Source organism: Mixophyes fleayi, chromosome 7 (genome assembly GCF_038048845.1).
Source record: "Mixophyes fleayi isolate aMixFle1 chromosome 7, aMixFle1.hap1, whole genome shotgun sequence".
NCBI lineage: Eukaryota > Metazoa > Chordata > Amphibia > Anura > Limnodynastidae > Mixophyes > Mixophyes fleayi.
Window position 1 is genome coordinate 115097911 of NC_134408.1, and position 576716 is coordinate 115674626.

The window sequence follows — 576716 nt, forward strand, 5'->3', positions numbered from 1 at the left end:
ATCTTATTGATACTTCTCAAATGCACACTTCGCCTTTACGTTCATTCTATAAAATCAGTGGCAGATTTACATTGTATGTATTGTATGTTTTTCACTGCATTACTGCTGCTAGCGTTATTGTTTTTGCAATTATTGACCTCTGTCAGACCCACTGGGCTTTATGTAGAGTTGGATGCAAGTGCATTTTTGTCGGACAAAATTTGCATTTCCCTTTATGCATATTTTGTATTCAGGGAAATACGTGCCAGCGTTCTTGCACGTGGATATTGTGCTGCGCATATTGCCGGCAATTACAGTAGGAATCTCTTCCGAGACGTGTCTTGTGGACGTTCCTGAGACATCTCACATCTAATTGAATCTCCCCTTATGTCTCACAATACCATAATATATATATATATATATATATATATATATATATATATATATATATATATATATATATATACATACATACATACATACATATACACGTTATACATATTGGGATGGGGATGAAACCAATGCAAGGTGATCCTAGCCAGGTTTTAGTGGGGTTAGGGTCCTGGACCTCCCGTTGGTGTACGCTGGGCAGAACTTTGACCCAGGGAGCCTGTTCTGAACCTACATTCAGACACCCCTGTATTGACTGGGATGAAACTAACGCAAGGTGGTCCAGTTTAATTCTGGCCAGGTTTTAGGGGGGTTAGGATCCCGATCAGACCTCCTGTTGGTGTGTGCTGGGCAGAACTTTGACCCGGGGGGAGACTGTCCTGGCCTTCCACTGGATGGATTTGGATGACATTTAATATAATAACAGAAACCACACTGGGCAACCACCTCAGATATGTTGGAAAAGCTACTTATTTTAAAAAGGTTGACAGTTACATCCAACTCAGCACACTGCTATAACCAGCAAAGGAGTTGCTATTTCTATGTGTACATAAAAATGCAGAAATCTCAGTTGCACACATTTGCAAATATATGGAAAGCCACCCGCCATTTCACGGCACTTCTGCTAATAGGGAGGTCCTTACTCTAAACGATGAGAGTCCCTATTTTTGGGTCATACATATATGTATAGCAGTGTGCTGTGGGATTTTCTCTATATGTGTTCCTTACTGGATAACCCCACCCTTTCAAGCACCTGCTGTGAACCTATAAATTGATTGAGCAAATTCCACTTCTATATTGTTTGTTTGAGAGGCATCCTATGGTATCAGTAGCTGATGGGCAGTGCTGGCGCCATATAGCATTTTGGAGGAGTTTGGGGTACCTCTCGGTAAGTTAGCTGTCAATTTACAAAAAACATATACGTATGGCCCAAAAATAGGGACTCTCATTGTTTAGAGTTAGGACCACCTTATAAGCATCGTGCCAGGAAGTGGCAGGTGGCTGTCCATACATTTGCAAATGTGAGCAACTGAGATTTCTGCATTTTATGTACAAATAGCAATAAAAACGATCCTGGTTATAGCAGTGTGCTGGGGGATTTTCCTCTGTATTTGTTCCTTGCTTGATAACCCCATCCTTTGATTCATCTGCTATGAACCTATAAATTGATTGAGCAACTTCCACTTCTGTATTGCAGATTTAGGATGTCTGGATTGCCAGATAAAGCTGAGAAGCTGGAGACTCTGGTTTTCCAGGTTGATTGGTGACCGCAGATTTAGGATGTCTGGATTACCAGGTAAAGCTGAAATGCTGGGGACTCTGGTTTTCCAGGTTGACAAGTAACTACAGGGAGCCAATTAATCTCAACTGAGCAGGCTGAAGAAGATCTGGCAATTTGGGAGGGCACGGGTGCCTTAAATACCTGAGAGAGGTGAGTGGGACAAACAGCTAATCAGTCTATGGCTGAATGCCAGAGAAGATAAGATGGCATCCGTCCCTGGATGAACGTGGTGCCTTAGTGCCGGGAAAAGAGGTGGTGAGCCCCAGGTAAAAGCCTCAGACCTCGGCAGGCTGGTCTGTGGATCCGGTACGTGATACACATAGCAATGTTGATCAAAGGGTTGTAGTCTTGTGTGAACTGTGTAAAGAGTGGTAATAGGGTCACCTAGTGAGGTCAAGATGGAGTTTGAGGGATATTATAAGCTTGCATGAAGAGGTGGGTTTTCAGAGAATGCTTGAAGGTTTGAAGACCAGAGGAAAGTCTTATTGTGTGAGGGAGGAAATCCCACAAAGTGTTTGCAGCCCGAAAAAGTCCTGTAACTGGGAATAGGAGCATGTGGTGAGAGTGGATGAGAGATGCAGATCTTGTGCAGAACGGAGGTGTCGAGTTGGGAGAAATTTTGAGACAAGTGTGGAGATGTATGTAGGTGCAGTTTTGTTGAAGTCATTGTATGTTAGTATAAGTATCCCATATTTTTGAAGAAAAAAGGTTCTTACACGCTAAAAGGAGATGCCTGTTTAATTTACCTGTGGTTTTTTAAGTCAAACAAACTTAGAATGATGATTTTTAGGACAAAATGGTTCAAGAAAATATGTATATTTCTCTTTGTGGTCCATTAAACCAAAATTACAAGTTAACTACCAATAACATTTACAAATATATAAGTTCCCATACTTTGAACAAACTTGAACACTAATAATGCATATAATAATGATATTTGTTATGGTCTAAAAGAAAGTGTAATTTTGCAGACTATACACAGACTTGTAATCGTGTTGATATCCCAGAATGGGTAAATCAAATTTGTAGTGATTTAGAGAAAATAGATGAATAGATAATGTGTGGAATGTTACATTTATTGTTTACATTTAACACATTATAATGTAAAATAATGCATGTGGGACACAAAAAAAATCTAAAAGCAGAATACAAAATGAAGGGTGATGTCAGCAAGAACAGAGCAAAGAGACCTTGGAACTAGGTCCTTTATCCACTGGCATCATAAATCATGCTTTTACTGGCATTGTTTAATGTGAAGTTTAATCATCTCAGTGATTGGCCATTTCTTAGCACTCTGATTCACTCTTTCATTTAGTTTATTGGACAGAGTCATAACCAAAGAAAAAAACAAGTTAGATTAACTCACATTTTCTGACTGGGCAAACGGACAAGGACTTCATGCTCATGTGCAGTTTCATTTCTCCCCTGGGTAGTCATGAGGTCAGACCTCTCCTCTTGCTAACAGGAGAGCTTTCAACAAAGCGATATTACATATTGGGCCTGCTTCATTAAGGAACACAAAAGGAACGAAATGTATGTTTTTAAAAAAAATGCACATACATTGGGCATACTCATGCCCGTATTCAAGCGTATGCAGCAAATACATTCTTTGATGAATACAGAAGTAACTCGTGATGATAAACCCAGCTCACTTGGAATTGCATTTTTATTTGCTCCTCTATCTGATTCCCCGGCTGATGTACCTTTGTGTGCGACATGCATTTGTATAACCTATGAGCTTTTAGCGTCCCAACAGATTGCTAGGCAGCCAGAACACTTCTGTCGGATGTTCATGTGAATTTCTCTGCTAATAGATGCTGAGGGACTCGTCTCTGGTGTGCCCTGTGATTGATTATCAGTACTATTAATGTCAGCGAGTGCTTAGCCTCCCTGCCAATGATAGCCTTTTTCTTGTATTCGTGAAGCCTTGCTAGTTTGATGTTCTATTACTATTGCCTGTTGCCTGACCTTAGCTTTGCCCCTGGACTCCCTGTCTGCTGCTCGCCCTGACCTCTTGGCTTATCTCTGGTTATCCATACTCGCTGCCTGCCTCAACCAATTGCATCCTCTCTGGTTATTCTCTTGTGCACCATCAGCTGCTACTTCAGTCCACCTACTTCCAGTCATTAAACTTTTACGCTACCTGGCAGTTTAGATAAATCCCTACTTCTCTGAGCTCATATCCTGGGGATATCCGAGTACCTGTGAGAATATCACTCTCTACGGGAAAGGTGGCTTGCTATAGGTAAAGACCTCATGCACACTAGTTTGTTCATGGAATTAATCTGGAGTCCAGCAGGATCCCTTATATTCTCACAAGCAGTTTGGGAAAAGGAGTTCTCACAGAGACTGGACCACCAAGTCCTGTTCAAGTTCTGGTGAATCAACTCCAGACATTGTCGCAAGTGGTTCAAGAAGTTTCAGATTGTCTGGCTAGGAAGAGGCCTCTAGAGTATCCCAGGCAACCAGAGGTTCTGTGGTGGAACCCAAATTGAATCACCCAGACCTCTTCTCTGGAGAGAGGAAGTTATTTCCAAATTTTAAAGAGAGATGCAATTATATTTCAGGCTGATAATCCACTCGTCATCATTTTCTTCAAGGTAGTCCTCAAATGTCGGCTTTTGGTCTCAGTCCTACTAAACTTGCTCTATTAAGCATTCATGCATTCTTTGGTGTCCTCAGTCTGCTGTATGAAGACCCTGACAGGGTAGTCTCGAAACTCATCTGCGGTCACTCAAGCAAGATGGCAGGATGGCAGAAGAATATTGCGCTGAATTCAGACACTGTTCCACTGACAGCGAGTGGAACAATGCAGCACTACGCAGCCAATTCCGTTTAGGTGTTGCCGAGCAGATCAAGGATTCTTTGGTTCACTATCCTGTCCCTGACACTCTGGAAAACCCATGCAATTAGCTATCAAGAGTGACAGATGCATTAAGGAAAGGAAAATGGAGAAGGATCTAGCTATCTTTCTAATCTGTCTCAAACATCCGATACAGCAGAACCCATGCAGCTTGGGGCCTATAGACTTCATCCAGAGAAAAGATCTGAGACGCTCTGTTTATATTGCGGAGGCAAAAGTCATATGGCTTGCGCTTGTTCCAATAAATTGGGAAAAGGCTAAGCCTAGAGGATACTGGAGAGGTCCATCTGGGCTTACAATTAGTCTCTTAATGAAAATTCTTTCCTAGTTCAGGCTCAAGTATCCTTTGGTACTAATGCTTTTGACATCTCTACATTCATGAATAGTGGTGTGGCTGGAAAATTTCTAGATATTCGGCTAGCAAAAGCCTTAAGAATTATTTTCATTTATATAGATCATCACTGTATGCCATCTGGATGGTACTCTTCTTGTTGGGGGTAGGATTTTAAGCAAGACTACAATTGTTCATTGAGAGCCAGCACTCAGAACAGTTACCTCTGTTTTTAATACATTGCCTAATTGAAGTATTTATGCCTTTGCTATTCCTGAAAATAAAGCAATGGAAGACTATATCCATTAAAATCTTCTTAATGGGTTGATAAGGCCATCCAAGTTACCTGCTGGAGCAGGATTCTTTTTTTGCTTCCAAAAAAGATGGGCGTTTGCGACTCTATAGATTTGAGATGTTTGAATAAAATTACCATAAAAAGCACATATCCATTACCACTTATCTCTGTTTTGTTTGACCAGCTTAAGGGAGATACAGTCTTCTCCAAGATAGATCTTCATGAGGATAGCCTAATTCACATATAAGAATTGCAGGTTTGAAAAAATTGTAAATGTTGCCTATAGCAACCAATTAAATTCTATTTATCATTTATTTAGTACATTCTACAAAATCACAGCTAGAACCTGATTGGTTGCTTTAGGATACCTCTCCACTTTTTCAAACCTGCAGTTTAGCAGATATACAACTGTGTCTTTATTGTTACCGTCTTCATCCTAAAGAGATCAAAGTAGTTATCCCAGAGTATATAAACTACACCTCAGTCAACTAACAATTTTTTATAAATGCATATAACATTTACCTAGAGTGTCCAGCCAGTATTTTTAATGCCTCAGCTGACATGGAGGACAAGCAGCCTGCAGCATTTTACTTGTGAAGAAAGAATCTGCCGGTTGGATCTAAAAGTTAGAGTTAAAATTATATGTATTTTAAGATACATGTACTTCCAAATACAGCTGAAGAAAAACATAAGTGCATGGACGCAGTTTTGCACGCATACAAAACTTAAAATTTTACATTTAACTCTAAATCAGTCCCTAACTATAGAAATGAAATACAGTGCATCATATAGCACTCTGATAACTCACCAGCTGCTCCACACCCACTCCTTTCACTGGTATACAGCTCTGATCTAAAACAGTGGATTTGTAGTGTCACCAACCTTCTGGAGGCCCTCCCAGTAGAACGGGGGTGAGGATGATTATTTTTTTTTCTTTAGGATTTGAATACTTTGCAGTTAGCACTAGAGGACAATATAATACCAAGTATTATATTGATCACTGCCTAAGAGATTTATAAGATGCCAGCTATACATGTGGATGCAGTGGGTGGTGGCATACAACATCAAAACACAGCTAAACCCAACAAATGAACATTTCATATTTGAAGTACAGGCTAAAAATGCAATATTTAAACATAGCCTGACTTTGCCCTGCAGTTTAGTTTAAAAGTAATTAGAGTGGGGGGGGAATAAAATCACAGAAAGATGTCATAGACAAGATGATATATACCTTGTATATTATGTCTTATATACAGTATTATACTTCTTGAATATCCAATACTTTTCCCATTAACCCTCTACATCTTTGTAATCTGAGCCAGCACTACCATTATGTGAACCTAGGCGGTTGGTTAGGAATCCAATGTTGAGGGGGGCGCCTAAAACACTGAGTGATATAATGTCACTCATCCATTGCTTTTAATGATCCAACAGTGCCTCCATATGGAGTATCGGCAAAAGCAGCCAGCAGCTTCTGACTTGTTAAGCTGCCATCTGCTCCTCCGCCATGTCTGTGATAGGCTGCGAGGGAGGTGCTTGGCTATGATGTCACAGCCAAGCATTACACACTGAATAGCGGAGGATGCTGTCCCCAACTACCAGCTGCTAAGGTAAAAGGCAGCTAGGGTGGTGAACCGCCTGAGGGGGGTGGGGTGCCATTTCCGAGGGGGAAGGGTGTCCCCAGAGCTAGCGCCGGCACTGTTAGTAATATCATACTTGCCTACTTTAAGTAGGTGACGTCCGGGAGAGGGGCGGGACTAGAGGGCGGGAGGGGGCGAGGCGCCTTGAATCGCGTCATTTTGGCCCCACCCCTATGAGTAAAATGCCATTTTGTTGTGGGGGGCGGGGCCAAAATGACGCGATTCACTGAGAATCGTGTCATTTTGCAAAGGGAATTGCGGGATGTGGGAGAAATGCCAGCTCCCCCGGGAGACCGACCCGAATTTCGGGAGTCTCCCGGACTTTCCAGGAGAGTTGGCAAGTAATATGCTATAGCTCCACACTGTATGGCACTGCCTGCATATATTTGTGGTACCTTATAAATGATAACAATAAACTAAACTGTTGCTGAAAAAGTCATAAAGTTCATATGGCAGATCAGCATTATTTAATTTAAATAATTCATTTTCAGATATGTGCTGACTTTAATGGTCACCTCCATATTTGAATATACCTGTCTGACTTTTAGTTAGCTAGAAGACTGATCTCACTTATAGCTGCACATTTTTAGGTTTCAATGTGGTGCAGCTCTTCTACTACAGAATGCAGTAAGATATAGTCAACTCTTGGTCAGGGCCATCTTAACAACATTATGGGCCCCCGGGCAAAGCAGTGCACCGGGGCCCCTAGATATAGATATATAGATGTATACAGATATAGATATAAATATATAGAGATAGAGATAGATAGATGTACTTGCTCAGTGACCCTTGTAGGTTTTTTTTGCAGGTTTTTTCTTTTGCAGGATTATTTATTCTCATTAAGAGCCGTGCCCATGGGGCCCCCTTGCCCGTGGGGCCCCCGGGCAGCTGCCCATCGTGCCCAATGGAAAAGATGGCCCTGCTCTTGGTGAGACGATGGGACAGACAGTATGCTGACAGATTTAGCTAAGCACAATTACTTGACTTATTTTAGGTCAAATATTAAGATTTCATAAATATTTATGTACAATAGTGGGTTATTTTCATGACTCTGCATTGTATAAAAAATTCAAATGGGCATTTTCCCACAAATTGTATGTGTCACAGCAGTGTACAATAATCATTGCACTTCTGCAGACTAAACAAGTGAAAGATGTATAGTTAACTAAATACCTCCAGACAAAATTTTCAAATTAGGACAGATTAGACTATGCCTGATCCTCCCAAATTCTACCAATTTCAGACAAGGGGCCTGATTCATTAAGGATCTTAACTTAAGAAACTTCTAATTTCTCCTGGACAAGACCATGTTACAGTGCAAGGGATGCAAATTAGTATTCTGTTTTGCACATAAGTTAAATACTGACTGTTTTTTCATGTAGCACACAAATACTTGATAGCTTATTTGTACACTGAAATTTAAAGTTGATATTTGTGTGCTACATGAAAAAACAGTCAGTATTTAACTTATGTGCAAAACAGAACACTGATTTGCACCCCTTGCGTTGTAACATGGTTTTGTCCAGGAGACTGAAATAAGAAGTTTCTTAAATTAAGATCCTTAATGAATCAGGCCCAACATTACACTACTTTGGGAGTACCAGAATTCAGGCCTGCATGCTAAAATCTATACTGCTGGCAGATATTATTATGTTATTACTTTATCTGTGGATGAACAATGAATTTATAGCAACACTGCATTTCCATGGATGACATGACTAAGATTTCTGGGATTCTGTTGATTATTCTGTGATGATGCCTTTTCATTTTTCCGAAAGTGCTGAAATAAAAGAACATAGCACCACCTACATCATGTCAGGTAGCACTGCACTGGAAAAAGTTCAACAACTCTATAAAAGATGTCAGGCTGCAGTGGTTCATTCATCGAAATGATGTGAGTGAGTTCTCTGAACAGCGCTGCAGAATTAGTGGCACTATATAGATAGCTGCTGCTGATGATCTATGGATTGATTTAAAATGCTTTGGAATTGTGCTAAACTGAGAATGTATTGCTATGACATTTTGGCGGTTATTTGGAAAGTATATCACATAAGGTTACTTGCCAAATCTATGGTGTGTATTTTGGACTACAGGCAGAGATTGTAAAACACTACATTTTAAACTTTACTCATGAGTTTCTCTTCATAGTCAAAAAATATATTGTACTTAACTTAATTTCTCAGAACCCCGTAACAATTATGCAATAGGGCGAATTGGTTAGCCAAATGCTTCAAATAAAAAGGAAATACATGAACATTGGGGCTGCCCAGATACATTCGGGAATAATTAGTAAGTGGAACAATACTACTCTTCCCTCTAGCCCCTCTTGAAAAGAGATGTATGTCTACTGTGAACTCTTCTTAAAGGAAAGATGCGTGGAGTTAGGGCCGGCAGAACGTGTTATGCAAGGTAAGCAAGGTGGGAGGGCGCCATGCCTGTGAGGCGCTACCCCCGCCTGCCATATCCGCTTGTCTGCCGGCACATAGAAAAAAGCCTGGTGGCGCCCGGTACCCTCCTACCCCACCCCTCAGCTCCCTTCCCACTGACCGTGTTGGGCGTGACATCATCACGCCCTAACACTGTCAGTGAGGAGCAGCACACCAAGACAGCAAGAAAAGAAGAAGAAAGGACTGAAGAGTGTTACGAGCCGCGGCGGTTTCCCTGGCCACCGCGACTCACTGCCCCCAGCCTGTCTACGTCCTGGCTGTCTCCATGACGACCGGGATGTTACTTCCACCTCCTCGTCTCGGTTGCCTGGGTAACAGCTGGGACGCTTTCCTCTCTCTGCCACTGCGCCTGGAAAGCTGTATTTCAGCCAGGCGTGGGCGCTCGCAGTTAACCTTAAGTTATTTTCAGCCTCCTGTGGCTGATTGTGCAGACGAGATTCTGCATTTGCATTGGGCAGCCTGGCGCATACACAAATATGTTTTAGCCTGTGGGCTAATTAATGAATGAATTATTTATGCAGCTTATGGGGGTCAGTAGTTCCACCTCTCATCTCTTTCTATTGGTCACCTTGTGTATTTAAGGCAAGGAGGGCTTAGCCTCCCTGCCGGTTATAGTGTCCAGTTTTCTGTTAGCTTTCCTGCTCTTGTTTTGCTGAGTTCTTTGATTGATTTCCTGTGTATGACCCTTTGCTTGACTTCCTGGATTTTGGATTGCCTGCCTGTTGCCCTGACCTCTTCTCTGTTACCTGGACTCCCTTTGATTGCCCTGACCTTTTGCCTGTACCTGACCACATTTTCTGCTTCGGACCCTAAACCTTGGCCTCTTCTTGACATCATCATCCACTATTCTGGGATGCGCTACATTCATAAGTTTGTACTACGCAAAGTGTAAGACCTGGGGGCATCTGAGTACTTGTGAGCACAACAAGCTATACGGGAAAGGCGGTTGCCATAGGTGAAGACTTCTACATCCTGTTCTACAAGCTCATGGTAGTAGTTGGTAGCCATAACAAAGAGAAGAAGACAGAAGAAGAGAAAGAGAGTAAATAAAGGTCATCAATAGGTAAGTAAAGAACAGAGGGGGTTCTGGATAAAAAAAAAAAATACACCCTATATTAACCTCTAGTAATTATAACAAACATGCTAGAAGATGCCAAATAAATAATAATAATGAAATGTCTTAGGGCATTAGAGCTTTATTACTTAAGGTGTAACATTTTTTGTACAGAAAACAAATTATATTAAGTCACAAAAATAAACCACAGCATCTCATAAACCAGAAATTATGCAAATATCCCAAATGTCCATTTTTCCCCCTGATTTTTGGAACACGTAATAGGTGTGAGACCAACCCCTTGGTAAAGAGCTCATATTTTTCCTGGAGTTAATAGCATACAGTAGCATTCAAACATGCCAGCAAATAAATGTAGCTAGTTTTATTTTACAGGATGCAGTGTTACAGAACCAACTTACAAAAAATAAATGTTAAATTGTGAAGCTTTCTTTTTGTCTTAACAATTACAGTCAGCATCACTTGTTGTTCTCCAGGGATGAGAGCATATATTTGTAACTGTATTTTTTAAATAAGGAGGCCACACCTGTTTACCTAGGCTGTTAGCTGATTAATAGCTCAAAACTCTGACTACCTAATATAAAGTTGGACCCAGAGGGCACAGTGAAGCAGAGGGCACAGTGGGATGAGGAGGAGGTATGATGAAGGAGGGGACAGTGATAATTAAGCTGCACAGTGTGATGATGAAGGGGCAGTGTGATAAAGATGGCAACATGGCACAGTGTGACGTTGAAGGGGACACAGTGTGAAGTTGAAGGGGACACAGTGTGACATTGAAGTGGCACAGTGTGATAGGGGTGCAGGGCGTGATGTTGAAAGGGCACAGTGGGATCAAAGGGGGAAACAGTGTGATGTTGAAGGGGGTCCAGTGTGATGATTGAGAGGGCACAGTGTGATAGAAGGGATAAAAAGTGTGATGAAGGAGGGAGCACACAAAACAAATTTTCCAAAAATGTAAAATCTTATTACAAAGAATATATATTCTTTATATTATTCCTATAGCAATTCATGTTTGCTGTTTAATGTATTTATTTGTATTACTCTCTTTATTAAAGATTATAATATGATTTGTTTTAAAAGAAAAAGCAGTATTAAATAAACAAATAATTTATAAATGTGGAGGGTACAAAATGTTAGCACCAGCTCTACGTGGAGAGATGCTCTGTTGTGTTCTGCTTGTTTTTCATCCTTTTATGTGGTATTGTGTTGAAAAACCAAGAACTTTAATTGCACCAACTTGTATTTCCTGTTCATTATGTTACCACTAATGTGACTCATAGGAGCCAGCTCTATGGGTGCAGTGGCTGCTGGAGCATCCCCAATATTTTGACATTTTCAGTCATATGGTGGCAGGAAGAAAGATGGGTACCTCCAATCATTTTAAACTTTTGGCTACTATGTTGCTGTGTACTAGTTGTTAGAACCTTGGATACCCAATACAATATGTAACACAGAAACCCAAACAACAACCCAATAAGGGACTCTCTCTGTTTTGTTATTTATAAAATAAGCCTCACATATATGTTACAAAAATACTGCATATATTTTTACAGGTTAACCCGTGCATGATACTCATGCATTCTAGTCAAATCAAGCTACTTAAGGTGTTAAAAAGGTTCTTGTCATGCATTTGGGCTTAGCCCAGGCCTCCTCAGGGGAAGAGCGTTACTTCCCGACGCAAGCGCCCTTTTTTAACGTGGTTTTGTCCACATGTCACCACCTCATAATTTTTCTCCATCACCTCATCCTTCATCTTCATCGCCACATCCTTCATCAAGCTACTTAAGGTGTTAAAAACTCCCCACTGTCACCCCCGGCAACCACCAACCACTCCCAACTGTCACTTCTCCTTCAAGAAATATATAGGTCAGTGTATAACTCTGCCCAGCAGGTGGCGCTGCAGCTTGGTTTTTTGTTTTTTTCACACACGCCACTAGGTATTTATGTAGTAGTTTGATAATAATGTAATAGATGTTATGTTATATCTACACACTCCCAGAAAATATTTAATTTATTATTTTCTGGTGGTCTGGGCAAAAACCCTATTAATTTCAAAGAGACATGCAGAGAGAAAAAATATTTAGTTAATCCTGAGATTCCAGTTATCAGAACTGACATTGTGGATGTACAAATACTGCTATGATACTTCATAAATAGGCTCCTCCATGCAAAAGCATGGGGGAGCCTTCATGAGTTATCCAATCATTTTAAAAATTGTCTCCTATGCTGTGAGCCATCTTTTTGGTACTAAGCACATGGTACGAATGATGTAGGATGCATGTGATTGTATGCCTGCTTGTTGGCAATACATTGTATACTTGGTTGTTATATTGTTTCAAGCCTGTGTGTATTGTAGTAACACCACAACCAGCACAATGTTTAATAAAAGAGTGAGTAAAAAAATGTTGATTTACAAGGGAGGCTCTTTAAGAGTTTTATATATAATAAAGAAGCCCTGATTTTGCAACTCAAAAATAATTATGTTGGAATGAAATGATTTTCAGATTTTGGCCAAGATAACTGACTAATCAGTGGCGTAACCACAGTATCAGTGTAGGCACATTGTATTCATGGCTTCACTTGGACTGGAAGAAGCAGTATATAGTGAACAGTATGGCAGAAGTTGGGTCGCACTATCTGATAAGCAGATGTGCAATACATTTAATTGGGAACTGCCTCTTTTGGGGATCCAAAGCTAACAATTGGGGGCCTAGTTAAAAACAAATGAACACCACTGTCTTTTGGCATGCCTGCATTCCTTTTCACTCCACACAAGGAACCAGCATTTAATATCCCAAATTCGGATTACACTGTACTAATAGCTCTAATGATACAGATTGCAAAAAGGAGGCATGTAGGAGGTGCAGTTAGCTAGAGTAGGACATTTTGCTGATGTATTAAATGTACATGTTTGGATTCCTTGCATGAGTAATTTGTTGTTGTAATTTGCCTCTGATTATAATAGACTTTTTCTTATCTATCATTTATATTTTTTGATGACACACCTACTTTATGTAGGGCTGGATTAAGGGAATGGAGGCCCCTGGGCTAAGGGCGCCTCCATTCCCCCATGAGGCCCCCATTGTGAGCCGCCCACCGCTCCCGTCCCCCGTGAGGGCCCCCCCTTCCCCCAAAGCGCTTACCTGTCAGTCCAGTCCTCAGTCCCCGGCGCGCTGTAAGCTCCTTACTGAGGAGATCTCGCGAGAGTTCACTCGCGAGATCTCCTCAGTAAGCAAAGTACTGAGCGCCGGGGACGGAGGACTGGACTGACAGTGCTCAGCAGCATTGATCGGGCTGGGGGCGCCCCCACCCCCGGACCGATCAATAATGCTGCTGCGGACTTTGAAGGGCCCTCTGGATGCTTGAGGCCCCTGGGCTATAGCCCAGTTAGACCTCGGGTTAATCCGGCCCTGACTTTATGTTTGAATGTTTTAGCTAAAAATATGCTATTTTTTAAAATTCATTTTATTTTTAAATAATGTCAGGTGTATTTATTACTCTTTTGAATTATTTTGGCAAACAAGGACGCTGACGCCACCACCAGGAACATTTGTGGCCCAGGGAGTTTATCTACAGGTGACACGTACGCTTCTATGGGATGCCAGATGCAGAGGTGATACGCTGTTTTCAGCTACCACCTCGTGTCACTATGGACACGCTGCACATTTTACCTTTAGGCACTTACCTTTTCCAACTGTGACTCTTCATGACTACATTAAATCCAGCCACAGACCAAGGGGGTTGCATACAATTCCGTACACGCCTCCACCAGGTCAGACATTGAACGACTTTTGGGCTTCTCATAGACGGTTTCCGCTGTCTTGACCAATCTGGAAGAGCCCTTGTATATGCACCAGGTGTTGTGTGTGACAATAGTGCTCTGGGTGCCATTTTTAATAACATTGGTAATAGGAATGACATGACTTCTGAGGTGGAGGTTGCAGACCAGGAGGTAGATGACGTCGACATTGCTCTTAGGAGCATTTCAGCTTCACAGATTATGTGACTCATCATTACATCAGCTGTAAGTGCAATTTAAAAATACATATTATAATTATAAATAATGTATATTGTCCCACTCTATCATTGGTACAAAAATAATTAATAATTGATGACCTAAAGCATTTTACTTTGAATTGATTCATGAAAATGTGGCTGCTAATCATTAAAATAAAAACAACTCAACACACTTTTCACCAAATGTACTGGCCAGACCATCTTTACTATGAATAACCTCTACTGTTTTCAGATATTCCCTATATAGGATTACTATAAAAAAAAGGGCAGCAGAATTTTAGGAAGATATTTTTTATTTTATTTCCCCCCCCCAAAAAATTATTTATGCATTTTGACCCTTTCCCCCAAAGGCTAATGTCATATGTTGGCCTCCGCACCGGCGTCCATGTGGCTCGAGCACTGGATGAGCAGAGACAGCCCTCTACTCCCTTAGGTTCAACAGAATCATATGCCGGGGCAGGTCCTGGGGCCATGGGGCCCAACCAATTAATATGCCCCTCATTAGCTTGCTGAATGCTGTACAAATACCATAATCTCAGTCTCCCTGCCATAATGTTAATAATCTCCCTTTTAAAAGTGAAAAAGAATTAAAAGAAATTAAAATTAAATTTGAGCCAACTTATTTTGGAACTATCAAATTAATTATTGAAAAGATAAACGTAATTACAATACTACTTTGCCTCGGAAATTTAAGAATTACACATGTAAAAGAAAGATACTATACACGCTTTATACTACTGTATCCTAGAAATTGTTATTTCATATTTTATTGATTTCATAACAAAAAAATGTGAAAAAAAATAAATTTTAGTTGTGTGTTTCACAGTCCAACAATACAGAGTGCAAGCTGCACAGCCAACCCTGACCCCATTGGAGGAGAAGGTGCCAACGGAGGAGGGGATAGCAGATGTTGGAGGAGGGCAAAGAGGAGGGGCCACAAAAGGAGGAGGAGTCAATGTCTGCTGTGTTCGAAGGTAAATAAATGTAGCATCATTCTTTGCCAAACATTTCTGTTTACGTAACCAAAACATATAACGTCATATGATGTATACAGTGTGTGTTACATGCAGCGTCGGACTGGGCCGCCGGTGGACCGGGAAATCCACCGGTAGGCCCTGATGGCAGATAGCTCCGCCCTCCTCCGTGGTGGGGCGGGGCTAAAAAAAATGATTCTTGTGTCGGTGGGGGCCGGGAGCCAGGTGCCGCGCGGCGGGGTCAGCGTGGCAGTGGGTGGCTGGCCCCTCCTCAGGGACCAGTCACTTTCGCTAAACAGGAAACAGGAAGTAGCGTGCGTTCCACCGTGGAATGCACGTTACTTCCTGTTTTGCTTTTGATCGCACAGCAAGCATGTGAGATGCAGCAATAAGGTAAGTGTGAATGAAAGATGGCCCTGCTATTTGTGTGAGAGACAGGGGACGGGGGTGCCCTGCTATTTGTGTGAGAGACAGGGGAGGGGGGCCTGCTATTTGTGTGGGAGACAGGGGAGGGGGGCCTGCTATACTGTGTGAGAGACAGGGGAGGGGGGGCCTGCTATACTGTGTGAGAGACAGGGGAGGGGGGGCCTGCTATTTGTGTGAATGACAGGGGAGGGGGGCCCTGCTATACTGTGTGAGAGACAGGGGACGGGGGTGCCCTGCTATTTGTGTGAGAGACAGGGGAGGGGGGCCTGCTATACTGTGTGAGAGACAGGGGAGGGGGGCCTGCTATACTGTGTGAGAGACAGGGGACGGGGGTGCCCTGCTATTTGTGTGAGAGACAGGGGAGGGGGGCCTGCTATACTGTGTGAGAGACAGGGGAGGGGGGCCCTGCTATACTGTGTGAGAGACAGGGGACGGGATGCCCTGCTATTTGTGTGAGAGACAGGGGAGGGGGGGGCTGCTATACTGTGTGAGAGACAGGGGAGGGGGGGCCTGCTATTTGTGTGAGAGACAGGGGAGGGGGGTGCCCTGCTATTTGTGTGAGAGACAGGGGAGGGGGGCCTGCTATACTGTGTGAGAGACAGGGGAGGGGGGGCCTGCTATTTGTGTGAGTGACAGGGGAGGGGGGCCCTGCTATACTGTGTGAATGAAATGGGAGGGGGGGGGCACAATATGGTGTGAATGAAAGGAGTGTGGGCTGCTATAATGAGGGAATGTTTTTTTTAATATAATGTGTGATATGAGGGAAAGGAGTGGGGTTGCCTTAATAGTACATGGGTAGGAGATAGGCTATTAATTTAATGGTGGAGTTTAGGTGGGGGCTAATTATTTAATGGGAGCTATTTTATTTGTGGGGTGATGGTGGGGCAATTTAATTTATTGGTGGGCTATTTAATTTAAGAGTGGGGCCTATTAAATTAAGATGGGGTGACAGACCTTTAATTTAATCCTGGGGTGGTTTAGGTGCTATTGATTGAATGTGGGGCTGAGTTTGAGGAGCACGAGGTCTATTTATTAAATGTGAATATGAATTATTTAATGGCAGTGCCTGTTGTGGGAAATAGGTATATGTATTATATGTAAATGATATTCATTTATTGCTGGGGCTGTTTGGAGGGAGGGAAATAGGTTTATTTATTAAGTGAGAATACTCTATCTTTAATGTTGGGGCTGGAGGAAGGCCTAAGTATTAATTGTGGGTGCTATAGATTTTACGCCGGGGCTGGTTGGAATTTTCTAAATGTACCCATTTTTTTTTTCAAAATAGGGCACCCAACATTCCGGGATCCAGACAAGTCGCAACTTAAGAAACCAGCAGCCACAGGTGGTGACAAGAACAGGTAGGACAGTCTGTCAAATGTTCTGATTCTAGTGGGACAATCCAGATTTTTGGTGACTGTTCTACCCAATCTAAGGGGGAGGTCAAGACTGTGTACTCTTTATGTACACACTGCATTCTTTATATACTACACTATGATGCTAGCTGTCCTTCATGGGCTGACCACTCCCCCCTCTAGTGTCAGGCCACGCCACTATGATGCTGGCCACACCCCCTCTGGTGGGCCCCTAGCTTTGCAGTCCCCCGGTGGGCCCTTCATGCCCCAGTCCGACACTGGTTACATGTCTGACAAATGTGCGTAAGTAATGAAATTCCTAGAGGATTCCTCATATTCTGGGTGAGAGAAGAGACTTGCTCTATAAAGAACTGTGTGTAATAGTGGTTTTGTTGCATAAACCTATAATTGCTGATATCCGTATAGCGACTTGCTGAAATCCAGCATATGAGGTGGTGTTGTAACATTGTGCACATGTGATGTGTTGCAGACCGTAAAGCATTTACATATGAGATTACTGTTGGTGTAAAACATTAAGAAGTGTGTGTGTTTTTAGTAAATAAGCACATATAATAAAGTGGTTGTAATGCATAATAAGATAGTTATGGGAATGTGGCATTACACTATAAATATGCAGTGTTCATATAAAGTGATTAATATGAGTTAATTGTTACTTGCAAGTAGTGTATATTCCCCATGAGCCTAATTGAGGCTATATGTTCTGGTCTGGTTTAAGTGCAAATACTCCCTTCGTCAGGCGCGGGCTGGTAAATTTCAGGACGGGGGGCGCACAGGCGGCCACATCACATGACACGAGATGCTGCCTGTGCGCCGCTGGTAATAATCAGCTATTATTGCATCCACGGGGCGGGGCGGCCGGCCCAAACAGTGGTTAGACTGAGCAGCCCGGGGGGCCAATGCCCCCTGCCCCCCGGCTCAGCCCACCCTTCGTAATCCTGGTGTATATGCATCCAATGCAGTGTTAGAGAGCTCTGCATATGGGTAAAATACATGATTTGTGCACGTGGTGTAAATGTGATGCATATGCTAATATGGGTTTGGCTCTGCATATCGGCACAAATATATTTTTGCATGAACTTTTTTGTAGTGTAAATTATGCTCAATTTGTGTTCAACATTGCAGAAGGCCCAAAGAATATAGAGAGCGGCTTCATTTGCATTGCATATAGAAGAAGGATGCACCAACATCTAGACTTTATGAAACCGAGAGACTATTTTGTACTAAAAGAACATCCATTAACTAAAATGGACCAATTTCTAATTGTCAAAGATCAGAAAAAGACACCAATGAAAAAGAGCATTTATAATTAATATTCCACCTATCGTGTCGGCGGAAAACACCAGGGAGTAAAATGTATGAAGCTGCATGTTTCTGGCGGGTTTTAAAAGTGGAGATGTTGCCTATAGCAACCAATCAGATTCTAGTTAACATTTATTTTGTACATTCTACAAAATGAAAGATATAACCATTCATTCATTCAATTCCATAAGAAACACCGTCACCTGCTATGTGACAAACTGGAATTAAAATAACAACAAGAAAGACATTTTCAGCACCATAAATCATCCCACTGAATTGTGCTTTAAGTGGACTTATAGGCCTTTTCTAGTCTCAGACTGGTCTAAGCATTGCAGCGATATCTTCTGAAAAAGTAGCGAGTGCAATTAAAGGATAACAATTGGAAAAAGTCTCAGGCCAAGATACCTATTATTTAACTTTTAAACACATTCTACATTTTCATTTATGTAGTCTATTCAACGACATAATGAAAGGTAAGCCGCTGTCACCTCAAAAATTAGAAGCTTGAATTACTTTAATCCATGGATGGAAAGGAGACAAACTTGTTTACAAGTTATAGACCTATCTTCTTATTAAATAATGGCAATAACACCCAGAGCCGTAACTTAAAATTCTAGAGCCTGGGGCGAGAATGTCAAACGCCGGCCCCCTAGCCCTCAATTTTAACCAAATGAAGCTAAAATACTCCTAAACTGCGCCCCCCTTCAGCGTTGCACCCTGGGTGGTCACCCCTATCGCACAGCCCTAGTTACGACTGTCTAACACTCAGGGGATATTGTCCCTGCAAAGGGGCGGTTAACTGTGCTCACTAGGGTAAAAGTGAGCTGGTCTTTGTTGGAAGTGAAAGAATACAACACGTGTCAGAAATGCACTGAAGGGAGATGTTTTACAAGTGCAGTAGTGAAACGGACCCTGGATGGGGACAATATTTTAACCGCCAGCATGAGAGTTGGTTATTAAAGTAAGCATGAGCCTGCATATATAAACAGAAGCTTAAAGGTGTGCCTGCAGATGGGATAGCGGGTATAGGCTGACATGTAACCTGTAAGTGGATGTGTGATACCACTATGCCGTTATGTAACCTGAAGAGTACACCATTCCACTTCTACGGTGTACTGAAGCACGTAACTAAAGACTTATGCTGAAAGAAATGAGTATCCATATTGATCCCTTGATGCAATGAAATTGATATGCTTCATCTAGAACTGTAACTTTGCTATAATTGAATCATATTGTCCATTGAAGCTATGCAACTTAATAGTTAATTTGGTACTGTAACTACATCAGCCATTTAAGCTTTGCGCAGCAGGAATATGTGGAAATACAGTTTGAAACCATATTCGTATTGCACATTCAAGACCTATGCTGAACAGAGTAAGGTGCTGCATATATTTTATTTCTTTGCAACCAGGAATTGTGCTGGAGTGAGGGGTTTGAATAAAAAGTTTATTTTGTTATAGAGATAGTCTGGTGGCCAAATCATTTGCATTGCATCACTGTTACGACACTTGTGTCCAAACACCTAAATTGATGTAAAACATGCATGCACAAACCTAAGAGCTTGCCTGGGAAGATAAGGATGTGCACTACCAGACGCATGCACCCATCTACCACACACAGTGGCAGGGGAGATAGATAGATAGATAGATATAGATATAGATATTTATAGGTAACTATAATTTTCTGCAATGTACTTTAGATAAATTAAATTTTTCTTAATTCATATAAAGCGATCTTGCTCCAGCTTGATTTTATTTCATCAATATAGTCATACATTTTAGAATGTTAACTGTGTGTGTGTGTTACTGCTTTAACCTCTCATATACATAGTTTAAACAACAATGAAAGAAATAATTGTTATTCTCTCTGCAGTATCCTCTTGGACAGTTATAATGGAATAGCCACTCAGAGAATATATTACTAATTACTATTATATTCTCTCACCACTGTGAGATAATATAATTGTCATAGGGTGCAATGAAGAGAATAACCATCCTTTTTTTTTTTTTATATTGTTTGCACGGAGCAATTATAATTTAAACAAACAGAATTTCCGTTTATTTGCCAGTAGAGAAGCACACGCGTTCATGACTGACAATACATTTGGGCAAATAGTAGCAATTAAAATCAATGTGCTCTCAAGCATTTTATATCACATTCAAACAATCCTTGTTTTTGTGGCTGGATATATTATATATAAAAACACCTAGTGGTATATTTACTAACCTGCAGGTTTGAAAAAGTGGAGATGTTGCCTATAGCAACCAATCAGACTCAGATCAGATAACTGTCATTTTGTAGTGTACTAAATAACTAGAATCTGATTAGTTGCTATAGGCAACATCTCCACTTTTTCAAACCCGCAGGTTAGTAAATGTACCCCCTAGACTAAAATTTGATGTCTTAACTAGAAATACTACTGTCCAGAAAAGCTTAACTTAGTATTGGGCAACAGATGGCCTTAGGAGGCACTGCAAGCCTTCGGCTGTGGCCCTCAGCTCCTTTATCAATGTTTGCCGTGGCTTGTAACCCTCGTTTACAATTCCTGTTAATATGATATTACTGATAGGTGTCTCTTTCTTTGATTAAATGCATTGTGTTAACTTACTAATGATATGAAGGGTAATGTGTGGCCCTTTTGAAGGTTAGAGGGCCACTCATGTGCCCTTGAAGTGAATCAAGTTGCCTATCACTCACTTAACAGATGCCCTTGGTTGATAATGTTTATCACTCGGAAAGGAGACATGCCTCTGTCTCTAATCCCCAACGCCTCCTATCGTCTGGATACCGTATTTGATAGTCAGGTCATATTAATCGTACAAAGTTACACGGTTGCTGGACAAGCCCGAAGCGACAGACACTGTTTTGAGAAGATGCAATTTCAGTGTCAGATAGGTCAGAGAAGGAATAGAAGTTGGTCTGTTGGGCTCCAAGAGCCGGGTAGCAAGTAAAAACAGCCAGATGGAGCACCCGGGAAATAGGTGCTGGGGAGAACTTTGCAGACACTTGAATAAAAAATAAATAAAAAAAAGAAAGAGGAGAAATGGAGAAACAGCGAGAAAAGGTCTTGCCCTGTGCCTTCTAGAGTTTTGTTCGAATTATCCTTATCGCAGCAAAACAGGTAAAACCCTACATAAAATGAAGGTGCCCCTATTACTTTAGCCGTCTATGCTGAGATAAGTATCACCCACATATGTTAGACTGTACCATACCCCAAAGAAAATAAATAGCATCCACCTTTCCCTTTCCCTTTCCTCACTCACTTCAATCAGCCTCTAAAATCAGGATTTGTGTCTGGAAAAAACAAACATTCTCATCTGTACTTAACTCTTCTATTTCTTGCTTCTTCCATTTGTACATCAGAGTTGATAACAGCTTTGTAGTGTTTGAAAGCTTGCACAACAGAATATTTCCTATATTTATATGTTGGTCCATTAAGTGTTATCAATCTACAAACTAATCTGTTCTTGCTGAGACTAGAAGTTTAATGTGTGCACATTACTGTGTTAAATAATGCAGGGTACTTAGTGGAAAATCTGTTTACATCTTCACCAAATGCAAAATTAGTACAGAAACCCAAGAGCAAAGTGAATAAATAAAAGCTAATTTGATACTTACTAAAATGTGCATTGTCTGGAGTAAATATGTCCGTCCCTGGCTTAACAGGTGTGACATTTACCTCTAAGGCAGGAGATCTTAACCAATGGGTGGACCCCAAAACATACCATAAAATTTAAGAGGGGCTCAAATTATAAAAACTCTTTACAAATTTACTGCATACTGTCAATTAATAAAAACATTTTATTATTTCTACCTTTTAATTAAAAAGGAAATACAGTTTATTGCAATACAATTTTACCTCCCTGAAGTGCAATGTTCTGTTGAGAGTTTAAAACAAATAACTAGCCTATGCTGTAAATACAGGTACTAGAGGGTGCTCTAATACCTTAATACTACTGCATTTTTTTTCCCAGTGAAATGCATGGCCCTTCTTAAAAGAAATACAGCTCATACTGAAGATTACCTTAACCAAGTCAACCCTTTGTGTCTTACGGGCTTGACTTGCCCGTCACACATATATTAATCATTAAATTTGTAAACAACAAAAATTGTATAGCTACATGTTACCTTCACAAGTTTACGTTGAAAATGATAAATTGCACATGCCTCAGTCTGGTCATTTGTGGACAACAATATTCAAGTCAGGACAATTGAATTTGTGATCAATTTTCTTCTACATTTGACGGTCACACATTTTTTGGAACAATTTAAAAACAAATTGTATTGTACTATCAGATGTGTTTGGTTAGCTTTAGAAACTGATCATTTTTTATATCTCATGAGCACCATCTAGTGGAGACCAGAGAGAATACAGCCACTGTGAAAAGGTAAAACCTGGCCATGTGGAGACGCCAACAATTTTGGTGAAACTTTACATATAATTTCTTTATTCATTTTAGAGACTGACAAAATGTGACAGATAAATAAAGTATAATCCATGAGAAAACCAGCAGTACAAGAGGTAGCAGCATTACTATTCCCTCATACACAATGGACTGATTTAAAGAGCTTTGCTAGCAGTTGACATTGAGCTAGTTACGGGAGAAGATTCTGCGTACAAGAAGGCTTCAACAATCCTGATCATTCACTTCAGCCAAATGTACTTGTCCCCAATATCTTCATTGTATCCCTTTGCATATTTCCTTCCCGGCAGCTGCAGAAAGAAACCAGACACAGAGGTGCTTCAGAAAGGTTATACGTCATTTCAAAAGAATACCCTCAAACAAAAACTGGGCAACCTTGGGGTGTGGCTATGCCCCCATCATTACATGACAACGCCCCCTGTCCTGATGCCATCTACCCAAATGTTGATAGTTCTAGTATATTGTCACTGGATTATCACACTCTATAGGATTGGACAAGACAGCAATCAAAGGAGATAACCTGTAAATAGACTTACTAACACCTCCAGAGAGAGTAGGTAAGTTCTAATAAGAAAAATGTATCTAATCAGCCATTAAAATTCTACAAAAACAATTGGAAAATAAAAAAAGAATGTCAATTTTAAATCAAATCATATACACCATAGAAGAGGCTACTTACAGATCGGAATTGATAGTATAGCTTGTCGTACTCAAGTCCTCCAACTGTGATCTCTGGGATAAAGCTAGGCAGGAGATAGAGATTGGCAACCCTGTATTTGTCCTGTACCCTGCAAGTAAGACAGTACAAGAGAAGTGATGAGTATCCATAGTAAAGAAATGGTGAAGGCTTGTGCGCTCACCCTTCATAGGTGGGAAAAGATGGGATGGGACTACTTGGGAAGAGCCTGACCACAAGTTGCCGACACTTTACACTCACCTGTAGTAATGTGATAAAGCAGTTATTAATTCCAGTTAGAAAATGTGTTGCATTTATTCTCCTCAATCACCAGCCTTCTATTAGCAGTTGCCAATGATGTGTAATTCCTATGCCTCCCAACCCGAAAGATTAATCGTACCTCGCATTAAATCCCTCGCTTATTCTTCTCAACTTGTCTGCTATTGTAGCTTATCACCTATACATTATCCATGTAGAATCGCGAGACACATATAACCTTTTAGAAATCCTCTAAGAATGTCTACGGGCCCCAAAATAGTACTGGCTCACTTTATAATTTTTATACATGTTTACTAAATAACTGAAGGCATTTCCTTCTCTTTATCCTATTTTTTTCATGTTTGCACCATTCATCTTTACCTACAAAAGGCACAACGCGGTGATCCACTTTGGTTTTCTTGTATTATATTAAAAAACTCGTTGCATGGGGACGGCAGCTTACAGCCCAATAGGAGACTATGCATTTCATTATACAATTGTGAACAATTAATTAGACAACAAAAAAATAAAGGAGGCACTCACAGCATGCGCAAATGATGAAAGGTAACGTCAGTCTGTTCTGTCCACGGAGCTTTGGTAATCTTTACGTATTCAATGTCTTCAATAACCTGCAGAGCGGAGACAGCTTACTAGGGTACATATCAGGTATAGCAAACATAGGCAAACACACATTTAATGTAGTCGATTCCATATTTTGTGTAGTGTATTCATAATACACAACACAAAGCTCCAGAAAACCAGGTTGTGTGCATCAAGGGGATATGTCAAGCGCAGTTTACCAGGAAACCTTATAGATGTATAAAAGTGATCTTCCTCGCTCACCGTTTCTCATCTGCTGCACCACTTTGCAAATCCCTACACTGACTCCCTTTGTCCTCCAGAATCCAATTCAAATTACTCACCCTTACTTACAAAGCCCTCAAACAATACTACCTCTCTTAATACATCTCAAATCTCATATCAAAATACTCTCCCTCCCGCACTCTTAGATCTACCGCTGACCTTCGTCTTATCTGCACTCTGGTAACCACCTCTCACTCCCTCAAACAAGACTTCTCCTGTGCTGCTCCCCACTTAAGGAATTCCCTACCAGTCTCAATAAATCTTTTCCACAGTGTTCAAATCTTTGAACGTTCTCTAAAACCCCATCTCTTTTTTAAAGCTTACCTTATCCCTGATGATACTAGTCACACTAATACACCATCACAGCTATCCCAATCTCCACTCTGAGCCACACTCGCTCCTCTTGTTTCAGCTGTGCCCTCTTCCACTTAGAATGTAAGCTTTCTAATGAGCAAGGTTCTTCATACCTTTTGTTTTCATGACTGCATTTATTTTGTCTGCCTTGTATGTCCTTGTTTTATGTATGCCCTGGTTTCCCTACTGTACAGCACTGTGACGCCTTAAAAATCTAAGATAATAATAATAATAATAAAAGTAAATTAAAGTGATTAGCAGTACACCAATAATTGAAATTTATTTTTTTATATATGCAAGCAAAGCACAGTCAATGTAAAATTGGTGTATGTAGCAACATTAGTAATCAAGTAAATAATTATTACTGACCATCTCTCCAAGTCCTTCTTACCTGCTCCACATTCTGCACTTCGCTACCAGTGTACTGCAAAACCTCTGAGGTCTCACTGCAATGACAAAAAGACCAAGTTGCAACAGTGAAACATAAATATACATCACAAATAACTGCAACCCAGACAGTGACCACCAAAAGATACAGAGAGTGGGCAGCCTCTGAAGTCATACTAAACAGCTCACCTAATCTTTGGTAGGAAAGATGTTTTGTAAATGTCCTCAATGCTCTGTAGGTAAGGTAAGGCAACTTTCTTCTCAGGAGCCTGAAAAATGGGGGCACAAGAAAGAGTCTTGTAAAGAATCGGATAGTAGGAAGACTAAAAATAACAGCAGTAGTGTGGGAAGAAGGATTGGTAGCTGTACAGCTAAAGGTGCCAAGTAAATGAAACCCGGGGATTAAGCAATAAATAGGATAAAGGATGCCAAGTTTATTACATTTTCTTTCTCTTGTATTTTCTTGTACACATCTGCAGCTGGGACATCCACATATATAACCAAGTGTGGAGGCAGAAACTCGTCAATGCTCACATTCTTCAGCTCATTATAATGATCCACACCTAAGAGAGACAAGCAGGAGAAACTAAGAATAACATAAAATCCAGAAACAAAAATGGTAAGATGTACAGTAGCTCCAAGTTGCTACATGGAAAATGTGCAAAGGAGATACAATTGGCGCTACAACTGTCAGTCCACATATATGATTCTGGAATCCTACCAAAGTGATGCAGTTTATAGGATTGATGGTACTTGATTTCCAACACAGCTCAGTCGAAAAACAAATTCTTCACTCTCTCTATAGCAGGCCGGCAAACATCTAAAAATCTTTTTGACCTGCATTCATAAGTACAAAATATGCCTCACTACAATTCGCTTACATTTAAATTGCAAATAGTGAGTTGAAGTGGAATGTTAGCAAATATGTTTGAGCAGTAAGTTGGGATGCAGTACCAGACATGGCGTCAGTGACGGATAAGAACCATGGCATCTATGTCACTGACTGGGATCACAGTAGCAAGCAACAAACTGCTGTACTTTAAATTTGTGCCACTTGAAGGTGAGCAGAAGAAAAACATCTAGATGGAGAGGTCATTCACCAACAAAGAAGTTTGCCACAGTTCTCCACTCCTGGAACATGAACACCAATGGTGAGTGGGGCACAGACTCCTGCTCAAGCCAGTATTCAAGTGGCCTCTACTTTCTGCCATTTGTGACTGTTGTTTAAAATATACCTCCGTGGTGGTATTGTCTGATTGGACCCGATATGGGTGACCCTTTAGGTCCAATGGTTTAGGGCATAGAATATTGCTCTCAATTCCAGTATGTTTGTTAGGAGGCACAAGGGACTAATGACCCTGAACAGTCAGTAAGTCTACAACTACTCTACAGCTTTGCATCACTAAATACCAGATGCCAAATGGGGAAAGAAACTAGTGGCCCAGCGACAGGTTATGGTTCACCATTAACCAGGAAAGGAACGCCCACAGGCTATATGACAAAGGAATGGGCAGGTCGATTGAGTCCAATTCCAATGGCAGAGAAGGGAAAGCAGAAGGTCCCTGGTGTGAAATTGGCCAAACTGAGCCACCTTTAAAGTCACCCCCATCAGCCTCAATATTTACAGACACACACCATTGGCAGAGCAGCCAGACCCATATAGGAGTGAGATCTTTTCCAGTGGAAGATAGATCATGGCCTAACCTGTGTTGGATATTAATAACTTAAGCCATTCTCTGCACCTGAACCAGAGAGGACCTCTAGTTGTTGATCTACCAGTTTAAGGTTGGCAATGTGGCAGGCTGGTTGAGTTATCCTTCCTTGATGTGGCTTTGATCCCAAGATCATCAAGGTAAAGTTATTCACTGTGATCCCACTGCCATTTGCAAACTTGCTTAATATGTTCCAATGAAGATATGGGAATCACTATCCCATGAAACGCCAACATCTACAGTACTCAAGAAAACTAACATTCCACAATGGAGCCCTGGTTGATCACCTTGCGACCAAGGTATTGCTGGGGATTTTAAGTCAAACCATGAAACTGTCTGGGTCTGCCTCCCAGGATGGTGAGTGAGGAAAAAAAGGGAAGCATCTGGTTTTGTCACTTCTCAGAATGGATGCTCATACCTTGGCTTGCCAGGCTGTCTTGGGGTTATCTCTAGAACTCTCTTGATAAAGGTTTATCTATAACCTCCATTGATACTTTAGAGGCATCATGGAAACTCTGATCGAAAACGATCAAGGACTCAGAGTCCAGACCAACTCAGGAATAAGCTCCTTGGAGTCTAAGTCTGTCGGGAGGGGTCCATACTGTCTCTTATGGGATAGCCAAGTAGGTGGAGCAGTGGACAAGCTTGACATAAGTCCACCTCCTAATGATCCTAAGACAAAATAGATTTCCTGGGATCATGATTGAGGGTATGGCACGTCTGCTGAGCAAGCCAGTCAATTTACAGCTGTCAGGTGCAGGGCTAGAACAATTTTATTTAATTACTGGTGCCATGATATGTACAGTGTTCAAATCTGAACACCATTTGTAGAATACAAAAAATGTTACCGTTTTCACTCTGGACAAGAGAGCGAAACGAGTGTCGGGAGTACATGCCATGAGCTGCTTTCCAGCAAGAAAGTCCATACACTTGAAATATGCCGATATAAGTCATCAATAATTAATCAATGATAGAATAGGCTGGAGAATCAAGCAGCATTAGAAAATATACTAGGGTAGATGAGAAGAGATTAATGTGTATCCTGCTTAGACCAAATCTATTAATCGGATGCTAGCAGAATTCATCTTTGAGAATAAAAATGACTTGGCACTAGAAGCGAATACTGTTGAGTGAGACTAGCACTGGAAAATGTAATTCTCACAAAACATCCAGTATCCTCACGTGCTTTTATAACTCCTTTGTGGTGGGATGTGGGAAATGAGGCTGTTAATGTGAATAATTGTATTGGACAATATGGTATCAATTAAAGAGAAGACAGATACAAAGTGATACAATTTAGAAGTGCAAAAATTAACAGTGTCAATTTATAGGATAATGGCAATACAGTATTTTGAAAACCACTTTATTATAATGATCTGAATAGGACTAAAACAAAGACAATATGAAGTGTGGATAATGTACATCAAAGTCTAATGGGATTCCCAGGATTGCAAATGTTAGTCTATACTTCTTTGGGCAGTTTCATTTATATTAAAAAAGTAAGAATAAACTACCTAACAAGAATTGTATGAAAATGAAGAGGCTACTACTATACAGATATATAGTATAATGATTATATTTGTTGCACAAGTCATAAATTCATGTTTATAATCACATATTTAAGTTTCATGGTACAATGATTTTTTTTTAAACATACACAATACCATTTGAGTTTTAAGACATTAATCTAAACTCTAAAGTGCCCCAAAAAGACGACCGTTTTTCCTTTTTCTTTTTTGTACTTGCGTCATAAGAAAACAATGCACAATTGAGCAACTCATTTCTTTACAGCACTCCTTTTCATTCTATGGTCTTACACTAAAGAGGTACATTATTCCAGTGCAGTGTTCTCCCCAGAAAATTTGTCAGGTGGGTGGCATTCAGAAGCATCCGGGTGGGGGCAGTTGTGATACTTTGCAGTAATATAGAAAAATGTTGAAGGTTATTGTCCACACCTGCCAGGACTGGTCAGACTAGTGGTCAGTGGTCCAACACACACTTCTGGCTGTAGTGCTCACATAGTGCCTGTTATACTAGGAGGAACAATGATTTATTCTATTATTATAGGACTCTGTTGGATTCCAAGAGCCGGGTGACAAGTAAAAATAGCCGGGTGGAGCACCCGGGACATAGATGCTGGGGAGAACACTGCAGTGATCTTCATCAGACCTTAATTTTTCAGCATACTCTGCCAGTTAGCAACTCAATGTAATCCGGCAGTGATAATCAGAGGGTGCCTGTGTTTGACAAGTACTTTAAAAAGGATTTCTGTGTAGTGTGGCAGCGAGTTGCATTTTATTCACAGGTAATCTACTCACATTGCTTGCGGATGTATCCATTCTTGTACATGGCTTCAAGGAAAACGTAATCACTGTAGGGAGAGCGCTCCAATATCACTCCCTGACCTGTAGAAAAGAGCAATAGGTTCAATTTATTTGCAGTCTACTTTAAGCCTGTGTGCATGATTGTGCTGGCATAGCTTTCCATAAACAAAGCCCATTCTTCCAAATCTGAAAGTCAGATGTTTGGACATGAACCAGCATGATTTTTAAGTTTACTATGAATTTCCAGTTCAAATAACAGGTTACATTATAATGGCTTTGTAAGCCACCACCTGCCCCTTAAGAATTATTGGAAGAACAATTGTGCCCCAATACAAAGAATATAAGCTCTTTGCCACAAGGATCCCTTTCAGCGGAGTTAAATCCTTACTAAAAATACCATATATTGACATCACTATGGAAATCAGAAACTATTAACACTTTAACAAAAAAAAAATACAATTATGGAAAATACACAGTCCTAGAGTATCAGCAACAAACCAATTAAAGGGGGAGGAATGGAAAAATGCCCTGTAGTGACAAGAGATAGTAATTCACATAAAGATACAGGGACAGAGTAAGTGTTTAAGCCAAGGAATCACACAGCAATTGCTGCAATTGTTACAGAAGACTCATTATAGAGAGCCAGTTGAAAACAAGATGTACACTAAACGGACAAAAGTATTCGGACACTTAACCATTACACCAACAGGGGCTGTAATTACATTGTATTCAAATACATATACTTTAATATGGAGTTGGTCCCCATTTTACAGCGATATGAGGTTACACTCTTCTTGGAAGGCTTTCCACAAGATATTGGGAGTATTTCTGTAGGAATTTGTGCCCATTCATTCTGTAGAGCAGTTATGAGGTCAGGCACTGACTGATGTTGGAGGAGAAGGCCTGGCTCGCAATCTCTGTTCCAGTTCATCCTAAAGATGTTCGATGGGGTTCAGGTCAGGGCTCTGTGCAGGCCAGTGAAGTTCTTGTATACCAAACTCATCAAACCATGTCTTTGTAGTCCTTGCTTTGTGAACTGGGGTAGTCATGTTGGAACAGAATCCTTCCCCAAACTGTTTCCACAAAGTTGGAAGCATAGCATAGTCCAAAATGACTTGTTATGCTGAAGCATTAAGTTTGCCCTTTACGGAAGATAAGCAGCCTAGCCCAAACCCTGAAAAACAGCCTCATACCATTATCCCTCCTCCACCAAACTTCACAGTTGGCATAATGCAGTCAGGCAGGTAACGTTCTCCCGGCATCCTCCAAACCCAGACTCGCCCATCTGACTGCCAAATAATGAAGGGTGATTCGTCACTCCACAGAACACGTTTCCACTGCTCCACAGTCCAGTGTCTGTGTGCTTTACACCACACCATCCGATGCTTGGCATTGGCGATGTGAGGCTTGCATGCAGTTTCTCGGCCATGGAAACCCATTCAATTAAGCTCCCGCTGCACAGTTTTTGTGCTTACATTAATGCCAGTGGAAGTTCGGAACTTTTCAGCTATGGAATCAACAGACCGTTGGTGACTTTTACAAACCATGCACCTTAGCAGTAGCTGACACCACTGTGATTTTACGTGGTCTTCTGCTTCGTGGCCGAGTTGCAGTTGTTCCTAAACGTTCCCACTTTCTAATATCATCACTTACAGTTGATCGTAGAATATCCAGTGGGATGAAATTTCATGAACTGTCTTATTGCAAAGGTGGCATCCTATCACAGTACCACGTTTGAAGTCACTGAGCTCTACAGAACGACCTATTTTGTATCACATATGTTTGCAAACATATGTGAAATTCCCAGGAGATCAGTAGTTTCTGGAAAAAAAAATTGTGCCCGTCTGACACCAACAATTATTGAACGGTCAAAGTCACATTTTTTCCCAGTTCTGGCATTTGGTCTGAACAACAATTGAACCTGTGCACTTTGGCTGCTTTTAAGCATTGAGTTGCTATCACAACAAAGCTGATTAGATATTTGCATTAACAAGCATGTATACGGGTGTATCCAGTAACGTGGCAACTGAGTGTATATATGCAATATAGTAAGTAATTGCACTGCAGCACATGGGGTTATACAGTGAACAGTCTTTCTGAAACTGGTTGATTAGGTTCGATTACTATAGTTAGTGGAGCTTGGCTCTCAGGAAAAACAAGATCCTGCTTGATAGAAACAATCACAACTGGAATATCAGTAAGGGTAGCTTACTACATAAGCTACTACGTGGGCAGCACAGTGGCTAAGTGGTTAGCACTTCTGCCTTACAGAACTGGGGTCATGAGTTCAATTCCTGTCCATGGCCTTATCGGTGAGGAGTTTGTATGTTCTCCCCGTGTTTGCGTGGGTTTCCTCCGAGTGCTCCGGTTTCCTCCCACACTCCCAAAACATACTGGTAGGTTAATTGGCTGCTAACAAATTGACCCTAGTCTGCCTGTGTGTCTGTGTGTGTGTGTGTATGTATGTTAGGGAATTTAGACAGTAAGCCCCAATGAGGCAGGGACTGATGCGAGTTCTCTGTACAGCACTGCGGAATTAGTGGCGCTATATAAATAAATGATGATGATAAAAAGCACTGTGCAACAGGAAGGCTTTGATATATCCCCTTGTCAGGGAGTTTTTTTTTTTATAGTAAAGCATTTAGCTATGATTAATTAAGTGCAAGGAAAATGCATATTTGCATTTATAAGGTTCTTGAAGAAGTGAAAACAATATATGGTCTGCAAGACCATCAATAATACTTTCATGTCAGCATAAAGAGTGTACTGCATCTCCAGACAGGAAAATCACTTCACTCCTGACAAGTTAAAGCAGCAATCCATGAAATAGTGTTTTTTTTTTTTTATATTACCTAAGGGATTGAAAACCGGACAAGACAGGAGCTCTATAATGGCAAGGAGAACAACTTTATTAGTGCCATTATACTCCTTGGTGATGTCACCTTGCACAAGGGACCAAGTGTGCCCTAGAGAATATTTCCAGCAAGGTTCATTTATTTTCATCCCTGCATTCTTGTCATAACAACCCCTACTCCTTCAATGCTAAAGGATGTTCTTATAGCTAAAGAGTAGGGGGAAAAAACTTGCTCATCAATGCAGTAGTTATAACACCATTGAAAAAAGATCAGACAAAACTCTTACAATCAAATTCTTTTTAGCATGGGTACCTGTTCTCAGCAAGTGCTCCAAGGCGTCAGAATACTGTAACATACGCATGCTGAACAACCATGACTGCAAGCGGTACGAGTTCCCATCGGAGCAGTTGGGGTTTTCATAAAATTTTTCCAGGCTGCAAAGGCCACTGAACTTCGTTGGCAGAATTGTCCCATCACCGTACGTTTGGTCTACAAAATGTTGATCTGCTTCAGGGAAATATTTCATACCTGGGGGACAAAGAAACACTGTGAGGTGCTCACCCAGCAGCCAGACAGAAAAAACATCACAGTAGCCAACTACAGCCGATCAAATATCTACATTTATTGACCATCATTATGACTTCTAAACATAGATCAACTTAAGGAACCCTAAACTTTTTTTTTAATGGTAATTAATGATCATCTCACCCAGTCTTTCAGCCAGTTCCTGTGCAAGTTTCCCTTTGCCAGAAGCCAAGTTTCCATCAACTGTGATAATCTTGCTGTTTGGTCCAAACCGTTTGGTGGTTCTCTCGCCCAGCATGTATGCCCAGAAGCCATATTTCAGCCCGTGTCTTGAGCTGACATGCAGCTGCGCCTGTACAAGGCATAACCAATTAAGGAACACAATAAAAGCTGATTCAATTTTAAAATGCATACAAGCTAATAAGAATGTGTTTTCTAATCAAAACAATAGTTTTCTTGTGTTCCATGTGACAATTGTGCAACAGAGAACTGGAAATCATTTTTCAGTTAGATTCACCATCACCAGGATAGCCAGATTTTACCAGCGGATAAACATGCTATAGTGTGCGCAATAAGTTATAAAATATGAAGGAAAAGATACAGGTGTGCCCAACTACTACCTTCAATGGGCAGATTTGTCAAATGATACTCCTGTAGAGCTACTTATTCATATAATGTTGGTGAATGTTGGTATGGTGTGTATTATACTTTAAAGCACTGCATTTAGGAGACATACAATATTGTTGCTTGTGACAGTGACAAATAAATGTTTTTATATTGACAGACATCAGTTTTTTAATGTCATCCTCATCTTACTTGGGTCCTGTAATGGGGAGCTCTCTTAAAGTGTTAGGTGCTGTTTCTTATAGCATACCAAGAGCAAGCAAATTATAAAAGAACTGCAATACTTTTCTCTGGCTGTCTGGTTTTGTAAAACTCACAAAGCTGCCTCAAAATAAAAGAGGTAAAGTAAGATGTGTATCAATTGTGTAACCACGATATTGAGATTTATATATATATATATATATATATATATATATATATATATATATATATATATACACACACATACTTCTTACGTGACAAATGACCAATGGAAGATATTTTCCCGTTATGCATGCAGCATGAAGACGTGTGAAAAAAATATAACACATTTAGCAGCGACAACTTAAAGTAACTATTTTCTGTACTAGTTAATCAATCTGAACCACTCGTCCTTCCAACACCACTTCAGTGTATTCATTTATGCACAGCTGTCTAGAGGTCCCGTCATATCAAAAAGGTCTGGAAGTTGCCATTTAAAACCCTTGATTCAATTATTCTACAGCCATCCTATAGTAGATTTGTTCATGTGGTTAGGAACATCATTCTGTTGCATAACCAAATTTTGGACAAGCTTCAGTTTTAAGACAAATGGTACACTTTCCTCTAGAATACTCTTGTACAAAGAGGATTTCATTGGGGGTCTTGTGGCTTCGGGATAACCCCAAAATAATTATCCCTCCAGAACAGAGCTTGGCAACTGTGGTGTTCAGCAAATATGACGTTGTGCATTAAGATTAAGTAACTCCACTTTCATCTGGTCTGCCTAGAAGGCATTGTTGCAGGAGTCCTGTGTTTTATTCAAATGCAAAACTAACCTGTACTGCAATGTTTTTATTGGAGACAAAAATGACTTTCTCCTGCCTACCTTTCTATGGCAGCCAAACATTGTCACTCTTCCTCTACTGGTAGAGACATGAACTTTAACATTTACCATTTTGACAGGGGCCTTTTTGGTTCTTTGTGATTTCTCCAATTCTCACGTGGTGATCATTGGGTGAATTCGCTGGGACACACACTTAGAAAAATTAAAGATTCCTAAATGGAACAGTCTTCAATGTTCTCCATTTGTAAATAATATTTCTCACTGTGGAATGATGGACTTCAAACTGTTTGTAAACGGCCCTATAATCTTTTCCAGACTGATGAGCTGCAACAAGTTCTTCTCTGAGATGTCTGAAGATGTCTTTTCTCCTTGGCAAGTTGCCACCACAAATCCGAGTGCTCCAGATAAAATTGCCCAAAAAATTTGCTTTCTATGGAGGCGATACCGCTCTTCCAGTACACTTGATAACTGACCACTGGATCATATTACCTGCTTTTATTGATAAGGAAGCAGTAACTTACTTTTTCACACATGGCTTATTCAAATTTGCTTATTTATTTTGATGCCTGCCATCACTTCTGCTCTACACATTTGCATAATGTGAGATCCGGACTTGTGCCTAATGTCACTGTGGGCATGTGGCCCTCCAGTTCTATATCCTCAAATCCCCACTTTGTATTTTTTCTTATCACAATGGTGACCAGAATTTGCCCAGCTCTGAATGTTGCATTGAGAACTAAGAAAACAGCAGTGACTAGTCATAAATTACTCCTTGTTCTAACTGATTGGAAATAAAACAAACTATCATTACTGCTATTTCTTATGCGCCCGAGCAAGTTAATTTAGGGAGTTCCAACTGAATTATGGTATGTTTGGAGACATTAGTAAAAAGTCACAGCAATGTATTTACAAATTGCTCACTAGGTGGCCATAAAACCCAATTAAATTAAGAACAATTTTCCCTACTGCTTTGACCTTTGTTGGAGATAGAACATGTCCATGAACACAACCATACATGGTGATTTTGCCAACAGGCATACTACAACATGTGCAAGAACTATTTAATGTTAATGACACCCAAGGGCCCATAAATTACTTTATAACACAGATCCCCTCTTGTGCCATCCAAATATTAAGAAAATGCACTAATACCCCAGTCTTGGGATTCATAGGCGAGACCTCCACTTGTAGAATGGTGAATAAAGTGTATATGACAATGCAAATGGAAGGAGAAACATTTACACCAAATTCATAGGCATATGGCTCCCCTTGATTTAAATGTAAATCCTCAGAGGCTTGAAGATGTCTAGTGTATACATCCTACTGAAAAAGATCTACAAGCACACTCTAATTCGTCTTCCCCCAGCTTCACTTCAACTTTACATTTTTTTTACTTTCTTATTTTTCTTCCTACTTTTCCAGAGTATACCGGGAAACATGCAATACATTTGGTACAACTTTATTTTGTCTATGCTATATATCATACGCTATATGCTATTTTAAATGTATCCGAACACCTTTTAATTTAGGTTATAATTTGTATTGGGTTTTTTTAAACGTACCTTACACAAAAACAATGATAGCATTTTGCACCCTTGCCAACAATGCCGTTTTTACATGCAAGAATCAAATGTTTGCTCAAAAATAGAAAACGGGCCTGAATGGCTTTGAAGGATCTGCACTTTTGGGTCTCTAGAAATTCCATTCAAATGCTGCCAACTTTTCATAACAAATGCAAAAAACACAATCAGTTTATTTCTGCTAATTATAATATAATGTATCCTTCTATAAACTTCCCCATATCAGCATGCTCAACCTATATCATCATCACCATTTATTTATATAGCGCCACTGATTCCACAGCACTGTACAGAGAACTCACTCACATCAGTCCATGCCCCATTGGAGCTTACAGTCTAAATTCCCTAATATACACACAGACAGAGAGAGACAGAGACTTGGGTCAATTTTGATAGCAGCCAATTACCCTACTAATATGTTTTTGGAGTGTGGGAGAAAACCGGAGCACTCGAAGGAAACCCACGCAAACACAGGAAGAACATACAAACTCCACACAAATAAGGCCATGGTTGGGAATTGAACTCATGACCCCAGCGTTGTGAGGCAGAAGTGCTAACCACTACGCCACCGTGCTGCCCTATATAACTGTGCAGGACAATAAATCGTAGGAAATGCGACAAACAATACAGATCTGTGTACTCAATGCAGTGCTGGACACACTACCAGTCATCTATAACAAGATTACTCAATTCTGGTCTCTAACTGGTCATGTTTTAAGGAATGACATAATAATAATAACTAGATTAATCTTTTCCACTGGATCAGTAATTATTTCAGTATTGCTGCCTCACAGCGCTAGGGTCATAAATTAAATTCCAACCAGGGCCCTATCTGTGTGAAGTTTGTATGTTCTCCCATGTTTCTCTGGGTTTTGTCCAGGGTGCTCTGGTTTCCTCCCAAAGTCCAAAAACATACTGGTAGGTTAATTGGACGCTGACAAAATGGACCCTTGAGTGTGTGTAGTGGTTATTTCAAATGTAAGCTCCAATGGGGTAGGGACTGATGTGAATGATTTAATATTCTCTGTACAGCACTGCATAATATGATTGGTACTATATAAATAAATAATAATGCCACTTGTTTCCACAGAGAAATATACTCACAACATGTTGGGGGTACTTGAGGATTGGAGCTGAGAAACTCTGATAAATAGCTACAAGGGTATACAATACAGTGTTGAGCACACATTAGCTATAGCACCGATTAAAGAAAAATAAAGGGCAGCCATAGGGGTATATACACTGCAGTCTTGGGCACACTATCAATCACCCATAGGAGTATACAGTGCAGAATTGGCAACATTTTAAAATGATTTCCAGGGACACGCTGCTGTAGAGTACAGGTACCTAATCAATAAACAAAGACACTGTCAAGATAGATTTTGATAAATTATAATCCAGATCAAGATATGTTCACTGAACTTGGTTATAATACAATTTATATACATTTCAAATGATCAAATGGAATGCTTATCAACTTATAAGGCTTAAGCTAGGTACACACTACAGAATTTTCGACCAACTTTTTATGCCGAGCCATTTTACATGCAATCGATGTTCTGATCGCTCGGTCCATGGACTGCATACACACTAGCCTTGTTTAGGACGATAAAGGTAAGAGCGGACGTCCCTTTAACGACTTTTTACAGCCATGTTGTCATGAGCAATGATTGTAATTTCGTACTCACTGTTGTGGATCGGTCGAAAGTTTATACACACTACACAGCGGAAACGAGATTGGAACAAAAATATTAAACGGTACTTCCAACCAAACGAGGCAACAATCGTCCATTTGGGCAGACTTTCGACCATCGTGTCACTGCACACACTGACCCAACTTTTGAACGAGCGGTCGTATGTCGGCTGATTTAGCCGATTATTGGATGAAAACTGTGTAGTGTGTACCCAGCTTTAGAAAATAAGACCATTAAGAAGGTTATGCAGTATACTGAATAAAAAGTATGGCACTGTGCAGCTTGTAAATCCTGAAAAACAAGAACATCTCCATGGACAAATCTGACACTGTCCTGGGGGCAGGGCAGATGACATTAACGTACAATGTAGTAGTTGGCATGTTAGTAGGTAACGAAAACTCAGTGAGTATTCAATAAAGCCATCATGTCTCAGGCTGCTGCACGGAGCAAGTGCCGGTTACACTGCGCTGTAATGCTGACACTGACATGTGTCAGGCACCGTTCGTGTACACCCGCCTATTATACAAATCATTATAGTGCCCATGATCCAGCCCACTACGCCCTCTTTCCAGTCCTCACCACGCTAATGACCCCGGATTTCCCGGTCAACCTCAATCCACGGAGAACAATTCCCCCAAACATGTCTCTGTCCTTCCAGGGACACTCTGCGCCGAGGTCCTTCGTACAGCCGGCGCACAATATGACGTCACGGGGCGGCCTTTGTGCTGCCTGTTCTTACAGTGGATTGTCCTAAGTAGAGCATTCACTTTTTAGTTGTTCATTAGAGATTGGGTGTTATTTTTTAGTGTAATATGGGGTCACTTTGGGAATTATACTTGTCCTCATATAACTCATTCGGGATTTGAGTGTAGTAGGTGCACAGATTTATATTCCTTGCATCCCAAAAATGCGATACTGCACAATGCTAGGTAACTGATATAACAAGGAAATGTAGGTTAGGTCTTTTTAACCATACAAAGATAAGAGTATATTATTTGGATAACCAGTTTAAAACTAGCTGCCAAATTTAATTTAAAAGATACATTCAGGTAACTCCTATGGGATTAATAAATGGTTTATTCCATGTTTACCAAACAAACCACTAAACCCCATTCCCTTCCCAATAATACCACTCGAGATCCACTATAACCTTACTATCCATAGTATTCAGAAAGGTCCAGGACTCACATAGTTGCTAACTCTCTAATTTCAAGAGCTAGTACTGGGTTTTAAAGTGAGGTTTACAATATTGAACAGCACAGTACGAATTACCTTGTACTATTTTTATTCTCTGTGCTTTATACATAAATATTTATTGAAGAGTATTTAAAATCCTAACAATATGATTTTATTATATGCACAGTATATGATGCCCTTAGATCAGGGGTCAGGGAACTTTTTTACCTTTTACCCCCAAATATATTTAGATACGCCGACGTTAAGCCCTTGATTTGAAAGGAAGGAAATCATATATTATTAATTATTGGAATTCAAAATGTTATTGAATCTATTCAAAATTTCTTTGAAAGCTTCAACTTCAAAACTTCAGGTTTTGGAGAAATGATGTCGCTTCATTTTTGATACGAGAGCATCAATATTGGGGCATTTTGATGTCAGCAATTTGGATACAGTCTTCAGCGTCGAATCGATTTCTCTGCTTTGTTTTTATGTTCGTTAGAGTGGAAAATCCTTGTTCGCAAAGGTAGGTTGTTGCAAAAGGCGGCAACTTTTTGACTGCCTCCTCATGTGCAATTTTGAATGCCTTTGCAGCTGTTGACATCCAAAAATACGACAGATCTGCTTTGTTTTCAAATACAATACGTGCTTCGTTATTGCATCGAAGCTCAAGAAGTGCCTCTGCCAACCCTTGAGGCTCTTCTGGTACAGCAGTAATTTCACATTTAAAGGGGTCTACAATCCAACTGACAGCATGTAAATCGGCAGCATTACCCCCAGGAATTTCATTTTTACCCCATGTGGGGTAATTTACCCCTGATCACTGCCTTAGATGTACAGACTCCGCAGCAAAGTGTCCTGGAAATTCTACGAAAATGTTGAGTTTGCATAGCATAAATTATTTCTTCTTGGGCATGCTCACAAAGTCACCACATGCATATGCGCGGATGCAGACTTGCACACATCTGACACTTGCAACTGATTTTGACTACAGGGACAGAATGGGGGAGGGAAGGGGCAATTAGGCCACTGGATGAGGAATTCCTTTTGCCCATAAAACAGCAATTTTATAACATTGCTGGTTGTCAGTTAGCTGCGGAGTACCTCCGGTATGGTTGCTAAGGCACTCCGTGGCAATGTAACATTGTGGATTTCTCTACGTCCCCCCACCCTATAGAGGTGCGAGGATCAATTTACATTGTTGAGGCACCATAGTGCCTGCAAATGTGCGGAGCTGCGATGTTTCTCCAAAGATCTTGGCTAATTGAATATGTCACATATAGCGTTGGCACCATAGGGAAAAATCCATTTTAAAATTTACGACTATGACCACAAGAACACTCAGGAAATTAAGGACAATCCAAAAAAATCCAATAAACTGTGGCACATACTTTGTCATAAGCTAGGGATTAATGCACATAAGTCTACATCTGCCATTCATGCTAAATCCAGAAATCCAAAATGGTGCAGCAACTTACCCCTGCTCTATTTGGAAACTGGGGGGTATTTTCAGATTTGGTGGCCAAAATCTTAAATTTACCTGTAATCAGATGTAATCCCTACATTATAATTACCTGTAAACCTCTATTGCCCATTTTAACTCCAGGGATGGGTCACTGGCTCTCCATTTTCCCTTCTTTAACAGTTATAATTCTATTGCAGACTCTAGTAACGTCTTGTAATTTCCCTCCAGCATGTTTACTTAAATGTTTTTAAATATTCTTCATAGGGCGTACTGATCCCCTCAGTCCTCATCGTCGATTCACAGTTGGACTATCTACATCTTCACGATGCTAGAAATGTGATATGTTAGACAGAGTTCATACATTGCTTTTGGACATGCCCAATATTAAGAGGATTTTGGTTGCAGTTCAAACAGTACGCGTTAGATGATCTAATTAACTATGTCCCTTTCACCCCAGAGTGTGCAGTTCTAGGAATACTTCCACAAAATCAAAGGACCACAAGTGTTAGTATCCTTCATGCATGAATACATACCAGCCTGCCCTCTCTGGCCCTTTTTCTGGATAAAGTATTACACTTATTTAAGATGGACTGGGTGGAGGTATCCATTGATAAGGAATCCAAGACGGAACAATTCTCTGATATGTGGGAGAGCTATATTGACACTACCAGTCTCCAGCAGTACATAAATATCTGCAATATACCAAATGGTACGTATTTAGGATGTTAGCGAATAACCCCCCCCCAATACATTTGTAGACTCAACCATTCTTATATATGTTATGCTTGCCTCCTAACTTTAGCTATGAAGTTGCCTGAGAAATAATTTTGGAGAGAGACAGCTGAATGCAGTTTATATGGTATTCTTATTAGATTTCATTAGATTGTTTTGTTTTATGATGTTTTTTTTTTTTTACCATGAAATACATTTATTAGGATGTTGTGAATGTCTACTGTACATAAAATACAGTTTTACAATTGCTCCTGATTGCAAACACATGTCCTAGCATACATACTCAACCGTCATCCTAGTAATCAGCACTTAGACTAGACCTGTAGCTGGAGCAAGAGATACGACTGAAAGACAAGTACCTGTGAGATACCCAGAGCTTGAATCAGATGCTGCTGCATGCGCACGAGCTTGACACGTCCTTTCTCTACATTGACAATGCCACTTATACCCACAAATCATCATTTACATCCCTTAATGAATCAGGGTCTATATGTTCCATTATATTCATGTATATATTTGTATGTTTGTTGTACATTCTGTCCCATTTTATATTGGGCACTAAAACATAATAATTGATGACCTAAACCAATTTAATTTGTGATGATATTTTATGTATTATGTATGCACGCTACCAAAAAATGTGGCTGTTATGTGTTTATTGAAGGTTATATACAAAATAAAAAAATTTAAAAACTGTTATACTCAACAATTATTTTCATTAGTCACATTTGCAGTGGCCAAATGATGCTGATATATAGTCTTCAGGATCCATACTGCAGAAGCAACCACCATTGTTGTAATCAAAATAACAAGGTGGTGACACATACAATGGGGCTTTTTATTATAGCCAACTTGCTAAAGAGTAGTGTGGCAACTGTCAATTTGGGCTGGTCAGGCCTGTCAGTACCTTTTGTTCTTTTATTATCTTTTTGCAATGTGATGTGTGGATTAAAGAGTCTCTGCCTTCTACCTTTACGGCTGTAGGCGTCATCAGTAGTACCTGGTATGAGCCTTCCAACCTCTGGTTGGAACTTTTTAACAAGGACAAAATCTCCAGGCTGCAAGGTATAAGACCTCACATCTGGTTCATTGGGGAGGAAGTTAACAACCTCTTTTACTGAAGACAAGAGTGGTTTTGTAACTCCTTTACATACTTTGCAACAAATAATGTCCAATTTTAAGAGACACTTGATCTGTAACTACGGTAATCATTCCAATATTACCTGGTCTTCCAAACAGGATGTCATAGGTGGATAACATACTTACACCTCTGGCTGTTGTTCTCCCAGTCATATAGCCTGCACATATGTGACGGGCCGCCTGTCGTATGAAGCACGTCCCATGGGAGATAGGAGGAGGAGGACACACACATAGGGAAAAGGAGGGAGAAATGGATCACACGATCCACAGCCGTATAAAGTAAGGTTGCTTGTCCCAGAGGAGGGGTCAGCGACCAGGAATCATACAGTACCTGGTGGGAAGGTTGGGGCATCTACCTGCTACACAGATCAGGTTCTTCCATCTCATCAGTGCCTGTCGGCACCAATGATCATGGACACAGAGAGACTTTGATTCACAGACAGGTCCTTATAACAGTACTTAACATACTCCCATGATAACAATGCTAATAGCGATATAATAATGTATTGTGACACAGGCACCCTTAGGTGATGCATACATGTACAATTTCTTGCAGTATAAGCAGTACTTTTATTGTTTCATCACAATAAAACAGTATACACTTCTGTCAGGATGACACCAGACAACCTAACACTGACTAGACATAATTTTCCTGCCTGGTCACCGGCCACTGTCTAGCATCGGTCGTACTGCACAGTAGCACTATACAGGTTTAAATACTTGACACTCCTCTCACAGTTCTTGCTTAATGGACAGGTGACACTCCCATCTTGCATGTAAAAGGAAGTTCTCTGCAGGTATTCTGTAATTACTCTTCACTGCACACAAACCCTGTTGGCTTTTAGCTGTGAAAAAAGACACTTCCAACCATTTTCAATGCATGTGAGTTAAATCACACTCTATACTATAAGTAAATGTGCAAAAGTGTTTATTGGTTACAAATGGGACCGTCACATAACTGGAAATAGGCAATACATAGAGCAACTGGTGTAACAATGAGATGGAATCTCACCATCAGCAAATAAACATATTTAATATCTTTCTATCATACTATAACAGGAGGGTACTTTATTAACATTAAACATCGTACTCATTCTACAAATTCTAGTAATGTAGCCTTCATTCACAATAAGTATTACACAGCACTGGTCTATCAGGGTTAAACTGATAGAACCTGGTCTTATAACATAGTGCACATGTGATGTGTTGCAGATAATAAAGCATTTACATATCAGACTAGTGATTCTGCTTTAAAACAATAAGAAGTATCTGTTTTATATAACTAAGCACATCTGAACTGTTTTTAATATATAATAATGTAGTAATGGGAATGTGGCATTACACCATTAATATGCAATGATAATGTAACAAGGGTTAATATGAGTTAATTAGAAATTGTAAGTAGTGGTTGTCTGCTAATGAGTGTAATTGACGCTATACGTGCATTTACGTTCTGGGTTGGTTTAAGCCTAAATACATCTGTAGTAAACATGGCACAAACACTAGTAATGCAGAGCCAGACATATCGATTCAGCTCTGCTTACAGATGTAAATGCACTATTTTTGCAATTGACATAAATATGATGCATATATTCAGTGTTGGACTGGCCCAGCGGGGACCTGAGAAGATCCTAGGTGGGCCCCACTGCCTGATGGCCACGCCCCTTTTGCTAGGGGGCTGGGCCAGAATGCGATCCCCAGGGCCCCACAGATAGAACAGTGGAGGAGCAGCCTGTGCTGCTCGGTAATGCAGAAGAGTTTCCTGCTCATGCAGGAACTCCTCACTGTCTCTGCAGCACTTTGATTGGCTTACTTTCTGTGTCATCCAATCAGAGTAACTGTGCTCTGATTGGCTGAGTGACTGTGTCAGCCAATCAAAGTATAGACACACCCCCTATCTATACTACCATTAAGGAAGCTGGAGGCAGCACTGCAGGAAAAGTAAGTGTATGTGTCAGTGTCTATGAGTGAGAGAATGTGTGTCAGTGTGTATTAGTGTGTGTCAGTGTGTATGAGTGAGAGAATGTGTGTCAGTGTGTATTAGTGTGTGTCAGTGTCTATGAGTAAGAGAATGTGTGTCAGTGTGTATTAGTTTGTGTCAGTGTCTATGAGTGAGAGAATGTGTGTCAGTGTGTATTAGTGTGTGTCAGTGTGTATGAGTGAGAGAATGTGTGTCAGTGTGTATTAGTGTGCCAGAGAACCAGCACACCTATCCAATTCAGATACTGGTCCAACAACATCTTTGACTGAGGATAGGCTGATTGAAGAGCCTGTTAAGTTGGAGAACACAGTCTCTCAGATACCTGGTGACTCTGGAGAAGAAGGTGAATTGATCTGTGTGACCGACCTCATGAATAGGAGTCCACACAGGAAAAGGCCAAGGCTCTTGCCTGCACATATTAAAATGTATGTATATGTTGAAAAGAGACCCAAGATTACCATGGACAATACTCGTTGTTTTTATGACCAACAATCAAGCCAAAAAACAGAGAAAGATGAACTGTGGGGGAGAGAACAACCCTCTAAAATCAACAGTTATGAAAAGGCAGCAAAACTTAAGCCAAAGACTCTCTCAAAGCTGCATCCAAAAAAGAGATTTCTCCAATGCTTTCTCCGTGATCAGGAATTTTGTTGATTTAATAATTACATGTATAATCCAAAAATGTAAAATGACAAAATAAGTTTCTAAATATTATAAAAAGTATTTTTTTGTTGATTAAAAAAATAAAACAATGTATTAGTTAGAAATAAAGATGTACTGTGTTTTTTTTAAACACTGCATATAGAGGCGAATATTTACAACAGATAGTAGCAACCAATCAGACATGTGCTTTCCTTGTAGATTATTTACTAAAAAGTGCAACAACAACAAAAATACACAAGATCCCACAGCAGCCAATCACTGGTAGCATGTAACTACTTTACTGCATGTTTCTCAATGAAAGCTAAAGTCTGAGTGATTACTAAGTATTGTTGAATTTTTCTACTTTATTAAAATCTGCCCAATCGCTCAGCTAGAATATAGTCCCTAAATTACATTCCTACTCTTTAATTAATATAACAGCAATTCAGTAAATGGCTTCTTCTCCTGGAGAACAAAGTCTTCTATACAGAAATAGAAAGATGAAAATATGATGATGATAAATAAAGTTTTCTCACATTACCTGCTGGAAATCATATTGGACGTTGTTTTTCCCATTGCACAAAAAACTATAGCCACAAATCTATGTAAATAACAATAATGATACTGGGGGGGTGGGCTGGGGAGGGAAGAATACAGATCGCGATGACAATGAGGGCAACAGGGGGAAGAGCATAGCTGCTCAGGATCCAAGCACTCTGCTGACATAGTCTTGGTAGATAGTAGTATAATATGGGCACATTCTGCTGGAAAAGTCATGTACACAGTAGGTATAATATGGATGTCATAGGCTGGTATAGTATGGGCACCATGTGCTGGCATAGTCATGGCATTATTGATATAATATTGGCGCTCACTGTCACTGATATACATGGATATTTCCGTTATTATATTGGCACCAACCTGAGCATTTCCAGGATCAAGACAAGCAACTACTGAGTCTAAGACCATAGGAAGTGAAAGCTGAAAGAACAGGTAAGAGAGAGCAGGATAGCTGCCAACTGTTCTAATTCTGGTGGGACAGTCCTGATTTTGGGTGACTGTTCCCTTTGGTACAGATCTAGGGGCCGGGGCCCAGACTGTGCACTTTTTGCATATACTGCCTTTTTATGTGCAACAACTAGCCATGTCCTCGGTGGGCTGACCATGCCCCCTCTAGTCACACACTCAGGTGGCTGGCCACAGCCCCTCTGTTGTGCCCCTACCATGACATCCCCCCGTGGGCCCTTCATGTTCCAGTCCTCTGACACTGTATTTATTGCCGATTTAGAACTATAAACATACCAGGGTTTCTATGGTTCTGCATATCGGCAGAAATACGCTACTTTTTTATGCACTTTATTCAGTAAAATATGGCCATTTTGCGACCAACGCAGCATTAGGTCCAAAGTCTTCAGCTGAGGTTGCAGAAATAGATCAATTTTCCATCAATTGTGGTGAAAGTGCAGTCAATGTTGTTGAAACTTTTGTTACTTCAATAACTTTGAATAACGATAGGACAATCTCATAGGACTTTTTTTTATTAAACCTATTGACAGTAAATTACTTACTCCTCTTAATATAAAGGGTTCTTCTCTTGGTCCGCAATAGTCAATAAGGGAGATGATGTGAAAGTAAATTAGAGTTTTGGAAGCATATTGGGTAAGAAAAGGCTGCATTCTGGCAATAGGTCTAAGGTGGAGGCAACAGGGCCGGGAGAGAGCCTGGATGTGAGGAATAAAGAGTGACAGCATAGCAGCGGGCTTGGGAGAAATTTAAAATTACAAGGAAAATATAATCTAAGAAGATGTAGTTATTTTTGTGACTAAACTGACCAATATTAATCATTTTTGCACCTACTTTTTGAACCATTCTTCCCAACTCTCCCGATCTTGACAGGACAGTTCTGAATCGTGAACTCACAAAGGAGAAGAGAATATGCTAAATGGGTGGAATTTTACCCAAAACTGGGTGCTTTAGGGAAGGTGGGGTTAGAGGGATAGAGAAGGGTTTGTTTTGTCCCGATTTTCCATGTCTCAATGTTGGGAGGTGCCTTGAACTGCCATTGCTGCATTCATGAAAAGGTGTTTTTGGCAAAGTCCTATTACTTAGTTGTTTGAGGTGAAGTCCTTGGAAAAGTTGCTATCATCTGCATAAACAGTGCAAAACAGAAAATAGTTGATTCCTCTTTAAGCATAATGGAATTTTCATCAGTGATTGGAACTGGTGATGTCATAAACAACAGTGACTATGGGTTTTCAGTCTGATACCAGCCCAGAGATGGTAAGTTATGTTCTGGTTTTTCATCATTTTCTACTTTTCACAGACACAATTTACGCCTACATTTTTGGAGTAAATTGTGTCCAACTTTACCTGAGGCCACAGGGTCAAATTGTTGCTGTCTGTTCTACTTTATCTGTAAGTTTTAAGGTAACCTTTCTTATTGGATGGAGTCATGTTTTATGTTTATTGGACCTTAAAGTAGTTTATTATAGATCCCTTTCACTTTCATGTTCAAAGTCTGTTCTTCTTCAGAAAAATTTAATTGTAAACACTTTCTACTTTCGTCAGATATTAGCCAGAGAACCAGCACACCAGTCCAATTCAGATACTGGTCCAACAACATCTTTGACTGAGGATAGGCTGATTGAAGAGCCTGTTAAGTTGGAGAACACAGTCACTCATATACCTGGTGACTCTGGAGAAGAAGGTGAATTGATCTGTGTGACCGACCTCATGAATAGGAGTCCACACAGGAAAAGGCCAAGGCTCTTGCCTGCACATATTAAAATGTATGTATATGTTGAAAAGAGACCCAAGATTACCATGGACAATACTCGTTGTTTTTATGACCAACAATCAAGCCAAAAAACAGAGGCAGATGAGCTGTGGGGGAGAGAACAACCCTCTAAAATCAACAGTTATGAAAAGGCAGCAAAACTTAAGCCAAAGACTCTCTCAAAGCTGCATCCAAAAAAGAGATTTCTCCAATGCTTTCTCCGTGATCAGGAATTTTGTTGATTTAATAATTACATGTATAATCCAAAAATGTAAAATGACAAAATAAGTTTCTAAATATTATAAAAAGTATTTTTTTGTTGATTAAAAAAATAAAACAATGTATTAGTTAGAAATAAAGATGTACTGTGGTTTTTTTAAACACTGCATATAGAGGCGAATATTTACAACAGATAGTAGCAACCAATCAGACATGTGCTTTCCTTGTAGATTATGTACTAAAATGTGCAACAACAACAAAAATACACAAGATCCCACAGCAGCCAATCACTGGTAGCATGTAACTACTTTACTATATTGGCACCAACCTGAGCACTTCCAGGATCAAGACAAGCAACTACTGAGTCTAAGACCATAGGAAGTGAAAGCTGAAAGAACAGGTAAGAGAGAGCAGGATAGCTGCCAACTGTAATAATTCTGGTGGGACAGTCCTGATTTTGGGTGACTGTTCCCTTTGGTACAGATCTAGGGGCCGGGGCCCAGACTGTGCACTTTTTGCATATACTGCCTTTTTATGTGCAACAACTAGCCATGTCCTCGGTGGGCTGACCATGCCCCCTCTAGTCACACACTCAGGTGGCTGGCCACAGCCCCTCTGTTGGGCCCCTACCATGACATCCCCCCGTGGGCCCTTCATGTTCCAGTCCTCGGACACTGTATTTATTGCCGATTTAGAACTATAAACATACCAGGGTTTCTATGGTTCTGCATATCGGCAGAAATACGCTACTTTTTTATGCACTTTATTCAGTAAAATATGGCCATTTTGCGACCAACGCAGCATTAGGTCCAAAGTCTTCAGCTGAGGTTGCAGAAATAGATCAATTTTCCATCAATTGTGGTGAAAGTGCAGTCAATGTTGTTGAAACTTTTGTTACTTCAATAACTTTGAATAACGATAGGACAATCTCATTGGACTTTTTTTTATTAAACCTATTGACAGTAAATTACTTACTCCTCTTAATATAAAGGGTTCTTCTCTTGGTCCGCAATAGTCAATAAGGGAGATGATGTGAAAGTAAATTAGAGTTTTGGAAGCATATTGGGTAAGAAAAGGCTGCATTCTGGCAATAGGTCTAAGGTGGAGGCAACAGGGCCGGGAGAGAGCCTGGATGTGAGGAATAAAGAGTGACACCATAGCAGCGGGCTTGGGAGAAATTTAAAATTCCAAGGAAAATATAATCTAAGAAGATGTAGTTATTTTTGTGACTAAACTGACCAATATTAATCATTTTTGCACCTACTTTTTGAACCATTCTTCCCAACTCTCCCGATCTTGACAGGACAGTTCTGAATCGTGGACTCACAAAGGAGAAGAGAATATGCTAAATGGGTGGAATTTTACCCAAAACTGGGTGCTTTAGGGAAGGTGGGGTTAGAGGGATAGAGAAGGGTTTGTTTTGTCCCGATTTTCAATGTCTCAATGTTGGGAGGTGCCTTGAACTGCCATTGCTGCATTCATGAAAAGGTGTTTTTGGCAAAGTCCTATTACTTAGTTGTTTGAGGTGAAGTCCTTGGAAAAGTTGCTATCATCTGCATAAACAGTGCAAAACAGAAAATAGTTGATTCCTCTTTAAGCATAATGGAATTTTCATCAGTGATTGGAACTGGTGATGTCATAAACAACAGTGACTATGGGTTTTTTAGTCTGATACCAGCCCAGAGATGGTAAGTTATGTTCTGGTTTTTCATCATTTTCTACTTTTCACAGACACAATTTACGCCTACATTTTTGGAGTAAATTGTGTCCAACTTTACCTGAGGCCACAGGGTCAAATTGTTGCTGTCTGTTCTACTTTATCTGTAAGTTTTAAGGTAACCTTTCTTATTGGATGGAGTCATGTTTTATGTTTATTGGACCTTAAAGTAGTTTATTATAGATCCCTTTCACTTTCATGTTCAAAGTCTGTTCTTCTTCAGAAAAATTTAATTGTAAACACTTTCTACTTTCGTCAGATATTAGCCAGAGAACCAGCACACCAGTCCAATTCAGATACTGGTCCAACAACATCTTTGACTGAGGATAGGCTGATTGAAGAGCCTGTTAAGTTGGAGAACACAGTCTCTCAGATACCTGGTGACTCTGGAGAAGAAGGTGAATTGATCTGTGTGACCGACCTCATGAATAGGAGTCCACACAGAAAAAGGCCAAGGCTCTTGCCTGCACATATTAAAATGTATGTATATGTTGAAAAGAGACCCAAGATTACCATGGACAATACTCGTTGTTTTTATGACCAACAATCAAGCCAAAAAACAGAGAGAGATGAACTGTGGGGGAGAGAACGACCCTCTAAAATCAACAGTTATGAAAAGGCAGCAAAACTTAAGCCAAAGACTCTCTCAAAGCTGCATCCAAAAAAGAGATTTCTCCAATGCTTTCTCCGTGATCAGGAATTTTGTTGATTTAATAATTACATGTATAATCCAAAAATGTAAAATGACAAAATAAGTTTCTAAATATTATAAAAAGTATTTTTTTGTTGATTAAAAAAATAAAACAATGTATTAGTTAGAAATAAAGATGTACTGTGGTTTTTTTAAACACTGCATATAGAGGCGAATATTTACAACAGATAGTAGCAACCAATCAGACATGTGCTTTCCTTGTAGATTATTTACTAAAAAGTGCAACAACAACAAAAATACACAAGATCCCACAGCAGCCAATCACTGGTAGCATGTAACTACTTTACTGCATGTTTCTCAATGAAAGCTAAAGTCTGAGTGATTACTGAGTATTGTTGAATTTTTCTACTTTATTAAAATCTGCCCAATCGCTCAGCTAGAATATAGTCCCTAAATTACATTCCTACTCTTTAATTAATATAACAGCAATTCAGTAAATGGCTTCTTCTCCTGGAGAACAAAGTCTTCTATACAGAAATAGAAAGATGAAAATATGATGATGATAAATAAAGTTTTCTCACATTACCTGCTGGAAATCATATTGGACGTTGTTTTTCCCATTGCACAAAAAACTATAGCCACAAATCTATGTAAATAACAATAATGATACTGGGGGGGTGGGCTGGGGAGGGAAGAATACAGACCGCGATGACAATGAGGGCAACAGGGGGAAGAGCATAGCTGCTCAGGATCCAAGCACTCTGCTGACATAGTCTTGGGAGATAGTAGTATAATATGGGCACATTCTGCTGGAAAAGTCATGTACACAGTAGGTATAATATGGATGTCATAGGCTGGTATAGTATGGGCACCATGTGCTGGCATAGTTATGGCATTATTGATATAATATTGGCGCTCACTGTCACTGATATTCATGGATATTTCCGTTATTATGTTGGCACCAACCTGAGCACTTCCAGGATCAAGACAAGCAACTACTGAGTCTAAGACCATAGGAAGTGAAAGCTGAAAGAACAGGTAAGAGAGAGCAGGATAGCTGCCAACTGTTCTAATTCTGGTGGGACAGTCCTGATTTTGGGTGACTGTTCCCCTTTGTACAGATCTAGGGGCCGGGGCCCAGACTGTGCACTTTTTGCATATACTGCCTTTTTATGTGCAACAACTAGCCATGTCCTCGGTGGGCTGACCATGCCCCCTCTAGTCACACACTCAGGTGGCTGGCCACAGCCCCTCTGTTGGGCCCCTACCATGACATCCCCCCGTGGGCCCTTCATGTTCCAGTCCTCTGACACTGTATTTATTGCCGATTTAGAACTATAAACATACCAGGGTTTCTATGGTTCTGCATATCGGCAGAAATACGCTACTTTTTTATGCACTTTATTCAGTAAAATATGGCCATTTTGCGACCAACGCAGCATTAGGTCCAAAGTCTTCAGCTGAGGTTGCAGAAATAGATCAATTTTCCATCAATTGTGGTGAAAGTGCAGTCAATGTTGTTGAAACTTTTGTTACTTCAATAACTTTGAATAACGATAGGACAATCTCATTGGACTTTTTTTTATTAAACCTATTGACAGTAAATTACTTACTCCTCTTAATATAAAGGGTTCTTCTCTTGGTCCGCAATAGTCAATAAGGGAGATGATGTGAAAGTAAATTAGAGTTTTGGAAGCATATTGGGTAAGAAAAGGCTGCATTCTGGCAATAGGTCTAAGGTGGAGGCAACAGGGCCGGGAGAGAGCCTGGATGTGAGGAATAAAGAGTGACACCATAGCAGCGGGCTTGGGAGAAATTTAAAATTCCAAGGAAAATATAATCTAAGAAGATGTAGTTATTTTTGTGACTAAACTGACCAATATTAATCATTTTTGCACCTACTTTTTGAACCATTCTTCCCAACTCTCCCGATCTTGACAGGACAGTTCTGAATCGTGGACTCACAAAGGAGAAGAGAATATGCTAAATGGGTGGAATTTTACCCAAAACTGGGTGCTTTAGGGAAGGTGGGGTTAGAGGGATAGAGAAGGGTTTGTTTTGTCCCGATTTTCCATGTCTCAATGTTGGGAGGTGCCTTGAACTGCCATTGCTGCATTCATGAAAAGGTGTTTTTGGCAAAGTCCTATTATTTAGTTGTTTGAGTTGAAGTCCTTGGAAAAGTTGCTATCATCTGCATAAACAGTGCAAAACAGAAAATAGTTGATTCCTCTTTAAGCATAATGGAATTTTCATCAGTGATTGGAACTGGTGATGTCATAAACAACAGTGACTATGGGTTTTTTAGTCTGATACCAGCCCAGAGATGGTAAGTTATGTTCTGGTTTTTCATCATTTTCTACTTTTCACAGACACAATTTACGCCTACATTTTTGGAGTAAATTGTGTCCAACTTTACCTGAGGCCACAGGGTCAAATTGTTGCTGTCTGTTCTACTTTATCTGTAAGTTTTAAGGTAACCTTTCTTATTGGATGGAGTCATGTTTTATGTTTATTGGACCTTAAAGTAGTTTATTATAGATCCCTTTCACTTTCATGTTCAAAGTCTGTTCTTCTTCAGAAAAATTTAATTGTAAACACTTTCTACTTTCGTCAGATATTAGCCAGAGAACCAGCACACCAATCCAATTCAGATACTGGTCCAACAACATCTTTGACTGAGGATAGGCTGATTGAAGAGCCTGTTAAGTTGGAGAACACAGTCTCTCAGATACCTGGTGACTCTGGAGAAGAAGGTGAATTGATCTGTGTGACCGACCTCATGAATAGGAGTCCACACAGAAAAAGGCCAAGGCTCTTGCCTGCACATATTAAAATGTATGTATATGTTGAAAAGAGACCCAAGATTACCATGGACAATACTCGTTGTTTTTATGACCAACAATCAAGCCAAAAAACAGAGAGAGATGAACTGTGGGGGAGAGAACGACCCTCTAAAATCAACAGTTATGAAAAGGCAGCAAAACTTAAGCCAAAGACTCTCTCAAAGCTGCATCCAAAAAAGAGATTTCTCCAATGCTTTCTCCGTGATCAGGAATTTTGTTGATTTAATAATTACATGTATAATCCAAAAATGTAAAATGACAAAATAAGTTTCTAAATATTATAAAAAGTATTTTTTTGTTGATTAAAAAAATAAAACAATGTATTAGTTAGAAATAAAGATGTACTGTGGTTTTTTTTAACACTGCATATAGAGGCGAATATTTACAACAGATAGTAGCAACCAATCAGACATGTGCTTTCCTTGTAGATTATTTACTAAAAAGTGCAACAACAACAAAAATACACAAGATCCCACAGCAGCCAATCACTGGTAGCATGTAACTACTTTACTGCATGTTTCTCAATGAAAGCTAAAGTCTGAGTGATTACTGAGTATTGTTGAATTTTTCTACTTTATTAAAATCTGCCCAATCGCTCAGCTAGAATATAGTCCCTAAATTACATTCCTACTCTTTAATTAATATAACAGCAATTCAGTAAATGGCTTCTTCTCCTGGAGAACAAAGTCTTCTATACAGAAATAGAAAGATGAAAATATGATGATGATAAATAAAGTTTTCTCACATTACCTGCTGGAAATCATATTGGACGTTGTTTTTCCCATTGCACAAAAAACTATAGCCACAAATCTATGTAAATAACAATAATGATACTGGGGGGGTGGGCTGGGGAGGGAAGAATACAGACCGCGATGACAATGAGGGCAACAGGGGGAAGAGCATAGCTGCTCAGGATCCAAGCACTCTGCTGACATAGTCTTGGGAGATAGTAGTATAATATGGGCACATTGTGCTGGAAAAGTCATGTACACAGTAGGTATAATATGGATGTCATAGGCTGGTATAGTATGGGCACCATGTGCTGGCATAGTTATGGCATTATTGATATAATATTGGCGCTCACTGTCACTGATATTCATGGATATTTCCGTTATTATGTTGGCACCAACCTGAGCACTTCCAGGATCAAGACAAGCAACTACTGAGTCTAAGACCATAGGAAGTGAAAGCTGAAAGAACAGGTAAGAGAGAGCAGGATAGCTGCCAACTGTTCTAATTCTGGTGGGACAGTCCTGATTTTGGGTGACTGTTCCCCTTTGTACAGATCTAGGGGCCGGGGCCCAGACTGTGCACTTTTTACATATACTGCCTTTTTATGTGCAACAACTAGCCATGTCCTCGGTGGGCTGACCATGCCCCCTCTAGTCACACACTCAGGTGGCTGGCCACAGCCCCTCTGTTGGGCCCCTACCATGACATCCCCCCGTGGGCCCTTCATGTTCCAGTCCTCTGACACTGTATTTATTGCCGATTTAGAACTATAAACATACCAGGGTTTCTATGGTTCTGCATATCGGCAGAAATACGCTACTTTTTTATGCACTTTATTCAGTAAAATATGGCCATTTTGCGACCAACGCAGCATTAGGTCCAAAGTCTTCAGCTGAGGTTGCAGAAATAGATCAATTTTCCATCAATTGTGGTGAAAGTGCAGTCAATGTTGTTGAAACTTTTGTTACTTCAATAACTTTGAATAACGATAGGACAATCTCATTGGACTTTTTTTTATTAAACCTATTGACAGTAAATTACTTACTCCTCTTAATATAAAGGGTTCTTCTCTTGGTCCGCAATAGTCAATAAGGGAGATGATGGGAAAGTAAATTAGAGTTTTGGAAGCATATTGGGTAAGAAAAGGCTGCATTCTGGCAATAGGTCTAAGGTGGAGGCAACAGGGCCGGGAGAGAGCCTGGATGTGAGGAATAAAGAGTGACACCATAGCAGCGGGCTTGGGAGAAATTTAAAATTCCAAGGAAAATATAATCTAAGAAGATGTAGTTATTTTTGTGACTAAACTGACCAATATTAATCATTTTTGCACCTACTTTTTGAACCATTCTTCCCAACTCTCCCGATCTTGACAGGACAGTTCTGAATCGTGGACTCACAAAGGAGAAGAGAATATGCTAAATGGGTGGAATTTTACCCAAAACTGGGTGCTTTAGGGAAGGTGGGGTTAGAGGGATAGAGAAGGGTTTGTTTTGTCCCGATTTTCCATGTCTCAATGTTGGGAGGTGCCTTGAACTGCCATTGCTGCATTCATGAAAAGGTGTTTTTGGCAAAGTCCTATTATTTAGTTGTTTGAGTTGAAGTCCTTGGAAAAGTTGCTATCATCTGCATAAACAGTGCAAAACAGAAAATAGTTGATTCCTCTTTAAGCATAATGGAATTTTCATCAGTGATTGGAACTGGTGATGTCATAAACAACAGTGACTATGGGTTTTCAGTCTGATACCAGCCCAGAGATGGTAAGTTATGTTCTGGTTTTTCATCATTTTCTACTTTTCACAGACACAATTTACGCCTACATTTTTGGAGTAAATTGTGTCCAACTTTACCTGAGGCCACAGGGTCAAATTGTTGCTGTCTGTTCTACTTTATCTGTAAGTTTTAAGGTAACCTTTCTTATTGGATGGAGTCATGTTTTATGTTTATTGGACCTTAAAGTAGTTTATTATAGATCCCTTTCACTTTCATGTTCAAAGTCTGTTCTTCTTCAGAAAAATTTAATTGTAAACACTTTCTACTTTCGTCAGATATTAGCCAGAGAACCAGCACACCAATCCAATTCAGATACTGGTCCAACAACATCTTTGACTGAGGATAGGCTGATTGAAGAGCCTGTTAAGTTGGAGAACACAGTCTCTCAGATACCTGATGACTCTGGAGAAGAAGGTGAATTGATCTGTGTGACCGACCTCATGAATAGGAGTCCACCAAGGCTCTTGCCTGCACATATTAAAATGTATGTATATGTTGAAAAGAGACCCAAGATTACCATGGACAATACTCGTTGTTTTTATGACCAACAATCAAGCCAAAAAACAGAGAAAGATGAACTGTGGGGGAGAGAACAACCATCTAAAATCAACAGTTATGAAAAGGCAGCAAAACTTAAGCCAAAGACTCTCTCAAAGCTGCATCCAAAAAAGAGATTTCTCCAATGCTTTCTCCGTGATCAGGAATTTTGTTGATTTAATAATTACATGTATAATCCAAAAAGGTAAAATGACAAAATAAGTTTCTAAATATTATAAAAAGTATTTTTTTGTTGATTAAAAAAATAAAACAATGTATTAGTTAGAAATAAAGATGTACTGTGGTTTTTTTAAACACTGCATATAGAGGCGAATATTTACAACAGATAGTAGCAACCAATCAGACATGTGCTTTCCTTGTAGATTATTTACTAAAAAGTGCAACAACAACAAAAATACACAAGATCCCACAGCAGCCAATCACTGGTAGCATGTAACTACTTTACTGCATGTTTCTCAATGAAAGCTAAAGTCTGAGTGATTACTAAGTATTGTTGAATTTTTCTACTTTATTAAAATCTGCCCAATCGCTCAGCTAGAATATAGTCCCTAAATTACATTCCTACTCTTTAATTAATATAACAGCAATTCAGTAAATGGCTTCTTCTCCTGGAGAACAAAGTCTTCTATACAGAAATAGAAAGATGAAAATATGATAATGATAAATAAAGTTTTCTCACATTACCTGCTGGAAATCATATTGGACGTTGTTTTTCCCATTGCACAAAAAACTATAGCCACAAATCTATGTAAATAACAATAATGATACTGTGGGCGGTGGGCTGGGGAGGGAAGAATACAGACCGCGATGACAATGAGGGCAACAGGGGGAAGAGCATAGCTGCTCAGGATCCAAGCACTCTGCTGACATAGTCTTGGGAGATAGTAGTATAATATGGGCACATTCTGCTGGAAAAGTCATGTACACAGTAGGTATAATATGGATGTCATAGGCTGGTATAGTATGGGCACCATGTGCTGGCATAGTCATGGCATTATTGATATAATATTGGCGCTCACTGTCACTGATATACATGGATATTTCCGTTATTATATTGGCACCAACCTGAGCATTTCCAGGATCAAGACAAGCAACTACTAAGTCTAAGACCATAGGAAGTGAAAGCTGAAAGAACAGGTAAGAGAGAGCAGGATAGCTGCCAACTGTACTAATTCTGGTGGGACAGTCCTGATTTTGGGTGACTGTTCCCTTTGGTACAGATCTAGGGGCCGGGGCCCAGACTGTGCACTTTTTGCATATACTGCCTTTTTATGTGCAACAACTAGCCATGTCCTCGGTGGGCTGACCATGCCCCCTCTAGTCACACACTCAGGTGGCTGGCCACAGCCCCTCTGTTGGGCCCCTACCATGACATCCCCCCGTGGGCCCTTCATGTTCCAGTCCTCTGACACGGTATTTATTGCCGATTTAGAACTATAAACATACCAGGGTTTCTATGGTTCTGCATATCGGCAGAAATACGCTACTTTTTTATGCACTTTATTCAGTAAAATATGGCCATTTTGCGACCAACGCAGCATTAGGTCCAAAGTCTTCAGCTGAGGTTGCAGAAATAGATCAATTTTCCATCAATTGTGGTGAAAGTGCAGTCAATGTTGTTGAAACTTTTGTTACTTCAATAACTTTGAATAACGATAGGACAATCTCATTGGACTTTTTTTTATTAAACCTATTGACAGTAAATTACTTACTCCTCTTAATATAAAGGGTTCTTCTCTTGGTCCGCAATAGTCAATAAGGGAGATGATGTGAAAGTAAATTAGAGTTTTGGAAGCATATTGGGTAAGAAAAGGCTGCATTCTGGCAATAGGTCTAAGGTGGAGGCAACAGGGCCGGGAGAGAGCCTGGATGTGAGGAATAAAGAGTGACACCATAGCAGCGGGCTTGGGAGAAATTTAAAATTCCAAGGAAAATATAATTTAAGAAGATGTAGTTATTTTTGTGACTAAACTGACCAATATTAATCATTTTTGCACCTACTTTTTGAACCATTCTTCCCAACTCTCCCGATCTTGACAGGACAGTTCTGAATCGTGGACTCACAAAGGAGAAGAGAATATGCTAAATGGGTGGAATTTTTTCCCAAAACTGGATGCTTTAGGGAAGGTGGGGTTAGAGGGATAGAGAAGGGTTTGTTTTGTCCCGATTTTCCATGTCTCAATGTTGGGAGGTGCCTTGAACTGCCATTGCTGCATTCATGAAAAGGTGTTTTTGGCAAAGTCCTATTACTTAGTTGTTTGAGGTGCAGTCCTTGGAAAAGTTGCTATCATCTGCATAAACAGTGCAAAACAGAAAATAGTTGATTCCTCTTTAAGCATAATGGAATTTTCATCAGTGATTGGAACTGGTGATGTCATAAACAACAGTGACTATGGGTTTTCAGTCTGATACCAGCCCAGAGATGGTAAGTTATGTTCTGGTTTTTCATCATTTTCTACTTTTCACAGACACAATTTACGCCTACATTTTTGGAGTAAATTGTGTCCAACTTTACTTGAGGCCACAGGGTCAAATTGTTGCTGTCTGTTCTACTTTATCTGTAAGTTTTAAGGTAACCTTTCTTATTGGATGGAGTCATGTTTTATGTTTATTGGACCTTAAAGTAGTTTATTATAGATCCCTTTCACTTTCATGTTCAAAGTCTGTTCTTCTTCAGAAAAATTTAATTGTAAACACTTTCTACTTTCGTCAGATATTAGCCAGAGAACCAGCACACCAGTCCAATTCAGATACTGGTCCAACAACATCTTTGACTGAGGATAGGCTGATTGAAGAGCCTGTTAAGTTGGAGAACACAGTCTCTCAGATACCTGGTGACTCTGGAGAAGAAGGTGAATTGATCTGTGTGACCGACCTCATGAATAGGAGTCCACACAGAAAAAGGCCAAGGCTCTTGCCTGCACATATTAAAATGTATGTATATGTTGAAAAGAGACCCAAGATTACCATGGACAATACTCGTTGTTTTTATGACCAACAATCAAGCCAAAAAACAGAGAGAGATGAACTGTGGGGAAGAGAACAACCCTCTAAAATCATCATTTATGAAAAGGCAGCAAAACTTAAGCCAAAGACTCTCTCAAAGCTGCATCCAAAAAAGAGATTTCTCCAATGCTTTCTCCGTGATCAGGAATTTTGTTGTTTTAATAATTACATGTATCATCCAAAAATGTAAAATGAAAAAATAAGTTTCTAAATATTATAAAAAGTATTTTTTTGTTGATTAAAAAAATAAAACAATGTATTAGTTAGAAATAAAGATGTACTGTGGTTTTTTTAAACACTGCATAGAGAGGCGAATATTTACAACAGATAGTAGCAACCAATCAGACATGTGCTTTCCTTGTAGATTATTTACTAAAAAGTGCAACAACAACAAAAATACACAAGATCCCACAGCAGCCAATCACTGGTAGCATGTAACTACTTTACTGCATGTTTCTCAATGAAAGCTAAAGTCTGAGTGATTACTAAGTATTGTTGAATTTTTCTACTTTATTAAAATCTGCCCAATCGCTCAGCTAGAATATAGTCCCTAAATTACATTCCTTCTCTTTAATTAATATAACAGCAATTCAGTAAATGGCTTCTTCTCCTGGAGAACAAAGTCTTCTATACAGAAATAGAAAGATGAAAATATGATGATGATAAATAAAGTTTTCTCACATTACCTGCTGGAAATCATATTGGACGTTGTTTTTCCCATTGCACAAAAAACTATAGCCGCAAATCTATGTAAATAACAATAATGATACTGGGGGGGTGGGCTGGGGAGGGAAGAATACAGACCGCGATGACAATGAGGGCAACAGGGGGAAGAGCATAGCTGCTCAGGATCCAAGCACTCTGCTGACATAGTCTTGGGAGATAGTAGTATAATATGGGCACATTCTGCTGGAAAAGTCATGTACACAGTAGGTATAATATGGATGTCATAGGCTGGTATAGTATGGGCACCATGTGCTGGCATAGTCATGGCATTATTGATATAATATTGGCGCTCACTGTCACTGATATTCATGGATATTTCCGTTATTATATTGGCACCAACCTGAGCACTTCCAGGATCAAGACAAGCAACTACTGAGTCTAAGACCATGGGAAGTGAAAGCTGAAAGAACAGGTAAGAGAGAGCAGGATAGCTGCCAACTGTTCTAATTCTGGTGGGACAGTCCTGATTTTGGGTGACTGTTCCCCTTGGTATAGATCTAGGGGCCGGGGCCCAGACTGTGCACTTTTTGCATATACTGCCTTTTTATGTGCAACAACTAGCCATGTCCTCGGTGGGCTGACCATGCCCCCTCTAGTCACACACTCAGGTGGCTGGCCACAGCCCCTCTGTTGGGCCCCTACCATGACATCCCCCCGTGGGCCCTTCATGTTCCAGTCCTCTGACACTGTATTTATTGCCGATTTAGAACTATAAACATACCAGGGTTTCTATGGTTCTGCATATCGGCAGAAATACGCTACTTTTTTATGCACTTTATTCAGTAAAATATGGCCATTTTGCGACCAACGCAGCATTAGGTCCAAAGTCTTCAGCTGAGGTTGCAGAAATAGATCAATTTTCCATCAATTGTGGTGAAAGTGCAGTCAATGTTGTTGAAACTTTTGTTACTTCAATAACTTTGAATAACGATAGGACAATCTCATTGGACTTTTTTTTATTAAACCTATTGACAGTAAATTACTTACTCCTCTTAATATAAAGGGTTCTTCTCTTGGTCCGCAATAGTCAATAAGGGAGATGATGTGAAAGTAAATTAGAGTTTTGGAAGCATATTGGGTAAGAAAAGGCTGCATTCTGGCAATAGGTCTAAGGTGGAGGCAACAGGGCCGGGAGAGAGCCTGGATGTGAGGAATAAAGAGTGACACCATAGCAGCGGGCTTGGGAGAAATTTAAAATTACAAGGAAAATATAATCTAAGAAGATGTAGTTATTTTTGTGACTAAACTGACCAATATTAATCATTTTTGCACCTACTTTTTGAACCATTCTTCCCAACTCTCCCGATCTTGACAGGACAGTTCTGAATCGTGGACTCACAAAGGAGAAGAGAATATGCTAAATGGGTGGAATTTTTTCCCAAAACTGGGTGCTTTAGGGAAGGTGGGGTTAGAGGGATAGAGAAGGGTTTGTTTTGTCCCGATTTTCCATGTCTCAATGTTGGGAGGTGCCTTGAACTGCCATTGCTGCATTCATGAAAAGGTGTTTTTGGCAAAGTCCTATTACTTAGTTGTTTGAGGTGAAGTCCTTGGAAAAGTTGCTATCATCTGCATAAACAGTGCAAAACAGAAAATAGTTGATTCCTCTTTAAGCATAATGGAATTTTCATCAGTGATTGGAACTGGTGATGTCATAAACAACAGTGACTATGGGTTTTCAGTCTGATACCAGCCCAGAGATGGTAAGTTATGTTCTGGTTTTTCATCATTTTCTACTTTTCACAGATACAATTTACGCCTACATTTTTGGAGTAAATTGTGTCCAACTTTACCTGAGGCCACAGGGTCAAATTGTTGCTGTCTGTTCTACTTTATCTGTAAGTTTTAAGGTAACCTTTCTTATTGGATGGAGTCATGTTTTATGTTTATTGGACCTTAAAGTAGTTTATTATAGATCCCTTTCACTTTCATGTTCAAAGTCTGTTCTTCTTCAGAAAAATTTAATTGTAAACACTTTCTACTTTCGTCAGATATTAGCCAGAGAACCAGCACACCAGTCCAATTCAGATACTGGTCCAACAACATCTTTGACTGAGGATAGGCTGATTGAAGAGCCTGTTAAGTTGGAGAACACAGTCTCTCATATACCTTTTGACTCTGGAGAAGAAGGTGAATTGATCTGTGTGACCGACCTCATGAATAGGAGTCCACACAGGAAAAGGCCAAGGCTCTTGCCTGCACATATTAAAATGTATGTATATGTTGAAAAGAGACCCAAGATTACCATGGACAATACTCCTTGTTTTTATGACCAACAATCAAGCCAAAAAACAGAGAGAGATGAACTGTGGGGGAGAGAACAACCCTCTAAAATCAACAGTTATGAAAAGGCAGCAAAACTTAAGCCAAAGACTCTCTCAAAGCTGCATCCAAAAAAGAGATTTCTCCAATGCTTTCTCCGTGATCAGGAATTTTGTTGATTTAATAATTACATGTATCATCCAAAAATGTAAAATGACAAAATAAGTTTCTAAATATTATAAAAAGTATTTTTTTGTTGATTAAAAAAATAAAACAATGTATTAGTTAGAAATAAAGATGTACTGTGGTTTTTTTAAACACTGCATATAGAGGCGAATATTTACAACAGATAGTAGCAACCAATCAGACATGTGCTTTCCTTGTAGATTATTTACTAAAAAGTGCAACAACAACAAAAATACACAAGATCCCACAGCAGCCAATCACTGGTAGCATGTAACTACTTTACTGCATGTTTCTCAATGAAAGCAAAAGTCTGAGTGATTGCTAAGCATTGTTGAACTTTTCTACTTTATTAAAATCTGCCCAATCGCTCAGCTAGAATATAGTCCCTAAATTACATTCCTACTCTTTAATTAATATAACAGCAATTCAGTAAATGGCTTCTTCTCCTGGAGAACAAAGTCTTCTATACAGAAATAGAAAGATGAAAATATGATGATGATAAATAAAGTTTTCTCACATTACCTGCTGGAAATCATATTGGACGTTGTTTTTCCCATTGCACAAAAAACTATAGCCACAAATCTATGTAAATAACAATAATGATACTGGGGGGGTGGGCTGGGGAGGGAAGAATACAGACCGCGATGACAATGAGGGCAACAGGGGGAAGAGCATAGCTGCTCAGGATCCAAGCACTCTGCTGACATAGTCTTGGGAGATAGTAGTATAATATGGGCACATTCTGCTGGAAAAGTCATGTACACAGTAGGTATAATATGGATGTCATAGGCTGGTATAGTATGGGCACCATGTGCTGGCATAGTTATGGCATTATTGATATAATATTGGCGCTCACTGTCACTGATATTCATGGATATTTCCGTTATTATATTGGCACCAACCTGAGCACTTCCAGGATCAAGACAAGCAACTACTGAGTCTAAGACCATAGGAAGTGAAAGCTGAAAGAACAGGTAAGAGAGAGCAGGATAGCTGCCAACTGTTCTAATTCTGGTGGGACAGTCCTGATTTTGGGTGACTGTTCCCCTTTGTACAGATCTAGGGGCCGGGGCCCAGACTGTGCACTTTTTACATATACTGCCTTTTTATGTGCAACAACTAGCCATGTCCTCGGTGGGCTGACCATGCCCCCTCTAGTCACACACTCAGGTGGCTGGCCACAGCCCCTCTGTTGGGCCCCTACCATGACATCCCCCCGTGGGCCCTTCATGTTCCAGTCCTCTGACACTGTATTTATTGCCGATTTAGAACTATAAACATACCAGGGTTTCTATGGTTCTGCATATCGGCAGAAATACGCTACTTTTTTATGCATTTTATTCAGTAAAATATGGCCATTTTGCGACCAACGCAGCATTAGGTCCAAAGTCTTCAGCTGAGGTTGCAGAAATAGATCAATTTTCCATCAATTGTGGTGAAAGTGCAGTCAATGTTGTTGAAACTTTTGTTACTTCAATAACTTTGAATAACGATAGGACAATCTCATTGGACTTTTTTTTATTAAACCTATTGACAGTAAATTACTTACTCCTCTTAATATAAAGGGTTCTTCTCTTGGTCCGCAATAGTCAATAAGGGAGATGATGTGAAAGTAAATTAGAGTTTTGGAAGCATATTGGGTAAGAAAAGGCTGCATTCTGGCAATAGGTCTAAGGTGGAGGCAACAGGGCCGGGAGAGAGCCTGGATGTGAGGAATAAAGAGTGACACCATAGCAGCGGGCTTGGGAGAAATTTAAAATTACAAGGAAAATATAATCTAAGAAGATGTAGTTATTTTTGTGACTAAACTGACCAATATTAATCATTTTTGCTCCTACTTTTTGAACCATTCTTCCCAACTCTCCCGATCTTGACAGGACAGTTCTGAATCGTGGACTCACAAAGGAGAAGAGAATATGCTAAATGGGTGGAATTTTTTCCCAAAACTGGGTGCTTTAGGGAAGGTGGGGTTAGAGGGATAGAGAAGGGTTTGTTTTGTCCCGATTTTCCATGTCTCAATGTTGGGAGGTGCCTTGAACTGGCATTGCTGCATTCATGAAAAGGTGTTTTTGGCAAAGTCCTATTATTTAGTTGTTTGAGGTGAAGTCCTTGGAAAAGTTGCTATCATCTGCATAAACAGTGCAAAACAGAAAATAGTTGATTCCTCTTTAAGCATAATGGAATTTTCATCAGTGATTGGAACTGGTGATGTCATAAACAACAGTGACTATGGGTTTTCAGTCTGATACCAGCCCAGAGATGGTAAGTTATGTTCTGGTTTTTCATCATTTTCTACTTTTCACAGACACAATTTACGCCTACATTTTTGGAGTAAATTGTGTCCAACTTTACCTGAGGCCACAGGGTCAAATTGTTGCTGTCTGTTCTACTTTATCTGTAAGTTTTAAGGTAACCTTTCTTATTGGATGGAGTCATGTTTTATGTTTATTGGACCTTAAAGTAGTTTATTATAGATCCCTTTCACTTTCATGTTCAAAGTCTGTTCTTCTTCAGAAAAATTTAATTGTAAACACTTTCTACTTTCGTCAGATATTAGACAGAGAACCAGCACACCAATCCAATTCAGATACTGGTCCAACAACATCTTTGACTGAGGATAGGCTGATTGAAGAGCCTGTTAAGTTGGAGAACACAGTCTCTCAGATACCTGGTGACTCTGGAGAAGAAGGTGAATTGATCTGTGTGACCGACCTCATGAATAGGAGTCCACACAGGAAAAGGCCAAGGCTCTTGCCTGCACATATTAAAATGTATGTATATGTTGAAAAGAGACCCAAGATTACCATGGACAATACTCGTTGTTTTTATGACCAACAATCAAGCCAAAAAACAGAGAGAGATGAACTGTGGGGGAGAGAACAACCCTCTAAAATCATCATTTATGAAAAGGCAGCAAAACTTAAGCCAAAGACTCTCTCAAAGCTGCATCCAAAAAAGAGATTTCTCCAATGCTTTCTCCGTGATCAAAAGTTTTGTTGATTTAATAATTCCATGTATAATCCAAAAATGTAAAATAACAAAAAAAATTCAAAATTTTATAAAAAGGAGGTTTTTTTGTTGCTTAAAAAAATAAAAAAATTTACTAGTTAGAAATAAAGATGTACTGTGGTTTGGAAACACTGCATATAGAGGCGATTATTTACAACAAATAATAGCAACCAATCAGACATTTGCTTTCCTTGTAGATTATTTACTAGAAAGTGTAATAACAACAAAAATACACAAGATCCCACAGCAGCCAATCACTGGTAGCATGTAACTACTTTACTGCATGTTTCTCAATGAAAGCAAAAGTCTGAGTGATTGCTAAGAATTGTTGAACTTTTCTACTTTATTTTAGAACCTCTAACCCCAGATATGATCTTTTTTCCATTTCTGAAATCTACAATTTATACACTTTTTTTATTATTGGAAACATTTTAATTTTAACATGGGTCAATGTCTAAAATACTTTAAAACCTAAGTTTTGTCATTAACATCCTTAATAACTCTGCTTCCATACATAAAATGGTTATTTGGATACTTTTACAACAATAACATTTTCGCTACCACTGATGCACTACTCACTGAGGATGGTTATGGAACCAGGACCTTCATAATTGTCTCAGGCTCCTCCTGTGGATCTGCACGGCAGATGATGTTTCCGACAACTTCCCACTGGATCGGATGGCTCATAGGGGCGTTACACAGGGAACAGGATAGAGGGCTGCTCCCTGGGCCTCGGATACGATATTCCTCAATGTTCCTCCGGCGTATGGCCCAGCCATGGTGATCTTTCCTGTTCCTCATCCAAGCCCAGTGAGTTGGGTATTCTGCCATGATATACAATGAAATAAATATCAGTGAAACTTTTCAATGTGAAATTTTAACCAAGCAATGTTTTCTATTTTAATTGTGAATTTATTTTAGATTATTGTTATGAAATACATATGTCCAGGTGCTGTAATGTGTTATATGGGCACCTTACTATATAAGTGAGAGACTATTTGTTAAGAATCTGCTATATGCAATAATCTACCCTAAATAACATTTCTTGCTTAAACCTTAAGTAACACTTAAACATTACTTATGATGTACACATCATTAATACACATGTGCAAAACTGTTAAGAAGCATTCTGATGGTAAAAAAAATTTGCTGCACAGGTAGAACTCTTTATATATTGGCACTGCTTTACCAGTGTACCATGTGTACTCAAAGAGAAGGACCCTAATGTCCCGGTGGAAAAAATAAACTAAATAGCTCACTACCGTGACCGTCTATATCACTTCTCACTTGTGTGCACCAGAATGCTTTGCAGCCAGAATTCTGGAGCATCAAATATAAAAGTGCACAGAGTGGAAATCAAGTTCAGGGGGATCAATGCTAAAGGGAGCTGACTAATTATGGCAAAGGATGAAGGGACTAAAATGGAGGGTGACAAGTGGGGATGGAAATAACTTGATGAGGAAGAGAATAATGATAGGGGAAGTTGATAAAGATGGAGAAAGATGCATAATATTACAGAAGTGGAAGTTACTCAATCAATTAATAGGCTTATAGCAGGTGCTTGAAAGGATGGGCTTATCCTGAAAGGAACTCACAGTGAAAAATCCCACAGCACACTGCTATAGCCAGCAAAGGAGCTGCCATTTCTACTTGTACATAAAAATGGGACTCTCACTGTTTAGAATTAGAACCACCCTATTAGCAATAGCGCTGTAGAGTGGCGGGTGGCTTAACATCCATTTGCAAATGTGTGCAACTGAGACATTTGCATTTTTATTTACAAGTAGAAATGGCAGCACCTTTGCTGGCCATAGCAGTGTGCTGGAGGATTTTTCTCTGTGTTTGTTCCTTTCAGGATAACCCCATCCTTTCAAGCACCTGCTATAAGCCTATAAATTGATTTGAGCAACTTCCACTTCTGTATTGTTTGTTTAAGGGGCATGTTGGTATCAGTAGCTGATGGGGAGTGCTGATGCTGTATTGCCATTTGGAGGGTTCTGCAGTTCCTCTTGGTAAGTTAGCTCTCAAATTAAAAACACACATATGTATGGACCAAATATATTGTACTCTCACTGTTTAGAGTTAGGACCATCCTATTAGCAAAAGCGCCGTGGAGAGGCGGGTGGCTTAACATACATTTGCAAATGTGTGCAACTGAGACTTTTGCATCATTATGTACAAGTAAAGACGCATAATATGACTGAAAGAAAATATCATTGCTTTCAGTGCCATCTTTAAATAAGAAAATAGCAAAGGAAGTCCGGACAGACGGAGAGGTCTGTCCGGGCCACCTAGTCTTTCCGGGCACCTCACAGCAGAACTGGCCATACCCCCCTGATGGCGGCCCTGGGTAGTTACTCTTCTTAAGATTAAGGGTTCTTTTCAGTGCAGGAGATGATAAGAGAGTGGTTACGAGTTTTGTTAGCATCTTGGGTAAAATGCTGTATTCTGGCAATACTGCCAAGGAGCCAACAGTACTGGGAGAGAGCCTGGATAGGAGGAATAAAGCAGATGGCGGTGTCAAGAGTGACATCTCAGCAGCTGGCTTGGGATACTACGAAAGTTGTGGTTTATTAAAGTATATAATCCTGCAAAATTACAAGTAATTTACCATTCAAGGAGATGCAGTTATCAGAGAACTGACCAATATAAAACATTCTAGTCCCATCTGTATCTTATGAAGCATATCATGAAAAATGATTTATTTTCATTCAGAAGTAGTAGCTGATTGTCAATAAAATGCTGTACTAAGGATCCTGTGTTTCTCATGTTAACATTAGTAAAGTTACAAGTAATAAAATATATAATACTGTAAGAATATATAATACTGTAAGAAGCTAAACTGTGGGGAAACTTAGTGACAACATTTATTTTCTAAGTTGCAGACCCCAAAGCAGTTGCATGGGTTATTTTAAGTATTATGATGATGATGTTATTTTTATTTTTTTACAAAGCACCAACATATTACACAGGAATGTACATTGAGGGGATCGTGATACAAACAAATGACATTGTCAGGTTTGCACACGAAGGATGAGTGAGATCCTGCTGTCTCTGCTGGTATTTGCTAGACTCACCCAGAGGCGCGGAGTCTAACAGAGCGGAAGGTATTCACCAGGGATCCCCGCAAGGTGATTTGGGCTTAGCGGCTTTCACCCTGCAGGTCGCAGTCCTCTAGGGAGGTTCCCACTGAGACAGAACAGAGAGGTGACTTTGAGAGGCGACTTGATACAGAACAGTAAGACCCAATGAAGGGCAGGTACATGAGTCTCTAATAGAACACTGCTGAGGAGGAGATGATGACCCCGGATAGGGCAATCCACGAAGGGTAGCTAGGCAGAGGTCAGCAGTATACAGGATATGCAGCAGATGATGAACCACAGCTATTACCACTTGGAAGTGGAGTGGATCAGCGGAGGTCAGTGGTGCATGCAGGAGAAGTAGCGGCGTTGATCACAGTGGAGAGAAGGGAGCTGCTTCAGGGCAGGTGATGACTCGAAGAACCAGTACTGAAAGGCAAAGGGGAGGAGCCTTATAAAGGAGTACTGAGCAATGGCCAGATAGGCCAGGTAACACAGGTGAAGCATAGCACAGGTACAGACTGCGCTGACATGGTCACAGAAGTGTACCTTGATTGTACTTACATGCAAAAATGAAATTTTGGAAAAATGGAAGAAACATTTCTAGGTCTGCAGATTTTGTGGTATATGTTTTGTCTAAAAAGAGACAAAAACTTGCATTAAATGTAGGATAAAAAATAGTTTAGATTCTTTTTCAGTTCAGAGACTGGCCAGAGTGAGTTTGGCAGTCAACCTGTCTATTACTAAAAAGAGATGCATTTGACAGCAACTGACACCCTGTATGAATTATTCACGGAGTTATAGATGATGCCTCTGTCCCAGGACTCTGTCTTCAGGTTACAAACTGTGTGAAGTGTAACTGCTCCTAACTTACATTTTCTGTCTGTAATAACACAAGAATATTAAACATGGGTAATTCCATATATATTAGGTGAAAGAACCACAAATATAATTCATAAACAGTGAGTGAATACTACATGAAAAGCCTGCAATCACCAACTAGCCAGGAACTTGTGCTGTACCTGGAATTACCAACGACCAGGAGTAAAAAACTAGCACCGGTGTCTGTAATTACTCAAGCCCAGAGCCAGGAACCAGCACTGTACCAGTGATCATCCACTGCCTGTAGCCAGGAAGTAAAGTTGTGCCTGTAGTCACCACCTGCCAGGAACTAGAGCTCTGTCTGTGGTTACCAACTGCCCGGAGCCATAACTAGCCCTATGCCTGTAGCCGAGATTTAACACAGTGGCTGTATCCATAAACATATATCCTCAGCAATAGCTACAATTGTTATATCGCTACCTTACATGTAAAAGGCCTAAGCTGAGATGGACACATATGCATTCAAATAATAAGGTCTTAAAAGATGCACGTAAAAATAGCATATTTATTATTATTATTATTATTATTATTAATTTTTATTTATAGGGCGCCACTAGGCGTCCGTAGCGCCGTACAGGGACAAACAAAGTTACAATACAAGGTGAGACAGCACAGTATTTACTTACATATCTCAAGATGCATCCAGCATATGGGCCACGTTCACACCAGGCATACTTACACTCAGATATACTTACACCCAGCTAGACCATAAGTACAAGAAGAGTTTGTCTCTGTTTACAATTTAGGAAACACACCCTTACAGTACTCGGTTTGCATTTGCACGTCCCTTCCCTAATGAGGCCCTTGTACTAACTCTGTATACGGACGTAGGCGTAAGGTGGTTTCGTGGGCATGCGCAGTACATATTTGCATTTTTTTTTATTCAACACCTCATATTATAAGTCTGTTTGGGCAGAGTCATCTTTACCTTCTGTTTCATGTCTGTCACACATTGCTCTCCGGGTATCTCTACTCGAGGATCAGCACACCTGCCCTCATCTTAATTCTCCCCATTGTGCATGCTGTCAGCGCAGTCTACTTCTCTAGCAACTGGCTCTAAGGACCATGACCTGCACGTCCCACACAGCTAAGACCAAACCTCCTTGCGTGGGTCCCTGGTGAAGATCGCGGGTGTGTTCAACTCCATGCCTGTTTGCTCAGTAGCATCAACAACTAGCAGGTATACATTCATTCTACCCACTGTGATTGTGATATATGTCCTTTATATCATGCTATTATGTTCAATGTGAAATACCTCCATGTTACAGGTGGTTATCATGATGCCAAGAAGATGTGTATTGTGGGATATTCATTTATTTATTGGGTAAGCAGGAGCCCTTCAGCTAAAAACAATCTTTTTCCCAAACGCTAAGAATGTTAGATTGTTGGGTTTTAGGGGCATATAAAGGTCTTCCCTTATTAATACTCTGCTCATTGCTAAATTTGGGGTTCCAGATGTACTAATTATACATCTAGGAGGGAATGATCTGAGAAAACTGAAGTTTTCATCATCAAGTTTCTTTAGAAGATTAGGGCCGATTTCAGCATAATAATGGCACTCTGGCATCGTACTAGATTAATCTTGTCTGAACTTATTCTAAGGAGGGTGTGAACGGGTTCCTATAATGGCCCTTGTATTATATGGCCTGTTCTAAAGTAAAATTGGCTATTAGAAAATTCTGAGTAGACAGAAGAGGTGCAGTGGTAGGTCACCACATGATTAAGTTTGGGTATTATGATTTGTTCAGGTCAGATGGAGTGCACCTCATGGTAGAAGGTCTGGTAAAGTTTATAGAAGTCTTATTGGGTTGTAAAGGGTCACTGTGGTTGGCGAGCTGTGGTTCCTGGAGTGAGGAACCTGGCTGTGACAGGAAAGCATACCAATCAGCGGCCATAGGTTTAACATTCATGTGGCATTGGAGGACTCACCCTCAAAAGGGAGCCTCATTGTCAGTATCACTTCCTCTCTTGGGGTGGTTATGGGGCACCATCTGTACGGGCAGACTCCAGCTACTGAGCCAAATGAGGGAGAGTTGGGCTTCACAGTCTAGAAGCATCAGTGGCTTAATCTTTGCACGCCCTCAGATGAACAGGAATATTCACGTAACATTAGGCACATGACATCACAAAGCAGAACTTGAGCTGTCCACTACATATACAATAGATGACTTACTCTGATGACAGGCTTTGGAAATCTAACGGATACTTTCTGGCGTGTACTAGCTAAAAAAGCTTCATCTGTGCTTCCTGCCATCCAATACTTTCAGTTCTCCCCCTACTGCTTTAGCTTGTAACCTTGCCCTTTATGACGGTTTCATTTTTGTCATAACAAAGCTCAAAAAGATGCAGTCCAAACATACCAATGACCTGCCAATACCTTTAAAAATCAAAAAGATCAAACTCTTTAATCAAAGAACATGATTTTGTTTTTGATTCTTCAGGAGGATATTTAGGTGATGTATGTTGAGAATAAATAATTTTTTCCTACCAAATATGTGAGATTCTTCAGGCAGAATGTTTCAGGACACAGCCAGTATTAGCTTATCCATCAATTTATTTCTGCCTTTTCTTTCAGCACAACAATGTATAGTAATTATAGGGGCTTTTACTATTCACAAATGTGGATAGTAAAACGATCCAGTTATCCTTAAATATTATTATAAATGGATTTCCAATAACAATGAGATCCCCATGTGGTAGTTTTTCTGACAGAAACTCAGGCAAAATCATTGTATGTAAGTCCCAGATTTGTGACCTATGTGTTTTGAATGCCGGGAAAATTGTTGGTACTGGAAACACAGCTTTCCAAAAGCTTTGGGTTCAAGTAAACGCTAGATTAAGGATCCCTGGAGGGAATGGAGAGAGAGGGAGGGTCTCCATTTATTATGCCCATTTTGAGTCTTCTGACCTGTCAGTCAGATAGCAGGCTAATTAATAGTTGCACCTGCAAGGTGTAGTTTAAAAGGGTGTCAGTTTGCTCAGTCAGTCTCTCTCATTACTAGAGAAAAATAAGCCCGCGCTCGGTATATCCCATATTGTATGTGGTACCAGCTGCGTGGCAATATAAATGCCCATATATGTATACAAAACAGAAAGAAAGTTGTCAGCGCTTATCCTTTAAACTGCATATCTGTGTGTGTCTAGCAAAATGAAAACATGAGGTATTAGTTCATATTTTGATCAAAAGACTTAAGCCTGCATCCCACGTCAAGGGCAGTGTCGGACTGGGGCATGAAGGGCCCACCGGGGGACTGCAACGCTAGGGGCCCACCAGAGGGGGTGTGGCCAGCCATCATAGAGGCGAGACCAGACACTAAAGGGAGAGTGGTCAGCCCACGAAGGACAGCTAGCACCATAGTGTAGTATATAAAGAATGTAGTGTGCTCATCCTTCTCTTTTAAAATGACAGGCTGACTGCGCACTTAGTTACTAACCTGCTCATGCTCCTCTGGGCGGTTGGATATCCGGAACTCCTACTCTCATCTGCCCTGCTCAAAGTAAAAAACACACTACCACGCAGGTTCAGAGAGCCCAGACGCGACTCTCTACACCTGTGTGGTAGTGTGTTTAACGGGAGTGTTTGGCAAAAACGGGGAGGGGAGGGGGAGGAGCTGCGCTCTACCCCTACTGTTGCAAAAGCAGCATTAACACAGGTTATCCCTCTCTACGAACTAATAATATACTGAAAGTTAAGCACTCATTGACTTATGTATTATTCCAAGTGTAACGCTAATAATAAAATTTGTATTCTTTTATCTTGAATACAATTCGTATTTTTCTATATCTTGTATAAGGCTGTGAGCAAGAGGCTTGGTTCAATTAGTGGGATAACATTTAATGTTAGTTTTATCACAATTTATTGAATCCTGGTTAAAATACATAAAAATACATTAATATAGACAAATAAAATACTCCAATTAATCCACAGTATTTATATTATGAGGCATTGATTTCTATATACATACATATGGTATGGCATCAATTGAACATACATAAAAAATCAGACAAACCTAGGTATATAGACCTGGACTAGTCTAGCTACTGGGAGGCAAATGGCAGTGGGTATAAATGCTGCATTGATCCAGATATAACACAGTCACTGATATCTCAATAAAATAATGTTCATAGCATACAAGTCCAGTAGATGGGAATTGGTATTTCTTTAGGTCTCTGCTAGTGCAATATAAATATTCAGATCACTGTCCACATATATCACATGGTTATTGCTGCGATGCTTTCAAATTTAACTTTGTTTACTTGCAGTTTCGATGTATATAGAGATGGTGGCCGGGTACCCAGTGTGCTCAAATCAGAGGATGTTTCTCGTGGTCTGTGCTTGTTACTGTTGGAGAGGAAGGTGCCTTCCTGTTCTCGCGTATGTCCAAAAGATGAATTGTATGCAAGTCGGGAGTCAGCTGTTTTCTTAGCTCCTCCCTAACCATGGAGGGGGCGTGGCTATAATGTGGCGGGGCCTACCGGTGGATAGTCCTGCTGCCCTGCAGGCCAGTCCGAGCCTGGTCAAGGGTACCTCATTATATGCAGGTCCTACACTGACATATATGCTTTAAACACTATTAAAATGCAGTTAAAATGCAGATGCACTCACCTCCCAGGTATAGGGGTTTACATCTAGCAAAGGCTGGCTTGTGAGCCACACCCATTACTATTTGGCACTTCAGAAGCCCTGGGGATTACACAGCTGTGCAGACCTAATTTTAAAAGATCATATTTTCTAATTTTTTCAAAATATAAATATCTAAATTACAACCCTGATGCAAATAAGAAAAAGTTCCCCATTTAATACAAATTTATTAAATGTGAATGACTTTCTGCAATTGTGCACAATGGGCTCAGTCCGGAAACAATTAAACCAAATCACTGAATATCAAAATATTTGTTAGTAACAATTTTAAAAACTTTAGTTAACTTTTAATCCGCATTATAGAGCGGACAACACGTTGATCATTACCCTTGGATTTGAATGCTCTAAACTAATTTCAGTTTGAGTTATTTTCAGATGTCACTATCTTGGGAAACTGTACTACTACTTCCTATAGTCTTTATGTTCTGGTGATTGCACAGTCATCATGGTTATGGATTAATCAGATATTTGCATATTAGTGTGGTTCATGTGTCTCTGGAGGAGATTAACGTTCTAAAGCACAAACCTTTACTTTCTTAATTTTAGAAAAGTGTCTGGAAATCTGTGATATGTTTTCAGCTTGTTTCTAATTTTTTCTGTTGTGTGTGTTAATATATTCCGTAGTAATGTACAATGCACTCACTACATATAAGAAGTCTCTTAATGACAGGAATAACCACAGTAGCATCAATTGGCTGTAGAAACACTACAAAGAGGTATATTTTTACTGTATCCATCATCTACTTACAGTGGAGTGAGCCGTTTTGAGGGCTTAACCAATCATTTAGTATCAATTCACTCAGAACTAGACAGTAAGTGAATGAATATTGGTTCAGCCCACAAAATAACTGTCTACCTTAAGTGTAGGCTACACGTACACTTTAACATTACTGTAAATTTAATTTAAAAAAATATGTATTTTGTCTACCAAAATAACTTACCCAATTACTCTAAATTGTTCATATATACTAAATTATGAATGAAAATAATTATTTAACTATATTGAATTACTCCTTTTATTAAAATCACTTTGGACACCCAGGAAAGTGTACGTGAACAGAGTAATGCATACTATTGATAGCACCGAGACTGACAGAATTGCAGTGCAGGGTGCACACACTAGTATTGAGTGACACCACAATTGACAGCGTTTCTGAAGCGTATAACTCCTCTGGGTGAATTTCACAAGCTCGCAGTGTCTCCTTCTTGTCTTACATACACATCAGCACCTCTCTGGGGGAACAATAGCCCTGACCTCCTGACCTGCCTCATCCAGATTAGTCCCAAACTAGACACAGAGACTGGCAGTACCCCTCCAGATGAAGGTAAGTTCTATGATTCTGCAACACTCTGTACAATATACATCAACCTACATAGCACAAACATTATCCTTTATCACAGCAAAATAACAATATACAGCGTGTCTTCTTTTTATGGCAAGGATAAAACAGTTTTTCTGGAGCTAGTGGTGTAAAGAGTGTGGTATTATAATGAGCATTGCATAGCAATGATATCTAATAATGAAAATTGATTTACAGATTATACTTGGAAGTTACAGAGGATATCAGTATAAAAAGGTTGATTGAAAAGGGGATAAAAGTGATTGACAATATAACCACATAGTTAGCACAGCTGTGCTCTGAGACTTATTCAGGACAATATAAAGAATACCAGTGTATTGAGACAAAGGGCTATTGCTTGGTAGCTTTATGAGTCAGTTGATAGTAAATGTCTTAACAAGATTTGTCTTCCAGGATCTTAGAAAGCTCTATTTTCCAAACTAATACACAATACATGTAGTGGGATTTGCATATATATCATCTCCATTATTGATAATCCAACATTGAACATAATATATACACTGTACATGGATGTTTCACTATGTGTTCCTGTCGTTGCAGGATCAGAATGCATCCCTCTTCCCTGATGTTGCTGTTACCTGCACACTTCATCTCCCCAAGTCTGTGGTCCCATGTGCTATTAGTCTTACCCATTCTTTCTGCTGCTCTCTCCTCCCTCTCACTCTGCCCATCTCTCTGCATTTGTGACTCCAGATCTCTTTTTGTAAATTGTTCAGGAGCAAATCTCTCATCCTTCCTAATTTTTCTTCCTCCTGTAACTGAATTCCTGGACCTCTCCAGCTGCTCCTTGTACACTCTACCTCCCCTTCACAACCTCTGGAGGCTCCGTACAATTCTCCTGGAACAGAATGCAATCTTGGAAGTGGGAGATGGATCTTGGAGGGGTTTGCAGAGTCTGCAAATCCTGGACCTGAATTGGAATAAAATAGGAAATCTAAGTGGCAGTTTTTCTTTAGGTCTTGATTCCCTCACTCATCTTTTTCTTGCTTATAATCTGTTGAATATTATTACAAAATACAACTTCCAACACTTGCATAGTCTGGAACAATTGGACCTGCAAGGAAACCTCATTTCCAAGTTACAATCTGGAGCTTTTAGGAGTCTCACCCAGCTCCGTCGTCTACAGCTTCAGAACAACTTGGTACAAAGTCTGAGGAGTGATGACTTCTCTGTGCTGCAAAGACTTGAATTTCTTGACTTGTCGGGAAACCAGATCCAAGATCTGCCTTCTGGAGTCCTTGCACCTCTCCATTCTCTCACCTTCCTTAATCTACAGCACAACAAAATTCGCCACCTGCGCTTCCAAACTCTGAGCAGCTTACCAGCACCAGGGACTCTCCTCTTGCTATCATTCAATCCTTGGGAATGTGACTGTGATTTGCAGCGTGTGTTTGGGAAGTTGGGAAGTTTGCAGAAAATCAGTCTACAAGATGGTGAGGACTTACGTTGTGCAGATCCTCCTGCACTGAAGGGTAAGCCTCTGACCTCGCTGGACACCCGGCTCTGTGTGGCAGAAGCAGTGACTGTGCTTGTCATCACCCTAACTGTAGCGGTCACCGTAGTTGGGGCCATAGTAACAGCTGAAAGAAGTCGCAAAAAGAGCCCCAGGATTCAAGGAAGTGAAATGTGCTCCCAAAATTAATGGTATAATTCATACTTGCCAACTCTCCCGGAATGTCCGGGAGACTCCCGAAATTCAGGTCAGTCTCACGGACTCCCAGGAGAGCTGGCGATTCTCCCGCATCTGGCTCCCTGCCCACTTCAATAAAATTAGAGCCAGAATGTACGGACAGAGAGGGCGGGGCTTCACGATTCGCATCATTTTGGTCCAGCTCCCGGTGATGTAATGCTTGTTTGGGGTCTTTTTACAGTGTAAAACATGCATTACATCACCGGGGGCGGGGCCAAAATGACGCGAAACACGAAGCCACGCCCCCTCAGCCCATACACCCCTCCTGTCCTCCAGGATCTCCCGGACCCGGCCAACATAAGGTTGGCAAGTATGGTATAATTAGTGGTAGCTGGGAACTCTGTCACTCCTTTCCATTTATTAAAAGAAACGATATCCAAGTAATTAAGGAAAATAAAAGATATCCTTTCTCCTTAATTTGCACTGGACGACCACATCCCTAAGTTAAGAAACATAATTAGTGTGGGAGTCTATCATTGCCAATCTCCCAGACTAAATAAAAATAGAAATGTTTTCAACATACTTATATTTAACAGGGGTAACCCTTGATATTTGTCCTATTGCATATGTCAATACATATTAATTTTCCTAACCTAGCAAAGGCTATGTACACCCGGGTGTTTGCAATGCATTTTTATTGCATGTTAAAAAGCAAATAAAAACACATATAAGTCTTTGTGTTATCTATGCATCTGATATGCATTTGGATGTACATACTGATCCGTTCAATCTGTGTTCTTTAAACAGATGTGACAAAACAGAAAGTTGGTATGTACTTCAAGCTAAATGCATGTGTAATAACTTGTTGGCCGGCTCTCATTCTGTTTTTGCAATGTGCTCCCATTGAGATGAATATAGGTTTTCAACTGTGTTGATCCACTGAACTGGAATACAAACATGGGCAGGCTGGGCTGGGGGGCATTTTTTTTCCTTTAAAATGTTCCTAATAGACTACTAAGCCGAGTCTTGCCCCCCGGGCTAAAATTTGACAGCCCTCCCTTGAATAGAAATCATGAAGAAAACAATGACAAATTTGTACCTGTTTGACAACCTGCAACAGAAGTTGAGTAGATCCTTCACTATCTGCTTATTACGCCTGTGTGTGTTACCGTTCCTTCTCTGCGTCAGTATTTCATGATTGCAAAGCTGATCCTGGTTTAAATGAAGCTGAAACATTCATTTCATACATCTACCTTGTAGGTCCCTGTTTTATGTATGTCCTGTTTTCTCCTGTGTTCTGCACTCAGAAGCACTGTGGTGCCTTACAACAACAATAATAATAATAAGATATTGGCTAGAATGTCAGAATAATAGCTCCACTTACTAAAAAAATCATTTAGAAGTGTATCACTGTATTCTTGCCTTATATCTGTGAAAGTCCACTTTTAATTTAAGTCTTGGAAGAACAAGTAAACTGGATTTATGTGTTCTCTAGTAGACTTATTTTACATTTATATATCACCATTTAAAAATAACATAAAAAATGAGCAATGCATTTCCACAATCATTTATTTTTTGCTCCTATTAAATAAAATGCTATACCTACTGTAACAGAAATCATCATGGCAGCCCCCAATAGGAAAATCGAAAAGTCTTGAAAATAAATCTATTCACTATTTGGGTTGCGCTTCATGTTAAGTGTATGACCTCTGCGTTTTAATGTAGGTTTTTCTCTGGATCTCCAGATGAAGGGGAACTTAAATAGTGATGCTCATTTGACCCAATTGACGAAGGGGGATTGATGGCCTGCTCTGTAGTTACTGAGTGGACAGCATTGCCTTTTATTACTGATACCCACCACCGATTCCTTTAATACTTGTTCTACACAGGGAAGTTTTAAACACATGATGATCTGTATGATAATTCACAATATTATTCACCTGCCCATATACCCAAATCAGTGTGCTGCACCACTCTGTACAACCAAAATCAGTGCACTCCACAAGTCTGTGTCCCACACATCATTGGTTTGCACTAGCAGGAGCTGGATTGGCTGGGGGGCAGGAGGGCATATGACCCCTGTGCCGATCACATAATGTGCTACCTTGGGCTGGGTCACTGGGCTATCTGCATTATTTTTTCTGTAAATTGTTGCTAGTAGGCTGAACCAAGTCTTGTCCTCCGGGATAACATTTGCCAGCCAGCCCCTGTGCACTAGCCTGTGTCCCACAAATAACTGTATTGCACAACCAGTGCCCCCCTAAATCAGTGCACTGCACCTGTCTCTGTCCCTCAAATCAGTAAAGCTAGGTCTATACGTCTGAATTAAGGACCCTAATTCAGAGATTTAAATGCAAAATAATGGTTAGTGAACAGGTCATTTTGAATGACAAAATCTCCAATGATACAGGTACCAATGACTCAAAAGGCTCAATAAGCAAAATAGTACAGCATGTTATAATTATGTACTATCATATGTACTATTACCTCTCGGTCTGTCTGTATTCCCAGTATTGTTTTATTACTGTGTGTGTGTTCCCAATTGTAAAGCGCTGCGGGATATGCTAGCGCTATATCAATAAATGATAATGATGATGATAAAGTTGTCATTGGGAGCCAGATCTAATAGAGGGTAGAAAGAGGGCCAGCATGGGCTGGCTGGCAGACTTCAGCCCGGGGGACAAGCATACAGCACTGACCCATAAGTAGCAGCCTATCCTTAAAGGGTTGTTTGCGGTACAATATATTATATATACATATACAAGAGGCTCTTTTAGTGTTGCTTAATCCAGTGGTACTTTTATCATTATAAATGTCGTGCCTTTATATTGCATTTTATTTTATATGTTCCTTCCCTTTTTTACATACCTGTCTGATTATAATCTGACACCCTGGCCCATCGATACTGTGCTACAGGGCTCCCGTAGTCTAAGGGAGGCGCCCTGCAGCACTGTCATTAGAGAAACGTGGTGCAGGCAGTCTATGCAGTCCGCGCAAAAGCAGCCATCACATACTGCTGGTTTCGGCAGCGTCCTCCATTGATAGAATATTGTACAAGCTGCAGTACCAATTTTTTATCAATGGATGACACGGCCATATCGAGTAGTATGAGTTGCATTCAACTATGCGTGGACTGCATATGCTGCCAGCACCGCATTCGCCACTGGACCACTGGGTTCCCTCCCTCCACAACATACTTTTGTGGGAGTAGATGCTGCCTTTCAGTGGTTACGCATCGCCGGTGTCTTCTGCCTGCTGGTCTTATGCTCCGTTGCTGTTTGGCTGGATCCTGGAATGTTGGGGTCCTGTTTGGAAAAGAGATAGTTATTATTCACCTTCTGAAAAGTTGAGCAGTGAGTGAAGAATCTAGGCCTCCCTCCCCACAACCAGACGGACATTAAATCAGTTGCTTTTTCTGTTTAATAAACAGGTCTACTTCCACCCAATCAACTCCAAAATTTAATCAATAACATTTAAGTGTAATGTCTATTTTCCTCCATATAGCCCCAACATCAAATTAATAGCACCCACATTTAATAATAAGGCCTCCTTCCCCCTAACCAGCCCGACATTAAATGAAAAGCCTCCTTTTTCCCAACCACACCTACAATCACCTACAATAAATTAATAACATTTAATAACATTCCGATTTAATAAACAAACATACCCCCCATCAGCCGAGACATTGAATTAATAACCTCCACATTTAACAAACAGACCAGTTTCACCCCTCACCAGCCGCAACATTAAATTATTAACAATCCCATGTTATACAAATGTCTATTTCCACACCATCCCTACAATCAAATTATGGGTTAAAACTTTCCTCACATTGTTATGTTACTTATAGTCAGGGCCGGATCAACCCGAGGTCTAACTGGGCTATAGCCCAGGGGCCTCGGGCATCCAGGGGGCCCTTCAAAGTCCTCAGCAGCATTATTGATCGGTCCGGGGGCGGGGGCACCCCCAGCCCGATCAGTGCTGCTGAGCACTGTCACTGTAGTCCTCCGTCCCCGGCGCTCAGTAATCTGCTTACTGAGGAGATCTCCTCAGTAAGGAGCTTACAGCGCGCCGGGGACGGAGGACTACAGCGACAGGTAAGCGCTTGGGGGGGGCCCTCACGGGGTACGGGGGGGGGGGGGGGCGGATGGCTCACATTGGGGGCCTCACGGGTGAATGGAGGCGCCCTTAGCCCAGGGGCCTCCATTCACTTAATCCGGCCCTGCTTATAGTTACATACTATAAAAAAATCCCCCCTTCTCTCTAGCCCCTTCTTGTCTCCAGCCCCCATTTTCATCAGCTTCCTCATCTCCAGCCCCCCTTCTCATCAGCCCCCTCGTCTCCAGCCCCCCTTCTCATCAGCCCCCTCTTGTCTCCAGCCCCCCTTCTCATCAGCCCCCTCTTGTCTCCAGCCCCCCTTCTCATCAGCCCCCTCTTGTCTCCAGCCCCCCTTCTCATCAGCCCCCTCTTGTTTCAATTAGGTTTAACAAGTCCTGGTTTCACTAATTTAGGGCCTGATTCTTCATAATCAAGGCCTGCTGCGTGACTTATTTGGCGTGAAATTGCTCTGCACAATATCACAAGCGGAACTTACACCACTGAACGCAATTGCATGGAATTCATGTTTGAACGCAAATGACCCTTACTACCGCCAATGACTTGAAGGGCGTAACGGGGGAGGGAAGGAGTGGATGAACATAACCCAGGTACAGTAAAAGCAGATACTGGTGATTCACTTCAAGTACAGCTGAATGCAGACATACGCTTCTTTTCAGACACAAGGATTGTACCTGCTCCAGGGCAGGTGTATCTGACGGATGATAGTGATGACAAAACACAGCATTCACACTCACCATGTAATGGGATGATTGACATCTCATCTGAACACCTGACACCACTCATCTCATTAAACAACATTATAAGATCATGGCAGGCGGACGCCATTGTGCCATTTCATTTCAAAATAAAAGGAAAATAACAAAAAAATGCTGACTGCTCACTTAAAAGAGGTGGAAGAAATTTTCACATTGGCGCCTTTGTAGCAACAAAAGTATTTCATTGCACTCTGAAAGCATGCAGACGATAAGAATGTTTTAAATTGTCTTACTGACCATTTTTCAAACTTTTGTTCAATGTGAGACTTAGAAAATACATCTAATGAATTAACAATCTGCATTGCAGTATATTGTCTCAAATGTTGCATGCATTAGGCAGTTACATACATTAGGCAATGTGGCAACTGTTTTGCCTATTTGATGTAATTTATACATAGTTGCATACATTTTTTTCATGTTTCAGTTTTTTATACTCCTTTTTAAAATAGATTTTTTTTGTTTTGTTTTGAGGCACAACATTAAAAAATGTACATAAGTGTGTTTTATATATGTGTATTTGCAAAGGGGACCCCAAAATTTGCAATGCATAATGGAATTGTTCACAATATTTCCATCCGGAGTGGGGTTTCGTGGATGGAAGAGGCTGAGGTTGCTGGCCAGGAGGAAGATGATGTTGATCCGAGTCCTGCAGATTCACAAGATTATTGCGCCTATAAGTCATATGTAATATCTTCTTACTTTACATGTAAGTACCTTTTGAGCTTACCTGAAATGTAATGCGTACAATAAATGGCCAAATAACAAAAATTGTGTATTTAGTGAAACAAACAGCAAAAACAGTGACACACACACACACATGAAAATATACAAATTTGTTTTGATTTGTGACCACGCATTCCCCCTGGCCCAACATCACCTGTACTGCTCAATATTAGCTGCCTCTGGATCACCTGAGCAGCAGAAGCCACAGAGGCAAGAGGGGCAAAAGATGCCACAAGGGCAGGAGGGGCAGAAGATGCCACTGGGACAGGAAACAGGTACCACAGGGCATGGAGAGCAAACATGTGCCATAACAGCAGGAGGGTATACAAGTGGGCATCTGAAATATTGAATATCTCACCGGTAAATCTCTTGAAGGTGAAATGGATCATAGTAAGTGTGATTCCAATATGATCCATTTTTTAATCTAATGATGCGCTGCTTTCATATATTTTATTTAAAAAAATCTTGATAGATTGACTGATGGCCACTATCCCCAGATGGTTATTCATGTGGCTGCTGTTCCTCCGGCCCGTCACGGGGGTCCTCACAGGTGGGGTCCTGTTCTACCTCACTTGCTCCTCTGCATCTACATCTAAAATAATGAGAGAAAAAAATAACATTATAGCGTAATTGTTAAGATTAGTTTAGTCACAAGATTACAGTCATTTGAATTGTTAATGCATGTAGTCTGACATTAATTTTACCTGAAGGGGTTTGCTGTGCCGTTGGGGGGAGGGCTCTCTCCAGTATCGATGCACCCCACGCATATTTACAGACTGCTACACAGTCATAAACATTTTATTTGTTTTGTGTTTGCTATTTCCATGCCTTGCACACAATTTGTGTGTTTGACAATAATAAAAGAAGGTGGACATTTTGCTAATCTATTCTGAGCACAATATAATTGAAAAAATGTGCCTTTGCTTACCATTTCTTGACCTCAGTCAAAGAACTCCAAATAGGAGCCTCAGCATTGACCTGCTCTGTAATGTCCAATCAAATTCAGTGCTTCACTGGGACAGATAGCTGCTGGTTGGTATGGTGCAGCTTCTCCACCACAAGCTCCACCGCAGCATAAAAGTGTAGGTCTGATAAATCATTTCTTTACTAAATATGTCTTTGCCTAGGCCTAGGCAATGCTAAACAATGTTTGTTGCAAAACAATTCTCCCTAATATATCTCCATGTGCCTCCAAAACACAGTCATCTGGCTAGTACTGTGTTCACACTAAGATGAATGTTTCAGAGAATATCTATTAATATAGCGCCTCTGGAGTCTGCAGAGCTAGAAAAAACGTGGGCCCAACTTACACCCATAGAGCAAAGATGTGTTTCCAAAATTTCATGTTGTAAAAAATGCTGTATTGTTTTGTGTTTTTCCAGAGAAAGATGATATACTGCCCACCCACAGCTTACTTGAAAAGATCTACAAAAAAAAAGAAAAAAAAAATACAAAATATTTAGTTGCTAAAACACATTATTATTAAGCTTTTTAATGTTATTTGTAAACATTATATGTAAATATGAATTAAATGGAAGGTTGATTTTTTTGTTTATTGTTGATAAAAAGTATGTTATGTAAAAACCTTTGTGTGTGTTTTATTTTTTCTAAGCAAATGTCTAGTAATGAGACATATTTGTTAGTAAAGTGTGTTCTAAAGGGTTTTTTGTCATCATGGAATTGTGCAGGTTGATATGATAATGCATTGAAAGGCTTAACATGCAGTAATTGTCATGAAACAAGTGTTTAGGAGTAATAAGGTGATAATGATAAGGTGAATTAGAGTAGCTAAGGAATTGCACGCATGTGCATTCAGAAGTGAATCAGCAGCAAAGAAGCATGTAGTGAAATTAGGTGCAATTGCTCCTAAATCACACAGAAGAGCAAAAAGAATGCAACAACACTTGCATTAGAGTTTACTTTTCGTAAGTGAGTTAATACTGTATTAATCTACGGACATATTCATAAGTGTGTTCCAGGGCCGGACTGGGACTAAAAATGAGCCCTGGCGCGGAGCGGCGGCGCTGAAAAGGGCGTGACCACATTGTGTTGTGGGTGTGGCCAACATACATACATTATAATAAAACATAACATTTATCACGCCCTCCCAGCCACATCACGCCATCTCCCCAGGCACATTATGACACCCCCAGCCCACTGTACTGATCTATGCTTCTGGTGCTACAGACATCCATAAGGGTGGGAACTTCCTGTAGAGTGAGCAGGGAAGCTCTTTGTCTCACGAGATTACCAAATCTTGTGAGACCTAGAGCTCCTCGGCTTGCTCTGCAGGCTGTGTCCTATCCAGGGACTGGGAGCAGCTATCAGATTCCTCCTGCTAACCAGAGCTGGATTAACGCTCGGGGGCCCGGGTTATTTAAGACAGGGGGCCTCTATTCTGTAACATGGTTATCATATTAGACACAATGTTCGACAAGTACAAAGGCAATACTGTGTGCAATACTGTTAGGTACACGCAGCTTTGCCTTCACAAGCAGTACAGTGTGAAGTGGGACTTACCTCCCAACTGTCCTTGTAGTCGGATCAAATCTCACTAAACGAGACAGTCACCAAAATTCGGGACTTCCCCACCAGTGTTCTTGTCACTTTCACCACCTGTGGCTGCTTGTCTGGATCCTCGAATGCTGGAGGCCCTATTTGAAAAAAAATGGGTACATGTAATTTAGAAACCTCCAACCAGCCCTGGTGTTTAATCAATGCAACCCTTGTTTTATAATTAGGCCTCCCTCCAGTCTAAACATTAAAATACTAGTATTCATGTTTAATAAATAAACCTATATACCTCCCTCCAAACAGCCCCAACAATAAATTAAATCGCATTTACGTTTAAGAAATATACCTATTTCCCCCAACCATCAATGCCATTAAATAATTCCTATTCACATTTAATAAATAGCTCAATAGTGCCCCCAAATCATATTATGCCATACAGTAGTGCCCCAAATCATATTATGCCATACAGTAGTGCCCCAAATCATATTATGCCACAGAGTAAACATATTAACAACACTAAATTACATTTGCATAAAATGTGAGGTTATATAAATATCCAGTAGGAATATACAGCACCCCCCCCCCCTCCCCTCGTGTGGCATCCTCACTCCCCCCCCCTGTTTTCTGTGTGCCATCCTTCCCCCCGGTTTCACCTTTTTCTGTGTACCATTCTGTCCCCCCTTTTCCTGCTTTCTGTGTGCCATTCTGTCCCCCCTTTTCCTGCTTTCTGTGTGCCATTCTCTTCCCCCTTTTCCTGTTTTCTGTGTGCCATTCTCTTCCCCCTTTTCCTGTTTTCTGTGTGCCATTCTCTTCCCCCTTTTCCAGCTTTCAGTGTGCCATTCTCTTCCCCCTTTTCCAGCTTTCTGTGTGCCCTTCTCTTCCCACTTTTCCAGCTTTCTGTGTGCCATTCTCTTCCCCCTTTTCCTGCTTTCTGTGTGGCATCCGTCACCCTCTATCTCCTCCCTCCCCCCCCCCCCCCCGTTTTTCTGTACTTACCTTTTCATCTTCTTTTCTCCTCCTGTTTCTGTCTTCTTTCTTCTTCTGTTCCACGCTCCTCAGACCCGGCCGACTCTACAGTGCAGCGCGCAGCGCTACCCATGTGATCTGGTGGGTGGTTCCTGGGGAGGAGCCAGCCACCAGGTTGTCACTGCACGCTGTGTCAGTGCACGGTGTACGCTGTCAGTACACTGTGCGCCGACTGCCAGGGGCCGGACCGGGCCCATCTGCCCATCGGCCCTTCTGGCATTTGCCAGAAGAGCCAGATGGGCAGTCCGGCCCTGGTGTGTTCTTATCTTTGAATATGGACCTGTGCATTCACAGGTTACGTGCACTTTAAAACCTCTCTATTTGCACCACCTCAACCCTCTCCAGATCAAGCCTCTGCTAGATTTGGTCGGTCAACGAATTTTCTATTTTTTTAGGATATGGTTTGGTTGCTGTGATTTTATTGTTGTGGTTACCCCCCACTTTGTACCCCTTTCCCTTTGTGTTTTCTTTTTGTTTTTCCTCCATCCCCTATCTTGTTTTCTGTATTCCCATTGTATCATAAATGTTTCAATAAAAATATTGAACTTAACAAAAAAAACAAATTGCGTTCGTATTGAGTTCCTTGATGAAACAGGCCTTCATTATCCAATTAAAAGACAGGATTCAAGATGAGTGACATGTTTACTAATCAATCCTTATGAAAGAATTAACAGCTACTTTGTTCTATCACATTGTTGAAATCATGAATGACATGTTGCTTATCCAATCCAATTTTACGCTATCAATGATTATAAATGATTATTATTATAATCAAAAACTATCATATCAAATCTATATTCAGATCACGACCATGAGCACTTCTCCATGAGCCGATCATTATTACCTAGTTAGGATTTTGCCATGAATAAACCTGTATATTTCCTGATCTTTCATTTTGAAACAGCAACATCAATTTAATAGCTAATTACTGCCTACTGAAGATTATTAGTATATTTTTCTACTTACTATGATATTCACTATCTTTTAATCATTAACATATGATGTGTACCAATCTATTAATATCATATAAAGAATATTTGCATCCATAATGTAATATAATCGCCCTCTTCTATTATTGAATAAATCCTGAAATAAAGGTTACACATTCCATTTGATTCCTGACCATGGCCTTATCTGTGTGGAGTTTGTATGTTCTCCCCGTGTTTGCGTGTGGTTCCGCCGGGTGCTCCGGTTTCCATCCAGAATCCAAAAACATATTAGTAGGTTAATTGGCTGCTATCAAAATTGAACCTAGTATGCCTGTGTGTGTGTTAGGCAATTTAGACTGTTAGCTCTATTGGGGCAGGGACTGATGTGAGTGAGTTCTCTGTACAGCGCTGCGGTATTAGTGGCGCTATATAAATAAATGATGATGATGAACTTTATACATATAAAAAATTATAATAATTTCCAGCTATTATGGCCACCAGTGCGTCATAAACTTGTAGAACTAGCGGAAGAGGTCTTCACCTATAGTAGCCGTCTTTCCCATAGAGACTGGATATGCTAACAGGTACTCGGATGCCCTCAGGTCTTACACTCAGTGTAGTACAAGTTTATGGTCACACAGCGGCACACAGGAACGGGAGGTAATACACAGAATAGGGACAGGCCAGAGGTCTGCGGACTGGACAGAGATGCCCATCACTCACCTATACTAACACTAATATATACTGTATACCTCCAACTATCAAACCTTTGCCATGTTGTGGATTTGAGGACAGATTCAGAGACCTAGCTGTGCAGAAGTAGATTGCTACACTGGAGAGGAGGCAAGCAGCAGTAAGTAGTTGTAATATATATTAGTATTATGGTATAAATATATGTATGCATATATAGTGTACTTGTATTTAAAAGCTGTGTGCACATATGAATTAACCCAGTTAAAAGCATAGCAAGGATCATGTTAAAATTCAGATTGCTTTCATGTTTATATTTAGTGTAGGAATGGCCAGAATAGGAACTTTTACATGAGTTGGTCAGTTTAACATGTATTGCATTATGAGTAAATAACATTCCCTGTTTTTAATACAGAGAACAGCTTGAAGTTGCCAGAATAACATTTATATGTACAGTATATATTGTCTAGAAATGGACGGATCAGAGTGGAGGGGCCCTCAACCAATATCTTGCCTAGGGCCAAATGGGGTCTTAATTTGTTTATGGGCATCACTAGTTATCACTGGGTACTCTGTCTGCCAGTTGGTGTGAGTAGAAATCCTGTAGGCGCGCCGTTATCATGACAGACCCCCAGGCCCCCCTCTAGAGTGAAACTCTTACTTAAGAGTCATCTTGTGCAGTTGATACTTTTTTATTATTTTGATAAAGCATAATAATGGGTCAGTAAAAATATTGTTAGTAAATATTCATACAATTGTCAGCATAACGTGTTTTCTGTGGTTGATCAACCTATTACTATTAATAAGCAATGTATAAGGGAAACCATGTCTAAAATATCGTCAGCTATCCTTCATGTGGCCACTAGAGAGCAATGTTGGTATTATTAAATTTATGTGTACTTAATATTTTTATAGCTACTATCATCTGGCGCTCTCTGTAAGAGCTGCTCATGACCATTATATTAAAAAAAAGTTCCTGTTATAATTCAGCACAGGAGGCAGCTTGTGTTTTACAACTAATAGAACTACAAGTGCCAACAAGTCCTGCCAACATCCTGGTATACGTAGCACCCCACAATACACACGTTGTCTATCAATAATGTAATAACCCAATTAAATAATATATTGTCATACAAGTACAAGTTAAGACACCTTTTAGCAACTGCAACAAAATGTAGAAATCTAATGGTAGGCATTGGCAAGCAACTCTATCATAGTGCATTTTACTATAATGACTACACTGCAACCCCCCCCCCCCCCCCCCCTTCATGGGGATGCGGTTAAATCTACGCATGCGCTTTTCTATGAGCTCTACAAACTACAACTCCCACAATACTTTGATACTTTCAAAACTACCTCCGGGCATTTGCAAGTGCTGTTGGATATGTACCCGGAACCCCGGCCTCGGGTGTAAATCTCAGAGGCCAAATGTAATACTGGAGTGTACCCGCCTGCGCCTCCTTCCCTTATAGTGATCCACTGACAGCCGAGCTCACAGTAACACGCATGGGGCTGTACCGGGGACATTAGTATGGGGTTGTCGTGGAAACGGGAACATTAGCTTGTGACTGTCCTAGAACAGGGGACATTGGCATGGAGCTAGTGTATTAACTGGGACATTAACATGGAGTTGTCCTAGAACAGGGGACATTGGCGTGGAGCTAGTGTATTAACTGGGACATTAACATGAAGTTACTCTAGAACAAGGGACATTGGCATGGAGCTATAGAACAGGGGGACATTGGCATGGAGCTAGTGTATTAACTGGGACATTAACATGGAGTTGCTCTAGAACAAGGGACATTGGTATGGAGCTATAGAACAGGAGGGCATTGGCATGGAGCTAGTGTATTAACTGGGACATTAACATGAAGTTGTCCTAGAACAGGGGACATTGGCATGGAGCTATAGAACAGGGGGACATTGGCATGGAGCTAGTGTATTAACTGGGACATTAACATGAAGTTGCTCTAGAACAGGGGACATTGGCATGGAGCTATAGAACAGGGGGACATTGGCATGGAGCTAGTGTATTAACTGGGACATTAACATGAAGTTGTCCTAGAACAGGGGACATTGGCATGGAGCTAGTGTATTAACTGGGACATTAACATGGAGTTGCTCTAGAACAAGGGACATTGGCATGGAGCTATAGAACAGGGGGGCATTGGCATGGAGCTAGTGTATTAACTGGGGCATTAACATGGAGTTGTCCTAGAACAGGGGACATTGGCATGGAGCTAGTGTATTAACTGGGACATTAACATGGAGTTGTCCTAGAACAGGGGACATTGGCATGGAGCTATAGAACAGGGGGACATTGGCATGGAGCTAGTGTATTAACTGGGACATTAACATGAAGTTGTCCTAGAACAGGGGACATTGGCATGGAGCTAGTGTATTAACTGGGACATTAACATGAAGTTGCTCTAGAACAGGGGACATTGGCATGGAGCTATAGAACAGGGGGACATTGGCATGGAGCAAGTGTATTAACTGGGACATTAACATGAAGTTGCTCTAGAACAGGGGACATTGGCATGGAGCTATAGAACAGGGGGGCATTGGCATGGAGCTAGTGTATTAACTGGGACATTAACATGAAGTTGTCCTAGAACAGGGGACATTGGCATGGGGCTAGTGTATTAACTGGGACATTAACATGAAGTTGCTCTAGAACAAGGGACATTGGCATGGAGCTATAGAACAGGAGGACATTGGCATGGAGCTAGTGTATTAACTGGGGCATTAACATGAAGTTGTCCTAGAACAGGGGGACATTGGCATGGAGCTAGTGTATTAACTGGGACATTAACATGAAGTTGCTCTAGAACAAGGGACATTGGCATGGAGCTATTGAACAGGGGGACAATGGCATGGAGCTAGTGTATTAACTGGGACATTAACATGAAGTTGTCCTAGAACAGGGGTCATTGGCATAGACCTAGTGTATTAACTGGGACAATAACATGAAGTTGCTCTAGAACAGGCCTGTCCAACCTGCGGCCCTCCAGGTGTTGTGAAACTACAAGCCCCAGCATGCTTTGCTGGTAGACAACCAGTTGATAGCTGGAAGGGCATGCTGGGACTTGTAGTTTCACAACATCTGGAGGGCCGCAGGTTGGACAGGCCTGCTCTAGAACAAGGGACATTGGCATGGAGCTATAGAACAGGGGACATTGGCATGGAGCTAGTGTATTAACTGGGACATTAACATGAAGTTGCTCTAGAACAGGACATTGGCATGAGGCTGTTCTAGAATAGAGGGAATTGACATGGTCTTTTTCTAAAACGGGGCACTGGCATAGAACTTCTACCACGGTGGGCATTGGCTTGAACTAGAGTAGTAACTAAAATTACTACATGAAATTGCACTAGAACAGGAGACATTGGCATGGAGCTGTTCTAAAACGGGGCACTGGTATGGAACTGTTCTAAAACAGGGGGCATTGGCATGGAATTGTTCTAAAACGGGGCATTGGCATGGAACTGTTCTAGAATCAGTCAGATTTTCTTTCTTTTTTTATTACTACAAGGGACGTATGTCCTAGAACCGGGGATAATAATAGAGATCAGTAGAGCAGGGGAATTAATAGATAATTGTCCCTGCCAGGGACAGGAGCATTGATGGAAGTATATAAGTCTGTTGATTGGGGGGCGCATGAGGATTGTAGAGATTGTATGGAGAACAGGGCTTGTTCTGGAAACAGAGTAGAGGGTGTAGACATAAGTAGTAGGGTTCAAGGTGGATGTGGTGAGAGGGAGATTAGAAAGGAGTCTGGTGTCTGTAGGACAATTGAGATGGACATGGAGCCACTGGATTGTGTAGTGAGGGAGATAGATAGAAAACTGTCTGATTACAGAGTCAAAAATATAGAGGTGTGTGAAGGTGACTGTAGGTGCAAAAGCACAAATCCAACTCATTGTAAAATGAAGGAAATGGAAATGCATTCAGCTGGTTCTGTTGGTTGTAAAGTAGTAAATGACTGGGCTGTTGGTGGTGGAAATGAGGGGGATCCTGCTGGGTGTAGAACAAATAAGATGGAAAAGGATCCAATTGGCTATAAAGTAGGGGAAGAAGGCAGTGATTATGTTGGATGCAGACTGATGAATTGGAGCACACATCTTGGTTGTGGACCAAGCCTACTGGACAATGAGTCGCCTAAATGCAAAGCAAGAAAGTTTGGATGCAGTGACATAGAAAGCAACATGGGCCCATCTAAATGTACAGAAGGAGCTAGTGACCCTAATGAGTGCAGAGCTGGGGAGTCTTCTGAACAATTTCCTGACACAAATTGCTTGGGAGTCTCCTGCGAAAAGGGCAATAGTATAGATTGTCCTTATGAGATCTGCAGCACAAACGAGTTTGTGATGATGTGTGATTACGTGGCAGCTGATGACACACAGGTATGGTGTGTATGTGAGGCATGTTTTTTTCTCTTACTATTTAAAGGGTCTTTGTAAGCTCCACCAACTTCAAAATGACTCAAATAATCAAGTGCAAATCCTACACAGTTTTTGTCAGGACACCTAAGACTTTCTTTAAACAGCATATGGTCAGGTCCCTTTGTCACACTTTTCCTAAAAAGGGGCTGTCTACTTTTGGACAACCTTTCGAGAACCAATTTGGTGATGGTGCCTCTTAGGACCATGTCCATTATGGGATTGCAGCCAGGCCAGGTGAGATCTGTCAGTAACAAATGAGAGGGGGTTTCAGTTTGTGCATTCTGTATGTGACTATTGATTTAACAGACACTGGCTGTCTTCTGGTAATCGTGAGGGTCCAGAGGATCATTGAGAATGTGTAGAAATTGATGCACAAAATGGAATACATTTATCCCACATCTTTTTTTTTAATTGCTAATGGCAAATGCATAAGAACTATTATTTAAGTATACCTGTTGTTTCAGACAGTACTGTTAGCATTTAAATATGCGCAATTAAATATTACATAAGCCTCGCACTCCCACACTATCGTACATGCCTATGCCCCTTCACATGGCAGGGATAAAGATCCCGTGAACCTCATATCCATTCCAATATATTATTTTACCAGCCTGAGTTCCAAAAACACTGTTACAGATTGGATTGTCTTTGCATTTGCCAGAAACTAAACTGTGGGTTTGAAAAAGTGGAGATGTTGCCTATAGCAACCAATCAGATTCTAGCTGTCATTTAATTAGTACATTCTACAAAATGACAGCTAAAATCTGATTGGTTGCTATAGGCAATATCTCCACTTTTTCAAACCCCCAGTTTAGTAAATATACCCCCTAGTGTGCAGAGCTTGCATATTCAGCGTTTTTATAACTGCCACAAAAAACACAGTTATGGTGCCAGAGTTTTTGTGTGAGCATAGAAGAGTGCTTATGGTTGCTGTAATTATAGAATCACACCATTATACAATCATGCAATACTAGGCAACAACATTTTATTTAACACATGGACCAAGCTCTACTTGGTCCTAGCAGGTTAGATCAGGTAAAGGGAGATAAGCTTCATTTGCCAGGGTGAATCTTTTTTTTTTTTTTCGCTGTAGCGACCAGGATTTGACCAGCCTTGCCCCAAAATGTTATTATTTAATAAATTTTAATTCCCCTGTGTGCAGGGATACAGCATATGTGTGTGAAGAGCCACCAGAGACTACAGTCAATTTACAATAGTTTCAGTACCAATAGGTCAAATTAAATTGGATCCTACATTAACTAATATAGCAGCTACTATTGGTTCAGATCAGCTTGGATATACACAACATTGCCAAAAGCATGTGTAAACCTGAACCTCCTATCCTTATATACATCTCTTTCCGGAACCATAGGCATTATTATTATAGTTTCCCCCTTTGCTGCTATAACATCCTCCACTCTTCTGGAAAGGCTTTCTATTAGATTTTAGTACATAACTCTTGGGATTCACCTATTTACAGCTTTGGGATAAATAACACACATCACATTTTGAAGGTATCACTTTGTGAAAATTCTTTTATTTTTATGACATGCAAAAAAAAAAAGTCATTGTGTTGGGAGCCAATCGTTGTCTCCTAGCAGTTACCTCCATGAAGTGAGGATCTTGTGCGATAGAGAGGAGGGTTTGCCCTTTGTTTTGCCTGCTCCTCCTTGTCCATCCAACATTCAAGCATTGATTGCAAGAGATAGTACAATTTGATCTCCACTAGCAGCGTGAGGTTCCTCCTGAAATCACCAGGCACAGTGAGCAACAGGTAAGCGGAATGACATACTCTTGGAGGAACGGGTGAGGTACATGCAGATGCCACCTTAGAGGGTAAAAGTGAAAGAGTTCCTTAAATCGACCTACATTTTTACCCTGCCTATTACTCCTTTTACTGTTTATAGAAAGACCACATAAAGGAATACACTGATAGAGTACACTTTTGAGTATAAACTGCAATAAAAGGCTGTTATTTAAAGGCAGAATTTCGAAGTCTGTTTGATACATTTTATTTTTTTCTGTTGTTTATAGTTTAAATTGGGTTAAATTGCCTTTATTGTTACATATGGGCATTGTATGCAACCTACTGGCTCTCTGTTCCTTCTGACCAAACTTTTATTATGCACCATAGATACAAGGCATAATAAGGGCTTGCTTTATTTATTTCTTAAATTAACAAAAAAGTGGATGAAGCTAAAGAATAAGTTGCCAGTATATGGAGGGTTTTAATATGCCCATACACAGGCAGATCCTGCAGCTTGACACAAGTGGCTGAACATGTATTGGGGCACAGCAGTCAGAATTACACATGTTCAGATTGATATCTAATATCTAATGTATTTTGTACTTTAGTTATATTCTTTACAAATACTTTTCTTTAAGGTTTATATTAAGTTATTTATATAGTGCATATTCTCATTTGTGTGCATTTTGTCCTTCCAGCGGAGTCTCTCTCAGGGTGACAAGGTCCTGCTACATACAGCAGTGACAGCAGATTGGTGGTGGGTGGAACAGAATGGTGTCTGTGGGTATGTGCCATCCAGTCACTTGCGTGGAATAGATGATGAAGATCCATGGCAGGATGACGAGTATTATGGAAGCTACAAGACATTGGTGAGCCATTTCCTCTTTCTTACTTCATACGTGTGAATACTGAGCAAGACCGTTGACGTGTTATTTCCTCTCCATAGAAGTTGCACTTGGAGAGGCTGTCCGACTACCCTCGTACGCAGACTTACAAAGACGTCATTACACAAAATAGTCCGGCACTGACAGGCAAGCGTATCCTTGACCTAGGTTGTGGGACTGGGATCATAAGCTTTTTCTGTGTGAAGCTGGCACAGCCTGAGATTGTAAGTATTTATCACAGTGCAGGAGCCTTTTTTTTTTATATCCATGTTGTTTTTTTGGTTTTTTTAAGTGACAGTTGCTCCGAACACAATAATAATTTACTCACAACTCTTGGCATGTTCACTGGTTTTGTCTCACAATTTAGTCAGACAAGGATTTTACATTAGATGTGGATTTAACTCATTACTGCTGTCAGTTGCCAGTCATGTGACATTACTTTACCTATTGAAATACTGTTTAAGAAGGACTTAAATATAATCCTAATAATGCTCAGATCAGTGATTTGCATATATATAACAGTTGCATAATATAACCTGAAAAAAAAAGCTAAATACCTGTATGGGAGTGCAAGTGAATATTTTCATTGTGCAGTGGGTCATCTGAAACATTGTGGCTGTGGCATGAGGCTTGTGCGAGGGTGACAATTGCAATTTGTTGGTCACAGGTGTACGCAGTGGAGGCGAGTGAGATTGCTGAGCAGACACGTAAATTAGTTGAAGAAAATGGATTTTCAGGGAAAGTGCAGGTTTTATGTCAACGGGCAGAAGAACTGGAATTACCTGCCAAGGTTGATGTCCTTGTATCTGAGTGGATGGGAACTTGTTTGCTGGTAAGATTGTTCCTCTCCTCTTTATTTGTCTTTCTGTAGGCTTTTATTTATTTATTTATTTATTTTACTTACGTTTCCTTGTTTATCTTTCACTATCTATTCAGCCTCTCCCCAGGAAGTGATTGCTGTAACATTCAGTGGATCCTAATTTGCCTCTAAATGACCTGTTCAGTCTCCAGTTTATTGATCATATGAATGTTTCAGGATTCAGTAACTTAGCCAATGGGTCTTCTTCTTTCTCTGCGTTCTCTTCCATCCGCAGTTTGAATTCATGTTGGAATCCGTACTCATAGCTCGTGATCTCTGGCTGAATGAGGATGGGGTGATGTGGCCCAGCACTGCCTGTATCCACATGGTGCCGTGCAGTGCAGACAAAGAGTATTCCTCCAAAGTCCTCTTCTGGGACTCGCCCTACGAGCTGGACTTTAGTGTCTTTAAGTAAGTATTGTCGTACCAACCTCCTTGATGCAGAATTAAAGCCTTTGGACAAAGATAACTGAATTGAACATCTCCTGATGATGGTCTTCTGATCTCTTCCCCACCACAGGCCTGTGGCCATACAAGAGTTTCTATCCAAACCACAATATGATTATGTACTAAAAGCAGAGGACTGCCTGTCCCAGCCCTGTGTCTTGCTGAATGTGGATACGAGGACACTAAAGACAGCAGAACTAGAGGTAACATCCACTTGTTCATTTATTTTTTTACAGGATCTTATCAGGTTCTGATTAACAACACTTTTTTTTATATCTTCCCTCTAGAGAATGAGCGGGGATTTCAAATTTCACGTTGATCGCGACGACTCCTTTCATGGATTCACGGCTTGGTTCAGTGTTCAGTTCCAGAATATTGAAGATCAGGGCCAGGTGGAATTGAATACTGGCCCTTTCAGCCCGTAAGATATGAATTGGAAACAAAACAAACAAAAAACAAACAATAAAACAACACACCACCCCCTCTCATGTATAAATGAAGTTCCCTTCATATTCTGAATAGCTGCATCTTTGCAAAAAGTTAAATTGGGATGTTCCACTATAAAGCTACCCTCTTCCTTACTAACACTTCCTTTGTAGCAATGCGGTGTGGAACCTCCACCAAATTTACTTGCTTGTATTAAGGAGCAGGCAATATACTGGAGGATTGAAATTACTAGGGACGGTACATGTGGGTATGGGCAGCAGTAATAAATTAAGGACCTTCTTTAGCATTGGGATTCCTGGAGATTAGTATTGTCAGAGTGGTGCGGCATAAGACATTGGGGGCTAGAGGTGGTAGATAAATGCAGGATACAAATGGGACAGGTCAAGTATTTAATAATAGAATGAACCTACTCAGGAAGTTAAAATACCAAAATATTTTGTACCACCTCATTATTAATGTTCTTTTTTTAATATCATCATTTTTAGAATTCCCATTCATAAATAGTCTTGTTAGACCACCCCAAAACAAAACATTTTCTAACAGGTGCATCTTTCTTTATCCCTTTTTCCTATTCACTCACATAACAAATATATTCAACTTCTATAGGTTGAGTTGCCACATAAAAAGTTTCTACCTATTCCACCACTCTGATACCATTATTCTCCAATCCATTCCTAATTTTACCTATCTGTTCTATAATAACATACTTCATCTTAATTTCCTTATTATAGTGCAACATGTTGGCTCAGTGCTTAGCACCGCTGCCTCACAGCACTGGGGTCATGAGTTCAATCCCTGTACAGCGCTGCAGAATTTGTGACGCTATATAAATAAATGGTGGAGGTAATTATTATTATTTTGTATTTTGCATTCTATTAACAAACAATACTTAACCTGTTTAATGCTGCACCTGCATTCATCCACCATCGGCAACTAGGTTCCATAACACTTTGAACATCCCGATCTAAGGCATAAAGAGTCAAGCGAAGTCCACTTAAACCAAGTATTACTTCCTTATAGCAGAAATAGGTAAAAGATACAACACATTTTCCCTATCTTCCCATTTGGAGGACTGTGCTTCACCTTGGGGTTATAGTGAGCATGTGAGGTTGGTTCATCCTGCATAGCCAGTTCTGCTTACAAAAAGTGGGCCGCTAAGCACATAGGTACAACTGTTACAGTAACAAGTGTTTGCCTTTAAGCCACTTGTAAAATAAATGTTATTGCCATTATTCAACATAATTAAGCTTCCCAATGTCAAAGATTTTCAAGGATACAATATTTCCCCGTTTTAAACTGAGATTTTTTTTTCACTGCTTGGTGTACACTAGTAAAATGAAATGAAACATCCTTTAGAGAAAACTACTCTATCCTTACTCTATGGATACCACCATTGAACTCAGAGATTATATCTTTAAACAGAAGGTCCACAAAAGAATCGTGGAGACTGAAAGATGTTTTCTTTGGTGGGGTTTTTTAGTTGGTGGGAGGAGCAGTTTCCTATACCTACTATACTAACATTAAGTGATTTAGCTCTTCATTAGCAGGAAAGACTATTTTTTATTTATTGCTCTTCTGCTGCTTCGAAATGGCCCTGTGGCGTAGGAGGACTACTTGTCTATCATATTCAGTCTCTAAAATCACCTTGATTAGGCTCAGTGACCTCCAAAGAGACTTTTGGGGAGTCTGTGTTCTGATCTAGCTGGGACAGAAGGCTCTCCTACTTAGTGTCCGAATCCAATTGCAGGAAGGGTGATCTCTTGCTGGAAGACTGGAAATATCTGCCATGTAATTGAACAAGCTGGTGAGGGAATCATATGGCTTGGAAAGGCCATCAAGGTTAAATTTACTTGGGCTTGTTACGTTTTTTCCCTTTCCCTACCTTCTCCATCATCTCTTTTCCCTCATCCTTGATATCCAATAGTACTACCTTCTTCCTAATGTCACTATTTTCCCACCTCAGATACTCTATCCCTTATCCCTCCTGTACCACTCCACCTAATCCCCTTGTCATATTTCCTCTTTGTTCCTCCCTGAGACCTTCACTATTTACCCTACAGTTTTCCACAACCTCCACGCCTGTGAATGCTGTAGCCTCACAATTTCTTCCTCCTCTCAGCCACATACTCTCTTTACTGTATACAGCCTCTGCGAGAACTGCCTCCTCTATACCTGGGCCCAGCCCTATTCCCTCCATCCACTTCCCACCATTATTCTCCACACTCCTCCTACCTTATTCCCATCCCTCCTAAGTTCCTCCTTTGTCTGTGCACTCTGAAATGCCAGATGTCTGTAACAAACTTGCGCCCATCCATGACCTTTTCCTCTCTCGCTCTTTCAACCGACTTGTCCTCACTGAAAACTGGATCCCAACGTCTGACACGGTCTCTACTGCTATCTCCTTTGACGGTCCTTTATATATACATTCCACGCTCTGCTGGCTGTCAAATTGGTGGCTTAGGAATGTATCCTCTGTCCATTTTCTCTCCTTTTCCTTTGAGACTCACACATGTTTACTCACCTTTCCACCTCCATGTTGCAGTTATCTACCACCACACCTCACTTCCTCAACAATTTTTCTGCCTGGCTCTCCCACTTCCTTTCTTCCAACCTACCCATCCTCATCCTTGGTGGCTTCAACATCCCTGTTAATATCCCCAATGATAATTATACCTCCTCCAAACTTCTGTCTTTCACCTCTGCCCATGGTATTGCCCTGTGGACCTGTTCTCCCACACACCATGATGGGCATTCCTTTTACCTTGTATTCTTTCACCTCTGACTTCTCTAATTCATCATTCCTGCTTTCTGACCACAACCTTCTCTCTCTGCATCCATCCCTCCTGCACGATCTGGACCCTTCCAGCTTCTCTGCCACTCTTGAACCACTCCTCTCTCCCTTCTCTTTGTCTTACCCTAGCGCAGCAGTGTTCTTTTACAACTCCATCTTCGCCGTGCTAGATGAAGCCTCCCATGCCACCACACTTCACATCCGTCATTATAAGGCCCTACCTTGGCACTCCAAGCTCATTTGCTACCTTCAGAGATCCTTCCATTCCTCTGAGCGTCTCTGGAGAAAGTCCCAGACATTATCCATTTCAAATTCATCCTGTCATCTTATTACGCTACCCTCTCTCTTGCCAAACAATCCTACTTCAAAGCCTTTATCTCCTCCCAGTCCAGAAACACCCATTGCCTATTTTCCATCATCAAATTGAATATTTCATTCTTACTTCAATGGGAAAATTTACTTCATCATTCCCCTCTAACCTGTTCTCTCAACCTTGCTGCATCCCGCCTTCTCCACTCTCCCTTCTAATACTTGCAGTCACCTAGCTAAGTTTTGTAACCCCTCTCTCTAGGCATCTTTCCTTCTGCCTTCATACACTTTCTCATCACACACATTGTCAAAAAACATTTCTCATCGCTACACATTCCTACTCCCATTCCTTTCCAACCTTTCGGAAACTGCTAGTCTACAACCGTTTAATACACTTTCTCATTGTTCACTCCCTCCTTGATCACTTAGCCAGGCCTCAGCTCTCTACTTCAGAGAGACTGACTTCACCAAGGTGACTTATGATTTACACTTGGCTAAGTTGAAAGTCCACTTCTCCCTGCTTTTGCTCCTTGACCTCTTCGCAGCTTTTGACATTGTTGACCATCCTCTGCTCCTTGACACCCTTTCCTCTGTCCTTTCCTGGCTTACCTTCCTCTCTGATCTTTCAGGGTGTCTTCCTCTGGTACCTGCTCCCCCTCCTGTCCCACTATCTGTTGTGGCTTCACAAGGCTCTATTCTTGGCCCATTACTTTTCTCTGTTTACACGTCCTCTCTAGCTCAACTCATCCGCTCCTTTGACCTCCAGTATCACCTCTATGCCGATAACACTCTAATCTACCTTTCCTCCCTTGATCTCTCCCTCCTGATCTGTCTGTCAGACTGCCTCAGACTGTTATCCAAAACAGAGCTCATCATCTTTCCACCATCCAGCATCACATTACCTGCTCTGATCTCCCTTAAAAGTTGGTAGTGTAGCCTTATTTATAAAGCCTCCCCTTCCTACATCTTAAACCTTGTTAAGAAATACTCCCCTACTACATTCTGTCAATGACATTCGTCTCTCATTACCTATCACAACTTCACACTTCACTCCACATCTGTAACTCCCTGCCCCGCCCAATCGGACTCACCTCCCAACCTCAAATCTCACACTTGCCTACCTGCCCTGATCCTAAGACAATTTCCTCCTCACATGCCACCTGCCTATTTCTATCCACCTCTATCGTCTCCATTTACTACCCTAAAACTCTAAATGTTAACTCACAAGTTTGGCCATCTCTACCTCCTCATCCTCTTGGTAAGGTGTCCTTTGCTTGAGTTGTGTCGTCTTATGTGATTGCTTTTTCTATAGTCTCGTGTATTGATTTTTACTGAATCTCATGTCTCTTAAGCTGGGTACACACTACAGGTTTTTCGTCCAATAATTGGACAAATCAGCCGACATCCGACTGTTTGATTAGATATCGCGTAGTATGTATACTTACACAATAATCTAAAGTCGCCCCAAAGTACCGATCGTCGTGTCGTTTGGTTGGTCGTACTGTTAATTTTTGCTGACCAATCACCTTCCAATCCTGCGGTGTGTATGAATTCACCCGACTATCGGCCAATAATGTATCTCAGAGTGACAGGTCTCAGTCTGCCTGCTGCTGATCTTGTCATGATCCACGGTCTCTGTCAACTGTCTGCGGCTGTTTTTCCTTAGAGAAGAGACTGATATGGATGGTACGAGCTGCTCCCCCCTCTCTCACCCCTTGCACATGTAGTCTTAACCCTCTGTGTGCTGGCTGGAACGGATAACATTAGTGCAGCATGAGAAGATTAGAGCAGCGTCCGTCCGTTCCTGGGGTTAAACTTCAGCTGCTGGAGATAAAGCTGTCACACAGAATTTACGGGCAGACTTAACACAGTGCTGTGTCAAGACAGGCTGCCCAATACAATTGCTGGGCACCGCTGAACATCTCTCAATGAATTAAGAACTGAGCTGTCACTTGACTTTTATGGACTACCTTGCAGCCGATAATTTTGACAGATGAAGAGGAGAGATCTGATGATAATCGTGTATAGTGTGTACACGTCAATCGGTATGCTGATCGGGATTTTTTTAATTTATTCTGTCGTTGGTATATCGTTAATCGTTTACTTCTCTGTAGTGTGTACCCAGCTTTACTTAGCTGTATTTTATTCTGTTTATTTCTTGTTGATTGTGCGGTGCTGAGGATTCTGTGGCACCATATAACATCATGATAAGCAAGCAATGCATATAAATAAACAAAGTTCTGATAAAAATAACCATTTACTATCTTACACTGATATCTATTAAAAAAAAAAAAAAGAAATGCAGATCTATTTGTATCCCAAATTTCATACCCAGGTGCCTCATGCTGCAGTAGAGTGGTGTGTGCTATTGAGGGTGCTGGGTACTCTGACAAGGCAGGATATATTGACAGCAGGCAGTCAGCATAGGGTTTGCCTGAGCTGTGCATGCCCGAGCAGGACAGAGGTGTGGACAGCACTATAATAGACTCATCGTGCCGTCAAGTTACATTACTCCTATCTTATTCTTTGAATAACTTCTCCTATCAGTCACTCTTTCCCACTGTCCATCCCATTTTCCTCCTGTACTGCAAGTTCACCCTTACTCTTTCACTGATTTTATTACACTTGTCTCTAAAGGCTTACTCACTGGAAGCACACACTCTTCATGCTGGACCAGCCTCTGCAAGTTCACCGTGGAGACTATATCACCGGCTCTGCACTATTTCACAGAAATCCTATTTGGAGGCGTCATTTATTAGTCGCACTAAGCTGGTCCATTACCAGTACAGCATGGACAACAGAGCACAGTGTGAGTATGCGGTACATTACTGCCAGCTGCATAGGACAATATGTAGACAAGGTTTGGTCAGATGTTAATTAGTGGAGTCACATATGTTTCTTTTGTTGGCAGGTTGGCTGCAAGGAATTTTCAATTTGGAGATGAATCAAATTCCAAAAGGAGCGATGCCAACTGCATTTCTGCCAGACTCTGAAAGACGCACACGTGCAGCTACTATGCAGAAACATTACCTGGGGCTACCGTAAGGCGAGCTTGGTCTCTTCAGCTTTTATCAAACTAAAGCATCCCTATAATCTGGAAGTTGTATTTCCAGAGCAAGCTGGAGATCTAAAGGCTGCCTGGGTGCTTAAATAATATAGCATACAACAGTGTTGGCTAACCTGTGACACTCCAGGTGTTGTGAACCTACAAATCCCAGCATACCCTTTCAGCAATAAGCTGTTATATATTGGCAAAGCATGCTGGGACTTGTAGTTTCGCAACATCTGGAGTGTCACAGGTTAGCCAACACTGGCATACAACCTGAGGCTAAAGATTGACAGTGCGCACAAATGTACCACAGACATTTTTAAAATGTTTAATGTGCTTTTTATCCTTTTGTAATATCACCGGTAACTGTCAGGCTCTGTAGTGCTTAATCGAGTTTTTTTTTTGGTTTTACATTTTTTGCTATAAAAACTACAGTGTTAAAATTGAAGTGGTTCTGTCCCTTTTGCCTCAGAACCAATGAGGATGTCCTTTATGCTGATGCACTTAATAAATTATACAGTTTCTGTACATAATTACATTCAGTTCAGTAATGAGAAGTGAAGTAGCAGCTCGCTAAGGAGGGCTGGTGAACATTCACACTTTGGACAAGTCCATCTTGGCTCAGAGGGTATAATTACCTCCTTTCCCTAAATAGGAGAAAAAATAAATCTGCGTGCTCAGATGATTCAGTAGATCCAGAGGTTCACATTATTGCATGAATTTGGGCTCTGCGAGCAGACAACACAGAAGGCAGGGTGTACTCTGCCCAGAAACAAAAAATAACTTGAAGTGGGTGTTAAGGAGGCTACATCCAGTGTCACAGTAAGAGGTTAAAGTTCACTAGTCACATTCTGCTCTACAACATTCTTGGCAAGAAGAGGGTCTTACTCCATCTGTGACTACAAGCACAACTGGGTGGTGGGAAGACTAATCACCTGAGAAGGAAGACAGCAGCAATCCAGCACCTTGATGAATGGAAGTAATATGTAGTCTCCTTCAGCTCCAATTTCTTTCCCAGGGCCCAGTGCATGATAGTGTAAGGCAATAAGCAGTTTATCCTAATTTCACATGTTATAAGCAACATAGATTGGATCAAGCTGATCGGCAAGAAATCCATCTCGTAGGTGCATACGTTGCTTTTCTCCTCGAGAGTTGATGGGAATGACGCCTGGGTCCACAATAACCACAACTCCCACAATTAGATAATGCTCCTCCAGGACTACATTTGTTACTAGGGCTACAAGGTCAAGGGCTTCCTGCTCTGGTCCATCTAGTTCTAGGACAACCACCAGAAGGTTTGTCCAGGTGAAGACGGCACTGAGGAGAGAGAAAAAAAAAAAAACATGTTAGAAGAATAGAACCAATTTCTTTTCTCTTTAATAACACAAATAATCCCAAGTCCTAAACTTACCATTCAGCAATGTTCTTGTGAGATCGAATCACTGAAGTTTCTATGTCGATTGGATGATATCTCATACCCCGTAATTCCAAGGTCTCATCAAGAGATCCAACCACATACAGAGCATCGTGTCTCTCTGTGTAAGGATTCATTGTTAAACGCAATGGCATTTGGCTTTAGGACTTATTCTGAACGTTCTGGCTCTTAACAGAAAACTTACCTCCACTGGCATCCGTCAGCTCCGTTCTACGGAGAAATCCAAGGTATCCTGTACGTGACCAAACAGTCTGTGTGTCCCCAAAGCTGAGCCGTGCATTGAAATGATCGGCGTGCAGCGCCTCTTCCCCATAAACAGTGTAGTAACCATTAGCATTGTGTGGACTGCTTACCCAAACCTAGTGAAGACACATTAAAAGACATTAAAAGAATCATATTACTCATTTTAGGTTGCACAAATCACAGTTAAAGACAACATACCTCCCCCAAATGAGAGTCACCAAGCGGTCCTTTGGTCTCTGTGTGGGCAATAATGACCTTCACACCAGGAAGGATCTATGAAGATAAAAGCAGACTTCAGATACAAAAACCGACGGCTTCAAACATTTATCAAGGATGTAGACCAAGATAATGTATACTGCTGTTGCGCTTAACTAGCTCACCTTTCCAGACTCCATCAGTGGTAGACTGTGTGGGGAACCCCTCTCCACCAGGCGCACTCTTAAGGAGAACAAATACTGTTAGAGAAGGAACATTAAGAAGCATCACATAAAACAGGTGGGTGGCAACAGTGTATACCTGTCGTGGCGCAGAGCTCGCATGTCTACAAAGACAGTGGTTGGGTCAGGTCCTGCAGTGCCCTGTAACATAGGAGATACAATTGATTATTTTTAGTGGATCAAAAACCAAACACATAAACATAACTAGGAGCAGGAGCTGCCATGCAGGTGAGAAGCCGTACAAACACATTCTAAAAAGCGCATGGTGTGTAGTCCTGCTGTACATCAAGCCTTTCTGTGCCAACATGACCATCCCATTTGCCCTGCATACAATTCTTAGGTACTTTTTGCAATCAAATATACTAAAACTCCCATTTTACCCCCCCCCCCCCCCCCCCAGCTGCTCCAGTGCGGACACACACCTCTGTTGCACTGCCCAGCGGAGCTCAGAGCAAAGCAGGCTTCAGTTAGCAGGTGAGCACACATACATGCAGACACCATACCTGATCAGCAAGCTTGCCCAGTCTGTTGGGCTGAAAGAGGAACCACAAAGAAAAGTGAGAGACGAAATGGAAGAAGAGCGATAGCGGGAGTTATCAGAGGTTGAGAAACTCATCTGAACAAACAAATGTCAACATGACCAGCTCCACAGTCCCTTGAATACATGTACGAAGATGATATACATGTACTAAGATGATAAGCTCCACACAGGTCTCACCAAGTTCAGCTGAATGGCACATATAAATCCCAGCAGGACACCCTCACCTGTAAACAGATGGCCACATTAACACGACAGCCGAACGTGGTGCTAACCGCTCTGGTAGACAGTCCCAGGTCTTTGAACAACTTTGAGAAGGACTGAGTCAGCGAGATGCGCGGTCTTTCTTCTGCTACCACCATGCATGTGCGTACACAGGAGAGATTCACACCTCGGGACTGGGCAAGGAAACGAACGGATCAGGATTTATAAAAAGAAATAAAAAAAAATAAAAAAAAGACAAAATTTAGTAATTGGGGAATAAAAACTCAAAGTGGATAATTAAACAATAGGCAAGAAGCAAGGCATAACAACAATAATAGATACCTTAAGGGTGCCCGTCTGTGTGCCCAGGCCTCTTGTACACATCTCCATGACAGAATAGGAGCAGAAAGTGACACGTACTTTGTATTGACTAACTGCACTCAGCCACAGAGATGCATTAGTCTCCAGCTCTAGAGGGGGCACGAGGATAGATTGATGCCCAGAGTAAATACTGTACAAAAACAAAATAATACAGATTGTTAAAAAAGGACAAGAAAAAGAAACAAAGTAAATGGGTTTCGCATAATAAATTTAATACAATTCATAAAATGGTCTCAACAAAAAACACATAAAAATAAAATGTAATGATTTGTTTGCATATCTAGACACATGGAGAACATTGGCATCGCACAGTTGCCTGACAATGATACATCTACTTCAGCATGACATCTCTACGGTTTACTATATCCACTTGAGAGGTTCCTGGAGTGTAGTGGAGGAGTCATATGACCAAATTTCAATGGCCATTCAAGAGGAACTCTGTGTGCTCATAAATATATTCACAGAGAGGACCGTGTTCAAAGTGGTGGAATTTCCAATTAAGCAACCATTGCTATGATGAGAGGAAAAGCTGTCAGAAAACAGCTACCAATTAAACTCTGGTTGTTACAGTTGTTCCTTAAGTGTATCTGGCACCTAAACACAGTGGAAGAAACCATTTTGTGGGATGAACCATTCAGCTTATCAATTCATTAAGAACTAATTATATCACAGTGGAAAAGGATGAAAGTTGACAAAAGAGATGCCTCCACTCTATCTAGATAGGAGTGCATTAGGATTGCTTTGTAAGCCAAAAGAAAGGGGAGTCCTTTACCTGCACAAGCACCAAAGGGCGAAGCCTAAGCCACAGTACGGGTCTAGACATATCGCAATCTGACGAGATGGGTACAACTCGCATTGCAGCTTGATGGACCGACATAAGGCACTGCAGGCTGAATGAGACATCTGAAGAGAAAAGGAGAGAATTAAACATTATATATAATAATATATAGATTATATAGTATATAATGTGTGTCCAAAAACATGCATGGTGGAGATGAAAGCTGTATACAGGGTTTCTGCAAGAATGTATGCCCAAGTATGAACGTACGCTTATCTGAGACACACACCACCCTACAAATACAGAGGTTACGACTCTGAGTTACCAACTCACCTTTACTCCAGCCAAGATCCCTGTTGTAGACACACTGAAATCCAAATAAGCCAGAGTGTCTGGTGATGTTGGCCTATACACACACACTATTTTCTTCTTGGGCATGTCTTCTGCAGAAACACATGAAAGAAAAGCAACAATAAGCATTAGCTATGGGGATACAACAGTGTTTAGTGTACTAGTATCAGGCTCCATGGGCACAAACTAAAATAAAAAGTCACAAATATCGGCACTCTAATTACAGAAAGATTTGCTAGTTGTTGATTTTCACAAGAAGTTTAGGATTCTTACCAGTGTCAAGAATGGTCGGCCAGGTTTTGATGTCTACAGCAGCAGCAGCTTCTTTTGACTTGAGCAGACGCATTATTGCTTGCGTAGTAAGGATACAAGCGGATTTGCTAACCTGTAGAGAGCAGTAACAGGTAACAGTGTCTGAGCACAAAACATTTCAGTGCAATTATGTCCATGTACATATAATGGTAACCAAATGCAGGTTATAGTAACTTGCATAGTAACCGTGCCCATTTGACCTAATATTTGTAGTGAAGTCTACAGACAGTCTATGTGATAATTCACTGCGCTCATACACAAAGGCGTTGTATGTAACCAGTAGACACTTGAACAGCTTCAATTTATGTTGGAAACAATTCTTCGTGTGGCAACCAGAAGCACAACTTCCCATAATATAAATGGGTTCTCCACATGAAGTCTTTAAATTTTCCAACCTCACTCCCCTCTTATCTCCCCCTCTCTGGTATCCCTTATTATAAATAGCACACACTAGTCATACTTCCCTTATAACTACTATCTATTGATAACTTACAGCACTGCTGGCTTAGTCCTGGCTAGAAGCTGATATAGTGTTTGACTGCAGCCTTTGTTTCGGATTTCCCTGCATTCACCTGACATTAAGGGGCATATTCAATTAGCTTTTGGATTTGCGGTAACGCGCCGGAACAGCCGCGAAACGTAATACACAGTACCGCAATAACGTGGATTTTCGTTCGCAGCCCATAGGGTTGCGAACGAAAATCCGCATTAATGCGGTACCGTAATACCCGCAAGAACGCGCACTTTTCGCGGCAACGCGCGTTACTGCGAATCCAAAAGCTAATTGAATATGCCCCTTATAGTTTAAGATGTTATGGAAGCATAACAGCTTACAGCCAGAACCAGGCACAAGTGTAGAGCCTGCAGCCATTACAGCCATCATAAGATTGTGGATATAATGCAAGTTTGGCTAGTATGTGTTATTAAAATAAGATGCTTTAGAAATTCTAGACAGTGGGGATCCAGGTGTGTGGGCACTTAAAGATCTTAACATTTGGCCCTTGCTCCTCCCCCAGTTTATATTTAACCAAGTCCCACATAAAAGGAGACAAATTGAGAGAGAAACAAACACTAAAGAGGAAAATAATATCCGATTGAACAACAAACACGTCACACAAAAGAAGAAACCAGAGCGTCAAGGGTGGGCGTCCGGTGTCCCCCAATAGACCAAGAGAAATGGATTTTACATAAAAGTATAAAAATACTATTTTCTCCTGCATCCATTGGGGGACACCGGGAACATTGGGGACATCCCAAAGTTGCCATCATGAGTGAGAACGCTCAGATGAAACCTCTCCCAAAACTGGCATCCCTGGATGCAAACACATGGAACCTGTAGAACTGGGTAAAACTGTGAACAGAGGACCAGGTAGCTGCCCAACACAGCCCCTCAGTCGTCGAGTTATGCCGAGCTGTCCAGGAAGTACTCACCAACCTTGTGTAGTAAGCCCGAAGATTTTTCGAAACAGGCTGCCCTGCCCCACCAAAAGCCTGACGAATTACAGATGTAATCCACCGAGCAATAGTTACCTTAGAGGCTGGCCAGCCCCTCATCATAGAGGACCAAAGGATCCACAGCCTTGCCACATCGTGGGTCCTATGCACATAAGTACACAAAGCTCTAACCGCATCCAGAGAACGAAGACAAGCCTTGTCCTCCAAAGACAGATATCTGGTCAGGGCAGGGATGACAATAGTCTGATTAATGTGGAACCAGGATGCCCTATCCTCACAAAAAACGAGAAGAGGAGACTTGCAGGACAAGGCTGCAAGCTCTGAAACTCTGTATAAGTGGCAAAAAAGAAGACCGTCTTCCACAAAAGGAATTTCAAGTTCACCAGGTCCAAGAGTTGAATTGGAGAATACTGCAAAGCATTCAACACAACGTTTAAATCCCAAGGTGCGAGTGGCGGAATATACGGAGGCTGCACCCCCTGCAAGAACGTCTGCACATCATGCATCAAAGAGAGTCTTCTTTGAAATAAGATAGAAAGAGTCTTAAGCAAACTAGCGCCCAGCCTATCCTGTGTAAACAGTAGCAACCTGGATAATCGAACAGAAGAGGTAGGGTATCCCCCTTACTTTCATATCAGGCAATATACGTCCTCCACACTTGATGATAATATTTGGCTGCACTTGGCTTCCGGGCCCGATGCATGGATTGCACCACACGTTCAGACAAGCCCATAGCTTGAAGGACCATGGCGTCAACAGCCATGTTGTTAAAGCTAGACGTTCTAAACAGAGAGAAAAAAACAAAAAAGAACAGTCGATTTAGCAGGTTTGGCCCAAGAGGCAAATGCCATGACCGACCCACGGCCATGTAGAGAACGTTGGTGTACCAGGCCCTCCGAGGCCAATCCGGCAACACCACAATGACCGTAACACCTTTTCTCTTCACCTTCTTCAAGAGCCTCGGAAGCATAGCTATCAAAGAGAACAGCTAAACCAGGTGGAACCACCAGGGAACGGACATGACATCTATCAAGACTGCCCGAGAATCTCTTGCCCTGGAGCAGAAAAACTCGACCTGGTTGTTCAACCCAGGAGCCATCAATGCGAAAAGGAAGTCTGCCTCCAAATTTTTCATCCGTGGGATGAAAACCGCCTTGATGTCCTGAATGTGATTTTCAGCCTATTGAACGCTCCTGAGTGTCTCACGCATGGCTGAAGGACACCTGGTGCTGCCCTCGTGATTGAGGTAAGTCACCACTGTGGCATCCTCCGACTGTATCTTCACCGCCCTGCAGCAAACATTTCGCACTCACTAGAGGGTGTAACACTGCTCCCTTTTCCAACACACTGATAGGAAGCTTGGATTACTCCAGAGTCCAAAGGCTCTCAAAACAGGCGTGAATTCAGACAGGACACCAACCCCGAAGGCTGGCACACCCTTCGGTGATTGAGGATCAAACCATGGGACTCCAGAGTCTGCGCCATTACCTGGACATGGGACAGACATACAGATGCCTTGATAAGAAGATCAACCAGGTAAAGGATGATCATAACCCCCTTGGACAGCAGCAGCACAGCCATGACTGCCATGATATTGGTGAAGACATGTGGAGCCATGGCTAAACAAAAATGTAGAGCCCGGAACTGGTAATGATCCAAATGAACAGCAAACTGGAGAAGGGTCTGATGGGAACGTGCAAACATGCGTCCCTGATGTCCAGAGACACCATGAATTCGCCCTATTCGTGCCATGAATTACCAACCTCAAAAAGGACTCTATCTTGAATCTGGGGACCCACAGCTCGGTGTTCAAAGATGTGAGGTTCAGGATCAGCTTAACGACTAGTTGGGTTTTGGAACCAGAAAAAGGTTTGAATAAAACCCCAAACCTCTTTGATTTTCCGGAACCAGAATAACCACCCCTCACGCAGAGCCAGGCGCTTTGTCCGGCCTGTGGGGAGCCCTGTGAAAAAGAACCATCTGGAGGGATACCTTAGGAGATCTATCAAGTTGTACCCCCAGTCCACGATTCCATGGTAGACTGAAACCAATGATCCTGGAAGAGGAGAAGACAGGCTCCCACCAATGTAGACCCTTGGTGGGCAGAACGCCCGTCGTGCCGACTGCTTGTCTGCAAACTTAGCATCTGAATGCCTAACAGACCAGGCCTAGCATCCATGCTGCAATCCACCCCAGTGGGCGGATGATTGACCTCCAGAGGTCAATCATCTCCCGCTCCAAGCAGCGCACATCTGTCCACGCTGTGCGCTGCAGATCAGACAGCCACGCTGATGCGGCTCCGTTAAATACACAAGGTAAGAGCCCCCCATGTATATAAAGCAAAAAAAAAAAAAAAAAGAGAAGAAACAAATTACTAAATAAAAGAAACAAAAACAAGACAGGACCACTAAACTAAACTGAGGCCTAACAGGAGAGGAGCTAGGGTGAAATGTTAAGTTCTTGAAGTGCCCGCAAGCCTGGATCCCCAATGTTTCTGGTGTCCCCCCCCCAATGGATGCAGGAAAAAAACCTAATTTACTTGTGGACTTTATGACTGCATTTTCTTTATCTTGGTAGTTACCTGCAACTTACATTTATAAACAGGTCCCCTCTAAGCACAAGAACTGTGGACGGCTATAATAGTTATATCGACCCTTGTTTTGCCTGTACAACCATCAGACAAAATTATTAGACAAAAACCCATTCTGCACTCACCTCTACAATCATCTTGACAGTGGGAAGGGTAGTTGTGAGGTTTTGTGGATGAGGAGGACGCACGGTGATGGGAATACAACCAGCATAGAGGCAGCCAAAAAATGTGGCAATAAGGTCAATCCCTAAACAAAGAAAATAAATAAATGTATAGAAAATGACAGATACTTCAAATCCATAGTAAATATCAGCTAGTGCCAATATCCTGTACATAAGGAGCTACACCGAGTTCCTGAACAATAATTGTCGGCTGTTTTCATGATTCTCACCTGGAGGATAAACAAGGGCTACATGATCCCCAACATTGAGACGAGCTTTCTCCACCAATCCAGCAGCCACACGTTCTGCTCGCTTGTGCAACTGCAAACAGGATGTGGAGCTGGCCACTGTGCCCTGGACAGAGTATTTGAAAGATCAGATAAAAACTTACAATTCTGCAGCACAGTGGAAAGTGACAAACTACGGAGGCCAAGAGCTTCACCATGTAGGAACATTCATTCCAAACACACAATAAATGTAAATATTTGGGAAGCATTTTATGTATGTAGATAATGTTACTTAAATCAAATACATAATTAAAACAAATATAAATAATACACTTTTTCATAATTCTGTCACTATAAAATAGAGCAAAGGCATAAAATGCTTTAAAACTTGTTCATGAACATCAAGTGGAACAAGAAAGCAAACAAACATACTTATAGACTTAACTGCACTCTCAACTCATTAAATGCCTGAAAAGCACTATTTACAAACTTCAGAAATTGCTCATCACCCACTGTCATATTTTTATGCAAGTCAAAGCCTCAAAATATAAAAGATATCAGAAATCTAAAAAAAAATTCAGTGCAGTTAAAGGAGAAAAAGTTAAAAACATGATTCTCACCTTGGAATTAAGCAAGAGAAGCAGCAGATGATCTGGGGTAGTTTGTGCCCTCCATTGTAGAACATCAGCCAAGTACAGGAACTGGAAGTAGAAGTACCGGTGGGGTAATGTGAGAGTTTGTTTATAGAGGCTTTGGGAAGTCACTATGATTTCATACTAATGGCTTTACCTTCCTTGCCTGGTCATTGTCTTCAAGCTGAGTGACATCTCTCCCACACGCCTGTGCAATCCTTTTCCCAGCCACCAGGTTTCCCACAATCATGGAAGCTGGGCCCACGTCTATTAAAAAAAAACCAAAAAAAAAACACCAGCCAAATAAAGTAAACACCTTACACTGTGCCTGGCAATGGCTTGTAACAGTCTACAGAGTTTATGAACAATTATGTAAAACTACAACTTTCCATTCTGAAATTCCAAACAGAGAATCATTTCAGGCCAGAAATTTGGCATTCACCTGGCTGTTTCTGTCGTGGTTTAGGCAGATTGGTGACACAGGTGTGTGGGCACATGAGGACGTTACAAGGATGTAGAGAACCCTCCAAGAAGTGTTGCTTTGTTTCCGAGATGTGAATCCCACCGAGAGGTGCTTTAGGGAGAGTGTTGGCAGGTACTAGTGCCAGGCAGTATACTCCCACCTGGTGAATGCTGTCTATTGCCTGTGAGGATAGGAGGGGAATTTATATTAGGCTACTGTATTAGGAAGTGAATAATGAGAAAATTCCATTGTTTCTGTAAAGGAGTCTGGGGGCATCAGCCAAAGGTTCTGGGATAAGGTATTTGAATTACCTGGAGGACTCTGCTCATCCACTGAAAGCTGTCTTCTTCCGATGAGTCCGGACGTTGTTCCGCTACCAGAACAATCCTCTCATCATGCAACACGTTTACTGAAAACACGGCTATCCTAACAGAGAGGAGAGCAAAACAGATAAATGTCTCCTTCCTGCAGGCTAAGTCTTGTTCTCAGATCACCCCAGTTCAGTAGTGACCGTCATTCCCAAGTTCTCCGCACAACCCCTCCACAATGTGTACACATTCTGTTGTATAGTTCTGCTCACAGCCACTAACTTGCTATCTTACAATAGTAAGTGGTGCTTAAGCATTTACTCCTCTACAAAGAGCGTGCTCTAGATTTGTATTCTTCTCCTATCACAAGGCCATTGTATTACACTTTCTTACCTCCCTCTGTAAACAAACTTCATTGGTTCCACAGCCAGGGCTGTTGCCACCACATCGTCGCAGCTGTGCCTGCGCCCGCTTACAATCATCTGGCCATCCACCTTCCCCACAACAAACACCAACCGTTCCTGCAAAAGGTGTAACCAGGATACAAATCAAACACAAATAGAGCTAGCGGAGCAAAAACCCAAAGCAACCTATACTGCCAAACGTTTCAGAATTGACAGTTTTGATTAGAGCCATTTATATTAGGTCACAATATAGAAATGGAATGGTTCGCAAGTATACAATGAGTAATCATGGGAACAGATATTGTTAGGTACAAACTTAGTAATATAGGGACGTCAAAGGATTGTTTTTTTTTTTTGCACACACTCACTTGTCCAATGAAGCCCAATAGCCCAGTTCTAGTGAATGGCTGGCTAGAAACAGGGTCTCCGTTGGCAAAAAGAGGAATCGTCTATAAAAAAAAAAAAAAAAGGTATAAGAAAGAAATACAAAGCAAATTGCTTCTCTGTAAACTTCTACATTCACACATATAATCTCCCCATAACTCACCTCAAAGATATTCTTGGTAATTCCATGTAGACCGTAATATGCAGTCCCTGTAGAGTTGGAGGACACACACAGCTCTCCAATTTCATCTGTTTTACATAAATATGGTGTCCCCTCCACTTTCACCACACATATGTTGGCTAGGAAGAACCAAATGAGAGCATGTATTACCAAACTCACCCCTATGCACCATACTATGTACTGTGACAGAGTTTCTCTGCACATGGAGACTGACCTCCGACATCAGTCATTCCTCTCTTACCTCCAGGCATTACTTGTCCTACATCCTGCACAGTGAGTACAGATAGTTTCTCCTCAGTGTCTGCTCGAATGACACCATAACTCAGCCCATTCATCGATAACACCACCTTTCCAGAAGGAACACCACCCAGATCTGGAGGCCTAAAAAGAAACCAATCGAAGAATGATTATAGGGAGAAGCTGAAAGGGCAAAGGAAAGGTCATGAAAGATGGTGTAGAAAGTGAAAGGGGTTCAGACGACAAGTGACGCCAGATAATTACGTAGTAATTCACCTGCGCATGGATACTGTGAGAGCCTCGGAGGAGGTGGCACAAGGAGCGATGACTTCAGGTCTCAGACCCCTAGATTGGAAGACATTAAGGAAGGCATCGCACGAAGATATAGACCCTGTAAATAAAGATAGTCTTATGTGCCCGGTTTGCTCAGTCAAGTACAACAGCTGCCATAAACACAGTAGTTACAAAGGATTAGTAGTCTCCTATCTTTCTCACTTACATGGATTAGCTCCATCTGCCACAATCAGCATCCGCAGAGAACTGAGGCTCACGTCCCGCTGGTCTCTCTGTGCCAGAAGAGACCAGTGCATGTCCCTGGATTTTACCAGCGCTACACGAGCTGGAGAAAAAGACAACATGGAAGACACAAGAAAAAATCCAGATTTAAAAAGTTATCCAGGATAAATTAATATCTATCAAGTGGAAATCATTTTTAGTGAAAAGGTTTAAAATGTTCAATCCTAAATGCCTAGGGTTATTTGACCAAAATCAGAGAACCCCTAATTGCTTACACAACGAGGTCATACATTTGATTACAATGGTATAGACTGTAATCACTTTATGTCCTCCACTTTACAATACAGTTACAATTGTAATTTAACATATTCAGATTTTACATGTTTCACCTTATAAACCCTCCCAAACCATTAATAATCATTCCATACTTTATTACCTCTTTAAATTGTCCAATCAGTATGTTGGACAAAAGGTTGAAAACAGAAAAGATCAAAATGAAATATGGGTAAAGTTGGTACAGAGCCGTAGGGGATTTACCTTTGTAGACATTGACCTTCTGGATCCAAGAGAGTGGATTCACTTTCATCAGAGCGTAGGGAATGCTGACCACATGCATGCGGTTCATAACATTCTGTGAAACAAGGAATGTGCAATAGTGGGTGACATTCATTAATACAGCTATCTCATGGGATCTGCAGGTTTGCTCTGCCACTCACCGACAGCACTCCATGCCACAGGCCGGCATCCCTCTTGAAGTCCAGTACATTAATTAATGTTTCCGCTACAGAACAATAATAGAAGGTTTACTTATTATTTTTTAGCCTATGTAACATTTACATTATATATCACATACATATTACACAGTGTTTTACAGAGAATATTTCACATCCCCAATCTGTCAAGCTACTTCGCTGATCTGTGCAAACTGCCATTACTATACAAATAGACACATGTCGTCAGAAACAGCAACTCTGTAAATGACTAACAGTAATTACAATTAGGGCTGAGAAAGTGAGCAGTGAGAGCAAAAGACAGAGTTGATGAGTACATCAGCCTTATGGAAAGACCAAACAGATCTGCTAATTTCCACCCTTCTAAAGAAGAAAATCTATTTTTTCTTAAAAAAAAGGGCATTCAGATTATGTGGTGGATAAATTCGAAAGCCATTATATATTATTTATTATAATAAACAAATTGAACTCTTAATATAAGTAAATCATTTCCATATGAAGGACTAGATCAACTTCAGTTTTTTGTATGAATGTGTAAAATCTCCTCTGCTCATTCCTGGGTGTGTACTGGTGATGTCACTATATGATGTCACAGAACTGGCCTTTAATAACGAAGAAAAACTGGCACTTCTAACAAGCAGCATTTTAACACTGTGTGCAGCAATCACAAGGCTAAACAGTGGGACTCTTGATGCCAACATAATTTTTTGTTACACACCGATAGGAGATTCAGTGTTAAATAATCAGTTACTGTATTAGAATTTTTCCATAAATAAACCCAGAGGTATTGTAGTCCCTATACTCAAAAAGTATCCTAAGGCAGTCCTTAACCCTTGTAACACAGGGAATGAGTTCTTATACTAGATGCTGTTAAAGAACCTGAAATCCTCATCTAAGCTGATCCATGCACACTGACCTTCTGAATAGCCGCATGCTTGTGTCAGTGCGTGACAATGAGCCAACATATCGGACTGAGACACTGTGACCCCCATGGTGCTGCCCTCTTTGCTGGTTTTGTACTGCAGAAAAAAGTGATAAACAAAGTATTAAGAGAAGAGAAAATTATTCTTATGTTTGAAACATTTTCATAGCATAAATTAATAATGTCTACTAGAAAATCCATTCTTGGTCGTAGTGTAGTGTGGTGACCGGATTGGAACAAGCTGATTTTATAGAAGATACCCCTCCTTATGGCTGAAGACATAGATAACCTGTCACCAGGTCCTCTGTGTTAGTATAGAGTATTGTACCTATGTACTAAGGCAAAAAAACAAAAAACAAAACACACAACACACACGAAAACACAAAGGCCCACAAAAGAATTGTATTCAGTCTTTTATGCTCTCTCTTGGCCATCCTTCCTCGCTGTAGAGTTGTGACATTTAGAGAATGCTGGTCTGGGTGCAGGGCAGCATTCTCTAGATAGTACAGTCTGACAGCTTTACATGGGCACAGACTCTGGATGCTGGACTCCTGTGCTTGTTCCCAGGCCAGCTTTCTCTACAGCTGTACAAACTAGAAGAAGCCTGCTGGGGAGAGAGCATAGAGCACTGGATAAAGCACTATCTCCCATGTGAGCTTAATCCATCCACTAGAGAACCCGGTGACAGCTCCACTTTAAACCTACCAGGTTTTCTGCAGCAGTATCTATTTTGCACCAAGTTCCACCATTGTGGCAATAGAGTTAAAAAACCAACAGTAATTTTGACCGCCTGCAAATTTCTTTTGTGGAAAATAAGGGATGTGAAAGAAATCTCTCTAAATGTAACGGATACATCTCAGCTGACGTCCCCAAATCACAAGCAAACACCTTGACAATGTACAATAAAATATAGGTGCCAAATAGTTTTGCAAGAACACTATTGAATTCCAGGAGCTCTCGTACGTATCTCTCTCCCAGCACAACCACAGTCAATAAGGAGGAAAGGGATCTGATATAAAGTGCTTGGAATTAATCCATAACAGACTTATACATCTTGTGAGTCTGATGCCAATATATAAGCCAACAAATAGAGGAATAGAATGTGAATTCCCAGTGTAGCACCCAATGCAAAACAAGCAACTCAAAAAGAAAAGATCCCTTTCTCAGAAACCAAGTTATATAATGGTGTTCACATAGCTGCGCCCTCCGAGCACTGCACACAACAAAGCTTCCACACAGTCTGCAGGTTACCCCAGGGCAGTGACCGGGCTCCTGTATACAGGGGAATGGAGTGTGCATCTCTCATGATAACTTTGTATCTACTGGTAACACATCATAGGAGGGTGCATGCCAATGAATGGGTCGTCTAATCCAGGCACAAAGTAGATCAAGTGTCTCTGGAGATGTATACGTTCTACCCTGATCCTTCGCAAACAAGCACACAGATTTAATCATCTTCATTGTAGAAAGAAGTGTCTTCCATGACTATTTCCGAGCACTTTTTATTGGACTCCTCGCTTTTGAATACATATATGTATTATTTTATCAACCAGAAGGCAGCAAGAAAGTGAATAATAGGTTGTAAAAAAATAGATCTGTCAAATTCTGAAGGGGTCGCAAGAATAAAAATCTCCTCATACAGCAGTACTTGTTTATAAGAGGACATTATAACGGCTTATAATATCTTTATGCTGAATGATCATGATTCAACATTTTTTTTTTTCCTAAGCCTCTTGGGAAAAATACTGCTAGATTGCTGGTAAAGGCCAGTGAACCCCAGTAAACAGCTTGGTTATATTGTAATGCAACTGCTAGAGGACTAACTGGTGCACGGTAAGAGTCATGTTCATATTTCCTGTGCCGGACAGCAATAAATGAATGGGAGTTTCAGGGATACAATTTAAACAGGAGCTATAGAACATTTTAGTGCTGTACCTCAATATAAGCTGGATCATTGCTAGCATCTCGGATATGTGGATGCCAATCTTTGGGAGGCTTCATTAAGTGCTTTCCATCAATAACGAACCATGCCAGACGAGGCCAACCTGAGAAAGAAGAGGAGTTCAGCACACACCCAACTCCACCTAATGGATATATGCTACAAATAAATAGATCCACCTCTTAAAAGAGACATAAAACTTACAAGACTAGTGTCACATCTGGGATCTATGGCTTGTGGAGAAGAGAATTTTGCAATTTGCAGTTCACATTAATATATGTATAAACTCCTGCAGACAATCTCTGTATAAAGAGCGAGGTCTGGGCAAGCACTTCAGTGTTCAGGAAAACTTGTTTATTAAAATGAATAACATCCCTCTTACTATAAATGACTGCAGATATAGAGTCACCTTGGGTTTCAGTGATCTACAGCATTGTTCTTTTAGGACACAGACCTCGTCTGTGACTTCCAAGAACCATATAATTTACATTAGGGAGTGTATCACCATATATTTTTATTAGAGCATTGTGTAATTACTGTCCCACAGAACACGGGATGGAACAGGTTTCCTGTCGGATGAGGAGTTGATGTTCACCTTTGAATGTCACCACGTCTCCTGTCTGAGCTTTGGGCAGTCCTTTTTGGCAGGCATCTGTGGTAAGTGCCAGGGACACCCCGCAACTACCCAGGAGGAAGCCGATTTGCTGGCTGCCTGCATCCTGCAGAAGAGTAAAGTGTGAACAACTGGGCAGCACATCGTATTGCTCTGATGGCAGCATAACTTACCTTTCTAGTTAGTGGCACTTCAATGGGCACAGGAATAAGGTCTGAAAGGAGACACCCATAAAAAGCTACCATAAACATAACCGGGTCACTGTTGGGAAATACGAGAGCCACCTGCGAATATGATTGACAATAAAAAAGAAAAAAAAAAAATGAACACTCATGGAATAATATCTACAGATAAAAAATTTCAAACATAGTATATAAGAAACCTCTCTCTTCGTGGATAACATTTTGTTTCTTATGCACAAAACACAATATATAGACTCATTTAAGGGTCCATAGTGAAATCTGGTGCAAAATTACAGCTGATGACTGTATTACTGTTCAGCTTATTAGTTTACTATAACAAATTAGCTCACTATTATTTATTAAGTTAGAATATAATACACCCATGCAATTTTAATTTTGTAGCAGATTGCAAATGTAGTAAATAAGACCGTGGAATTTTTTTAGCTAGGTAATCTCATTTGCTTTACACAAGAGATTTGCTCTCCTTAAATGGCTACTTAAGCTAAAATACTAGCTGCCTTGTATAAAAGCTACTTAGAACATTTACGGATAGCTATGTAAAGGTTCCCATACCTTCACAGATCAAGAGATGCGGACAAATCAACTACATTTACAGTGCAGTTGAGTGCAAGCTATTGTTTTATCATCAGTGATCTTCTGGCTAAAAGCAATTGATTGCAGAGTCCTTCAATAGGATTAGATAGGAAGCATGCTGCACATATGAAAAAACGTTTTCCAGAATGAATTTATATACTAGATCAGCGGTTCCCAAACTCTGCACCTAGGCTCCCTGGGAGATCTCACAGGGGTGCCTTGGCCAGGGCCAGTGGTAAGCAAGGCGGGGGACTACTTGGTAATTATTTTGGATTAGGGGTGCCTTGAAAAATTTTTGGAGACCCTAGGGGTGCCTTGAACTGAAAAAGTTTGGAATCCACTGTCCTAGATCTTCAGTTTTGCCAGACTATTGTAACATTTATCTGAATGCTATTAGTAGCTCTTTTATATAAAGCAAATTGTATTTAAGATTTACCCTTCCTTTGAAAGGGTCGGATGGGCCCCTGGAAAAAAGTAAAATACAATTGCTGTATGTTCTAAAGCCATTGTACTCCAGGCAGCAGTATGTGAACTGATCACGACATGGTCACTGGCTCGCATGCAATGTACCACTCTTACACCAAGGGAACCCGCTGTATTACGTTTCAAGTATCACTTGGTCAAACTGTAGTAAAATATAGCAATTTGCCAAGGTGATGATCTAATCTCTTAACAATGCTCTTCCTGTACAGGCTAGATATCTTCACAGTGTCTGTACCCACCCTGTCTCCTGGTTTAAGAAGAGACTCACTCTTGCTGGTCAGCTTGTTTAAGAGAGTGTATGCTAGTTTAACACTCCGACTCCACAATTTGCCTAATTTAAAAAAAAAAAAAAAAAAATTAGAAGAAAAATCAAATATGTAAGATTGTAGAGACATATATGTGAACAAGGCAGTCCTAGATAACACCCAGGTTCCAGTACATCATTACAGCTAGTGAATGATGGTCTCTTTAAATTTGTAATGGTCACTTTAAAAAATTAAAATAAAGCTGGTGAGGTCAAGGTGGCTGGAGATAAAAACGGAATTTTTATAGCATTTAAAGCAGACGTAACTTTTGTCATTTTTCCCAATCACTTAACAGTGGCCACCTTCTGTTTCAAACACTGGAAAAGGAGATGATCGTGACACATAAAACGGAAATAAGTAGAAAAAGAAAGTCTTTGTGAAACAAGTGCCTAGCACAGTATATAACCAATATGAACCTTCTGGTGACAGATTCATTTTCAGATACAACGTGGTGGCCATGGAATTTCCATAAAGTGTTGAGAATGTTTTCTAGTATATGAAAGAAATGTATTCACAGTTGTCCACTGTCTATATATCCCAGTAATACAATCTATGAAATGACATATATTGCATAAACAAAATAATCGACTGCATTCTACCCAAGGATGAATAAATTCCACATTTCATATTTTGGCTGAATACCAAATCATTTAACAAAAATGATTAAGCCACACACAAGAACCAGACTTGATCCCTAATTTGCATATTCAAATTAAGCCTGAGGGCATAATATTCAAATATCTCAAAATTTAGTTTCTGTGAGAACTGCATTTTAAAATCACCAAAACAGCGGGAAACTTGGGATTTGATTCGCTGAATCCTAAGGTTTCAGTGGTGCCTGAATCCAGCTAACAAAACGCAATATTCTGATAGTCCTCTGTGGACAACCAAAAACACAGACAAAATGTGAGCTTTTTACCATAGGTGAGTGTGTACAATGCTTTCCCAGTGGTGTCCAATGAGGTAAGACATGGTGCTTTGGGTTGCGTAGTTCCCCAACGATGCAGAGCAGTCAGCAACGAAGGAGGCCAGTTAGATACAACTCCTAGGGGTTCTCCTTTGAGCAATGCCATTTCTGTTCCTTCAGGTTTTGGCTGGTTGGGGTCTGGCTGCTGAACTACACAATGTGACAGGATAGTAGTTCAGTATGAGGAGTAATTACTCAATCACAGAAACAAAACAAAACAAACAAAAAAACACGACCATATAACCAATTTCCTCTTTTACCTTCCAGAAGCTCTTCAAAATCGTCCACAAAGAACTCTCTGAGTGGTGGACGCTTTGGCCTTTTTAGGGTATTTAGAAGCTGCTGGATTTTGGAAGAGACTCTGCTGTTCACTGGTACACCTAGCAGGGAGGAATGCAAGTGTGAAGACCACGCTGTACATTTCATTGTTAGCATGTCTACTCAAAGCATTTAATACAAACGCACCATCTGCTGTTTCTAATATGCTGCTGTTGAACCCCCGTGGCACTCCGCGAACAGATGCCACCTGTGGACGCTCATGATGAGTGTTTCCTAGAAGTCCGGTAGTCACGTCAGGTGGCGCAGAAAGACTCTCTGGTTATCAGGATGAAGAAATGACACATGGTTCTGATCATAGTGTGAAACCTTATGTCGTCACCCAATTATCAAATACCTCTGTCTGTTCACTGCCATGACATAATATTAGTAAATACAACTTCCTCCGATAGTTAACGCTATCACTTATTTCACATTGGAAGGTTTGCAGCTTTCATAGAAGTGTCTTAGAAAACAATGTCTAATCATAACAACATTTATGCATGCCAGGATCCGTAACATTGTGCCATGACATGTACCAACTGCTATTTTGGCAGTCTGCCATCAGTCTTTCCTGCCAATATTACAGTGCTACTCTATTCCATAAGAATTGGCAGCACATGCCCTGATACTGACCTATCTGGGCATGTGCCATGAGGTCTGCCAGCATGGTGGCAGCTGCGATGACAGGGCAACTGTTGGAGGCAGCAGTCTTGGCTCCTGGGTGGGATGAGGTGGAGGATGCTGATGATGAGGTGGAGGAGCCCTGGGTTACTCTGCTAATCCAGGGCTCTACGCTGGAATGACCTTGGAGCGGCGTGGATGTGATGCGTCCCTGACGGAGCAATGAGCCCTCATCCTCCGAAGCTGACGAGGTGTCTGTGAGCAAAATAACCACGACAGCTAAATAACAATGATTATTGTATAATGGATAATACATTAAAGGACCAAATGAACTCAAACAATCCATTCAGGAATGGGAAACTAAATGCATTATTGTATGGTTGAGACCAACTTCACCAGTAACGGGACACATCAGGACAAAACAAATCAGTAAGCAGACATGGTGCTTTGTATTCTTCCTCCGGTCAGTGTTGGGCTAGAGAGCATATAACTATAGTTACCTGGTGGGGTGTAGGTCTCTACAGAAGACTGGACGAGAGCAGAGCGTCTTTTAGAAGGCATGGGCATTTTTCTCTCTTTGTATTTGGCCAAAGCTGCTTGTACAGCTTCTGTGTGAACATCTGCACGAGACAAGAAGTTGGTTTAGAGATGGAGACATTTGAGAAAGACAAGTAAATAGTAACAATAGCTGTTTACTGAAAGCATAGGCGAGGCATAATGAACATGCTTAAGGAACCACAAAATGTAAATACAATTTTGCATAGTTTAAGAGCGTAGCTCAGAAGCCAGTGGTTGTATGATTGGCTCACTGATCTCCTAAGTAACAGAGCTTATCTCTACAGACACAAGGTAAGAGACTGATGTATGTCACATCAAGCACAATTAACATGCTATATGTTATGCATTGTCATTTCAGCTTTTTGTCCTTTTTGAGTACCAAGTCAGGCAGATTACAAGAGGTTTGTCAAAATAAATTATTTATATTTTAAATCACTTGCATCACAAACACCTACAACCACCTCCAAAGAGCCAGTGGAAAGACTGAATGATATACTTTACCTTTGCGATTCATATATTAACATTTCAATTTTGGGGTTTAGATGTCCTTTAAGCTTCCAAAACAATAAGCATGCACAAGGTCCCACATCTTTTGTGTATGAACACTAACCAGATCGAAATCTCTCATCCCGTGAGCTGGTGGAACGAGACCTTTGCTGCTTATTTGTGGATGTTGTAACTTGTGACAAGCCCGTGAGTTTGCCCTCTGTTTGCAGTGAAGGATCTACCCCTGGTAGGAAATAATAGGATTTCAAATATAAAATGTATGTATTCCTCACAAATTTACTATGATGTGCTGAACACAGGATACGCTTACTAAGAAAACCTACTGTTTCCACTGTGGGGACCTTGGACTACAGTGGATCACATAAAATATATCCATTAACTATAAACAAATACAGTAAGCAACACATTTTGCATATGCACCTAATGACCATTAACAATTTTGACACCGTTCTTCCAAACATTGGGGAGAACCAGCTCTGCTCATCTGGCTTGGTTTAAGTAGAGGAGAGGAGTCCTGCTTAGTTTGGCTCGGATACACTGGGCCGGGGAACACAGCTCAGCAGAAATCCCTTATTCAGCAACTAAACGCCCAGAACTGTCTGGGAAACAAAATTGACCAGAGAACAGTAGACACAAGCTAGTTTCACTGTAACCTATCTGGCGAGTATCAGAAATAAAATACACTGCTCCCTAATGCTAGCTTAAAATACAGGCCAAAACTGGTGTTCTAGAGAGGGCAGTATTATAATGGAACACATTTCAATGCACTTTTGTACTGAGAATATACCCGAGGTTAGCATTACGAACGAGTGATATAAAGAGGGAGTACTGTACTATCACTGTTCCATAATCTATTAAAATAATCTGCTTCACTTATTTACTACACAGTCGCCATGCAATTTATTTTATTTATTTTTATTTATTTTGGTTATGCTAACCAAGGTCACACTATTGCTATTATTACAGTTATCAGTGGACCCATATGTGGGCACAAGATTTGACACAATGAAAACAATTAGCCAACTATGTCTATGCTGCAGGTTTGAGTTTAGACTTTCAAATGTGTTCTATTGTATGCTCCATATGTTCAACTCTACAGTGGACTTTTACAACCGGATTCACTGATTGGGCCCTTTATTACACAGTAGGCCCCTACAGCTGAATTCACCATTGGTCTCTTCATTATACTATGGGCCCCTACAATTTGATTCACCATTGGGCACTCAATTATACAGCGGGCCCCTACAACACTGATAGGCCTCTGAAACTAGATTCACTAGTAGGCCCTACATGATACAGAGGGCCCCTAAATTTGGAGTCATTGGTAGGCCAGCATTATATAGTAGGCCCCTCCGCCTGGAATCACCGACGAGCCCTAATTATACAGTGGGCTCTTAGAACTTGATTTAGTGATGTGCTCTGCATTCTAACCATTACAGACTTAGCTCATGATGGGTCTAGTCCAACAATGAACGTCCCATCTGCATGTGAAAATGTTATGCCATTAATTAGCATTTCTCTTCAATTTCATGTTTTACTCTTTTGTTTTACAATTCTGCTCTTCCAAGCTTGATAATATATGCATAGAACGTGAAGTACAGCAAATCACTACACAGTCATTTGTGAATTTGGTAGCAGAGTCCCTGGTGATTTCCTAAACTATTATCAAAGTCAAGAAACCGTGTTTTAAAAATTTCTCCCCCCCCCCCCCCCTAAAAAAAAGAAGCTCCGAACAGTATTACTCAAATAAACAGCTTGAATGGGCTCTGACACCGGTCATAAGTATTGCACGTTGTAGAGTAGATTACACTAGGGCAGTAGTGAGTGTGTGTGTGTATACTTACCCACTGATGCATACATATACTTATTGTTTGTATGCTGTGCATAAAATTTGAGATTGATAATTTCTCAAAAAAAAGGGGAAACGGGCACTTGTGTTTACCCCTAGTTATAATTTCCATACTACCATTTTATTTTAGATAAGTTTCTCCCCTTCTAAAATCCTGTGTTTGCCTCTGTAGTAAAAGTAAAACATGTGCTGAGCAAGCATAAAGTGGCACATGAGAGCCCGCTACACACAGTTTTCTCTTTGGACGGAAGCCTCTTCGCACACAAATTACATTTTCACTTTTGAGCACTATTTCACAATATGCAAAGTATTATTCTGTGACTAGAAAAAACAGGCGGCAGGACCAGACTTTCCCCTCCCTTCTCATAGATGCGCATTAGTAAGGTACCTTGGATGAGTGGAATGTAGCGAGCCAGGAGCTTAGCTCTCTTCTTCTCATATCCCTTCTGAGTTATGTCTCCTAGAAAACACAAGGACGGACATAAAGAATAGCTCACACAACACAGTAGGGTAAAGAAAGGGGCAGGATACCATTGACAGAATTTACAAGTGGAAGGATATGACTAGGAGAGTATATATATGATCAGACATATTGGGTGTGGGCTGAAAGTGAACCTCTCGTCTACACACACACACAATGGATGCAGTCAATCAAATGAATATTCAGGTTATCAAATTACTAAACACTAGTGACATTAGTGCCACTTTGTGCCTCGTTCTTATTGAACAGATAGACTGCATTTTCATTAAAGTTCACAAAATAGCTGCATCCATTGTGGACAGGTGCACATAAGGATCAGAGTCACTGAGTGAAGATTTTCTATAGGAGACTACTTCATCATTATCATCATCATCATTTACTTATGAGACACCACAGATTCCCCAGGTCTGTGCAGTCAGCAATACACAAGACATAAAATACAAATATTGGAGCAAAGGAACAAACAATAGCAGAAGACACAACTCACCTCATAAAGAAACATTTACAAGAGGACAAGGGTGCGAGAACAGGAAACTGGGCGTAGAGAGCGAACATTCTAGAGGCCATGGGGGTCGTGGGAAACAAGTAGATTGGACAAGTGGAGCATAAGAAGGGAGTGGTCTTTGGATGGTGGGGGGGGGGGGGGGACAGGGGTAAAGAAGTAAGTTTTGAAGGAATGCTTGAAAGATTGGAGGTTGGGTACGAGTTTGGTCAGGTGGGGCAGGTAGTTCCAAACGTTGGAGGCAGCGTGGGTGAAGTCATGCAAGTGGGAGTGTGGGGGGGTGATAGGAGAGACAGAATGGAATAGGTGTGTATTTGTACATTTAAATAACATTCAGCTATGTCTATGTGCTTTCAAAAAACAGAATATATAGTTTCCTTAACATAATCGTTATTCTGCTACCTTATGTATAAAGTGTTCCTCATACTTATTACTTTGTACGTTTTCATGTCTTTCTATGTAATATGTGTCATGATCCCCTCAAAGAGCAGCTCTACCTAATATTTCTCAGCCCTTTATAAATAGAATGATCATCATCATGATCATTTATATAGCACCAGCAAATTACTAAAGCTACTAATACCAATATTAATAATATTTAAATATATAGGCCTAATAATGAATTTAAAAAAAACAGAAAAAAGAACAAAACAAAAAAAACAAGAATTCCAATGAAACAGGTTAAAGAATACAATGAATATATAAATATATGACTAAGGAGGGGTAGGAGGATGCTGCTTTGACAGATCACAGCATTGCTTAACCTAGACTAGTTATAATGATTGGAAGGCAATCCCATCAATATGCTCTGCTACGAGTTCATACCACGCAGCGAGACACCAACTATAAACACAACACAAGTCTGACAGCAACAGACAGACCTCATGGGAGGTAAATTTAATGCACTGAAAATCTCTTTATTACAAGGCAGCTTATCTCCCGAGACCCTGCATAGGGGTGAGCAGGAGGCATAAAACCCAAAGTAAGCCCTGTAATAGGATTCCAAGACTGGGCTTCAAGTAGAAGATAAGCAGCTGTCCCTGGACAAGTCCTGTAGATATAAAGAACATGTGCAGAAGTTTCCTGCAAGAACGCTGCCAGCGCAGCTTTTTCAACACTGTGCCAGTATAAACATAAGCCTGACAGCAAAACAGGCAGACAACCAATCTGCCAAAACTCATGTTAAGCACTAAATAAATTAAATAAATAGATTAAGACTGGCACTATTTTCTGGATTCTTAAAACTAAAACAGCATAATATTGAATACAATTTGTAGTATCAATGTAAAAAGAATACTCTGGATAAACACACTGCTCAACCTCTATAGTCTAACTTTATTGCATATTGTATGTCTCTAAGGTATTATCACACTGAATGGGATTGGTGGGATTGTATCCTCACAAATATTCTATGCTTTTAGTGCCTAGCACATGGGAATAATAGTATTATTATTATTATTATTATTATTATTATTATTAATAACAATAATATATAATTTTATTTATTATAAATATTATATAAATTACATATATTTCTTTTGTACATGCTGTGTGCTGTGCACTTTGTTCATAGCCCCCCCCCCCCCCCCCCCTCTGCAGGCGTACAGACAAATTTTTGGTCCTTTTTGGACATGGCCACACCCACCAAATAATACAATACACCACTCCAAATAACATCACACGTAATTTTCCCACTAGGCTACACCCCCACGCTATTGTATTGCGAGTTCTCACACCTGTAGAAGACAGGCAGGAGAGCTCTGGGAAAAGGTAAAGGGATTATGGACAAATGACAGCAAACAATGGCAGATCTCAAAGGTGATCTCTGCAAGCAGACTTACTAACCCCTTAATACATACTAGGTAAATAAGATTATAATATTAACTACTTATTATTTATATTCAAAAACACACATCCATCCATCATGCAAAAGCTGCCCTTTCAATTGCAGTATTCTATAGAGCGGAAATGGACAGAATCAAGTCCACTTGTCCACCGATGCTTTTCAAACTACTACCATAATCTTTCAGTGGTGTACCTTCTGGCAGATGGCCCCTGTCACTATTTCTGGGCATTGATTGTGATTATTACAGTAAAGCAAAGAGATACCCAGCGGATAGGATGCATTGTTGTCACTGGTTCTGACAGGAAGCCAGGAGATTCCCAGTGTATAGAATGCATTCAGTCCAGTTCGGTCTAATATGTTAATATGTTAACATGTTAATAGGAGGGGCTGCACATCAGCTGATGCAAGTAAGGAATGAGGGGGGGGGGAATGTTAAAGGGAGTGGGTGTTTCATCACTAAGATTGAATGGAGGGTGGGAAAAATGTGACATTACGGTAAAACAGAAGAATATGATAAAGTAAACATATTATCAACATACATTTGATGCAAACAAAAGTGTACACACCAGGACCAATGGTACTATGGCAGTTTCATTGTATCTGCAGAAGGCTTAGATTTTGTGAATTAATCGGGAACCTGCATCGGTGTTTCATATAAAGGTTCTAATAAATGTAATAAACTATTACCTGTTTACATACTGAATAACACTAGACATGTTATTTATGCAGAGATTTAAGAAGCATAACAAAAACAATATTTCCAAAGTACACAACTTAAACTAAAATATACAGAAAAAAGCAAAATATTGTTAACACTGAAATCCATAAGCCATAACATCAAAATAAAACACTAATTTTAATGAATACAAAACAAAAATATCAAGTTTGAGTTCAAAACCATGCTAAACTAGTCCCTCAATTTATATCTATCTCTCCAGCCATTATGAAGTGTATCTGTGGAAGTCACTTTATGTTGTGTAAGAAGAATATTGTAATACTGAGAATTAGCTGTCAGTGTTGTCTTTTGTCTATGTATTGGAGTCTGCAAACAACCAATGACTTAACAGAGAATGTGAGAACATGAGGCCAACACCTAAAGTATGGCTTTTCTTTTGTTTGTTTTTTTATTGGGAAAGAGAGTCGGGAGCTAGATTCCTACAGTAACAAAAGAATCTATAATAGAGGATCCAAGACAATCAAACGTATCACTTATACATATATTATTCTCATTGTAGGGACACGCTATAGAACATTATGAACAATTACATAAACCTCCATCTTCATCAGTCTAATTGACAAACATACCCAGCACTGGAATAAAGACTACTAACTGCAAATATCCACATTAGCTATAATCAATTTCAGTATAGTTAGTTACAGAAATGGTAGCACAAAGATTGACAGGGGATTTTACGTAATGTGTCGGAGGCTTACAGGGGTATTATTTACAGCATGTGAGCCAGTTACTTATATGCTTCCATGTCAAACCACTCAAGTGATAATTGCATCCTGCAGTCTGGAGATAAATGCCCTGGAATTAAGACGACCTGCTAAGGCTTGTGCACCCAACAGCCATCCAAGGCAAAATATAGGTCCCACTATATGTGCCATACTTACCTCCAGGGTGCTTTAAGAGGATCACCCAACTGCACCTTCTGTGCCTACAAACTCCAACTGTGTGACCAGGAACCAGTACTCCAGAACTGAAAATGATGCACAAAGCTAGACGGTTCAATTTCAGCCTCAACCATCAGCAAGGGTCCAAATTCAGAATGATCAGCAAAGCTGAAGCTCTGTCCTCTTTGCAGCGATCACATCCCTTTGTTCCTTTTTGAATAGAATAGCAAAGGAAAAGCTCTCCCACCCCATGGAGGGAGATTAACCCATCATTTGCATTACCCAGGTTCCTCCACTCCCTGACTGTCCCACAAGCATGTAGAGACTGCCGGGAAACAGCTGCTCCCCCTGAACACAGACAGCAGAGCCTCTCCTGGGAAGTTACGAGATCATGGAAAGTGGTACGGTACGATAGCAGCAGATAACAACACAAATTAACATAATTACTGTCACGTAACTACATGTATCCAGGGCAGAGACAGAGTGAAGAATACAAAGATATACTTCTATTGAGAACAGCGGCAATGACCAAGATGATTGTATATAGAGTGTCATTATACACACAGCCTGGGGACGATTTTATAGACTGCAAACCGACATCAATGACTTCTCCTGGGGACATGGACTAACCCTAAAGCACAATGACTACAGCTAGCGCTATCTATTCATCCACAACCACCCCCATTCATGGAAATAAGCAGGCGTTCTCACCCTACAAGATATCACTGCCATTCATGGGAAAGGGCAGAATCCATCCATCTTCCCAGGCATTCAACTGGCCTGAAATACAAAGCACTAGCACTGTGGTCAGGCCTTGCAACCTCCCCCATTTGGTGCCCAGAGGTGCAGAGTTAAACAAAAGTCTGCTGTAATAAGTCAAAGGTCCAAACAACTGGCAGAGAGGCCTGCTGCATATCTCCAGCTACTACTTAACCACTCACCCCGATACACAAAGATTGGCTGACTCTTAGGTTTGACATCCATTTCTTACCTAAATGATCAATAGAAAACTTTAATAAACACCCCAGCATGTTTCCTACACTTTTAATTAGACAGAAGTAAATCTGGATAATACCAGTTGCGTAATCAACTAATAGTCAGTCTAAAGAATGACGAGCGTGGCTGGGCAGTGCCATTGTGTACTTGGTAGCTGCAAATTATACAATCTAAACTGAAGGTCAAGACTTGAATGCCAAAACTCAAAAGAGCCTGGTTCCCATAGCAATTGTTAAACGATTACTGGTGGCAACACTATTAGATTCATTATATGGACTTGTGTAGATTTGAAATTCATAATGCAAGTCGTAATGTCGAAATTCACAATGCTGTGGAGCTGCACTGTTTGGTTGTTTGATGAACAGGCACAATACAGAACACACAATGCTGTTGGCCACAGGAGATATGAGCTCTGCTCGGTAAAGTCTGATAAATAAGGAATTCCAAAAGTAGGGCAATAATGAAAAAGTGCAGCAATGTTTCTTAAAAAAAAAAAAAAAAAAAGCATGCAGTAATATTTAAAATAAGTTTTAGTTACAACGTTTTAGATATAGTGTGCAGAAAGCACTGTTTGTCTAAGCTTGACTTTGCCTTTTGATTGGTAACCAATAGAGCAGTAAGACATTAAGAGGGGCATATTCAATTGTTGGCGTTGAAAAGTAATGCATCCCCATGCACTATTACCGTCATTACGGTAATAGTGCGCGTTAACACTGTTATTACGGTACATTTCTCGCTGGATTTCAGCTCGCGGCTCAGAGAAATCCGGCTTACTATTACCGTAATAACGGTAATAGTTTTTCCGCGGCGGAAACCGCCAACAATTGAATATGCTCCTAAGAGCTTAAACAGCAATTGGGTTGGGGGAAGGGGGTATTTTATTTGTCACTGAATTTAAATAAATCAAATTCATGATTTGCAAAGCAAAAAACAATGGTATTGTGCACAGTGATTGCCACCATTTTGTGGGCTGAACCAATATTTAGGAGAATACAACCTTTCAATTCACTGGCAACAATTTGAGGTGGGCTCAGCTTGAAGAACTATTTTATGGATATGTGCTATGATACATTTTTACATGTGTTTTATATGAGCACTGTAGGTTTTAATGATACTTCTATAAGGAATCAACTTGTAATTTCACTAAAAGTGGATTCTTACCTCAGCAAATGCCCCAATGTATACAAGTAGCAGAACACACAGGTATACAAGCAATGGATGCTTTTACTACATAAGTGTTTGCAGCACTACCATTAAAGTGAACTACACCCCTAATAAAGCTGTATTACCAAGCTCCTGGACAATCCCCACCCTACAGAGAGTAGACTCCAGACAAAGTGGGAAAAAGCGATTCGTCTTTTAAGGCAAAGCTCCCATACTGCACCCTCCCCTTTCAAACATTTGTTGTGTACTAATCCCATAAATCACCTCATTTTTTTCTGAACTCTATATAAAAACCTGATCAGGCCAAATTTTACAGGAATATGACGATTGCTCCTGGGATTTCATTTATCTCTCAAACAAAATATTGAAACATAAGGTTTCTGTCCGGTATTATTTTCACAGTCAGTTCAAACTACTAATACCCCTTTTCTCACCAAAATCCCAGGTCAGACACAGGATAATAAACACAGTTTCAACCCAAGTTGCATCTCTATACACCGTACTCTGGTCCCGGGTATATCCCAGGTCGCCACCCGTCACAGCAGACCAGTGTCTGTCCTGCATTATCATGTTGAGTCATCAAAAGGGGACAGCAGAGGCTCATAGAGATGACATGGCAGCGGCAATGAGCTGCTTTTAACAGAACCCATGTAGCATAATCCGGGGAACACCTTTCATACCGCAAAATATCCAGCTACAACAAGAGAATAACCCTGGTCACAGACCCGGGTTGTCCCATTCACACAAACGCACAATCTTGGATATTCCCGGGTCCATGCCTCTCTGTAAAAGGGGTATTAATGTAGATAAAACCTTGTACCTCACTTTAACAGAGCATTGATGAACCTTCGTAAAAAATTCCTTCCAGCATAGTGTATCATGCACTTCTTAAGCACCCAATAGGACACTTTGTATTTTGCAGAGCGTTAACACTTATATACGCCACAGCTATGTTTAAACAAATATGGAGCAAAGCCTTGTCAAAAAGTGTGAGTGGGTGTATACAGGCCCATTCACTTATACTTCTTTTTGGACTGTCAGTGTCAAAGCACATATAATGGGCTTTAAGAAGGTGCATTAATTGCTTAAAATAAATGTTTGTGTGTACAATGCCTAATAAAGTGTACATGTAAATGCTTTAAGAGCCAAATTACCATGCGATAACAAGATGAGATGTAAGCCCATGTTAAAGTATGATTAAGTGATGAACACACGTACTACCACTTGGGTCAACAGAGCTTATCTATCTCTATCTCAAAAACCATTCTGTTTCAATTCAGCAGAGGAGAATCTGCACCTATACTCAATGATCCCTGGGTTCTGACAGTATATGTCACTATCCCTGCAAAGTGTACAAAAAGTGTCAAAGCCACAAACATCTGATTTGCAAAGTTGTTAGTGATCTGTGGGGGCAGGGGGGGATAAGGGCTGGTCAGAGGAGCAACTTATCAGAATGTCCACAGATAGATATCAGTGATAAATTACTAAGAGTGATGCAAGTAGAAGAAACTGTGCAAGGACGACAGCACAGGAGGGGGAGAAATTGCTTAAAAAAATAAAAAGAGAAAACCCCAGTACTAGTAAAACACAAGTTGCCACAATGTTTAAGTCCTTTTATGTAATGTTCTGCAGAAACAGTAGTAATTATAAGTGGAATGTATTGCTACAGGAGCCACACAGGTGCCCTATTCTATTTAGAAACTATGTTTATGTGGAACTAAAGGTTTTACATTACTTCACTTAATAGAAAGTGTACATGTACTTTAAATACACAGAGTTTTTCCCTGAGGCAGTAAACCTTCACAGGTCATGCCTATAAATATAACATTTTTAACGAGTGTTTCCACTTCCAATTTAACTCCCTTTAAAGTTATTTAAAATTGATACTCAGATCGCAAAGCAATTTCTGCAGACATTTAAATGTGCTATGAGTGATCCTGCCCCTGTGTATGAATCAACAAATACATTTTTTGACACAGCGTTTACAAAGAGGTCACTCAAACTCTGCCTGGTTAGAGAAGCATATCCCCTACCATAGCTACCTCCTGCAGAGGAGGAGTAAAAGAAAGCATGGCAAACATATTTAGTTAAGTACAAGCAACCCAGCACTCATACAACTTTTAATAAGATATAGATATATAGACACACACACTTGTGACTTTACTTAATGTTTAAGGTATGTGTGTGGTTGGGAGGGGGCATTTGTGACAGTAATGCAGTTATGATTGTTGACTACTGAAGTTTGTTAGGCGATAAATACACAGCTGGCCACAAGTTAACCATAGTTGCCTATCCGGGAGACTCACAAATTTTTGGGAGTTCTCCCAGACTCCAGAGAGAGCAGGCAAAAATCCCGGATCCAGCTGTCGCCGTTGGTGAAGATGGTGGGGGCGGGGCTAAATGTGGCATCGTGGCCCCGCCCCTACTGCGATTGTCTAAAAATGCCTAAGATTGACAGGGACGGAGCCTAACAGCGCTCCACACGTGGCCACGCCCCCTTGACGGACCCCCTCCCAGACAACTGCCTTCAAAAGTAGGTTAAGTATAAAGCTAACACAGAGCTGGACATATCCCAGGAGCTATTTAGCCAATGTACCTAAAAACAAAATAATGATGGCTGGTATTTAAGTCATTTTCGAAGGATGCCAAAGACATCTGACCGACTAGCTTCTCAATTCTATATTATTTTGCCTGCCCGAGCGTAAAAGAACAACAAATGCAAAGTAAAAGAAATTTCTTTTTGGGTCTTTTTTCTTCATGTTTTAATCGTTATTCACCCATTATATTTATACATTCAGATTTTCAAATATGCATTGCTGCTCATTGTGCATCAAGGTAAGTGAATCAGGATATGTGAAAATGACTAGACAGATGTAAAACCAGTCATACATTTTATTTTGCTAAATTTTCCAGAATGGCTGGTTCATATGTAGGGAAAGTCTGATGCTACATCACTAACCAAGCCAGTCACTGCTTTTTATACAGGAAGAAGTTCTGCAATCACATTCTCCTTTTTACAATGCATAACAGGTAAGGTTCAACAGGAAATAACACTTATGAAAAATACTTTATTGGACTCTTCCTGTTTGATAACAGTATTCAGTGTTCAAAAGTTACATTTTTTCTTTTAAATGTCAAGTGCATGTTTTTCGTTTCTTTTCATCCGTTACATCATGGCTGCCAAATAATGGCTTAAGGGACGTGTGCGGAGCTCCATAGCCCCTGCTTTAGATTTTAACCATAAGTGTATGGCCCAAGACCATGAAACTGAAAGTACTTCATTTAAATGATCAGTTAAGAGCTTACACATCCAATAGGGAAATGTAAGTTATTTTATACGGACTTATATCAGTTCATTGGGGGCTGCCATGAGTTTCAATGTCAAAGTGGGTCAAACTGGGCTAAACACAGAGAACATGTACACAGGAAGAGAAGTTACAAAAATATTATTACTACTATGCTGTTATTTACATAGTGTATATATATATATATATATATATATATATATATATATATATATATATATATATATATATATATATATATATATATATATTATGCAGCACTGTACAAAGAATATTTTATCATTCACATAAGATCCTTCCCCAATAGAGCTTACAATCTATATTCCCTACCACTGCGACACACACACAGGGAAATTTTGTCACAAGCCAATTACCCTATTAGTATGTGTTTGGAGTGTGGTAGCAAAACGGAACACCCAGAAGAAACCTACACAAACATGGGGACAACATACAAACTCCACATAGATAGGGCCCTGGTCAGAATCAATTTATTTGTCAGGACAGTCTAGATTCACAAAAACTGTAGAGGGGTTAAATCATGGATGCGAGTGGCCTGATAAATATATTACAAACACCTAGCTGCGAATTCTATGCATTTTCTTAGGTTAAGTGGAGTCCATATCTGTTCTGATCAGGTACTGCATCAAACTTCACATGGTCAATAGGTGCTCCAGGGGTTAATAACACCAAAAAAATAAAAATAAAAAATATACAAACCAATAGGAATCAATCTGCAATTAGCTTCCATCTAGTGCAACTGCCTGATTAGATCGCTGTTGGTATTTGCACATATGTACTCTGTTAGTAAATAACCCCCTCTGTGTTTCATACTGTATCTGTACTGCTTAGTGAGCATACAGTTGTCACATCACCTTTCCGTAAGGCTGCTGAGGATAAACTCAAGTTGAAGCAGGTAGATTTTCAGGCTGATGACTGTTGCATGGAGCAGTAGGCGCCAGTCTCTGGATTCTACACACAAAGCTCTCATCGTTCTTTACAGATGCGTAACAATGGAGAGCAACAAAAGGTAAATGTTACAACTTGCACACAGGAGGATTCCAACACAGACCCTCACACAACCCAATGTCTGACAGATTCAAAGTGCTCTAGGACAAGGGTTGTTAAAGGACCATTAAACCTTGTGTTATATAAAACGTTTAGCCTGCTCTATGAAGTGGCTAATAACAAATCGCTTAATATATGTTAAAAATATCCCCAAAGATAATGGAGGTAAAGTAAAGTGGGAGAGATTTCCTACAAAGAACACACTCATTATTCCCACTTAAAGGACACTGCAGTCAGCCTATCTTCCGCCTGAAATGTTTTTTTAACAGAGAACAATAGCTGGCACTTTCTAAAATACAATGCGAGATATCTGAAGTTCCATCCAGGTATGGAATATTATATATACAGTATATTATCGACACCTCTCTAATATATGTTCATATACACATACATACACACAGTACGGTGTGTCAATGGTTAGCACTTCTGCCTCACAGCGCTGGGATCAGGAGTTCAATTTCCAACCATGGCCTTATCTGTGTGGAGTTTGTATGTTCTCCCCGTGTTTGCGTGTTTCCTCCGGGTGCTCCGGTTTCCTCCCACACTCCAAAAACATACTGGTAGGTTAATTGGCTGCTATCAAAAAATTGACCCTAGTCTGTCTCTCTCTCTGTCTGTCTATGTGTGTATGTTAGGGAATTTAGACTGTAAGCTCCAATGGGGCAGGGACTGATGTGAATGAGTTCTCTGTACAGCGCTGCGGAATCAGTGACGCTATATAAATAAATGATGATGATGATGCTGCTGCTCCTGGATTAATAATGAAACCATGCTGTATTTTAATGCTTTATGGTTTTCAGCAGGGCTTGATAAAGGATTCAGGTCACTGTAGGCTGATATATACTTGTAGTGCCCCCTTACCTTTCACGTGCAGGCTAATACCCTGTAGATAAAAACAAACTCCTTGATTTAAATTCTAGCCTCCTTCACCCAAACCCCAACAATGTTTATGTTTTCAAAACCTGGCTCCACTTTTTAAGAGTGCCACAGCAATGTTTGTCACTCATTTAGTTCATTAAAATCAGAAAGTGAGCAAGAACAAGCGTTACTAAGGGTGAAGATGTGCAGGGGCATAGGGTTGCCATTTCTGCGCTCGTAATCATCCTTGTCTCTCCTACACTTGTATCCTCAAGCGCCTGTACAAGGAGAATATTGCCGCAGATTCAATTAGCCGCGTTATTCTGCCGCAGGATTTGACAGAAAATCTCCACTCATTTTTTTTCTCCACGCGGTACAGAGCTGCAAACAAAAATCAGCGGAGAAATTACTGTAGTAAGGGTAGTAATGCGCAGCCGTGTTGTTCGCAAATTGCATCTGCCCCATTGTCCTAACCTTACTACATTTTTGTTTCATATTTTCTTTCTACATTAGAGCAAAACTATTCTCCTATATTCTAAAAAATAATATCAATTTGTACCTCACCCTGTCACAATTTTGCAAGCCCAAAAATGTTGCTCCCTCCATAAAGCCTTGCACCCTAGGCTGCAGCCTAGTCAGCCTATTGGATAATCAGGCCATTGCTTTCAGATGCGGCCTTTAAAGCCAATTTTTGTTTTTATATGAAATTTAAAAGATCCCTCTTTAGACATTTGAAAAGTTGGCAGCATGTACTAGCAATGTAAGTACACATTATTAATGTTTAATTATTAGCATTTACTAGTTTGAAAACTTCTATTCTTTGTCATTTATTTTATTCAATGCTACACTTAATTGATAAACAATACTTATAAGCAGTTATTCAAACATAATTTGGGGTCCAGTAAAAAAAAAAAAAAAAGGTACTACTATTGGATGAGGTCTTGGCGCAGAGCTTGAAAATCATGTTCCTAAGGCTAGAGAGGGGATCTAGTTCAAGAATTCAGACAAAGAGTAGTAAAAATAAAGACATTCTGTGTTAGGTGGGCAGCATGGTGGCTCAGTGGTTAACACTGGAGTCATGAGTTTGATTCCCGACCATTGCCTTATCTGTGTGGAGTTTGTATGTTCTCTCCGTGTTTGCATGGGTTTCCTCCAGGTGCTCCAGTTTCCTCCCACACTAAAAAAAAACATACTGGTAGATTAATTGCCTGCTATTAAATTGCCCTTAGTCTCTCTTGGTCTGTGTTTGTGTGTGCGTATGTTAGGTGATTTAGATTGTAAACTCCAATGTGGCAGGGACTGATGTGAACGAGTTCTCTGTGCAGCGCTGCGGAATTAGTGGCGCTATATAAATAGATAATGATTAAATAGAAAAACTGAAAGTATGTTTCAAAGTATTGTCCAGAACAAGGCCGTGCTGAAGGTGAATCTGCAGTCCAATGATCCATCTAGTCACTGTACTCTGCATATACCACTTACATCTGCGGTCTACATATACCGGTACAAATGTACAACCGCACACCATTCTCCCTATACATCCTCTTATGGCACACCCTCTTCTTAATGGTAAGTCACATTACAAACGTGTACCATGTACTGCATGCCCTACAGAACAGTACAGTGCACAGTAGAAATATTTACATATTACAACTAAAATTTTCTAGAAACTATTTTATGTTTGTTGTTTTATAACGTTTTGTTTTGCATTTACTACAAGAGGACACAGAACCTGTCCCAGCAGCTGCCTTTTAAAATGAATGTGATTCTACATCTATATCTCAGACACCCCCCAGTGATATTATGGTTGACCTGGATCTGCAGATGTTGCATTCCCATTTCAAAGTGACTATACAGAGCAGAAACTGGGCAACTCCGATGAGTAGTATAATGTATTGACAATTGACGGTAACCCTCTCCATTGATAAACACCAAAGCTCAGGTAGAAGGAGCTGACGATCGTTCTGCCCTAAATAACAGAATTACATCAAAGACAGGCAGTAGAAGGAATTCAGCAAAAAAGTGACAAATACACCTGCACCCTAAAAACACTTAGGGGTAAATTTATCAAGGTGCGGGTTTGAAAAAGTAGAGATATTGCGCATAACAACCAATCATATTCTTGTTATCATTAATTTATTACACGGTACGGTGGCTTAGTGGTTAGTACTTCTGCCTTACAGCGCTTGGGGTCATGAGTTCGATTCCCAACCATGGCCTTATCTGAGTAGAGTTTGTTTGTTCTCCCCGTGTTTGCGTGGGTTTCCTCCCACACTCCAAAAACATACTGATAGGCAACGTGTGTGTGTGTGTTTAGACTGTAAGCTCCAATGGGGCAGGGGCGGATGTGAATGAGTTCTCTGTACAGCGCTGCGGAATTAGTGGCGCTATATAAATAGATGATGATGATTCTACAAAATCATAACTAGAATCTGATCGGTTGCTATAAGCAGCATCGCCACTTTTTCAAACCCGTAGCTTGATAAATTTACCCCTTAGTCTTTATCACACACAGCACCTGTAGGTAAGCGAAGCAGGAAAGTCTGATCCTTCATTTAGACGGTAACAGCATGTCCAGAACATTGTTTTGTTATATATGCTACTGGATTGTGGGCAAACGAGGATGGAAGGATCTTTCATTTCTGGAACCTTACAAAGTACGTGAAAATCTGGTAATGTTTGATAATGCTAACAAGCAATATTAGATACACTCAACTATTACCATCTTCGTAAATTATATATTTGCACTGCACTTGTATTAGAAGACAAAAAAAAATATATATATAGAAATTATTTGCTGCCATTGAACCCTGGAAAGTCGTCTCCTACTCCATCCTAGGCACCAGCATTTAGACACTAACTGGACAGCAGAAGTGTGACTCAGCCACAACTATGCGGAAAACTGTAAATGAAGTATAAACAGTAATTATAAAACATTCATGTAATAATACAGGAACATTCTAATGTCCTTGTTTACTATTCTGCCCCGATTCTTATTTTTAGAATCTGTCATTACAAACACAGCTATGGAAAATCTCACAAAATACATCAATTCTAAGAATATTTTTACATAAATAGCGTGCTCACTCTCCCAATACTTAGCTTATTAGACTCCAAGAAATGTTAGAAAAATCCCAAGTGTAATATCCGCAAATATTTCTATTGATACTGAGACTAGGTCAGCAAGAACGCCTCTTCTTTCATTCCGATTACATAGTGCACATTTCTCTCCAGTAAGCACCACACCCATCTCTGCCTGATATGGAGTCTGTTACACAGTTTAACACACACTGGACTCTCCATTATAGGACTGATCTGCTAGTGGGAATACAACTTTCATTCAGGTTAACAGTAGATGTACCTCCAACATCGGTGCACCCAGGGGCCTATATCATTTTTGGCCAATATGATCATTTTAACAGGTTCAGTCCTTAGAGAAGCTGGCAGATAGGCAAAGCTCCCACTGTATCTTAGTGTTCTATGCCCACACATTACCTAAAAATCCACAGCAACCATCCAAAAATATCTAAGGGGGGTAACAGTTGCTACTACTACTAATACTATGGAGTTAAAAACTACTTTATTTCCATTGATTATAATGGTGTCAAACTAGTAGCAATTTGTAGCAGCAATTAAAATCGCTGCTACAAACCACCTGTGTGCCATTAGCTTTATTGTGTGTAAATTTATATAAAGTAACATCATTTCTGTGAATTTAACACATATAAACAGATATACATTATTTACTAAAACAGTAAACTGTTATTTTGAGTCGAATGTAACAGACTGAATTACCCCTTTGAACATATACATATAGCAGGTTGGAAATCACAACCTTGATCGAGATCAGGTAATCTGTACTTTTCCAGCTGTTGTGGAACTACAATTCCCAGCATGCCTCCACTGTCATAGCAACTGCTTCTCAGCACCAAAGAAGAGGGGGCGGAGCTGAGTCCTTATCTCTGGAGGTCTTCTATTGGGCTCAGCACTCAAGCTGCTGGCATGGGAGGTATGTATTGAATAGCCATTAAAAAACAGTTGGGATGCCAGGGAGAGACCCCAATGACAACCCTTTTAATTACATGCGGGAAAAAAAAGTGATAGTGGTCGAAACAAACTAAACGTGGGTATTCTTAGAGTAGCTACCATAAATATTCTGTAAAATTAGTTCAGCATTTTGGTTGGTTTACCAAATTTGAATTTAAAACCATCCATGTGCTAATAATCTATGGAGGAGAGGATATGAGGGCAGGCTGTTTGATCAGGCATGTATAAGCTTTCAGTACTATACCCTCAGGCTGGAAGTGAGACATAAGAGGGGTCTGACACATACAGAAAGGAATCAATAGTGCAGAGCGAGGTCACTGTGACTGTGCTCACAATGAGCACTTTAACATCTGGGTCCTTTTCCTCCTTTTTCTTCCTGTAATAACAATAAGCCGGACAGAGAGCAATATCCAGTCCATTCTCTCATGTGGACATATTTTTAACCGTTTCAATGACTGCCATAAACAAAAACATTTTTTATGTCATCATCCATCAATTATTTTTTTTTTACTAGTAAACAGTTACTTTGCAATTACAAAACATTGACAGCTTTAAATCATCAATACGGGACAGATGTTCTATACCTTTAAGGCCTAAGTACACACTAGCATTTAAATTATGCATTCAAAATGCATCTCTAACGTAAGTAAAGTGCAAAGGAACCTTAGTATGTGTGTGTGCAATAGGGAATTTAGACTGTAAGCTCCAATGTGGCAGGGACTGATGTCAATGCCTATATATTATCTGTACAACGCTGCATAATATGACTGGTGCAATATTAACGATAATATAAACTGCTGTGAAATTAAAAATTGTGTACCAAATGAGCATATTTTTTGCATGCATTTAATTTGTGTAGCTCTGCAGTTTGTTCTTTCGAGCGCTTTTCCATTTAAATGCGAGTGACGCACGTCAAAGCTGTTGAAATACTTAATTTCATATTGATGCAATGACATGTTTGCAAGAAGTATTTCTATATGCGCTTGATTTGAACAAGTTAACAACGTCTTGTTTTATCACAAACGTATGTTTCAAAAATGCAGATTGAATGCATATCAAACACAAAAAAGCATACACTGATCAATGCTGCTTATGTGTGTTTTAGAGGAGTTAAAACTCGCCTATCTTTTATAGTTGCCATCCAACTTCAACCTCCATGGACAGTACCAGGATTTGGAGATTTGTTCCTAATCATGTTTATTTGCATACAGCCTTAAAGAAGTATTATATAAACAGTAAAAAATACCATAACCCTATTAACACCACCCACCTGCAGATCTAATGAGTGTTTTGTGTCAGTAGTATCTGATTGGGCGGCTTGGATGGCCAATCAGCTGATAATGATGTTCTGCCAGTAGCACAGACCATTAGTGAGGGACCGGGGAATCCCAGTGAAGTATAGCAAATAAGTGAACTCAGAAAGACAGATCAATAGAGTGTAGTAAGTGGATTAAACTTGAGAAAACTATGTGTACATTAGAAAACAAGGGTTCTCACCAAGGCAGATCACAGAAAAAATGTTGTGGGCTATATCCAGCAATCAAAAATGGATTTAAGCTAAAATAAATAAAATTATGTACACAAGTACCTAAAATGCTACAAATTATCATAAGGCGCTTTTTAAATACACACAGCTACAAACATCCCAAATTACATAGTGATGTAGACTAGACTTTACATCCACCTATAATGTAGGAGGAAATGGAAATGTTTAAGAGTTCAGCTCAATTGATACATAAAACAGAAAGAATAAATTGATCTTGGATCCAACATAGAGATGCAGTTGGGGGGGAGTATTTTTAAAAAACTAAAAATAGAAATTAACACACCTCAAAAATCTAAGATACAGATACACACTAAGTAAAGTAAAACATCCACATAATTTTTCATCATTTTACTTGTCACAATCTACAGCGAAAAAATGCAAAATCATGCACTTGGGTTTCAAAAGCTTAAGGGCTAAATAAAATTTAATGGCCCAACAATGAAACCAATTGAGGAGGAAAGGGATCTAGGAGTCACTATTTCAGGTGATATAAAGGCAGGTAAGCAATGTACCAAAGCAATGAGGAAGGCAGGTCAGATGCTTGGTTACATAGGGAGAGGAATCAATAACAGAAGGAAAGAAGGAAATAATGATACTGTATAGGTCATTGGTACGGCCTCATCTAGAATATAGTTTTCAGTTCTGAAGGCCATATCTCCAGAAGGATATAAGTAAATTAGAGACAGTACAAAGAAGGGCAAATAAAATGGTGTATTACCTACAGCACAAAACTGACCCGAAAAGACTAAAATAACTTAATATGTATAGTTTGGAGCAGAGAAGGGAAAGGGGGGGATATGATAGGAACTTTCAAATATATCAAGGGTTTTAACAAGGTCCAGGAGGGAAACATTCTTCAATGGAAGAGAAATATTAAAACTCGAGGCCATGCACTGACACTGGAGGGAAGTAGGTTCAGAGGAAATTTGAGGAAAAATTACTTCACAGAAAGGGTAGTGGATAAGTAGTACAGGTTCCCATCAGAGGTGGTAGAGGCTAATACAATAGAGCAATTTAAACATAGTTGGGATAGACATAAGGATATCCTTACAAAGCACTAAGTATCAAATAGGGTCTGAGCTTACCATAACTTAAAAAATTGGCAGACTCGATGGGCCAAGTGGTTCTTATCTGCTGTCAAATTCTATGTTTCTATAAGATTGATTTGCATAGAAGAATATGTTTGGAGTTTTCAGTTTACATCTTAAACAGAAGTGTGGATAATGTATGAGATGATTAAAATATATATTCATGTATAAAAAGAACATTTGCGAGTAATAGGGAAACCAACTTCTTTACTGAAACACATGAAATTCACTTAATTCAACACAAATTGCTATATGAGAATAAAAGCTGTTTTCCGAGTGAAGGATAGAAAGATTATAATGTTCACACACAAATTAGCCATGATCTACACAAGTTGGTGCAGGAGTCAGCAGAGTAGTGTGGGTGTTTAAATACAGACTGTGAAATAAAAACCTAAATTACTTTTAATGAAGTAGGTCATTCATCTCACAGCAGAAATAAATACACGTTAAGAGTCTGCAGTATATACTTAGATTTCATGTTTGGAGGTCTCCCTACCGTGAGTCTAACTAACATTGTTTACTGCAGTGTGGAATGAAAGTATTTTGAAAACTACTTGACACATTTGTGAATATCGTATTAGACAAAGAGTTTGGATCAATCAAAAACAAATGAAAATAAATCTATATTTCTCAGACATTTTTCTAGGAGGAGTTGTATACTATGCACTTAGTTGGGATAAAAAAAAAAAATCTTGATCCGAACATGACACACAATTTTGTGGTTTGGCTACACCCCTTTCTAATATCTCTCTGCAAATACTGCAGCGGACACAGAAGATAAAAAAAAAGGATTGGAATTCAATTTGATATATATGTTACACAAGTTAATCCGTGCATGATACTCATGCATTCTAGTCAAATCAAGCTACTTAAGGTGTTAAAAAGGTTCTTGTCATGCATTTGGGCCTAGCCCAGGCCTCCTCAGGGGAAGAGCGTTACTTCCCGACGCAAGCGCCCTTTTTTAACGTGGTTTTGTCCACATGTCACCACCTCATCCTTTTTTTTTTCCATCACCTCATCCTTCATCTTCATCGCCACATCCTTCATCAAGCTACTTAAGGTGTTAAAAACTCCCCACTGTCACCCCCGGCAACCACCAACCACTCCCAATTGTCACTTCTCCTTTAAGAAATATATAGGTCAGTGTATAACTCTGCCCAGGAGGTGGCGCTGCAGCTTGTTTTTGTTTTTTTTCACACACGCCACTAGGCATTTATATAGTAGATAGTAGATTCTATCAGACATTCTGCTCCTGCAAATTCACTTACAACGAATTTGATAAATGTCATTCAGGATGTCAAAGTTCTAAGAGGGACAATTTTGAATTACATTAACCTGGACCTATGAAGTTCAGCGTCGGCCCTGACACACAAGTATGTTAACAGGTGCACAAGAAAAATGTGGTGTTGCCCTACTAGAAGTTTGCTTTTATTTTCTAATCTGAACTAGATCAATAACACTTACATTCTGATGGGTACTGGTAATAACATTTTTTAATTTTAACCAGTATTCATATACGCCCCACCTTATCTTTTATCAGGAACAAACAAAGTAACAATTTGGACTGTTGCCTCCATTTATTTGTCATTGGAATGACGTCTGCAGAAGACCTTCAATTTTGTGCACGCCAGTTTACTACTAAATGGCTGAAATCAATGGCATGTACAGTAAACAAGCCAACTAAACATTTTGGTCTTGTTTACATATATGCACTGGGAAATAGGAAAGAAGAACATTTAAAACACATTTTCCATGTGCTCTTCTTGCGTTACTTTTTACAAATATAATCTTTTTTACTGGAAGCGCGTGTTCATGCATGAGAAATAGGTTGTGTCATGTGCTGAATGTAGCATTGAAATTTGAAAAGGCTGTGGTGTAAATAACTCTTAATTGAATCTGCCTCAATGTTGTCAAGTTCTGTAGGAATTTCGTGCGGGGTTGTAATGCACGCTAGATTTAGACTGTAAGCTCCAATGGGGCAGGGACTGATGTGAATGAGTTCTCTGTACAGCACTGCGGAATTAGTGGCGCTATATAAATAGATGATGATATATCAGCAATTACGGTATAGAAATCTTTGTTCCTTTTAGCTCGCACCTCTCTGAGGTATGAGCAAAACTGAACAAAGCTTTTAACAAGGATTATCCCGTAGTGGAACTTCACTCTAAATTGAATCTGCCTATATGGCCAGCACGGTGGCTCAGTGGTTAGAACTTCTGCCTCACAGCACTGGGGTCAGGAGTTCACTTCCTGACCATGGCCTTATCTGCGAGTTTGTATTTGCGTGTGTTTCCTCTGGGTGCTCCGGTTTCCTCCCACACTTCAAAAAATACCATACTGGTAGGTTAATTGGCTGCTAACAAATTGACCACAGTGTGTGTATGTGTGTTAGGGAATTTAGACTGTAAGCCGCAATGGGACAAAGCTCTATACAGTGAGATAAAACCCAAAGTATTACATTGACCTGAGGTTCTCCCAACATGCAAAGGTTCCTGGAGCCTTTCACGGTCCAACAATGTACACTAATCTACCTGTGTCATTCATGCAGCAGTGTTGTCAATGCTCCTCCCCTATGTTTATAAATATACATAAATGGGAAGTCACAGCAGAAGTTAATGGACAACACTGTTGTGGGTTTGAAAGAGTTAAGCAGTGTTAGCATATAGCAGAATGGCACTGAACCATTGAAGGCTTCAGGGAGCAGAGTAACCCTGGTAAAAAGTTTAATCTTAACATACTGAACACCTAATTCTACATCTTTAACTTCTTTAGTAAGTTGTGTGAAAAATCTGAACTCTATTATTGAATTGTGTTATTAAAAATGCATAGTTGTGTGGCAATATTTTGCTATGGTATGCTGGTTATTTAGTACTCTGATTAGTAGGTCTTGTAACTTGCAGGTGTCATTGCTGCTGTCCCTGCACTTAACTGGTGACTAAAATACACAGGGTCACACTTTTAAAGTTAATGAACAATTTGGTAGTCTCTCTATTCCTGCACTGTCAGATATGGAACTTTTGTAACCAGTCTTCTCTAAACAATAAGTCAGAGGCTCACATACCATGAAAGATACACAGATATAGAATATGTGGCATGACTTGTTATGATCGCTGTCACCCTAAACCAGGAGAATGTGATACTTTACGATACCCGCAGGATTTTACATAAGAATGCTGACTTACTTCCTTTTATAAAGAAGATCTATAGCAAACAGCAGTATAAACTACTGAATTGTTGGGTTCACGTGGGGTACAGATCACTATAAGATTCATCTTGTAATTCGACAGATGGGCAGATATATTATTCTATGTAGTCCAGATGGAAAATATAAGATGATTTTATAATAGCGTTTGAAAAGAGGAGTGTTACTCTTTCCTGCTAATTTCACATAAACATATGTAAACAATGCAGTTTGTATTTTGGGTTTCCATTTCCTTATACAGACACCTGCAACATCTTAGACCACATCATGAATTATTTTTGTTTTATTTACGGGTTTTTTAATGCCTTGAAATTGTTCAAGAGTATAACACATTACTTCCTTTGTAATCGTTAACCTCAAAGTATTCCAAAGTGTAGATGCTTTAGCAGCTTTAAGAAAGAAAACTTTATAAATACCTCTGGAACTATAGTCAGTATTTAACAGCCCCTCCAATAAACTGTCCGCATTACGTATGTGTTGTTTGTGCACCTGTTGTAGGGAAATCAGACTGTGAGCGTCACTAGGACATGGACTGATGTTGCTAAATAAAATTATCTGCTTGTACACTGTTGCAGAATAAACTGGTTCTATACAAATACTTTAGAACCTATGAGCCAGTCAAATTTAAAACATTTTATACTGTATTCACTAATAAATAACCACAGCCTTATTTACACCCAGTTCACCCCTCTTACAGACAACAAACCCCCTTCAATCCATATCATAACACTTCTCTATACCCACCTCAATCATATTCATCATCTCACTCCTGTAGCCCCCTGTCAATTATCTATGCCCACTCCTTAATCCCCCTCCTAGACATAAACACTGCCCACTCAACCACAATTGCTATCCCATTATCCTTGTCTCTGCTGTATCCCCCATCAACGTGTGTGTGTGTGTGTGTGTGTGTGTGTGTGTGTTAGGAAATTTAGATTGTAAGCTCCAATGGGGCAGGGACTGATGTGAGTGAGTTCTCTGTACAATGCTACGGAATTAGTAGCGCTATATAAATACCTGATGATGATGATGTCCATCTCATCATGCCCCATTCATCATTATAATCATCATCATATTTACCCCCCCCCCCCCCCAAACATTACAAACTCCTCCTTCCTTAAGTTACAGTACAAGTTGCACATATAGGACATATGTATTCTAACAATTATAGAATTTTAACATGTACACAAACATGGAGGCACAGTAAGTATTCAAGCCCTGCTCAGAAGAACTTACAATATAAAGGGAACAATGATCCCAATGCTGCAGAGTTTGAACAGAACTATATTTGTGTATGCCTAGCTGTATGTTCCACATCCTAATCAATTTTATCTGTCAGGAATTTTCCTCCGTAGTAGAAGTAAACCAGCTATATACGGACATCTCTCACATGTGTCATTCCCTGGAACATGAAACAGGTAATCACTCTAAAACCGCTCATTTTAATGAGATTTAAAATTAACAACATGTGTTATGCGGCAACTGTGCTGTTCATAAATCAAGAGAAAAAGTAAAAGTAAATATACGTGAAGGTGAGATCTCCATAAATGGAAATAAATTATATATCAGACATTTTTGTCTTTTTAAATAAAGCAATATAGATAGCTTTGTGCACAGAAATATGTGTGGTTATTAGCTCTTATGTACAAATTCTGATGTCAGTAGTAGCGATAGAGATCTCATTCATCAAATAGTCATCCCCATTGACCCAACAACAGCAGTCCGCAGTCTGTAGAACAGCTGACTGGGGAAGAGTCATCTTATCAGATACCAATAAACCACCTTATGTAAACGGCTTGATCAGCCACTAGGCCTCACCTTTGACAAAATCAAAGCTGCAATCCTAATTAGGAAGTTGTGCTGCCACAAAACATGCTTCTAAATTTTACTAATTTGGCATGCCAGAATATTATTATTATACATAAATTTTGACAGGCCAAGCACAATTGATATCAAACTCAGATATAAGTTGCACTGCCTGGAACCCAAGCTTCTCTCTGCAATAAAGAGAGAAAAGCGGATGGAACCCAATAGAAGGTAGGTCAGAATAAATATAAATATATATATATATATATATATATATATATATATATATATATATATATATATACACACACACAAATCTTTTTAAAAAATGAGAGCAATAACCCCTTTAAATGTCCATTGTAAACCCACATATACAAATATATTCAAAAACAAAAAACAAAAGATGCAAATGTTTGGTTCCACAACCAGCTCAGGATTGTTTGTAGCATGTTTCAAGGTTAAAATGCCAATATGATGGTGTATATCTGCTTACCATACATGTAGTAACATGAATACAATAAAGCAAAGTTTGACATATGTAGATTTATAGTGTCTGTAAGGTGAGACTGTGGTGTATGGCTTGAAATATGACAGCTGTCAAAGAGGTGTGTGACTGGTCCAGGCCTCAGACTACTACAGCTAGAGATGATGTTGATGATGATGAAGAAGATCCTGAAGAATTAGGATATGATGGGGATTTCTGGTAACTGATGTAACTTGCTGCATCATGTCTGACATATGGTTACATTAGATCAGATGGAGGCAATCTATGTATATCAAGTTGTGTGGAGCTACAAGTCTCAGCATGCACTGTGAAGCAGAGGATGTCAGGGCATGCTGGGGCTTGTAGTTCCACGGGTTAGATACCGCTGCATTAGATGCAGCATTTTCCTCTCACCTTCAGACAACTCCAGCTCCAGCTCCGCCAAACTCTCCCGGATCTCCACAGGCAGGGACTCCAGGATCGCACATCCCCCTCTCTCCGCCATCCCAGTGCCTGTGTCATACGCCCTAACAGCAGCGACCAGCTCTCCTCCGCCGCTGTCTGCACACACCCCGCATACCCACTGCACAGACCCCCTTCTGTGCCCGGCAGCCGGGGACTCTCTGCGCCCGGTCTGCGCTCCAGCAAACCTAGTGTATTACAGTCTATTTGCTCGGGTTATCTTCCGCTCTCCCTTCTCCGGCAGCGCAGAGCTCTGCCTACTGCCCGCTCTCCAGCTTGCGCTGTACCTCAGGCCTCTCCTCTCTCTTCCTCCGCTCCCATCCCCACAGGACCGGCCGGGCACGGGAACGCGCTTGGGAGCGGTCCGGGAGCGCGCATCCAGAGGGGTGTATAATTGTTATGGGAGCCGGGAATCTGCCTAGTAACAGCGCAGAGCGTAGCGTTTCACACGTCATGAGGACTCATTCAGAACTGCTGACAGACACGCCCACTAAGCGCGTACTCGCCTACAAACCGGCGGCCCAATAGTCACACCCCTATCGCCTCATTGGTTACAACATAAGTCGCTGAGTTCTTATTGAACAGCTGAAGTCGCGCCTTCACACGTGCTGGGCATAGATACTGGCAGCGCGTCCCCGGAATCTGGGCATGTGGTGTAACATACGGATAGAAGCACCATAGGCTTCTATAGTCTGGTCGTAGACAACCTGTGGGTTTACAGCTGTTGTAGGAAGGCTACAGCGATTGCACGGGTATGCTGTTACTTGTAGTTCCACAACAACTTTAGAGCCACAGGTTGCCTATATCTGCTGTAAGTATATTCGATATTATAATTGCAACACGATCTACAGTCTATTGTTAGCTTATAATAACGGTCTGTAATGCTGTTACTTTTTTGATATTGAATAACAGTTTTGCAGTGTTACTCTCTCAAAGCGACAATCATGGAGAGTTTCGAGCAAACATGCCAACATTTATTGTGGTCTGATACAGCATGGAGTTACCTTGATGACCTATGGGAGGTTTACAGATTGGTGTATTGCTGGATTGGACAACTCCTACTGTTGGTGCTTGACAAATACCAGACACTCGCAGATTGAGTGGTAACTGTGCATCTACACAGTGTCACCAGTTACTGAAAATGATCACTGGTTCCTTCACTGGAAGACTTGTGTGGTGTGTAACAGCTGCAGCACCTCATAACTAGTTACTGTGGTTGCTTCATCATAGCCTCTTGCTTTTGATCAGGGCTGCTGTGCTAACATTTATGTTGTAGGTCAAAGGAATACAGCAGGTATAGGTGTCTCACAAGAACAGAGCAAGATATGTAGTAGAAACATAGAATTTGACAGCAGATAAGAACCACTTGGCCCATCTAGTCTGCCTATTTTTAATTTATGGTAACCTCAAGCTCTATTTGATTCTTTATGATATCCTTATGTCTATCCCAAGCATGTTTAAATTGCTCTACTGTCTTAGCCTCTGCCGCCTCTAATGGGAAGTTATTCCACCTATCCACTATCCTTTTTGTGAAGTAATTTTTGCTCAAATTTCCTCAGAACCTACTTCCCTCCAGTTTCAGTGCATGTCTTCATGTTCTAATACTTCTCTTCCTTTGAAGAATGTTTCCCTCCTGTACTTTTTTTGCTCCAAAAAATACATCTTAAGATCTTTTAGTCTTTCCTGGTAAGTTTTGTGATGTAGACCATGCACCATTTTAGTTGCCCTTCTTTGTACAGCCTGTAATGTATATATATCTTTTGGGAGATATGGCCTCCAGAACTGAACACAATAATCTAGATGAGGCCGTACCAATGACCTATACCGTGACATTATTATTTCTTTCTGCTACTGATTCCTCTCCCTATACAACCAAACATATGACTTGTCTTTCTCATTGCTTTGTTACATTGCTTACCTGCCTTTATGTCACCTGAACTAGTGACTATTCAATCCGTTTCCTCCTCGGTAGTTTTCATTATAGTGTTAATGTTATATGTAGCCTTTGGGTTTTGCAGACCCAAGTGCATGATTTTGCATTTTTTTGGGCATTAAACTGTAGTTGCCACTCTCTTGACCATTCTTCTAGTCTACCTAGATCATTAATCATTTGTTTTACCCCTCCTGGTGTGTCTACCCTGTTGCATATCTTTGTGTCATCTGCAAAAAGGCATACTTTCCCTTCAATACCATTAGTGATATTTATTTGCTGAGCTTTAACTCTTAAAAGAGCTGTAAAGCAAACAACCACTTGAAGGTACCAATGGGGAAACAGAGCACAGTAGCCCAAAACCATATAATGGAACCCTTGCCTGAACCTAGCTATAATGGGTCTTGGAGCTGCTTGCTCTCATTCTCATTCAAATGTCTTCTTGGTTAAGAATGCCAACCTTGTCGACCCTCCTTACGACCAGCCACATGTTTAAGTATTTGGAGGCAACAGTTTATTGTGAAATTATCAAGTTAGCCTCTAGTCTCAAAGGCTTCAAGCGTGCCCTCAAGACTCATTTCTTTATTCAAGCCTATTAGCCTTCCTCCTAACTCCCTTGTCTCAGTTTTCACCCCCAATCGATACCACGCTTTTTGTGTCTCCCCCTTTCCTTTAGGATATAATCTCTGACAAGCAGGGCCCTCTTTCCTTGAGTTCTTCTACTACTCCATCAGCCTCTGTACCTCTTGGTCTGCTTCCCTAGACCTGTTCTCTTAAGCTCAGGCCCACTTCATGCTGGTCATTCTCATCACTCTCACTCACTGTCCCGTAAATAATTTAATCTGCATTAACGTTTTATCTGTATATTTGTTTATTCAGTATGTCTGGTCTTTGTATTTTGTTCTTCATATACTGTGTAATGGATCACTGCTTATTGTTTGTTATGTACGGGCAAGGATATTGCTGCTAGAAAGATTGCACCTAAATCAACCATTTATCGGATCATCAATAACTTCATGGAGAGAGGTTCAATAGTTGTGCAGAAGGCTTCAGGGTGCCCAAGAATGACCAGCAAGCGGCAGGACCATATCCTAAAGTTGATGCAGCTGTGGAATCTGGGCACCAACAGTGCAGAACTTGCCCAGGAATGGCAGCAGGCAGGTGTGAGTGCACACACAGTGAGGTGAAGACTTTGGAGGATGGCCTGGTGTCAAGAAGGACAAAAGAAGCCACTTCTCCCCAGGAAAAACATCAATGACAGACTGATATTCTGCAAAAGGTACAGGGATTGGACTGCTGAGGACTGGGGTACAATCATTTTCTCTGATGAATCCCCTTTCAGATTGTTTGGGGCATCTGGAAAACGCTTGTCCAGAGAAGGAAAGGTGAGTGCTACCATCAGTTCTGTGTCATGCCAACAGTAAAGCATCCTGTGACCATTCATGTGTGGGATTGCTTCTCAGTCAAGGGAGTGGGCTCATTCACAATTCTGCCTAAGAACATAGCCATGAATAAAGAATGGTACCAAAACATCCTCCAAGAGAAACTTCTCCCAACCATCCATGAACAATTTGGTGACGAACAATGCCTTTTCCAGCTTGATGGAGCACCTTGCCATAAGACAAAAGTGATAACCAAGTGCCTCAGGGATCAAAACATCAAAATTTTGGGTTCATGGCCAGGAAACTCCACAGACCTTAATCCCATTGAGAACTTGCGGTCAACCCTCAAGAGGTGGGTGCACAAACAAAAACCCACAAATTCTGACAAACTCCAAGCATTGATTAGGCAAAATAGGCAGCCATCAGTCAGTATGTGGCCCAGAAGTTGATTGACAGCATGCCAGGGCAAATTGCAGAGGTCTTCAAAAAGAAGAGTCAACACTGCAAATATTGACTCTTTGCATAAACTTAATGTAATAAAAAGCCTTTGAAACTTACGCCACGAGCTGCGGTGGTTCCCCTCACCGCCGAGACTCTCTGCCCCAGCTTGTCGGCGTCCCGGCCATCTCCATGACGATCAGGACGTCACTTCCGCTTTCTTCGTCCAAGTTGCCTGGGCAACAGCTGGGCAGCTTTCTCCCCATTGCCGCTGCACCCGGCCAGCTGTCAAACAGCCGGGTGCGCGCGCACAGTCTGTCAAAGGATATTCACAGCCTCCTGGGCTGATTAGTGCAGGTGGGATGCTGCATCTTCATTGGGCAGCATGTGTATATAAGGCAGGGAGGGCTTAGCCTCCCTGCCGGTTATAGCGATCAGTACCCTGTCTGCTTGCCTGCTCCTGTTGCTGTTTGTGAGAACTTTGGATTTATTACCGTGTATGACCTCCTGCCTGGAACCTGAACATTAATTGTTTGCTCCTTGCCCTGACCTTTGCCTTGTTTCCCGTACTTCCTTTGATCGCTGCCAGCCCTGACCATTTGCCTGTGCCTGACCACGTTTCCTGCTTCAGACCCTAGACCTTTGGCCTGTCCCTTACTCTGCTTGTACTATCTTGGGCGACAGTACGTTCATAAGCTTGTACTACATTGCGTTTAAGTCCTGGGGGAATCTGAGTGCCTGTGAACATAACTAGCTCTACGGGAAAGGCTATAGGTGAAGACCTCTACAACTAGTTCTAGAAACTCATGATAATACTGTTAGCCGTAACAATACCATAGCAACATCTGACAAAAAGGTCTAAAAACACTGAAGCAGCAAACTTTGTGAAAATCAATACTTGTGTCATTCTCAAAACTTTTGGCCATGACTGTACATGAACATAAAACCTCCTGACTTCTTTGTTTACTTGTCTGTTACCCACATACATAATGAGAATTGCACAAGTTGTACAGATTCATTCATGTGTTGGATTAACAATATATCAATGTGTGACTGGATCACTTATAAATAACTTATGGTATAAATTTATTTAAAGGAAATAGCACAAGGCGCTTATTTATATAATTGCAAATGTACTTATTTTTGATATTTTGGGTATGTTGGTAAAAAAAAATATCTTTATTTCTGAGACCAGGGGAAGAAATTCATGTGTTTTAACCTTGCTAGAGGAAATGCATGAGGTATATATCTGATACACAAAAGACTTTCTCCACAAAGGCTTATTATATTGTGATGTGGGGGAAATGACTTGTTTGGGGTTTTGTGACTTTCTTTGGGAATGGGTATTCTGCAGCTGTCTGAAGAAAGGACCCATTTTAATCTCATGTTAATTAGACCTTTTGATGTGTGAGGTTCCAGCACATGAAGGTTTAATTAAACTTGTTATTACATTTCCTGTGTCCAAAATAAGATGCAGGAAATCACAGCAAGTTTTAGAATATCACAGATAAGTGTAAATATTGTTAGCTTTGCATTACATGTAAATTCATGTTTGGGTAAACAAATTGCATCCTAGTTCTAAAAATAGCTCAGACCTCAAGGGGACTGGCTTACCCAGTGAGGCTGTGTTCAAATCTGTATAAAAAGCAATGGCTTGTATTGAAATTTGTTCTTCTGGTTCCATCTGACCTGATCACTGGTACCTTTTAATCAGTGTGATTGCAAATAAACATAACTTGCTTCAAAGAACTGCTTGAAAACGTCTTCCATGCTGAAAATCCTATGATCTACAGATTAGACCCAAAATATAATCCGTTCCCAGCTGTTTCTGAGGTTTGGATCCTGCATCCAGTACCACCGCTCTGCCCGCTACCCAGCAGCTCTGGCCAGTGTGATAGGCCAGGGGGGGATTCATCCACAGCAACCCTGATCCATAGGAAGAGGTCAGGAGTACCAGCCCAGGTACACTCGCAGCGTCAGTTATCCAGAAGAAACCCGGTTCTGGATGCCGATAAATGAGTCCAGTGGTGAGAGCATTTGTAATCCCCTCCTACTGAGGTGAGAGGGCGCATTTGGGATAACAAAAGGGAACAATGGCAAAGTAAGCCCAGCCGGTTCCCAGCAACAACAGAGAGGGTGGCATAGGTGGTCCATCCTGTCACACAATGCATTTATTTAAAAGCTCTATATATGAGGCATGTATTGAAACATAAAAGGTGGTTTTCTTTTATGCTTAGTACTAAAGCCTGTTCTACAATCTCAGCTTTATTGGATTGTCATGATGATGTTTTTTGAAGTTGGTGGTGTGCAGTAATCACTTAGGGGTATTTATAACAACAGATGTTGAAAACCAATCTACAAAATAGGTCAAATACAATACAAACACCAGGCAGAACATATAATTGAAAATTTCCTTTATTTTTCTTTTTTTTCACCCATTATTTCACCCATTATGACTAATATGTCAGGTTTCACAATCCAGCAATCATAATCAATGCATTTACCGCCAAGAATAGTATCAACATTTTTTGAAGATTTTTTTTTAAAGTTTTATTGAGAACTTCAAGCATAATCAAAAAGGTAAACAGTGTTAAACAAAAATTCAATCACTAATATTTTTGTTTAATATTAGAACACAGTAGAAGAAGGACAACGCATAAGAGAGATACATTAGGGACTTGAGTAGATAAGGGCTGGTTGCATGTACAACTGGAGGATTAATGCCTCCTGGGTTGACAGATGAAGAGTGATGCAATGAGCAGAATTGTGTGCAACTTCCTTGTCTCGCGCGTGTGTGTGTGTGTGTGTGTATTAGAAGAATTGATAATAATCAACGACTAATGCAGCAGTATATTTAGAACTGTACTATGTTTTCATTTTAATATCAAATGTATTGTGTGTATAAATCCATATAGCTTTTCAGTGAGAAAAGAAAGTTTGCAATAAAGGGAAACCATTATTTTGTCCAGTGACTACGTTGGAGGTGATAAATAAGGCTCAGTGTTCCAAGGCAATAGTGTTAGAATTTTGTTTTCCTCCATTAAACAATTTAGAAACATTGTCAAATCTTGGGCATGTCCCCACCAGAGTATTTTTTATCTATGTTCAAAAAGGTATAGAACTCGAGAAAATGATTGAGGAAATATAGACCACTGGAATGCATTTCTAGAAATTCCCGATGTGGATGAACTTGAAATCTTTTCAAAGGTGCATAATCACAATTATTATCTTGGAGGACCATTGATGTCATTATTGAAAAATGTATATGCATGTGCAGTAATTGTGTCACAGTACCACCTTGTGACTTATTTGAGTAGCTATTATTTTGATGAATTGTTTAAACCACATAAGTAGATTTTTTTTTTCATCTACTATTAAATTGTTCATTCACAATGGCATATATACTCTTCAGCAGTGTCATGCTGACACCAAAGTCTGATCTGACAAAGCTCAACCAGTATAGATTAGCAGCAAAGAACAGTTTTCGTTTTTTTTTTAAAAAAAATATTTTATTCTTTTGATTTGTTTTTCCCACCTGCCCAACTATTAAAGTGATGGGTGTTATAAAGCACTGGATTTGATTTTGTTCTTCGACTGCTTCACCGCGTCCTTGTCCATGCAAGCACACACCCTGTAATATTCTAAAATGGCTCATGTGTTTGTGTGGGTTTCCTTCCCACACTCCAAAAACATACTGGTAGGTCAAATGGCTGTTAACAAAACTGACCCTAGTCTGTGTGTATTAGGGAATTTAGACTGTAAGCCCCAATGGGGCAAAGACTGATGTGAGTTCTCTGTACAGCGCTGTGGAATTAGTGGGTCTATATAAATAAATGGTGGTGGTGATGATGATGATGATGTGTTGATGTCATCATGTTTGTGTATTTACACACTCCTCTACATTCCGAAACATACATATAAAATCTCATACCAGTATTCATTTTTGATTTTCTATCCTCGGGTCGTAAGTGTAGTGGCTTAACAAGTGGAGCATGTTCATAATATACTTTGTCCATGAAAACGTGTCTCCTGGTCACTGCACTTTAATAGTAATGCAATAGTTTTTAGAGTTAACAGGGCTCATTTAATAAAATCACCTGTCTCTTCCTCTTCTAGCTTTTCCTCCTTCTGTTCAGTGGGAACATCTCTGCTAACCCTGGACTTATTTGTAAGTAATTTATATTGTTTATTTCAGGTTTCCTCTTATTTAACTCAAACAACATATGCCTTGGTGAATCAAATACAATAGTATTTTATTGTAATGTCTTCATAACTGTTTCATACATCATAGGGTGCTACTATTGATAACTAATGTAGAACATATTATGGACAAGAAAAAAAAAATAAGTAGTGGAGCACATAGGAACCCACAAAAAACAATTAAAACATCTATAGTCATATGCTTTATATTAAAACAATGAGGTGAGTACACTCGTATTAAGGGGGTGAAATATTTTAAAATATCAAAAATAACTATTTTATCTATTTTCATTTTCTATCACAAAATTACATTTTGCACCTTTATTACTTTGATCCCTAGAGAAAACCCATCTATTCTGAATTTTATAAGAGTTTTGTATTCTGTAATTATAGAGTGATTATGTATGCCCGTCCACCAAAACAAATGCTAATTAGTTACCCTAATATTTGTTTATAACCCAGTGTGTTAACATACAATAATTTATTCGTTCTGGCAAGAACATAATTAGCTATGCATAATTGTCAACTCACCCACAAAATAAGGGGAGCTGAACAATATTAGTCTGAATAATAAATAGCTCTGGCAGTTAATTACAAAATACTACATAGCAAAACCTCAATAGATATTTAACAGACCCTGTGGAGCAACATTGTTGCAGTACTAGAGATTTGGAAAACAAGGGGCCTGATTCATTAAAGTAAGGCAAAAAAGGAGTACATCTTCTCCTGGACAAACCATGTGACAATGCAAGGGGTGCAAATTAGGTTATTATTTTGAACATAAGTTAAATACTGGCTGCTTTATTCATGTAGCACAAATACTTCATCGATTTTTTTGCACTGAAATTAAAGTTGATTTAGGGCAGTGTTTCCCAACCCTAGTCCTCAAGTACCCCTAACAGTGCATGTTTTCCAGATGCCCAGTGATATAATTATACCACCTGTGGATCTGTTACAATGTGTCAGTCAGTAATGATTACACCTGTGCTCCAGCAAGGAGATATGGAAAACATGCACTTGAGGACTAGTGTTGGGAAACACTGATCTAGGGCCTGCCTTAACCCATCTATAGATCTGTCCCCACATTTAAAGTTCACGTCCCCTCCAATGTTTTTACTAAGGTGTAAAGTTACTCCTTTTTTTGCTTAACTTTTCTTAAACAAATCAGGTCCAAGAGATTTTAATTAGTCTATAAAGGAAAAAACAACCATATCTGCCTGATAGGGAGATCAATCAGTACTATTAACAGCATTCTTTGTAATCTCTCTTTTCTAGCTGGACAAATATTCAATATGATGTAGCACTTACCCTTGTGTATCAAACCATTGCCCCATAGATTGTAAGAAGGGCCATCTTACCTCTCTGTATGTTTGCATTACCCAGTATTTTATTACTGTTTGTTCCCAATTGTAAAGCGCTACGGAATCTGCTGGCGCTATATAAATGATGATGATGATTCTATACACACTTCTACATAATAGAATAAGTGTGAATAGCACAGATTGAATGTGGTACTGTGAATAAACAGCAAAGAGATGTATAAGTGTATAGGCTGTGTACAGTAGATATGAAAATACAGATAGTGAAAAAATTACCAGACACCAGAACCAAAAGAAGTGGTAATAATTGTAAGAATTTATTGAGCTCTGAAGAGCACAACAATATAGTGTTTAATAAAACCCTTATTTATCCTGAATGAGATTCTTTTTTTTTTTTTTTTTAGTATACAACAATTGTCTATGATGTCAGATACATATGAACATAAAAAATCAGTGTTGAGAACCCTAGTGACTATTAGATCAACCATTCAATCAGTTTATTACTTTTAATTGAACACTTTATCATGTTAACCAAATATTTTGCTAAATTATCATCTGCTTGAAGCATTTAATGGATATTAATAAAGTTGAAAAGGGTTTAAACATTTTTGTTTGGATCATAAGAGTGCCTCCATATCACAACTTGTTTTGGTTGAAAAGATATACTTTTTTCTGGGAAAGCATCCTCAATAGATAAATGTGAATGTTTAATGATTTATAGGGAGGTTCAATACATATTCCTGGTAACATTTTTTTTAATTTGAAATATTTTCAACTCACTCAATTTGAAAAGGGACAAAACACAGAACCTGGCCCCAAGTTGAGGCTGATATTTGCGGAATTATTGTCTACCCCTCATAATCAATAAGAAATGTGCCATATGCCTTGTGCAGGTTTAGACAGAACAGGAACCTTTGTAGCCAGCATGTTAAACAGGCACCGGCTGGCAAATCTCAGCCCGGGGGGTGCTCAGGCGGCCGCATCACATAACATGCAATACGGCCGCGTCATTGATGACATGGCTGCATGCATCGCGTGTCATGTGACGCGGCCGCAGGTAATATTAAGGAAAACGTGCATCCACGGGGGCGGGCGGGACGGCCCAAACAGGGGTCAGACTGAGCGGCCCGGGGGACCGATGCCTACCTCTTCCCCCGGACCAGCCCGCCCCTGATGTTAAATGCCATATCTAAAAGCCTATCCACTACCTAAACTCACACTCTCAGGTGATGATCTCATTTAACTCAAATATAAGAATTGCCTTTTACTAATTACCTCCATTTATACATTTTTATTAACACCTGGGTTTTTTATTTTAGCAACGCCGCTGTCCTAAATTATCCTAATGACTCAGTGGAAGGAAATATATCCTGTGGCAGAGATCTCCATCAGACCTCCTTTTGGCCTTACAGAGCAGCAATTTTATATTTACTCCAATGTAGCCCATCCGGGCGTCTAAAGGATAATTAAAAAGCAGAATGTAGTCATGTGAGGGGCCTCTGTCATAGTGTGCTTCTACAGGAAACGAAGAAGTTCATACATCTAGCTTGATCTTCTCCCACAAGACGAGCAGACATTGATCTGGTAACAAAGAACCCTTGCAGAAGGTTTACAAGATAATCATCAGCTCACTAAGGTCTCTGGGGGCACAGGGCAATTTAAGGGGCAATATCAAGATGGATTGCCTCTACAATTATTGTAATTTTCACAGAAAAATGAATAGGTGCATTTGTTTCATGAGCAACAGTACCAATGTTTTAGGCAAATTGGATGTGCTCTAGTAGAATCGTGCTTTGGACAATAAGCAGTAAAACAAAATACAATGAACAGTGTTAAAAGTCAGCATCTTTATCACCAATCTACCACTTATTGGTTGAATCTTAACTCATGGTACTAGTATGACCGAACAAGACTGAGAAAATAATTACAATAAATATGGAATAATATTCCAACATCGGTACATTAACATTATAAAAAGCAAAGTTGTTTGTAGTATCAAGTTAGAAGACTGCAAATATTCATGTGAATCAACAGATTTATTTTTTTAAACAAAGTAAAAAAACAAACCAACTTTACATAAAAAACACAAACAAAATCCATTGACCAACCAGTGATCTCCCAGACCATTGTGTCCATGAAATGAGAAACGTGCCTGTACCTTCTGACCCAAATTTTATCAAACATATTAAAATACATATTTTATACAAGTGCTAAAAAATATTGTGTGTGTGTGTATATATATATATATATAAATAGGTTTATTGCATAATAGAAAAATACAAAAGAAACATTTTTTTGCATATTTAAAAAAAAAAAAAAAAAAAAAGCATGGATTTGTTGCGGTCACTTCCGGACGTACTTAACACGAGAATGTTCTGGTGAATGGCCTGTTGACAGAAAAAGGAGGTTACTTTCAGACTGTAGATATTGTTTAATGGGGAAACAGAGTATGCAATCACCTGCCCATGGAAAGTATATGTAAGTTACTAAATACAGTCAAGTAACAGTTTCAGAAGTTTATGGGGCGGGGGGGAATTCAATTGGTTTGTGAGAACAACGTGGCACACGCACTATTAATCTTAATATGGTAATTTAAACGCAGATTTTTGCCAGCCAAAATCAGCGATGAAATTCCCGTACTAACAGTAATAATGCACACTAATACCATAGTAACGGTAATAGTGCGCAGGCTGCGTTGTGAGAATTGAATTCCCCGCTATGAAAACTATGCACAAGTCAGTAACCAGAGAATTAGATTGAAGCCTGGATCTAATTACTACAGAACCTTTAAACAGGAGGAGTGTGGGACAAAAAAAAAAAGCTAACAAACCATTCAGGGCTCAAAAGTTATGGCATCTAAACATTATGTTGAGTTACTATTTATTTATTTTTAAAACTTAAGTTCCCTAACAACCTCCCCATCATACCTAGACTATGTAACATCATGTGCAACACTTTGCTTGAGTGTCATTCATTTCTGTGGAAATGTGTGTATCCCACAGAAAAGTTGCACCAAATGGTTTCAATTTAGCCCAGTCCCCAATATCTGTCAGCTAATTCTTGTATGGGTACCTTATATTCCTTTTTCCTGTATAATGAGCATAAAAAAATATTTATTCTAATGTGCTACAAAAAATCCTGTACATTTAAAATTCACTTGTGTGAAGAAATAAAACAGTTGTGTCCATTGAAATGGACAAATGCAAAAAGGTGAAACTTTATGAGATTGCCCTGTGGTCCTCAAGTACTTACGGGTAAATTCCCTTATAACAGCCAATCTTGCTAGTATGCATTTTTTTTCTTTTAGAAATATAAAAATAACTAACAAAGAAAAAGAACTGACCCATCTTCCCTATAACCCCAAGTAACATTTTAAAATTCCCCTATTCGCTAACGGAAGTATAGGACACAGACAATGGATGCCCCAGAACTGCCCTCAATGGGAAGGGAAGAATGTCTAAGAATGAAGAACCATCTAAAGGACCTTCCAACTAAAAGGGGCAATGTTTACTTTGTAAAAAAGTATGAGACCAGATGGCCACTCTGCAAATCTGGTCTCCCAAACATCCATACGCAAGAAGGACCTCCTGTTCATCCAGTTCACTGTCAAGTCCAAAGGGAACTAGTACCCCAACCATAGAACAGGTCTGCCGGATTGCTGTCCTTAACCAGTTGTGAGATCTACTGAGAGTAGGAATTAGCAGACAAAGCAGCACATTTGGAGAGTGAAGGGACTGCTTTCTGAAAAGTACCAAGTGTGAGGACACAAAACACCAAGAATGTCTGGTTGATGTGAAAATGAAAACCACCTTAATGTGGTAGAATGATGGAACTGCATGAATGACCTCGGTTTCCGAGGGCATAGGCTGACACTAGTCACTAGTAACCACAGTATTCCTGCTATTTGCAGGTCTCCGGAATACTGTGTGTTTTAGGAACTCACTGCAGTGTGTTTTGGTGATGAAAACTCCTCTCTGGGAAGTCTGAAAAGGACACCAGAATGTACAATACCAATCACCACTGAGATATTTTGCCTATGACACGGCATTGAACAGGGACAGGCGATCGGGTGATGCTGCAAGGACCTGTAGCAATAAATGACTGTCTCACCCTAGACGGCCAGGGGTCTACTTATGGTCAAAAACCTACCGAGACTGTCCTTCTATTGACAATAAAACATAAAATACAATATAAAGCAAAGACAGAAAAGCCCTGTGCCAAACTACTAAGGAGGACACTGGGAAATGAATAGGAGCAGGGTAGTAGGCATTTATAAGGGAAGGAGGGGGGAAGGGGTCAATTGTTTATCAGTGCCGTGCATCCTAGGGGCGACTGAGAAAGTAACTTCGTTATTAAAACGAATAACATTTACATATTATAAAAGGTAAAACATGTACAAACTCTTTATATTTTAACATTAGCTGATAAAAGAATCCTATTGTGGTGAAAGAATTTCTCTGTACACCACAGTCATTTGAACAGCACTGCAGTGAGCTCTGTGCCCATAATAGCAAGTTTCTGTCACTTGCTATGTACACAAGTTCTGCAAGGGAAATGGAACACTTACATGCACGTTTTGAGAACATTTCAACACATATTTTATGTTTAATGGATCTAAAAGTCTTTCAAGTTGCACATTTAATGTTTTGGCAAATCTCTGGTAACATGGAAAACTCTTGGCGCATTGGAACAGTGTGACATTTACAGATATTTTAAGTATTTAAAGCAGTAATTAAAACCTATTTAGCTAATAATCTGGGAATATTCTTGAAAGGGAAGAAAATACTAATATTACTCTCTGTAGCATTGTTCATTCAACTATCATATTCTTACCATTCTGTAGTCCACCCAGTCTCCGTTGGACCATCTCTAAGTGGTGGATATACTCTGTAATGGATTGTTCAGGATCTTGAGAGGCACACCGAGGTATTTCTGGAGATAGGACTGGAGAGTGATTCAGCCTGTGTAAAAGATAGAAAGAGCTCAACTAACTTCATTGAATTCTAATGAAAATATAGCGATGGGAGATAATTCAGTTTACTAACCATTTTGAAGAAAAAGGGGACGGTTTCAGAGAGGAGCTGCCAATGGTAGTGTTAGGGCTATGGTGGACACCAAAAGGCAAGTCTCGGGTGGGAGGAGAGTTTAACATTGTACTGCCCTGCTGTAAAACTTCTGTCCTTTTGACTGTCACTAATACCAAATCAATCAATCAGAATATAAAAAGGAAAACAGGGGAAACAGAGTAAGTAGAAACAATAACAATAAATGATACAAACTGGTCACATGAGACAACAAACCAGGCACACTAAAATACACTTTAAAGCCCATTTGTATGTATGTTTTTCTTTTTATCGATTGTTGCCATTATTTTGTGGGGTGGTAACCTTTGGCCAGGGAGAAGGGGAGATTGGCTGGGAGGGAAAAATGACGACAGTTAGGCGAGGTCTAAGGGTGCCCACACACAAGCATACACACACACTAATTGTTCATAGTTTTACCTTGCTGTGTCAGTGGCTCTTCAACACCATCCTTCCGATTAATTTTATGCCATTTTCTTACCAAGAATTTTAACCTATATATAAAAAAAAAAAAGTCATAATATATAGCGATTCGTAAGAACCAGATAACGGTTTTGATCAGCCATGGGCAAGTTAAACAAACAATTACATTTGGGATTGGTTACAACACATTTTATATATACCATATTATTGAAAAAACAAACAAACCCCTCCTTGAGGTGTGTTGTTAAACATAACATCAAGTTACATGAAAGTAGGAATAAAAATAAAAAAAATAAATCTGAAAATTAATAAATATATTAATATTATATTTTTTAATATGGTGAGACGGAGATGTGTTTTGGTGCTGGTAGTGTCCTCCACCTCGCTTGGTCTGTTTTGGGAAGGTGCTTGTGCTCCTACTTGCAGAGATAATGTTGCTGTTAACCTACAGATCCTTCAGCGGTTGAATCCTTAGTGAAACTAGATTGTATTATTTTCAACTACTTTTCAAGTATTGGCAATAAGCAGATTCTGGTTCATAAAAATCACAATAGGTACACACTGAAGTCTCCAATGGACACTGATAACAAACAAAGGAGCACTGGACTATGAACAAGAGCACAACACCTCCCCCAAGTTGGATTAGGGAATGAAGGAGGACATCCCCAGCACAACCACCAAATCCAAAACACCTCTGGGTCTCAGAATTTTATTTAGTATATTTATAAACTTCCATATTCTATTTTACTCTATTACATTTTTTCATACTTTCATCTGATTTGGTTTTAATTATTTTTAATAGTGAGCATCAAGGAGAAAGAAATTCAACAGTAAGAGCTAGTAGAGCTAGAGAAGAATATGTAGTGCTTAACAGAACCTAAAACATTCCAAGTGCACAACGGAATCCCATCTAGTGGAAAAAATAATAAGAGTTGTATGAACTTTGTTTCATATAGATATACGTTTGAGACAACAAACTTTTTAATAGGTGCAGCATATCACTTGTTTGCCTTTGGAAGACACTGTTCTTTCCACTAATACTTCATCTATGTCTTCATTCTTGCATTTATTGCCCTAATAATACCATGAAGCTGCCCATTACATGCAGTATTGCTCTCACTTACACAATTACAAGAGCAAATAGGTCACTGTCTCTTACAAAATCAGCATTCTCATCTCCCAAAATACTAAGTGCTGCCATAAGAAAGTGGATGATCTAATTGGCTACAAGTTGTTCCATTCTGAGGCCACCTCACATATTGTAACACACTGACGTGCAGTAGATGAAAACTTTACCCTAATCAACTACACCTTTAAAATGACAAAACAAGGACTTTTGTAAGGAGACAAGGTTCGAAATGGACTGACAGTCCCCTTGTGTATTCGAAGCAATGACATTATCTGTACCTGGAGATGGCGATTACAGCTCTCACAGCTGACCGAAATCTGGTGAGGCTGGATTGGCATTTTCTAGGAATCTGTAAATCTGCAGGAGATGGGTACACACCCATGCGTGCAATCAGAGACAATGTTGCTTTTTCACAAGCCTGGAAGCCTCCCAGGAGTAGCAGGAGATATTTCTTTTGGTACACTAAGGCTTTACGGAAGCTCTCTGCTCTGAGGTATCTCCTGTATAGACGCTGCATCTGAGAAAAGTAGTATGAAAAGTATTTCAATGTGAGGACGCAATAAATACAAGTTCCCTATGAGAAAGCATTTGCTGTAGTTGTATGGGTGGGGGAGGAGTTTGCATACCTTGGAGTTTGGTACATCTGACAGAGGCCTGTTTTCCAGTGTTGCCTTGCCCAACTCTGATTCTGCATGTTTTAGTGCAACCTGTAACAGGCGCTTTTCACGGTGCCACACCGCGCGCTCTGCCTCCAGTACAGAGTTTACATCTGAATGAGGCTACAAAAAACCAACACATTTTATAGTGCATATGAATTTTTAAATTTGATATTGTCTTAAAACTGTCTAAAGTGACTGTGCATCCAACATGGTATGAATATAAATAGGACATGGCATAGAGAGCAAATTAAATAGAGGGGATATTGTACATACTGAAACCAGTAAACTACCTTTGAAAGTTGAGCTACAGTATTAACTCCATGCTGTCCACTGTACTTGTGACAAGGCCCGCTCACCACTGTACCAGTGTCCTTCCAAGTGACAAACCTCTCTCTATTTACTTGGATCTAGAACTAATACTTATGAGAAATAGGGGCAACTACGCCGGTGGCAAACAAATGTGCTCAAAACAAATTAGTTACATATGCAACCATTTTATTTGGTAATTAAGCAACTAGATAAAACTGCCCCATTGCCATCCATAAATGATATCAAATTTTATCTTGAAAAAGCATGCATTATGGCAGTACTAAATCTTATTAATAAATTCATACAGGCAGGAATATTTTTTACCAAAGTACACTGTACTCTTGCATCAATTCGCAAAGAAGTGTGGGCTGGGGTGGGATGGGGGGGATTATTATAGGTGCAAAAGTAGAGGACTATGTTGAAAAACCTTTATTAAATATATTTATTCAAAACAAGTAAAGACTAGTTTAAAATAATGAATAAGTAGAAGATGAACAAAGTTCTTAATAATCAATGACACGGCTAAAAGATCACTTATTGTATATAATGACCAGTGTACCTGCTCCTTAACCTCCTTCTGAGGAGTCCCCTGTAGGCTCCTGGTGAGTTTGGTTAGTTGACTTCGCAGCTCTAGCTTCTCTTTGGTTAACTGTGACACAGTGTTTGTGAGTTCCTCATTCTCACGCTTCAGCACATTGATCACACTGGACAGTGACTGCGCTGGCAGCTAAAAAAAAAAAAAAAAGGAAGGTGACTTAATCTGGCAAATAATTATGAAAAAAGGGGATTTTTACTCACCGTAAAATCTGACTCCATTGGGGGACACTGCGAGACATTGGGTATAGTAGGTGGTCAGGAGTTCTTGTCACTTTAACTGTTAAATCTTTGGACTCCTCCCCTGCTATGCCCCTCCTCTCCAGAGAGATCCTCAGTGAACTAAGGAGGTAACATAACCTAGACAGGTCTTAAAAATAAAGAATCATAATCCAAATTTTCACACACAGAACTATATACAGAGCAAGGGAGGGTGCGCAGTGTCCCCCAATGGAGTCAGAGAAACGGATTTTACGGTGAGCAAAAATACCCTTTTCTCTTTCCTACCATTGGGGGACACTGCGAGACATTGGGGATATACCAAAGCTTCCTCAAGGGTGGGAATGCTCTGGACCAGCTGCACGCATTATCCTGCGCCCAAAGCTTGCATCAGCCGATGCAAAGCCCTGAAGTCTATAGAATTTAGTGAATGTGTGGATGGAAGACCAAGTCGCCGCTCTACACAACTGTTCTGCCGACGCGCCGTGCCTAGCCGCCCAGGAGGCACCCACTGCCTTAGTAGAATGTGCCCTTAAGGACTGCGGAACGGCTAGAGAAGCTGAAACATAAGCCTCACGAATCGTGGACGTAATCCACCGAGCAATTGACTGCTTTGAAGCAGGCCAGCCTCTTTTATTTGCATCATATAAAATAAAAAGATCTCTGGTCTTTCTAACCTGCGCTGTACGATCTACATAAATTTGTAGAGCTCGCACCACATCCAAGTACTGCATAGACCCTTCTGAAGAGTCCCTCTTTGCCTTAAAAGCAGGGACAACAATTTCCTGATTTAGGTGGAATCTAGAAACCACTTTAGGGACAAAAGACGGCTTGGTCCGAAGGACTGCCCTGTCTGCGTGAAAAATAAGAAAAGGAGGGTCACAGCGAAGTGCCCCAAGCTCAGACACTCTTCGTGCTGAAGCTATGGCCAACAAAAACACTTTTTTCCACGTAAGATACCTTAAAGTCAACAGACTGACGGCTCAAACGGATGCTTGGAAAGAGCCCGAAGAACCACATTGAGGTCCCAAGGCTCCACAGGATGACAAAAATGAGGTTGCAAGTGCAACACCCCCTGCAGGAAAGTCTTGATATCTGCATATTCAGCAATCTTTTTCTGAAAATAGAAAGAAAGGGCGGATACCTGCCCCTTGAGGGAACTAAGCCGCAAACCCTTCTGAATACCTTCCTGAAGAAATTCCAGGACCCGGGAAATCTTAAATCTTGAGGAAGGAAGACCCCTAGACTCACACCAAACAATGTATGTCTTCCATACTCTATAATAAATGGAAGATGACGCAGGCTTCCTGGCCCTAATCATGGTGTTTATGACCTCTTGCGAGAAACCCTTAGCTTTAAGTATTAGGGTTTCAATAGCCAGGCCGTCAAAGCCAGCTGATCCAAACCTTGGTAAAGGAATGGACCCTGAACCAGAAGATCTGCTTGCATGGGAAGCCGAAATGCAGGAGCTCCTGCTAACAACAGCAGATCTGAGAACCACGCTCTGCGTGGCCAGAATGGAGCTATGAAGATTGCGGGAACTTTCTCCCTCTTCACCTTCTTTAGCACCCGCGCAATCATTGGGATGGGCGGGAAAATGTACACCATCTGATACTGCAAAGGAGCTGACATGGCATCTACTATTTCTGCCGCTGGGTGTCGTGCTCTTGCGCCGTAGCGCGGCACCTGATGGTTCAGACTGGACGCCATCAGGTCTATCTCCGGCCAACCCCACCGCTCCACCAGCAGGGAGAATACCCGACTGTTTAGAGCCCATTCCCCGGGATGAAGGGTGTGTCTGCTGAGGAAGTCCGCTTCCCAGTTCTTTACCCCCGGAATGTGGATGGCTGAAATCCCGGGGACCTGATGTTCCGCCCACGCTAGTATGCGTCTGGCCTCTCGCATAGCGGCCACGCTGTGAGTGCCCCCCTGATGATTTATGTACGCTACCGTGGTGGAGTTGTCGGACTGAATTTGAAGAGGGTTTTCCCCTTAGAAAATCCTAAGCCCTTATCAGAGTGTTGTACACTGCTCTGAGTTCCAGAATGTTTATTGGAAGACGTGATTCCTGAGGGGACCAGAGACCCTGAAGCCTCAGGGTTCCTGTTACTCCCCCCCATCCCGACAGACTGGCGTCTGTTGTGACTAGAGTCCAAGACCATATCTGTAGGGATTGGCCTCTCTCCAAGTTGGATCGGGACGTCCACCAGAGCAGAGATAGAGGGTTTGGCTGTCCACAGCCACAAGGCTGTTTGTCCAAATTCATCTGCGACCCTGACCACTTCCACAGGATCTCTCCCTGAAGTGGACGGGAGTGGAATTGAGCAAACGGCACTGCCTCGAATACCGAGACCATCGTCCCCAGAAGCCTCATGCAACTGAGAATCGAGACACTCCTCTTCCTCAGCAAGGCTTTTGTCTTTGACTGCAAAGCTAAGACCTTCTCTACTGGGAGATAAATTCTCAGAGACTGAGTATCGAAAAGCAGGCCCAAGAAACGCATCTGCTGAGATGGCACCAGTGATGATTTGGGTAAATTCAACACCCAACCGTGACTCTGAAGAAACTGCATAACAGTCTGAATCTGCTGGGATAAAAGGAGCGCAGACGGTGCCTTCAACAGAAGGTCGACTAGGTAAGGGACAATTGTTATGCCCCTCTGGCGTAATAGACCTGCCATGATCTTGGTAAAGACCCTGGGGGCGGTAGCCAGTCCGAAGGGGAGTGCCCTGAACTGAAAGTGCGCCTTTCCTACCCCAAACAGAAGTAGACCCTGGTGTCCTTCCCAAATTGGTATATGCAGGTAGGCATCCTTGATGTCTAACGATGCCAGAAACTCCCCTTTTTCTATCCCTGCTATAACCGAGCGAAGGGATTCCATGCAAAATTTTTGAATCTTCAGCTGCTTGTTTAGAGACCGAAGATTCAGGATGGGCCGGAATGATGCGTCTGGTTTTGGCACCAGGAAGAGGTTTGAGTAAAAACCTCAGCCCCTTTCTCAAGGAGGAACCTGAACTATTACTTGAGCAGCCAGGAGCTTTTGTATGGCTTCCTGAAGTGCTACACCTCTGCGGGGTCAAGAGGGGAGAGGAGTGACGAAGAACCTGTGAGGGGGGGAGTGGGCTAGATCTATGACATAGCCCCGGGACACAACTCCTCGAACCCAGAGATCCGTTGTGGATTTCCTCCACTGATTCCTGAATTGAAGAAGTCGTGCCCCCACCAGATGTGCCCCCTGGAGAACTAAGTCACGCAGAGGGCTTGTTCGCTGGACGAGCAGAACCTCTCCTAGTCGTACCTCTACCTCCTCTGCCTCTAATGGCCAAAGATCTAGATGCTGAGGAATGCCCTCTACTAAGGGCACCTTCCCCTCGGGAAAAACTCAGAAAGGAACGAAATCTACCCTGACGGGGTCTGATTGAAACCGTAGGTAGAGCCGTACTCTTGCTTCCCGTGGTCTCCTGAATAACCCTTTCGAGCTCCGCCCCGAATAGAGTTAGCCCATCAAAAGGGTAAATTTTCTAAAGCCCTCTTAGAGTCTGCGTCTACCGACCACGTTTGTAACCATAGGTTAAGACGAGCTGCTATAATCAGAGCCGAGGCCTTAGCATTTACCGAAACTGTATCTATGGCAGCATTCGTACATATTCTGCTAGATCAACTAGCTGTGTACGCGGAGTATTATCTCTAAGGCCCCTAATCAAGGTCTCCATCCATAACTGTAAGGCCTTGTTGGCCCATGCTACCGCCATATTAGGCCTAAACATACTTCCCACAGCGGTGTAAGCTGGGCGAAGAGCCAGATCACACTTCTTATCAGTGTAATCCTTAAGGGATATCCTCTCTTGGACAAGAATAGCTGAAGATGAAGCTAACCGGGCTACCGGGGCGTCCACCTTAGGCAAAGTCTCCCATTTCACTGTATCCTCAGGAGGCAGCGGATAGAGGGACTTAAATTTTCCCGGCATCATGAACTGTTTATTTGGCCTGCGCCAAACTTCAGAAATAATCTCCAACATTTCTGGGGAATGCGGGAAAAGAGCTAACTGTGCCTTAGGTCTTTTAAACAAGGATATACCCTTAGGTGCTACGGGTTCCGGGTCAGCTAACCCTAAGGCATGTTTGATACCCAAAATAAGACTGTCCACACTTGTGGAGCCAGAGTCCGCATCATAAAAAGCCTCCCCTTCAGGGTCAATCTCTACCTCACCTTCCTCGGCTGAGGAGTGATCAGAAAGCTGATCTATTTCTAGATCTGCCTCAGTAATGGCCCTCTTACCCCTCTGGGGAATAGATAGTGGCCTATCTTCTCCGTGAGTGGACCCTCCCTGTGATGTGGAAGCTTTCTCGACAGACTGGCTGCCTGCAAGTGTAAGTGTGGTAGTGTTGTCACGTACCTCTATTGCTCGCAGCATCACGGCCGTCATTTTCTCCATAGCCGAAGAAAAGGACCGCATCCAGGGCGGTTCCACCATTGTAGAGGATCCCTCCTGGGCTGAATCGTCCTGCCTCTGAGCGCCAGCAGTACAAGCTGCGCAAAGGGCGTCTCGGTCTGAGTGGGCAACAGAAAGTTTATGGTTACATTTTGAACAGGTAAAATACAATGCAGCAGGCACAGAAGCACCCTTGCCTTTTGCTGTACCCTTCTCCGCCATTGTTCTGCTTCTTAAAATAATTCTTAAAAGTAATGCAGACAACTTAAGGCGACCAAACAGAAGAGATCTGTGCTAGGCAGTCTCTGAAAGAGCACCACTCCAAATAAAAGTAAGTTCAAAATAGTACTGTCTGTGAAAATCTCTTCCTCCAATGGCCGCCAGGAGAGAAAAAACCGGAGAAATAAACTGGCTTACCCTCTGGTGTCAGCGCTTTCCTCCTGCAGTGTGCCCAGAGCTATTTGTTTGGCAGAGCAGCCGCTCACCTCAGCGAGTGTGAGCGCTGCTTCTGCCATGTCCTGTACTCCCCTCTGCTCGTTGTCTAGGGGAGCAGAGCTGCCGGTCAGAAGGTCTCTATGGGGGAGGAGAGGCTGCTGCCGCCTTACTCCCCGCTGGTGCTGCTTAGGACTCACCGCTAATGTCCTCCAGTCTGCACCAACACTCACCACCGATTCCTCTGTCCCTTCTCTCATCTCCTATTAAAATAATGGCCCTAAAGAATGACTGCCGGCAGAGGTGCTGGTAACATGAGCGCTAGGCTTCACTTACCTGCGCTGGGATCCAGAGTGTGTAGAGCCAAGTCCTGCTCACTCTGCTGGGCTGCTAGGATCCCGCGCTGCACCTATAAAGGATAAAAATAAAATTATGATATCTATAACTAAACTGAGTATAGGCAGGAGCCTATACTCCAGTGACCGAACTCTAGGTCACTTACAAAAAACTGAGGATCTCTCTGGAGAGGAGGGGCATAGCAGGGGAGGAGTCCAAGGATTTAACAGATGTCTCGCAGTGTCCCCCAATGGTAGGAAAGAGAAAGGTACAAGTGGTTACAGTGACATCATGTAGAGAGGTAAGTGGATGTCTATCACTTCAAGCTGGGAAGCCCCTAAATAACCAAACAAATGCTCACAAACTGAAACACTAACCTGTACAAATCCTTGTTGAATTTCAGACTTCAGCTCTGCCAAAGAGTTCAATAATGCCGTCACTTCAGCTTCATTTGGGAAGTCTTTCTGTACCCTGAAAAGCAGCACAGAATTAAAGGACATTTTCAGATATGAATCAAGGTAAGTTTACATATCTCAGTGTATCCCTATATTCAACTGCAGCTCTGTGGAAAGTTTAGTACAGCATTACCTCTACACTCTATTACAGACAGCTGAAGGCCCACACATTTTAGAGGACATGTCTCAGTGGGACCTGATATAGGTAAACAGCTGCTTCAAGATGATGTGGCATCACTGGCCCTGCTCTGGTGTATGATTCCACACTGTGCATACACACAAATAATGAATCTGTCACATTCTGCAAGCTCTGGCACCCTAGCATGATCAACAAGATCGAAAACTTTAAGCATAAGCACTGCAGATATTTCAGGTATGTTACTATGCTTAAAAACACAATACATATGATAAACATTAGTGTTCAATAGATACTTTACTTGGGCATTATTGTACCAATTATTTTCTCCCTCGTACAATCAACGGTCACTTACCCATCACTTCTGTTTTGCACCCATTTCTTTACTTTCAGCACAGTGTGAAGTAACTGCTGCCATATTCTTTGCAAGTGAATGGTCACAGAGTCCACATTTTTAGCGGGACTACTTGCATCACTCCGGAAGAGATTCTTTCGGGAGGCCAAAGCACGTTCCTGTTCTTCTAGGTCTGCCAGCATGTGCTGAAGTTCCTGGATACGACGCACATCTCGCTCATGTTGTAACTGCAAGTCCTGGATGAAGAAAAATAGTCAACAGATCTGGCAGTGAGACTTATGAAATAATATATCCTGTCCCTCTGTACAGGATAAACTAAATATAAGAATGTTATTCTACTAAATAAAGCAAGCTTGCTTTAAAATGTGATCTAAGAAGCCTCACCATTATCCGCTGGTCTTTTTCCAATTCTCGCACTCTATTTACTTCTGTATGTTTTGGTCTTTTTGTTTCATTTTCACATTCTTTTGCCCAAACTCTTTCCTCCTCCTGAAGGATCAAAAGCTGAGCTTGATACTGATCACGCTCTTTCTGCAGTCGAATTTCACGCTCGCTTTGCTGCTCCAAAACGCTTTCCAGTTGCTGCTTCTGGCCCTGTAAGGACTCAAATAGAGAACGCAACTTTATTGCATTCTCCCGTTCGCTTTGCGTTTCCTCTCGACAGGCTTGTACCTCAGATTCCAGCTGTCGCTTAGCATGAACAACTTGGTGTTGGGTCTTCTCCACCATGGTAGCAAGGTCCCTAGAGCGTCTCCTCTCCTCTTCCAACTGACTCTGTAAGGTCAGCACCATTTTCTGCTCTTGTTGCTGCTCATCTTCTTTCTTGGACAATACATGATCGTGCTGCTGTCTAAGCTGCTCCAACATATTGCGTTCGAGTGTCAAGGCATTTGAAAGACTTATGGAGTGTGTCCTTTCCTTCTGTAATTCCTTCTCTGCCTCAGCCATCTTGCCATGTTCCTGAGCAAGAAGGGCCTTACAGCGAGACTGCTCTATTTCAAGCTCTTTCCGGAGATTGCTACTGTAGGTCTGCTCTTGAGACAGACCTGCAGAGATCTTGGTGTTCAGTATTCGTTGCTCTTCCAGGGTCACTGACGCTTCCTAGTAAAATAGGAAAGCAAAAATATTTAATAGTAGGAAAAGCTTTGGATCACAGAAACAAGGATACAAGAGGCATTGACAATTGACAGACAATGGTTATGTTCCAAGCCTACAAGGTACAGAACTGGCAAAAACAGACCCCTCTCCAATACAACCCATTGCTCTTCCTCAGTTTACCATTACACCAGTAAAGAAGCAAGTAGACAAAAATCAAAACAGAGGTGCAGTTGCAAGTACTTGAATATGTAGAATAAAAGGAATAGTAAATACAATTTGCTTCTATCCTCTTCAATTCTCAGCTGTTACAATGGGATGACCCAAGCAATAATAGTAGGGAGGGCAGCCATCTATGCTGCAGAAATGAAAGACAATTTTAATAAGTAGCTGTGTGGAGAACATGTCTCCCAAACCGTGTGTCAGCAGGTGGACATTATGTCCATCAGATAAAGTCTGAAGAAGGTATGAATCGTTGACCATCCAGCCACTTTGCAGAGATCCACTGTTGAGGCCTGAGCATACCAAAGAAGTTGCCCCTGCTCTTGTTGAGTGAGCTTTCAGGATTTCTGAGCAATGCCTCTCATATGCCTGTGTAATTACTTCTGTGACCCATAACGACATGGTCTGTTTGGAACAGATATAACCTATCCAAGGTCCTGTTTGAATCACAGTTGTTCTATATTCCTAAATCCCTCTGTTCTGGATAAGTATTCAGATACTGCTATGACAAAATCCAGTGTGTGTAGCCTTCTTTCTTTATCATCAGCGGGATGTGAAAAATATGATTTCTTTAAACAATATATAAAGTGGACATCACTTTAGGTAGGAAAGGTGTGTTAGTCTTTAGTACTACCTTATCTGTGTAGGAGTTATGAAAGTGTTCTTTGTACCACAAAGCCTGTAGATCTCCAATCCTGTGGGAAGTTAATCCCAATAGGAATACCCACCTTCAGTGTAAACCAGCTCAGGGAAACCTCTAAAGGCTCAAATGGATCAAGCAGAGTGTTGCAAACTAAATTGTGACACATGATCTCAAAGGACTTAATGAAAGGAAAAAATTCTCTTCACTGCTTAATAAAAACAGATCAGGTCTTCTGAAGCAAACTTGGTATTTAGCATGACACAGATCAGATATCTATATCTTTAGAGTTGAGACTAAGGCCATCCTGAAGAAAATCAAAAATATGTACAAGAGCAGCCAAAGCTGGCTCCAGTTTAGACTCGAACTACATGATGAAATTCTTCTAAATTTTATAATAGGCCACCAAAGAGTTATTTTCTCTTCTCTGAAGTAGCGTGTCAAATCCATTCTCTGAAATTCCTTTATATTTAAGCAATGACCACACAATCTCAATGCCATCAAAGATAGTCCTAGATTACAGAGCCCGACTAAAACAAAACATCAAACCTGTAAAACAACTTTTGTATGTACCAAGGACAAGTAGCTGCCTGACAGCTGCAGCTCTGTGCCACGATGCTCCCTCATCTGGTAGAAAGAGCCTTCAGTTTATAAGGGACAGGCTTCCCTGCTCCAATGCAAGCATGATGGATCACAGAAATGATCCACCTGGCTATATTCTGTTTACAATGCTTTTAAGAGATTGGCAGCCATCTAGAGGACCAGAAGATCATCAGTCTTCCTACAGTCTAGTGTTTTTCTGACAACATCCAGCAATTGAAGGTAATCCTCCTTCTCTGAGGAAGGAGTCTGACTCAAATCTGGAATCATGATGTCCTGATTTAAGTGGAGTTTAGAATCCACCATAATCTATAAGGCCGATTTTGTACAGAAAATGACTCTATATACAGGGATAACTAAAAAGGGAGCCCCCAGTTCAGACTACCTTCGCACTGTGGAAATGGCCAAAAAAAAAAAGAAGTCTTCCATACGAGAAAATTGAAATATATCGATTCAAAAGGAGCTTGTTCTAATGCTTCACTAAATTCAAGACCCAAAGAGAACCAATGGAAGACTGAATGGTGTGGTCTCAGATGCGACATACCCAGTAAGAAAGTTTGCACCTCCAGTAATAGCTCTAGCCTCTTCTCGAAGAAAACAGAGTGCAGATATCTAAACCTTAAGTAAACTTTATTTCAAACCATCATTCAAGCCTTCATGTAAGAACAAAAGGAGACAGGCTAACTGGAAAGAAGTTGTTGGAAACATCACATTCTCACACCAAGAAACATAGGTCTTCCAGTGCTGCTAATAAACAGATTTCCTGGCCATGAGAATCACCCTGTCACTCTTCTTAAGAATTATGGCTTCAAATGCAACACCAATAACATCAGTCACACTAAATGCTGATGGTAAAATGCCTCTGCCAGATACCACAGATCTTGAAAAGGTGACATTGACCGTAACCTAGCCCTAAAAAAATGGTACCTGTCATCACAGTTGTCCAGATCCATATGGCAAAGGGACGTCGACCTTCAATGAACAGAGGAGCAAGCAATATGTCCTCAGAGAAATAGGCTGTGTGTTCAGGCGAAATTTAGTTCAATTTTAAAAAGGATTTCTATCTGGAATGCCCTAGGACAGTGTTGGCTAACCTGTGACACTCCAGGTGTTGTGAAACTACAAGTCTCATCATACCCTTACAGCAATAAGCTGCTATATATTGGCAAAGCATGCTGGGACTTGTAGTTTCACAACACCTGGAGTGTTACAGGTTACCCAACACTGCCCTAGAATGAAACTGTGCAAACTGCACAACTTTGAAGCACAAGACCATCCTCCCCAGGACCTTTATACAGGAGAAGACCCCCTCCGGCTGAACTGTGCTCAACGTGGGCTCTGCAGTCCTAGTAGGCCGACCACAGCATCTGATTATGTCCCCTCTCACTGGGACTGGGGTCTATTACCTGGCTGCTTCCTCAGGCTCAAGGTCAACTTCTTCTATAGGGGCTGTAACTAGTACAACATGCTGGTTCAAGAGGTAAGTTTGTCAACGTTTCCACACAATAAAGGTGTGCGGGGTCACAGTAACACCCTTTTTTCTCCTACGTAACGGAGGCCCTAGTAGCCTAGAGACATGAAAAGGAGCTCTGGTTTTATCTTTTACACCTGTTCTGTACTTGCAGGAAACGCCATACGGCAGATAATTCTTATACTGGAATAGAATCCCTCACCACTCCGGCTCCACTAAATCTGGGCTTAGATATATAGTTTTTGAATCTCCTGATCAAACTAACTTCCATGACTTGGTCCCCTAGGATCTAATGCCACAACTAAGACTCAGGGCTGCAGTCCTGCAGCTAAAACAGCGAGACCTTTTTGAGATCACCTGAGGTGATTTGCTCCCAAGGAACTTAAGGGGACAGCACACAGACAGGATTAGACTCATTCCGAAATTACTAGATGGGTTCTATTACTGCTGCCCTCTGATCCTTGTGTCAGAGCGTAGCAACCCAAATACTGCAGGACCCTTTTCTCTTGCTCCTGCAGTTTATGCAAACTCTGCCCCAAACTACTGTGGGGCTCCCAGCAGTCTTTTCCCATTTTCAGGGCTCGATAGGAAGCAGCAAACAGGACAGTAAAACACTGATGGGATATGCCTATCCACTTGACCACGAGAATGTGGGATCTTTTAAAAATATATGGAAAAATATTTCTATTTTTAAACCAGTTGAAATACCTGTCATACGTTAATACTCAGACTCACGGTGCCTATACCATTGATGAAGCATTAGCTGCAGCACGTGCGGGTGGAGGGAAAGGTGACAGTCACACAGAGAACGCTCTTGCTGGGTTACAAGAAATCCTATTCTAAACTGAAACCTTTTCTAGGGCTGAGGTGATCTCATTACCTATTTTTTCCATTTTAAATTACTGACAAGACATGTAAAACATTCATAGCTAGCTATATGCAATATGGGTGTAATTCTATGTCAAAAAAGCCTTTTAGTTAACACATACGATCCCTTTTCCAAAAAATACTCATCATTCCTTAGAATAGGAATGGGGAAAGTCTCATTGCTAGCAGCACAAATAGTCATCTCACATAAAATGATGAGGCATTTGTCTGTAATCAGATAGGATTACATAGCTAAGAGTAATATTTAATGTAAACAGGTCTGGAGATGCCAAATATAAGAAGAGGGGGTGGACTAGGATTACAAGTATTTTTTTGCTAGTGCATCCTAGGGGTGAAACATAATGCAATATCTGCATCTCCCTACATCAGAGAAAGGGATTTAAAGAAAAGAAACCCCTAAAAATTTGCCACATCCATAACAAAGGAAAAGGAATAGGACAGTAGACATACTTCCTAAAAGCCTTACCTGTAAAGCTTTCTCCTTAAGTGCAAGTAACTGAGTGCGAGCCTTCTCTTCTTCAAACCTCTGGTTTTCCGCCTTCTTTTGAGTTTGCATTGTCTGTGTACAGACAGCTATAGCCTGCTCTTTACTCTCCAGTTCATTTCTAAAAGTGAAAAATACTCGTCATTCCAGGAACAAACTATGGAACACAGAAGGGACTTTAAAAATGAATTTAAAGCGAAAGGAACATTTGTCACACCTCAGCTTGGATTTTCCTATCTGAAGCTCCTTCTGAGATTTTCGGAGCTTTTCTAGCTCCAGCTCCTTTTCCTGCTGCTCAGAGCGGAGTTGTGAAACCGTTGCCTGTTCCTGAAGTAGAAGTCTGTACTGCTCAGACGCTCGTTCCTTTTCATGGAGCAGAGAACCTTTTAAATCTTCACCAATGGAAGCTTCCTGCTGTAGTTTGTACTCCAACAATTCAACTATAATGGGAAAAAAAGTAGTTTCAGACATATTTACCATACCAGAGAATAATTAACACAAAGAGATAGCGGGTAGTATGAAGACCTTAGGGAAGACTGAAAATATTTTACTAAAGTATTCGTGAATTTAAGGGTGTGGATCCAACAATACATTGAGGCTCCAAATACTATCTCTTTTTCCAAAGTCAATTAAGCATACACAATCCCAAGGTGGCTTTACGCTCCATACTACAGAATATTGTTTGCTCTTACCCCATTAGACATTAAATTCAATTGCATGTTTAAAGTTATTTTATTTTCAATTTAATCAAGTCATCAAATAATAAAATGAAGATGTTACATTTTTGGGGATGTGCATTTCGAAGAACTCATCAAGAGAGGCCAATCTAAAAATCTTCACCCACCCTGTCTGCGCAGCTGGTGTTCCTTTGTGTGCCCTCGCTCTTCAGTGCTGGTGAGGGTATCTTGCAGTTGCTGCAGTTTCTCCTGATTCTGCAGATGTGCCATTCGCAATTGTGAACGCAGGTCCTGAATTTCAGATAGCAGACTGCTCCGGTCAGCAGCTAAAACGTGGTCTAGGACAAGACGTTTCTGGACTTCCTGCGAGAAAAGATTTGTTTCTAGATTACAATATTGTGGGACTGAACCTTCTCTAAGAAAATGTTCTACACTAACAACCTATGAATTCCAGATCAGCAGGTGGTTTGTCCCACTTCTACCAGCACCTTTCCTCACCTGCTCCTTAATTAGATGCTCCATTTTCTCAGACAGGGTATTTTTGTCCCCAGAGCCACGGTGGAGATGTGCCTGAAGTTCCAAGCGCAAATATTCTCGCTCACTTTCCAACAGAGCCTGCATACTCTGCAGCAACTCCCGTCTCCAGTCAGAGGCAGTACTTTCCTAAAAGACATATTACACTTGAAAACTCCTTTTATTGAGCTGAAAAAGAAATGTCCACCTTTGTGTAATTTTTCCATAAGACTTGGCCTAACCAACAAAATTAGACAGGAACAACTTCTGTTAGGAAAATTTACTCTTTGGGTTTATTAAATTGAATTTAGGAGGAGAGAACCACCCGGCAAACAATTCATAATGGTGGACATTTCCTTTAAATGTTAACATGCCAGGATGACCTGTACCTTCTCGCTTTTTCCAGCAGCTTGAGCTAAAGCAGAGCTCAGTGACTGGATGGTTTCTTGCAGGTTCTGTTTTTCTTTCTGCCAAGTATCTCTCTGGATCACAAGCTCAGAACACTCCGGATCAGGGGTATTTTCCACAGGACGTTCTGACAGCTCTAGAATCTTGCAGCTTTCCTCGTGAACCATATTTAGCATTCTCTGCACAGAAAGATTATGCACTAAACTAGTAATACAGTCACACCAGAGCCTTAAACAACTACAAAACATTGGAGTACAACATAGAATTTCATTAGACGCAATATGGTGCATTTGCACTTATGTCCAAACTCCTTTCAGGAGGATTTTTACCCCACAGTGTCTATGTCCTACAAAGCTAACAAAAGAAAGCTTCATTTTCAGTTCATTGTAGTAAGACCAGTGCTGCTCAGTAAAATAATAAATAATATAATGGTCCTCAAAAACAAATGTATAACCAACATTGCTAAATGAGAAGAAAAATAAAACTGATGCAATACAGGCTGAAGCTGTAAGAAAATTACAAAATGTTATGGGTAGATCTATAATAAAGTAATAAGGTCTAGTGTAAAACTGCATGAATATCTCAAAAGTTTTACTAAAAACCCACACAAAATATATATATCTGTCAATTGTCTTGTGTACTGTACTCCAAGATTGTAGAAAGACACAGACAGTGGTTATGTTTCCCCCCAAGGAGCCAGAGAACTGGAAAAATCTTCATATCACCGCCTGATTCATTTTCTTGTCCTGTCCTTGTTGTGGGGAACAAAGTAACAGATACCAAGCATTCATGAGGTGGCCTGTGTTCTTCTATAACTTAAGACAACTCTTCCCCCTATTCCACTGATGTCTCAAAGCCACTCAAACAGGAGGGAGAAATGACCAAAAAAAGAACAGCAACCTGACTGTCCCAACAAAAGCAGCCACTGCAGAGACAGCAAGGTGGCCGCTGCTGAAGCCTGGTTCGCTAACTCCACATGGTATCGTACCCAAGAAGGACTGGCCACCCTATTCTAGTGTGCTATCAGCCCAGAAGAAACCAATGACCCCACCCCAGTAAACACCATCCTGATTGCCACCCTGATCCAGTGAAAAATCAACAGAGCAAGCACCGTATCCTGTGCAGGGCACAGGAAAAAGCAGTGAGCAGCAGTGGTGGAACTGAGTTAGTCGAGTGGCCTGCCCCCAAGGAGTGAAACATAAGACACAAGGTGATGTCACCCTAATGCAGACAAAGAAAACATCAGTATAAGATTACAAACATCAGACCTCAAAGTTTACCTGAAGCTGTGTAGACAATCCGCGGTCACTAATGGAATTCATCTTCTGTTTAATGTTAAATAAGTTCCCCATATCGTCCGACTCAGACCTGGCTTCACCTTCTAGCTTGTAATCTATAAGGACAAAGTATTTTCAGCAAATGCCAATCAACCAATGATTTATGTATACATTACATGGAGCTTCCAAATGTCAAAAAAAGGGGAGGAGAGGAATTTCACATTTATAATCAAATGTATACTTCAGAAACATCTTACGCTCAAAAGCAGTTAATTTACCCAGTTCATCTGATGGCTCAGTATCCCTCTGATCATCCCTGGAGCTCCTCTGGTCATCAGAGGAATCATAATCTGTCACAGGGTGTTCGGTCTCTCCCAACTTAAAAAGAAAAACCTTTTAGATTCAGATTTAGCACCAGTACCATGTTGAAGTATTATTGTTTACATAATTGGGGAAAATAATCTTTTCCGACAGGGCACAAGGCACATAAAGAGGAAACGTTTTTCACTACTATCCCTTAGGTTATGTTTGTAACTTAAAAACATATTTTTTCCCCCAAACAATTTACTGCAAAAAGAGCCCAACCTATTCTTAAATAATGTAAACCCCATTTTGTTTAAAAAAAATAAATAAAAATTATTCCTGATTAATTTAAGAACTCCAATATTTACTTTGAAGGGGCAAAACCCCAAGGGTCATCAAGCAATTGTGTTACGGCTGAGAACTGGAGCAAAAGAGAATATGTTATACTTATGGATGAGTATCTAAAACAAGTTTCTAATGGAAACAATACATTCAGGTAAAACAAAACAAAAAAATAAACAAACCAGATGAAGGAGAGAAACTTACTAAACTTGCCCTCTGGGTATTGTTGGAGTGCTGCATAGAGAAATTGCTTCCAGATAAAGAGGGAGTGCTGGATGCTAGGAGATCACCCTGTTCAGGCTGTTTAACGTGACCAGATGACTTTGATCTAATAAAGTCAAGCTCAGCACTATGGTCAACGCTCAGTTCAGAGAAGGATGTAAATACTCTCAGGCTGTGTATCTGTTCCTCTTGTTTTCTGACCATTTCTGGAGAGTCCCATGTACTCAAGTCTGTCAGGCTTTCCGAGAAGCTCTTGGGCTTCATAGAAGGTACGGACATATCAGGCTTATTTTTCTGGTCCTCTAAATGCTTTCTGTGGAATTCTCCTGACACAAGATTGATCATGGTTTCTTGACTCACTAGAGCCTCCTGTAACTTCTTAACCTGAGTACCAAGATTCTGGGAATGAGACTGTAATTCTGCCACACAAGCATCACGCTTCTGGTAAAAAACAAAACAAAACAAAGAAAGACACATGGAGTTACTGGGGATTTTTTTAAAAAAAATGAAATAAATCCAGTTCTAATTCCAAATTATGACATCTAAAGTCTGACAGTAGCATATAAATCTAAAGCTAACATTTGTACTCCTATTTCCAGATATAAACCACAAATAAGATGCACATTTTAATTAATACAAGTAAAAAAAATAAAAATATTAATTATACCAAATGTGTAAGATTAAAGATTCTTAACACAATTTATTAGGAATTCTGAAATAATCTCAACACTTGCTTCCTAAACTATCTGGTCAATAGATTCAAAATGTATATATCTAATAACAAAATGTAGCCTTTTGTTTTTTTCTCACACATGGTCTCACCTTAAGCTGCTGCAGAACTTGTTGGGCTTCAGCTTCTCGACAGTCACATTCTGCATGCAATTCCTCTAGTTCACGCTTTGTGTTAGCAAACTGAATCTCTGTGCTACGAAGTTCCATTTCTCTCACTTTTACTTGATTCTCTGCGGCACTCAATTGTTCTTTCAAAGCAACCTATGAAATGACAAACGTGTGAAAGTTCAAATCAATACAACATTAACATATTACACATGTGTACAAAGTGCGGCAGAATATGTTGTTGCTGATTACAGGAGAGTTGTTCATGGGCATTTTAAAATTTTGCAACATTAGGGGCAGTTCTGGAGCAAATTAAAACGTTATACTCTATATAGAACCATTGTAGTCAACAAATGTAGCATGATCATTACACTACATATAGGAGCAGTCATAATATACAAATAAACCAAGCAAGAAATTAAAAAAGTGGTTGTGTGAAGCGTATTTAAGTGGAATTGGCACCTGCAATAAGTTAGCTCACCATATGGGATGTTATCTCCAATTCTAGCATTTCAGGATGATCAGTTTGTGTCTGCGACTCTTCTGTGCGTTTCTGAGCTTTCTCCTCCCATTCTCTGAGGAGCTGCTTCAATTCTTGTATCTCCTCTTTGAACTTTTCATCTCTCTCACTTTGTTCCCTGGAACTTTTTGACATTATATTCTGAAGAGAAACATTTTGCTCTTGTACTTTCTGTAGGTCTATTTTGGCAGCTTCTAGAGACTGTTCATATTCAGTCAGCTGATTCTCCAACTCTGACCGATCACCTGCATTTTGCTCCTGCAGGGTCTGAACTAATAGTTCCGTTTCCACCAGTGAGGCATTCCTCTCCCTTAGAACATCTTGCAGTTCTTGCAGGTGGGAGGAGAGAGTTGCAACCTCTTCTTCTCGCTCTGACACACGAGTCCTGAGAAGTTCACTCTCCTCCTGAAGGCTCATGTGTTGCACATGAAGAGAATGAAGTGCTCTTTCATGCTGTCTGTTAGATTGTTGTAGGTTTTGTAAATTTTTTTCCAGGACCTCAATCTCAGTAATGTGCAGCGATTCCTTCTCTTCCAGTTGTTGTTGAAAGGCTTCTAGATCAGCCTTGTACAAAGACGCTGTCTCATCCAGCTTCCCTTGAGCGGAACTCACTTCAAGTTGCTGGACTCCTTTCCTCAACTCAATCTGTAGATTCTCCACTTTTCCTAGACCCAGCTGATCCAGACTCTCCTGACTGTCGCTAATCTCATGCCTAATGGGACCCAGCTGCTCCAGCTCCTGCTGCAATTTCTGAATTACTTCATGTAGCTGTTCCACCTCCTCCTCTTTGTCTTTATGTAATCTTTCTTGATCACTGCGAAGATGTTCAACTAAGGACCTCAATTCCTCCACTTCTGCAAACTGAGAGTTTGCTGCCTACACAAACACATTCCAAAAGTAATGGTCATGTAGGATTACACAAACACAGATAGGTAATATGGTTTGCTGCAAGTAACTTCAAAGGAGCTAATGATTTAATAAACCTAAATTATTACATGAACGCTTAGGGGCGTATTCAATTGTTAGCGTTAACGCTAACAAACGAGCGCTCGAAAAATCTTAGCGTTAATACGGTAATTACTCGCGGAATTTCAGCTCGCTGCTCCCTGAGCTGCGAGCTGAAATTCCGAGAGTAAACTACCGTATTAACGCTTTTCGCACGCAATATTACCGTATAAACGGTAATATTTTCCGAGCGCTCGTTTTTCAGCGTTAACGCTCACAATTGAATACGCCCCTTAATGTCCATGTTACTGCATACATAAAATACTAAAAAAAAGTCAATTAGCAAATAGGAGCACTTCCCTTCCTTGTACTCTTCTTTAAATATCATATTAATAATCAATGCCTGGCCAGTCTGAACTAATTTCTAATGGTTGTCTGAGAAAACCGTCCTGGCCAATTCTAGACCTGGAACACCTCCCACACACCTCTAACTGTATCATCTCCTCGTGCTGACTTACAGCTCTATAACCTAGAATAGCAGAGGGACTAACAAAACCATTTGCAATATCAAGCACTGGTGGTAGTTACTGTCCATTGTTCCCTGATTTGGGAGTAGACATTTTTCTAAATGAACTCCAGCCAGGCAGCGATTTTTATATTTACCCCTTAAATCCCTGAGACTGTAGTGGGACAACAGATGTTGGGTTACGTTTCACCTGTAGGAGGCAGGGCATAGAAAAACAAAACAATCATCCTTCTTTCTAATCCCCACCAGGTCCTTAATTTAACTTTAGACTAGGAAGGTGAAAAAAGAAAAGCTGGAGATGATCAATATCATTGATCAGGCCTTCACCTGAATGTCGTTCAGATAAGATCCTCTCTAGATCTGAAAAAATGCAGAATATACATAATAAAAACCATGATCTTGGCAAAGACCGTGGAGCCAAAGACAGGCTGAAAGGGAGCAACTAAAACTGAAAGTGAGCTCATTGTAAAGCAAAGCGAAGGAAGTGTTTATGGTGCTCCTCTATGGAAATATGGACATTTTGATTTCCAGAGACACCAGAAAAAAAGATTTTTACTCACCGTAAAATCCATTTCTCTGACTCCATTGGGGGACACTACGAGACATTGGGGTATAGTAGTGGGCTCAGGAGTTCTTGTCACTAACTGTTAAGTCTTTGGACTCCTCCCCTGCTAAGCCCCTCCTCTCCAGAGAGATCCTCAGTTTTGACTAACAAAGAGTGAACTTAAGGAGGTAACATAACCTAGACAGGTCTTAATAATAAAGAACCATAATCAAAATTTCCACACACAGAACTATATACAGAACAAGGGAGGGTGCGCAGTGTCCCTCAATGGAGTCAGAGAAATGGATTTTACGGTGAGTAAAAATCTTATTTTCTCTTCCCTGCCATTGGGGGACACTACGAGACATTGGGGATATACCAAAGCTTCCTCAAGGGTGGGAATGCTCTGGACCAGCTGCACGCATTATCCTGCGACCAAAGCTTGCATCAGCCGATGCAAAGCCCTGAAGTCTATAAAATTTAGTGAATGTGTGCATGGAAGACCAAGTCGCCGCTCTACACAACTGTTCTGCCGACGCGCCATGCCTAGCCGCCCAGGAGGCACCTACTGCCCTAGTAGAATGTGCCCGTAAAGTCTGCGGAACGGTTAGAGAAGCTGAAACATAAGCCTCACGAATCGTGGACGTAATCCACCGAGCAATTGACTGCTTTGAAGCAGGCCAGCCTCTTTTATTGGCATCATATAAAACGAAAAGATCTCTGGTCTTTCTAACCTGCGCTGTACGATCTACATAAATCTGTAGAGCTCGCACCACATACAAGTACTGCATAGACCCTTCTGAAGAGTCCCTCTTTGCTTTAAAAGCAAGGACAACAATTTCCTGATTTAGGTGGAATCTAGAAACCACTTTAGGAACAAAAGGCGGCTTGGTCCGAAGGACTGTCCTGTCTGCGTGAAAAATAAGAAAAGGAGGGTCACAGCGAAGTGCCCCAAGCTCAGACACTCTTCGTGCTGAAGCTATAGCCAACAAAAATACTGTCTTCCACGTAAGATACCTCAAGTCAACAGACTGTAAAGGCTCAAACGGAGGTTTAGAAAGAGCACGAAGAACCAAATTGAGGTCCCAGGGCTCGACAGGATGGCAAAAATCTTTTTCCGAAAATAGACAGAAAGGGCGGATATCTGCCCCTTGAGGGAACTAAGCCGCAAACCCTTCTGAATACCTTCCTGAAGAAAATCCAGGACACGGGAAATCTTAAATCTAGAAGAATGAAATCCCCTAGACTCACACCACACAATATACGTCTTCCACACTCTGTAATAAATGGAAGATGACGCAGGCTTTCTGGCCCGAATCATGGGGTTTATGACCTCTTGAGAGAAACCCTTAGCTTTAAGTATTAGGGTTTCAATAGCCAGGCCGTCAAAGCCAGCTGATCCAAACCTTGGTAAAGGAATGGACCCTGAACCAGAAGATCTGCCTGCACGGGAAGCCGAAATGGAGGAGCTTCTGCTAATAACAGCAGATCTGAGAACCACACTCTGCGTGGCCAAAATGGAGCTATTAGGATAGCGGGAACCCTCTCCCTCTTCACCTTCTTTAGCACCCATTCAATCATTGGAATGGGCGGGAAAATGTACACCATCCAGTACTGCCAAGGGGCCGACATGGCGTGTACTATTTCTGCCACTGGGTTTCGAGCTCTTGCGCCGTAGCGCGGCACCTGATGGTTCAGACTGGAAGCCATCAGGTCTATCTCCGGACGGCCCCAACGCTCCCCTAGTAGGGAGAATACCTGACTGTTTAGAGCCCATTCCCCGGGATGAAGGGTGTGTCTGCTGAGGAAGTCTGCTTCCCAATTCTTCACCCCCGGAATGTGAATGGCTGAAATCCTGGGGACCTGATGTTCTGCCCAAGCTAGTATACGTCTGGCCTCTCGCATGGCAGCCGCGCTGCGAGTGCCCCCCTGATGATATATGTACGCTACCGTGGTGGCGTTGTCGGACTGAATCTGAAGAGGTTTTCCTCTTAGAAATTCCTGTGCTCCTATCAGAGTATTGTACACTGCTCTGAGCTCCAGAATGTTTATTGGAAGACGTGATTCCTGAGGGGACCAGAGACCCTGAAGCCTCAGGGTTCCTGTTACTCCCCCCCCATCCCAACAGACTGGCGTCTGTTGTGACTAGAGTCCAAGACCATATCTGTAGGGATTGGCCTCTCTCAAAGTTGGATCGGGACATCCACCAGACAAGAGATAGCCTTGTGGCCGTGGACAGACAAACAATCTGTTTGTCTAAATTCTTCTGAGACCCTGACCACTTCCGCAGGATCTCTACCTGAAGTGGATGGGAGTAAAATTGAGCAAAAGGAACTGCCTCGAGTACCAAGACCATCGTCCCCAGGAGCTTCATGCAACGGCGAAACGAAACACTCCTTTTCCTTAGCATGGCTCTGGTCCTTGTCTGCAAAGCTAAGACTTTTTCTGCTGGAAGATAAACTCTCAGAGACGGAGTATCGAAAAGCAGACCCAAGAAACGCATCTGCTGAGTTGGCCCCAGCGATGATTTGGGTAAATTCAACACCAAACCGAGACTCTGAAGAAACTGCATAACAGTCTGAATCTGTTGGGATAGAAGGACCGCAGACGGTGCCTTCAACAGAAAGTCGTCTAGGTAAGGGACAATTGTTATGCCCTTCTGGCGCAATAGACCGGCCATGACTGCCATGATCTTGGTAAAGACTCTGGGAGCCGTAGCCAGGCCGAAGGGGAGTGCCCTGAACTGAAAGTGCGCCTTTCCTACTGCGAACCGAAGGAGACTCTGGTGTCCTTCCCAGATCGGGACATGTAGGTAGGCATCCTTGATGTCTAATGATGCCAAAAACTCCCCTTTTTCTATCCCTGCTATCACATAGCGAAGGGATTCCATGCGAAATATCTGAATCTTCAGCTGCTTGTATAGAGACCGAAGATTCAGGATGGGCCGGAAGGATGCGTCTGGTTTTGGCACCAGGAAGAGGTTTGAGTAAAAGCCTTGCCCCCTTTCTAGAAAAGGGACCTGAACTATTACTTGAGCAGAAAGGAGCTTTTGCATGGCTTCCTGAAGTGCTACACGTCTGAGGGGGCAAGAGGGGAGAGGAGTGACGAAGAACCTGTAAGGAGGGGAGTGGGCTAGATCTCTGACGTAGCCCCGGGACACAATTCCTCGAACCCAGAGATCTGTCGTGGATTTCCACCACTGATCCCTGAATTGAAGACGTGCCCTCACCTGATGCTCCCCCTGGAGAACTATGTCACGTGGAGGGCTTGTCTGCTGGACGAGCAGAACCTCTCCTTGTTGTACCTCTACCTCCTCTGCCTCTAATAGCCGATGATCTAGACGCTGTGGAATCCCCTTTATTAAAGGCACCTCCCCCTTGGGAAAAACTCAGAAAGGAACGAAATCTACCCTGACGGGGCCTGTTTGAAACCGTGGGTAGAGCAGTACGCTTACCTTCCGTGGTCTCCTGAATAACCCTTTCGAGCTCCGCCCCAAATAAAGTTAGTCCATCAAAAGGGTAAATTCTCTAAAGCTCTCTTAGAGTCTGCGTCCACAGACCACGTCCGTAACCATAGGTTACGACGAGCTGCTACAATAAGAGCCGAGGCCTTGGCATTTACCAAAACTGCATCCATGGCAGCGTTCGCTACGTACTCCGAAGTTTCTAGTACATGTTCTGCTAGATCTACTAGCTCAGAACGCGGAGTGTTATCTCTAAGGCCCTTAATCAAAGCCTCCATCCATAACTGCACAGCCTTGTTGGCCCATGCTACAGCCATATTAGGCCTAAACAAACTTCCCACAGCGGTATAAGCTGAGCGAAGAGCCAGATCACACTTCTTATCAGTGTAATCCTTAAGGGATATCCTCTCTTGGACAAGAATAGCTGAAGATGAAGCTAACCGGGCTACCGGTGTGTCCACCCTAGGCAAAGTCTCCCATTTTACTGTGTCCTCAGGGGGCAGAGGATAAAGGGACTTAAAACTTTCCTGGCATCATAAACTGCTTATTTGGCTTGTGCCAAGCTTCAGAAATAATCTCCAACATTTCTGGAGAATGTGGGAAAATTGCTAACTGTGCCTTAGGTCTTTTAAATAAGGATATACCCTTAGGTGCTGCGGGCTCCGGATCAGCTAACCCTAAGGCATGTCTGATTCCCAAAATAAGACTGTCCACGAGCTCGTGGACCCAGAGTCAGAATCATAGATAGCCTCCCCTTCTGGGTCGATATCTACCTCGCCTTCTTCGGCTGAGGAGCGATCAGAAAGCTGATCTATTTCCAGACCTGCATCAGTAATGGCCCTCTTACCCCTCTGGGAAATAGATAGTGGCCTATCTTCCCCGTGGGTAGACCCTGCCTGTGGTGTGGAAGCATTCTCGTCAGACTGGCTGCCTGCAAGTGTAAGTGGGGTAGTGTTGTCACGTACCTCTATTGCCCGCAGCATCACGGCCGTCATTTTCTCCATAGCCGAAGAAAAAGACCTCATCTAGGGCGGTTCCACCATTGCAGAGGTTCCCTCCTGGGCAGAGTTGTCTCGCCTCTGAGCGTCCGCAGTACAAGCTGCGCAAAGGGCGTTTCAGTCTGTGTGGCCAACAGAAAGTTTTGCGTTTCATTTTGAACAGGTATAATATATTGCAGCAGGCACAGAATTACCCTTGCCTTTAGCTGTCCCCTTCTCCGCCATTGTTCTGTTTCTTAAAATAATTATTAAAAGAAATGCAGACAAATTAAGGCGACAAAATAGAAGAGTCCTGTGCTAGGAAGTCTCTGAAAGAGCACCACTCCAAAAACAAAAATACCACAAGTCCAATATAGTACTGTCTGTGAAAATTCCCTTAACATGAAATAACTCACAAGACCATACAAACAAATATATACACTCCCCCAAATGCTCACTAACGATACAAGCCTGTAGCGATTAGGGCATCTAAGAATCTTCCAGGGAGGAGAGGCAGAGCAAAGGCTTAGTTTCACTAATTTCCAGGCAGAGGTGCACGTTTCCAGCACTGGCTATTTTCCGTTGCCCGCACGGGAAGAACTAAGACAGGAAGTCGCTGTCACTCCTCCCCTTCCTGCGCTGCCTCTCTCTGCCTCCTGAACACTCACTGGCGCCATCCTCGAATGGCCGCCAGGAGTGATTGTCAGCGCGCTTATTTGAACCTGCCCAGCGCCGCGCTTGTCATATAGAGCAGCCGCTCACCTCACCGAGTGTGAGCGCTGCTTCTGTCCCTCCAAACTGCTCGTTGCCTAGGGAGAGTGGGGACCTGCCGGCAAAGGGATCGCTGCAAGGGGAGGAGAGGCTGATGCAGCTTCACTCCCCCGTCGATGCTGCACAGTCACGCTGTCACCTAAAGTACTGCACCAAACACCATTGTAGCTCTCCTAATAAACTAACGGCCCCTTAATAAATGCAGGCAGAGGTGCTAGTAAAATGAGCGCTAGGCTTCACTTACCTGCGCTGGGATCCAGAGTGAGCAGAGCCAAGTCCTACTCACTCTGCTGGGTCTTGCCTAGGATCTGCGCTGCACCTATAAAGGATAGGAAAAATAAAAACATGAAATCTATATGCTAAGCTGAGTATAGGCAGGAGCCTATACTCCAGTGACCGAACTCTAAGTCACTTACTAAAAACTGAGGATCTCTCTGGAGAGGAGGGGCATAGCAGGGGAGGAGTCCAAAGGTTTAACAGTTAAAGTGACAAGAACTCTTGAGCCCACTACTATACCCCAATGTCTCGCAGTGTCCCCCAATGGCAGGGAAGAGAAACTCCCATTATGTCTTAAATCGACAACCGGAGAAACTCCAGAAACTCCATCCTCTGAATTGCTTCAGGGGAGGGACTTTGCAGACGATGTTCAATCCAACATGAATGGAAAGAGCAATCCCAGCTTGGCATCAAGAAAAGGTTGGTAAAAAGCTTGTGATTTCACTGCTTTTTTGATTTCAAGTGCTGTTTTTGTTTAAAGTGTGGAGTTGGTTCCATTAAGGATTGCTGTGCTGTGCTGAGAGAGTGATATAGTTTGGGGAATTATTCTGTGTGTTTATTGAACGGGATTCGTTTTTCTGTGTGTTTATTAAGTGTTTTGTTTTTTTTTCCCTTCTCTCTGTTAGAGCTAGTGGGTGTGGTTTAATTGCATAGTTGATACAGCTGGTTAGTGCAAGCTCTATTTAACAGGAGGTAGCAAGCGATTTCATTGAGCTTGTGATTTCACTGCTTTTTTGATTTCAAGTGCTGTTTTTGTTTAAAGTGTGGAGTTGGTTCCATTAAGGATTGCTGTGCTGTGCTGAGAGAGTGATATAGTTTGGGGAATTATTCTGTGTGTTTATTGAACGGGATTCGTTTTTCTGTGTGTTTATTAAGTGTTTTGTTTTTTTTTCCCTTCTCTCTGTTAGAGCTAGTGGGTGTGGTTTAATTGCATAGTTGATACAGCTGGTTAGTGCAAGCTCTATTTAACAGGAGGTAGCAAGCGATTTCATTGAGCTTGTGATTTCACTGCTTTTTTGATTTCAAGTGCTGTTTTTGTTTAAAGTGTGGAGTTGGTTCCATTAAGGATTGCTGTGCTGTGCTGAGAGAGTGATATAGTTTGGGGAATTATTCTGTGTGTTTATTGAACGGGATTCGTTTTTCTGTGTGTTTATTAAGTGTTTTGTTTTTTTTTCCCTTCTCTCTGTTAGAGCTAGTGGGTGTGGTTTAATTGCATAGTTGATACAGCTGGTTAGTGCAAGCTCTATTTAACAGGAGGTAGCAAGCGATTTCATTGAGCTTGTGATTTCACTGCTTTTTTGATTTCAAGTGCTGTTTTTGTTTAAAGTGTGGAGTTGGTTCCATTAAGGAGTTGAATCCAGGAAGGGGTTTAATCTGGTAAGTGGCTAGGAAAGGCTAGTACTAAAGTTCACTGTAGGCTATAAGAAGTTAGGTTAGCCATAATAAGATGAGTAGTAGCAGGCTTGATGATCTCACTCAATGCATATCTTGTCATATGTATGCACACTTGGAGCAAGTGTTCCAAGGTTTATACCTCTGTGAGAAATGTGAGCAATTGGTCTCTTTGGAAGCCCAGGTAACTGATCTAAAGCAGACCATTGCAACATTGAGAGACATTGCCAACCTGGAGCAGAGTTTACAGCTCACCGTTGATGCGTTATCTGAGCAGGGTGGAGCAGAGACAGAGGAGGATGCACAGGTAGGCAGCTGGGTAACAGTTACTAGGGGTAGCAGAGGGAGGAAGAGGCAGGCCAGTTCTGAGCTAGGCAATCCCAGCAGATTTGCCAGATTGGATGAAGATACTGTGGAAGGCAGTTCAGAATTGGTAGAGTTGGATGACACTGCTTCCTCTAGCAACCAGGGGAATGGTCTCTCCAGCATAGAGGGGACCAAAGTTACTCAGGGACCCAGGCAGATTGTGGTGGTAGGGGATTCAATTATTAGGAAGGTAGATAGGGCAATCTGTTACCGGGACCGTGCATGCCGAACAGTGTGTTGTCTCCCGGGTGCTCGGGCTCGGCATATTGCGGATCGGGTGGACAGATTGTTGGGAGGGGCTGGGAATGACCCAGCGGTTTTGGTGCATGTTGGCACCAATGACCGAGTTAGAGGAAGAAGGGGTGTCCTAAAGAATGATTTCAGGGACATAGGTCGCAAACTTAAGGCAAGGACATCCAAGGTAGTATTTTCGGAAATACTACCTGTGCCACGCGCTAGTCCAGGGAGGCAGCGGGAGATTAGGGAGGTTAATGCGTGGCTAAAAGATTGGTGTAGGAAGGAGGGTTTTGGATTCTTAGAGCACTGGGCTGATTTCTCGGTCAGTTGCCATCTTTATTGTCGTGATGGATTGCACCTGAATGAGGAGGGGGCTGCAGTGCTAGGGGAGAGGATGGTTAGAAGGTTGGAGGAGATTTTAAACTAGGCTCCGGGGGGGAGGGGCAAGCAAGTATTTATGGGATAGACATTGAGAGTAGTAAGGAGGAATTTAACAAGAGTCAAGGGGGTGGAGAGGGGGGAAAGGGAAGCATAGTCGATAAGGAGCGGCCCTTTTTAAAGCTAAAAGAAATACCTAAGGGAGGCAATAGACTTAAGTGTATGCTTGCAAATGCAAGAAGCCTGACAGGTAAAATGGGGGAGTTAGAACTAGTAGCAATGAATGAGCAGTATGATATTATAGGTATTACTGAGACCTGGTGGGATGATACACATGACTGGGCAGTCAACTTGGAAGGCTATTCTCTCTTCAGGAGGGATAGGGTAAATAAAAGGGGAGGAGGAGTATGTCTTTATATTAAGCCAGAATTAAAACCAAGTATTCAGGAAGTTATATACGAGAATATTGGTGATAATATAGAGGCATTGTGGGTGGAGATATCCAGCGGAGGAAAAAGTTCAGAGAAGTTTCTGATAGGGATATGCTATAAACCGCCAGATATTAGTACGATTGAGGAAGCCCAACTTCTACAGCAAATTGAAAAGGCTACACAACTAGGTCAAATTTTAATTATGGGGGATTTTAATTATCCGGACATTGATTGGAGTACTGAGACCTGCGGTACAGCTAGGGGAAATAGGTTTCTGAGCACGCTAAAAGACCATTACATGTCCCAATTAGTTGAGGAACCAACTAGGAACCGGACTATACTGGACCTAGTAATAACAAACAATGTAGACGTAATATCAAATATTCAAGTAAAGGAGCACTTGGGAAACAGTGATCATAATATGGTCTCATTTGAAATTAGTTTCCAGAAACAACAGTATAAGGGATCAACTAGGACTTTAAACTTTAAAAAGGCAAATTTTAATATGCTAAAGGAGTCTATAAAGAGCATAGACTGGGACAAAGCCTTTGAAGGAAAAAATACGGAAGAAATGTGGGCTGTCTTTAAAATGTTGTTGGAAACATACACGTATAAGTTCATTCCTATAGGAAATAAATGTAAAAGAATTAAGTCTAAACCAATGTGGCTAAATAAAAAGGTAAGGGAAGAAATGCAAAGGAAGAAGCGTGCATTTAAATTGTTTAAGTCTGAAGGGTCAGAGGAGTCCTTCCATAGGTACAAGGAATGTAATAAAACATGCAAAAAGGAAATTAGATTGGCTAAATTAGAAAATGAAAGGCACGTTGCAAAAGAAAGTAAGATTAACCCCAAAAAGTTTTTTAAGTATATAAATGGCAAAAGGATTAAAAAAGATAATATAGGACCACTAAGAAGTGAGATGGGTGAATTGATAAATGATACTAAGGAAAAAGCAGAGATATTAAACACGTTCTTTTCTTCAGTATTTACCAGAGAGGAACAAATGGCAGGAGTAATACATAAAAATGGAAATGAAACCATGCCATTAATTAATACTTGGTTGTCAGAGGAAGAAGTCCAAAGGCGACTGAAGAATATTAAGATAAATAAAGCTCCAGGTCCAGATGGCATACACCCAAGGGTCCTTATGGAATTAAACTCGGAAATAGCTAGACCGCTATTCTTAATTTTCAGAGATTCAATCTCATCAGGCTCAGTACCAAGGGATTGGCGAATAGCAGATGTGGTGCCGTTGTTTAAAAAGGGGACGAGATCACAACCAGAGAATTATAGACCTGTAAGCCTGACATCAATAGTGGGGAAACTACTGGAAGGTATTTTAAGGGACAGTATTCAGGATTACTTGGTACGCAATAAAATTATTAGTGGGAATCAACATGGATTTGTGAGGGATAGGTCATGTCAAACTAATCTAATTAGTTTCTACGAGGAAGTTAGTGGGAACTTAGACCAGGGCAGGACAGTAGATGTGGTCTACTTAGATTTTGCAAAGGCCTTTGATACAGTGCCACACAAGAGGTTGGTTTACAAAATAAGGGAACTGGGTCTAGAAATCAAAATTTGTACTTGGATCGAAAACTGGTTAGAGAATAGGGAACAGAGAGTTGTGATAAATGGAACATTTTCTAATTGGTCAAAGGTCTTAAGTGGAGTTCCTCAAGGTTCCGTGCTGGGACCACTCCTTTTTAATATATTTATTAATGACCTTGGTGATGGTTTAGAGAGTAAAGTTTCTATTTTTGCAGATGACACTAAACTCTGTAAGGTAATAAAATCAGAGCAAGATGTAGCTTCTCTACAGAGAGACTTAAATAAACTGGAGGATTGGGCGGCTAAATGGAATATGAGGTTTAACACAGATAAATGTAAGGTTATGCATTCAGGGATCAAAAACAAGAACGCAATCTATAAATTAAATGGAATTAATTTGGGAGAATCTATAATGGAAAAGGATTTGGGAGTGCTCGTAGACAGTAGACTTAGCAATAGTGCTCAATGTCAAGCAGCAGCTGCAAGGGCAAACAAAGTATTGGCATGCATAAAAAGGGGCATAGATGCAAGGGAAGACAGTGTAATTTTGCCACTGTATAAATCATTGGTAAGACCTCATCTTGAATATGCAGTACAGTTCTGGGCACCACTCTATAAAAAAGATAATTTGGAACTAGAAAGGGTTCAGAGAAGGGCGACAAAATTGATAAAGGGTATGGAGTCATTAAGTTATAAAGAAAGGTTAGCCAGTTTAGGCATGTTTACTTTAGAAAAGAGGCGTCTAAGGGGAGATATGATTACTATGTACAAATACATTAGGGGTCAATACAGAGAGCTTTCATGGGAACTTTTTACCCCAAGGACCATACACAGGACACGTGGTCATCCCCTAAGGTTAGAGGAGAGGAAATTTCACAACCAGCAAAGGAAGGGGTTCTTTACAGTAAGGGCAGTCAAGATATGGAATTCATTGCCAGGGAAGGTTGTGATGGCAGATTCAATAGATATGTTTAAGAAAGGGTTAGACAAATTTTTAGCGGAAAGGTGTATCCAGGGATACGACCGTTAATTTAAAATAAAGGATAGTAGTGGATATAGGGTAAAAATTGGATTGCAATATTGAGTCTGGGGGGGATTTTCAAAATTGAAACAGATGGGCGGTTGCCTACTCTGGATTAATTACAAATATAAGTGCAGGATCGCAGGAGATCCAAAATAGGTTGAACTTGATGGACTGGTGTCTTTTTTCAACCTCATCAACTATGTAAAAATTCTCTGATAATTCTGTAAAGGGCATATGATCACAGCATGTAGCAGCTAGTAAAGGTTCAAATGTAAAAATCATTACTGCACATCAGCTAGGAGTAACTTTGAGCAGATGAAACTGTTCAATGGAAGCTCCAAAAAGGATATTGAAGTTCCCTAATTGATGACGCCAAGAACCCAAGGGATGGACATGGAGTAAGACTAGGATTCGCTGAAGAGGAGGCAGTGAGCCTCAGTGTCTTCACATTTGTAGTCACCAGCCCAGAAAAGTGGAATTTTAGGCTGAGCTTTCCCCAAAGAGACAGTCAAGGGACTCAGAGATCAGTCCCAATGACTATTTAGTACACACCCAAGAAGTGGGTATTGGAAGCTAATCCAAGCAAACCTAAAAGTGTAGTGTTGGGTATACTTTCTTCTATCTTAGTTTAGCTTTAGCCAAAATGAGAGGCTAACCCCAAAGGCCCTAATGGTCTACAGCTACAATACTTTCTTATGCAAATGTTAGCAAAATTCAAGCAGGAAGCTGTGCTGTTAATGCATCTGTTACATGTTTTTCCCATTCCTACACATTCACAGGGTCAAGGAATTGAGAACACGGTTTAAAAAAACAAAACAAAAAAACAGCCACCTTGGACTATTTGAGCCCTTTGAGGGAACCAATGGGTGAGTGCAACACCAAACCAAAAGATAAGTAAAACTGTTTTCTCTCATTAAAAGCTCAACTTAAAAGTACATATTTGTTGGCGGTGGAGTTTTCCTGTAAGCTTGTAGATTGTCTAGTATTATAAAAAAAATGGTAATTTGAAGCTACAGTACACACTGTTTTTTACTGTTTGCTAAGACATTTCATTATGGTTTTATTTTACAAAACTCTATTACAATATTTTCCATTTCTATTGCTCTACGTATTACTCGTAACCCATTATAGAGTTCTACACTCATGTCTAATATAAACTAAAGAAACAAAAACAAAACAAAAAAATGCACATTTATTTACCATGTTTGGTAGACAAAATACAGATACGCTGGAGCTTCTTACCTCTTGCTGGACCATCAAAAGTTGTTCATTCAAATGGTCAATCTCTTGGTTCTTCTCTTGTAACAATGCCTGGGGAAGATGCATTGAGGTGCTAGAGCTATTTTCAACGCTTTCATAATGCAGATTAGACATTTCATCCTGTTTTACAAAATGAAAATGATTATACACTAATGAAAACAGATTAATCTCTAGTACTGTCTCAACTGTTTACTTGCCTTCACCTGTAGGTACTTCTCCTGAGCCTGCTGTACAGCCTGGTCACTCTGCTTGCGCTGGATCTCAAGTTGCATGTTCAGCTGGAGGACCTCTTCTGTCTTGTTCATTAAGTCTTCTCTAAAAAGTTCTAGTTGTTCAGCCAGACTTTCAGCCTGTAAACAAATGTCATTAATATTTGCCTAGCTTCCTCTAGAACCTCTATTTTACACGCCTCTTAAGTGTACCTCTTTCTCTTTTCTTTGGAGGGCCTCACGCTCAGCCTTTAACTCCTCTTTTAGCAGGCTGTTGGTGTCTAGCTCCACAGGTACTCTGTGGCGGGCTTCATCTAACTTCGACTGTAGAGCAGAAATCTGAAGCACATTGGTATACTGCTGTTGTTCCAGAGCATCTTTATCCTAATCATACAGGAAAGAAACATAACACATTCCAACCATCAGTATACCAACAACCAACTTCAACATATCCATCTACATAATAGATTTAGCAGTTTTTGGAACTCAAAATTGTGGGGAAATTTGAAAGATGCACCCAGTAGGCTGAAATACCAGATCAAATTACAAATAGCACTATTCTTTGATGACCGTCACAGTGTTAAGGGTAAGACTACCTTTCAGGAGAGATGAGACAGGGGGGAAATCCGTATGTGGCTAGAAGGATATAGACTGTAAAGACTAAATTGTAGACAGAAAGGCAGATTTGAATGACAAAAGGAGGACAAACCTGAACTGAAGAAGAATCTGGACTTCATGTAGAAGGCCAAACATTACACAAAAAGGACATACTCCTAGACCTAAAGCAGTTAAGAACTGAACCCATTTCACGTGAAAGGGTAAAAATGTTATGGAGCTACAATGGTGTCAATGAGACAAGTCTGATCCCATGACCAAGTGGTATAAAAGGGAAACTCAAAATGAAGTTGAAGTTAACAAGTCCTCAATGACATACTAGTCGGGCAAACACATTAGGATGGAGGAACCATAAACTGTTGGACCCAAGGTTTGGCAAGTGGAGGGATGTAAAAAGGCAAGTTTTTCAGTTTTTCACACATGGAATGCACATTGCAGATAAGATTAACTGCTCTGTCTACCCAACTAATGATTTCCTGCATTAGAGGGTACTTGACCTGTTTGCCCTGTTATGCGTTAAAACAAATACTTGGTAAATGACCTTCTGCAGAATGTCTGGTTGTACATTTATATAAATCAAGGGCTGTACCAGTCAAGCAGGACGCGGTGTCTCTGATCAGGCTTGTAAGATGGAAGAGGTTGTTTTAAGATACCTCCTCCTCGAGACCTGCATAAAGCTATTATGCTCAACATTTCTTGACCTTAGGCACCCAAGCCATGGCAAAGGTGGAACAAATGGCTGTACTTGCCATAAAAAAATTATATTTAGGAGGCTCTCATTAAAACAGCAAGGTACCTGAGAGATGCTGAATCAGTTAGGAGGGTCATAGATCTTATGATGTTTCAGAGGTCCTCATTCTTTGGGGAAAAATGTAGTTGCTGTGGTATTGAGAGCTGCAGGATCATGAATGCTTAACATACAGTAAAGTCCTTACTAGGGGTCAGACTACTTGGACAGAATGGTTTATTCATGGTCAAGTCTTCCTTCTCTGAATCACTAACAGTTTTTCTTCTAATGAAGGACCTTTAGATATTAGGTCCAACTGCTCGACATAAAGAGGAGCAGAGGGCCTATAATAAAGGTTTCACCCATTAATGTTCAGGTTGGGGTCAATAGGGTAGTCTGCTGAAATTGGGAAAACAGATGAGGTTGCTCCACAATGTAGACTAGCGATAAGGGGGAGGCATAGAGCCTAGAAATTGTCAGAGGTGGAAAGCAGGCAGTGCAAGTAGGCCACGAGTGACTGAGGGAGCTTAGATTAGCAATGTTTGCAGGCATGAATCTTGACCAACATTGTTCTGGTGGCCGGGATCCTTAAAGTTGCAGGCGCATCCTCCTGCTTACACATAGTACTGACTCTAAAGTCAAACATAAGGGAACTGCAGTTTGTGAAAAGTGACAGAAGAAAAAATAAAATAAAAAAAATACAAATAAAAGTACTAGGTCCATAAATAAGCAGCTATTACACACCCAATTTAATTAAGCTGCACAGAAAAGCCAAAAAAAGATAAATCCAAATCCAAGGAAGCCAGTGATTAGCCCAAGAGAAAGGTAAAAAATGAATCTGTGAAACAGAGTTTGAAGGCTCTTCGCAAAACTCTTTGCTGCACTAGCACATGTGAGAAGTGTTTCACTTTTCTTACATGCCAAGAAGGAATGCCCACCCCCCCTCCCCCCATTCAGCCTGCTGTGAGATCACAGTGCCTCCAATGTTACTATCCAGATGTCAGACTGCAAAACCTGACCAAACAATTTCTAACACAATAGATAGCTCAAACAACAAATTATAAATCAGATAAGAATACACAGAGCCTGGGCACTAAACGTTCTGTGCTAGGGGCATTTAAAAAGAACTGGGAACTGGGGCTTCACTATCATTTGGTTTAAACTGAGGAGGAGCCTGAACTTTTTAAATTAAGTGTGTTTGCCAGTTGTCTGAAAGAGAAAATAGGATTCTTGTATTTCTGTTAAATTCTTTTCTCTAAATATATTGCGAGACACTGGACCACCAGTGACTGGTGCATAGGGCACTTTCAAAATTACTGCTCTATATCCCATTGGCCGCTTCCAAATACTCAGTACTTTTCTAACAAAGTCCAAAGGACCCTTTAGCCTAAGAAATATTACAGGGAGAAAGGAACTCTTTCCCCCATGGCCTGAGCAATCATTTTAGCGAGTCTGGAGCCAATGCGGACCGTCCCGGAGTATAGAAGAGTCAAATGTGCTCTTGGACTCTGCGTCCTGTCCCAGGTCCGAACACAGAGGGCACGAAGTGCCATATCTACAGGGTGAAATTCTAGACCCAATGAGCTACATATAAAATGGTCAATGTACTTTGAGGCCTCCCAGATCGGTTCCTCAATTTTCCTATCCACGCTATTCCGCAAGGTAGCAATGTTCAGAATCAGAATAGCTATGGTTTTGGGCGAGCTGTGGGAACATCCTTCTTGGGCTGGGACTCCCTATTCCGTATATTCTCGCTAGAGAGGACAGAAAGACTCTGCGTAAGACCTGAAACCTACGGTCAAGTCTAGCCAACTAGTTACAGGTCTTCCAACGAAGCGGATGAGGGAAAGGAGCCAGTGTTTCTTTTCTCTCTTCAACAGTGAACTGACCGGAATCTCTGATTCATCACTGTCCTTTATCCCTCTGATAAACAGCACTAAATCATCCACTTGTAGGAATACTCATCAAGATACAAAAGTAAACCTAAGGGTCAGAACCCTCCGGCAATTTCCCCTCCTCCTGAGAAAAGGTCAGAATCAGACTCTTGCAGAATTTGTGGGACCAATGGAAGCAGACTCTTCCATGTTCCAAATGTGATGGCGGATGTCAGCCTCCTCTCCAAGATAGAGGATACATGAAGAAAACCCTGCACTGGACAGGTACTGAGCCCATGTCAGCTTGTCAAGTACTGTAAAAGGGCAGAATCCAAAGGATCCGGGGAGCAAGGCTCAGGCCAGAGACCAGGCCTGGACTGTCTCCGCCACATCAGTGGGTGCCCACGGGTGAGCACGGACGCTCTTCTTCCATCTCATATGCAGTGCACAGGAACACCGGTTTGGACAAGCTAATTTGGAGTGACATCTGCAGCAGTCAAAAAGCTTTGACACTGTTCCACCTCCAGGCTTAGCCCTGTATAAGCTCCTCTTCCTAGACATAGAAACAATGAGGAAAGAAAACAGTTGCACAATCAAGGAGCATGTGGAACTGTACAGACACTGGCCAGCAGAGAAACCACCCCCCCCACCAGGTTTCTGGGCTAAGAAAGAATTGGGAGTAATAACCTAATCCTCTTTCCTTTTCTGGTAGTTGAGAGCTAACCTTGGAAGACAGGCGAGTCTGAATGGCCTCTATAAGGCCTAGGGCTAGATTTACTAACCTGCGGGTTTGAAAAAGTGGGGATGTTGCCTATAGCAACCAATCAGATTCCAGCTGTCATTTTGTAGAATGTACTAAATAAATGAAAGCTAGAATCTGATTGCTTGCTATAGGCAACATCCCCCACTTTTTCAAACCCGCAGCTTAGTAAATCTAGCCCCTAGTCTTTGTGCGTGTTCTGCTGGTAGACCCATAGAGAAAAATCGCGGTGGAGGAGACCCCCTGAGATCTATGACATATCCCCTTGAGACAATGCTCCTCACCCATGCATCCAATATTGAACCAAACCACCTGTCATGGGACAGAGGCTCCTGGGTGGGCGTCCAGCCCCTTACGCCATCTGCTTCAGTGCATGGATGCTGGGTGCCTGGCTGCCCAGGAATGCTTGACTCTCCAGTGATTTATATGTTGTCCCAAAGGTTTAGCCCTAGAGAAGGCCAGGCGGATGAAATTTCTAGCAGGTACTTAATCTACGCTGAAGTATGTTAAGTCAGTAGAAGTATAGCAGGGGGAGGAGCTTGTTCATTGAATAATTATTTAAAGGGCCAGAGCTACCCACATCTATACCCCATTTTACTCCAGTGTACCCCATAGGATGTTAGAGAAATTTAGATTTGATCACTGGTGACATAATGGTATATCCATTCATAACAAGTTAAGACTTCAACAGATATAAATGAACCTTGACCACAAAAAGTAAAATAAGCAATTCAGCACTTATTTCCTTACCTGTAGAAGTTCCTTCTCTATCTTATGAATTTTCTGTAGCTCAGCTTCTAATTGAATACACTTTTTGGCTGCCTCCTCATTGGACAGAGCAGCCTGTTCCAGCTCTTGTATTCTCATTAACATCTTGTCTATTTCCTCATTCCTTTCTGCAATCTGCTGCTCTAAGTGATCTCTCCCCTGAAGCAGCAGGTTGCAGTTGTCAGCTTTTTCTTTCACATGAGCCTGCAAAGTCTCAATCTGTAGGAGAAATTGGACGTGAATGTACCAAAATGTGAGCACAGGAAGGAGCAATAAGCTACATGTCTGTAGGATATCATTAGAAACAGAAACAATTAAGATAGCTACAAACATTATTCTAGTTATAGCAACTCTCAAGCTAGAAGGATACACATGCAGTATAAAAAGCTACTAAATGATTAAATCATCCTAAAACGACTTTCTAAAGCTAAAATAGACAACATGTGGTTGTCCAGTTTTTATGGCAGGCCATGCTGGAACACACAATGGCTGCACAGTTACATGTTACCTAAACCAAATTTACAGCGACTAGGCAGGTTTGGCATGCAGTACTATTAAGCAACAAACACACAGCCATCGTCTACAACAGAAGCGAACCATACAAGTTAGTTATTGTATAGAAGACCATCAGACACATTATGGGGCAATTAAAGTGTATTACAGGAAAAAGTGGTTAGATGCAGATATGACTGATCATACCTGAGCACTCCAGTCATGGAGCTGTGTCCCCATTCCATAGAAGAAAGAAAAAAGGATATTGCCATTAAGTCTTTAAATATGTGAGAGAGCCATTGATACTGAAGACACAAGTTACATGGCATAATGCATCATGGTAGACCGGTATTATTTCACAACCAAAAGTATAGAAAAAAAAGTAAGTACTAATAGACAAATTAGCCAAGCTAACCAATAAGAAACCATTAACCTGAAGGAGTACTAACATTTCATTTATGTCTAATGTTCACTATAGAAGCAAAAACAACAGTATAAGTGGTCGAACTCAAGTTATTCTTTAAGAAGTCAGAAGAGGAGCACAATTCCCATCCTCTGTAAGGGGTTGACGTGATAGAGAAGACTGACCCCTCTACTGGCCGCAATCTTCCACAAGTTTAGGGTTTAAGCAGGTAGACAAAGCATACTGCTTCCTCCTCCCCATTGGTCCATGAGGCACACATAAACTTGGTCTGCAATACCTCTGACCATCTACATTTGGAATAAGATCGTTGGGGTCAGTGAATCACTGGACAGTAACCAGCCTATACCAGTACAGCAATAAATAAATGAAAATAAAAAAACTCCCAATATTTTCCCTAGGACCAATGTCACAAGAGAAAATAAAGACCAAGAATGTTTTGTTCACAATTAAAAAACAAACACACACACACACACACACACTAGAGCAGGGTCACCTGGCGTTACGCGGTTCAGATTTATAATGTATTTTTATATATTAGCAAATTATTTGGTACATAGACCAAAAAATGCTAGCTAGAAAACAAGGTTTGTTGCTTTGTCATGTGGTCGTTACGTCATGTTGTGATGAGGTTTCTATCCAGCAGTCAAACAATTATTTACAACCAAAGCAAGACGTTTTCAATATCTGTCGCTATTTGGTCTAGTAGGATACTTTATTATATAGTTATTTAGTATTGATAATGTCAGATTTGTCAGGCTTCACCTTGAAGGATGTCGAAGATATTTGCATATAATTCACACACACACACACACACAATAAAAAGCTATTTAAACGTTGATATCAGTTATCCTAAAAAAGACTTTCTAAAGCTAAAATAGGCAACATGTGATCGTCCAGTATTTTTGAAAAAGCCTGGCAGGGCTGGTCTTGCCCTAAAATACTCACTTTAGAATGCATTGAAATCACTCATCTAAAACACCAAACTATCCCTAAACTTAACGCCTGCCTAGCTGCTTTTTATTTGCGCCAATAGACTGCATGGACAAGCAGACAGAAAAACTAATAAAACACCCATGCTGTGCCTCAAAATATTAAACTGCAGATAATAAACCCTTCCCTCCCAGAAAGAAGCAGTCAATTACATCTGGTTTATATCCCATAGGGAAAAATAGCACCAGCTTGCAAAACAGATTCCAAAATTTCACAAAATCTGGTAAGCATAGCACACCACCTAGTAAAACACATCTACAAGCAAACCCCCAAGCTTCAAGCCCCCCCCCCTCCTATTTTTCTTTAACCACCCCCCCCCCCCCCCCCCCCCCCACTGCCCTATCTCTCCACTCATGCAATCGTATAGTATAACAAACCCACAAACAAATGCACTTTTAACTTAATGTATTTTGATAGGTTTTTAATGGCCTCCATCAAGCTTCTAAGTAACAATCACTGGGCTTTCTATTTATCTACTGTCTGGCTCTGACCCTGTACATGTTCAATTGTCGGTGCAATATCTACCAGTTTGTACTCAATGTTGTTAAGCTAATAAAATAAACAGAGTGGGTGGAGGGGGGGCTGGCAGGCCAAGCTGGAACATGTAGTTCACACGGACATGCAGGAGATTTATTATTCTAGCTAAATATTATATCTGTGCTTACTCACCCCATAGGCCCTGGAGTCTCCATGGTTTTTAGTTGCCTGTTTCAGCTGTTCCTCCAGATTTCGAATCTCTTGCTGAAAGTCATCCCTCTCATGCTCACGCTCTACAGCTTGCTCCTAAATGGTTTAACAGTACAAAGATAAAGTTTGCAAATATCACAATATGCTACCAGTGATGAATTGGAATTTTGAATTATATAATTTCGTCCACAAGAGTGTGGAGGAAAAAAACCAAACATAAAAATAACAGAAAAGAAAACTAGATGTTTGGGCGGTTGGTGAAGATACTGGTGCGCTTTCTTACCCACTACACAGCTTTGATAGAATTTTTTTCTGACACAAAACCAAATAAGGCATTCAAATGGTAAGAAACAGTGACCAACTAACACCCTGTAATAAGCAAAGCAAACAAATTTTTGTTTTACCTGCAACGTGTGCGGTCACGCTCCTACCTGCCCCCATGCTCTTCATCACCTTATTCTGTCTGCCGATGACATCTCCCAAAAGTCTGGGCCCTGCCCTTTTCTCTCACCAACCCTTTTACCCCAACTCCCCCCACAAACACTCTGACAATCTCCCCAACCTTTCTCCTCTCTAGATTGCAAGGTCCGTATGCAAAAAAGTGGCTTCCATTCATGATCTCTTTTAATCACCAACATCCTTATTACTGAAACTTGGTTCCCCCTCTCATACCACTTCTTTTTCTGCCCTCTCCTTCCCCCACTCCACAAGGAAAAGAGACAGAAGAATGCGCACGCACCACCATTTGGTCTCTCTCAGCAGCACCAGGTCTCTCCCACTGAACCCTCCCTCTCTTTTGCCTCCTTTGAGGTCCACTCCATTTGTTCCTCTTTCCCCATCACCCTTCAAGTTGCATCCTACCACCCTCCAGTCCCTACATCTCACTTCCTCAACAACTTTGAGACCTGGCTTCCTCACTTCCTGCCCTAACCTAAAATGTCAGCATTCCTCACATGTTTCTGAAAACACAAGAATGACACTTTGAAAACAGGTATTTGCAAAAGGAAAGGAGCCAAGCCAATTCTTAATGATCTCTTCTAACTGTGGGTGAAAACAAAGCTACTAGGCTACATTCAGTCACTAAGACCTTCAATAGGTTGCACATATCGCAATCATGAGGATAACGATGATTAAATATCTCCAAATGTTATAAAGAATCAGTGATTTGCTGTCTGTAAGAACTAGGTTACATTAGGTTAAAAATCTAAAAAGATTCACAAATGCTTACATCCATGAAATGCCTCTGATTCTTCAGCTGCTTCTCTAGAGACTGGATCTGCTGCTGAAGGTCATTCATTTCATTCGTTTTCCTTAAAAGTTCCTGGTTACGAGCCATTTGTTCTTCCAGTTCCATTTCTAAAACCCTCATCTGGGAAAGTAAATTTGAACGGTCCTTCTTCGCTTGGCAATGTAACTCTAGTTTCTCCTTCACCAAACGTTCGGTTTCTTTCAGTAGCTCTGTGGGAAAGAAAAATTATTAAAACTACATATGGAATAAACAAAACATACCAGCAACAAAACTAGTTCTCTGTAACAGATATTCATATCCACATCTACGGTAGTAGCCAAAAACATTGGCACCTTTGCAGTTTTTTTTTTGTAACAATGAACCACTTCTTTCAGAAAACCTTGAAGTTAAAAAATATTCTAGTATCCACATATGTATTTATTTTACAGTGGAGTGAAGTACAAAAAGCAGAAAAATGTAAAAAGTTGTAGCTTATTCCACACAGAAACACTTAGAATAGGCAAAATAAATTGCCACCTTTTAGAAGTAGTTAAAAATAATTAGATTTCAACCAGGTGATTCTCCTTCACATTTAAAATGAACTCACCTGTGGTGAGCAACTGGTGTCTGCAATATAAAAATCACTCATTGAAACTAGCTTGAGTTGTCTGTGGAGGCCAGACAGAAGATTGTAGCCAAGCATAGACAATCTCAATTCTACTAATCAATCCCCAGAGGCCTTGATTCCACTGTACATAATGTTATTAGGAAGTTTGAGGCCAATGACACTGTAACCAACATCGCTGCATGTGGTAGCAAGAGGAAACTAGATTGAAGATTGCTCGAATGCTGGATAAAGCGTTAAACAGATTCAAGCTGACCTTCAGACAAGGTACAAATGTTTCAACTCATACCATCCATAGCCATATCAATGAAAGGAGGTTATATGGTAGGAAGCCCAGGAGGGCTCCATTGCAGAGACAGATATATAAGAAAGCCAAACTGGAGATTGTCAAAACACACCTAAACAAGTCAAACTCCACCTGAGAGAATGTCCTTTGGACAGAGAATGCCAAATTAGAGCTCTCTGGTAAAGCACATCATCCCTATGTTTACACAAGGCAAACTTTGAGGTGGTTCAGTGATGTTTTAGGGTTGCCGAGCTGCATCTGGCACTGGGGCGCCTTGATCGTGCGCATGGCATCATGTAATCTGAAGATTACCATGCCATTTTGGAGGGCAAGGTTGAACACAGTGTCAGAAAGCTGGAACTCCAAAGGTTAGGAGTCTTTCAGCAGGACAATGACCTCAAACACACATTTAAAAAGAACCCAGGAATGGTTCAAGAGAAAATGCCGGACTATTCTGAAGTGACCAGCAAGGAGTCCAGATCTAAATTCCCATAGAACACTTGTGGGTAGAACTGAAAACAGAGTTAGGAGAAGGTAACCTTCAAAATCTAGGGGAACTGGAGCAGTTTGCACAACAAAAGTGGAGCAAACTGCCAGTAGAGATGCAGGAAGATCATGCATGGCTATAGGGTGCCCATATTTATGTCAACTGTAAAAAACAAGGTGTAATCATACATTAAATATAGAAAAGGAACCTATTTTAAGATAGCAAGTTTGGCTGGCTTCAATTTGATTCTAACAAAAAGTGATATCCACAATGTAGGAGACAGGTTCAGGTAACCTGTGTAAAACAAATAAAATGAAAATACCAGGGCAACATTTTTTTATGCATTATACAATTTAAAGTATATTTCCACTCTTTACTGAGGAACCCAGTCCTAAAAGTTTTATTTTACTAGGGTGGTGGTAGGGTGTTGTCTGTGAACAACATGTTGCCTGTCAGAAAAGACCATAGGAATGATTCAGGTACAGACGTGTATATACGTTTGAGTAGAGTATCTTGCGCGATATAGCTCTGCGCATGCCTAGAAATGGACAGTACACCAGTGAGCGCAATTCTATATGAAACTGACACTTACGACTTGAGGTGGAATGGGGTGGACTAACGTAGTCCATGTACAGTAAGCACATTCCAACACAGTAGTGAACAATTCAAGTCCTGTGTTTGTTGTAAGTATGCTTGATTTTAGCTGTATTCTTTACACCCAATATAGGTCAAAGGTAAATGCAGATTGATAGTGATGACTGACAGCATAGTCTTTAATTTAGAAAGTACACATATTTGCGCCAGTAGCCATCACAGAACACCTGTATACAACGAAGTTGTACTATACTCATCGTATGTACAGTAAGCATTGGAAGCATATTGATGTAATGTTAAATAATTCTATATTTGAAAATAATTTATATAAAGGATTATACTGTTAAAGGGTTATTTTAGGATTAAATAAAAGTTTAGAGATACGCTTGGATTTAAATACACCCAGAACTATGCTCAAGTTGCATGATCTTTTTAACAGGAAAGCAACTTGCACTTGGACATGATACAGGCCCGATGTCAGCAGAAGCTAGGACAGTGCTGCAAACATCTGTGGACTAATCACACCTTCTATGACTTTCAGTTATCTATGACAAGCAACATGCTCTTCAGTGGGCCAACTGAATAACCTAAATGCTGGAGAATAGGTAAGTAGGACTTTTTGGACTTGCGCTATATGCACTGTAATATCATTTAGATAAATATATTGACATTTCTATAGCAAGAGTAGAATTTAGCAATGCTATCAAAAGCACAGAATATTTACAATAATTTTCAAGCCTTTTTTTATTATTTGCTGTAGGGCTCTATAAGAAAACGGATAGAGCAGCCTAAGATGTAATCAAATAAAATACAAACAAATACAAAAAAAAAAAGTGTGCTAAAGAGAGCAGAAAAACCTCAGACTCTGAAAGCAAATACCATGAAAGATTAAACCGGTTCCACCAGTTTATGCTAAAGAGTCTCACCAACTTCAACGTCTCGGACGCTGCCAGACAAAACCTCTTGCAGCCTCAGCAACACTTCCTTTTCTTCTCCAAACACAGAGGGTTCTTGTGTCAGGACTTTCAGCTGTTCACGTGACTTTTCCAGTTCTACAACTAGTTGGTGCTCAGAGCCCTCCTTTGCCGACAATGCCTCTTCTAGAGCAGCTTTTTCAGCTGCATAACCTTCAATAAGACCTGCATCACACAACAGATAGGAACAATAAATAGAAAAATCTCATCTATGCTACACACAATACTTCACGGCAACAGAATATATTCAAAGAACATACATCAAAGAACTCAAATAGGTTTGACAAAATTATGTTGTGTCTACGTTCCTGGTAAAAATAGTTTTGAATACTTTGGTCATATAAGTTTACATTTTTGCTTTTGAATATTTGTGGATTCATTTTTCCAACCAGGACTTAAAAACGTTAGTCCTCCACTTTGTTACCAAAGTTTCATTTGATTGGATTGAATAACATGGATATTATTGGGTGACAATCTAATTGGTGTGCGTGTGTAGTTACACGTGGGTGGACAAGTTGGCCAGTTACAACCAATCATGGCTGAGCCCAAGTAAGTCGATCCAATGAGGCTCCATTAGAGACGTCAAGTTCACCACACACAAAGATAGTCATCTGTGGCTGACTGCAAGTTCAGCCAAAAAGATTGAGATTTAAATTTGGACTGATTTTCTTTTAACCATATTGGTGGTTGCTGGAAACCTATAAATGCAGAGTTTTCAGGCCAGTATGGTTTAAGTCACCTTAGGGCAGAGGTAAATAAAATGTAGAATTCAGGAGCGAGCCTGTAAAATATAGGAGCCAGCAGGATAGGATCTTTCATGAACCCGAGGTGTACTTACTCTACTTATCTCAACAACAAAGGACGCCCAATAGTTAGGTTCAAGCCATAATTCTTATTAGGTGCATTGCCTACCTTGCTTACAGATTTGTCCAGCCTAATCTTAATGGCTATATTTCAAACATAACAAAATATTAACACATCTCACTAAATGTTATGTTTGTCCCGTTGCAGAAATGCCATAAAACATAAGATTAGAATCATTATAAATATAAATAAGGATTTGCTCTGTCAAACTGATTGCCATTTTACTCATCGCTCTGCTCAGCTTCGGCAGTTTGTGTCCTTACCCTGGGATTTGTGCAGTTCCATTTGCAGCCGATTTTTTTCCTCTGTCTCCTGTGCAAGTTGTTTCAACAGTTCTTGATTCTGAACCACCACTTGAGCCATTTCCTGGTTCCTGCCTTTAAACTCATTCTCGAAACATTTCTGCATTTCACGAGTCTGCTCTAACTGCATGAAGACATGATATCATTGTTACGATTATGTGAGCTATGAAAACAGGCTATGCTCATGGGATGAACTGACTATGTGCAACGTTGTGCATAATACTGAACTGTTCATGGCCTTGCTAAGTGCACACAGTCGTATAAGCTGTACCAGACACTGTCCCTTGAGGGGGAGATTAAATACTCGCAGCTACTTTATTTGCAGTGTGCTACATTAAAATTGTTTCCGTACCATATGCTAGTATTTAATCATTAACATTTCTCCTCACCTGAAGTGCAGAGTCAGAAACCATGTCTAGAAGTCTCTCGACAGCAGTACGTAAACGCTGGCTCATCCGAACTATCTTGTCCTCATTTTCCAGGCCGACTTCTAGGCTTCCCAACACACTGTCACAAAGATATTCTGACAATTCAAAGCCCTCATCTGTAGACATTAGACTGTTCTCAGTCATAGTCTCACAGTCTGGACTCATGCGACTTTTTTCACCTATTATAGAAAAAAAATCAGAATGCTCGTTACAGAACACCAGATAAGGAGCACAGTTTAGATTTGAAGTTTTTTTTTTGTTAGTGTGACTGGGTGCCCCACAAATCCTTTGTAATGCAGGAAATGCATTCCCTCCAACTGATATTAATATGGTCACTATGTAATAAAGTGTTTTATGTGTCAAATATTTTACATGTGTCCAGTCAAATTATGCGGGAAATATTTTATGTATAATAGCATTGGAACAGCTATGTATAAAGCAAATGCAAATGTATGGAATGTTTTTAAGCAGTTAAACAGATATAAAACATATAACTGGTGGCCCAGTGTGCAGCTCTCTGTGGTGTTGAGCTATCTTTCTAAAGCATGGGATGCTGGGAACAATAGAAGCTATTGCTGGAAAACCACCACAGTAGCTCTGAGCAGGGATTGTCTGAACCATGCAAGAGCAGGTGTGAAAGACTGAAGACCAACGGAATTCTGGCTGCTGCAACCCAGTCACCCACATGAGGACTGGAGAGCAGCAGTTTTGGACACCTTTCCTACTACACCAGAGAGATTCGAATGAATCTTGCCAGTCCACTGTCTCCTGGAGGTCCCAGGGAACAAAGCAATACAGTAGACTTAAAGAGCCATTCTTTCCGCTGACCTATGGTCTAATTACCGCTCCTCTGGAACAGAGGACCGGTCAGATCCCTAAGCAGGGTTCCTGGAAGGCACATCAGATTTAAAGTTAATTATAGACTTAAATGAGCCAGGGTGAAGAGGGACTACACCTGCTGTAGTCCTGTGACATCCCGGTTGTCTTGTGATGAACCCAGCACCCTGTGTCAACACTCGCTACCCTGAAATCCTGATCCAAAGTAAGCAAATCATAAGGATCTAGCAACAGTCATGAGTAATGAGGTGCTGCAGTAGCACATACACAACCCAGAAGAAAGCTGTTCTAGGTACCGGGAGGTGACATTTACTCTTCTACTACAACTTGGGGGCAAACAGTGGTGCACAGTTGACACTTAGTCCGAGTGCTTGATAACAAAATGGCACCAAAATCCCCCCTAACATACTTGTGAAACAAGGTCATCCTTGCACTTTATACAGTATTAAAATAATATTCTCAGGAAGTACCTTAAACTGTACAAAAATAAACAGTTACTTAAGAGTCATATTCCAGGTCATTATGAGTAGGACAAGACCTAGGATGTGTATAGTACAAGTCTCATTTGCCCTTTGAACAGAAGGCTCCTGTGTTCGGTAATGAATAACCTCAAAATCGCTTAACCATGAACGCTGTGTTGAAACAAGAACCTTGCATACATACCGCTATGTTACCATAACATTCCTGGGATGAGTCTTCCCTGTTGATGTCATATTACCTCAATAACTTGATATCTCATCTTCACACTATATGCAGTCGCTTTATAGTTATATTCTATCTGCCTCTTGGACAGCTTCCTTTTTTTTTTTATGTAAAATATTTTGAAAAATGTTATAATATAGATGTTTAAAAATTTTTTTAAAAAAATAAGAACCTCATCAAAAGTCTCGTCTATCATGAAAGCTTTTTTTATGCTGTCATATTAAAATAGGATTTTAATACTTGCGTAAAAACCGGGGAAATTGGGTTATAGAGTAGTGGGGACAGACGATGGGCACTTTATGAACTTTGTTCACTAGAATACCTCTTCCCTCTATGTAAACATACTTCCTGTATTGACGGCAGTTTATGTTTAACCAAACCCAAACAGAAAAAAGACACGAGAGGGAAAACAAAAAACAAACAAAAAAAACAACATTCTCTTGAACAAAACAGACAATAAAGGGAGAAACCAGAGCAACAAGGGTGGGTGCCTGGTGTCCCCCAATAGACCAAGAAACTCATTCTATGCAAGAATAAAAAAAATCCGCCTAGTGGGGGACACCGAGCACATCCCAAAGCCACAATTACAGAAGGGAATGCTCAGAAAAAACACAAAGCAACTTCCTCCCAAACCTTGCATCCCCTGATGCAAATACATTAAACAGAGTAAACGTGTGAACGGAGGACCAAGTGGCCGCTCAACACAGCTGCTCAATCGAGGCACCAGGCCGTGCTACCCAGGAAGCATTCATGGTCATCAGAGACAGGCTGTCCAGCCCCATTATAAGTCTGACTGATTACAGCTGTAATTCGCCTACCAAGACACCAGCCCCTCTTGTGTGCATCATAGAGGACTTAAAAATCCTCCGTCTTGCGCACATCTCGAGTCCTGCGCACATACGTACGCAAAGCACGGTCTACATCTAGAGAACAAAGAGAAACTAGATCCTCAGAAGACAGACAGTTGAACAGTGCGGTGATGGCAATGTCTTGATCTATGTGGAATCATGACACCGCCTTAGTTCGGAGAACTGTCATATACTCATGAAAAATAATAAGAGAAGACATGCATGGATAATGCTGCAAGCTCTGGAACTCTTCTAGCGGACAAGAGGGCCAGGAGGAAAACAGCTTGCCAGCTCAAATTAAATCCACTGTGTCCAAGGGTTCAAACGGAGAATGCTGGAAAGCATATGACACCAAGATTAAATCCCAAGGCACAAAGAGGCTGTGCATGAAGTACCCCCCGAAAGAACGTTTGCACATCAGGCATCGTAACAAGTCTTCTTTAAAAGAAAACAAAAGGCCCGACACCTTACCCTTAAATGAACTAAGGCATACAACAGGAACATAAGCAACTTGGACAACGGAAAACAGGTGGGGTACCCCATACTTTCACACCAGGAAATATATGTTCTCCAGACATCATGATATACTTTGGCTGAACCTGGTTTGCGAGCCCGAAGCATGGTTTGCACCACGCACTCAGACAAATCTTAGCTCGAACAATCATGACTGCAACAGCCACACCATTAAAGCCAGACATTATAAACCTAGTTGATAAAAACGGTCCTCGACTTAACAGGTCTGGACCCCTCACCATGGAGAGAACGTCGGTGTATCAAGCCCTAGAAGGACCAGTACACCCTCTCTCTTTACCTTTTTTAAGACCCTTCGAAGCATGGCTATTTTTTACCCCTGGGATAAATATTGCAATGACCGCCTGAATGTGAGACTTGACCCACCGAAAGTTCCTGTGCGTCTCTCGCATGGCTAGAGGACTCTTGGTGCAGCCCTGGTGATTGAAGTATGCCATGTCATTTTCCAAATGTATCTTCACCGCCCTTCCCCGCAGCAAATGTGTGCTGATCAGAGTACAGAACACTGCTCGCAGTTCCAATACACTGACTGGAAATGTGAATTCTTTCATTGTCCAAAGACCCTGAAACAGAGAGCGAAGACAGATGGCACCCCAACCCCCAAGGCTGGCATCCATTGTAATCAAAGTCCAATCCTAGATAGAGAATGGACAACCCTGCAGAGATTATTTTTCTGCAGCCACCAAAGTAGCGAAAGACGCACTCGACAATGAGAAAGACTGAGCACTTGAACGGTCACATTCAGGCAAGATCTTCTCCACTTCGGCATGAGTTCCAACTGGAACTTCCACGTATAAAACTGAGCAAACTGAACCGTCTCGAAAGTCAATACCATCTTGCTCACAACCATCATGCGGAAATGTACAGAGGTCTACTCGACAGCTAACAGAGATCCTACCATGTTCTGTAAAGCCTGAATTTTAAGCAAGAACAGCCGCTTTTAGGTGTCAAAAAGTAGTTACAAAAAGATCAGTCAGGTCAGAGTGGACCTCTAAACGTTAAGGATCCAACCGTGGGACTCCATAGTCTGAATAGTTACTTGGATGTGGAACAGGAGTACCACCGGGGACTCCACCTTTAGAAGATGATCCTCCAGGTAAGGGATGATTGTAATTCCACTTGAACCGCAACAGAGCAGCCATGACCTTGGTGAAGACCCGTGAAAATACCAAAAGAAAGTGCCTGGAACTAGTAGTGATCCAACTGAACTGCAAAACTGAGGAGACTTATGACCCTCCCAGATGGGAACATGCAGATAAGCATCCTTGGTGCCTAGAGCCACCATGAACTCCCCTTGTTCCATACAGTGAATCAACAACAGCAAAGACTCCATCTTGAATCTAGGCACCCTGACCTGGGTGTTTAAAGATTTTAAATTCAGAATCGGCTTTAACGGACAGGTGGGTTTTGGAATAAGAAACAAGATGTAATAAAACCTCAAACCTTTCTGTGATTTCTGAACTGGAATAACCACTAGGGAAGAAATCAGGGAGTGGATGGAGTCTCGCAGAGCTAGTCGTTTCTTCGAACATGCGGGAAGAAAAGAATCGCCCAGACATCCGTGGTAGACTGAAACCACTGAATAGAAGAACCATGGCAGAACGTAGAGCGTCAGAATGCCTGTCATGCCAACTGCTTGACAGCTGTACACCGAACAGACCAGGCCTAACGTCCACGTTGCAGACCACCCCATGGAGGCGGACGACTGATCTCTCTAAGACTGGTCCATGGAGGACTGACCCCGAGACCTGCCTGAAGATCGAAAGAACCAGAACCTGGACACCTTCAGACTGGGAGCATTGACAGGTAGAAATGTACTTTTACCTCCTGTTGATAATGGTATCAAGCTGAGGCCAAATAAAACACACCAGAAAACGGAATTGTTTCAAGAGCCTTTTTATACTCATCATCAGCCTCCCAGTGCTTAAGCCAGAGATCGACGAGCCAAAACCACAGAGGCAGAGATCCGTGCCCCAATCAGTCCCAAATCCAGGGCCGCCACCCCAAGAAAACAGTAGCTCTCAGAATCTGTTCCGCCAAAGGAAGCAGTTCAAGAGATGGTCTCCCGGCCAACAAACCCTCAGACAGCTGTTCTGACCAGCATTCTACATCTTTGTTAACCCACGCTGATACCAAAGAGGGCCGCAAGGAGACCTCCGCCACCAAGAAAATGGACTTAAGGACGCCCCTCAACGTCCGCACCATCCTTAACAGTAGCTTCGTTGGGAAGAGGAATGTTAGTGACCTTAAATCAGCCTCGCAAATGGAACGTCCACACATGGAATGCGTCCATGACCAACTATTCCGACGGCAACTTGGAGTTACAGACGGCACAGGTAAACTTCAACATAGAAGTCACCCCAGCCTTAACCCTCAAAGATCTCCCACTATCTGATGTGTTACACACAGATAGGACAACACACTGATTGTGTGCCGCTTTTCTTTTTCACTGTCTTTTTTCAAAGCACAGAAAGTGAGCCGGCTATACAGCCTGAGAGCACCAACAAACTAAGGGACAAATAAACTAAAAAAACACAAACACCCATTACAATACAGGACAAGGAACATAGAAGGGAGAAGTTGTAGCTCTAAAATGGCTGGCTATTCTGGTTGCAAATGAGGAGTGAGTCCACCAGCGAGGTAGTGCAGTGATAGGGAAGAAGCATTTTCCCCAGGGTCCGGCGCTGGATTGGAAGCCATCCAGAAGAACAGGACCCTCAACCATTCAAATGTCTAGCTAGGGCTTACCCTGAAAGAGTTCCCCCTTCCCCGCCCTCTCTAGCTGTGCATTGAGCGTACTGAGTTGCTGTGTTTACTGTACTGTGCTGTCTCCCATTGTATTGTGATTTTGTTTGTCTCTGTACGGCGCTGCGGATGCCTTGTGGCGCCTTATAAATAAATATTAATAATAATAATAATAATAATAATAATAATAATAATACCTGACCCAGCCCCCTAAGGAACGCAATGTCTGCCTCCACTATAAAAGACAGCCGTCCCCTGAGCCCACTGCCGATTCCAAGCACAGTGCTTGGAAAGGGATATACTCTCCATTGCGCAGTGAGTCGATGGCTGTCTCCCTGCAGCTGTCCCGTGGAAAGCTGGGAACAGCCTGCGGAAACCAGTGAGGGATCCAGGGGCTTGCTGCTTGGGGATGCACACTATGTGCAGGTCCGTTCTGCAGAGACAGGTAGGGAGAATGTGCTGCCCGGCTGCTCCGATTGTGTTTAAAACACAATCAGAGCAAGCAGCCTTAGCTGTCAAGAAGGGGGCAGGGACTAAATCCCCCCCACCCTAAATCGCCCCCCCGTAAAATAAAATTCTAGACCCGCCCCTGGCGGCAACTGTGGCAGTGTCCTCCAGAGGTGTCTAGCGATGGATGGCAACGGAGGCAATGCCACACCACCTCCAGTCAGTACACATTGGCCCGTGCAGCACACAGAAGAAGATCGGGCAGCCACAATTGCGGCTCCGTTAAGTACAAGAGACTCCCATGTAAATGAAGCATAAAGGAAAAGAAAAGGAACAAATAAGTAATAAATAAAACAAAACCATGAGCACTAAACCAACCTGAGGCCTAAAAGGAGAGGAGCTAAGGTCAAATGTTAAGTTCTTGAAGTGCCCACACGCCTGGATACCCTATATCCTAATGTTCCTCAATAGGAGGACAGAGAAGGTTAATATATGAGTGATAAGTATTAGGCTATAATGGATTATCAAACTGGGCGATTGTACAGAAGTTTACTCTATTTAAGACTAGTCTTAATGTTGTGTGTGTGCAGCCATCACATTTATGGAGATATAATACAGAAGAAATAAGCGCTTCCGATTATGCTAGTACTGTGCTGCTCCACTTCTCAAAAGAGGATATGTTAAAAGGTTTAGGGAGCACAACTAAATGTAAGTATGTGCAGTTATGTCAATAATATACACAACAGTACAAAACAGTGAGTACAGTATATAAAAACAAACACGATAAATGCAAAATGAATATGAAATAAAATGAATGCATGAAATTAAAGGTTTCGTTTTTCTGAGAATATACCTATCTATACATATACACACACACATATACCTGATGACTTTGCCAATGTATCCATGCTTTTTTCATCATCTGTTGGAGACAAGCTATTGTCCAAGCAGAGACCAATTTTTTTGCAGATTAAATCCTCTGTGATCAGAGTGCTCTTAAGCACATCCGTAAAAATCTTGAGAAAGCGCTGACAAGATTCCTGCAACTTCGTCCTGTAAGGTAAACAAGACTGTCATGTCCCTTCTTCAATTAGGGTCTCCCATCCCAAATGCCATTACACACCTTATTAATGAATGGCTAAGTCACTTATTTTAAAATATTCAAATTATCAATATATTTAAAATTACCATTGTGTGCAAATATATACACATGTTAAAACTAAATTACATAAATTAGATTTTTTTATTAATAGCTTAAAAAATAAACACAGGTTCAAGTGCAACAGAATTTCAGCGAGCTCTGGGTAGATGTAAAGTTGCATTTCACTTACAGCTCCTGAACCCTCTGCACTAAAAGGTATTCTGAATATTCAAACAAACTCACTGTTCCTGCTGAGCAGTTTGTGCATCGGACTGTAGCATTGCTACCAAGTGCTCTCCTTCCTGGTTTTCTCTCTCTCTTCTCTGCACAAGCACATCCATCTGCGACTGTGAAGCATCCATCTCCTTCGCTAGGACAGAGATTTTCTCCTGCAGCTGAGGGTTTCGAAACATGGATAAAACAGTCAGCAAACTAATCATGATCTAGGCATTATATCCTGAAAGATGTTCTAGTCCAATCACCTAGACACAAAGCTGACTGTATACGGTGAAATAGTTCTTTCCATCCATGCATGGGCTATTACAGCATCTTTAAATTCACCTTTTCTGCCATTCTGTTGTATGAAGTATTTGTAAACTTAAAGCTGTCCAAAAGCAGTTAGCCAGCACTTCTCACTTATGAATGCACAGGGCATTATTCATAGCTTCACTTCTGGCCTAGTCACCACGACAACAGCTTGGAAGTGTGACAAGCCCAAACACAAGAAAGCTCCTGCCCACCTCCCTGCCTGGAGATTCCGTTTACATGCAGTCTGAATAATTAAACAGTCTAACACCTTTAAACAAGACAGAGTGATGTTTTAGATTATGTTGCCATTTGTGCAATTATAATCTTCCCTGAGCAACAGTTCTTTTGATATCTATACAGATGTAATTCAGAGCTTAAGCTCACATAAATCTTGTAATAAGAGATCTCACAAGAGTCAGTGACACCACAGAAAGATTCAGTGGTAAACTAAATCTCACAGACAAAACACATTTTAGTTGTCTTTGACCAATGTTTGGCAGAGCCAAGTTTTATGCAACTGTAGTCGGTCCAAACTTTTCTTGATCCATCATCTATGCATTGCACACACCTGCTGTACTACCGTGCTCTTCTCTTGTAGCTCTTCCATTAAATGATCCTTCTCCAGTTGATGCTCAGCTCGTACCTGCTCTGTGTCTCTAGTCAACTGCTCTTCAACCACTTGTAGTGCAGCCTTTTTCTCTGCATTAAACTCATCCTGAGAGGAGACACAAATAATACAACCACTAATATTACTTCAGGTAACCAGTCTAACTTGTGCAAACGGTGAAATTACACAACCGTCTAAAATACAGATTTCAAGGCAAAAGTTAATGTTTACACTGTACCTTTAGCAGAGTGATTTGCTGCTCAAGCAGCATCTCTGATTGACACTTCAACAACTCGATTTCCTCTTGGAACTGCAGCTGCTGATCAGACTTGCTCTGTAGTTCTGTAGACAGAGCCTGCCGATGACTACTGAGCTCTGTAATATGGAGCTGAAGAGGGAGAACGCTCAGAATAGTAGAGATCAAGATATGGTTACATAATTCAAGTAGAGAGAACTTTAAAGTTCTAAAGGGGTTACATTCGTCATTAATAGCAAAAGGTGATCACAGACCTCCTGTTTCTGGAAGTCCTCTGTCATCTTTCTCAGCTCGTCCTGGAGCTTCTGAGTCTGCTGCTGAACTTCTATCCTCTGCAGGTCACGCAGCTCTTCTAGCGCAAGCTGGTGCTGAGCTTCCATTCTTAATACTTCCTCTCGCAGAGCATCTAAGGCTTGGCTGTTTTCCTCATCTAGCTGGTAACGCTGCTGTTCGAGCTGCTCTCTAAGGTCATCCTAAAAATAAAAAATAAATCCACTTAACCATAATGAAAATGGAATTAAACAGATTCCAATTAACATATATCCCAACATGACAAGCATCAAAAAAAGCATAAAATTAAAACTGCTAATAAGTAGCAAAAGTGACCCTGTAACTATTCACTTTAAAAAAAAATACATAAACAAAAATAATGCATCTTCTGTAAAAAGTACATAAAAGAGGCCAATATAGGCATGGTCTTAGCAAATGTAAATACAATGTCCAACATCTCAAGTTCTACCACTGAACCTTTATACCTTTATATCTCTACATTTCTGAATGTAAGTAGTCACTCTTCTAAATTAGACAACTTGTATTTTAGGTGTAATCTATATTTAAAAAAAAAAAAATAAAAAAATAAAAAAAAATAAAAATCACAATTTAAAATAAATGTTGCTTTAAAAGAAAAGAAATAGACATACATTTACATATATATTTTGAATGTTTTTAATTCTCTTTATATACAGGTTAAGATGTATTCATCTTTCATACTATTATAGCCAAAATTAAAGTTGCTTCATATGCAACAGTTACTAACAATATTCTCATGTAAAAGATGTAAACACAGATGTTTGGCATTGTACAGTATTTATATTTGTGCAGTTGAGTGCAAGCTGTATAGTCCCTTTTTCTAACAAGTGGTTGACAGTAAATTTCTATTCAGGGATTTTATTGAAGGGACACTGCAGTTTATAGATAGAGAAAAAAAAAATCTCACAAAACTAAAAATCTTTCAGTTTCCTTATGAATCCCAAACTTCCTGCCAATTATCCTGGTTGTCAGATAGTCCGGGTTATTACCACTAAAAACTTTAATTTATATTTTTTACATTTAGAATTGTGACTATTATAGAACTTAAACTTTCAGAGCATATGCATCATCAGGATTACTAAAATGTTATAGTATATCTCTATTCCTGTGTGGTACTGAAGCATGGTGTGATTTATAGGCTAAGCAATCTTTGTCTGAAGATTATGGAAGCCTTAGATATAATATAATCTAGATTGATTGCGTATGTTAGTTTTGTCTCCAGTACAGAAGTTAAGGTGCTCCTTTTATTTCAACTCCTAGTTGAAATACATGCAGCAGTCTTCCAACAATTAATCCCCACACATGTGATTGCTATAGAGGATCAAACAATTACATTCTATCTACTCTCAATTTACAGCTCAAATGAAAAGTACTAAATGTCTGGACAATCACACTAACAATTATATTTGTAGGTGATGTCCCACAACAGAGAATATCATTCTAAATACAGTCTCTCTCTGTTGGATTATAAAGCTTTAACTGCTGCAGTTTAGAGACTATCAGGTACTTGGAGGATTGGATGAATCAAGAGAAATTTATAATGGGTCAAGTAGGTCTAAGTGAACGAAACACCTGACTGTACAGGCGACACACACACACACACACACACACACTGATAGTTTACTTATTATCTTCTTAGGTGAATATAAACTGCAGAGGTTACAAAACAAATAAAAGTGTCATTAGAACACTATAGCAACACACACCACGGAATCAGTCTAATGTCACAACAATCTGGAGAGGTTAAGAATAACAAACTAGATTTTACAATTGTGTACAATAGGTAAAGTTAGAGGAAAACAAATATCAATCCTAAAAAATAAACCAAAACAATCTTATATTTTTTGTTAACAAGTAACTTCATATTTAGCAAGGCTGGAAATGTAATTTATTTACAATAAAAGAATAACAATGCAAGGCAGAGGAGCTGTGATAGAGCAGGTTAGCCTGTAGGAAACAACTGCACTCTCCCACAACCTCTGTATCTGATGTGTGCACTAGGAAATTATAGATGAAGAGAAAAGCCATAGCCCTGTGATATTTCCACTTTGAACAAATGTGGATCCAATACAAAACATTGTAACATTTACAACTAAACATAGTTATAAAACACTCATACTATGAACAAGTAGAGATGTTTGACAATGGTATTTATACATGATACGCAAACAAGTGCAAGCTCTTGCTCCATGTTATCAGACATTTCAGAAATGTGCCATGCAACAGAGTTATTGTTCCAAAAGCAGTAAACACAAATTAAAAGTGGGAACTTCAATTATGAATTCGGTATCAAAAAGGTAGTGGAGAAGGAACACACATGAAAATTTTGAAAATCGTTATGGGACATTGCAGTGTCCCCCTCCACATTGCCACTGATGTAGAGGATTCAGAAATTAATTTGAGACAATATACAATACTTATACTTAGGGATGTCCACCCAAAAAGCACCTTTCAGTTTGAGCAGTTTGATGATAATTTGTTCACAAGGTTTTAAAACACTTAATAAATTTCCTAGCACGCCCAATTAGACTTTCACACAGCCCTCAAATCTTTAGAAGTTCTCTGAAAACCCATCTCTATTTTAGAGGTGACCTTATCCCTGATGACACTATTCACACTAATGCTCCCTCACAGCTGTCCCAAGCTCCACATTGAGCCACACTCGCTCCTCTTGTTTTCAGCTGTGTGCTCTTCCCTTTAGAATGTAAGCTCTAATGAGCAGTGTCCGTCATACCCTTTGTTTTAATGTCTGCATTTATTATGTCTGTCTTCTATGCCCCGTTTTACGCATGTCCTGTTTTCCCTATTGTACAGCGCTGTAGCGCCTTACACAACAACAACAAGAATACTACAATGAAATTGAATCTGCCAACTCCACTTTGTCTTCCATATACTGTAATAAAGGAGGGAGGAAGTGGACTGACTTTTAGGTCTAGTGATCATTTAAAATTGTTTACTTTGTTACACTTCATTATCTAAAATCAATTTACAGCTATGGTCCTCATTTACCATTCACTTTAGGCACATTCTGACAGAATATACTTTACATGATCTTACTAGCAAGAAGCCCAGGAGGTTTAGGAAAAAGGACGTTTTGTTTTATTCTCCATGATAAAACAAAATTTAAAAAGTGCAAATGATTTTAGTGACAAGGCTACCAAAGCATATGATTATTTGAGTGTTTCAACTCTAGTAAACTTTGCAAGAGCCCTGGGAAATGCAGTTTACTTACCCACTTTCTCTACAAACCTCCCACCATCAGACTTACCATGTAGTAGTTTATAGATCAACATTTCTACAATAATTATGGTTGTCAAAACAAAATACCCACCCTTAGCAGAACACACCGGTTCTAGTCAATAGATGCTACATAGTAGCTTTCATAACTATAAAGTGAAGACAGACAACTTACAGCTCCTGGGAGGACAGACAGAGAGAAAATGCAAGTCTAGACCAATACCGCTTATCCAAAAGGTTAGCATATACTACTACTTCTTAGGTTGAAAGACCCAGTATTAGCCCTTTTATGCAAAGCAACTTGCAATTCGCATGGAGTACTCCGTTAATTCATGCATAAACAATATTCTAAATCACGCCACAAAAAAAAAAAAAAAAAAAAAAGTCATTAGTAACCATCCACTCCAGTTTTATGGGCATTTAATAAAAAATAATAATAAAAAAAAAAAAAAAAAAAAAAAGCAAGAAAGCAAAACACCACATACTCTTCTGACAATTCTACCAGCTCCAAACATCTAAAAAAAAAAAAAAAAATCACAGGTAGGCAGTCATATAAATCAACCTCCACCACTCCATAGGGGTCAAAAACAGAGGAAAAGGGGAATATAGAGGAGAGGAAAATATCCACCATTTTGTCGTCGTCATCCGCCCCCCACCCCACCCCCCCACCAAAACAGGAAGGGAGGTAAAGTTACACCCATACCCTGTAAAAATGTACACACAGAACTTGAGTTTACCACCATAAACAGTGATTGTAAGCTAAATTAAAAGTGGTATTTTGAGTATGGGGAACATATACCTCCGATTTATCGCCACTTTTGAAGAACGTTCACCTATGCCAACTCCTAGCTGAAAGAATACTGAGCTATAGGTCCATCAACATGGTCACAGGGTCCTCCACCATATAACAAATATCAGTGTACAGAATACAAACGCCTCACTAGTATTCAGTACATTGGCTATAAATTGGCTCATATAATTGAAAATACACTAGATGTGTTAGGTAATAACAGGTGGTAATGAGCCACCTGCTGTGAAACTCTATCCTAGCAACAGGTTGCTTAGGGAGTGTGTAGAGACACCTAGCTAATAATGGGCTGAGTCTGCCACAAATGCTAAGCGTTGGAGCTGGCTTAAAATTGCCATGAAACAAAAATCACACCACAAACAGACCTATAACAAAACACTGCAAATTTATATAACAAAATAGGTGAAATCACTCACCGCACCCTCTTAAGATTCCATGGATGCAATGTACGATGTAGGAAGGAAAAGTAGAAATGTAGTTTACTTCCTGTCCCACACATATTAACCCCACTTGTAATATTTAGAAGTTCCAATTTCAGAATTACATATGTAAACAATATTTATATCAATGCTTAGTGTAGATCTAGATTTCCAATCTAAATACCATGTGAGATTTAAAAATAAATATTTCTTCTCACCCTATGAGCATCTTGTAGCTCCCCTGCCATAGCCTGGAACTTCTCCAAATGGACAGAAGCAAGATCCTGACGAAGGCTCTGCAATTCCTGCTCTTGTTGCTGTACCCACTGCACCCTAGCTATTTCCAACCGGTCCTGAATTTCTTTTTCCTTCTCTTGTAAGCGGTCATCCAAGCACAACTCCAGCTCTTCCACTGCGAGTGTATGCTCATCTCGAATCTTCTGTATCTCAGTAAGGTACGAAGACTCCAAAGTGTCCAGCTTCAGCAGATGTAAGGCCTCCTGACTTTGAACAAGTGCTTCGTGCTCCAGGTCACGGGCTTTAAGTTCCTCTTGGTATTTTTGCAGCAACTCTGATAAAAGAGTGCACAATTCCTTCTCGCGATGGTTTTGCAATTCTGACAAATGGAAGTTAAGATCTCTGTCAGAATGGAGTTGTAGTTCTAACAAGTGTCCTCTCAACTCCCCTTTGTCTTGATGCTGTAACTGTGAGACATAGGTGCCAGATTCCAGACTGTGCTTCTTTTCTGATATGCAGGAGCAAAGATTCACCTCCTGAAACTGCAGATTGGAAACAGCATTACTGGCCTCCGACTTGTACTGCACAGAGACTGTTCTCATTAGTGGCTCTCCCAAGAGATTCTTTTGTAGGTTTGCATTTTCCACAAGTAATTGTGCAGTCCTGGAGATAAGGAGAGATGAACATTATCCCATCTTATAATGAAACATTAATGCTTATTGCAAAAAATAAAATAAAAAAACAAAATACAAAACTTGAAAATCTTGGAAAACCTAATGGATGCTGGACATTTTAAAAATGTATAATAAGGTATGAGCCAGTGACTAGTTCAGGGGTAGAATTGTAATTTCACCATACTTTAGATGGCAAAACTCTGACCCCTATTTTGTGTCTGTATGCTATGTGCATGATGCATAATGCGGTGCACAAAAGACACAGAACTCTGCTCAATCTCCAATTTAAGATTTTTTTAAAAAAAAGTCACAGGCAAATACAGGTTTCCGGAATGTCATAACATTATTGACAAAGGATTAATAAAACATCTCAAATGATTTCTGATACAAGGACACACATTTAAATCCAACATATGCAACACCATCCAATTTACTATTATTTCAACAGACAAATATTTTTAAGGATTAGAAATGAAAAAAGAAAGAAGAAAAAAAAAATGTGTTAAGTTCTTCCACTTCAGTAAAAACAAAAAAGTTACCACTGTGTTGTAAGCTTTGTTCAAAACAAGTGTATCAATTTAAAACCAATAATTCATGCACACCTCTATATATTGCAGTGAACAATTACTGTGCCCTAGCGATCAGTCAAGGGGGACACTGGAACACTGAGTACAGAGAGCGGTGACTGATTTTGGACAATCTAAATTTACAAGCAAAAACTCAATCTTCACACTCTCCATACCCCAATGGCTGCCTCTAGATCTTCTGTACGTTTTGGGATTTGTTAGAAGAAAACTGAACAAGAGGTCACAGAGAGAACACCGTTCTCTAATGAAACCCAAATCCTAACAAAAGATAACAGTAAACAAAACAAAGAACAAGAACAGAAAACATAAAAGAAGGGTGTTCAATGCCCCCACGGGATTCACAGGAAATTATTTAGTGCAAGTACAAAAACTTAATTATTTTCAATCATCCTAAAGAGGAACACTGGAATACTTTGATTGTCCCAAAGCTGTCCCTACAGGAGAGTAGGTCCAGAAGCCACAGGGCGCAGCACCTTATGTCCAAAACTGGCATCTTTGGATGCAAAAGTATTACATCTGTAGAACTTTGTGTAGATGTGTGCCAAAGACCATGTGGCCGTCCCACAGAGCTGGCTCCGCTGAGCAACCTCTCATGTAGGGGAGTATGCCACACATTTTCTTGGACAGGCTGACCCACCCCAATGTAAGCCTGGTGAATTGCCAAAGAAATCCACCTGGCATTGGTCTAGCAACCTTGTGGACATAGGACGGGTGACCTTTTTGGTCCTAGACTGAGTAATTCCCTAGTCCTATGTAAAAAAGACTCTGAAAATCTTAAAACACATCGAGAGAATAAAAGAGACCCCTCTTCCTCTAGAGATGTATCGTGGTCTAAGGCCAAAATCACAATATCATGATTCAAACTGAACTTGGAGACCACCTTGGTCTGAAAGGCAGGCTTAGTCCTAAGCACAGCCCTGACTTTATGGACGAGGAGAAAGGGGGAACCACAAGACAGACCCCCAGTTCCAAAACTTTCCTAGCTGTGGAGATTATTTTGAAGGTAAACTATCTTCCAGGTAAGAAAAACAGAATCAACAGGTTCGAAAGGAGGTTGCTGCAAAGATGACAGCACCAGACTGGGATCTCACGGAGCCACTGGGATGGGAGGGACACTCACGTTTGGAGACTGCACATTAGTCCCTCCATCCAAGAAGGCTGCACTTTCGGTGTTTTTTCTTGTTTTTTTTTTTTTTTAACAGAAAACTCTCTTTCAACTAAAGGGCTGAGACTTTTAATGAGCTGAGTTTTAAGCGTCCTTCCATGCCGACCAGGCAGGAACAGCAGTAACCGGCCCAACCGGAAATTCACTTCACACCAAGCAATGTAAATTTTCCAAAACCTGTGGTAATTCCTGGTTGAAACAAGCTTCTACCCTTGATCATTGTCTGGATCACACAGTCAGAGAACCATTGGCTTCAAGACTCATGGCCTCCACAGTCACACTGTTAAACCCAGCCTAAGTAAACTCTGGTGTAGTAAAGGGCCCTTCCTTAACAGGTCTGTTATAACCTTCCTTAACAGGCAGGCACCACACCAGGACTTCTGACAAGTTTAAGGAGTCAGTGCACCAAGACCAGCCTGGTGCTATGAGAATCCCCCAAATGACCGCTGTCTACCTTTTCCAGCACCCACAGAAGCATTGCTACTGGTGTGAACAGGTAGATCAGACAGGAATACCAAAGAACGAAACAAAATATGGGAACACTAATGAGTTAAGCACAGAAACCAATATCTATAACATAATAATTATCATCATCATATAGTGATAAAACACTGTAATGGAATGTCACCACAAATCTACGTTCAAAGACTGAGAAATCAAAAGAGCAACTGGAGAGTTTAAAAAAAAAAGCTGATAATTCAAATGGTTTGGTATATCCAAATTAAGTCAGACTGTAGTAGTGTTATTTTCTAATAAAGTTGTTCCAGAAAATCATGTGCATCAATATATAAGCACTGAAAAACTATTAGGAGAAAGCCACCATAAGCGAGAGGAAGCCTGGTAAGAATGAAATTCCAAGTAACAAACATGGAGTCTAATAGACTTGTCTGCGGGTCCCTTGTCCTGGAGCAGAAAAACACCAACTTGTGGTTCAACCAAAATGCCATCATGCGACGTCTAGTTGACCTCCCCTCAACCACTAGCTGCTGGAATACTTTCAGGTGAAGAGATCATTCCCTGAGATGAAGTGCCAGTTTCCCAGTTTTTTACCACTGAGGTGAAGACTGCAACAATTTGTTCCAACCAACGCAAACTTCTGGCAGTCTATCATTGACAGGGCCCTCTTGGTACCGCTCTAGTGATTTAGGTAAGCCACCACAATGAGATTGTCTAATTGAACCTTTATTGCCCATCTTTGCAAGAACTGTTTCCCTGTGAATAGAGTTGAAAACTGCTCTGAGTTACAGCTCATTGATTGCAAGAGTCCAGGTTCTCAGTTTTCAAAGACCCTAGAATCTGTGCAGAAGCAACACAGACCCTGTCCCTGAAAATGGTCATCCATAGTCAACAATAGCAACAATGTTCAGTCCCAGATGGTTACTCCTCAGCCACCAATGCCTCTCTGGAGACCATCTGAAAACCATTTTTCCCCAGGACCTTCATGCACAGGTCAGTTAACACCAGTCTGCAAGCTAATATAAACTTTCCCAATCCCTGCATAGAGAGGATCTAGTCCCCTGAAAAGAACACCCGTTGCTGACGAGTGTCAAAAAGAAAGCCCAGGAAGATCATTTGCTGGTAAGGGATCATATTGGATTTCCTGATGATCTAACCATGAGCCTCTAAAACCTGGGCTGTCTCACAAACATGGGCCTGAAGCAAGTTGGGCTTGATCAGCAGATCATCCAAGTAAGATGACCATCACCTGTCTGAATCTGTTTATCGAAAGCATTGCCTACTCTGGAGTCCAAAGCACCTGAAAACGGTACTGAAAGGTGAATACCCCCCACCCCACAGCCTCTGAGGCAGGCAGTCCTATATGGAGAAGGGGCGACCCCTGTTGAAGTGGTCACTCCTCAACCACCAAAGAAGAAACTGGCGAAGCCATGGAGAGTCTGATGCACCGAGTGGTCACTTGCAAGCGAGACTTGTTCCACATCGAGGTTAGTTTGTTTCGGAACTTCCTTGAGAGGAGCCTTGAGAACTGTACAGCTTCAAAAAGGTGGAGACCATCTTGCCTAACTTCTTCACACAGAAATAAACAGAAACCAGTCTACGAGCCAGGAGGCACTTTACCAGTTCCTGTGGTGAGAGGATGTCGTCCATTGGCAGAACTCTCCGAAGGCATGTGTCGAACAACATAAACCTCATGAATACCAACTGCTGGGAAGGAATCAGGTTGGATTTTTTTAAAATGATTATCCAACCAATGCGATTCCAAGATCCATGTATTCTCCCAGACATGGGTCTGCAGCAAGATCGAAGAAGCAGCCTTGAACATAAGGCCGTTCTTATAGGAGACGATAATCACATCCCTTTAGATCCCAGTAGAGCTGCAATGATCGACATTGGCTTGGTAAAGACCCTTGGAGCTGTATATAGGCAAAAGGGTAAGGCCTGTAACTGGAAATACTGGTACTGCACAGCAAACCCGAGGAGGCACTGATGCTCCTCCCAGATCAGGACATGTAGGTAGGCATCCTTGATGTCCATGGACATCATATACTCCCGACGGTCCAAACTGTTGATTACAGAACAGAATATTTCCAGCTTGATTTAAACCACCCACAGGTGGAAATTCAGAGATTTTAAGTTGAGGATCAGCCTTAATGACACATCTGGCTTCTGTACCAAGAAAAGATTGGAGAAGAACCCCAAACCTTTCTGGACTTCCGTAACCAGGATCACTACACCGGAAGAAGATAAGAGTCTGAATGGCTTCCACAGAGCCTGGCGTTTTAATGGGTCTCTGGTAAAGTTTACAGCTTTCACAGAAACGCAGCAAATGGGCTTCCTCCAAAGGGGCAACTGGGTGGGAAGCCTGCCCATTATGCTAGCTACTTGTCTGTCGGCTAGGGGACTGAACATCTAGGCGCCCAAGCCTGCCTACCTTTCTGCTGGAGAGAGACGAAGCCTGACCTCTGCAGATTGGCTCCTTGCCTTACCAGGGGGTAAAGCTGTAGCTGCCGAGATGATTTTGTCCAACTCAGGACCTAACAAACCCTCACCAGAGAAAGGTAGGGACTCAAATATTTTTCGACTCTGCATCCGCCTGCCAGGGCAGAGGGCTTGGTGTGTGGCTCCCACTGAGGCAGATATTTTGGACTTCACAATGTCAGCAGTAGGCGGCTTCCCCTAGGTATATGGAAGCCTCATGGATATGTTCCATTAAGGTGAGCATATCTGCCCTGGGTGTTACCGGATACAGTCCTACCCCAACAGCTCAGACTACCTCTTCACCACCGTATTTACCCAAGCCATGTCTAGGTGTGGCCTGGGGGCTGCCCCTGTGGCCAAGTAGATGGATTTCAGAGAAACCTTAAGCTTCCTATCTGTACTATTCTGAACATTGAAAGCATTAGGGAAAGGGAGGGTTGTGTTTTTTGCAGATGGACAACAGGAGCATCTACCCAAGGAGGAGATTCCCAATTTATCATGTCAGTGGATAAAGGGTCTTTAAACGGCATGAAACTTGGAACCTGCGGTCTGGTTTAACCCATGCCTCACACAAAAGGTCCTCCAACTAGGGTGACAAGGGAAGGAAACAATCTGTTTTTTTTTGTCTCTTGAACGTTGAAGTATCTGGGTTTACAGACGCGCTGTAGCCTCTACTCACTGCGTACTAGCAGGACTCTCTCCGGTGATCAACCCTGCAGCCCCTCAGCTTCCTCTTCATTCTGGGAAGAAAGTTCCGCACTAGGGTCATCCCAGGACTATAAAACCAGCGGAAGGGGATGGAGCGAGGCCAATAAGCTTGAGCTTTTGTCGGTTAGTTAAAAGTGCCCAAGCTACATTTCACCGCTATCACTGTGTCTCCAGTGACCCCATAGGATGGCTGAGAAAAATAACTTAGACCACCTTATCACTGAACCATGTGACACCAGGAGCTAGACAGTCAGCTGCTAGATCCTTTGATCAGAATGTCATCAAAAAGGCAGATAGGCCAAAATTGAGCACCTGAACCTGGAAAGCAAAGCAAAGGACTGGTGGTCCTCCTATAACTGGAAATCAATATAAGCATCCTTGATAACCCGAATTCCCCTTCTCTCATAACCTAAAATAACTGACCAAAGTGACTCCATCTTGAATTTTTCCCTCTGAGGAATTTGTTGGGGTCTTCAGATCCAAGACAGGTTGGCAGGAAATGCTTGGCTTGGACATTAGGAAGAGACTGGTGTAAACCCCCCCCCCCCCCCCCATAAAACTGAAGATTCCATAAAAGGGCAGATGACCAGAAGCCCTTAAATTGTCAAGTAATATACATAGCTACACTTCAGGTTTTTGGGAACCCAAGAGATAAATAAATGATTGGGGAAGAAGCTCAGAAAAGGATACACAATGACTCTGATTGAGGACGCAGAGCACCCACGAAAATTTGTGCAACCAGGAGACGAGCCCTAACCACTTTCACATTCCTGGATTCCAGCCGGCAGTCAGAAATAATCACCGGACTTTGGGTGTTCCTGCTTAGAATTTGAGAAGGGCTACCGTTTAGGCTATGTTGCCACTGAAATGCGTGTGGGAGTTGGTAAGAATTATCTTCTTCAGTTCCAGTCCATAGAAGGAAATATTGTCTGTTGACCAAATTTAATGCCACCTTTTAATTGGCTGAAGATATGACCACAGAATTAAGGGCTGCATTTTTCATGTAAGAGATTAGAGGCAACGCTGCATCAGCTGTACCCTGGGAGTGCCACTGACAAAAATATAATTGCAAACTCCTCCAGAAGATATTCTGCCCAAGTGCATATAACTTCACCCAAGCTCCTGCAAATGCTAAATGATAAACCAGTAGGCTTATAAAAATTTCTAATTAAAAAAGAGTCCTTGAAAGACACACCATCCCGAAAAACAAAAAAAACTTACTCCTCCTAGATCTCTATGGAATGGAAGGGACCATGGCCAGAAAGTATTCTCACATTAAGAGGGTAAAGGGCTCCAAATCACCCTGCAGCATTAAATAGTTTGTATGGGTCTGCCCTTTACCCAATCATCAACTCATTATAGGTCTGGTCTGGGGGTACAACAGAGCAATAGCTTTCTGTAAAGGGAATGCACGGTTGATTTTAGCCTTGTATGTCAGGCCTCACAAATTATGGTCCTGATAGTTTCTGTTGAAACGTGTCACAAGGAAGGTTGGATTGGATTTCAAAAAGGCTACCGGTCAATGATCCCATTCCTCATCTTTCCTACTTCTCTAGAATAAGCTTTTAATGACTCAAGAGAAATCTATGATTGGCAAGTAAAAAAATGGTCCAAAGTCTGTGGACGAGGCCAATTTTGGGAATGCCTGAAGGAAGGCTTTGAGACCTTGCTGCGACCTGGGACTGCAGAAGATTGCAGGTAGTACAAAGAAGAGACAGAATATGTCCCACATTTAGTCGATTGTAAGCTTGCGATTGGCTATAATAACCAGTAATGTTTTATTACTGTGTTTGCCCTCAATTGTAAAGCGCGTAGGAATTTTCTAGCATTATATAAATAAATGTTGACGATTTAGTCTTGCATTTGACAAATACATAACTGTGGACCACCAAGGTTGGGGGTCTATTGTCCATTTTCTTGAACATGGATTTCTGGAAGAAAAGAGGGTCCCAGAACTACTTAAACAACCTCAAAAGTGACTATGAATCTAATTTTCCACCCTGATACCACTGTACCACCTGGGAAGGAGACCAATGAGTGGTGGATTATAAAGACTGCTATGGCAGGCTGAAGGTAATCTGGTAGCTGGAGCACAGTAAGTCAGACTATAGCAAGAACCTGTAAACAGCAGTCGAGCTTATGCATAGGAGCTGCTATCTAACAACCCTCCCGCTATTGGCTGGAAGCGCCACATTTCCAGGAACCACCTCTGATGCAAGGCCCTGGAAAACATCTCCTTTCTCAGCAAGCTCTACTGTCTCTGCACCCCTTATATCAATCACTCACACTAATTTGAGCAAAAACAAAACAATAGGGAATAGAATATCAATCAAAACACTGAGTGAATTAATTATAATTAACTAGTTTACCTATCCTCTGCTTTCCTCAGTCCATGGCCTTTTTCTTGCAGCCTTTTGGTAATTTCCTCCAGTTCACAGACCATTATTTCTCTGAGAATTGCCAGGCCCTTAGTATGCTGATTCTGCAGTATTTCAAACTGGGAACTTTCATCACTCAGCATTTCCTTTGCATCCTCAGAATGTGTTCCAGACCCTTTTTCACACACATGCACACATAGAGAGTTGTGATGTGGCTCTCTCGGACTTATTTTATCACTCTGCAAAAAAGAAAAAAAAAAAAAGTTATATGCATGCACACAAATAAAAACTATATTTTCCTTTTACGATAGGTCATGCCACAGTGCCAGCGTCAATTAAACTAGGTCACTTACAATAATAGGAACTTTATTTCAAATAAATTGGAACACTGAAGTTTTGGGAGGCAATCTAAAGTGACATATCTACAGACACATATCTAGTGCAACAGTATTCTTATCTGTCAAAAAAAATAGGATTTTTGTTACTCACAGTAAAAATCCGTTTCTCTTCGTTCATGGATGGACACTGCAACACATTGGGGTATAGTGGGTTTGCCCTGGAGTCAAGGGCACTTTAAACTAAAATATTGTGAGGATATCTCCATCCCGACTTTGCCCCTTTTATAGGAACCATCATCTCAGTTTTGTTTTTTTATTAAAGCCCAAAAGCGAGGACCTAACAAGATCAAGCTGAAAAATTTATATAGGCAACCAGCAAACAATCAGAGCAAATGGTGGGAGCGCAGTGACCCCCAATGGACTAAGAGAAACATATTTTATGACGAGTAAAAAAAGAGGATTTTTATACTCGCGATAAACCTATTTCTCCGATTCTATCTGGGGGACACTGCTACCCATGGGGTTATGAGAGCGGGGGTGGACTTTGCACCTAACAGGTTAACTTTATTAATGTATCAAAGCTGACAAAACGCTCCCCTCTGCAACCACCTGTAGCATCTTCAGTCCAAGTATAAAGCCCCAAGGAAGGGGAGTAAACCAACCAGAGACCAAACAACAGAAGAGAGAGAGAACACAATGTACCCATATGGAATCAGAGAAACAGAATAATCGTGAGTGTAAATACAAAAAATACATTGAATTGATAACATTTGGCAAAAGTATGGACCGAGGATCAAGTGGCTGCCCTGCACAACTGGTCAGCTGAGGCCTCATTTTGTGCAGCCCAGGAGGCTCCCACTGAACGGGTAGAATGGGCTACAATACGATCTGGCACAGGTCTGTTAGCATTGACATAAGCCTGCTTAATAGTAGAAGCAAGCCACCTAGCAATCGATTGCTTAGAGGCCTAGCGTTCCTCGTTTTGAGGAGTCAAACAAAATAATGAATGAATCTGTGCGGAAAATCTTTGAGGTCCTCCTGACATAAGTTCTTAGAGCCCTGAGCACATCCATAAACTCCATGGAACCTGTCCCTGAAAACTGTAGGTCATCCATGAATACCGGAACAACCATTTCTTGTTTCACATGAAAGCTGGAAACCACCTTTTGTAGGAAAGCGGGAACTGTTCTGAGACCCGTCCTATCATCGTGAAAGATAAGATATGGCTCACAACGTGAGAGGGCACCCAATTCGGAAACTCTACAAGACGATGCAATAGCTAGTAGAAATACAACTTTCTTAGTCAAGAAACTTAATTCTGCAGTGTGTAACTGTTCAAAAGGAGGTCCTTGAAGCATATGAAGCACCAAGTTAAGATCCCAGGGTGCCGTTTGTCGAACAAATGGAGGTTGGATATGCAGGACTTCTTGAAAGAAGGTCCTGACATCCGGAATGTCTGCCAAGCACAGGTGAAAATACACCAAAAGGGCCAATATCTGTACTTTCAGTGAACTTAGACTAAGGCCCGCATACAGGCAATTCTGGAGAAAAGCCAGAAACCGTGAAAGACGAAAAGCAGCCATGTGGCATCGTTGGCTCTCACATCTAATGTAGGTTCACCAGATGCGGTGGTAAATACGAGCCAAAACTGATTTTCTAGCCCGAAGGAGGGTGTTCACTACTCTTAGAAAGAAACCTCTAGACCTCCACAGAGACAAGTACCGATTTGTAAATGGTCCTTGCTGAAGGAGGTCTTCTTGAAGACGTAACTTCAGACCCAGACCTACCGCTAGCCCCAGAATTCCTGTGTACTAAACTCGCGATGGCCAAGCAGGAGCCACTAGTATGACTGAGAGCTCCCCTTGCTTTACACGTCTGAGGACGTGGGGAATCATTGGCAATGGGAGGAAAAAGGTAGCCCAACCTGAAGTCTCATGGCATCGTCATTACGTTGATGACCACCGTCAAGGGGTCTCTAGCTCGAGAGAAAGCGGTTGTTCCGTCCTGTTGTGATGAGACGCCATTAAGTCCAGTTCCGGGATCCCCCATCGTAGGACCAGAGACTGAAAGACCTCCGGATGGAGCGACCACTTGCCCGGCAATATCGCATGCCGGCTGAGAGTCTGCTTCAGAGTTTTGGATTCCTGGGAAAAAATGATGAGGTAGAGGGAACCTGGATTTCTGCCCAGGTCAAGATCTGAGCCGCCACGCTCATTGCTTCTGGAGCCCCGTTTGTTGACATAATACACTGCTGTCGCATTGTCGGACTGCAGACGGGCTGGGTACCCGTGAAGTATCGTCTGGGACCTCTAAGGCCATTACATGACTTAGTTACAGAATGTTGATGGGGAGAGAAGTATCCCGAGCAGTCCAGAGTCCCTGGAGCCGTAAATGAAGCCTGAGGGAAGCCTTAGTCGCCTCTGGTGACAACTGTATCAGTTGTCCCTTTATTCTCAGATGGAATCCTGATCACTTCCTTAAGAGGTCCCATTGGAAACAGCGCAAGTGAAGTCGACCATAAGGAATGCTCCCGAAAGTCGATACCATCTTTCCTAATAGACGCAAGCTTAAGTGGACCGATGTTCTGTGGCAGGTCATAACCCTAGCCATCAGGTTCTACAGGGATTTAGATTTGTCCTCCCGAAGGAAAACCTTTTGTCTATTGGTATCCATGATTAGCCCCAGAAAGGTCATTTTCTGACACGGAATCAAATGGGATTTTTCTTGATTTATGACCCATCCGCGCAATCCTGACAGTGAGGACCAGGTGCTGATTTAGCAGGTTAGCCGAGGATGCTTTTATGAGCAGATCGTCCAGATAGGGCACTATTTGCACTACTACGGAATGAAGACAGGCTGGCATTACTGTCATTTTTGTTAACACTCTTGGTGCTGTCGAGAGGCCAAATGGGAGAGCTCTGAATTGGTAGCGAATCGGTCCAACTGTGAATCAGAGAAGTGCCTGATAGGTATGTGAAGGTGGGCGTCTGATTTCTATAGACTGCATGAATTGATCTGGTTCCAGTCCATTGATGACGGACCCGAGGGATTCCATTCGAAACCTGACAACCCCGCAGGTGCAGGTTTAACTGTTTTAGATTTAGAATAGGTCGAAACGAGCCATGCAGCTTTGCGACCAAAAAGAGATTGGAGTAGAACCCGTAATTTTTGGGTGTTCCGGAACCTGGCGGATGACTCCGGCGGAAAGGAGAGGGGCAACACTTTATCTCTTTCTTTCGAGAGTCGCAGGGGGTAAGTTGGTTGCGAACAACCAATGAGAGGCCAGACCTGAGAGGTCTATCATGTATTCTCTCATCATGATCCCCCGAATCAAACAGTCTTCTAAGGAGGCTGCCCACTGATCTCTGACAGTAGCATACGTCCAGGAGGCGAAGGAGACCGTCAAAATGACTGTTTGCTTGTCAGCACTGAGTTATGCAAGTGAAATTAAAAAAAAACACAAAAAAAAAACAAAAAACTTTCCGATGTCTGAATAAGCGTGCTCTGTATTAGTAGAACAGAGCACACTGCTGCAAAAAAGAAAACTTAAAAGTAAAATAAGGAAAAGAATTCTTCCCATCATAAAAGTAAGCCCAACTCCCTTGGGCACTTAACCAAGACTGGAGAAGCAACAGGGAGTTGCAGTGGGGAGGGGTTTGTCAGTTTTAATATATTAACGAAGTTAACAGGTTAACAATCTACAGGCTGACAAACCATGATTCTCCACATCATAGTGCACAAACTGCTCAGTCTTTCGAACCGCAGTGGTACAGACCGTTTAGACAGAGCAAAAACGCCACCTTCCAGGTGAGATAACAGAGAGCCACAGACTCCAATGGTTCAAAGAGCTATCTAGTAAGGGCCCAGAGTACCAGTTTAAGGGTCCCACGGCTCAACTGGGTGCACAAAAAGGGGTTGAGCATGAAGAACCCTCTGCAGGAAGGTCTGGATATCCTTCATACTTGCCAACTTGCGCTGGATAAGATGGACATTGCTTAAACCTGCATCTTTAAAGATGATAAGCGGAGACCTTTGTCAAGACCCGCCTGAAGCAAAGAGTAAACGTGAAAGGTTGAAGCAAAAGGTGTGAAATCCACTAGCCATGCCGTAAAAGCCAGATCACTTAAAAAGCGACAACAAAGAGGGTCTTGCATGAGATGGTCGGCACGAAGAGGCAACCTGATGGATGGACCTAAAGCCATTCCAAGGATGCCCGAGTAGCATGCCTGGCGGGGGCAAGTCTGGGGCCACCAAGATGGCTGTTACCAATTCCGAAGAAGCTCCCTAAGGAACGTTACAGAATGAATTTGGTTAAAGGGAACCACTTCGAACACAGATACCATGGTGCCCTCCAACTTCATGCAGCGGAGAAGGGATACCTGGTGCCTCGCCAGGAGGGACCTGGTCCAGGACAGAACCAGGAGAACCTTGAACTCCGGAACAAACACCCGCAGATACCTGGGGAAAATGCATCTGTGCGGGAATTAAGGAAGACTTGGGCCGGTTGATGATCAAACCGTGTGCTTCAAAGAAGGATATTGTTAGGTATATTTGGGAATGAGGGAAGCCCACAGGCTAATCACTCTGGCTCAGGGACCTGGAGTGGAGGAAGGCCGCAGGAATATCCACTACTAAGGAGGCATCCCCGAGTCCAATACCTGAACCTTTAGGGAACCAAAACGAAGCCCTGCTTCCAGCCCATCCTGAAGAAAAGCCAATAAGCGAGGGAGACGAAAGGAGGGTGTGTGACATGTCCGATTTTCGCACCATCTGATATAAGCTCTCCAGATTCGATGATAGATGCGAGCCGAAACTGGCTTTCGAGCTCGCATCATAGTTTTCACTACACTGGGGGAAAAACCCCTAGCTCTCCAGAGGCTGGCTTTAACAGCCATGCCATTAAACTGAGCCGAGGTAAATTCTGGTGACGGAAAAGACCCTGAAGAAGGTCGTCTCGTGACGGAAGACGAAATCCTTGTTCTACCGCCATAGAGATTATGTCCGCGTACCACACTCAGCGTGGCCATGAGGGAGCCATTAGAATTAGCGGCAGACCTCCTTGCCTTACTCGTCTGAGCACGTGAGGAAGCATGGGAATCGGGGGAAACAGGTATCCCAACCTGAACTCCCATGACATCGTCATGACGTCCACTGCCACCGCCTCTTGCCCTTGCGCAAAACCTGTGAACTTTTTTGTTGTGTCTGGAGGCCATGAGATCTATATCCGGAAGACCCCACCTCTGAACTAGAGACTGAAATACTTCCGGGTGGAGTGACCACTCCCTCGGCATCATTTGATTTCGACTTAGGTAGTCGGCCTCTCAATTCTTTATTCCTGGAATGAATACTGCCGAAATTGCTGGGACATATTATTCTGCCCAAACAAAAATCTGAGCTGCAATTTCCATTGCAGCTGCACTCCTGGTTCCTCCCTGCCTGTTGACATATGCCACAGCCGTGGCATTGTCGGACTGAATTCTGACAGGGTGGCCCTGGAGGAGGGACTGGACCCCCGAAGGGCTAAATGAATTGCCTTCAAATCCAACACGTTTATTGATAAGGCTGATTCCTGAACCTCCCTGGAGCCGGAGGTGCAGGATTACCGCCCCCCCAGCCTCTCAGGCTGGCATCTGTCGTAGCTATGATCCATGATGATCCATGACCATGGAGCTAAAGACCTGCCCACCGACATGTGATCCCATGTGATCCCGATTCAGCCACCACTGGAGCAATTCTTTCGCCCCCGGAGACAGCGAGATCCTCTGGAGATCCAAATGTATGTGGGATCCTGACCATTTCCGTAACAGATCCCACTGGAAGCATCAAGAATGAGCCCGACCATAGGGGATCGTCTCATAGGAGGCCACCATCTTCCCAAGCAGCCTCATGCACAAATGAATTGAGGGATTGGAAGAGGACAAGACCAGAGTTGTTATAGCCCGGATTGAACTGATCTTCTCCGTAGGCAGGAACACCTTCTGCCGACTGGTATCCATGATAAGCCCCAGGAAGACCATGCGTTGACACGGAACCATCTGGGATTTCTTTAAGTTGATCCGCCACCCATGGCTTTTGAGGACTGCCAAGGTGAGGGATAAGTGCTGACGTAAGCAAATCTCTGAGGATTTGATGAGCAGATCGTCCAAATAAGGCACGAGCTGAACTCCCTTGAAGTGAAGACACGCTGCCATGACCGACATGATCGTCGTGAAGACCCTCAGAGCTGTGGAGAGGCCGAATGGAAGGCCCCGAAACTGATAGTGGGAGGACCCCCCACTGTGAATCTTAGGAGAGACTGATGGTCGCTCCAAATGGGAACGTGGAGTTATGCGTCCTTTATGTCTATGGAAGCCATAAACTGATCCTTCACTAAGCTGTTTATTACTGACCTCAGGGATTCCATCCGAAATCTGTCCACCCGTAAGTGCACATTGAGGTTCTTTAGGTTTAAAATGAGTCAAAAGGAACCCATCCGGCTTCTTGACCAGAAACAGATTTGAATAAAAGCCCTGTCCCTTCTGGTTGTCTGGAACCCTGCAGATGATCTTTGCGAAAGAAGAGAGGCAACACAAGCCTGTATTGCCTGTCTTCTTGTTGGATCTCGGGGTAGCGAGGTTACAAAGAAACAATGTGGTACCGGACCCAGCAGATCTATCATGTACCCCCTTGATATAATGCCCCGAATCCAAGGGTCTTGGGATGACGCTGCCCATTGTTCCCGAAACAGAGACAGACGTCCCCCCACTGGCGCCACTTCCGTAAGAGTAGAGTGGTCGTCAGGACGCAGGCTTCTCCTGTGTCTTGGAGGCCTGGCGCCTAGCTGCAAACGAGGATCTACCCCTGACAGAGGAGCCTCGAGCATTTGGTTGTCTACCTCTAAATGACTGTCCTCTAGGCAAGGAGATCCCCTTAAAGGGCTGACGAAAGGAGCTGACCCGAGGAGTTCGGCCCCTACTTGAGAATACCGGCAAAGAAGTGCTTTTGTCCCCTGTTGCCTGGGAAATCATAGTATCCAGTTCCGGGCCGAACAAACCTGCTGCTGAAAAAGGAATGGTTTTAACTGACTTTTTTGCTTTTGCATCTCCATCCCAGGATTTCAGCCATAACGTTCTTCTTGCTGAAATAGATGCACCCTGAATAGAGGAGGACACAGACGCTGTGTTCTGGGCCGCCTCATAAAGGTACCCTGATGCCTCTTTCAAATGCAAAGCCAGGGGAAGTAAATCAGAGTCCTGTAAGGCCTCTGCCAGTTGGTCTGCCCATGCTTCCATGGCTCTAGCAACCCAAGCTGAAGCAAATGTGGGTCTAAAGGAAGAACCCGCATCCACAAATATAGATTTCAGCTGGGATTCCACTCTGCGATCATTGGCATCCTGCAGAGTTGCTGAACCTGGGACTGGTAGTAAAGTGTGTCTGGCCAAACGGGCTACTGGAATATCCACTTTGGGAATACTCTCCCAGCGAGCCACATCTTCCTCCTGCAACGGATACAGGGAAGAGAACCTTCTATCAGGCTGTTTCCAGGCTCCCTCTGCAATATCTCAGTTCTACAGAAGGGGGAAAACGGATAGCCTTCCTTTTGGCCTTCTTAAAGAGACTTCTGTCTCTAGGAATAGGATCCTCCGGTTCTGGGAGGTCCAACGCTTGTCTTACCGCTAAAACCAAATCATCAATAAATTGGCTTTTAGTGTTTTTTTCCTGTTCCAAAAGGTTGAACCTGGTCAGGATCAGAATTTATTTCCCCCTCCTCTTCTGAAAACCCCTCAGAGTCTAAAAGGACCATAAGGGTATAAGCGGATCTAGGCCGCTTCCTTTTAGCAGGCGGGATGTTTGGGGATTCAAGTAACTGGTTTAGTTTATCCAAACCCTTAATAAATGCTGCGGGACCATGCTGGTTCTGTGGGAACAGGGGCCTGGGCCGTAATCAATGAGGAAGGTCCTGGTATAGACGTTCCAATAGAACCTGAGGTAGCCGGGAGTCCCACAGGAGTACTAGCATTATTAATCACGGAGGCTGCCACACTAGATAGCAACTGATTGGATTGTAAAACCATCTGTGCTAAAGAGGAAACCGACTGTGTCAGGGAGGCCACCCAGGTCGGTTCCTCCGTCAGTGGGGCTGAAATATGCTGGGTTTGCGCGGGGGGGACCCCTGCTTCGCAGACAGAGCAGAGCGCCAACAGGTCTTTCTGCCCACAAGGTAATTTAACATTACATCTTGAACATGTGAAATATTTTGCTACAGGGCCCTTTCCTTTATCTGTCATTTTTATAAAGGAAGGCACACCAATCACGCAGACTTAAATTGTTAGATTTAGCTGTAGAGAGAAAGAGTGTAGAGAGAATAGTGGGGAAAAAACAAGTAATCAACTAATCTTGTCATAAAAGTTGTACTTGTAATGTTTTTTTTTTTTTTTTTAAACACAATATAATATTTAGGCAAGTAGGAGAACTACAATATAACCCCTACTAGCCCACTTTGTAGTACAGCAATATGTGTTTAAGTAAATCAGATCCTTAGCCCATAGGCCAAACAGGGGAGAAGTCCATCAGTAGTGTCCTGGTGCCTGCTCCCTCTGATCTGTGTCCTCTTCCCGGGCTTCTCCTTGGTGCCAGAAGACCGGGCTAAACCACCTCTCTCTGGAAGGCGGGGAGCTCTATGTCTTAGCTCCCCCCCTCCCTCTGATAATGCTGTCTCTGCAGCTGCTCCGTTTGTTTGATAAAAAATAAAATTGGTATGTGGCAGAGTAGTGGAGACCTCAAGAGTTGAGGTCTCCGCAGCGGTTAGCACCCCAGTGCCCCCTCCTATGTATGAGGGGGGATCTTGGTATGGCCCCCTTCTCCTCCGCGGACCCAAGATGGCCGCCGGCATTTGTAATCTCCGATAACCGGCGCTCTATGCCTGCAGTGGCAGCGCCGGTTATCGGGGAGGCTCCAGGAGTGACAGCGGTTCGGAGAGATTGCTTGTCACTCACTATTCAGGCACCCTATTCTTCTCTCCCTGTCAGTGAGAGCCTCTGGCTCTCATATGACAGGGTACTGCCTGCGCTGCTCTGCTGTGAGTGTGTTCTCTATAATAGAACACACTCCCAGGTCTGCCACCTATATAAAAGTTAAAAATAAATGAAATAAAAGTAAAAAATACATGCAGAAGCTACACACTGCCCAACTCCATGGGCACCTAAAAAAAACTGAGGGGGAACAGGCGGGGGGATTGTAGAGGGGAGGGGTCTGTCAGCAGTGCTAAAGATTAACTAGCTAGGTGCCAACTCCTGTGCTCCTCTCCACAACCCATGGTAAGCAGTGTCCCCCAGACTGGATGATAGAGAAAACACATGCCCAACTCCAAGGGCACTTAAAATAGACTGAAGTGATAGTTCCTATAGGGGGGGAATGCATATTAGAGTTGGAGCTATCCTCCCAACACTTTTAGTTTGACGTGCCCTTGACTACAGGACCACCTACTACGCCCCAATGTTTCGCAGTGTTCCCCAATAGGACAACAGAGAAATAGCAAAGTTTGTATAAGACAAGCACCTATTTAAATGGTCTGTGTTAAACAAAAACTGACTTTTATAAGTCAACAAAAAATAGTTTTGACATCTTTTCTGTAGTGAACATGATATAATTTCTTCCTTTAAATCACATACAAATAATTGGTGTTCTCACATTTGCCTTATCTGCTTGTGTGAAGAACACATGATCATCACTGCTTGACATGGCTAAACTCTCCACTTCTGCAACATGTGGTGCACCAAAGTCCTGGTTATGATAATCAATTCCCAAAGGCGGAGTATTTTCAATCTCTTCGTTTTCTTGCCAGTCTGTTTTCTGGGTGTTCTGAAGGTGTATCCATGTTATCTCTGCAAAACATAAACATTACAATATTCGCTGTGAATCAGCTTTTAAGACACAAATCAACAAGCTGTTTCTGTAACAATAACGTAATCCATCATACAACAAGTTCTGAACAGGAAGATTTAACACACATGCGGTCTTCTGAAAATATCTGAAATGAATACAGCTGGCCGATCTCACTTCAGTTAAGGGAGAATAACATGTATAGCTGGGGTAGACAGTCACATTTTTAAAGTCAGACTTACTGTATGTAAGTGAGGAATCAAAATAATGTATTCAACCCAAAGGCTTTAAGCGAGTTAAAAAAAAATAAGATCACCCCTTGTGTGTTGTAAAATCTACCCACAATCAGACCAAGCAAAATACCAAAGACAGGAAACAATCAACTTACAATCAAAAAAAAAAAAAAAAAAAAAAGAAAAAGAACGCTGCTGCAATTACGGCTGATTTTCAGATTTTTTTTGCTGTTTTTTTAAGGAGTCTTCAGTATATCATTGACACAGAAAACATTTCTTGCGTCAATGCCAACTATAGGTCAAGCTGTCCATCTGCAACAGTAATGAATACCAAAAAATATAACGGATATGTCATTACCCTTTGTAATAAAGGATTTATGTAATCAAAATAATCTATATTCATAGGGAATCTAAAATAATGAGATTTATTTGTTCTGAATAAAATCTGGTTTTGATTCTGTAAGATATAATTCTTAAAAACAAGCAAAATATTTAAAATCAAAGGGGCATATTCAATTACAATTCTGGTCCGCGGGATCGCGCCGGAACGGGCCGCGAATTCAATCCACGTTATCGCAATAACGTGGATTTTCGTTCGCAGCTCATAGGGTTGCGTACGAAAATCTGCGTTATTGCGGTACCGTAATACCGGCAATGACGCGCATTTTCCGCGGTAACCACCGGAACCCTAATTGAATATGCCCCTAAGTGTGATAAAAGATAGGTAAAACCCGCATTGACAAACTGCTGTCCGAGAGTACACATTATCAGGGCATTCCTCCACCTCATATGGAAATTATAGACCAACATTAGGAGGTCTGCTTCTCCATCACTTTTCTAAATAAGTAGCAATAGGCTTAAATGGCATGAGCTGTGGAACGAACACTTGTTTTATTAGCCAAATGGTTATAATATCCTATGTCAGAGAATAACATATTAGTTACGCTGTATTAAATACAAGCTAACAAAGTATATAAAAAAGAAAAGCCATAGTACTGAGGGACAATACAACGTAACTAGTGGTTTCTGGCAAGATCTGGAATAACTTAATGTCTTGGTTACAAGTCATTATTAACAAGACTGCATCAGCAGCACATGGTAAATTGAAGGAGAGAAATAGATCGGCCAATAATCATCATCTTCACCAGTATATATTATATCTCTATCTGCCGATGATGATGGACCCACCAGGGCGAACAAATAACATTCTCATTGGAATATACCTGCCAATCATCATTCTTTCAATACTCTTTTAGATAATCCTCTCTATATAGGCCAGAGATCCCACCTTTGATGTGCTCCTCGGATAGTTTGGCTCGCAGCTGCTCTAGCTCCAGACAGTGCTTCTTCTTTAAGTTCTCAATCTCAGCTGTGAACTTATCAGACAGATCCATCTTCATATTCAATACATCCTCCTTGTACTGCACAGTAAGAGCAGCATGTAGGTTGTGTAAATCTTGCTTCTCCTTCTCCTCAGACTGAAGTCGTAAATATGAGAGCTCTTCCTATACATAAAGACAAAGGTCATGAATTAATTTTTTCTTTATTTTTTTTTTTTTTAGACAGCAGCAAAGTAAACAAGTCAAGTCTGGGTAAAATCAATCCCTTCAGTAACTTGTAGCTACACACTGGACTCACTTTGTGGTGCTCCAGCTGGTCGGTCAGGTGCTGAAGAAGATCAATCTTTTCACTTTCAAAGGAATCATCTAAAGCCAATGATGAGCTGCAAAGTGGGAATAAGAAACAGAGCAGTTGCTGCTTAGAAGTGACCACACACTCAATTAATTCCCCTTTGGACTTAAGTCATTAATATTCAGGGACAAAATCAAAGCCCTAATAAAATGGTCAATGGAATCAGTCTATGGCCGAGACTTGTTCGATTTGAGTGCTGCAGAATCATCTTGTGCTCCCTCTTCATCTTTGGTTTTGCTGCTCTCTACACTTGGGTAAGTGTCCATCACGGATTTGTCTATAAACTTTCACAAGGGGAAATAGGGAAAGAAGAAGTTTGTAATCTGCATCCTTAAAAGATCAGATTTAATTTGGTATCTAGACCTGCTAGCAGCTCTGTGAGCTTGTGAAAGAGTGCACAGTAGAGGGAAGTTGGGGGTTACGCTTAGTCTCTGAGGAAGAGTGGAGGTGTTCCAGCAGGTTCATTGTCTGCATGGTGGAAGGGAAAGCACACCCATCTGTTAGGATAAATAGTTGTGCTTCACTCATAGTAAAGCCTCACTACAATGATGACATATTTAACCTCTCCCTACTTTGCTTGTGGCTGGAGAGGTTAACGAACAAGATAGTTAGGAAACAGAGTGCCTGTGAGGTAAAAGAAAACCATAGGCCCCTTATGCTAGGCTTTCGTTCCTGTTCCTAAGGACACCTGACTTTGTGGGATCATACCGGGCTACATCCTGCAGGTTGTGGAGTTTATTTACTTTTTCTCCCTACTAGTGTCCAGCCTCCAGGAAGAATAGCCTATACCTATCATCCTGTGTCCCCAATATAACATATTAGGAACTGTATTTTAATGACTTTGTAATGGTTTCTCCACAAAATACAAGACCAACCTGTTCACAATAGTTATTTCCTCATCATTCATTTCTCTCAGCCGTTGATGCAATATTTTTAGCTCCTCTCTGTAGGTCTCTTCTGCAGCTCTAGACTTTTGCTCAAAGTAAATCCTAAGCTCCACCATTTCCATTTCGTGTACAGCTTTAAGTAGCGAGCGCTCTTGCTCAAAGTCATGCTTCATCTTCTCAATCTCTTCCAACTGCGTAGAGCGAGCAATAAGCTTCTCTTTGAGCTCTAAAGCAGAATATGTTACAGCAGATAATTGCATTATGCTTTAAGAGACCAACTGAAAGACATAAAAGTATTGAATTTGACACCCCACTATAATATATTTAAGGTAAAGTATACCATTCAGTTCTTGGCGACTTGCTCGAGAGCTGTCAATCTGAGACCAGAAAAGTTGGATTTCTTCAGTTGGCCGAATTTTCAGCTCATTGTAGCCAAACTGTAAATTCTTCACCTGTTAGGAGACATTTATAACTAGTACCATGAAACACTGAGCAGTCAAAGAAAGTGTGATTTAATATTTTATCTATGAAACTGCAATATTCAGTGCAGGAGTCCAATACCTGGTCCTGTTTCTGCTGTACGAGATAGTCATTCAAGTTTTCATTCACTTCAAGCAGAGAAGTCTGTGTCTGGTCAACAAAGTTTGGGTCATCTCCCACAGCTGTCAAAACAGAATATCACATAGGAGATGTATCTCACCACAGCAGATTACAAGTTATTACTGCCAAAACAGGTTTAAAAACAATACTGAACAGTTATTGCAGCTCATCTGCTAATGTAAATTTACACCTGCAAATGGTATTTAGATTTGACATTTCCTTTAAAAAGGAACTTTGTTATCAAATCAGAAACGCCCTCTGAAAGCACATAACACACATGTTGTGCGACACTAGATATGTAAGCAGTTGCAGCATGAGGTAACATCTGGGAAGTTTCAAACTGACTAAATATAAAGTTTGCTATCTGATTACAACTATTATAAATGCTGACTGCTAGTCAATGGATTAGACAGGTGGAGATTAACAAAATAGTTTCATTATTGGGAATGCTGCTTGCCCCCACTACATTTTTCCCTTTGCATGGCACTCCTTATCATGCTGTTCCTGAAGGATCCTTAAGTTCTATAAGTGTACCACATAACTGCTCAAAACTTTACAGCAGTGTGAGACAGCTCCCCAGAGGTTTATTACCTTGCGTCTGTTGGAAATGCTGGCAAATCTGTTTCTCCCACCGCTCTCTTTCATGTGCATGAAGGTCCCTCATTTTCTGCATCTCCATACTATGTTGTTCTTGCAGACACAATATCTCCTTTGAGTTGTCTTCTTTGAGAAGCTCTATGAGCTTAGAATGTTCCTCTTGTTTTTGCAAGTAGTCCTGTAAAAGCTCCTCTCCAATACCTTTCAGCTCTTGCGAATGCTGATTAACCAGAATATCCAACTCTTGAGAATGCTGGTCTCTTTTTTTCTCCCACTCCTCAATTTCCAAGACATGCTGCTCTTGGACTTCTTTCATCTCCTTACTATGCTGCTCTTGAAGCTGCTTAATCACCTTTGAATGCTCCTCTTGCAGCTGTAACGTTCTACTTGTAATCTGCTCTTGTAGCTGCTTTATCAACTCCGATTGTCCTTCATTCTGTTTCTCCCACTCCTTTTTCTCTTGACCATAAAGGTCCCTAAATGGTTCAATTTTCTTATACTGCTCTTGAAGCTGCTCAAGCTCATTCAAATGCAATTCAGTCCGCCTTAAAGTCTCCTGTGAAACCTCCTCTTTTAGCTGCCTCAACTCTTGGACATATTGGTCCCTCTGACTTTCCCACTCTTGCTTCTCTGCAATATGATTCTCCTCCATTACTTCTACCTCTTGCTTATACTGCTCTTGCAATTGCAACACCTTTATTGCATATTCCTCTTGTTGCAACTCCATATGCTTTAAATGTTTTTGATGCTGCTGTAAAGTCTCCTCTGAAAGCTCCTCTCGTATGAGTTTCATCTCTTGAGAATGTTTGTCTTGCAGCCTTTCCCACTCTTGCTTTTCCTGAACATGTATGTCTTCCATGGTATCTTTTTCTTTATTATGCTGCTCTTGTAAATGCAATATCTCCTGTGAATGTGTCTCTTGAAGTTGCTCTCTCATCCGCAAAGTCTCCTGTAAAAGCTTCTCTTTTAGCTGTTCCATCTCTTGGGAACGCTGCATTTCCCACAATTCTTTGTCTTGCAAATGAAGTTCTTGCAACTCCTCTTTTTCCTTCATATGCAGTTCTTGCAATTCTGACACCTTCACAGCACATTCCTCTTGTAGGAACTCAAGTTCCCTTGCGTGTTTCTCAAGTTGCTGCAACGATTCCTGCGCAAGTTCATCATGAAGCTGCCTCACCTCTTGGCAATGGAGATCATGTTGCCTTTTACACTCTTCTTTCTCCTGTTCATAAAGCTCTTGCAGAGTCTCTCTCTCTTTCCTATACTTTTCTTGTAGTTCCAAAGTTTCTGTTGCACATTTTTGATTGTTCAGCTCAAGCTCTTTTGAGTGTTCTTGCAGCCGTAAGACCTCCTGTGAAAGCTCATCTCGTAAATTCTTCAATGCTTGATTATGTTGATCGCGCAGATGCTCCAGTTCAAACTGATGCTTGCCCTGAAGAATAGCCACCTCTTGTGCCCGTTTGTCATTCAATGTCTCCCGCAGCTGCACTAGGGCATTCTCCTTTTCTTTCTGTAGGTTTGACTGACTCAGTTCTAGGTGTGCTGTGTGCATGTTGTTCAAGCTAAGACGCAAAGCTTCCAGTTCCATGTTATGTGTAGACTGCAAAGGTGACAGGAGTATACAACAGAATCAAAATTAGACAAACTGCCATAAAAGATTAAAACATAAATTGCCATGGATTAAATATATCACTCTAAATTTTCTATAGGGTTAGAAAAAAAATTGGAAATGTAGCAATAAACCATTCAACTTAATCAGCACTCGAAAACAGTTATCATTCTACAAGCTGTAAGTAGCTTGTCATACCTGCACCTGCTGAAGAGTCTGCTCAGTTTTAGCTTGATGTGTTCTCTCCAGTTGTGACTGAAGATCATCCAGAAGTTTCTGTTTTTCTATGTTCAGATCTGAATAAATCTTTTTCAGCTCCTTATCATGACTGTCTTTTAGAAGTTTTATTTCAGTTTTATGCTCCTGCAGGGAACAAACCCTTATATTTTATAGGAATCATTTCATCAAAAAGCAGGAGAACTAAAAGCATCAATAAGTCTTCCAACGTATCAATAAGTCTAATCACATCAAATACCTGATTTAATAAAGTAACCTGCTCCCTTGCATTTTCTCCAGAAGTCTCTAGGCGTATGCGATAGTCTGCATTCAGACGCTGAGCCTGCAGACAGACAAGCCAATCATATTTTTTGGTCTAGGAGTACAGGAAATAATTTAAACACAAATACTGCCTCCAAAACAAAAACAGGGGAAAACTACATTTGTTTATCTTATGGTACTTACGGTGAAACCCCTTCCTCAAATTCTGCCAGAGGGTCAAAGACAACTGGTTATTTTTCAGCCACTACAAAGCAGGGCATCAAGAAAAAACACAGACTTCTATTCCCTTTAACCTAATAAAAGTTTGTTTTTTTAAAAAAAAATCCCCCTGGTGATGCAGTGTCCAAGGGAGTACCCGTTTGGGCATATCTGCCGAGCTGTATTTCATGAATACAGCAAGAGGATAGTGGCGTTATTTGGGCGGTGGCGGTGACAGAATCTGTTTGGTGCGATACTCCCTGCGGGTCAAGGGAACAAAGCACCATACTTGAGTTCAAAGAGCTTTGGCAGCAGTAGGTCTGCATTTTAAATAGGGTTTTTATACTTGTGTTAAATGCTTCTTCTTTTTTAGTCCATTGGGGTATAGTGTAGGATCCAGACATGCGGGCAATTTAAATCTCTAACAGTTGTCTGTAGCTCTTCCTCCTCTATACCCCCTCTCCTGTTAGGCCTTCAGTTTATGTTTAACTAAGCCTTACAGAATTTAAAAGAACCACCAAACAGAAAAAAAGAAGAAAGAATAGCAAGCTCCTTAACAAAAACAAACATGTCACACAAAGGAGAAGCCAGAGTGTAAAGGATGGGCACCCGGTGTCCCAACAGAAAAGGATTTAACTTTAGTATTAAAATACCATTTTCTCAGGCATCCATTGGGGGCGCCCCAAATCTGCAATCACGGGAGAAGAATGCTCAAAAGAAAAGAAAAAACACACACACTAAGCACCTTTCTCCCAAAACGGGCATCCCTGGCTGAATGTGTACATTCTGATAAAAGTATGAACAGAGGACCAGGTAGGCGCCCGACACAGCTGCTGAGCCGAGGCGCCATACTGCCCAAGAAGCACTCACCAGCCTGGTGGAGAAAGCCCTAAGATTTTCAGGAACAGGCTGCCATGCCCCTCTAAAAACCTGACAGATTACAGACGCAATCCATCTAGCAAATGAATTTTAGAAGTGGGCCAACCCTGCTTGTGTGCATCATAAAGGACCAAAAGATCCTCAGCCCTGCACGCATCCTAAATTCTATGCACATAATTCTGCAAAGCACAACCTTGGGTTGGATGGAAGGTCTGGCCACCCTATCCTCATGAAAAACTAGAAGAGGAGATTTGCACCTGGCAAAGGAATCTGTTTTGTTCAAACTCTAGGCAGCAGGGGACTTGAGGAAGCCCTAATCCACCATCTATTTATCCTTCTGCAGAGCAAACACACACAGTATGGCAACAGCCAAATAGAATACACATTACATTATGAATTAATCCAATTAAAAGTGTAGGTGTGATTAAATCGCTCTTAATTATGTGTTCGTTACCATATGAATTGCTCCCCTTACACACATACTAAATGATAGAACGTATTGCATTATAAAGACATTTGTAACAGAGTTGTCATGAAAACCAGCCTACAGCTTTAGCCATCATTAAACGTTCATAAAATGTTTATCTTGTATTGTGGTTAACCTAATATGAAACATCTTCAACTCACCTCTTCTTGAAGTCTGCTTTCTAGATCCTCCTTCATCTGCTTTAGTAAAGACATTTCCTCTAGCAAGATCCCCTCTTTATGGGTGAATTCCGCTTCCTTTTTCTTAATTGCCTCTTGTAGCAGCTGCTGCTCTAGGCCTCTTGAGTTCAGTTTATTATCAAATTCTTGACATTCACGCTCTCTTACCTTTTCAGAGTCCTGCAAACTCTGGCTAAGATGAAGGTTGCTAGTCTGTAGATTTTTATTTAACTCAAGGGCCTTTTCCAACTCATTCTCTACAAGGCACAATCTACTTTCTAAATTTGTTTTCTCTTTTACAAAAAGTGATAAATGTTCCTCTGTACAAAACTTTTGTTCCTGCACCTCTTTCAGAAGTTGCCCCTGCTCGGAGATCTGTTTTCTTAATTCATCTCTCTCATATTTTAGATCTTCTAATAGTGTTTGCTGATCATCCCAGTATCCTTTCTTGATTGACTTTTCTTTCTCCAGTTCCAATTGTGTAACTGTGAGTTCAGCTGTGATCTCTCTCCATTTCCATATAGCTTCATCAAGGGCATCTGAGCACTTCTGTAACTGCTGTTCTTTGTCCTGAAGCTGCATCATGAGAAAAGTGCATTTCTGAACTATATCTTCACTAAACACAAGATTTGGCTCGACCTTTTCAGCAGGAGATTCCACATTGTTAGACAGATAGACAGCAAAAGACTCTGGATCCAAAAGTGTCCCTAGAGAAGCACCGTCTGCTAAAACACCAGTAATGGGCATTGGGGAAGACAGAAGATTAACATTTCCTTCTACGGTGGAGTTTAAAGTTTGTTCCAATATAAAGTCACTATCTAATTCAAGTCGACTGTACTCACTAGAATCTTCATGGCAATCGGACAGTTCAAACACCTTATCTGGACAACGGGGAATCAAGTACTTATCCATTGACGTCATGGACAGAGCAGCAGCATTTAGTTCATCTTCCTCTTTGTGAAGCTGGGCACCTTGCGAGTTCTCAAGCTCCTTCTGGGCTTTGACTCTGCTTAGGGTCTTCTTAAGATCTTCCAACTCGTGTCTAAAATTGTCAGCTTTCAAATCATTCTGAACCAGTTGTATCTGTTCATGGTCCTCTTTCCAGGTATTGGACATCTTCTGACTCAACTTTGCTTTATCTTCCTCCAGACTCTGCAGTTTCAGAACATATGTTTGTAAGTCTGCCTCATGCTGCAGTTTCAGTGCTGCACTGCTTTCAATTTCTGACCTCAAATTGTCTTTAAGATCACGGAGCTCTTGGTTCAGACGATTCTTTTCATGCTTGTCCTGAGCTGCAATCTCCTCTGCGTGCTGTAACCTAAGAGTAAGACTTGCAACCATTTCCTTGTGTCTCTGTTCCCAAGAGGATTTTTCAGTTTCAAATTCCTGCATTTGGTCTTCAATTTTAACATGTAAACTCTTTCGAAAAGTCTCAGATTCTGCAAGTTTGTCTTTCAAGTCTATAACTAACGCAGTAAGAGATTCAACGCTGTCCTTTTCATGGACACCAGGTCTGAGTTGTGCACCGCCTTTTTCATCTCCATCAATGGAAGACACAGATTCTGCATGAATGGACACTGACATTTTAGGTTTTAGATCTTCCTGATTTCTATCAGAAAGTTCTTGCTGCAGATGGGACACAGAATCTTCAGACATCTCGAGCTTCTTTTGCAAGATTTCAAGTCTCTTTTGTTGCTCCTGCATCAAGTTTTCAAGCTTTGCAATTTGATTATCTTTTTCTTTAGTAGTCTGAAAAACATTGAGCTATTAATTGTGCGGTGTTGTGGAACATGCTTTTAGTTTTACTTTTTTAAATTTAATATATTTTTATTGAAAGAAATATAAAACGTACATTTACAACAAGCAACATAGAATAGAAGTAGACATATAAATGTAGAACAAGGCTGAAGAACACGGTTAACAAATCATGTACTATTAAACATAATTGTGTAAAACACATGGGGTCGTAGAGTACTCAATCAAAACTACAGATAAACCTTGTGAAACGGGCAATAATAAGCAACACTCATAAAATAAATATAGAAACATTAGCATAAGCCCATAATATCACCTTCTTGACAAAGAAAGTCGGGAGAAAGGCACAAAAATAAGAAATAGGAAGGCAGAGGGGAATGAAAAGAGTGTGTAAGGAGTAATGTAGGTGACGAGTTAGGGTTCAGGGTCTCTCAAAGTCCACCACTAGGCATAGTGTAAGTGGTATGGGGTAGGGACCCATGCCAATCAACCTCAAGGTGCGAGGGATAGTATGGAAATATATTCAGCAGAACCTGTGAATTCTAACCAGCTGCCCCATGTGGCGCAGTAAAGTTTCACATTTGTCGACGGAGGACAGGATGATGTCTTGCATACTCCTGAAAAGTTCCAACCTTGCAAGCCACCCTTTTAATGGTGGAGTAGAAGGAGATCGCCAATGTACGGGGATTACCGCCTTTGCTGCACAGTTGAGGCGTTTTAATAATAATTTTTTATACTGGGAAAGTGGCAAAGTGGTCCTATTGAGGAGCTAAAAGGAGGGGTCGTCCAGGATTTCACCTACTAAGAAGCATGTTTTCTAAACAAACATAGGCATTAGACTAGTAAAATAATTCTACTCAACAAAAACTATTAGTCCCCAAAACTATTCTCACCTTCTTTGAGGTTTCCAACTCTCTTTCCAATTCTTGTGCTTGTTTGTCTAATTGACTCATGCATATTGTCTGGTCCATGAGGTTGCTCTGGATTGCAGCTAACTGTTGTTGGTCTTGATCAGGCACCGGTGTCTCCAGACTTCTGTTTTTAAGAACCATCGAAGCCTATAATATTAAAAACAGATAATACACAACTAAATAAAAAGAACTCAAAAGAACTTAACCCAGTACTAGAACAATGGAGTTTCTACAAATGTTTCTACTTACTGTTAAATCACTTGCTGAAACAGCAGAAGTGTGTGTGGGGGGGGAAGGAGGGGGGGAAAGGGGGCGACATTAGGTCACGTTTCACACCAATGTTTCAGGGAACAGTCTGGATTCCTCCATGTCCCTATTAACCTATTCCCCCTCAGTTTATTACCAGCCCAGCAAGAAGGCAAGAAGAGAAGCAGAGAACAGCAGACAGCATGCATTCTTGGGCAAGTTAGTTTGTGTCCCAATAGACTCAGAGAAAGGGATTTAACAGAGTACAAAACTTCCTGTTTCTTCTACAGCAGTAGGGAGAAAACAGACAGTGTACCAAAGCCATCCTCAACGGAAGTGGAGGAATGCATAAAATAAAAAAACGCTTGAAGGCCCTTCATACTACAGGCAGCCTTCGCTTTGATAAAAATGTGGGAAAACATATGCAAGGAATGAACAGGAAGACTCTCTGTAAACCAGGTCCACCATCTTCATGACGTACCGCCAAAAAAGATCAGCTTCCTAGGTCAAGTGTTCTAGAATCCCAGAGATAACCAGTACCCCACCACAATCCACAAATCCATTTAGTTTAAGAATCATGGCTTCCAAGGGGGGGGAGGGGGGGGGGGGGGGGAGGGGAGTCTCTGATCTATGATCCCAGGAACATTAACCAAACATTTTGTGACTTCTACGATAAGCTGTACAATTTGCCCTCCTCTAGGGACACTCATTCGCATATTGCCGACTCTACAGTCTATCTAGCCTCGTATAAGCTTCCTCAACTCAGTCAGGCCAAGGCCTCTGCCCCATGTGATGATATTTCAGAGGAGGAGATCAAACTTTCTCTTCGCTCCCAAAAGCCCTCCACGGCACTGGGTCAGACGGACAAACAATGAGTTATTATAAAACCTTTGCTTCTGTGCGTCTCCACAGGTTGGTACAGTTCTTCAACCGTATCTTTGATGGCGAAGCTTTCCACTTGGACACCACTTGCTCAAAGATCACGGTTATCCCCAAGTCAGACAATAAACACACGCTGTACTCTAATTATAGGCCAATCTCTTTAATAAACACCAATCAACATCTATGCAAAGATCCTGAAAAAAGGATCTTTCCCTCACCAAACCAGAATTGGTGAATAGATTATGGCGCATCTCGTTAATGGAGGCTATCACTGCCCTCCTCACTGACACTGCCCAAATTTAACGAGACATGGACCCTATGGTTCAGGCTTCATGGTTCACCTGTTCCGGGACTCATGTAACTACAGATTTTTGGCCCCTATTTCCTACTCCCTAGGTGGAATAGAATATGACGTGCAAACAAACAAACCCCATCACAACACAACAACCACCTACCATTTTTTTTCAGATACTCATTCCTGGCACTTGATTAAGAGGCTATTGAGAAAACAACAAAAAAAATAGAATACATACAACTACACAAGAGGCCAAGGAGATGCTTAAACTAGTGCACACTGTGTTCCTTTTCATAAGGACACGTTCCATAATATTTAGATTGACATTGGTAATACTCACATCCTGCAGCTGACGCTGAATTGCATGTATCTGAGTGGACAGGCACAAGGTCTCCTCTTCTATCTCCTTTCGGCTTAGTAGAGCTTGCTGCAAGTTATTGGATAACTGTGTTATGATGTTATCTCGCTTGTGAACAGCAGTTTGCAATTCCTACAAAGACAATTATTTGTATCACTGCCACAGCAAAATGGCAATAACAAAATCAAACTGCTTTCTTAAGATAAAGCATTACTTAAAGTACTACAGAAAACAAAAAATGGGAGGTGAAAGACTCAGCAGCATCTAAGTGTTCAAAAAGAAAGACTACATCTGCTACTGTATCCCTAAAATTAAACTAGAAACTCAAAAAGTGTGTGTCTGTTTTCACCACAACCAAACAAATCCTTGTGCAATGTTTTAAAAGACAGCATAATACATGACCGCCCCATTCATTTTCCAACACATGGCTTGCCTGGACCACACACTATGATGATAGTCCAATCTCACTCCCAGTAAAAGGATCAAGCTCCATATTAAATGCTCACCTTACCCTTACTAACATCCCCCTGGTCCTCCCCTCCTCCCGTCTAGTCTCTGTCCCTGTTTGAATTCTCCTCCACATAATTATAATGGTTCTTAGTTTGATCATTTGTTCACTGTAAAGTTCACCCTTTATCTTTTTGTTATGTCTCTTTAAGCGGCATGTATTCTTTATTCACTTGAGACTGTGTCCCCTTTCCTTCTCTCTTCTGTACCCCCCCCCCCCCCCCCATCTTATTAATTTTATTCAAAAACCAATAGAAGTATATTTAAAAAAAAAAACAAACGCCAATGTTGTTTTAAAGGTAAAAGATTAAGAATTGAATTCAGGATTCGATTAACCATAACTTAAGTTCCCTGTAGTTTTAGTGAATAGGACAGGTATGGTTTCCAGATATTACAAATATAAGGTTTCATCACTTAGACTCCTTCAGCTTAGTTTTAAAATTCAAGTTAGGTTGATGTCAGTATTGGTCAGAAAACTTAGTAACAGGATTCTGTATACGGGCAAATCATATAATGTGACTTTAGAGCACCATACAAGACAAGTCGACTTTCAGTTTTAAGTTTAACTTTTTTCACTTGGGTATTAGCAGGAGGTGTAAAACACACTAAATTAAGAACCTGTTGGAGCTCAGATGACGATGTATCTTCCGGTGGTGTGTGAAGTTCTAAGAGATCCTCTGCACAACTATCAATGTCATCCTGGTTTAGTTCAAGTCTGGCTTCCAAATCTGACATATCCCAACACTCAGATACAACCAATGAGCTGCACTCCAGGTTTATCTACCAAAGGAGAATAAAAGTTATTTAGTACAAAGATTTTGAATCCTGTATCTGCTTCTGTCAACCAGAAAAAAGAAATTGCACAGTGGTTAGCACTGCTACCTCACACCACTGAAGCCATGGGTTCGATCCCAACCAGGGCCCTATTTGCGTGGAGCTTGTAGGCTTTCCCAGTGTTTGCTCCGATATGTTTCTCACACCCCAAAGAAACATCAGTAAACCAGCTTCTGACAAAATTAACTCTAGTGTGTGTATGTATGCTGTAGGGGATATAGACTGTAAGTTCCACTAGGGCAGGGACTGATGCAAATTATGACACTCCGTAAAGTAATCTTCAGGTACCATATAAATAAAAGGTTAATACATAATATATAGCAGTTATAAAAAATGGTAAAATTACACCATGTGCCAAACTGCAATTTATCTTAAAGACAGAATAACATCTAATGCATAGTATTAAAATAACAAATCCAATACATAACAAATAAAATCATATGTATGAATGTATGATAGAAACCACTGGAGATTATGTTTAATCAATGTAGGAATGAATTTGAATGTTTGAATTTGTGACTTACACATACCAATACTATTACAGACTTTTAGTCAATCAATTCCAAATTGCATAGGTGGAGCACTTTATCATATTCATACTCCGTCACTAGCTACAGGAGTTATTCCAGAGGACTGGAAAAGAGTGAATGTAGTGCCAGTGCCCTATAGTGGAAGCAAGGAAGAGGCAAGCAACTACAGCCCAGCGAGCATCACATCAGTAGTAGGGAAATTGGTGGAAACACTCCTAAAAGAGTTGTAGAATATCTCAAATCCAGTAACTTATAGGATCCCAAACAGTATGGATTTACTATGGGAGATCACATCAAACAAGTCTTCTTGACTTTTTGACTTGGTGACTAAAGTAATAGATCAAGGGGGGGTGGGGGTGTAGATGTAGCTTATCTGGATTTTAGTAAGGCTTTTGACACTGCCCCACATCACAGACTGTTAAATAAACTTGAAAGCTTGGTAATGGATTTTAAGATGGTTGAATGGATAAGATGTTGATTGCAGGATAGAAAACAGAGTTATAACAAATGAAGTGCATTCACAGGAGGGAAAGATTACCAGTGGAGTATCCCAAGGATCTGTTTTTGGATCAGTGGTTTTTTAAATCTTTATTGGTGACATTGCAAAACGTGGTATTGATTGGGGGAGTGGGGGGTGAAAGCTTAGACAAGGCAGTTAGGAGGAAGGCTAATAGGCTTGAATAAAGAAATGAGTCTTGAGGGCACACTTGAAGTCTGAGACTAGAGCAGTGGTTCCCAAACTATCTCAGTTCTAGACACCCTTAGGGTCACCATAATTTTCCAAGGCACCCCTAAAGCAAAATAATTACCGGGTAGACCCGTTTTGTAAGTAGTTGGGTCAAAATAACGCAAGATGTATTTCGACCCCTTCACCATATGACTCTGTATCCCCTTCGCCATATCACACTCTGTCCCCCCCCCCCGCGGCTCACTCTGCCCCCCCCCCCCCCCCCCACCCCCCGCCTTCACCGGCTCACTCTGTTGTTGTCCCCCCGCCTTCACCGGCCCACTCTGTCCTGTACCCCCCCCCGCGCCTTCACCGGCCCACTCTGTCCTGTCATCCCCCCCGCCTTCACCGGCCCACTCTGTCCTGTCCTCCCCCCCCGCCTTCACCGGCTCACTCTGTCCTGTCCCCCCCCCCCGCCTTCACCGGCTCACTCTGTCCTGTCCCCCCCCCCGCCTTCACCGGGTCACTCTGTCCTGTCCCCCCCCCCGCCTTCAGCGGCTCACTCTGTCCTTAACCAAGAAGACATTTGAATGAGAATGAGAGCAAGCAGCTCCAAGACCCATTATAGCTAGGATCAGGCTGGGGTTCCATTATATGGTGTTTGGGCTACTGTGCTCCGTTTCCCCATGTGTAAAGGTGTATTACATTTACGTCTACTACCGTCAAGTGGTTGTTTCCTTCACAGCTCTTTTAAGAGTTATAGCTCAGCAAATAAACATCACTAATGTTATTGAAGGGAAAGTATGCCTTTTTGAAGATGACACAAAGATATGCAACAGGGTAGACACAGCAAGAGAGGTAAAACAAATGATTGATGATCTAGGTAGACTACAGGAATGGTCAAGAGTGGCAACTGCAGTTTGATGGGTCTCAAAAACCCAAAAGGCTAAATATAGCATTAATAGCGCTATAATGGAAACTACCGAGGAGGAAAGGGATCTAGGACTCACTATTTCAGGTGACTTAAAGGCAGGTAAGCAATGTAACAATGAAATGAGAAAGGCAAGTCAGATGCTTGGTTACATAGGGAGAGGAATCAGTAGCAGAAAACAGTAATAATACCACTGTTTAGGTCATTAGTACTGCCTCATCTAGAATACTGTGTTCAGTTCGGTACACAGTATTCTCCATAATTATATAAATACACTAAAGACTGTACAAAGAAGGGCAACTAAAATGGTCCAAGGCCTACAGCACAAAACTTACCTGAAAAGACTAAAAGATCTTAATATGTATAGTTTGGAGCAGAGAAAGGAAAAGGATACAATAAAACCCTTGATATATTTGAAAGTTTCTAACAAGGTCCAGGAGGGAAACATTTTTCAAAGGAAGAAAAATATTAGAACACGAAAACATGCACTGAAACTGGGAAGTAGGTTCAAAGGAAATTTGAGAAAAAACTACTGCAAAGAAAGGGTAGTGGATAAAGGGGATATCCTCCCATCAGAGGTGGTAGAGGCTAAGACAGAAGAGCAATTTAAAGATGCTTGGGATAGACATAAGGATATCCTTACAAAGATTAAAGGACCAAATAGGGTTTGAGGTTACCATAGGTTAATAAAAAATGGGCAGACTGATGTGCCAAGCGGTTCTTATCCAACGTAAATTTCTATACAATGAAAGTTACATTTCCTTAACCTAATTTAAAAATTGAGTCTAATTACTGCAGGGCTTGATAAACCCAGACAACCATGGCACCTAAAAATTGGGCCACTTGGCTAACTCCTGGGAAGCTGTGCCCCGCATTAGTCAGGGCACTAGTCCGTTTCTTCCAAGAGCTGCTGTGTCACACTGAGCACGGAGGTGCAGGCAGGTTATACATGGCTCTCTTCGCTAACCCTGCGCTACCTAAATGAGGCCCTAGAATGCCAGGCACAAGGCCAGCATTCGGGAGCTCCAAATAGAAACTTGCTCAGGCTGCGTGGTGACAGGTTAGTACTCAGAGAGTAACTGATGTACAATAATAAAGGGTAACCAAGTTAATGATCAGATGACAGATTAACGCATGAGGGTTAATAGTGATGCACAATGTAGGTGTTCATGATTCATGCAATGGTTAATGATGTTGGATTGGGATAAATGATGCAGGAAGGAGGGGTTGATAATTACTGTGGATTGAACGGGTTAACAATAACCTTCTGGATGGAGGGAGTTAATTATTCTGATTTAAACAATGAATGGGAGATGATGGGGCAGGGTGATGATGAAGGAGCAATATTATTATTATTTTAAGGTTTTACCATTTCTTACAACGTATCTATTTTAAATTAGATTAAGGGGGGTATTCAATTGTTCCTCCGGGCGCCGCCGGAACGAGCGCGTTAAAACTATTACCGTTTATACGGTAAACTTGCGCGTAAAAACCGTTAATACGGTAGTTTACTCGCTGAATTTCAGCGAGTAATTACCGTATAAACGGTAATAGTTTTAACGCGCTCGTTCCGGCGGCGCCCGGAGGAACAATTGAATACCCCCCTTTTAATGTGTTTGGTTATTGTTAAAGAAAATTATTTTACATGATTTTGGTCTAATATAGAAAAATTCATAAAATTAAAAAATGAAAATAAAAAGTGCAAACAACTATATATACTTATGGACAATTCCTTCTTAACAAAACATGAGACCCCTCCTGAATAGAAAAATGTGAGCTAGCTTTTGGCTCTGGGGAACAGGGGGATTCCCTCTGGACTATTTGCTATAGAGGGGTGGTGTGCCTCATATACCGAAGGAGGGGCTCCCCAAAGTGGAAAAACCTTTTAGTAAGTACTGCATAGGTGTCAATGGTATTTTGACACATTCCTATTAATTGGAAACAGAGACATGAAACCATACCTCTGAGGGGTTGTGTCCAGCACCAGGTGTCAGATCAGTTTCTACATATTTTGTTTTGACTAGCGTGTCCTTCTCCGGCGGAACGTCATTCGGGCGTACAATCTCACCCTTCCTCTTCTTCGTCTTTTTCTGCGTCTTTGAGCTTTCCCCTTTTGATTTGCTCTGTCTGAAACGAGCAAGCTGCACAGGAAAGTGAATGAAAGATACAAGGACAGGTAGGTGAGGAACAGGTAACAGGGCCACAAAACCGGGACAGTCATTGCTAGTAAACAAACAGGGGTACATGGAAGCAAAAGAAGAACAATAGTATCAAATCGTTCAGTGTGAACAAAATGCCCCTAAAAGGGACCAGATTCGACAGGCTGGGGTGGATAGAAATGAATGGTTTCCATAAACGTGCATTCTTCAAAGAGGCCGAGTTGCCAAACAAAATAATCCAAAACTAAAACAGATTTGTTGGTAAACCAAGAAGTAAAAATAGATAAATTCAGGTGTCGCAAATGAAACCAGAGCAGTAACCCAAACATCTTACTACAGCTAAGACATAAGCTGCTTAGGAAGGATTAGAGATTTATATGTACACCTGTTTAAATATTGCACAGCTAAACACCACTTGTGCAGCAGAGACAAAAGACCTCAAATCAAACAAATGCATAATACACATCAACATTTTGGAATAAACAACTAAACATAACAAAGTTACACAAGTTTAAAGTTAAATCTTTGAAAGGCAGGGCCACTCATACATTCTATTTAAAAAATAATTATATATAAACTGCCAATGTGGTTGACCATAGTGGGTAAGTGGCATAGCCTTATATCATAACTGCATTATATATGTGATTTAAACTTCATTTCTCAAAGCGAAATTTTATAAACACTTTTGATATGGCTAATTTAAGCCATTGCAAAACGTGTTCATTGTAATAAAGGGGAAGCTGCATATCAAAAGAAGGCATTTGGAGAATCTCATCTGCTAAGAACTTCTAGCAACTGTATGCTTAACTATTAAACCAGGGTGATAACTCACTATCCGCACATATAGGTAGGATGACAAATGAAGTGCACTAACGTGTGTGTGTGTGTGTAATTATATAGAACACATACATATATACACGCGACCCAAGTAGAAGAGAAAGTGGGCGCTTCATAGTGCAATATTATTGCTTTATTACAAAACGCTTCTTTGTGGTTTAAAAATACTAACACCAGATAAAGACAATGACAAGGCATGTATCAGTAATGAATATCACATAAGAGTTACCACCAGGTGGGAGGAACATATATACCATCTGATTTACTCTATTACTCAAGTTGTGGCTCAAACAGCATGTACTTCAACTGCCAAACTATACTTCTACGCGTTTCATCACCAAGAACAGAATTTTAATTCACACCTGCAAACCATTTGCCATACTCTAAAGATAAAAAGATCAATGTTTTTAGAATTTGTGCCCCTTAACTTGGCTAGTACAACAGTGGAGACCACATGTTTTGATTTCTATGTGCAATTTTGACACAAATCTTCAAAAGGTTCTGGAAAGACACCAGTCCAACGAGATGAATTAATTTGATGAGACAGCTAAAAACTAAATAAAATTGTGATTTCTCTGAAAAATGGCTGTGTACATAGCAGCCAACTGTTCCCAATTTCCAGATATAGTTCAAAATTTTAAAGATTTGTCACCGGAAAGTCATGCCCCTGGAAATGACCATGTTTTCTGTGTTGGCCAACTCTACAGTGCAATTCCCTTTATTCTAAATGCAATTAACATTCCATGTTCTCTAAAAAGTAATATTTATGGAATGCAAGTAACCAAGTTCAGAGATCACACTGCAGAGGTCCACCTAGAAAATACTACATGTAACATGCAATAAAACCACTGTAAAGTGTCCCTGGATATTATTTTAAGATGAAGGCAACTATGCAAGTAAGAGATCAGGCTAGTAAGCAGGTAAAATGGAAATAAATCCCCACCAACAATACCAAAAATTAAAAATATAATAAAAAATACCACACATCAGGAGGACAACCCTACTCCCCAGCAATTTAAAAACACAACACAAATTTATTTAATTTTTGTAACTTTTTATAAATACAGTTGCTGCAAGACTAGAAAACACAAGACAATAGGGTGCACCCTTCCGTGCAACACTTTTTTCCAGATTTTAGCTTCAATTTCAACAGGAGGGCCATTCAACGCACTTTATTTTATGGCCTAGACCTTGAAGGAAATTGCCATAATCTTTGCAGCCATGTCAATGAATATACAGTAATCCAGAAGCAAAAAGATTAAGGGCTAGATGTACTAAGCTGCGGGTTTGAAAAAGTGGGGATGTTGCCTATAGCAACCAATCAGATTCTAGCTATCATTTTATAGATGCTACTAAATAAATGACAGCTAGAATCTGATTGGTTGCTATAGGCAACTTCCCCACTTTTTCAAACCCGCAGCTTAGTAAATCTAGCCCTAAGTATTTTAGGGCTAGAAACAAAACAGAAAACATGTGCGCCTTATTTTCAGCACAGAAAAGAACAAGTTTGTGTCAGACTTGTTTCAACTAAATTGTGTACAATATAATACCAACTCTGGCATAATATGAAACTTGAAATCTAATTAAAGACATGGGTTATAAGTGATGTATCAGTTATTGCTGTTGGAGGCTGTACTGGTTATGGACAGGCTCTTATCATTGGGAGGGGGGGCATACTGGTTATGGACAGCCTCTTGTTGTTGGGGGGTACTGGTTATGGACATGTTCTTGCTGTTGTGTACGGGGTGTACTGGTTATAGGCAGGCTTTTGTTGAGGGGGCGCAGCGGAATGTACTAGTTATGGACAGGCTCTTGTCGTTAGGGGGCGGGGTGTACTGGTTATTGACAGGCTCTTGTCGTTGGGGGGGCAGGCTCTTGTCATTGAGGGGGCAGGGTATACTAGTTATGGACAGGTTCTTGTCGTTGAGGGGGGGGGTGTACAGGTTTTGGACAGGTTTTTGTCATTGGGGACGTGGTGTACAGGTTTTGGACAGGCTCTTGTCATTGGGGACATGGTGTACAGGTTTTGGACAGGCTCTTGTCGTTGAGGGGGGGGGGGGGGGGGGGGGGAGTGTACAGGTTTTGGACAGGCTCTTGTCGTTGAGGGGGGGGGGGGGGGTGCACAGGTTTTGGACAGGCTCTTGTCATTGAGGGGGGGGAGGGGGGAGTGTACAGGTTTTGGACAGGCTCTTGTTGTTGAGGGGGGGGTGTACAGGTTTTGGACAGGCTCTTGTCGTTGAGGGGGGGGGCGTACAGGTTTTGGACAGGCTCTTGTCGTTGAGGGGGGGGGGGGTGTACAGGTTTTGGACAAGCTCTTGTCGTTGAGGGGGAGGGGGTGTACAGGTTTTGGACAGACTCTTGTCGTTGAGGGGGCGGGTGTACAGGTTATGGACAGGCTCTTGTTGTTTTTGGCAGGTGAACAGGTTATGGACAGGCTCTTGCAGTGGGGGGGTGCTGGTTATGGTCAGGCTCTTGTGGCTGGTGGGGTTGTAATTATATACAGATTCTTGGGGGCTGATTATAGACAGGCTCTTGAGGGGGGTTACTTGGATAGGCTTTGATGGAGGTGTTTGCTGTTCATGTATTGATAATAGTTGGTAAGTTTTTTTTTTATCCTTTTATAGCTAATAGTTTTAATATCTGCTGATATTGGAGAAGGACCAAGAATCAGTAAGCATCGTTGTCAGCTCAGAGTCATAGAAGAAGAGGTAAGAGGGAGATAAAGTTTTCAGTGAAGAGACAATAGTGGACGTCTACTAAGAAACCACAGGGTCTGTAACTACACGTGTAACGTCAACGTTCTACAGCACTGGGGGGTCTCACCTTCGCCCTCCCGGCCTGTACCTTCTCTCTGCGTTGTTCCTCCGCCGTCCCGTCCATACTTTCACTAACTGTCACTGATAACAGTCAACATGGCGCTGCCGAGCCCGCCTCATCCGCCAAACAGAATAACCAATCGCTACAAAGCTTCGCCCAATCACCGGCGAGCTCTTACGACACTGACACGCCCATAAAACGAACTTGTACTTCTGTACGCGGATTGGATAGACTCAAACTTCCCGAACGACCCTGTGAATCTGACTTGTCCCCGTTACTATGGTAACTGGATTCCTGACTGACGCTCAGTGGAGATGGTTCATGTTCCCGTCTAAGTTATGAGGCCCATAGTAAACCACCGAGTATAAACTTTCGAAATCTGTGGGTTTAGACACACCCCTTAGTGCTGTCAGCCAATCAGAAGATAGCAGATTACAACCCGGGAAATATAATTTTCACGCGCAATGGGAAGGGATGACTAATGTAAACATTGCATAGGCTGTGAAAACAAATATCTACTGTTATACCCCATGCCTATGGAATCACAAGGGAAATTGCAAATAGACTATTATCTGCAAATGTTCATTCTGAATGCTCCTCACAACCCAATTCCTCACTATGGACCCCATTTAGAGTCGGACGCAAAGTCCGTGTAAGGAGCGTAGGAGTGTGCCACAGCTTGGTAGGGTATTAGGAGTTGCAAGCAAACCCCAGTTGTGTCCCACTCGTAATACCCTATCGAGCTGCGAGCAGTTCCTGCAGCCAGCTAACGCTTGCGCCACCTAATTCCTGCCGCACAGCTTTAGCCCTGTTTTGACGTGTGTTGTGTCTGCGCCTCACTGCGACTAGGATGCATTTACATGGTCACGCCTTCACAATTCCGTGTTCCTCCCATTCTCTCGTAGTGAATTGCAAGCTGTCGCAAGTGGTAATTGCGTCCAAGATGCAGGCAGATTTGGAGCTTTCTGCACATGCGTGGTAGTGTTTTTTGGTTAGATGCGCCTAAATTGGACTTTGCGTCCGACTCTAAATGAGGTCCTATATGTACCGTTTTCTATGTATAGAATTATTATGTAAGCAGTGGAAATCCAGAGTTATGAAGGTATACAGCATAGTTGCCAATGTTTTAAAATAGTTGAGCTGGTGCATCTAAGTATGTCGCCTGCATTTCTGACTTTAGCGCAATGCAATATGTATCATGTAAATTGTTTTAATTTGATTATACCAAGCTGTTGTGCATTACTGCAGTTAATATACTCTTCAGAATAAATATTAATTTGTATTGCACAAGGGGTAAGAATGGATGATATGAATTGCATGTAACATTCAGAAAAACGAATTTTGTTCTGGAGTTTGTCAATATTGAAATACAGGGACATTTCCAAGGGCAAAACTAACTGTGACTGTCTATGGACATTAAATGCACTTGTCAACTGTGCCTGCTGCAAGATGGTATCACTGCAGATATATATGCCCACCTAGCAAACAACAGACGATCATGCAGTGTGTATAAAGTATTTATAATGAAGCCATGCAGCATGCATGATTTATATGAGGCCATGGTTGTTCTAGCAACATTATCAGAGATGCTAACTGATCAATTTTACCTGCAAGATATATGTCAGCTCTCAAGCATAGCACTGACTTTCTGATTGCATGATTAATTCAGTCAAAAATGTAGTACTATGGGAGCAAATATATCTCAGGGATGAAATGGGTTAGGTTGCCATCTTTGTTCTGTGTACTTGTCATTTAAAGGTGATTTAAACCTTCTGGTCCCACCATTTACTTTGTGACATCAATATAGCAGTGATGCATCTATCACCTTTATTTTACTTGATGCCACACAATGTAACCACCACATTTGTTTAAGACACACTGTAGGACTAGAACAACACTTTGGGCTAGATTTACTAAGCTGCGGGTTTGAAAAAGTGGGGATGTTGCCTATAGCAACCAATCAGAGATTCTAGCTTTCATTTATTTAGTACTTTCTAAAAAATGACAACTAGAATCTGATTGGTTGCTATAGGCAACATCCTCACTTTTTCAAACCTGCAGCTTAGTAAATCTAGCCCTTTGCCTATCTCTTCCAGGACAAACTCCAGAAGCAGCATTTTCACCAAGTGTGGACACTAAAGTGACAAAAAAATATAATTTAAAAGAGATTTACATTTATGTACCTTACTGCTATTTAGTAAAATACTGTTTTTGTTTATTTAATAAAGAGCAATTGACTACATTGGGAGCACCTTTTTGTTATCAATCTTCATCTCCAGCTGTCTTTGTGTCTGCAGTTATGAATTGGGAGAAGATAGAAATCCTGTAGCTAATACGGTAATCAGAATGCTCAAGGCACCAAACACTATTTTAGGAGATGAGAGATGATCTTGTGGGAGTCAGTGGCCTATCCACTTTTGTGATTATGTTAGTGAGAATAGGGGAAGTGTCATGATGTGAGTAGTAGAATGGAGGAAGGCAGGAAATTAATTACAGACACTAAGGTACATTTATAGAAGAGTTCTCCTGTAAACAAAACAAGAAAAGACACAATTAAGCATTGTTTTAAATTGTCTCAAAATGAAACATAGTAACAGAATTTTGCAAGTCTTAAATAAGATGCAGGCACACAAAAGTACAAATCCACTTACATAAGCGGGAATTGCCATTATGGACTAGCACTGCTATTACAGCACCACTTTTGATCACTGCCGTGATCAGACGAACACTTTTCTAAGGGGCCGATTTAGTCAGCCGCGAAGTTCCACAGTAGCCTTGCACGCTGTCTTTATGTACACATTACTGGCAATTAAGGTAATGCAAACTACACTAATTTTTGTTCACACCTCTATGAGCGAAGATCATTACAAAAGCATCATATGGAAACACACCACCTGATGTTACTGCAGGACCTTGCTGTTAATTAAATCGGCCCCTAAGACTGCAACATTTCTGTGCATGTAGTGTAAATGTTACAATTATGTTTTAAACTATCCTATGATGTCAGGGTTTCAACATTTCATCCTAGGACAGATCAGGGAATATAAAAAAAAAAAATATTATTTTTTTTTTAACTCTTTATTTAGAGTGGAAACAGTATGAAAGGTACAAACATAATGTTAATCAAAAGAGTATAAGTATACAAGACATCTCTTATTTTTATGTTTTATACTCGAGAGTGGGAAAGGGGAGAAGGATCAGGGATCACCGGAGGAGGAAGGGGGGGGGAGAAGAGGGGGAGAAGGAGAGGCACTAATATTGTGGAGAAGTACCCCGCAGACCAGCTCCCCGTTAAGAGGGCGAAGTAAGAAGAGGAAAGCCACTCGCCGTTCCAGCGGTGAGTATTTCTTCTCTCTTCTTGCAGGTCCCGGTGGCAGCGGGCAAATGAGCCAATCAGGGCTCGCTTCCAGCTGCTGGCCAATCAGTGGCCGGACCAGCGAGCCAATCCTGGCTGGTCTCTGGCCATTTGAACGTTTGGCGCCACCGCAAGGCAGTCGGGGCTCGCAGTGATGGCTGATGATGTCGTTGGGCCCGCGGCTTTACAAGCCGCCAAGCGCGCCATTGCTTCGGTCCGGCAGCGGAGAAGAACAAAGAGGACGTCCAGCACTGGAGACGCCGGCGGAAGCGGCAGGGAGCCCTTGTAAGGGCTGTGAGCTACTCTGCTGCCCGAAGACCCAGAAGAAGACGTCAGCGAGGTGAAGATCGTCGCAGAGCCCTTGTAAGGGCTAAGAGCGCACCCGCCAAGAAGACTCCAGGAGCTCCGAACGGGAGAAGAGGCGCCGGCGGCTGGAGTGTCTGGAAGACCCGAAGAAGGCGCGGCAAGCTGAGTTTCCTGCATGGAGCAGGTGAGTATAAAATACTAAATTAGGTCAAGCATAAGGCCCAGGGGCACATTTCAGGCACTAGGTCTGTGGCACAGCTAGGGGTGGCCACGGTAGGTGTTTGCTGGGCACAAGGCCCCCAAGGTAGTTAGAGAGGGTGCAAGGCCCTAAGTAGTTAGAGAGGGCGCAAGGCACTAGGCAGTTAGGGAGGGTGCAAGGCCCTAGGCAGTTAGGGAGGGCGCAAGGCCCTAGGTAGTTAGGGAGGACGCAAGGCCCTAGGTAGTTAGGGAGGGTACAAGGCCCTAGCGTTAGGCTAGAGGGGTACCAGACCCCATAGCTAGAGAGTCAGCAGGGCAAGAGGCCCTTTGAGCGTAGCAGGGCATGCGGCCCTTTGAGCGTAGCAGGGCACTAGGCCCTTCAGTGTAGAGAGGCACAGGCCTCTGGGTGAGGGGAGCGATAGGCTCCCGCGAGTGTAGCAGGGTGGCTGCCCTGTAGTGTAGCAGGACATTGGGTCCTTGTGGTTAGAGGGATAGAAGGTCCCTGCTGGTTAGCGGGGCAGTAGGCCCTTAGGCCCGAAGTAGTGTAGGGGGACACTCGGTCCCTTGGTAGTTAAGAAGTAGAGTTCTGGAGCGGTTTTCAGAACCCCTCCATTCGTTCTGAAGGGCACCTAAGTCCTAAGCCCGAGGACAAGGCGGGCTTAACAGCTGGGGCTGGGGCCGCAGGCAAAGGCCTGTGGAGTGACACCGTCTCAGAGCGTGGGAGTGTTCCGTGTGAGGAGAAGCAAGGTACGGGGTGTTCCATAGTGGTCCCTCAGGATTAAGTGAGTATCTGGGTTGTTGGGGAAGGGATTGTTGTTTGTGGCTGTGTCTCCTTTGTTTTACAGGTATGGTTCGTAAGGCAAGGTTTGCGGAGGATCTCTGGAGCAGAAGGGAGAGAGGGAGTTACCGTCGCAGACTCGCGTCCGTGAGTATAACCGCGGTGAGGGCTCTTCCCTTGGTGCACTCACCTTGTGGAGCTGTCCCTCCCGTACTTTCCCCTTTTCCCCTTACAGCAAAACGAGTGCCCTGCACATGAAGACAGGCGCCTTCCTCCTCTGCGGCGTTTTGGGTGCTCGGACATCCCCACCCCTCCCCCAGTGGACCTCTTACATTATCACCAAAAATATTACTAATAAAAAAATATATGCAACCTATCCAGGGACAATCGACCCATGCTATTAAAAATAAAACATCAACATAGACAAGGTTCTTATCCACAGTGCACCACACCCAGAAAAAAAATATTTTTAAAATTTAAAAAAAACAATAGGAAATAGGGTCTGCAGTAGCACAAAGCATTGATGTGAGGCTCTTGTCAAACTGACACTGGAAGATTGTGGTGAGAAACGCACCTCTATAGGAAGTATATACTTTCAACTTATTTAAATAGTCAGCAACAATTAGGAAAATGTGACTCATAACAGGCACAAACAACAATGTCCACAATTCAAGATAAATAAATTGACCAGTGATGAGGTCTTGGATGATATCACATAAAACTGTCACTATGTAACAGTACACAGTGTATAATCAATACTGAGCCTGGGCGTGGAGAGAGGTTTGGCAGGATCAGTCACGTGCCTTAGATACAAGAGTGTTTACAGTTGGTGGCAGGTAACAATCACTGCACCTGAAAACAAAGTGATTTAGTCTATAAGACCAGATACAGGAGAACACGTCGCTGGACAGAAAGACGAAATAATCCAGGTAAATGATTTCTCTCTCCTTCGGAGAGGGGCAGGTTTTTAGATAAATGGCAGAGCAGGCAAAGTTAAGGCGCTCAGTGGTTGGAGAACCTATTATCATAAATACATCAAGTTAGGGACAAATAATTATTGAATATATAGATTTAAAGGGCAATAAATTATCACTACAATGCTAGATAAACAGCAAAAACGTAGACAAGCAATCTAGAAACAACTATCCAAGTTACTAATATTGGGCATAATGACATCACCCACAACTCTCTTCTAGATTTGGCCTCAATATAGTTTTTCACTCCTTTATAGTTTATTTTTATGGCAGGTTTGAGTAGTGACTGACCACTGGTTGTATTCAATCTTAATCTCCTGGTTGTCTGTGTGTACCCTGTTTATTAGCCAACAAGATTGTCAAAATATTCACAGTAGCATAATATGTGCTGATCTGGGGGAGGCTGGTGACCTGCTCATCTGTGTGTTTTTGTTAATGGGGACAGGACTGTATGTGACATGGACAGTATCATGATGTGAGGATGGGAATGGTGGTAAAGCTACAGACTGAGAATTAGGGGCCTGATTCATTAAGGATCTTAACTTGAGAAACTTCTTATTTCAGTCTCCTGGACAAAACCATGTTACAATGCAAGGGGTGCAAATTAGTATTCTGTTTTGCACATAAGTTAAATACTGACTGTTTTTTCATGTAACACACAAATATCAACTTTAAATTTCAGTGTACAAATAAGCTATCAAGTATTTGTGTGTTGCATGAAAAAAACAGTCAGTATTTAATTCATGTGCAAAACCTAATACTAATTTGCACCCCTTGCATTGTACCATGGTTTTGTCCAGGAGACTGAAATAAGAAGTTTCTCAAGTTAAGATCCTTAATGAATCAGGCCCACACAATGAAAAGAACATAAAAACATCATTATACCACAGGAGCCTCACACCACAGTAGTGGTGTGAAGCTCCTTTCACACTGATGCAGAAAGTATGTGGTGCCTTTGTAGGAAAGAAACGTTTATACATTCAGCTATTTTGAATATCCTACAGAAATGTTATTGACTATACTCATAACATTTCTGACTGAATATAATCTGTGTATTGTGTAATTTTTACAGGATACTGTGCCATGTTTAGTCAGATCCGGAGGTCTACTGTTGTTTTTGTGTGAACAAAAGGCTTTTGTACATAACAAAATTACAATGTTTAATAACATTTGACTCCTTTAAAGATTTAAAATCAACATGATATCCATTAACTGAATATCTTAAAACATGTTGCCAGACTAAAAATAACTGCATTAACTAGCTAGAAAAACGTATTGAGCCTGATTAAGGAAAGCAATTAGTTTATTATTTTGCTGGCTGTTTTTTCATGTAGCACACAAACACTTTATTAATAGCTTTATTTTTACACTGAAAGTTAAAGTTGATCTAGGACATGTCCTACCCCAAATATAAATCTGGCCCCACATTTTAAATTTACCTCCCCCTACAGTGCAAAATTGGTTTTGCCCAGGTGCAAAGTTACTCCTTTCTTTGCTTTACATACCTTAATGAATCAGGCCCTATATGGCTAGCAGTAAAATGTCTAGTACTTGTTAGAATTATGTTCATTTATATTACATATTAAAAGCAACATGTATGATATTTCTTATACGGAACCCTGTTATCCGGACAGTTCAGAAACTAGGATGAAGGAAAATGGAAAATTTTCTGCTATTTGGTGATGACTCATACAAACAGATACGATCACCAAGTGCTTCCTCATTCACTCACAATCTGTGCAATGACATAAATGCCAGTAGCTTTGTGGAGAAAGACTGGTCAGTTTTAAAATGTAATTTAGTATATTTTAGGCACAGGACTTCAAATTATAGACAAACCCCCTACCTGGATCCCACACCTGTATGTAAACAAGTGTGTAAAAAAAAAAGGAGTGTTTAAAAATTATAATACAAGAAATATGTTTTGTTTACATCATAAGCTATAAGTATTGTTACTAAACACCGGAAAGTATTACAGACAAAAATGAAAGGATTCTCGATTGATACCTGGACGAACAAAAGAAATGTATATTATAAAACGGTTTTAGTATGCTGTAAATAAACAGTGTATTTATGGCAATTTATTTGCTAATAATGCAAATTTGTTATTTTATGTCTCTACACAGCCACACAAAGAATGACGGACCCCTCCCTGGTGGATCATATGACAAGGCTAAAACTGAAACTATTAGAGAAGGTGAGGTAGAAGTATGGATTACTGTCTGGTACTGCTGTCCTTCGGTGTCATCTCCCTCCCATCACCATAGAAATGCTCATCTTTTCTTTTGTTTTTCTTACTTTTTGTTTGACAGTAGTTAGATACAATCAATGACAAACAGGTATATAAAGAAAATTGTGGTTATACAGAATCAAAGGTTTTACAACAAAAATACAAACATCATTTGTATATCTATACAATGAAACTGGGACAGAAAACAAAAGTATGTACGACCAAAAACAAAATAAAATCTAGGTCAATATATTTAGAGGTAAGAACCAATAGTCACAAAGGACACTAAAATAAGTGGGACTGATATTTTAGAATAAGAGTACGTGGGTATTGGAGAAGGGTCTAAAGGGGAAATGGGAGAGCTAATGGGAAATACGTATTTGTGCAGGTTGATAAAATAGCCAAGGGGCCCAGACTTGAGTAAAGGTATTGTCCTTGTCTTGGAGATGGAAGGTGATTTTCTCCATGTGTGGGATGAACCAAACATAAGAAATAAGGGTAAAAATGAGGTGTGGGTCTCTATGCTTCCAGTATTTGGCTATAAGGCATCTTGCTGCAGTAAGGATATGAGAGATTAGTTTGGCTGAGTGCTTGTCAGCTTCTTCAAGAGGGTAACATAGAACACTATCATAGTGCCAGCTAAAATCTAGTCAAGCCCAGGTGTGCCAGTTGCGTGCATATTATATATGTCTTATTTTATGATGCTAATATCATAATATTAATAGTAATGGGACCAAGAAATAAACGATGTGCCACACAGTAGTGCCTCAATTCAAATTATGATACAGTTGTGCCCCCAATTCATACCATGGCTCATAATTGTGCCCCCAATTCACTGAATGTCAAATAATAGTGCCCCCAATTCACTGAATACCACTTACACGTGCCCCCAATAGATAGTAAGCCTCATACTTACCCTTGGAGTCTTCCGTTCCACAGCTTAGAGCTGCTGCACTAAAGCAGTCGATGATGGTCGAAACTGAGCTGCTGCGTATACCCAGCAGCTTGGTTTCGTCCATCCTTGGCTGCTTTAGTGTAGCTGCTGCGGAGCGGCGGGGTGCCAGGCAAAAAGTGGTCTGCGTGCCATGTCTGGTACCCGTGCCGAGGGTTGCTGACCCCTGACATAGAAGGAAGGACTATAATCCGAGAAGGATGAAAACGTGGCACATGTCCACCAGGTATGGAGGAAAGGTCCAGTCTCACCACATTCCCTCCAACAGGTAGAGGTTTTGGAGATATACATTAGGGCTAACTTGTCGGGGGTATAGCACCATTGAAAGGTAATCTTATAGACATTTTCTTTAATAAGGGTTAATAATATAGAGCTAGAAGCAATCTTTTCCATTATTGTTTCCCAATAATCCTCCTCCCTGAGTTGGCCAAGATCCCTCTTCCATTCAAGTTCCTGTCTGGATTGGGATCCTAGCTGGGTATCGCGTAGAATGCCATAAAGGGAAGATGTCTTGTCTCTTTGTAGAGAGAGGACAGACAGAGCCTTTCAAACTGAGTCGCAGTGATAGGAGATTTAGGAGAAATACTCATATTTTTGACATGACCATTTTTATTTGTCCACTCATTGAAAGTAATACATACATTTTATTATCATATATAATAACTGATTATTGAGAGGTCTAAAATTGAAAGCCAGAAAATAAAAGTTTGTTGAACCTCTACAGATCCTCCCTGTGATCAAAACATCTTGCACTAAATGGAATTGTAAACATGTAAATCAGTCAATATATTATAGTTTTCCTGGTAGATCCAATGGGTTTGAAGAGAATATATTATTTTATATGCACAAAGTCCTAAAAATAAACACTGATATCAAATGATCATGATGTAAACTACACAGTTTGACATCTATATTGCTTTACAAATAAGTGAAACCAGCAATATTTATTTTACTGTTTTTTATAAATAAACCAAATTATTTCTTTTGCTCTTATTGTTCACAGAGATTGGAAAATGAGCGGGAAATTGCAGATGATGCGTCTGATACAGAGCCTGTTACTGCAAGTAAGAATGGGGAAATTCAGGGCAAATTAGCATGACTACACCGATTACAGTACAGCTACATAATAATGAGGCAGTTCTTGGTCTTCCTCATCGTAGAGAAAAGAGCATGCTCTAGATGTTCCGGGGATGACATGAAAGTCTTAAATGTTATATAGTGATGTCCTATTAATACATTTCCTAAATAAATATATATATCCTTTCTGTGTATCTCCTATATCAAATTATAGGATCTAATTATTAAGACCCTGGCTTATGGAAGACTTGGCAGCGATAGAAAATCTTTTATCTGGCAATTTGACAATTAAAGATCACCTGAGGAGCTGATATTCAGCTTTGCGATGATACTGGCTGTCAGTAGTAAGAGGAGTCTTTCTCATACTTGCCAACTCTCCCGGAATGTCGGGGAGACTCCCGAATTTCGGGTCGGTCTCACGGACTTCCGGGAGAGCTGGCAAATCTCCTGCATCCCACAATTGCGGGGCTAAAATGCCGCGATTCGCGGTGAATCGCGTCATTCTGGCCCCGCCCCTGCTACAAAACGGCATATTTGATGCAAGGGCGGTGCCAAAATGATGCGTTTCACCGTGACCCGCCCCCTCCTGCCCTGTAGGCACGCCCCTCTCCCTCCCGGATACAACTCGCCAAAGGTAGGCATGTATGGTCTTACTGCGCACAAGAGCTTCCGTCGGCAAGAGAGTGGCATATAATGTAATGAATACATTTTAATGCACTTTTACGTGGAGAATATTTTTGGTAATACGCAAGGATGGTATAAAAAACAGAATTGTATATCATTTATTATTAGTGCAAGATGCAAATGTAACCAAGCACAAGGGAACTTTATTCTTTTCTTAGCAATAAGATATAATATTATAATATCAAATATTCTGCTGTATACATTTTTAAATCCACTCAGTTGTTAGAGAACAGAAAAGCAAGCCAGTGACAGATCGGTAGCAAGTTGAGGATAATGTAACTTTCATTGTGCTGTGAATTCGCTATTTGTTCTCAGGGAGTTATGATGGACAGGAAGAGGCTTTACAGTCGGCTTTACGCAGGAGAAAGGATCTGCTACACAAACTGCGAGTAAGTAAACCAATGCAGCAGTAGAGAAAAGGTGCATCTCTCAAATATATAAATACATAAAGCAATAGTAACATATTTGCTTTTTTTCATCCACTTACCAATGAACCATAATAGAATTACTGTGTGCTGAAGGCTCTGTAACTCTAAAGCTTTCTTTATATTGCCTCTTAATAGTAGACACACCTTTTGTATGTACTGCATTTGTTCTTCTCAGACTATCACTGACAATTGGACATATTAGACGTCCAATCATAGTGTATCAGAAGAAAAAAAATATTTTTTAATTCAACATGTCCACTTTTGTTGATGGACCGTAGGACTATGCTATACAGTGGCGGAACTACCGTGGGCCCGCCGCATGGTAGATGCAGAGGGTCGGGGGCCCCGGTTACCTCCTCTCCACTACCTTGCCCCGGGGCCCACAGCTCACTAGTTCTGAGTTTGATGCTATATTTGGTTTATACTTGGGAGAACTTTTACATTTTGATATAAATATTTAGGTTGTGCACTAAATGTGGTGAAAGTAACTACGAGAAAAATCATAGAAAAGTGTATGTTTTATATATGCTACCAAAAGTAAACCCTATTTATTTTGGAAAACAAATTACTTTTACCATTGTAGATCAATGACTGAAACTGTCAGAACACTAAACATAAAACTCAGTCTGCCGCTAGATGTTTGAAAACCAACAACATGTGAAGGGTTAACAAATATATCCACCTCCTGTTTTTGTTCCCACTGTTTTAACTCCTGACCTTTCACACATAGGAGCAACACCTCCTGGAAGAGATAGCTCGGCCTCACACCTGGGAAGGAACACGCAGGAGAAAAATAAATGTAGAACCTATACATGAAGTGCATCCAATGCACATCTACCATACATCACCTCCTCCGGAGCCCCCCATGCGCTATTATCCTCCACCACCTCCACCAGAGCCACCAAGAATCATTCAGCAACAGGTATTTACACAAGTGTTTGTATATAAAGGGTCTGCTGGGAAATTGTATGGCTCATTTCATGTGCACAAATGTCACTATGTATGTGCATTTCAGTATGTCTTGGACTCATTACTTAAAGATTGACATACATTTTTGTAGGAAAAAACAATCAATATATCTATATATATATATATCTATATATATATATATATATATATATATATATATATATATATATATATATGTGTGTGTATATATTATATATAATTATATAATTGTTATCCCTTTTCCATATATATAGTTTTATTCAAAGTCTATTTTTCTTTTTTTTTTTTTTTTTTAATTTAAACAATTTTTATTGAGGTATACAATATCACGTATACAATTGAATGCATTATGAAATAAATACATATTTTCACATTTTTCCAACAATTCAATAAGTCATTAACATCCCCTATCTCCTCTTCTCAATTAACCCATCTTTATTTTTCTTTTTTATTGTTGGGATATAATATCTGTCTCTTTATGGCAGAGCTGCAGCTGTACTCAGGTGTAACATGTTCATCTTTGCTCTTAGTAGTTTAGCTTTATTCAGTAACAACAAGTTTAAAAGTTAGAGACATTTACTAAATATCGTAAGTACTTATATATTGTTTGTAAATAACATCTACTTTAACTAGTTATTTTTAATATCAAGCATTCAGTGCTTCTCTTTGAATCCCCATAATGTTAATGGCAGCATATTTGGAGGAAAATGCTAATTGTTATATTTGCAAAATCTATTTCTAGCACCTTTAGGGGTATATTTACTAAACTGTGGATTTGAAAAAGTGGAGATGTTGCCTATAGTAACCAATCAGATCCTAGCTATCATTTGTTTAGTACATTCTACAAAATGACAGCTAGTATATCATTGGTTGCTATAGGCAACATCTCCACTTTTTCTAACCTGCAGTTTAGTAAATATACCCCTTAGTCTTTATAGTCCGCCCAGCACACAACAAGGTGCATGCCTACTCAGGAGATCCCCCCACAATCTAGAAGTGTGCCTAGCTGAAAACATCTGAAGATCCGTACTGTGCAAAAGTGTACATTTATAACAAAAGACAATCATTCTACTACTTTAGAAACGCCCCTTTAATTAAATAACACGTTTCCATTTTTCTCCTAAAATTTTATTCAGTCTTCTCTATTTTAGACTATGAGAACAACAGGGTGTATATTTACTAAACTGCAGGTTTGAAAAACTGGAGATGTTGCCTATAGCAACCAATCAGATTCCAGTTGTAATTTTGTAGAATGTACTAAATAAGTGATTGGTTGCTATAAGCAACATCTCCACTTTTTCAAACCCGCAGTTTAGTAAACATAACCCCAGGACAGCATTTATTACATTGTGGCACTTTTGTGTCTTTGAAACTTTACTTTACATTTGACAAAGAGCACTTAAAAATGCACTTCTCCACTGAAGTACAAGTGGAAGGACAAAATCATACTTACCAACTTTGTACACCTTTCCTCCTGGAGATCCCAGAGGTGAGGTGAAGTGTGAGGATGGAATGGGTCAGGGAACAGCGAATCATGTAATTTTGGCACGTGACACAATGACGTGAAAAGCATCATTTTGACATTGGGGGCGGGACCAACATGAAGTAATTCAACATGAATCGCTTCATGGAGGCAGGGCCGGTGCTAGGGTCCACGGCGCCCTAGGCATTTTTAAAAAATCTCCTTACCTTGTCTCACCACCGCCACCTCTCTGCTCCGTCTCCTCCCCTCCACTCACTGACACTAGTAAGTGGAGGGAAGGAGACGGAGCAGAGAGGCGGCGGTGGTGACAAAATAGCCTCTTCCCCTCCTCCCCGTCCATTTGATTGATGTGCGGCGGCCGTGACAGGTATGGTCAGTGGTCGCCGCACAGTTTTAAAGTATTTTAGAATACTGTGGCGCCCTCCAGAGCCCGGCGCACTAGGCAAGTGCCTAACCTTGCCTAATGGGAGCGCCAGGCCTGCATGGAGGCTCCCATCCTGCCTACTAGGAAGTGGGCAGCATGAGCAGGATGCGGGAAAATGGCCTGTACTCCCAGGAGTCTGGGAGACCTACCTGAAATTTGGGAATCTCCTGGATATCCCGGGAGAGTGGCCAACTATGGACAAAATACGTGCCATTAGTATAGGACAAGAAAGATCTACACTAGCTCTGAGCTGCTGTAAAAAGCTTGTGGAGTACCCCGTCATACAGCAAGGAATACCCCTAACATTCTGTACTCTCCAGCCCTTTATCTCATTTAGATAATCTCTCTCCACATCATGAAATCTTGTTTTGCATCGCTCTATAAAACTATGTGCATGGACGTGCCTATTTCATACCTTGAATGGAAATACTTAATTTCACCCAACTCCTCTCAACGTCTGCAACTCTATAAACAACACCATGGGCTAGATTTACTAAACTGCGGGTTTGAAAAAGTGGAGATGTTGCCTATAGCAACCAATCACATTCTAGCTGTCATTTTGTAGAATGTACTAAATAAATGACAACTGGAATCTGATTGATTGCTATAGGCAACACCTCCACTATTTCAGACTCGCAGTTTAGTAAATATACCCTCAAGTGTTACTTACATTTTTACCTTTTTGAGCTTGCATTAGGCATAACAGTTCAGAAAATATGTACTAGTGTGTTAGCACTTATATTTGCATATCATTTTTATGCTCTTATCCTTAACGTCTCTTAAAATTTAACTAACACTGAAGTGCTACCAAAACTGGATTATTAGAGAATAATCTCGTGTTGCTAAGGAAACAGTAAACACATGAATAACCTGTTAAGATCTCCTTAAATTCAATCAGAGTTCAGTGCTTCTGGGTCATTGTATGTACACTAGCTATGTATTTACATTTCCAGAAAAAAACATGATGTTTTGAAGAGCCTTTAGTGTCATATAGCATTGAGTGTCACACAACAGTTATTAATAAATAGGCAATTCCGTTTGCTTGTGTACATAGCTCAGATTCTATTTTCATAGTAGCAATAATTTTCAGGTGTGACAACACAGCATCATCATCATCACCATTTATTTGTATAGCGCCACTAATTCCGCAGCGCTGTACAGAGAACTCATTCACATCAGTCCCTGCCCCATTGGAGCTTACAGTCTAAATTCCCTAATATAGACACACACTCACACAAAGACACAGACAAGGAGACAGACAGACAGACTAGGGTCAGTTTTGATAGCAGCCAATTAACCTACAAGTATGTTTTTGGAGTGTGGGAGGAAACTGTAGCATCCGGAGGAAACCCACGCAAACACAGGGAGAACATACAAACTCCACACAGATTAGGCCATGGTCGGGAATCGAACTCATGACCCCAGTGCTGTGAGGCAGAAGTGCTAACCACTAGGCCACTGTGCTGCATGTATGCATACATTGCACAAACACATTTTAAATCCAAAGGTGCTATATGTTTTTCTTTACAGTTACCCCAGCAGCCAGCAACAATAATTCAGCAGTTACCCCAGCAGCCACTCATCACTCAGATTCCTTCTCCACAAGCCTATCAGCCGCCACGCTCAGGCAGCATTAAAGAAGGTAAGAGGGACATGGTTGGAGACATAGGGGCCTATTTATGAAAGGTTTCCCCCCTGTAAAATCGATTAAACACTAATTTGCTATTTATAATAGCAGCATCGCAGCAGATATCATAGATATCTGCTGCTTTACATCTCCTATCGTTTTACTGAGCACTCCCCATAACAATGTATGGGGAGTGCTCAGTAACGCTATTTAACAATGAATGTAACTAGCTTTTCAACATGATAATGTACGTCAGCTGAAGCTGGCGTACATTATCATTAATGAAAAGTTTCAGTGCTGTCAGCTCTGCTTCGAAGAGCAGAGCTGGACAGCGCATGTGTGGAGGGATCACATGATCCCTCCCTGTCACTCACAGCTCTCTCTCTGCAACTATAGTTGCAGAGAGAGAGCAGAGATGTCTGTGCGCATGCCCGAGGGGTTCACTGGGCGCATGCGCACTGGAGTCAGAAGAGGAGCCCCGTTCATCGCATGCTGCTTCAGAACCGAAGTGGCAGTGGTAAGTATGATTTACTACACTTCACAGGAACAGCAGTTTTTCGGAACTGCTGTTCCTGTGTTGCTTTTTTAATAAATATGAGAAATAGTTCAATCCTTATCAATGCGATAAGGATTGAAAACTATTTTTCATATTCTGCGAGTTTTGATAAATGTACCCCATAGAGGCTTATACTCAATAGAATTAGCCAACACATTCCATAGTTAAATACACCAGATATATTCTGTGCCAGAAGAAGCAAAATGCCTTTGAAAATAACCCACTTACTGGATGCAGTAACACAGCTATTTATTTTCTTCTTTGTTTTCATTAAGCAAATTCCTGTAGTATGCTGAGTTCTAGCACCTTTGTGCCATTACCCTTAAAGGATAACCCCAGCGAAGTAGTTTTGGGTAGAGTTACATGAGAAAATAAAACACACACATTTCCTTACCTCCTCCATTCGCCAATCCCACCGGGGTCCCAGCTTGCTCTAACAGTCTCATGCCACACTCCTCTTCCCACTCAAGCTTATACAACAAGCAGACGTTGATGTAACATTCAAGTAAAAAGGACATCAATGTCTGATTGCTGGTTGCAAACAGACCAGGCAGGAAGAGGGGGGTAGAGTAACATTTTGGACTGTTTCAGTGACCAGGGATTAAGATGGATGAGAAAAACGTATTGTGAGAGGTAATGGAAAAAAAGCAACTTTTTTTTTAATCTCATCAAACTTGGTCTTTTGAGTGCATGAAATTCGTGTGTCACATTGCCCACTTGGTGCAAAGTAAAAAGGTTAGTTATAATTTTTTTGGTTCACTTTAGAAAAATGATTTTATTGGTTGCTATGGGTTACAAAATATTTTAATGTGCAGCAATTTAAATAGATGCCTTTCATACTATTTAATAAAGCCTATCATAAAAATTAGACACCGTATTTATTTAGTGGAATACAGAGCTAGATTGATAGTGATGTAATGAATAGTTTAAAGGATGTCATCCGAAACGTAGCACTTATTTTTGGATGGAGTGTAGTAAGGTATAATAGGATGTAAAGTTGGTCTCGTCTGTGGTGGCACGATCCTGTGATTCAGCATGCCTGCCCCCACCACAAAGACTCTTTTGGGCCTGACTCATTATGAAAAATAAGGCAAAAAAAAAAGGAGTAAGCTTTTTTTTCTGGACCAAACCATGTTACAATACAAGGGATGCATATTAGTTTATTATTTTGCACATAAGTTAAATACTGGCTGCTTTTTCATGTAGCACACAAATACTTGATAGCTTTATTTTTACACTGAAATATAAAGGTGATCTAGGACATGCCCTACCCCAACTATAAATCTGTTCCCACATTTTAAATTTATCTCCCCCTCCAATGCAACATGGTTTTGCCAAGATGCAGAGATACTCATTTTTTTTTTTTTGCTTTACCTCCCTTAAATAATCAGGCCCTTTGGGTCCAGCAGTCCTCTTCTCTTAGTTTCAATGGTTGGCCTTTTTAAACATTGTTGTTGATGCACTTTTCCAGGTATTTTTCCATTCATGCTCAGGCAACCTGTGATTTTCCTGATGTTGTAGAAGTCCCAGCATGTTTTTATGTTTTTCTCTTGCAGATATGGTGGAAATGATGCTAATGCAGAATGCCCAGATGCACCAGATCATTATGCAGAATATGATGCTGAAAGCACTGCCCCCTATGGGTTTATCACAGCCTGCCGGGACTTCATCTCCTGCACTGCCTCAGTCCCAACAAGTAATGCTGCCAAATATTTTTACTACGCATTATCCAATATATTTGCATATTATTATATTTTTTTTGTTATTTAGTGCTTACATATTACACATCACTTTACAGAGAATATTTAATCATTGACATCAGTCCCTGTTTACAATCTATAGTCCCTACCACATGTACACACACACCAGTGTTAACTTTGTCAGAAGCCAATTAATCTATCAGTATGTTTTTGGAATGTGGGAGGAAACCAGAGCACCCAGAGGAAACCCACACAAACACAGAGATCATACAAACTCCACACAGATAGGGGCCCGAAACAGAACCCCTGACCCCTGAGACAGCAGTGATAACCACCATATAACGCTAGATAACATATTCAAATTGGATATTTGAGTATGATTTATTCAATTACAGATTAAATATCAGTCATTTGATGTCTCACATCTTTTTAAAGGTCTGTTTTACTTTTTTATTCACCTTTTTTTTACATCTTTTTAACTCATAATTACCTTTATTATTTTTAATATTACACTTACATGAGATTTCTGGATTAAAGGCTTATTTTGCCAAATAACATGAATTTTAATGTAGATTAAGATTTAAGAATTATACATATAATTTTTCATTGGAAATCAGTGGACTGGAGTGCCTTCTGTCTATATACTTAGACCGTACTTCAGTCTTTTTGTCCATAACCACCATATAACCTGCTTACATTACTGTGATGTGATGTTCACATGCTTGCACCCCACAGAGTTTTTCAGTTATATTTAAGAAGCCTACATTTACTTAGCAACCCTTGAGCTTCAGTAATTTGATTTAAATAACTCGCATTCCTTTTGTGCAATTTGACAAATTTAAAGAAACCTTGTCATCTACACACAGTGGATGTAGCCATTTCATGGAGCGTAGCAATATTCAAGAGAACACAGCTTGTTGAATGAATGCCTCGTGAAAATTGTTAAATAAGAGGATTTTTTGTACTTACGATAAATCCGTTTCCCTGATTCCATCTGCGGGACACTGCTATCATCGGTTGTGGAGGGGAGCTTGGCGAGTTGGCACTTAGCATATATACATTTAACAAAGTTAACTAGCTGACAGACCACTCCGCTCTATAATCCCCTGTAACCTCAGTTTAATTATAAAGCCCCAAGGCAGATAGGCCAATCAACCGAAGAAGATACAGCAAAACAGTATAAGGGAGGGATCGCAGTGTCCCCCAGATGGAATCAGATAAACGGATTTATTGTAAGTATAAAAAATCCTCTTTTCTCTATCATCCTATCTGGGGGAACACTGCTACCATGGGGACATTCTAAAGCAGCCCCGCTTAAGGGTGGGACCGCTCTGAAAGCCCGGCATGTAGAGCACTACAGCCAAAATTGGCATCCGAGGATGCAAAGACATTGAATTGGTAAAATTTTGTAAAAGTATGGACGGAGGACCAGGTTGCTGCTCTGCAAAGTTGGTACACTAAGGCCCCATTTCTCGGTGCCAAAGACGCCCCCACCGACCGGGTGGAATGGGCAGTAAGTCTACCTGGCACAAGCCGGTTAGCCCTGATGTAAGCCTGCCTAATGGTTGCAGTAATCCACCTTGAAATGGATTGCTTCGAGGCTGATCAACCTCTTTTATGTGAATCAAAAAGGATAAATAAAGAATCTGTGCAACAATTGTGTGAGGTCTTCCTAACATAAATTCGAAGAGCCCTGACAACATCTAAACTCTCCATTGAATTCTGGTCGGAAGATGATGCCCCACCTGAAAACACTGGAACCACAATCTCTTGGTTCATGTGAAAAGCCGAAACCACCATCGGTAAGAACGAAGGAACAGTCCGTAGAACCGCTCTGTCCTCATTAAAGACCAAATATGGTTCACAACAAGAAAGGGCTCCTAACTCTGACACTCTGCAAGCCAAAGCAATTGCCAGGAGAAACACTACTTTCCACGTTAAGAACCTTAGATCTGCTGAAAGGAATGGTTCAAAAAGAGGGCTCTTAAGCATATCGAGCACCAGGTTGAGATCCCATGGTGCCAATGGCGGGGCATAAGGAGGCTAGATATGCAAGACTCCCTGTAGAAAAGTCTTAATATCCGGCATGTCCTCCAATCTAAGATGAAAGAAAACCGAAAAGGCTGATATTTGCACTTTTAAGGAGCCCAATCGGAGACCTGCACCCAGACCATCCTGGAGGAATGCCAGAAACCGGGAAAGACGAAAGGACGATGTATGACAAAGTCGATTTTCACACCATTTGATATAAGTGCACCAGATGCGGTGGTAGATAAGAGCCAAAACTGGCTTACTAGCTCGCAACAGTGTGTTCACAACTAGGAGAGAAACCTCTAGACCTCCAAAGGCTGGCTTCAACAGGCATGCCATTAAAGTTAGCCGAGGCAAGTCCTGATGCCGGAAAGGGCCTTGAAGAAGAAGAAGGTCGTCTCGCAGTGGTAGACGCACTCCTTGACCTACCGTAATCGAGATTATGTCTGCATACCACACTCGAGGCAGCCAGGCAGGGGCCACCAGTATTACTGGTAGTCCCACATGTCTCACTCGTCTGAGAACGCGGTGAATCATAGGTATCGGGGGAAACAGATATCCCAACCGGAAGTCCCATGGCATCGTCATGACGTCGACTGCTGCTGCCAGGGAGTCTCTTGCCCTTGCACAGAATTTTGGGACCTTCCTGTTGTGCCTGGATGCCATGAGGTCCAGGTCCGGGAGACCCCATCTCCGGAACAAAGACTGGAAGACCTCCAGATGGAGTGACGACTTCCCCGGCATAATCGCATGATGGCTTAGATAATCCGCTTCCCAGTTCAGGATACTTGGGATGAACAACACTGAGACTGTGGGGTCATTTTGTTCTGTCCAGGCGAAGATCTGTGCTGCCATTGCCATCGCTTCTGCACTTCTGGTTCCTCCCTGTCTGCTGACATAAGCCACTGTCGGATTGAATCCTGACCGGAAAGCCCCGAAGTAAGGTCTGGGCACCTAACAGCATGGCCTTCAATTCCAGTATGTTGATGGACAGGGACGACTCCTGAGTCGACCAAAGACCCTGAAGCCGAAGATGAAGAACCACGGCCCCCCATCCCTTCAAGCTGGTGTCTGTGGTCACTATGATGCAGGACCACGGAGCAAAATATCTGCCTACCGCCAGGTGACCCTGAACCAGCCACCACTGAAGAGACATCTTTGCTTTGGAAGTAAAACGGATCTTCTGGCGTTCCAACTGCAGATGGGAGCCTGACCACTTTGCTAAGAGGTCCCACTGGAAGCAGTGGGAGAATACATGACCGTAGAGAATAGTCTCGAAGGTTGACACCATATTCCCTAAGAGATGCATGCATAAATGATTAGTTGGACTGGGAGTGGCTAAGACCTGTGAAGCTACTTCTTGTAACGACCTGGCCTTCTGCTCTGACAGGAACACTTTTTGTTCCCTGGTATCCATGATAAACCCTGCTGGCCGGGGATCAATTGAGATTTCTTTAGGTTTATTAATCATCCGTGGCTCTCGAGAAACTTGATAGTTTGAGTCAGGTGCTGATGTAACAAAACCTCTGATGCGGCCTTGATGAGGAGTTCGTCTAAATATGGTACTATTTTGACCCCTCTGGAACGAAGACATGCCCCCATCATGGACATGATCTTTGTGAAAACTCTGGGAGCTGTGGAGAGGTCGAAGGGGAGAGCCCAAAATTGATAGTGAGCAAATCCCACCGCAAATCTGAGAGGAGACTGATGTCCCTTCCAAATGGGGACATGAAGGTAAGCGTCTTTTATATCTATTGACGCTAAAAACTCATTTTTCTCCAGTCCGTTGATTGCTAATCTGAGGGACTCCATGCGAAATTTGTCCACCCTTAGGTGTAGATTTAGCATATTTAAATTTAAAATGGGTCAGAAAGATCCATCCGGCTTCGTGGTTCAAAAACAGGTTTGAATAAAACCCTTGTCTTTTCTGGCTGTCTGGTACCTTGCAAATGACTCTTGCAGAAAGAAGAGAAGCGACACAGAGTCACATCGCCTGTCTCCTTTCTGGATCGCGAGGCAACGGAGTTGCAAAAAAGCGACGTGGGGCGGGACCTAACAGGTTTATCATGTACCCTCTTGTCATAAACCCGCGAATCCAAAGGTCTTGGGAGGACTCTATCCATTGCTCCTGTAACAGAGTCAATCCCCCCCCCACTCCTGCAGCCGCAAAAAGGGCGGACATTAAGCTGGTTTTTCCGTAACTTTAGCGGATGGGTGTCTCAAAGAGAAGGAGGACCTACCTCTGTACAAGTGTCCCCTGGTGCTGGTCGTTCTGCCTCTAGTCGTCCGACCTCTGGCAAAAAGAGCCCCCCCCCCCGAAAGGGCTGCCGAAAAGGAGCAAAATCTGGGAGGCCTAGACTTAGTAACGCTCACTGGCAGAAAAGTACTTTTCCCACCCGTGGCCTGGCAAATCATATTGTCTAATTCCGGGCCAAACAAACTTGTGGCCGAATAAGGCAAAGTCTCCAGGGATTTCTTAAATTCTGTATCCGCGTCCCAGGACCTCAACCATAGGGTCCTTCTCGCCGTCACCGCGGAAGACTGCATAGAAGAGGAAATAGAGGCTGTATTTTGGGCCGCCTCATATAAGTACCCAGAAGCTTCCTTTATATGGAGGTAAGGGGAAGCAATTCTGAATCTTGTAGTCCTGCCGCCAATTGTTCTGCCCATGCTTCCATTGCTCTGGCAACCCATGGTGATGAAAACATGGTCTGAAAGAGGAACTTGCTGTAAAAAAAAAAATAGACTTTACTTGAGCCTCGACCTTACGGTCCGTGGCGTCTTGCAGGGCTGCAGTACCTGGAACCGGAAGCACAGTGTGGCGAGCTAAACGAGCCACTGGAGTGTCAACCCTAGGGATTTGTTCCCAGCGGGCCATGTCCTCTTCCTGCAGCGGATACAGGAAAAGAAACCTCTTAGGAATCATAAACTTCCGGTCTGGTTGTTTCCAGGCTCCCTCTGCTATGTCTCTTAATTCCACTGATGGTGGAAAATGGAGAGCATGTCTTCTAATTTTTTTGAAAAGACCCTGATCCAAAGATTTAGGTTCACCCAATCCGTAAGGTCCAAAGCTTGTCTCAGCGCTAAGACCAGATTGTCAATACCCTGATATTTAGAGGTTTCTTCCGGGTCCGTGACCTGCACAGAATCTGAGTCAAAAGTGAGTTTGCCCTGCTCTTCTGAAGACCCCTCAGAATCATAGGGGGATAGAAGAGGATTTGTAGACCGAAGCCTCTTATTTCTGGACAGTCCAGATCTTGGAGACTCTAGCAACCGGTTTAACCTATCCAGGCCTCTGACCAATGATAAGGACCTAGCTGGTTCTCCAGAGGTAAGGCCTGGCTTTGTGACCAAGGATGATGGACCTGCCACCACCACTTCCGATATTCCGGTGGTAACAGGCAACCCTAAATTCACGGGAAGGGCCGTTTGCGCTGAAACAGCGGGGATAACAACAGAAACCGCTGTTAACCCTGTAGGCTTAGTAAGAAGTTGGACCAGAGAAGTAACCGACTGTGCCAAGGAAGTTATCCATGCCGGTTCCTCTGGTAGCGGAAGACTGGGCCTTCGTAGTGAGTGACCTTGCATCACAGTCAGTGCAAAGTGCCCCCGGGTCCTTTTGCCCACTAGGAAATTTAACCTTGCATTTAGAGCAAGTGAAATATTTTGTAAGAGATGCTTTTCCCTTATCCGACATATTTGACAAGAGAAAAACCACAGTAAGCAATAGAATCCTGTCACACAAGATATAGTTTGACTAAATACAAGTATAGCAACTAGTCTATAACAGAAAAAGTTGTAACTTGTAACCAGCAACAAAAGGGAGTGTAAGTTGGTTAAGTAGAATACAAAATATTTTTTTTTATTACTACTTGCACCATATAACAATAGCCCTCTATCTAATATGAATAGAAAGGTAAAAAAGAATAATGGCACTTAGCCTTCCAGCTAAGCACGATAATCAGGAGAGGAGTCAGTCAGCAGTGTCCCCTTCAGGCTGAGGAGCTTTGTGTTCCCGGGCTTCTTTTGGCGCGCCGATCAGGCTCACCCATGTATACAGAAGAGGTGGGTGAGCTCTATATTCTTCAGCTCCTCCCCCCCGACTCTGTCCTGCTGCTGCTCTTGAATCAATGCTGTATTTTGTGCAGACACTGCATCTTATCCTCCGATGCAATGCCTTCCTCACTAAAACAGATCGTGCAGCTAGACCAAGATTCCCCCCTCCTATCTCTGAGGAGTGAACTTGGTATGCTCCGGCAAGATGGCGCCCGCCATCGTTCCGAGAACCGGCACTGACTCTATGCCTGTGAAGGCAGCTCCGGTTGTCAGGAGGCTGTCAGAGTGACAGCGGTTTGAATAAGCCGCCTGTCACTCTGCTAAAAGACACTGTCAGCGAAAGCCGTTCGGCTCTCTCCCCAGAAAGAGCAGTGCCGCTGCTGCCACATAGAAGTGCGTTCTTTATATATAGAACACACTCCACCGATCCAAAAATAAAAAGAAAACCTCTCTCTAAAAAAATAAGCAAAGGAAATAAAAGTAAAAAACTACTAGCATCTAAAAGAGAAGCCCAACTCCTTGGGCACTTAGTCTAAACTGAAGCTATTATTATTATTATTAATATTTATTTATAAGGCGCCACAAGGCATCCGCAGCGCCGTACAGAGACAAACAAAATTACAATACAATGGGAGACAGCACAGTACAGTAAACACTGCAACTCAGTAAGCTCAATGCACAGCTAGAGAGGGCGGGGAAGGGGGAGGGAGGATCCGCAAACGACGGGGCCCAAGAAGGAGGGCACGGAAGACAGGGAGACCCCCAGGGGGGAGGAGGGAGCGAGAGTGGACGTGGGGTGGAGGACCCTCGAGGAGGAGGGCTAAGTAGCTGGAGAGCAGAGTTAGAAGTGGTGGAAACAGGAGGAGAGATGGCCCTGCTCAGAGGAGCGTACAATCTAAGGGGAGGAGTGGACAGACAGAGAGACGCAGGGGAGAGAGGGAGAGTAGGGGGACAGAGGCAGAAGATAAGGTAGGAAGTTAAGTGGGAGACAGAAAGGCTTTAAGAAAAAGGTGGGTTTTTAGGGCCCGTTTGAAACTGTTTGAAAAGCTACAGTGGATTGTCAGCATAGATACATTTAACAAAAAGTTAACTAGCTAAGTGTCAACTGCCCAAGCTCCCATCCACAACCCATGGTAGCAATGTACCCCAGATAGGGAGAAAAGTTCTTTATAAAGTATTATGGTAGTAGTAGCAGTTTCTCAAAATAGTAAATATTGATCATGAACTGCTTTAGTGTTGTCACAAATTCTTAGGGATTCTGTAGGCTGCAATCTTATTGCTTTAGGAGTGCAGCTAACAAAATGGCTGCCTCCTTTGTGGGACAGGAGCTCTGTAATGATAAAACCTTTGTGGCATTTCAAATCACTATAACAATGAGTCACTTAAATCACTTTTTGAGTGCCCGCTCTGTATCTTTTAAGGACCCTCACTTTGCCAGCCCTGTGGTGCTGAGAGCCGAGAAGATCCGTCCATCTTCAGTGCATCACCACCACCACTATACTCCTCCAGGCCTTGCACCTGGTCCCCACACACTACAGCCTGGTGCAGGATATCCAATGTGGCCTCAAATGCCTTTAAACAGCATGGGACAAATGGGTGGATTCCCTCAAGCAGTGCACCATGTGACTGGCCCAACTACCACATTACCAGCAATGCACACGTAAGTCATCTGCTCAACAGAAACCTGCCTGTTGCACGCCCCAGAGAATAACTGCTTAATACAATAAATTGTTATTGTGATTCAATACTTCTTAAGCTGGGCACACACTACAGAAAATGACTGCAGATGCGGTTTCTGTAATGATTTTACCCACGAGTGAAAGTCCTGATGAGCAGGCAACTTTACGTGCAAACTACATGATTTACCTTCAGATCTGTGCTCTTCATCTCTCATAACCATCCACTGAAAAGATTGTGACTCTGCACATTCTACAGATATCTGCCTACACTGCTGGTGATGAGTGTGCAAACACTTCCACATTTTCCCGACATCATTCCATCGTTGATCGTGATTTTTAGGAATGTTATAAAATCAATTGATACGATGTGCTTTGATACGATAAAACATGCTTATGGGAGCGTACACAGTAATGTGATATCTTACCGGTTGTTTATTGTATGATCAGCACGATAATTGGACGAAAAATCTGTAGTGTGTACCCAGCTTGACGTTTAAGCAACTTATCACTTCTAAATTAGTAATTAATTTCCTCATTTGCTTTATCCATTCTCTCACAACATCTCCTCTCTCAAGTGTAGTAATGGATGGAATTTTCCCCAAACTCCCGAGCGTACTATAAGACCGTAAGCTGAACAAGGTGAGTGTCAAAGATAAGTACTCTTAGATTGATCTACAATTAAAACATATGGGCACTTTATCTTCTTTCCATGCAAACACCACACTCGCATTTGCCCATCCTCAGCTTTCACCTTCCTCTTTTCCATTTTCTAAATACCCCTCAATTAAACTCTTTCAGCTTTTTTTTCGTTTAAATTATTCTTCCTTGTTATACATTAATTTCTTCTTACAGATGCTTACTGGATCAGTCTGGCAACAACTACTGAGTTGAACAGGGAAGTTTGTGCTAAACTGAGCACACACAGATATCCTTCAAAAATGACGTAATGCCTTAAAGATGCGACACATTATAAACTCAGTACGGGAGCTCTCTGTGTATAGACAGACTATGAGATTGCTTCTCCAATAGAAGCTGAACATATGTACAATGACAGTTTGTTTTACTTGTATTACTTATTTTAATAAAATGTGTAAAGTATAGATCATGGTTCCTCATAAACTTCTACTAGAAAATATTTATTAAAAAAATAAATAAAAAAAAAACAAAGGATCTTCTGTAGCATTCTTGAAGTCTATGCAATGACGGTGGCTTCTGTGCATGTGCAAGATCTCAACACATTTCTAACTGTAGCATAGCTTTTATGAATGGGAGTCTATTATCCAGACATTGCTTTCGATATGATTGTCAACTTTATTAAGAAGCAACCAAACTGTTCCTTAGTAATGATGGCTTCTTTGAAGGACCTCTTGCAGCTTATGAATACCGTGGATCAATCATCACACTGCAGAACTTTGTAATTTTGAGAGTCATTGTAGGCTCCATCAGTGATCAAAGTGGTTTGTAGACAGTGGCTTTAATGTAGACCCAGTGGTTCTGTTTATCTCCATTAGAACCTCATTTTCCTTCTCAAACATCTGTTGACAAGAACAATATATATAACAATTACAGTAATCATTAGTAATTTTTGTATTTCCACTTTTTACAAATACTACTTTGATCTGTTTGCAATTGTCTCAGATATTAAACTAGGACTTTTAAATCAAGGTGACCTTGACTGATAATGGATCAGAGGTGGGGGGAGAGATAACCATGGGTAGTCTTTCTTTACCAGGCAGCATTTATAATTAGAAAAGACCCTACATCTTGGAAGCCACACAAGGCATTCTCTTTGATATATGGCTTACTACAAAAAAGGTTATTTCATTTAAATCAGAGTAGTTTTTTTGTTTGTTTTAAGTGGACATATCCTTTAAGTAGACAAAGCTCCTAGTAAGAGGTCTGTTTATAAAAAATACTCTAGAATACTTAATAATAAAATAATGAAAGTCCACTTTGTCTGTTTGCCAAGAGAAAGATGAAGCCTACCCCTAGATAGCACTCAAATATGCCACTTATACCTCAGAAACTGTTTCAGGAGCTGCAATCCTCCTTTGCATAGTAATCGAAAAACAAAAACATAGGCTATATTCTAGACATTGTAATTGTAGTGCTATATACAATTTTATAATCATTGTAAGGCTCTATGGGATTTTTTGGGTTTATATATTTGTGGAATATATATTTTACAATGTGAATATTAAAATTGTTGCTAATGATTCAAACACAGTTTTTTATTTGTATATGTTAATTTATTTTTGCATAGCTTTTTTCCAAATTGTAATGTTTAGACCAATTAGTGGTGTTTCCTCTGGTTTTGGTTTTTTGTATTCCTTTGCCTGGTTACACTTTAGCTGGTTAGCATGTTGCACTAGAAGAACTTCAGCAAAAAACATTTGTTTAGAAAACAAAATAAACATCCACAACTAACAAAACATGGAGTTCCCATGGGTAGGAACCCTAAGTTACAAACATATCTCACACCTGCCTCAGCCTGTAGCACCTAATTCTCCAGGGCCTGACAACAGTTGAAAGCATACAGCAGTCAGTGCAAACATATCCAGACCCAGGTAGCGTTATTCAGCTGACTAGGGTGCCGGGCTCTGGGGAAGCCACTGACTGGTGTCTAGCCCTATTTTGTAATGCTGTGCGGTCGGCGCTGAGCTTAACTTTAAAAGCCCCGGCCGCCGCACAGCTTCAGATACATGGGGGGTGGGGTGGGTGATCGCATCCCACCTCCCCCGCACACTGTCAAATGCCCTTTCCCTCCTCAGCTCCATTCTCCCCATTCCCCCTCACTGCCTGTCATCATCACATCCCGACAGTGTCAGTGAGGAGCCCGGCAGAGAGGATCAGCTGACTCTCTGAAGAAAAGACCATGTAAGTAAAGAATGGTGCAGGGGGTGGTCAGTGTGATGCAGGGGGGGGCTGTGTGAAGCAGGAAGGGGGGCGGGGGGAGGGGGGGGAGGCTGTGTGAAGCAGGAGGACACTGATGGAAGGGAGAGAGTGTGAAGCCGGAGATGGGGAGTTGTGTGAAGCAGGGGGACACTGATGAGGGGACACACACACACACACACACACACACACACACACTGTGATGAAATGCAAAAAGCGTGATACGGGGGGGGGGGGGGAGGGTCAATTGTATGGTGAAAGGGGGACAGTGTGGTGAAGGGACATTTTAGGGCTGTCTATTTGGATGACTTGTTTCCATTTTGACCAATAAAGAAAAGAGGATGCACATTGCTTTTTACAAGTGCACTATTTATAAACAAGGACTCAAATCATCACAAAAAGTCTGCTGCCAACTGATTGTGTCAAGTTTTTGTTCCGAAATATAACACCAGGCTACCTCCCCTCTAGAAATCCTGCGTTTGTTCCTGGGCAGCAGTGGAATCTGGACAGCATTCTGCATCAAACATCACAGCATCTGTACTGCTGAAGGAGGTAAGGCTCACTTTTATTTTATTTCTTTTTTTACAAAAAAATCAAGTGTGTGAGGGACTGAGATCTGGGTATTTAATGTGTGGTGGTGGGGGCGGTAGTTTGAACGCCACCATAATATCCACAATGTTGCAGTGTGTGTGACTGAAGATGACCACAATGCCTGATAATAATGGAAAACCTTCAAATCATTATCAGACATAATGATAAATGTGGTTGGAAGATGACCTCTATAGAGCTGTGTGTACAGTCCTCTTTTGACCAAATTAACAGGTCCCAGAGATGCCAGAAGTGATCAGGCCACTTGACCCTTAGGGGCTTCAACAACTTGACACTGCAACTCATTCACATGAGCCAAGCAATTAGCCCGCATGTGGCAAGCTTTAGACTGGACTGCTGTGCATTATAGATACTTGAGCACTAATCACTGAATTAATTCAAAGACCTCCATGCTATGTCATATAATGTATGAGTTCATTAAATACATTTTGCAGCAAGTACAATGATAGTCCTATCTATTCATGAGCAAACTGAGTCTGGAGCTTGAATCCAAAATTCAATGGGGAAGCTGTAGCTCCGTTACACCAGTTATGTTAAAGAATTGCTCACTACTACAACTAGCCTGGGAGCAGATAAAAGGTCTTCGAACACTTACAGAACAGACATATCAGATTTTTGAAAGAAGGGAATATGATAACAAAAAGAAGAGAAAATAGAAGTGCAAGCAAAAGTGAGTGATGTTTCCATAAGTGCAGAAGATGTGCCCAGAAACACATTGCACTAGGTTCATACAGCCAATTGAATTTTCCCCTATATGTCAAAGCAGCTACTGCAGCTCACAATGCAGGAGGAACCCATAGCAACCAACAACTGCTGCTTTCATTTTCTTAAAGTATTTTTTTTTTTTTTTATATAATAATAGGTATCATTTGTTAGGTTACTATGGGTATATTGCAACAAATACTAAACTTAGGCTCCAAACAGCAAAATGTTCATTTAGGTGACAACACCAACCTTTCTCCAGTTTTCTGGGATGTCATGTGTATAGCCGAGGAGGTGACATAGACCATGCACTGCAGTCACCTGGCAGAGAGAACATACAAATAAATGTTTGTTTGTTAATTATATGTTACTTTATTGACAAATTACCTGTTTCAAATTGAATCCCGTAATATGACCAACTATTTCCCCTGCATATCTATATCAACTTCTGGAAGAACAGAGCATTTCCATCCATGCTTTAAGTTTACCCATTTTACAAAACCTCTAGAGCACCCAAGTTCTGACTTTTCCACCATGACAAGATATGAGAATTTAATAGCTTACAAATAAATCCTTTTCTCCAAAGATAACGGGGGTCACAAACATCATTTTGGAATTAAGGTTCATCAGGAACCTGCACTATTAGAGTGGAACCTCCTCCTAAGCTAGCTCAAATCCTCAGACATTTGGGAACACAGACATCACTCTGGGGACATCCCAAAGACTTCATATGGGGATGGTGGTATGTGAGACACCCCCCCTATTAAGCAGTGGAAGGGGTGCTGGAGGATGACAAGGATCAAGTATTTTTTCGGTTAACATTTTGCAAAACTAGTACATTAAGATTCCACTGGATGAGGTCTAAGTGTGTAGCCTGGATTCTCTCTCTGGACTGAAATCCAGAAATAATGTTGGCAGTGTACAGAACACTACTGCTCACTACAGCAAAATACAGAACGGTAGGACAGAGCAGCCAACTCTGGACCAAGAAGATGATGCCCTTCCAGGACATCCGGTTAATAAGCCAAGCGAGATCCAATGGCCCACAGGAGACAACTGAGAAACCCCTGACATCAATTTTAGGTGCCCTGTTTTAACTCTGGAAAGATGTCAGAGATGTCTACAAAAATGAAAACTTTTAAGAATCTGAGAAGCAGCAACATCCTCATTTCCTCTTCTTGAACTAAGAAAATAGGATAAACTTGTCCCAATGGCCAGGTAAGCGTCCCAGAAATCACTCTGCAAATGAGTGACAATTATAAGAAAGCATAACTATAGCCTAAGAAAAAATATCGACATTGTATTGATTATAAAGTAATTTTGCAGGAAAGAAAAATCAGAAAGAAATCACCATCTAAATTACACACGGCTGATATTTGTATAAAAACATTCAGTTTCATGGTGGTGTTAATGTGAATCATGCTCCTGGTAACAACTATTAGGACAGGTTGGTAGAAATGAATGTGCATGAAGAACATTATTTCTTCTTGCTTTGCTTCCATGAAGCCACATTGATGAAATTGGCATACCCAGCACTCCACTAAAACAAAAATATTTCTTGACGAAAGGCCTCAAGCATCAGCAAAATATCAAAGTTGTATTTGTTAGATAATGGACAAATGGGTAAAAGCAAATAGAGAGATTATAGATGGACAGGGAGGACAGAGTAACATAATAACATATTTGACAAATTAGAACTAAATAGAATATCCAATTGTATGTTAATTGATAAATGTCACAATAGCAACCACTGGCTGGTATTAGCGCAACTAAGCAGGGAGGTGCGGAGTCTAACGCTCCTCTGGTGTTCATCAGGGACCCCCACAAGGAACTATGGACTTCGCTGCGTGAGGTGCCCAGGTCGCTGTTCTCCAAGTTAGTCACCAGCGCAGTGGTGTGTGTCCCCCGCCTCCTGCCATGATACAAGCAGCGTTGTATTGAAGATGCCAGCTACTCCACAAGCAGGTGGAATCTAGCGAAGGACTGCTTCAACATTTGAGCTTCCGTGAGGATATAACTACTGGGGCCAGTGTGTCAATACTGCTTCAGCAAGAAGACAGGAGATATATTGCACAAGCCCACTGCTTGTACCCAAGGATAGACAGGAAGTGTCCCAGATAAGCCAAACCTACAAGAGAAATGTGAGCCCACTAGAAAAACTCCTTTCTTCGCTGATAGACAGGAACAAGACACCAGAGTGAGGGAGGATTCACCTTATATACCCTTCAGGTGTGCTTCTTTTCCGTCTCTACTCATCATCATCATTTACTTATATAGCGCCACTGATTCCGCAGCGCTGTACAGAGAACTCACTCACATCAGTCCCTGCCCCCATTGGAGCTTACAGTCTAAATTCCCCTAACATACACACACACAGACAGAGAAACTACGGTCAATTTTGATAGCAGCCAATTAACCTACCAGTATGTCTTTGGTCATCAGCTGATTAGAGATGTAAACCCATTGTAAGGGCTGCCATGGAGTAAGCAATATTCCACCTTGGCAAAACCATGTTGCTCTGCATGGAAAACAATTTAAAATTAAAATGAAAACCAGCCACAGCCTGAGCGGTGGAAGAGGTTAAGCTAGCATAAAAGAAGGAGTTTGATTTTTAAGGTGCCCTATCTACTGTTGGTGGAATTTAACCCCAGAGTGATTTCTGTGTCTTCTAGATAGCTAAAGGAGAACTGTTAACAGAAGTACACGCCAATGAGTAATCAAAGTGCTTTATCTTCAAATGGTAAATTCTTCCATTGGGTGAGGCAGCCTATGCCAGATATATTTAATTGATAATACCATAGGTATGATAAGTATATAACTATTTTCTTAAATCTCAAATACTTTGGATATTGAAGATGTTGCCACTTTGAAAATAATTAATAAAAAGGTAACTGCTATTGTATATTCTTAATTGGTTACATATTAAAAGTAATCTTTATAGTCCACTCAAAGGTAATGCATTTTATTTGATTAAATTGTACTGATATTGTGTGTCTGTGTGTGTCTGTTAGAGAATTTAGACTGTAAGCCCCAATGGGGCAGGGACTGATGTGAGTGAGTTCTATGTACAGCGCTGCAGAATATGTGGCGCTATATAAATGGTGATGATGATGATGATATTATTCTTACTATTAATTACAATACTTTTTAATTGAGGAGACGGCAAACATGGTATTTAGATATTTAACTGGTAAATAGTCAAAGGGCATGTTTGGTATTAATCACGGGACCATTAAGCTTAAAATAAAATGTAGCTTATATAAAATAGCTACTAATAACATTCACAAATATATGAAATTTTCCCCCCATAGAACTATAGATGTTTGACACTGTTACATTAGCTGTACAAAGTAATACACGCTAATGATCTCCGTTATGAAACATTTTATGCAAAAGAGGCTAAAGGCTCTTAACCACTGGCATTGTGTTTGAGATACGGCTCAAATGCAATATACCTGCGGTCGATGTGCTCTGCCCAAGTTTGCGTATGTTTGTGAATGCATCAAGCACTCAAGCGGCATGGAGCGGCATTCATTTCAGCAAGATTTAGTGTGTGTGTGCGCTACATGTAGAAATACCATCAGAATAATTTTTTTTTTATTAGAATCAATGGGAAAAGCAGATTAAGTATAAAAAAAAAAAAAAAAAAAAAGGCCAATGCAACTCCACCCCTCCTAAATCTCACTACCAGCCCCAGCTCTAGGAAACCTGGGCTAGTTCCAACTAAAACAGGGGGACAACAAGTGCTAGAGTGGAAAACAGCTCCAACCTAGGACGGTTGTAACTACCAACTAGGTAACCTGCATCCCAGTCATTGTGGAAACTAGCACGGAGTGTCAGCAGAAAAACCCCAGAAACCCTACTTCGCTCCGTGGGTAAATAAGTGGCCATTAAGACCCTGCTACATTATATTAAAATAATGTAAATAAAACACAGACATGCTTGTTAAAGAAACATTTATTGAAATAAATGTATTAATAAAATATGCATTACTAAACAAAAAACACTTAAATGAAATGTACAGGTCACTGAAATGAATGGGCCATTGAAATCAATAGGAAAAAGAAAGCACAGTGCTGGTGTAGCAGCTTAAGTAATCCTAGTGCATAAGTACACAGTGCACTCCCACTCAGGAAAATGGACTTTTTCAGTGTGGAGATTTGCTTTGAATGCACAGATATAGATCAAGAAGTGTCCAAAAGAAAAACCCACAATACAAATGCACACAGGTGCAAGTGAACACATATGGCTATAGACATAGGGTGGCCTGGTAGCATTGTTGCCTAACATCGCTGGAACCAGGAGTTTGATTCTGGCCAGGGCACTATTTGTGTGGAGTTTGTATGTTTTTCGTGTATTGACATGGCTTTCCTCTGGGTACTCCAGTTTTTTACCCCCAAAGTCCAAGTACATATAAACAATAACAAAAAAGGACACAAGGGGAGATTCAATTATCCACAAGGTCCCTTGAGTACCTTGTGCGATGTGTTTCTGTGCACATTTACCTCTATGAGGTGCAAGCAAAAATGAGCAAAGATTATTAACAGAAACATCAGGCTGATACACATCATACAAGGTTCCTACTTAATATTGTGGCTAATTAAATCACCCCCTTTGAGGTGTGAGCAAAAATGAGCAAAGATTATTACATACAACATCCTGCTGAGACACTGCTGTTGCAAGGTTCCTACAGGACCTTGCAGCCAATTGAATTTCCCCAAATGAGTTTTGTTTTTATATGCATTAAAAATGAAAGTCAGGCACACCAGTGAGTAAGGGCCCTAACAGAGGCTTGCTGTAGTCTTCTGCAATATAAATACTGACAAGTAATCTGTTCTGCATTACAAAAGATCTCCCCTTACAATCACAACCTTGTATTAAATAGTTCTGTACTGATAAGCTCCTGGAATGTTTACATATATTTTAGAATGTTATTACTTGCTATTTTATGGAAGCCAATTGGCTCAGAGCTACTTTCATGTATTTAGCTCAAAACTTAGGAATTACTTTACAATATGGTGCAACTGTCCTTGAACATGCCCCAGGGTTCACCATTGTCCCTATACCATTTGTTGTTATAAACACCATAACATAGATATAACTTACAGTCAAAACATTGTTAAAATCCTCTTGCGTTTCCTGGCACTGTCGATATATATACTCAACTCCAAGGTAAATGTCACCTAAATTGTATTCATCCTGAAATGATGGATCAGGTAAGAATCCGGGACACAGACCCTGCAAGTGCAAATCGTACACATCTCTTATAAAAACAAACAGAAAGAATAGTGTATATTTATAATGAAGGATAACATTGCCATTTATCTGAACAGTCTTGTTTGTTCTTCAAGTACCTCATGAAATGGGAATGACAGTACATTCGTAGCCAAGTCCTTTTTTCTATAATCTTTGTTAATTTGTCGGATTCTTGCATTATTTATGCATATTACCCCAAGATCGAACATCCCCACTCTGAGACAGCTCCTGGCAATCTCTAGATTCTTGCGCAGGGGAACTCTGCGAAGATAGACCACTCGCTGCATGTTCCGTATAAGGAGAGACATCACTCTGTGGGAAGAAAATAGTATATTGAAATAGTCTAATGGTAACTGCACAAACTGTCATTTTATGAATTTTAAATAACAGATCTATTCATTAAACAATTTGTGCACCCAAACACAAGGAACAATCACAATCCGATAAACCTGTTACAGTGATCACGTGCAGAAAATAAATCACTTAATGGTGATTGGTTAATCTGAAAACACATATAGCAATACAATTGTTTTCAAATAGTGTTCTAAATTTCAGGCTTGGGCTTCCATATTAACAATGATACATTCCAGCGTCCAGTGATGTAACTTATTATGACTTACAAGGGTTGGTTGTTACATTCTTCGTGTTGGAATAAAGATCTATATCACCATCTCTCCTGTATTGACTTCTAGGAGAACTGTTCATTTTCTATTTGTTTAATTACAACAAAGTGTAAGTACTGATTTCAAGAACAAAATGATAATCCTAATGATAATGCAGATAAAGGTGGCAGATGGTATCGCAAAGCATCGCCTAATTAACTTTAGATAAATGTAAAATTATAAACATCACAGTTACCTTCTGGTAAATAGGACTCCATTGCATTTCGTAATAACACACTTACTTACTGAATTATATCATACTCTCCAGGGGAGGGCTGGCAGACCGCAGCCCGGGGGGCAAGCACACAGCACTGACCCATAAGTAGCGGCCCATCCTTAAAGGGTGGTTTTCAGTACAATATATATTTATCAATATAAATAGAGCCTATTTTAGTGTTGCTTAATCCAGCGATACTTTATTAGTATAAATGAAAAATCTTAAAAAAAACAAAAAACAAACCTCACTTTATATTGCATTTTATATGATCCTGCTCCCTACAGCCCTTTTATCAAAATGCTAAAAGCCTGTTTTCTTTAAAAACCTGGTGTTTTTGCCAGCAAAACCACTGTTTTTTTTGCTTCGCCCTACATACTAACAGGGTTATTAATTGTTTTAGGGTTAACCTAAGCCAAATAATATTAGGGGTGGTCCTGGGAGGAGGAGCAGAGCACTAGGTGTCAATCTGACACCCTACCCCAGAACTGGATTAAGGCTATGGGGACCCGGGGCACTTTAAACATGGGGGGTGGGCCCTATGATGTAACATGGTTATCATTTTAGACAAATACACAGGCAATACTGTGTGCACTACTGTTAGGTGCATGCAGTTCTGCCTTCACGAACAGTACACTGTGAACTGGGACATACCTCCCAACTGTCCTTGCAGTCGGACCAAATCCTGACTAAGCGAGATAAGTCACCCAAATTTGGGACTGCCCCACACGTTGGCAGACTGTCCTTCTCACTGTCACCCCTTGTGGCTGCTGGTTTAGCTCATTTGCTGCTTGTCTGGATCCTGGAACGCTGGAGGCCCTACTTGGAAAAAAAATAGGTACATACAATTTAGAAAACGCCAACCAGCCTCAACATTAAAATAATAATATTCACATTTGATAAATAGATCCACTTCCTTCAAAACAACATTGACATTAAATAACAAACACAATGAATAGACCTATTTCCCTCTAGTCAGCCCCAACATTAAATTAATAATATGCCCATTTAATATATAAACCCCTTTCCCTCCATCCAAACTAAATAGCATTTATGTTTAATAGAACCATTTCCTACAACCTTCCCGGCATTAAATAATTCATATTCACATTTAATAAATAGCCTTCCTCACCAAACTCAGCCCCATATTCAAATAATAGCCCAAACCACCCCAGCATTAAATTAAAGGTCGCATCACCTCACCTTAAATGAATAGGCCCCACTAACCGCACCATCACTCCACAAATAAAATATAACCCATTAAATAACAAATCCTCACCATTAAATAGCCAACCTCCGACACTATATTATAACCCCCCTTGCTTCACACATTATTTTAACATACTCCACAAACATTATGCTGATATGCTCCCCCCTCACACACAATGGTGCCATGCCTCCCCCGCCCCCTCACACTACTGCTATGCCACACACACACACACACACCTGCTATGCCACACACACACACACACCTGCTATGCCACACACACACACACCTGCTATGCCACACACACACACCTGCTATGCCACACACACACACACACACACACCTGCTATGCCACACACACACACACCTGCTATGCCACACACACACACACACACCTGCTATGCCACACACACCCACACCTGCTATGCCACACACACCCACACCTGCTATGCCACACACACACACCTGCTATGCCACACACACCCACACCTGCTATGCCACACACACCCACACCTGCTATGCCACACACACACACACCTGCTATGCCACACACACACACACCTGCTATGCCACACACACCTGCTATGCCACACACACCTGCTATGCCACACACACCTGCTATGCCACACACACCTGCTATGCCACACACACCTGCTATGCCACACACACCTGCTATGCCACACACACCTGCTATGCCACACACACACACACACCTGCCATGCCACACACACACCTGCCATGCCACACACACACCTGCCATGCCACACACACACACACACCTGCTATGCCACACACACACACACACACACCTGCTATGCCACACACACACCTGCTATGCCACACACACACCTGCTATGCCACACACACACCTGCTATGCCACACACACACCTGCTATGCCACACACACCTGCTATGCCACACACACACACACCTGCTATGCCACACACACACACACACCTGCTATGCCACACACACACACACCTGCTATGCCACACACACACACACACACACCTGCTATGCCACACACACACACACACACACACACCTGCTATGCCACACACACACCTGCTATGCCACACACACACCTGCTATGCCACACACACACACACACACACACCTGCTATGCCACACACACACACACACACACACCTGCTATGCCACACACACACACACACACACACAACTGCTATGCCACACACACCTGCTGTGCCACACACACACACACACACACACACACACACACCTGCTGTGCCACACACACACACACACACCTGCTGTGCCACACACACACACACACACCTGCTGTGCCACACACACCTGCTGTGCCACACACACACCTGCTGTGCCACACACACCTGCTGTGCCACACACACCTGCTGTGCCACACACACACACACACACACCTGCTGTGCCACACACACACACCTGCTGTGCCACACACACACACCTGCTGTGCCACACACACACACCTGCTGTGCCACACACACACACCTGCTGTGCCACACACACACACACACACACACACCTGCTGTGCCACACACACACACACCTGCTGTGCCACACACACACACACCTGCTGTGCCACACACACACACCTGCTGTGCCACACACACACACACACACACACCTGCTGTGCCACACACACACACACACCTGCTGTGCCACACACACACACACACACCTGCTGTGCCACACACACACACACACACCTGCTGTGCCACACACACACACACACACACACACACACCTGCTGTGCCACACACACACACACACACACACACACACCTGCTGTGCCACACACACACACACACACCTGCTGTGCCACACACACACACACACACACCTGCTGTGCCACACACACACACACCTGCTGTGCCACACACACACACACACCTGCTGTGCCACACACACACACACACACACACACCTGCTGTGCCACACACACACACACACCTGCTGTGCCACACACACACACACACACCTGCTGTGCCACACACACACACACACACCTGCTGTGCCACACACACACACACACACACACACACCTGCTGTGCCACACACACACACACACCTGCTGTGCCACACACACACACACCTGCTGTGCCACACACACACACACACACACACACACACACCTGCTGTGCCACACACACCTGCTGTGCCACACACACACCTGCTGTGCCACACACACACACACACACACCTGCTGTGCCACACACACACACACCTGCTGTGCCACACACACACACACCTGCTGTGCCACACACACACATCTGCTGTGCCACACACACACACACACCTGCTGTGCCACACACACACACCTGCTGTGCCACACACACACACCTGCTGTGCCACACACACACACACACCTGCTGTGCCACACACACACACCTGCTGTGCCACACACACACACACACCTGCTGTGCCACACACACACACACACACCTGCTGTGCCACACACACACACACACACACCTGCTGTGCCATACACACACACACACACACACACACACCTGCTGTGCCACACAGACGCTATGCCACACACACACCTGCTATGCCACACACACACACCTGCTATGCCACACACACAGACCTGCTATGCCCCACACACACACACCTGCTATGCTATGCTATACACACACTTTACTAACACCCCACCACTTACCTACTTCCATCCGCGCGATGTGCTCCTATGTGATTCCAGTCTCTCGAGCCACACAGCAGGACGGATCTCCAGATCCGCAGCGGACAGTAATGTAAGGTAAGGTAGCTGGTCCCGGAGGAGGGGCCATCCACCAAGCAATAGCGACTTGGGTCGGTCTTTACATCGGCCCAAAATAGGCTTTGTCTGTCTGTCATATGACCCCCGGCCCAGCTGGCCCCTGATACTATCGTGTCTGCAGCTCTTTAGACCCCGAAAATGCGCTGACGAAGTTCAGCGGAACCTTCGTTGTGTGTGCCGCGGGGAACATTTTCCTAACGGACCAAAAACACATTATTACAGACACCGGAAATAGTTGTGGTGACACCGGAAATGTACAGAGAGTTTATGATTTCGTACGATTAGTTTTCCCCTTATGTGGATGTGAGTATATATATTTGTAATATGTTAATTACTCTGTTTCATTTATTTTATTCCAATCAGATTTCACTTAATTGGGTAGAGCAGAAGGTGTTTACTTAACCAACCTGTGGCTCTCCAGCAGTGATGGTACTACAAGTCTCAGCATGCCCTGCTTGTAGTTGCATAACATCTGGAGAGCCACAGACTGATTGAGCCTGGTGCATATATTTTGTTTGCGCTTTTCATGTAATATTTTATTACGTCTGATCCTTCTGTCCTCTTACTGCATCCAGGCAGCTGTACCCTATCCATATCTCCACAGATATTGACAAGACTGCAACACGATGTGTTGAATATGTGAAATAGTAACGCTCTTAGTTGTGTTACCTCAACTGTTTGTACTAGTTTCCAGTAACGCAATATATATTTTAGTTGCTGCCAATAATATAGGGAATAATGTACACACTACAGTATAATATACTAAAGTCACCAAGTAGTGATTTATGGTGGACATAGAACTAAATGCTGACTTGTAATGTCCTTCTGATTATTCACAACAATGTAATTTTTTTTTATATTAGACCAGTCATTTTTGAACTACAAACTTGTTGCATTAGGTGACTTTCTTTTCTTGGTTGGTTTTGCCTTCACTGGCAATTGTGCATTGCACTATGAACAAGTTGTGGAACAAGTGAGTCACTACTCATCAAATATATATCTATTTCACAGAATATATATGTATATGTGTGTGTGTGTTCAAGTTACTGCAATATAGGGATGGTCTCTTTTCTTTTACATACTGAGAGTAATATAACAGCACTCATTTCTCCACCTATGCAGCTATCACTATCAAGGCAGGTGGTATCTAGTGATTATCAACAGGCTCCCAGATAGGAGGTTTATCTCTATGTTCCAACATATCTATATACTTATAGTTATGGGACATTAATTCTGCTATTCTTTACGCGATGGAACACATTTAGACTGAGCAATGATGTGCAAGTATGTAGTGCCTTTTCCTTGAATGCAGACAGAACAGTGAGATATGTACAGAAATGTTTCTTGTTTCTGATAATATACCTGAAATACATTTCTAAACAGATCAACTTTATTGTAAGTTTGCTTAGCTCAGTGTTTCAATGTTGAGTGATATAGAGTAAATTGTCTTTAACCTATAATGTAAAAATGCAGTATTTTCTAGACCAAATATTTTTTTTTTATGGATATGAGTCTAATCTGTGTCTTATTTTTAGGTCTTTGATACCTGTGCTGGGACATAATACACTCCTGTGCTATTAGTTCCCTCTGACAAGATGAACCCTAACAACTTGTTTGTGGAGCCGCAAACTTCAAGCACCAATAACCAAAACAACTTTATGTTTGGACAGACATCTTTATTTGGCCAGAGTGCAGCTGATCAGTCTGCTCCTACATTTGGACAGACTCCTCCTATTGGCCAGTCTCCTCAATTGTTTGGACAGCTCAGTAGTAGCCAACCTGCTACTGTGTTTGGACAGAATACGACTAGCCAATCTTCTATCTTTGGACAAACTACCGTAACACAATCCTCTCATGCATTTGGACAAGCCTCTGCAGCACTGCCTGCTCCGACATTTGGACAGGCCACTGCTGGAACGTCTAGTTCTATTTTTGGACAGACTGCTGCTGGTCATTTTTCTGCTACGTTTGGACAGGCGTCTGCTGGGCAGTCTGCTCCTACGTTTGGACAGACCTCTACTGGGCAGTCCGCCCCTACGTTTGGACAGACCTCTACAGGGCAGTCCGCCCCTACGTTTGGACATGCCGCTGCTGGGCAGTCCGCCCCTACGTTTGGACAGGCCTCTGCTGGGCAGTCCGCCCCAGCGTTTGGACAGGCCTCTACTGGGCAGTCCGTCCCTGCGTTTGGACAGGCCGCTACTGGGCAGTCCGCCCCTGCGTTTGGACAGGCCGCTGCTGGGCAGTCCGCCCCTGCGTTTGGACAGGCCGCTGCTGGGCAGTCCGCCCCTGCGTTTGGGCAGGCCGCTGCTGGGCAGTCCGCCCCTGCGTTTGGACAGGCCGCTGCTGGGCAGTCCGCCCCTGCGTTTGGACAGGCCGCTGCTGGGCAGACCGCCCCTGCGTTTGGGCAGGCCGCTGCTGGGCAGTCCGCCCCTGCGTTTGGACAGACCTCTGCTGGACAGTCCGCCCCACCTTTTGGACATGCCTATACTGGGCAGTCCGCCCCAACCTTTGGGCAGGCCACGTCTGGGCAGTCCGCCCCTGCCTTTGGGCAGGCCACGCCTGGGCAGTCCGCCCCAACCTTTGGGCAGGCCACGTCTGGGCAGTCCGCCCCAACCTTTGGGCAGGTCACCTCTGGGCAGTCCGCCCCAACCTTTGGGCAGGCCACCTCTGGGCAGTCTGCCCCAACCTTTGGGCAGTCTGCTATTAACCAGTCTATTTCTCCTTTTGGACAGGCAACCGCTCCAGTATTTGGGCTTGGAAATGGTGGTCAGTCTACTTTATTTGGACAGTCATCAACTGGGCAGACTGGCCCCACTTTTGGACAAGGCAATACCAGTCAAGCATCTGTCTTTGGACTAACTACTACTAGCCAATCTGCATCTCCCTTTGCGCAAGCACCATCTAGTCAAACTGCTTCTAGCTTTGGCCAGACAACTTCTAACCAACCTGCTTCTTTATTTGCACAGCCTGCTACTATCCAATCTACAACCCCCTTTGGAAACAGTGCCACAGTATTTGGACAGGCAGCTACTGGCTCATCTGTATTTGAACAGTCAGCATCTAAGCAGTCTGAAAGAGAGTTAAATCAGAGTTCACTGTTTGGACAGCCAGCTTCTGGATCTAGCTTTGCATTTAATCAGCCAGCTTCAGGCCAGACTCCTTTGTTTGGGCAGAGTACAACTTCGCAAACGTTTGGTCAGGCAACCTTCACCCAATCTGCCCAGGCAAATACTGGGCAAAGCAATTTTAGTGAATCTGGCTTCCAATCTACATTTGGTATACCAAGTACCAGCCAGGAATCCAGTGCTGAATTTGGACAGCTAAACTCTGCCCAACCACCTTCTTATGCTCAAGCAACATCAGCGCAGACATTTGGAATTGCATCCACTGCACAAACTGGTCATTCAGGAAAGACAAATGTTTTTGGGGAAACAGGTGATAAAACTTCAGTCTTTGGTCCACCATCAAACACTTCCTCCTCTGGGCAGACTATAAATGCAGGACAAGCTTTTGGAGCTACCATGCAGATGAGTACCGGTTCTATTGTACCAGACTCCAAGTCAACCACCGGCATGACAGCTTCACCTTTTTCACATATATCTAGTATGTCTTCTGCTAGTTCTGAGCTCAATTTCAAACCTCTTGCAAATACAACTTTTAAGCCTATCTTGACTGGATCAAGTAAACCCAGTCAAATGTCCACTTCTTCTTTTACCTTATCAACTCAAGCAAAGAGTGAGGTAATGGAGCAGCCTATGTTTGGAATTCCAACTGTGTCTTCCGAATCAGTGGAGAGACAGAGCAGTAGTTTTTTCACTTTTTCTTCAGACAAGAAAAGGAAAGATGAAAGTGGGTCTTCTGGGCCTCCATTTGCAAGTGCTGATAGTAGTTTCAGTAGTTTTGCTGAAGATCCCAGAAGAGAAGAATTCCTCAAAGGAGTAAAGAGAAAAGAAGACCAGGGCCGCTCTCCCCGTAAAAATGAATTTGCTTCTTCTGATGATTCATCTCCAGATCTGCGTAGTGATCATCCACCAGTAAAACGATCTAGCAGGCTAAATCGAGATCTAACAGGAGGTGCTAACCTTTTGGTAAGAAGCTTGTATGATGTTGTTAAAAGTCAAATGAAATCTCAGCACAGGAAAGATCCCAAAAAAGAAGAGAAAACAGTTTTTCAGATTAATGAACCAGATCCTGATTCTTCAGCACCAGGTCATTCAGGAGTAAGAAGTCATCCACTAGCTGGATCTAGCCAAACTGGAATAGTTAAAACCATCTCAGCAGTGGCTGTAGCCAGTCAACCTACATTTAGTAAGACTCAACCTCCTGCTACAGTATCCCAGATAATTTCTAGCAAAATGGTTTCAGCGGCAGGACTTGGCCACCAAGCACCTGAGCGTGACTATTCTACATCTGGCGCAAGTCAGTTAGTGTCTGGCCGAATTCAGCCTTTACTAGAGGAGGGAGAGCTGCCTGAAGATTTTGAAGGTATTTGCGCACAATTTGTTTCAATATTTTTTTTTTTAAATTTATTTTCATAGATGTTTGAAGCCACATTTTGTAACCGTGAGCAAGAGAGGGAAATTGTGGCATTGGAGGTAGCACAACATGAATTAGTGTTGTGACCAGTAATCTCAAAGAAAAAGTGACAGGGCTAAACCAGTGACAAAAGTCAGCATATTTCAGTGCAGAAAGCACATTCTGAAAAAGTAGTACAAGCAGCCAAGCAAATTGATAAGTTGTCATGATCACAATCCTGTTTATTAACTTATAAACAGGATTGTGAAAAGAGGGGGGAAAAAAGAGAAAGGGCCTTATGTAGATTTTGGAGATTGATCTCAGCAGCCAAAAGAGTATCGGGGGTTTGCCAGTCATCCCACTGTTTGTGGGTTTTTTTTAATGATTTTTTTGGTGGGGCATCTGTACGGTTTTTTTTTTTGTAAGCATAGGAAATGGGAAGAGCTTTGAGTTGTCTGTAGCAGCTAGTGTCTATACTCTAAATATTGAATGCAACATAATTTATATAATAAATCTTTGGTTTGTCTATTAATTAAACAACTGTGTCATAAAACCGGGTAAAGGAGGCAAAAGTCTGCTATACCATGTATTGTTTTCTAACGGGACAGTTTATTGTTCAAAGTCAGTGATTTGAGTAAATACAAGTTATTCACAGAAAACATTTGGTGATTTACTTCTACATTATTATTTTCTAATTTTCTTTGGAACTGGATGTTATTTTTGTGTGTTTTAGCATACTGTCGATATGTTGTGTTATAATGCAGGAGCCTAAAATAATTAGGAACGTTTTAAAGGTACAGAGTGGGAAAGCTATGAGAGGAGCTTCCAATAACTTCTGGTATTGTTTTGTTCAGACACCTCCTCCAAGACCCCAGTGAACAAAGAACAACCTTCTGATAACATTGACCGCTCAGTACCTCTCTCTCCAAGTGATCTGACTGCTATTATTGTCAGGAACCTGCCTCCAATTCTGAATCAAAGACAGGTTTTGGAAAACCACTTCAAAAAGTTTGGCAAAATCCAGCGATTGTACTGCAGACCAATAAACAAAACGGCTATTATTCATTACTATAACCATGTAAGTTTACAGATAAGATGCACCTTATTTACAATCTACTTTGAATTCCAAGCACCTGACATTTTTAAGTTATGTGTTACAAGCACTAAGTTGTATTTTGTGCAGAATTCTCCTTTCACAGTGACTGTAGAGAAAATGAAATGGTGATATGTTTCTCACATGGACTTGCTTAAAGGATAACTCCAGTAATCTTTGTTCTTTTTGTGTGTATGAACTACATCCACTCCTCCCCAGTAGGTACCTGCACATGATGCTTCTTGACGCATAATAGTCTACTGAAGTTTGGTTGTAATTTCTATTCGTTGAAAGGTTATTCATGGAGCTGAATGCAGCATGATTTTCAATCTGGTCCATTGACAACCTTACACTGCACAAAGTTTACATTTAAACTTCCCTATTCTGTTAATATAGAATGTTTATTGTCAACATGATAATTTTGAAGGATGTACTCCTATTGTGGGGTTGTGGTTAAAAGAAAAAAGGTTTTGAGATTTATCATTATATAAACATTACAGCATTCAGATTTAGGTAATGGTGTGTGGGAATAAAGTATTGCTTCCAAAATATGGTGGTATTGCTACATTTGTTGCCCTCCTTATGTTTAAACATGTTTATGTACATAATATGATGTCTTGATGTAATAAATGCTTACTTAATACATTAGACACATTTAGGTTGCTATTTTAATGGCTTGTACATACCTCCCTGCAGCTTTCACGAAGATCTTTATCTTTCTTATGTGATTTTGTTTACCAAAATTTTATATAAACTGCTTAATGGAAACAATGGTATTTAATGCATAAAGCAGAGATGCATCATATTCAAAGGAAACATATCTTTGCTTAGATAATGTAATGACCTTGGCGAAACATAGGAAGAAGCCAGGAACATAAAGCAATGCATTTAGTAAACGTTAACAGGTGGTCATGTACAAACCAATGAATCAAAGTTGTCTGAAGGTACAAAACTTCATTAAAATGGCAATACTTTCTCTTTAAGTGTAACTATCTTATCTGGTTCCCTGAGTGCTAATTATATTTAGCTTACAGGTGCAGACAAACCTAAATATATAATAGAATAATCAAATGCTCCACAAAGTTTAAATGGGCGTTGGGATTAATGTAAGATAAGTGCTAGAAGAAGAGTGTGATGGTGAAAGCCCGGCAGCAATGTAAGGGAGGTCTACTTACTCGAGGTGGTTGTCACATGGGAAAGACTATAATTGTCTGAATACACACTGATTCAGTATGTACTGATCTGGTTGTTCAGCACAGCACTGAAAAATCCAAATTGCACAGCAGGCCATGTCCATCAACCTATCCAGGTCTAACATGACCCTCTATGTCACAGTGGTGGTTATCACTGGACAGAGTTTTCCACCATACCAGATTAAATCCAATTCAGTCGGATTGGATTCTGAGGAGGCTGAACAGTATAATGGATGGTCAGTTTGGTTAAATTGTGCGTGTGCAGATTAAAACTAAGTAAATAAAAGCTTATTCTAAATCAGGCTTTGGCAATCATGGTTCTACATCTATTGCTTAACTATAAGACCCAACCCTGAAAGAACGTTTAGTTTCACAACCACTGGAAAGTTAGTCCAAGATAAAAGGGAAATTTTTCTCAACTCCCATCACCTGGTTACCAAGGTTTAATTGCAATTTTCTTTTTATGATTACTATGCTGAAACTAAAAAATGGTACCTTTTAAGTAGAATATGTATATGACTGCTGGCTTTTTTGTAGATGATATATAATGAACTTGTTCAAACAGACTAGAAGTTTTTATTTCACCACAAAGTGTGCTTTTGTTTTTATTCATACAGAGCTCTGCTGCTGCTGCCAAGAGAGCAGGGAAGAGGCTGCACAAGGATGTGTCTATATTTTGGCATCGTAAGAAACCCAGTGAGTATGTTTGTTTTGATTTTGTTGTGTTTGCACCAATCTTGAATAGAATATCTGTGTACAGTGTGTGAACGTGTACTGTTGTCCTTCATTTTTCAGGTCCAACAAAGAAAGAGACTTTGCTCTCTAAGAAAGAAAAGCAGATAGAAGAGAGAGGAGAAAGACTGGGTGAGGAGGAAAACAGCTCTGTTGCATCCCCTGGGCGTACTTCTCTTCTCCGCGGGCTGAAGGGGTGAGTGGGGGGGATAATAAAGTGATAATTTGGAATTTTGGATTTTTTTTTATACTGAATTATTTGGTCTGTGTTTATCTTGAATCCATAGATCTCCCCACAAGAAATCCGTATTTTCCAAGACTCTTCATTTTGACGTTGACAGTCCAGATGCCCCAGCACTTTCCTCTGACACCACAGGGTCATCTCTGAAACCTTCACTTGTGCATCTTGTGGGTACAGTGGCTGAAACATCAGAAGAAAAGTATCGTCTCCTAGACCAGAGGGACAAGATTTTGCGACAAGGTAAATAATGTCCGTTTGGAAGGAATAAGGGGTTTTTGCATTTAAATTTTGTATTTTCTTCATAATTGAGCAAGTTATTGCTGCTCTCTTCAGCCCCATCTACAGGTTTCACATATTCTAGAGGATGTAATCTAGCAAGAGGTTAGCATTTTATACTCCCCTATTCCAGCAGGAGGCAGCATTCTACGCAGCAGCCAGCCCCAGAAAGCAGCACATCTTCTACCTTTATCCTGACCAGCAGTCTTTTAACAGACACCAACTACTGTGCCATAGGTTTCCCTCCTCTTCATCTAACTACATATAATTACACAGAAGAAGGTTAGAAAATTCTGTCAGAGAGCAAGCTCTATTTAAATGAGGAAGAACCATTCCCGAACATATGATGCTGGAAATTGAGATAATTGATAGTTTTATTAAGGTGCTCCTAGATGCTCCAAAGTTCAAGGCCTGCACATAACAGGCCAGGACGTGATTATTTTTTAGCACCACCCACTAATGGAAACGCCCCGATAAGCACTTTACTATCCTGAAGTATCCTTTGCTGAAATAAATTGTGACCAAGTAGTTTGATCCTCTGCTTGTTGACCCACTCATCGCCAATGTGGCTGCATTCAGAGATTGCTCTCTTATAGGCATCCCATTTTTTTTTAGGACAGAGTCTGTTCATCACTAAGTTTGACAAACTTTAGTTATAGTGTAGGAAGTAAGAACATTGTCCTCCTTCAAAGAATAACAAAAAAATACAGATAGGCCAACAGTCTCACAGATTCTCCCTTTTTTGTTCTTTTAAAAGTTGCCATGGAGGCAGGGCACTTCTTCTGATTCTAGAAGGCAAACAAGGTAAACGGAAGGACACCTTGCAGGGCAAGAATCTGTTTGCCAAATCATCTAACGACAAATCCAATTCTGCACAAAGGGTGCTTTGCCCAATGACTCGCCTACTCCATTAACGATATCAAATTTGAATTATTGCCCATGGCACCTTCCTTCCTTAGATTTGAATCTCTTTGTTTTATAATCCCAGAGGGAACACGTAAGGGTCAGACAGCACCCAACGCCATGTTTCATTGTTGGATCCATGCTGTTATCGTTGGTCACTGCATTTGACCATTTCTGTTAGCATATCATGAGCAATACATCACCAGGGCTAAGCTGTAAGAAGGTTAAAGGGACACCTTCAGCAGATGCCAGCTTCAGCTGTAAAGTCCTACAGGCGGCAGTATTTAGGAACGCTCAACTGGACTACTTGGAATAAGAAAAGGATTTTCCAAGTACAACAGTAAAATATTGTTGTTCCTTTATTTTTTTTTCATAAAGCTGTAAGAAAAGGATTTTATGTTGCGATCGTTATTGGAACTTCATTATTGTATGCTTTGGACTAAATCTTCAATGATTGCCCCAAGCTCATGCCAGGGTTAGAAAACTGGGGCTACCTTTCACAGCTGCTTGTGTCTGAATCTGAGTGGCCACTACATATTGAAGCAGTCTCTAAATTGCTGATTGGAGTCCATGATATCAATTCCCCAGTGCCCTACTTGATTCTTAAGGTTCCACTGTTACCTGCGTTATGCCATTATGCAGGAAATGTTTCTTTAAGTCAACATGGTTGTATACTGAGCTTTTTATCCTTATTTTGAAAAAAAGACCTGGGGGTAAATGTATCAAGCTGAGAGTTTTCCGGTGGGGTTGAAAAACCAATCAGATTCTAGCTATCATTTATTTAGTACATTCTACAAAATGATAGCTAGAATCTGCTTGGTTGCTATAGGCAACATCTCCATTTTTCAAACCCGCTGGAAAACTCTCAGCTTGATACGTTTACCCCCTGGTTTGATTTTGGAATTCTCTGGCTCTGTTGCTGATTACTGTTCAAAATGTTTTTTTTTTTTGTTTTTTTTCTGTCACTGTCCTTTCTCCATCATGGCCTCTTCTGTCTAGTCTAGAAGTGTCTGACATACATGTCAGACATTTATTCTAATATTTTTAAGGACAAAAAATACAGCGTGCTGTAAGTTGCTTATGAGTGCATATATAAGCCCTGTTTACAAGCTTTTCCAAAGGTCTTTGGGTTTTCTTCTGGAAATCATGTTTTTTCTTCTAATCAAACCTCAAGATATATTTGCTTGTTTTGTCTTCCAAAGTCTCCCAGGGATCTCGGCCTTATTATGAACATGTAAATCATGTTTGGTACCTTTTTGAACCATTACCTCCTCCAAGTATTGCCTAACCTCATAGCAAATGGGATCCTCTTCAAATTTCTCTACCTCCACAGTATGTTTGTGTGGGAGCATGCTAGATGTAGCATATCGCTAGGAATTTTGGGAGATGGCCTCCTTGTTGCTTTTAATTAGCACTGTGAGACTTCACAGCAATGTATGAGCACATTGTTGTCACTATTTAGCAAGGAAGCAACACTCATTTTAGAATTGATACTTATCAATTGTTATTTCTCAAACAGGCATGTTGTTTATATTTGTTCTACACTATCTTCCATCATTTCTCTCTTCTTTTGTAGCCCGAGTGAAGCGGACAGAGTTGGATCAAGCTAAACTGTTTGTAGGGACATGCCCTGACATGTGCCCTGAAAAGGAGAGATACATGAGAGAGACACGCAAGCAACTTAGTATCTATGAGTTCTTTCCAGGAACTGACAAGGTATTGCTATCTGTGACATCCTCAGACTGAAACCTTACTTCTGTTTGTCAGTAAAATATTGTGCACAGTCATTACATTAAAAAACATGATGCTGCAGAACGTTTATTGTATAAAGTTGGTCATTTAAAACTGATGTGTTGATACTATTTCTCATTTTCTCAGCTGGACCATGCAGCTGCCATTAAAGAGTATAGTCGTTCTTCAGCAGATCAAGAGGAGCCACTGCCTCATGAATTGCGTCCTATGCCGGTGCTGTGTATGACTATGAATTATCTGGTGACCCGTATCATGGATCAGGGGGAGGCAAACTACAGAGATTGGTATGACTTTGTCTGGAATCGCACACGTGGTATCCGGAAGGTGAGTACAGCCTGTAGACAAATGAGAGAAGACTTTGATGATTATTGTAAGGTTTCATAGATAGTTAGAGAAGCTCAAGGAACAGGTTAAAATTTGGTGAATTATTTTTTATATTGTTTTATTTCTTTGGATTATGTTAGCACCGTGTGTATTGGAATGCGGAAATACTCATAGTGACCATGCTCATGATCATCTGATGCCTTTTTTTCCTCCTAGGACATCACACAGCAGCACTTAAGTGATCCCTTTACTGTGTCTCTAATGGAAAAATGTATGCGCTTTCACATCCACTGTGCTTATCAGCTGTGTGAGGAGCCCATGTCGTCATTCGATCCGAAGATCAACAATGAGAACTTGACAAAGTGTCTGCAGAGCTTAAAGGAAATGTATAAGGACCTGCATAATCGTGGGGAGACTTGTACTTGTGAGCCAGAGTTCAGGGGTTACAGTGTCTTACTCAACCTCAATCAGGGAGATATTCTCAGGTGAATTTATTTGATTTTTCATCACTTGTGGATTATATTTGCAAGTATAAAATATTGGTGCCTATATACAGTATTTATAAAGAACTAACAGTTTATTTAGTTTTGTACAATTAAGGGAAAAAGTGAACCACAATTACAAAAATAATAAACAATAAGAATTGAGATTCCTCCAATATTTCAGTTGGACTGATTCTGGGTGTTCGATCTCTGTTTACTGCAGCTTGTCCAGTCAGGTGAGTTCCACAGCACACTGCACAACTTCAGGTTTAGCTTGGTGTCCTTAGGAGGACACACGTCTTCAAGGCCTGTGTTGATTTTTAACTTTTTCATTTTGTATAATAAAAATAAACTTGTTTTGATGTTTTGCTATCAACTAATGGAAGGGTACTCAAGATTCATGGGATGCTAGCTACAGGAGATCTTAAAGAAGTGTGAAAACTTGCAATACAGCATATTTATGGAGTCCGTTCTCTCATCATCATCATCATTTATTTATATAGCGCCAACATATTCTGTAGCGCTTTACAATTGGGGACGAACATAGTAATCTAATAAACAAACTGGGTAAAACAAACAAAGAGGTAAGAAGGCCATGTAATCAGAGACCTGTGTCTCCTGGTCCTGACAGCCAACTGCTCAGTGAGCCGCGTAGGCGGCTGTCAGTCCTGGCTGTCGGCATATGTTACAGAGGCTCCGGAATAAAGCCCCTCGGTCTGCAACTTATTTCATTCACATTCCCGACCCTGCAGTAAAGGGGGGAGTGAGTGTTACAGCCAGCTTGGTAGTTTCAAGCGCACAGCATGGACGGCTGTGCGCTGTGGGATCGGAGGTGCCGTGGAGGTACCTCCTTTGCCAGCCCCCCTCTCTCAACTTCCAGATACCATCTTAGGAGCCGGGAGACGCTTCCACGTGTGGATGCTCCTGTTGCAAGGTTAGCCAAGGTAACTACTATTCCTTTTTCTAACGCAGGCACTCTTAAGGGATGGTACAGACCGTAAGGTTGAGGCCGTCCTTAAGTCCATTTTTGTGGCAGCAGGTGCCTCTTTGAGGCCTGCTTTAGCATCTGCTTGGGTTAACAAAGCTATACAACACTGGTCAGAACAGCTGTCTAAAGGTTTGTTGGCAGGCAGGCCGTCCTCTGAACTGCTTCCATTAGTGGAGCAAATACAGAGGGCAGCAGATTATTTAGGAGAGGCAGCTATGGATGCGGGACTGATTGGGGCACGTATTTGTGCCTCTGCAGTTTCGGGGCGTCGCACTCTGTGGCTTAAGTCCTGGGAGGCTGATGTGTAGTCTAAAAAGGCTCTTGAGACCATACCTTTTTCTGGGGGTGTTTTGTTTGGACTTCAGCTTGACTTCATTATCAGTCAAGCAACAGCAGGAAAGAGCACTTTTCTCACTGTTAATGCTCCCAAACAAAGAATGTCCAGATTCCGGTCCTTCCGTCCTCTGGAAGGTTTCGGGGTTAATATTCCTCAGGCCAATCTTCTAGAGGCCAGTCATCCATCCCCAGCGGTGGATTGCAGTGGGGGCGCCAGGCTTGGTCTGCTCGACGTCCAGCAGCGAAACCTGCATGCAAGCAGTCCGCATGACGGGCATTTTGCTCCTCCGCCGTCGCCAGTGGTAGGAGCCCGTCTTCTTTTGTTCAGAGATCACTGGTTTCAGTCTACCACCGATGTCTGGGCTCAGGGGGTGGTGGACCAGGGATACAAGATTGATTTGCTTGGTCTTCCTCCCAGACGGTTCTTCACCACAGGGCTTCCCACTTGTCCACGAAAACGACTGGCTTTTCGGGAAGCAATTCAATCCCTCCTTTCTTCCGGAGTGATTATTCCGGTGCAAGATTCTCATAGAGGTTTGGGTTTTATTCATAGCTTTTTCTCGTGCCAAACCAGACGGCTCATTCAGACCAATTCTGAGTCTGAAATCTTTGAACACCCAGGTTAGAGTGCCCAGGTTCAAGATGGAGTCTTTGCGCTTGGTCATTCACGGCATAGAACAAGGAGAATTTATGGTGGCTATAGGCATCTTTGATGTCTATCTCCATGTGCCTATCTGGAAGGGTCATCAGTCCCTTTTGAGGTTTGCGTTTCGATAAGAGCACTTCCAATTTCAGGCTCTTCCCTTTGGTCTGGTTCCATGTGGTGGAAGGAAGATCCCGGATGTGTAATCTTTTGGCGGTGCTTAATTCATGGACTGGGTCTGATGAGATTTACGGCAGGACGCAGGGAGTTGAGGCTTTAGCGTAAGCCCTCCGGCAGGTACTAAATGTTCAGGATAGCATTGAATCGGACAGTCCTGACAATTAGCTATTTAAGAGGAAGGAGAAACACATGCTTTCCTTTCCGTCTTCTGCTCAGTTAGATGACCTTTTATGTGAAGTGTAGACCAGTCCTAATTGCAGGTTTCAGTTTTTGGTTTCACGCAGGTTGCAGTCCCTCTATCCACTCCCCAGCTTGGACACAATGAAACAGAAATCTCTGCCAAAGTTGGATCCTTCCATAACTTGCCTATAAAAACCACCACCATTGAGGTATGGCACAAATAGGAATATTGAGGATAACCTTAAATTCATTTTCACTGCAGTGGAGGCCTCCCTTAGATCCCTCCTAGCTTCAACTTGAGTTAATAAGGCAGTGGAGATGTTTTTAGAGGATCTGAATCGTAATTGCTCACTCTGGAGGAGCATATCAGTGAGCCCTCTGCATACTTAGGAGATGCCGTCATCCATGTAGTGCATTAGTGCACAGATCGTTGTCCCAGTACCCTCTGTCTTAGGGCTTGGGGAACAGAAGGGGAGACCAAAGGAATTCTGGATTGTCTGCTCTTCACAGGGGAGGTTTTGTTTGGCCCTGAGCTTGACCAGATCATTTACCTGGGGGGGAGGGGGGAGAGTTCTCTTTTACTATCGATACCTAAGAGTCCTAGCTTTCCACCTTTAATCCCTCAGTGAAGGGTCAGACCTCCAAGCTGCTCCTTGTGGAGGTCAACAGAGAAGTAAACAGGCCTGGGCAGCTAAGTATCCAGTTCCCAAGCTTTTCGAAAAGCAGTCATCATGACTAGCTGGGTACCAACTCGAGGTCTCACATGGTAGCAAATCAAGTATGCTTACTTGCATGTTTCAGTCTGGGAGGGACGCCAGTGTCTACTCAGGTTGGCTGTACAATCCCAGCATTTTTAGTATCAGGCCCTACCTTTTGGCCTGGCTACAGCGCCCAGGGTATTTACGTTGCTTATGGCAGTGGCTGCCCTTTCAAATTCCAGGGGGGTGACTTACAAGCCCTGCTTTGTCAATCTGCTTTTGTCAAGGTGGGCTGTCCGACTATGCTTAAGGCTCATGTGCAGGACTCTGGAATCTCAAGGATAGCCTGCTGCGTCCTACCCCCTGATGCCTTCCTGCTGCCGCATGATGCTCCCATCCTGCCTGTCCTCCGGTGCTGTCTGTCCCTGGATGCCGCTGACACTTCTTACTTCAGAGCGTGGCTTGGGCATTCCTTTCCATCCAGCCTTCCGGACCTGCGGTCTCCTGCTCTGGTTCCCTGTTATTCTGCTGTCTCACGCTGCTGGCTACTTTCTACTCTGTGTGACTGCCCTCACCCAACATGCTTCCCCTGGACACCCTTGCCTCTCCACGCCCAACTGGACCCCTTTACTTATAGGCCCTCACACATGGCGAGTTTGAAAAAACAATCAGATTCTAGCTATCGTTTATTTAGTACATTCTACAAAATGAAAGCTAGGATGCGATTGGTTGCTATATGCAACATCTCGACTTTTCAAACCCACCAGAAAACTCTCAGCTTGATACATTTACCCCCTGGACTCAGCCTCTACCAGTGCCCGCTACCCATACCCATGTACACCAGTTCCTGTAGATACTATCCGGACTCGCTATTACCTGTCGTCACTTTTTTTAGTGATATGTGCGCAATGCGCTGCCTGAAAGAGTTCACAAGAATATAAGCTCTCTTGGTATCATTTGTACTTAGTAGGCAATAGACACTTTGAACATATTTTAGTACTGGGTTGTCTCAAATTAAAGCACATTGCATGTTACAGCTGGAGGATCCATTCTCCGTGTGCCAATGTCAAAGTGGTTGTGGGCAATCAATCACTGAACAGGACCTGCATATGTCTATAGCTTTGAATTATTTATCTACATTCATTTTAATTTTATCATGGTTATAGTTTGCTGTATCATGTGCAATCTCGCCACTGAATTTGTATTCATGTGATCATGACATGATTGGTGTTCAGCATTGTAGTTGTACCATTATATGTGATAATTTTAATATATAAACATTTGGTTATTTTGATAGTGTCACTCTGTACCTGTATTCTTTTCTGCTACATAGCAGTTAGGGATCATACAGTCCAACCACTACATGCAATATAGGGTTATATTGATTTGGTGTAGGGCTCGAGGTATTTTGTGTTTTCTGAATTTTGTTCCACTAGAACTTGTGAAGTTTTGGTCCCAGGCAGCTCCCTTGTCAAAGCAACACTGAGTAAACTGAGCACAAGGTCAATTGTTCTATTGAACCTAAAAATATGTTTGGTATAATAATTAAGTTCAAGAACCAATGAGGCTTATATTTTCAAAGTGACCTACATATAAATTGGCAACTGGCAAATAATGTTTTCTATGAAATTAAAAAGAAAATAACACAGACAAAATTCTAATAATCATCATCATCATCATCAACATTTATTTATATAGTGCCAGCAAATTCCGTAGCGCTTTACAATTGGGAACAAACATTGATAAGACAATACTGGGTAATACATAAAGACAGAGAGGTAAGAGAACCCTGCTCGAAAGCTTACAATCTATGGGACAATGGGAGTTAGAAACACAAGGGCATGTGCTACATCATATTGCACAATGGACCAGCTAGACTGCAAAGGTAAAAGTACTGAGTGGGCTGTGTGTGTTGCAATGTTGGTCAGAGGGTTGTTGTCTTGCGTTAGCAATGTAGAGGATGGTAATAGGGTAATCTAGGGAAATTAAGATGGTGGTTGAGGAATATCATAACCTTGTCTGAAGAGGTGGGTTTTCAGTGAACGTTGAAGGTTTGAAGACTAGAGGAAAGTCTTACTGTGCGTGGGAGGGAATTCCACAAAGTGGGTGCAGCCCGGAAAAAATCCTGTAACCGAGAATGGGAGGATGTGATGAGCGTGGAGGAGAGACGTAGATCTTGTGCAGAACGGAGGTGTCGAGTAGGGAGATATTTCGAGACAAGTGAGGAGATGTATGTTGGTGCAGTTTTGTTGATGGCCTTGTATGTTAGTAGAAGAATTTTATATTGGATTCGTTGAAATACAGGCAACCAATGTAGAGACTGACAGAGTGGCTCAGCAGAGGAATAACGGTTTGTAAGGAAAATCAATCTAGCCGCTGTGTGCAATGTCATAATGATTGGTGTAGTAGGATATCCTTGACAGTCTTTGATGTTTAGCTGTGACTGTGGTTTTATGTTGCATTATTAGGTGCTGTTTTAGACCAATAGGTTTTTTTGTTATTGTACTTTGTAGAACTGCTTCAGAACGGAACGAGATGAACACTTCCCTGAGATAAATTGTTGTATTGCTTGGAATATCATTTTTTCAGTCCAATTGTCTCTCATCCTTACAGTCCTATTGTAATATATTCTATTTAAAATTTGGGTTTTCTTTTCAGAGAGGTGCAGCAGTTTCCCCAGACCATTCGTAACTCGGAAGAAGTGAAGTTTGCTGTTCAGGTTTTCTCTGCACTTAATAGCACAAACTATGTCCAGTTTTTCAAGCTTGTTCGTTCTGCATCTTACCTTAACAGTTGCATATTACATTGTTACTTTGGTCAGGTAAGAGGTTGATTCTTGTTTCTCATACAGAAAAATCTTTGTTTTAGTTTTTATCTTGTTACTATTTGTGGGTGCTTTTTACCTATCTTCTTGTTTTCTTTTAGATACGGAGAGATGCGCTACGGGTCTTGAACGTAGCATACACACCCAGCATTTTGAGACCCACCTTATTCCAATTAGAGAACATGGTGCGTCTTTTGTTCTTCCAGGATGCGGATGATGCTACAGAATTTCTCACAGCTTATGGGTTATGTGTGTCAGATGGGTAAGTGTGGTTGGAATAGTTTTTGAGCACCAACTACAAGGCATGCATATTTGGGAACAAATTTATCATTGCTGTAGCAACTACTTATTAATCCTTGATTCATATACTTTTTTATTTTTTTACATACCCTAAAGATTTGTAGAGTTGAACCGTACAGCTTTTGCTGAGCCAGATGTTCCATTGCAGCCAAAGAGGTGCTCATTCCTCAGCAATAAGCGGCAAGTGTCTATTGGGGAAATAGTTAACGGAGCCCCACTCCCTCAGTGTTCGTTACACATGCCTGCGTGCAGTTTTGATGACCAGAACAAGTACACTGGAAGTAGCACTTCTGTCGATCAAGGAGTCAGAGATGGAACAGGTCAGTGGAAAAAAACACTAAATCTCGTAAGTGTTAAGGAACAACACTTTGTTAGGGGAAATTCACCACCCTTTAAGTGTTAAACGTAATGTAAAAAATTTTTTATACAGAAATATTACATATGTGACCAATGTTTATAATAGTATGTCATTGTTTGTGGAGGAAGCGAATACTGTATTCTGTGTGAAAAACACATGGGATAAATCTTAAAATATGTTTATAAGGATTCATTTAAAGAGAACCAGTCTGGTAAAGTAAATTTTAACTGAGCAAATTTTCAAGTCCTGGCTCACATGTTTCACCGCCCCCTGCCAGATGAAATGAATGGTAGTTGGCACCATCTTGATGAAACCTATGTCATATACATGACTTGCACTCGCTGTTAGCAGCACAATTCCACAGTTTACTCAGATTTTGGAATGGAAAAGTAGAGGAGAGACTGCTGCATGGTGACTCTCTAGATCTGAGAACTGGAGTCGCTTCAGTTAGGGCTGCACTACCACCTAGGTGTAAGATTAACTAAGGTGCCCCTACCTCTAGCCATTACTAAGGTGCCTGTTCCTCTATACTACATGCAGACGGCTTTCCCATTCTGTATTACATAACTGGGAAATCAATGATGCTAAACAAACTTAAATGGCGATGGGAAGCATGATTTGGAAGACCAATTACAAGCTGCCTCTGCTGTAAGAGGAACCCTGGCTAGACTGGCTGCTCAGAGCAGTCCCTGTTTCTCTGGCTGGGGGATGGGCACCTTACTTGGTGGTAGTGCACCTTTAAGCAAAGTTTGCTGATTCGCTTTCGATTCAAATTTAAAGCGGCGCTGCCTTGTAAAGGGAAACTTCCCTTTACAAGGCAGCGCCGCTTTAAATTTAAGCGCTGAAGACGCCGAACTCGCGGGTGTTGAAGAACCCGGAGCTTCATACATTTACCCCCTAGTCTTTTGTGTGTCCTGGTGTTGAGTTTGGGCCTATAATATCCATAAGTCATGTGATTTTATATCTCATCACATTTTGCTTTTTCCCTGAAAAATACCTGTTGACTTAAAAATTGTAATGATGATTTTTATTTTGTTTTTACTTTTTAGCTACAGATAAACTACTAGAGGGCAAAGACCCTGCCCCTGAAGAGATGTCAGTCAAACGTACCATTGTGCTTCTACCAGACACTCAGGAATCCTCTCCTGTTCCTGCTCAGGCAGTTTTACAGCCACTCATGCCTTGTCAGCTACCTCCACCAAAGCCAACGTTTAGTGAAGAGGTACATATAGAATGAATGATGGTCATTTGAAAGCTGATTTAATTCACTTTTTTTTTTTAACCTTTTCTAAATATATGTTTTAATACAGGATGTGGCTGCTGTGATTGATGATATTGTGGAAGATACCGTGAAAGAATTCAGTGCTGATCTCGGCCAAGCTGGAGCTATGTACATTTCGGCTGCACTTGGGTATAATATTATTGCTCTATACTTTATCTTCCCTTATTGTTTATAATGGGATTTTTATAACCAGTCTCTAATCCCAGAAGCCACTGAATGTAATGCTCTTAATACAACATTGTGGGCAGTATTTTAGTTGTGGTAAATCCTTTTCACAGGAATAATACTGCTGCTATGCTGATTGGCAAATGTTGTGGGAAAATGTTTCTCCATTAGAGCGGCACAGACAGTGAGTTCTGTTTACCCCAAGGAGGCAGAGCCCTGGAAAAAATAAGATTCCTCCTCCTCTCTGTATCTCTGTTACACGACTCCTCTTTAGTTCTTCTTCTTCCACTGCCCTAAATAAGAAATGGGCACAGGGCTCTTGTCCTTATTTATAGTCATTTTTTTAATTCTGTTTTTTTACACCATTGAGGGACAGCTTACACTCCCCTCTGGAGTGTGAGGGGAATGGGTGGTTTACCCCATTCACCCATTGTTTCCACCCTTGTCTCCAGCCTCAAATGTAGTTCAAGTAGACCCATGGCCACCTAGATTGATGAAGGGTTGGATACTTCTGCACACACCTGCTGCATTGCAGGTCCATCCATTTTGTTCAACTCAGTGTCCTGAGCAGGGTGGGCTGAATCTAGACTGAATTTTCAGCACCTGGGGACCTCCCTGAAGTGCAGCTCACTGGTAGAAGGCTGTTTTCAGGCGTCAGACTTTTGACCTTCTTCTACATGGTATCACGACGGTCACCAGGAACAGTGGAACCGCCTTCCAGTCATCCCAGCATACATTTTTTCCCCCCAAAATTTCCAAAGTGAACATTGCAGCTTCTGTGGAGACAGTCTTGGTAGGGACAGTCACCAAGTGGTTGCTCACTACTAGAAACTCCTGGCTTTGGGACATCCCAACTGCTGAAGGAGAAAATTGAATTATTGTACTTATCATTAAATCGCTTTCCCCAATGATGACATAGAACAAATCACCCTAGAATGTTTATCTCTGTTTTACTCTGGTTTTTTTTTCTAGACTCCTTGCTGAGTTAATTGTGAAATGAGGAGATGAGCAATGCTATTAGGAGTAGTTGTTTTATTTATTTATTTTTTTAACCCCCCCACCCCACCCCAGTGCCCTGCTTTCTTAGGGGTTCAACATAACCTACTGCCGTACTTGACAATTTCTTCCTCACTAAAATACTTTATTATCCATCTCTTTTCCTGTCCCTTCAGAGAGTCCTATTTGGTTGCTGATAAACTCCTTGGAGATGTGATAATGGATTTCTCAAACAAAATTGCAGTAGATGAAGTGAAAGCTGAGACTGAAAGAGTGAAGGAGGAAAAGCGAAGGAAGGCAGAAGAAGCCAGGCAAGTAGTGGATTTTGATTGCCCACTGAGTACATCTGTTGAGTGATGAGTATCACACTTTTACTATGATAAAATAATGATTATAGCAGATTGTCAAAACTGGTCTTGTTGCTGTCTAAGTTTGAGTTTTATAATAGGCGAATTCTGGAAAAAGAACGGATGCTTTCTATGCTGAGCCAGTCCCAGTGTGAAGCCTTGTTAAATGAAGTAATTACTGAGAGCATCTGCAAAATCTCCACCGAAGAGCTTCAGTGAGTGCTATATCTGTGATGTTTAGTTTTATGTCTACTTTTTGCTTAATTTTTTATAGCCTTTCTCATTTATACTGCAAGATATTGGGGGACAGTAACAGATGAAGTATATTTTCTATTTATACACACTCCAGAATTGGAATAACATTGTTCACCCAGATTTTTAGTTCATTTATAAAATCAAATCATACGATACAATGTGCTTTGGGACGATAATCGTTGATCGTGGAAATGTACAGACTAATGCGATATTGGGCCAATATGTAGTGTGTACCCAGCCTAAGGCTGAATAATTAGTGCCAGAGCTAGAGACCAGAGGATTAATTTTAGTATGGTTTTATATTTGCCAACAGAAGTAAGGTAGAAGAGGAAGTGAGGCCTTACTGCCTGCTCCCACTTTAAATATTTCAGCAAAGAATTAGGACAGGCAAGCTGTCCTGTGTTTTCTGGGAAGAGGGAACTTGTATAGTCCTGTGTCTTCCCGACTAGTCGGAACCCTAAAACATTCAAGTGTTGGAGGCTTCTTATTTGTTATAACAATACAACTACTTTGCCCTATTGTTGAGAACAGTTTGAAATGATTAAATAAAAAATACCGTAGGTTGCACATCCCATGGTCAGTCTCTGCAAAATGCAGAGGGAATCCTTGTTACCATATCAGTTAATATATTACTATGAGAAGTTTATCACATGAGCAGAAACGAGTGATGGTGACTTTTTTTTTACATGCAGCTTAGTAGGCACTGCTTTTCAAGCATGCCAATACTATTCTGCAACCAGTCATAGTAGAGGTTGTTACTTCCTTGCTATTTGTAAATTCCATCACATTACGCTGCCAGTTTCTTTAGGGTTCATGGCAAGATGTTTCACCAGATCAGCACTATATTGAGTTCTTTCACAATCAGAGCGGACAAGAAAGATACACTATATGGACAAAAGTATTTAGCCACACCTGTTAATTATTGAATTGAGGTGTTTCAATCAGACCCGTTGCCAGAGGTCTATAAAATCAAGCACCTAGCTATGCAGTCTCCATTTGCAAATGTTTGTGACACAAAAAAGGGTCCTTCTGAAGAGCTCAGTGACTTCAAGCTTGGTGGTGTGATAGGATGCCACCTTTGCAATAAGACGGTTCATGAAATTTCATCCCTGCTGGATATTCCACGTTCCGGCGGTTATGGCCATCTTTATTCCAGGGATAGAAAATTTAAAAGCCGGCATCCCGGCGAATGGTACCTTCATTCGGAGGTGTTTTGCCAGTCGGTAGATGGGTGGGGTCGACTGGCCATCGACATGATGGTGTCTCGGTTGAATTACAAAGTCCATCTCTTCTGTTCCCTGGCGAGAGATCCTCTCGCTGTAACAGGAGACCCCATGTCTGTTCCTTGGCGGTTCTGCTAAGTTTACCTGTTCCCATCGTAGCAATGCTTCCGAGGGTGTTGAAGGCGGTAAAGAGGGAGGGTCCAGGGTTCCAGTCTTTCTAGTGGTGCCAGATTGGCTTCAGAGGACCTGGTACACAGACGTGCTCTTTATAGCGGGCGGTAGGTCATGGCGCCTGCCACTATGTCCAGACCTGTTAACTCAAGGTCCATTGCGTCATCAAGGTTTGGAACATTTGGCTTTAAAGGTGTGGCTGTTGAAGCCATGATCCTTTGAGCTAAGAATAATTAGTGCTAGAGCTGGAGACCAGAGGATTGATTTTAGTATGGTTTTATATTTGCCAACAGAAGCAAGGTAGAAGAGGAAGTGAGGTCTTACTGCCTGCTCCCACTTTAAATATTTCAGCAAAGAATTAGGAATTTCATGGGGCCTGGAAGACTTAAATTGCCTGGTGTGAAAAGAAGGGGTTTCCTACCTCTTCCTCTCATTTGTCCACACTGCTCATGTTCTTGCAGGCCGGCACGGATGCTGGTTTGCGCCTTAGTTCTCCTAAGGGACAGATATTGTCTCTTTCTGTCTTCTTTTAAAGATGACTCGCTGTGATGTCTGATGTGCTGTCTTTCATTCAGGGGGTGCTTCGTGTGCTCCTCCGGTAGTGCCTTCGGATTTAAATTTGGTGTTGAATGGTTTGCAGCATTTGCCTTTTGAACCCTTGGCTACGGTTGATTGCAAATTTTTAACCTGGAAAACTGTCTTTCTTTTGGCCATTTCTACGTCAAGAAGAGTTCCAGAGCTTGCAGCCTTATCTTTCAAGTCTCCTCTTATTGTTTTTCATGAGGATAGGGCAGTTTTTCGGACCAATGGCTAGATTTACTAAGCTGCAGGTTTGAAAAAGTGGGGATGTTGCCTATAGCAACCAATCAGATTCTAGCTATAATTTTTTAGAAGGTACTAAATAAATGAAAGCTAGAATCTGATTGGTTGCTATAGGCAACACCCCCACTTTTTCAAACCCGCAGCTTAGTAAATCTAGCCCCAAGCCTTCATTCCTCCCTAAAGTGGTGTATAGATTTCATTTAAATCAAGACATCGTCATTCCTGCCCTGACTACGTTTCTGTCTTCGGAGGACACCGTTTATATTCGTTCTCTCTATGTGGTTCGTGCCTTGTACATTTCACTGCTACTAACTTATTAATTAACACAATATATGTTTGTAGATCGATACTACTTATAAGAAAGAGTTTGTCTTACACATAAGTTTTCCATTCAGACACATTCTCGCAACTCTTATGACTGTACTTTTGAACCATATCTGAGACAGGTGTCCCCACAGGAAATTCTACCAAACTAGAAGCAGTCTGACTTATTAAATCCTGCTTAAATATATTATGGCGTCTATAAGAGCTCAGCAGTTTTTTTTTATTAATATTCAGAGCCCATAGTTCTTGTCAGGCTAGAACATTTGAAAGGTAAGTCACATGCAAATTTTTTGATCACAGATGTGTAATCCCACTGGGATTAGTTTTTCATTTTCTCTGATGAGTATTATATTCAACCGCACAGTCTAGTTTAAACTACGTCTGATCCCGTGGGACCAGCTCATGAGTACCTGCCCACTTCAGTTGCTGCGCACATTGAAAGTAGAACTGAAGGTATTCTACATCACACATTTAAGGCATTAAAATTGTGCCTGCTGACCCTTGGCAGTATTGACCATAGTTATGGTAGTCATGTCCACACTTCTGAAGACCATGCGGATTATGATCTACCATTAACTAGGAGCAAGGTGGAGTCTCCGACTCTGCTTCAGACACTATACAGAGAAACATCACAGGTATTACAGTCGATGAGTTGCAATCATTTATCAGAGATCTATCTTGGCCCCTACCCAGACACTGGTCCTTTTGGGCTGGACATGTTGGCATGCCTCGGGAACCACAGCATCGAGCTTTAGGCTGTTCCATTGCTTGAGTCCCTCGGGGCCTGTTGTTGGACTCTTTACAACAGGGGCAAGATGGAGTGTTTCGTAGACTGGCTAGACCTATTAGCTAGCTATCGGACGTTGTCTGGGTCAGATTGTGCACTTCTGTTTAAATATGGACTTTTAGTCTGTGTCGTTGCAGGGTTTTATTCAGGCATATTCCAAAATTAACTATTCTCATAATGAGAAGATTTTTCAGTATCCAAGGGTGGCCAAGCTTCAGATCGATGCCATAATGCTTGTAGGTCCCACTTTTTTCAGTCCTGAAACCAATCCTCTAAAGTGTCCACATCTAAAATGCTTAAAATATCTTTTTCCATATGATCATTCCAAAGGATTTTCTTCAGGAATTCATTAAACGTGCTCCTTCACTGATCCATATTGTTTGTTTCCAAATCTCCCTGGGATCATGCCTGGAGACACTCCTTGTAAAATGTGTTCACATGAGATATTTGAGTGTTGGTTCTGTCTTCCAAATTGTCAAGAGATTTAAGATTATATTTTAGACTCTTCCTGATGCACAAGGAGAAAAAGAGTGTCTTATACCACCTTAAGATGAACTATTCTTCATCTATCTGTGTCCCTCTGTAAACTTTGAAGAAGTTTTTACAGTTTTCTGACAAATTAATGTTTATGCTGGGTGGGTGTTTTTGTTTTCTTCTGTTTTTATTTTCTTAAATCCCATGTTTTACATTTTTTTTATATAACTTTAATATAAATATTATATCTCCATTGAGTCTTTGTGTCCTTTTGTTTCAGACAAGCTGTGCAACTTGATCATCAGAAACGCATTTTACGATGCTCCCAGCATGTCGGGGACCAGTTTGTGGGTCAGTTTGTAGATGATGAGATATCTTTGATAGCAATGGAAACCCTTTGTGAGATGCAGTGTTGCAACAAATACATTCAGAGGTTTGTCATTTATTTCATACAGTTGTATGTGCATGAATGTGCAATGCAAATACAACCTGTAACTTTTTGGAACCAATGTGGTGTTTTGTCAGATGGAGGGAAGTTTTGGCTGCACGAAAGAAGCTGAGGCGCCAGATGCGAGGGTTTCCAGCTGCCCCTGGTTCAGTGGGCCGAGATGGACAACTGAAGGCTTTGATTCCTAGTGCTACACATGATGTGCAAAACTTGTCCAAGGGAATTATTGATATGGGGCATGCTGGAAAATTATGTGTTTCCTTTACCAGGTGAGCTCATACTTCTTTTGATGGAGTGACCTTATGTTGTATGCCAAGCACCGTGTGTTCTCCTTAGCACCGATTTTCCAGGTGCTCCACCCGGCTGTTTTTACTTGCCACCTGGCTCTTGGTGCCCAACAGAGTCCTATTATAATGGAATAAACCATTGTTTCCTCTATTATAACAGCCACTATGTGAGCACTACAGCCAGCAGTCTGTGTTAGTCCACTGACCACTACTCTGACCAGTCCTGGCAGGTGTGGGCAATAACCTCCAACATTTTTCATTATTATTGCAAAGTATTACAAGTGCCCCCACCCGGCTGCTTTTTAATACCACCTGGCTGACATAATTTCCTGGGGAGAACACTGCCAACCATTTGTTTCTATTAAATTTCCTTTTTTTTTCCCCAGGTGCCAAAAGCTCAGGGAGCAGATATTCCATCAGATGAAGGTTCAGCATTTTCTCCAAGAGCTGTTGTGGTCTGTACAATACTTTATTTTCCTCTGTTTTAAAGTTTGCTACAGTATATTCATTGAATAGTCTTACTAAATGTTCTTGGTTTGCAGTGATGCTGCATGGACACCATTGGAGCTACCATCTCTGATTGCTCAGAATATCTCTGGATGGAAGCAATGCATCTTCTGGAAAGTAGCTATTGCTCTGCCTGAAATAACAGAACCTAGTGATCCCAACAGGTAAGTGAACAGTTCATGTGTACCATGTAATGTATGTATGTTACTGGTATGTCATTGTTTTAAAATACTGTTTTTTGTAATTAATTCTCTGTTACAGTATACTGTCTGAGTGGTTAAAGGCAAAGTTTTGCTGGGCAGGTGATCAGCCTTCAGGTGATCAGAAGAAGTCAGTTCAAACACTGGCACTCTACAGCTCATTAGAGTCTCATGGAGGATGCCCTGTGCGTGTTAATGTGTGTGTAAAGGTGAGATTATCAGTCAGTAATGTAGACTATATATTTTCAGTTTGAGCTGTCAACTTTCTCTATAAACCAGCTGCCTGATTCCTTTTACATTCTCTTACTATGGCTACATAGCATTGTACAGTGTATAGTTATGGGTAAAACATTCCACTCTTAATATTTAAATTAGAGAAATGCAAAGAGAAAATAAAAAATGTGTCCCTTTATTGCACCAGAGCAGAACATGTACTCAGATTATTAGTCCATTCAGTCCATATTCCCACTGATTTTTAAATGGCAAACTTAATTTTGGATGTTTTTATTAGCTGGAATGTATTTCATACACATTTTCTGTGACAGGTGGTACATGGCCCTCTCACAGACCCTGAATTGGAGCAAGCTGAGATTCAGAAGCAATTCTTGGGAACCAGTGGTGTTATCCTCCTCTTGCCACCTCAGTCAGATGCAAGCGATGTATATTGGCTCTCTGCAGTGCTACAGTTGAAGCAGTTACTCCAGGCTAAGCCCTTTAAGCCAGCACCGAGTCTTGCTGTTCTGGTACCAGGGTCTGACTCGAACATGGGCAGAGAGGTGGAAGAAGGTCAGTGTGAATTATAGTGCTGACGTTGAACACTGCCAATCTTTAACCTAATGGTCCCATTGCAAATTTATGCATGCATGTGTATATGTCAGTCTTTGCTTTCATCCCCTAGTATCCTCACCCCTGTGGTCTTAAACCTTCTTTGCATTACTGTTTAAATTATGAATGTCTTTCTTTCCATAGAACTCAGTCTTTCAGACCTGGTTTCATGTGGTCTCATATCCAATTATATTGTGCTCACAATACCAAATGCTGTGAATAACTTAAAAGGAACAGACGTGGTAAGTTTCACACTTTGAGGCCTGTTTAATAAGGCAACAGAAAAGCTAAATCCAAATATGTCCATTTTTGCTCTTAGCCACTAGCACTATTTAACAACAACTGGTGTAGTAGCGAGACACCTCTGCTAAATATCCTCAGCACGTATATCCGATTTGCAAATAAAGTCTACTTTAACTTGACAACAGGTTCCCATAATGCTAAATGTTGTATTTGCAACATCTTTTTAGCACTTTAGGACGATCTGCTGTCCAACACAGAAAATAAAGACATGCTACATACAGATTGTTCTTTATAATGCTTTTATAAATTCCCTATATGGTGAATTTCTGTGAACTGACACTTTAATCTTATCTACTTGTAGGTAGTAATGGAAATAGCAGTCAGATTCTATCCATCCAAACAACATATGCAACTCCGCTTCACTTATGTAGATTAAAATGCATTGTGCTTTTGGCTATAACAAAGATTCATAGAGCGGCAACCTTTTTGCTTAATTGTCCCATGTCACAAAAGTTGCAAGCAAACACCCAACATATAGCCATTGTTTTGTTTTGTTTTTAATTTGTTTTTTTAAAGTATTTTGGTGCCAAACTTTTATAGTAATAACAAAAGCATCTCCTAGTGAACATAGAAATGGGCAAACTCGTGATTATGAATAATGTACAAGGGTGGCTTTTATTTAGCCTTGCATAATAACGGGTGCTACTTAGAGTGAGAGTCTATATTGCTCTCTGTTGTCAGGAGGGTCCAATGGTAAAGCAAATAGCATTAATAGTATAATATCAAAATGACCATTTAAAAACTACCTTCATTATCACTCACAAAGGGTAGGTTCTAGTTTAAACACAGTTCTTAGTTCATTGTCTGCTCTATTTACTCTGGTTATCACAGTATAATACAGGGAATAATGCATATTATATAAAGAAAGGATTTCCACAAGGTCTCATTTAAGATATGTATTCTTAGTAACAGGTATTTTCAGTAACATTCTTTACACATATAATAACACAGTGTAGAAAGCACAATATATTTTATATAAAATACAATGCATTGCCTTCTTCAGCTATTTTGTCCATTTATAAATGTGCCTTTCTTATCTATGTTACAAAGTTAACATGGTAGTACTATACGTGTATATGTATGTATATCCGATTTCATTGTGTGTATATGTTTACTGTATAGATCTCAGATTTCAGTGTATATCTTAATTGTAAGACAGTGTGCGTACAAGAGAAGAGCATGCACATGAAAGAGCGCACAAGAGAAGAGTGGGAACAATTTAGGATAGATCAATGGTAAATAGACAAAGGCAACACTACAAAGTGGAGACTAGGCCGCATGGCACATGGCTCTGTTGGCCATTTTAGTATAACCAAAATATTACCCAATGCAATAGGTATTAAACTCTACCAGCATTTAGCCATGTTAATACTAAACTCCACCATAACAGCACAATCTTTGTAAACATCATCTTGCTATCATATTAACAAAACTGAACTTATCCCATGTAACAATGTACTGTGAGGTTATTTAGTCCCTGGTCGCCCGGTGGGGGCTTCCAGATTGAGACCTGATGGCGTCTCGCCACAACAGACAGGTTTCACAGTTTTGCTCAAGGGCAAGGGATCCCTTGGCACTGGCAGTGGATGCATTAACAATGCCATGGGACTTCAAGGTAGGATACCGGTTTCCTTCCATTTCCATGATTCCCAGGGTCCTTCGGAGAGTCAAGCAGGGCAGATTGTCGGTCATTTTGGTGGCTCCAGCTTGGCCGAGGAGAGTCTGGTATCCAGAAATTGTGTTAATGGTGGTAGTACCAGGTCTTCTGTTACCTCTTCGCGAGGACCTTCTACTTCAGGGACCATTCCTTCATCAAGGCTTTCAGTGGCTGAATTTAACGGCATGGCTGTTGAAGCCAACCTTTGGAAATCCAGAGGGTTCTCTTCACGAGTAGTGGATACCCTTATTAAAGCTAGAAACCCAGTCACGGCTTGGCTATACCACCGTATCTTGCTTACATACATTATATGGTGCGAGAACAGGACCTGCAATTCAGATTCGTTTCGTCTCCCTAGGTTTCTTGCTTTTCTCCAGGATGGCCTGGATGGAGGTCTTCGCTTAGAATCTTTAAAAGTACAAGTTTCGGCTCTTTCAGTGTTTTTTCACAGACGTCTGGCAGACATACCATATGTCAGGACTTTCCTACAAGGAGTCCTGCATATCCAGCCTCCATATGTTCCACCCATGGCTCCTTGGGATCTTAATTTGGTCCTCAATATGCTTCAGAAGCCTCCCTTTGAACCCTTACGGTCTGCAGAGTTGCGGTTCTTAACATGGAAAGTAGTTTTCCTTCTTGCTATTGCCTCTGCCCAGAGAGTTTCCGAGCTGGGGGCGCTGTCTTGTCGAGAACCTTATCTGTTGTTTCACAATGACAGAGCGGTTCTTAGAACAGTTCCATCGTTTCTGCCAAAGGTAGTTTCTGGTTTTCATGTAAACCAAGAAATTGTAGTTCCGGTGTTCACAGAAGACCCTCAAGGGCCTGGAACAGAAACTCTGAAAATTTTTGGATGTGGTCAAAGTTCTCCGAATCTATGTGCAGAGGGCTTCAAAGATTCGCTGCACAGATTCCTTATTTGTGTTGTTGACGTGGATGGCCAACCTCAAAGCAATCTATTGCTAGATGGCTTACTTTGACTATTAAGCAGGCTTATATCAGTGCTAACCGACCTGTGCCAGATCGTATTGTTGCCCCTTCTACCCGTTCTGTGGGGGCATCTTGAGCTGCACGAAATGGGGCCTCAGTGGATCAGTTATGCAGAGAAGCCACCTGGTCCTCGGTCCATACGTTTACTAAATTTTACCAATTCAATGTCTTCGCATCGGCACACGCCAGTTTTGACCGTCATGCTCTACATGCCGGTCTATCAGAGCAGCCCCTTCCTTCAAGAGTGCTGCTTTAGAAAGTCCCCATGGTAGCAGTGTCCCCCAGATGGATGAAAGAGAAAAGAGGATTTTTATACTTATGATAAATCCGTTTCTCTGATTCCTTCTGGGGGACACTGCCTTCCCTCCCTCCTGCTCTTCTTCTGTATGTTCTTGGTTGATTGGCCTATCTTCTTTGGGGCTTTATAATTAAACTGAGAGTTACAGGGGGAGGGGTCTGTCGGCAGCTCACAGAATTAACTAGTTAAGTGCTAACTCCTCCCCATCACACAACCCCATGGTAAGCAGTGTCCCCCAAATGGAATCAGAGAAACGGATTTATCGTAAGTATAAAAATCCACTTTTTTCAAATCCGCAGTTTATGAAATATACCCCTTGGTCTTAAGAGGTGTTAATTAAGCAATTGTCCTAAGCAGCTCCAATTTCTACAGCATAAAACCAGTTTATGGAAGAAGGGGGAGGAGATCTGTGATATCTTGTACCCAGGTGTGCGCTATTGCCGAGTCAGTAATACTGAGCAGGTACAGCCCGTGTCTAAAAAAAAAACCAAAATACACAGCGGCAATCATGTAATTAGCTACTGCGCACGTGCCTATCGGCGCATGTACAGACTGCGTTCAAAATATGCGCCAATTCACACCGCACCACAATCGCTCCTTCACAGATAACAAACATTGTAGTGATTCCCAGTGACATTGTCAGTATAAGAGGGGCTTTTTATATACTTGGCAAGAGGCTTTTGATATACATGGTAATGTTAATGTTTAGAAGTTGTGTTGGCAGAACAGGTAGGAATTGTTGTTCTGACTTCTATTTATAAGCAGTCTTAAAATTTCTTTCATGGTATCCTTCATTTTACCACCATTGTGGTCTTTTCTCTATCCTCCTATTGGGGGACACTGGGGACATCAAGGTATAGAGTAGTGAGGATAGGCAATGGGCACTTTAAGAACTTTATAACGAGCCCTAGCTTCTCCCTCTCAGCCTTTGGGGTCGGGGTGCCATCTGTCCTTACGCTCGGTTTCAGGGTCTTGGGACTGTGAAAGAATCCAAATTTCCAATCATTGTACTGGAATTACGAGCAGTTTTCTGGGCTTTGATCAGCGCGCAACATTTGCTGCAGGGAAGTGTGAAGATAGTCGAATAATGCCACTGTTGTGGCATAGCTCAATCACCTGGGCAGCACCAATAGTCCTTTAGCCATGCGAGAGATGCACAGGATCTTTCGGTGGGTCGAGTCTCGCGTTCAGGCTGTCATGGCAATTCTCATTCCATGGGTACAAATTTGGGAAGCAGATTTTCTTCACGGCGAATGGTTGTTCCATTCAGAGGGGTCAGCCACATGTCACCACAATGGCGTTTCAGTTGAACCACAAAGTCCAGCTCTTCTGGTAATGGACCAGAGATCCTCTGGCTGTCTCAGTAGACGCCATGTCCGTTCCTTGGCCATCCCGCTTAGTTTACCTGTTGCCACCAGTAACTATGCTTCTGAGGGTCTTAAAAAAAGGTACAGAGAGAGGGTGTTCCAGTCATTCTGGTGGTGTTGCATTGGCCTTGGAGGGCTTGGTACCCCGACATTCTCTACATTGCGGAGGGTTGGTCGTGGAGTCTGCCACTACTACCAGACCTGTTAAGTGAAGGGCCGTTTTATCATCACTGTGAAGAACATCTGGCTTTTACGGTGTGGCTGTTGAAGCCTTGATCTTTCGAGCGAAGGGTTTGTTTGAGCACGTGGTGGAAACCATGCTTTCGGGTCGCAATCCAGGTTCAGCTAAAATATATCATTGTGTCTGGAGGACATATATTGCTGGTGTGAAAAAGAAGGGATATCTTACCTCTTCTTTTTGGTTGTTCAGGTTGCTTACGTTCTTGCAGGATTGTCTGGATGCTGGTTTGCGCCTTAGTTCACTTAAGGGTTAGGTGTCGGCTCTTTCAGTCTTCTTTCAAAGAAGACTGAAAGAGCCTGATGTTCAAACTTCATTAAAGTACAGTCTCTATATGTTCCTCGCTTAGCGCCTTGGGATTTAAACTTGGTGTTAAATGCTTTACAGCATTCCCTGTTTGAACCCTCAGATACATAGATTTAAAGTTTTTGACTTGGAAAACTGTTTTCCTCCTGGCCATCTAGTCTGCTAGAAGACTGTCAGAGCTTGCAGCGTTATCACACAAGAGTACTCTACTCATTTTTCATGAGGATAGGGCAGTGCTACAGACTAAGCCTTCATTCCTCCCTAAGATGGTGTCAAGATGTCGCATAAATCAAGACATGGTCATCCCTGCCCTGGCCAGAGGTGTAGTCCATGTTTTGCGTACGTATGTGCGTAGGATTCAAGATGTGTGCAAGACTGTCCTCTATGATGCACTTGATCACTTCTGGGATCACTTCAGCCATATACTTCTGGATAGGTCTATAAATGATGGATGGATGACTTCTTAGTGATCTACAATTCCCACAAACATTGGCCAGCCTATAAGCAGTATATTGCCAGGTGGATTTCTGCAGTAATTTGCCCTGTTTCTTTTGGGGGCAGGTAAGCACATTTTATCGGGTGGATACACTGAGACAATGGGGTTAAGTTCCCCCCGTAGTAGGCTGGATACAAGAGTGGTTGGGGGTACCTGAACAAGATGGGATACAGGTTCTTTTGGAAGCGATAAAAAAAATTAGGAAACAAAATTGCATGAGACAGCATGCTGCCCGCTGCGGGATCTATAGCTGCTCCCTACATGGGTCTTACACTACTTTGTGAAGTTTCATCATCGCCAATGTGAAGAGGCGCTTTGTGTCAGCTACGAACTGCTGCAGTTGGGACATTTTCCTAAGATGCTGAAGGTGAAAAAAGTCAAAAGTCATTTCTTCAAATGATATAAGGGGATACAAAGCCACCAATGTAGGAATACCCCTTTTTGTTGCAATGCTTCCATGAGTCTTGGCTAGTGGGTGACGAGCTGAGGAGGTTATAGGGAGGAGGAGGTTCTTAAGTGTTTTAGTGCCCTTCCTCCTAGGGTGGGGACTTAATACCTTTATGTTTCCCCCTATATGCTTTTATCAAATGGATTTTATGGGAAGTACAAGTCTTTTAATTTATTTAATTTTCATTTTATTTTGGATCATCACTAAATTGTAATGTACTTCAATGTTACATACATATAACGTTCACATAAATAAAAGGTTATTTTATAGTATTCAATGTCATAAAGTAATCAAAATATAACACTGTATTCTCTCTTCCTGATTTATTAACCCATATTTTTCTTTCTTTTTTGACTTTACAGGTTTCCTCTGCTGTACAGTTCCTGCTGTCCCATTGCCCTCCATCTTTGGAATTGCTCTCGCTCCCTTTCCAACAGTACATAGAGGATGGTGTGTGCAGTGCATTCAGTGATCCCTTTTATCATGATGTGTCAGAGCGCAGGAAGGTTGGACTTCCCTCACAGGATCCTGCAGCCATCATTGATTTGTATAATCATGCTATTGCATTTCTAGCAGAGGCTGTCTCATCAGACCAACTCTGTGAACTGTCCTGGCCTGTAACAGAGTTCACATCTTCTAAAGGCAGCTCTTTAATTCCACCTACTGACTGGAACAGTCCTGACCATCTTGCGGCACTGAAAAAGGCCATATTATCCTTTCAGCTTCCGCAGATGGACAAACCGCCGCAAGGAGGTGAGCATTTACATTTTAAGATCAATGTCACAAAGTTAGTAGAGACAGTGGTCAAGAGTGGAAAAGTACAAAAGTGATTTTACTTCAACTAACTCAAGTTGTACAAACTATTTCCCAACTGAAATATGTTTCTAATTGCTCATACGTGTTTTCTTTAAAGCATTTCCATATTCATTGCCTTGCAGCTCCTTGGAATCCTGTCTGCTCCATGATTATGGGCTACGTGTCTCAGATCTCACAGTCTCCAAATACCCTCCCCCTGCTGCTCTCTGAAGTACAGCTTCTTCTTAGGCGCATATGTAAACAGTGGCTTGAGAAGGATGAGTTTACAGGCTTGGAGCCATCTGTGCAAGATATTCCATGGGATGATTTAATTGCTGTTTGCATAAACCACAAACTGCGAGACTGGGAACCTCCTTTGTTAGCAGATGCCAAAGGTAAATCCCCATATGTAATAGGCATATAATCCTACTTTTTTGTAATGGGGGAAAAAAAATTTGTAATGTAAATAGTCAAGTATTCTATTAGTAGTATAAAATCAAAATAAATATTAACAAACATTGTGTCATGAATGCTGCACTACTTAGAATTGTAAAGGTACCATGTTTATTTAAGTTATCATAAAGCAATTTGTTCCATACACAGTTTTGTTCAGAATATGGTCCACAGTTTACAAAAGTCGCTATACTACAAACTTTGATTTTTCTTAACTGTATATAATATTTGTACCATCAACATTTTGTAGATCATGGTGATAACTAACATGTCTTTCTCTGCAGGTTTCCATGAGAAGCTTTATGTATATTTCTTCAAGGAGGATTTGAAAAGCTTTACGCACCCAGAAACATGGGGGAGGGCGCGTCTTGACACACTTCAGGATACACTGGTGGCTGATAAAAGGTGATGATTCTATTTATGTTACTTTTCTGCCCATCTGATTGGGATTCATTGCATTAAGTGTGGGCATTATTTTATAGATACTTAAGATTAGTATTTTATATGCCTTTTTTATGGCAATTATTTATATTTATGTAGAAACATAGAATTTTACAGCAGAATAGAACATATGGGGGTCTATTTTGCTTGTCCTTTTGTGTGATAGGGGATGAGGAGGCGGTTATATTTTTGTTACATACATTTGTGAATTATTTTACAAGTCCCCACCTGAGACTATTTAATGGATCTATCGCGTCACACTTTCTGGAAAATAAAAAAATAAATCTTCCTTATGGTACCTCTCAGTCTTCCTTACTCCAATTATAAAATGTCCCTTTGTCCTATAAATCCTCTTATTTTTGAAAATAAAGCCTTTTTGAACACTGCTATTTGTGATAAATATGATTGTTTCTTTCATTCTCTCATTTAAACTGTAAACTGTATATGTTCAATTTTTCAAGGCTTTTGAAAAGTTTGTTTTTTAAAATCTTGATTCTTTCGAACTGCATCAAATATATAACACAGTTTTAAACCAAAAAAAAACAGATGTCGCAATAATGACATAGCAGAATAACAAATGGCATATATACAAAAATAACTGATAATACTGTATCACATTATATAGCTAATAGAAAATATTAGTGAAATACTAGTAGCTTTTGATGAGTTTGTAATGCAGCTGATGCGCCATTTTAATACATCGTCTCTGATTTTTTTTTTTTTTAATGTTTCTTTGGAGATGAGGCCTCCAGAACTGTACACAAGGTGACCGATAAATTACCCGATTTTGTATTGTGATCTGCTTCTTAGTTTTTGATTTTTGCTTTTTTGTGTGTTTCAGAAATTTAATTTATAATTAACATTTTTACTTTAGTGTTATTCATCTGTCAAGTTGTAGGATATATGCTGACTTGCATAGAGGAAGAGCAAAATAAGAGAATTTTTGTTACCGTAAAATCCATTTCTCTTCGTCCATTGCGGGACACTTCGAGACATTGGAGTTTAGTAGGTGATCCTGGAGTCGGGGGCATTTTAAACTGAAAGTGTTGGGAGGATAGCTCCACCCACCTACTACACTTGTACTCCGTTTGGAACAACCTCCCTGCCGAGTTCCTTCAAAAACATCTTGGAGAACTAACCAAAGATCTTCTGTGGATGTAGCCTTGCTCAAATCCTTCTGTCTCTTCATGTAATCCCAGACGGACTCGATAATTTTAAGATCAGGGCACTGTGGGAGCTATATCATCACTTCCGGGACCCCTTGTTCTTCTTTACGGTGGAGATAGTTCTTAATGACATTGGCCGTGTGTTTGGGGTTTTTGTCCTGCTGCAGAATAAATTTGGAGCCAATCAGAAACCTCCCTGATGGTATTGCATGATGGATAAGTACCTGTCTGTATTTCTCAGAATTGAAGACACCATTAATCCTAATCAAATGTAAATGGTCAGGCGCGGACACTGTGTGCGCAGCCTGCCAGTCTAGGGACCGCATGCCATGTCCACCCGGGAGTTCTGGTTGTGACTCGGCGGTGCCCGCCTGGGCTCGGTCACTGACTGATACTGTGGCTGAGCTTGTCCACTTGGTGCGGTTTCAGTCAGTGGGTTGTCCTTCGCCAACCCCCTTTGCCATTGTAGCAAGCGGGGTGGATTCTATTCCAGGATTGTTAAGCCAGGGTCTGACTGGACCTGTGGTGGCGGATTCTGAAGACCTGGCCTGGGTACATGGTCTTGTGGCCTTGATACAGGGTTTGATTTCCGTTTTTTCCTCTTTAGAGGGAATGTTGCAATCCGCCACATTGCCTGCGCTTACGGGAGTAAGATGGATTGCGGAGCAGGCAGGTCTTTGAACAAAGCCTTCATTCCTCCCTAAAGTTGTCAAGATTCCACATAAATCAGAAAATCAAATAAATGTCGGTTTTCTGAGGACGAAGTTTCCATTCGTTCTGCAGGAAGTGGGCTATAGAGAGGGAGGAGCTAGGGCTAGGTGAAGAGTTCTTAAAGTGCCAAATCACTTGTCCACTACTCTATACCCAATGTCTCCGGTGTCCCCCAATATTCTAAGAGAAACGGATTTTATATAAATATAAAAATTCTCTGTAATTGCCCTTGTGAAGTCTTCTCTTTGTGGTAGATTAGGATAATGATATGCCTACCTCCTGGAGAGAGTTCTTCACTTGGCTGGATGTTGTGAAGGGATTTTCCTTTACCGTGGAAAGGGTCCTGCGATCATCCACCACTGTTGTCTTCCGTGGACTCCATGCCTTTTTGAGTTGCTGAGCTCACCAGTGCGTTTTTTTTTTTTTTATTCTAAGAACATACTAAACTGTTGATTTGGTCACTCCTAAGGTTCCCTCTAACTCTCTGAAGGATTTTTTTTTATTGTAATCTAAAGAAGGTCTGTCTCAATTGCATTGAGAGCTCCTTTGATCGCATTCTTTGAGCTCACCGAAACAGCTTCCAAGTGCAAATGCCACATTTTGAACCTACTTAATTGATCAAGAAATAGCGAAGAAATATCTCGCACCTGTCCATCAAACTGCTTTTCGGGGACATTCAATTAGCTGCAAAGTGTCTCCAGAACATCCGTGAGTCACTTCGCGGAGGAGATTTAAAAGGATTTTTGCTTGCACCCAATAGATATACGAGAAAAAATGAGCAAAGATTTCCATCATAACTGCTGGCAATGTGCGCGGCGCGATGTACGCAGTCCACATCGCCAGAAGTGAATTCCCCCAGTCAATTGTCAAATTACTTTTGTTCCCTTGAAAAAGAGGGGCTACATATTAAACTGCTGTTAATCATTAACCCTTCCTTCAAATTGGATGTGAATACTCAAATTAAAGCCAATAGTTGCTAAAAGATATTTACCTGCAGATTTAATTAAAGGAGATAATTGTAACATGTACTTTTGATAAAAAGGAATTCTGAATAATAAAATTGTGCAAATTTTAATTTTAAGACATACAGAATTTAATTAGATTTTGGAATATATTTTATAGTATGCATTCTTGTGCTACTACTTAACTGTTATGTTCTTGCACTTCTCACATTGCAGCCCCCCATGCAGAAAAAAAAGAAGTTTGCAAACCTCTCAATCTCTGCCTTCTTTCTGCAAAACCCATGAAGAAAATACACAGGAAAATCCAGAGCTGTCTTACCTAAAGACCCTTTCATCAAAACTGAACCGCTCGCTGTTGGCTGAGAAAAATGAAGATGAAAGGTAAGGTTGTATGATATTAGTTAGGTAGTGTCTTCATGGTCAAAGTGTTTATTAAGGAATGCTCCATATACTTAATCAATAAGTGCCATATTAAAAATATTGTATTCGGGGACTTGGCGCACATTTGCATAACATGTAAATTGCTGCTTGTGTTTACCTAATTTTATTGCAAAGACTGACACTAAGGGGCGTATTCAATTGTCAGCGTTAACGCTGCAAAACGAGCGCTCGAAAAATCTTGCCGTTAATACGGTAATTACCCGAGGAATTTCAGCTCGCAGCTCCCTGAGCTGCGAGCTGAAATTCCGCGTGTAAACTACCGTATTAACGGTTTCCGCGCGCAATATTACCGTATAAACGGAAATATTTTTCGAGCGCTCGTTTTTCGGCGGTCACGGCAAACAATTGAATACGCCCCTAAGATGTTTACTTAAATACGGTCTGATAAAATAGCCCATATAGTTTTTCAGGGCCTCATTTTAAAGATAGGAGCAAAGCAAAAATAAGCAAATTTGCTCCTGGTGCAAGCATAATGCAATGTAAGGATTCTGCAATTATAGGAGAAACTTATGATTAGGAATCCTGATTCAGAACATTATCTTCCTGAACATTTCAAGAATAACCCTTATCTCAGTCATAGGATTGCTGATCCCGATGAGAGATATGTTTCTTAAAGGAGCATGAGGCTACTTTTAGCTTGTTGGTATAGCTTGTGAAATCAGTTTTAATACAACTTACTAGATCAAACCTCTGAGGAGGGATGGGTGCATGCATGTTAGTATTTTACCTATTAGAATTTAAATTTGGTAATATCTTCTTTACTACAACTGGACCACTGACAAGATGTTGTCTTTGACATAAAGATCTGCCTATTACTAAGTAATAGGTAGATCTTTATGTCTTTAGGCTATATTTGGTAACCCCATAGGAGATCAGCCACATCATTAAAAGCACTGACTGACAAGTGAAGTGAATAACATTGATTATCTTGTTACAATGCCAGCGAGTGGGATATATTAGGCAGCAAGGGAGGTGTCAGTTCTTGAAGCTGATGTGTTGAAAGCAGGAAAAATGTGCAATCATAAGGATATGAGTGACTTTGACAAGGCCCAAATCCCCCCAAAAAAGCTTCTGTAGCACAAATTGCTGAAAAAGTTAATGCTGGCTATGAGAGAAGGATGACAGATGCTGTGTCTGGTACTGTGTAGCCGCATACCGGTCACTATGTCCATGCTGACCCTCTGTACACCGCTGAATGCATTTAAAATAGGCACTTGTCTGCTAGAACTGGACCAGGAAACAGTGGAAGGAGGTGGCCTGGTTTGATGATTCACGTTTTCTTTTACGCCATGTGGGTGGCCGTGTGCATGTGCGTTGTTTACCTGGGGAAGTGATGGCACCAGGATGCATTATGAGAAAAAGGCAACCCTGCAGAGGCAGTGTGATGCTCTGAGCAATGTTCTGCAGGGAAAACTTGGGTCCTGGCATTCCTGAGGATATTACTTTGACATGTACAGTCTACCCAAACATTATTGCAGACCAAGTACACCCCTTCATGGCAACAGTATTCCCTGATGGCAGTGGCCTCTTTCTGCAGGATACTGCTTCCTGCCCCACAGCAAAAATTGTTCAGCAATGGTTTTAGGAACATAACAAAGAGTTCAAGGAGTTCACTTAGCCTCCAAATTCCCCAGATCTCAATCTGATGTGCTGGAAAAACAAGTCTGAGCCATGGGGACCCCACCTCACAACTTATAGGACTTAAAGGATCTGCTGCTAATGTCTTGGTGACAGATACCACATGACATGTTCAAAGGTATTGTGGAGTCCATGTCTCTATGGGTCAGAGCTGTTGTGGCGGCATGAGGGGGAGCTACACAATATTAGGCAGGTGGTTTTAATGTTGTGGCTGATCGGAGTTTGAGCATTGTTCCCCTGTGAAGTAGTGGAACAGAGGGACTGACACTTTATTAACTAACAAAGGGGAGAGTAGGAGTGTTGGAAAGGGAAGAGAAGGAAATGTGACTGAGACTGTTAGTCATTCGCTCGTCAACAATCGGTTTACCTGTGGAATTTGGTGTCTCATGCAGACCCAAAGGTGTTCAAAAGAGGTAATTCCAGAAAACACCTTTTACTTGGCACTGGCAGAAATGCTATAAAGTGTCCCCAATGAACTAGATAAGCAGCACAAATATACATAAAATAGGCAGAAGATCCACGTAACAACTGAATTGCAATGTGAGAAGTGTCAGTTTTGAATTTAAATCAATGTCCTGCCTAAGGTGAACGCAAATTGAAAACTAGTCTCCCAGAATGTTTTTTTTCCTCTCCAACTAATAAAACTGCTGTGATCTCTTTTCCAAGGACCCCTACACAGACGTGTTCATTTTGCTCTCCACGTTGCAGCACCTGGATTATTGTTAAAATGAGTGGAGCTTGTGCAGGCAGTTGAGACACTGCTGATTGGTTAACAGCCTGTGCATGCCCTCTTTATTTTGACAATTTCCCAGGCAAAGTGAACTGGAGAATACAACTTGGGGAGCAGCAGATCTCAATAACTGCAGGTGTCCCAGGTTAAGCAGGGTTATGCCAGGGTTGAGTAACTTGATAACAGTGGGTGTCTTGGGGAAGAGATCCTTGCAGTTTTGTTAGTTAGTAAGAAGGAGTGTTTTGGGGGAAAGTCGTTATTTGGAGTCTGAAGTTACTTTTAATAATCTGTGTAGAAACTGTTTGAGGAATTCTATACTAGCCTAGCAAATGATTTAATCCACTAACAGCCTAAATACATTTATATGTATTACTCTTATGTCTCTGACATTAATACTTCTATGTCTAACTTTAGGTTCAATGAAAGATTGCAGAATCTACTTGAAGAGAAATCTCCGAATGCATCTCTTTGTCTGCCTCTATACGTTTCCATCCCATCTCTGCATTCTCTAGAAAGTGCTATTGTTCCCACTCTGCAGAAGTCCTCTACATACAGTGCTATGTACTCTCCATCCAAGCCAGAATCTCTAGTAGACAGTATTGTGCACTCTCCCTCGCTAGGCACATCTTTGAAAGACCGCATGAAAAGCCTGAAGATGAACATAAAAAGGCAGCAGCAGGAGGACATTGCTTTTAGCTTGCACCTCAGCACACTGCTCGACGTGGCACAATGTGGAGAACCAAGCCAGAATCTCTAGTAGACAGTATTGTGCCCTCGCTAGGCACATCTTTGAAAGACCGCATGAAAACCCTGAGGATGAACATAAAAAGGCATCAGCAGGAGGACATTGCTTTTAGCTTGCACCTCAGCACACTGCTTGAAGGGGGACAATGTGGTGAATCAAGCAGTTCCTACTCCAAACACATAAAGTTGTGAACACAATGGACTTCATACCCTTCAGTGTATAATACATGAAATACAGTTAATACATTTTAGCTAATTTTGTTTCATATTGAATAAATGCTGAACATTTAATGTTAATTTTATTTGTTTGTGATTTCTATATGCTCACTAAAGTGTATTCAAAATTTTACATCTGAGGTCTGATTTACATATTTTTACAGTGAAGTGCACTTTTTTTCTCTCAATTTTAAAACCAGTAGCTATTTGGTATTATTGGGAGCAATATATATTCCTGGATTCATAGGTTGGATTGATTGTATGTTCGGAACCAAAGAACTACGGGCCTGATTCATTAAGGATCTTAAATGAACAGGATCCTTATTTCAGTCTCCTGGACAAAACCATGTTACATTGCAATGGGTGCAAATGAGTATTCTGTTTTGCACATGAGTTAAATACTGACTGTTTTTTCATGTAGCACACAAACACTTGATAGATTATTTGTACACTGAAATTTAAAGTTGATATGTGTGTGCTACATGAAATAATAGTCAGTATTTAACTTATGTGCAAAACAGAACACTCCCTTGCATTGTAACATGGTTTTGTCCAGGAGACTGAAATAAGGATCCTGTTCATTTAAGATCCTTAATGAATCAGGCCCTACAATACTAAATACTGGGACTCCAGTCAGATATTATGATAACTAATCTTTACAGCACATACTTATTGCAATAGTTTTGTTTTCAATGCCACTTATGTGGTCCATATGGGATGTGTGTTTTATTTTGTGTTGCACATAAAATCATTGAGGGTATAGAACCCCAGCTGGTAATATTGGATTTTTTTGTATGGCTTTATTTTTAATTATGGTATTAGTAGATTAATTTGCAGAGAGTCAATATAAATCGGTCGCATCTGCCTGAGGTAGTAAAAGGAGGATAACACCATTGGTACCCAAGAATTCGTTCTGAATCTCAGCTTGCTCCTATTCAGAGTCTGTGAGAGGGCCATGTACCACCTGTCATAGAAAATGTGTATAAAGTACATTCTAGTTAACAAAAATATGCAATATTAAGTTTGCCATTTCAAAATCAGTGATTACATGTTTTACTCTGCAGTGCTGTGGTAAAAGAAAGGGAATCATATTTTTTTACTTTCACTTTCCAATTGTCTAATGTAACCATTAAGGGAGGACTGTATAAAAAACAATCTTGCCATGGTACTTTACCTAATTTCTATATTGGTGCTAACAATTCTACTTCTAGAACTCACACTTTACAATTCCATTATTTGCTTCCCCATAATTCCTTTATTGCCTCACAGAACTATCCTGTCAATCTAACTGAAGTGTGATAATCCTCATGAAATTATAGTTTGGTATCGTGGCCTAACTGCAAGGGATGTGTGACATATTTTTGTGTAGAATATAACATCAGTACAGTCATGGTCAGATCTGCAATGGTTCCGAGCCACTACCAAGCCCGGTCAGGCTCTCTCACAGCCTTCAAATCTGTAAACGCTCTCTCTAACCCATCGCTTTATTACAACTTTCCCTACTCCCACCTACACTACTCACACGAATGCATGCAAAACTGTATTCAATATCAATGCTGAGTTACACTCATTCCTCCTCTTTCAGCTGTGCCCTCTTCTAATTAGATTGTAAGTTCCCTTTGTCTGCATTTATTTTGGCTACTTTCTATGTCCCTGTTTTATGCATGTCCCATTTTCCCCACTGTACAAAGCAGTGAAGCAGTATTAGCGTTTTATCTACTATATAAATGCCTAGTGGCGTGTGTGGGGAAAAAAAAAACCAAGCTGCAGCGCCACCTGCTGGGCAGAGTTATACACTGACCTATATATTTCTTGAAGGAGAAGTGACAGTTGGGAGTGGTTGGTGGTTGCCGGGGGTGACAGTGGGGAGTTTTTAACACCTTAAGTAGCTTGATGAAGGATGTGGCGATGAAGATGAAGGATGAGGTGATGGAGAAAAATGATGAGGTGGTGACATGTGGACAAAACCACGTTAAAAAAGGGCGCTTGCGTCGAGAAGTAACGCTCTTCCCCTGAGGAGGCCTGGGCTAGGCCCAAATGCATGACAAGAACCTTTTTAAGACCTTAAGTAGCTTGATTTGACTAGAATGCATGAGTATCATGCACGGGTTAACTTGTGTGTGTGTGTGTGTGTGTGTGTGTATATATATATATATATATATATATATATATATATATATATATATATATATATATATATATATATATATATCGTATAACAGGAATATTCTCTGTAGCACCTTTTACTTTATTTAATTAATTTACAATTGTACTTATTTACTTATTCTTTCATACACGAAGAAAGCCATGGCCCAGTTAACTGGCTTTCGAATGGAACTGTGAAAAGCCATTTTAATACTGATATTGAACAAGTGAGTACAATGTACAACCCCTCATTATATTAATTGCCAATCAAACTGAATCAACTCCATCTGCAGACAGTAACTGCACTATATATACTAGCGAGGATGGCCAGTAAGCATACATCTATCCCTGAGGAAGCCTGCACTAGTGGCAAAACATGTTGGGTTTGAAACTAATTTACCATCCTAATACCCACAACTTACTATCCTTTACATTCATTCCTCTATGAGCTATTCAAGCTTACTATCTCTACATCCCCGCTTGCCGGGAGAAAAACTTGCTGCAGTTACCGGCATCTGACAGCCAGAAACAACTACAGGTGACCAATGCGCATATGTACTCTTCGGTACTCCACTCCAGCCCTGGGACCAGAATCAAAAGCAGCCCCCTGCATCGCCAGGGAGTTAAGAAGTACCCAGGACGGGAAGGAACCAGGAGACGTATACCACCACTCTAGGGAACTGCATCATTACACAAAACGTGAGTCTATGTTCTTCTTGTCTTTTATTACAAAAAAACAAACTGGGAACTTTTTGCATGACAAGCTGGGAATATAATGTGCACCTTATGCCATTATACTAAGAATTTAAACTCAATAGGGACAAGCTCTTTCAAACTTGAGACTTGCACACAATTGGACTGTTTTCCATATTGATTGATGCTACTGGACAATTAAATATAGACTCTTTGGGGCATATTCAATTAGGTGCGAGAATCACGGTAACGTACGGAGGTGTCAATTGTAAGTACATTTGTATACCAAGCAGAGTGTGTGCCTGCCCTGTATATTTATGTCGGAGCCTTGAGGGGTTAAGTGTTAACCCTTTGATTGCTGGTGTGTGCCTTGCTAAACTTGATGTAGCATGGAGTGCTCATTGTGTGCCAGTGTGATGCAGTATATTGGGGTCCTATTGCTCTTATTCAATAGGTGCTGGCAAAAACGAAGTGGGTGTGGTTGTATGAGCACTGTTTGGGGGTGATTCAGCAAGTCTGTAACTTGTGCGATAGGTGAGAGGAAGATTGAGTGCTGGAATCGTGTGTAACCCCATATAGTAAACACTTTCAAGTCACAAGTGCGCAGAGTGCGGGTTGTGACAGGTAAAGGCAGTTAGGAGAGGTTTCCTGACATAATAGAGGTGATATATTGTTTGACTGTGTGAATATATGATAAGATATTAAATCAGGGAGTGGCTTCAGCTGGCTATTCCTGACACTGGGTGATTGTCAATAAAAGAACCAACCACATAATTGCATAACTTCCATGCACCCAGGAACCATACCTTTACTTGTCTCCATTTATCCTCAGAGGGTAGGGACCTCCCTCTGTAACCCATTAGGTTCCATTTAGTGGCAGCACACACATTTCTTAAAGAAGCGCGGCTAACCCCAACCATTATATCTATGTTTTATTGTACACTTATTAACTTTACTGGGGGGGATACATAGCATATTTAATGATTATTAATATGTGGTGTTTTGCAGTCAACAAACTGATGTTTCCATGATTCAAAAGTAACTACCTAAGTTATTTATGTTCTAAAAACATCAACAGTAATGCTTTGAGATGTTATTGGTAAGTAATATCCCACTGACATCGGGGGGGGGGGGGGGGAATAAACATTAAATACACTCTAATAATGTCCTTCATATAAAAGGATTGTACCATAGCTGGAAGTAAACAGCAAATAGTATTTAATATGGTGGCTTTGACAGATTGCAGACGAAACATAGTGGCCAACTCCAGACTAAGGAGGGATTGAGTGGGAGTTGATAACACAACACGGTCTCTGGCTCCCATCCAATCATATGCCACCCTCCATGGCCCATAATGCACTGCTCTTCTCTGTCTCCAGTGTGTCACTACTATTCTTGCTTAATACAGTTATTGGCTGATTAGAGCAAAGACATGGTGCAGCCGCGAAACTTATACCTATTATAAGGGAAGTATTTTACAGACTAGTGATCAGCAACCTGACACGCATAAGGGGCTGCATGGGCAGCCTTCAAAAGGGCTGCACATTACCCTTAATATCCTAGTAATTGCAAACATTTAATAAAAAAGACTCCTATCTGTAGCAACATATCAACAGGCATTTTAAATGTGTTACAGTTTATAACCAACAAATCTAAACATAAAGCAGATAAAAGCTGGGGCCGCAGGTGAAGACTCGGAGGGCCGCCTGTTGCCCTTCACGGTTCCAGACCTTGTCTTATGCTATATCCTTGTACAGACTATGTGCAAACTTTCCCTGAGGCCAGTTTTATTTTGAAACTCTGGCCCATGCCCCCACCCCATCTCTTGTTGCTATGCTACACCCATGCTATTGTATTGTGAGCGGACCAAGTAAACCAGAGTAACAGGAGTACTTTAAGAGACCAGAAATCTTCTACATGGCGAGCTCTGCAGGATAAGTAGGCCTTATACAGTACTATAATAAGCAATATATATATATATATATATATATATATATATATATATAAAATTTCCTTTACTCATCAGGGAAAGGGTTGGAGTGTTTTTAAAGCTTCTGTATTAAGATGCTACAAGTGCCAGAAATACCTATAGCAATCCACCCATTCATCAGTCTAATTAGCACTAAAGTGATACTTTTACCATATCTTGTTGCAGCACATTATAGCACATTTCTGCTACTTGTACAATGTAAATAAACAAACCACATAGTGTAATAATAATTAATGTGTTAATCAATAAATACAAATTTGGATTATGAGAAATATAAAATGATCCTGTGCCATGAGCGAGGAAAGTAAGCTGTAGGATAGGGCTGGAAGGGCGATGGCCGATTCTCAAGGGCACTTGTTCATTCAGTTCTTGGCTCTCTGAGCAGTCTTTTCTGGAGGAGCGGGTGTCTTGAATATTTCTGACTGCTCCAAGTTCCTCTTCTTTCCAGCCTTCTTTGCACCCCATATTCGGTGTACATTACGCAAAAGTATATGCGTGTTTTCTGTAATTATGGTTTGATCAGAAGGAAGTTCATTTGTGGCAAGGTAAACTGGAAGCCTTTTGTTTGGGTCTACTTGAAATTTGCTAAAGTTTCTCTTGTCATACACTGGTAGATCTTTTAAAAAGTCCTCCATTATTCTCAGTTTTCTCTTCTCTGCTCACACAAACTCGCAGCGGTAGCGTCTATTGATCAGTACTACCTCTCACTGAATGATGTGCACAGGCTCTAAGTGAAGTTCTCCTCTACTGAACCTCAATCGCCAGCCCAGAGCTCTGATTCCAGAATGTCTGTCTGTGACTAACAAAGGGTTGCCAAGGAAACAAAAACATTCTATATTCCCTGGAATTGTCATTGACCCACCACTAACTGTTGTGTGCAGTGTTTCCCCAAAAAGTAAAACATTTTATTGCAGGAAGATGCAAAATGTGTTGTTTTTTGCATAACAAGTGCTTTACAATTGGAATACATTGTTCAGTAAGGTGTAGTTATTTCTGGCCTTCACCTCTGTCATTGCCCTATCTAATGGCTTATCATCATCAGCTATTTATATAGCACCAATAATTCTGCAGCACTGTACATAGAACTAACTCACATCAGTCCCTGCCCCATTTGTTGCTACGATTGTAGACAATGTGATCCTCTGATCAATTTATCAGAGACCAAGATTATATTTTGGAGTACGTTTTTAGTTTGTTATATAGGACGTTACTGTTCTCTCTGACCGTTTTCCCCATCCTGTATTAAACAACTAATCTAGCAATAACAACTTTACTCTGAACACGCTTTATTTTGTTTCATGAAAGCTATGAGACATTTACAGATTATGAGATTTGATAGTGGGTGTTTGGAAAATTTTAATTTGTAAGATGGTAGGTACCATGTTTTTGCATGTAGTTAAATGTGGACATGAGAATATGCAAATATTGATGCCAATGCTTTTTTTTTTACTGAAGGGATTTGGTTTATTTTAAACCATAACTACTTCTGGTTTAATGGGAATTACTACAAACAGTTGCGCGGAACTGCAATGGGCGCAAAATTCGCGTCCAGTTACATTAACCCGTTCATGGCCTATTGCAAAAATAATATTATCTGGCACAACAAACCCCTATGTGTCCCGAATCCTAGGGTGGTTTCGGTACATTGACAACGTGTTATGTCTATAGACCGGGACCGAGGAAGAACTGGTAGAATTTCAGAATTACATCAACACCAATGACCTAAATCTCAGATTCATTGCCCAAATTAGCCAGATAAGGGTGGAAGTTTTGGATCTTGAGATCTCCATTCTTGAGGGCCAAATCCAGACCAAAACATATCTGAAGCAGGTGGACTGCAACTCTTTCATACCAGCTTGAAATAATAGTCTCTATAGTTGACTTGATAATATCCCCAAAGGGCAGTTTACCAGGCTTAAGCGTAACTGTACCAACCTCTTGTTGTTTGACATACAAGGTAAGATTTTAAGGTAACATTTTGCAGAGGAAAATACGATAAGGGAATTGTAGAAAAGGCATACAAAGAGATCAGGGAAACAGATTGGAGAACCCTTCCTGAATCCAAAGTAAGGCAGGGCAACATGGGGCAACTTGAATCTGCTTTCATTACAAAATACAACCAAGTTCATAGAAAATTGGAAAGGATCATTCAGACATTGGAAAGTACTACTAATGGATGTTTCTCTGAAGAGAATCCTACCCGAAAAATCCAAAATAATTTACAGAAAATCAATACAAAACTGGTAAAATGCTGTATTCCCACCAACAAACAAGAAACCTGGCTAAAAGAAAATAGTGATGTTTTTTTCTTCTGTAATAGATGCCAGGCATGAAAATTCACTAAGCAAAACAGAACACAACCAATCACCAGAAAGATAACGTGTGACACTATCGGGGTCATTTATTTGCTGGAATGCCCGTGTGTGACGCAGTATGTAGGCCCCACGATCCACAAACTACATATAAGAATCAAATATGAGGAACTGACAAGCGCTACTATATACCTATATACATGTAAAAGTTCCCACTGATACCATCAACGCGTTTTGGCTCACTCTGATGGTATCAGTGGAAACGCGTTGATGGTATCAGTGGGAACTTTTACATGTTATCATTGGACCGTTTTCCTGTATTCGGTTGCTGCATGTTGATCCGTTTAGCCTGACCCGGGAAGAGCTTTTTGTATTATATGTGCATTGAAACTGCTCACCAGGTATGAGTCCATTTTATATTTTAATAAACGAAAATCTTTTTATCTGAAGATAAGGCACTATGTGTTCTCTTCTTTCCTAATCCTTTTACACATGATCGGAGCCGTGGACAATATGAGAAGGAGCCGATTACCATTAGAAAGAGTGGCCATTTCCCGAGAAGCCTGAGTATTGGAGGTAGAGTTAATATCGTCACTGTAAGGCATTCTGGGCGCTGTCTTTGAGTTTTGGGAGTCACGTTATACAGAGAAGCTTTTCACCCACCCAGTTATTGATATAGCGGCGATCCATCTCACACTCCACCGTTGGATTATTTGATCATACATTTGAGGACATTTTACCAGATGATAAGTACTGTTTCACATCAATTGTCCCATATTGTGTGAGAACTCTATCGTTTATGGGTCACATGTAGTTTATACTGCTCATGTTTTATACCTTTGTCCGCCGGATTTATATATATTGTTTGAGGACTATGAGTACTATATCTATCCATTGAGGACTATATGACCTATGGGTTACAAGTAGTACACACTGCATTTTACCTTAGACATTTGTGTATAATTTATTCAATTGACACACCCAGATCTCTAGGTATATAGGAGCGCTTGTCAGTTCCTCATATTTGTTTGTTGTCATACTGTATGTTTGGGGCTTATTAGGTGTTTTTGCCCAGACGTAGCTACAAACAGCTCTAAAGTGGAGCGCCATATATTGATTCTTTTTACCTTTTTTATAGTTACATATAAGAATCACGGAAATCTGTAGAATATCAAAAACGAATTAGATACACACAGCGTATCTGACCATTACTCCAAAAGCCGTGACCACTATCCATCCATTCTCAAGTTTCTGGGGATTTACAAAGTACCAAGGCCATAGAGCGGGGGGGGGGGGGGGGGGGGGATTAATTACATTGCCCACATCTCTACGGCAGAGGCCAGATGGGTTTTTAAGACCTTGACCCCTAGATGCCTGAATGTGAACTTTGACCTAGGTTTCTTTCTACACACCTAGCACTTCCTATTTCAAACTATCTACAAAGAACCACACTCGTGATAGGGGAATTGCCAAATCTCCAATGTAAATTAGAAATCCGCTTATTACTTGATTTCCATATGGGATGGTTGTGAAACAATCGGACAACCTTATTGCATAAACACTAGCATTACCAAGACTGGCACGGATCCTTGTGTATAACCACTTTTGTCAACACCTCTGCCAACAGCAATATTGACCCACAATTAGGAAAATCCTGCAATTGCTGAACCATGAACAACTTTGCCTCAAGATAACAAAGTTCTGATTGTATTATAAATAAGAAAAATACTGTGTATCAACCTTCAATAATGACAACTTATAAATGTGGTACATACTTTATTGTATAATGCCTTCCCTTTCCACTGCTGGAAATCACCACTTTTAAACCAATAGCCCCCTTTAAGAATTTAGTTTCAACAAGTTAAAAGCTCGTCAACATGATGTGAAAAAATAATAGTATAAGAGTAAGATCATGTCGGACTCTTTTGTGGTAATGGTTAAATTCCATGCATCATTTATCCAACGACTGTGGAATCAACTACCAGCTACAAAAAAAAGAACTTAACACAATTCCAATTTCGCAAATATTTCTTCATAAACCAGCTTTTGTGTAAATCTTCTCAGAGTCTTTTACCAATTTCCCCTGTTCCATGCCACCAATAATGTTGATTATCACGTGGGCAGTTTGCCGTACTCTGCTGTCCTTTCAGTAAGTGCTCAATAATAGGGGCAGACCTTATTGCACCTAATTTGACTTGATTGAATAGATTGTCAAATGGCTGCTCAGCCGAAATGCTTAGCGTGGCAAAATTCACAATTACTGTTTATGGGACCACAGTTATGAGCATTAATGCTTGTTTGATCAAAGTTACTGACATCAAGGGGTAAATGTATCATACTCTGGTTTCTTCAAGTCGCCGGAAATCGGCGAGATGACAGCTAAAATTTAAAGCGGCGCTGCTTTGTAAAGGGAAACTTGCCTTTACAAGGCAGCGCCGCTTTAAATTTTAGCTGTCATCTCGCCGATTTCCGGCGACTTGAAGAAACCGGAGTATGATACATTTACCCCCAAGAATGGTGTGGCATCTTGTTCGCTAACTTTGCAGGCGTTATGTGTGATGTGATATTTTGTCCTGTTCGCTCTTTGAAGTCTCATATGCAATTTTGTCCCCTCTTTCTTCACATTGCGCCCTTCATGCTCCTTTTGCCCCCTTTCATCTATTTCCCATTTCATACTGGGCCCTCTATTATGCTGCTTTTGCTTCCCTTCACTTAACTTTCTATTGTCATCTTTCTTCTCTTCTGTCTTTCTCTTTTGTCTTATCTGTCCCTTTTCCTCTCTGTGCACTCCTCACTGAAAATGTCGGCCGTGATAATGTCATGCCCGACATTAAGTGCGAAGGTAGGAGGGCATTGTATTTTTTTGTCTCTGTTCTGGGCCGGCAGCTCTAATGGGCTGCAAAAAATAAAGGTTTGGGCCGTGAGTTTGACACTCCTGTCCTAGAGGATTGCTGGATGTGGCAAAAGAACCGTTTGGAAGGACAACCTACTCTGTAAAAAAGTATTATTGAACATATGTCTCAGATACCAGATCAGATTGCAGCAGTGGTACATATTGTCAGAAAGCACATGGAACAGGCCCAAACCACTCAACAGAGGGTGTATAATAGGAATTCCTAAAGTAAAGTATTAGAGACACTGTCAGCGACCCAAAACAATGAGGCTAAGGAGTTAATCATAAAAAACAGAGATGTATTTTCAGAGCTACCCGGCAGAACCATAATAAACCATGACATTGTTACAGGGCCAGGTGGTCAAGGTCAACTTAAACCCATATAAGATACCCGAAGCCCAGCGAGAGGCTATTTTCAAGGAGGTAAAAAAAATAAATGTTAGACTCTTCTATAACATTGAGTTCTAACAGCGAGTGTTCCAGCCCCATAGTCCTAATCCCGAAACCAGATGGCAGCCTACGCTTCTGTAACGATTTTCGCAAGCTAAATGCAGTGTCCAAATTCGATGCCAACCCATGTGGATCAGTTGACAGAAAGGTTAGGAACAGCCAGATATCTCACCACAGCTGTTGATTTGACAAAAGGTTATTGGCAGGTTCCATTGACCAACAGCGCAAAAGAAAAAACAGTCTTCTTTACTCTAGAAGGCCCTGTCAATAAAAGGTGTTGCCATTTGGATTACATGGGGCCCCAGCAACCTTCCAGCATGCCATGGATAAGCAGTATGCAGCAGCCTATCTGGATGATGTTGTGAGTCACAGTCCAGATTGGAACTGAGTTCAAGCAGTGTCTGACTCACTTAGAAAGGCAGGGCTAACCACCAACCTGAAGAAATGTTGCCTAGCGATGGAAGAAGTTAGATACTTGGGTTTTACCATAGGAAGAGGTTAGGTTAAGCCTCAGTTGAATAAAATAATGGCAATCCAAAACTGTCCCCTTCCTCTGAACAAAAAACAAGTAAGAGCCTTTTTAGGGGATCACAAGGTATTACGGGCATTTCATTCCTAATTTCACCACCACAGCGGTTCCATTATCAGACCTTACAAAGGGAAAGCAGTCTAATATGGTGAAGTAGAACCCTGTGGAAGAGGAAGCCTTTCTGGCATTAAAAGTGATGTTATGCACGCAGCCTGTATTAATAACCCGATTTTTCAAAAGATTTTGTTGTACAGACAGATGCCTCAGATGTAGGGGTAGGCGATGTGTTGTCCCAAACCAGAGATGGGGAGGAACACCCTATAATATATCTGAGTAGAAGCTCAATGAGCATGAGAGAAGGTACGCCATTGTAGAGAAGAAAGCATTGGCTATTAAGTGGACATTAGACACTCCTAGGTATTACCTCTTGGGTGTCACGAAAGCCATATAATGGGAATGGTCCTGATGACTGCTAGAGTGACAGCTTACCCCCAGAGAGGTGCGGAATCTAACGGTGGGAAGGTGTTTACCAGGGATTCCCGCAAGGGAATATGACCTTGGCTGTTTCCCACCGCAGGTCGCAGTCCTCTAGGGGGCGCAGAGCAGAGGATGCGCAGAACCACCAAGTAGTTGTGAAGAGATGCACGGCAGAGAGCTGGAACGCTGAGGTCCACACAGGTGTATAACTCTGGAACAGAACCGATGATCAGCGATGCTCTTCAGTGAGTCTTCAGGCCTTGACTGTGAGGGAAGCTGAACCAATATGGCGGTGAAGTGATGAGCTTAGAGATAACTGCTTGTAAGCAGTAAGCAGCACAGGTATTGCTGAGAAGAGATGAGCTGCACAAGTGATTGCTGGGAAGCAGTAAGCAGCACAAGTATTGCTGTGTAGAGATGAGCTGCAGAGGTAATTGCTGAGAAGCAGTAAGCAGCACAAGTATTTCTGAGTAGAAATCAGCTGCACAGGAAATTGCTGGGAAGCTGTAAGCAGCACAGGTATTGCTGAGCTGCACAGGTAATGCTGAAATTCAGTGAGCAACTTTGGTATTGCTGAGTAGTGGTGAGCTGCACAGGTAATACTGAGATTCAGTGAGCAACCTTGGTATTGCTGAGTAATGGTGAGCTGCACAGGTAGTTGCTGAGAAGTGCGCAGCACAGGAATCCTGAGTAGCAACAAGCTGCACCATCCACGATATCAGGAACAACAGGAGTCAGAGGAAATGCTTCCTATCAGGTAGAGAGACCTGATGATCTGACACCCATTAAAGGGAGGCAGGCCCTTATAAAGGGAACTGGCTGCAGATGATCCAATCACTGCGGAGCAGAGGTTTTGAAGGTTCCCAGGGAAACGCATGCGCAGACCATTAGGCAAGATGGCGTCCGATTATAGAGGAACGCCAGGTTGAACAGCAGATAGTGGTAACCAAGGGAAACCAAAGCACACAGTGAACCACACGGAGCGAAACTGGTGAGATGAGTGATATTGGGTACATAGTTTAAGCTTGTGAGAGATCATACTTTGTTAAAGTGGATGATGCAAATAAAAGCCAAAATGTCTGAGTTACGAGATGGTTTCTAGGCTTACAGAATTTTAGGCTTAGACAGACAAGGTACACAGTTAGTCAACACTGATGCATTGTCTCGAGTATCCTGCTTAGGGACTACAAGTGTTCCGGTTCCTAGGTCGAATCAGGGGAAGGGAATGTGTGACAAGTCACTGGTTTAGTATATGATGGCAGGCAGGGGAGGATTCGGGGGGGTGGGGCGATTGGAGTTATCGCACCCCTAGCACACTCACGCCTCCAGTGTTTTAACTAAAACTCTAAAATTATACAACTAGTATAGAAGTTTTTAAAAAATACAGAAGATGGAGTGATCGGTAAGCGCTCCTAAAAGGGATAGGGAAAAGGGGTGGGATGCTGCTACTGTCTTAAACGATAGAAGCCTGTTGTCTACCAATATGATGAACAAAGAAACAATATAAAAGACTGGGCACATAAGGGAGGGGAATGACATGAATGGGTTGTAAATCTGCTTTTAGTTGTCTCTAGCTGATAAAACGAGGATCCCCTCATTATTGAGATCTTATAGAGTACTACAGTCAGGTCCATAAATATTGGGACATCGACACAATTCTCACATTTTGGGCTCTATACACCACCACAATGGATTTGAAATGAAACTAACAAGATGTGCTTTAATTGCAGACTTTCAGCTTTAATTTGAGGAAATTTACATCCAAATCAAGTGAACGGTGTAGGAATTACAACGTTTTCTATATGTGCCTCCCACTTTTTAAGGGACCAAAAGTAATGGGACAATCGACTCCACAGCTATTTCATGGACATGTGTGGGCTATTCCCTCGTTATTTCATCATCAATTAAGCAGGTAAAAGGTCGAGTTGATTCTAGGTGTGACATTTGCATTTGGAATCTGTTGCTGTCGACTCTCAATATGAGATCCAAAGAGCTGTCACTATCAGTGAAGCAAGCCATCATTAGGCTGAAAAATCAAAACAAACCCATCAGAGAGATAGCAAAAATATTAGGTGTGGCCAAATCAACTGTTTGAAACATTCTTAAAAAGAAAGAACGCACCGGAGAGCTCAGGAACACCAAAAGACCCGGAAGACCACGGAAAACAACTGTGGTGGATGACAGAAGAACTTTTTCCCTGGTGAAGAAAAACCCCTTCACAACAGTTGGCCAAATCAAGAACACTCTCCAGGAGGTAGGTGTATATGTGTCAAAGTCAATAATCAAGAGAAGACTTCACAAGAGTGAATATAGAGGGTTCACCACAAGATGTAAACCATTTGTGAGCCACAAAAACAGGAAGACCAGATTAGAGTTTGGCAAACATCTAAAAAAGCCATTATAGTTCTGGAACAACATCCTATGGACAGATGAGACAAAGATCAACTTGTACCAGAATGATGGGAAGAAAAGAGTATGGAGAAGGAAAGGAACTGCTCATGATCCAAAACATACCACCTCATCAGTGAAGCACGATGGTGGTAGTGTCATGGCGTGGGCATGTATGACTGCCAATGGAACTGGTTCCCTTGTATTTATTGATGATGTGACTGCTGATAAAAGCAGTAGGATGAATTCTGAAGTGTTTTGGGCAATATTATCTGCTCATATTCAATCAAATGCTTCAGAACTCACTGGACGGCGCTTCACAGTGCAGATGGACAATGACCCGAAGCATACTGCAAAAGCAACCAAAGAGTTTTTTAAGGCTAACAAGTGGAATGTTATGCAATGGCCAAGTCAATCACCTGACCTGAATCTGATTGAGCTACATTTCACTTGATGAAGACAAAACTGAAGGGAAAATGACCCAAAAACAAGCAGGAACTGTATACATTTGCAGTAGAGGCCTGGCAGAGCATCACCAGGGATGAAACCCAGTGTCTGGTGATGTCTATGCATTCCAGACTTCAGGCTGTAATTGACTGCAAAGGATTTGCAACAAAGTATTAAAAAGTGAAAGTTTGATGTAGGATTGTTTCGTGTGTCCCATTATTTTTGGTCCCTTAAAAAGTGGGAGCCACATATACAAACCGTTGTAATTCCTACACGGTTCACCTGATTTGGATGTAAATTCCGTCAAATTAAAGCTGCAGTTAAAGCACATCTTGTTTGTTTCATTTCAAATCCATTGTGGTGGTGTATAAAGCCCAAAATATGAGAATTGTGTCGATGTCCCAATATGTATGGACCTGACTGTATATCAAAAAATATATAAATCGAAAATATATGAAAAACAATTCAATATTTGCAAAGTACTGCTATTAATGTCCATGTAGCAAAAAGAATGACATATTGCCTGTTTTACCCGCCATGTTAAAAAAACAATTGAATAGCTTTTAACGCGGCTCTCGCACAACCTATATATACATTCATGGCTAAAGTCTTCGTATGCGCAATGAATTTGACCTGGCGGGAGATCCAACTGAAGATGGCATTAGTTTGCTGTTGATAAATCCCTAGTAGTTCTGCGGTAACAAACAAAAAGTAGGTTATTTAGTAAGAATTCACCATTTTTCTCCAGCGTTAACTCCTTCATAAATTGAGTGAAGACCTGGGACAGCTGTTTTCTTCAAATTTTTGGACCACCTCAGTTCGTTAAACAGACCCCTTGTATTTATGAGAAAGCTGTATATACCTGTCTCTGACATTAGGCGCCATGGGGGTCCCAAGGAACATGTAATAAGTCGTTTCAAGGGAACCATAGTGCTCACTACAGTTTGAGAAGTAGGCAACCTGTGCACAAACCAAAGACATGGCCTGATTGCTGAGCCTTGTAGTCTCATCACAAACTAGAAAGTCATGGTTGAAGAAAGCCCAACGAGATAACGGACGTCAGATAACGAGAGGTTTACAGTGACAGAGTGCACTGACATCCACCTCTTCTCATTGGCTTACAGCTAATACACACACCTCTGTGTAACTGCCTCAGCGCCCGAATGATTGGTCCCCACTGCCTCTGCTCATGTCAGGTTAGCGTGATGCAGGATCGGGCGGCGCGATGCTCTCTGGGAGTTGTGGTCCTTATTGTGTCTTGTTTACTACGAGAGCAGATACTTAGAGAACTACAAGTCCCGGGAACCTCTGCGTCTGGAGGCAATACCTTTAAAGTTAAGGGACAGAGCGGTAGACAGTGACAGGGGACAGAGAACAGATATGAGTGAGGGGATGTAAGTATTCAATCGTTGTGCTTATATATCTACCTGTACGGATAATGTTTTCTGTTATTGCAGTGCGCATCCAGACTGAAACATTAGAATTAAGTAAATACAAAGCTCCATCCTGTAATCGTATAACATCAAATATTATAATTTGATGACTTGCATGGAAATCTTGTAGTCATCTGCGTTTTGTTTTGTTTATTAGTACAGCAAAGGCAATTTCAGATGTTAGCATACGAGAAACGATTGGTAGTACAGAGTGCGCTGTGTTGTACATGTATACTACTTCAGAGAGGGGTTTAGGGGCGCAAAGAGCCGGTATGATATTAGTCTGTCCCTGTGACTCAATTCCTATTTCTATAACTTACATTTTTTTGAAAGCTACTTGATTCTCCTTACCTGTGCCACCAATATATTATATTTTTAACCCTTCTATCCTCAAATTTATGGTTTCCTATAAGGTGAATAGTCATAGAACGCAAGATCTTTGTCCGAATAAGCACACCTTCCATTATTTAGCTGTGATCAAAAACAATGTTTACAACATATCTCTTTACTAGGTAATCAGACAAATGTATACATATGTTACTTGTACGGCATATTCTGGTTGATTTTTTTTTTTCCTGTGTGAGTTTTAAGTTATATTTTTTTTACCAGGTGCCTGCGCAGAAGGGGGGGCCCTTACCCGACTGCTCCAGCAACAGACCTCACACGCTGGCGTCTCTCTTGCTCAGAAGGTAGACAAACCTGGCATTATGTGGAGGGAGAAGAGCGAACCCAGAGTGTGCTGGAGGCACATTCCCTAGGGCTGGATACGGTACTTAAGAAATTAAATTGAACACTTTTTTTTTTTTTTTTAAATTCTTTATTTTGGTTGGTCATATAAGCAAATACAGGGAATAAGACTGTTATTATTGAACAGACGTACAAAAACAGTCAGAACAATTGAATCAACATGTACATAGAAGCTTATAATGAGACAACCATTTTTACAATTTTATATGCGGTATCAAATTGTATATAACTGTAGTGAAAGTGTGAAATGTGGGAGTGGGGGGAAGGGAGTCAGAGAGGAGGGGGGGGGGGGAGACCACAAAGCAGGTATATGAAAGAGCTCAGGGGGTGGAGAGTGTGTAGACGACTCAAGAAGATAAGGGGGCAAAGCGTATAAGGGAGCCGGACTTACCCCACATGGGTCCTTATCACGGGGCTAATTGTTAGGGGGACGCGAGCTTTCCACAAACTGCCAAGGAGCCCAAACCTGGTTAAAAACATGGCCTCTATTATGGAGGTAATAGGTAATCTGTTCCATGGCTGCGACATGCCTAATTTGTTTTTTAAGGGCTGTTAGAGAGGGAGGGGACGTTTTTTTCCAGTTTAGTGCGATAAGGGATTTAGCCGCTGTCAATTGAACACTTTTTATTAATGCCTCCTTTTTAAGAATTATAGGCCAAAAAGCTAATTGTTTAAATCAATGATGACCAATAGACATCCTTTGTGGCCCTCAAAGGGGTGACATGCAGCTCTCTTGACCAAAGTAATTTCTCTTCTTTGGTATTCTTCCTAGTAATTCTGCTTTTACTGAGTGAGCACATAGTCTATTTTGCAGGTTATTCTTCAATTGGATGGAAATATCTTGCCAACTTGACCAGTCGGATGTAGTTAAGTCTTCTGTTTAGGCTTCAATGAAATGTGATCCTGGTAGTCTGATCTTTTAATGTGATCTGATGATGCTCCTTAAAAGTAATATGTGTCCTCTTTATGGGATGAAGGGACACTTGGGTGGGTTCTTAAATATTCATTAAGTTGCCCACCACTGATCTACATGAATCAATAATATGTTGCTTCGTGCTTGTCTTTATAGTGTGAGTTTTTAAAGGACTTACCAAAGGCCCATACAGCCCAAGATGGAGCTGAAAATGGAATGACATTTTATTCCGCTTTACAAGCTGAAGATGGACATTGGGCTGGAGATTACGGGGGACCATTATTTTTAATGCCGGGTAAGAATTTTCAGCTATATACATGCATGACCTGCTCTTAAGCTGATTCTCATTTCAAATACTTAATGTAAATCATTGACACATTCCCAGGTCTCCTGATTGCATGCCATGTAACTCAGACTTCTCTCCCTGAAACCACTAAAAAGGAGATGGTGCGCTACTTACGTTCTGTTCAGCTTCCTGATGGGGGGTGGGGCCTGTAAGTATATAACCTACTCATTGTTATGAGGTTTCCAAGAACCCACAGTGTACCTATAAAAAATGCATACCCCATATTACCTTTATAGAACTGCAAGTATAACTTCCAATTTATAATGCAGTGGAGTAATGTTCAGTGCTCTTATACACAGTTTTTGGCAAGATTAGAGATCTATTTACCATATTACTGCTCATTGACCATGACCTGTTTTTTGTTTAAAATTAAAAAAAAATCATTAAATGCATAAAACTGGGAACATTTGAATAGGGCAGATTAGAAGAGCTTAGTGCTAGAAAGAGGGTATACCATAGGAACAAAACTCAATATTCCAATCGGACACATCATATTATGTAACAGACAGTTTAATGGGAAACCATAAAAGTTATGGACATAAATAATAGACCATAGAATTAAGAAATGTGAGTTGATTTACCCAGAAACTTTTCAAGCATTCCCTGGGATTTGAGAGAGCATTCCCTACATAACATGTTGTCTTTAATTGTTTTGAGCCACTTAATAGTTAATAATGGAAACATAGACATGTAGTAAAACAGGGGTTAATGCTTTTGTTGTGATAAGCAAATTAACAAGGCTGAGAGTTTTATAGGCCAAGATGAAAGGATGTATAATGCAGTAACGTTATTGTGTGGGATGGATGAATTTTAGATTCTGTATTTGTCATGGGTGCTGATCAAGAGTTATTTAATAAAAGATCATCTCCTATAGCTGTAGAACAAGGGCCCAACAGGGCCGAGCATCTCGAGCTAGAGCCCCGCTCCTAAAACAGGACGCAACGTAATTTAGATAGCTGCTTGACCCTGTTTGCTACTTATTGTTCATTCCCTAAGCTTTTTACCAATTACCTTTAGTCCATGAGAATCCCTCTTATTTTTAACGAGCATTAATGATTCTTTGGATGGTCATAGTGTAGTAATTCTCTATCTTTAATTTAGGCATATTGAAGATAAAAGCACTGTTTTCGGCACTGCTCTCAGTTATACCTCCTTGCGCCTCCTGGGAGTGTCACAGGATGACCCAGACCTGACCCGGGCTCGGAACAATCTTCATAGTAAGGGTGAGTAGCATACTTCAACATAGGGGCAGTACGGTGGCTAAGTGGTTAGCACTTCTGCCTCACAGCACTGGAGTCATGAGTTCAATTCCCGGCCATGGCCTTATCTGTGTGGACTTTGTGTGTTTCTGTGGGTTTCCTCCGTGTACTCCGGTTTCCTCCCACACTCCAAAAACATACTGGTAGGTTAATTGGCTGCTAACACAATTTACCCTAGTCTGTCTGTGTCCGTCTGTCTGTCTGTGTGTGTGTGTGTGTGTATTAGGGAATTTAGACTGTAAGCCCCAATGGGGCAGGGATTGATGTGAGTGAGATCTCTGTACAGCGCTGCAGAATTAGTGGCGCTATATAAATAAATGGTAATAATAATAATAATAATGTATACTTCCTTGAGCAGTCTGGCAACTTTGTTTGCAATATTTAACATTGATTCTTAATTCCTAATGAATGTTTTATAATTGGATATATTCTCTCTCATTTTCTTGCCTACTTTTTCACCAACATCTTTTCCATCTTAACTGATCTCAATAAACTTGTATCACAGGTGGTGCGGTTGGTATTCCCTCTTGGGGGAAGTTCTGGCTGGCTGTGCTCAACGTGTACAGCTGGGAGGGGATGAACACGCTGTTCCCAGAGATGTGGTGCGTTCTCTCTTTTCAGTTGCTTGTAACAAATATTATCTGATCTCTTATTTTTGCCATGTTCTGCTTACTGTGACGCTTTTATTTTCTATTTTCGACCTTCAGGCTTCTTCCACAGTGGTTTCCTGCTCACCCTAGCACCATTTGGTGTCACTGCAGACAGGTGTATTTGCCCATGAGCTATTGTTATGCCACACGACTGAGTGCCCATGAAGATGACTTGATCTGCAGCTTAAGACAAGTGAGGGAAAATACATGAACTATGTTTTGTTTTACAGTGAGAGGTTGGTATTTACAGATATCTCTCTTGCAGGAGCTGTACGTGGAAGATTATAGCAGAATTTATTGGCCTGCGCAGAGGAATAATGTTGCCTCCAGTGACCTGTACACACCCCATAGTACTTTGCTAAATACTGCTTATGGTAAGAGCCTATGTATGGACTGTGTATCTTATCCAGACAGTGAGGGTCGTTACAAAGCAGCAGTGCAGTGCAAGAGGCTAGCAAGTGCCATTGGGACATTATAAAATTGTATTTGTGGTCAAATTACTTATTCTCCAGGAAGGCCCAGAGATTTGTGTGTATTATAATGTGACCGTTAGTGGTATAAAGAGATGATGGTAGTGTTCGTTACAGAAAAATAGATTTAGTTTTGCAGCACATTTTTCAATGTGCTTTTTTTATTTTGTTGGGCAATGCAGGGCATCTTAGCCTCGCAAAATGGATCTAAAACTTGCAATATCTTGAAGGTGGCTTAAATCAGTGCATTACCAATCATGTCAGCTAAGTCCCTTGTGCCGTGCAGGCACAGATAATGCATAATGCTTATAAATATGCACACATAAAGTAATGTAAAAATGAAATGAAAGTTTTTGTCACTTATAATAACGACTTTCAGGAGTTATATATAACATAAATGAGGGTGAAACAAGCAGTATATTGGGAGAATTTTTTTTAAAAATGAAATCCTTTTTAACAGCTGTGATCTCTTACATGGTACACGGACTAATGGGTGGGCACATTTGTATACGTTGAAGTGTAAAAATATGCATAACTATAGAACTTTGTTTTGTGTAAACCAATTTTCTACATATTTTTCTGGATTACAGAAAATAGTCAGTGTTACTGTTTTTTGATGTATAATGGATCCAACACTCTACAGGTGTTTTGCAATAAATACATTTTCTAATAATATTGTGCTGTTTTCTAATGTACTGGTGAGTGCAATTTATAGTCATGTTTTGTTTTCTTGCACTGCTAGATAATATTTTTTCAAGCCATACACTCTTAATCTTGAGGTTGAGCTCTACCATTACTCAGTTGATAGTAATATTATTGAAGCCTAACTACATTTCAGTTGTTTCATCTGTGTAGAGTAACTACACCAGTGATGGCTAACCTGTGACACTCCAGGTGTTGTGAAACTACAAGCCCCAGCATGCTTTGCCAGTAGATAACTAGCTGATAACTGGCAAAGCATGCTGGGGCTTGTAGTTTCACAACACCTGGAGTGTCACAGGTTAGCCATCACTGAACTACACTCTCATCTAACAATTCTGTGCCCTCATGTGCCTTTCCTCACTGTGTTTTCAGTTCTGTTGAACATATATGAATCATACCACATTGCTGCCTTCCGCCGACGTGCAGTACATGAACTTTATGACCATGTTACAGCCGATGACCGTTTTACAAAGTGTATCAGCATTGGTCCGGTAAGTGTGAAATTTGTACACAGAGGTACACTTGTACACTTGTTTTAGGATATGTAGTTTTAAGACCGCCCCTTCTATTCTACAGATCTCTAAGGTGATCAATATGCTGGTTCGTTGGCATGTAGATGGACCAGAGTCGTCTTCGTTCCGGCAGCATGTGGACCGTATACCTGATTATCTTTGGTAACAAGATTACTCCAACTAATGCAGAAATGCACTGATAACAGGGCACATTAGTTAAAATGGTGCAGAAGAGAAGAATGTTGTTGCTGATAGCAACCAGTCAAATGTTGGACTTATTTTAGTTAACATTCAGTCGTTTTTCTAGTTCTGATTGGTTGCTATAGACAACGCCACCTTTTTCCTTTGCATCGGTTTTCATAAATGTCTCCTATATCTGCTACGAACTGCAACACATCTCTGCTTTTTTCCTTCTATTATTTTGTTAATTGCAGCGAATTTCACCCATCAATTCTCTCTTTATATATTACCCCGTACGCTATGATTTTGTATCTTACAGTATTTTCTTATTCCAGGTTAGGTTTGGATGGGATGAAAATGCAGGTAATTATTATTTTATTCAGCTTCAATACAACAGAGTTATAGAATAAATAATTCTAAAGTTATATTTATTTGGGATAATCTTTTTGCTCTGCTGTAATTTATTTCAAGTAAAACAGGCTATATTTATTTCCTCCAGTGGAATAGTTGCCTTAACAAAACATGATTTGTATGGTTTGTAAAGGTAACTAAAGACTACATGTTTTCTACACAGTCTGTGTCACAGTGCATTATGTTTACTAGGAGGTGAATAGAATACAGAGAGTTGTAGTAAATGGAGTGCATGCACAGGGTGGAAAGGTTATTAGTGGAGTGTGACTTTCTTCCCCATTCCGCATAAGTTTGTTTAGAGACAATGGGTCTGATTCATTAAGGAAAGTAAAGCAAAAAAAATGAGTAACTTTGTACTTTGGCAAAATCATTTTGCATTGGAGGGGGAGGTAAATTTAAAATGGGAAGACAGATTTAAAATAACTTTTAATGTCAGTGTAAAAATAAGTATTTGCATCCTACATGAAAAAACAGCCAGTATTTTCTTTATGTGTAAAATAATAAACTCATTTGCACCTCTCGCATTTGCAACATGGTTTTACCAAGGTTCAAGATTACTCTTTTTTTCTTTCGCTTTACTTTCCTTAATGAATCAGGCTCAATATGTCCACTGTCTTGGTCAACAAGGCCATTCAAACCTGGGCAGAACAATTGGCTAAGGGTCTCCAAAACAAAGTGCCTAGAGCTGATTTATTGTTTTAGGCTGAGCATAGCCAAGATGCCTCAGACTTTGTAGGTCAAGCTTCTTTAGACGTGGTCTCTTCTTACCCCCAGACTTTCTGTGCATATTATAAACTGAGGAAGGAGCAGAGTAGTTATAGAGAGGACGAAGAGTTGCTTCTTGTTTTTTTAAGTGACCTGCCTCCTAGTGGTAAACCTAACCCATCATCTGTACAACCCTACAGCCGTTGAGAAGAGCTAATGATAAGTGCATAAATCCCCAATTCAGATGATCTGGAATGGGTACCCAGTGTAGCAATGAGATACATTGTTAAAGAACATGAATTTTAAAGTAAGGTATTGATCACTTTGTTCATTTAATATAATCCCTCTATATTTGCCTTCTCCCTCCACCTACGTCATCTTCTCTTTGTCTTCAGGGCACAAATGGATCTCAGCTCTGGGACACAACATTTGCAGTACAGGCATTTTTAGAGGTACAGTAGGTGAACGGCTGCATGCAGTATTGTCTTACTATGCCAACATGACAGAAAACATACAAAGAATATTCAATGCTATTTGTTTAATGCCCCATACATTTATTCTGCTATAACATGCAATATACTCTGTATTTATAAGTACTTTCTTCTATTTGCAGGCTGGAGCTCACAAAAAGAAACAATTTCAAAAATGCTTGGAGAAAGCACACGAGTTTCTACGAATCTCACAGGTCCAGTACAGTGAACACTATAGAGTGTGAATGAGATTGGATGGGCGGAAAGTACATAGTGGAATATTATTATGGAATAAAACACTGGCAAATGTGTAAAACCTGTGTTAGTGAGCAATTGATGTTTGAAAGAGATTAAAAAAAATATGGTAGTAATAATAGGTCAATCCTAGAAGAACCAAAAGACACAACAGTGGTATTCAGGTGTAATAGAATTATTGGGTATTAAGGGGGGTATTCAATTGTTTGTTTTAACGCGCTAAAACCCAAAAAAACGAGCGCTCTAAAAAAACTTCATATTATACGGTAATTTTGCGCGCGTAAACAGTTAATACGGTACTTACTCGCTGCCAGCGGCTGAATTTCAGCTCGCTGCTCAGGGAGCTGCGAGATGAAATTTAGCGAGTAATTACTGTATTAACGGTAATATTTTTAGAGCGCTCGTTTTTTTTGGGTTTAGCGCGTTAAAACAAACAATTGAATACCCCCCTAAAAGTCTATGGGGGGTATTCAATTGTTTGTTTTAACGCGCTAAAACCCAAAAAAACGAGCGCTCTAAAAAAACTTCATATTATACGGTAATTTTGCGCGCGTAAACAGTTAATACGGTACTTACTCGCTGCCAGCGGCTGAATTTCAGCTCGCTGCTCAGGGAGCTGCGAGATGAAATTTAGCGAGTAATTACCGTATTAACGGTAATATTTTTAGAGCGCTCGTTTTTTTTTGGGTTTAGCGCGTTAAAACAAACAATTGAATACCCCCCTATGTATATGAATACTAGCAGGTGAAAGGTTGTAGTAGTAATGAGTAAGATTTCACTCTCATTAATAGTGCTAAATGCATTAACAAAGCTGTGTGCATCATGTGTGTAAAATAAGTGTCATTTATTTATGCGTAAGTACTTAAGCTAGGTACACACTACAGAATTTTCCACCAACTTTTTATGCCGAGCGATTTTACATGTGATCGATGTTCCGATCGCTCGGTCCATGGACTGCATACACACTAGCCTTGTTTAGGACGATAAAGGGAAGAGGGGACGTCCCTTTAACGACTTTTTACAGCTATGTTGTTGTGAGCAATGACTGTAATTTCGTACTCACTGTTGTGGATCGGTCGGAAGTTTATACACACTACACAGCGGAAACGAGATTGGAACGAAAATATTAAATGATACGACCAACCAAATGAGGCGACAATCGTCCATTTGGGCAGACTTTCGACCATCGTGTCACTGCACACACTGACCCGACTTTTTAATGAGCGGTCGTATGTCGGCTGATTTAGCCGATTATTGGATGAAAACTGTGTAGTGTGTACCTAGCTTGAGATCTTTTAGGGGTTTTAATTCTATTGACCTGTTTCAAACAGTCTTTTTTTGGATTGTCTACTTAAATTGCACAAAACACAGCTTCAAATTTTGGAACATAGAAAAAAAGGATCAACCGAGTCAGAAATAAGTTAATAAAATAATTAAGGGAAACTATGGAAATAATATAAAATACAACAATATGTCTGTAAGAATGTGTTGTAAAGAAAGAGAAAAATAAAAGTTCAGAAAAAAGGAATTTTAGGTGAGCAAAAAATGTTAATTGAGCGATTATAGCAACAGACAGCTATAATAGTGATATGTAAAGCTGTGAATACGATGAACTATGTTTGAAAGATGCATGATTGTACTGTTTGTGTTATAGATACCGGATAACCCTCCAGAGTACAAGAAGTACTACAGGCAAATGAACAAGGTGATGTCTATTTCCTCAATCAAATGTCATAGTCATAGATGTCTGACATTCTAAGGGGGCCATTTATAATGAGGTTGACTTACATGGTATGGTTCATGTTTTTAGGTAAACGTAGGCAATTTGATCTACTTTACAGGTCGTTCATAGTACATTCAAGCCATGGCGTACAATCATATTTAGTCCTCCCACTAATTAGTAATGGGAAAGATAGGGGACACTGGGGCTGCATTATTTCAATTGTTAATTAAATGTCAGCTATGTGGTTAATTCTTCCCAAGACCTGTTTCTTGCTTCCAGAAATGTTATATTTGAAATGTAGATGTCATACAATGTATCAGCTTGATGATTATTCTTTTATTCTGCAATCTTGAATCTTATGTTATTTCTGTGTAATGTCCAGGCCAGGCAATGTGCACACCTTGCTATTTCATATCATGGGCATAGCAGTGATTGTCTCTCGCACGGTTGCCTGTGTTACAGGGAGGATTCCCGTTCAGCACGCGTGACTGTGGTTGGATTGTGGCAGACTGTACAGCTGAGGGACTGAAGTCTGTTATGTTGCTCCAGGAAAACTGTCCCTTTTTATCTGATCTTATTTCAAGGGACAGATTACGAGACGCTGTAGACGTGGTAAGTATACCACATCTATATATGTGTGTTTGTGTTAATGTAATTCTGTCCATAATGTCATGATATTATTTTTCATAGCTGCTCAGTATGAGAAATTCTGATGGGGGATTTGCTACATATGAAACCAAACGTGGTGGCCGCTTGCTGGAACTGATCAACCCCTCTGAGGTGTTTGGTAAGTAACTGATAACCTAGTAGCTCCACTGAATGACATCTACTAAGATCTCATTGTATTTGAGAATGATCTGTGTGCAAAGAATTGTATTGTATAGAAATATTGTTATTTCAGGGGACATCATGATTGACTACACATACGTCGAGTGCACATCTGCTGTAATGCAAGCTTTAAAACATTACCAGGCATGGGATCCAGACTACCGAGCACATGAAATCAGGTGATTAGTCATGTACCCGACACTCACATGTATAGGAAATTTGTAGACAATTCCTTCTGTTTGTAAAAGGACATTTTATACATAATCTTTCACTAGCTGAGCACAATCATTACCAAAACTCTGAATCATGTCTTTTATTTGCTTCCATGTGTTATTTTCATATACCGGTAAACACTATATAGGAATATTTATGTCTTTACTGCTAATAATGTACAGTAAATAATATTTCAGGGACCACATTCAAAGGTTTTTAGAAGAAAATTATTTTCCTTTGAGGGCTAAATGAGATGTACACAGAAGGGCAGAATGGTGCTACCCCCATTTCTGGCACAAGCCGCAGTCTGAATTTGCTCAGTATAGGACCACTGTTGTCCACAGTATTGAATCACTGAAGTCATCAACACAGAACCACCAAACTTCTAAGTCCAGAACCACTGACACCCATCATCTCTAAACAATTGTCAGTGTTTTTGCTGCACTCGCCTTTGGCAGTTCACTCCACTCATCTACGGTGTAGTAAGAAATTCACATTCCCTCCTCATTAAAACGCCAAATTGATGACAGGACCTTGGGGATCTCAGAACAGCAACATCAGTTAAGAAGCTTCATAACTCTCAGCACTAAGGTTGGTTCTGTAGGGCGAGAAACCACATGCATATCCGCAGATTGACATTTTCTGATCCTGGAACAAAAGTCTGGAGCATCCGAATTAGACATTTCACCTCTCATCTTCCATAAGTGCCTCCTTTATTTGGAATACAATTGGGAAGAGTTTGTTTAAATAAAAGCAGTCTGGAAAGCTTGAAAAGTCTTGAGGGAAAAAAAAACTGGGACCAGCTACTACGAGTTTAAGAAGACAGTGAAACACATCATATTTAAACAATGAACATGTAAAAGATCCACACTACTAATAAATCTTAAAGCCATAATATGTGCTTGGACGGAACTAAATTTTCAAGGTTCAGCAATTCACATCAGAGGGGTTTGAAATACACTGGTTACCTGGGCAAGAAGGATGTCATGCAGGCGGAATGTGTCTAAGCGTGGAAGTGTTCCAAATGATCACAGCAAACATGGGTATGCCAGTCATAGAGCTAATGGCTTCCAAAGTCAGAGATTTCTTTTTTCTATCTTTTGAAGACATTCTTTGAGCAGTCAAGGCCATGACTCAAATCCTGGCAGTTTCTGTTTGCATATATTTCTCTGTCACCCTATTGGGGGACACTGCGAGACATTGGGGTATAGTAGGTGGCATTGTAAACATTAAACGTGTTAAGTGTAGCTCCACCCCTACTATGCCCCTCCCATAGGAAAGACTCTTCAGTTTATTTTAAGTGCCATTGGAGTTTGGCATGTTTCAGTTTTCAATTTTATTTATTTATTTTTACTTTTTGTGCTGGGCTCAGGGACACCTTCCCAGGAGTGGATAGCATGCGGACTTCCTCCACTCCGGGTCTGTGAGCCAGAGTGAGTAGTCTGCGGGCTTTCCTCATTTCCAGCACTGCTGCATTTCCTTTGCAGCATTCTCTGCACTCAGTGTAGGAGACGACAGCCGGCTGTCCGTGTACTGTGCAGGCAGTCAGCGCTGACAGCTGTGACCACAGTAGTCCTAATAACAGATGCGGCCGCGCCCCCCTAGACAACGAGCAGAAGACCAGCAACAGAGGAGGGACAAATGGCAGCCACAGCAGATTTCCATTGAATTGGAGAGCACAGCTCTGGCTGCCCTCACTCAGGAGGCACAGAAAACGGAACGGAGTCTGCTGGCCACAGACTTCCTGTTTCTCCATGATGTGAAAAGGAAGGTAAGCCCTTCTCACCCTTCTCTATTCCTCTTGGCGCGCTTCCTCAGCGGAGACGCCATTTTACATGGCACAGTCTATATGCATCTCTCCCTTGATGAGCTCCTTACAGGACCGTTTTTTAATGCTCTGTCTATACTCTTCCCTGTGTAAATACAGTATGTGAGTGTTGTGAGTGAGCCTGCTAATAGACATGTGAAAGTGTATAAATAGAGAGAGTGACTACAGCCTGGGTGAGCAAGGCGATTCAGGCAAGGGCCGAACCATTAGATAAGGGTCTGCGTGACAACAGCCCACAGGCAGAATTAATTGTACTGGAAGATTACATTAGAGAGCCGTCTAAATTTATGGCTCAGGCATCCTTGGAGTGATTTTCTTTGGATCCCAATTAGACCAATTTATCTAAGAGGCCTCAGGGGGTAAAAGTCCCTTTTTGTCATTCACCCAAGCCAAACCTAAATCTCAGATTTCGCACCTTTTGCCCCTTCAGTAGGTCACAGGGGGCTCCGGTAAGAGGACACCGTTTCCACTAGGGGAGGCTTACGTCGGGACCTCAGGCCTGCCACATGAGGGACCTCCAGGCCGACAGTCTGTCTCAGCATGATGGGACTCCCAGTCACGGGAATGTGGTGGGAGCCCATTTTATGCGTTTTCAAGAGAAATGGCTGGAATCATCCCCCAATTCTTGGGTTCGAGGGATTGTCACTCGGGGATATATTATCCATCTGCTCCATTTCCTACATAACCGATTCTTCACCACGGGTCTTCCAGCCTGCTTTCTTCATTGCAGAGCACTCCGGGAGGCAATCCAGAAACTGTTGGATTCAGGGGTAATCATTCCAGTTCCTTCACTAGAATGGGGTTTGGCGTTTTACTCCAACCTTTTCTAGTTCTGAAGCTGGATGGCTCCTTCAGGTTAATCCTAAACCTAAAAACCGTTTAGACTTCAGAATGGATTCCCTGCGATCCGTCATCTCGGGCATGGAACTGGGGGAGTTCCTTGCTTCCTTGGACATAAACGATGCCTATCTCCATATTCCCATATGAGAGGGTCATCAGTGCCTCCTCCGCTTTGCTGTGCGCGACACCCATTACCAGGTAAGGGCATTACCCTTTGACCTAGCTACCGCCCCATTGGTTTTCACGAGGGAAGAGGAGTGGCAGCCATAATAGTTGCTACAAACTGACCCTGTCGGCATGCTACTCGGACCTTCTAGGGATAGCGATAGGTTCTCCCTTCTGGCTGCCTCTCTGTCCCGACCTTTTTGTGCAAGGACCTCTTCGCTGCCACTCATTAGGTTGGCGAGCTTTGACGGCATGGCTACTGAGACCCTGATCATTCAGGCTCGAGAGTTCTCTCCCTCGGTTGTGAAGACCATGATTAAGGCCACAAAATCTTCTGCTGGGAATTACTATCGGGTGTGGAAGGCGTATGTTCTCTGTTGCGAGGTCTACATTTTCACACTTCTCGCTTCAACCTGTCCAGGTTGCTCTCCTACGTTCAGGGAGGTCTTGACAAAGACCTGCGGTTATCCTCCTTGAACAGTTGTACCGGGCTGCTACGTTGTTGTCTGTCCACACTTTGTGAAATCCTATAGATTGTAGGGCTTTGCATCTCAGGATGCTAGCTTTGGCTGTAAGGTTTTGCGTGCAGCCGCTTCAGAACAATCTCACCCTTGGGTAACAGATTTTTGTACTCACCATTAAATCCCTTTCTCTTTTCTTACCGTATAAACCTTTCTCTTAGTCCATTGGGGGACATTGCGCGCCCACCCTTGCTCTGTTTTGTTTGCTGGTTGCCTGTTGTTTGTTCTGGTTGACCTATTTAGGCCCTCTTTTTGGGCTTTATTCTTAAAAACACTGAAGAGTCCTTCATATGGGAGGGGCATAGTAGGGGTGGAGCTACACTTAACACGTTTAATGTTTAAAGTGCCTCTGACTCCAGGACCACCTACTAGAACCCAATGTCACGCAGTGACCCCCAATGGACTAAGAGAAAAGGATTTTATGGTGAGTACAAAAATCCTCTTTTTCTCCAATTCCAAATATGGTACAAAGAAGTTACGGTAACCTTAGCTCTGTTCTGGCCAAGAATGTCATGGTTCAGAAATGTATTGTTCTCTGTCACTGTTCTGGCTGGATCGTAAGAAACAGGGACGTGTGTGTTATTCTGATTACATGACTCTAGCATTAACAGCCTGGAGTCTGAAGGGAAACCTCTAAACTTCCAAACAGTTTGTGAAAACCCTGCTAGGGATTAGAGAAAAAAGTGTGGAAATCTTTCCTGTGTTGTGTAAGAAATAACCGTTTTCCCTCTTGTCTACAACCTATAATTTTTGGCTTTTTACAAGAAGGTTTTCCAAAGGGCCTCAGGCCTAGCACTATTCACGGTAAGGCCACATTATTTTATTTCTTGGGCCATCCTTGGGGGACAGTCTGAAAGTTTGAAAGTTTATCAAAGCCCCAGGAGGTGGCCTTTTTTCCCACACTATGCCAATCTTCTAAAGACAATAAAGAACAGTGACTTTGTACATCAGATTTTAAGACGTGCATACTTCTCTGCATTGGAAGATCAAGTTACATTTGGAAATCTAAATATCTGTTTTCTCAGATCAGAATAAAGTATATCCAGCCTCCAAAACAACAATAGCCAGATGGTTGAAACAAACCATAACTTCAGCGTGTCTCTTCTCTAAGATTCCTGAACTAAGGGAGCATTCAGTGAGAACTGTGTCCACATCCACGGTAGGGATTTGTAGAACAGCAACTTTTAGTTCACCTGACATTTTCATCAAGCACTATCATTTAGATATTATGGACTCTGCCTATTACTGGAAAGTTTTGCAAATGGTGGTTTAGGCCAACCCATCCTTGAGCTTAAGTCTCTCCGCTATGCTACTGAATGGATGTGAGGGCAAAAGTGAGCTTTGTGCAGACTTGTTAATTACTTGTTAGACCTGTGTGGCAACACAACCACCCTATTAGAGCCATGTATTGTGGGTCTGCTACATGGAGGAGGGGCTATTTATGTTACATTTTGGGGGATGCCTTTGTTCTACTTGGTTTTTGGTGGGTCGAGTTATCTGTGAGAGAAGAAAATTCCAAGTCTGTAGAATGTTCTTTTTTTTTTTTGTTTCTTTAATGAATGCTAAATCTGCAGCGATGTCATGGCTGCAAATATTTGTAAATCTAAAATCCTTTCTTTTTTTAATATTTCTTTTAATGGCATATTACACTCAAACAGTATTAAAAATATCTATAAGTGTCATAGTGAATTATTTGGTAAATAAAACTGATTATTTTGGCACCTTTAGTGATACTCTCCATCATGGCCTGGAATACTGTAGCACATTACAGAGAAAGGATGGCTCTTGGGAAGGGTGAGTTTTAACAAAGCATTACATCATATCTCTGCCTTTACAACGCCACAGTTTATAAATGGATTTTCTATCTTGTACTCTTGTATTTGTTGTGCAGGTCCTGGGGTGTGTGCTTTACATATGGCACTTGGTTTGGACTGGAAGCCTTTGCTTGCATGGGACATAAATATACTGATGGGTAAGTACATTTTGGAAGTAGCTCATTAGCCATTGAGATGCACTTGGGACATGGAGAATGCAGGAGAGATTCTCAGACGTTGGGATATGGTGTTCTTGGCATTGAGAGAAGCTGTGGACCTTTCTTAGAGTAAAACATAATGTTAGCATTACACTGAGGAAGTGGGATGAACATGCACAAGTGTTTATGTGAAATGAAATAACATTATGTTATCAGTCTAATACCTAGTGGAAAGGTCCTCTATGATGTCAGTTCCCTTCTGGTTTAAGATATGGCAGATCTTTAGTTTAATGTAACAATGCTTTATGATGGCACGTAATTATTATGATTTGCAAGATTACATCTGATGAATAAAGTCACATATATTTTCCAATGCCTAAAACTATATTGGAACGTATCAGGCTGTCCTGATGTCCCTAGTGGAGAGGCAAGTTCAAGTTACTGAATTTGATCAAGTTAGGAAGCTAATAGAATGCTATTTCACTGTTGTACTACAGCTAAGGTTAGTATTAAAAATATATGTCTGGTACCACATATTCAGCCATGTCTCAAGTTGGCTCTGCGGCAGAAGAGATATGTGATTTTTGTATTCACCATGTAGCCTGTTGGGCTGTCATTTCAAATAAACCTCTCTCCTCATACCTATCTAGGTGCAAAGTGGTCACCCGTGCCTGTGATTTTCTACTTTCACGCCAAATGGAAGATGGAGGTTGGGGTGAGGATTTTGAGTCATGCGAAGAAAGAAGATACGTTCAAAGTGCAAACTCTCAAATACACAACACATGTTGGGCACTGCTGGGCCTGATGGCTGTGAGGTAGGTTTATTTGTTTGCTGATGTTTACAGAGTGAAATGTGCACAGTTGTCAATAGGTTAGGATATTAGGACTATATATTTTACAAATATAATTCATACATAATCTTTTTTGATGATGCATATTGGTAGACACCTAACCAAGGACAAATAGGAAAGCCCCCTGCAGTTCCGTCAGCCTAGCTGACATTCCTATCAATTTGATTTTATATACGCACAAGCCAGCAGCAGCTGTAGTAACTGACCCTGCTGGCTAGCTTACCACTGACTACTGAGTTCTGAAAACAGCACATCTGGGGACTGTGGACACACAGTACAGTTTCCAGAGCAGAGGTATGAAACGTAAATGTATCTGAAAGCCAGAATTAACAAGGACAGTGAGATGCTGGTACATAAAGTCTACACACAGTATGGACAGCTATTCTGTGGGCTCAACTAAGAATGTAGCCTATCCATTCAACTGTCTGAATGTGTCTTAGTTATACCTTTAGTTCATTGTGAATTAAAAAAATACTGGTTCAGAGCACCATATTGCTGACTCCAGTGTAGCACTGTTCCCCATTGTTTTATTAAAACGCATATACTTTATATTTCAAATTATTTTCAATGTTTTACATTGTTGTGTGACTTCAACAATAGTATAGCTACAATAATCATAAATGTACTTGTTTTATTATCATTTTTAACTTTATTCCTTGTACATAGTCCAAGTGATTCTAATTGTGGTGAGCTTGTTTGTGCAGTCTTTTGAGAACTTAGCAATGCCTTTAATTCATGTCTTTACCAAATATTGACCGTAAATTCTAGACTGTAAGCTCACACAAACAGGACCCTCTCTACTCGCTGTCTCACATCATCACCTCCTTTATCAACCTTGTATGTACTTGTTTGTTTTTTGAACAAACCACTTTGAGAACTGTGCAGGCATTTCGGGTCAGTCAAACTTGGGAAAGTCATGTGCTTTTTCGTCTGACTCCACATTTACAGATACACTCTGGTAAACAGCAGAAAGGGGCAGGCACTGGGCAATGATTCCGAAACTTGCATGATTTCCAGAGAGGATTGCTCATATCTTGCTCTGTCTGCATGTCAAATTCTGACAAAATGCTTGTTTGAATGAGCCCTTACAAACTTGTTTTATTTGTTTTGTTTTAGGATTCTCTCTACTTTCATTCTCTTGTAATTCATGAGCTCATATTTTTATGTTTTAATAAAACAAAGACTCCATACCATCCACAGAATATCAATAATTAACCTATAAACCAATATAGTTTTTTCTGTTTTGCTTTTGTTCATCTTCACTTTTCTCTTTCATCCTATCTGGGGGACACTAGTACCATGGGTTGTATGAGGGGAGCTTGGAGTTGGCACTTAACTAGTTAACTTGTTAAATGTATCAATGCTGACAGACTCCTCTGATACCCCCTGTACCTCCCTAGTTTAGTTTACGTACCCAAGGGAGTTGGGTTTACTTTTTTACTAGCATAGCTTTAACTTTATTTTATTCTTTTTAGAAATAGATGTTTTACTTTTTTTCTATCTTTATTTGATGAGTGTTCTCTTGAGAAGAGCACACTCCTATTAATGTAGCTGCACTACAACTGTCTTCTGTGAGAGCCAGAGGGCTCTCACTGACAGCACCTGCAGTGTTTCAGTGCGGACAGGTGGCTTACTGAAACCGCTGTCACACTGACAGCTTCCCGACATACCAGCGCTGCCTTGAGAGGCATAGAGCGCAGGTAATCGGAGTGATGGCGGCCGCCATCTTGCTGGACTATACCAAGTTCCTCCCTCAGAGAAAGGAGGGGGAATCTAGTTTAAGCTGCACAAATTCATCAGGATAAAAATGGGAGGATAGAAAATGACTGTGGGCTGTCTAAAATAGGAAAAAACAACCATTGATGCCACAAACGGACAGGAAAGCTCTGGGGCGGAGCTAATGCATATAGAGTTCCCCCACCTCTGCTTGGATTTTTGGACTCTCCTATAAGTGCGCTAAGAGATTGCCCAGGAAGACAGCAGACTCTCCTCAGCCTGATATCAGTGACACTGATGACTTACTTCTCTCCTGCATATCTGTCTTAGCTGGAAGGCTAAGTACCAAACATTATATACTTTAATACTCAGTAATGAAAATAGGAGTATATTAGTTAATGTGTTGCAAGTAGCATAATATATTATATCCTAATTACACAACCTCTCTCTTTTCACATATAGCTTGTTGCAAGATACAATTTTTGACTGTCATAGATTAGTTAGTATACTTGTAATTATGTCAAACCTATGTGACGGTAATTCTATTGCTTTAGTGTGTTTTCCCATTCAAAATATGTCTGATAAGGGAAAAATATTTCACTTGCTCAAAGTGTAATGTTAAGTTGCCAATTGGACAAAAGGACCCAGGGGCGCTTTGTACTAACTGTGAAGCGGGGGCACACACTACGCAGGCCCGGACCAGCATGGGCATCTTCTCTGGTTCAGTCGGTTACTATACTGGTCCTATACTGGTCCTATGCTTACTAAGCCTACAGGGCTACCAGCGGTTTCCGCAGTTCTCCCCTCCGCCTCAATAGAAACTGCCCTCCCTGTGACAGTAGGGATACCAGTGACCGCCGAGACAGCTGAAGTGGCATTGGCGGGTCCATCATCCTCTCTTGCTAACCCAGGTCCTTCCTCTGGAGAATCGGCCTGGTCCTCATCTTTGGTCAGAGGCCTAGATAGATTAAACAGTTTTCTAGACTCAAAGACCTATACTTTGTAGAAATAAGCGGCTTCTTTCTGCAAATCCTCTCCTATCCCCCTCTGATTCCGAGAGATCATCAGAAGAGGAGGGTGAGCCTATTCTCGACTCCGATTCTGTGCAGGTCACAGACCTGGAACAATCCCCTATATATCAGTGCATTGACGACCTGGTTTTGGCAGTGAGACAAGCCCTGGACCTTATGGATTTGGATGAACCCAAATATTCGGATCAGGGTCTTTTAAAAAAAAATGAGACGCGCTATCCGTTTTCCACCGTCAGTGGAATTAACAGACATCGCAGAAGCAGCCGGACCAGAAGTTTTCTATTCTAAGGAGATTCTAATGGAGGCAGACAAATTTTCAGCGTCAATAGATATCAAAGACGCTTATCTTCACATCCCCATTTGGGAGGGACATCTCTGCTTTACGGTGGGATTGGCTCACTACCAATTCTGGACACTCACTTTTTAGCCTTTCCCCAGCCCCCGAGTGTTCACTAAAATCATGTCGTAATGGCGGCATGTCTTCGTTCCAAAGGGGTAAAAATAATACCATATTTGGACGACCTCCACATCAAGGCCACATCAGCGAATCTGTTACAACAGCACCTGACTCTTACCATCAAGATCATGATAATAAACCTGCACAAATCACAATTGATCACATGCCAGCGGATGACCTTTCTGGGGCTCATCATGGACACCAGAGAACAAAAAATGTTTCTCCCGGAGGACAAGGCCAGATCATTACAGGGCGTCACTACACAGGTCCTGGCCAGTCCCAGTCCATCCTTCCACTTATGCATGCGTCTATTAGGGAAGATGGAGTCGACCTTCGAGACAATTCCTTACCGACGATTCCATTCCCGACTGCTTCCAGTGGGACCTCTTAACAAAGTGTCAGGTTCCCCTCTGCAGTTGAAACTCCAGCGGATCTGCTTGTCTTCCAAAGCGAGGGTGTCTCCTTATTGGTGGTTGGTCCAGAATCATCGGGCAGTGGGCAGGTTCTTTGCCCCGTGGTCCTGGATCATAGTGACCACAGACACCAGCTTGAAGGGGTGGGTAGCTGTGGCCCTTCACTTACGACTTCAAGGCCTTTGGTCGACTCAGGAGTCTTCCCTGTCTATCAACATTCTGGAATTGAAGGCCATGCTAATGGCCCTTCGGGGTGCCCAGACCATGCTTCAGGGATTCCCGGTCAGGTTGCAATCCAACAATGCCATGGCAGTGCCTTAGGTCAACAGACAGGGCGGGACCAGAAGTTCACTTGCAATGTCAGCGGCAGCGCAGATCTTGGCCTAGGCAAAACAGAATGTTCCCTCAATCTCAGCAGTGTTCATCCCAGGCATCCAGAACTGGGAGGTAGATTAATTAAGCCGTCAAGCGGTGATGCCGGGTTTGGGGTATCTGTTCCCCCCCAATACCCATGATTCACCACGTTCTCAGACGGGTAAGGCAGGGCTGACTCCCAGTGATACTGGTGGCTCCCGCCTGGCCGCGTCGAGTATGGTATGCAGATATTATCTTGATGGCAGTAGGTCAAGGGGTTTATCTACCACTGCGAGATGACCTCCTTCTCCAAGGCCCATTCCGACATCAGGACTTGTCTCGGCTGACTTTATCAGCATGGCTGTTGAAGCCAGCCTTTGGTGGTCTAGAGGATTCTTTACCAGAGCTGTGAGCATGCTCTTGCGAGCACGTAAGCCAGTTTCGGCTCGTATCTACCACCGCATCTGACGCACTTACATCAGATGGTGTGAAAATCGACCCTGCCATAGATCGTCTTTTCGGCCAGCTCGTTTCCTGGCATTCCTGGATGCAGGTCTCCGTCTGGGCTCTTTAAAAGTACAAATCTCGGCCCTTTCGGTATTTTTTCACCTTCTCTTGGTGGACATGCCGGATATTAGGACGTTTCTGCAGGGAGTTCTCCATATCCAGCCTCCATATGTCCCGCCCATGAACGATTACATTCGGCAGAATTAAGGTTCTTAACGTGGAAAGTAGCGTTCCCTTCTGGCAATTGCATCGGTTCGCAGAGTGTCAGAGTTACGAGCCCTTTCTTGCCGTGAGCCATATTTTGGTTTTTCACGAGGACAGAGCAGTCCTTTGTACAATCTTTTCATTTGTACCAAAGGTGATTTCAGCTTTTCATATGAACCAAGAAATTGTGGTACCAGTGTTCAAGGCAGGGGCATCGTCCTCCGGGCAAAATTCGAAGGAATGCTTGGATGTGGTCAGAGCTCTCCGAATTTATGTGAGGAGGATCTCCCAACATTCAGCGAACAGATTCTTTATTTATCCTTTTCTATTTCAATAGACGAGGATGGCCAGCCTCAGAACAGTCCATTGCTAGATGGATTACTGCAACCATTAAGCAGGCTTATGTCAGTGCTAACCTACCTGTGCTAGGTTGACTTACTGCCCATTCCACCCGCTCAGTGTGGGTGTCTTGGGCAGTGAGAAATGGAGTCTCAGCGTACCAGCTATGCAGAGCAGCCACCTGGTCCTTGGTCCATATTTTCACAAAATGTTATCAATATCCATGTCTTTGCGTGTACGGACGCCAATTTTGGCCATAGTGCTCTACATGCCTGGCTGTCAGAACGGTCCCACCCTTAGGGAGGCAGCTTTAGAACATACCCATGGTAGCAGTGTCCCCCAGACAGGATGAAAGAGAAAAGAGAATTTTTATACTTACGATAAATCCGTTACTCTGATTCCATCTGATGGACACTGCGTTCCCTCCCTTCTGCCCTTCTGCTGTATGTTCTTTGGTTGTTTGGCCTATCTTCCTTGGGGCTTTATAATTAAACTGGAGAGCTACAGGGGGTTGCAGAGGGGAGGGGTCTGTCAGCATTGATACATTTATCAAGTTAACTAGTTCAGTGCCAACTCTAAAATCCCCTCATACAACCTATGGTAGCAGTGTCCCCCAGATGAAATCAGAGAAATGGATTTATCGTAAGTATAAAAATCCTCTTTTCAGAATCATCCCTTTTATGATCTGTTTTAAGGTTTTGCTATGTGCATCTAATGCCTTTTCTAATACTTAATCATGGTCACTACTTCTGTAATGTTACGCAGGTTTCCAGATCTTGCCGTTTTGGAGAAAGGCATCAAGCTGTTACTGGAGAAGCAACTTGGCAATGGAGACTGGCCTCAGGTACCACATACAATCTCTACCATATACACATAAAACATGATTGTACTTATTCAGAACACTCATATTCTTTGTAAAGCATCAGCAGCAGCTATTTATATAGCGCCACTAATTCTGCAGCGCTGTACAGAGAACCCACTCACATCTGTCCCATTGGGGCAGGGACTGATGTCCCTAACAATCACACACATAGACAGATATAGACTAGGGTCAATTTTTTGATAGCAGCCAATTAACCTACTAGTATGTTTTTAGAGTGGGGGAGGAAACCCACGCAAACAAAGGGAGAACATACAAACTCCGCACAGATAAGACCATGGTCCGCACAGATAAGACCCCAGTGCTGTCAGGCAGAAGTGCTAACCACTAAGCCACAGTGCTGCCCACAATACACTCCATAATATGTTGGTGCCATAAAAAAAGCTGTTAATAATAATACCAAATACCATGATTGTTTTTAAACCTATTTATGTTCACCATACGCATACTCCTAGCTAACTCTATACACACATTCTGCACACTAGCATATTACACATCCGAGAGAGGCAACATGGCTCATCAGTTATGAAATTACAAGCATCAGCATACCTCTGCCTGATAGGGTATATTGCGACTTGTAGTTCAACAGTAGACTGAAAAATACAACTTGCCCAAGCCTATTGTATATGTACTACACAAACAAACAGATACATTAAGGTACATTTTTGTCAGCAGCCAATGAACCAACTAATTTACTTTTGAACTATAAATTGTTCATAACAAATAGAAGCCATGACTGCAGTGCTTCCATACTTCGTGTCATTGCAATAAACAACACAAATATACTATAACAAGTTAACCCGTGCATGATACTCATGCATTCTAGTCAAATCAAGCTACTTAAGGTCTTAAAAAGGTTCTTGTCATGCATTTGGGCCTAGCCCAGGCCTCCTCAGGGGAAGAGCGTTACTTCCCGACGCAAGCACCCTTTTTTAACGTGGTTTTGTCCACATGTCACCACCTCATCATTTTTCTCCATCACCTCATCCTTCATCTTCATCGCCACATCCTTCATCAAGCTACTTAAGGTGTTAAAAACTCCCCACTGTCACCCCCGGCAACCACCAACCACTCCCAACTGTCACTTCTCCTTCAAGAAATATATAGGTCAGTGTATAACTCTGCCCAGCAGGTGGCGCTGCAGCTTTTTTTTTTTTTTTTTCACACACGCCACTAGGCATGTATATAGTAGATGTTTACCTGCATGCCCCTGATTTATTACTACTTTCCACATATACTGTAATGTATAAAACAATGCAAACTGCTCACATATAATGTTAAGCACACCTATACGCCTCCAGTTTACACCCACTTCTCACATATACTATAGGGTATGTCTATAAACCCCCAATTTCTATGTACTTTCCACATGCCGTATACTATAATGTATACCTCCCAATTTATACCTGCTTCTCACATGTGCTGTAATGTACACCTGTACACCTCTTACTTTTACCTGCTTCTTATATATACTTTAATGTACATCTAGACTCCCACAACGTTTAATGCCTGTACACCACACAACCATATAGATAATCAAATGTAAATTTCTGATATCATGGAATGACCAGGACCCCTTTCTAATTACTTATTATACCCTACTGATTCTCCTTGAATTTTTTAAAAAGGACACTAGCAATATGATTTAAACAGGCAGTTTGTTTATTATAATCTCATCTCATTTGTACTCTCCAGGAGAATATATCGGGTGTGTTTAACAAGAGCTGCGCGATCAGCTACACCGCATATCGAAACGTCTTCCCTATATGGACACTGGGGCGATTTTCTCGTCTTCACCCAGACAGCCTTTTGGCCGGAGTTCACAAGTCAAGACATGGATAAGCTTCAACGAATATCTGAAGAATACAAATTGTCTACCTCCTAACCTCTGCAATTTACGTTATCATTTACAATTTGAATTGTCAAATACTAATTTTCCTACCGACAAGCCCATTTTTAGTGCTTACTTCACTGTCAACATGTGCAATATTTAATGATAAAGTACTAAGAATATTATTTTAATTTTGGACATTTTCAGAAAAATGTACATGGCTCTGATTAAATTCAGGCATCTGGGATTCATTTTCAAATAAACTAGACTTGAGCCCTGACTAATGTAGATTATGTAATTTAATAGTTGTATGGAATAGTGCTTAGACAGGAATAGCAATGACACTACCGATTTTTTATCTCTGAAATAAAGATTTTACAGTAGCTCTCCTGTATGTTTTTGTTAATGTACTGGATAAAGTCAGTTTATATAGGTGTAGTTCAGAAAAGTATTGTCTCATTGTTTCATATCAGCAGAACGTAACCATTGAATAGGAAATGACTTCAAATAAAACCATAACAGACAATTATTAACCAAATATTAATTGCCAAATTGCAATTCTAAAGAACTGAAGCTTTATGCAATAAACAAATAGCAGATTTTATATCAGACTTGGTTAACCAGACTACATAACCCTATAATGCTGAACATATTTTAAATTCTCCACCTATTTGCAACTTGGCCCTTTAAAACTCAGAATATCAAACTTAAAGCCTCTACACCCTTGCATTAGGCGTATTAGGAAATCTAGCCCTAAAATATTTAATGAGTCGACAGGCATGCAAAACTTTGCACTGTCTGATGGGCAGAGTTGGGTAAATCAGAGATGTTCCTTGCTAATACCACTTTCATACTGCCGCCCCTGCAATATCCCGGGTTTTTGAAGCCGGGTTTTTGCAGGGGCTCGGAGCGTCCCAGCTCAGAAACACCATTCATACTGCACCTTGGACCCGGGAATTTCCTGGGTTGACCCCATTCATACTGCACAAGCCTGGCCTGGCAATTTGTGGGAGTGATCACCAGAGCACTTTTCATTGGCTGAAAGCTGGAATATGGAAGAATAAAAAATCTCTCTCTCTCTCTCTCCCTCTCTCCCCTATGCAACTATGCAAAAACCCGGGTTGCACCATTCATAGTGCAGGCAACCCGGGTCCGACCCGGGAATAGCCCCGGGATTTTTCACTTGTACCATTCATACTGCACCAAGATCCGGGTCGTTTGAGCTCGACCCAGGAAAAACCCGGGATTTTGGTGCAGTATGAATGGGGTATTAGAGTGGATTAGAAGCACCAAGTGAGGTTAGAAACTAAAAGGAAAGTGGTAATTGTAGCACAATGTTCAACCTTCCCTCCGTGTCACTGTGCAACTGTGTGGAGCTTTTGTTATAATTGCGCAAAAAAGTGAGTGAGTGTGCTTACACCAGGTCAAAGTAATAATGCTATACTATATTGTCAACACAAATACAATAAAAGCTTATACATGAAGTTGCTATGTAATGTGAAAATAAAACAAAAATTACTATTTCAAAAATATAATAATTAGTCTAAAAGAAAAACATTCAAACAACCGTTTGTTCATTTAACCAATTTCCAGCCAATGAATTCAGTTTCCCATATTTGCGTGTCTGAAGGAGGGATTTTCATGATATTTGCATCTTTGTTATGATATATAGCAAAATGTCTCAATATGCAGCGAATGCCACATTTATAACTGCCTTTGACCTCATTTTGAAGCTTGCAAACTAGTGGTGTTTTTTTGTGTTGTGTAAAAGTAAGTTACAGAGCATTTTAGTTTTAGATATTAAAAAATATATTTATTGTCTATATAAGATTTGTAGAGAACTAGGGGCCTGATTCATTAAGGATCTTAACTTAAGAAACTTCTTATTTCAGTCTCCTGGACAAAACCATGTTACAATGCAAGGGGTGCAAATTAGTATGACTGTTTTTTCATGTAGCACACAAATATCAACTTTAAATTTCAGTGTAAAAATAAGCTATCAAGTATTTGTGTGCTAGACGAAAAAATAGTCAGTATTTAACTTATGTGCAAAACTGAATACTAATTTGCACCCCTTGCATTGTAACATGGTTTTGTCCATGAGACTGAAATAAGAAGTTTCTTAAGTTAGGATCCTTAATGAATCAGGCCCTAGGTTTTCATCTTAAGACATTTTCTCTATCATACAATTGGGGGACACTGATACATTGGGTACAGTAGGTGTAATTGGTGCTAGGGCACTTTAACTCTTAAACTGAAGAAGGACAGCTCCTCCACTACTATGACCCCTCCCATTGAGCCATCTCCAGTTTTCAGTAAAGTGCATTTTAGAGTGGATCAATTTTCTTAAGGGTTCTGTGCCCTGGATTTTTATTTTTACTGGATTACACAGGTCTGCAACCAAAAAGCTGTTTTCATAATTTTATCTGATTCTTATGTTTTTTGGTGCGCTGAACTCGAAAATAACCACCGTTTTTTCCTGGGACGTCAGATTTTTTCACAATTGAAACGTGCCTTGGTCAAACAGGTAGCTGGAAATTGCTAAATTTCAAATTCATCATACTTGGGGGAAAAAAACTGAACCTGGAAAAACAAATTTATTTTCACTGCCAGTGCTCCCAAAAACATGAAAATACGTGTTTATTGGTCCTGATGGTGATCACTGCATTGTTGAGTGTACTTGCTAGGGCCTGCCCGGACATGTTCTTTCATGCATTAACTTGTTCTCTGATTCCTCCACAATCTTGTATTTCATTTCAGTCGTCATCCTGCTATTGTCTGTGTGGTTCAAACTTAGTGCAATGCCTCCAAAAAAGTGTGTAAATTCGCCTAACAGTTTCTGTTTCATATGTGGAGAGTTCATGGTAAAAAAAAGCAGCAGTTGAATATTACAGATTTTGTTAAGAAAGTATATTTTGTTTATTTTAAATTAAAACTAGGTGACTAAGATAAAGTTTGGGCTCCTCATAAAGTATGTAAGTATGCGTCCATTCCTGTTGCTCATTCGGTGTATTTGAAGGAGACTTATGAGAACTTGGAGTTGGTACTCAAGAAAGTGGGTTATCAAAAGTGGGGATTTAAAAGTATTGTGTATGCTGCTGGGACAACAGGCTGGGTACACCAAATACCCTTATTTTCTATGTTTATGGGACAGTAGAGACCGACAAAATCATTGGAAGCAAAAAAATTGGCTACCAAGAAGTCTAGTTGTTGGTGAAAAGAATGTTCTCAGAGATACATTGGTACCCCCTGAGAAGGTTTTATTACCACCACTCCATATAAAATTAGGATTAATGAAGCAATTTGTTAAGGCACTTCCCAAAGATAGCGAATGCTTCAAGTATTTGGGATACAAGTTTCCAGGTTTAACGGAGGCAAAACAGAAAGAGGGGGTTTTTGTTGGCCCGGATATTAGAAAACTCATATCCGACAAAGACTTCATCAGTTCAATGACTTCAACTCAAAAAGAAGCGTGGGTGGCCTTTACTGTGGTCATAAAAAACTTTTTGGGAAACCAAAAGGACCCAAATTACAAGGAAATGGTGAAAACAATATTGAAAGCGTTCCACAAGCTTGGTTGCTCCATGAGCTTAAAAGTCCATTTTCTCAACTCACACCTTGACTATTTTCCTGAAAATTTGGGAGTAGTGAGTGAAGAGCAGGGAGAACATTTCCATCAAAATATAAAAGAAATGGAAAGAAGTTATCAAGGGAAATGGAGTGTTACGATGATGGCTGACTACTGCTGGATGTTGTACAGGGATCTTCCGGAAGCCACCTACAAGAGGAAAAGCTCAAAAAGAAGTTGAGTTTAAAAAAAGACGATTTCACAAGCAATCTACTTGATTGTGGTGTTAATTTTGTTGTCACCTGTGCAAATGAGTTAATATTTTTCATGTAAATAAAATATTTTCGTTAAGAGATTTTTTTAAACGATGACCACCCGTTTGTTCGAAAACCTGATGTCCCAGGACAAAACGGCTGTCATTTTTTGGATTCAGCGCACCAAAAAAATGTAAGAATCGGTCAACTAAACCAAAACAGCTGTCCAAAATTTTTTTTTTGCAGACCTGTGAGTGAACACTGCTGATTGAGAAAAGAGGGTGAGCTAAAAAGCCACCATTTTAAATGTGACTGCTCCATTAATATTCAGTGCATGTAGCTGTTAAGAACTGTACAGGAGGAGACAGGAGATGTATATAGAACTGTACATATTTATTTTATCATTGCAACTGCTTAATAATGTGTTGGAGTGAAGGGGTGTAAATAAAGAGTATGTTTTACAATCAGGGCCGGACTGGGACTAAAAATCAGCCCTGGCATTTAAAGCACATATGCCCAGCTCTGTTCCAGATTAATAATAATTAAAGTACATTTTGCAAAGCTCATTGTTATACGGTGTATTAAATATTAATGTATTACGTGCAGCTTGACTCTCTATGTGCAGCATAGGGCGCACCAGTATCAGATAATGGTATGCACAGGACTGGTAAGAGAAATTTGGGGCTTGGGTACAGTGAAATTGTGCCCTTCCCCACCCCCACAGATGCACAGGAAGAGAGATGTATACCGACGCGCAATGGCGTCGGTGAAGGGGTGTGGTCAATATGTGGCGTGGTATAACATATAGGGGGAGACTCAATTGCGGGTGATGTGATACATGGGTATCGCGCAGCGCACATTACTGGCAATTACGGTAGAAATCTCTTAATTTTCCCTCTCAAGGAAAAATAAGCACAGTGATTTCTGTCAAATTTCAGCCGCAAAGTGTCTCGCTGATGTTCACTTTGCAGCTAATTGAATTCCCCTATTATGTATTAAAATGGTGTTACTCTCACCTACCGGTTAATGCAGCTTTCACAACCTGGTACTGGATTCTTGCATAGATCCTGGAATATTGGGACCTGTTGGAAAATGTATAGATGGAAAACCGAGCAATAAGTGAACATCCTACATGACACAGATCACGCAGTATAAAATACATACATTATAATAAAATATTACATTTCTCACCAGCTACATAACGCCACCCCTCAGACACATCATGCCACATCACCCATCACACCACAACACCCCCCCAGACAAATCAGGCTACCACCCAGTCACATTATCAAGCCACCCCCAAGGCACATTATCATGCCACACAAGACATATTATAACCCCCCGAGACACATTATGACACCCCCCCAGCCTGTTGTACTTACCTATGCAGCTGACATCAGAGTAGAAAAGAACGCCTTGCAGAGTGAGCAGGTAATCTCTTAGTCTCGTGAGATTTGGAGCTCCAGGCCTGCTTTGCAGGCTGCTGGACAGTATATGATGACATACGCTGTCACCACACACTGTCCATGGACAGCTCCCCCCAAAGTTGGATTAAGGCTTTGGGGGGCCTGGGGCACTTAAGACAGGGGGCACTATGGTCTAAAATTAAGAGCATAGTATCATAATTCACAAAAGAGAGAGTTACTAACTAATACACAATGTAGAAAAAATTTACCATTCAGTCGCTTATCAAAAATTATTAAAATCAGAATTTTGGAGGTTCAGGTTCAGTTAGGTGGCATCAATATTATTATTTATTATCGTAGATTTCTAAGGCACTACAGTGCTCCACAGAGCCATACAGTAGGGAAAATAGTACATTCATAAAACAGGGACATACTAGGTAGACTAAATAAATTAATACTTGAAAACAAAGGATATGGAGGACCCTGCTCATTAGAGAGGAACAAGAGGAGCGAGTGTTGTTCAGATTGGAGCTTATGACAGTTGTGAGGGTGCATTAGTGTGAATAGTGTTTTCGAGGATAAGGTCACCTCTAAAAAAAATATAGGTTTTCAGAGAGTGTCTAAAGATTTGAAGACTGTGGGAAAGCTGGATTGAGCGTAGTAAGGAATTCCATAAGTGGGGAGCAGCACAAGAGAAGCCTTGTAGGCGGGAGTGAGAGGTGGCATTGGACATGGTTGCACAGGGGAAAAATAGATACTGGGAAATGGTAGAAAAAGGTGAGGAGATACATGTGATAATAGGGGCAAAGAGATACAGACACATAAAGGGGGCGAAGGAAAGGACAGACACCCACAATGTAAAGACAAAGAGACACAAACACAAAGGGTATAGAGGTGGGGTTAAAGGGTGCACAACGTATGTATACCATAAGGCCGTGCACTGTCTATATATGGCATCGTGCAATCCTTTGGGCAGAGGAATGGAGGTGGTCCTGCTGGTGCCACCTATGCGGTCACCCTGACTGACTGTGCCTTCAGCATCTAGTGTGTTTTACAGAACTGACAGAGCCCCAGAAACAAAAACATACATATAGCAGCCCTGGGTGGTAGTGCAGCTCTAAAACCAACATTGTAAGAATATGACTAACCCCAGCTTACAAACAACCCTGACGGATATACAGATCATATACAGCTTTAAATACTGGTGACCAATAACTTCATAATAATCAATATCAATAACAAGTTTATTCTGACTTATAAAGTAAAGCAAAATAGATACAACTGTATATTTCAATATCTCAATATATCAGTTAAGTTCAGTGCTAAATAACCATTATAAAAATGAGCTAATCAGTTAATTCTATTCCTTATTGTTTGCTCATATATAAAAAAGAATGCCATTTCCAGATGGTTTTTGTGCAGTATATTACAGTCCTCTTTTTTTTAAGTTACCTTCATCATCATCATCATCATCAATTTATATAGCGCCACTGATTCCGCAGCGCTGTACAGAGAACTCATTCACATCAGTCCCTGCCCCATTGGAGCTTACAGTCTAAATTCCCTAACACAGACATACACAGTCAGACAGAGACTAAGGACAAGTTTTTGAGAGCAGCCAATTAACCTACTAGTATGTTTTTGGAGTGTGGGAGGAAACCGGAGTACCCGGAGGAAACCCACGGAAACACAGGGAGAACAAACAAACTCCACACACATAATGTCATGGTCGGGAATTGAACTCATGACCCCAGCGCTGTGAGGCAGAAGTGCTAACCACTTAGCCACCGTGCTGCCCTGATCATGATGATCATAAGAACAATCCAAAACTGAAATTGTAAAGTTCAGGGAGACATGCCCCAATTTTATGAACAAATAAAAATAATACACAATGTTTCAGAGATACAAACCTTCAACATGCTTTATCCCACTGGTGTACCCCTCAAGATGTAGTACTAAACAAGAGAATTTTAATCCCACATGCAGTTAGTGGACCTTTACTGTACCCACCAAACGATGCTAAACACACAGTGACAAACAGGGCCGGACTGGGACTAAAAATCAGCCCTGGCATTTCAAGTACACAGGCCCACTTCAGTGCCTGATGGCCAGTCCGGCCCTGGACTATGGTGTACGCCAGTCACTGAGCCTAGAAGCCAGCGAGTTCTGCAGCACCTGCAGTAGAATGACAGAAATAATTTTACTATCTGTATATGACCCCCAGGCTATGAGGTGTTGCTGCTTGTTATACTTGTTTAACAAAACACTGTTCAGGTGAAAAACTTGTTTGACCAAAATGAAAAAAAAGGGAGCCAGGAAGCAGAGCATCTGGTATATTTCACAAGTTATAGTTGCAGGTTGTTCCTCCCTGAAGGCTCTCCATCCCCCACTCAGTGAAGTAAAAGTTTCTGGTGAAAACAAACATGACTGACACTCTCAAATCTAGATACAATTCTTGTTTGTGTAGTTAGCGGATGGTAACTGATTCCCTTCATTCTCAGGATCATAACAGTATTTCTAAATGGGGCATTAAAGAAACATTTCCATGCATTTATAGCATACAAATCACCATAAAATACACCTCCCTATACACAGGTTCAAACAGAGCAAAGCTCTAAAGCACATATACGAGTCCATAATAATAAACATATAGAAGCTTTAGCAGGTCCGGAGATACAACTAGGCAAAGCTAGGAGGTCGCTTAGAGTGCCAGAGTTTAGAGGGCGCCTAAAACACTAAATAAATGTGATAATGTCGCACATTCAGTGTCATTATTTTCACCACTGCGCACCCACAGAGAGTGCAGGCCACTGACATTGAGCAGCTTCCTACCTGTGAAGCCCACACACCCTGACTGTGTTCCACACATGGTAACAAGCAGGAGGGAAGCGCCGGAATGTCCGGGAGACTCCCAAATTTTTTGGGAGCTCTCCAGGACTTCCGAATCCTGCCCACTTCGTTGGTGAAGTGGGTGGAGGCGGGGCTAATTGTGTCACCCTGGTCCAACCCCCTGCTATAATAGGCCAGAATTGGGATTGTAATAATGCGATTAGCATGACCACGCCCCCAAGACCCGGCAAACTTTGGAGATTTTACGGAGGGGTGATCTGCAAGGTTGGCAAGTATGACCTGCCAACCTGTGTCATTTTACAGTGCGGTAAAGACATGTCTGAGTGTTTTCCTACTTATTTTCACAATTGCAATTTAAATATACATTGACAATTACTTTAAGAGCATTCAAAAGCAGGGATTTATGTGTGCAAATTATTCAGTAGAAACATCATGAATAATAGGCTTTCAGATTACTGTAGAGTGACCACAGGATGAACAGGCGTACAACATTAATAATAAATAAAATTAAATAAACTTTGCAATATATTGCCACATTTCCTTTTCTTTATTCTTATTTTCAATAGTGTCTCCGAAAGCACCATCCCTATATCATTAGCTTTAGACAGCCATTCTGATTTCTGCATTTTAATTTCTTTATTCCAAAGACTATAGGATGTCCTGCTTTACCTATCTGTTATCTATTATTTTTAAGTGTAATAAAATCAAGTATTCCAAGGATTAACAAGATGCATGGCTGCACTGCAAGTAATTCACATGGATGCTGCATATGTTCTCACTACATGTAAAATATTTTTCAATGCAGCCGTGCAGTATGTGTAATTCTTATGTATCTAGATTCACATGGCAGTTTGATAAGCGGTAGCAGTCTCAGTTTTACTCCTAGTAGATTGTTTACATATTTTTACTGAGTTGTACGGCAAGGGATATACTGCTGCTGTGCAGTGCAGTCCATTGAAGGGTCGGGAGGCATTCTGGCCAGGGCTGTGAAAGTGGACTGCTTGCAATATTAGATAAAGCAACATTGTTAGGGTACCTCTGTATGGTCTTATTTTCTCCATATTTGAAATTGTCATTGGGGAGTTTTTTCCTCTCTACATACATACACACACACACAGTGGGCTTTCAAACAATCATTGTGTAATACCTTTATTATGAAGAATAAAATACACTCACAGAGTGGTAGAATATCTCTCCACTTGTTAAAATGCGCTCCTGACTCGTTATTCAATCTAATTAATGTTTATGCTCCTTTTAAGCAAATCATATTGCTTGTAAGCCTAAAACGAATGTGGCAACACATATATGTTTACAGTGCAATTATTGAAAACCTGTTTGCTTGGATGTTCTATTTTAATCACTGCAGATTTATTAGGTTATAGCATAGTAATGTAACTAGAATCTCTTTTTGCTCTTATTCATTTATGTCATATTTAAATGACATTGGATAGATAAAGCTTAATACACAATAAAGGTCTTAATTGTTTTACATAGATTTAACTGTCACAGTTGCAGTGAGAAGCAATCTGCAATATGAGGGCATTCACAATATACATTGAATAATTATATCATAGGAACCCAAAAGTTTGTTTTAAAAGTGAATTTTGTGTTTCATTTGCAAGTGACTGGCACTAAAGGATGAAGAGCAATATTTATTTATCAACAATTCTTTCTAAATAAATAATATTGATGTTGGATGAAATAAAAATGGATGAAAATGGTCTCTCTGAAATTTTTCAAGGAAATTAAATAAAATTCATCTTGATACAGTAAAAAGATGTCTAACACTTGGGAAAGCAATCAAACTTAACATTGTGAGGAAAATTCTGAGTTAAGCCCTATTGTTTAGAACGAACAGTTACTGAGTTTGCAGTAATATTACAAGTTGAGAAATAGCACACCAAAAAGGAGAAGCAAAAATTGAGGCCTTCTTTTCTTCCCATTATCCATTATTTCTTGCTTAAATATTCGTAGAGCTGGATTTAAGCAGTCAATGCAATAAAGGAGCGGTAATTCAACATATTATAATAGATCTGTTAGTCCTGTATAAAAACTGTAACATGAAACCTTTCTATCTGTCAAGACGAAGGATATATGAAAAGTGATAGAGAGATAAACTCTAAGACAGGGGTGTCCAACCTTTTAGCTTCCCTGGGCCACATTGGCAGACGACGAGTTGGTTTGGGCCGCACATAAGATACACTAACAATAACGATAGCTGATCATCCAAAAAACCATAGAAAACATAGTTAACATATATATATATATATATATATATATATATATATATATATATATATATATATGAGAAAAAAAGTGATATATATATATATATATATATATATATATATATACATATATATCACTTTTTTTTCAAATCCCCCTATACTTACCTTTCAATCGCCCTGTTCAAAAAATCCTCTCTAGTTATTATACTATAATCACTTTTTGTATTGTTTTGATGCAATATCAATAAAGTGCATTTAAGCCAGGCATTGTATATCAGGGTGCCCTGACCAGGCCTGCGGTACCTGACATATACATCACTGTGACCCCAAATTGTGACCTGTTTTGCTAATTACACCACTATGTTAGTTAAGGGATAACAAATTATAATGGGCCAAAGAGAATAATATATAATGCCCCATTAGTAATACAAGTAGAAGTATGTAGCAGGGAGATAAGGTCCATGTTGCTACAGGACCAGGTGACTTTTATTCACTGGTCAGCGTCCCTTGAAATAATAAAAAAAATCCCCCTTAACTTACCTTTTAATCGGCTTGTTCTCCTGTCCTCTTCTCTTTTCTCCAATTCTGTGCTGCTGATTGTTCTTCTCGCGCGGGTGACTCCTCTGTGCTGCGCTCCGCAATGGATGTTGGGCGTGATGACATCATGCCCGACATTCACTGCGAGCACCGCACGGAGGAGGAGACAAGGGAGGGAGTCGGAGTACCAGCTGACGTGACCGCAAGGTAAGTATTTTCTTTTCTTATTTTTGCAGGATTTTTTTTTTTCAATGAACAGTGCTGCCCCCTTGCCACAACTAAAACTCCTTCTGGGCCACATTTACAGGCGTGCGATATATTTACTAAACTGTGGGTTTGAAAAAGTGGAGATGTTGCCTTTATTAAGCAATCAGATTCTATTTATCATTTATTTAGCACATTCTACAAAATTAAAGCTTTAATCTGATTGTTTGCTATAGGCAACATCTCCACTTTTTCAAACCCGCAGTTTACTAAATATACCCCTAAATCTACGATCTGGGATGCCTTACTCCCAGTCAGTGGCTGTGATGTTCACCATTCACTCATCATCAGTGTGGAGATATAATACTGCAAATTATGACCTATGTTCTGCTGTGACTGTTCCACTGATTTTCAAAATGAGCAAACTGAGGCTGAATTAGATACTGAACATGGGCAGGTTTTGGGCAGAAAAAGAGATGCTCAGGCTCAGTTCCCCCGAGAACCGAACATACCCGAACTTAGCAGATCCGAGTGCCGAGCTGAGCTGGCTCCATACTTTTGCGCGCCCTCAGAATTGAAAACGAGGCAAAACATCATCATTACGTCATCAGATTTCGGATCTTGGGAGTTTTGGATTCCTTTTTAAGATCCAACATAACGGTGGGTGGGAGGGAGCACAGTCCCAAGGATAATTCCATCTTGGGAGGGCAGTCCCAAGGACAATTCCATCTTCTACCATTTTTCTTTTCTGCCACTGCTGTGTGCCAATGTGTCCTAGATGTGCTAGGAACTGCCCTGTGTTTGAGTCATTGCTCTGTCGCTTAGCATCCAGCCAGGTCACTGCAGTATTTGTCCAAAAGTGTATGAAAATAATATTGTGACCTGTGAGTTGGTCAAAATTGACTGCAAATGACTTGAAATTAGTGTTGTTGAGGTTAATAATATTGTCGGAACAAAAAAAGAGCAAACTTATGTGATTTTAGCATATTTTAGGATTTTTCTAAAAAATACAAAACCAAAACACACAAGGGCGGTTTTGCCAAAACCAAAACACAAAGCTAATCCAGATCCAAAACCAGTTCCCGGGGGTCAGTGAGCATCTCTAGCAAAAAGGCCCTCATTTTGTTAGCAGATGTGAAATGATGCAAAGTTAGCAAGTTTCCTTTTTGGGATTTTGGAGTAACCAGAACAGATCTGATGAAGCTAATCCTGCTCTGCTATTTGGCTGCCATGGCGGTCACCAGGCACAGATTTGTCGCGAGTCGTATAGTACTCGCAGATGTGCATGGATGGCAGGCTATATCTTGATTCATTATCTTATCAGATTATTGTTCTCACATATGCCTGGCAACATAAAATACAAATGAACATTATACATTATTGGTAGAATACACTTATATGTTTATAATTATTTTATTTACACAAGCGACACATGTGGGAAGTTAGTGTCATGGAGAAAAATGTAGATGGTAGTCAAACTTACACAGCGGGAAGTTGTAAAGGCCATGTTCCTCTTCCAAAGTTTCTATTTGGTTGCTGTGGACACATGACTTTTCACCACATTAGTGACCTATGCATGCCTGAAACTTGGTCAATACAATCATAGTTTGTGGGTGGAGCTCAAAATGCAAAACATATTTCAAAGTTATGTTTTCTTTCTGTCTACAAAGGTTTTTGAGGTATTTTTTTTTTTTTTCAATATTTTTTTATATATATAGAAATACAGATGAAAAGACAACCTGTCTTTTAATAAAACATAGTTGTTATTAAACATCACAGCACTCAGGGATCAACGCAGTCATATAACAACCAACATTTTAGACAAATTCTGAAAAACCAAAAGATAAACATAGCATTAGAATGAAAACGGTATCAAATAAAGAGAGCCTAAAAAATAAAAACTATGCAGGACACTGAGGCGTTCTCTAGGGCCCTGAGGTCCAAGGCAGCTGGGGGACCACTGCCTGTACAACTAGCATGCCTCTGTGGTCTCTGAGCTTGTCTTTCAGGTGACGCTAAAAGTTTTTCCACCTGTCTGGAGTGTTGAAAGAGAATGTATACAATCCAAAATATTTCCAAAGACTTGTGCAGACATACATGGAAATATATTGTCCCTACAGTTCACATACTAATAACAGAAAAGTACCCAGCGCTATTGCTTAATTTGAAGACTTAAAAAGTAGTAAAATGATAATGTACAACTTTTTAAAGTTAGTAAAGATGATGTCCTAACCTTGGGGCTATGATTTTGAGGTTGCTCAAACACACAAAGACCTGTACTAATTATGCAGAGCACAATATATTAATAATTATACCTACGTCACCGTTCGTCTAATTGAAGCCACAACATTGACCTGCATTATGATCTCCTCCCAGATTCTGTATTACCCTGGGGGGGGTGGGGGGGAGCGTCAGTGTTATAATGTTTGGCTGCCTCGGCATCGAGGCCGAAGCGGAGGAGCCAGAGCACTGCCAATATGACACAAAAATCTGGATCCAAAATGTCTAACCACTACTATGTGATCAGAAATCACAAAACAGCTGTTATATAGGGTATGGAGGTGCGCTCTCCTGCGATTGCTTGTGTATGATTGGCTAGGCATTGTCACGCCCCTAATTGGCTGGATATGGATTATTACTGGTATTGACAGCTGAAAGTCAGCCATTTTAGATATGGTATTGAAGGGGTCAGCAACTGACGTGCCTACACCCATACATAGCCTGAGAACCAATCAGTGATGAGAATGTTGAAAGGTCTCATTCACTTCCAAACATGCAATCTACCACATACCTTCTCCAGGGCCAAGCTGTGGGTACGGACTGTAACTATGGACCACTGCTTTGTACTTGCAGATCGTTATATTAGTAGTGAGGACAGAAACAATACCTACAGGGCAGTACGCAGGTGACTGCGGCGCAAGCTCAGCCGTAGACGCACAATGTCCAGCTCCAGAGGTGCTGGAGTGACCTGTGGAGGAGGCAGTCAGTCCTTCTTGAAGGTATAAGGGGTGAAATTGCTAGATGTAAGTTCACAGTTCATTTTTTTTTGTTCAAATTAAGATTACTGTTATATCTGGCCCATTACAAAATGATGTATGGCTTGTCATAAACTTCAGTGGACAAAGTACAAAGTGTGCTATACAACAGTGATGTTTCTGAATCACTATGTGATTAATCTAAACCTCCTAGATCAAGTCCATATGAAAGTGGTGTAGAGGTGTGTTTATGTGTCCAATGATAGTCCATGTGTCATATTGGTTATTTCATATTGCAGCATAACATTATCTGTATGTATCTATGTCTGTGAGACAAGATAACATTTATAAATAAATGAATGTGTCATATTTATTCCAGCAGAATGCCTCCGCCAAAGAGTTAGGGGGGCTAGGGAGGAGCCCGTAGAGGAGGAAGAGCAGGAGGCCCAGGAGGAGGCCGAAATGGTAACATTTCCCCCAGTTTCCCTTTCCCTAACATGGCACCAATTGGAGGAGGAGGCAGGGAGCCAAGCCCAGGAAATTGCCGCAGAATGTAAGTATCTTGATTTTATAAGGTAGTCTAATATTATTTTGTTTTTCAGCATAACAGTGTAGTCCTCAGAAAGCCTTTCTTTCAAAGTGTGACTTTCCCTAGGTAAAGTATGCCACTTCACAGGTGTCTGACAACAAGGGCCTAATAAGTGTTTATTTCCAAGCAAAACTGTGTCCACAAAGTATACCCATAGAGCTACAATATGTTTTAAAAATGTAATAAGTTTTCAATTCCTAATTTTTCTTTTTTTCCAGCTGATGAAGAAATCAAACGCCGAACTTTCCATCCCCACAGACCAACCTTCCATCCCCCAAGCCCAACTTTCCATTCCTGCAGACCGTTTCTTTATCCCACCATCCCAAATTGACACCCAAACACCCAAGTTCTATCTCAACACCCCATGTTTTGACAAACAAAAAAAAATAAAAAAAATTAACAAAACATTTTTTTCCAAAATCTGAATCTCATGGAGAAATATAAAAATTACTACATTTTATGTTGATGTAGTTTTAATTTATTATACAAATTAGTTTATAAACAGTTCTTTGTTTAAAAAAAATGCTGTGTCTTTTTTTTTGGTAAGGAAATGGTGTATTAATGAACATTTGCACCATAAAAATGGGAACATATCTGAATATATGAAATACATTTGTCCCATTTCCCTGGGCACATGTTCTATCATAATGGAGTGTGTAATGAGGGGAGCTGGGATAAAAAATATAGCAACTTGTCCCCTATTAGTGTGAGAAGCGAGGAACAGTTTGTCCGAATGATAATGGTTTCCAGTATATGGCAACAGAGCAATCAAAATCACACAGTATATGGCAGCACAGCCATTGTCCCACTATCCTCATATCATACATACAGCATCATAGAAAGGGTTATTGAGAAGGGTTAGTATGACACTATGATAATAATTCTTATGAGAAAACCTAAGTGTAAGGATTAATAATGTAAGGTATTTGCACGCCTTACATTCCACTGCTAATTGGCAATACAAGTGAAAACTGTACTCACAAGTACATTTGCCAGTGAAATAACTAAAGGGGCAAAGAAAAAAGTAATAATACATGCGTCAGTATTTATGTAATGTAAGTGACTTTACTACAGTATTAATCAATCAACATTTCTTTAGATCCAGTGATTGAATTCGGCTGTGCGTATACCCGATTTACATGTGTTTTTGTAAAAACGCATGTTAAGTTTGCTTTGCGTTCCTTAATAAATAAGTTCCGACGTGACTGTAGAAGATGTAGAATATGTGGCAGTATGTTCTTTTTAATAATATTAATCCTCCCTATCCAGGAGAAGTTCTTATTTCTCCACTCTCTTAATTCTTTGCGTATTTTGTTTAAACCAAAGGCATGCTTCAACCCTTCCAAAACGTTCAAGGGTTGGAGACGTTAAGCCCTACTGATTTTGAGTAGCTGATTTTAAAGCTGGAGAGTTCTCCAAATTTTTTTAATTCAAGCGCTAAGTTTGGAATGGATATTAATGGGTTTCCAATAGGTGGTTGTCAAAACATGCTAATTTGTGGGCAGTGTTACCAACTTGCAATCCTGAAACTTCTGAGTTTGCCCAGATGGATCTTGCCAGGGCCTCCATACACAGCAGAAAGATAAATGGCGAAAATGAACACCCTTGTCTGGTACCATTGGTGATCACCACTGGCTATGAGAGATTCCCATTTATCTTAATCTTAGTTTTGGGGTTCTTGCACAATAAAAGTAACCAGTGTAACCCAATTCTGCCCAATCCCAAATGGTTCAGGACATCCCACATAAAAATCCAGACTATTCAGTTGATAGAAGCATAGACTGGGCGGCAGAGCGTGAGGCTAGGTACATTAATTCCAAGAGTATAGTTGTGTTGTCTCAGGCTTCACATGCTGGGACAAAATCCACCTAGTCGGAGAATATGATTTTCAGCAGAATGGACTTCAATCTATTTGCGATGAGCTTTGCCGAAAGTTTCACATCTCTGCTGAGGAGCAATATGGGCCAAAAGTTATGAGAATGACATAAATAATGTTTTTTTACAAAGTCTGCTGCTTCAGTTTTTATGATGGCAATTTGCATATACTCCAGAATGTCATGAAGAGTGATCAGATGAATTGCAATTCATCTTTGCCATGACAATGAACTTTATCCCAAAAACAACATTTCCACTGCATTTCAGCCCTGCCACAAAAGGACCAGATGATATCTAGTGATTCTCTCGTTAACATAGATGAGAGTGTTGACAAAGACAAGGCTGGAGATCACTCTGTCATGCTGATTGAGTTAGAATAACAGACTGGAATCTATAAAATTAGGGTGGTGCTTGAAATCATTGTTCTTCCTCTATTAACCATGATTACATGCAAGGAAACACGTGCAGTCATCATTGCTTTGCACAAAAAGGGCTTCACAGGCAAGGATACTGCTGCTAGTAATATTGCACCTAAATCAACCATTTATCAGATCATCAAGAACTTCAAGGAGAGAGGTTCAATAGTTGTGATTCAGCTGCGGGATCAAGGCACCACCAGTGCAGAGCTTGCTCAGAAATGGCAGCAGGCAGGTATGAGTGCATTTGCACGCACAGTGAGACGAAGACTTTTGGAGGATGGTCTGGTGTCAAGAAGGCCAGCAAAGAAGCCACTTCTCTCCAGGAAACTGTCAGGGACAGACTAATGTTCTGCAAAAGGTACAGGGATTGGACTGCTGAGGACTGGGGTAAAGATATTTTTTCTGATGAATCCCCTTTCAGATTGTTTGGGGCATCTGGAAAAATGCCTGTCCGAAGAAAAAAAGGTGAACGCTACGATCAGTCCTGTGTCATGGTAATAGTAAAGTATCCTGAGACCATTCGTGTGGGGATGCTTCTCAGCCAAGGGAGTGGGCTCACTCACAATTTTGCCTAAGAACACAGCCATGAATAAAAAATGCTACCAGAACATTCTCCAAGAGCAACTTCTCCCAACCAATCAACAGTTTGGTGAGGAACAATGCTTTTTACAGCATGATGGAGTGCCTTGCCATAAGGCAAAAGTGATAACTAAGTGGCTCAGGGATCAAAATTTAGAAATTTTGGGTCCATGGCCAGGAAACTCCCCAGACATTAATCCCACTGAGAACTTATGGTCAATCCTCAGGAGACGGGTGGACAAACCCGCCCCTCCCCAAACCCTGGCAAACTCCAAGCATTTATTTAGCAAGAACGGGCGGCCATCAGTCAGTATGTGGACCAGAAGTTGAACTGCAGAGGTCTTCAAAAAGAAGGGTCAACACTGCAGATATTGACTCTTTGCATAAACTTAATGTAATTGTCAATAAAAGCCTTTGACACTTATGAAATGATTGTAATTTTACTTCAGTATACCATAGCAACATCTGACAAAAAGGTCTAAAAATACTGAAGCCACAAACTTTGTGAAAACCAATACTTGTGTCATTCTCAAAACTTTTGGCCATGACTGTATAGCCTGGGCACCTGGAGGAATCCTTACACCTCTGTAAAACATTGAAATGTGAGCTACCAGCAACTGTTGCATGAAGTGAGAGCTCTCAGACATAGAGTTAAATGCCTCATGGGGAATTAGATTCTTTTGAAAGAATTTATAATAAGAGATGGAGAAACTATCTGGGCCCAGGGTTTTCCTAGATGGGGTGGATTTAATTGCTTCTATTAGTTTCATAGATGTGAATGAGTGGTCTACAGTGCCATACAGTAACAAGCATAATGGTACAGTAGACAGAAGGAATCATACTTTCTACAAAAATATACTCATTGATGTGGTTATTGCAACAATATGTTCAGGTGTAGCAATCATTACAGCATGTCATATTTTTTTTAAAAAAGGGAGCATGCAACACAGTAAGACAAAATGCTATAGCCTATGCCGGTATGACGACACCAAGTAACAATATACAGTGAAAACAGAAGGGCTAGGCATAGAACAACTTTATTCTTTAGAAGAACCACAAGGTACAATAAGCGCATTCCAGCCAAAGACCTGGGGGTAAATGTATCAAGCTGAGAGTTTGCCGGCGGGTTTGAAAAGTGGAGATGTTGCCTATAGCAACCAATCAGATTGTAGCTGTCTTTTTGTAGAATGCAGTAAATAAATGATAGCTAGAATCTGATTGGTATTTCAAACCCGCTGGAAAACTCTCAGCTTGATACATTTACCCCCTGCTCTACATGGTTTGAACAGTATCACAACCTGAGTCGTGAAAAGAGATGCAAAGACTGTCTATCCATGAGAAGCAGAAGTGCTGATGAAGATAGGAAATCTCTCAGCCAGCTCCAGACCTGGGAACTCCCAGCCAAGTTGGGATAATAAGAACATAATGAGTAGTTGTCTACTGTGGGTGCCAGAATAATGCTTATTGATATACATATTGCAACAAATATTGTACTGTATTTGCTTTGTAGTTTTGTTAAATTGTTATCAAATCAATTGTACTTTAAATGTGTCTGCAGAATGCACTGTGTGTGTAACCGCTATTAAAATGCTTAAATGCCGCTTATAAGAATGAGATCTAAAGGCTATAACCTTCACATGCGTTTATTTGCTTTCTGATAATGAACAGATTAAACATAATGTCCAACATAATCAATTTTAACCAGCAACATATTTGGTGATCTTTATTGAGCTGTAACAGGGGTGTGGCTTATGACCATTTAAAGTTATATTCAATAAAAGTTACTTAGTTCAGCCCATGTTAATTAAAGTTGGGAAATTACTGTGAAAAAAAGCAATAAGATTAATATATGAAAAATATGTGCATGTGTATGTTTCTTAGCCCAAAATTGATGGGGTGACTGCATTTCTGCACGACAATGACAGACATTGGGTGCACCAATTTTTTTGTTCCTTACGTTTCCTTGTGATGTGTACAAACAAAATTCACAATGCTTTAGCAACTCAGTGACATACATAGGTATGTCCTCGTAAAAGATAGGCTAGATAGCTTGCATGCCATAGGTAGAGATGGGCGGGTCCGGTTCTCCGAGAACCGAACCCACCCGAGCTTTGGGTATCCGAGTACCGAGCTGAGCAGCGCTCGGTACTCTCCCGCCCGTTCCAAATCCAAATCCAAATCGAGGCCGAACGTCATCGTGACGTCGTCGGATCTCGGGGCTCGGTTCTCGCGATACTTCAACTTTATAAATACACGCCTCCACAGCAATCCATCGCCATTTGACAGAGGGAGAGAGCAGGGTGTAGTCATAGGCTAATTAGAGCAGGGACAGAGAATACAATATTGTTCTTGCAATTGCTCTAACCAAAATCGCTAGTGCAGAGAGGAGGATAGAGGTTTATTATTTGTTCTTAATATTTGGCACTCCCCAGCGCTTTTGGGGTGTCCCCCATAATTGTGCATAAATATTTCTGGCTGTCAAAAGTCATATCTGTCAGCAGTATCTACTAAATAATTTTTAGCACTCCTCAGTGCTTTTGGGGTGTCCTCCCTAATTGTGCATTAATATTTCTGGCTGTCAAAAGTCATATCTGTCAGCAGTATCTACTAAATAATTTTTAGCACTCCTCAGTGCTTTTGGGGTGTCCTCCCTAATTGTGCATTAATATTTCTGGCTGTCAAAAGTCATATCTGTCAGCAGTATCTACTAAATAATTTTTAGCACTCCTCATTGCTTTTGGGGTGTCCTCCCTAATTGTGCATTAATATTTCTGGCTGTCAAAAGTCATATCTGTCAGCAGCATCTACCAAATAATTTTTAGCACTCCTCAGTGCTTTTGGGGTGTCCTCCCTAATTGTGCATTAATATTTCTGGCTGTCAAAAGTCATATCTGTCATGCAAAGGATGGTGGAGGGCCTATCAGGGATTAAACTGTATTTTTCATAATTTTCACTAATAATGTTCGGGTGTAATATACACCCAAAGACGAGTGCTCAATTGCTAAGAGTCATTGATGGAGAGGAAGACAAGCAGGCTTGTCTCTAGAATTTGCAGGCAAATTGTGCTGCGTTATATAGGTAACACCCAAAGAGAAGAGCTCCATTGCTCCATTGCTAATTGTAATTGCTGAAATAGAAATAATAGGGCTGACAGTCTTGGTCTAAATCTGCAGTTACATTTTATTGTACCATAGCTCACTGCGAAACTGGAGAAGTGGCAGGGTTTAGTGATAATCTTCCTCCAACAATACTAATTCATCCCAATATCATAGAAGTCTGTGTAGTATGATGTAATTGCTGATAATGGCCTTCCAAAGGGAATGACTAGTTGATTTTAGGGCAGAGCTGTCACGATTTTTGGGCAATTCTTTTACAGCACAGTAAATATCAAAATGTTGAGCGGACTCATCTGCATCACCACTGGGTGTCTTGGGAAAGCAATTTCTTTTACAACAAGCAGTTGCCAGAGAAACTGAAGGAGAAGAAGTCCCAACAAGATGTTGATAAGTCTGGGATCCTTGCAAAGAAAATGAAGTATTTAATCTACAATTAAAATATAGTTAGCACATTTACTTTGTTTTATTGCACACTATAATTTTATGTAGCACCTCTTCAAAATCTATTATTAAGGCAATCACTTGACTCAAGCTAACCGTGTCTGCACTTTCTTCACAGGTAACTACTTCGCTGGACTAAAGTATATTCCCCTCAAATGCTAGTCTTGTTGCAGCTGCTGCATTCTCCTACATGCTGTTGCAGAAACCAGAAATTGACCCTAAATGTTTATGGACACAAACAGCATCTCCTGCATGTCATTTTTCAAAAGTTCTGTAACACCAAGTTGATAGTGTGTGCAAAACAGGAAATGTGATGGAATTCAACCCCGCTGTAATGCTGGACCAATATTGGGGTCGTAATCAGAAATGACATATCCTCAGGAGACTCCAAGCAGGATTAGCCATCTTTCAATGACATCCCTTAGTTTTTGGAACAGTTTGTCAGCTGTATGCCTCTTAGTGAAGCTGCTGATACACAGAGTAGCCTACTTCTCAAAAATGTGATGTACCTGGGTACAAGCTGCTGCTGTCCATGCTGGGGAAGGCGAATGACCAACCCAGTGGGCTTTCACAGTCATATAATCTTTTGTTTGCCCAGTTACGCTTGTACATATATCTGTGGTTAAGTGTACAGTGGGTAGAATACCATTTTGTCACCCAATAATGACATTTTTAGGAACTTTCCGGTACAGGAGAGAATTAGCTTTTCTAGTAAAATGGTATAGTGATGACATTTGCTAACAGGGACAGAACACCTCAAATAAATGTCTTAAACCAACTGTATTAATAATGGACATTGGACGCAGATCTAACACTAGCATAGTACCCATGGCGTCTGTGATCCGCTTTGCGACTGGGTGACAGGATTCATTCTTGCTTCCTCTTGCAGAGGATTGTTTAACTGCCAATTGTTGGTTCAGGGGATATTGATTATGAAGGTGTTGGGGGGAAGATTGCAGGTGCTGGGATGTAGATGAGAGAAGGGAGGTAGATTATGCTGGAATGCTTGCTGTTATTTTTTTTAACCTAAGTTTCTGATTTTCCCAACAGTTTTCCAAGAACTCGCTGAAAAATGACGAAACATGGATGAGGATCCCAGATGGTTAAGGTCCCTACCTCTACTGAGTGTGGCTTTAAAAACGCTACAAATGGATAGACAACTGTTGCCAAGATTTGTGTAAAAATAATTCCACACTTAAGAGGTGGATTTTTGGTCTTATGCCCAGGCATGACAATGGCCTTTTTGTTATCACTGGCAAGAACTGCAGCAATTTTTCTTTTCAAGTGTCTGAAAATCATATTGTGACATAGGAGGTGGTCAAAATTGAATAAAAAATGACTGGAAATTAGTGTTAGTGAGGTTAATAATAATGTAGCTACAAAATAATACCTAAATTATGTTATTTTAGCACCAATAAATGTAATTTTTTTAACAATTTGCAAAACAAAACCAAACAAAACCAAAACCAAAACACGCAAGGGCGGTTTTGCAAAACCAAAACCAAAACACAACGGTAATCCAGATCCAAAACCAAAACCAAAACACGGGTCAGTTCACCTAGTCATAGGTGAATTCAGTATGATAGATAGTCTGACGCAGAAGGACAATATGGTAGATACTCCTTCTATGGCGGACTATCATATGTTTTCTAATGTCATAGGTGAATCAGCTACCTGTTGACATAGATATAATAGCATACACACAGTGGGTTAGTGGTTACCACTTCTGCCTCGTAGCACTTGGGTCACGAGTTTGATTCCCGACCATGGCCTTATCTGTGTGGAGTTTATCTGTTCTCCCTGTGATTGCTTCGATTTCCTCCCACACTTCAAGATTCATATCAGTAGGTTAATTGGCTGCTATTAAATTGACACGTGTGTGTGTGTGTGTGTGTTAGGAAACTTAGACTGTATGCTCCAATGGGTCAGGGACTGATGTGAGTTCTCTGTACAGCATTGTGGAATTATTGACCCTATATAAATAGCTGATAATGATGATACCTCTCAACTGTCAACGATACAACCATTCATTATGTTTAGAAATAGTCTTAAATATGTCTGCCTAGGCTACACATTTCACCTAGTGACCCTGTGCAGAATATAATCCCATACTCCTTAGTTAAGTATGTTTGTCTATTCTTAATTTGTATTATTACTGAAATCATGTGTGGATCCGATGTTGAATGTTTCCTATGTAGACCAGGATGTAATTTCTATTTAAATATGTACACTAGCTTTTATATTTAAACAAACAAATATTTATATGTGATAAATTGTCCAGTGTATAATATATATTAAAATATAAAAATATATATATATATATATATATATATATATATATATATATATTTTCTGCAGAATGGACTTCAATATATTTGCGATGAGCCTTGGCCATGATTTTCTTCTGCTGTCTATCTTGTGTAATGATGCATTAGGATGTGTATGCATTTTCTATATTCCTGCTGGCATTATAGCATGATCTGTTTTGTGCACGGATATTGCACTTATGCTTGTATTCAACCCGATGTTTGCTTTCAGGTGAGTCTTATTTGTAAAGGTATGTAAGAATGTTTCCTAAATGAAAGGCAAAGCATACAACATTTTTCCTGCAAACTTCCTATGCACAAAAAGTGCACTAATTCTCTTATTTATAAATGCTTGTAGGCAATTCCTCCTGACAGATGGTCTATTACTCAAACTTATTTTGAACACTTTAAAATATAATCTTTTCAGTCTTGTTTGCTTTGGGTAACTTGCATAACATCTTGTTAAATATTAAAAGGAAGTAATCAGTACCTTTGTCTGTCTGCAACCAAGTCCTATGCCCACCAAACAAAACTCCTCTCCTCCCCTTACATTGAAAGCATTCGTTCTTTCTCTCTCTCTCTCTGATCATCCTAAGGACGCAGACAATTAGTTGATTTGTTACTCCTGGACTTAAAGCACTTTTCAAAGTTGATTGAGTAGCATTCCAGAGAGGCTGCTAGTTTTCAAAGAGGGTAATTAGTGAATGTGAACGAAAACATGTCCAAGCTGGTGGAATGTGTCCCAAATTTCTCTGAAGGAAAGAACAAAGAGGTGAGAAATTGTATAGACAATGCATACATTATCAACATGTATGTAGGTCATTGTTTGCTTAGGATTATTCATATGGCTGTTTTGTTCTATGATGGTGGTTAAACTGACTGACAGAAATGTGTGTGTGTATGTTGACTATGCCAGAGCAGTTCATTTTAAACTAGATAGAGATACCTGCACTGCACTTTGTTCAGATCCATGCTGCAAATCAGCAACTTAATACAGATATCCAACACCAACCCTAAAAATATACTGTGGCTCAGACAAACCATATAATGGAGCAATGTTTTTTTCTACACTTATGTTGTTTAGGAATCTGTTAAAGATCTATTTGCCTAGTCCCATGTAAGCAGTGTTTCCACTTAGCACCCCCCTCCACATTTTCCTGGTCTTTCAGTTCATCCATTGTTGTTCCTGTTAAATGTATCATCTTATGTATTTACAACATTGTTTTAAGTACAAATTTTGATAAGGGAATTTACAGTGAAATTTGAGATTTTGACCAAGGAAAACCAGTAAATCTGGAATTTGATAGGGGCAACACTGCATGTTTGTGCAACATCCAGACAGTGGGTGTTTGGTTTTTTTTTTGTTTTGTTTTGGAGTGTAATTGAAACAATGCTTCAGATCTGTTCCTAAAACACACCTCAGTTATGCAAATGGGTTCCTAAAAAAGGAAAACTATGCTCATAAGCCTCAGTTACAGGACTGAAAATAACGACTGCCTCATGTTCCACACTTATGTACAAGGCGACCAAAAAAAAGGTAGTTGGGGATCCCCTGTGTGGATGTAGCGCAAGATGCTTTCTATTTTCTGTTTTATTTAGATCATACTTGCCAACTCTCCCGGAATGTCCAGGAGACTCCCGCATTTTGCGAGCATCTCCCGGACTCCTGGGCGAGTGTGGCAATATCCCGGAGGAAGTGGGCAGAATTGGCTCCCAAATGCTGCGATTCCTGGTGAATCGTGGTGTTTGGCCCCGCGTTTGCGTCATGGGGGGCGGGTTCAAAATGATGAGCATTTTGGGGCCCTGTCCCCATCACGCCCACCTCTCCCGGAAACCAACTTTGTCAAGTTGGTAAGTATGATTTAGATGATGATATGTGCAGCTATATCTATTCTAATTTTAAATAGCCGTAACGTTACGTGTCAAATTGGGGACGTGCATGGCATTTGTTTATGTGCAAATATACCTATTTATCTGCCTCATGCCCACATTCCATTTTCGGGAACTGTCCCCATAATATCCTTCCTATGTTTGCAGGATTGTGGGTCAAACCTTTAAAAAAAAAAAAATTAAAATTGAACTTTTAATTTTTTTTCTCAGTAAATACTGCTCCATTTTAACTTTTAAAATACCTTAAATTAATCCTCATGATTGAGGGAACATCATAGCAGTCTTTATTACATATGTCACGGTAGTGTGTTTGATCACTTTTATTAAATGGGCATTTGGGCATATATAAATGTGCTTACCTGCAGGAAATGTATCTGGATGGTAAAAAAAAACATCCAATTGATGATCAAAATTTGCAGTGAGAAAGAGGCCTTTGACCACCAGCTAACCAGGGAACAACCTCCTCATTCTATCCTATCCCTGATGTAAATGTCCCTAGAATGTCTCATTCTATACAAAACATTTCCTTTTTGCATGTGTGCTCTACCTCATTTAGCCGAGGATACCCAGCTCCTTACATTGGAACTGACAAATTGTGTACCCCCTGGCAATCTTCATGGGAGAGCCATACACATAAAGCAAAAATGTGCATGATATCACAATATGGCATATTCACTGCAGAGGTGCAGAGTTTGCTCTGTCGTAATGACATCCAGTTTTAATGGGTTAATTATTCGTGCCTATTTGGACAGATAAGTTGTGTGTGACTAAGTGCTGTGAAATGTGAGAAATTATTAGCATTTGATGAGTTTTTAAACTAAAACGAGCAACAAGGACACTTTTTTTTTTTTTTTTTTTTTTTTTTTCGTTAGGCATCAGTTCACAAATATGGAAATTATACTTTGTGCTGCCATGATGCTTTCTCTCAAAGTGTGTGGAAGTGTGTGGTATATTCTGTCCCTTGCTCTCTATGCTGGGATGTGACCAATTCAATTCTGAATTGTTTATAAATTAATTATTTTTTAAACTACCGTATATACTCGTGTAGAAGCCGAGTTTTTCAGCACATTTTTTCTGCTGAAAAGCCCCCCCCCCTCTGCTTATACTCGAGTCAATAAGTTTTCTGCGGTACTCGGCTTATATTCGGGTCGTCTTATACTCGAGTATATACGGTAAGTAGTATCATGAAAGCCTGACCCTCAATTGAACTACACCCACTAATTTGCATTACCGCTTTCACTACTACCCGCTTTGCCCTGACTTCTTGCCTATTTTTTTTTCTAAATTAACTTAACCCCTGGGATCAGGGAATAGAAAATATAGAAAATGTTGCCGTACATTTGGTGTACAGGTACTATTCACTTAACGACAGAGTTCCGTTCCTACGACTAGGTCGTTAAGCGAATTGGTCGCTAAGTGAGTACAGTACTGTTATATGCACCTACATGTATTGTAATCATTTTTATTGATTCTGAATGAAGAAATAGACTAAAGAAAACTATGTTTTGTTAGTTTGCTTTACATTACATAACACTGCATAACAGAAAATAAACATGTGTACAGTAAAGCTCTACAAACAGCAGCAATTATAACAATGAGGACCCAGGGAGAACCTGGTCGTAACTCCGTGTGGTCATTAAATGGGTAGGTTGTTAAGTGAGGAATACCTGTACACGGTATAAGATAAAAATAATTATTACAATTATGCCAAATATATTTTTGTTTCATCATATTACCCTCTTAGTATTGCTTTTGGCCTGCCATTCTATCTCTGATTGTTTTATACTGCATACTATGTGTATATGTGCATATATAAATATAGCCCTGTGGCTGCATGGACACAAACATTGTTCCATAATTAAAACAAACGCTCACTGTTCTTGGAATGTCCCTACTACCAGATTATTGATGCACTGGCAGCAGCCATTTCTCAGACGGAGGGTTGTCGACTACTGGATGTTGACCCTGGAGCATCCACTAATCGCACAGTGTACACCTTTGTGGGTACTCCAGAGGCAGTCGTTGACGGGGCCCTAAATGCAGCTCGTGTTGCCTTTAAGATGATAGACATGAGCAAACACAAAGGTATGTGACTGCTTCTGCCACCATCTATTCAGCTGTTCAATTTTAAGAACCTTTTGTGTTGCACATTTGTATTTTTTACCATTACTATTTTTATTTTTTTTTACAGTTTTAAGTATGTCATCTTGTGTTATCAAGAGCCTTAGTTTGTTTTCAGAACATTTCTTCAAATTACTTTTGATAATTTTCATATCATTGAACCTATTAGCCATTGTCCCCTTATGCTGAGCAATGTGGAAATTATATTTACACCATAAGACATTGATATGATGAGTTTCTTTGTGGTGCAGAAGTAATTTTATTTCCTTCATAATTCTCCCATTTCCTCTTGGGGAGGGAACAATGGTTCCAGCTAGTATATGCAGTGGTGGATAAAGATGATCTAGGGCCTTGGGCTGTATGTGTGCTGTGGGCCTCTACGTCACAAAAGTCTCAATTTCATTTGGATTGTACATCATACTTGCCAACTTTTCCTAGTTGGCTTCAGGGAGATCCTGGGGAGGTGGGCGTGCGGGGGCTGGATTTGATGAATCGCATCATTTTGGCCCTGCCCCCTAAACGGTTGTCACAATTTTGGCCATTACAGCAGGAGCGGGGCTAAGGTGACATGATATTGGCGTCATTAAGCCCCGTCCCTGCCACTTATCTATTGCGGGGGTGAGAACCGGGAGATTGCCCCGCTCTCTGGGAGGTCTCCCAGAAATACGGGAGTCTCCCATACATTCCAGGAGAGTAGGTAACTATGTGTTAAAGAGAAGCAGCTAATGAATCTATAGAGACTGAAGTGTCTTTTACATTTCTGTCTCCATTACTGAAGTCATGTTGTCTTATCTGTCAGTCTTTGATTAAATCTTGGTCTCCATGAAAATGGCCACCTCCATAGGCATCAATACATGGACATAGGACACAATTTCTGAACTGTCATCATGCCACAGATGGCGAAGCCAACCACGTCTTGTACTGGCTCAGCATCAGGGAGAATGCCAGACTCTTCAGGGAGTGAGGGAGATCACCCCTATTTCAGGGAGTCTCGCTGACATTCAAGGAACTTGGCAAGTATGTTGTACATTATGTGGCATCCTGAAAGACCTGGTGCACTGCATAATGTACTTTTGACAGGTAGGCGAGACTCGTGTGGTCCAGACACGCACACATACTTCTCTCCTTGCCTGGCTTACATTATGCCTCCTCCACTATCCCCTGATGCTCTGCACTGTATGCCCACATCATTGAGCACCAGCAATGCCATGCACACCACTGTCCGATTCACTCCTTTACAAGCAGTCCAGCATGTAGTGTGACATATCTCCCAACTGTCCCTCCAGGGGACAAAGTTAAAGTTGTGAAATTGGGACTGGGTGGTGTCTTAAGCTCAGTTGCTGCTTGGGACTGGTGGTGTCAGTTCCTCTGTTGCTGTTTAGCTGGATCCTGGTACAATTTACCTCCTGGAAAAGTGTATAAACACTCTTGGCTCCCCTCCCGCCCCCAACCCAGACACTTAATAAATAGGCCTCCTTTCCCCAACCAGGCCCAACATTAAATTAATGGTATTCACATTTAATAATTAATTTCATTTAACTAAACATCCCTGTCATTAAATTGACCTCACATTTAATAGACCTCACAGTATTAATAGTTCATCCCAACCACACATTACATTGAGACCCCATATTAAATTAATAGGCCCCTCCAGCTGTTCAATACATTATATCAATGCCCTCACATTACATTAATAGCCCACACCTGCCCCAACAGTACATTAATATCCAGCCCACCACACTTGCCTGTACTGCAGATGCTTGAATACAGTAGGAGGCAGAGTCCTCTGTGGTTCAGCCCTCTGACCAGACCAGATTGCTTTGCACCCTCTCTTTCAACCTAGGTATCCTATCCTGAGCTGTGCCAATCAAGGCTGGGAGCTGCTTCCCACTGTTAACAGCAGGACATTTTTATATGGTAGCTGGTCTCTGGAGAGGACCCTGATGCCAGGGTTGGCCCAGAACAGACTGACTGGGATGAGGGAACAAAATTTGAGTAAACTAGTTTCCCTTTTGCCCCAGGACCCCACCTCTATTTTAATTCACCACTGGCTATACACCTTAATGTCTTGTGGCACGGCATAAAAACATATTGACTGGTCAGATGAAAATACAGTATGCAAGAATATGAAAATAAAAAAAATAAATTAGGTTTGCTAAACTGATTTTTTTCCATCTGAGTTTAACTGTAGGCTTTGGGAGAGAATGCTTGAATTGGATAGTGAGTATATTCAACTCCATTTTAAATTAGTTAAAGCTGTCTTGGCGGTATTATTTACGAAACTGCAGGTTTGAAGATGTGGAGATGTTGCCTATAGCAACCAATCACATTCTAGGTGTCATTTTGTAGAATGTACTAAATAAATGATAACTAGAATCTGATTGGTTGTTATAGGCAACATCTCCACTTTTTCAAACCCGCAGTTTGATAAATATACCCCTTAGTACCTTTGGAGCAGTGGAACAGCTTTTCCATTGAGCTACAGTATTACCTTCAGTATTTCAAAGCAAGAGTAAATGAAGAAAATTGTTTCATATTTAAAGTACTTTTAGATTCCTGCCAATTGTCCATAATTGCATTAATAATGAACGTAGCTCTACCCTCCATTCAGCTGACGGCACACATAATAGACACACAGGTCCATCTACGTAGCTTTTTTTATTTTTTTTGCGAATTTTCACTTTGCACATGGGTAAATCTGAGACTTATGCCAAAAACCGCAATTCATGTTCGTATGTAAGAGACACTTCTGACTGCCTACAATTTAAAGAGCTGAACGGGGAAGGGAAGGGGCATATGCATATAGGCATTGTACTGTAAGGGCTTGCCAAGGTTGAGCACGCACACCAGTGTCCTATTAAAGCATTGGGCATTTCTAAGGTCCGTCTTGTTGGTCGTATCATTTGCACCAGCTACAGGGCAGGTGTAAGTGACAAGTAATAGTTATGACTGGTGTGTTTGCAATTATGATCAACTGTAAAAAGCAATTATCCCACTTATTTCTACTGACAGACATCTTGAAAACATTACCTGGTGGTAGCTCTTGAAGACTGTATTTGAGCACCTCTTCTCTAGAACTATCCTAACTTGTTTATATAGCTCCACCATATTACGGAGCGTTGTACAGAGAATATTTGCCAATCACATCATCCATTCCCCGCTGGAAATTGCAGTCTAAATTTCTTGGCACAAGCACACTAAAGTCCATTTTGTTGAGCAGCCAAATAACCTACCATGTATGTTTTGGAGTGTGGGAGGAAACCAGAGCACTCGGAGGAAACCCACACAAACTATAGAAGGAATTTAAAATACTGGTTTTTAAACTGTTATTATAGAATTTCAAACACTCAGGTTCTGCCTGGACAATCTCAGAAACTCAAACCCTGTCTTGCAAGCCTATCACAATTAAGAATATAGTCTTAATAGTCAGGAGACCTATAGAACGGTATGATGGTGGCTCATAAGCTGGCTTGGGTAAAGCTTCAAGCACCAAAGGAGCATCTAGAGATTTGTTTATTTTTTAAATACAGCTTTGAAGAATCTTGTACCTTTTTAAACCTTTTTCTGGCTTACAACAGCTTTGCAGTCTTAGAGAGGTTAAGATTGCATTTTGTAGAGCAAGATTTTCTATTCGGTTTTGCAACAACTCAAAAATTATGGCGATCAGGGGGTAAATTTATCAAGCTGTTGCGTTGAAAAAGTGGAGAGGTTATAAATGATTATGATAAATAACTAGAATCTGGTTGCAACATCTTCACTCTTTCAAACCTGCAGCTTGATAAATTTACCCCCTGGTCTACTATCATTTTAATTCCGTGCATTTTGCACCTTCCAGGGGACATCAACAGAGAAGCACCTTTCTGTGTGCTTTTTGCCTTTAAAAAAAAAGAAAAAAAAGAATAGGCTTTGAACCATTCTTGACTAGTTAACGAGATGGCAAATGAGAACTTCTTTCTGCATTACCCCTTCTGTTTAACTACAGATGTATTGTTTTAATAGAGTAATACAATACTTGTTTTCTAAATCATAATATTTCTACATAGTATAGAAATATACCTACTGCTGTATATTGTGAATGCTATTTATTTATATAGCACCACCAATTATGCAGAGCTGTACAGAGAATATTTGTCATTCACATCAATTGCTGCCCAATTTGAGCTTTCAGTCTCAATTTCCACACACACACACACACACACACACACACACACACACACACACGGGTTAATTTTTACAGCAGCCAATTAACCTACCCCATGCAACACATGGGGAGAACATACAAACTCCACACAGATAAGGCCATGGTTGGGAATTGATACAAACAGTATTATACACTTTCAGAATTTTCAAACACACCTGCACATACACTCTGTGCACACTTGGCCGTGACATGGAGTTATGTAATTGCTTAACCAGGTATTTCCTTTTCTTCTATAGGTGAGCATCCTCGTATGGGGGCTCTGGACGTATGTCCCTTTATTCCAGTCAGGAATGTGACAATGGCAGAATGTGTCTCTTGTGCCAACATCTTTGCAGAGAGACTGGCAAGCGAACTGCATGTTCCAGGTGAGGGAAACACATAATCGTGCAGCCTCTGTTGAGCCTAGTAATGGATTGTTCAACCTGTGGATCCCTAAAGGTACCTCAAATAGAATCCCAGTATGTGTAACTGGAAGAGGGATCAAGTTATCAGCTCCTTTGAGTTAATGTCAATACCCCATTTTTTTTTTAATAATTTTTTTACAATGTCTGATATTGTGCATTTTATAGATTGAGGTACCTCTACCTATGGTAACCTTTACCTGGCTCATACAATGGCTTCGTCTACCAGGGAAGACTATTGTCTTTTGAATCTGGCATCCTTTGTATTGGTAACTTTTTAGCTTTATGGACTTTGAAGTGTCTATGGAGGGTGTCCTCACTGTCCTGGATCAGACACAATACCTCCACTCTCAGTGCAGGTGTCTAGGAAGCCATGAACTGATAAAAACTTTAAATATCCTTTTAATTTGTAGAATGGAAGGCAAAATAATATGAAATGTTGTTTAACTTGTAAAGACTTGAGGGAGTATGGTAAACATTTATAGAAAAATGTAAAGGAAACCTGATGTACTCTTATGTTTGGTGTTGCTGGAAGGAATAATGGTCCTTAAAAAACAAAGCTGCGGGGAGGCATGTTGATTAGATGCTAAATACTGACACTTAACAGGTGTGTGTGAGATGAAGGCTGAATAATCCAGGACACTCCTACCTTTGTCACGAACAAGGCAGAACCACCTGTTTTTGGACTGGTAAATGGTTAATCAGTAATTCTGATTTAGTGCTCAGAATTACTGCAGTTTTGCAGCTCAGGCCTCTCACATTCTCACTGCAGCTAGCCATGCTACTGAGATTATGGTTACCCCTGCTTGACCAGAAAATTAGAGAAATCTAGATTAGGTGTTCACAGATGTAAATATTCTGTAAATTTTCCTAGAGCCCAAACACCCTGCCTGATAATACCACTTAGGATTGGCCACAAAAATAGTCATACTTTAAATAGTTTTTAAATTTTAAAGATTAGAATGAACACATCCAGTTATCCTCCAGTCAAATTCTTAGATGACCTATGGTACTTGCAACAACAGTATTTAACCATTTGTGTGTTTTAATCACACCAGTCAAACACACAAATGGCTTGCCTGGTGTTTATATAATCTATCTCACACTGGGAGTGGTCCAAACTTTCATCACATGACAAACTGTGTACAGGCAGCACTCCCAATTATTTGTGAAATAGATATTCTGTATACTCGGGCAGCACAGTGGCCTAGTGGTTAGCATTTCTGCCTCACAGCACTGGGGTCATGAGTTCAATTCCCGACCATGGCCTCATCTGTGTGGAGTTTGTATGTTCTCCCTGTGTTTGCGTGGGTTTCCTCCGGGTGCTCCGGTTTCCTCCCACACTCCAAAAACATACAGGTAGGTTAATTGGCTGCTATCAAAATTGACCCTAGTTCTCCCTCCCTCTCTCTCTGTCTGTCTGTTAGTGTGTGTCTATATTAGAGAATTTAGACTGTGCGCTCCAATGGGGCAGGGACTGATGTGAATGAGTTCTCTGTACAGCGATGCGGAATTAGTGGTGCTATATAAATAAATGATGATGATGATACTTGTCTTTACTGACATTTCAGTGGGGATCAGGCTACCTTTCTCAAGGTTGCAGACAAACTATACATAAACTTTCCAGGATTTTAAAATCCTTAAAAGAACAAATATTGTGGTATGAAACTCAAGTCTTTTTGCAGAACCCTCTGATTTATTTATGATCTCCCTTCAGCCTGGTCTCAATGTGGCTCAAGATATGACCTTCAAATATACTGAGAATTTATATTGTACTTGATATAAATATCCATTTGTAATATTTAGAGATGAATACAACATACTGCAGAGTATGTTCTCACTGTTTTTAGCTTTTTTTTTTAGCTACAATTTTGTAACGCACGTGCATCTTTATACATCTTGCCTCCGATTCATCTCCAATCATCTAGCTCTGATTCTCTTGTTGCCTTAATCCTGGATAATTATGTAGGACAACTGTTTATTTATTGGACTTTATTGAAAGTTGGTTTAAAAAAACAAAACTCGAAACATGTCTCACTATTGACTAGCAGCCAATAATACAAGTGACATGTGAATGAAAGATAACAATGTATCAACAAAGACAAAGAATCAAATCCCTTATTGTATAGGGTTGAAACTAATTAATAAATAGAAACCTAGGCACAGTAAATAAGGCTAGGCACTAATGTTGATTGGCACAACTCCCCCCTCCCCCAGGAACTGGTATCTTGGTACCTCCACTTGTCTGTTTATGTCAATTCATGCCAGTTATATAGTAGCATAATTGGTAAACCATATCCCTTGGGTAGTAACGCAGGATGCAGGATCAAACTCGAAAGCATCAAGACAAATGGAGGCAAAGATAGGTTTTGAAACATCTGGTATAGGGTAATAATCTTCAGAGGACAGGAATTTATTAGTGTTTTCTGTAATATTGTCATAGTGTGTAGCTTAGAGGTTGTGTGTGTGCGCTAAACTGCCATTCACATTTATTCTCTAGTGTATTTGTATGGAGAAGCAGCTCGCAGTGAAAATAGAAGATCTCTACCAGCTGTGAGGGCTGGAGAATATGAAGCACTGCCGACCAAGGTACACGGGGTCTCTAGGGTATGGGTCTTAAGCGTATGAAAATAAAAAGGACATTATTTAAGGAATCTCTTCTCTAGATACTTGGCTACTATGACCGTTAGAGAAATTGCTACTATTGGATGTAAAGGGAATTATAAACATTAGGAAGTCTCATCTACAGCAATGTACATGTCTATAATGATGTGTGTTGAGTTTATTGAAATGTCTAAGTTTTTAACTTTTTTGTCACAAGACTTCTGTTCCATTTGTGACTTGTTTGTTGCTTTGTGAACTATTACTTGCTTGTGTTTCCCTCTTTTCAGCTACAAAATCCAGAATGGAATCCAGATTTTGGGGAACCAGTCTTTATTCCAAGTTGGGGGGCAACTGTAAGTGGAGCCCGCAAATTTCTCATTGCATACAATATAAATCTACTGAGTACCAAAGAACTGGCTCATCGCATTGCACTAAACATCAGAGAAGGTGGCCGCGGGAAAGGACAGGTAAGAAGCAAATTGTGATGAAATTATTAGTTTTTATTGTATAAATATAAAGAGGATACAAGATATTATGGCAGCTGCTAAGATGCTCAAGACTCCAAACCCAGGTTCATAGCCAAGCACACACCTCAACCATAATATGTCTTATATTTTACTGACATAGTGTAATGTTCCGTGAGACCCTAAAAATAAGACATTTCTGTTTATAGCTATATTGGTGTTTCTCACACAACGAATAAAAATCTCATAAGTGGAGACGTTGCCTATAGCAACCAATCAGATTCTAGCTGTCATTTTGTCGAATGTACTAAATTAATAACTAGAATCTGGTTGCTATAAGCAACATCTCCACTTTTTCAAACCCACAGTGTAGTAAATATATCCCTTAGAGTACCGTTTGTTATGGGCTGTCTGATACCTGTTGGTTGCTATTACCTTGTGGTCTGCAAGATGCAATCCGTTTCTGAGCACACAGTCAGAAGGACCACATAATGCTAATGAGACTGTAGTTTGCCATCGAAATTAGTTATTAAATTCATACATCAAAACATTTCCTTTTTGCTATCCCACTTTCATCCCAAATCCTAGCCTGGACGTCTCAAAAAAGTACAGGCTATTGGGTGGTTTCTCCAGGAAGAGAACATGGCGCAAGTATCGACAAACCTACTGGATTATGAGATCACCCCTCTACATGCGGTATATGAGGAAAGCTGCAAAGATGCCAAGGTATCTGATCTCTTTTCTGTACCCTTTGGTTTTCTATATGGTACTGTTGAGTAAATAAATAAACTACTATTTATGTTTCTTAATATACAAATAAAATAAGGTATTATATTAACACTATATAGTTCCCCCCGCCTTATATTATGACAATATTTTTGCAAATTATAACTCGAGATTTCAAGACAAAATAAACCTAATCAATTTATTTTAACTTGACAAGTATTTTCCCCTCCTAATATATGGTTCTCTGTCCTGCACACACCAATACCTAATTTTTAAAATAATATTAGTTAATTCCGTCTTTTTTTCAGGAGATAAATCTCCCTGTTGTTGGCTCACAGCTGGTCGGTTTGATTCCTCTTCAAGCTCTGTTGACTTCTGCAGAGTATTATATCAAGGAGGAAAAGTTGTTCATACTTGAAGAGGAACACAAAATCCGACTGGTAAGACTCTCTTCTCTCGTTATATACACCACTCATTATACAAAATACAACAGAGACCTTCCTCTAGAATTTGCTTCACTACTTAAAATTGTGAAAGTAAAATAAAAAGTCACTGTCCAAATGCATGAGACTTACAAGCCGTTAAATGTTACCTCTGATTCCTGCATGAAACAAATTCAAGGGGCTTTAGAGTTTATAGGTTCCCAACAATTCGTATGTTGAATTATTACTTACATTTTATAATTTTCTAGGACTTTAATAAATCATTCCCACAACTACCATTTTACAAAACTGTCATTGAGTGCTAAAAACATTACAACAATCTTGTCATATAATTCTTGATACAGATTCTTTTTAGTGTCTCATATGATTGAACTATGTGATCTCGATTTGTAGGTAATTAACCGGCTTGGATTGGACTCTCTGGCTCCCTTTGAACCTCGTAAAAGAGTCATTGAGTGAGTGGAATTTGGTGCATCTTATGTTATAATTAAGAAAATAATTTACTTTTAATCCGATTCACACCTGATGTTTAGTTCCACTGCTACACTTTTTCCTTCACTCCAATATCCGCATTCCCTTATTTTAGCACCCTGTCTATTATAATAATAATAATAATAATATTTGTAAGGCGCCGTACACGCTACTTACAGTAGACTATACAGGGTAAAACAGTACAGAACAATAAAAACAAAGTACCAATACTTCAGAAACTCCGGGCAGGCAAATACAGTAGAGACGGAGCGGAAGAACAGGTATGGAGACAGGAGGGAAGAGGGGCTCTGCTCATATGAGCTTACATCTTAAGGGAGGGTAAACAAAATCAGGCACAGAAGGGAGCCAGTGAAGCAAAGGGGAGAGAAAAGAGGGGCCAGGGGAGAACGAGCAGAGGAGATGAGAGGTTAAGTGGATGGTTGGTAGGCCTTAAGGAGCAGGTGAGTTTCAAGTGCCCGTTTGAAGGAGCACAGGTTGGGTGAGAGACGGATGGAGCGAGGGAGGTCGTTCCAGTGAAGGGGGGCAGCGCTGGAGAAGTCTTGGATTCTAGAGTGGGAAGAGGTAATCAGAGTGGAGGAGAGGCGGCGGTCATTGGCCGAGCGCAGGGAGCGGGAGGGAGTGTGAATGGAGAGGAGGTTAGAGATATAAAAGGCAGTAGACTGGGAGAGAGTCTTGTGGTGGTGGTGAGGAGTTTGAAAAGGATTCTGTAGGGGAAGGGGAGCATAGTGCATAGTGTGCGTTTTTATTTACTTTTTTTTTGCCTGACATTGTGTTTTACACCGCAGTTGTGAGGTTTATACTGTATATCTCACAGGTACCTGGTCCAGGATGACCTGTCTGGAGCACTTGTCACACAGACATTGAGGGGGTTTGTGCACAGTGTGAGAGCACGAAGTGCTACCCCTGGTGGAGGCTCTGTGTCTGCGGCGGTCTCGGCAATGGTGAGGACTTTGAGTGAATCGGTGTTATTGAGTATTTAAATTGTACCCATCGTGTATATCCACTGGATACAGCCATTTTGTGACTGGAACAATATTCATCCTATCAATTCAAGAAAACTTTGTACCTCATGCCTCCAGTGACCTCATTTTCTAGTGTACTAATGAGCTGTAATTTCATGTATATTGGTCCAGACCACAAAATAGCTGTCTCGCTCATGTATAGATGAGTAAATGTTTTGTACTTGTTAATTATATGGGTGACACTTGTAAGAGGATGCTCCAAAGCACCACTATCTACTTGTCAGTCCAAGAAAGATGTAAGCCATAGATTAAATAAGATACCAAATATCAGAAACAAGACAGTGAATGGCCAGGACCAACCCCTAGATCAGAAACTTACAGCACCAGAGACTCGATATCAGCTGAACATGTCACTTATGACCAGAGATCCGATAGAGTTGGTCCCTGTTGACTGTACAGTAATCTCAAACTCCCTCCTCTGCCAGCGGACGCGAAGTGAGAACTTGTATTGGAATAACAGACTGCTTCCTTGGTATGAGGGGTGGGATCAACGTTTCGAGTGGTGTCTGTATAATTGACAAGTACCCAATTTCTGAATGTTCATTTTGACCACATATGAAGAAGCTTTGAGCTACTTTCTTATGGGTAGATTGTAAAATTATCTACTTTCTCTCCCCCTCCCATGTCAACACTACTTGCAACACCGTTCCTAATATAGAAAACAGAACTGTATTGCCTATCCTTATAGTTACTGTTTGTGTCAATATTTCACAATGTGTGAATACTGTTCAATGCAATGACTAAAATGCCTGATATGTTGCTTAGTAATTAATATTTGTTATTCTTATCTGCTGAGCATAGCTTTGAAATGGAAACTTGTATGTTCTATTTATGTTAAAAGGTCAAATTGTGTGTTTTTTTTTTTTTTTTTTTCTGCATCATGTTTGGGGGAAGAACTTTATTAATGCAGAAGTAATTCCTGCTCAGATTAGTTTTATTTCAAGGTGTTTCACCATAGGCTTTAATAGAGGGTACATTCTTGTTGCTTTGCTCTGGAGTTTTATTAACTGGATAACTAACTGCGATGCTTTCCTTTTAGGGAGCTGCCCTGAGCTGCATGGTGGGGCAGATGACTTACGGGAAACGTCAGTTTGAATCTTTAGACGACTTGATGAGGGACTTGATTCCTCCTTTCCATCATGCAGTGGATTGTTTGTTGGGCCTTGTAGATGCAGATTCTAATGCATTTGGAAGCTATATGGTAAACATGATCTTGGTTTCCCTCAGTTGGCTTTGGATTTTCATATGGTTTACTTTTCCTACAAACGCCCACACTCTGCTACACTGTGACTTTACACCAACCTCATAGCGACATCTTTACTTTCCTCTTTCTCCATGGTTGTACTCCACCCCCCACTCTTGGATTGCCATGGCATGTTTTAGATTTTAAGATAATTGTGTACAGACAAGTGGCGAAGTCTCTCCTTCTTAGACTAGGTACACACTGAAGGTTTTTTAGCCAATTAAAAGGCCAATCACCCGATAAATGATCACTCGGCCACATATTGCGTTAGTGTGTATACTTACATGATGAACGACAGTCGTTCCAAAATGCCCATTGTCGTTTCATTTGCTTAGTTGTACTTTTTAATAATCTCATTCCAATCACCTTCCGATCATGTAGTGTGTATGCACTGACGATCTCCATAGAGTTTACAGAGTTCCGAGGGTAAATTTATCAAGCTGCGGGTTTGAAAAAGTAGAGATGTTGCCTATAGCAACCAATTCTAGTTGTGATTTTGTAGAAGGTACTAAATAAATAACTAGAATCTGATTGGTTGCTATAGGTAACATCTCCACTTTTTCAACCCCACAGCTTGATAAATTTAGCCCCCTGGTCTTTTCAGCTGATGCCGGCAATGAACATGTCCTGGTGACTAAAGATATAAAGTGCTGTTTGCTGGAATAATTTGTTCGTTGTGAGACTGAATATTTTGTTTCAGTCAAAGAAGCTAACGAAATTCATTATGACATGTGGATAACTATAACAAGGAATTCAATCAGTGTGACAGGAATGAATGAATATAGTGCTGTCATTCTCTAAACTATAGGACCAGATGAAGAGCACAGATCTAAATGTAAATCGTGTGTAGTGTGTAAGCCTGAATCGCCCAACCAGTTGGACCATCAGCCGGCGGTACAATTGTTGTAGATAACGGTTCGGAAAATTCTCCAGTGTGTACCTAGCTTTAGGCTGGTGTATTGTCCAGAGCCGTTTCTTACTGGGCTAAGGTCCAACAGTTCAATCTTGACATATGATTTAGAAAGAAATGCTTGACAATGGGAAATTATGCTTTTCTAAAGAAACGACAACTGATTAATATCATACCAGTAAAACACTCTATGCTCTTGTATATAAATACATCATGTATAGTCCAGGAAAAGGTAGAAACCAAAAACTTAGATTCTGTAGCAGACCCTTTGCCATTTTTATTAAATTCCTTACCTTTTGATTTCAGTAAAAAGTTGCTGCCTGATATTTGCTGCTTTTACTGTACTTTGCCCTTTTACAGAGAATATTCACTTTTAAACCTTTTGGCAGTTTGTTCCTCAACAAGTCTATATTATAATTTAATAATATACCTGCATTATAATATTTTGTAAATGTATTTGGTGTTCTTTCCCCCCCCCCCTCACTTTTTACCCTCTACTCTGTGTCTTATGTTTTTAGGCCGCTCTGAAGCTCCCCAAAAATACAGAAGAGGAGCAACAAAAGTGAGCTTCTCTTTAGTGTGTTTGTGTATATATGTGTACTGTGTATCCATATCCCATCTTTCCAACCAGTCAGTTTGTCAAATTGCTGCCCTGATCAACTGTTAGTGATCTTATTGTGAAGTGGAAACATCTAGGAGCACCAACAGCTCAGCAGCCAGGTGGTAGGCCACACAGGCTCACAGAGCAGTACCGCCGATTGCTGTAGTGCGTAAAAATAGTTTGTTCTCTGTTTCAAACTGCCTCTGGCAACATCCGGACAAGAACTTTTCGGCAGGAGCTTCATGGATTGGGTTTCCATGGCAGAGCAAGACGCACACAAACCTCAGATCACTATGTACAATGCCAAACGTAGACTGTAATGGTGTAAAGCACACCGCCATTGGACTCTGAAGAAGTGAAATCAAGTCACTCTGGAGTGACAAGTCATGATTCACCATCTGCAGTCTGACAGACTAATTAGGGTTTGGCTGACGTCAGGAGAACGTCTCCTACCCAAATACATGCTGCCAACTGTAACCTTTGGTACAGGAGCAATAATAGTCTGGATCTAGTTTTCATAGTTTGGCCACGGCTAGAGCATACAATGACATTCTAGAGCAGGCCTGCCCAACGGGTGTTGTGAAACTAAAGTCCCAGCATACATTGACAGCTGTCGGCTGTAAATCTACTTGCAAATCATGCTGGAGAGCCACAGGTTGGCCAGTCCAATTACTGATAGGTTGCTATATGTTGTTCCACATTTGCCTCTTTTGCACTGTTGGTGAATAACCTCAATGTGTACTAATCACAGCATTCAAATCTCTATTGCTAGTTTTAAATAACTGTAAGTGTGAACTCCCCCCCCCCCCATCCCTTTGTGTGTATATGTGGAACTTTTGAGGGATAGGCACAATAATTTACTTTTTACTTTGGTGGATTAATCCCCCCCAATGTAAATGTCTTCAGACTGCTGTAGAACTTAGACGTTGTATTTCTGTGTGCAATGTTCTTTGGTAAATTTAACATTCCAAAGCAAGACTTCCTCAGGCTTCATACTAAGGAAAGTTCTTTAGTTTGTATTGGACCAATAACTCTAAGTTTTGCTGCAGCCTTTGTATCTTGCCCTTCCTTCCCTACCCATTGTCCTGCGTCTGCTCTCCCTCAGGACTCTTAAAGTGTACTTTAAAAACTACATTTACCTGTGTCCTTTTGCCCTGTACAGTATGTTTGCCAGAAGCTATGAATCAATCGGTCATTGTCTGAACCAGTTCTTTGTAATTTCTCCATAGGCGTTTTGCAGCTCTACAGGATGGTTTAAAGGAAGCAGTGACTGTGCCCCTAAGTCTGGCTGAGAAAATCAGCACATTGTGGAAGCCCCTGTTGGAGCTCTCTAAACATGGCAATCCTGCATGTAGATCTGACTTGCAGGTACTTTGTATACTGAGATCTGCATAGTGCCACTTCTCTTGTTCTATATGTCGTGTGACTTTATATTCACAAACCTGTTTTATAAGTTTAAATTGTGAACATTTTTCTATTTGCTAATTTTCATACTTTCTATCCAACCACACCCATTGTTTTGCTTCACTGATGGTATCCCTTTCCATACCGCACTTTGTTCACTCCTATATGCTCTGCTTCATGGCTGAAGGACACTACAGTCACCCTCTTTTAGCCACATTTTGCAGAACATTTCTGATAACTGACAATAATATCTTACATTCAACTGTACAACTTGTGCTAATAAAATGTCAAACATTCCAGTTCGGTTAAGTTATGAAAACTTTTACATACCAAGCATATAATTGTAAATGTTAATGGTTGCTCTTGTCAATTTGTACTTAAGATCTAGTAGTACTCTTAGGGGGGTATTCAATTGACGGCGTGATCGCCGAAAATCGAGCGCTCGAAAAATATTACCGTTAATACGGTAATTACTTGCTGAATTTCAGCTCGCAGTGAAATCCAGCGAGTAAATTACCGTATTAACGATTTTTACGCGCAGATTACCGTATTAACGGTAATATTTTTCGAGCGCTCGATTTTCGTCGATCACGCCGTCAATTGAATACCCCCCTTAATGACTAAAGTGCTAATGAATGTGTTTTTATAATGTAAACTGCACAAACATTTGTTTATTTGTGCATACCTCCTAACATTCTAATACCTCTAATCTGAATATTGCGGGCACAAGCAGGGGCTGTGGCCATGTTATATTATGGTGTGCCGCCAGGTCCGGCGCTCCCATTAGGCAAGGTTAGGCAATTGCCTAGGGCGCTGGGCTCTGCAGGGCGCCTCGAAATTAAAAAAAAACAAAACGGAAATCCACGGGGAAGAGAGGAGGGAAGGGGCTATGAATCTTACCTGCATGAAGCTGCTCCTCTCTGCTCTGTCTTCTCCCCTCCGCTCACTGACAGTGACAGGCCGTGAGTCATCATCACGGCCCGACCGTGTCTGTGAGTGGAGGGGAGAAGACAGAGCAGAAAGGAGCAGCTTCATGCAGGTAAGTTAAAGAACGACATGGGGAGGGGAGCTGAGGAGAGGGAAGCGCAGCGGCGATTTTTAAAGGGGGGGGGGGGGCGGCGATTTTCACACTGTGCCTAGGGCGCCAAGGACCCTAGCACCGGCGCTGTGTGCCGCATCCCCACAGTGACATGGCACATCATCTGAAGCTCTCCCCAAGCCAACTTCCCCTTCTCTAAAAACACCCCCTTCAATGCCACACCTGAAGTCCTGAACTGCAGGATGGCAGAAAGCCCTCTGGAATCGGGATTGTCCCTCCTAAATCAGGACTGCTGGGAGGCATGATATCTGTAAGGTGTGGGAGTGTTGCCATTTTAGTTACTACCCAGTAGACTGGCTAGCCACACCCCAAGAGCTATTCACATTTAAGTACTTAATTTATTGCCCAGGATTAAATCGTTGTCTGTTTGCCCACATCACAAGGAATTCAGTGCATTTCTGAGGCAAGTCTTCAATCCTTAGAATTGTAAACATAGGTATTTTTAGAGCTTTGCACAGTGTATCACCATGTCCATTGACATAGTTTTATTTTGCTTTCCATTATAAACCATCAAAAAAAATCTAACTAAGTTGCAATGCAGGATTTGGCAATGGTGACCACACCTGTTACTGTTCTATGTCACAATATGTTCCACTTCATAGTCTGTACAGCCCTTCTAGTTTTCTTGTTTTACTTTTTTATTTTGCCTTTGGGGGGAAAAGTGATTATAAAAACTCCCATCACTTTGTGTGTGTGGGACAACATTCATTTGACAGTCATCCCAACTTGTGGGTGTATTTCATTCTCTTATTCCCATCTGATTTTTGTTTTTCTCACAGGTGACCTTTTGTTAATTTTATGTTTCCTCAGGTGGCAGCTAAAGCTTTAGAAACTGGAGTGTTTGGAGCTTATTTTAATGTCCTTATCAACCTCCGAGATATAAAGGATGAAGAGTTTAAGAAACAGGTAATAAGTGAGGCCTGAGAGGTCTACAGCACAGCTTATGGACTTTAGTATTGGTCTTTAAAGACATTAGTAAAGTATATGCCCTAAACAGGATACTTGTGGATGCATTGAACATTCTGTGGATGGTGGGGAATGTAAATAGATTTATTGAGACTGTATGGTCTGAGTGTAAACAACATAAACAAAAAGCTGAAACTCTGCACTGAAAAATCAGTGCTTCATAGGGGTATTGTTTTGGTTATGAAGGAAACTGCTCTTCTTATTAATTTCAAATTCCCTAAGTGTGTTGAGCAGAGAGTGCTACCCAAGAGAAAATATTCAATGTGTGAGGACTGTATGGTCTGATATTTGCAACCTTTATTTTTCAGACTCAAAAGAAAGTTTCTCAGCTGTTGGACGAGGCAAAGAATTGTGCTCAATCTGTGATACATTTCTGGGATGCAAATGAGATCTAATTAAATAAAAATTATTAATCTACAGGCACACTTGTTTCGTTTTTGTGTGTTTTAATAAACTTTAGTCATCAGGACTGATATCAAAGGAGATTGTCACGGTCTCAATCGATAGCAGGTCTTTACAATGCGAATCCTAGGGTCTGCACAGTTTAGCGCTACACCAACAGGGCGCGGAGTCTAACGAGCAGACGGTGTTCACCAGGAACTGCCGCAAGGCAGTATGGTCTTAGCTGCGTCTTGCTCGCAGGTCGCGGCCCCTGCTAGAGTACTGCAGAGACCCTCTTGGGAAGTTTGACACCCAGCAGGTAGGATAACAGGTATTAGAATAGAATGTCAGCTTTGCAGACGAGTAGTACAGATAGTCATGTCTAAGGTACCCAAAAGGCAACTGAGGGTTTGGAGGAAGTGCCTTTTGTATTTGGCGCCAGGATTGCCTGGCCAATAGAAGGACAGGCATAGGTTTAATAAGTTGCGGGTCTGCGCATGCGCAGACCCGAATCCAAGATGGCGGCGCTCGGGACGGAGCGGACCGCCGGAGGCAGGTAAGTTTGCCGGGGGTCGGGTGAGCTGCCGATACCCCGGCAGGTGACAGATCTTTTGGGTTTTAAAACAAACATTGACATGTCTGTGCAAAACAATAAACAACATTTTTTTGTGCTGAAAAAGATGTAGTATTTTAAAGTGCATGAAGATGTTAAATTCTAAGAAAATATTAATTCTGAAACAATGCAGTGTGTCAAATATGCATTTCTGCCAAATTGCTGATTTGGAAAAGCTGAATAAAGCCACTGATCTACCCATACTACGACCATTTTTGTTGAGACCACATCTCTTTTGGATGTTAAAAATTTGAACTAATGACGGGTATGACTACAACAAGAGATAACATGATAAATTGCCATAATATGTACAGCCGTGGCCAAAAGTTTTGAGAATGACACAAACATTATTTGTCACAAACTCTGCTGCCTCAGTTTTTATGATGGCAGTTTGCATATACTCCAGAATTCCCAAAGGGAAAAGCTGGGAAAGTGGGGAAAGGGAAAAACCGCTCCGCACTAGACAACAACCAACCTCACTGCTTGGATAACTCAACTTAGTGAGGGGGTGCTAAGGTCATATATATGGCATATGAATTAGAAGAGAAAGAGAGTTTTGACCTAAGAAGCACTCCAGGTGTGAAGTAAATAAACGTTTAATACTAATATTTTAATGGTATGCGTTAAAAAGGTGTATGTCAGTATACAACTGATTAAAAAAGCGAAGTATTTAAAAGTAATAGTGTTGAAAAAAATAGAATTAAAAATAATGTAACCCTGTGGTGGAGCCAATCTTAAGAGTACTGATAATGGGGGAAGATCTGTCAAATAGAAATTCCTTCCACATGTATATACACAATAGATAAGGTGAGAAATAGCCAAGGAGAATGATTATAAGGTCCTATAGTATGGTAACTATGTTACATTCACCAAAACCCTATTCCTGTTGTATTCATGTAGACTCTAGATGGCAGTAGAACGTGAACTTCCTCCCTATGATCTTGACTCACTGGAGAATGTCCCTCTGTTATTAATAAATCAGAATCCTAACCATAGTCAGAAGCTGAATCGCTGGATATTCCCAGATAGACAAAACATATATAACGTGGCTTTACTAATTCCCTAATGGCATAACTTCAGGGAGACCACTCTTATGTGCGGTTTATATTGTTACCTTACCAATAAACTGTACAGTGTAGTGACAAAGCGCCTTATTTTATGTTATAATAGTGCGCTTATAACCAAAAGAATTTATAACCAAAGGGATTCACCCTAATAGGAGACAGTGTAATACAGTGAAACCACTCATTCATACATCCTATGTTACTGCCATGCCACAAGGCTGCACAGTGCAGCGACAAGGTACATTATTCAGTGTTGTTAATGTGGGTTTATAGGCAAAGGGATTCCCCTGGTAATAGGTTATAAAGTATAGTAATAGGTCGCTGTACTTAAATTTGGTATACACTTGTAGAGCGAAAGATATCTACTCTAAAGGTCAGTTATTCCTTACAACGATAAAGCGCCGTAATTGTAGTTACTATGCGCCTGTGAGCAAAAGGATTTACTTTAAAGGTAAGTAATACGGTTCAGCGGCGAGACACCGCACTGAGAATTATGTTATTTATTTTATTTCATAGACAGAGAGATTCCCCCTAGTAGTGAGTAGTTAGATAGAGAGGCACAGCGCCGCGATTGGCTCCGCCCACTTCCGGGTTTGACGTCACCTATTGTGACGCCGGCCCGGAAGTGGGCGGAGCCAATCGCGGCGCTGTGCCTCTCTATCTAACTACTCACTACTAGGGGGAATCTCTCTGTCTATGAAATAAAATAAATAACATAATTCTCAGTGCGGTGTCTCGCCGCTGAACCGTATTACTTACCTTTAAAGTAAATCCTTTTGCTCACAGGCGCATAGTAACTACAATTACGGCGCTTTATCGTTGTAAGGAATAACTGACCTTTAGAGTAGATATCTTTCTCTCTACAAGTGTATACCAAATTTAAGTACAGCGACCTATTACTATACTTTATAACCTATTACCAGGGGAATCCCTTTGCCTATAAACCCACATTAACAACACTGAATAATGTACCTTGTCGCTGCACTGTGCAGCCTTGTGGCATGGCAGTAACATAGGATGTATGAATGAGTGGTTTCACTGTATTACACTGTCTCCTATTAGGGTGAATCCCTTTGGTTATAAATTCTTTTGGTTATAAGCGCACTATTATAACATAAAATAAGGCGCTTTGTCACTACACTGTACAGTTTATTGGTAAGGTAACAATATAAACCGCACATAAGAGTGGTCTCCCTGAAGTTATGCCATTAGGGAATTAGTAAAGCCACGTTATATATGTTTTGTCTATCTGGGAATATCCAGCGATTCAGCTTCTGACTATGGTTAGGATTCTGATTTATTAATAACAGAGGGACATTCTCCAGTGAGTCAAGATCATAGGGAGGAAGTTCACGTTCTACTGCCATCTAGAGTCTACATGAATACAACAGGAATAGGGTTTTGGTGAATGTAACATAGTTACCATACTATAGGACCTTATAATCATTCTCCTTGGCTATTTCTCACCTTATCTATTGTGTATATACATGTGGAAGGAATTTCTATTTGACAGATCTTCCCCCATTATCAGTACTCTTAAGATTGGCTCCACCACAGGGTTACATTATTTTTAATTCTATTTTTTTCAACACTATTACTTTTAAATACTTCGCTTTTTTAATCAGTTGTATACTGACATACACCTTTTTAACGCATACCATTAAAATATTAGTATTAAACGTTTATTTACTTCACACCTGAAGTGCTTCTTAGGTCAAAACTCTCTTTCTCTTCTAATTCATATGCCATATACTCCAGAATGCCATGAAGAGTGATCAGATGAATTGCAATTAATTTCAAAGTCCCTCTTTGACATGACAATCAACTTTATCACAAAAACATTTCCACTGCATTTCAGCCCTGCCACAAAAGGACCAGCTGATATCAGGTCAGTGATTCTCTCGTTAACACAGGTTAGTGTGTTGAGGATAAGGCTGGAGATCACTGATAAAGCAAAAAGTATTTTCAAAGTCTTCTGAAGTAAGTATGAAGTCTTTATTCCTTTCACATCAGATGTGGACATCTCTCAAGCAGAGAGAGGTGTGTCATGGTGCACACAATTACATGCTTTTATGGATTTTAACAGCATCTGTTAGACAATGAAGATCTGTGCTCTTATTTACAGTATGCTAATATGGTAAAGAAGTTTATTTTAAACATTGTATACCTTGAGATAAAGAAACCCCATAAACCAACATTGCTATAATTGTTGGGATCGCAAATCTCACTTCACTTTATTTAGCTTGACCTTTCTCATTGTCCTTTATACCTATAGGTAAACAAGATTGTCTATCTGCACTAAGAATACATCTGTTGAAACCATGTCAACCTTTGACCCCTTCCAGCTAAATTCTGAAAAGAACAGAATTTGATACATAAAACATAAGAATATTGTATTGCTTAATTGAAACAATATTAACCATAAAGAGTCAATATTGTGTCAATCAGGTTGGCTTCCACATCATCACTCTGTCATGCTGCTTGAGTTAGAATAACAGACTGGAAGCTTTAAAAGGAGGGTGGTGCTTGATATCCTCATTCTTCCTCTGTTAACCATGGTTAGCTGCAAGGCATCATTGCTTTGCACAAAAAGGGCTTCACAGGCAAGGATATTGCTGCTAGTGAGATTGCACCTGAATCAACCATTTATCGGATAATGAAGAACTTCAAGGAGAGAGGTTCAATAGTTGTGAAGAAGGCTTCAGGGCACCCAAGAGTCCAGCAAGCGTCAGGACTGTCTCCTAAAGATGATTCACTGCAGGATCGGGGCACCACCAGTGCAGAGCTTGCGCAGGAATAGCAGCAGGCAGATGTGACTGCATCTGCACGCACAGTGAGGCAAAGACTTTTGGAGGATTTTCTGGTGTCAAGAAAGCCAACAAAGGAGCCACTTCTCTCCAGGAAAAACATCAGGGACAGACTGATATTCTGCAAAAGGTACAGGGATTGGACTGCTGAGGACTGGGGTAAAGTCATTTTCTCTGATGAATCCCCTTTCAGATTGTTTGGGGCATCTGGAAAAAGCGCTTGTCCGGAGAAGGAAAGGTGAGCGCTACCATCAGTCCTGTCAACAGTAAAGCATCCTGAAACCATGTGTGGGGATGCTTCTCAGCCAAGGGAGTGGGTTCACTCACAATTTTGCCTAAGAACACAGCCTTGAATAAAGAATGTTGCCAAAACATTCTCCAAGAGCAACTTCTCCCAACCATCCAAGAAAAGTTTGACGAATAATGCCTTTTCCAGCATGATGGAGCACCTTGCCATAAAACAAAAGTGATAACTAAGTGGCTCGGGATCAAAATATCAAAATTTTGGGTCCATGGCCAGGAAACTCCCCAGAGCTTAATCCCATTAAGAACTTGTGATCAAGCCTCAAGAGGCAGGTGGACAAACAAATACCCACAAGTTCTGACAAACTCCAAGCATTGATTAGACATGCTAGGGCAAATTGCAGAGGTCTTGAAAAAGAAGGGTCAACACTGCAAAAATTGACTCTTTCCATAAACTTAATGTAATTGTCAATAAAAGCCTTTGACACTTATGAAATGCTTGTAATTTTACCTCAGTATACCATAGCAACATCTGACAAAAAGGTCTAAAAACACTGAAGAAGCAAACTTTGTGAAAACAAATATTTGTGTTATTCTCAAAACTTTTGGCCATAACTATACAATCATACTTTCCCACTCTCCCAGAATGTCTGTGAGACTCCCTAACTCCGGCTAGGTCTCCCGTGAGTGCAGGCAATTCTCCCGCATCTTGCCCACTTCCTAGTGAAGTGGGAAGGATGGGAGCCTCAATTATCTGACTTGTAGTGAATCAAGTCATTTTGGTTCCACTTCCCCGCAACAAAACATAATTTTTGTTACAGGAGCAGGGCCAAAAGGACTCTATTTGCTGCAACCCGCCCCCTTCCACCCTCCCACCATGCCCCCTTCCCAGAGGACAAAAACTCAATGTTAGCAAGTATGCACTACATAAAGTAACAATAAAAGTATTCTAGTGTTTATTTTTCCAAGACTGAGAAAATAGGAGCAACAGTCAGGGTTGGATTAAGCAAATGTAGGCCCCTGGGCTAAGAATCACCTGTAATTTGCAAAGACTCCATTTCAGCCCCAGTCTATCACCTCCGCTCCCCCCATACATAGAAACCTACCTGGTCCCCTTTGCTGCAGGCTCCGGGCAGCACTTCTTGCCCTGCTGTCGCTGCGGGCGTGGTGCGCAGCATGCAGGTCAGTGGGGAGGTTTAGTGAGACTGTCATAGTTTCATGAGACCCCTTCACTGAGCAGCAAGCTACGCACTGCACCCACACTGACAGTAGAGCATCAGATTCGCTCTTAGTTGCGCCTGCTTAACTTGAATGAATGGGACCCAATTGCCAAAATTAAGTAAAAATCTTTGTTAGGGCCCCCCCAGCTGCCCGAGGCCCCTGGGCTATAGCCCAGAAAGACCAAAATGGCTCTGGCAACAGAATGTTAATAGTAGTGTTAAAGAAAGAACTAATATGATAACAGTGCAGTGCATTATATGAGCACAGTGTTTAATAACGTCAAATGGTATGACCAGGCTACTCCTGCAGTCTGGTTCCCACTCTGCTGGTCTCTGAGGTATTGGCTGGGCCTTGTAGAATTACAGTGCTGGCTTTCCTGATGTCCTTTCACTTCTCTGTTCCAAGCAAACCGTATACAATATATTGTATCCTATATCATACTTGCCAACCTTTGAAAACTGAATTCCGGGAAATCCCGGGCAGGGGGCGTGGTGGGAGGTGGTGTGGCGTGATCAATCGTGTAATTTTGGCCTCACCCCCGCAACATAAACTTCACTTTGTCGTGTGGGCGGGGCAAAAATGAAGCAATTCACCGCGAATCGAAACATTTTGACAAGTAAGTTGCAGTATGCGGGATACTTGCCTGCTCTCCTGGGAATCTGGGAGACCTACCCAGATTTCTGGGAGAGTTGGCAAGTATGTCCTTTATTAGTCCAATATAAACCTTGTGTTTATGCCAATAAAATCCAGTTCTTAATTGAATCTGCCCCTCGGTTATTGGAGCAGTGGGAGTGTGATTACCTCAAGCTAAGTGCTTACTATGTTGTAAAACGCCACAATTGAATACCAGCAATAATCCGGTGTTGGGATACAGCAGGCCTGGACTACCTGTGTGTCTCTCTAGCTGTTGTGAAACTACAAAACCCAGCATACCTTAGCGGCTATTGACTGGCCATCTGCTGGCAAAGCATGCTCGGGCTTATAGTTTCAGAACACCTGAGAGCCACAGGATGGCCAGACTTGGGATATAGAGTAATACAAACATAAAAACATTAGTTTGTTTGCTAATAAGTAAAGTGGCATGAGAGGCAGAGACTCCGATGCAAACAAGCATATTTTATACAATTATCAAGTGAATTTTTTTTCTCTCGGAACAGAATAGAGTGGGAATTCACTTGAATATTTGTAAAAGCATATAGGCTGGCTACTATTGAGTGGTATGTGAGTGTGTTGTTTACTGTTTGATAATATGCATGGGGATAAACATCTTAATTGCTTGCAAGAGGCTCACACTGACTAGTGCTAGACAGCTTTAAAGCATACTTGCCAACTCTCCTGGAATGTCCGGGAGACCCCGAAATATGGGTCAGTCTCCTGGACTCCCGGGAGAGCAGGCAAGTCTCCCGCATCCCGCAATTCCCTGGCCAACATAACGCGGTTCGCAGTGAATCATGACAAAACGGCGGCTGAGTGGTTAGCACTTCTGCCTCACAGCGCTGGGGTCATGATTTCAATTCCCGACCATGGCCTTATCTGTGAGGAGTTTGTATGTTCTCCGTGTTTGCGTGGGTTTCCTCTGGGTGCTCCGGTTTCCTCTCTCACTCCAAAAAATACTAGTAGGTTGATTGGCTGCAATCAAAATTGACCCAGTCTCTCTCTCCTTCTGTCTGTCTGTGTGTGTATATTAGGGAATTTAGACTGTAAGCTCCAATGGGGCAGGGACTGATGTGAATGAGTTCTCTGTACAGCGCTGCGGAATCAGTGGCGCTATATAAATAAATGGTGATGATGATTTTCGTCTTGACCGTGCCCGCCCCCTCCCCTCCTCTAGTCATGCCCCTCTCCCAGACTGCACTGCCTGAAAGTAGGCAAGTATGCTTTAAAGTGAGAAATTGTGACAACATATTATATAAACTGATAGATGGAAGACAATACTATGAAAATTACTTATTGCTTAAAGTGTTTCAAATAGTAATAAAGTAGCAAGATACAATGCAAGAAAGTTTGAAAATTTAAGTCACAGACTGAAACGCAGAAGACAACGCCAGGATATAGTGTACTTTCTCAGTTGTATGCTGAATGAATACTTTTTTTAAATAAATCTTTATTCACTTTCTCTCTTCTCACTTGTGTATTAATTTAAATCAAATATTTCACCAAAGAAAATAATGATATGGAAGGCTTATTTTATTAATAATAATAATAATAATTTATATTAAATTAATTTAAACTTTAAGGGGAATACTTACTAAATATGTTGCCTATAGCAACCAATCAGATTCTAGCTGTCATTTTGTAGAAGGTACTAAATAAATGAAAGCTAGAACCTGATTGGTTGCTATAGGCAACATCCCCACTTTTGCAAACCCGCAGCTTAGTAAATCTAGCCCTTAGTGTTCCCTGCTATAGTGGGAACTGGTCCATCCTGTCTAACCAGGGATTGGATTCCATTATAGCAGGGAGGGGGAGGGGGTTACCTTTTTTAGTGGAAAACAGCCCTAGGCTGTGTGATGCCGGACTTAGATAAGTATTTTACAGAAAGTCATGCTGCCTGAGTATATTCGGCCTGGACAACTGAGGAAGAAGTCCCCAGTCCGAATTGTTATGATGGAGTCTGGGAATAAGATTTTTGTTAAAGTTGTGTTTAAAAAAATAAAATAAGAAAAATAAATAAATAAGGGGGGAATTCAATTGGCCGCATTACTGTAAAAGGTAACGCGGTCTGCACACTATTATTGACGTCACGGTAATAGTGCGTGTAATTACCATTAATATGGTAATTTCAATGCCGGCTTTTTGCCCAGGGTTAAAATTACCTTATTAACAGCAATATAACTAATAGATTTAGCGCTCTGTTACTTGCGGCAAAATTGAATTCCCCCCACAGAGTGCAGCGGGTAACATAATATAGAGTCCATTAGTGCTTGAATTCCTCTATCTTTTCACCACACAGAGTGGACAGCACATTCAGGCAAGACCGATTAGTTCCATTAGAGCAGGGGTCAGGGAACTTTTTTACCTTTCACCCAAAAATATATGCTACCCCCTTGATTTGAAAGGAAGGAAATCATATATTATTAATTATTGGAATTCAAAATTTTATTAAATCTATTCAAAATTTCTTTGAAAGCTTCAACTTCAAAACTTAAGGTTTTGGAGAAATGATGTTGCTTCATTTTTTATATGAGGGCATCAATGTTGGGGCATTCTGATGTCAGAGCAATTTGGATACAGTCTTCAGCGTCCAATCGATTTTTCTGCTTTGTTTTTATGTTCGTTAGAGTGGAAAATCCTTGTTCGCAAAGGTAGGTTGTTACAAAAGGCAGCAACTTTTTGACTGCCTCCTCATGTGCAATTTTGATGCCTTTGCAGCTGTTGACAGATCTGCTTTGTTTTCAAATGCAATATGTGCTTCATTATTGCATCGTAGCTGCCAACCCTTGAGGCTCTTCTGGTGCAACAGCAATTTCACATTTAAAGGGGTCTACAATCCAACTGACAGCATGTGAATTGGCAGCATTACCCCTAGGAATTTCATTTTTACCCCATTTGGGGTAATTTACCCCTGTTCCCTGACCATTGCATTAGAGTGAATGAATTGAATAGGTTGTTTTGCAACCACTCTATACTTTGTATAGGAGAGCAACATGGCTGACAAAAGTCCATATTTTCTCTCCTGCTACAGAGCAGAGTAATTGAATTAGTTGTCAAACTTATCCTGTTTTATGGAATAAAGCATTGTTACGTGCAAACATGGGCTCTCAGAGTGAGTGTTCATCCTTCAGAAATGTACATTTTAGCTAACTGCTTATAGTAGAATGTAAGTCTTTTGGTTGTACTAAGTGCATATTATGTTATCAGGTTTTACTGTGGTTTTGTGTGACGTTACATGTGGAAGATTTCGCAGTTAGTAGGAGTGCCCTGTCACTCTTTTCTAGCTGATTCAGATTAGCCATGAATCCTGTTCTATTTCTCCGCCCCATTTCCTATTGTAGGATAAAAGCAGCAGGTTTGCACTTAAAGCAACCACAACATCTTGACTCCTCTGACAGGTATGTACATATGTTGTTCCTGTGCACATTGGGTTGTGACTCCTTATCAGTAACTGGTCTCTTTGCCAAATTCCTAGAAATTGCAAAAAAGAAAAAAAAAAGTATCTCAATTATTGCAGAGGTAGAAAATTAGTTTTACATGAATGTTTTTGTGTATACACATATATAGAATGTAGAAGATATAGAACAGCTCTTGCTTGATTACAGTAATGTACATATTTGTGTGTAGGATTCTCTTATCTAGTTATATGTATATATATATAAAAAGAGGTGCAAAAGGATCAGTGTGTTCTAAACTTTTACTATTGTGCTGAAACTCTTTAAAACTACAACAAATACCATAAAGTCCAAATGCAACATAGTTATGTAGCTACTTACAGATACATGCTGCCTGTAAACTGCTCGTAACTTATAGAATAAGTTATAAATCCCCATAATGAAATGTATACACCTTTTAAAATAAGATTCTCACAACACACACACACTCTTGCAGGCTGAAAGTATGAATAGTCACATGGTTGGATTTTGTAATCCCAAATGACCCACAATTCTCTGTAGTATCACATGATCCTTTTAAGTTATTTGTGATACATCCAGTGCCAGTATTACACATAGATGCAGCTTCCAGTCTATGCTAGATATAAATTTGTGCCTATAAAGAACTCGTACAATGTGTAGGGATATTTATATAAGACTTGCATGAAAGATGGTTGTAGAGAAACTTTAATACATTTAACCAACATACACCCTTTCCATCTGCTCCAGTGTTTTTATATTGTTTATTTTAAGGTTTTATGGCCTCTAACCAGTCACAAGCACTGTTAAATGATTGCCAACATTCTGTGTGATAGAAGCCCATCTCTGATTAAGGGGGTGTACTCTCTACCTTTCTGACACTAGAAGTGGTAGTTGGAGGGGGGTTGTATACACTCATGCTAGAGGAATGTAGCAGTGATGTACTGGGTGGTGGGAGGGTATGTGTACATTTATATTTGCATTCCATGGGTGTGGAGCAGTCTGAGAATAAACTGGTTTGGCAACAGATTCTCATACACAAACATACAGAAAACCCTTGAAAGGTAAGGACTCTGATAAAAACAGGTTTATTAAAAGGGCAAAAATTAAACTTCTTCTGGTGATAGAGGGTGATATCATCTTTTCATATTTACAGATTCATCCAATGCATTCTAAATCCTCATCTTTAAGAATTTATCTCTTGTGATCTATAGCACGACTTAGTATAACTGGTGTAAAATAAATGCAAAAATTGCTGCATGGTATATTTTGGGAATGTGGTAAAGTATAAAGAGTTACAAAAATATTGTTGTTCTTGCAAGTTGTATATTGGTGGATTCTACCACGTTGATTGGTCTATCATACCTAAAATAAAAGATGGCATTTAAAAGGGCTAGCAATAATATTCATAACATTTGTGAAAAAGTTGTATTTGTGGGTAAGATTATTTTTTTTAGACGCAAGTTGTGTTAAGTTTCGCCTATCCCAAACTTCAAAATCTCCTGGAGGGGGGTTCTGAAAAGTTGGCAACTATTATTCTAGTTACTGGCTAACAGAATGGTTAGAAACACCCCAGCAAACATTCACACCAAAAGACTTACTTAATATGGTGTCTAGGAGTAAATAGTTGTATCAGAAATGTACTACATTCCTTGTATTATAACAGATGCAAGCAACAAAGTATCCAGTTTCTTGTGATGGCAAAAAATAATATATTTTGAGCATTTGCACCTTTTTTAATAATAGAATAATAAAAGTATAAAAGGATTTCTTTTTAGGGTTTCGGTTATGTACAACCCACTGTGAGAGAGAGATAATCAGCAGCACCCTTTCAGAAAAATATATGATTGTAGATTTGAATGGCAGTGCACAACTTGGAAATTTTTCTTCTTAATGGAGATTTTTTTTTTTTTTAAATGGATGACACTAGGCATTTGTGCTTTAGAATAGAGCATAAAATAATGTTCTGGAATTGTTGCTTTAGCTACTGTATATCTTCTCCTCCAATGAACCTCTTTGTCTGCAGCATTTATGCATACGAATAATGATTTATACATTTATCTCAGAATTTTATTCAATCTGTGATAAATTATCATACTGGGCAATTTTTCTGGCTGTCAGTTTTCTTGGGTGACCAGCCCCAATTGAAGTGGAAATTTAGAAGTGGTGGTATTCAAAATTGAAGTGAAAGTGATTGTTTTGCAATCAAAGCAGCAGGAGAAGTGTTGGTATGGGATACCGCAATATACCAGCCCACTTTAACCACTGGTGGCAGGGCATAATAATTGGTTCTGTAGAGGGCCTCCTCAGAATATATGGCATACCTCTCGACATCATTTGAGAATGGGGCATTTTTGGCCATGCCCCCAAATTGCCCTTAAACTGCTCAGAAAACTGCTTTCTATCAGCTGAAGTTGGTGGGCATAATATAGGCCATAGTCTGTTCTCCCATAATGTCTGGGAGATTGCAAGATGATTTTGAGATCTTCTGTACTCCCAGGGGACCAGGCTCTTCTCCCTGAAAGTGGCGTACTGGCTTACCAAGTGGGTGGGGAAGTGTTGTAATCGGATAAATTGTCATCAAGTTTTGCCCACCTTATGAGCAGGGCTGTGATGACCTGATATGCAGCATCATTCAAAAGCCCCACCCACTAGATGATTTAAATTGCAATTCTCTGGGAGAATGCTAACTTCTACAGGGTGAACGGGGTCATGATCATGTCATCAAGCCCCACCCGCCTCAGCACGCACTGAGTGTCATTGGTGTCATTACTTTTCTTCCACTTTTGTGTTTTACTGAGGTGGGCTGGGCTTTATGACGTGACGGCCCCTCTACCTTGTTGAATTGTGTAATCGAGCCACCTGCACCACTTCTTTTCCTGCCTCACCTTCACATCTTCCAGAACCAAGGTTGGAAAAGTAGATAAGTATGTAGGCGTGAACGGACTTTGTTAATTGTAAATGTCTCTGCTCTGGTTATAACCATGCTGCACATATGTACTGCCTATTCCATAATTGCCAACTATCCTGGAATGTCCGGGAGACTCCCGGAATCCGGGTAGGTCTTCCGGACTCCTGGAGAGCTGTCAATTCTCCCGTATCCTGCCCACTGTCTAGTGAAGTGGGCAGGATGGGAGCCTCAAGGACAAAATTGACCATACCACGCCACCCTGTCCGGGATCTCCTAGGGCTCCATAAATCATTGTTGACACGTATGACCTATTCACCATTGTAGAAGCTGTGATCGCATAATCTGAACCGGTTTCTCTGGCTTTAGACTTTGCCAGCCTTCATTACGTTAACTTGAAGGAAGAATGCTTTTATAAGTGTCCTAATCTCGACTGCCCCTATTTTAGATTATAAATCATTATACATATATCTGGCATGCTAGGCCTGATGAATGGCCTTTACGCTGCTCTATGAAGCTTCTTTCACTTTACTGTCTTGCCTGCCATATTTACTCTTTACTGATCAGTTTGCTGGGAATATAGGTACTCTGCTGCGATGAAAGTATAGCAATGTCCCCTTGTAATCCAAATAAACATTCCCAGTTACATACACAATATTAGGATAATAACTCATTTGTTATTTTTTCTGAAAATCACCTTCGCTATATCCATAACAACATGAGTCACTTACAATATTTTCTCCCACTGGCACCAGGTTTATATCCTGATATAATGTACCCCCTTTGCCACGTAGGCCTGAGAATAGAATTGTGGGATCATTAGGTTGCCCTTTCTTTCAACATCTTACCATACATTCCTACAAGCATACAAGAGCACTGATCATTTGTGAATGTGTTTTCTGTATATAGATGTTCACACAGATTAAAATGTGATGGAGGTTGGGGCCATGGAGCTTTGCAGAATGGGGAGGAGAACATGTGGGAATCAAATTCAGCCAGAGGGAGCAAAAAAAGTTGAACCCAAACCCACCTTCTGAGCTGTGTGATATATACATGTTGTTGTAAAAGCTCCTGCATTACAAAGCAATGCATCTATCACATACTGTATACTACAGCTGGATAAATCTGATAAACCAGCTGGATGAGTTTTTCAGGTGGGAACTTGCTTGCGAGTGTGGATTGGTTTGGCACACGGCATTCTTCAAAACTGGCTTCTGCAGTAGGCAAGTTGCTAACCTAAATCTATGTAAAGTCCTTTTATATTTAGGAGATTTATTTAGCTACATCTAATTGCTTAACGTGCATATAATTGTAAAATACTAGATTACAGCATCCACTGTGATATAGCCAGACACAGTGGCACGAGCCTGTCCTAATGCCAACTATTTGGGGCTTAGCCTAGGAGTTTTGCTTAAATTTGTGTTCTATTTAAAGGAAATTGTGACACCTGCAAGTGGTAACAATGCTCAGGGCCGGTGCAAGGTTTCTCGGCTTCCTAAGAAAAGTGTCAAACTACCACCTAGGGAGTCCTTGTTTATGTAGTATGCACTTGTTAAAGGCAATGGGCATCTTCTTTCCTTTATTGGTTCAAACGGAAATGGCATGTAATCCTAATAGATGGCCCTAATTTATCCCCTTCATCACACTGCCACCCCCCCGCCTCGCTCTGCCCCACCCTGCATCACCCCGAAGCCCCACCTGCATCACATTGCCCCCCCCCCCTCCTCCAGCATACCATTCTTTATTTACTGGCTGTCCTTTCTTCAGGCTGCTGCTCTTCTCTGCTGATCTCCTCATTGACACTGTCGGGACGTGGATCTGAAGCTGTGCGGTGGCTGTGGAAGGCAAGCTCAGTGGCCACCGCACAACATTGCACTAAAGTGTCCGACATCAGTTGTGTCCCCCCCAGAGCCCGACACCCTAGGCAGCTGCCTATTGGTAGCGCCGGCCTTGACAATGCTCTATCTGATAAGTTGAAGTAGGGGATAATTTATAAATGTCACAGTACTCCAAGGTCACCTCTCTCATAACTGTATATTGTTGGGATGAGGCTCTCATCATTTCGGAATGGAAAGCTGGAATAACCCAAGTGACCAAAAGTTTTTTGTAGGTTATAAAGTCCATCCCATACATCCTTTTGAATTACAAATAATGCAAATCATTTTCTGGAACCTATTTTCATTTATGCTGTTGATTTGGGGGCATAGAAGTAGTATGATTTATGGGAAAACATTACTAGCTAAAGAGAAATACACTGGGACACAGGGCATCGCTACATTAGCGGTACATTATTTCTTATAATACCTACCTGCCACACACATAGAAAGACATAGTCATATATGTACATATACATAGGCATATATACGCATACAAGAACATCCCACAGAGCAGAGGAGTAACCATAACAACCATTCAGACATTTGATTTCAATGTCTACCTTGCACAGGGTTGATTGTAGCTAATTGCTGATCGGTTTTTGCATATTTACATTTCTGAAGTTTGCCTCAATGAAACACATTAACTTAATATACTATACTTTATACCAGATGTAGACTACAATCTCTCTAATCTGAGAATCAGTCATAATCTGATTCAAGTACAAAAGTAGAGGTAACTTTACATTCTTTTAATATTAATTGAAAAGAATTGATAAACTATTTAGATGTTGGTAAGACTGTTGAGGCCTTGGGAGTGTACCCTGTCTGTATATAGATCACTTTTATATTATACTTGCCAACTCTCCTGGAAAGTCTGGGAGACTCCTGAAATTTGGGTCAGTCTCCCGGGCTCCCGGGCGTGGTGGCATTTCTCCCGCATCCCAGGTTTCACAGAGAATCGCGTCATTTGACGCGATTCTCGGTGATTCACGCCATTTTGGAGGGCGTGAGGGGGTGGGGCGAGGCCAATCGCGTCATTTTGGCCCCGCGGCGGGGGTGGGCGGGAACAAAATGACGCGATTGGCCTCGCTCCGCCCCCTCCCGCCCTCCAGTCACGCCCCCTCTCCCTCTCGGGAGTTGGAAAGTATGTTTTATATCTTAGTTCACATTAGGACTGTGTGGTCATCCCACAGTGATATTGTGACATATGTTATGAATATCTATCTACATGCAGGCTGCTCTCCTGTAGTCTTAACAGACAACACAAGTGGTCAGGAGGTTTGGGAAACAAGACTGAGATCCCTTGAGAGATCATGTCATCAGAACATTATCTTATTCCTATAGGGTTGGTTTAGGAGGAGCACTCATCAGGTTGTCTCTTCCAGCAAAAGTTTCTAATGGAATGTTTTAAAGTAGCATCATTTGGCCTTCTCAATATTTCTAAGGTCAATAACAATATAGTGCATTACACCTATATATGTAAAATACACTCAAGTCATGTTAGATGTAGAATTCATGTTTAGTAACTTACAAAGAGAATTCCCACCATACTATATATTTCTTGGATATCCATCTAAAGTGTCCCTTGACAAATGTCCAATAATGCAGCTGTTGGCTGTAGCCTAATCAATGAAATTGTCTGTTTCAGCTGAAAGTTTGCTCAGACAAGGTGGTTATTTAAAAAGGCAGCATACACAAGGCATTTCCCTTATCCATGGTATGCTAAGTTTGAGCTGTGTTCAGCCTCTTGCTGAATGCATTTCTGATTTAAAGTTGAATAGGACTATTGTACTTGATGGAGAAGTACCCATGTAACACTATAGGAGGTATTGCAAGCTTTTACTGCTTTAACCATGCCTACTTTGTTTTCAATTTTGCTTTGTTTTTCAACTAAATCTTTTGAGTGTGTTTAATTTGATTTCAAGCTGACTTTTAAAATATTTGCTTTTGTGCATCACAAAAGATAAAGTGTAACCTAATACTCCTAGGAGATGATGGTATTGGAATGAACATGTTGTTTTTCACAAATGCAAACAAAAGAATAGCCTTATTTTCAAAACTGCAAAAATCATAAAGGGGAAAAAACAAGGGAGAGATATAAACATATACTCACCACAAATAAACATTTGCATTATTTTGGCAGTGGACATGATGTTAATTTATTTCAAAGATTAATTTTATATTTATTTTAACAGACAACCAGCCATGTGGAACCCAAACCAAGGTAAGTCCCTGACCATTATGTCCTCTACAGTACATATGTTGTAACCAACCATGGACTTGACTATTCCTCTCACATGTTTCAGTATGTAACATGTTATGTTTTATAACTGTGAGAAATATATTCTCTTTTTTATATATAAGATACTATACCAACGTGTTCACACTTTCCTTTTTCATAGAAATGCAGGTCCTACTTTTGTCATACATATTGCTCTTACTGTACTAGGTGGGTTAGAACTTCAGGTAATGCTTTGTATGCTTACTACATCATTGTGTTTTTCAGGAACACCCTGTGGACAGCCTACCTATGCACCCCCAGGATGTCCTCCCCAACAAGGGCCTTATCCAGGGCAATGCCTTCCTGGCATCAACCCTTATCCAGGATATCCTGGACCTGCCCAACCTCCAACAGGTGGATACCCAGGCGGGTGGGCTACTCCTCCATGCCAACCAGGACAACATGGGCATCATGGACAACATGGACATGGTGCCCCTGGGTGCCCTCCTCAGTACCCAACTGGATTCCCTGGTGGCTGTAACCCAAATGCAGGGCACCATGGGAAGCATAAGAAGCATGGGCATGGTCACGGACATGGTCACGGGCATGGGCATGGTCACGGGCATGGAAAGGTAAGTGTCATTAGACGTAAAGATGTTAAATACAGTTCAATTTGACCTTCATATAAATGACGCAGTGACATAACTGAGAGATTATTGGGACTCCTGCACCCCACCACCTAGGTACAGTAGACATCATAATGTGCTATGCTATACTCATTTTGGTGTCTAGTAAATAAAGTAAAGCACATTTTGGGTAGCTAGAATACAACGCAGAGCCGAATCTTTTGTTTTGTATACAATATAGGACACATTCTGGTAACTAGTATTTAAAGGTGAAGTCAATCTGGTGGTTAGCTTACAAAGCAGACTCTAATTTGTTTTAGTATACAAAGCTGAGCCAAATTTGGCGATCAGTAAGCAAAGCAGAGCCCAGTCTGAAGAGTGTACACAAAGGATGCAAACAATGGGCCTGAGTGATTAAAGAGAGCAAAGCAAAAAAAAAAAAAAGGAGCAAGTTAACTCCTGGACAAACCATGTTACAATGCAAGGGAGCAAATTAGTTTATTATTTTGCACATAAGTTAAGTAGTGGCTGTTTTTTCATGTAGCACACAAACACTTTTTAAAATCTTCTATGGCTTGTGGAATCTTTTCAATTGTGTTTAATTGTCCAGAAAAAAACATTATTGTATTGGGGGTTACTTATGCTCTTTCATTTGATAGTGGAAATTGTGAGATGACTGGTGTACTTTAAAGATGTTCTTGAGCATCATTAAATTAACACATTGTTGACTCCGCTGTGGTCTGTAGTCATACTTAATGTCTAGTGCCAGCAAACTTGGGATAATGATTTTGCTACTAAATGTAAGAACATTTATTACACTGGCCAATTTGGTCCCAAAATATTTGTTATAATTTAATTGACTATATTTACTGCTATACCTTTCTGTAACATGCAGTTATCATAGCTGACTTAGTTAATTAATAAAAAAATCATTCAATAACTAAAACATTTACAGGAAACAATATAGTAAAAATATGAATAATTAATAGTAGCGACATACGTCGGTCAGACTCTGTTGTTAACTGCACTTTTATGCAACAAAGGCAATACTGTACAGTTAGAGGCAAATAGCACAATGTGATAGGTATTCAATCTCACTGTTTAATATAAACCTACACACACATATACTGTACTATTATTATTTAATATTATTGGTCATGATAACCTTGCTTTTATTTTTTTACCCCCCCCCTTACAGCATGGATGTGGATCCAGCAGCTCTGACTCAGATTGAATGCCATCCGGATCATTGTATTACATACAAATATAATCTTACTACAACACTTTCCATATAATCTGCAATCTCAAAGCAAAAATAAAATAAATCTGTAATTATATACACACAACACATACTGCATTTGAATCTTAAACAGCAGTTGTGTGTGATTATTTGTTGTGTATGTCGTTCATTGTATTAAAAACAAATTTCCAATTTTTTGTTTGGTTTGTTATGTCTGTCTAAAGTAATTTTGACATGTGGATCATAATGTCCTTGCCTGCTCTATTGTTTTACTTCAATTATTATATATCAGTTAATTAAATGGGTATAAACGTTTACACAGTGCAATCACATGTATTTAAAATCTGTTCTGTATTGTTGTTGTTATGCTCTATTTATAAAGTGCCAACATATTATGTAGCAATGTACATCAAGGGGCTCATGATACAAGATAGCAATATAAAATTACATGAAACAGAAGGTAACGGGAAATTATTGCTGTACTTTGAGGATTCTGTATGTAAGTATATATATTTGTGTGTATATATATATATATATATATATACACAGACATGATCACCTAGAGAGATATCTATATACAGTATATTTTTTAAAGTCTAAAATGGAAAAGTAGAATTGTTGCCCATAGCAACCAATCAGATTCTAGTTATGATTTTTTAGACTGTCTAGATAAATGTTAGCTAGAATCCAATTGGATGAAATCAGTAACACCTATACTTTTTTTTTTTTAGAAGTTTTAGTGAATCTACATCTAGTGTACCTTCCTTTAGTTACTATGAGGAGCTCTGCTAAATAGTTTTATGAGCAAGCAGTACATAAATTATTCTTCGACTTACAACTTACACCTTATCCAGAAAACCTAAGCATGCCATATAATCACTCCCATACCTGCATTAAGAGAATATCTGAAAAGGAAGAATTCGGGTCTGCAGTAAGAAGTAGCTTTTATAGAGCCTTGAATGAGGACTATAAACCTGGAATGACTAGATCTTGTCCAAATTGGTCATCCAGAAGCTAAGTTGGAAAGTAATCTTGGCCCTTGGGCTAACTAGTAGGAGTGACCTGTGTGTTGCCAGTTTTGAAGATAGGTGTTAATTGAAGGTTCTAATCTGAAGCACTTATCATGTTGGGTACAGGCTGGTCCACTCACATCAATAATGCTTACACATGGATGGACAAGTAAAACAGGAGCTCACTATCAAGTGAAATGCAAATGAACAGTTCTAATAATTTAATTTAAGTATAGTTTTTGCTTCCACAATTAAACAATTTAAAAAGTCATGTGACAGAAGTCGAATGTGACTTATTTTAATGGTATGGTCCACTTTTGAGAGTATCTATGCTCATTTTCCCTGCACACTGCAATAATGGTCATCATGCTTCAATGGAGCTCTGAGTGCTACAGTCCTAAGTGCTACAGAACTAAAAGCTGCAGCTAGAAACACTTCTCCTAATCAGGTGAAAGGAGAGGTTGGTGCGCTCACACACGCTCCCCTTTTATGTGCAAACAGAAAAAGTTGCGTGAGCACATCATGTGCTTCTTGATCTTGAGGAAAAAACAACACCTAAAAGATAAACACGATTACAAAGTAATCAGCAGCAGATCATACCTGCCAACAAAATGTCATTATTCCTTTCTGACATAAATGTCCGAACAGTGCCGAGACTATTGGCAGGTATGCTAGAGGTGTGTGCCCATTCTAGTATTGTACTATACATACACTCCTGCAGTCCAGCGGGAATTATGATGTTGCGTTAGTAGCATGACACTTATTAAAAGTGTTTATATGTAAACATTAAGGGCCTGATGCATCATAGAACGTATCTGCCGATTGTGAGCATATCATACGCAAAATCACTCTGCGCGTGGCCAGAAACGGGAGATACGTCCATGAACGAAGTCCTGTCTGCTCCATCCTTGAATGATTACTTATTTTGGGGCGTGGAAGGGGCGTTTTGCTGTAATCAGCATATAGAAGGGGAGTACCAAACTCAAGCGTTTGCAGCCACATCCAAATCAATGAGCATCTCAAAGCTACTTGTATTTCTGGTGTATCTCTTGCTGAATCTACAGAGCTAGTCCTATTTTTTTTCTTTATTTACTCATTACAAAGATATATTAGAATGTTCTTTATGTCTACTGAACATAAAATGCATTTTTTCAGTTGCTCCTGATTGCAAACACATGTCCTAGCATACATACGCGACTGTCCTCACTAGTGATTAGGATTTAGACTAGCCCTGTAGCTGGAGCAAGAGATACGGCAGAAAAACAAGTAACTTTGAGATACCCAATGATTGATTTGGACGTGGCTGTGTGTGCTCAAGTTTGGCGCGCCCTTACTGTACATTGACTACAGTTGAACGCCCGTAGCCTGCGCCATTCCCTCCCAGAAATTGTAGGCTGTGGTAAGGGTCCTTCACATACTAAGATGAATCGGACATGGCTGCGTTTACCGGTGTATGGTCCGGCTCTAGACATGCACCGAGTGATTTTGCATATGATACGCACGAAATCAGCAGATACCTGCCTTGATGAATAAGACCCGGGGGTAAATGTATCAAGCTGAGAGTTTTCCGGCGGGTTTGAAAAGTGGAGATGTTGCCTATGGCAACCAATCAGATTCTAGCTGTCATTTTGTAGAATGTACTAAATAAATGATAGCTAGAATCTTGATACAGCTTGATACATTTACCCCCCCGTTGTCTTTATTTTCTGCAAATAAAGTTTGTGTACATTTTACTATTGCTTTTTCTAAAGCTATAGTTGTTAACATTTATCCCTCCGTCCAAGTTGTTTGTGCCACGGAAATAACACGCAGAAGAAAGTTCAGGTGTTGACCGATCAATATGTAGCTCTTATTTACAACATGAAGCTAGTAGGAGAGACGTGTACGGACATGAAAATATAAAGAATTAAATCACAAATGTTTCAGTTTCAAATACATATATGAGAACAATGTCATAAGATAATATGATAGCACTGCATGATTTTAAATAAGAACATCATACAATTCAAAGCTAACAGCTAAGTGATTTTTTGAGGAAAATAGCAAACTATATAAAATGTATAAATCATGTTACAAAACCAAATAACATATAACTAAAGGTAGTCTGTTAATGGTCTGTTAATTTCACCTTATAATCTCTTTTATCAGGAGGTATAGATTAATTAGTTGTACACTTTTCACTTCAGATTATTGTAAAACACGAAGTAACTCTACTAAGACTAAATAGCTTATATCATCACAACCTCCTGAATCCTGCCTGCGTTGTTGGTGAAGTGGGTGGGGGGCGGAGCTAATAGTGTCAACCTGGCCCCTGGGGGGGGGGGGGGGGGGGGGGTAATGATGCGACTAGCGTGATCATACCCCCCACAAGACGGACAATTTTGGAGATCTCCCGGAGAGGTGATCTCGAAATTTGGCAAGTATGGCTGATAGTAGGGTCTATAACTCATACCGAAGACAGCTTGAGTGAATGGCGCAAGAGATATCACATGGTGAGACCTAGAGGATGTGCAAAACTCTTATAGAGACAGGGTCATTTACCCAAAAATTCAGACTTGCACAGCTTATTTATTTGTGCAGTATGTCTAGTTGTCCGAACAGTACATATCAAGTTGCACTCACACTTCCTGGTCCTTGGAACTACCCCTGATAACTCAATCTGTAATTGTGCATTGTGTGAAAAGTTACTTCAACATCCAAACCATTACCATTTTAGGACCACCCCCTTTATTCATTTAAACTTTTCTATTTATTCTCTTTTCTATTATTCTATTTATTATTATTATTTATATTATTTTTACTTTTTCTCTATTTTCTCCTGAAATGCTGTCAAAGTCGAATAATTATTTGAAAGAAAGTATATTGATTAATATTGTTTTACTGTGCGATTGCGATCAGTACGCCAATTGTTATGACGCAATTGCACGATAAATAACGCACATATACACTTACACTTACACATTCACTTGTACGTAGTTAATTTTATAATAGTTCCAACCCACAGTCGTTTATAAACAGATGTTATTGAGTTTATAGTTAAATATTATAATGTTATATGCACTTTAGTGAGATCTAAAGTTCAGGTTACAGGAAACATATCATGTTTGGTGTCATTCTAATCCCCTATTTATCCTTAGTGATCCGGTTCCATCAGCTATAAGATCGCACCTCGTGTATGCTAGTTATGGAATATAGGGAATTAGTGATCAGAATGGTATTGTGTGTATAATGTAAATAAACCAGTTTGAACTAGCTTTCGGCGGGAAGATTAGTATGCATCTGATTGGAGAGCTGACCCCCACCCTTGGAGGGTGTCGTTTTAACTGACCTATGAACTACACTATACTGGACTGTCCTGGAGCCTGAACCTATGGAAACATGCCAAGTCATCTGTATTGTATTTACTGTAACACCAAATGTATATATATTGCTCTCTGGAATCAGCTTACAGTCTTCAGGATTGAATGACTGTAAGCTTGATCCAGCACAGCGTGGCGTATGTATCCAACAGCACAAAAGCAGCGGCTCCCTGTCCCCAGTGTGTGACATTGAACACTGTCCCAGCAGCCTGCACAGCAAGGAGGAGGAGTTCCAGCTCAGCGTAGGTAAGTATGTATATGTATCTGGGGGATTATGATGTGTCTGGGGGGTATGCTGTGCCTGGAGGTGGGGGGTATAATATGTCTGGGGGGGATATGCTCTGTCTGGGGAGATATGGAGTGTCTGGGGTTGGTATGATGTGTCTGGTGTTGGTATGATTTGTCTGGGGTTGGTATGATGTGTCTGGGGGGTATGTTATGCCTGGAGGTGGGGGGTATAATATGTCTGGGGGGGATATGCTGTGTCTGGGGGGGTATGGAGTGTCTGGGGGGTAAGTTATGCCTGGAGGTGGGGGGTATAATATGTCTGGGGGGTATGCTTTGTCTGGGGGGATATGGAGTGTCTGGGGGGGTATGGTGTGTCACCCACAGCATAAATTCATCCAGACACAGCATACCACCCCACCGCCAGGCATAACATACCCCCCCCCCAGACACATCATTACCCCCCTCAGACAAATAATAACCCACCTCAGATACATCATACCCCCCCCAGACTGAGCATACCCCTCCAGAAACAGCATACACCCCCCCAGACACCGCATATCCCCCCACCTCCAGGCACAGCATACCCCCTAAGGCACATCATACCCCCCAGGTACATCTGGACATCAGTGCATCTGGACTGCAGCCTGTCCAGTGTGCATCACACTTTACAAACTGCGCATAATACCACCAGAAAATATGCGTTTTTTCAAAACTGCACATTAGCAGACTTCCCTCTTAATTTGAGTATGTTAGGCTACAATAATGTTTAAATCGTTCCCATGTGGGGCCTGAGTCATTAAGGAAAGTAGGGCAAAAAAAAGGAGTAAATGTTCTCTGGGACAAACCATGTTACAATACAAGGGGTGCAAATTAGTTTATTATTTTGCATATAAAGAAATTACTGGCTGTTTTTTTATGTAGCACACAAATACTAGATAGCTTTATTTGTGCACTGAAATTTAGAGTTGATCTAGGACATGCCCTACCTCCGGAGCCGGAATTAGAACTCATGGGGTCCTAGGCAAGATATTGTTTGGGGGGCCCCCCCTCCCTAAAACAATCCATAGCACTATGTTTTTTTAGCATACCATATACTCCTATAGCTGAGTAGAAGGAAAGCTATGTGCCACCACGCCATCAAAGGAGGTGTGGTCATATCATTTAGGGCGTGGCTTGCATCGTTGGGGGCGTACATAGTAGCAGCAACCAACGTACCTAGTAACAACCTAGCAGTTGTCACTTTTGTCCCTCCATCATCACACTGTGCCCCTTCATTGTTACTTTTGCCCCTTCACAATATCATATGTGCCCCTTCCAGCGAAATAATTGAAATAATTGAGTACAATATGTATATGACAAACCTACTAGGCTTTACTTATTATAAAATCCCATTACAGGAAAACAAATGTGAATGCCAAGATATAAATAAAAGCAAAATCAATTGTAGATGCCAAGATACAAATTTATAATCACTATCAGAATAAACAATAAATATCGCAATGATAAGGGATGATATTTTGCAGCCATTTATGCTATCTAAATTGACCCTAGCCTGTGTGTGTGTGTGTGTGTGTGTGTGTGTGTGTGTGTGTGTGTGTGTGTGTGTACAGCTCTGCGGATTTAGTGGAGCTATATAAGTAACTGATGATGATTTATAAAAAAATCATCCTGGGACAGCACATCGGATAGGAGGCTGTCCCGAAGATGACTTTTTTTTTTACCTCTTAACTTCGGGTTCTGACCTGGAATCGTTACTGCACTTGAGCAAAGCCATTTTGCGATATTTATCGGAGGAGAGAGCAAGAAGGCTGTGAAGAACTCTCTCCTGCGATGCATAGTGTAGAACGGCTAATGCCATCTTCAGATGGCATTAGTCATCGGGGTCAGGCTCCGAAAGCTAGGCGTTTTTGGAGCATTTTAAATTGGCCCCATAGCAAATTATGGGGGCTGGGGTTTAATGCAAAGCTTTATGCAGTTTGCACAAGAAGAGTGGACAAAATTGCCAGTAGATTGGTGCAGGAAGCTCATCCATGGCTATAGGACGCTGTTAACCGCAGTTATTTTGACCAAGTGCTGGACTACCAAATATTTTGTCTGGGGTGTCAATAATTTTGTCAATGGCATTTCTTTTCATTTTCTGATTCAAAATAGTATAGAGTATTAAATACAGGATGAAAAACAAAGGTTCTATATAGAGAAAGAATTGTGACAGTGAAATACTGTTGTTAATTTCACCTTATGTTTAGAGGAAATCGTAAGTTGTTTGAAAAAATTGCAAGGGGCGTCAATATTTTTGTCAATGATTGTAAATTCATAAAACGGTTGTGATATTGCTTTACTCAAGAACTGAGGAAATCATATACACCGTCCACATATCTTCTCTTGTTCCAGGGTCTTTTCTTGACTTGTGACTTGTAAACGACCCTGAGTATCTGTCAAGCTAACAGGTATATTGTGCTGCTGAGGAATGGTTAACAAGTCACAGAGTTGAAGCATGAAGCAGGCGTAGCCCAAGCTTTGGTGTATATATCCAGTATATTACTCACTTGTGCACGACTAAGGTGTGTATAGTGGATATATAATTACAGGTAACATTTACTTCACTTTGATTAGTGAATGTGTATTCATGTATAATATGTGTATTTGTTGTAGTACATATTATTTTATTTAATGAAGGAATTGCTGGGCTCCAGGTGATATTCAGAGCAGGAGTGGGTAAGTTGGGTCAGTAGTAGTACAGTAGTTGCAGGAAGATTGCCCCTCCAAGAGATGAAATATGCTAATGAACCAGAGCAATTTCATTTGCAGCCATATGGCGGATTGGTCTGTGAACATTGGTTGTAGTTTAATCAAAGTTTCCATAGTTGCCATCTCTCGCTAGTTTCCAGGTACAGTCGAGGTTTTCAAGATTTGTCCCTGGATTTTTATGTCCCTGGAAATGTCCCTGTTATTTTAGTGTAGACCAACTGCACAATAAAATTCCTTTCTTTCTGCATATGAAGTGTAATTCTTCCCATCTATTCTTATTCTGTAGGCTGTGAATGTTAAAACGAGAATTTATAATTCAAAAAGTACACTGTTATCCCTTTCTGCAAACATTACAGAATACAGATTATTAGTTCTCCAAGATCTGACGAGTCAATTTTGTGCGTAAACTACGTGGATGCACTGACTTTAAAATGTGGACAGCTATGAGTTTCTTTGTTGTGCAATTTAAATGAATAGGCCTCCATTCTACGATTATGAAAAAAAGGCCCAGTGTTACTGTATTAAAATACCAAATTATGATTGGCTTCCAAGGTAATTTGGTCAATTACCATGGTCATTTTAATTTTGGAAGTGTATCCCCTAGAACCAGCACTCACCTGAGGGAATGGGGCATGTCTCAGGAGTTGATTGACAAGGTGGGTGCTGCTTCCGATAATAGTGGGCAGCGTGGTACAGGCTCTGTGCTAGAAACTGCAAGCTGTAAGAATCCAGGAGGTGACATCAGAAACTGCCAAAATTGGGACTTTTCACACCAGAACGGGAGGAAGAGAAGGAGAAAAATGGGAGAGTGGCAGAGAAGGATACAGTTGAGTTGGCAGCCCTACCCACAGGTGCTATACCCATCCTGAAGCAAGTGCCCGTGAGACTGCTGAGCCTGTAAAGGGGAGAGAAACACACATAAGGTGTGATTACTGCATGTCCTGGAGACGGTCAAATTAACAGAATGCCTTAACAGCACTTAACTACTGAAGCTGCTGGGGAAGATGGAGAACACAGTCCATGTGAGCATTGTGAATGAAAGAGTCTTCCAATGACAAATGAGAGTAAAGGGACTATACCACTTATAGAGAATGTATGAGAAGAGCATTACACCCTTTAGACAGATTTACCAGTATCATAGAGCAGGCTACCATATTGACATACAACTGTTCAGAGAATCCCTTCAAGTTTTCAGAGTAGGTCAGTGTCCGCTGAATATGTGAGTAACCTGCTTAACTCTGCACTGGACCACACAGCCATTTGCCCAGGATATTATGCAATTTGCATAAAGTTGGTGTAGCAAGGCAAATTATGATCCTAATTATCATGTCCTTGCCCACTCATTGTTTGTTGAGGTAGGTGGGGAAGTTCCATGAGATAGATGCTGTAACTAAAGACCTTGGATGTACTTTTTCCAAAACCATCACCCCCTCTGGAATTTCCCCTTTTCTGTACCACTGGGCTCCCTTACAAATAACATGTTACTAGTTTAAATGAGGTACGGTGCCTTGTTGTGTTACGGTGTAATAGGCTTTTTACCCATTTTTCCAGACTCAGATTGGATTTATAACACTAGAATTTATTTGGGAAGCTGAGAACCCAAGTACACTTTATGCATCTTGCTTGTATTATGCAGGAATGTATTAAAGCAACTAAAAATTAAAATATGTGAGACCAGAATGAAACACATTCTCTTTGTCCTCTTACTTCCTCTGTGATTAACAATGTCATCCACTTTTAACAATATCCCCTATGACAATGTAAGTAAATGTATTTTTTTCTATTTTGGTTTTCCTCTGTTGTCCTTTCTCTTGCACCTTTTAAGAATATCCACTCTGGGCCTGATACATTAAGGAAAGTTAAGCAAAAAATTGAGTGAGTTTTCTTACTCAATTTTTCTGGACAAAACCATGTTGCAGTGCAAGGAGTGCAAATTAGTTTATTGTTTTGCACATAAGGAAAATACTGGCTGTTTTTTCATGTAGCACACAAATACTTCATAGCTTTATTTGTACACTGAAATGTAAAGTTGATCTAGAACATGCCCTATCCCAACTACAAAATCTGCCATTACATTTTAAATTTATCTCCCCCTTCATTGCAACATGGTTTTGCCTTACTTACTTTTGCTTAACGTTACTTAATGAATCAGGCCCTTTAACACTCATCTGTTGCCTGTGAGAAATTGCTAGGCAGAAATGAACGTCAAGCATACTGTAATGGAAATCTGAAAAATGCCTCCCATCACCACCCTTGTGTACTTGTTCCCTCCCTACTGGCATCTTTCCTTATAAATGTGTGCTCTACCTCAGCCACAGATACACTAGCTGCAGCCAGAGGAGGTATGTACGCAAAACTTGTCCATGTCTATAACTAACTGACTTCTTATATTACTTTCACACACAAAAGTTTCAGAATGTCAAGGTTATCAAAATGAAAAAGGCAGAAAGTGTGTTTGTGACCAGGGTTATATTGGATAATGCATGCGTCATAGACGATACAGACAGATTAGTCACATTATATATGTAATAACTATATATATTATCCAAAATGATCTCTTGTTAATCCAGAAATATGTAACCTGTGGTTTCAAATGTAAACATTTCGGGAATTGTAGTTCAGCAGCTGGAAGAACATACATTTTCTTAACCCTGTGTTGATAAAAGTAAAATTTATTCCAATGCATTGTATGTATTTTATCTATTAGGCAGTTTCTCTGTCCAGTAACCATTACAATTTATATGCGGGGATTGATTTGGGTGGTCATGGTGGAGGTAGTCTATATTATTGTGCTAAAATGAAGAGAAAAGTGTTGGTATTTTTTTTATATAACATTAAGTTCATGTACCTTTATTTTAAAGTGAACTTACTCTAACTGTCGGCTTAGTCTACTTTTGTAGAATAGCTCAGTGCTTTCTTGGGCACATAGTGACTTATCTAAGGAAGGGACACTGAGATTTGAATTGGGGTCTCAGACATTTATCAATTACTAGCTAACCTAGTCCTGCCACAGGTTATATCCTGATTCACCCGATAGTTACTCAGATTCAATCACTGAACTCTGTGACTTACAATCTGGACAACTATGTGCCTTCTATGTGTATGTCATCCATGTTGCTCTGACTGCTGATGCTTTGAATCACAGTAGCTTAACTAATGTATCCCTAATAGGCTTTAAATTAATATTTCAATTTATTAGCAATTATTTATGTAGCACCTACATATCAAACAGTGTTTTATAAATAATATTTAACTATTCACATCAATTCCTGGCTCAGTGGAGTATACAATATATATATTCCCTAACACACAGACATATGGGTCTATTTTGTCTAAAGCCAATTAAGAGTGGTACTCAATCCAGAGCAAAGTTTAGTTGAAGAGTCTCGTGATGTGCACCTGCGTGCATTTCTGGGTATTACGGTATCTAAAACATTATTGAACTTTGTTCGCACCTCTATGAAGTGTGAGCAAATATCAGTAGTGTTTTAGTACCCTGACATCCCATGGAGTCTCATCAATTGATCGACAGGACGTTATGTTGCATTGAATTCCCACTTATATGTTTGGAGTGTGGGAGCTAGCAAAACTAGCAAATATAATCATTTATTTTGGTTAGCCAATAAAGGTATCACACCTATAATACTTTTGTCTTTTTTGACACAAAAGTATTTAACATCACATAGATTTTTCTGGCTAACACGGTACTGCAATAATAACAATAACATATTTTTTTTTGATACACATCTGGAGTGTGGGAGGAAAAACATCCAAACATCGGGAGAATATACAAACTCCACACAGATAGCGGGTTGGGTACGGTTTAACGCTGCAGAGAATTCCGACAATGTTAATATTTACAAAAAAAATCTGATTGGTTACAAAAACGAATACAATAAAAACAGACTTCGGCATCTTCGGCATCAGTTCCTGTTAGCATGCCGGTGCCATCGGACATCTGGACCTACGGTTTGAGGTAAGTCTGTTTTTATTGCATATGTTTTTGTAGCCAATCAAATTATTTTTGTAGGTATTAACGTTGTCGGAATTCTTGGTAGCGTTAAAACGATTACCACCAATAAAAAAAGCAACATTCTTGCTTTATAATTATAGCATTCCTATTCTTCTTTTGCTACTTTGAGTCCTTTTTAATGTTTGTAAACATTTCGTGTTTCACATGTATATTTTATTTTTATTCTTTCTTTTGGTATGTTTTACATATGTTGTTTTGTAAAAACCTTAATAAAAATTACTTTAAAACAAAAAAAACCAAAACGATTACCACCATGTCAAAATCCCATATAAATATGTGAGTTTTCAACCTTTGACTGTTTGCTATGGTTCCCAAAAATGTCTAGTTACGCCCCTGCACTTATGAAAACTTTTTCGTCGGCAACTATGCAAAATAACCTGCAGGAAACTTTTAGATAATGTCATTTTTCTAGTGCAATTTAAAAAACTAAAGCAGATATCTGATTAATAGCTATGGGTTGGACTATTTTTCATACATGTCTCTCAATGTGTGTTTGTTTTGTGAGTATTTACCATGCAGTCTATTCATGCTGATAAGCCTTCTGCCACTGTGATAAAATAACACAACACAAAGAACTAAAGGAACACTGTGTCACAACGCTACACAACTGATACCGGGCACATACTATGTACTGTGTTCAAACTATAGTCTATTATCTTTTCAGAAAAGCAATATGCAAGTCACCCAGAGAAAGATAATGAATTAAATTTGGAAATACATATGAATATAATGCTCTATATATTTTGATGAAACAAATAAAGTTAAAAATGGTTTGTGACTATGACATAATGAAGCTACTGTAAAAATCCAAAACTAATAATGCAGAGCCATAAACCTTGCACAGATCGAGGCACACAGCTAGTCCAAAATTGCTTTTGAAATGCGGAATCTTGCGCTTCACAATTAACCTTCAAAAGAAAAGGGGAGGTTACTGCTGCACTGATTAGGGAATGACCCTCCAATGTAAAATTCTTAAGAAAATTCTAATCTCATCTGGAGGGGTGCTACCAATAACATGTTTATTATAGTTCAAACAAAAAAGGGAGGCTAGAGGTTATTTATGGTGAACAATGTTTCCCATATCTCAATTATTATGACACAACATTAATTAAAATATAACCTTTATTAGTATGTTATGTAACATACTAATAAAGGTTATATTTTAATTAATGTTGTGTCATAATAATTGAGATATGGGAAACATTGTGCACCATAAATAACCTCTAGCCTCCCTTTTTTGTTTGAGCTTCACAATTAACCTTCAGAAAGATCCTCACACAATAGAAGTGGATAGAGGTATGAGTTAAATCGTCAATAATTATTCAACAGAAAATATTAGTGATAATGTCGTTCACAGTCTGAGATAAGTTGGCACTAATAGCTCAACAGTGAATATAAGGCTATGGTATTTCAGAAGAACTAACAGAATAGAGGAAAAGTACTAAGTACTAAGGGCATGATTCATTAATGATCTTAACTTAAGAAACTTCTTATTTTAGTCTCCTGGACAAAACCATGTTACAATGTAAGGGGTGCAAATTAGTATTCTGTTTTGCACAAGTTAAATACTGACTGTTTTTTCATGTAGCACACAAATATCAACTTTAAATTTCAGTGTACAAATAAGCTATCAAGTATGTGTGTGCTACATGAAAAAACAGTCAGTATTTACCTTGTGCAAAACAGAATACTAATTTGCACCCCTTACATTGTAACATGGTTTTGTCCAGGAGACTAAAATAAGAAGTTTCTTAAGTTAAGATCCTTAATGAATCAGGCCCTAAAAGTGGTCCTCGTCCTAGAAATTACTATAAACAGTTTTATTATGTTTATAGGTTGAAATCATATAAACAATGATACATAGGGGGAATTCAGTTGGCCATGTGACTTTCGAAATTAACGCGGTCTGTGCACTTTTACTGATATTACGGTAATAGTGCACACTATTACTGTTAATACGGTAATCTTTAATGCTGGTCTTTGCTCGCAGCTCAGGGAGCCATGAGCAGAAATTAGGGTTAAAATTACTTTATTAGCGGTAATCGAATTAACGCTGCTTTGAGCGTGGCAGAATTGAATTCCCCCCATATAGTCTGACTTTATGCCATAAAAATCTACACAGGAAAATGCAGCTGCATTTACAGTTTTAAGTAATTTGTGGACTTATGCCTGGAGAGGCGGATCAAGAGTGTGTGAAGAGTTTTTGAGTATTGTAGTACTTCAACTCTAACCTGTTTGAATGATGTCAAGTGAACGCGACAGCAATGCAGGTTTAAGCCCAGGCTATTGTTGGCTTGCTGCCGATACCTGATCGAGGATCCTGGGGACTTGCTCAGGAGAGACACCTGTGAGGAACGAACCTACATTTGACAAAGTGTAGCTAAAGATCGAAGGAGGTGACACGGTACACAATGAGCAAGCAATTTTGTGGTGGTCAGCTGCAAAGAAGTGAGAGCTATAGTGACAGTCCTATTGCACAAGACCAGAGCTGTAACTAGTTATTTTAGTGCCTGGGGAAAGAGAGAATACTAGTGCACCTCCCCCTCTTCCCCTTCTGTCGTGCACCTTAGTGGGAGTAGATACTGCCGGGGAGGCGTAGCCATCCTACGGTGGGGTCGTGTCTAACCCTTACAAGCTCAAGACCAGTATCACTACCTGGTGCTGCTGATGGTGTCTTAAGCTCACTTGCTGCTTGGCCAGATTCTAGAATGTTGGAGTCCTGTTCGGAAAATAGATGGTTATTATTCACCTCTTGGAAAGCTGAGCAGTGAGTGAGCCCCCTCCTCCCATTCTTTCCAGCCAATTCTGCCCCCTATTCTCATCAGCCATCTCCCCTCCCCTGACCACACCAGCCCACTCTCCCTCCCAGTTCTTTGCAGTCACTTCTCTCCCCTTTTCTCACCAGTCCCCTCACCCCCCTCATCTCTGCATCCACTTCTCCCCCTGTTCTCTGCAGCCCCCTCTCACTTATTTTCTGTAGACCACTCACCCCCTGCATTCTCTGAAGTATTCTAATTATCTGCTCTTCTTCTTTTCTGATCTTGCTCTCTTCTCTGCTTCTGCTTCTTCTTTCTTCTTTTCTTCCTGTACACGGACAGTGTTGTGACGTCACAATACTGACAGGAGTAGGGCACCGCATTTCCATATACCTGGGGCGAATAACAGACGGCCATTGCACCCCCTCAGGCTTGAAACCTCGTTACGGCCCTGCACAAGAATGTCAGCTCTCATGTCAAGCAACTGCACTACCTAAAATAACTAAGTGGAATGTAGTAACTGTACACTGCTACACTTGCTGCATGTGCACTACATGTACTTTGTTGTTTTTAAACCTGCATGTGATGTGACATCTGATTGATTCACTCCCACAGATATTGAGATAGAGTTGGTAGCTGATCCAAAAGTGTGCTTGAAGTAGGTGTCATTGAGAGACTACACCTGCACCACTCACCAGGCTAGCAACAGTCAGTCCAATCAAAACCTTATCCTTTGGTCTCTGGTTGTCACAACATTCTGCCTTATTCATGCAGTTTGCTCTGTGCAATGATAAACAATATCAAATGATTTTATATATGTGCTAAAATGAGTTTCATTAATGTATTTTTCTTGTATTGATGTCTAGGACTTCCCATCATGTGGAATTCAAATCAAGGTTAGTAATCTTTTAATAACACTTATTTACTACAGTCTTCCACGATTTCACAGTCATTCGTGGACCTGGCTACTGGAGATGTATTTCACAATCTGAATTGAAGCAAATTTATTAGGTCTTACAAATGACTTGGTAGTTTTCAACATCACATTCAGTACAATTTGTCTTTCTATAGACAGCCTTTGTTCTTGACATAAAAAGATTACCTCATATTTAGCACAGAGGGAAATTAGGTTAGGTTAGTCACACAGTGGCTTTAAAATTCTGCATTTAAGATATAATCTTATGCCTGTTAAGCACAAATAAATAGAAAATAAAAATGATTGTACAAAATGAGACAATACAAAAACAAAAATGTTCCCAAAGCGCCTGGAGGTGTAGCTATAAGTATAACAAATGCAAATGTATAAACAGCAATATTCAATTACATTTAATGATATCAAATGAGACAATTCTCAAATTTCCAAAATGCCATTAAACAATGTCCTTGATCCTATTGCATTTTTTCAAACCACAGATAGAAATGCATGGAGTAGCGGATGGTAAACAGGACCTGGTTACAAGATAGAACTTACCCCACCCACGTAAGTTCTATCTTCTATCCACGTCCTGTTTACCATCCGCTACTGTCTTCCAATCAGATACTGATTTAGTCAGTAAATTCTGTGAGGTGCCCAAACATATATCTTAGCGAGAGATAATTTACTTTGGAAAGCTCTGTGTCATTTTGGGAATCAATCTGACTTAATTGAAAATGTACTTTCTAAGGTGGGGCTGAAGAGCCTGTAAGATGGGTTTAAAATCTGCTTCAGACATTACATTGTTCATTTTCATGATCGGATCTATTTAGACTGAAATGTCCCATATTTCTCAAATGTGTTCCCTCACACACACCAAGTCTTAACTAGTAAGAAGTAGAGATGGGCGGGTCTGGTTCCCCGAGAACTGAACCCACACGAACTTTGGGTATCCAAGTACCGAGCTGAGTCTCCCGCCCGCTCCGAATCCAAATCGAGGCCGAACGTCATCGTGACGTCGTCGGATCTCGTGGCTTGGTTCTCGCGATACTTCAACATTATAAATACACGCCTCCACAGCAATCCATCGCCATTTGACAGAGGGAGAGAGCAGGGTGTAGTCACAGGCTGATTAGAGCAGCGACCGACAGAGAATACAATATTCTTATTCCAATTGCTGTAGCAAAAATCGCTAGAGAAGAGAGGAGGATAGAGGTTTATTTTATTTTTGTAATATTTGGCACTCCCCAGTGCTTTTGGGGTGTCCCCCATAATTGTGCATAAATATTTCTGGCTGTCAAAATTACTATCTGTCAGCAGTATCTACCAACTAATTTTTAGCACTCCCCAGTGCTTTTGGGGTGTCCCCCATAATTGTGCATAAATATTTCTGGCTGTCAAAAATCATATCTGTCAGCAGTATCTACCAAATAATTTTTAGCACTCCTCAGTGCTTTTGGGGGGTCCCCCATAATTGTCATAAATATTTCTGGCTGTCAAAAGTCATATCTGTCAGCAGTATCTACCAAATCATTTTTAGCACTCCTCGGTGCTTTTGGGGTGTCCCCCATAATTGTGCATTAATATTTCTGGCTGTCAAAAGTCATATTTGTCAGCAGTATCTTACCAAATAATTTTTACCACTACAAGTGCTTTGCGCTCAGAATGGATTCAAAGCAGTCCACATATGATCAGAATGAGCAACCAGGTTCTGTCACCAGTCCTGATGTTAGTGTTCCCAGTACGTCATCTGGGCAAGGCAATGTCAAACTACAGAGTGTTTCGAAATCAGTCCAAAAAACAAAATAAATATTTTTTTTTACTGTGTTGAAGCAAAAAAAGAAGTGTTACTGAGCAAAAGTTAAGTGCCGATAAAATTTTTTTTTCCAACATGCCATTCTACACACGCAGTGGCAAAGAGAGAATGAGGCCTTCACCTTTGACTATTAGTGGCAGATCCAAAAAAGTTACTGAGCCTACAATTGGTGCACAACTACTGTTACGCGTCAAAGCAGAGCTGCAAGATAACAGTAAGGCATTAGAGGATAATGTTTGCTCTGATTCACAAATGACACCAATCCCTGGGGAGAGTCCATCCAACAGTGGTATGTCTAATCGTGAGCATTCTGCTGATGTGTGCCTTAATAGCCCAAGTGTAGCCGGTGATACACAAATTGAGGATGCCACTTTGGAATTAGAAGAGGATGAGGGGAAGATTTGTGTAGGCGACGAGGGCGCTAATGAGGATGTTGATGAGGATGAGGTTGTTTGTGTAAGTCCTGCACCAGTGGCAGCAGTTCTGGCATGTGGCAAGAAAAAGGCCATTGTCATGCCTGGGCATAAAACAAAAAAATCCACTTCTTATGTGTGGAATTATTTCTACCCACATCCAGACAACAATTGTATAGCCATTTGTAGTGTATGTCAAGCCACAGTCAGTCGAGGGAGGGACCTTAACCATCTTGGAACCTCGTCTATGTTACGCCATTTAACAAGAGTTCATGGCAAAGTGTTGGGAAAAGCGGAAAGTTCTTCCCAAAAAATGACAAGCACTCCATCATCAGCTAAGACCCTCCGCTCACCGACATCCCGACGGCTACAAAATACACCCACCACACCATCCTCATCAATATCCTCAGTAGCGCTTGGAGTTTGCCCGGCATCCCACTTAAGGCTGGATAACTCCTGCACTATTATTGATTCCTCTGAAGAAAGCGTTAGTCCCACTGCTGCTGCTGGGGGTGAATCATCATCCCAGAGGCAGGTAAAGAAAATGAGCAGTCCTACATTTCAGCAATTAACTGTGAAACAATCATTTGTGAGGGGAAGCAAATATGACAGCAGTCACCCAGTCGCCAAGCGAATCACAGACGCCATGGCTGCAATGTTAGTGTTAGATCTGCGTCCAATCTCCACAATAAACGCAGCTAGTTTTTCACAGTTAATTGAGGTTTTGTGTCCGTGTTACAGAATTCCATCGCGACACCATTTCTCCCGTAAAGCAATTCCACAACTATACCAAAAAGTGTGTAAAAATGTAGAGATTGCGCTGAAAAATGCCATTCTGCCCACTGTCCACTTAACCACAGATATGTAGACAAGTGGAAGTGGCTAAACCAAAGACTATATGACTGTGACAGCCCACTGGGTTGGTCATTCACCTTCACCAGCAGTAACAGCACCAGCATGTACACCACTATGTAACATTTGTCACAGGCAGGCCACTCTTTGTATCACCGGCTTCACTAACAGGCATACAGCTGACAATTTGTTACGCAAACTGAGAGATGTGATTGATGCATGGCTTATACCACTTGGACTCTCCCCAGGGTATGTCATTTCTGATAACGCCAACAATATAGTGCAAGCATTATGGCTGGGTGATTTCCAACACATTCCCTGTATTGCTCACACCATCAACTTGGTGGTGCAGAGCTTTTTACGAAATAACCGTGAGGTGCAGGAAGTGCTTTCGGTGGCACGTAAAATTTCAGGCCATTTCAGGCATTCAGCCACAGCATGTAGGAGATTACAGCAGCTCCAAGAGCAGTTTAACTTGCCCTGCCACCAACTTAAGCAAGAGGTGGTAACTAGGTGGAATTCCACCCTGTACATGCTTCAGAGAATGGAGGAACAGCGCAAAGCCATCCAAGCATATTGCACAAGCCATGACATTGGGAAAGGAGGGGGGATGTATTTCACTCTTGCACAGTTGGGAATCCTTTCAGTGCTGTGCAAGTTGCTGAAAGCATTTGAAGTTGTGATGTGTGAGGTGAGTGCAGACTCTGCTAGTTTGAGCCAAGTCATTCCTTTAATTAGACTATTGGAAAAGCAGCTTGAGAAAATGAAGGAGAAGCTGAAAGCAAGCAATTCAGCAAAGTATGTTGGCCTTGTCGATCAAGTACTTAATTCGCTTCACAATGATCCTGGAGTTATTAAGATCTTGAACTCGGATCAGTACGTTTTGGCCACTGTGCTTGATCCAAGGTTTAAAACCTACATTGAGTCTATACTTGTAAATGAGCGAGATGTGAACTTTTGCAAGGAGCTATTGCTCAGCAAGTTGGTCGCTGAACTGGGCCTCGGCTTGACGACGTGTCCTCCTTCACTTTCTCAAGCTGCTGCTGCTCGTAAAAAATTAAATTTCCCAAAAAGAAGCAGGGAGGACGCAGGGGGCAGACCAGAACAATTTAACATCTGGGCTGGTTTGAAGGATTTTTCAAAAAAATGTGTCACTTTGCCCATAACTCCATCCAATACGAGTATAAACATGGAAAGGATGGTGGAGGATTACTTTCAAAAGGTAGTTGATATGGAAATGTCAGACAGTCCCTTTCCTTACTGGGAAGAAAAGCAGGCCATTTGGAAACCCATGTACAAACTTGCTTTGCAATACTTAAGCTGCCCACCCTCTAGTATGTACTCTGAACGAGTGTTCAGCACAGCAGGGAACTTGGTCAGTGATTGCCGTAGAAGGTTACTTCCCAAAAATGTGGAGAAAATGATGTTTATAAAAATGAACTACATCTTCCACGAGGAAGGCCTTCACCATCCAAGACATCCAAGCACTGACTGTTCTCTAATGGAGGATTCAAGCGGTGATGAATTAATAGTCTGTGATGATGATGTACACACTGATGAGGGTGAGGATGAAGCTGAAGATGATGATGATAACATCTTTTTAAAACTTTCTATGTAAGTGTAGGGTGCAATCTACCCCCAAAGAGGAAAGGGACTTGTGGCATTTCCATATCACGTACCGTCTTGAAAGGCAGCTGTTTGGGCAATTTCTCTTTAAGGGTAGGGTGTCATAGACAGAGTGACCCCAAACTGGCTTTGTCCATTTCACTTAATATTGTACAGTCTATAACGGCTGAATTTTTTAGTATTTTTGACAAGTGGAGGGGGGCCTAGAGAGCCAGAAACCAAACTGGCTTTGTCCATTTCAATTAATATTGTACAGTCTATAACGGCTGAATTTTTTTGTATTTTCAACAAGTGGAGGGGGGCCTAGAGAGCCAGAAACCAAACTGGCTTTGTCCATTTCAATTAATATTGTACAGTCTAAACCGGCTGAATTTTTTAGTATTTTTGACAAGTGGAGGGGGGCCTAGAGAGCCAGAAACCAAACTGGCTTTGTCCATTTCAATTAATATTGTACAGTCTATAACAGCTGAATTTTTTTGTATTTTCAACAAGTGGAGGGGGGCCTAGAGAGCCAGAAACCAAACTGGCTTTGTCCATTTCAATTAATACTGTACAGTCTATAACGGCTGATTTTTTTTGTATTTTCGACAAGTGGAGGGGGGCCTAGAGAGCCAGAAACCAAACTGGCTTTGTCCATTTCAATTAATATTGTATAGTCTTTAACGGCTTAATTTTTGGTTTTTTAAACAAGTGGAGGGGGGCCTATAGAGACAGAAAGGAAACTGCCTTTTTCAATTTCTTTACATATTGAACTATAAGTGTAGGGTGTAATATACATCCAAAGACGATGGCTGCATTGCCAATATGCATAGATGAAGAGGAAGACTATCTGTTTTGTGTGTAGAATAAATGAAGGCCTACCTACCAGGAATTAAACTGTTTTTTGGATGATTTATTGCCTCTACAATTAGATTACTTATCTATGAAACAGTTGGAGCACTAAATTGGGTTATTTTAGGCCCAAAAACATTGATTTTCCAACAAAATAGCAAAACAAAACCAAAACCAAAACCAAAACACGCAATGGCGGTTTTGCAAAACCAAAACACAAAGGTAATCCAGATCCAAAACCAAATCCAAAACCAAAACACTGGGGTCAGTGACCATCTCTAGTAAGTAGTGACTCTGGTTTTATTTCCCATTTTATTTTTGAAACTTATTTGTGCAACTTATTGTATGTCTTGTTCTAAACTTTTTTGTAACTAAGCCTTGGAAACATTTTTCAGATTAAATAAATTTAATCTAGTGTGTTCTCAGTGATTCTTTGTGAACTTACGAAGCCCAGGGAGGCTCATACTACATGTGTAGGTGAAAAAACATTAATAAGTGGTTTTGGTGAATGTAAGGAGACCATAATAAATCCTTTGTGGTGGGAGAAAAGGTGTATTCATTGCTAAGTGACTAAGGTGACGTCTGTCACAGCCAGCTGTTCAGATTGCTGTATCTGAGACAGGCTGGGCGTTCGTAAAAAGAGAATACATTTAAATTGCTATATCTCAGGTTTGTTACTGGACGCACCACACGAAATTCAGAGCAAAAGTAAAGTGAAAAAGTATTCGTCATCAATACAGGTTATTTATTAAATGTTTATGAACGGAACACTTAGAGGTTTTTAGATAAACAAATCAATCAATCTGTATTAAATCTATACTAAGGCAATCTTTATTAAAGAACATTTGGTTGTTATACTAAGACAATCTATCATTTAAAAAAGTTTCACAAGTAAAGAACAGATACTATGACTCAGTATGTGTGCCTTGATGAATCAGGCCCTCAGGTTTTAGAAGACTGAGGCGTTATGGTGGTGTTATCTATTGGGGAGTGAGGGTTGGGATACAAACAGAAAAATTTGCATCGTCATATAGAAGAACCTGGGAGGACAGGGAGTGCTTAGCTAGTTGTTGGCTGAGTCACACATGTAACCCCTTATATCTCATATATGCGTTTTTATATGCACCCACAATCACAATTGCACCTATGTATGTTGGACAGAAAGGAGCAGTTATGTACCTTAGAAAATGATCCCTACTCACCCCAACAAATATACACTCTTTGCATGTAGACATATATATATATATATATATATATATATATATAAATATATATATATATATATATATATATATATATATATATATATATATATACACTGTATATTTATTATTATATATTATATACATATTATATATATATTATATATATATTATATTATTATATAGTCTTTTTTTTTTATGCTTAAAATAAGTTTTCCCAGGTTTTGGAATTAGAAGCAAGCAGATCTAGTGAACATAAATACTTTTTCATTCTAACATTATGTAACTTTGTATTACCTGTGTTCCTTGTACTGGGTAGTTCCACTTAAGTAAATAACCACTCTGTCTTGCCTAAGTTATGTTTGATGTGCTCATCTTTATTGGCGAGTCTCTAAATATTAAAGCTACATCTTAAATTATTATTGCTATAGCTCATTCTGCCACTTATCCAAGCTCCAGCATCACATTACTATTTGGCTAACACTTGGGTGGTCAAATTGGCCATTTAGCCAATTGTCCTCAGGTTTAGTGGCTGGACCATTTCAGTAACACATTAGGGCCTCTTAGTGTAGTGTATCTTACAACATACCTGATAAGGATGTGATTTATTATAAGCTAACCATTATTGGGCTTTACACTTGTTTTGGGACCAGACCTCATCATCATCATCATCATCAACTATATATATAGCACCACTAATTCCGCAGATGTGTGGTGGGAGTGTATCCAACCTGACACTTAACTGGTGATGCCCTTAGGTCAAACACTCAGGGGTAGATCAGTCTCTCCATAACAAGGGTTTATGGGTCACTTGTAAAGCGCTACGGAATCTGCTGGCGTATATAAATAAATGTTGATGCTGTTGATTATGGGCAAACGCACACACAAAATTCAGCACACAATACAACTGTGGTAACTATGAAACACTGGTCTGACAGGTGAAACAGTGCACAGACATGGTGGCTGAAAATAATAGGTGCCAGGTCAACTTCAGATTGTGAATAGATTTTTTTAAATTGAGTGCATTTGCAAAAAATAGACATGTGTTGTCATAAAATTACTTTTTCCTCTTCACTTTTGCACTTGCATAAAGAACATTTCATTATATTTAATATTGGATACATTTATCAAAGACAAATACTTCTGTAACATTAGCCTTGTTTTGTTTCAGGAATAGCCAGTGGGCAGCCCTCATCTGTACCCTCACCACATGGTCTTCTCCCACCTACACAACCATATAATGGTCAGCAATTGTCACCTCCACCATATAATGAGTCATCATCTCAGCTTCCATCATATGGCCAGCACCAATCTCCACCTCCTCCATATAGTCAATTGCCATGTGCTCCCTCTGGCCAAGGCTTTGCTCTCCCACCAGAGCCCAACTCTGGGGCTTATTCCTCCAATACCCACCCCTACCCTCCAGCAAATGTGCACCAATGTAGGCATGCAAATCATGAGTCATGTGAAAATCTTGAAACACATAAGCACCATGGGCTTCTTGGAGCTCTTCTACATGGACACCACGAACATCATAGGCGCCATGGACACCACGGGCATCATCATGACCACCACAGGCACCATGGGCTTCTTGGGCTCCTTAAACATGATAAGCACCATGAATCACATGAAAATCATTGACATCATAGATGGAACAAGAAGTAAACTATTGTCCATGAAAATGTAAGCATGAATAAATGAGGCTTAATGCATTACTATTATAGTATTTAATTTATAGAACAGTCATTTGTATAACACCAATATGACCTGTTAAGTTGGGAGTGTAGCATTTGGTTATAATGTCACAGTCAAGTACCACACTCCCAGTCTGAGGAGTATAGGATGCTACTCTCACCTCCTACCTGTGTAGAATCCTGAAACGGGAAAAATAAATGGTTAATCAGTGGTTAATGCTTAATGGAATGAACTTCTGTGCAAGTTAATATTTGAAGAACCACCACAGAAATTTACAGGAAAACATTACAAACTATCAAACTGAATTCTGAAAAAGCAAAACACAATCCAAGAATTCTTGCTGTGTACTGTGGATAAACCACATTATGTGTTCAGAAGGATGAACACTCTCTGGTGCTCAATATTGTGCTATGGTCTGGCCACTGAGCTAGTTTCTGTGAAGATAGTAGGAACTAAGTTCAATGAGGGACATATATTTTTGCAAATTGCTGGGCAAAAGTATGTTCATCTAGTCAGAGATTAAATATGTTAATAGAAGCTGTGGGTGATAGAGACTGAGGTTATCTGCTGAATTAAATGAAGTACTAGGGTACTAAGGGAATTTAAAAATCATTTGTGTTTCCTGAAGCTCCAGAAGGTATTAAAATAAAATATAAAATAATGTCATTGAGCATTCCAAAACTCCAGAGCGTCATGACGAGTGGAGAGCATAGGCGTCCACACATGGTGTGTTAGGTGTGCCCAGGCACATAATGCATATATTTTAATATGGAGTTGGACCCCCTATTGCAGTGATAACAGCTTCTACTCTTCTTGGAAGGCTTTCCACAAGATGTTGGAGTGTTTCTGTGGGAATTTGTGCCCTGTCATTCTGTAGAGCATTTATGAGGTCAGGCACTGATGTTGGGCGAGAAGACCTGGCTCGCAATCTCCGTTCCAGTTCATCCCAAAGGTGCTCAATGGGGTTGAGGTCAGGGCTCTGTGCAGGCCAGTCAAGGTCTTCTACACAGAACTCATCAAACCATGTCTTTGTAGTCCTTGCTTTGTGCACTGGGGGACAGTCAAATTGGAATAGAAAAGGGCGTTCCCCACACTGTTGCCACAAAGTTGGAAGCATAGCATTGTCCAAAATTACTTGGTATGCTGAAGTATTAAGATTGCCCTTCACTGGAGATAAGGGGCCTAGCCCAAACCCTGAAAAACAGCCTCATACCATTATCCCTCCTCCACCAAACTTCCCAGTTGGCATAATGCAGCCAGGCAGGTAACCTTCTCCTGGCATCCGCCAAACCCAGACTCGCCCATCTGACTGCCAAACAGAGAAGTGCGATTCATCACTCCACAGAATGCATTTCCACTGCTCCACAGTCGTGTCGGTGTGCTTTACACCACTCCATCCGACGGTTGGCATTGGTCTTGGTGATGTGAGGCTTGCATGCAGCTGCTCATCCATGGTAACCCATTCCATTAAGCTCCCGCCTCACAGTTTTTGTGCTTACATTAATGCCAGTGGAAGTTCGGAACTCTTCAGCTATAGAATCAGCAAAGCGTTGGCGACTTTTACGCACTATGCGACTTAGCAGACGTTGACCCCCGTTCTGTGATTTTACGTGGTCTTCCGCTTCGTGACTGAGTTGCTGTTGTTCCTAAACGCGTCACTTACAGTTGACTGTGGAATATCCAGCAGGGATGAAGTTTCATGAACTGTCATATTGCAAAGGCGACATCCTATCACAGTACCACTCTTGAAGTCACTGAGCTCTTCAGAACGACCTATTTTGTATCACAAATGTTTGCAACTGGAGACTGCATGGCTAGGTGCTTGATTTTATATACCTTTGGCAAAGGATATGATTGAAACACCTCAATTCAATAATTAACAGGTGTGGCCAAATACTATAGTCCCTATAGTATATGTTTGCACCCCTTCACGCATATATATGGCAAATGGTCATCAAGCAGTTAACATTGAACATAAGGGTTTTTTTAGGTTTGTAGGTATTCTCCAACTGGGTAAACTAATGTATTCCAGATTATAGTTGCAGCACATGAGAAGGCTTGGAGGCAATAGTGTGAAGTGATAATAAGGGATTATACTGTTTACTTATTTAAAGCTGTATACACAAATGTTCTATGTTCTATTCATAACTCTGTTCTTATGTGTTTGCTTATGCCCTTAAAACACATTTTTCAGCACAGGGAAGAAATGTTATATTAATCTATTCAATCATTCAACAACTGTATAAAACAAGCAAGCAACTATGTTTTCTTCACAGACCTTATGTAGCAATGTTGTTTTTTTTTAAAATATGATTTATTAATATTACAAAAATTCTTGAAAAGTACATCAATGACCTAGTATACATAAACATGAATATGGTGTACAACACTCTCTCACAGTGCTTTTACAGTGGGAAATTAACTGTGTACTAATCTGATACCATAAAGATGTTGTTTTCTAACATTTCAAACAGTGAGGAAGGAAGGGTGTAGTATAGGATTATAGGAGGGAGGGTGAAGAGAGTTGGAAGGGGATGTGGGTAAGAGTAGAGGATTCACACTTCTAGTGAAAAAGAATAATGTTATCTGGTGATACTATTCCAGGCCCGGATCCTGTTAGAATTGGAGCAAAGGTCCCCGTGGGGGACCAAACTTTGTAGAAGGACACAGAGGAGCCCCTCAGTATGCTGGTGATGTGCTCCATCTGATAGGTGTGCCAAACCCGATCACAGACCATTTGAAGTGTTGGTGGTCTGGGATTTTTCCAGGAGGCAGCTATTTGACAGGTAGCCGCGCTAATAATATCTCAAAGGAGCTTGTGAGTATGAGAGGGAAGGTCTGGGAGAGGTAGTGGCAGCAGTACATGCTTAGGATCGGTGGGTATAGGGGTACTGAGGATCGCTGAAGCTAATGTAATGACTGCAGTCCAGTATGGGCGTATTTTGGGACAGTCCCACCACACATGCATAAAGGTTCCAGTTTGGTTACATTTTCTCCAACAAGCGGCGCTTGTCTGTGGGTATATAACATGTAGTCTGGAGGGAACATAGTACCACCTATGAAGTAATTTATTGGAATTTTCCTTAATGCCAACATTTATGATGCAGCGCGCTGTCCATTCAAAAATGTCCGACCACTCTTCTTGGTCTAGTGTTGTCCTTCACATCCGTAGTGACGGGGAGTAACGCATTGTACAGTGTAGAGATAGGACCTTTCTAGGATGGTTCAGAGAGACACAGATTCTCAAACACAGTGGGTGGCCTGGATGACAGCTGAGATTTGACCGCTTGGTGGTAGTGTCTAATCTAATCAAATATGGATGGAACAGTCTCATCGTAAACCCACACCAGTCTGCCAGGTGTAGTAATGTTTTTATCTATTAAACAAGTAATAAAATATATACGTGTACAATATCTCCAATTTTGACAAGAATAAGCCTAGTACTGATTTATATGTTTAATATATTTATATTTTGCTGGCTCATTCTGCCCAGGAGCAGTTCCCCACTTTAGGGCTTCATCTTAATCATTTACAATTATTGCAATTCTTTTTTTTGCACTTGACAATTTGTTCTGTTGTTAAAGACCCCACTTGTAATATTTAGGAACTGCACATGTCCGATCTAATTTCTCCCTCTTCTGTTTTGTAGCACGGGAGTGAATGCATAAGCTGACATTCTGACTGAAAATCAAGATGGATATTCTTTCACAACCAGTAATCCTGACTCCACTGCACAAATATATATATGCCCCCCTTCATGTCTTATATTCCGTGGAAATCATATACTGTGATCCATAGATATAAAGCTTCTGAACTATAAATAAGAAAATCTTATGTGTCGGTTATTGTGTCTGCAAAAATGACACTATTATCAGTAAATATCAATTTGGCTGCTGCACGTATATTATATTAACTATTGAAAAAGGAAATATTGGGACAAAATGGACTCTACCTCTAGTTCTGCCCAGACTACGGTCCTGCTCTATCAGGACACACCCCAATTACCCTTAGCCATGCTCCCAATCATGACATTCCCACATCATTTGGCTGCTCTAAACGGAGACCATTCCTTGGAAATTGTAAGGGGGAATTGGGGTATTGTGTATAATGGGACTAATAATTAGACATATTCGCTATTTCTTTACTTATCAGTAAGAATTTGGTTGTTTGTTTTGTAGTTACTAGGACTCAGGATGACATAGGATTGCTATCGATGTGTCCCCCAACTCTGAGCATTCAGTCCTTGTGTCACATCAGACATGGAAATCAATGACTTAAAAATTAATAATTAAATGCAACAGGGTTTTATTTGTAATTAGAGATACACCAATCAGTAACAACATTAAAACCACCTGCCTAATGTTGTGTAGGTCCCCCTTGTGCTGCCAAAACAGCTCTGGAGATGCTCTGACCAGGTCATCTAGCCATCACAATTTGGTCCTTGTCATAGTCACTCAGATCCTTACGCTGGCCCATTTTACCTACTTCCAGCACATTAACTTTAAGAACTGACTGTTCACCTGCTGCCTAATATATCACGCCCCTTGACAGGTCATTGTAATGAGATAATCAATGTTATTCACATCACTTGTCAGTGACTTTAATGTTGTGGCTGATCACTGCAAGTAACAGTGCTGTGCCTTCCAGCAGCCTTTCAGCTCTTATCTGCATTTAATTAATTACCATTCAGGGTCTGTAATTGCATTACGTTTGATTTTCATTTTATACCTGTGTCATGTTAGTATTGTGCTACTTATTGCCAAAGGTAGGGGTAATAAACAACTGGGGTTTAATCCTGCTAGAGTTCAAAATAGCTTCTGACATGTGTAATGTGATCAATGACACTGATAAAAGGGACATTTCTATTTAGTACACCTATCCTGGTGTTGGAATCACTTCTGTTTAAGTAAATCAAATTTAGATAAACCATCCAGGTTTTTGTACTTAAAAAACTGAGGCCTGAGTCAGGTGTATGGACTTAGCAATTCACCTGGACAAGTGATATATCAAAAACAGTAGTACAGAGCATAATAAAGTTTAGAAACGAACAAGGAAAAAATGTGATAAAATTATCAATTTTAAAGATAGAGATACATTGTTATTTAACAAAAAGAACTCAAATACATATAAAATGGAAAATATATATTTAAAAATACCCATGCATAAAATACAAAGGGGTGAATCCTTGAGGTGAATTGAATTATAATGTCACCTAATTTGTTTCAGAGTAGAGAACAGAGTGGATTGCTTTTGGGGACTATTCAGACCTTTTACATTAAGGGGTATATTAACTAAACTGCGAGTTTGAAAAAGTGGAGATGTTGCCTATAGCAACTAATCAGATACTAGTTCTTATTTATTTAGTACATTCTACAAAATGACAGCTAAAATCTGATTGCTTGCTATATGCAACATCTCCACTTTTTCAAACCCGCAGTTTAGTAAATATACCTCTAAGTGTCAGTAGTTTAAGGGTCATGTGTTCGTGTGGTTAAATGCTGACTGGAAACAATGAAAAAAGATGCACCAAGGCTGCCAGGGCTCCTTGGAAATCAATTCAGGGGTTGGGAAAGGGCAAAGAATGGAAAGGGGAGGGGGACGGGACAAGGGGGAGGGAAAGGGGAAAGGACAGTAGGTGAGCACAGGGCAGGGGCATAAGGACTAGGGTCACTAACATGAGTAGCTCAAGGGATCAGCCCCAGGGGAGGTGATGGGAAAGCACCTAGATTGATCAGAAGCTGGTCCTAATGGCCATGTTTAAAAGGAAAGTGTTTTTGTTTTTAATACATAAAGGTCCATTGTGTGTGGAAAACTATCTCCATGTGGGTCTGAATAGAAAAATCAGGAGTCAAAGGGGGTGGAGCAGTAGTCCACATAGATGGGGAGCGGTGTGTGGTGATGTGGGGAAAATAAACATTATACATTCTATACAAGAATTACAGTTACTGCATGAAGTAATATTGTGGATAACCATATAGTAAAATACAGTCAAATGCAATTTATCCACTGCTAGTACCTAAATGAAACAGTGCCCAAAAGATGTCAATGGATAATAATGTGTGGTTCCTAACTTGAGGCAGAGGTCAGCTGAACTTGGTTGTATAAAGACCTAAAAATAAACAGACTTGGAGAACATGCAAGAAAAAAACAATAGAATGGTATCTGATATATCTCAACTGGGCGTTTAGGAAACATACAATCAGTAGTGCCCATAAGCATGGCTAAAACAATAGCAACAATTGAAACTAGGGCATTTCAAAAAGTCTAGGCATAACCTTGAGCAAGATTTTAAATGTTTACTGTGCATTTAAAAAAACTATCTGTAAACAAGTGTCTGGAACCAAAAGCCTGCCTTAGAAACAGGGGACAGGTCAACCAGAACTGAAGGGAGTCCAGGAATGTAACTAGGAATCCCCAATCAGGGCACATGAGACAAGGGTGTGAAGGTCATCAAGGGCTCATGTGTATAGAGGCGGCTTGGTTTTGGAGAGGGCCGGATGCCAAACAGGTTTCAGGCTTTTGAGTAAAAGTATCTTGTCCAACATCTGCTGAGTGGTTTCTACACGTGGTTGCTTGATGCTGGATGTTCAACTTCTTGAGCATGTGGAGGGCTTCATCTGGGGTTATAGCAAACAACACTTGGCCCTCGACTTGGAGAAGGGGAAACCTCACTGTGAGGAACTCAGAATGCAGGGACACAATATTAGAAATCATATGCAGCTGCTATGAACATTATGCTGTTGAAGACTTGCGCACCAATATACATGTAATCGTTAAAGTATGACAATGGTGCCTATAAAAATGTGCAGGCCAGACCTTTGTCAGTGTGGGTGATCTAGTGATAAAACTGTAAGTTTGGAGTTGCAGATTGAAGAGGTCATACTCTGATCTGAGGATTATCAACATCTGGGAGCAACGGGTAACGTTGTCTGGGATTGGCTATCATGTTATTATATTGGACTTTGCCATAGTGCTACCATCCTAGGTCTTTGTCTTATCACTTGCTGGACTACTGTTACCTACTAAGTAAAGAGAATATTCCCTGTTAAAGAATGCTGCCATTTCAATGCCACACATTGTTACTTAATAAAGTACCATTCTATCTTCATCTGTCATCAGCTTGAGTGATCTAAGAAACCCCATATCCTCACAACTACCTATATTTTATTTTGATATAGCATAACGTTTGTGTTACATCCTTAATTTCTCACAGTTTAAGCTGTTTTTAGGGGTGCTACTTGAAAATTTAGCAGTTTTGCCCCGACTAGTGTAACTTCAGAGCACGTCTTCACCTCTCAGAATATTTTCCTTGCCTTGTAAATATTGTAAATGCAGGTGTTGGAGTCTTTAGGTCGGAGGCAGATGACTTGGATCTAGCTGACAAAAGAGTTGTAGAAGGTAATCTTCCAGTTGGGGGCCTTTGATTGTCTCAGAAATATTGCAAATCCTAAGATTGTTTAGCCTGCCCTGGTATTCTGCGTTCTCTAGTTTATCGTCTAAGAGGTGGAGTTTGCTCCGCAATTAGGCAGATTCTTCTTCAGAGGTCTGTTGGAACTGAATTATTTCCTCCTGCTTTTTCTCAAGTCCATCAACCAGGTTCCCCATGGTGGTAACTTTTGTTGAGAGACCCAACCCCACTTTAGCTATTTCGTTTTTAATAGTTTGCTCCATATTTTTATTTTCTCAAATATAGCGGCAATGTTGGATTTAATAGGTGGAGCGGAAGGGTCTGCCTCTCTAAGTCTACCTCAGAGTTGCTCCCTGGATTTGAAGCCGGGAAGATGTTTTGAGATGGAGCAGATTGGTCTAATCTAAGGTATTTTACTAGCAGATGTGAGCTATTTTTTTTTTTTTGCCATTTGGACATTGTTACAGGTTACAGAGAGAAAATTGGGAGGAAGGAACAGGCTGTTTAACAGGTAATGCTCCAGAAGTAGATATTTCATACACTGGACTGATAAAAAAACGTTTAAGTCATAGTTGAGAAATCACAGGATTGCTGCGGAAAAATCCTGTGGGGCCCTCTTCTTAGTTAATTTAAGGTTATATAGAGGGGATCTGGTAACTTTGACAAGATGCTATATCAAACACTGACAGCAGGTGTCAGCAGAGATCTGGGATACGGATGGAGGAGTACTGTGAGGGGTAAAGCCAACAGAATATGTAAAGTCCAACGATTTCCTGATTTTGGCAGCGCTGATTTTGGCAGCGCTATTTGGACTAACCACAGGGTGGTAGCAAAAATCCATTCTCACTCACACACACCCTGGATTAACTGATAATAAGAGTTAATGGCAGATATTTTAAAGGCTCTCTGTAGGAGTAATTCCCTGCTGTCTATGGATTACAGTCGTTGAACTGTTATGCACAGATACCTGTTTTATCAGGTAGCAGGAGATGTCTGTGGCTTATGAGATATGCAATACAGATACAGAGATAGCTTTCATTCTCTTTTCCCCCTGCTAGGCTTAGAATATGGAATGTATCTTGTTTTTCAGATATTCTGGGAACTGAAAGTGCTTCTTACTGCAGACTTGTTTCCAGCTATAGCAGGGTCGTGTGATCTGGGGTTTGTCACTTTCCTTACTGAATACTTATTGACATGTATAGTAAGACAGGGGATTTTGGAGCTGTCAGTGTTCCTTATTTCACAATTATTACCAGCAGTAGGAAGTCTGGTGACCCAGAGGGAAGTGACTGAGGTTGCAGAGGCAGACAAGGAGCTCTGATTTGTGCCCCGGGTACCATCAGAATGTCTCCTGACTCTTAATGCTTGCTGGCAAGCCTTCTACTGCAGGTGTGAGGTGGTCAGCCACAGTGGGTTTTTTCCTGTTAGATTACAGTCCAGGTCTGGAGCTGTGAGACCTGCAGTATGTGGTAGGTCATGGGTCTCAGGCATTGTTCGACCCCAGAAAGGGGTCCTTCAACTTCTCAGTCTGTTAGGAGAGTAGGTCCATTCCAGGATTGTAACTTTGAGTAGGGGAATCTCAGATGTTTGCAGATTGTATTCCAAAGATTTAATGAGCTCTGTAGAAATGCTACCAATCACTATGGCTGTCAGGCCACACCCCGAGGGCCTCATCTTTCAATAATGTCAGCATCATGTCCACCTTTAAGGGTTTAGTACTAATCGTCTTTGGGCATATCTATAAAATATTATTATTATTATTATTATCCTTTATATATTAGGCGCTGTGGAGAGATCCCCCGCGGATGTGGTGCCCGTGACGAGGGCGAAGAAGGAAGAAGAAGGAAGCTCCTCACCGTTTTGGCGTTCCAGCAGTGAGTATTCTTCTTCTTTCCTTGCAGGTCCCGGTGGCCGCGGGCAAGTGAGCCAATCAGTGCTTACTCCCCACTGCTGGCCAATCAGTGGCCGTACAGGCGTGCCAATCCTGACTTGCCTCTGGCCATTTGAACTTTTGGCGTCGTTGCGAGCCAATCAGGGCTTGACACACATAGTAAACAGGACTCAATAAACTAGAACGTTGAGCTGTAATGTAATATACAGTTCTGACCATGTAGTAGGATGCACAGCAACAACCACGGAATGAAGACAGGTCAGGCACTCATGTCTCCTTCATACCATTGATACATTTATTTGATACATTTTATTAATGAACCTCATTGATTAAATGAAGTTCATTCATACCTCATGTGCGGCCTCTATGCAAATAGCCAATCAGAGCATCTTTCTCAAGCTCTAGCCAATCTGATTGGTTACAACTAGACAGGCCCCAGCCGGTCATTTGAATTGACCCTAGAAGCAAATTATGTGTCGTACAGCAGGGTGTTTTATTTGTAACTATTAAATTGCCAGAGAAGAAAGGAAAAAAGGAAGAAAAGAAGAGAATAATATGGGAAAGAAGAAGAAGAAAGGTAGAATGAAGAAGATACCAAAGGATTTAGGAATATGATAAATAGAAAAAGGATTGTACATGACTTTATTTAAAATAAAGAAATTTTAATACGATATGTGGGATTTCATTTTAGTTCTTTACTAAGTGACACTATAGATCCCAGATGGTCTTGAAAGCCATGACATGCTGTTGCTTGTAGTTCTACAATTGGCAGATGGGATTTTTTTTTGTAGTTGTTTACAATGTGGCACTATAGGTCCCAAACATATTTGGAAGCCAGTGGATGCTGGTGCTTGTAGTTCTACAAGTGCCAGCCTACCCAAGCAGTTTATGGCTTCCAGGGCTTACTGGAACCAGTAGTGCCACAAATTGAAATACTATTTTTTTTACATTTTAAGATTGTTACATCAACACCCACTGACCAGTGAGTTTCCCTGTCATAGAGGGACCAGACCAGTCTGTCATAGCCTGGTATTGACTACGGTTTTATGGGGGGGGTCTCATGTTGTTCAACCCCCCACATTAGCTGTGACCAGCCTAGACTATGACCATTGTTGCCGAGGTTCATTTTTGGGGAAGTTATGGCTGAATTCATATTTATTTACATTCTATTTGTTTAATAGAATAGAATTAAACATTTAAACACTATTCATCATTATCAAATTGATAATGATAACTGGCATATATAGTATGCGGCCACAATATATGCTTAATATATTCCATTACACGATTTGAGTTGCACGTAACTCAAAATAACCAAGTAATAGAGCAATTTTCCAGCCAACATTTTACATGAACGTTCAGGCCGCAAATTGTGCTCAACTGTAAATGGAGACTCCATTATGTGTTTGTGTTACTTTGTTTATTGTGTTATCAGCACAATAGTCATGTGAACAACCTGTAGTGTATACACAACTTAACTTTTATATAATCAAACATATTATTGGATGTGCCAGGTTTTGCAATTTGCTACAACTCCAATACCCAATTGCCTAAATTCTAAACATTGTGATGCTACATGTTTAAAAGTAATTTTAGTTGGAATAAGATTAAGATGACTGATACACTGACATACTGAATATGACTCACTTTACACATCAAACAAAGATTGCAACAGAAGGAATAAAAGTAAATATGAGACAATAAAAATAAAGATAATTTAAATATAGATACAACAGAGTTCCCACTTTCTACTTACACATTATTTATACAGTATGAAAATGCTTAAAATTACGAATAATGTAAAGAATGCTAGATGGTAACTTTTACATTTATGTACATGTTTATTCCATCAGTACGGTATTATATCAAATTAGTAATCAAGTAGAAAATGGTTTCTTGTAATAAAAAGCATACTTGCCTACTCTCCCGGAATTTCTGGAAGGCTCCTGAATTTCAGGGAGTCCTCACAGATTCCTGAAAGAGTAGGCAACCTACCGGACACTTGTAGAGGCGAGGCTTAATGATACGATTGCACCATTAAGCCCTGCCCCCTGCCATTCAATGCCGCAGATGTTGTTTTTTTTTCATAATATGGGCGGGGCTATGGTGATGCGAAGGAATCGCTACGTCCCCCTACAAATGTCACATAACTTATCCTCTGGGGATCTCCCAGAGGACAGGTCTTAAAAGTTGACAATTATGATATAAAGTATGTTATTTTACAACTGCCTGTTATTGTTATGTAATAAGATACCAATTATTGTTTAATACTTTTTTATGCTTTAGTATTATATAACGAATGTTTTATCATCCACTTAATGTGGTTACATTTCAAAAAATGTTTTTATGCATTTAGGACAGTATTTATTCTATCTCCAGACATAGACGGTTGCTTTCAGAGTATGGATTTATATGCATTAGAATTTGTATTTACTTTTGTATTGTCTTGACCACCGTCAATTCGATAAGGTTTTGCTGGAGGAGTCTCCTGTTTTTCATCTAATAAACAGCTAGTAAACAATATGTGGGTAAGAGTGTTTCCACAAGTACTTCAATAAGGTAAAAGCACAGAAGTAGAAGATAAGATCAGAAAGGAATAAAATATACTTTAGAGTGCTTTAATGATGCTTTCAAGGGATAAAGCCTAAGAAGCAGGGTTTTAAGAGTTTAAGATCTATTGATAGGACTACAGCTTTGGGTAAAGTGTCTCACAAGGGTTAGGAGAGTAATATACAAGAAAAAGGAGATAATAAAAGAGATAACAAAGATATATGTACCATGTACTATATATTATATTGTATATTGTATATTGTTCTTTGAGCCAATAAAACAAAGTACCGGTGGAAGTTCACAATCAAATGTTAACTCTAAAGCCTTTAATTTTCTTTGGAAGAGTAAATATAACCCTTATTCCATATAACTAGCATGACTTTTTTTTATAGTAGTTTTAGTGCGGTACTGTTTGTCTGCTTGCTTCATTTTAGGAGCTGAAGTTGTTTTCTAGGTGCAGGTACTTGAGCCATGTGTAATCATGTAGCTCTCTCACTTTGTTTTGCAGGTATATTGTATAAGGCAAAATAATTCTTTGTATGTTAAGTTATACTTTTCGTTGTTAACTTCAATAAATTCTTCTATGGGGTCTTCCAATAAACACTTCACTGTGTGATTTTCTATCCACCTTGTCACACAGGGTAAATTCCTTTATTTTAGGTAATCACGATGGTCATCTCTTCTGTCATCTTATTTCACTTTCTTTTTCTCTTTCTGTTTACATAGCACATTTAGATAAATTATTCATATTCAATATACTGAATAATATCTATTTATTTTTATATTTCATATAATAGACATGATAAGGTTTAACTGTACTGTTTAGTTTTAGCCTGTATTTTCTCTGCAGAGTATTCAACCAAACCTCAATTACACCAGTAAAATACAGCTAAAGGGTACTGACATGGTTCAATAATGCTCAAACGGCAAAACAAGCAAAATAAGTTATTTCACTTCACCTTTCCAGTGACATAACGGGCTGTGCACCAGTGTGTGAATCACCAACCTTTACAGAGCATTCTTATTACATATTAGACTGCAAGCATGTCATTCAGAATCCTGCTTCCATATTTGTCATGCAATGCAGAGAAGACTGTGAAAGAGCATGGTGGACAGAATGTTAAGTACATCCATTACATGTATTTCAGGTATGAAATGTAAAACACAAGCTTTGATGTAGACAGGGTACTCCTGGGAGCCGGTAGTGTCTTCTAAGTGGTTCTGGACCCAGCTACTTGTGGGTTCACGTAAGGCAAAGGAAACCATCATGAGATGTGTGAGTGAAGGCCACATTTTACCAATACAGGGAATAACGGATTAATCAAACAAAAATATAACTACTTTATTCATAAACAGTACAATTTATGTATCTCTCAGATTGGCCTTATTTTCCTACTTTACAAATATAATGTTGAATCTTTGCTCTTATTAACAGCAGCAGTTGAATCATTCTACTACCCTGTAGATCTCCATGTTTGGCAATTAAGCCACAGCATCTGTCTGGTCCACTTGAAGTTCCAGAAGACCTAACTAAATCCCAGGACCCCAATTTAGAGGTTGATATATCATATATTTGACTTTAGCCGTAGGAACAGATATTTCCATGTGGATAGACTATGGATGTCCTTCACAAAGCCATCCAACATCAAACTCTTCCTCTGGACATCCACCCAGTATGAGAACTGTCCCAACTAGTTCCATTTGGCAGATAGTAGGCCATTCTCAAGAAAGCAAGCAAACCAACAAAAGAGCTATTCATCCATTTCTCATTATCTTGGACTACATTTATGGAACTGATTTTAATTTCATATTACTCCATCAGTCAACACTGCTGGGTTTTTACTGTTGGATGTACCAGATATCGGAACTAAAACAACTTCACTCAATGGCTCCATTGGAGCTTACAGTCTAAATTCCCTAATATACACAAATACAGACAGAACGAGAGATACTAGTGTCTATTTGATAGCAACCAATTAACCTACTAGTATGTTTTTGGTTTTTGGTGTATTGAATAGTTGGCATACTTGCTGTTTTAACATACCTCAAGTCATTAGCATCATTCCCCCATAATAATACTCAATTATTACTCATCTAGTTCACCCTAGCTTGCTATTCCTTATTTCATTCCTCTCCCCCAGCCTCATTTCTTTACACCTTAACTTCCTGTTTTCATCACTCTCTTATTTCATGACATTATTTACTCAAATGATTTAAACCTATTCATTTATTTTCTTCACCAGCCAACCCAATTTATTTTGACCTCAGCTAATTACTACATAATACCAACTCTATTACATCTGAGATCTGTTGGTTGTTTCGATGAGTATCTTCTTGGCAGAGTTAGACTGACCAACCGGGGTAACCCTGGTGAGCCCCACTGCCTGAGGGCCATGATCCCTTTCCTCAGGGGTGGAGTCATAAACATGCACTATAGTTGTAGTTGCAACCAAACTCTGTGCAGGACCACCAAGGGGTGTGGCCACATAAGGTTGTGGGCGTGGTCAACATGGGCATGGCTGCACTTCTCCGTTCATTTTTCCTCGCACCCCATAGAGGTGCAAGGAAAAATGGGAGGAGATTTCTGTCAAATCTCCGCCACAAAGTGTCTCGCGGACGTTCTGGAGACAGTTTGCAGCTAATTGAATTCCCCCATTATGTATTAAAATGGTGTTACTGTCACAACCTGAAACTGGGTTCTTGCATGGATCCTGGTAAGCTTGGAGCTGTTGGAAAAATGTAAATATGGAAAAGCAAGCAATAAGTGAACACCGTACATAACACAGATCATGCAGTATATAATACATACATTATAATAAAATATTACTTTTATCACACCCTCCCCAGCCATATCACGCCACCCCTCAGCTACATCACGCCACTCCTCAACTATATTACGCATCACAACACCCCATGCCACATCACCTATGACATCACCCCCAGACACACCGTGTCACCCCCTCAGTTACATCACCCATAATGCCACTGACTAGACATATCACACCACCCCTCAGCTACATCACGCCACTCCTCAACTACATTACGCATCACAACACCCCATGCCACATCACCCCCCAGACACACCGTGTCACCCCTTCAGTTACATCACCCATCACGCCACTGACTAGACATATCACACCACCCCTCAGCTACATCACCCCTCATGCCACACCTCAGCTACATCACCCATCACCTCACCCCCCCAGACACACCACATCACCCCCCCAGAAACATCACACACGCGCATAATGCCATATACATACACACGCAAACAATGCCATATACATACATGCACAATGCCATATACATACACACAATGCCATATACATACACATACATAATGCCATATACACATTCAAAATGTCACACATACATAATTCCATACACATACATACTGCCATACACACACAATTCCACATATATAATCAAAGTCAGGCTATAACACCCCCACCCCCCAGTCATGCATACATTATAATAAAATATTACATTTACCACACCCTCCCCAGCCACATCACCCATCCCTCAAATACATCATGACACCCCTCAACTACATCACGCATCATGCCACCCCGTGCCACATCACATCACTCCCCAGACACACCAGGTCACCCCCAGACACATAATGCCACCCCCAGACCCTTGTACTCACCTCATCTTCAGAGGCTGATAGGTCAGCGGCCGTGCTTTGAAATGACAGGTCCAGTTCCCCTGGCATGCCCGGGCCCCTGTAATTAGTACCTGCCCCCCCTCTCTGTGCCCCTGGCTCTGTACCCCCCTGTCTTTGTGCCCCAATTCACCTAAGGGAGTTCTGTTGCCCACAAACCCCCTAGCAATTGAAACATAGTACAACCATTGCAATGACTAGCTGCACAGGTTCAGTGTCACTGTCCATGCAGAGTTCTGTGGGAACTCTGCATCAAGTAAGGAGTCTGAATATGAGGAGCCCGAATATGACAGAGCACAGCTGGACCAGAACACAGCTCAGTGCCCAAATTCCCCCTCACCAATGACTGGCTGGAGCAGACAGCACATATGAGGAAAGATGAGTGGCTGTCACTAGTCAGTAAACTACTAAAGAGATAGCTCCACTTTCAGACTGAGATTCTTAAGGTCTGCTGGGAGACTGATTTTTGTTGAACCAGAGTTACATTAACTATATGTAATATATCAGGCTTGGCCAACCTGTGGCTCTCCAGGTGTTGTGAACCTACAAGTCCCAACATGCTTTGCCAGCCATCGGCTGGCTATGTACTGGCAAAGCATGCTGGGGCTCGCAGGCACAGGTTGTCTAGGCCTGTAATGTATGAATAAGGTATGTAAATAAATTAAGTACCCTGAATGGCCTGCGGTGCATGCCCAATAAATACCTCATTAAATGAAGCTTTGGTATATGGGGGGGATAGTAATTATAGCCAAGATATTTGTACTGTTGGCTGTATCTGAAGAAAAACCCAACGACTTATTATTAGAAGTAAAAAAATCAAATAGTGATTTGTGTCCTGGATAGAGAGGAGGAGCCACTGACATGTTCCAATAATCTGGTAGAGCTCCCTAGGAGAACAGTATGTGTAACTCTCTATAAAACCTGTTCATAGAGATACAGATTGGTAGATGGGTTATCTGCACTTCCCAATGTGAAGTGCTATGGTTGCAGTCAAGTAAGGAATAGAAAGAAACGGGAGTGGGGTTCCAACTCTCTGATTATTAAATATATAGGAGAAATTGTATTCCCAGGTGCAAATTTCAGTATATAGGACTGAATGATTGTATTATCAAAATCCATTTCAGCATTCACCAGTCTGCATGTGCGAATACCTGACTGTGGCCACGGCCTACTGAACTATTGACGGCCTACGGACGTCATCGCCAACAGCTGAAAAAATAGCCACCATTGTCTGTGCGGGAAGGGGCATCAGAGGACTGGGACTCCAGGCACACCACCTACGGGGGTAAGTGTTCATACCACTCCACCCCGTTGCCAACCCTCGGGAACAATGCCGCTTTATGAATCAGACTTCTACATGGTGATGGAATACCCTAATAGACACTGCAAAAATGCGGACACATGTGCAGTCCTCCATCCTCCATCCATGTGACTTTTACATCACATCCCAGTGTTCTGGTTTGAAACTGAGATTCAGAACTTTATCTTTATTCTAAGAGGAATTTGTTCTTTGTTCCATTAAGGAGTTCAGTTCCGAAGCCCTCATGGAGGTGGGACGCTCAAACAAAGGACATTATTCTATTATCTGTGGCTAAGAAAAACACAAACACACTAAATTATAAACTATTAACTATTAAGACTCTTTCAGAATTTGGCATTAACATGCCAGAAACATTTCTGTGTGTGTTTTTTGCAACACATTATACTGTATTTCTGTTTTGTTCACTATTGTGTATTTTATGCATCTTGATGCAAGGTAATTAGCCTATTTGTCATTTATCATTGCGTTACTACTAGTTTATCATTGTTATTCAGTGCTCTGATCTATTGTTGAATTAAACCTGCAACAATTATTTGCAGTTTATTCTGCACTCTTGACAACCTTATCACAGGTTTATCACAATTACCGCATTTGATAATACAATTACTCAGTCCTATATACTGAAATTTGCACCTGGGAACCTTGCAGCTTATTGAATCTAACCCTAATCGGGATCAGCCGGTTTTCATGTCTTGTGACCTCCTCTGTACACTGCAGGGAAGTCACACAGCACAACCACTCAGAGAAGGAAGAGAGAGTGCAGTACATTCTGCATCATGTGTTCTCCCTCCTTTCTCTATGGGTTTTCATTGTGCAGGTAAGTGTTGCTACACATGTGGGGAGATTTGTATTAAGTGGGGAGATCTGAGTGGCATGTGGTGGTTTAGTTTTGGAGTACGTGTGGGATCTAAAAGTTTGTGGGGCTACTTTGGAGCAAGTTTCAAGCCTGAGGATCATGTTGTGAAATTTTGTAACAAGTGGGGCATGGGGGTGCATTTTGGGATGGGTGATATGGGGGCTCACAGGTTGTTTTGTTCTTTAAATTAAGGGTAATATGCAGCCATTTTGAAGGATGGAGGACCGCACATGTTTCCCTTAAAGTATATCTGAAATAACCTCAAATGGCTGGCCACGCCTCTCTGGTAGCTTGCCACACCCCCTCTGGTTGCTGTGCCACTGCAATGGGCCTCTGTTTTTGCATTACCCCAGTTGGCTATTAATGACCCAGTCTAACATTGCTTCTTGGTGCTTTGGGCCTTAGCAGCTTCACTGCATAAGCACAGAACCTCAGTCATTTAAAACAACTGTGACAGCCGTACTTATATCCTGCTCTCAATCACAGGCCACAATTGCAGACTGCTATGAACCACAATTGCACACAACTAGACTACAGTAACACTTCCTACGCCAGGTGATGAAATTGAGGAAGATGAAATAGTCTAGTCAATAATAACTGACGCTCTATAAATCATAACACGTTTTGCAGGTTAATGCATGTTGTTTATTTATTCGTCTATCAGCTGTAACAACCTAGTTTTCTTTCTTGTGTGCCAATATTTCAGGAATGAGGTCATATATTTTTATATGGAATTTTTACACTGTCATTATAAAAACTGGTTGGTTTCAAGGGAGTCTTCCATAAACAGAAACATAGGTTGCTATGGTGAGATAGGAGCTCTCTTATAATTACTTTACATTTAAAGCAGGAAATACAAATGTGACAGTAAATCCTAATACAATATCAGATTAAGCACATTTTCAAGCCTTTAAAAACTTTAGCAATGTAACAATTAATCTTAAAAAGAAAATCGCTAGTGTTATGTAAAAAATGGGCATTTATATTCTACAGTACATTGTTTCACAATGCTTAGTAAAAAGTTTAATTTATTAAAAAATAAGGTGTATTTATTAAACCACTGACTTTTCTGGCAGAAAAGTTATATTTCATAGTTAGAGAGAAAGTAAAACTACTATTTCATATTAGCATACTGTATATCAAAGGTTGTTTATAAATGGGCTGAATAATATGCCTGAAATTATTTGTTTATATTCAACTTAATAAGTACAGTAGAGTTCCAAGGTGAAATTCTGTGGACAGCCTAACATAGGTTCAAAATTAGACAAAGATTTTTTAGTACCCTCAGGTAAACAAAACAAATGGAACTCACAGCACAATTTGACCTCCCCAGACAATGAGAGACTGATTGAGGCAGAGCTGCAACCTTTTACAGAGACCACTCAGGTGCAGCTCCTAATTAGCCAGAAGACCCGGACTGGGCCTTATGTATGGAGCCCACCCAACTCTCTCCATACAAAACACCAGGGATCCTTGCCAGTTTTTCTTGAAGCTGAGAAACAAATTTTTTAGAAGCTTTTTCTCATACAGAAACAATCTCCCTAATGTTTTAAAATACAGATGACAGGAATCTAGGACTTATGTACCTGCCATTCACTTCTTTCCTATATATATATATATATATATATATATATATATATATATATATATATATATGATCTTCAAGTTATTAGCTATCAATGATGTGGATGTAACAATCAATATTTTAAACATAATTAGCAACTTATCAGCTCTTCCAACACATCCATGAGGTGGCTGTAGTCCCTAACCCCCCTAAAACCTGTCCAGTATCCAGCTGGACCAGCTCACATAGGTTTAATTCCAATCGGTGCAGAGGTGTCCCATAGATTGTAAGCTTGTGAGCAGGACCCTCTTACAGCTCTGCATGTATTACTCAGTATTGTTTTATTACTGTTTGTTATGAATTGAAAAGCGGTATGGAATCTGCTGGTGCTATATAAATAAATGTTGATGATGTTGATGATGATGATTAGGTGTCCGGATGCATAACCGGACAGACAAACAAACCATCTATTCCAATCCATCTAGTGGAAGGCCAAGAACAGGTTCCCTGGGTAAAAGTTCTGCCCAGCGTACACAAAAGGGAGATTCAACTGGGACCCTAATCTCCCTAAAACCGGACCATTATCCAACTGGACCACTTCGTGTTGGCTTCATCCCAATCAGTGCAGGGGTGTCTGAGTGCATAACCGGACAGACAAACAAGCAAACAAACAAACAAACAGAGCAATTAAGTTTCTATATAACATGTCATCCAATTCCTTCCAGTAGAAGCCCAAAACAGGCTCCCTGGGTGAAAGTTCTGGCCAGAATACACCAATGAGAGGTCCAACCGGGATCTCAGCCTCCTAGTATGTCTTCTGGGATCCAATGTTACCAGTCTGTGAATTTTTCATCCAAATCCATCCAGTGGAAGGCTCATACAAGGCTCCACTGGACCCTAACCCCCCTTAAACCTGAACAGGACCCAACTGGACCACCTTGCGTTAGTTTCATCTCAATCGGCTGTCCGAATGCAAAACTGGATAAACAAACAAACCAAATCCATCCAGTGGAAAGCCCATAACAGACTCCCCATGTCAAAGTTCTGCCAGTGTACACCAACAAGAGGTCCGAATATGACCTTAACACCGTAGTATGCCTTCTTGGATCCAATGTTACCAGTCTGTGAAGTTTTCCTCCAAATTAATCCAGTGGTAGGCTCAGAACAGACTCCCCGGGTCAAAGTTCTGCCCAGCATACACCAACGGGAGGTCCGATTGGCACCCTAATCCCCCTAAAACCTGGCCAGGATCCAACTGGCAAAAGGAAAAGTAACTGTTGCACCAGATTAATTGAAAAACATTTTCAAAATTTATACCAGATGCTCCTTTTTAGATTGATACATTTATTTAATATTCATTATCTACCCTCAGAAGGTGCTACCAAAATTCACAGAATGATATGTACAAAGATACAGAGAAAAGTATGTATTCAAAAACTGTGCACATATCTGGAGAATACTTGTAATTTACATTGTTTAGATTAGTGACACATTTGTATAAGAGTTCCATATACCCAGAATCGGATTAAAAATAATATCTTTATTAATAATTCAAAAACATTAAAACCATTTTAGCAGTGAAATCGTAATTAAAAGTATGATTTCATTAAAAGATAGACAAACTAGGAACTCAAATCGATCTATATAATAATAATAATAATAATATTAATAATATCCCTTATTGTATTATTCATTCATGCTTGTCCTTTTAATTTGTATCTTCAACAAACATATTTATAATTATGTAAAGATTCATGTTGAAAATAAAAAAAGTTAATACTTGTAAAGTTATAGATTATGTTGCTACCCAGATTAAATGGCGCAAAATACATAGTTGATTTTGTAACTATAATTTCAGCAACATAGCATAAACTAACTTGTAGCCATAGCTAGATCTGTGTTCACTAATTATTTGAGAACATGTTTAAATGACTGATGTCTATAAACTGTTCATATACACAGGAAAGCAGTTATAGAGATTGGTATAATCATAAACATTGATCTTGAAAAAATAGCTTATTGTTTATAGATAGCTATATTACTATATAAATTTTGTGGCTGTATAAAAGTGTATTAGAAATTCACTGCGCTTCTACATCGGATGCTTGTACAAACTCTGATTAATTTGATTGTGGAAAGAATGTGTTAAAATAGTCTGATTGCTATAAACCACATTTGGTGATTAGACAGAAACATCCTTCATGACATCTCTACGTGAATGGTTATATATAGACATCCTCCGTTAGTAACATGTCTGCACGAAGTGTTTTTTAATAACAGGTACTATCAGTATTAGTCAGCTCAATCAATCCTTTTAATTAATACATTTTAATTACTGAACTTATATAAAACTACATTTAATTGTTCTGACCTCACCGTTAGAAATACATTTTGTATATACATTTGCTTGCTCTTAAGATGATGTTGGTGGTGAGTTTCAATTGAATTTATTATGATGGTATATTAGACTTGGTCTAATTGTTATGACTTTATAATTACAGACCCATTTTCTAGCTATACTCATTCATTCATAAAATAAAGCTGGTAACAAATATGTTAAATTACTGTAACCGTATATTGAGGCTTGATCTAACTATTGTAGCCTCACGGTCATAAGCACATTTTGTTACTGGGCTTGCTACTTTCTAGATCACAGTTAATAATAAACTCTAGTAATTTGGATTTTGTTGATGTTATATGGAGCTTGGTCTAGCTTATGTAGCTTTGCAGAAGTCACCATATTTTGTAGCTGAGCTTGCTCATTTTAAATTCAATATTGCAGCGTGAAAAAGCCCTGCTATAAAAGATGCTGAAAGTATGATTTTTGTATATATTATTTGGGGATGGTAGTTCCTAGTGTGAAAGGCCAATGCGCGTTTTGCTGTCAAGCTTTGTCAAGGCAAACCATTTCAGGAGGTGAGTTGGGTTTTAAATCTCCTCTAACCAATCATTTACCATGGTAGTAATAAGGGTCAGTTAAGTAGTAGATTTGTTAGTCATTCAGTTACATTCTATTTATCCCTATATATTAAGAAATAAAGGGGAAAAGGGGAAAAATAATTATTCAACTTTAATTAGAGTTATGTTTCACCTTAATTGTTCTAGAATTAGATTAAGGTATTGGTTTTAATTATTATATATCTGTTATTCAATTTTCCAGGATTTTCCCAGAATCACCGGATTGATCTGATCAGCTTGTGCTTAAGGTTAATGTTTCTTTCATTTTAAATTTTTCTTTTGTTTTATATTATGTTTTTTTTATTATTGTATTATTGTATTTTGTCTCTATGTAATGAATGAAATTACATTTATACTTTTTTCATGAACAATGAATAGTACCTATGTATTAGTTACATATTATTTATTATTGCTAGAACAATGTCTTGTAATTTACAATTGCTTATTAGAGTGTGTTACCAAAAGTAATAATTGTTAACATTTCTGTTTATTTCAGGTTCCAAGATTCCAAATAATGTCAAAATACGTCAAAAAAAATCCTCAAAGTGAGGAGGTCAACATCAGGAAAACAATCTCATCAAGAATTAAAAATCCTCCTTTCTCTCTCCAAGTACAAACAAACCAACTCCCCTACTCCAGTCGTTTTAACGAATCAAAGAACTTTTGTAACGATTTTTACAAATTTAACAATTTTTTACAATATCATTCAATATTCCCAGTTGTATATATCTTCAAAAGTAATGAGGGCTGATATGTTTATAAACCTCCTGCAATGTCCATTCAATAATAATTTTGAATGTATATAAATCCCCATTTGAACCATATTAACTATAGTGTAACTGACAGTACGTATTACAAGGCTGAAAAAGGTGTATATAAATTTAAGTATGTGTTAAATACAATATATGGATATATGTGTGAAATAAAAATTTACGGATGGTTTAAGATAAAGGATAAAGGTGGTTTCCGCGCTCCCTATAGTAGAAAATGTGGTAAGGATTGCTGCCTGGGGACGGGGAGTAAAGGGAAGTTCCAGCCGTTGATAGGACACACTGAAGAATAAATAAAGCAATCACCCCTTGGCGCACAGATACAGTGAATAAATGTACAGGTATACAGAGAGACACTGAAATATGCAAAAAATGTGATGAAGCAATATTTATTGCTCGTAAACAAACAAGCCGTTGTTGGAGTCATGCAGTAAGTCGTATGCACGACAATAAACACAATATAAGTATATGATAAACACTGAACATGTAAAGCTTCAGACAAGGCAATATTTGTTGTTAATAAGTGTAGCAAGCCGTTGCAAATGGCGAGTGGTATGCAGTTAATAGACTCACAGATGTATCTCTGTGGCACATGAAAGAGTAAATAAATAAACAGATATGCAGGTAAATGAAAAAGTCTCTGCGAGATGGTCACAGACCACGGACACTCACTGGAATAAAGGTCAACTAATACAGTGTAGCGGGTTCCACCGCCAGATAACACAACCCAGGTATATAAGGGCAAGTCCAGGTATAGCTAGGTGAACCTAGTCCATAGAGCCTCTGGGTGTACCTGTGAGATCGTCTCTCAATAAACTATTAAATGATGGAATGAAACATGCTATGAGATACTATCAATGGGGAGATAAGCTGGGTAGGCTTCTGGCTAAAGTCCTCAGATCCCAGCAATCGTTAACCTACACCCAGTCTATTAAATATGGGTGTGGTGGGCTGAGACCTACTGACAAAGACATTGCAGGATCTTTCGCAGCATAGTATTCAAATCTGTATAATCTACGAGTCTCCTTCTCCCCAGAGGCCTCAGCCCTAGGAGAGCGAGAAATAGATCAATATTTACATAACATACAGTTTCCTAGAAGAGGCTTGTCAGGCATTAGACTCTCCTTTTACTTTAGTGGATTTAGATGGAGCTATCAAATCAACCCACCCTCCCCTTTTGAATTACTTTAGTGGATTTAGATGGAGCTATCAAATCAACCCACCCTCCCCTTTTGAATTACTTTAGTGGATTTAGATGGAGCTATCAAATCAACCCACCCTCCCCTTTTGAATGGTTTAAGATAATAATAGTTTTGGTTACATGAGTGACAATTGTGGAAAGATGTAAATATAAATAGCAAGCAATGATAACATATCAACCGGGAAGATCTATAGTATCAGGTATTGGCGGAATTTCTCATGGAAAAAGCGAGTATATATATATATATAGATGAACATCTGAAAAATTATGTTACAGCCCTACCATCGTATACTCAAGACACCCTGGAAGTACAAAACACAAAACATTGAATTAGGGGACAACTCATGGTTATGTACCTGCAAAATGGTGAGTCTTTGTACAAAAGTATTTATCATGATAGAGGTGTGGAATAGGTACAATATTTTCTGGATATGAGGACAAATGTTGAATATAATGATTTCCTGATATGACTATTGGCGTTTGTCCTCACAAAAATATTTTACCTTTGATGAAAAATACTACCTCCAAATAAGGGGGACAGCAATGGGGACAACCTGTACACCGACATATGCAAATTTATATCTAGGGTGGTGGGAGCGCAAATTCGTTTTCTCAATACAGAAAGAAAAATAAACCAATAACATCCTTATTTGGCTAAGGTACATAGATCATCATCATCATCTATTTATTTATATAGCACCACTAATTCCCCAGCGCTGTACAGAGTACTCATTCACATCAGTCCCTGCCCCATTGGAGCTTCCAATCAAAATCCCCTAACATACACACACACAGACCGAGAGAAACTAAGGGCAATTTAATAGAAGCCAATTAACCTACCAATATGTTTTTGGAGTGTGGTAGGAAACCAGAGCACCTGGATGAAACCCAAGCAAACATGGGGAGAACTCCACACATATATGACCATTTTCGGAAATTGAATGCATGACCAAAGTGCTGTGAGACAGAAGCGCTAACCACTAAGCCACCGTGCTGCCCATGACCTCTTCATTATTTGGGAGGGTGAAAAGAGCCTTCTATAAGAGTTGCTTGCAATTCTTAATGACAATAATATGGATCTAAAGTTATCATTTGAAATTGACTCTGCAAGAGTCACATTTCTAGATTTTACTATTTCAATATCATTGAATTGAGAACTATGGATATGCATCATAAAAAAAACTGCTACTAGTAGTGTATTGCATGCCACCAGTTCCCACTCCCCACTTACAATCAAGGGTGTCCCCAAAGGTGAATTTATGAGAACAAGACGCAATTTTTCTACTGATGAAGCATATGAGATGGGAGCCTGTGAATTGAAAGATAGATTAACTAAAAGAGGTTACAGTAAGAAATTAATTGATAAGTCATACTATTCAGCAACATATAGAGATAGAGAACTCCTTGAGATAAGATTTAAAGGTACTTTCAATAACAATGGAAACCATAATGCCCTGTTCAGGAATCAAACTCATGACCCCAGCACTGTAAGGACATAGTTCTAACCACTAAGCCACTGTGCACTAATCTGTTACACCTGGTTTTTCTTTGTATGAGATAACAGTTGACCTGCAAGGCACTTTATTTATTTATTTATACTTAGTGATCTTAGATTGAAGCGATATATTTTGAATACGGACAGAGAGGTTATTCTTTTTAAATGTGATTTACCAGCTTGGGGTTACTGATAATCAGACATTATAGTGAAACAAAAAACTGCTCTCACTCGCCGGATGTCTGGTTCCTCTAAACCGAGACCCGGTTCACTTACCCCTCTGCCGGCGTCCGTGCAGTGCTGCCGCCGGCTGCCAACTTAGGTACAGGTTTAAAGACTTCCGTCTCTCCTCAATGGTCCGCAGACTGCCTCTCCCTATTTAAGGCAACCTATACCTACTCCCAGTGCCTCTTCATGGTACTCACTCTGCTAAGGCAAGCTGTGGTTCATACACCTACTGGTTATCACCCCTGCAGTCCGCAGATCATCTCAGCATCTCCTGTTACCTTACCTGTAGTCCGCAGATCATCTCAGCATCTCCTGTTACCTTACCTGCAGTCCGCAGATCATCTCAGCATCTTCTGTTACCTTACCTGCTGTCCGCAGAACATCTCCACCATTCCAGTGGTAATAACCTGCAGTCCGCAGGTCATCTCAGCATCTCCTGTTACCTGTCAAAGTCGTATAATTAGATGAAAGAAAGTATATTGATTAATATTGTTTTACCGTGCGATTTCGATCAATACGCCACATGTTACGTGTCATGGCGCAATCGCACAATAAAGCACACACGCATACACTCACACTTTCACATTCATTTATATATATATTTCATATTTATAATGGTTCCATTCCACAGTCGTTTATGAGCAGATATTATTTGGTTTATAGTTATATATTATAAGGTTATATGTACACTTTAGTGATATTTTAAGTTCAGGTCACGGGAAGCATGTCATGTTTGGTATCATTCTAATCCCCTATTTATCCGCAGTTGTCCGAAAGGATTGCATATTGCGTGCGCTATTTATCGATGATAGGGAATAAATGATTAGAATGATATTGTCAGTGTAATGTTAATAGACCAGTTTGAACCAGTTATTGGTGGGAAAATTGAGTATGTATCATCTGGAGAGCAGACCCCCACCCTTGGAATGTTGACCCTCACCCTTGGAGGGGGTAGTTTGAACTGGCCAATGACCTGCATTGCACTGGACCCTCCTGAAGCCTGAACCTATGGAAGCAAGCCAACTCATCTGTATTGTTTTCACTGTATCACTAAGTGTTTATATACAGCTCCCTGAAACCAGTAAAACAGTCTCTCTGACCACAGTCTTCTGGACTGAAGGACTGTCTCGCTGGATCCAGCAGAGAGCGCAGCGTATGTATGTATGTATTTGATATCGGCTGTACTGTACTTATTTATTGAAGTGCTAAACTTTAGCTTTTTGCTAAATAAATTGCTTTTGCTTTGGAACCACACAAATCTTTAATATACCTTACCTGCAGTCCGCAGATCATCTCAGCATCTCCTGTTACCTTACCTGCAGTCCGCAGATCATCTCAGCATCTTCTGTTATCTTACCAGCTGTCCGCAGAACATCTCCACCATTCCAGTGGTAATAACCTGCCATCCGCAGATCATCTCAGCATCTCCTGTTACCTTACCTGCTGTCCGCAGACCATCCCAGCATCTCCTGGTAATAACCTGCAGTCCGCAGATTATCTCAGCATCTTCTGTTACCTTACCAGCTGTCCGCAGAACATCTCCACCATTCCAGTGGTAATATCCTGCAGTCTGCAGATCATCTCAGCATCTCCTGTTACCTTATCTGCTGTCCGCAGAACATCTCCACCATTCCAGTAGTATTAATCTGCAGTCCGCAGATCATCTCAACATCTCCTGTTACCACACCGGCGGTACAATGGTTTTTAAAAAAATGAAAAAAACATGGGCTGTACCGGCGGTATAATGGTTTTTAAAAACAAAACAAAACATTGTACCGCCAGTACAGCCGGTGGCTCCTTAAATAAGTACCGTAATAGCAGGAATTACAATGTCGCCCTCTGTGCTGACGTCATTTAGGGCGGACGGCGCCGAATTTCTCTTAAGTGTCTTTTCCAAGCTGTCGGGGGAAAAGAGTATCTGTAAGCCCTCCATCGGTGTTTAAGAGTATCGGGAAGCCCTCCATCAGTTTTCTTATGTAGGACTAATTGGTGTCGGGGGTTTATGTAGTCATTTAAGTGACTACCACCGTCCACTATGAGGAGCAATATAATTTGCAATTATATACTCTGATATGAAAGGATTGTATGATCAGAGACTGTCCATAAGCTGTTCAGCTTCATTGTTACATATATAAAATATGAGGGCTATGAATATATATTGCATAGTACTGTTTTTAAATTTAGCTAGGTATAGAAATTACATATTCATCATATATATTAAAGGTAGTTTAGGGGATCACATGGCATCTGAGGCAAAATTCAGGAAAATGACCTATTAGCTGAACAAACAATTGAAAACATGTTCAGACTGCAAGGCAAATGTATAGTATACAAAACTATATAAGCACAATAACTTTGTATCCAGACAAGCCCATCCCGTGACAAGCTAAATCATGCTAAATACTTTAACAATGATGCATTGGTGTATAAAGTATCTGAAATTTTAATTGTTCTATTCCTTTACTATACATAGCTCGCTGGTTCTGGTAATACTGTAACATTTTACTTAACTATTTATCTGTGCTCCCCTGTACCCATAAAATACCCATAACTTGAGCCATAAAAAGTAATATTGGTGTTTGTTTACGTGGGTTTTAGGAGTGGCCAGGTTAACAACCTGAGTACATAGCCCCTAGCCTATATTTCAACAGGATGCCTTTTGCACCACTGTAGTAAAATCACATGTAAAGTCATATAAAAAAACTTCTCTTGAATTCAACATAACTTAGACTTAGATGAGCAATAAATAAGGAGTAAAATGGAAAAGCTGCAATTAATTAAAGACGAACTTCATCTTTCTAGCAGAAATTTTTCCTCTTTGGGTACTCTGCTCAATGCTCTTGGGGTCCTTAATTCTATAGGGTCCTCACAACGGAAGGTCCAATTTGTGAATAGACTATGAGCCAAACCTTATGTCAGCCCTATCTCCAGCCAATGTTATGTCCCTGGGACCTCAAATATTATTGGTCTGAAGTGGCACAATGAAAAGATCTGGCGGCAAAGCTGATGTAGGGCTCAACTTGCGGCTTACATGGACAGTGCAGACATACGTTGGAACAATGAGGCGATGGGTAAACTTTCAAAATATCTACTTTAAAATCAGAATTAGCCTTTACTGGGTGCAAGATAATAGATAGCTGTACTAGTCAGGACATGGAAGAATCTTAAAAATGTTTTTCCATCATATACTTTGTAATGTTGATTTTGAATCCCACAAATGGTCACACAGCAAAAGTGGTAAAATAGGTACATTCAGTGCTGGATTTAAATATGGGCTGAGCAGGCTGCAGTCCAGGGCCTTATATTCTAGGAGGGCCTTGGCATCCTACCAAAAAAAAAAAAGTAAACAATTTACCATTAATTTTATATTATTTGTTATGATATAAAGCAGGGGCGGACCTAGGCCAGAATAATGTGTAGACACAAATCCAAAATTCAGGAATACATTGATGGGAGTGACAAACTCACTCAACCTTGAATCCTTGATTTTACTATCTAGGCATGGTTTCTTAGTAACATTAAACACATGACATATAAGTCTATCGGCTAGATTTACTGAACTGCGGGATTGAAAAAGTGGGGATGTTGCCTATAGCAACCAATCAGATTCTAGCTTTCATTTATTTAGTACCTTCTACAAAATGACAGCTAGAATCTGATTGGTTGCTATAGGCAACATCCCCACTTTTTCAAACCCGCAGCTTAGTAAATCTAGCCCTATGTCTTTATAACAGTTACACAAGTGCGTACTTATTGTTTAGTTAAGTTTGTAGAGGCTTTAAAGCTGCTACGAATCTAATGATAAAGTCATCTATGAAGCAATACAAGTGTTCCGATCATTGTCTATCATTATAGCGTGCATTTTGAGAACAAGTGACTATTCTTTTATATCATTGTGAATCACAATAATATTTCATTTTAACTTTTTGTCGAAATAATAATGCGCAAGCAATATGAAAGTGCTACTAGTAAATGAAAGCGAAAAAAAGAACAGAACAAAATACTCAACCATTTAAAGCCAATCACGTTATGTGGCTTTGTACAGCAGGCAGAAACAGCCTGTCATGATCCATTCGATACAGAACATTCGTGTTTACAAACAGAAGAAAATCAAGTAGACTACACTAAGCAGTCTGAAGGATAACCAGTTTATATACAGAACACAGCCTCCCAATAACTTAGTGGAGAACTATTGTCAGTAACTACCACTACAAGTACAGAAACTGCAGGACCTAGAGCCAAATAATTAAAACAGGGTGCTGAAGGAACATTCCACTGAATGGCTAGTATATTCTCCCACAAAAGCAAAAGTTTTGTGAAGCATAGAATTATCCAGCTATATCAATAAGCAGTGATTTCCAAGCGCTAGTGAAGCCAATACACTGGGTATTGTTCTAAGGGGGGGTATTCAATTGTTAGCGAGATCGCTGAAATACTCGCTCCAAAAATATTACCGTTAATACGGTAATATTGCGCGTAAATACCGTTAATACATTAATTTACTCGCTGGATTTCAGTGAGATATTACCGCATTAAAGGTAATATTTTTGGAGAGCGAGTATTTCAGCGATCTTGCTAACAATTGAATACCCCCCTAAGTGTAGATCACAAGACCTTATTATCGGAAAAGTACTCCATGGTGAAAACTGAGTTTGATGGTTTTAGCTGTTTGAAAGCATGGTTCCTAAGTCCAATAAGATATGGAAAAGATAAGAAATTTCTGAAGCGTTTCTTTGCTGTTCAGCGATTTCATCAGAGCATTAAATGTCTTTAGAGCATATGTTCCATACAGAAAATCAGGCTGTCTGAATGACGCGCAGTTTTTAAATATTTATCGTTAATTACTCAGTTGGATCAGCTGTCATCATCATCATCATCTATTTATTTATATTGCGCCAATAATTCCGCAGCGCTATACAGAGAACTCATTCACATCAGTCCCTGCCCCATTAGATCTTACAATCTAATTCCCCTAACATACACACACACAGACTAAGAGAGACTAAGGCAATTTATTAGCAGCCAATTAACCTACCAGTATGTTTTTAGTGTGTAGGAGGAAACCGTAGCACCCAGAGGAAACCCACTCAAACATGGGGAGAACATATATACTCCACACAGATAAGGCCATGGTCGATCCTATGTAGCATTTATTTAATCTACTTATACAAAATTAATCTGCGCTGGTATATAAAATAAGTTAAATATCATAATACACAGTTAAAATAATATATAATTATGAACAAAATATAAAATTTAAAACTTAAGGAATTGTGCGCCCTCGTATTGTGCGTCTTCAGATGTTGTTGCTCTTTTTTATCTGTTGAATCTGTTGGATTTGTGAGTTGTTCCTCCTTACTGCAAGAACGACCATATTCATGAGCTTTGCAAACTGGGTTACTAGGAGACAGTCTTATTTTTTCAGATGAGAATAAGCACTCTCCCAATGAATGTTATTCTAAATATCAAGATGTGTCCAGGTTAATGTCGAACCTCGAAAACCTATTGAAAGCAGAAATGAGACACTGGTGGGACGGTAAGGGCCGCCAAGAGAAATTTTGGGCCCCTGTACAGCAAATTTTTTGCCCCCCCCCCCCGCCCTGCACAGGTGAGAAAAGGGGCGGGCCACATAATGTTGGGGCGTGGTCAACATGGGCATGACTGCACTTCTTTAGACATGACATATTGGTGGAAATTCAATTGCCGGCGATGTGACACGCAGACATCCCTCAGCGCACATTGCTGGCAATTGCTGTAGAAATCTCCTCTCATTTTCCCTCACACCTCATAGAGGTGCAAGGAAAACTGGGAGGAGATTTTCGCCGCAAAGTGTCTTGTAGACGTTCTGGAGACACTTTGCAGCTAATTAAATTCCCCCATTATGTATTAAAATGGTGTTACTCTCACCTACTGGTTATTGCAGCTTTCACAACCTGGTACTGGATTCCTGCATGGATCATGGAATGTTGGGAGCTGTTGTAAAATTTAAATATGGAAAAGCAAGCAAAAAGTGAACACTGTACATAACACAGGTCATGCAGTATATAATAAATACATTCTAATATAATATTATGTACCACACCCTCCCAAGCCACATCACCCACCCATCAACTACATCACGCCACCCCTCAGCTACATCACGCATCACGCCACCCAGTGCCATATCACCCATCACATCACCCCCCAGACACACCATGTCACCCCTCAGACACATAACGCCACCCCCCAGACCCTTGTACTCCACTCATCTCCAGAGGCTGATAGCACCGCAGCAGTCTGATTTGTTGCCTGGCTGCCTGTCTCCATTAGTTCAGTGACAGTCTGTCACGGACAGGGCTGTCCCGATTAGCCCCGCCCCCTCCTGGCCAGGTGAATGGGGAAAAAAAGAAGCTTGTTGTCTGCAGTGCGGGGTCCGGGCCCCCTGTAATAAGTACCCGTCCCTTCCCCTCTCGGTGTCCCTGGGGACGGTGTCAATCTCCAGAAATATGTATCCAAGAAGTTGATTCCCACAGGTTTACGTCTATATAAAACCTTATCATTTAAGGATGATGTTGAACTCACAAAAAATTGGAACAACACATTGGATGAATGTTCCTTAAACTTATGGGTCTGTCAATTCAATATAGAGAATCTTAAGAGAAAATTATAGAGAGTGAAATAGAGAAACTAAAGGCTGATTTAGAGTCTTTTAAATGTTCAAGAGAATTTAAAGAACGTGATGTAGCCATAAGTTCAATGATTGAAGCATATGAAAGAGAACTCAGTGCTAAAAAGTCTAGAAAATTTAATACGGATGAAGATGATTATCTAAATGATAGGGTTCATACTTTAAATCATAGGTATGTCGGTTTTAAGACATTTTTGAAACCTATTTTTTGAAATTCAAAAAGTACCAATACTCCTAAATATCAGGATAAACACTACTAAATCTAATAAGATTGTTCAGTCCAGAGATATTAATAATTCTAAATATAGGTCATAATAACTATGAAAACGATCATTCCCCTCAATATTTTAAAGGGGTGAAAATGAATACGAGAACATCTGGTTTTCGAGAACCAAGAGGGGGAGTTAGACATAAGGTTCTAATTTGAGCATGCATTTGATAGATGGAGATTGGAATCTCAGGATTTTTTATGGACTCCATTAAGATGTGAGGAACAGATTCCAGTACATCACAATCCATATCAGAGCCTATTGTCCCTGACACCAAAAAGAACAAAAGAACACATAGAGGAAAGAGGGGAGGAGGAAGAGTCAATAAGAAAACAAAGAACCAAATAAAGGGAAAAGGCATGTTTAACCTGTCTTCAAAAGGCTTACTGATTGTCAGATTAAAATAATAGACAAAGGCCTAAATTTATCCCCCTCCCCAGAACCAAACTTGTTTGAATTGTTTATTGGCCTAAATCAATATACTAGATCTATGTGTAGGAAGAAATATTTCTTCAATAGAAAGTTAAAAAATCAAAACATTGAAAGATGTCCAATTGTCATAGATAAAGAGGATGATCCATTGTTAGAAATCTAAGATGAACTGTTACAAGATAATTTATTAGAAAATGAGAGCTAGATCTTTGATGTAAGTGATGATATTTTGGGAAGGTCTCCCCATAAAAAAGTTAAATTTAAGAAAAAAGTTCTTTCCTATTTCTATGAAAGGAACCCACATTGATTGTTTTTTTGAGGTTACTATGGAAATTTTTAGAGAATTATGTTCAAAATCCAGGAAAATAAACCGTAACTTATCAGCTGCTGAACAATTGGCTCCAAAACAACTAAGGAAGGAGTAGTCCATAGTGATTAAAGGAGCAGATAAGGGAGCTGGAATTCAGGATCGTTACGACTATTACAAGGAAGCATAAACACAGCTAAACAATACCACATTTTACACAGTTTTGAAGAAAGATCCATCATTACATTTTCAAAAAGAACTGGAGAGAGCCCTAGAGATGAAAGTTTTAATAAAGAAGAATATCACTTTTTACCCCATTACACCTATTTACTATCACTTGCCAAAGATTCACAAATGTCTGAACACTCCACCGGGTCATCCTATAATTTCAGGCATAGGGTCCCTCACATCTTCACTTTCTTACTATGCTTATACTTTTTTGCAACCCAAGGTTCGACGTTTGAGATTTAATCTCAGAGATTCCACACATTTCATAAACTTACTTTCAACCATCAAATGGCAAGAAAACTATGAGTTCTTTATGCTTGATATGAAGTCTCTATATAGTAATATACCCCATTATTTGGGAATTAAATCTATTGCGCATTAATTAAAGATTTGACCATCACAGAGACCCACCAGCAATTTTTGGCTAATTATATTCAGTTTATACTCACTCACAATTATTTTTTATTTGATCACGAATTGTATTAACAGGTGAGGGGTACGGCCATGCCGACCCATTTCGCCCCAAACCGAGCTACGCCACCTTATACATGAGGGACATTGAAGATGTCCATGTGTGTGTGTGTGGGGGGGGGGAGGGGGGCGGATCTGGGGCAGGCCTGGTCCTTAATGGCCAATTTAGAAATGAATTATTTATGATCTGGATTGGTGGAGAAGCACGAGCACTTGCGTTTGTTCAAGCACTTAATAAAAATAACAAAACATGTATAATGGACGCTAAATAATCTTAGCAATAAACAGTGTTTATCTAAACTGCAGCTCTCAATAACAGGATCTGTAAACTGTAATGACTAAAACAATGTCTGACAAGCAAATAGGAGAGCACTGAACATAGATAAAAAATTGTAACTATATTTAATCATAAAACATTAGTACAAATATCTATTACATAAAATTTATAAAACTTTCATAGTGTACACTTGTGGAGTCAAATTGATAAAGACCTAAAGATTCATCAAAGTACATAGATTGTATAGGTCTCAAGAAATATATAACAGTCTTGGTATCCAGATATTGTATATCACAGTCCTATGAGCCAAATGCTACCATCCAGAGAAAAAAATAAAATCACCACAATATAGGACACTGGGTATATCAATACTTTACCCTAGAATATCAATATCGTGGCATAGCATACAAGAAGTAGATATGCTGATAGTATGTAATTGTAATAAAGAATATACCTTATAGCACTAAGTGGATCAAGAACAAGGATATAAACACAGCTCCTCACAGTAGATATATTGTCTCCAAAGAGGAATACTGAAACAAAATAAAATAATATACACATAGGATAGTACTGTATGATTATGGTGACAAGACAAAGATTCTCTAAAATGTCCCACAGGAGTAAAACCTCTTCCAAGTGCATACTATCGTGATGACCTTCTTTTTAAATGGGAAACCACGTGAAGGGGTCCCCTTAGGGATTCTGCTTACAAGATTCCTCGCTAAATAAGGCACATCAAATCCTTTGATCTTTAGCTGACCGATCAAATATGGTCTCCATTTATCATTCTGACAACAATATAGTACATATAAAGTTCATAGACCCACTAACATAACAAAGGGTGTAAACAGAGTGTTTACGGTATCTTCATTGTATAGTGTGACTGAAGAGATAGAATTGGTATTGATTGGTATTTAATACCGATCAATACCAATCAATTGATTGGTATTTATTGCATGGATAAAGTATATCCATGCAATAAATCTTGAAGTTCTTCATGACTAATAGTCATTATGGTAAAAGTGGTAAATACTCACAAACCACTTGGCAGCTCGTTATCATCACTCATAATATAGTTTGTATTTAATGTAGACACGATTCTTACGGAATTAGACTATCGATTGTAAGACTGGAAAATATGTCACACATTAAATCTCAATGCACAAATTGATAATTTCATAACCATACAGTAGTGTATAAACTAATATAAATAACATAAATCAATAATAAAACATAACATAAATAAAAAGATAATGGATAGATAGATAGATAGATAGATAGATAGATAGATAGATAGATAGATAGATAGATAGATAGATAAAAAAACACCAACACATACCTAAAATTTGTCAAAATTCTATTGATAAATCCAATAATATCATAAAATTCCCCCTCTAGAGATGTGTGACGAATACAAGCAAAATGGCAAAATGATCAAATAGAAAGATATATATGTATAAATTAATACCAATATTTGGGATTCTATATAATAATATCACTCAATTAATGAGATATATATGCTCAGGATCTCTATGATAATATTTATACTGTGTCACAAAAGGAACCTCAAACTCAAAAAGAAAACCCCCCACATAAATACCCACATATGAAACTACAACTCGATCCTGCAAGCAAGTTACCCACCTTAATTTATACTTATCTAAAATATCTAATTCGTAGCAGTAGTAGGTCAGATATTATTCAATTCAATAGTATCATTAAGGCCGTGTGGTATCAATGTTTTTAATCTAAAGATCCAATAGGCTTCACGTTTGCAAAGCAAATTGAACCTCCTCCTCTCTTAGTAGCACCTATCTATTCAAACGCTCTTACTTTGAGGCCTTTCAGTCTCCCTTTTTGGCAGGAATTCACATGTAATGATAAGCTATGCGTTAACATTTCTAAATATATTACGTCAATGTTCTTGGAATTGTACGCCTAAGGATCTAATTGTGCACCCCACATACTGGGTGCCCACTTACAGTTAATGAGGTAGACCACAAAAGTGGATTGGCAATCCAAAACCTTATCAATCAGAATTTTTTCCCCTGATGTGAATTTAGAGAAAACCACACATTTATGATTTGCAAATCCAGTGAAGCATTTATTTTTACCACATCTATAAAAACCATTAGGCCTATCCCCTAACCATCTCTTAGCTATCAATTCTACTGAAGATATAGCTTCTCTGTTATTGTTCTTAAAAAAAACTTGGTGCTAATCTCTCTTTAAGGTTTCCAGATTTCTTAAATACCGTATTCTTACCCTTATTGACCTTATGACCTATTCTTTAAATACACTGACCCCATTTGGCTTGAATGAAGATTTGGAATTTAATAGCGTCCTGTAGTACTGATAGGAAAGTTACAATTGTCACATATTAGTTTTGGGTCATCTAATAATTTATTGTACTTTTGATCTATTTATAATAAGTTCTTATACAGTATAAGACAGTTTTGATAGGAAGTTTTTGACTTATTGTGCTAAGAGACTTAACTGAAACTAATTCTATTACAACAGAATTCAGTGGAGACTCTCTATATCATTGTCATCTATTCCTTCTTGGTAGAAATTAGTCAAGTGTTGTATATTATTCTATGTTAAAGCTTTTGATTTGAGTGATTTTGTGGCATAGGAGGTTGATAGCCATCACTTATTTTTTGTGTCTTATGTGATGATTTTATTTATTTAATTTATTTGTTGTCTGTTTCCATAAATACCTGTTTGGATTTAATTACAATTGTACCTTAGTGTTAATTAATCGCTAAATAATATGAGTACAGCACTTTCTCTTAATCTTAAGTTCTTTTTGTAGACATTTTTTTATTTTATATATATATATATATATATATATATATATATATATATATATATACAAGTTAACCCGTGCATGATACTCATGCATTCTAGTCAAATCAAGCTACTTAAGGTGTTAAAAAGGTTCTTGTCATGCATTTGGGCCATAGCCCAGGCCTCAACCACCAACCACCAACCACTCCCCACTGTCACCCCCGGCAACCACCAACCACTCCCAACTGTCACTTCTCCTTCAAGAAATATATATATTTTTTTTTAAATCTTTATAAACACTTTTAACAATTAACAAATTAAATTAACAAATTGAAAAATCTTAGTATACCAAATTTCAGCCCTTTCTGATTTTTTCCCCCACACACACTAAGAATTTAGTAGGTCAGTGTATAACTCCGCCCAGCAGGTGGCGCTGCAGCTTGGTTTTATTTTTTCCACACACACACACACACACACACACAGACAGACAGACTAACACACGCCACTAGACATTTATATATTAGATATATATACATTATAGTTTATATTTGGTTTAACAGTTTACCATTTATTAATGTTTTTATATAGGTCTGTATATAATTGACTCCTAAAAATCTTCTGCCAACTGTTGACAGGCTATATATGAGTATGATCATTTCTGCTCTTACTTTTCTGAGAACCCAAATGAGTTATTTCCTCTTTAAGTTTTAAATGTTATGTTTTGTTCATAACTATATATTATTTTAACTGTAGATTATGATGAGTTATCTTAATTTATGGACCAACGCAGATGAATTTTATAAGCAGATTTAATAAATACCACAATGAGGTATCAATAGGATGGATGCCTGTGTGCCACAGCTAATCTAATTACATAGGACAGCTGGTCCAACTGAGGAATCAATGATAAATATTTAAAGACTGTGTTTCATTCAGGCAGCCTTATTTGCCGTATGGAACTTATGCTCTAAATACATTTAATCCTCTGATGAAATCACTAAACAGCGAAGAAACGCGTCAGTGTATTAAACTAATGATAAAGTTGCGACTACACAATATCTTCAAATAGTAACAAGATATTATATAGCTATGAAGATAATATATATATGATTTTATAACAGTGGTAGCATTGATTGGTCATACCCATTGCAGAAATAATTTATACTGTTACATTAAGTCAGAATAGATGTATAACACACCTGCGCCTCCATAATTCATTAAGATGATTATGAATCCCATAGATTGTAAGCTTGTGATCAGGGCTTTCTTACCTCTCTCTCTGTCTGTACAGTGTTCTCCCCAGAAAATGTTGCCAGCCGGGTGCCATTAAGAAGTGCATATACAGCAGTCTGTTCTGTCTGTCTCCATAAGTCAAGTACAGCTACCTGCAGCTCTGGCCAGTGTGATAGGCTGGGGGGAACCATCCACAGCAACCCTGATCTGAAGGCAAGAGGTCACGTATACCAGCCCAGGAATACCAGCAACGGGGTACCCTAGCAGCAAGAGTTACCCAGAAGGATCCCGGTTCTGAATGCCGCTAGGGAGTCCAGTGGTGGCAGCAGCTTAAGCCTCTCCTACTGCGGTTAGAGGGCACATTTGGGATAAAGAAAGGGAACGGTGGCACAGTGAGCCCAGCCGGATACCAGCGACAACAGACAGGGTGGCATAGGCGGTTCATCCTGTCACACCTATTATAATTGGACTCTGTTGGACTCCAAGAGCCGGGTAGCTAGTAAAAACAGCCGAGTGGAGCACCCCGGAAATAGGTTTTGGGGAGAACACAACAGTTTGTTTTATTACTGTGTTTGTTCCCAATTGTAAAGCGTTACGGAACTTGCTTGCCCTATATGTATAAATGATTATGATTTATTTTGTAATTGAATATTTTTTGGATATGTTCTGATGTGACCTTATATTGTACATACGCTTGTGCGTATACAGCAGTCTGATCTGTCTATCTCCATAAGGCAAGTACAGCTTAGGATGAGCGTACATACACCCAAATTCAAATCAAAATACATCTTGAGGTCAGCTTCAATATGGTCAGATCTACGCTCAAGTTACATGAACTTTTATAAAACGCAACCTGCGTGTAAGCTGTGTCCGAACATGAATCAGGCCCATTATCTCATCATTTTGATGTATTTGTTTAGGATTTTCTGTACTTCATTGGAATTTATCAATAGATTTTGTTTTACAGCACAACTTAGTATGCAACAATTTTATTAAGATTTAGATTCAGTTATAGATCATGTCATTATATTTTTATTCATAGTACCACAATATCGATGTTAGAGCAGCTATGATTTGATACTTGCTACTAGTAAACATTTCCATAATAACAAGGAGTGTATTTTCACACTGTTTGAAGGGTGGGCTAGCAAAAAATGTTGTCCGGAAAGTTGTAAATGGGAACCATCACCCTTGCCAGTGGCTTGGACTTTGTTCTGTTGTGTCACAGTGCCCCTCCCTGTGCCTGTTGTTTTGCTATAAATAAAGCTGTTCTTTACCTCAAGCAATCATAAGATCTTGAATTGTCTGTTCCAGTTAGAGGTATGTGTATAGATCGCTTTGTACATAGATATCTTATCAGTCATTACTGTGTGTTGCTATTGTGTTTCTTTAGATTGTATTGTGTGTATGATTTGTACATATGTTAAGTTTATAATTTTTAATGTTATATAGTAACATGTGACCACGATGGGACCAAAAATTCCAAAACTATCAAGCTAAAAGGGATATCTACTCAAATTTACTTGTTTGAAAGCATATCTGTTAAGTAATAATGTGATAATTTGCAAAGATACGTCCCTTCTCCTTAAGGGCTTGTACACAAGTGTGTTAATTTTAAGCATTCAATGAATATACTGGAAGCCTGTTAAACATCCTTTAATGATAACAGTCAAAATAATAATGTAAGCAAATAGACCGGAACATATACACTTTCTGACAAGGGTTCCCTTTGCGTCAGTTTCAATGTTGCCTGTAGCAGTCAGTAAAACACAATGGAGTTCCATGGGAATGCATATTAATTACATAGTATAATATGTTGCACAGAATCTTGGAGATGAGTTAAAGCTCGGATAAAGCAAAGACAAATTATTCAGTTTTTGTCTGGTGATGTTTCACAACAAGACCTTCATCATCATCATCATCATCTATTTATTTTTCTTCAAGATGGCACCTGTAAATTTAAACTATAATTTGCAAATCTTATTATTAATAGGGAAAAAGAAAGTTTTGACCCATGGGTTCGGTTTAATGACAGTTAAACTAAATAATTAATTCCTTGCTTCATCATTCTAACACCAACAGATAATTCATACTCCTGCTCTGTTTTCGCTTACATGCATCCATAAGATTCCATCTATTAAGCATTATATCTCAACACGTTAGCCTGTCATTAGATCAAACCCATTAATATGTTCCTGAACTAATTAACCTTAATCTCCCACCATCACCTGGTGTAACCTATTTAAGAAACGGAACATACATCCTTAAACTTGAAATTCCCTGAGGAAGTTGCTGATTGCAATGAAACGCATTGGTTAATCAAACAAGCAATACGATTCTCAGAAGACCTGACACAGGATTACTTGAACAGCAGTGATGTCAAGACCACCACTAAACAGACTTACAAACTTAATTACATCTCTCTATTGAGGACAGTAACTAATTAACAACATTCACAGAAGCACTCTCTTCTGTTCTACCTGCAAGAGGATCAGTCCAGCACCGTACAATGCCTTCTGAAGTGGAAAACAATTATTTTCAGTAATTGCGGCCATTTCTTTCATCATTTTTTCTATTTTTTTTATTTATTTATTTCTTTTTCATTTTTCATGCTTCTGCTTTCTTTTTCATTTTTTTACTTTTGTTTTTATCTCCTTTTCCTCATTTTTCATTTTACCATTTTCTTCTTTTTTCTGTTTAGATCCTGCTTTTCCATCTCCTTCCCCCTTTCCACTTTTTATTTTTCATTTACACCAGACATTTACTGGTGTATTATTGTACATAGTGTGGTTAATCAGACTATAATTGTGTTGCCACTTTACATATTTGCATAAATCTGGTAATTAGTCTAAAACCCTGAGATATACACAAACATATACCATTAACACCAGGTACTTATTTACCAAGAGGAAACTCCATAGTGTTGGGTGCCATTTTTTAATTTTTCCAAAATATAGATCGTTTATGAACCTCCAAAAGAACAGATTCTTTATAGCCTTTTATGTGTGCTACTTATGTGTACCTACTTATTCACCTGGTGCATTACAAGGTGCATGCCCACTTTATGATCTTTGGAATTGCACTCCCTTGGATAATTTAACCACTCTCGTACTATAAAATGAAGGCTCATTTTTGCACATGAATAATTGCAATAGAGTTTGATTATATGGTGATGGTGAGTTTGTCCCGAATGGACTGTGGGCTAGCGAGGTATTAACTTCTAAACATGTAGAGGCCCAGCAGTACAGTTCAATGACAAGAGCCTTTATAACCTGTAACCAACATGTCAATGGTGCTAACAAATATGCTTTCCCTTAAGCAGCTATAAGGTGATATATAGCACAGGTAATTAAAAAAATACTTTTTGTTTATAGGAGCCAATTATTGTGCAGTACAGTAGATGTAGTGTTAATTTTAAGTTGTTGCAGTATGTATGTATCTGACGGCAATGTAGCCTTCCTGGTATATTGACATTCCTTACAATATGTTCATGCTATGGTTAATATAAATAATTTGTGGCTATGTATACCAATATAGTGATTTCATTATATTTACCTACTGTATGCAAATATGCATTCATGAAATTAATATATTTTTTTTATGTCTGTTTCAAGATTATACATCATGCATCATCCAAACCATGGTAAGGACCACTTTTCCCATACCTAAAATTCTCTGTTTTATAAGACCTGTTAAGAGTACTATATTCCATGATCTCAACATATCACTGTCCTTGTGAACTGCTGTCTACCTTTCTACCCTATTGTAAGAATGAATGAACATTACATTTCTCATTGGAAGGTACGTGTCACAATTTCCACAACCTATCCACCCACAGACATAGTTCCACTGTGATAATAATGTGCTAGTCATCACAGTGGAACCCAAAGCGCAAATGATGCTCAGAAAAGTAGAGTGGGGGCCTCCGGAGCAAATGGACATATATCACCAGGCCCCCATAGTTGCTGCATGAGCTACTCTGGCAATAGCCCTTTGAGGCAGCTTTGATTACTGTTAGGGCCTAAATAAATTTAAAGGGTACCAAGTGACAGACAGAGGTATGGGTACAGTGGAAAGTCTAAAATTGCTCCAGGCATAACTTAATAACTTTACTCTGTGCCACATACCTCTGACCGCTGTCACTGCTCATTCATCTTGGTGTCAGTTAATGGAGAAGCACCAGCAGCGATAGAAAGCGTGAGAAGGAGCTACTTGCTAAATTCATAACTTCCTTGCCTCCTCCTACATTATGCTGCCTTTAACAGGCACTTATAGATCAGCAACTATAAAATGAATATTATTAACTAAGCATCTGGTGCCGGACTGATAATTGCCAGTAGGTGCCAATCAATCTTCAATACTCAGTCAGAAGATCTGTCCACCAACCAACTTCTCACAACCTCTCCTTAGCAAACATGGGAGTGACAGATACAGTTAGATGTAATATTGTCCTTCTTTTCTAAAAGAATGTCCATCCAGGTCTGCAGGCTAGGCATCAAAATCACCCAAGCTGGTGGCTCACATGGTGCATTTGGGGAGCTGAATTGCTTTAAACTGTATCCATATTAAATAAGTTCCACAATAGCACAAGAGTCACGCTGTTCAGTTTAGGGATACGGCAGTAGACCTTGCTAAAGGTAGGAAGCCGAGGCAATGATTACATTATTTCACTAACTCTGTCATCACAATGTTATTTAGTTTTATAACTGGAAATAACAATGATCATATTTTATTTTAGGAAAGCCCCATTGCCCTGGTAATCAGCACCCAGGTCATGTCACACATCACCATGGGAGTCACCCTCCTGCACATGATCCTCATGGACACCACCATCCTCATGGCCACCATGTACCAGAGCCACATGGCCACCATGGACCAGGACCACATGGCCACCATGGACCAGGACCACATGGCCACCATGGACCTGTGCCACATGGCCACCACGGACCAGGGCCACATGGCCACCATGACCACCATCATGGAAAACATTAGAACTTTGAAATGGTTAGTCTGGTAAGGAATGTTACATACATTAAGCCAAATAAGTTGTTATAATACTCAGACATTTCAAACAAACACTATTTTTCAGATGTTGAACTTTTAAAGTAGTTCTAGCTCAAGAATCCACTGATTTTACTCCAGCATTGACTTTCAAATATAAACCTGAAGTCTACATTTCTGGAGTAGTATATATTAATAATTTGATATTGCTGTAAAGGAAGAAGCTCTAGGGGGTAAATGTATCAAGCTGAGAGTTTTCCGGTGAGTTTGAAAAACCAATCAGATTCTAGCTATCATTTATTTAGTACATTCTACAAAATGACTGCTAGAATCTGATTGGTTGCTATAGGCAACTTCTGCACTTTTCAAACCCGCCGGAAAACTCTTAAAACAGCCAGTATTTAACTTATGTGCAAAACACAACACTCATTTTCACCCCTTGCATTGTAACATGGTTTTGTCCAGGAGACTTAAATAAGAAACTTCTTAATTTAAGATCCCTAATGAATCAGGCCCTAAGAATTTATTGTTTCTATTTTGTGCCGTTTCAGCAGTGTGTATGTGTATTATGTAAACTGTGCATCTATAGTCTATGTGGCGTTTGTATGCTCTTTGTGTGTTGCATGGCTTTCTTCCGACTGCTCTGGTTTCCACCCACAGTCCAAAAACATACTGGGAGGTTAATGTTAGTGTATGTGTATGTGAGGTTGATAATTTGGATTGTAGGTCTTTTGATTAAGATTAAGTGTAGTCCTGTACTAGGAGGGAGTGGAGAGGCTACCTTCATCCTGTGGCCCGGGGCAGAGGGAGTGGAGAAAGTCTGGGATCCATGTGCCCCCGGCGTAGTGACCCGGGGGTGCCAGATAATGACTGAGTGAGCAGGAAACATTACGTGAGAGTAGAGGGCACAGTGCACATTTTCCCCACTCTTCTTTGCTACACATTGCCTCCTTTTGCCCTGGCCTTATGATTAGGCAGAATAACTTTATAATAGGTCAGCCATGAGGCTGGGGCAGTAACCACTCAGCACTATTTTTTTTAAAACAAAACATACTTTATTCAGTTTTTCAATAATAACATGATGGGGGAGGATGGGGGTACAAAAAGAAAAGAGGGGGGGGGGGGTCTTTGACTTGAGGAGATATACTTTATATAGCACATAGACTCTGCAATGCACAAATGATAAACCAAAAGTTTTACATTCGGCACTAATTATTTTAAATGCACTTTTATTATTGTGGTTTTCACTTGGATCTGAGGGTATGGTAGGGCCTTATGGGCTCTTCTTTTACCTGATGATCAAGGGGGGGTTGTGTGGCCTTGAGGCTCCCACCCCCATGAACCTCCAATGTCCCTCCTTCAGAGTGGGGAAATGATATGGACCCCGGCTGAAGCTTTGGTGGATCCCAGGGTAAAGGAACCTCCCCTAGGAGTGCTGCAAATTGGGTTCTCTAGAGACTTGTGGCTTCAGGGGTAGGCAGAGGGGCCCTTCCTCTTTTGAGGGGGCCCCAAAGACCACCATAACCTAGTGCACTTTTTGTGTTTTATACTTCTTTTTGCCCTTTGGTGACACAAAAGCATTGATACTGGGCTTTCAAAACAAAAATTGAAGAAATAAAGAGGAAATTTAAAGTGTAGGTTCCATTAATGGCATGGATTAATATAATTGATTAAGCATTGAACAGGACAAAGGATAAGACAAATATTTGATCTTTATGTTTATGTCAAATTTGGTAACAGATCCAATAGTTTTATGATCAGAACATTCCATCAAAAATAACAAAAACTGTATATTTCAGCCAGAATTAATAAAAAATTTCCTGCCCAGAAAAAAAGCATAGTAAGGCTGCTTACAGTGTCCAATTACTTAACAGAAAGTGCCCTGACTGATTCAATCAGTGTCTGTCTCACAATACAAAATGTTCCGGCGCCCCTAGTTAGCTATCCCTTAGGGCACCTAGCACCTCAGGATTTTATATAACCGGCTTTTTTGGCCAGAGGATCAACATAGTCCACCTATTATCGGGGCTCTCCCATCTGAGACAGAACTACACTTGATCTTAGCCAAAAGACTGAAAAAATCCAGAGCCCAAAAATGTAGGGACCTTCCCCAGGTAAACTCAGCTGTACAAGCAACATTTTTACAGGAAAGGGTTGGGGTAAGGGGCTTCAATGGGAGTATTAGGTTTGCTGTGTATATTAAGGCAATTGGGTGATACCTGCTGACAGTTGTAATAAATGTAAACTGATGATAAAGCACATATGCATGTGGTTTGAGGACCAATGGTTGAAGAACTCTCCAGACAGGGATCATGATGATTTAGACTGATTTGCAGTAATAATACATAATAGTTTAATTCCCTTTGTGATGCTGCTATTAGATTTCTGTACCCAGATAGTGTGTGTGCAACATTGTATGATTCATTAGAATGTGGTATTTTGCATTAACAACAGCAGGATTATTACTCCTTAACCAAATGCAATAAAGTATGTTTCTGTATTTATCTCTAGATCACCTTCAGCAATAACTTATGCCTAGATCATGATTCATAATGAGAATGATAGATACTGTACAAAGAGTTGGTTATGCCCTTAATCAGCTGTTTTTCCCAACTTCACCATCTATAAATGACCTATATAACGTAAATGATTATTTACATTTCATTGTTTTAAATAATTAGTGTGTCATATATTGCAGTAATTGCATATCCTCATTATGATCACATTGCAAGTTAAGATTATCACATGTGTCAGCAGTTTAAGAATGAATGTAACTCATACCACTGTTATTTTTGACAAATTCTGTCTATTGTTATTTACTTACAATGAGTAATAAACTTTTCTAATTGCAGATTGAGAATTGCTATGTTGCTGTGCAAGGCAATGAAGAAGATTTCAAATCAGCTTTTACCAACTCACTCAATATAAATAATGTCTATTCTGTGTATTTATAAACCTATCAGTATACGCATGTATGATTAATCAGTAACTCCTATATCTATGTAGCAATCCAGACTACATATATATGTTTCAATTATCTGTTCATTGCCCCAATGTTCAAACTGTACAATAAAAACATAACATAAGTCACAGGATTCTATACAAAAAGACTGAGTATAATGATTGTTCAGTGAATTCAAGCTATCAATTTAATCTATGACAAATGGGAGAAAAAAGAGGGTGTCAGACTCTGGCGGAACTAGTGAATGAGGGAACCATGTGCAAAAATATATTTTGAGCTGTCTCTTCCCCTATCACAAAAATACATACAGTAACATGAATAAAGACGATTTGACAGTAAATCAATGTGTCTAACTCAAAGGAATATCTTGAAAAAGGTCCATGTTAGGTTGATGTCCTGTAAATAAGTCAATTTATTACTGTACCTAATCCTTGAAGGACTTTGCTGTTCTACTGATTCCATTTACACAATCACTTGGACTAATTATACAAATGGAATAAAAATTTGTAGTGATATACCGCAATAAATGGTATATCGTTAACATTTCTTATTTGACACTTGTGTCTCTCAGTAATTAACAACATGAGTTCTAACTCTGAGGGATTTATTTAAGACCGTTCCCATTTTGTCCCTGTTAAGTATCATTTCTTATCAAAATTGTTCAGTCGGGTCAGAGGGTCTGATCAGACCCTGTCATGCTGAAGAGTCTATCATTTTACTTCCAGCTTCTGTCCAAGCCTATTCACTGTGCATGGAAACAATTAATGATAGGAGGAAGGGGAGCAGAGTGAAGCCTGCTAGGGAGGGATCAGAAGATCCCTCTCTCCGGTGATGTTCTCCCCATTGGCTATTCATGTTAACGGCATCTTCAGATGACTTTAGCTATAGGGGACAAGCTACGAAAAGCTAAGCTTGATAGTTAATGCTATCTCTGATATCTCCTGCATTAGGGTTTTGTGAAATAGCCCGATACTAAAATAAGCCAGAACTGGGGCACATAAGACATGGGCCCCCTATGGTGTAATATGATTATCATTTTTATCCAATTTTAGACAAATACACAGGCAATACTGTGTACACTACTGTTCTGCCTTTATGAGCAGTATAGTGTAAAGTGGGACATACCTCCCAACTGTCCTTGCAGTCAGAACAAATCCTGACTAAGCGAGACAGTCATCCAAAGCCAGGACTCCCCCACCAGATTCAGGACAGTTGGCAGACTGTCCTGCTCTCTCCCACCTGTTCTTGTTGCTTTCACTACCTGTGACTGCTGGAGTCTTTAGCTCAGTTGCTGCTTGTCTGGATCCTGGAATGTTGGGGGCCCTATTTGGAAAAAAATGGATACATGAAGTCTAGAAAACTCCAACCAGCCCCGTGTTAAATCAATATAGCTCCCATGTTTAATAATTAGGCCTCCCTCCAGCCCCAACATTAAAAGAATTGTATTCTCATTTGAAAAATAGGTTTATTTCCCTCCAACCAACTCTGACATTAAATTAATAGCATGCACATTTAATAAATAGACCTATTTCCCTTCAACCAATCCCAACATTACATTAATAGTATTCTCATTTAATAAATAAACTGATTTCCCTCTCTCCAAACAGCCCCAGCAAAAGATAAAGACATTTATATTTAATAAATATAACTATTTCTCACAACCTTCCCTGGTATTAAATAATTTGTATTCACATTTAAAATAGCCCTTCAAGCCCAAACTCAGCCCCACATTCATTAATAGCCTCAAACCACCCCAGCATTAAATTACAGGTTCTATCACTTCACCTTAAATTAATAGGTCCTACTATTAAACTAGATAGCCCCACCATAACCACACAAATAAATTAATAGCACCTACCATTAAATAACTTGCTCTGACCCAGAGTCCACCATTAAATTAAAAGCCTGCTTCCCACCCATAATACAGTAATAAAGTGGAGACCACCCCCACCCCAGCAATAGATTAAATAGCCTTTACGTTTAGTAAATGTACCTATTTCCTGCAACCATCTCTGCCATTAAATAATTCATATTTAACTTTAATAAAGAGATCTCATTCTCCGCAAACTCAGGACCACTTTAAATTATTAGCGCCCAAACAACCCCAGCTTTAAATTAAAGGTCGCTTTACCAGATCTTAAATTAATAGGCCCCATGATTAAATTAAATAACTCCACCAACAACCCACAACTAAAATAGAGCCTATTAAATAATTAGTCCCCACCCACACACCACCTTTAAATTTATAGCCTACCTCTCTCCCACATTATGTTAAGACCCTACTCCATTTCCTCACACATTATGTTAAGATACCCATCCTTCCCTTACACAGTATATGAAAATCCCCCTCCCTTCCCTCACACTTAACTTGTTCCATGCACACTTTGTTGGAGAGGCAGAATCTCCTGTCTACCACTTTTGCAGCTCCGCACACATGGGACGGCACCTGTCATGTGGTGCTTGTCCCATATAACATCTGTCAGTGATCGGAATAGGAGGAGGCCACACTTAGTGGATGGCAGGGAGGATAGGAAAATAAGATCTGTGGCCAAATGAAGGAAGGTGGCTGGTTCCGGAGGAGGGACCAGCCACTAAGTACTACACCATTCCCCCACTAGCCCTCCTTGAGAGTACCTCATTGGGGGGGGGAGGTCCCTGACAACGGGCGGGCCCGACACCCACCCTTAATTTGGCTTTGGCCTAAGACAAGCGGAAACAGCCCTATCTCTGGCGAAAAATAATTGTATTGACGGAGATAGGGCTTCTCCCTGGCTATCAAAGGACACTGATGTGTACCGCCAGTGGGAGTCCCCTCTGGGAAGAGATTTGCCGGGTTTCTCCAGTGAAAGCTTCCCTTGTAATGTGGTGGATGCTTGTAGCTCACTGCATCAAACCACTGCTGCCATCTGCAGCCTGTACCTACGTCAGGAAATCACTCACAAACAGGCTCTCAGGAATCACAAAGACACTATCACAGCTGGATATATTACAACACACACTCTAGGGGAGGCAGATGCCATTTTTTTTATAAATGCCAATGATAAGTGATTTATAACCAGTGTAATCAGCACATATCTTCTCCATAATTAGTTTTATTTACTCACCTAAAAACAAGCAAATTTGATGATCTCATGTGCAAGCTATTTTCTAGGCATAAAACTGCAAATATGTGTTTGTGAATTAATTCCTAGTAATAGCGTGACATGGCTCAGAGGAGCTGTTTAAATCAATGTGTTTGATTATGTTAAACTCCTCTGTTGTCCCCGAATGGTGCTGGTAGATAAGAGCCCTGATCCATGGTTACGGACTAGCACCTTTTATCATTTATGGCAGATCGCAAAAGGGAAACCTTTGAAATATCTCCCCCCATTGTATATAAATCTAATACAAATAGAAGAGGATTAATTGTGGGTCAGAGGTCCCCAAGTTGGTACAAGATATAATCTGTTAACAGACTGCTAATACAGAAAATAAATATGCACAATTTTTAAAAAAAATAATTAAAAAGTATACCTTATACACAGTGGAGGCAGCAAATTTATGGGATGGATCAATTCTCATAGAATACAGCCTCAACCTTGTGTAGGCAATGAATGCACTTTCTTTACATTATGTGTGTAAGTAAGAAAAGACGGAATTAGTGGCGCTATATAAATAGCTGGTGATGATGAAAAGACAATAACTAAATAACTAAAAAGTAATATTTGGAACTCTGGTGACAGATCTACTATGAAATACCAAGAGTAATTTTCAAGAGGATCATCTGTTAAAAGAATTTTTACACAATAGTTGGTGGTACTAGTGATCATCCAGAAGTTACAGATGGAATGACACCATAACATGGTCAAACAGGGCTCTTTTTATACAGATTCTGACACACATGTTGGCATGGGGAAACACAGCCCCCTGGCACCACAATGTCTAAGATATTACATTGAATATTTAGCATCAGGATGTAATATATTCTCTAATCTTGGATTTAACAAAATTCACATTGATCTGTAATTTCCTAAATTACTTGCTGATTGCATTATTCATGTAGCTTGTCTATCTTTTTAACAAGTCAGGATAACAGGTAAATGACCTCCTGCTGTGCATTCAGACTACAAAGATATTTTGGTCACTTCTGAGATGAGAAGACTTAATTAGCATGAATATTTTCAGAAGTTAAAAAAACAAATATCCTCCTACATGACATACAGCCTCAGAAATCAATACATTTCCAATAAATAAATACAATACAATATGAAAAATCAGTACATTTGCAATGATATACAGTGGCGCACTGCGCTCCTACCTAAAATAAATATCTACAATAAGTTATTTCTACATGATCCAGCCACACTGATGTACTACCCCACCAAGAGAAAGAGATGAAACGGAAAGACACTTACTGTGTAATTGCCGACTCCTCTCGATGGTCATCTGTACTTTTAGGACCAGCGTCTACAAACAGGGGTGACACAAGACAATCCACCCACAATGATGTCTAGTGATCTAATATGTACTTCTCACACTAGTGCTAGCTGCAATAACAAAAACAGAGCTCTGCTCCTAACAACCAAACTATGTGACCAAATGCTGTGCAACCTAACACAAAACCCCACAGTTCACAAACACCAATCACAAAATACAGACAGGGAATAAAGGATACCAAAAGCCTACTCTTAATGGGTGCCTGTCTTCTGAATCCTGGAAGGGAAAATACCTATACAAATACACACAAAACAGTACAGTGCAATACCATAAAGTACAGTGAAAGGTCTAACACACAATGTCCACCTAAATATGTTACAGTGGGAACAGACCGTGGTCTCACAATGGCAAGGTGACTGCTAACTGTCAATCCTATCTTTTAAGTACTGCCACAGGCTAATCCTGAATTTAACTTGGGGACATAGGTTAAGCTTGAACTATATTGGTGCCACAGGCTAGGCCTGAATTTAAATTGGGAACAGGCTAATCCTGAACTTACACTAAATGCACCCAAAGGTAGAAATTACTATTATTATTTTTATTTATAAGGTGGCACAAAAGGTCTGCAGCGCCATTAATGACATGCTGTGATTCATTACATATTACATGATACATGAAGAACAAAATACAAAGACTAGACATACTGAATTGAGAAATATACAGATAAAAGTTTAATGTGGATAAAATATTTTACAGGGCAGTGAGTGAAAGGGATGGTAGTGGCCTGAGATTAAGAAAACAGGGCTAGGGAAGCAGTCCACGAGGTACAGAGTGTTAGGGAGTAGTAGAAGGAGAAATCAAGGATAGTGGACTCGTGAAAGCTTAGATCCTAAAGAAAAAGGGGAGGCACTTATAGAGTGGTATCAATTGGGGGAGTGGGGTTAAAAGCCCCGACAAGGGAGTTAAGAGAAAGACTGATAGGCTTGAATAAAGAAATGATTCTTAAGGGCATTCTTGAAGCGTAGAGGCTAACCTGCTAGGGTGTGGGAGATCATTGCATATCTGGGGAGAAGCCCAGGCAAAGTCCTGGAGATGAGATTGGAAAGAGGTAATCAATGAAGTAGTGAGGCAGAGCATACGGGCTGGCAAGGAGTGTATGTAGAGATGAGGTAGGAGATGTAGGAGGGAGGATTGATTGAGAGCTTTGAAGGTGAGGGTGAAGAGTTTAATTTTAATTCTGTAGGCCACGAGGAGCCAATGTAGTGACTGGCAGAGAGGGACAGCAGAAATAGAATGGTGGGAGAGAAAAATAAGATGAGCAGCAGCATTGATGATAGACTTAAGAAGGGCAAAGTGAGAGTCAGGTAGGCCAGATAGAAGGAGGTTACAGGAATCAAGGCAAGAGATTACAAGAGAGTAAATAAGAGTTTTGGTGGCTTCCGTGGTGAGAAAGGTCCGTATCTTTGATAAATTCTGGAGGTAGAAGGAGCAGGATTTTGAGAGAGACAGAATGTGAGGTTTGAAAGAGAGGGAAGAGTCGAGGATGACCCCAAGACATCGGACTTAAGGGACAGAAAGTAGGGTAGAACTATTAACAGAAAGAGAGAGAGGAGAGGTGAGGGAGCCCTGATAGGGGGGAAGTTGATTAATTAAGTCTTGGAAATATTGAGTTTAAGAAAGCACTGGGACATCCAAGATGAGATTCCAGGGAGACAGCAGGAGACACGATAAATAATGAAAGGGGAGAGGTCAGGGGATGAAAGATAGATTTGGGTATAATCAGCATAGAAGTACTCCTGGAGGTTAAAGGAGCAGATGAGGTCACCAAGGGATTAGGTGTAGAAGGAGAAGAGCAGGGGGCCAAGAACGGAACCTTGTGATACTCCAACAGATAAAGGAAGGTGGGGAGGGGGGAATGGAGTCATGTGTACAGACTCAAAAGGAGTGCATAGTAAGGCAAGAGGAAAACCAGGAGAGGACAGTATTACAGAGCCCTATAGATTTGAGAGTTTGCAAAAGGAGGGAGTAGTTAACAGTATCGAAGACCGCAAACTGTTCAATAAGGATAAAAAGGAGAGGTGTCCTTTAGATTTAGCAAGGAGAAGGTCATTAGTGACCTTATTGAGGGCATTTTTGGTGGAATGGAGGGAGCGAAAACTGAATTGAAGTGGGTGAAGGAGTTAGTGAGAAGTGTGAAAAGAGGTGAGACTGTTATAGTCAACCTGTTGGAGAAGTTTGCAAACAAAAAGAAGGAGGGAGATAAAGCGATAATTAGAGAGCCAGGGTCAATGGATTTTTTTTTGAGTATAGGGGAGATGAGAGTATGATTAAAGGAAGAGGGGAAGGTTTCAGAGGAGAGGGATATGATGAGGAGGTAGGCAAGATGGGAGCAGACCTCAGAAGAGAGGGAGCAAAGGAGATGGGAGGGGATAGGGTCATGTGGGCAGTTGGAGGGGGGTGAGGAGAGAAAAGTGCGGACTTTATCTGTAGATACCATAGGAAAGAAAGAGAAGGAGAGTGGGCTAGGAAGTGGGGGTGACAGTGGGTAGGAAGGGATAGAGATATGGTCAACAGAGGAGGCGGGGAGGGGGGAAAAAGTGGACAGGGTGGGGGGAGAGGGAGGGGCAAGAAAGGACTGATGATAGGAGATGTCATGAGGCATTGACTTAATTTTGGAGGTGAAGTGGGTAGCAAAGTCAATAGCAGAGAACTATGATGGTAGTGGGGGAGGGGAGAGGAGCGATTTGAAGGTGGCAAAAAGGTGACATGGTTTGAGGATTGGGAGAAGCTTTAAAGAAGGATTGTTTAGTGATAGGACAGTAAGAGGCGAGTATGAACTTAAAGTGAAGGAATTCAGCATGAATGCACAATTTTTAGTCATCTCCCTGCTATTTCTCTCCAGCATCTCTGTCTCTTTCAGACTCTCCATTTGGCAGTGCCTCTTCTCCTGATCAGTGCTTCTCTCCCCGATGTCATCTTCGCACTCCTGCACCTTTCCTTCAGTCTTCTTTTCTTTTGCTTTTTCTGCAAGTTTCCTTCTTGACCCTGGTGTCTTCTAGCTTCTTCCAGCGTCTTCTGTGCTTGACTGCAGCATCTCTTCTACAGAGCTCCATCCTGGTCATTCTCCGCCGCCGAACTGAAACTGAGCTGCGTGGGATGGCTATACAATAGCTGTCACGCCGGGGCAGACTGGTCATGCAGCAAGCCCTGATTGGATCGTTGCGGTTCCAAAAATTCAAATGGTCGGTGGTGAGTCTTGATTGGTTCACTGTTCTGGCCACCGATTGGCTGAAAGCAAATCATTTCCAATTTGCTATCACCAGCGACGGGACCTGAAAGAAGACGAAAAAGGAAATTACCATCGCTGGATTCTGGGACAGGTGAGTCTCTTCTTGTTTTTTTCTTTGCCCACTTCACTCTCTCCACAGCCGGGGACACCTTCTCTCAATACCACAATTCAAATGGGAAAAACCAGGTTCATGGTCAGGGTACTTCACTTATTGCAAGCAGCAGTTAAGGTAGAAGCATAAATTATCTGCTAACATACACACTATTTATTAACACTAGATTTGCAGATTAAAATATTTTTTAAAACCACTGTGTTATATAGTAGGTAAATTAGGAAAATGTTTAGACATTCCAGGAAATGGTAACCCCTATGAACAATACATCATAATCCATCAGCTGCATAATATTTTGTGCTGCGCTGAATTTATCATATATATATATATATATATATATACATATATATATACATACACATATACTGCTTTTGTGTGTCACGAAAATAGCCACAGATGTGTTCCTACATGATCATGCTGAATCTGTACATGTGTAAACGTTGTTGACTTCCCTGTGACAGTGGATGCAAGGATTTACAGAGAGGCATTCCTGTGGGTAGACCATGAGTCCGGACCTGCCACTATGTGATTGGCTACTAGTGGGAAAGGCTACATCTCTCAGCATTCTAAGCAGCAAAAAATAAGGCTGACATTGAAAGCATGGGAGATCAAGGAGCCTGGGCTTACCAGAGAACAATAGAAAGAACTAACAATACCAGACTCCTCTAACTACAGATTCTAATAACTGTACTGAACTGTGTGTTTGTTGTACATCACATTGCTTAGCCATTCATTTAACACAGATGTGCTTACAAACTCCCTATTAATAGATGTATCAAGATGACTTGACTCCATGTATTATTTTCTTTAGGTTAGTCAACCCCTATTAAGAAGCATTGACCTGCCAAGAGCCAGTGGAGTCAGTGGCTGTAAAATACAAACTCCAAATTTGTTCCAGACATTCTTGTCTACCAAACTATTTGATATTCCAAAAATTTTAAGTGGTGAATATATTAAGCTTTATAAATAACTGTCCATCTAATTCCTGTATTTCCTGTATTTCCTGGTATCAACTAGTAAACATTTCAGAATCTTCAAATGCACAAACATCAAGTCAACTAGTTACAAAAGAAAATATATAGTGACAGTGTCATGTCCTGACCTGGGCATGGGTGACATGTGGGTGTGTAATGTTTAATCAAAACAAAACCTGATGGCTTGTCCAAAAATGACTAAAATCTCCCAAATTATACCTCACACTCAGTATTCAAAACCCACTTCTGACACCATTAAGACTTAGGGCAAGATTTACTAAAAGGCTGTTTTGGTGAAACCGCTGGTTTTCAATGATTTTTACGGCAGTTTGAAAACCTCTGGATTTATTAAAGCCCAAACCGCCATTATAATGGTCAGAATTTATATTTTTCCACCACTTTTTAAATCGCCATCCCGATTTTAACCATGATGAAAATGCAAATCGGATTTACTAAGCTGGGGTTTGCAAAACTGCAGGCAAAACTGCCATCCAAATGGCCAAAATAAAACAGGTGGTTGTGAGGGGTGAGATGCTCAAACTGCATGTTGTTTGTGATGTATTGTCATTCAGAACATAAGAGAAAGCACCACTGACATTTAAATTATTTGGGCAAACATTATTTATTGATTAAGGGTGCAAAACTTATTTAATATTAACTTTTTTTTTAAGAGGATGCATTATATTATGGGAAAAATGTGAATATATAATATATTACGATATATAAAATAATATTAACTGATTGATAATGCTGGATATAATTATTTATTTTGCACAATTTTTCATTACATAGTGCCCAAATATTATAATAACTAAATAATTTTGTCCCCTTAATATAATGGGAAAAACATTTCCCCATAAGTTAATATTAAACTAATTTTCCCACTTAATCAATAAATATGTTTGCCCAAATAATTAAAATATCCATGGTGCTTTCTCTTATGTTCTGAATGGCAAAACAGCTCAACCAACATGTTTGAGGTATCAAGCCATTCAGAAGGTGTTAAAACTATTCTGTCCTGTCCTTTGGATGGTGGTTTTGATGGCGGTTTTAACCAAACCGCCGGCGGTTTAGCTTTTTCAATCCACCACACATCACCATCCATTTTAAATCGCAGCCTCAAACCGGCCTATAGTAAATGAGACGGTTTGGACCACTAAACCGCCAGTGATGTGTGGTTTAAAACCACCAACACACTCGATTCTTAGTAAATCTAGCCTTCAGTTTAAGAACTGACACTCTCAGTCCTCATTTACTCTTGGCTGATCGCAAACTGAAATCACAACCTAACAATAAAAATGTGATTACAATCCTATGGTGCTCCTGGGTGAATGTAGACTAAGGGGTATATTTACTAAACTGCAGGTTTGAAAAACTGGAGATGTTGCCTATAGCAACCAATCAGATTCTAGTTGTCATTTTGTAGAGTACACTAAATAAATGACAGCTAGAATCTGATTGGTTGCTATAGGCAACATCTCCAGTTTTTCAAACCCACAGTTTAGTAAATCTAGCCCTAAATATTCCTAGAATTCCACCAAAATCTTAAAACAAATGATTCAGTAAATATACTTATAATAAATAATGGAGCCTAAACTCAATATTAATGCCTACCAAATATTGCAAACATGATGGGGAGTGTTATGCAACTTCACTATTCATAATTTAAATGTTTTCAAACTGAAAAAGTGAGCACAATTTTCCTTCACAACTAGGTATGAAATTATTATTATTATTATTATTATCATTTATTTGTTGGGTGCTACAGGGTTTTCGCAGCGCCTTACATAATACGAACAGTAGACCATACAGGGTAAAACATCACAGAACAATAAACACTAAGTACCAATGCTTCGGAAACTCCGGGCAGACATATGGAGTGAGGGCGGAGCAGAAGAGTCGGTATGGAGACAGGAGGGGAGAGGGGCCCTGCTTATACGAGCTTACATCCTAAGGGAGGGTGGACAAAACAGGCACGAAGGGAGGCAGTGATGCAATGGAGAAAAAGGGACCAGGGGAGAGGAGGGAGAACAAGCAGAGTGGATGAGGGGTTAAGTGGATGGTTGGTAGGCTTTCAGGAACAGGTGAGTTTTGAGTGCCCGTTTGAAGGAGCACAGATTGGGAGCGAGACAGATGGAGCGAGGGAGGTCATTCCAGTGCAGGGGGGAAATTGATCTAAAAAGTCCATCAAATGTGTCAGTTATTTAGTACAAAAATGTTGATCCAATAGATCCAAGGTGAAGTGTGAATTCTTCTTCTCCGGTCATTTGAAAAATATAAACAAAGAAAAAATACAACACAATAGTGTAATATTGTAACAACTGAAAAGTAACAAAAACACCCATTGCAAGGCAAACTGTGTTTCCAAAAACCGAAATTGACAGATCTCTTTATGATTGCACTCACATGACTTATATAAGATGAACACCTCTATAGTTGACCTACTGAAAAGTTACAATTTTAATAGGACAAAAGAAATTTTGCAGAAAGCAACTTAATGCTTTACAGACCACTACCTAAATAGTGTCACATACTATGGACATCTAGAAAATACACACAATGCTATGCAATCATGGTCAATGTAAAAAACAGGGGCACTGGTGATATGTGTAATGAATAATTATTTTAAAACCATAGCTATTCAAGTACAGAAAGTAGGCAGCAATGCAGCCAGGGCTACAAAGGCCACATGCATCTTAGGGGTGTGTTGTGTCTTGCATTACCACACTGATGCCAAAGGCTGTTCTGTTAATTATATTTTTGTGCTAATTAAACAGGTGTCTCAGACACAGGGAATGTTGTATCATTTAATTTGGAGCAGGAAGTTGACTGCTAACTATGAACAAGAAATGGAATGTTGACTAAAAAAACTGGACATCTCAGACACCGCACTGCCAAATCTGACTATCTCCTCCCTGTCCTTATAATGATATAAAAGTAGCCAACTTCTCTATGGAAAATAATCACTGTGATTCCATGCCAAGTCTGCAGCATCTGGTATGTAGCATATATACATATTTTATTCTAATATTCACAGCCCGTTATTGTAACATGTTTCAATTTCATCTATCTCCAATGTCTAGGATTTAATGTTAATTATTTTAGTTTGTGTTTAAAAATATTGTGGGAGAAAAAATCTTTCTTAGATATGTTACGTATGTGGTGAGGATTGTGCAGTTGTCACAATCTATGGGCTTTCCCTACTTTCTCAGCAGCTCAGTTTTCCCATCGACCTGATCAAATCAGAGCCGATTGTAATGAATTTTGACCGTGATACATGGTTGGATGACTTGGTCAAATTGAACAAATAGAACAACCAAAATTACACACTTAGAGCTTTTCAACAGTGCTTAGCTTCACAACCATGTTATTATCAGTATTATCTCTCACACCTATTGTTGACACTAACTGCTCCCACTGTCCTCCTCTCTCAAACCTCTATTTATGTTATTAGATGTGAGACATCTAATAAGGTTAAATCCACCCTTACCAGAAGTTTGAAGGGCTAATTGGTTTAACTACAGATAACATTATATTTACAGGCTTTGGAAAAGTACCAGAGACATTTAATGTTACCAATAATTATGTTAATATATGTGCAGTAAATTAAAAAATCCTTTACATTTGCAACAAGTGATAACAATTTATTTAAGAAATGCCTAGATGCATACATGAATAATAATGAGTGATAACTAAACATAAATGTCTTGGCACTACAAAAGCATATTGGATACTTACTGTTTTAAAGTGCAGAGCACACGTTTTACAAACATTTGTTCACATATTGCAAGAGCTCCTACGATCATGTTTTATTGTACCAAAGCACATTGCACCCGTTGATTTGGTTTTCTAAACTTACTAAAAAATCTTGATCAATGGTGAAACGATGTCGGGCAAATGTGGTGGTGTGTACGCACTCACGACCAGCAGTGTAGACAGATCTCTGTAGAGTGTGCACTGAGATCACAGATCTGAAGGTACATTGTGTCGGTGTGTATGTATGAATCTGCATGTTCATCAGGGGCCTGATTCATTAAGGATCTTAACTTGAGAAACTTCTTATTTCAGTCTCCTGGACAAAACCATGTTACAATGCAAGGGGTGCAAATTAGTTTTCTGTTTTGCACATAAGTTAAATACTGACTGTTTTTTCATGTAGCACACAAATACTTGATAGCTTATTTGTACACTGACATTTAAAGTTGATATTTGTGTGCTACATGAAAAAACAGTCAGTATTTAACTTATGTGCAAAACAGAATACTAATTTGCACCCCTTGCATTGTAACATGGTTTTGTCCAGGAGACTGAAATAAGAAGTTTCTCAAGTTAAGATCCTTAATGAATCAGGCCCCAGGACTTTCAATCGTTGGTGAAATCGTAACAAAAATTGCAAGATTGCATAGGTGTATTCCCAGCTTTACAAGTGGCTGCCTTCAATTTTGGGTGGTTTCAGACGTGATATTTTTGTATATTCTAAAATTGTAACGTTATTTATTTTGTAAAAAAATGAAAAACTGTGCTGTGCCTTGTACTTATATTTATTTATGAACAAGAACTATAATTAGTGTTAGCATTGTAAAACTCCAATTAAGTGGCATCTATATACAATCTGTTGGTATGATATACTTATTTACATTCGTTCTACTATAGCGTTTATAAAGTCTACCCATGTTTGTATGACTGGCATTTACTTTGCCTACAATAAGGATAAGTGCCAGATATACATCCTCAAACATTACCTGTTGCTGTTTAGCAGGGTCTGTTGTGAACTGTCATGGTAGTTGTAAGTGTATTTAAATTAAAATATAGATAAAACAAAGATAGAGTAACCTCAAATATATATGCATGTATCATTAAATGTGTGTCTGTTTATTATTCAAGATTCATCATGTCTGGATTCGGCATATCCTTCGGTAAGTGACTTCTCAAAATCTTCTACAGAACTCTTGGAGTCAACTTACAGCTCCTGACATTGTTTATCACATACATCCCTTATAACAATTCAGTTTTCAAGATAATACATATTCAACTTTTTATTAGCATATGATTAACTTATGTCTACTGTGCCCTAAACCGTCTGTCTCATAAATGTTAGTCATTGTAGGTTATATATGATCATTCCTTGAGTTGAAAGAAAGGATATTCAAACAGCAACAAAGAAAATACACAAAGAGGTTGGCAAGAATATGGAGGTGGTGTTGGCTGATAAAGTAGAAAAAGCTAAGTTGAGGTATATATTACAAACACAGTACCAATATATATATATATATATATATATATATATATATATATATATATATATATATATATATATATAAATAAATATATTTCCACCCCTTGCCACTGCAATTAAGTTTAGAAGTTTTAATCTAGTTTTCATCAAAATAATTGCAAAGTAAAAATTAAAAGACAAAACAAAAAACAAATGTTTTTTAAAGCCCGACTCAAAAGCAGAGTAAATCAATATAACATATTATAATCCAAAAAGAGAAAATGTGATAGTTCACAGTCCATAAACACCATTTAGTCCTGTAAATCAAAGTTAGTTCAGAGTCTCCATTCATCATTATGAATTATTAATTAAATACCTTGCTTAAAGGTAAGTTTAATCGCATAAGTGACATTTCCCATTGTGAAATCATCACACAAAATATTATGAAAGTTTCAGTTTCTTCCTGTATAAATAATATTTTCCAGTTATTGCTCATTGTTCATTCACAGAAAAATTTGAGTGCGATTTTTTTGAAAATTATAAGAGGTGTCCTGTTTTTGTTTTGTTTTTTTCACCTGGTCCGTAGTCCAAATTTATTTAGCTAGTGGTATGGAATTTCTAATCTGGAACACTGTTATCCAGCAAAGTTCTTAAAATCAGAAAGGAAAAAATCAAATTAAAAAATGTTAATAAGATGGGGAATGGTAGTGGCAGTGTAGGAAAAGACAAAAGTATTTTAAAATACGTTTTAGTATATTTTAGGCACGACGCTCCAAATTACAGAAAAAAACCCTTGTCCAGAAAAGTCACAAGCATTCCAGATAACAGATCAGACACCTGTATATGAAAAGCATTCTAGTTTTATGACAGCTTGCGCATTGATTTTAAATTGCTTGAGAGTTCCATTTTATAACCCATGTAGACAGTGTTCTGTTTTAGCACATAAGAAAAATAGTTTCTAAACAATAATAAAGTCTATAAATGTATACAATTGTTTATGCAAATTCAGAAAATAATTGATGGGCACAAATAAAAATGATTAAGATGGCTAGTGTACAATATTATAATAGTCACCCAACATTTCACCTTGAGTGAGAAGCTGATAGCTCAGTAATCAGTGGAATCTGTCCATTTATCCTGAATGATGAATGCCTCAATCTGTGGTACGTAGCTGACAGAGAGGAGTCAAAGGCGAAAGTTTGTTTCCTACTATCAACTTTTCACCATCATTTTATACCACTGATAGAAATCATGTTTTTTTATATATCTTCAACTGCTTGATATATATCCAATCAATTAATGCTTGTTGAATAGCTTTGGTTCTTCGTATCAAAGTCTATCATTTTATAAGTTAGTACAATTAAACATGTTCCATACAATATCAATAATTAACACAACAAGAGTTTCAATATCTGCAAAGGGAGCCTAAATTAACTCTATTCTGTTTCAGGCTTCGGCAATTCTGCACCACGGATCATCCCTTGGATTAACCCCTCTGGCTACTATAACTGGCCAGCAGCAAACTATTACCCATGGTACAACCGTCCTCGCACGTACTATAGACCAAACTGGGGCTATCGTGGTAATTATGGTTATTCTGGCAATAATGGCTATTCTTGGAACTACGGGAATAGAGGCCGCCATGGACACCATGGACACCACTAGCAGAACTAGCATGGGTAGACAAAGGTAAGTCCACATAGCCATTAGTTTAACTCAGATCCACAATTTACGTCCTAAATGTAAACATGATGCAAATAATTGTGGCATGCAAAGCAAAAACCACTTCTCCACTGTTCCCTTTTGCAACAAAATGAATAATATATTTTCTCAGAGTGTTTTTGAAAAGCATAGCTAAAATGGATGTATTAAAATGTGTTAAATGGTGATTTTTGCTTTTGCAGCAATTAGCTTGTTCGAAAAGGGGAGCATTTGATTTGGTAGAGGGGTTCAGAGAAGATTGTATAGGATCGGCAGCTGCAGTTTACAGCCACTGATATGCCTCTATAAAACATATAAAAAAATGTATAAAAAAATAACTTTTAAACCCTATGGCGCACCGTATGTCTAATACTACCCCTCTCACAGACAAAATGTGTATCCATCTATCTAACTATTTATCTATCTATCTATATACATATATATATATATATATATATATATATATACACTGTGTGTATATCTATAATATAAAAGCCTAGTGGCGTGTGTTAGTCTGTGTGTGAAAAAACAAACAAACAAGCTGCAGCGCCACCTGCTTGGCGGAGTTATACACTGATCTACTAAATTCTTAGCATTATCTAATATCTATAATATAAATGCCTAGTGGCGTGTGTTAGTCGGTCTCTGTGTGTGTGTGTGGAAAAAATAAAACCAAGCTGCAGCGCCACCTGCTGAGCGGAGTTATACACTGACCTACTAAATTCTTAGTGTGTGTGGAAAAAAAAATTCAGAAAGGGCTGAAATTTGGTATACTAAGATGTTTTTAATTTGTTAATTTAATTTGTTAATTGTTAAAAGTGTTTATAAAGATTTTAAAAAAATATATATATATATTTCTTGAAGGAGAAGTGACAGTTGGGAGTGGTTGGTGGTTGCCGGGGGTGACAGTGGGGAGTGGTTGGTGGTTGCCCGGGGTGACAGAGTGTGATACTCAGGACCGCTGAGAGAGATCCCTGTGTCTGGATAGACATCTGGATAGATGTGGCGATGAAAATGAAGGATGAGGTGATGGAGAAGAATGATGATGTGGTGACATGTGGACAAAATCACGTTAAAAAAGAGCGCTTACGTCGGGAAGTAACGCTCTTCCCCTGAGGAGGCATGGGCTATGGCCCAAATGCATGACAAGAACCTTTTTAACACCTTAAGTAGCTTGATTTGACTAGAATGCATGAGTATCATGCACGGGTTAACTTGTATAAAAGTAAAAGCCTAGCAGCGTGTGTGTGTGGAAAAAACTATTTTCTCAGAAAGGGCTCATCCAATTGACCTGAAATTTGGTATACTGATATTATTTGACAAAAAAATTAGAATAGTGAAGTCAGTTAACTTCCATCAACCCCCCTTCCCCCCGTGGGAGGGGTAGTAAAGGCTAAATTTACGAGTTGAGGGCTCAAACTCATTTTTGTGAGGTAATTTTACCTCATGAACACACATTAAAAAGGGCGCTTGCGTCGGGAAGTAATGCTCTTCCCCTGAGGAGGCCTGGGCTAGGTCCAAATGCATGACAAGAACCTTTTTAAGACCTTAAGTAGCTTGATTTGACTAGAATGCATGAGTATCATGCACGGGTTAACTTGTAAATATATATACATACTGTGTGTATATGAATATATATATATATATATATATATATATATATACATATATACTTTATATATATATATATATATATATATATATATTTATAGACATATACCTTTATATATGAATCTCAAAAATAATAGTACATACACCCTGAGTGGAGAGTAATAATGCAATACAGAAGAGCTGATAACAGATTAGGATCAGCTAAAATCGCAGCTGTTAAGGGCTGTGTAAACCACCTAATATTTTGTGCAATCAAAAAAAGGGAAAACAGCGCTGAAGGCGACTTGCAGAAATCGGACATTCATACATTTACCCCCAAATGTCTATTACTGAATTTCACAATATGCCATTTGCTTGATTATTGTTACCTAAGATGTAGAATATTTTTGAGATATAGTTATATATAAAGTGTACTAAACTCTTTTTTTTTTTTTTTTTACAGTACAAAAGCTGATTTAGGATGAACTAGGACCGTCAATAAAGATATTATTTCCAATTAGCTTTTTATGTACACAAACATATGTAACACTGAAAACATACAGTATATGCATGTTTAGTCAATTTCCTAGCTATCTTAAGTAATTTAATGACAAAATAAACTTGATTTCTCTTTTTGTGGCCAAATACCCTAAAACCCCATATTATATTGCAAACGCAATGTACTGCAGAATAAAATAATAAATAAATGTGTAAATGTAAAAATAGTTGTGTGTTTCTGTTTATTTTGGGTATGTACAGGGGGATTCAAAAGTCGCAGTACACCCTTTTATTTCAAAAACTCTACAGGAATTGGGCCGATTGGCCGATTTCAAGATGGCGCCCATGTTTGGTACATACCGTAAAAGATAGACCACGTCACCCATATCTTACTGGAGTATTCAGGTTTCCCAATTTCCTGTAGAGTTTTTGAAATAAAAGGGTGTACTGCGACTTTTGAATCACCCTGTACATCAATATCAGTATCAGTTAATAATTTGAAATACACTAGAATCTCTAGTACCGCATGTCAAGTTTTAACCCGGCCCCCCCCAAAAAAAAATATATTTACTTATGCATATTAAAATGGGACAAGGCAGAGTGTTATGTTGTTTCTCTGTACAAGAGTTGAGCAAAAGATATAGGATTTGCCATTTTCAGTTTTCCATAATTCAGCTATATCATGTAAGTATCTAGACCTATTTGGGGAAAGTCTTTAGTGATGTCACTGAAACTTTACTTCAAAATATGAAAACACTTCAATCTCCTTTATTAAACAAACAGCATTCATATTTCAATGCAGTTTCTATGGTCTGGAGGGTCAGAACAATAATGGAATGTTCTCAGCCCCATTGCTGAACTCCTTGGCCAGGCCCAGATAACCTGCAGATAATCTAGGACCCTATATTTTTTTAAAACAAATAATAGTTTTAATTATTTATGCATTTTTTGTGATGGCTATGAAACTGTAAGATAAAACCAAGTTTCCAGTTTCACACATGCGCCAATTCCTGATCATACTTAGCGGCGCACAACAGGGGTATCCACAACGAAAAAGTGCACTTTTATTGCTCTGGATAGCTTTTGAAGTGGCAGCCGAGTTTTGCTTTCAAAAATATTATACATATTGCTGTAACAAAATAATAAATAGTCCCCATCTGAAGAAATAAATAAATAATTGGTCATCTTGCCCCTACGCCTGCTAAATAATCCACAATCAACCCCAGCACTAGGCATCAATGGGTTCCTCATATAACAGTGGAAACCAGCCCCAGGCTCGTCAGCACAGGACTGTTACCTCTATGGGAAGGGTGTCATGGTAATGGAAAGATTGAAACTCTAGCATAATTTATAGAAAAAAATAAAATAAGGGAATACACATGAGCTTCTCTTTGTTTGTTTGTTTTTTCTATAAATGTTGTTGTAGACTGGCATTTCGACTTAAAAGAAGCAGCCTAGCTACATTTATTACAGGGCCACTACTTTTTTTAGTTCAAGTCTGCCTGTAACTTTTTTCTCCATAGTATAATTCACCAAGACCCCTACCCATTATACTAAAATAGTAAAAAAAATCACAGACACAATTTCAAATACAATTTATTTAAATAAAACACTCTCCAAGACATCATCCACCACTTTATTATAAAATAAAATCTTCTTTAGCAACTCTTTAGCAATTGTGTCAGCTTTTATGTGATTTTTTTCTCAGACTTTGGTTACAATGACAGAATAAGTCCCCACTGAATTGCAAACACAGAACAATTTCTAATTAGATTATAATGAATAACAAAGAGAGAACATTTTATGTTATGTTATAATAATGAGGTGAGAGGCTTTATTCAATTAAACTTTATCTTAAAATATCTGCTATTGTGAAACTACATGTTTTAACATGCAATGGCAGCCAGGGCATTGTGGGACATGTAGTTCCACAGTAGCTGGCAATAATTCCACAACAGTCAGTCAAAAACACCTTGGGATTCAGGGCTCCTCAAAGTTGCACACAAAACTTTTAGTTTCACATACAACTTTCTTGCTTGTTAAACCCCAAACTTTTCACATGTGCTTGATAATTTGAATGCAAAAAGTGAAAGTAATACATTGGGCTCAAAGTGGAATGCTATTTTGTTTGGCCAAAAATTTTATATGCACAAAAATTTTCACTTAGTAGAACTGAAGAGGTGCCTAGCAAAGGACTTAGCTAATTGGCAGCATCAGTAGGCAGGTAAGTTTTCTTAATTTTCAGAGTCCCCCGGCGCTGGTTACCAAAAGACGTTGACAGACAGAGGATCGCTGGAGAACGAATGGGTTCATCAAAGAAGAATGCTGGGGACCATCCAGAGAATAAGCAGCAGGGGGATGGTAAAGAGCGTTCACTGCTCCCCCATGCTGCCGACAAAAGCTGCCAGAGTACATTAAGGCCCTTGGGCAGCCCTCTTCCAGGCCCATGCCTACACTCTTTTTTACAGAATTTGGGCTCAAGGCTCGTGTCATCTTATGGGCACTGCTTCATTAGTGGGCATAAGTCCCGGGGCGTTTAGGTATTAGGTTTAGTTAGTACTACTTTGGATTGCAATTATAGTTCAGGACTAGTCTGTGGCCCAAGTAATATTCATGTTTAGGCTGTGTGGCAAAGTAAATCAGGCACTAGGCCTGTGGAGACCAGCTTGGCACTAGGCCTGTGTCACGCACCAGACCCACAGACCACTCGGCTGGGGTCTGGTGTGCTGACCTCTGTGCCCCCTCCATCGTTCTCTTTGGCGCTGCTTTCTTATGGTGGCAGCCATCTTGGATTCAGGTTTGCGCATGCACAGACCCATTTTTATCACCTCCTTCTCTTAGCCATTGGTTAAGGCATATTGCCTATTATACTATTTAAAGCACCTGAGTCTCTTCAATGGTGCCAGATCTTTGAGTCTCTCTGCCTGTGGAGACGTGGCTACTAGTGGCTCCTTTTATCCTTGGTCTGTAGAGAATTACACCACATGTGATCCAGGTCCAAAGCTTCCCAGCTTACCTGGACCTCAGTATATTCCTGTGCTTGCAGACTATTACTCTACCTGTGATCCAGGTCCAAAGCTTCCCAACTTACCTGGACCTCTGTTCGGTTATGTGCCTGCAGATTATTGCTCCGTCTGATCTCCAGGAAAGGCCTCCCAGCAGCGCTGGTGCTAGCATGTCTGGCGCCCCCCTACAAAATTTTTTTTTACGTCCTCCTCTTTTATAAATTATTTGTTCTTTCAATAATTCTTTTTCTCTGTATACAAATCATATAATAAACTTGAATAAAGAAAGTAATACAAATAAGTGCATTTAACAGCAAACATAAATGGCTATATGAATTATGTAAATGAAGAATATGTATTCTTTGTAATAAAATGTAAAATTTTTGGAAAATTAGTTTGGTTGTGCCCCCTCCTTCATCACAGTGACCCCTCCTTCTCCACACTGTGCCCCCTTATGATTCCACTGTGACCACTTATGTTCCCACTGTGTCCCCTTATCATCACCACACTGTGCTCTTATCATCACAACACTGTGCCACTTTATGATCACACTACACCCTGAATTCTGCTGCTGCTCCCCTTGATCTGTTTCCCCTTTATCACACTGTGCCCTCTGTTCTTTACTTACCTATCTATTGCCTTCTTTATTCTTTTTTCTTCTGTTCTGTCTTCTTTCTTGCTCATGGCTTCTCTCTGTGCCGCTCCTCATTGAAAATGTCATCATCAAGCCCAACGGTCAGGGCGAACGGAGGAGGGCGCTCCACCAAGATCAGGTATTTTTTTTCTGGGCCAGCAGACAAGCAGAGGATTGCAGGCGGAGGGGAGCTCCTCAGGCTTGGCGCCCTCCCCATCTTATTTACGCGTTGCGCCGGCCCTGTACCCCAGCTTTGCCTGCAGATTTCTGCAACATTCTGATATCCAGCTCTCTGGCTTCACAGCATTACCTGGGCTTCGGCTCAGCTCCAGCCTGCAGATCATCTCCTTCTCCAGCATACCTGACTCACCTTAACCTGCTTGCTTCTTTTACATTCCAACTGGTCTCGCTTGGAATCTGCGCGGAGAACCACAGAAGCCTCAAAGAAAATACTATCTTGCAGGGGTCCCTGGCGAACACCTTCTTCTCCATCAGACTCCACGTCTCCCAGTAGGTAGTGCTAAGCCAAGCCTACCACAAGAGTCCATCAGATTCTCAGAATTTGTGACAGGCTGTTGGAGGTAGGCCTGGCAGTCTGAGCTTGTGCCTGGTTTAACCTATTTTTCACATTTCATTTTAGATGGCCATTGTATGGTAGTCCCTTACAACATGGTGTATATGCTTTTAGTGTGCCCTTGCGCTCAAACGTCAGGTCCTCATTGAAGTTAGGCTTCTGGTATCTGTTAGTGTACCTGCTGTCTGTATTCTGTGTATTGGTGTCTTTGAACTGTGGGGATGGTAGTTAGGGTCGTACACTGCACCTAGTACTGGTCACATAGTCTGTTGTATTGTTGTCGTAGCTAGCACTAGAGTGGGTGGAACATATTATCCCTTGGGTGGGCTGTTGTGTGTCACCCTTTTCCTAGGCGCCGATCCTGAGAGTTACAGATGACCATCAAAAGGAGGCGGTGACTATCCGGAGAGTATCATCATCATCATCAATCATCATCATCAACATTTATTTATATAGCGCCAGCAGATTCCGTAGAGCTTTACATTTGGGAACAAACAGTAATCAAACAATACTGGGTAATACATACATACGTAGAGGAAAGAAGGCCCTGCTCGCAAGCTTACAATCATTCGGTTTCATTTCTTTCTTGGTGGGGTCCTCACCAGTTCAACATTGAGTAGGATATTCAGGCGGGATACTTCCCTGTCCCGAATATCTGTTGTCGGCAATAGGTGTAGAATGCAGGGACACTACTTCTCGCCATCACCTTGGACACCTCTTCCTTCCACTATAGATTATTGCACTCCAGTAATTTGTTGTGGTTTCTCCCTTAGACCAAAGTGGTATATGGAGAACCAGTACGAATGGTAGGTGGACCAATCGCGAAGAAGGTAAGAACATTGTGTGTGTCTCTCTTTCCCTGTTGGCGCTACACCTGTAAAACTGAAAATTATCATATTTTTTATATCTTTAAGGTGTACCATTTTGTTATACATTTTTTATCTATTGCTCTTTCATGTTTACTAAGTTTTTAAGTAGATTGGTCTAGCACAACCTATCTCCATTGAGATGTTCAGAATATTTACAGTAGCACAACATATTTCAGGAGACATGTGAGCAAATATTGGGGAATTATGTTAGCAGGGACAGAGCTGAAAGTGACAGGAGCAGTGTTAGGATCAAAGATAGATTTAGGCAATGGAAGCAGCAAAGTCCTCAATAGCACTGATAAGTGATGTGAGACTCCTGTTAATATTGTAGTGTTACCTCTCGGGTGCCAGATTGTCACATGACGCGGCCGCATCACGTTTCATGTGATGCGGCCGTCTGTGCGCCCCCTAGGCTGCATGCTGCCAGCCCGCCCCTGCCCCTCTGTATCCACTAATGGTCCCTTCAGCATGTTATCCCTCTGCACACACACACACACACACACACACACACACACACAGACACACCAGTGCCTACAGTATTTTAACCATTTACATACACACAAACACCCACACCAGTCCCTACAGCATTTTAAACATTTACACACACACACACACACATGCATATCAGTCCCTACAACATTTTAACCATTTACATAGACACACACCAGTCCCTACAGCATTTTAACCCTTTCCATACACACACACACACACACACACACACACACACACACACACACACACACACACACACACCAGTCGATACAGCATTTTAACCATTTAAAAAAAACACACACACACACACACACACACACACACACACACACACACATCAGTCCCTACTGCATTTTAACCATTTACACACACACACACACACACACACACACACACACACACACACACACACACACACACACACACACACACACAGTTAATAATCACACTTAATTATCTCTATCAGTGTTAGCAGGAAGACCTAATGTGCATGGGTTGACCCCTCCTACAGGAACAAGGAAGAGGAGGAAATTTCCACCTTCTTTCAGGCCTGCCCAGGTAGTCCATTGTGGGAACAGCCTGGGAAGGCATACAACCTAATCCTCTGGCATCCCTGGAAAGAGTGTACCCTATCCATAAAACTTTCACTGCTCATTCCCTGGGTGAGTGCACCCAGTGCATATTCTCACATCACAATGTGCACTGGTATGTAATCTGATGGCACTGCAGTGGTCTCCAGTTGCAGTGCTTTAAGAAAACCTACCAGTCATGGTGGACAGAAATTGGTGGTCTTTCTCGTAACTGCTCAACTATAGGACAAGTGGTATTTGCATTTGCCACTCTGAGCTGTATGTAAAGGTCGAATCTCACTCAACAGCCAAGGGGTGAAAAAATAGGTTGCAAAACAGCATAAAAAAAGCATATAACAAGTAGTAATTATAAACAACTCTTGTTTAAATTGTACATTTTCTCTGGTGAAACACAAACTAATAATTTAAAAATCGAGTTTCAGATCAAACATTATTAAAAACATGTTGGTTGCAATATTAATTGTCCATATAGCCATGTCTATTTGGAAGCTAGAGTCTGAACTGCATAGAATAAAACTAAGAACACATACTCAGGATGTTCTTCCCCATACAAAACCTGATAAATGCCATTGTGCTATGCACAAACACAGTATGTTATATTGAGCTTATCCAGCATATAGAACAAGAGAAGTGTTACATGCATTTACTTATAAATCAAATATAATAAGTGGTGCTGTCAGCTGGTCAATAAAGTATATGTACACCTAAAACTAAAAATTCAGGTTTAGGTGGAGTCCATTAAGTTAAACAATTTAACTGAATATTACTTTGCTGGGGTTCCTCCCAATCTGGTGAGTCCATTGCCGTTGGTAATTGGCCAGTAACAAGCTCTTCTGCTACTTGCCTGCAATGTAAAATTGGAAGTCTCTCTTTTGTGATTGTTCCTTTCCAGTTCGTGGAGGAGGGGCATTGACAACATGATGGGTAGCACGTGTGGCTAAGTGCTTAGCACTTCTGCCTTACAGCACTGGGGTCATGAGTTCAATTCCCAACCATGGCCTTATCTGTGAGGAGTTTGTATGTTCTCCATGTGTTTGCGTGGGTTTTCTCTGGGTGCTCTGGTTTCCTCCCACACTCTAAAAAAACCCCATACTGGTAAGTTAATTGGCTGCTAACAAATTTACCCTAGTCTGTGTCTGTGTATATGTTAGGGAATTTAGACTGTAAGCACCAATGGGGCAGGGACTGATGTGAATGAGTTCTCTGTACAGCGCTGCAGATTTAGTGGCGCTATATAAATAAATGGTGATGATGATGATGATGATGTCTGTTTGACTTGCTGGCTCTTAAAAACTTTGGAGGAACCACCAAATTAATGCTGAATCGTAGCAAAGTAATTAGAGATGGTCACTGACCCCCGTGTTTTGGTTTTGGATCTGGATTACCTTCGTGTTTTGGTTTTGCCAAAACTGCCCTTGCGTGTTTTGGTTTTGTTTTGCAATTTGTTAAAAAAGAATTTTTTTTTTGCCTAAAATAACTTATCTTAGGTATTATTTTGTACCTACATTATTATTAACCTCACTAACACTAATTTCCAGTAATTTCCATTCAATTTTGACCACCTCATAGGTCACAATATGATTTTCATACACTTTCAAAGAAAAATTGCTGCAGTTCTTGCCAGTGATAAGAAAAAGGCCATTGTCAGGCCTGGACATAAGACCAAAAATCCACCTCTTAAGTGTGGAATTATTTTTACACAAATCCTGACAACAGTTGTCTAGCCATTTGTAGCGTTTTTAAAGCCACACTCAGTAGAGGTAGGGACCTTAACCATCTGGGATCCTCATCCATGTTATGGCATTTGAAGTGAGTTCATGGAAAGCTGTTGGTAAAATCAGAAACTTATGTTAAAAAAAATAACAACAAGCGGTCCAGCATTATCTACCTCCCTTCTCTCATCTACATCCCAGAACCTGCAACCTACACCCTCAACACCTTCATCATCAATATCCCCAGAAGCAACAATTGACTGTTAAACAATCGTTTGCAAGAGGAAGCAAGTATGAAACCTGTCACCCAGTCGCAAAGCGGATCACAGGCACCATGGGGCTATGCTAGTATTACATCTGCGTCCAATGTCCACTATTAATACAGTTGCTTTAAGACATTTAATTGAGGTCTTGTGTCCCTGTTAGCAAATTTCATCACTATACCATTTTACTAGAAAAGCTATTACTCACCTCCTAAAAATTTAATTACTGGGATACAAAATGCCATTCTACCCACTGTACACTTAACCACAGATATATGGACAAGCGGAACTGGACAAACTAAAGAATATATGACTGTGACAGCCCACTGGGTTGGTCATTCGCCTTCACCAGCAGGGACAGCAGCAGCATGTACCCAAGTACGTCACATTTTTCAGAAGTAGGCTACTCTGTGTATTAGCGGCTTCACTAAGAGGCATACAGCTGACAATCTGTTATAAAAACTAAGGGATGTCATTGAAACATGGCTAATCCTGCTTGGACTCTCCTGAGGATATGTAATTTCTGATAACGACACCAATATTGTTCAAGCATTACAGCGGGGTGGAATTCCATCACATTTACTGTTTTGCTCACACAATTAACTTGGTGTTACAGAACTTTTTAAAAATGACATGCAGGAGATGCTGTTTGTGTCCCTAAAAATTTCGGCTCATTTTCTGGATTCTGTAACAGCATGTAGGAGAATGCAGCAGCTACAAGAAGACTAGCATTTGAGGGGAATGTACTTTAGTCCAGCAAAGTAGTCACCTGTGAAGAGAGTGCAGACACAGTTAGCTTGAGTCAAGTGATTGCCTTAATAATACATTTTGAGAAGGAGCTACAGAAATTTAACGGATTAAATAAAACAAAGTAAATGTGCTAACTATATTTTAATTGTAAATTAACTACTTAATTTGCTTCTCCAGGATCGAAGAGCTATCAACATCTTGTAATGACGTCTTCTCCTTCAGTTTCTCTGGCAACAGCTTGTTGGAAAAAAGGTAGCTTTCCCAAGACACCCAGTGGAGATGCAGATGAGTCCGCACAACATTTTGATATTTGCTCTGTCCTAAAAGAATTGCCCAAAAATCATGACAGCTCTGCCCTAAAATGAACAACTATTTCCATTTGGAAGGCCATTATCGACAATTACATCATAGTACACAGACTTCTATGATGGTGGATTCCAGTGGGGATGAATTAGTATTGTTTGAGGAAGATTAGCAATGAATCCTGCCACCTCTCCTGTTTCTGAGTGAGATATGGTACAATACAATGTAACTGCAGATTTAGACCAAGACTGTCAGCCCTATTATTTCTATTTCAACAATTACAATTAGCAATGGAGCAATAGAGCAATAGAGCTCTTCTCTTTGGGTGTTACCTATATAACGCAGTAGAATTTGCCTGCAAATTCTACAGACAAGCCTGCTTGTCTTCCTCTTCATCAATGACTCTTAGCAATTTTAGCAATTGAGCACTCATCTTTGGGTGTATATTACACCCAAACCTTATTAGTGCAAATTAGGAAAAATACAGTTTAATCCCTGCTAGGCCCTCCACCATCCTTTGCATGTTAATAGTAGGATTGTTTGGAGTTATGGGCAAGGTCACACATTTTTTGGTAAAATCTTTCAAACCAGCCCAGATGTCAAACTGTTGTGGTCTGCCACCTGCATCATCCCTGCTTGTGTTTGGAAAGTGCAAATTTATGCCAGAACCTCACGTGCCAGAACTGCTGCCACTGGTGCCACACTGCTGCCACTGGTGCAGGACTTACACAATCAACCGCATCCTCATCAGCACCCTCGTCGGATACCCAAATCTTCCCCTCATCCTCTTCTAATTCCAAAGTGTCATCCTCACTTGGTGTATCACCGGCTATACTCGGGCTGTTCAGGCACACATCAGCAGAAATGCCGAAAGGGCCCTTCTTTATGGGTACACTGTCAGAATGGTCACGATTACACATACCACTCGTGCATGGACTCTCCTCAGGGATTGGTGTCATTTCTGATTCTGAGCATACATTTTCCTCTAATGCCTTTGTGTTTTCTTGCAGCTCGGCTTTCACACATAACAGTACTTGTACACCACTTTTGGACTCCGAATTACTTGGTCTTGCTTGCTCACGAGTGACCTTACAAGAAGAAGGCTCAGTAACATTTTTAGATCTGGCACTAACAGAGAAAGGCGAAGGCCTCATTCTTTCTTTGCCACTGCGTGTGTAGAATGGCATGTTGGCAATCTTTTTTTTCTCTGCAGTTAACTTTTCATCAGTTACAGCTCTTTTTCTCTTCAACACGGTTAAAAAAAATAATTTGTGTGTTATTTTCCCTGACTTAAAAAGACTATGTACTTTTACATAGGCTTTACCAGTTGACGTACAGGGAAGACTACCATCAGGACTGGTGCCAGCACCTGCTTGCTCATTCTGCTCATATGTGGACTGCTTTGAATCCATTTTAATGAGACCAAAACACTTGTAGTGCAAAATATTAAATATATAGTGCTTCTTGATAATACTTTCAGCACCACAAAAATTGCTTGTTCACACTGGGGAATATGGGAGACCCCAAAACACTTGTAGTGCCAAATATTAAATATATAGTGCTGCTTGATAATACTTTCAGCACCAGAAAAATTGCTTGTTCACACTGGGGAATATGGGAGACCCCAAAACACTTGTAGTGAAAAATCCAAAGTTTTTACTGCTGGCATATTTCTATTTCTGCAGACAGAAAATAGTTTCTGGAGGAGGGAATAAGACACCCCAAACAGTTGATAATGTTTGCAAAAATGCCTCCTCTATCCTCCTCTCTTCCTGCTATAACAATTGCTAGAAGAATTGCTAGAATAATTGCTCTCTCCCTGCTCTAATGCTGCCTGCGACCTAAACCTTCTCTCTCCCTCTGTCAAATGGTGATGGATTGCTGTGGAGGCGGGTATTTATGGATTTGAAATATCGCGAGAACCGAGCTCCGAGATCCGATGATGTCACAATGACGTTTTGCCTCGATTTCGATTCTGAATTGGTGCCAAAGTACCGAGCCTGCTCGGCTCGGTACTCGGATAGCTGAAGTTCGGTCGGGTTCGGTTCTTGTGGAACCGAGCCCACCCATCTCTAAAAGTAATATTCAATAATAATTTAATGTTGAACTAATTAAAGGTGTGGGCAACCTGCTTTTGCAGCACTCTCGCCAGCCTCGGGCTGGTTTTCTCTATAGCAGGGTTCTCCCTGTTATGGTGGAAATCAGGCCAAGTTGTCTATCACTGGGGGTAGTTGAGGATTTGTGAATGGGGCATACTGCCCATTTTTAAATTATTATCATTATCTTTTTATGCAGTCCAGCATATGTTGTCTGTGCAGGGTTAACTGTCAATCAATCTAAATTGCATCCTAACCAGAAGTGTAAAAATAAAGCTTCCCAGTATTTGTGTGCTATATACAAATGCAGACATTATTTTCACTGCAAGCAAAAACATTACATTTCTACCTTTGAATTGCAGCATCGCTTGTTCTGGTGCAAATTTGCACCCTTGAACTGGATTTGCTCCTAACTCTAAATTGCATCCTTAAGGGGGAGATTTTCGAAAGTGTGGTCTATCCAAACCAAAAGGTTTTCATGCTATTTAATATGCGGTATGTAAATCGTACAATTTACTAAAGGCAAAACCACACATCCAAAAGAAACAAGATGTTTCAATGCTGTGATGCACTACATGGACAAATAAATATATATAAAATCTGTAATCTTTATTTTGAATGAACATTTTTGTTGGGTTTTACCAAAGGAAATGCAAGATAACAGAAAAAACCCTTGAAGGACCAGACATACATAAGGATCACATAGAAGCAAGTGACATAATATTCAACTGAAAAAACAAACAAAAAACTGAGATGTGAAATAGCGAATGATACGGATATAGTCATTCATGGTTATTGTTATAGTAGGGGAAGGTGGAGGAGGAAGGGGAAGAAAGATGGATAGATAGAAGGGAAAGGATAGAGAAGGAGGAAGTCACTGGTCCCTACAGAGTAGATTATTGAGAGGGAGCAATATAAAGGAAATATTGATCTTATGATTAAGAATGGAGGGAAGAGAAGAAGGCTCAGGATATTTCTAATATAACGCCAATTGACATTTCACCGCACTAAGGATATGTGAAATAAGTTTTTGCTCATGGTTTGGGACACTGGGTATATAATCTATCTTCATATTCTATTAAAATACATGAACTTAATTCTTCAAGGTATATATTTAAAAAGAAAAGTGTAAGTTAAAAAGGGTTAAGTTAAATAAAACCATGTTGTGCAAGCCTATTGCCGAATTACTAATTTATATGGAGAGAGATAGCAAAAGAAAGACTTTCTTATAATAACAAGGTTTCATGCAAAATGTAGTTTATATTATTACAATAAAATAACAGATCTCATAGGTTTCAATTGTTTCACTATCCCTTTATAGCATTTATTTATTTATGATTATATACTGTTTTTCTCATTAATATCCCTCTAGTTCGCTCTCCCGCGGTGTAATTTCTTATCTTTCATGATACCAAGTTAACACATAATAATAATAATTGGTATTTACTCTACCTGAATTAATGATTTTTACTATTCTTGCAGTTGTTACTCCATCTTAAGTGACTCTTATTATAATATAAAGCTATCTAACAACTGCATAATTGATACATTTGTAGGTTTTATTGTGGTATCGGGTACTTACACACTCTCAGAATCCCATTTCATTAACTCTCTTTTAAATATCCCAGGTAGCTCTTGCTCTCTGGGTATATTTAATTAATAGAAAGCTTTCTCACTGTTAAATTCTGCAGCGGACAAAACTAATGGCATCTCCTCCTATCAATAATGATCAACAAATTATGCATTATGTCATGCTTCCTGTTATCCAATGACATTGGAGGGATAAGCAATCATCATCAACATTTATTTATATAGCGCCAGCAAATTCCGTAGCACTTTACAATTGGGAATCAAACAGGAATAAAATAATACTGAGTAATACATACTGACATAGAGGTGAGAGGGCCCTGCTCGCAAGTTTACAATCTATGGGACAATGGGAGTTTGATTCATGAGGTTAAGTGCTACATCATATTGCATATTTTTCATCTAGAATGCAAAGGTAAAAAGTAATTGAGTGGGCTGTGTGATCAGTCACACAGCAATGTTGGTCAGAGGCTTGTTGTCTTATGTTTTCTTGTCTTAGCTGTGTAGATGGTGGTAATAGGGTAACCTAGGGAGATTAAGAGGGTGGTTGAGGAATATCATAAGCTTGCCTGAAGAGGTGGGTTTTCAGAGAACGCTTGAAGGTTTGAAGACTAGAGGAAAGTCTTATTGTGCGAGGGAGTGAATTCCACAAAGTGAGTGCAGCCCGAAAAAAAGTCCGGTAACCGGGAATGGGAGTATGTGATGAGAGTGGAAGAGAGACGCAGATCTTGTGCAGAACGGAGGTGCAAAGATGGGAGATATTTTGAGACAAGTGATACAAACATTTGCACTTTTATACTGATCAAAGTACAGAATACTTAATCGCTAATCCAGATGAGGCCGGATGTGAATAGCAGACTATTGTGGAGGAAATAAAAATATAAACTTACGTACCTTTCTATTAATCTGAGTGCCCAAATTCAAATCTCTAAAACTCATCCTCCAATCAGAGGATAGAACCGGTATGATAGACAATCTTCTCTCCTGTCACAATCACAGTTCACATATCCCGATCTAAGATACTAAGACCAGATAATATTTTTGGGCACCCCCTCAGAGAACCAAGACTGATGCTGAACAGGCTGGGCTGTTTAGTTAATGTAAGTAATGGGAACATTCTTTTTAACCTACTTATTTTTACTTTCAAACAAGTGAACTTGACAGGATGGCAGCCGCCCTGCCTGTTAAACTGGGCATAATCCACCTTGCGAGGAACCCTACATAGCCAAACCGCAAAGTAAAATTGGCAATTTCGCATTTGTTTGGCTGTTTGGCCTAAGCTGGCACACTTCGGATGTGTGTCTAAACTGCAGGATTTAACATCATCGAAAACCAAATCTGAATTGTGTCAATTTGCAAATCACACAATAAGCCACTATTTCATACATCCAGCTCTTATGGGTTGATTTAACAATGAGAAGAAAGCCCTATTTCTAGCGAACACTGGAGTTTTCACCGGTGATAGAGCTTTGCCCTATACATGAAAGGGGTATTGCCCTTGGTAACACTGCTATTTCTGGAGATTATCCTTGCCTATTTAACAAGTATCACAATGTCACTCGTACAACATGGCTGTTCATGGAAAGCATGTTCCCCTACCGGCCTTTTGTCGCCCATGATGACCCATGTGCAGCGAGCACTGTTTCCCTCCACACATTCCCCCTCTACTTCTTTAATGCTATCTATACACTGTTCATTTTCTGAGTACTCACATTACCCTGCTTTGTGGAATCCCCTTTCCTACCTCCCCCCACCCACAAACACTCCCCTCTATTTCTACAGTCTATTTTTCCAACAACGTTTGCAAAATCTTAAAAACTTGTCATATTCTGTCTTATGTTACATTTGGAAGCAATATGATGATCTCAATGTCCCAGTTTTGTTTCTCCTGTTTGTACCGTGGTTTTACGGTCATATTCCTTGTATATAATTGATTGTCCATTCAAAATAAAGAATTATATATATACAAGTTAACCCGTGCATGATACTCATGCATTCTAGTCAAATCAAGCTACTTAAGGTGTTAAAAAGGTTCTTGTCATGTATTTGGGCCATAGCCCAGGCCTCAACCACCAAACACTCCCCACTGTCACCCCCGGCAAAACCACCAACCACTCCCAACTGTCACTTCTCCTTCAAGAAATATATATATATATATATTTTTAAATCTTTATAAACACTTTTAACAATTAACAAATTAAATTAACAAATTAAAAACATCTTAGTATACCAAATTTCAGCCCTTTCTGAATTTTTTTTTCCACACACACTAAGAATTTAGTAGGTCAGTGTATAACTCCGCCCAGCAGGTGGCGCTGCAGCTTGGTTTTATTTTTTCCACAGACAGACTAACACACGCCACTAGACATTTATATTATAGATATATATATATATATATATATATAAAAAAGAAAAGATTTTTACATTTTTTAAAATTGTTTTACTATATATAATCTATTTTTTTTTAACTTTTAATTTATTTTTCCTGCAACTTATTGAGCTTAAAGCTCAAATCAAGCTGTGTGCAGAGAGTGGCCCAGCAAAGTCGTAAGTTAACACTTACCACTCCAAACAAGTATCATTGGGAAAGCTGAGTAAAGGTCAACTGCCCCGGCAATAATGTTTTGGCAAACAGAGGTGATACAAACATCAGTCCTAATGCAAGAGTAAGGGTACTGTTGATAAATTGATCATTATTTAAATTCTGATTTAAGATTTTTAAAATTCTGCCTTGGAAGTATCTTGCTTTATAAAATTCTAATGTCAGACTTGCTCTGTGTATAGGTATAGGAGACTATAGCGAAGTCTAATTTCTGTATGTTTCTATTAGTGTTATTAAATAACTTTATGTTGATTTCCTTTTAAAAACTGTGGTTGAAGCAGCAACTGTGTGTGAAATGTGCTTTTGTATATAATAATGATCATTCATCAATCTTTTTAGCACTTGGCTCATGTTTTGGGCACTTAATAATATATAATTATAGCAATTTATTATTCATGGTTAATACATCTTTGTCTTGGCTGCTGAGGTTGAAATATCATGTACAATTATTTAGCAGAATCCTACCTACGAAATAATTTTGAGAATTTGTTCATTCAGTTAGTTGCTAACAATATAATGCAATAAATTTAGTAATACAACTGCCTTGTAAATGAGCCTAGTGATTACAGAATAATGGATTGGTCCTAAAATATTGGTTTAATGTTTTCCTGTATTCATGTAATTGACCAAATATCTAACTATTGTTGTCCTCTGATTATTATTACATTGCTTTCATGGCATCCATTATAATACCTGAGCAGTCTGTTTTATACTGTGTTCCCATCAGTTGTTTAAAAGAATCTTCTTAGTAGTAATGTTAGCAGATAATGTCATTTTTCATATGATCTTGGTATTTTAAAGTTACATTCTTTGGTTTTTAAACTTAACCTGTCCTATTTTCAGTCAGGTCATAATTTGGGAAAAATCTACAGTGGTACTATCCCCTTATCTGCTGAATGTTGTTTGCCTTGATAAATCTAAATAAAAATTTAAAGACCAACATTGGCTACTCCATATAAGCAATCAAACATAATCCTTGTTGCACATTATATATGGCATTCTAAATATATATATATACATAAAATAAATAGTTTTTATTCTATTATGCAAGTATTGTCTGTATTTTTTGGCATAATAAAATGGTCACTTTTAAGGTCAAATATTGTCTTTTTTTATACAATGGAGGTGTCAAAATATACAATGGGGAAATGCTCCATTGTAGGCATATAGCAGACACTTTTTGTTGGTTCCTAAACAAGCCCTTGTAACTATATACTGTTTTGACATATCTATTTGTAGTCCTCTGATGGTGCTCTCCTGCTTCATTTTTATTGCTGTGTGGAGAGAGTCTGCCACTAACAGAGAGAGGCGAGGCATCTGACCAAGACAAGACCCAAAGAAATATACTTTTTTTTAAAAGGGATGTTTTTATTATAGAAGAATGGGTAAGGAGGAGGTAGATGAAGGCCTGAGTAATTAGACTGAGTAGGGAAGGGATTCCAATTGACAATTCAGATGTAATTAAGCCACTAAAATGCATACAAATGGCTAATTAAAATAACAGTATCTAGCACTTCAGCATAGTCACAATGTACTAATCCCCAGATGTCACCTCAGTGACATGACCCTAACCAAATCCCAAATAAGCGTCCTTAACAAAAGATTGAAATGATCTCCAAGCAATACACACAATAAGTTTAATATATATATATGTATATATATATATATATATATATATATATATATATATATATATATCGACCTACAAATGTATATAAGAGAAGTTAGCCTAAAAAATACTTGCAAAAAATATGCAAAAAGAATCCTCTTGAACTACATCTCCCCTCTGAAACACCCACCTTTAAACATACTGATCTAAAATAGAAGTCTATATTCTACCACTACTACCTTAAAGATCCTTATATAGAGACTTTCCAAAAGATGGTTGAATCCATTCTAGAAAATACCAGGAATCAAAATAAAAAAGACAATCTTATGCTGAAAAGACAGCCTTAAAACAGCTCAGTTAAATGGACAAAATAGCCGTTAAACCTGCTGATAAAGGCAGAGAAATTGTCCTACTAAACAAAACAGACAACATAAAGGAAGATTACTCAAAGATGCCACAATATGCGAGGTCGTGCCCAAAGACCCAGGACAAGCTTACAATCAGGAACTTGAAATCCTCCCAAAAAGTGCTCTCACAACCCAAATCCTCAAGTCAAGAATTTTACTATTTACATATCAAAAATCCAAGATTACCTGTATTTTACTACCTAATAAGCATTTAGAAAACCCACCGGGAAGACCTATCATATTCAGAATCCACTGGATAACCTTCAAATTATCTGAATACATAGATTTTCTTCCAACCTCTAGTTATCAAACACCAGAGTTACAACAAAGATACCTCACGTGCTGATTCCCCTAAATTAAATAGTATAATAAGAAGACTATATCTTAATGACGTGCGACATCACCTCTTTATACTGTCCTAATCGACCGCACAAAGGCTTCGAACATCTCAACACCATTCTCCAAAGAGAGTCCAACATTCCACCCCAGCAAATAGAATTCTTACATCAAGCAATTTCTTTCATTCTTCAACATAATTACTTCTGGTTTGAAGGCAGGTGCTACTGACAGGTTTGTGGGACTGTGATTGGCATAAAATTCACATCCAGTTACGCAAACCTATTTGTGGCCCAATAGGAAAATCAAGTCATATGGAAGAACAACCCATACCGCCAACATCCTACCATGGAAATAATATATTGGCAATACTATGAGGAAGAATTCAAGTACCACAAGAGATCATAGAAGGGATAAATCTTCGGGACACGAAAAAAAGGCCTCTGCCCCATCCTAAGGCTGGTGAGTAATGTCTACATTAAATGTATAAAATCCTTTATGCAAATTTAATAATCAAGCATCATATAAATGTTATACATCTTTGCACATTGAATTTAGAAGCCACACACATATAAGATAATGTCATAGTGCCATGTATTTATTTCACAGCTTCAAAATAATATTTAAATGAAATACATTGATATCAATCATCTCCCAATTTTAAATACACAGGTTCATCTCAAACACAGCCAATGCCACTAATCCCTCAGCATGATGATGAGGAGTCATTAGAAGGTAAACCCACTTAGGATAAAAAGCAAAGTTGCATATTTACCGAAAATGTTATTACACATTTTTCTGAAGACACAAACGTATGTAAATGGTTTTAAACAGGTAAACTTGAATTTAAAAAAAATACAGTATATATATATTTTTTTTTTTATAAAAAGCACATCACAACTGTATGTGTCTCAAGAGTCCGAGATGGATTCTGCTGAAACAACACCAACACCAGATAATTGCAGATGATAGAGAAATTATTCTGGAATGTGTAGATCATTTCTCAGAATAGGTTGATTCTGGTGACAGATCCTTCCTGAAACTGTACAACCCAAACCAGCACAACCAGCAAATGTTCTATATTTGGCAACTGCCATTGAGTACTTTAAGGAAGTACAAAACAATTTGCTTACATTCCATCAGGATTTAATGAGGGGAAGACAAAGGCAGCTAACTAAAGGAATTAAATAATTGCATTACATCCATCAAAACGAATTGCGTATGTGTACTACTTAGAATGTATTGATACCAGCCTTGTGCACATGAATACAGCAATTAATAGTCTTACTGGAACAACAAGAGAACTCTATGGCAATCTTGTTTCGGCCTGTGCCAAAATGCAACATCCACTCGGTGCCTGCTTACCTGAGCCATCATCCTCGAGAGAGCAGCCAGAAAACAGTGCCCTCAACATCAATGCTACCTACTCCACAACATTCTAGTGTACGTATCAAGAGGAGGAATGCAGAACATCAACCATTCGTTTCAAAGATACAGTGGCCAGAGCTAAAAGAAAGAAATAGTTGCTATCAGTTAATGCTGTTGTTGCAAACATTTGTGTATTTTTTTGCAAGATACATTTCATTATATAATAAACTTCTAACTTGCACATTCAAACATTTTATTCTAATATTTTTTGTTACAGTTATTATTTATGCAGTCAACTCTATTAAAACAGGTATTGGTAGTTGTGCTTAACATTCAGATGATTATTAGGGTATTTATGGTATAAATATTATAGACATCTGTGTATTTTCTATAGGCAATTAGGTTTTAATTATAAAACCTACACATATACTTTAATTGGTAGCAGAGGTTGAAGTCACATTGTAGCGTGCTTATGATGCGAATTTTACAAAAATAGATTCAAACCTGTGAATACAGTTGAATGACAAGTAATAAACTATTTTTAGTAATGGTAAAAAATACTCACCAGAATAATAATTGTGTAATAGTCTTTATCTGACTTGCCTACTCCTCTCTGTATTCTCCACATCAGCTGATGTGGAGAATACAGATCTCCCCAGTTTCGTCACTGTCTACTGCCGGTGGTATGGGTATATTTTGATTAAGTACCAAATCATGCAGCAGACAGCACGACCACACAATATCAACCACCTCAGCTTGGACATAGAGAAGCACAACATATTTATCAAGGCATCTGAATCAGGTCTTCAATAGGCCAAAGGTATGTTGTATCACACCTCTAGTGGATGTGTGCGCCTCATTATATCTCTGTTGTGTAGGATCCTGTGGATTCAACAGAGGTGTCATTGACCAGGATTGACACCCATATCCACCTAGAATGACACATAAATACTTTCCTTTTTTTTTAAAAAAAAAAGGCAAACATACATATGATATATTTTGGTCTATATTATGATTGAAAGTGCATGTATATTAGTTCACCTACCCAATAGCCATCCCTATGGCATTTCAGCACTCTGAAATTTAGCATATAGGACAGGTTGTCGCAGGATATAGGCATCAGGACAAGAACCAGTATAGCCTGCAACAACACTCACGATTTTCATGTTTGCATCACAGACCACCTGCACATTCATAGAGGAAAAATGTTGTCTGTATAAACTTCTGCCCTTTGACAAGGTGGTCTCAGCCCAATGTGTGTGCAATCCATGGCCCCCAAAACACTAGGTAATCCTGAAAGCCTGTAGAAAGCTAACTTCAACTCATGCCATTCAGCATCCTGGCATTGGAAGCAACTTTGCCAACTTTGACAATTTCTTTTCCGGGGGGCAGGTGGGCGTATGGGGGCGGCTCTCAGAGATTTGCGTAATTGACCTCGCCCCGAAACCGGCATCACCATTTTGTCCTATAACAGCAGGGGGCGGGGCCACGATGACGCATGAATCACATCACTAAGCCCCGCCAAATCCATTTAACTTACCACACTGACAGGTATCTGGGAGGTTGCTCTGCTCTTCCGGGAATCCAGGAGAACTCCCAGAAATTTGTGAGTCTTCCCGACATTTCAAGATAGTATGCAACTATGATATATATATGCAAAAGTTTGGTAAGAATACTTAACACTACAGATTAGTGCTTGGAGAATGTTGCCTGTGAGAGCCCTACAACCTGTCAGCACACAGATTGGAAGGACACTGTGTCAAAAAAGTATAGAGCACACATTAATATTTGCATCCCAGTTAATACATTGGAGTGAGATGTTAATGGTTCCAAATCATTTCTCACCTGCTCATACAGCTGCAGGAGGTTTTCTCTGTTAAGCCTAAACATTTGAACAACCTCCTGCACTGACAGGGAGTCCAGGGTCAAACATGCTCTAAAGTCATGTGGTCTGCGCAGCCAGAGTGGACCCTGGTGATGTTGATCTTCCTCTCTCCTCTGTTCAATATCAAACATTTCATTTTCAGCCAACAAAATCTCAAAAAATGCATATTATCTCCATTTTCATACACCCTCAGAATAATAAAGTTTGGTGGCCCTGTTTATAGACATCATAAGCCTGCATAGACCAAAGGCTGATGTTTTTGATAATCTTGCCTGTTTTTTGCGTTTTTTGCGCAGCGAGATAGTGGAGACATGCAGCTTCATACATAGGACAACCTGTATTTTTAGAATGTCAAAACGTCAGGTCATCTGTTTGTAATGTGGCGATTTTGGTCACATGGGTTTATTGTAATTTTTCTATCAGTTCATTCTTTTATACATCTGCAGTTGGCAAATCACCTTAAAAAAATACGAAATAACATCGATTTCACAAAATTGTTCCTTGATACATTTTGCACCTGTTCTTTACCTGAGCAGAGCAAACCAGCATGAAACAGAGTGGGAGGAGTGCCGTTATATAATACCAGCACATACATTCCCACTTCAAGTGCGGTATACAGCACCAACCATATTATGCAGCACTGTGCAGAAGATATGTAGTCATTCACATCAGTCCCTGCCCCATTGTAGCTTACAATTTAAATTCTCTACTACAAACATGTAAAGACTAGTGTCCCTGTTTGTTTTTAGCAACAGTGGAGTGAGGTGCAGCGCTCCCTGAATGTGCATGAAGCTGCCAAAAGGAAAAAAAGGGGGGAACCCCTGCCCCTATAGACTAACTGGAAACGGAAAAACCTTGGCGCTAAATGAGTGAATAAATTGTATGGTATCTATTAATAAACAAGATATACAAGTTTTGGTCAGAACAAAATGATAAAAACAATCAAACACAAATACAGATGTAGGTCTGTGGAATAAACACACACTTCTAGAACTGTGGTACTTGATGGCAAAAGCCCAAAAAAGGCAAATGAAGTCCTAATGCAGTGTTGGCTGACCTGTGACACTCCAGGTGTTGTGAAACTACAAGTCCCAGCATACCCTTCCAGCAATAAGCTGCTATATATTGGCAAAGCATGCTGGGACTTGTAGTTTCACAACACCTGGAGTGTCACAGGTTAGCCAACACTGTCCTAATGAGTGTGGAACAGTATCTCATAAAGTCCAACTCAGGATCCAGCAGGCAACAATATAAGAATGCAAAGTCAAAAGAAACCTAGATGGTGGTCCGACCGTTAGGATTCCACATAGCTGTAATGTGTTCTTTGAAGCAACATGCAACAGACAGTCTGTGGAGACCAAAGTAATGTGCAGGTGCTTCCAGAGTTCTAAAGAGGTGAAGGGAGACTCACGTTTCAGTTGGCAGCCATATACTGGCATTCCTTACACCCGTGTATGGTGCACAGGACACTAAAACTAGGTAATTCTTTTAATTCCCGAATTTGTTGCTATTTTCCGTCTAAATACCAATGTTTGCCAAATTATTTATCTTGCTCTACTTTCATGGCATTATCTTTAGAACTATTTCCTCCCTCACCCTTCCTGCAACACACACCTCTGTCCACATTGCCCCTTCATTACTTCACTCACCTCTAGTTAACACTCATGAACTGTTGTCCTATTTAAATTCAATAGTTATAACAGCCTCACCCTGTCGCCAGAAACTAAAAGAACACACATCTTCCAATCATCTTTCCTATCTTTCTTCCTCCCTGCTTCTATTAGCTGGTGATATATCACCTAATCCAAGTCCCCCACACTACTCCCAAACACATGTATCAGAATGCTACCGAAACCCAGCAAACCTTAAACGCATCACCGGTCTCCCCTCTCTTTCAAGGTCCTTTAAATGTGCCCTTTGGAATGCACGCTCTGTTTGTAACAAACTTATTTCCTTACACGACCTCTTCCTCTCAAACAACCTCAACCAAATGGCAATAACAGAAATATGGCTCACGCAATCAGACACTGCCTCACCTGCAGCCATTTCACATGGTGGCCTCTATTTGACCCAAACCCCCAATGGAAGCAATCGAACATTGTCGGGCAAATTTTCTAAGAGTGTCTGTTCAACACTTCTGCCGATAGATCCCCTGTACATCTCTAGAGGGTGTACGGAGTCACGATCATTTCAGCAGGTGGTTATGAGAGATGCAGATTTTAGATCTGACGGCAAACTGTGTAGGTGTGTACGTATCAATCAACATGCTCATTGTGACTTTCAGTCGTTGGTAAAAGAGTTAAAGATATTGCATCTGAAGTAAGATTGCATAGGTGTGTATCCAGCTTAACTGAGCAATTTGCAACAAAAACAAAATCCATTACGAACACAGAGAACAATTTGCTGAGCCGGCTCTGATTGGGGCCAGTGTTGAAGACGGTGGATATGTAGGAGATCAGAGTTGGGAGGTAAGTAGCTGATTCACAGTTAAATGAAGGGGTAGAGCTCAATACATAATAATAAATGCAGAAACACATCAATAAGGCACGCATACTGTGAGCATTGCGCCTTTGTTTGAACCTGCACGTAAATCAGCTCTGCACACTCTCAAAATCAACAAGGAACGGATCTAAAGATAAGTGTGGCGATGACTACGGATGTAGGTTTACTCTGCTGTACTATATCAGACACTGCAGGATACGCACAATACCTAGGTGGAGTATAAAATTTCAAAAGCAGGCACAGGAGAAAAAAAATTAAGCAATTGAGCATGGAAATTGAAAAAAAACATTTGTTTTTTTTAAAAAAAAACCATATAGTTTTCTTTTCCCTTTGAAAATCTTCTATTAGGCTGTATTTTATGTCTACTGTACATAAACTACATTTTTACACTTTTTCCTGATTGCAAACACTTTTTTGAATGCATACTCAGCCGTCACAACTACTATTCGGAACTCAAACTAAACCCCCCAGTTGGAGAAAGAGATATGGCAGAAAACCAACACACTTCTAATTGCGCCTGAGCTTGACTTGGACGTGGCTGCACGAGTATATTGCCTACGTGCATCCACCCATTCACCACCCCAATTCCTCCCCGAAACCGTTTCCTGTAGTAAGTGTCACTCGGAGGTGACTTGGACGTGGCTGTCTTCTATTGCGAACCGTCTGGTTCTGAGTGTATTTTGTGCTGATGATATGCACCGATTCACCTGATACACTCCTTAATGACTCAGGACCCTAGATTTTACAATAACATGAACATTTTTAACAAAATATAGGAATTAATATTTATAGTCTAGCCCATTCTTAAAGAATGTTTTTATCCCCATTGAGCCTTGATAACTTCATGTATTTTTTGGTGTTCTAAGTCAATAAGGTATGTCCACCCTTAGTAGATTCTGTCCACATGTGTGAAGTCAGCCATTAAGACACTGCATTTTATTATGGAATAATTGTGGAAATAACAGAGTTAGAGCATTGTATACCTTTACATAAGGATCAATTCTCATTTTTGTACATTCACAAGACATGGCCTAACTGTCTAGTAAATAATTATACACTGTTCATATGAGAGACAGATCTGCATATACAACATTTACTAGAACTATGGTCAAAATATTCTAGCGGAATTCTGTGCCATTATGTTATTACTGTGGGACCTTTCCCCCAGCAGTGATACTTTAGTGACTGTTTTGTTGTTGTCTCTGCACTCTAGTAAAACTGGAAATCTCCTAGTTGTTGGGGAGTGTCTTCTCAGGGAGTGATCTGTTGACAATAAAATAATGACACATATGATGTCAACTGAAACCTGTATGTTGTCCCTAAACTATCACACTTGAAATACCCTCTAGTGAGACATCTACTAGGTCGGCCCTCTCACTATAAATCCTGCTGATCTCATCCCAACACAATCACTGATCTCCCTGTACTAGAGGAAGGTATGTATGTAATCTACATGTTATTTGTTCCAGTTTGCTAGCAATCTTTTTATATGCTACACTTATATTAGGGATACAAAACTGTGTATGGTCAGGAAAAGTATGTGCTCTATCTGTATATATAAAGAAGTAAATATACTTTAAAATTCTAACTAGCAGATTGTAAAGAGACAAATTTAGTCCCTTATTCAACGTCATATATGGAATTTTAAATGGATGCAACTTTGCAAACCAGGATTTTGTAAAATGAGTGTATCTCTTAGTATCTTATACTCTATGTATGCCGGTAGCAAATCATAAATCTTAGTTTTTTTTGAATGGTAAAAGAAAACTGTACCTTGACAAGGCCTCAACGCTCCTGTATATTACAAATTACCAAGGATGTCTATTTAAGCTATACTGCATTGCTAGATAGCGTGTAATATCTACATATTGTACTAGTTTTCATATTGTAGCAGCTGTATCAATCACAGAACAAATTCTTCGGTATATCCCATGTTATATGCAAAGTTGACATCCTTAATGAATTAAAAGTGTTGAATACGCCTTGCCTAATCTGCTGAGTTATGTGTAAATATATGGTATAATGCACTCCCTAGCATTGTTGATATATATATATTGTGAAAAAGTCACTGGATTAATGCTAAATCACAGAGATATTTGTCTCAGGTCTCCTGCTTTGTATATGCTAACAGCAGGGATATTGTTTAACTATGTGAGAAAAAGCCATAATATGTTTCACAACAGACTAATTATGAGTTACTCCTGTGTGGGGTCTGTAAAAGGTTGTAGCCCTGATCACACTCTGTCTCAGACCTGGGGAGGAGGCTGACTGCTTCCTGAGAGAACCTGCCAAGGATGAGCAAATAACCTTTGTTTGACGTTTCAGTTTGGGACATAAGATCTCAGACTTGAGAGAAGGCTTCTAAGGAATGTTTAGTTAGTGCTGGACAGGCAAGGTTTATATACTTATATATATATATATATATATATATATATATATACACTATATGGACAAAAGTATTTGGCTACACTTGTTAATTATTGAATTGAGGTGTTTCAATCAGACCTGTTGTCAGAGGTGTATAAAAGCAAGCACCTAGCCATGCAATCTCAAGTTGCAAACATTTGTGATATAAAATGGGTCGTTCTGAAGAGCTCAGTGACTTCAAGTGTGGTACTGTGATAGGATGCCACCTTTGCAATATGACGGTTCGGGAAATTTCATCCATGCTGGATATTCCACAGTCAACTGTAAGTGATATTATTAGAAAGTGGAAGCGTTTAGAAACAACAGCAACTCAGCCGTGAAGCGGAAGACCACGGAAAATCACAGACCAGGGTCAACGGCCGCTAAGGCGCATGGTGTGTAAAAGTCCCCAACGCTCTGTTGATTCCATAACTGAAGAGTTCCGAACTTCCACTGGCATTAATGAAAGCAACAAAACTGTGTGTCGGGAGCTTAATGGAATGGGTTTCTATGGCCGAGCAGCTGCATGCAAGCCTCACATCACCAAGACCCATGCCAGGCATCAGATGGAGTGATGTAAAGCTGACTGATACTGAACTGTGGAGCAGTGGAAACATGTTCTGTGGAGTTTTGAATCAGGCTTCTCTGTTTGGTAGTCAGATGGGTGAGCCTGGGTTTGGCATATGCCAGGAGAACGTTACCTGCCTGACTGCATTATGCCAACTGTGAAGTTTGGTGAAGGAGGGAAATGGTATGGGGTTGTTTTTCAGGGTTTGAGCTAGGCCCCTTATCTCCAGTGAAGGGCAATCTTAATGCTTCAGCATAACAAGTCACTTTGGACAATGCTAGGATTTCAACTTTGTGGCAACAGTTTGGGGAAGACCCTTTTCTATTCCAACATGACTGTGCCCCAGTGTACAAAGCAAGGACTACAAATACATGGTTTGATGAGTTTGCTGTAGAAGAACTTGACTGGCCCGCACAGAGCCCTGATCTTAAACCCATTGAACACTTTGGGATGAACTGGAACAGAGATTGCGAGTCAGGCCTTCTCGTCCAACATCAGTGCCTGACCTCATAAATGCTCTACAGAATTCCAACATCTTCCAAGAAGAGTGGAAGCTGTTATCGCTGCAAAAGCGGTACCAACTCCATATTAAAGTATATGTATTTGAATACAATGTTATTACAGTCCCTGTTGGTGTGATAGTCAAGCGTCCAAATACTTTTGTCCATATAGTGCCTGAGACATTAAGGAGAGCATATAGTATATGCGTACCAGAGGTAAAATCTTAAAGATTTTACCTCTGGTACGCATATACTATATGCATAAGGTGTTGGCGCTTCAAAGTGTGTATAACCATATATAGCACTGTACAGATAAGCTATAAAGCTTCTATATCTGGTACGCATATTGCACATATAAGGGTCGGTGCTCTAGAGTGGTGATCACTCTATGTATTTCCATCTATCTCACTGATCTCTGGGAAAACTCTGTTACCTTACACTGTTACTCCAGTATATTCACGTGGAGATTGTCATTTCTAGGCTTGTGGAACAGTCACTGTATTTGTGCCTCTAGAAATACAGTATTATGCTATGTGGCGCCCCATCCCTTCTGTTTTGCGCTATATATATATATATATATATATATATATATATATATCTACTATATAAATGCCTAGTGGTGTGTGTGAAACAAAACAAAAAACAAGCTGCAGCGCCACCTGCTGGGCAGAGTTATACACTGACCTATATATTTCTTGAAGGAGAAGTGACAGTTGGGAGTGGTTGGTGGTTGCCGGGGGTGACAGTGGGGAGTTTTTAACACCTTAAGTAGCTTGATGAAGGATGTGGCGCTGAAGATGAAGGATGAGGTGATGGTGAAAAATGATGAGGTGGTGACATGTGGACAAAACCACGTTAAAAAAGGGTGCTTGCGTCGGGAAGTAACGCTCTTCCCCTGAGGAGGCCTAGGCTAGGCCCAAATGCATGACAAGAACCTTTTTAACACCTTAAGTAGCTTGATTTGACTAGAATGCATGAGTATCATGCACGGGTTAACTTGTATATATATATTTATATTTAGCATGACACCGAGGAGTTCCATAAAAGCAGGAGGCTAGAGTGCATAAAAGTCACAGGAATCTGAGATGACTTCTATATATCTGTAATATTTTCCTGTAACTCGACTATTCATTCAAATACACAAGTTTTCCTGGTGAAGAATGGCGATAACTTAGAACTCACCATTTATACGGATATTATTTATTATATATCACTTGTGAATTATAGTATATCGTAGTTTTGAATAAATACGTCTTACAATTTCACATTTGACCATTTTATTATTATTATTATTATTATTGTTTAGCTTCTAAATCCTAAATGTATTTCAGTAAGTATTTCTAGTTAATATGTTTTTAATTCCAAAACACTGGAGTAAAGCAGTACATAAGTGACTCATTTGTGTTTTAGCTATTAAACCCCAAAGATTCCTAAATGCAAAAAAACACATCACTAATATTATAAACTTCAAGGAGAAGGCTGGCTCACATTCTGTGTCATAGTACTCTATTGTATTCTGGTCTGTTCAGTCTCCCTGATTGTAAAAAACTTCAGAATATCGGTGATAAGTAAAATGAAGTATACCGCTATCTAACCACTTAAATTATTTTATTTTAAAATTAATTATATTGCTTTTTATTAATAAAGAAGACTTGGTATACATGATAGTACAATCACACTATATTTAAGGTACAGTTGAATTCTGGCGATACGGAATCTGTGGTGCCTGATAAATAAATAAATAAATAATAATAATAATTTGAAAGGTTAGTGGCTCATTAATTATTTTTTTCTTTTCTTTTTCTCCAGACTCATCATAATGGGAAATTCAAATCAAGGTTTGAGTTGCACAATATCATTTAATAGAACTTGACTATTGCTCTCCAGAACAATCACAGCGGAACTTGAGGTCGATATGTTTTGTCTACTTTATCCCACCTACCAAGGGGGACATTTTTTTCTAAAATATATTTCAGGACCAGAGCTTCCCTTACTATAAGATTTGTTGTCACACTCCATGAATGGTTTCTCTCTCTACTACATTTTATAGGATCTGATGGTTTAAATTCTAAAAAGGACAAACTTACTACTATCTCTATTGTCTGACCGATTCCTTGTTCTGCATGTCTAACTCATATCTAAGGACCTGTCCTTCTGAAATGTTTATGATTTCTCCCAAACTTCACAACAATTTCTCTAAAGCAACTTAAGAAATCATAATGTAAGCAATTAATTTTTAAATACTTGTTTCTAACTGGCAGGACAGCGGAAGAGATATCTTATACATTGCCCATAACCTTTGATACAGGATCTCTAATATCTCACAGACCTTGGCTGTGTTCTTATCTACAGGTGGTGTGGACAATGTGCATCTCTCTCCAGCTGTTATTGGATTAGTGTCCATAATTCAGGAATGCTTTAAGACATTAGTAGGCCCGTGTGCAAGATTAGTGGTTGCTCTTCCCCATATGCATACCTCCCAACATTTTTGAATGATGAATTGGGACAGAGTTGGGTGTGAAAAGGGGGCATGTACTCCTTCTCCACCCCTTCTCCACACCTTTAATGCAGCACGCACCTACCGCTGGCATACAAGGCAATGATGGGCTATCACTTAGTGGGACATAACTCCCAATGTGGGATGATGGGAGAGTCCCCTCTAAATGGGACTGTTCTGTCTAAATCAGGACAATTGAGAGATATGGATATGTGACAAGCGGAGAATGGTTGGGAAACATGTGCCAAATGGAGATTGGGGCAGGCATATGTGATATATGTCCTCTCCACTTGTCAGATAAGCTCCCCCACCATTCTGCGCTTGTCATATGTTCCACAAACCTCTCCTCCAACAGGTTCCTACTTGCTTCAGTGTCTGGGGAAAATAATTCTGGTCTTCACAGCAGCTCCCACCTCTGCTTGCTCCAGGTGAGTAGGTGCTTGGTGTGGAGCGCTGGTAACTCCCACTGGTAATGTCACCAGTGCTCTGCACAGGCTGCCCACGTCATGGAGCAGCAGCGTGTTTAGAGCAGTGCTGTGCTCTGGCTCCTCCCCCAGACACTGCAGCCGGGTAAGTGCTGCTAGCAGGGTTGAAATGGGAGAGTACAGTGAAGTGAAACATACTTCCCAACGAAATCCTAACTGTGCCAGACATTTCCCACTAGAATTAGCATTGACAATCTGCTGATGCCTTAAACTCTGTTGCTGCTTGGCCTGTTTGGAAAAGGTATAAGTATTATTTACCTCCTGGAAATCTGAGTAACAGGGGAACACTCTAGGTTTCCTTTCCTCTAATTAATCAGGTCTCCACTATTCCTCTTCGTAATCTGCTATTAGTCACCTCCATCATTAACTTACTTAATCAGTCCCCCACCCCTGTTAATCATCATACTAATCAACATCACCACATAAATAACACTCTACACTACAGAAAACATTAAGCAGCCCAGGAATGGTAGAGGAGTGTTGTAATGCCAGATTGACCCCATCCTGGCTCCTAGAAACTACGGGGACCCCTCATTTGAAAAAGAATAGTCCCCTTTTTCAAATGATGTGCCCCTTTGGTAGTTATTGTCTGCGTCCTCTTCTGCCTGGTGATGTGCACTTACTGATCAGAGGGAGGGAGCATCAGTGTTCCCATCCACTCTAAGCAGAATTTTATTAAATCCAGATCCAAAACCAAAACCGTTCAGGATTTTTGGGCAAACCAGACCAAAACCAAAACACGAAGAAGTTTTAGATCCAAAACCAAACCAAAACACTGGCGATTGTGTACATTTCTAGACTTAAATCATGTTTATTTCAGGACCACATCATCATGATCACCACCATCCCCACCCAGGACCTCCTCCACCCCATCACCAAGGTCCACCAATGCAACATGGTCATCCTGGACCGCATGAACACCCTGGCCCACATGGACACCACGGACAGCATGGAGACCAAGGACATCATGGACACCAAGGACATCATGGACACCAAGGACATCATGGCCATCACTAACATTGTAAATCTAGCCATAAAAAGGTGAGTACAGATGTGAATGTTATACTACTCATTGTATTAACAACAATATTTTCGGGTGACTTATTTCAGGAATGGTTCAGGATAAGTATTTGCAAATTTAGTAACAAGGAATCATGATCCTACCCTCCATTTTCTGGACTTTCCAACACTGAGATCAACCTCTACATCACTGTCCTACAATGTTGCTGACAGCCTCCTTATTCCTATTGATATTAATGGTAGATGAACTATCCAACACAACCAACTTCAAAGTAAAATGAAGTACTTCCCCTTGCGAATAAGCAGAAGAGCTTTTTAAATCGGTAATGTAAGGCAGGATGAGGATGATGTTGTCTGTGTAAGTCCTGCACCAGTGCAAGCAGTTCTTGCACGTGATAAGAAGAAGACCGTTGTCATGCCTGGGCATAACACCAAAAAATCCACCTCTTATGTGTGGAATTATTTCTACCCAAATCCTGACAACAGTTGTCTAGCCATTAGTAGCGTGTTTTGTGGGGGTCCAAACAAACCAAGCACTTTAGCCACAAAAGTGGCACTGCTTGTTGCTGGAGTGCTTGCTTTGTTAAACTGTACATGTCTTTTTCAATACCTTACATAAAGGTGGGTGAGAGGGCCCAAGGACAATTCCATCTTGCACCACTTTTCTTTTCTGCCACTGCTGTGTGGCAATGTTTCCTAGATGTGCTATGAACTGCTGTGTGTTTGTGTCGTTGCTCTGTCGCTTAGTATCCAGCCAGGTCGCTGCAGTCATTGTCCAAAAGTGTATGAAAATAATATTGTGACCTGTGAGGTGGTCAAAATTGACTGCAAATGACTTGAAAATAGTGTTATTGAGGTTAATAATAATATAGGACCAAAAAATGAGCAAAATTATGTGATTTTAGCATATTTAAGCAATTTTTCTTGAAAATACAGATCCAAAACCAAAACCAAAACACACAAGGTCGGTTTTGCCAAAACCAAAACACAAAGTTAATCCAGATCCAAAGCCAAAACCAGAACATGGGGGTCAGTGAAGATCTCTATGCATGTGGTGTACGTAACTATTTATTTTTTGTATTGTAGCACAGAAATGAAAACAACAGCTTATACTGACAACGACCAAGAAGATCATAACACTGCAGTTTATCATAAAATTAATTAAATCAAAGAACTATAATTGAATGATGTATACACAACCTGAGGCTGCTCTATTTAGATGTATATACTGTTTATGTGTATGTATTTGTATTTTTACTTATTTCTAATTCTGAGACATTGAAGATCTTACCTATTTCTCAATTTCCGCAACTAACCCAGTAAGCTTTATCTAAATAATGTGTGACGATTGTGGTAAACCAAATACATCAGTTAAAGACAAATGTATGTATTCATGTAAAGTCATGTTATTGATTTTTCATATATTTCTAAATGGACCAATATATCTTGTTTTATTGCATTATCACTTTATCAGAAAAAAGAGATGGCAATTAAACACTTAAAAACTTCATCTCACATATCCCAATTTTCTGTATTAAAAGTATGAAAGCCCTAAAAACAGGTCTATACAGATATTAATCTGGTAAGAATTAATGGTTTAATGAACAGTATTCCCTTTTTGGTCATTACCTGACACCAGTAATAAATGGTTTTACTCAGGAAGAATGTACATAATGTAAGTTGGAATGCACATAACCTTTGGCACCTTAAGCCCTGTAGCATCTAATGTCTGAACAGGTACATTCTCGCCATCCTGTCACAGAGGAGGAAATAGCATAAATACCCTACACTATTTATCCCTCAGCAAAATCTCCTCTTACTCACTTATTTTAACATTACCCCGCACACCAGATTAACGCACATAAGTTGATTTTTCGCATTTTCTCTGTCATTTCTTTGCTAATAAAATAAAAGTCTTTGATAAAGAGCTACATCTTAGTCCTTACTGCCTCTCTAGGCACATGACAACTGTGCCTAATGTTAGATCCAACCCTGGTTTAACTCCATGGCACTGTAGTATCTCCATAAATAAACAATGATTAGGAAATAATTATTATTAATAATAAATCATTATTATTAATAGATTGTTGATATATAAAATATATACAGAATGAAGAAGGGAGTTGAATCTGGTGAAAAAGGCAATGGCGAATTGGGAGAAAATTAGAGCCTTAGCGCGACTCTGTCCTCTCTTGGTTTACATCCTACCTCATCAACCCCTCCTTTTCTATCTCCACATTTGGCTCCCACCCCCCCTCTTCCCTTCCCTAGGAGTCCCCCAAGGATCTATTCTTGACCCTCTGCTCTTTTCCCTCTACTTTCTCTCAGTTGGTGACCTCATCAGCTCTTTGGCATTCAATATCCCCTATATGCATGCAAATGTATCTTTTCTCCACTGATTTCTCCCCTTCCATCCTCTCTTATGTCTCAAATAGCTTTTTGGCCATCTCATCCTGGTGGTCCAAGTGATTTCAAAACGCAATGGGCCTGGGACATTAAGGAGAGCAAAGCATAAAAAAGGAGTAACATTGCACCTGGGCAAAACCATGTTGCATTGGAAGGGGGGTAAATTTAAAATGTGGGGACAGATTTATAGAGTGGGAAGGGCATGTCCTAGATTAACTTTAAATATCAGTGTAAAAATAAAGCTATCAGTTATTTGTGTGCTACATGAAAAAACAGCCAGTATTTATCTTATATACAAAATAATAAACTAATTTGCACCCCTTGCATTGTAACATGGTTTGTCCCGGAGAACATCTAAGCCTTTTTTTTGCCTTACCTTCCTTAATGACTCAGGGCCAATATGTCTAAGCCTGCCTGGGAGTCATACAAGACTCCTCTCTCTCCTTCACTCCCCATATTCAATCCCTCTCCTATCCTGTCTCTTCCACATTGTCACTAACATGCTGCCAGCTTCCGTGACTTTGGGTGTTTGCTGTATAAGGATACACATGATTCCAGCCCGTAGTCTCTCTCTACCTATCACACAGGTTATAGACCTACTGAATCGCCCCCACACAGCACTCTCTCACACCCCCACCCACTTCAGATTTGCCACAACCTATTGAATACAGGCAATAGGACCCAAATATACTGTCCCACACTGGCACACAAGGCTTCTGGCTACCCACAGGTTTGCAGGGCCCACCCCAGCAATCAAAGAGTTAACTCTTCACACCTCCAGACTGTTACACAAACGTAAATGCAAGCACACACTAAGCTTGTTAGTCAAATGTATTAACAAATCACACACTGGCATTCAAAGGGTTAACTTGGTCGAGCTATGTTCCTCTTAACAGGCTAATGGATTTGTTAGAGTATCAAGGATGCAATTTTCTAAATGTATAGCTTTAATATACAAAGGTACAAGGCATACAGATATATAAATAAAATGGATTAAATTCAGAGTATCACTTACATGAGTTGCACAATCTGTACAATGGGAAACTGGCTTGGAAGATGGACAGTTTATCAATGTGGATTGATTTTCCCTAAAGACTAACCATTTATTGTAACTGGTCTCAGCTTTTTAAAGACACCTTTACACCTTTCAACACCTCCCGGGGGGTTGTGGTCTGTGACACTTTTTTCAATCACCATTTGCATGCTGCCTGATTAACTACCCAATTCTACTATGTGACCTAAGTTTTCTTTGGAGTGTCATAGTTATTAGTTATTAATAGATCCCCTATGAATTTACCCATTTATTGATACCAAACAAGCCTAGATACACTGTGTCAGTTTGAGCTTATACTCATTTCCTCAACTTCTCTGTGTGGCAGAATTCTTAATTTGACATATGAGCTGCCCTTCATCATGCTAGTGAGCAATATGTGGTTGATCACTACTTTTATTGATTTTAAGTGGCATATTTTAAGACTGAATTATTCTTGTCTATATAAAATATAGCCATGTCAGCACATGGTCTCTTTGAGCCAGACACCATGCTGAGCGGTTCCTAAAAGTCTATTCAAGTGTCAAAACTCCATCCCAGGCCAGGATATGTCTCAACGCAGGAGCCTTTGGAGCTGCTACAGGTGACACTGCTATCCTCTAACACTGAGATGTGCAGAGCCACTGAATGCACACAGAACAGACTCTCTGGTTTCACATTTTACACTCTAGTAGCTCAACTTATCAATGGATTAATTTGATATACCATATTTACAGTGCAGTTACTATTTTGGCCTTATTTCCCACAATTATGTGATGGGTTAACCCTAATAAATAACTGTAAGTTCTCTATGTTCACGACACATCCAGATGTTATATTACATTTCTGAGGAGCGGGGAGGACATGAATCCAGTTCCTCTTGATTCTCTATGGCTGCCAGTGCAAAAAAAGTTTAAAAGAAGCTAAATATAGGAACAGCAAAAACAAAATGAGTCCCTAGCCTGCATCCAACTCCTTTCACAATGAATCAAAATTGTGTCAACCCATACAGTGTGACATGGACAAATTTTGCATGGACATCATTCAAAAACAGTTACACACCTTTTTATTAGGACAAACTCAGAATCATAACTTTTCTGCATTGCACACTAAAAGGATTAGTCCTGCGGGTGCATGCAAATTAAGAGATATTGACAACATATATAAAAATAAAAGCTAGAAGCTATATATTTTTTCTACCCCTGAGTTAGTCCAAAAAGTGTGACAAAATGCATATGGACTGTTTTCTGATGGACTTTTAATCTAAACTTCTGATCAGACTCTCAAGCTCTACTTGATGGCGCACATCATTTCGGGACTGCTTGAGTCATCCATATAAGCTTTGTTTAATATACATTTCTTTTATAGCACTGTAATTATACTAGCCTATATAGTTGTTCCTTATCCCTGTTTATCCTGTCTTCTCTGAAATTATAAGGATTCAATACCACCATATGCACTCATTTTGCACTCACTCAAAGCACTTAGTGTACTTTTATTAAATATACTACATAATATAGTTGTTTCTGGTCTCCTTGTCATTTACAAAATTGTAAGGAACCACCCTAGAAAGACAAACACAGGGGATCACAAGAGTACAATTTTGAGGTAAACCTATTTATTTTTATCTATGCACTTATCACAAGCACTTATTGCACTATCTAACATACTACATTAATATGTGCATGTATATATAACAAGATTACAGTGTGCTAAATACCCAAAAATGATTAAGAGTCAATCATTTAGTTTCTTGAGCTTTTCCTTTAGACATACAGTTTTCAGTAATACCCCTTTCACACTGCCTAAAAGACCCGGGATTTTGCCAGTGAGAGCCCCGACAACCCCAATCTAGGCTTAGTGTGAAACTGGGAATGAACCCGAGTCTTTTGGAGGGTTATTCCCTGGTCTGACCCAAGTAGATGCCAGTGTGAATGGTGAGACCGGGTTTTTCAATCCGGGTCTCACCAACACCCATTGAAAGTAAAAAAAAAACATCACAAGAGAAGCCAATCAGAGCTCCTCTTGTGATATTGCCATGGAGACCCGGGCAGACCTGTGTTCAGTGTGAACACGGTCTACCTGGGTATTTGCCAGAGTGTCCTGCACTGTCCCCCGGCAATATCCCGGGTTCATACACCTGGGATATTGCCGGGGTGGCAGTATGAAAGTGGTATAACAGATATCAGTTGCACTTTTGAATGAGCCAGACTCAATATGAGAGCTGTGATTTTCCCAACATTACCCAATCTCCAAATGAAAGAAACAATTTTTAAAAAATAAATACAAACAGGGGACACTTCCTTGGTGCAGAAGGTTTTCAATATTTATCATTAAGACCAAAATGTATAAACATACAAGCATTTATAAAAACAAGCTTAAGCATAAACTGTATGATGAACCTGTCCTTTACTGTCTGGATCTACAGACATGGTCAGCAATCATCAAGTTTCAAAATTCGGTGGGGTGTGTGACCCCCTCTTGACGAAGTCCAATGATGAAACACATTGGGGGTGTGGCTTTATGTGTTGTGCTCAGAGGAGAATAGCGTGGTGTCTGCAGTCTGCAGGGAGCTTAATGAACTCCCTGCTGTGTGACTGCAAACACCACAAGGCATTTATAGCCCCAGAATGCCATGAATGTGAGCCAGTATTCTAGAGTCCTAAAATATAAATCTGGTTGAAGAAGAAAGGAGCACTGATGTTCAGCTACACTCTGATCAGGAAGTGAGCGCACATGGGAGCGCAAGTGGTTCATTGGCCCAGCACTTACATTCCTGGGCCCCTTGAATATTTAGCTATGGGGCCCAAAAAAGTTTACCTTTCATTATACGTACACTTTATAGGACTAGTTAAATTGTCTAAAAGTACATAACTGAGAAAAGTAAATTAAGAGGGAAAATATATCAATAAGAAAGAAGGGCAAAGAGACTCCTAAAGAGACTCCTAAATATAAATGGATCATCAATTATTCCAAACAGATCAACCTATCTTGAGCTTCATCTTCAATTAAATTAAGGTGTAGCTATAGAATAATAATAGTAAACACTTTCAGTGGTGACTATTTAGGATACCTTGAGCAGATCATTTAGAATAACTATTCAATCTGTACTTTAATAGTACAGGGTTCAGAAGTTAAGATATGTTGGGTTTCAGACAATCTTTGGCATTATTTTTTTCCCATTTACCAGCGCAAAAGATGGCAACACTTTTAGAACCTATATTACATTAAGTTTACAATATTCATATGAAAATGGCCTACACAAACATACATTTTTTTATAAAATGATTATGTCACAGTGTTCCCATGAATTTGTCTCCAACTTGACATGTTTTATCAGAAAGTCTGTTTAAAAGGTAATTAAACTTGAACACAAAAAAAGCAATCAAATTGTGGTTGTCTACAATTCAGGAAGCTAAGCTTGACATGAGTAATAATAAATTTGTGATAAAACTATTTGTAAGGAATGTACAGTGATAGCAAGCATTAAAGAGACACCTGTACATAATGATTTTATTGCACCGTGCCTTTCATGTAATACCAATTTTCCTCACATTACAGTCACATCACTCTTGAAATTAATACATTTTTGCTTGTAGTATCAGTACTAGCCACTTGAGGGATGACTCTTCCTGCACGTTGCCAAAGTGATTTACTTAGTTTACAGTATGGATGCAGTAGTCATCATCATCAACTTCTGTCCTAGAACAAGCTGTTTGCCTAGTCATTGGAGTAAGTTGATAGTGATGATTTGTATTTGCAGCTTTAATTTTTCTTATTTTTATTAAAGTGTGGCTGGACTAAAGGCTTGCTCAGGATGGGGGAGATGTTTTACCTGAGCAACTGGAGCTGTGGAGAAGGTGGGACAGGGGGGTACATGAGAGGGACTGGGGAGAAGGTGGCACAGAGGGGGTAGTAGATGAGAGGAACTGGGGAGAAGGTGGCACAGGGGGGTAGATGAGAGGGACTGTGGAGAAGGTGGGACAGGGGGGTAGATGAGAGGGACTGAGGAGAAGGTGGGACAGGGGGGTAGATGAGAGGGACTGGGGAGAAGGTGGCACAGGGGGGTAGATGAGTGGGACCGGGGAGAAGGTGGCACAAGGGGGTAGATGAGAGGGACTGGGGAGAAGGTGGCACAGGTGGGGTAGATGAGAGGGACAGGGGAGAATACATAAATGCAAAATACAAAAAAATACAATACCAAAAAATAATCATTATGCATTTTCATGTCCCCTGCAC

The 576716-nt window shown here is 40.5% G+C and overlaps 9 protein-coding genes and 4 long non-coding RNA genes across 21 annotated transcripts; 9 read left to right on the forward strand and 4 right to left on the reverse strand.

Moving 5' to 3' along the window:
• Positions 1–22807: 22807 nt before the first annotated feature.
• Positions 22808–38393, reverse strand: NDUFA10 (NADH:ubiquinone oxidoreductase subunit A10). Its single transcript, XM_075180438.1, has 10 exons — positions 38269–38393; positions 32951–33119; positions 32555–32770; positions 29382–29468; positions 25793–25914; positions 25541–25620; positions 25356–25410; positions 24290–24375; positions 23492–23600; positions 22808–23102 (listed from the first exon to the last, which is right to left on the reverse strand). Exons 1-10 carry the CDS (start codon positions 38329–38331, stop codon positions 23034–23036), a joined length of 1056 nt encoding a protein of 351 aa, XP_075036539.1. The 5' UTR covers positions 38332–38393; the 3' UTR covers positions 22808–23033.
• Positions 38394–44084: 5691 nt separating this feature from the next.
• On the forward strand, positions 44085–47684 carry LOC142097040 (uncharacterized). Its single transcript, XR_012678097.1, has 3 exons — positions 44085–44159; positions 45761–45818; positions 47394–47684. It is a non-coding gene; the product is annotated as an uncharacterized LOC142097040 (long non-coding RNA).
• Positions 47685–91559: 43875 nt separating this feature from the next.
• Positions 91560–103037, forward strand: PRMT2 (protein arginine methyltransferase 2). The gene is made up of 8 exons (XM_075181389.1): positions 91560–92036; positions 94485–94691; positions 94769–94930; positions 95374–95538; positions 95801–95976; positions 96086–96215; positions 96300–96433; positions 102197–103037. The coding sequence occupies exons 1-8, from the start codon at positions 91560–91562 to the stop codon at positions 102438–102440; spliced, it is 1695 nt and encodes a 564-aa protein (XP_075037490.1). The 3' UTR covers positions 102441–103037.
• DIP2A (disco interacting protein 2 homolog A) lies at positions 102923–150357 on the reverse strand. Of its 3 annotated transcripts, XM_075180440.1 has the most exons (39): positions 149853–150351; positions 125823–125894; positions 123689–123808; positions 123021–123140; positions 122533–122775; positions 122047–122175; positions 121842–121961; positions 121534–121731; positions 120549–120640; positions 119224–119334; positions 119033–119156; positions 118434–118543; positions 116493–116595; positions 115562–115626; positions 115383–115476; positions 114829–114948; positions 114606–114720; positions 114334–114473; positions 114075–114211; positions 113896–113976; positions 113517–113644; positions 113127–113241; positions 112795–112996; positions 112510–112619; positions 112341–112421; positions 111724–111847; positions 111458–111579; positions 107249–107360; positions 106958–107067; positions 106619–106749; positions 105808–105976; positions 105489–105659; positions 105227–105256; positions 104803–104864; positions 104667–104724; positions 104485–104559; positions 104228–104402; positions 104020–104143; positions 102923–103925 (listed from the first exon to the last, which is right to left on the reverse strand). In XM_075180440.1, exons 1-39 carry the CDS (start codon positions 149941–149943, stop codon positions 103673–103675), a joined length of 4737 nt encoding a protein of 1578 aa, XP_075036541.1. In that variant the 5' UTR covers positions 149944–150351; the 3' UTR covers positions 102923–103672. The 3 variants fall into 3 exon arrangements, with proteins under 3 accessions (XP_075036541.1, XP_075036542.1, XP_075036543.1); XM_075180441.1 differs by lacking the exon at positions 105227–105256 and having other exon boundaries at positions 149853–150350; XM_075180442.1 differs by lacking the exons at positions 102923–103925; positions 104020–104143; positions 104228–104402; ... (14 more) ...; positions 113127–113241; positions 122533–122775 and having other exon boundaries at positions 113513–113644; positions 149853–150357.
• Positions 150358–161186: 10829 nt separating this feature from the next.
• PCNT (pericentrin) lies at positions 161187–265683 on the reverse strand. The gene is made up of 52 exons (XM_075180444.1): positions 265578–265683; positions 261720–261899; positions 257415–257576; positions 256272–256421; positions 254491–254655; positions 251825–253591; positions 250098–250181; positions 249821–249985; positions 248008–249613; positions 247378–247478; positions 247157–247268; positions 246805–247042; positions 245876–245960; positions 245526–245742; positions 243813–244006; positions 233797–234044; positions 225338–226019; positions 220601–220819; positions 220329–220478; positions 220052–220198; positions 219199–219350; positions 218698–218867; positions 211666–211883; positions 211238–211400; positions 210063–210275; positions 207145–207374; positions 205899–206012; positions 204023–204043; positions 203306–203542; positions 198793–198963; positions 198568–198720; positions 198353–198490; positions 184191–185105; positions 183695–183865; positions 182855–183313; positions 182284–182383; positions 182009–182121; positions 180710–180907; positions 180306–180470; positions 179975–180170; positions 179348–179570; positions 179113–179251; positions 174115–174831; positions 173731–173966; positions 173162–173255; positions 167330–167497; positions 166429–166581; positions 166081–166319; positions 164671–164744; positions 164215–164362; positions 164003–164130; positions 161187–161556 (listed from the first exon to the last, which is right to left on the reverse strand). Exons 1-52 carry the CDS (start codon positions 265632–265634, stop codon positions 161513–161515), a joined length of 13389 nt encoding a protein of 4462 aa, XP_075036545.1. The 5' UTR covers positions 265635–265683; the 3' UTR covers positions 161187–161512.
• A 5419-nt stretch (positions 265684–271102) lies between these two features.
• On the forward strand, positions 271103–292159 carry C7H21orf58 (chromosome 7 C21orf58 homolog). The gene is made up of 10 exons (XM_075180445.1): positions 271103–271137; positions 273309–273379; positions 275368–275428; positions 276441–276514; positions 277284–277475; positions 280939–281050; positions 283148–283287; positions 290800–291038; positions 291638–291696; positions 291910–292159. Exons 2-9 carry the CDS (start codon positions 273320–273322, stop codon positions 291684–291686), a joined length of 927 nt encoding a protein of 308 aa, XP_075036546.1. The 5' UTR covers positions 271103–271137; positions 273309–273319; the 3' UTR covers positions 291687–291696; positions 291910–292159.
• Positions 292160–292172: 13 nt separating this feature from the next.
• Positions 292173–305587, reverse strand: YBEY (ybeY metalloendoribonuclease). Of its 6 annotated transcripts, none has more exons than XM_075180450.1 (6): positions 305269–305587; positions 302047–302211; positions 300615–300828; positions 300367–300498; positions 295513–295581; positions 292173–292592 (listed from the first exon to the last, which is right to left on the reverse strand). In XM_075180450.1, the coding sequence occupies exons 3-6, from the start codon at positions 300822–300824 to the stop codon at positions 292500–292502; spliced, it is 504 nt and encodes a 167-aa protein (XP_075036551.1). In that variant the 5' UTR covers positions 300825–300828; positions 302047–302211; positions 305269–305587; the 3' UTR covers positions 292173–292499. The 6 variants fall into 6 exon arrangements, with proteins under 6 accessions (XP_075036551.1, XP_075036550.1, XP_075036548.1 ...); XM_075180449.1 differs by having other exon boundaries at positions 302047–302214; XM_075180447.1 differs by having other exon boundaries at positions 305265–305587.
• MCM3AP (minichromosome maintenance complex component 3 associated protein) lies at positions 305587–347042 on the forward strand. The gene is made up of 28 exons (XM_075180453.1): positions 305587–305684; positions 306917–309866; positions 310751–310974; positions 312800–312878; positions 312978–313110; positions 313202–313395; positions 315911–316050; positions 316213–316410; positions 316627–316895; positions 322576–322738; positions 322843–323003; positions 323138–323361; positions 324449–324621; positions 324710–324810; positions 326019–326153; positions 326291–326404; positions 330526–330678; positions 330771–330962; positions 331367–331435; positions 331523–331651; positions 331749–331896; positions 332233–332473; positions 332657–332754; positions 338975–339365; positions 339551–339802; positions 340145–340265; positions 343357–343521; positions 346364–347042. Exons 2-28 carry the CDS (start codon positions 306977–306979, stop codon positions 346704–346706), a joined length of 7500 nt encoding a protein of 2499 aa, XP_075036554.1. The 5' UTR covers positions 305587–305684; positions 306917–306976; the 3' UTR covers positions 346707–347042.
• Positions 347043–362547: 15505 nt separating this feature from the next.
• Positions 362548–387342, forward strand: LSS (lanosterol synthase). Its single transcript, XM_075180454.1, has 22 exons — positions 362548–362627; positions 363276–363435; positions 364483–364621; positions 364712–364820; positions 365774–365895; positions 366437–366533; positions 366639–366774; positions 366847–366955; positions 368126–368244; positions 368330–368427; positions 368781–368808; positions 369957–370013; positions 370175–370246; positions 371941–371991; positions 372472–372621; positions 372700–372796; positions 372911–373016; positions 378133–378198; positions 378296–378376; positions 379027–379191; positions 385014–385092; positions 386824–387342. Exons 1-22 carry the CDS (start codon positions 362614–362616, stop codon positions 386968–386970), a joined length of 2202 nt encoding a protein of 733 aa, XP_075036555.1. The 5' UTR covers positions 362548–362613; the 3' UTR covers positions 386971–387342.
• Positions 387343–410832: 23490 nt separating this feature from the next.
• FTCD (formimidoyltransferase cyclodeaminase) lies at positions 410833–431316 on the forward strand. The gene is made up of 14 exons (XM_075178645.1): positions 410833–411078; positions 414098–414281; positions 418755–418883; positions 421420–421508; positions 421811–421990; positions 422576–422713; positions 423022–423153; positions 423550–423611; positions 424463–424589; positions 425710–425871; positions 427342–427385; positions 428654–428792; positions 430738–430833; positions 431202–431316. Exons 1-14 carry the CDS (start codon positions 411025–411027, stop codon positions 431286–431288), a joined length of 1623 nt encoding a protein of 540 aa, XP_075034746.1. The 5' UTR covers positions 410833–411024; the 3' UTR covers positions 431289–431316.
• A 51041-nt stretch (positions 431317–482357) lies between these two features.
• On the forward strand, positions 482358–496807 carry LOC142097043 (uncharacterized). Its single transcript, XR_012678098.1, has 5 exons — positions 482358–482440; positions 482833–482925; positions 490281–490441; positions 496058–496103; positions 496352–496807. It is a non-coding gene; the product is annotated as an uncharacterized LOC142097043 (long non-coding RNA).
• Positions 496808–513476: 16669 nt separating this feature from the next.
• Positions 513477–520537, forward strand: LOC142097044 (uncharacterized). 2 transcript variants are annotated; one of them, XR_012678100.1, is made up of 4 exons: positions 513477–513543; positions 515838–515866; positions 516962–517236; positions 520077–520537. It is a non-coding gene; the product is annotated as an uncharacterized LOC142097044 (long non-coding RNA). The 2 variants fall into 2 exon arrangements; XR_012678099.1 differs by having other exon boundaries at positions 516962–517227; positions 520077–520536.
• Positions 520538–531905: 11368 nt separating this feature from the next.
• Positions 531906–538206, forward strand: LOC142098033 (uncharacterized). Its single transcript, XR_012678292.1, has 4 exons — positions 531906–531974; positions 533862–533893; positions 535643–535881; positions 537947–538206. It is a non-coding gene; the product is annotated as an uncharacterized LOC142098033 (long non-coding RNA).
• The last annotated feature ends 38510 nt before the right edge of the window (positions 538207–576716 follow it).

What these genes read in the sequence shown, in the direction of transcription:
- NDUFA10 (XM_075180438.1), bottom strand. Translation starts at nt 38,331, where the DNA reads ATGTTTGGGGGAATTGTTCTCCGTGGATTGAGGTTGACCGGGAAATCC. An exon ending in AAATACAAGAGAAAGAAAAT is followed by an intron (nt 25,621 to 25,792) that starts GTAATAAACTTG and finishes CCCATTTTTCAG; the next exon opens with GCTCCTGAGAAGAAAGTTGC. An exon ending in AAGTGCAGAATGTGGAGCAG is followed by an intron (nt 24,376 to 25,355) that starts GTAAGAAGGACT and finishes TCCGCTCTGCAG; the next exon opens with GTTATTGAAGACATTGAATA.
- PRMT2 (XM_075181389.1), top strand. Translation starts at nt 91,560, where the DNA reads ATGAAGGAAATGGAAATGCATTCAGCTGGTTCTGTTGGTTGTAAAGTA. An exon ending in CTGGACTTTAGTGTCTTTAA is followed by an intron (nt 95,977 to 96,085) that starts GTAAGTATTGTC and finishes TCCCCACCACAG; the next exon opens with GCCTGTGGCCATACAAGAGT. An exon ending in AATACTGGCCCTTTCAGCCC is followed by an intron (nt 96,434 to 102,196) that starts GTAAGATATGAA and finishes TTGTCTCTAAAG; the next exon opens with GCTTACTCACTGGAAGCACA.
- DIP2A (XM_075180440.1), bottom strand. Translation starts at nt 149,943, where the DNA reads ATGGCGGAGAGAGGGGGATGTGCGATCCTGGAGTCCCTGCCTGTGGAG. An exon ending in ACCACGACAGAAACAGCCAG is followed by an intron (nt 112,620 to 112,794) that starts GTGAATGCCAAA and finishes TTTTTTTAATAG; the next exon opens with ACGTGGGCCCAGCTTCCATG. An exon ending in CACTGATGGAGTCTGGAAAG is followed by an intron (nt 104,560 to 104,666) that starts GTGAGCTAGTTA and finishes TTATCTTCATAG; the next exon opens with ATCCTTCCTGGTGTGAAGGT.
- PCNT (XM_075180444.1), bottom strand. Translation starts at nt 265,634, where the DNA reads ATGGACGGGACGGCGGAGGAACAACGCAGAGAGAAGGTACAGGCCGGG. An exon ending in AGCATCTAATTAAGGAGCAG is followed by an intron (nt 180,171 to 180,305) that starts GTGAGGAAAGGT and finishes CTTTTCTCGCAG; the next exon opens with GAAGTCCAGAAACGTCTTGT. An exon ending in ACTGGGTGGACTACAGAATG is followed by an intron (nt 161,557 to 164,002) that starts GTAAGAATATGA and finishes TTCTGTCAACAG; the next exon opens with GCCATTCACCAGAACATTCT.
- C7H21orf58 (XM_075180445.1), top strand. Translation starts at nt 273,320, where the DNA reads ATGACGGACCCCTCCCTGGTGGATCATATGACAAGGCTAAAACTGAAA. An exon ending in TACAGAGCCTGTTACTGCAA is followed by an intron (nt 275,429 to 276,440) that starts GTAAGAATGGGG and finishes ATTTGTTCTCAG; the next exon opens with GGAGTTATGATGGACAGGAA. An exon ending in CAAGAATCATTCAGCAACAG is followed by an intron (nt 277,476 to 280,938) that starts GTATTTACACAA and finishes TTTTCTTTACAG; the next exon opens with TTACCCCAGCAGCCAGCAAC.
- YBEY (XM_075180450.1), bottom strand. Translation starts at nt 300,824, where the DNA reads ATGTCTCTCCTTATACGGAACATGCAGCGAGTGGTCTATCTTCGCAGA. An exon ending in TGTCATTCCCATTTCATGAG is followed by an intron (nt 300,499 to 300,614) that starts GTACTTGAAGAA and finishes TTGCACTTGCAG; the next exon opens with GGTCTGTGTCCCGGATTCTT. An exon ending in ATTTTAACAATGTTTTGACT is followed by an intron (nt 295,582 to 300,366) that starts GTAAGTTATATC and finishes TCTCTCTGCCAG; the next exon opens with GTGACTGCAGTGCATGGTCT.
- MCM3AP (XM_075180453.1), top strand. Translation starts at nt 306,977, where the DNA reads ATGAACCCTAACAACTTGTTTGTGGAGCCGCAAACTTCAAGCACCAAT. An exon ending in GAACCTAGTGATCCCAACAG is followed by an intron (nt 331,652 to 331,748) that starts GTAAGTGAACAG and finishes TCTCTGTTACAG; the next exon opens with TATACTGTCTGAGTGGTTAA. An exon ending in GGGCAGAGAGGTGGAAGAAG is followed by an intron (nt 332,474 to 332,656) that starts GTCAGTGTGAAT and finishes TTCTTTCCATAG; the next exon opens with AACTCAGTCTTTCAGACCTG.
- LSS (XM_075180454.1), top strand. An exon ending in TACGAGACGCTGTAGACGTG is followed by an intron (nt 372,622 to 372,699) that starts GTAAGTATACCA and finishes TATTTTTCATAG; the next exon opens with CTGCTCAGTATGAGAAATTC. An exon ending in CAACCCCTCTGAGGTGTTTG is followed by an intron (nt 372,797 to 372,910) that starts GTAAGTAACTGA and finishes TTGTTATTTCAG; the next exon opens with GGGACATCATGATTGACTAC.
- FTCD (XM_075178645.1), top strand. Translation starts at nt 411,025, where the DNA reads ATGTCCAAGCTGGTGGAATGTGTCCCAAATTTCTCTGAAGGAAAGAAC. An exon ending in AGACATGAGCAAACACAAAG is followed by an intron (nt 414,282 to 418,754) that starts GTATGTGACTGC and finishes TTTCTTCTATAG; the next exon opens with GTGAGCATCCTCGTATGGGG. An exon ending in CATGTAGATCTGACTTGCAG is followed by an intron (nt 428,793 to 430,737) that starts GTACTTTGTATA and finishes ATGTTTCCTCAG; the next exon opens with GTGGCAGCTAAAGCTTTAGA.